This window comes from Stegodyphus dumicola, chromosome 12, assembly GCF_044657685.1.
Source record: "Stegodyphus dumicola isolate Sdum_Otavi_A_Nest chromosome 12, ASM4465768v1".
In the NCBI taxonomy this organism is placed as follows: domain Eukaryota; kingdom Metazoa; phylum Arthropoda; class Arachnida; order Araneae; family Eresidae; genus Stegodyphus; species Stegodyphus dumicola.
This window is the reverse complement of record NC_140779.1, coordinates 106,061,702-106,548,749: the sequence shown is the minus strand read 5'-3', so window position 1 is coordinate 106,548,749 and position 487,048 is coordinate 106,061,702. Positions and strand designations below refer to the sequence as shown.

Here is a 487,048-nt window from a genome sequence, read left to right as displayed (position 1 = left end):
GGTCATCTACATTTGAAGTCTCTGAAAAATGAATAATAGCTTTGCCTAGTATTACACTGCACACATGATTTTTAAATCTTTTCTCTGGGTCATCTACATTTGAAGTTTCTCTGAAAAATGAACAATAGCTTTGCCCAGTATTACGCTGCACACATGATTTTAAAATTATTTCTCTGGGTCATCTACATTTGAAGTCTCTGAAAAATGAATAATAGCTTTGCCTAGTATTACACTGCACACATGATTTTTAAATCTTTTCTCTGGGTCATTTACATTTGAAGTTTCTCTGAAAAATGAACAATAGCTTTGCCCAGTATTACGCTGCACACATGATTTTAAAATTATTTCTCTGGGTCATCTACATTTGAAGTCTCTGAAAAATGAATAATAGCTTTGCCTAGTATTACACTGCGACCATGATTTTTAAATCTTTTCTCTGGGTCATCTACATTTGAAGTTTCTCTGAAAAATGAATAATAGCTTTGCCCAATATTACGCTGCACACATGATTTTAAAATTATTTCTCTGGGTCATCTACATTTGAAGTCTCTGAAAAATGAATAATAGCTTTGCCTAGTATTACACTGCGCACATGATTTTTAAATCTTTTCTCTGGGTCATCTATATTTGAAGTTTCTCTGAAAAATGAATAATAGCCTTGCCCAATATTACGCTGCACACATGATTTTAAAATTATTTCTCTGGGTCATCTACATTTGAAGTCTCTGAAAAATGAATAATAGCTTTGCCTAGTATTACACTGCACACATGATTTTTAAATCGTTTTTCTGGGTCATCTACATTTGGAATCTCGTCAGTGCAGTGATATTCAAATATCCCCCTTTGTCTTATTCTTTTACTTCTAAGAATGGGCTTTACATTTAAAACTGTATCTAATTCTTTTGCTGACTAGTACTTTTTCGTATCAGTTTGCACGATAATCAATTAAGTAATCAGAGACACTATTGACTGCGAAACTGCAGTAGATAGTGTCACAGACTATTTTGCATAGTTATTCTGACTACATTTACCCACTAGAAAACTGTAATCGTTTGTATGTGTTACAAGTCTGTGCCTCATATCGCACTACAGGATCAGATGCAGGGCCGGATTTGATATAAGGCCCTAAGCTATGTGAGATATGGGGCCCTTTAATGTGTCCGGATGTTATATGTCAGTGCCAAATACAGGATTTAGGATACCTAGAGGGTTAAATTGAAATACCTAGTGGGTTAAACTGAAGTATATAGATAGTGAAATAATAAGTCTTTTAACATAAAATCATTTTATTCCTAACAAACTTAAGAATGCAAACTCTGGTAAAAAGAAATAAAAGTCCTTTTAAAAGGTACAATTTACAAGGGCCTATTATCTAATCTCTTGAAGCATCTTATACGGATTAAGGAATTATATTAAACTAAAATATTTTATTTCTTGCCTTTGCCAGAGCAAAGTCACTGATGACATCATCAAATGATAAACAAGCGTAGTTTGTCACTTTCTATGCACATGAGACTGAGGGAACATAATTTACCTTGAGTTGTTCTAAATTCATTTTTTATTATCTTCAGTTGAGATAAAGGTCTTTCTCCAGAGCAATTTGCAACCATCATACTAAGAAACAATCTCAAAATTGTTTCTGCATCTGCATTAGGGGAATGCTGATTAGTATTACCGTATACAGATCCTGATGTGTCAGACGATCATGTTCTGCTGAACATGATCGTCTGACACTATTCTGTTTCGTCACATGTATCATGACATAGTTGCATCAGTATGTTAGACATAAGCTTGACTATGTCTAATTTACTAATCAAAATGCCTGACTTCTCTTGCAAAATTCATGTCCACATCTTCAAGATATATTTGGCATAAAGAACTATAACTCCTTCCCGAATCTGTTCTTCTGTAGCTTCTAATTTTGTTAAGAATGGAAACGTTTTTTGCAGCGTCATGCTATACTGAGGCCCTCTGTACCAGACTTGACTTTAATGCATCCATCACAGCTATAAATGTTTTGATTCTGAACTTGTCTCTTGGCTGAACGTGCTCTAAAGCAGCGGTCGCCAACCAGTGGTCCACGGACCACTGGTGGTCCGTGATAACGTTTTGCTGGTCCGCAGAAAAATTGGGACATTATTTATATTTGAATGAAGATTCGGTTTAAAAAATGGCGACTAGCAAAATCTATTGTAGAATATGGATTATACCTTTTTTTAAATTTTAGCGAAATTCTTTCTGAATTTAGCTACTCTTGCGACTGACAGGAGATAAAAATGTTTTACTCACTACAGTGTTGCCACTGTTCGCTTTGAAATCGTTGAGTTTTTAATCAAAAGTTCTTTAAAGTTTTACAAAATATGAAATACACAATAAAACAAATTCCGAATTTGAATTTGGGCTTCCAGGTGCGCATATTCGGGTGGAGGGTTACGTTATTCAAAATTTGGTGACTCTAGGTACCGTTGTTTTTTCACAATGCGAGAAACATGCATGCGTTCATGCAGGTTCTTTATTATTTAATTTCTTAAAATGCAATATAGGGAGATAATATTTGGTGGCAACAATTTTAAAAGTGATTCAAACATTTATAATGATTCAACGCAAAATCCCGTTTTGAGACTAACATCACTTCTTGGCTAAGGCTTGCCTTTTTGAGTAAAAAAAAAGAAAAAAGTACATTTCGGGCAACTTGTTGCACTGTCATGCCTTATGAAACGCCTGTGAATTTTCTTTCATGATCCGTGCTTAAACCAAAATATTTTACCCTTTCATATTTGAGCCATTATTGTAGCCTTGTCCTCTGCAATTTTGTAAGTCTAGGTTACTATCTCTCAGAAAATTAAAGCCCAGCAGTAGCCGAGCGGTAAAGTCGCTGAACACTGGTAGTTCGGTCCGAGGTTCGAATCCCGCTAACGGGCTGTCTGCATGGGCTTTTTCGTGGTTTTCCCCATGTGTAACGTGTATACGAGCCAGTTTCCCTTAGAAAGTTCTCCACGAAGGCATCCCTCCCCTTTAGGCAGATAGCCCTCGACGCTTTGCCATAATTACACACACTCTCAGAAAATTAAGAATACTTTTATACAACCCTCGACTTGCCGTTTCTATTACAGGTTTATAGTTAACAAAATGTTCCTTTCTGGTAATATCTCCTACATCTAAAAATCACTTTTTACACTCATTTTAAATGAAATTTTAGAAGTCTCTCAACAGGACCTGAAAAATGTATCTGTAGTTCCTCTGAAAACCAAATTGCATTTCAGCTAAATATTGAGTGATGCTCATTAAACATTCTAAACTTTATATCAATGCTCTTGTTCTTTTTTCCACCTTGTGACTGAAGCATCTTATCAATGATTTTATTCGTCTGTAATTCGCAATGGTGTTTCAAAATATTTCTTTGGACATTCCAGGTCTTGTACTGAATTTTTATGTAACTTTTAAGTATTCGGAAAACTGTAGCGTTTTTTAATGCGATGAAGTTCATTCGTAATGATGTGATCACTGTAATCTATTGTTAATTCATCTGGCCAGTATGCTTGACCATTGTATTTGACATTTATCTTGATTGAGTTTTCAAATTTAGTTTTAACATTAGCAATATTCCCTACTGTGGATGTAATGTTACGAACTTACACTAAGCTTTCAACCGCATTACAGATGTGATCTTGATGTTATAATTCACCAAATATTAACTTATACACTGGTCATCAAAATTAAAGGATATGGAAATAAAAACCAAATTTATGGAAATTGGAAAATGATAGAAAAATTAAATCATCTCTTGTGAAAAGATTTTTTTCTTTGATATGGTATATGGTGTCCTCGGACAGATATGCATACCTCACATCTTGATTTCACAAGCTTTACCAAAGTGTTGATCAAATCTTATGGAACAGCAAATCACGCTTCTAAAAGTGCACTTTTCAGCTCCGGAGGAAAGGTGCGGAGAGGTATTTGGCGTGTTGAAATTCAGCGCCTTATTTTTCATCCATTAGCAAAACTTCTGGGCCAACAGCACCCCTAAACAGTCTAACCTCGAATTTCAGTACCTCGTCCGCATATCTCCAAGCGGTTACAGGACTTCATTAAAGCCATTTGCCATGACACGTTTAGAATCACTGTTCGGACTGTATATTGACTCATCAGTAAAGAATACTCGGGCCCAGCCTTCTTGGCTCCATTCAACATGACGACGGCACTAGTTTAAACGGGCCCCTGTGAAAGTCGGTGTGAATGGGACACAAACTGTTGGTTTTCTCACATATAGTCCAACCTCGTTAAGCCTTCCTACAGCAGTAGAACATCTAATTCGAGTTTCTGCAGCAGCCTGAAGTTCTAAAACAACCAAATCTTTTGTAGTCGCTTTGCGGTTTTCTGGAGCCGACAACAACAGAAAACGGTCTTCTGATGCAGTTGTTGCTGTTGGTCGCCCTTGGCCAGAATGTCCATCAACTGATCCAGTACGCAAAATGCGGCTCCAAACTCTTCATATGACACTTTGAGGGATATTGAAATTTTGGGCGATCTCCATCTGTGCTTGACCTCCTCAGAAAACACATTTACTTCATACAGCACTACAGATCGGAATTCCAACATTCTTCCATTGCGCACCACGTTGTTAATCACTGAATATGCATATTTCCGGTGCTAACGTATGCTGTGAAGTTCAATTTTGGGTTCAATTGTAGTATGTAATTATCATAAATAATTATACCATCGGGGATCGATTTCAACATTTAGTTAATGGGCGTATTTTCCTCATTATCCTTTAATTTTGATGACTAATTGCCTCACTGCCACAAATTTTTATTAAATCAATTCTCTGCTGCAAAATTCTAATTATTTTCATGGGCTCTCAAACAGTATTTAATGTAAAGTTCTGAGACTGTAGCTGAGTTTTTTTTTATTGGGATCTTTATTTAATAGAATGTGTAAGGTTATTATTTTAAATTAGCCAGGTATTATGATTTCGATCTTTACTATAACTTCTACACCAGAATGGAAACGATTAGCTAGTATTTAAACCGAGGCTTTTGGATTTTAAGACAAAGCTTCGCGTGCTCGCAACGTATTCATTTCCTGCGAGCTCCGATAGTTGTAATTATTCGGCTTTGCTTTCTGTACTTGCCGACGCTTGATTTTGACGCTCTGGCAGAGTAATGAGGCAGCTTCTAGTACTATTTAATTGTGTAATCCTTAACTACTGTTCAGCTTTTGATTTAAATTTGATTATTCTAGTTAGTTGCATCACCACGAGTTGTGATATTTATTATAGTAAAAGGGAGTGCGTTTGTGTTCTAAATTCTGTTTAAAAAGAAAGGTTATTTTAGCCTTCTCACGCCTAAAATGTTGTTTGTTTGATTCACATCGTTTTTTTCAGACATGGCGATAATTCGCTTTTCGTCTGATAGGGGTTTTGAATATATACGAGTATATGTCATGATTTTGAAATGCGTAGATTAAGGGCACTGGAACTTTTAACAGCTTTCGATATTGCGTAGATGGCTGAGAAGACCGTAGTAGCTGAAGGTAGGGCTGAGTGGAAAAGCATAACGACACATTTAGCACGACTGAGCTTGAAGAATAACGATCGTTATTTTTAGGCATATCTAATCATTCTTTTGCAGACAAGATATTTCTTAAAACGTTATATATGTCGAATCCGGGAGAACAGATGAATTTAGGGGAAGAGCACCAAATCTAAAATGTAAGTTTTGAGGTCGCCAATTATTATTATTATTATTTTTTTGAAACAGCTATTGTGTTTTGTTATATCTTATATATATATATATATATATATATATATATATATATATATATATATATATATATTATATTTAGCATTTTATGTTGGACTATACTTAAGATGAAAATATCTATATGGTGATGTTTCAATTCATTCGTTTCTGTTTCATCCGTCTGCTTAAAATTTAACCCATTTTATCCATTGAATCTACCTTTACTTTTCTCTTTCCCAGCGTTTATACTCTCCTCAAGAGTCATTCTGTCCCGGGAGCTGTCTTTGTTAGAAGAATAACGAAGATACAGTGGAAGGGGTGAAGTTAGCCCTTTTCTGGGTCGAACTACCAGCATTAGGGATTCCCACCCCCTAGTTGGGCAAGTGCTTCCAGTATTTCTTACTTTGACCTCTGACATCTCGCCAGCAGATGACGTTAGATGGCATCGTGAAAGACAACGACGGGCATATTCTTTCGCAGTTCGTAAAACATTAATATTACATTGACCGAAGGTAAAATGTATGTAGCAATTATTTACAAACGAAATACTTTTTTATCATTCGGAGAATTGCTAACATCCATTGATCACTGGTCGTGAGGAGTGCTCAGTTTTCTGGGCTAACGAGAGCGCCTTTGCTTATTCAGCATTAGAATTCAGATTATCAAAAGTAATAATAGTTTATTTTTGTAATAGTAGTCAAGAGCTATTGAAATAAAATACAGTTATTATCCTAAAGTTACGTATAAAATTATTGTTAGAGATTAAAGTAGTTTTAATTAAATAAAATATTACTTTCATGGCGTTGAATTCATTAAAGATACGTTGTGACCAAAGTCTGAGTTCTTAAATTATCTCGGAATATTCTATAAATCGAAAGAAAAAAATTAAATGATATTTATTTTTACTATGCGATATCTAGAGTCTGACAAATGCCACTTCGAACGTCGTATTAAATGTTAAATGTGTTACCGTAGAATTACTGTCAAAAGAAATTTCTTTTTTTTTTTTCCTTTTTGTTATTTTTCCTTTTACATCTATGTCTTTTTATCTCAGTTAGAAAAACAGTGCTTAAGAAGTGTAGAAAACGCTTTGCCCAATGGGAGACAGTCTCATAAACACCTGCCTAACAGAAAAATTCAGTAATAGGAAGAGACAGGAAGAAATGATAAAAACATAAAAAAGAAAAACGAAAATTAAACATCCTTCTATATGCCCGGTATCAGAAAGCGAGTAAGGAGGGTAGAAAGTGTGTTGGGGAGGGGGAGGATTGGTCAAAAAAATAGAAAAGAATCTGCGAGTGCCGAGTCGGAGAAGTAGTAACAAACATACACTTGCTGTTAATTTCCCGGGGGAAATTAGTTTTATAACGAAGGCGACTACCGTCAGAGGGAGTCCTTTTCCGGTATGAAAAGAACGTGCATGCAAAACCGGAGATGCTCCTGAGACGCACCCTGAAGGGGTTGGAGGGGGTGAAAGAAAACGGAAATTCCGGAGAAAAAAAAGAAGGGGTTGGAATCTTCAGTTCAGTGTAAAAGGATCTGAAATTCAGCAATAGAGTGGATGTACGCGTATTTTGCTCCTTCTTTTTTTCTCTGTTCTTTTGCCTCCCCTCCCCCACCTTTTTCGGTTCTTTCGATGTTGTAAGTAAATGTTACTTTAGAAATGATGTTTTTGCAAAAGAAGGATATGAAGTTTTCTTTTTTTTATATCAGCTTTCTGTTCCTTCAAAGGCAATGTGAATACTCCCTAATGGAGGTAAACATAAGTCTGCTGAAGGGAAGGCAATTTTGGGCTCGCTACCTGTTGAACGAGGATTTATTACTTTTTAGAAAGCTAGAACGAGTTCTGTTTAATAGCTTAAATACGTTTGGGGCTACCTTAAGCAGGAGACAGAGATTTAAATATTTACTTTGTCTGAGAATATTTATTTTAGGACTTTAGAATGTGTTCGAGGTGGGATAATTAGCTTTTCCTTTTATGTCTCTTATGATAAATAATTAAATTTCGACTTGTCAAAAGCTTAAAATTTAAATCCAACTATTTTTACTTTAAGAAATTAAAGCAATTCGAATAATTTAATTTTCAAGCTAATATGGTAAAACAGAATTTTTCTCTTGGCTAGATTTCATTCTGAACATTTAAAAAGTGAAATATTTTTAATGCTCATACTTGAACCAACTTGATAGATCTTTAATATCTTAAACTTTATAATCAATATTACGATCATTTGAATTTGATATTGCTATCTTTTGAGTTCGTGAGCTGGTTAAGCTAACTGAAACTAACAATTTTTTTTAATTGCTTTCATGAAGCAGATCAAATTAGTGATTGTAGTTACAAAATGTGATGCCGACATTACATAACTTCCTTGTACGTCTATTAATGCATGCATACTTTTTGCTGCACTTCGTTTAAACTTATTTCTTCGAGCTACTCTAACTTAGTTGACCGGTGATTTAAGGCAAAGTGAAAATGACATAAAAAATTACGAATTTTGAAATTAAATATCCTGGTGAATTTCATGTCCTGCTGGAGTCAAAGTAAACTTCTTGTATTTTTGTTTTTTCATAACGAATGTAAAATTTTCCCAAATAAAAGTGTAGGAACAGGGGGACAGCATTAACAGCTAGATTCCATTATTTGTCCAAAATTAATTTTTATTTTAAAATTTCACATTGCGAAAACATGAATATTTCTAGCATTTAAAACATTCTTGTAATTGGAAGCATATGACTATGACCAACGATTGTGGAAATGAAGGCCGGGTAAGGACTTTTAAGTCAGTATTATGGGGTGCTGCCGATCGTAATAAAAGAGGAAAATGCACTACTAGATATTACAGCTGTCTCATACTCACAATTTCACCTTTTTACGCTAGTCGTTTTTGAATTATGCGAGATAAGTACGTACGTAGGTACAGACGTCATGAAAAAATCCAATTTAAAAATTTTTAATCCAATTTAAATCTGATAACCGAAATTTTCGCAATTACAATACTTTTTTTACTTTGTACAAGGCAATAAAAACCATAAAGTAAAAAGCAACGGGACTTTAATAACTGAATGGGTTCTTAATGACCCATGGATGCAAAAATGGAACTAAGGAGAATGGGACTTTTATGGTTCAACATGGAAAATTGGGGCTTTAATCACACACGCCGAAGAACGTATTATCGCACTGCGTGTAGAGGTACATCTAAATATTAATAATTCTCATTTAGTAAGATATCTTTTGGAGCTTGGTCCATTCCTCATTCATTTCACACGATCTGGATACAGAACTCTGCAGTTCTACAGAAATATGCAATCCAGAGCAGCTGCCCTTTAAACAATATTCTACATATAAAAATTCCAGCAAGAAATAGGCAGGTATTCTGTAATTACTTTACCACGCAACGACATTTAATTAAAAAGGTCACCCAACTTACAGAAAAACTATCCACACTTGCAAGAGGCTTGCGTCTCATTGCCTAAGTATATTGATATAAAATACACTTCATTTGTAGTAAATAATTTTAAAAATCAAAATCGTAAAAAACAACCTTATATTTAGCGTAGGTATAATGAAACACTCAATCGATTTCGAGGGCAGCTAAAGGTTCCTCCTCATCAGGAGAAAGAAATACATAGAAAGAAGAAAATAGGAGAAGGAGTCACAGAAACACGTAGTGCTTATTTAAATTTAAAAATATTTATTAATATCAGAACTTTTAAGTAGCTCTGACTTGTCAGTGATTTAAGAATTTAAATATGATTTATAATTATGACATATCACTATGATTATGAATACGTGTATTATTTCCACTTTGGGCGGATGATTATGATTATGATATCAAAATGCAAATATGTGAATATATCACAATTATATAAGTATTATCATTACTCAATCATGAGATTATTCTGTGACTACATGTTCAACCGCCATATATACATCAACATACACTCGTGCTAAAAATATAAACAACAAACGTTAAAGAACAAAGAACGAATGTAAGAAGGGGAATTAAAACATACAGTTTACATATGAGGTAAAGGCTACATCGCCGAATGCAAATAGGTAACCAAAATTAGCGTAAAATGCAATCTCGCAATCACACCACAATGCTTTAAAAAGGGCATACCAGACATGCGCTTTCAGCGATAGTCCTGTATAATCTGAGATAGCCAAAGCGGAAAAAATAAGCCGAAGATGCCATTTTCAGGATGAAATGGTTGGAGGATGATCGGGATGTTGCAAGCTGGTGCAAGACGATCCACTATTGTGAGAGAGCTCAATGTGCAACATAGTGTCATCAGTGAGCTGTGGAGTCATTACCAAAGAGATCGAAACCCTTGTAGAAGACGTGGGTCTGGACTACAGAAGATTACAACAACGGCAGACGATCGCTTCCTGTTGCTATGTGCAAGACGCCATAGATTACTAGCAGCACGACAGTTGATATGGCATCTCTCTGATGCTGCAGGACGACTCGTATTCCGGCAAACTGTGTCACGTCGACTGAATGAAGGTGTACTGCACACCTGATGAACTGTGGTTTGGTTGTTTTCTTCCCATTGCATGTCAGAGCGCTGTTGAACTGGGCCCATGAAAATCGCAGTTCGACACCAGAGGGCATGAGTCTCGATTTAACATCCGGAACGATTTCCGAAGGACAATAACATGGCGAGAGCCAGGGACACGCGATCAGGTGCCAAACATTGTCGAAAGAGACCGTTACAGAGGAGGAGTCTAACTTGTATTGGGTGAGATAGCAACGAACTGCCACACCGATCTCTACGTGATTCTTGGTGGTTCAGTCACAGCCGTCCAATTTCGCGACGAAATTCTACACCCTCTTGTGCGTCCTTTTATCGCTATAATGAGTACGGATGCGGTATATATAGACGATAACGTCCACCTCCGTAGAATTCGATTGGTGCGGAATCATCTGGACAGTGAAGACATCTGCTGTGGCCTGCGAGATCACTGGACAGCTAGATTACTGGACCTTCTGTTGTATTTTACAGAAAAAATTATAGAAATGCAGTACTTTGCAGAATACTTTGCATTACTTTATTTCCTGCAGTACTTTACAGAATACTTTACATAACTTTATTTACTGCAGTATTTACTTATTTACTGCTGCTTACGTAAAGTACAGAATACTTTACGTAAGCAGTATATGTTTAGAATTTCCGATGCAGTGTTAAGTGTTGTTATATATTTTTCTATTTGTTTCAGTCTTTTCTCAGTCCATCCTATCAATGTTCAGTTTTCTTAGTAAGATGGCTTATAAAAATATTTTTGTCTTTTTATTATGTACCTTTCTTCGCACTTACGCCGCATAAAATTCAGTTCAAGATCAAAACCACAAAATATTTAAAAACAGCGTATCTTTAGAATTTCGGATAGGCAGTCTCGTGCGCTGAAGATAAAAACGTTTGTTACTACTCGCTTTTAAATCGTCGAGTTTGTTAATCTAAAATTCATTAAAGTTCTACAAAATATGAAATAAATAATAAAAAATATTTAACGCCATTCTATGAAAATGTTGAATATTTTTTATTAGATAGATCATGAATTGAATGCATTTTTATTATTTAAATCTATCCGACTCAAAAGTAAAAAAAAAAAAAAAAAAAAAAAAACTAACTTTATCCGTTACTTTTTAAACAGTTAATCCACAACAAACATGTTAGAATGAAAAGATAAATATCTTACATTTTACCGATTTGCAGTTGACTCGAATGAAAAGTGAAACGTCGCATTTATCGTGAGTGTTTCGACGCAAAATCCCATTTGCCACTAATAGTCCCTTTTGGGCTAATAAACGATGTTTCTAAACCAAACTTTTAAATACTTCATATAAATTATAATTTTCATCTAACAGGTATACAGTAAATCCAGCTGATATTTAGGAACATTTGTAGGATTATTATAATTAATAATAGATGTTTCGAATATTCTTTGGAAACATCATTTGATTTTTTTCCCACCATTCACAAATTGTAGAGTATCTCAGTGAATTCTACACGATATTATGATATGCAATATTATGTTATTGCAATTTTTTTTTGTAATGAAGTGCAAAGACTTTATTGCGAATAATATTTATTGCAAAATCATAGTCCGTCAGCTAGTTCGAGAAGGAGCAAAGTGTTATTAAATGAATTAGTTATCTAAGCTGTGAAAATAACTGTTAAACGCCTTTAAATTCTTTTCTTACGATAAAAAGTAGTTTTTCCTGAATGGACTGCTTAATTGCTTGAAATTTACTTGCAACTAAATATTTATAGCTAGCAATCGGTTAAATAAGCTAATCCGCTTTAATTTTTAACTATATGTAAAGAAATTAAGTTATCTTTTCACAAAACACTTATGTTATTAATCCCACGATCCTCAAAGGAATCGAATAATGCTTTAAATTAAAATGACCAACCAACGGACCTGTGTCCTGTACAACGTTCGACAATTGTTTCCTGTCCCCAATAATCTGTCTCGGATAATTTCTTTTAATGCGTTAATATAGGTGTTAACTTGCCAAGCGCACAGATAGAAATAAAATTTTTACTGTTCAGGGATCTTTCTCAGACTGTGTTCGATTACTCTCCTTTTCTAAAGCATTAGTTGTCAACATTGATCGGCTGAGTGCGTCCACGCCACACATTTTTTTTTCTCTTCGCCCTTCTTTTTATTTCACTATTTTTTTCTCTTCGACTTTCTGAATCATATTAATCAAGATACTGATATCACTGTTAACACTGGAAATAGTAACTGAGGTAGCAGTAGATAATAGGACTCCGTTTTAAGTTGCTGCACAAATCGTTGCCAGCCGCAACTTAAAAAAAAGTTAAATTAAACATTTTCTTATTTTCGACGTTTTTAGGTACTCATACAGTATTTTCGTATGTTAACAATTCGTATAAATTTTGTGAATGAACATGCCAGAAGAGGAAAAATGTAAACCAAAAATATGGAACTTTTTTCACAACTCCAGTAAAAGTTTTTACAGTTTTTACAGCAAATCCATTATCTAAATACTTTCATGAATTTGCATCCAAAATGTAAATAGTATAGCGAATAAATAAATAAATAAATAAAATTAAATTAAATAAAAAAGTTTGAAAGCTTTCAGATTTTATATTACGCCCAAAAGGGGTGTTTTTTAAAATTTTGTATGTTATTTTTATTTATTAAATATCACGTTCTTCTCAATTTAACCATAAAATTCAATTCAACGTCAATATCACAAAATATTTAAAAAGAGCATATCTTTAGAATTTCCGATATACAGTGTCGCGCGTTGGAGATAATTTTTTTTTTCTTCTCGTACAGTGTTGCCATTGCTCGCTTTGAAATTGTTAAGTTTGTTAATAAAAAATTCGCTTAAGTTTTACAAAATATAAAGTAGATAATAAAACAAATTCCAAATTTGGGCTTCAGATGCCCATATCCGAGAGGAGTACAATGTTAATCAAAATTTGATGTCTCTAAGTACCGTTGTTTTTTCACTGTGCGAGAATTATACATACATTCATGCAGATACTTCATTATTTAATTTCTTTAAATATAATGCAGGGCCCTAATATTTGGTGGCAGCAATTTGAAAAGTGAAATGCCGCTTATAATGAACGAACGCAAAATGTTAAAACCAAATTGATATCACTTCTGGGCAAATTGTCCCTTTGGGTGAAGTATGGTAAACTTTTTGTAAACGTGTAATTTGATTGTAAACGTGCATTTTGTAAATGTGTACATTGATCAGCTGACTCTTTCCACGGCACACATTTTTTTTCACTTCGCCTTTTCTATTGATGTGAGATTAGTGATTAATAGCATAACAAGTTGTTTGAGAATAATATCCACAATTTAATTTCTATTTTGTTCGTTTGCACTCGACCGCTTCACTTCATAACAGTTTTAAAATGTTGTATAGATATGGTTCTTCCCTGTTGCATCGACTCCCGCCCCCCTCAAAAAAAGTCAGAATTAGTTACAATAAGCAATTTTAATAATACAAGTTTTTAAAACTACAAATAAACTTTAAAAACTTAACAAATAATAAAGAAATATTTCCATTCCTTCTTAACAGAGAGTATGATAAATAACACTAAAGCATTTATGACAGTTTGTGACAGCATGCTTTTTATAGATACTATCTAATAACATAATAACAGTTAGTGTGCTCGCTTCCTTGCTATTAAATATACAAAAGAGACAGCACGAAAAATCCCTGCGGATAACACTAGTCATATTTTATCAAGTAAAGAAGAAGATAAAAATTAAACAAGAACAGGTATTCCACTAAGTGATTTTATGAAAAATATTCATTTTCTTTTGAGGAAAAATGAAATCACGCGTTCGGCAACAGCGATTTTAAAATGTACCTCCTGAGTTTGGCAGGTCGAACGTAGATGCAACTTGGAAAGGTTCTATTGTGTGTATGGAAAGATAACATTTGCTCAGAGACGTAGATTAAGCACGTAATTTTTATTTCTTCATAAAAGCAGTTCTTCAGATGCAATTATCCTGATTCATACATCTTCTTCTTCACAAGCGCAACAGCCCTGTACGGGGTTTAGCTGCCTCAACCCAAGAGCTCCTTCCGGCGTCTTCTATCCGCAGGTACTTCTCTCCAGCTTTTAGTTTTCAAAGTATTTAAGTATTTTTCAATGCCATTTAACAATCTAATCGGTGGTCTTCCTTCAGTTCGGGATCCCTCAACCTTCCAAATGTCCAGATCTTAGTGAGGTTATCTTCCGGGCTTCTCTAAACATGGTACAGACACCTTAAGTTATTACTACCAATGACTTGTGTTATTTGTGTATACTTCACACATCATTATGTCGCAATATGCACCCTCTATCTTTGAAAGCTGAATACATCTTCAGATAATAGACAATTCAGAGACGCGGGCAGCTACTCGTGCTAGTCAGAGCGAAGCAAAGCGGAAAAGGGGACGCTCTCAGAAGGAAACTTGGAAGACAAGAGTCCAGAAAGTTTCGGTTTCAGCTGAAATCTTTAATCTGATTGGAAAAAAGATATTTGCATTGCGCGTTGCATAAGGTTGCATACAAGTTAATACTACGGATTAAGTTTGAAATGACGCAGCTTAGATTGATATATTAGGAACAGTTACCATTTTTAGGATAGAAAAGAGAAAGGTTCAGATTGAAAATGTTGCCAATTAAAATTTTGCTGTCATATTTTTTATCATACATATATCTATATAAAGAAGAAAGTTTGTGTGTTTGTCCTCTAATAACTCAGTCACTACTACAGCTATCATCGCCAAACTTTCTACGATTCTTTTTTGGGTTCTGGAAAAGACCGACGCCAACTTTATATATATATATAAAGCTAAAATCAGAGATATTAATTAAAAACTGGAAAAACGATCATTTTCGCCCTCATTTTTTCCAGTGGCAACAGTCTTGCAAGCTGGAGATGAAAATCTCCTTTATTTCGAAAGTTGTTGCCACTGCTCGCTTTCAAATCTAGAGTTGGTTGTAGAGTCATTAGGTAAATTGGAAGCAGAAAAGATGAAAAATATGCAACCGCCTTCGCCGGGAATCAAACCACGGACCTCTGGAATACCGGCCCAGCGTGTTACCGTTACACCACGAAGGCACGCTAGGGAAGTGGGAACAATACCTTATATGCTTAATAAAAAATTTCGAAGTTTCACGATGATATAAAAATAGCACCGCCAAACATTAAATACATTATTCCCGATTCCGAAAACTCGTGGGAAACTATTTCGATGGCGTATGACTTTATTCATCCGAGATATTAATTAAAAACTCCGAAACATTAATTTTGCACTCATTTTTCCGAGTGGCAACAGTCTCGCGCGTTGGAGATAAAGATGTTTTATTTCGAAAAGTTTTGCTGCTGCTCGCTTTCAAATACATGTACTTTCAAATACATTGCTAATCAAAAGTTTTGCAAAATCTGTATATATATATATGTTACCGTGAAAGACCGAAACTGGAGAATGTCGACTTTTACCGGAGAGTATCAAGATTCACCAAATACGTCGGTGAAAGATCGAATATTGCATTACATTCTTGTACATTCGGACCCTCACCGGTGTATGTCGACAATCACAGATATGCTCTGGTGTAAGTCGAAAAGAGAGGTTATAAAGTGTCATAATAGTTTAAGTTGTTGCAATAAATAAGATTTGAATCACATAATTTAGTAAGTTTTTTATCACTGTTATTTTATTTTCTCATTTAAAACATACTGTATAATTAAGTAAGTTTTTAACTTCTAAAAAGTTTAAGTTGTTGCAATAAATAAGATTTAAATCACATAATTTGGTAAGTTTATAACTTCTATTATTTTCCTTTCTCATTTTGAATGTACTGTGTGTTTTAAGTTCTTATATTCTTAAGTTCTTATTTTAAGTCTCAAGCGCGCTTTTTCGCGACTGAATTACGGAGAAGAAAATATAATATTCTTATATGTTCAACATTCACCATATATATATATATATATATAAGGAAGAATGTCTGTTTGTTTGTTTGTTCGCGTTATTGATTTCTTAAGAAATTATGATCAATTTTTTGCCTCATTTAATCAACTAAAATTCAATATAAGTGAAATATTGGATAGAACTTGAGCTTTTACGACCATTTGATTAGAAAGACGAAAATCATTAACAACTGCGCGCCATTGTTGCTGATATAATGAGAAAGAATTAGTTTATTTTTCTATCGAAATATTTTATGTGGGTTTTGTATCGCATCAGACTGCAAAATGTATGACTATGAATCGTACTTTTTGCATCGTTATTAGAGAAGGATTACAACAGTATCGTTCTCTCTGTTAGATGCAGCCCACCAGCGGCCGAGCGGTAAAGTCACTGAACACTGGTAGTTCGGTCCGAGTTTCGAATCCCGCGAACGGCCTGGCTGCATGGGTGTTTTCGTGGTTTTCCCCATGTGCAACGTGTATACGAGCCAGTTTCCCTTAGAAAGTCCTCCACGAAGGCATCCCTCCCCTTAGGCAGATAGCCCTAGTGTGCTTTGCCATAATAAAATACACCAAAATACACCTGTTAGATGCATTACTCTCAATCTAACTTAACTGCTTCCGCTAGTATTACTTCCGGGTACTTCCGCTAGTATTTAAATAATAATAATAGTACTAATTAAGTGGACATAGTGGCACTTGAAATATATTTAGGTCTTTTGCTGCTAATAAATTCACTGATATCATAGTTACAGATTTTAATTGCTTCATTACTTATAGGGTATTGGCAGTTCTGAAAATTTTGATACAGAGATACGGAGGTGCACAATATTTAATTCTTCATGAATCCTGTTATTTTGTATATACCATGGAGTGTTTACGATCTGTCTCAGAACACAGGTTTGTGCAGTTTGCAATGCTTTTCGATTAATTCCACATGAATATGCCCACATAAGGCAGATAGCACGGAACATAAAAAGGATTTATAAATGAGTTGTTAACAATACATAGAACACTATTTGGAGCAATTAAGTAGAAGAGTTTAGCTTTACATTCTGTAAATTTATTCATAATTTATATACAGTGTCTCACAAAAGTGATGGGACACTTGTGCTTTACAAAAGGAAACTGTAATAAAATAAAAAAACATGTAAAAATTTTTTTAGGTGTGTTTCATACTTAAATTTAGTAACAATTATTACATAACATACATTTTCTCAAAATATTAAAATATGAATTTAATAAAAATACAATTGTTTAGAACGGAGCAAAAAATGGCTCACATAAGTGATGGGACACAATTAGATACTACTAACGTACTACAATAAAAATATTTTTTTGGGTTTTTATTTTTACTTAAAAGCAATTGGCAATAATTTATAAAATCGTCTTCAGTATTTCTCTCCAGTTTGTTTTGGAATTTTTGTGTTTTTTAGCTCTGAGCAGCCATGAATGCAAAACGAAAAGAAACTTTACCTGAAATTCGAAAATTAGTTATTAATTTTAGTTATTAATTTGCATATTGAACGTGGAAAATCTATTAGAGAAACTGCTGAAACAGTTGAGTCATTCAACAGTTTTAAATATCATTAAACGATATAAAAATAATAATATGATTCAGGATAAAAGAAGACCTGGCCGACCATCAAAGCTATCCAATGGAATAAAGCGAATTATCGTTCGAAATACTAAAAAAAATCCAAAAATGAGTGTTTCTAAAGTTGCTTCTGATTTACAAGCATTATATGGAGTAATTGTTAATCCTGAGACTATTAGAAGAGTAATTCGATCTGCTGGATATCACGGTAGAGCAGCCAGGAAAAAATTCTTCGTAAGTGAAAAGAATAGAAAACTCAGACTGGTCGCAAAATCCAACATATATAAGAATTCTGATTACTGGAAAGAAATTATATTTGCTGATGAGAGTAAATTTAATATATTTGGCTCTGACGGTAGAATCTTGATGTGGAGAGAACCCAGGGAAGAATTTCGCAAACAGAACTTGGTGCTGTGGTGTAGTGGCCGAAACCGCTATGCTGGTTTGAGATCAGGTTCAAAACAAAACACAGCATAAAAATTTTATTGAACGGAAAAAAAAAAAAAAAAAAAAAAAAAAAAAAAAATGGCTACATACAATTCGACAAGAGAGAAACTTACTATTTTCAAAAATCAAATTCTATACATTTTACGTCCGAGAGCAATTCGTGGCTCTCGAGCTTGCGGTTTTAACATTGCCAACGATTTAATTATTTTAATAAAGACTATTTTAATAACTATTGAAAACGTATTTGTAAGTTTAAAAAAATAATAATTTTCAGTTTATGCTCACGAGACATCCTTGTCCATATAAATCTTCAGTCTCTTCTTCTTTTATGTAACCTTATCACTGTGCCAACAGTACAACATGGTGGAGGAGGAGTTATGGTATGGGGGTGTATGTTCGTCCGCTGGAGTTGGTAATCTTGTTTTTATTGACAGTATAATGGATCAGTACAAGTATATTGACATTTTAAATCAAAATTTGAAATCTTCAGCACGACAATTGAATCTTCATAACGATTTTAAATTCTACCAGGACAATGACCTCAAGCACATTGCTTTGAACGTTAGACTCTGGCTGCTGTATAACTGTCCTGAAATAATAAAAACACCACCACAATCTCCAGACTTAAATCCCATAGAGAATATTTGGCAAGAATTGGAATCAAGAATTCGCAAACACACCATTTCTTCAAAACAACAATTAAAATCGGTGCTTCAAGAAGAATGGGGTAAAATCACTCCAGAAATCACAAACAAATTAGTCGAATCCATCCCAAGGTGATTAAATCATGTTTTAAAAGTAAAAGGAAAACCAACAAAATATTAAAACCTTTTAAAAAGTAAAATTTTGGATAAATATTTGATGGAATAGTAAGTGTCCCATCACTTATGTGAGCCATTTTTTGCTCCGTTCTAAACAAGTGTGTTTTTATTAAATTAATATTTTAATATTTTGAGAAAATGTATGTTATGTAATAATTGTTACTAAATTTAAGTTTGAAACACACCCACAAAAAACTTTTACATGTTAAATTTATTTTACTACAATTTCCTTTTGTAAAGCACAAGTGTCCCATCACTTTTGTGAGACACTGTAGCTTGTGGGATCGATGTTAGCGAATTAAAGTTTAACATTTTGCATTTTATAAGTTTAACATTTTAATTGAAATCATAAATAAGAATAAAAAGAATGTTAGTAGTAGATTTAAGTAAACTGCTTTCAAAATAAAACAATTGGGTTTTAACGAAAGTTTACTGCCGCCTCAAATATCGTCTGCGCAAACAGTTCGCATTGCCATGTTTAATAATATTTTTTCAGCCGATTTTTAGCATTTGAAACAAAGAGACTTTCTTCAGAACACTGTATTGTGGAATTTGTAAAAAAATATCATTATCAATAAGTAGAAGAAGTCTGAAATGGAATTATCATGCTACCAGATTAGAACCATCATTTACTTCCAGTTCTGTTGCAAAAAGTCAACTACAGAATGTCACCAAATCATGTGTATAGCTTTAGATATTAATGTTATATCATATGACACTGTGAAGTTTTGGTACTGAAAGTTCAAAATCAAGGTCTTTGACATTCAAGAAGCAGAGCTCTCTGGATTGCCTACAGATATTGATGAAACTCGCCTGCGAGAACTTGTGGAAGAAGATCAGTGTGCAACAACTCGAGAGCTTGCTAAGGAGTTAGATGCCCATTAGTTGCATAAACTTAACGTACAAGTTCAAACGCTGGGTGCCACATGTGCTGACTTAAGCAGACAGACGGGTTCGGGCCTGCACTGATCTGCTCGAATATCAATGCAAAGACAAAACCGAGCAGGATCGTCAGTTGTGATGCAAAATGAATTTCCTTCAAAAACACAGGCCAAAAAGAAGGTTGGTCTGCAGCCGGTGGACCGTCGGTAGCGTCGCAAAGCGCAGTTTGACTAACAAAAAGACTATACTTTGTATCTGGTGGGATAACCGTAGTATTACCCACAAAGAATATCTGGAAAAAAGTAAAACCCTCGACAGTAAGGTGTAGAGCGAGATGCTAGTCCGTGTTAACGATGCCATCAAGTAAAACGTCGAACGGAGTTCCAGCGCGAAAAGGTAATGTTCCGTCAAAATAATGAAAGGCTATATGTGTCTGCATCCACCGGCTGGAATCTGTACGGACTGGGATGAGATCTTTTGCCTCACCCCCCCATATAGCCCCGACATCGTTTTTTCAGACGTCTACCTTTATTCACCTGAAGCTACATCTTGCTGGTGCTATCTTCCATTCTGCACAGGACTTCCGAAATGAGGTTGATCTGTTTTTGGACTCCCGGCCACCAAGTTTCTTGGGCAAAGGCTTTGAAAACTACCAAAACATTTGTACTGCTTTCATGGTTTTTTCTAACTTTATTAAAAGCGTTTTTGGTGGAAAACTTTAGTTACCACCAGTACTGGCTAACTTTAAGCTCTTTTTGTTTTTTAATTGAATTGGTTGAAAATTTTGCATTCAAAATATAAACTGTTAGATGTTGGAAAGGAAAGAATGTAGAAAGTCTCGCTGTTTGTACGTAGCATGTAAAGATTGCCGAAGTTTGACGTTTTATTTATCGAGAGAAACTTTCTTAAAAGAGATGCCTCAGATTATTTAGCGTTCATTATCCTAGTCCATTACATCATGAAATATCTCCTAGTCAATTCAAAAAGGAAATTAAAATAATTCAAACTCAGACAGTATTTCAAAAACCATTATGAGGAAATATCGAGAGATGTGTAAAAAAAGGTTGTGGACTAAATGCTTCAGCATTCTTTAAGGAATGTGACGATAGCTCTACATATTTATTTATTTTAAAGCACGTCTGTTTGTTTGCGAAGTTTCAGTGTGTAAAAATAAAATTTAAAAAAATCACAATTACATTCCAAGTCGAAATTCAGAAATCTAATTGAAATAAAATCTACCATTAGTAATAATAATGAAAAATATTTAAGAAAGTTATAAACTAAATCTTAAGAAACTGCAGCCTGATCTCCACGTTCAAATTTTAGTTTAAAGTCAAGAATTCGAAAAATTTTAAGTCAAGCAATTTCAGACAATAAGCCAAGTAACTTAATTTCCAGAAGTTCTATAAAACGTAAAATACTATCCATTGAACCCTCTCTATGACAACCACTCACGGTTCCAGATGATGTTGGCCTCTTGTTGAAGTGGTCGGATGAGAGACATAGACTATCGATATTTATTTGTATTCTCATAAATTATGATTACTTTCAGAGTTGGTTACGTCGAGAGGTTTCACTCTAATTAAAACGAACTGTTCAAATAACAACACGAAGGAAGAGGAATGTTAAGATTACTTATAAACTTTTGCATTAATTTAAACTAAACTCAGCGGATCAACAGCCCTAATGGGGTACGGCCTGCAGGGCCCTTTTTTTTAGCTCAGCTACTGGAAGCTCAGATTTGCACTAACAACTTACATGACACTACAGAAGAAAACGTTGTTAGTAACTTTCACTCCACATTCATAACAAATACATACACTGACAACATTGATCCAGTCATACCGTTGGAGGTCTCTGGCTATATTAAAAGACTAAAAAACAAGAAAAGTCCTGGGCTGAACGGCATTACCAACTCCATGTTGAAAAGATTTCCTGTCAAGCTGATCTTCATCATTACCAAGATCTCTAATGTGATGCTCAAATTCCAACACTTCCCAGGGCCCTGGAAGACTGCAAAGGTCATCCCTGTACCTAAAAGAGGCAAACCTCCATCCCAACCCTACAGGCCAATCAGCTTGCTCTCTTCCTTAAGTAAAATATTTGAAGCAATCCTGCTCAAGAGAATCAACAACCACTTGGACAGCAGGCTCCTGAAAGCTCCTTACCAATTCGGTTTTCGGAAACGATTTGGAACCACCAACCAGCTTTACAGAGTTGTGGAAACCATCTCTGAAGGTACCCACAAAAGCATCATCACGGGAGGAATCTTCATCGACATAGCCAAGGCTTTTGATAGAGTGTGGCTGGACGCCCTCGATTACAAATTACACAGTCTGGGTTTCCCAGACTACATCACAAACATCACCAAGTCCTACCTGACTGGTAGACATTTTGTCGTTACCATATCTGGCACAAATTCCACTCCCCGTCCCATCAGGGCCGGTGTCCCACAAGGGTTCCTTTTAAGGCCCATTTACTTCAATATCTATGTGAACGACGTCCCTACAACACATGACACAACCATTGCTATGTATGCAGACGACACAGCGATCCTTGCCCAAAGGGCATTTTCTGGTTCAGTCATCCAACAGTTACAAAGCTACATACACTTATTAGACTTGGCTCGTTAAGTGGAAAATCCAAGTAAACGTGGACAAAACACAGGCCATTATGTTCACAAGGAAACAGAAATTCAGGAAATATGTCTCTTTCTATGGAACTTCGATCCCCTGGGCCAAGCAAGTCCCTTATCTTGGGATGAAAAAAAACTGTCTCATGGATCCCACACACTACAGCTATTATACAGAAGTTTCGAGCTCGTAAAGCTAGACTCTTCCCCCTAATTGCTCGAAACAACGTTTTGTCTATAGATAACAAGTTGCTCATTTATAAATCCATCTTGCGACCATTACTTTCTTATGCCTGCCCCGTATGGGCATACTCTAACAAAAATTGCAGAAAAAGGTTACAAACAGCTCAAAATAGCACTTTAAGACAAATCACAAATGCACAGTGGTATATTAGAAATCAACGTATTCATGATCAGTCAACTAAGATCCCATTACTATAAAATTGCTAAGAAATTTCATGCCAAACAGGACAAAATCAACAATCCTGCTATTAAAATTGCCAGCTACAACCCCAATGACTTTGCTAATATCAACCGCCCTCTTGCCATCCTCAACCTCTGGATTATGTAACCTACTCACTAATATCTGTTTTTGTTTATTCTGTGCTTATTTCTGAAGTCATTATTTTTTACTTTTGTTATGTAATCCTATGCTTACCTCCACCTTTGTGCTTTTGCTAACATTAGTATTGTTTTGAAACTTATACTTTTTTCTGCTTATGTAACTATGTGTATAACCTTTGTCATCTCCTTATTGTATTACCTTGCTACTTTGCATTCGAGATGCCAGTACTCACACTTAACCTTCTGTAACATGTCACTAATCTGCTTATTTCAGGTAGTCACCAGCCCCATACGTCACACACGCCCTTTCCATTTAAATCTTAAGATTCTTAATGTACTATAAATTAAAAAAAATTAAGTTAAAAAAATCCTTTCTATATTATTTACCAGGTTACTTACTTTTATCGTTCGTAACTAAAACTATTGATCTACACGGGGTAAGGCTTTTAGCCTAGGTACCCAGGTGTCTCGACGCACCGTCCAACTGCCCTTTTTCTGCTTTCTTGACCTTTGGGCCCCGGAGTGCATCAGCATATGCCCTGGGCAAGTGGTCAACTTGCCACGGACCGCCGGTATTTAGTCCCCAAGCGAACTTGGTACTCATTTTATCGACCCACTCAAGGAATGAAAGGCTGAGTCAACCTTGCCCAGCCCGGGGATCGAACACCGGACTTGAGGTGCACCTGCGCGACGCGCTAGCTACTTTTGCATTAATTTAATAAAGAAAAAATTATTGGAAACACAGTGAAATTTTTTTGTCACTAGTCTGCTAGCACAAGATTGCTTGCAACAAATATTATTTTTAAGGGAAGTGGTGATAATTTCTGTATTGCTAGACAAGAAATTCGCTTAGTGAAAACAACAATATTTCCTTTTGACGTGAAAGCCCTAAAAGGGCCGAGTGGCAAAGTCTCTGAACACTGATAGTTCGTCCTAAGGCTCAATTCGAGGTGAACGGGCTTGGCTGAATAGACGTTTTTGTGGTTTCCCATATGTAACATGGATGCGATTCAGTTTCCCTTAGAAAGTCCTCCACGACGTCACCCCTTCCCTTAGGCAGATAGCTCTTAGGTGCTTGTCTTAATTAAAATAAATCAAACAAAATAAACCCTTTGAAGTGTTAAAAAATTTTTCATGTTCACATTAGATTATGACGTCAATAACAATTGTATTTATAAAATTACAAAGGAGGCTTTTCTTGAAATATATGAAATTTCGAGTCTGAAGTACCGGAACATTATTAAAATTCTCGGTGGTCGTATCTGACTGAGACACTGAACTTGATAAGTACTTTGATTTTCGTTTCTCATATATGTCAGAAATTTTGAAGCGTATTAAAATCATCCTTCGCAAGAGGCACATTCATTTTGAAATCGCTTTATTTAAATCGTTATTCTAAAGATTACAGCCTCAAATAAAACTAGCTGCCTGTGTCTCAATTAAAACGACAAACATCGCGGTATTAGCGTTCACAAAGATTTATACATTTTCGACTCGCATAATAAGTTTAAAACGATTGGATGCAATCAAGGCGTGCATTGAATTGTGAATAGTGATTTATAAATTCCTTCTTCTCTCGTGACAGCTTTAAGAATTTTAAATATGAAAATAAATGCGAAACTTAATCTGAATTTAAGGGTCCATTTTAAAATAGCTATAGCCACCAATCAAATCGGGTTTCCTTATGCATGAAGTATGTTCACCTATTTCATCATTAAAAGTGCAGTGATTTTGAGGCCATATCAGGCACTTTAAATTCTGCCAGCGTCACTAAACCATCATTAACCATTCGCTTCCTTCCCAGCCATCGAACATCCCTCATAAACAAGATCGAACTCACACGCCGCGGTAAGTCGCCCAAAACTTACTCGAAACCCAGAGCAAGAAGCTATTTACATTCCGACCCGTCTTCTCGACATTAGACTTCGTTGTGATTCTGGAGACGAGGTTCAGAGAAAGTCTTCTCTCTCCAAGAACTGCCTCTGTTCGGAGGGACGTGGTTTTAAAAATGAATATCGAAGTAAAGGAAATGAGGAAGGGTTCCGACCCGGGAATCGATATGCAAAGCAACTCCATTCGCTGTGTCTCTAGGGTGCATATGTGCAAAGGCTATTTTCGATCTGTTTTACTCTGTGAAACAGAAACCCCCTTCTGCTTTGTTAAACCGGATCCCCGCGCTGCTCTGCAGCTCGCGGAGGGTTTGGATTTAGCTTGATTCTTTATCTCTTTCTTTTTCTTTAACTCCAAAAGGGGTAAACTTTTCGTCTGAGGTCCCGTTCCGGATCTTCGCATATTGACATTTCGGGGCTTCTGTTGCAAAATGTAAAGTATTTGCAAATAACGAGTATCTAAACACATTAGTTTCCTTTGCTATAAAATCTATAATGGCATTTTAGACTCGGGATCGTTTTTAGTTAGTATTCCGTTCAAGAGATCGCCAGCCGCCGCTTATTGAGTCAGGAAATATTTTATCCGAGCAACCTGCATTTAAAGTAACAGATACTTGCTAAATTTAATATTTGATAATTGGCAAAATACGACAGAGAATTTAGGGTTAATGCAATTCAATAGGCACTCTATTTATCTGTTCAAAAGCAAAACTTCTTAGGCCTAGAGAGCGTTTGGATTTGGATTATTTAATTATGGCAAAGCACACAAGGGCTACCTGCCTAAAGGGAGGGATGCCTTCATGGAGGGCTTTCTAAGGGAAACTGGCTCGTATACACGTTACACATGGGGAAAACCACAAAAACGCCCATGCAACCAGCCCGCTCGCGGGATTCAAATCTCGGACCGAACTACCAGTGTTCAGCGTCTTTACCGCTCGGCCGCTGGTGGGCAAAGAGCGTTTGCTTCGGAAGATAAGAAGCCACTGTTTTCGTATCTCGAAATTTACTGAGCCTTTTTAATTGATATCAAGCAAAAGAAAAAAAAATACTGCATTTCACTAGGCATTAGAATTAGTTTAACATAAGAGTAACTGGAATACAAGATGCTCTTACAATTTTCTTCTGACGTGCTATTCGGTTTCTAAAGCATCAAGAGCTCTCAAAGCAGAGGTCTCAGTACACTAGGGCATTAAGACAATTTACTGTAGGCCTTTAGAAACCTTTAATTATATAAATGATTCAACAAGCAAGAATTTTTTAAACAAAATTAATACTGTGTATTTTTCTTGATGCTTGCTGAAAAATGTAACAATTCATTTGTAAAGATATTAGGATTTTTCGGAAGCGGGAGACTTGAAAAATGAGCAATGCCCTCGCCAAGAATCGAACCACGGAACTCTCGAATACGCGCCGAGCGTGCAGACCACTACACCACGAAGGCACGCTAAGAAGTGCGGGAGAAATACCTTATATACTCCCTCTTTTAAAGGGCGACTAGGGATTAGGGGACCCAACTGCCAAATCCTGGTTGCAGAGAATCGTCATCCACCACCTTTTTTTAGTTCGGAAGCCACTGTAGAGACATTAGGATTTTTTGGGAAGCAGGAGACGTGAAAAATGAGTAACGCCTTCTCCGGGAATCGAACCATGGACCTATGGAATACGCGCCCAGTGTGCAGACCATCATACCACGAAGGCGAGCTAAGAAGGCGGACGAAATACCTTATACATTTTTTAAAATGTCTGTTTGACTGTTTGGGTGTAGCTAAATTTTAAAAGCAATTATTTTTAAGACTTAGCTACACACTGACTGAATGTGTAGCTAATTTTAGTTGAGTGGCTGAATTGATTTTTATTAATGATGCTTTGTAACATTCGGCAAATTAAATTTGAAGGATTGGGAAAAAATGTCTCCTTTTCAAAAGGGGTCGCTGCGGAAAAAAGTCTGAGAAATTTTGCTTTGACCCAAACCTTAATTTACAGATTAACAGTAAAGATTAAACCTTTTTCATTTTTATTCAATCATCACAAACCGATTAATATATAATGAAATTATTGTTTTTAGGTAAAAGTTTCATTTACGCTGAAGTCACAAGATTTATCCACTAATCTGACTTTTAACTAAAATTTCTAAGAAATTTTTTTCCAAATGCCCAAGTTTCACACGATTTTTGTTTACCGTCATTATAGAAGTTATTAATAGCTTCATACACAATATTTTTAAATGCGCTGGGCCATTTTAGGAAGCTGTTTCCTTTCCTTTTGTATTTTCAGTAGATAGCACTTTATTTATACCATTTGCTGCTCGATGAAAGCTGCTTCTGTAGACCATGGAATAAACAGAGCAAGGAAAAGAAATGCACAAAAGAGAGAGCGATGCTCATTCTTTTTTAATTCTTTTGAGGAAAATTATCGAATATTTTTAGTTTACAACGACTTAACCAAATTAAGAACTTTTAAAAAGTGGGAAAATTTGAGAAGGATATTCCGATTTTCATTCCTTGTTCGAATTCGCCTCCAGATTTTGCAACTTGACTTCTCATTTTTTTTTCTAGTGCACAGAAAAAGGTCGCAATTTTATTCTTAAATTTGGCTCGTCATCTAATCGGTTTATATATTTATTTTTTATAAAAGGAGGTATCAGGAAGATTATTTCACATTTTAAGTTGTAATAAAAGGGATTAAAAATATGATTGCCCTTTTGTGCCAAAAACGGATACGCTTGGCGCGGTAGGCTAGCCAAAAACCTATCATTGGTATTTTGTCGAAGTTGTCTTTGAGCGCTCTATCACAAAACTTACAGATTCAAAAGTTGAATCCAGTACTTTCATCTCTAATTCTGTATAGGTTTGAGAAAGGATTCTTATCCATGATTTGTTGGTATCAATAGGAGCACAATATTCTTTCAGATTTGCCTGCAATCCTCTCAGATGTTCGTTGACGGAAACTGGAAATTTTATTAGGCATGGAATTAAAACTGAGTTCTTTTTTTCCCTTAAATTTAGTTAGCTTTATGAAAGCATTATAATTTAATGCTTCCACACGAAGCGTCCACAAGCCGAGCATTTTCATTGCTGCTTCCATCTTTTCTTGCACTTTAAATGCAGTTATATTTTTGCCTTGAAATAAAAAAATTAATGTATTTAAAAAGCAATTAAAAATAATTGCAAAAGTAAGGTAATTTCATCAGCCAATTAGCATCACTAAACACTGTACTTAAACTCAAATATTGCATTTTTAACCGTTGGGGAATGGTTGTTAAAAAAGATTAAGATCTCTTCCTTATTCCCCAAAATCTTCAAAATATTCCCTCTGCATAATCCCCATACTTCGCATTGTAGAAGAAGGTATTCATGTCCACTTCCCATCTCTTTACGTAATGTGCTGAATAACCTGAAATCCAAGGGGCGACGTTTAATACAATTTGTGAATTTTATACACTCCTGCATAGCAATTTTCCAAACCAATGACACTTCTTTATGGCATGGCTTCTCCGAATAAGCTGCAATGCAACCATACGCTTTCGGGTGCCACCGCATTTATTTTTGGATAAAGTCCAGCGCGAATCGGGAGAGCATCATTACGGCTGTACCACGTATTTTTCCAAGTTAGTGTCATTTCGACTGGTGTAAATATCAGTCATGTTAAAAACTTTCTCTGCTATTGTTCATGTGTTCTATAGTTTGCGAAATAGAAATTATTCATTAAATGTATTTTCAAAATTATATCTTACAAAACACATTAAATTGACATTATCCGATATGTCTCTACTTTCATCGACTTAAACGGAAAAAAAATCTGAAAGATATTACATCGAAAGGGATTTTTTTGCATTTATTTATTAAATAACATGTTCTTTGCATTTAAAACATAAAATTCAATTCAACAGCAACATTGCAAAATATTTAAAAAGAGCCTATCTTTAGAATTTCCGATACAGAGTCTCGCGCACTGGCGATAATTTTTTTTCTTTCCCCCCTTCTTTTTCTTTCTTTTTCTTTTTCTTTTTTTTTTTTTTTTTTTTTTTCCCGTTCAGTGTTATCGTTGCTCGTTTTGAAATCGTTCAGTTTGTTAGACGAATCTTCGTTAAAATTTTAAAAAGTATGAAATAGATATTGAAACAAATTTCAAATTCAAATTAGGGCTTCCACATGCCCATATTCTATGGAAGATTACGCTATTCAAATTTTGATGGTTCTAGGTACCGTTGTTTTATTACAGTGCGAGAAATATACATACATTCATGCAGATTCTTGATTATTTTATTTCTTTAAATATAATGCAGGGTTGTAATATTTGGTGGCAACAATTTGAAAAGTGAAACGTCGTTTTACAGTGGACGACGCAAAATGACAGAGCGAAATTAATGGCCCTTCTGGGCAAATTGCTCTTTCGGGCTGAAAATGCACTGTTTTTAGTGAACTACAACAGTTTCTTCGACATCATTAGGTATTTTTACGATTTTGTGCTTTACTGTGTTATTGGAGAAAGCATATTTATTTAATTTTGCAAAGCCCCTCTCAGAAAACTTCGTACCATCTTGTGTACCTCAATATTTTATTGCAACTGCCAGTACCAAATGTATATATGTACACCACTCCCCTTACCTGGCTTAAAAGTCCATATCCGGCTTTGATTTTCGCAGTCGTAGGTCGTAGTCATATACATTCAATTACAGAAGTGTTTTTCATGTCGAAAATATTCATGTTTAGACAATGTCAAATTAAAAAAAAAAGATTAATTTTCGAAGGTATGTTATACTAAGGCTGTTGTTCACACATTTTTAGACGATTTTGCTTTACTATAAAAGCAAACTGTCTGGTTGGAAATTGCTTTTTTAATTGCAGCCATGGTTGTGAAAATATAAATTATCCTCTGCTGCCTGACAGTTTTGTTTTCATGCAAAATAGCAGTTTTAAAGAAGAAATGGATAAAAGGCTACGTTTGTGCTTTTTCCGAAAAAAAAAAAAAAAAAAAAAAAAAAAAAAACCGCTGTGAAAGCCATAAGGTTTTTCGATATAGCTAAAGCTAAGATAGGTAATATTGTCAAAACGGAAGAGAAAAAAGTCAAAGTTTGGCTCTAACTGGAACACATTTTTGGAAATACATACCAAAGGAAAAAAAAAGGAAGGCTTCGAATGTTGCAAAGTTAAGGTCTTTAATATTAAACAAAATCTTCCAAGTCAAAGAACAATCGCAAAATCATTAAAATGCTCAGAGTTGCCTGTAAACAAGAGAATTAATTCTGAGTTGAATGTTAAAAAGGCGAAAAAACATAATGTGCATTGTCTTTCTCTACGACATATCACCGAACGCAGAACACGCTAGAGAACTCTTATGAAAATATTTATTCGGATAAAAATGAGGCAATGTTGTCACAAGAGATGAATCTTGGGTGTATTTAAATGGCTGCAATAAAAAGAGATTCATTTATTATCAATAAAGGCGAGAAAAAAATTCTTAAAAAAAGCTTTAAAGAAGCTAAGCAAAGTTTTTCAGTAGGATTTATGATTGTTGCTGCTTTTTTATATAATGGTAAAATAAAAATAAAGAACGTGCGGAAAAGTGTTAAGATGAACTCCACATATTATCAAGAACATATTTTATACCCAATTTTTGTATAGGAAATGCCTTCTGTTTACCCATAGGGCCATCAATCAGTAGAACTGCATCAAAACAAAGCAAGCAGGCACAAATCAAAATCCACTATTAATTTCCTGAAATAATAATAGTAATATTAAAAAAAAATCTGAAGGGTTTCAGACTTTAAATTACGTCCAAAGGGGCTTTTTTTTTAACATTTTGTGTGTTACCTTTATTTTTTAAATATCATGTTCTTCGCACTCAAAGCATAAAATTCGGTTCAACAGCAATATCGCAAAATAGTTTTAAATTGAGCACATCTTTAGAATTTCCGATATACAGTCTCACGCGCTGGAGATAATTTTTTTTTTTTTCCTGTACAACGTTGCCACTGCTCGCTTTGAAATCCTCTAGTTTGTTAATCAAAAATTCGTTAAAGTTTTACAAGTTGTCAAGTGTTCTGAAAAGTATCAAAGGTATAATATGTACCAAGTTTTGTAAAATCGAGTCAAATTAACGAGTGTCAATCTCCATGTTAGCATGCAGAAAGATTACAGCTATTTTAAGGCAGATAACACCTTTTACTCATTAGCATTGTGAATCATATCCTGTTTGATTCAATTAAGTATATATAATCAAGCATCATGGGGTGGAAAAAGTGTTGTAAAATGTATGAAATGTGCTGTAAAAAGTCTCCAATGTTCTAAAATTTACCAAGTATTTCTGAAATATTAGTATGTAAAAGTATAAAGTTAGTCTGAAGTGTTATGCATGTCATGTCAAGAAGTATCATTATGACCAAAACAGAACGGTGTAACTCATAACTCTGTAAAGAAAAACGGCCCTGTATGCCCATGTAAAAAAAAAAAAAATTTTTTTGGTTTTTGATTTAGTACAAATAAATATCCGGAGGTCTGGGCTTTAATCTGTGTAAAGCAGTTCTACGACTGTCAGGCAATGGAACCCAGTCACTCTGGCCTTCTGATTCTCCTCACCCAGGATTATTTGGCGATTGGGTCCCCTAGAAACCCCTTTAAAAGGGGGAGTATATAAGGTATTTCTCCCGCCTTTTTGGCATGCTTTCGTGGTGTTGTGGTCTGCACGCTGAGCGCGTATTCCAGAGGTCCGCAGTTCGATTCCCGGCGAAGGCGTTGCTAATTTTTCATCTTGCCTGCTTGCAAAATTAACCTAATGTCCCTACAAGCTGTTCAAGAGGAATGGGATAAAATACTCGTTCGGATACTACAAAAAGCTTTATGGTCTTGGAAATTACGGTGTAGAAGAAAGATAGTTAATAATATGAATTACCAAATGGAACATTCAAAACGCAAATTTTTTTTTCTGTAAGTACAATGAAAATCGTCTGAAAATTGTGCGAACGGCCTCTTTATTTTTGGCAGCGATAGTTAACTTTTAATATAGTCTTCCAGTTCCTATACTTATATTTGTGAAAGTTTTATACTCGCTATGGAAAACTAAATTACAAGAAATTTGACTACCGTACGACAAAAACTGAGCGCGATATTAATTTCGAATTTGCAGTTTTTGATGTCATTTTCAGCTTGCCTTGAGGGTTAATTTAGTTAGAGTAAATCGATGAAAGAAGTTTAAATGAAGTGCAGAAGAAAATGTGTGTAATGTAATAGATCCTACAATGAAGAAGTTAAGTGGTGGCTACATCAGATTTTTTTAATCATTAATTAAAATTAAAAAGAACTCCGAAATTAACAAAGTGCTATGAGAAATTCAAATAAATAAAGAAACAAATTTACCGAAGTATGAATGACATTGCTTGAGCAAAATCTGATATTAGTAGATTAAAAAAGAGGCAGTTTGCGCTGATGAATATACAAAGCTGTGTTAAATCTGCGAGCGAAGATGTTTCAAAACCTGAGATATTTATTTTTAAATACGTATTTCTAATTAAAATGTTAGATGTTTTCAATCTTAGGGATTTTTGAAGAAATATTTTTTGACTTATTGCTATTTCATAATTTCAGGCAGTACACCAAAGTACCGCCGCAAAACGACGAAAATCATTGCGCTAGGAAAAGTATTGTAGTTCTCAACTCATTTGCTGTACTTTCAGTTTCTGCGTTTGTCAACAGATGGCTCTGTATACCCGCGTTTCACTTGTTTCTTCTATCCATCGAAGAGCCAAATGTCTCTATAAACTGTGTACAGTTTTTCTTGTTTAAATAACATGTTTGCTGCTTTTTAAGTTTACCACTTCGTTGAAATTACTTCGTAAGGAATACCGAAAAAGAAAGAGTTGCATTTGAGGGCTGCATTTAAATTTTTTTTTTAGGATAATTTTTTTCTAATTTTTGGCAGCCAATTCCTGGTAAACGAAATGTAGAAGATTTTAAAAGCTACAGCGGAACTGTTAACACGGTTTTCTTCCTTTTTTTATCTTCTCTGTTTTATCGTCTTGTTCTTGTTATTGTGTTTGTATGTGTATTAAGAAAGGAAACTTTTAAAGGGATACACTTCCTGGAATAGGAAAGCAACTGATCACTGCCAGTCCGTTATGCCAAAGTTAAGTTCTATGGAATGATTCTAGGGGATCTCAAACATTTTTTTTAAAAAATAGAAGTTTTAATGATAATGTTTTAAATTACACCCCCAAATGTCTTGAAATCTCATGACTATTTTTAAATAAATAAATATATATCTATATATTTTACACCATGTTGCGGAGAATGATTCAGTATCTTTAATATATCAAGTTTTTTCAATATTCATTCCTGAATAATGATGTTTTTTTCCTTTCCTATTATCAATCGTATTTAAATGGTACATGACTCGAAATCAGAGACTAAATGGTAAGAATGATTCTTCACAAAAGGGAAGAAATATATCAAAATATAGGCTAATATTTTAGAAAAAATAAAAAGAACCACTCGGAAAAAAAAAATAACGGGAGGCTGTCTGTTATATTTGTTTCAAACGGCCGCTGCGTAGGACTAGCTCCTAAGATTTTCTAAATTTTTATTTTATTGATGAAGTATTCCTTCTGTTTATTTTACACGTTACTTTATTATTTTAAAGGATGAAAGCTTAAGAAAATGTTGAGAAAATAAAATGAAACTGATAATGTTTACACTGAACGTCTGATCATCACCCAAGTCTCTCGGCAAACACTGTATCACTGTATTTTATTGACTGCAGCATTAATCACTTGAGCAACAATAGCATAGCCATCAGATCTTAATAAATATCGTCGACCTTAATAATCAACGAATATGAATGGATGGTAGTCAAGAAGAAATTAAACACTCACTTATCGGAACTAAAGATGGCAAATCAGGACGATCAGGATATGTAAACCCATTATTCTTGATAATGTTGGTATCTTATTGATATACTGTGACAAAGAGCCACACAATTTGAACGTTTCCAGATCTTCATTAGAAAACTCAGCCCTTAATATAGGTAACATTTTTTTATTTTTATTGGCCGGTGTTACGCTTTTCATAAACCACAATCTCTCATTAACAATGCAAACATATCCATATTCCTCATCTTTGAAGTTTTTGACAAAATATTGTGTACGTAACTGATCAGTTTTTTTTATCTGACCATTGAATAATCTTTCCACAATAATCTAGTAAACTATACCCAAATTTGACAATTTATTTTTGGCAACAGTAAAGGAAGTTGAAGCACCTTGATTTATTTGAAAACTAAGAGTTTTAGTTTGATTTTATTTTCTTATTATTTTCATAACATCGCTTATTGCGTTCTTTCCTTTTTACAGCTTCTTTATTATCTTCTTTCAATAAATCTTTCTTTGATTTTTCTGCTTATCTCTTACGCTGTATTTGTTGTGCATCTTTATTTTTGGCATTCTATATTTATTATCCAGAGTCGTCGCTAGGGCTTTCAGCGCCCAGAGACAACTGAAGATTTTGCGCTAGCTACTGTTTGCCAAAAATGGAAAAAATTTAATTCTAAAATTTCGTAACATCAGTTTGGCGCGCCATGGATGCTGCGCCCGAGGACAGATGTCCTCCATTGCCCCTCTAGTTATTCCATTGGTTAAAGCTTCTTACTGGATGTTCTGCAACATTTCAGATGTTATGTTACTCATATTGCCTCCATAACCGAAGATCCTGTGTCCGAAATTTTGCAAAAGGAAGCTTCGCATTGACGTCAACTGATATGACGTGGAGCCGTCATGCTAAAACCAAACAGAACACGAATAGATTAACAGATTATCATGTATTGTGGTTTCAGTAGCAAATATCTTCATTCAAATAAGATCCTGTCGTAGAATACAGACCGTATAAGGCTGGTGTCACACATCCATTTATTTCAGACGAACAACTGTTTCAAACAATTTTTCTACCTGATTTACCATTGAAAGAAAGATGATAGATATTTTCTTTCCTTTCGAAAAAAATGTAAGTATTAATTTTACTCAACCAATCACTTATTAGTATCGAGTCCCCTGTATCAACTAACATTTGTAATAGGGAACTAGTTTCCCCTTTACCTGGGAACCTCAAAACGATCCATGGCGCCTGGCTGTTTATATCGTATGACACATCAGAAAAGTTGCTCTAAAGAGTTGTTCTTTCGAAATGTTTTGAAAAGTGTGATACAACCTTTAAGAGATTATTGCAAATCCTTCGAAACTGAGGAAGAAATTGTGGGACCACTGTACCTTATGTCGAAACTTTGGCCATGCTGCATTTTCAAGCGTCTAATAGTGTGAGTTTGATTTATTGCCATCTAATTTAACCTTACCCGTCCACTAAATATTAGCCAGTGATACATCTAGAATGCACATCTAATATACCAGTCGTATCGTCTTTGATAATCTCTTGGCAGCAATCCTGGCATTAGTTTTGCAAGTAAAAAATAAAGAGTGAGGGAAAAAAAAACATAAATGAGAAAAGAGGAAACTCGGGAAAAAAAAAAGAAAGAATGAACGAAATAGTAAGAAATAATGAAGCTTGTAATTTTACAGTTCTTCATTATTTTAGTGTTTATTTGATGATATAGAAAATATTTTAAAATAAAACCTAAACTAATAAATTGATTAATGCAGTTAAATTAATTCCTTTTGATGCTTTATTGAAAAATTATTTAAAAGTTTATTTTAATTACTCAAAAATCCAGATAGATTACTAAAGTGATTTGTAATTTGTTTTATTTTTTTTCAATATTTCAGTAACCATAGGAAGTTAAGAATAAAAATAAAGATTTGGGTAAATAGGGCGTAAGACTAATTCGCTAGTGTCTCTCCTTTCGAGAGATAAGTATCTAAGTAAATACCAAAAATTAATGAGCTTAAATTTCGAAAAATGTAATTGCTTGAAAATAGGAGGTAAATCAGAATTTCGATCTAGTAAGGTAGCAAAATTTCATCAAAAATATTTAGTTTTTATTCTGTATTTGTACTTAATGAACTGAATATGTTTGCTATCTCATTTAATTGCTTAGTTTTGTTATACTACACATAGGTTCACTTTAACGTGGTTTAAGGATAATATACCGCCAATTTAGTTAATAAAATATTCTCGTTCTGTCGTAAAATTGATTAGCGCCTTTCGAGTGTCCTCTGTAAAAATACAGGAATTATAGCAACGCCAGTAAATTTTCTACACAAATTAGCACGGATTCACAATTTCATCATTTGCAGCGTCTTATAAACCATCGCGGGAGAAAAGGAAACAAGAAAGAAACACCACAATTCTAAAACACTGTGGGAGAAAAGAAAACAGTTACAGTTTGAAAACATCGTTATATAAAACATCGTCGCGAAAAATAAAACTGTCAAAACCTCGTCGTATCGAGATAAAAAATAAAGCACCTACAAATCATAGCATGATGATAACATCACAGACGTATGTTCTCAAACTTTAGAAATTTCAGATCCATGTTCGCATTACTAGTGTAGCTTTGTAAAAGAGATAAGAACTAATGAAATACATGAATTAAATAATGACATTTGATAGTTAACTACATAGTTTAAAATTCTATTAACTGCTACACATAGCATTAGTTTTCTACCAATTTTTGAATGTTTAAGTTTAATTTTTGCTTTTTCAGTAAAAGTTAATTGGTTAATTAAAAAACATGAAATATAGCGGTAAAAATATTCCTATTTCTTTTTTGTGCTCGTAAATCATTAAGTGAATATGCACTTAAAATTTTAAAGTCTAAAACACACGTCTGCAATGTTATTATCATTGGCTGATTTGGTAAGTGCTTTGTTTTGTTTTTACCACAATATTTTTTACGACGATGTTTTAAAATTATGACATTTTTAAACTAATTTAAATATGAAAATATTTTATACTACGATGTTTTAAAATTCGGATGCTTTGCTTTCTTTCTTCCCACGATGTTTTGTATGACAATGCATTGTTTTTTCCGCGACGGTTTCGTCCTCGTTGCTGAGCATCCCTTAAACCACTGATGGAATAACACATCAGTCAGTTAATGCAGATATGTTCAATGTGATGGAAAGGTTTGGGTTTAGAGATTAATTCTAAAACTTCTTCTTTACGCATCTATACGTCAACATTCTACATCATTATATATATATTAAAAAGACGCAGTTCAGACCAAATGACTTTTGTCATTCCATGAGAAAATTTACTATGTTTAAAATTTATAATATATAACTGCCACTAATATTGTCAATAATCCAGAAAAATTACTGAAACCGAAATCTTTTGTTTGTTAAAAGATATTACAAGCTGATTTTTAATAGCGTGTTTTCCATAAGTAGCCTGTTTTTTTGGGGGAGGGTAAGAATTTATTCCCTTTATTTACTGTACTATAAGTTTTCGTTAAGCGTCCAGCAAATATTTACTGAGATAGATTGGTTTAGGGGAAATGTTTTGCGTAATATATTAGTATATAATTTTAAAATTATAATCACAAATCAAATGAAAAATTGGATTAGTTTTTATTTTATAAGTGAATATTAATTTCTTTATATGATTTATATTAAAAGATTAAAAGAGGAATCTTAAGGTTTATGCATATTTTATTCAAAGTCTAACTAATTATTATCTAAAGTAATGTGTGCAGAATTCTCATAATTCAGTAATAATCAGTTTAATTTTTAAAAAAACGTTTAGCTTGAACTTGGATTATCTGATAGAAACATGTTCGAATAAAATATGAACGACGGAAGCAGAGTTAAAAGGCAATTAATTATCAGTACAGTTAGATATGAAGATCTTTTCAGTATTCGTCTATTGATTTTATTTTTGCTCTTTATTATTACGGTTTGTGAAAGAATTAAACGTGAAACTCTGAGAAATTGATTGAATTTATTATTAATAAAAATTACAGAACTTCAGAAATTTTGAAAATTTAAGAGATTACAAAATTATTTATATTTGATAATAAACTTAACTGTGTGTCATTTCTGCAACATTTAAGAGTGTGGTTTATTAGCCGTTTGCTAATTAATTTATTCTTATCCTGTCAGGTTTTATCACTTGGTAAGATCCAGAAAATTCGATCTGTGTTCTCTTAATTGAAGTATCGACTAGTAAGTAAATCGAAGCTTCAGAAATCTTTGAAGCTGACATTTCGGCATGTGTTACCAAATTCCTAAAAGCGGTATTTCCGATAACAACAGACGTTAGTTCCACAGTTCTATGGATTGGAACAGAAGGAACATTGCAATAAAAGAATGATGTTCTCAGTTTTTTTTTAATTCACATGTGCTAAGTAGAATGATTTATTAAAAGGATTCATATTTAAAATGGATTTAAATTTTTTTTACACATTTCATTTAACCATAACGATATAATTGATTAATTTTAAAGATTTAATTATAACGATAATTATAATAGTAATTAGGATTATAACAGTTCATAATTGTAACGGATCATAATTATAATGATTATTTATAACTTAAAATACAAGGATATAATTCCTAAACTGATAACCTAAAATAAATGCAGAATTTTTGCGATATTGTACGTTTCAGATATTTTATTTTTAATAGGAGAATGCAAAATTCGTTGTGTACTCTATCGTTTAATGTTTAAAAAATGTTATCAGTGTCTTGCGTTTCGGTTAGTGATCTAGTTAGCTAGTTATTTATTCGGACGAATAAAAATATGCAGCTATTAGATTTGTAAAAGCAGAAAACAAGACACACAGTGAGATTCGATCTCAGGACCTCTCAACTGTTAGCCGGATGTGCTTCCAATTATACTACGAAGGCACACTGTAAGGAAGCAGAAAATGCTTAGGAAATACTAGAAATCCTCTTTTTCAACTTATTGTTATAGTTATAATTACAGCACCTAATTTATCGCAGAAGGTAAGTATCAAGGCAACTCCCCTGGCGCATTCGGGGATATTTTACAGATAAAAATTAATCGGGGACAAGTTGGTGATCTTTGCGCCGCATTTTAAAAAAGATTCCCAAGCTATCGTTTTTTTGTCATAAGTTAACAAACATTATCAACATACTTTAACAAATTAAAATACAAATTTTAGTTGTTAAATAAGATCATGTGATAACTTAAAAATAAATTCTTACATTCGCTTCCAAATCTTTCTGCAATTTGTTTACTCTTCTTTTCCCCAAGTGCACAGCGATCTGTTTTTACTTAAAAAATCACCAGAGAAATGCAGAAACTCGGCACCGTGCAAATCTCGGTAGCACCGGTTGTCTACCAAACGCACCTCCTTGATGTTTCCTTTAGAGATTTTGAGTCAGAATTTTGCATTCCTGGTGAAATTTCACCGAAGTTTCTTCCATTGCTGGCAAATTCCAAAAGCACATATTTTAAAATTAAATTTAAGGTAAAAAAAATCACAGTTTGTCTCTGAAAATCATTGGAACTTGGAATACAACAAAAAGAACGCATATGGAAAAGGCGTCGTTGCTTGACTAAAGGATTATTATCAGTATGGTTGCCTGAAGAATGGTTATGCGGGTGGTCGCCAGTGTTTGGCACTCTTTGAAAATTAGGCAATTTCTATTAAGAGGGTTGCAATAATACGTAAGTACTCAGGAGAGTTCACTTTGTACATCTGTTGACCATATGCTAGCAAAGCTACCTGCTAGAAAATCACTCGCAAGACTACCTTGGAATAGAGCTATTAACCACTGAGCCTGTCTTGTGAACTGTGTTCGCTTAAATCGAGAGAGAGAATACCTTACAAAGATAACAGAAATTTAGATTTATTTTTACGCGTTATTCTATTAGGAAGTAGAATGACATGATATCAGCAAATTTTAATGCAATGAATTTTGACAAGTTTACAAAAATTTATTTTATTATTTTGTTTAACTAATTTATTATCATTTTTCATAGTGGTAGTTTTAAAAAAAAATAAAAATAAATTGCATTTTCAAAAGCTTTTTATATGAAAGCAAAAGTGCATTTTGGTGCAAATAGCATTTCCCTATTCGTTATTTTTGAACTCTTTAAAAGATCACTTTTCTTCAGTTTAATATAAGCTTCTTATTTGACTATTTTCATAATAATCACGCAGTTTTAAACATTTCTTCGTTGCCCAGTGCGCTTAGCTATCTGTGTCTTAAAAGAGCTGTCAGAAAACGACTACCAAATCGTTACAGGAGTTAAAAAAGGGCCGCATTGTCCAAAAGACGGCAATAAAGCTCACCGTTCGGGCTGGAGGCACGGGCGCATGACGAAAGCTATTTTTGACAGGATGCTAGAAATTTAGGGGTGTTATTTATCATGCCCTCTTCCTAAAAAACAACGAAACTATTACAACGAGAAAGGACATTTAAAAACTTCCTCCACCTTCTCGACGAGGAGGACTTGCGGACATTTGTCATTTTATTATTTCTTTCATAATCGGGAGTCCACAGTGCTTTTGCTTGTAACGCCTGGACTACCAGAAACAGTAAAAAACGAAATAGAAAAATATAAAAGATCTTGTTTTCTGCCAGAGTATGCGGTAAATAATACGAATGTCTTTCCATTCACAATGGATTGAGAAGGTTCTTCATCTTCCAGGTACGGAGGCTTGGCTTGGGTTTTGACATCTCGTTCTAAAAGAAATAATGACGAAATGTCACCAAAACTATCCTAATTCACTGTCTTGGATGCGCTGAATTTCCTCTAAGCAGTTGAAATGCGTTTTGTCTATCTTTGAGGTGTGCTAGAATATTTTTATTTATTGGCTACCGCTCAGGGCGGAAGGCCTAAGTGTGACATGAGATGAAGGACAGAGTAATTCATGAATGTGAAAGATGCCACACTTCGAACATGTAACGAAATACATCAAACTTTACAAGGATTTTTGCAGAACTACACGTCTGGTGGAAATAACAACGGAAATAGAGAGGAAAAAATTACAATTTATATATAAAAATGGTTTTATTTTTTAGGAAGAAATGTCTAACAAATCTGTGAGACTGCATATTCTCCAGAATTCTGAAATTCATTATGTAGCAAAAATTGAATTATGGTGTGTTATCTTTTCTACCAAGGGAACAAACAGCTCATTCGTTCTCTTAGGCCATTGGTTGTCAACATTTTTAGCCCCATGCACCCTTTTCAACATTGGTAGACGATCATTCCCCCCCTTCCTCCTTTCTAAAAGTGCGAAATATATATGCACATTTATTAAATTTATGTTATTTTTCATGAATTTTATAAATTAAAAAAGTATAGAACATACTGATAAATACCCAAAACTTGAATATAAGTAGTTTTTTACTTCCTTGTAAAGTAATAGAAGTACTGTAACTGCATTTTGGGTATGATATTTCAACGGAAATATACAATTCAACCGTTCCCCAATCCTTTCCGACTTTTTTTTTTTTTTTTTTTTTTTTGCGTGACATCTGTATGCACAAACAGAATAAAATATTCTTTATTTGAAATGAATTGTAAAATGGCCTGAGACAGGATTCAAAACTGATTTTTTTTCGTGACATCTGTACGTATATACGTATGCATGTATCTCGCAACTCGGGGAAAAAAAAAAAAAAAAAAAAAAGAAACTCTAGCCGTAGAGCGTTGAAATTTTGTATATGAAGCCTTTAAGACGTCTAGTTGCGCATCTTACTTTCTTATTGCAATTGAAAGGATTAAAAGGATTATATATATATAAGGTAATTATTATTAATTAAAAAAAAGCCAAATATTTGTCCTACACCTGCTAAGTAATAAAAGAAGAACTTATCAGGAGTGTTAACAAAAAGCTAATTACAATTCTATTGTAAAATATGCCAGTAGTATAATTTAAAAGACGGAAATAAAAAAAATTAAAATAATTAAATTGATAAAATTGCTAAAACGACAGTTCACATAAAAATGAAGCAATTATTGTTATTAAACGGAAATTAATTGACATTTCAAGAGGAACAAACCCATTTCCGATCAATTAAAAATAGTGTCCTAATTTTTATTTTATCATGAGATGATATATAAGAACTCCTTCTCATACATAGGCTCTCTCCTTTCTCGGCTTTAAAAGTTCTTACTGGGCCTTTATTTTCGTAATCATGGGTCGTAGTTATAAGCTTCCAGTTACAAAAGTGTTTTAATTAAGACACAATAACACGCCGAACAAATACTAATTCAGAATTCAAGCAACAAAAATCAGTGTTATATTTTCAAATTTTCACAGGACTAGTTTCGATGGTTTTACTGAACCATCATCCTCAGCTGCAAAAGCGTAAATGAACAAGATAGGATATAATGATGAGATAAGGTAAGAAAACCTGGACAGGAGATAAGCTACTGGCGCCATCTGTTGATGAAACCAGAACTAAAACATAATTTCTTTAAAAGCTGAAGGCAAAGATGGATTGGAATTAGGGTCGTTAACTAGAACAAAAAGATTTTTTTGAATGTGAAATGCCTCTAGAAAATCCAGTTCACCAATGGAAGATGCTTTTTGAATAATTTTGGCAGCAGAAAAATTGAAAGTGTGATTTTCGGACCAACAATGTTGGGCAACAGAAGACTTCTGTGTTTCCTTTTTTCTAACATATGCCTCATCTTCCTTGACACGAAATTTTAAGCTCTTAGTTTGGCCAATGTAAATTAAACCACACTGGAAGGAATCCTGTAAATGCCCCAGGAATTCACATCCGGAATGGGCTGCTTGAGTATGGAACTGGGAATTTTATTGATGAGAGAATAAACGACCCGGAAGTTAAATTTCTGCAAAATACGTGCAACGTTATAGCTAATGATGATGGAAAAAAGTTCTGATGGAAAGAAGGGAATGATAACAGAATTTTTATAATCTCCTAAAACAGGAGCGGGCCTTTTGGTGTGTTGAGATGAGAATATTTTAACTGCTTAATTAATAATGTTGGGTGTTTTAAGTGTTTTAAGTGACAAAAATATTCATGTTTTGGCAATGTGAAATTATTAATTTTAGACAAATAACGAAGTCTGATTTTTAATACTGTCTTCCAGTTCCTGCACTTAGGTTATGGAAAGTTATGAAAAAATAAAAGATGAGAATTTTGATGTCTGTGTGACAAAAATTGACCAGGATGTTTAATTTAAAAGTTTGCAGTTTTTGATGACATTCTCAGCTTGCCTCGACGAATTGGTTAATTAAGTTAGAATAATTCGAGTAAATAATTTTAAATGGAAATGCAACAAAAATGTGTGTAATTTAATATGGCGTACAAGGAAGTCAATGTGCTGTCCCCATCAAATCTTTTGCATTCATAAGCTAAAACTAAATAGTTAACGGAAAAATAAAAGACCGACCGCAATACCCCCCCCCCGAAACAATGATGTAATCCCTGGTGGCCATAGGTGTTCCACCATTCGCTACGTGGCTGACGTTTCTTAATCCTGGGGAAACATACGGTAGAACTGGTGCAACAGGGTTATCGAGAGACAGAATATTAGAAGAGACAGAATTTTTATATTTTTGAAGGCAACGGACTACAAAATTTAGGAGCCGTTTGTCTCGAGCGCAAATCTGTGGCCAGGTTCTAATTTTCATGCCCAGAAAGTTTGATTGTATGGATATTCCTGGTTTTAAACAGGTGTTTTATAAATATGAGCTAGTTCCTTCTGAAAGTCCTTTACCAAAACATCCTTTAGCGGATAGCGCTATTTACTAAGTATGCATGTGAAAGAAATGTTTTAGCATTAACAAGGGATTTTTCCATATAACAAAGAAATATACTCGAAAAAGATAGCTATAAGCTTGATTTCCTCAAATATCAACATGTACTTTCAATTATACTAAGTTTCTTAAAGAAAGTTCGCGAGTTACCTAGGAATATTTTTAACACTGTAGAGTGGAAAGTTTAGATAGAAATAAAATATAATTTTAACATATTTTTCAAAAGTAAAAAGTTTTCAAAGTGTAAAACTCCTAATTAGAAATATGCTTAATATACTGTAGTGAGAGAAAATATGTGAGTATGGGATTTTGTACAGGCCTGAAGGAAGAGGCGGATAACTTAGATGATTCACTATTTCTAGCAAAGGTTTTTGAGAAAGCATTAAGAAGCTACTAAACAAAAGTTGCTTGTTTTGATGATTGTTCCCGTTTCATGTGAAACAACGCTTGTTACTGAAGTTGTTGTTAGGCCCATGATAATATCTTTTAAATATATCTCTCTGAACTTTATATATATTGGGAACAAACGTTGTTTTTTTATAATTAATTGAAACGTAATATTGTATTTATCAATAGTAATTTTTACCTTACGGAGGCCATTCAATAAAAGTTTATTTTACTTCTGTAGAATCTTCTCCCAGTGGCCGAGTGGCTAGGACTCCTGAGTATTGGTAGTTCGACGTACGTTCGAATCAAGTCGATCGGGATAGCTGCATGCTTGCTTTCCGTGGTTTTCCTTAATGTGCAGCATGAATACGAGACAGTTTTCCTTAGAAAATCCTCTACGAAGGCATCCTTTCTCTTAAGCAGACAGCTTTCGGGTGCTGGCCTTGTTTTCTACATCTGTAACATGGTTATGAACCAGATTCGAAAGAAAGAGGAATTGCTTAGCCCTCCACGAAGGTATTCCTCCCCTTAGGCAGATAGCCCTTTTCCATAATCAGATAAGCCGAAATAAACTGTGCTGTGATCTACCGTAGTCAAATAACCTTATCTAACCCTTACATAATATTGAAAGTTTTCCCGAAAAATGGCTATCGTATTTTAAGAAATCTTTTAATTGAGAATACATATTTATGATAGAAATTTAAGAATGCAAAGCTTTCTGCCAGATTTTTCGAGCTGCCTGAAAAAGGCTGTTTATATCGAATGCTCTTTTTGTTCGGAAACCTGATGGTAAATTGCATTTTTTTATTTCAAAGATCATTTAAATTATGAAGTCGGAAACAATTGAATAATAATGTATTTAAAGCAAACAGAAGGGGAAAAGAATTTTTTGTCTTTTGGAAAGAATACATTTCTGTGTAAGTGAAAAGAATAAAAATGATTTATGCCTTATTCTTGATAGCAGACCTTATTCTTTTAAATATTTGTATATTAAATTAGCAACAGATCTAAATATTTGAAAAACGTATATGCATAAATGTTCCTTAACATGCACTTCATAATTTTCTATTACAGATGAAGTATCAGTTTCTTTTTCCGTATTAGATGAGCCTATTGCTTTCAAAGTGATTGGAGATAATTGTATTGCTTTCTTGTCACCGTAAATAAGGTGTCCAATTACTGTTAAATAGTAATTGGCCAGTTTTAACAGATGAAGAAGGCAGTGGTGTTAGGATCGAAAAAAGCGTTTCTGTTAAAATGAAAATTACGCTAATTTATCGTTGATTTTCCTGAAGTGAGTTTTATTTGACGTGTCTTTCTTTCTCAAGCTGACTGATATCTTGTTCGTTATGGGTGACATGTAACCATCAATACACAGATTAAACACTTGAAGAGATATTCTATAGATGCTTCATAAGATATGATATCAGAAACTTTTTCATTAATAACATTATAATGTCTTAAATGCCTATAAAAAATCTTTACAAAAATCTCTTTCTGTTTATCAGCGAGGGCAGGAATTCATCCTCTAAGAAACCGAAAACTACTCAGGGACAAAGAATTTTTTAAAAATGTTCCACATGGCCGCCTGCATCAGATAACGAGTATCAGAATTATCGGAAAAATATACGTTCTTGGAATTAAAGTCCTTAGTATTCTTTTTTCTGTCTCATTTTAAAAGAAATATGATGTGGACATCAGATGATTTCCTTGTTCGGTTTATTAAATTATACACATTTTTTGTTGCACTTCATTTAAACTTATTTTGCAGTATTCTAACTTCATCAGCCGATCCCTCAAGGCAAGTTGAAAATGACATCAAAAACTGCAAATTTTGAAATTAAATATCTCAGTCAATTTTGTTTACTGGAGTCAAACTTCTCATTATTTGTTTTTTTCATAACGAGTATAAAACTTTCCCAAACACAAATATAAGAAACTGGAGACCGTATTAAAAGTCAGATTCCCTTATTTGTCCAAAATGAACTTTTTTTGTTAAATTTGACATTGCGAAAAAATGAATATTTTCGTCATTTAAAAACACTTCGGTAAATGTAAGTATATGACTAAAACTAACGATTGCGAAAATACAAGCCGGATATGGACTTTTAAGTACTGGCATGCGTATAAGGGGATTGATATACGTTTGGTACTGGCGATTCCCATAAATAAGGGAGATGCACAACTAGTTGTTATAGCAGTCCCATATACAAAACAGCTAGTCGTTTTTGAGTCATGCGAGTTACATATAAACATACGTACGTACAGACGTCACGAAAAATATACCTTTTGAGTCCATTTTACAATCCGTTTTGGGAAAATATGTCCTTTATTCTGCCTGTACGTGTACAAATCGTCTAAATCACTCGTTTGAAGTATGATACCCAAAATATTGCGCGATTACAGTACTTCCTCTCACAGTATTTCGTATTTACAGTATTACAGTATTTACAGTATTTCGCGATTGCAGTACTTTAAATTTGGATTATTTTAGAAGGAAGTAAAAGGAAATAAAATGTAACAATATATGTATAACAGTGGCTGTCAACCTTCTTTGCCCTATGCATCCTTTTTACCACTGGTGGACGATCGTTCCTTCCCTCCGTTCCAGAATTCAACATGTAGAGTTGTAGAGACGTATTGAACAGTATCTTCCCTTTTGGTTCGCGCGCCACTGTAGAGACATTAGGTATTTGGAAGCAGAAGACATGAAAAATGAACAGTGCACTTGCCGGGACTCGAACCTCGTACCTCTCGAATACGCTCCGAGTGTGCTGACCATTACACCACGAAGGCATGCAAAGAAGGCGGAAGAAATATATTATATTCTCCTTTTAACGGGCGGCTAGGGATTAGGGAACCCAATCGCCAGAGCCTGGGGTCCGCCATCTTTAGTTACCGTCCACCATCTTTTAGTTCGGGCGCCACAGTAGAGTAATTGGGTTCTTTTGAAGAAGTGAAAAATGTGTGATGCCCTCTCCGGAACTCAAACCTGGACCTCTATTTTTAATACACGCCGAGTGTGCTACCGTTACACCACGAAGGCATGCTGGAAGGAGGGAGAAAATACCTTATTGTATGCTTACAGCTAATTGCCTTGCTTTCGTGTGCATTTGGTCAGTTACGGTCGCATTAGAAATCCTCGCAATTACTTTTCGTTTTATTTAAAGGTAAATTAAAACTTTACGGACTTTTTGTTTTCTTTTGCCAGTATTCATTATAATGCTTTTTTGTTTTCTGCTATTACTATTAAATTTTCGAGTACTTCCTTCGAATAAAATACTTTCTAAATATTTGTTTAAATTTAGATTATTTTTTTATGTGTTTTATAAATTAAACAAAACAAAAAAAAAAAAAAAAAAAAAAATGCATAGAAAATGTTGATAAATACCAAAACGTGAAAAGAGCAGTTTTTTATATACCTATAAACGAAAATTAAATACTTAACAAGTAAATAGAACCCTCCCGCCTTCTCCGTCCCAGCTGAGAGCCGCTGATAGATAGCGTGGACAAATAAATGGTAGAAATATTTAATAAACGAAAAATTTCTGTATAAGTCCAGTGGAAGCTAATAATTATGCAAATTAAATAAGTTTCCTAAACGCGATGAAAGGTTCGATGGACGTATTTGAGTGCGAAATGCACATTTTAGGAGCTATTAATTAATTACGTGAACATGCTTATCCTGTCTCAGCAGTCTCAAACTGGTCGAATGCGACCTCCGAAGTAATTTTATGCGGCCCACAAACCCGTTTCCTTTAAATTAATTAGCATTATTACGTAATTAGTATCTTTATTATAACAAGAATTTGAAGAAAATTTTAGGATTTTCATGATTCTGCTTCCAATTTTACATTATTTTCATTGCCATTAAAAATGAATAATTCCCCAGAAAATCTTCAGATGGACTTGATTAATTTATGCGGTGATATAAACTTTATTCAAAGACCTGAACATGCATATTTGATTAAAGCGTTTTCGTATTTGTCAACAGATAAACACCCTGTGTTAGGAATTCTTGGAAAAAGTTTTTTTTTCTGCAACTAAAAATTAACGAATTGAGGTGAGAAAAAATGTACCAGGCTGTCGTGATAAAAACAGTTTTCATTAATTTTTTTTTCACTCCAAGGTTACAATCTTTGTCGAAATCGAAATACCGTGAGATTTTATAGCTGAAACCTGTAGTAAGAAAAAATGTTTAAAATTATTTGCATAGAAATATATGTTTTTTTTTTCCTGTATGGGTCAAAGGAAAGTTTAATAGATGAAAAAAAATAATAGATTGTCGTTATTTATTATTAAGTTTTATCGCATTTTCAAAATTTTTATAATTTGCGTAATTTTAGTTTAAATTAAAATTAAGTTATTTAGTGGTTAATTTAACACAATAGAATTACATGAAATAAATGACAGTCTGAAAATTTTATGATTAACTATTAGTAAATTTGAATGGCCGTCCAATCGGGATAAAGGTTAGTGACTCTAACCTGCCGTACCGAAAAGCTCATACTGGAATACGGGAGAAGGAATGGATATTTGTAAACGTATAGTGTCTGTGCGGCATAGGGACACTCTAAGTATGTGGCGAGCCAAAAGTCCTCTCGAGAGGTTGGTGACAGGGGAGGAGAGGCTGGAAGACCTCGGAGTGGTCTCATTCAAGTTTGGAGGTTGGAACTGAGCAAAGTCATACTATCACCTGTATGGTGCCGAAGGCCCTTGCTAACGGCAGGCGCATTCTTGCCTACTCTCCACGATGAATTTCGTGGGCTTGCTCAGACTAGCGAGATTAGTTATAAGAACAAGAATTCTGAATTAAAAAGTGCAACAAACAGGAATTTCGCAAATCTTCAAACAGATTTAGATGCATAGATTTCAGATAATATTTAGAATTTAGATTTCAGGTAGAAAATAAATATAAATTGAAAATTTTTCTTTGTGTTATTATTAATATCCTTTATATAGGGAATAAAATTTAAACTTTCGTTAAAAAATTTTTTTCTGTTAAAATCATTTTTCATTTTAGAAAGCTCAGCCTGTTAGCTGCTTTTAGATCGTGCATTCATCCCGCTTGCAATATGAGTTTGAATATACTACGTCACACACATTTTCAACTGTTAGTGAATCTTGATTAAGGTTATTTTGAAACTCAAACAGAAAAGAATTTACACGATTCAGACTGCTATCAAGAAAACTTAGACAACGTGCCCTGTGGTAAAAATGTAAAACATAACCCCACTTTAATTTTGTTGATGAGGTGACATAGGATTTATACTATAACCAAGAAATCGTCTTAACGAGGTTCTACGACGAGGCTCTTCATGTGTTTGATAGAAATTTATGTGGTGGATCACATGCCAGAGATTTATTTTGTTGAACTGCGTATCTAGATATAAGTAATACAGATACTGTTACAAATTTTGTACAAATTTCGTATGTAAATTATATATAAATATTATATAGATTTATATAATTTTAACATCTGCTCTCTGAAAAGCTCATTTCAACCTTCGCAGGCAGCTTCATTGATGGAAAGAGCATATTGTCTTTACAGATTATTCACGATTTAGTTTATACAGAGATAACTGCCGTTAATACATTTACTAGACAGAGTAAGAAATTCAAAGTTATCATAAAATATGAAGAAATGACAGTAACAGTAAACAAGTATTCTGCAAGTTTATGGTAAAAAACTTCATCTGCGGAAAAGGATGGCCTATATTATCGTCAAGCTTGCAAAACTCGCAGACGACCTAAGCGTCTTTATATAATTTTTTAATAAGAACAGTGCCTAGCGTAAGAACTTAGTTGGTTTCTAGAATTCTAATGCTTCTATTTGGATGCCCCGCAAAATACGTTTGTAACATTCTGTAAAGTTCGTGAAGTGCTGTTGTTATAGAGTATATTTGTAATGCGTACTATTGTAAGTGTATGCTCTGTTGTAAAGCAACTGGAGTATTTGATATAACATGATAATTATGCAAATTTATGTAATTATGTCTTGAGGCACAACGGAAACAATATCTTACAATACTATTTGGTATATCTCCGAATACTAGTTAAGCGAAATACGAGACGATATCACCTAACCTTCGTGATAGCGGTTCCGTATCCTATCAACTGTAGGAAATTCCACATTCTTATACTAGACATTTCATAGTTAATTCTAGCATTATGTTAAAAGATGATAGCTCTTTCCTCAACAAGTTGCATTTATTCGCGGCTTCTTACAAAGTGAAAATATTCGTACTGAATCGAACAGAGAATTGTTGAGACTTTCTTAACAGCAAAGAACGAACCCTTTATGCATCATGAATGGCACACATCGGGATTCCTTTGCCTAAAATTTAAAATAATTATATCTTTATGTAATAAACCGATATCTTTGTTATTTTTCACCCAGTTTTTGCATAGTGCTTCACTGTGAGTGGTATGTTGTCATCGATTTTTAACCTACTTTCTGATAAGTTGTCGAGTTCAAGTTCTGTACGAGCCCATGTTCCTCTGTTTTTCGATGATAATGCAATTAGGTTAAGTGAATTTTTAAATTAAAATTTTTTGGTTAATACTTAAGCGATTTTTTTGCATATATCTTCTTTTAACAAACAAATTTAGCATTTCAGAATATGACCGTTTGCCCCATTGACTACAGCGAAAAAAAATCTTTACAATGAAATTTGAAAACTGTACTTTATTTCTAAATTTTTGGGAATTTTTGAAAATCACTCATTTTTTAGACTATTTCACTTTCATGATTTTAAAATTTCAACGTCTGAGATAAAACATATTGAAATTTTCCCAGATTATAAAACAATTTTTCAGCCTCTCTTCTTTAAAAACAAGAATGATAAATAAATATTTGAGAGATTTTTTACATTTTAATTAAAAATTTATTGCAGTCTGAATCAGAAGGAAGAAAAATGTGTTTTGAAATTGTCATCTTGGAGCACTAAATGGCGAATTGCCGATAGTTGTATTTTCATTTCAGCTTCAAGTAAAATTCTCGTTGTAACATTTTTAATACCTACAATTTCCGAAACTGAATATTCAAAGCAATTTGTTCTTTCTCTGAGTGAAGTTTGATATTTGTTTTAATTTACTGCTTCTGTTTTAATAATGACAAGAAATTTCCCCATTGATAACGTGTCACTAAAACTAAAAGAAGGAAATAAAATATAATTAAAAAATAAATAAAATCTGAATGCTTTCAGATTTTATTTATTTTTTAATTATATTTTCAGAGGGGAGTTTCTTTAACATTTTGTGTGCTACCTTTATTTATTAAATATCATGTTCTTCGCACTTAAAACAGAAAAGTCAGTTCAACGGTAATATCGCATTAGCATATTTTTAGAATTTCCGATATACAGTCTCGGGCGCTGGAGATAATTTTTTTTTCGTACAGTGTTGCCATTCCTCGCTTTAAAATTGTTGAGTTTGTTAATCCAAAATTCATTAAAGTTTCACAAAATATGAAATAGATAATAAAACAAATTGCGAATTTGGGCTTATTTGGGTGGAAACATACCTTATTCAAAAATTGATGGCTCAAGGTGCGGTTGTTTTGTCACAATGTGAGAAACATACATACATTTATGCAGATTCTTCATTATTTAATTTCTTTAAATATAATACAAGGTTCTAATATTTGGCGGCGCAATTTGAAAAGTGTGTAGAGACATCAGGTAAATTTTCGAAGCCAGAGAGATGAAAAATTAGCAACCGCCTTCGCCGGGAATCGAACCACGGACCTCTGGAATACAGGTCAAGCGTGCTACCGTTACACCACGAAGGCACGCTAGGGAAGTGGGAGAAATACCTTATAAGTGAACCGACATTTATAGTGAACCAACAAAAAATGCCAAAGCTAAATTAATAGTCTTTCTAGGCAAATTGCCCCTTTGGACTAAAAAAATTTTATACACTAAGCTTTTATTTAAAATGGATATGATAATTAATGCATTAAAAGGAGAAAATATTTTATGATACAGTGTAATAGAAATACTAGATTAAATAATACTATTTACAGATTTCATCTACAATTTTATTGGGGCTTATAATAACAATATGTGGCACCAGTGATCAATTAAAAAAGATAATGAATGGCTGATACATTTGAGAATGCATTTAAATTAATAGATTTCGTTATTTATTCGAATTAATATCCCCCCATTTTTATTAATAGCGATATAAAATTGTAGATAAATTCTGTAAATAGAATTATTAAATCTATTATTTTCATTAAACTGTACGATATATTATTTTACTCATTTTTAATGCTTTAATTATCACATGCGTTTTAGATAAAAGCTTATTGTACATAAACTTTTTTTTAAGTTGTACATTATGAGTATTTCATTCTGGAGATAAAGATACGGATATTTTTTATTATAATATTTAAAAAAAAAAAAAAAACTAATTGTATTTTATTCAGGTCCGAGCTCGGATCTGAGAGACCATGGATGTATAACATTCGAAAATCCTTTTGAAATTCTATATCTTTTCGAAAAATTCGTGTAGGCTAATTAATTATCTGAGAGTGAATTGGTTCAATCTCGAAATAACAGGGAAGATTTTCTGATTTTATCCTGTGATTAAGCTGAGACAGAGTTTAGATGCACAGCAGCAAGCTGAGGGGAGGAGTCAGACTAAACAATACAGCCTATATTAATTTAACTGCTGCTCTAGTAAATGACCCTAAACAGAGTTTATTGAGATTTGTTTCGTCAAGGCAATTCTTGCAGTGTTAAGCGTGCGTTTTATGCTTCCTTTAATGTACAGCTTTGAACTTTTTAATTTACAATGCATATTCTTTTTATCTTGCAATATTAATTTATAACTGCAATGTATTTTGTATTTAACTTAAAAAGAATTGAAAATATTAGAAGGGGGGTTCTCAATCAGGGAAGAATATCATAGGTTTAAAGCGAAATACAGTTAGTATTTTATTTAACCTGTTAAATATTTAGTTTCAGTTTATGAATATTAAAAACTACTTTTGATCAAGTCTTGGTATTAATCAAAATTTTCTATATTTTTCTTGTTTAATTATAAAGCACATTCAAAAATAATCTAAATTTAGATAAAGGTAAATGTATTTTTCGAGTTTTAGAAAGGAAAGGGGGTGGAATGATCATCTAGCAATGGTGAAGAGGGTGCATAGGACAAAAGGGTGAGAACTACTGTGTTAGATATTTTCTGTGTGTGTACAGGGGAATTAAAGCAATGGCTTCATTGCTTAGTTTATTATAGAAGATACTACTTTTCACAAAATTATTATCCCAGTTACTTAAAAATATTGCGGTCGAGTGGTAAATTCGCTGAAGACTGGGAATTCGGACCGGTGTTCGAATCTAGAAGGAAGGCTTGGTTACATGGGCAGTTTGGTATTTTTCCGTGTATACGACCTAGTTTCCCTTAAAAAGTCTTCCACGAAGGCATACTTCTCCTTAGCTGTCGAGCGCTTGCCGTAATCAATTAAAACCAAAACAAAAATGATTGATTTTTAAGCTTTTCGTCAGATAAAATAAGCAACAGAGCAATAAGTTATCTCAAGAAAAGAAAAAATTATTAAGCTTTTTCTTTACTTGGCTGGTTATTATCATACAGTTCTAGCTAGTTCGACAAAGTTCAAAGTATGTTCATCGTTAAACTGATAAATTACTACATTACACTCTTAATCCATCACTTAAAATCGATCAGAAAAATCGTTAAAGGTATTCAGTTGTGGACACGCCGAAAGCTTGGAAAGTGTAAATGGGAAGGAGGGGAAAATAAAAAGAGAAAAGCAGCGTTGCTTGGAAAAATTGCACACACGATAAACGTCGAAGATTGTCTGGGAACAGAGAAGGGTGAAGTAGAAAACGAAGGGAGGTGGAAAATATTCCAGCGTGTCCAAGAGAGCTCCAAACGCTGCTGAGGGGAATGAAAAATTGTCAGAGTTTAAGGTGTTATTTATAGGACAGTAGCTGACCGTTTCGCTTGTCCAGTTGCGATAATGACCACATTTTTGGGATCTTATAAGCAGTCCTTCACTCGGAGATATGGACACACATGAAGAAATAATGACTATCAGCTAGTGCAGTGCTGAACATTATTTTTGCTCAGTTTTTGATGATATTTCAAAAACTTCTTTTAAGTTTGCTTCTCTCGCAAACACATATATAATTTGATGACTGAATATATTTTGCAGCTAGCCACTTTCCTTTGGGTCTATATTTAACGCTACAAACAATTTATTCAACAATGTCTCATTTGGAGGATCTTCACTGCATTCAGCATGGAGTCAGTAAGGAAAGAGGCTTCATTTGCATAATTTAAAAGGTTAATTAATTTGTCGATTTAAATTCTAAAATGCTCCAAAGATGGAATAATGGTTAGTGACGCTGAATACTGTACAAAAGAGCTCAGATTTGATTCACGGAGGAAACCTGGATGTTTGTAAATGTCAAGTGTTTGTGCGACATGGGGTTACTCGAAATATACAGCGAGTCGAAAGTCATCGAGTGGTTTGGTGAAGGGGAACAAGGTTAGGTCGTACTGTCATCTGTACGGTCATCAAGACAGACGCTATCTTGCACTCCTTGCTACGATAAAAATTCGTAGGCTTGTTCTTATTAAGGAAGATTATATAGCCACCAAACAACAAATATCAAAATAAACATTGATGCAATGAACTAAATTTTTTTAACGGCTGAAACATTTTGAGAAAAATATTGAAATTGAAATGAATTTAATTATTTGAGCTGCTTAATATTCAGAAGCAAACTAAACTTTCATTTTTTTCTCTTGGTATGCATCAAATATTGGTATATTTTAGGCTAAGGTTGCGTTAAGTTCTGTCCCCTAACAAAAATAGGTATAAATCGTAGGATCTATGAAAAAAATAAAAATCATGCTCGTAATAATATCTTGTGTTGTCTTTGTTGATATTTACTGCAATGCTGCCATAAACACGCGCGGAAAACATAACGCAATTAAAGTCATTAATTAAACGGGTAGAGTAGACTTTAAGGTACCCCTTGTATTATGCCGAAGTTGTTGTTTGATTTATCGCCAAGTTGTTGTTTCATTTATGGTAGCCTGAGTCGTTGAATGTTATGGAAACCTTATTGTGACGTAATCGGGTGCATAATTCTGAGAATTTTTGAATCATGGGATGTTTTGTAAGCTTTTTTTTCGTGTGCGTTGGTTTGATTCTTTAGACAGTAGAATGGCCGAATTTAGTAAGATTAATTTGAAGTTTCTGTACGACTTGGAGCGAAAGGGGAAAAGAGCTTTAATTCACTGGTGTGTAAATGAAGGTTTACTTAGTATCCATTATAAGTGTCTAGGAAGGATATGCGTCTAGTCGAATGTAAAAACCGTTTAGATGGATTTGAATGGGTTTGTAGGAAGAAAGGTTCAGATGGTCACTATGTGAAGCGTTCGATCAGAAAGAGTACCTGGTTTGAAAAAAAGTTCGAAGCGAACTCGAAAATCATGGTAAGTGAATATTTGCTTTTGGTAGTGCTTAAATGTATAACATGTTTTTCCTTTCTTATGTTATTTTATTGTTTGGTTTAAAATGTATTGTATTGAGATTATGTATTTTTTGTGTGCCTATATTGTAAAATTTGGTGCTCCTTTGACTTTTTAAGTGAAAATATATCGATGTGTAAAAGGACAAAGTAAAGGGAGTGCGCAATACAAGTTTGTGCAATTCTGGGATTTTTTTTAAAGTGAAAATATGTCGACGTGTACGTGGATAAAGTTAAAAGAGTGCGCAATGCCATTTTTGAGCAATTCGCGGATTCTTTTTAAAGTGAAAATAGGTCGACGTGTACATGGATAAAGTCAAAGGAGTGCGCAATGCCATTTTTGTGCAATTCGAGGATTTTTTTTAAGTGAAAATAAGTCGATGTGTACATGGATACCGAGTTTGTGCAATTGTTTGTCTTGTTATTTTGGCTTTGAGTAGCGGCGATTTTTGGCGCAAAAGCGCCGCTTCGCAAGCCAAAATAACGAATCAAAGAATTGCACAAAATCGCCATGTACCGCCAAAAATTGAATATATCTTAATTAAGATATATTCAATTTCAATTAAGATATCTTTCATAATCTAAAGTAGAGATAATAGTTATGTACCAATTAATCTGCGTACAGTTATAAAATGTAAATATAGTTACAAATTGCTGAGTTCTGAATATAAGAAAAGCAAAAATAAATAAAAATAAAAACTGCAGTACTGAATGTAGGTGTATGAATACAATAGAATATCGTTTACAAATCCGCAGCATTTAGAGTTACAGTGCTAAAATATTCTATAGTGAAACCTATCGAAAACCAAATATATATATATATATATATGATAGTGCTACTCTGTGACATACTTACCGTTTAAAAACTGAACATTGATGCTACGCTGAAAATATACTATGCCGAATACTGAATATTGGTACAAAATTATAATATTGTATATCGGTACAAAGATACAATTTGAATTACCAGTTTGTAATACTATGCATACTTACTGATATACTACATTACCCATATATTGTTTTAGTTACATTAAAATTACACTTAGAAATGCAACGCTAAAATATTCTTTGAAAAGCCAATAAAATCTGAAAAAACATAGATGATGATGCTAAATTGATACCTCTCTAATAATATTACTTAGGTACAAAGAAGTACACCCAAAAAAAAAAAAATATGGGACAGTTCTATATCTCTCGTTCTATTGAGCCGATTGACGAAATTAAACTTGCACTTTTTTTTTTATGTCTCGAAAGCGCGATTTAAGATATATTCGTATATTAGATTTATTTATAGGATTATTCTAACATAGGTATTTTGGCACAAAATCGGACTTCTTTTGAAATGACATGACATTTTTTTCCCATATTTTGATTCTACGATTCAAATTATGCCAAACTACGAAGTTTTGTTAAGATCACACGAGTAGGTTTTTAAAAATTAGCTCTCAAAGTTTTAACTCCTCGATGTTAAATGAATTGGATGTATATTAATATCTCTTTTAATTAAACTTACTTCATTCCTTCTTCCAGAATTCGAAATTTAGACTTAATCCAAATGTAATTCGCCCCATTTTTTTATGATTTATTTTTAAAATTTGCATTTTAAAATATTTTATATAATTTTTTCGAAAACATTTTTGCATTATAATCTATAAAGTTTTTAACATCGTCTTAAAGTAGATGCATTTCTAGGCACACCTGCAAAAAATTAGAATTTTTTATTCAAAATTTTCTAAGATCTATATGAAATTGCATATTGGCGCATTTTGAAATTTGGCATTTTTTTAGCGTTAATAATGCCAAATGTGGTTTTCGCACTTTGTTAAAATTATTTGAAGGTATGAAAGATGACTTTTTTCTGTCGTCTGCAATGCAAAACAGGAAAGGAAAATAGGCTGCTATAAATTCGCCAAATAAATTATTCTTGGCGAAACTGAACAAAATACGCTAAGATAAATTTTTGAATTTCTCCGTAAATTTCTCACCAAAGTTTACAAAACTTAATATTTAGATAGAATTTGAGTCGTAGAATCGAAATATGAAAAAAATTGGCATGTCATTTCAGAAAAAGTCCGATTTTATGTCAAAATACCTATGTTAGAATAATGCTATATATAAATCTAATATATATCCTAAATCGCATTTCGAGACGTGAAAAATGTAATTTGAATTTTGTCAATTGGCCCAGTAGAACAGAACTACAGTATACAGAACTGTATCAATTTTTTTTTCGCAGTGTAAATGCTAGGTCATAATCTATTTGAAACATTTGCCTTTTATTTTATGAATATTTATGCAACATTAAATGTAGATGCAATATGCGAAACATGAATATAAAAATACATTATCTACTTAATATAGGTACAAAAATGCATTACAATTCTGATTATAGATTCAAAAATGTATTACCTATACACCTCTAGAGCTACATAGCTGTACTTAGAAAGCTCTTCTCAACAATTTCTCTAGAGAACTTTCTGTTCTCAGTGTCTTGAGTGCTCCCCAACTGCGCAGATACTGTACGCTTGCAAACATTCATGCCTTCTCGGGGATTCGAGCTCAGGCCTATGGGTAGGCAGTCAGCGGCACTACCCACTATACCGGCTGGGTGGCACATATCACATGCGTATATATACGTATTATATGCATTTCATATGCAGCAATTTAACAATGTTAACGAGAGATGCATAGTTTCCTAGCCTTTTTCTGTTAATTTTATAAACGCACACGGCTTTAATGACATGCGGAAAGGGCTGCCACGATGGAATGCAGGAAAAAAGTTTAAAAACATTTTTTGACATCACAAGAATTCCAGGTAACCGCATTCAAATGAAATAAATTGCAAAAATAATACGAAAGTACAGAGCTCACTGGTAATTGCAGCCAAAAAAATATCACAATCTAATTTGTAAAAAAACACGTTTTAGGTGTAGAGAAAAAGGACTAAAAAAATTGAAGGTGCTCATTGGAACAATATATTTTTTTAACTATTATTCGACGCTGAAAATAAGAATGGGAAAGGAATTTCTTTTTGTTCTACCTTTCGCATTTTCTCACAATTTGCTCTCATCATACCCTTTCCTTTTTTCTTTTCTTCTTTGTAGTGTTATTTTTTCCTCTCGTAACACTTCGAAGATGTTTTCAACTGTTCAAGGTAATTATTGAAATAAAAAATACGAATTAACTGCTTGGAAATATTAGCTGCACTGATAATTAAGTACTTCATTTCTTTTTCTTATTTACATTAAAAGGAAGCTTTAGCGATCAAAAAGGTTTCGAATGAATTTGATGTAGATGAGGGAGAGAAAATGTTGACAAACTGAGGGTTTTAATACTTTGCGTTACGAGAAATTCAATGGTGAAATTTTATTTCTTCCTGTCTTCCATGATAAGGTGTAGAGACATTAGGATTTTTGATGCTGAGAGACGTGAACAATGAGCAATGCCCCCGCCGAGACTCGAACCTCGGACCTCTCGCGTTGGGAAACTTTGTTATTTTTCGTTTTTACACCTATATTATTTCTTTAATTGTTTTCAGATATTTGATTTTACTTAATCATATCTTAAATGCAGGCCACCCACAAATAACAGTGTTCTTGTTGGAAGTATGCCACGAGAATTCTATTGGTTTAGAAGCAGTTTGAGCATTTCGAAGAGCAGGGATACTTACACTCAAGAAACAATCATTACTAGATGGGTAATAGTAGCTTGTATAGTATAGTGGTAGTTTCGCACAAAGGCACACCTTCTTGGCTATTTTTCGATAACTTAGAGCAGCGACTTAAATTATTAATTTGCTTTACAAAATTTTAGGCTACTGAATTGCGCAGATATAGATTTTAATAGAATGTTTCTATTATGTATGTGTTATAAATACCTCAGGGCGTGAAGTACCTCAGAGTTTCTTCTTTAAAATACAAAAATAATGTACAATTAAAAATACCTATGTTATAAATAAAAAATAGCATTTTTTGGGACCTCGAAAATCTCGGTTTTTTGTTATTATTATTTTTAGTTAAAGATAATTTCTAAAATTTTTAGGCGTGAAGCATAAAGATGAGATGCTCATTTTAGACTTACTTAGGGTTTATACCGTTGGTCAATGTTTTTGGAATTTTGACCAATGGTTTGAGAGAAATCGTGCACCCGTGCAAGAAAATTATAGTCGTGAAAATCGTAACATAAAGATATAATTACCTTCAAATCCTCTAAATGCATATTATTTTCCTAACAGAGAAAAATAAAAATATACTTGGAAGTTAAAGTTTGTAACTATGCATAATTATATTATAAGATATTTCTCCCAACTTCTTAACATGCCTTCGTGGTGTAGTGGTCAGCACGCTCGACGCGTATTCGAAAGGTCCGTGGTTCGAGTTCTGAAGAGGGCATTGCTCATTTTTCATGTCTCCTGCTTCGAAATAACATAATGTCTCTGCAATATATTTAAACAATATTGCATGTATACCGATAGTGCTTACAGATTGCCTTGTAGATGTTTAACCCCTTAACGACCAGCGTCGCGAGAACGAAGCGCAGTCACGGGACCGGACCCGCTGAAATGGATCGTCGCCACCGGCCCGCACATTTTGAACAGTGAAGCCTAATTAAAAAAAAAAGTATAAATCAGCATTTTGATATTATGGCTTAACATTTTGAAGTTGCGTATTTAATATACTTGTCTTTAATGTGTATTAATATAAAGAATATCACATTAATAAAAAGAAATTAAACAGGCAAAATACTAAAATTATTACTATACACACACAAAAATAAGTGCTATACACAGGAAAAAATTACAAATAAGAAATTTAAAAAAAAAAAAAAAAAAAAAAAAACTAAACAAGAATTAACAGTAGTTAAATTCCAATTTAAAAATTCTGCTGTGTGTGAAATAATTCAAAACAAGGATCGACAGACAGTCCTACATTGCATATTTCGCCCTCAAATAGCGTTGTTTGCTTTCGCATTTCCTTGGTTTTAGTGCACATAACGCATCTTATACTTTTCTTACCTTTTCCGTTAACATAAATTTTCGGAAACTGTCTTCCAGTTAGACGGAAAAGTGGAGTGTCCGGTGATTTTGGACAAATTTTTAAGTAAGGTCTCTTAACCATGGCTAACGGAATGAAACTGAATATAACCCCAACACATGTCCCAAAACTTCTTCAAAAGACACTCAGAAATATTTCGTCCGCAAACCCTGTGTGACATTAGGTTTATATTAGAAAACTTCCTGTTTTTCTTAATCGAAAACAGCTTCCACGATGACCGGAAAGTGATCAAGGAAAGACCTTCCACAGGCGGGATATACATTTACTGATCACGTAAATGTATACATTATATATAATTACATTGTATGTAAAGTAAATGCATTATATACTAAAATATAATGACCTAATAAATCGAGTATAAAACACAAAAACGCTGGCTCTTTCCTGAGAAATGTGAGCAAGACGCATTACGCGTCTAGAAAGTTGATAGTCTTTACCTTTCTATAATAATGATGTAATGTTACTTTTTTAATTAACCAAGAAAGCTTATGCTGAGTTTCAAAATAAATAGAAGAAAAAAGAAAATCCTAACGAAATAAACAAAAACGCTTGTGCCTTTTTAATTCACTGGCGCACTTATAAACTGCCGTGATTTCCATTTTGTTTATTTCAATAAATCTCTCAAAACCAGAAGCACAAAACAGAAACTAATGCCAGTACATGAAGGTAAAATGCCGTATGAATCAACCTATGTGAAAACAATTACCACTTACCTCCATTTACTAACTTTTAAAAATTAAAATATGTCGTTCCGTTTTAATGTCGCGTATACGCGACGCTGGGCTCATAGGACCAGAATCGTTGCGTCGCGTTTACGCGATGCTGGTCCTGAACGGGTTAAGAAAGTGCGAAATTTATTTTACGTATATATTCTAAAAAGAACATGAAAAAAAAATACTTATAATACACAACATTTAGAGCAGAATGAATACTATTTAAGAAAGACCATTTTAATATATCATAAAACCGTCTGATTTTTTTCTGACAGGCTGTACGGGAGTGTTTCTTGTTGTCTATAACTGGTTACTATAGTTCTATAACTGGTTAGTGAATTTCATGTGCCCACGAGAATGATGTGCCCGCATGCCACTTGTGCGGAGTTGCCATGTGAACAAGTGTCACGTTCAGTGTTCGATTCCCATTTCAAGGAAAAAAGAATGCTTTTGAGACTTCCGTTTCTCTGCAAATACCAAAAAATTTTTTTTCATTATTATTACTTACTGGAAATGTTTTACTTAATTTATATGCACTACAACTTCGCTTATCTGTTGCAAAATCGAAATTATTCTAAGACCACTGTGTGAAATTCTCTAGCTTTCTGTCTAAGCATCTGTTGTTGACAACTATGAATTTCTTTGTAAAGATGGCATTTACACACTTTTAGAACGATTTCGGATTCGGTTACGGGAACAATTTCATTGTTATGCCTTATAGAGTATTTAATGAATAATTCCAGACATAAATCTGAAAGCTTTCAGTTTTTTGTTTTTCAGTTTTAATACATTTGTTAATTATTTTATAAGGTATTTCTCCCGCCTTCATGCCTTCGTGGTGTAATGGTCAGCAAACTCGACGCGTATTCGAAAGTTAGAGTTCTGGCCAGGGCATTGCTCATTTTTCAAGCCTTCTGTTTCAAAATAAACTTAATGTCTCTACAGTGGCGCCTGAATTAAAGAAGGCGGTGGATGATGATTCTCCACCACCAGGATTTCCTGATTGAGTAACTTAATCCCTTTAAAAGGGGGAGTATATTAGGTATTTTTACCGACTTTTAGCACGCCTTCGTGGTGTAATGGTCAGCGCACTCGACGCGTATTCGAGAAGTCCATGGTTCGAGTCTCGGCGAGGTCATTGCTCATTGGTCATGTCTTTTGATTCCAAAAAATCCTAATGTCTTTATAGTGTCATTTTTTTATATTGTTATTATTATTTTTATTTTTTGAGCGCCTTTTTTTATTTATTATTATTTTTTTATAAAGCATTTTTATTCTATTTTTAAGGGCATTTTCTGTGAATTTTCAGGTCATCAAAATCCAGTCCTGGTCATAATAGTCACAGTCGTCACTGAAGGGATGAAGGAATCCTCTCCTCGTTCATTACTCGAAGAAAAGTACACTTTTTCGCAATATATAATAGTGTAGGAGAACGTCTTTTTAAAATAGACGTTAAGGGTAAAATTCTACTGCCCGTAAAATTCCGTTAAGGGTAAAATTTTGTCTTTACAAATCTTATATCTTTCGCCTTTCCTATGATTAAACATCAAGTACTCAAAAGAAATTTCTACCTTTCTGAAGACATGAAAGAAAAAAGAAATATATCAAAATACGGGGTTTAAATTAAATAAAAAAAATCTCTGGCCTTAGCAAATGGTGTTCTCATGACGGGAAGACCATGAGTGAGGGGGCTTAGTGCGACAAACGATGCGTGAGGCCTTCACGCGTGACCAGCTCACTAGTGATCCATCCCAGCTGTGTAAGGTCAACGGAATAAAGATGCCGGTAATTTGCGTGAGATGAAGACATGAGTTAGATAGGGGTACATGAGATAAAAAAAATCGATTGACACTTTTCTGCTTGTACAAGGTGACAGTTAAGTTGGAAAACACTGGCAGCTCCCAAATTGAGACTAATGTTTATAATCTGGCGTACGTGTTGTTAGACAAGTTACGTACGTATTTTTTGAGAAAGGTCTGCGTTAAATTACTTCATTATTCGGACTAAAATTCTGAGTGACAGGTGCTATAAATGAAACATGTTTTATAAAAAATTTATGAGTAAAAAAGAAAGGTATATACAGTATTATTATATTAATCAAGTTAAGTAATGTTTGGTAACTTGATTCCTAAGGCCACATTTTTGACTGATAGATTAATACTCTTCCATTAATAAAATTATTAATGTTTGAAAACAAAAAAGTTATTTATTGTTGTAAAAATAAGGTCATCAATTAAATATTGGATTAAAAATGCAAATTTCATTCTCTAAGTTTCGCATTTAATTTCGATTTATTTCTTATCAATAGAGTCCCTGGAATTAACAACTTTTAAAAAGAAGCTTCTAATTTTGTTTTATGACCAGGTGTTTTTAAGGAAATATTTTATTCTTTAATAAAATTGTATTCACATTTAAATAATTAATATTTAAAGCATTATTCTGTTTTAAAAGGTAAGGATTATAAAAAAATTATATGCTTATTTAATAATGCATCTGTAAGGCTTATGTTAATTTATCTAACAGTTAAAAAGTTACTTTCCTATTCTTTCTCAATTTCAAGCTTACAACTTCCCACCAGAACGTATTTTTAGAATCGCGTTTGAATGCAAATGAGGAGAAGTATTTAACTCTGAAGTTCTGCTGTTTTTCGTAAGAGAGAGAACCAGTGATTCTGACTAGCACGCGTTCGCCTTTTTAGGCTACTCTCTCTTAAGCTATTATTGCGCTCGGCCGTACTTTAGACCCTTGATAGCTTCGCCGTTATTTAGCGATAAGGGGCCAACTCTCTTAGAATCTTGATAGCTTCGGCTATATATTTTTAGTTAAGATTAGTTAAGTTTAATTTTTAGTTCCTGAGTTCAAGCCTGAGTAGAGGCTTTATTGTAAAACTCCAAGAATGAGTTGTGTGAATTTAATTTGGAATAATAAAGGGTATTTAACCCTTCCCAAGTTTCATTTTCTGTCTCACAAACTCAAGCGATTATTCGCTTACCAATTCTTAAGATTCTTCAACTTTAACTGTAACTTACAAGTACACAGGTTAGAATCTTACAAATCAGCTACTGAATTCAGATATTGTTGAAAATCAGGACATTTGGGAAGAATCATTTGTGAAATTACATTTCTTATTTCACTAGTCTTAAAAATAATAATTTCCTATACACTTAAAAAAAACTTGCCAAGGAGTTTCTGTTTAAAATTTGAAGAACAATGTTCTGTTTGACTTCTGTTGAAGAAGGTTCTATCTGAAGTTGTCCTGAGAACTGTGTTTTGGACTGCTGTGCAAAGCAGCTGAAGAAAAAAATTCCTTTTGATCTTCGAAATTGCAGTATTACACGTTTATTTACCTTTCTCAAATTCTTGTTGCTAATTTTGGGTTTTTTTATCCTTTATTTTATTTGGTGTAGTTTTTGATTATTTCCTGTCCTCTCCCTGCCATATATACCTCGTCTTTCATAATGAAATAAAGATGCTTTGCAATAAAATACTCAAAGTATCTCAAAACTCCATGCATAAATTTTGAGGACATTCGTATGAATGATATTCACTAGAGAAAGCCTGACCGGACATACTTTCTGCAGGAAAAAGGACAGACACAAAGGCGCAACAAGAACACAGTGCAGAAAGTAATGCAAAGAAAGCCGAAAATTCTAGTACAAGAATTGGAAAACCCATAATACGGTGCAATAAAAGGTGTTCTAGCCAGGGAGTTGTACGTTGCAGTGCAACCGCACATATGCTTGTATCTGAATTACTGTCCATAGCATGGAATACATCCTCTTCCATGACAAGAGTTCGGATCGATGTCGGCTGTTCGGTACCCTGCATCCGAAACGATCCGAACGAAGGATCTGCACCTACACAATTTCTCACCAAACGCACAAGTATTTGGTTCTTCGGTTAACATCTAGTTAGGTATCTTTCCCGATACATTCTTACAGTGGCTTATTATCAGCTTGTAGGGATTTATATTTATTTTAAATAACCAATTTAATTTAATTTTACGTTCTTTCCTATAAGCCTTCATTCCCTTAATTGTCAACGCCAGAATATTCAAATTTCGTAGCGCCCGTGAAGTAATGCAAATTCTACCTTGAGGAGGAAAAGCTTAAATACCGAGTTCTAGAAAGAAAGGCAGAGAGAGAGAGTTTTGTGCATTCGCCGTCAGCTCTGTAGCACGAGCTTCTATGTCTAGAGCTTATTGCTGGTTTAGGTGGCGTAACATTTACTTTGCTGCCACTAGTTTTCGTTGAGGTTTTTAAGTGACAGGAGTTCTCTAAGCCCTGTAGAGAATTTCTACTACTTGTTAATATCTTCGAATTTTTAGTTCAGTTACCGCCTGAGTGAAACGTAGTGTATTAGCTGGAAGTCGATACATTTTGAATTTTAAAGAGTTTAATAAAGGGTACTTTTCACCCTTCTCCTGTATTGTTTCTACACATACAGTTGTCATTGAAAAGGCAAGTGGCTCTTACAAGCTAAGCCATATACGAAATGAGTTGTCAAACGATTCAGCTTTCATAAAACGATGAATGTTCTTCGTACAAAATCGCAAGCTTTAAAGAAGAAGCCTGGGTGCCGACCTGGAGTTCTGGTGTAAACTGCCATCTGCCTGTTTCCAGACATGCTTTTACTGTATAAATATGGTTCATATTAATGTTCTCTACTTTCATTCAGTGTTTGTTCACGAAGGCTATACTATTCCATGCCCATATTCTATGGAAGATTACGTTAATTTGATTTTTGATTATGAGCTTACTTACAAAAGTTGAGTAGAATTGTAAATTCTACCTAAGAGTGAAGATCAAACGCCCACTTAGAGTTTCAGGAGATTGCTGGCATGTTTCCTTCGTTGGACCGCTTTTTATGAAAAACTACTTTATAACTCATTTTGTATAATTACCGTCCAGATTTTACCGAGTACTTGATCTTCATTATATCTCTTTTTATTAAATTCACATTTTTTATGCTATGCAATTCCAAAAATAAGCTTCGAATAGGATGAATATTTGCACATTCTACTGAAATGCTTAGATCTGAAGAATTTCTTTCACTTCTAGATTTTTACCTTATGTCTGCATAACCTGCATTTATTCCATTCGTCTTCCTATTACTGATAGGAAGAATTTCATAGTTAACTAATACTCTGAATAATAAAATTTTAAGAAAACATCAGCTTCATTCACGTGCATAAAATAAATACATTCTCAAAAACAAACATTCAGGAAATCTGTCACAAGTGTCAACATAAACGATCTACAAAAATATATTTTTAAGTATTTAAATATTTCATAAGCTGAGGATAAACCAAAAAAGTATCGAGAATTCATTGGCATATGTTCAAAGAGATAAAAACAGCAAAGATTAAATAGTTTCCAACAGCAAAGAGAAAAGAGTTTCGAAATATCTAAATGACTACTTAGAGCACACTCTCGAAACGTTTGCGAAAAGACAATGACATCACAAATACATAAATTTTATGGAACATGACATTATTTAAAAATTTTCGTTCAAAATTTTCGTTCTGATATAGGAAAATAAACATTAAGTAATTTAATGTGGGTATTCGTGTACATTAAAAAAAAAAAAAAAATTAGGAAATTTTGTATGCTTTCTATTTTGGTAATAATACTGCTAAGTTAGGAAAATTTTCTGTACTGAACATATGTGTCTACGAAATTCTTTGGAAAAAGCGGAAAGTAAATAATCATTTCGATACTTCACTAGAAATCAAGTGTTATAGTTGAACAACGATTTAAAAATTAACCAACAGCGCAACGAAGTACATATATAAATTATTTTGCTAATCGGTTATGAACTTTTAAGTAGGATATATCCAGAATCTTGAAAATTAGTAATGAAACGTTCAATTTAAGCTTTGACATTTTACTAAAGAAGTCTCTGTAATAGTAAAATGCTGGTTAAAGTTGTTCTAACAGAAGGAAAAAATATGCCATTTTAAAATATTCGCATGAAATGTTATAAGGTATTTCCCCCACTTTCCTAACGTGCCTTCGTGGTGTAGTGGTTCTGCAAGCTGGGCCGGTATTCCGGAGGTCCGTGGTTCGATTCCCGGCGAAGGCGGTTGCTAATTTTTCATCACTCCTGCTTTAAAAAAATATCTGATGTCTCTACAGTGGCGCCCAAACTAAAAGGGTTGTGGATGATTTCTCTCTTTCCCCAGGATTTGGCGATTGTGTATTCTAAAAACCCCAATTGCCCTTTAAAAGGGGGGAGTATATAAGGTATTTCTCTCGCCTTCCTAAGCGTGCCTTCGTGGTGTAGTGGTTCTGTACGCTGGGCAGGTATTCCAGAAGTCCGCGGTTCGATTGCTGGCGAAGGCGTTTGCTCATTTTTCATCTCTCCGGCTTTTCCAATTGACCTAATGTCTCTACAATGTAATAAAAATGAAAGCATGGCCCCGGTTCAGCAACGTATTGAAAGAGCGAAAATTAGTAATATATTAGCAGTGGACTAGGAAACAAATTTTCAAAGATAATACTGTGGTATAAAAATTAATCAAAAAATATAACATGTAAAAATGTTTCTTCGCAATAAGTTATAAATGTTTTCGTTTCTGTAGAATGAAATTAGAAAGTACAAATGTGGTAATGAAACACTCATTTCAGCCTTTAGGATTTTATTCAAAGATGCAATAAACATATTCACTTGAAATGTAATGCAGTAAGTTAAAATATAACTCTAGTTCATCAATACAATATATTAGTTATGTACAGTTAACTGTTCATTTCGAATATGATAAAAAAGAAACTTTTAAGTCAAAGAGAAACATATTTACAAAACAATGATTCTTATTTTATTACTAATTTAAATCAACGCGCTGATGTTTCTTATGAAGATGGTTTGGTTTGCTTCGGTTTATTGAGATTACGGCAAAGCACACTAGGGCTATCTGCCTACGGGGAGGGATTACGGCAAAGCACAGTAGGGCTATCTGCCTACGGGGAGGGATTACGGCAAAGCACACTAGGGCTATCTGCCTACGGGGAGGGATTACGGCAAAGCACACTACGGCTATCTGCCCACGGAGATGGTTTGGTTTGCTTCGGTTTATTGAGATTACGGCAAAGCACACTAGGGCTATCTGCCTACGGGGAGGGATTACGGCAAAGCACACTAGGGCTATCTGCCTACGGGGAGGGATTACGGCAAAGCACACTACGGCTATCTGCCTACGGGGATGTTTTGGTTTGCTTCGGTTTTATTGAGATTACGGCAAAGCACACTACGGCTATCTGCCTACGGGGATGATTTGGTTTGCTTCGGTTTATTGAGGTTACGGCAAAGCACACTAGGACTATCTGCCTACGGGGAGGGATTACGGCTAACTGCCTACGGGGAGGGATTACGGCTAATTGCCTACGGGGATGGTTTGGTTTGCTTCGGTTTATTGAGATTACGGCAAAGCACACTAGGACTATCTGCCTACGGGGAGGGATGCCTTCGTGGAGGACTTTCTAAGGCAAACTGGCTCGTATATACGCTACACATGGGGAAATCACGAAAACGCCCATGCAGCCAGCCCGTTCGCGGGATTCGAACCTCGGACCGAACTACCAGTGTTCAGCGACTTTACCGCTCGGCCGCTGGTGGGCCTCTTATTAAGATGAGATATTTTCTTAGACATGTTTCTAATGAAATTAGTATATAAACTTTTAAGAAAGAAACAGACTTCACGAGAAAAATCTGTGACAATGCAAGTCAGTGATCGTGGTGACTTAGAGAAAATATTCCAAGTCTATATGAGCTGAGTTAAAAGTCTCTATTACCTACATACGAATACGTCAATATCAGAGAAATCTAATCTATCCCCATAGAATATTAAGATATAAATTCCATTTCTTTTCTTAACTTCTGGTTGAGCGTGGTAATGTTGTTGAAGTTAAATCTTCCAAATGTGTAACAAAATTATTGAATCAAATAATTTAGTAAAATTTTGTTCTCAATACATTACGAGGCATTGTAAACGATAAATAGGAAAATATTTGAAAATTCAATGATTTGCAGTGGCAGTAATGTAAAAAATGGTAATATTCAAAGCGTTCTAAAGGTTACCAATAAGGTACTTAACAAAACGGTTTTTGAAAACACGAACACATCACAGCCACCCACAAATAACTTCCGTCACAGCTGAAAATTTTATACTCAAAATTTACTTTGAATGCAGGAAAAGAAACATTAGAGGTTTCAAAGCGAAGATACTCATGTAAACGTTCCGGAATGAAATGTACAGTATTTCAGGAAATATTCATTTAACTTCTAACTTGTTTGTAATTTTGGTAAATCATATGTAATGACACGAAATGCATTCGTATGCGGAAAAAATAACAAACATTTAACTATCTGACAATGAATAAAATTACATTGGAAGGAAGTGTAATGACATAAAAAGTAGAAAAAATGTATCTATATGGAAAATCTTGATGATAATTTCTGAGTGTGTTTGTTTCGAATAAAAATAGTTAAATGCTCCTAGGTTAGTAATGAGCTCCTAAATTCGATCAAGTTTCATCAGAAACGCAGTAAGAAGTTCTGCGTGTTGATAAAATATTACTTAAATTCTTTAGCTTCGTGATTTCCCTCAGACATTAGCAAGACCAACGGCTGCCAGGGCAATACATACAAGATAACTATGTGTTTAATAGGTTACTTCAAAGCTATGAAAGAAATAACGTTTGGGGAAAAAATATGGACATTTTCAAGAAAAGTGTTCTCTTATGTTCTTTCGGTATTATAATTGTAAACAAAATGCAAAAATTAAGTAAATACGTAGATAAATCTCAGGAAAAAGGGGTAAATTAACATGAAATGTTTTCTTAAAGTCTATGTAAATGGAAAACAGTGATCGCAATACATTTGAAAAAAAATTATAGTTCATATACAGTGCATTAAAATTTTGCTACCGATCTATGAATTTATGAAAATCAACGAAAAGACTAATTTATCACGTTCGTTTGCTTACAGTATATTCTCTTGTCATTTTAATCTTTTCGCTTTTGAGTTGTATTATTTCTGAAGTTGAAATGTATCGGAATATGAAGCTTTAAAACACAAAATCACTCTGATTTATCAACTTGTGCCTAAATGTAGAGTATAGTCAACCAAATGGAAGATTTTAGTATATATTATAAGATTTATGAAAATCATATTATTAAATTATCTTAATATGATTTATGAAAATCATATTAAGATATTCCTGACTTATCACATTCAGAACATTTTCAGAAAAAATATTCATTTCTTGTTCATGTTTTGCATACTCAAATACTAATTTTGTTGGAAATATGTCATTTTCTTATTCCATTTTTATATTTCACTGTTACAGTCTGGCTTGCGAAAATTTATTTCCATGGATATGGCATACTTCTCTTATATGTCTGCCACTGCATATTGTTATTAATGCAATAAATCGCATTAATAACAAGTGTGAATAAAATCCCTAGTTATACAGGAGTTATCTTGAATGTTTGCTTAATCAAAACATGTGCAAAAATAGAGCAAGTTTATCTTACAACGTTCTCCACGAATACATTTTTGTTTCTTGGTCCTTACATGCTTTTCTGTATTTATCACGTAAGTTCATTGCTTACCTATCTTTTATATAATTTGTGAAGTACTCCTGTTTGAATACTTGTATTTGAATTTTTTTAACTGATTTTAAAGTACATATATATTTTGATCAATGCGTGGAGGAAATGAGGAACTGTGGCACCGAGTGTTTCAAAGCATTTCATACTACATCTTTTCCCTTAAGAATAGAGCCGGTTAAAAAAGAAAATGCGTTTCGTACTTTAAAATTTTATTTACTTATTATGTGTCATTCTCATGATAAATAAAAATGTTATACATGTGCGAGGGACTGTGTGGCTCCAATATTTAATTAAGATAATACTTTTCAAAAAAGTGTAGTCTTTTTTATGACATTAAAATGCGTTAAAATTTTTAAAATTGGTGACTATAGTAGATCATTATATGGAATTTCTGTCATTACCTATTATGTATGATTATTTGTGTGTAATTTTATTTACTATCTATGAGAAGTTAAATGTCAATAAAGCTGTAAAAGTTCATTATTAAGCAATGTCAGTTTGAAATTTCTATCTTAAAATGACTGTGTTAGATCTTTTAAGTTAATTACTATGTTGGATCATTATTTGGAACTCAATATTTCGTGCAATGTATCATAACTATGTAGGAGTTATTTGTCAGGCATGATAAATTAAAGTTAACAAATTTTTATATTCCAAGTTGGGAAAAAGGCAACAAAGTTTCATTTCCATAGCTGAATATTAATTCCATGTCCATTATGGACTTTGAGTTCTCCTTCACAAATGTAAATATAATTCAAATTTAAAATAATGCGTTACAATATGGCTATTCTTCTCTGTAGTTAAAAATTATTCGATTTTCTGTACCTTGTTAAAAGAGTAAGGCTGTGATAAGTTCAAATATAGTAGTGCTTATAAATGGTGGAATCATATTAAGAATCCGAATGACGTTTTCACATGAAGGAAAAATCAAGGTTCAGTGTATGTTTGGTGATTTAAGTAGGATGTGTGCGAGAAAATTCAAGGTATTTTTGTAAAATATTTCAAAGAGTTAACAAAATTTGTCTTAGTAGTATAAATGAATCTTACTGCTGAATAAAATGGAGTGTTTTGTATATACACGTACAAATGTCTGTAGAGTCATTTAATAAGAAATGAGGTACTGTTGGTACGTATCTGAACTAAACTATGTAGAAATGTCCCATGCATTGGTTTGAGTGGTCTTCGTACCATGAAAATTTATTACTCCTTATAAGATTTGTTCAAAGTCAGTAGGTCTTGCAATAACGAAATTTATGCATTTTTAAGTCTATTTAATTTTGGGGAAAAGGAATCAGAAACACAGCATAAATATGTTTTATAAATTAAATATAAAGGTAAATGTGTAAATGGAAGGTGTAAAAATTACATTTGTCAGACATAGTTTGGTGAATCCTTTGAATAAAAGTAAGACGTGTAAAAGAGAATCTGCGAAGTTTTGTATAGCTGGCTAAAAAAGTTAATACAGTCATTGTTAGTTAGTACAATACATTAGAAGAGAAAGTTGTGAGTATCTCCAACTTAGTAGTATAAAAAGTAAGAAATGTAGTATTCCAGTTAAACTATATAGAATGAACATTGTGCGTATTGGTTTAAAGTTACAGAAAATATGATCTGTCCAGTGAAATTACATGCATGTAAATTTCAGCTTAAAATTTCGTAGCTAGAGAAATGTATGTAAGTTTACGGTTGGAAAAATGGAGATGTGACATCATGTTGTATTTAAAACAAGGAAAAAAAAGTTAAGGGTTAAAAACAGAAAAAAAAAATTAAATTTACTTTTGGAAGTAAAATACATAAGAGAAAAAATAAAAACAAAAAATTTTCTTTTGTGTAAAAAAAAACTGAAAAAAAAATAAACTTATGAATATAAATACTATTTTTGTAAAAAAAGTAAAGTTAAAAATCTAGTAACAATTTTTTTAAATAAAAAGCGAAAAGGAAAAATTAAATTCGTAAAAATAAATATTACTTTTGTAAAAAAAAAAAAAAAATTAATTGTTAAATAAATAAATAAATAAAAATACGAAAAGGAATAAATTTGGAAAAAAAAAACTTTTGCAAAATAAAAAGTGAAAAGGAAAATTTAAATTCGTAAAAATAAATATTACTTTTGTAAAACTAAAAGAGAAAGTTTAATATAAAAAAAAATAAAGTAAAAATACGAAAAGGAATAAATTTGAGAAAAAGAAAAATAAAACTTTTGCAAAATAAAAAGTAAAAAGAAAATGTAAATTCACTTTTGTAGAAATAAACGTCAATTTGCGAAAGTTAAAAATAAAATTTCTGTTTGGAAAAGGAAAGAAACGGAATGAAAAATTAATAAATTAACTTTAGTAAGAATAAGAAGAAAAAAGAAAGCAATTAAAATTATTCCAATAAAATAAAAAAAGAGATTTAAAATGTGGAAAAAATCTTAGATGTAAAACAGCAATGAATAAAGTAATGATTTAGAAGCCAAAAGAAATCTTAGTCCGTTTCAAGAAACATAAACATGCTCATTGGTTACAAAAAAGGATATTATTAGCAAGAATCTGATTGGCCATCAAGAATGTATTCGTTCGTCGTCTTGAGAAAACAAATGTGTAAAGCGGTTTTCATATTAAAGCAGGTTCGCACATGCGCAATCCTTCGTAGTGACATCATGGTGCATAGTGTGGGAGGACTAAATGAGATAACAAGCTTGATAAGACGAAGGGGGTAGCTGAGAGGTAACGTTCTTTTCTCCCATGCAAGAGAGGGCGGGTTCGAGACCCACTCGTGGAGTTATTTTTAAAATCGTACAATTATGAAAAAGGTATTTATTGAATTACTATACTAAAATAATTAAAAAATAATGGATTAAATAATTAATGATGTACTAAATAATTAAGAATAATAGTTAATAATTAAAAAGTTAAAAGTAATGGCGTACAAAATAATTAATATTAATCAAGTAATTAAATAATTAAAAAGGATAAATTAAAATTGATGCCATTCCAAACACGTGTTCCAAGAGCTCGTTGCTATAACATAAACAAATATTGTCGTTGCCACAAAAAATAAACACTTTGAAAAATAGGGTCGTTGCTACAGATTAAAAACGGAACAATGCATGTCGTCATTCCGCCTACATCATCCCATCCATCTACGTCACTTCCTGTTGTCACATGATATAAGATGGCGGTGACAACGCCCTCTTTCTGTGACGTCACTTCCGTCGGCCGGTTACCTCCACTTACTACTGAGATGCAAGGATAATCTGATTTCTTCGAAAACGCATAGATAATCTGAAATTCGGAATATTTCAAAGTTTCTAGTGAAGATACTGAGTGTTGTTATTTGGTATATATTGCCTGTAAGCCTAAAGCATAGCGATATAATTTGTAATTGTCATTTGCAGTTTGATTTTTTTTTAAGGAATTGTTCGAAATATTGCTAATTCTTTCTATTTGTGGAAATTTAATTTCAGTGTTTTGCATTTAGTTGAAAGAATAACCAAGAGATCAACTTAAATTTACTTATGTGAACTGGAAATGCTATTCTTAGAAATTCCATTCAACTTTAATTAGGCACAATTGGCATGCCAAACAAAGATTTAACGAACATAAACTCAAATGGAAATTACATCTGGATTTGCTTAGATGAAGATTACCGCATTTTGAGCTTTAGTACTCATAGGATTAGATATTTAGGAATGAAACAGCGCGAATTTGCATTAGAAATGTTAATTGTTAAGAAATAACTGATTTCAAATTCATTGTTCTCCATATCGTCGCTATTTAACTAAAGTTCATTAGGATGATTTAATTATGTTCCAAATCAATGAGCTTCTTTTATCGTAAGAACGGCGATAACAAATCTCATTTTAGTCATATAGCTTTGAATTTACTAGTAATGAGACTTTTAAGATCATATTAATAGTAGGAAACAATACGTTAAATATGTGTTTTGATCAATAACTTACATTAAAAGAAACATTTTCCGTTAAATTCTCTTTACTCTTTTATGAGTTGCATACACTTTTACCATGGTCTTTTAAACAAAAACGACTGTTTCATCAAACAATACATCTTCGTAAATACGTTTAAAGTAATTAATTCAGCCAAGTTTTATTATTGGGAAGTTCCGTATTTGCAATTAGCGTCTTTTAAATAAGCGTTCTTAATTAAATTCTAATGAAGCAATTGCAGGTCATTGAAGATTTATATATTGCTTTTATCAGAGAACATATCTGTTAAGATACGGAAAAGTGCTCTTGTTAGTATTGTGTAAATGGAAAGAATGACATATTTTTTATACCTAAATTCTCTTTAAATTGCTTCTTCCATTTGATTGTGAAAGGTCTATTTTCTGTACCTTATTACGGTATGAAACGTTATATTATGTCGTGAAACGTTAACGAAATGTTATGAAACGATAATATTAGTGCAAAAAACCACCAAAACGAAGCGAAATGAAAGCTATGCGTCAAGCATCCGTTCCATACTACCAAAAAAAAAAAAAAAAAAAAAAAAAAAAGGATACAGAGGAGTAGGAAAATTTACATCTTCGAGTCTACTGATAAAAGAAAGAAAATCTGCGATTAAAGTAAGATAATATTTTAATAGATTGTAGAGACGTTAGGTATTTTTGGAAGTGGAAAAGATGAAAAATCAGCAACGCCCTCGCCGGGAATCGAAACACGGACCTCTGGAATACGCAACCAGCGTGCAGACCACCACACCACGAAGGCATGCCAAGAAGGCGGGAGAAATACCACCCTTTTAGCTCGGGCGCCACTGTAGGGACATTAGCCTTTGGAAGCAGGCAATATGAAAAATGTGCAACGCCTTCACTGGGAATCGAACCACGGACCTCTAGAATGCGCGCCCAGAGTGCAGACCACCACACCACGAGGGCATGTCAAGAAGGCGGGAGAAATACCTTATAAGATGTTTTCCCACTTAATGGCTAAAAATTTTCTATTAAATATTAAAACAGAAATAATGAGGAGTCTGAAAAATTCATGGCGGATTTTTTCGATGTTCTTCAAAGATCTTTTATTTATATGAAGATCAGTCAATAGCATATTTCCCGTTTTGTTCGAAAACTCTTTGCTTTCTTTTAATAAACTTCATTCCTCATTCACAATAAAACGTAGATTTATCAACGAAAGGCTGAACAAAGTGCTGATTTACGACCTCATCTGAATTGAATATTATACCACGAAAGAAATTTTGGAAAACGAGTGAAGGTCTGAGACTATAAGAACAGGCGAATATTATGATAATACTTTTCATCAAAATTCCAATAATTTTTGTCGGGTGATCGAACTTGTACGTGGTTTCGCGTAATCAGGATGGAATGCACGGTTAATGATCTCTGAAAATTTATGGAAGATGGATTCGTTGTACTGTCCAGTTGGTAACACCTCACTTTCGAATTGCTTTGTTTGTTCGTTGGTAGGAACTTCGAAACAAGATATTACACAAGTTTTATCACATAAAAATTACTGAAGTTAGCATGAAAAATGTTGCCAGTCGTATCATACTCACCTGATGCTGTATCCTCAGACCTTTCACTTGTTCCGCTCTCTTCAAAATTTCTTTCGGGGTATAATATTGAACCCAGATGAGATCATACATTAGCACCTTGTTCAGCTTTTTGATGATGACGTTAGGTGAGGAATTATGAAGCTCATTAAAAGAAAATAAAAGTATCTAAGAAAACTGCAATATTCTACTGAGTGCTCATTGTCCGTTATATAAATAAGGAACCTTTGAAGAACGTAGAAAATATGAATCATGATTTTTCAGACAACCTAGGAGTATTCTTGAGCAATATCTGAAAGAATATGTAGTCGAGAATGGACTGATTCTGAGAAAAATTATGAGAAAAAACTGTAAAAAGCAATATGTTAGTATTAAATAGAAATTACGTTTCATGAGTTCAAATTGTAATTGCTAATTTAACAAGTTATTATAATTTAGATCTTTACTACACTTATTCTTTTCGCTTTCCTACCAGAAGGCAAATTAATTGTAGGTAGATTTTTGAATGTAGGAAACAGGAAAAATGAGCAATGACCTCGCCCGCACTCGAACCTGGACCTCTCGAATACACGCCGAGTGTGCTACCGTTACACCCCAAAGGCCAGGCAGAAAGAAGGGAGAAAATGGCCTCCCTCCTTTGGCAACAGTTTGCAAAGTGAACCGGTATTTAAATCATTTACAACTATGGTTGAGAAACATCATATATTAGATTTTGACTGTATACAGTATGATATGATAAACTATACACAATATGATATGATACGATAAATTGGTGCTTTACTTGAAGTACTTAACAGATATACTTAGAAAAATATAGAATCATTACAATAAGTGTTTAGTTTAATCTAATAATGCAGCACATTTAATCTAAAGTAATGCAGCACCTTCAAAGGCTTTTTCTATTAATTCTATACCTGATATTTATTTATATCATACTGTAGAAGAGAATGATTTTTATAACAGAGCTTTTTTACTGGAGTTCAAAAGCTCTCAAATGCAGGCGTGTTATTAAAAAATGCACTTTTTATTCTCTTGAACTGTTATGATATCGAGGCACAAGAGTAAATAGCAATTTCGGAAACACCTATTGCTTCACTTCCTAGTGATCTCAGTAGATATATTACATTACTAGAAGTCGTTATTCAGTTGTCATTTACAAAATAAACGAACGCTGCTTACTGATACCTAAATATTACGAGAGTAAACGTGCAGATCAAAATGAAATTGCATTTGTTGATACTAAAGCAATAACATAGAAGAAAATAAATTAAGGCTTTCGTTTCAAAATATTTAACTTGAGTATATTGAAAACACTTAATTTTCTTTAATTAAAAAGCAATTTAATTAAATGTGCTGTTCAATAAAACCAACTGCCAACTGCTCAATAAAGTACAATTTTTTTATAAATACATAAAATATTTTAAATTAAAATATATAATAGTTTATAATATATAATGGATTAAAATATATAAATTAAAATACGTAATACAAAATAAATATTTAAAAATATTTCTGAAAGCATTCAGATTTTATATTACGCCCAAGAAAGGCCGCTTTTTTTCATTTACAGACACATTCACGTTTCGAAAGCGTTTGGGGTAATGCCCCATTGTGCTAAAAATATTTAAAAACAGCATAACTTTAGAATTTCTGATAGATAGTCTCGTGCACTGGTGATAAAAAAGTTTTATTCCCTATAGCATTGCCACTGCTCGCTTTGAAATTGTTGAGATTTTTAATCGAAAATTCGCTAAAGTTTTACAAAATATGAAATGGGGAAAAAATGAGTTTTCAGATTCTCATATTAGGATGGAAGGCTACGTTATTCAAAATTTGATGACTTTAGGTACCTTGTTTTTTTCACAGTGCGAAAAAAATACATACACTCAAGCAGATTCTTCATTATTTAGTTTCTTTAAATATAATACAGGGCTCTAAAATTTGGTGGCAATAATTCGAAAAGTGATACATCGCATTTAAGTGAATCAACGCAAAATGCTGTTTTGAGACTTATGGCCCTTCTGGGTTAACGCCCCTTTGGGCTAATAAAGAACCAGACATTTGATTTTATCGATATAAATTTAGAAAACCAGTTTTTATACGCGAGCTATTTACCTAATAAAATTTAATTCAAAATTCCGTATTACAGATATTTCTGATTATTGGAGTAACAAATTAGATTTTGTTTGCAAACAATCAACCGGATTCTTTACATAGCTCGTTGATGTTTAAGACAGAGAATTTGCGAGAGGTCATGAGAAGGTCACATCAGATTTTTCACAACTATTTGCGATCAGTTCAGTACTAAAGAAAATTATATGCTTATTTTATTTAAAATATTTATTTATTTGGTCAATTTCATGATTTCTCAAAAGATTCAGAGTATCACTGACCAAATGACTGAGGCCACACTGAGTGCTAAAAGTTTACTTGAGGCTCAGATTTGGCTGCTCAGTTTTGTAGCTTTGTTCTTTTCAAAATAGAATGACAGCCACTTTTAGTAAAAAAAGTTCTTAATAGTTTCTTCATAAGTAGAAAACGAATTTCTCAGCTTCTAAACTGGGATTATCTGTACAATCTGCAATTATCTTATCCCCTTACTTGCCTCAAACTTTTAGGAGACTGCTAACATTAAAATTGGATTTTCTGAATGTTAAAAATAAAAAATTTATACATTACCTCCCTTTCAGCTCTCAAAAAAATTTTTTTTGTGTGTAGATACATTACGTTATTAATTATAACGTGAAATAAAAGAGTAGTATTTTCTATCAAAAGCTTAAAATAACGTATTTTTTTACTATCATAGGAAAGTTAAAAAGACATCCAGTTCTTTGGAAGACTTTGAGGAAATAATTTATAGGAAAAAAAAATTCCTTGTATATGCATTTTTTTTTTTACCTTAACTATTTTATGCCAACTAGCAGGCAACAACCAAAGCAAAGTTTGTAAGTTCTATGCACCCTTGAAAAGCAAATGTATGAAGCCAATCCAATATGAAAGAAATTAGTTCATTCTTTCCAAGCAACAAACCAATTCGCAAATAATTTTTTTTTTTTTTATTGCCGAACCAAAAAAACAAGGACTTTTGATACTCCAGGTTAAGACGTATGACGTCATGATTGAAATTTAATGTAATGAATGAAGTTTGATAAAATATGTTCTCAATATTAATGAGAGAATTAATGTGGCTATAACATACAGTGTCAATTATCCTAATCTGAAACAAAAAGTTGCCAATAGCAGCTATTTATTTAAAATGCTGACATTAACGAACAATTTTTGACATACAATGACGTCACATGCAATCACGTGCTTTCTTCAACGTCAGAATAGGACATTTTATAATAATAACCTATTTAATGTTTGCCAATGCTACTTTTATTTCATATTTTACAAAACTTACAAATTTTTTATTAACGATATCTACGATCTGAAAGCGAATAGTGGCAATACTTTTCGAAATAAAGCATTTTTATCTCCAGCGACTCAAGAGACTGTTGCCACTCAGAGAAATTGCCATAAAATTCAGGTCAATGGCAATGTCGCAGAATAATTTTAAAATGAGCGTTCCGATATACAGTTCCGCGGCGCTGGAGATAAAAAGGTCTTCCTCCCCCAACGTAGATTGTTGCCATTGCTCGCTTTCAAATCCTTGAGTTTGTTACTCAAAAATTCGTTAAAGTTTTACAAAATATGAAATCCATAATAAAACAAATTCCAAATTTCAAATTTGGTCTTCCACACGGCCATATTCGTAGAAGAATTACGTCATTCAAAATTCGATGGCTCTATGTACCGTTGTTTTATCACAATGCGAGAAGTAAACATACATAAATGCAAATTTTTCATTCTTTAATTTCTTCAAATATAATGCAGGACTCTAATATTTGGTGGCAACAGTTTGAAAACTGAAACGGACATTTATAGTGATTCAACACAAAATTGCAAAACGAAAACAATAGTCCTTCAGGGACCCTTTGGACTAAAAAAATATTGTACGTGCAGTAAATTGTTTAAATGTATGATTGTCTAAATAAGAGTTACCCGATTATAAATTAAAAATTTACTACATAATATTCTGAAGTTTGTAAGCATGCAGCATTATATTTCGGAATGGAACTGGTACGAGATATTTTTTTTTTTTTAATAATACAGTTTACTATCGAAATAGTAATATGCAATAGTAGAAAGTAAATTACTGTTTCATCAGAATAACGTAATGTTTGTAAATACGTGGTGTTCTTAAAGTATTCATTCATTTAATTATGAATATTGGTTATCCGAATTTAATTTATTTAGTTCTACATAATTCGGATAATCGGGCTTTATCACATGGCTCAAATTTTATTTACGTGAAGGTAGAAGTCTTTAAATCTTTTCCAACTTTCCCTATTACATCCGAAGAAAATTATGAAGATTTATTCTTTTTTTTTTTTTTTTTTTTTTTTTTTGGCGATACAATTTCCATTTTGTTTTTCAAATTGGCCATGAATATTAATACGACCACAGAATTTTCCGCCCGTCATAAGTTTCTAGCATTGCCTGGCTGGACATCTGGGGCGCATCTAAAATGGATTTCGCGGTGGGAACTAGACATCGAGACGGCCGCAGTAAAGCAGCAAGCCCACCGCATATCTTCCTCCGTCAAGGTCGCCCCGCGGGGTTCCGGTCATAAAGTGGAGAGTGAGGTTCGCTCTGGTCATTGCACACGTGAGGCTCTCCCTAGGTGCGATTTTAATGACGCGATTATGCGGTTGCGTAATGACGATTCGCTGATCAGGAAGTCGGTAATAAAAATCTTGGACTAAGTTTCACGCTGATCAGCATCCTTACTTAATGATCGTCCTGCGGTCTGCGATAGATGTAAGAATTCCTTGCCTTTTATTAAAAGCGTGAATGTCAGAATTAGAATGAGGAAAGTCGAGAGTTACATGACACTATATTGGGCAATTTATGTCGAAACTGAAATATAAGACAAAATGCTGTTTCTAGTTATATATTTTTACAAACAACGCAGATTTAAAAAACAGACGAGAACCGTTATATTTCTGTTTTTCTTTTCATGCAAGATTATAATTCAATCGAGATACTTCTACATGAAAGTTGCCTGTATTCATAGGTAAATTTTTAGATCTGTTATAAATATTCTTATGCAAGGAAGCAATTGCTTTCTATATTTGATACGACTGGAAATATTTTGATTCATTTTTAAGCATGTGGAGGCCACAAATTATTGGAGGGAAATGGCTATTATGTTGGGCATTTCTGATAATTGCAAAAAGAATGCAGAATAAGGTAAGGACTATGATAATTAATTCAGAAATTCGCACACACACAAGAGGTCGGAACGTTTGTTCTATAATTTATGAAAATTTCGGAATTTTGTATCCGATGCATTTTTAAGTGTTGAAATTTTAAAATCATAACAGTCAGATAGTCGAAAAATTCGAGCGATTTAAAAAAATTCGCCCGAAATTCAGAAATTAAGTTATAATTTTTAACTGAACAGACTTTTTCTCCTGTTATATTCGTACGTACAAACAATTAAAATTCTGATATGCTTAGTTTATCCGTGAGATGAAAATATGTGCAAAAAATCGCTTAAATATTAAATTAAAAAAAAATCTAAATCGAATTTTGAAGAAAATCGTGTAACCACATTGCAGTGCCATCAACAAGCAATGTGTGCAGAACGTTTATATTCTATAAGTTAAAAATCGATGACAAAATTGCACTCATAGTGAAACACCATAAGTGAACCAAATAAAAGATTATAATAAAAACTATTTAACTGTAAAGAGCTTGAGGATAGTTTATAAAGTATCAAACTGAAGTAAGAACAAGACAAATTTAATAATTCTGAAGGAGGATTTATGTAGTTACGAAATCTCAGCCAGATGGATATTTTGGAAATCTTTCTTGGTCACAAATCCAAAATTTGAAGAAACAATGAGTTTTATTTTTGTTCATTTGTTTTTCTCCGAGAAAGAACTATTATAAGTCTATAAATTTGAGAATAATAGTATTTCACAGTTATTCGATCTTATGACAGAGATAGAGGACCACCAGCGGCCGAGCGGTAACGTCGCTGAACACTGGTAGTTCGGTCCGAGGTTCGAATTCCGCGAACGGGAGGGCTGCATAGGCGCTTTCGTGGTTTTCCCCATGTGTAATGTGTATACGAGCCAGTTCCCTTTAGAAAGTCCTCCACGAAGGCATCCTTCCTTTAAGACAGATAGCCCTCGAGTGCTTTGCTGCAATCTAATAAAACCAAAAACCAAACTTATGACAGAGGTAACAAATATCTAACCAAAGGTAACAAACAGCCAAATGACAGAGGTAACAAATAGCCAAATAGTAAGAATCTCTGATGTAAGATTGTTTCCCAAAAGCCCGTGACTCAGATACTGTAAATGAACTGAATATTTTTTGCCGAGTTTTAAATATTAATTTTAAAGTTCCAAATTAAGAGACTGAAACTAAATTTAAATTTTAGAACTCATGACAATATTTGACTTGCAATTTTTCAGATTTTAATATTTTAAGTTTTTAAGCAAAAATGGGTATTTTATCTTTATACGATATTCGAATTTATTACATTAAATTGTCACAACAAAATAGTATTCATTAGATTTTAGAGTACCATTTCTTGAATTCAATTAATTATGCAAATTTTGTCTTTGTAATTAATTACTTGTTCTTTCGCAAGATAGTGAAAGATTTTAATATCTCATTTTATCTAAGAATTTAAAAATCAGAGAACGCTATTTGTATGTGTGTCACTTCTTTTGCTTGATATTAGAACCCATATGGTCTTCGCAAATTATAAATAACTTTAAAATGTTTTAGGATTAGAATATATTCAAATGGCTTCGAAGATGGTAATGAAATTTACGGCATCTTTTGCATCATGAATCCTTATAAACGAATTTAGGTAACAGTTTTAAACGTAATATAAGAAGGAGTTTTGTTTTATTTACTAATTCCAATTAATTTATTATCTTTAGATACATTTATTAATATTTAACCAAGAGATCTGAGAGTAGTTTTAAAAACCTGTTATACATTAATCAATTGACCGAGAATTTGTTGAATTTTTCTAAAGTTTGATAGTCCTGCGAAATTCTTCCAGAATTTCTACCAAGATGTACTTCAATGTATTTCTCTACGTTCTAAGGTTTTAGATAAAAATTTCTTCATTTGAATTCTCTTCAAATTGTAATTTACTTACTATTACGAAGATAAAAAAGATAAAAAAGCTAAACAAACATAAAAGTATACAACCAAATGCATCATATTATGATACTATACTGTTAACTTCAATGAATTCGACAGAACTTTTTTTTATTGCAATTGTGGAAGAAAAACCATCAAGAACACTTTTATATCGAAAAAATCTCACTTCGCGAAAACTTTCACAATCGTAAAAATTCAAACGACCTTGGAAACGATATGTGACCAATAACTGAACGGTCACTAGATATTGCCAACAATAAAAGTTAAAAAAAAAAAAAAATCCGATTGCATAAATTACTCTGAAGATCATTTCCGCCGAAGTCCAGGCACAGATAACGAAGAGACCCTTCGTTTTCAAAAGACATCGAAATCGCCATCGGTGCAGGAGTTGGGGCATAGAGGGATAGTTTCCCATTGATATCCAATATGGCGTCTGGCCATCAAGTCTACCCCTTCGTCTCTTTGCTGCTACCCTTCTTCTTTCATTCAACTCATTCCCCCCGTTTTACCCCGACCGACCCACACGCAATCACTCGTGAAAAAAAAATAGAAGAATACGAGGAAAAAAGGGAGAATAGAAGGGGGGTAAGTAAGGAAAAAAAATGGACCCCGATATATTGGCTTAAAAGGCTTCCGGAAAAGAACGAACGATTGGGGCAGGGTCCTACATAAAAAAACTGCCCAAAGAAAGAGGGAAAAGGGGATTTTTCGGAGGATAAGGGTATATACAGTGACGAAGGGTAGGAATGGAGGGAACGTGCGACGGACGGGTCAATTTATCACACAGGGAGAGGAATGGGTGGGGAAGAGAACCGTCGACCTGTACACTACAGGACCTTCATTTTGGAACACGCATGCTTGCGTTCTATTCTATGGACAGGGGCCTTCCCCTCTCGTTGTCTATTTCGCTTAACTTTCCAATATAGACCAGATTCCAATATGGACGATTGACTGGCAACCTTTATTATCATCAAAGTTCGCTTTGCTGCTACGACATGCAAATCGCTAGATTTAGGAGAAAAGATTTAAGCACACCCAGAAAAGGGCGAGAAACATGCGCTAACACTGTTCAAAGAAGTTGAAGAGAGCCATGAAAAATGAAGCGTCACAGGCCGCCTGCGCATTTGGGTCTTCTAAATGTTGAGGATAAATGCATACGACATTTGTAACTCTTTCTGGAAATATTTTTCAATGACTTCGTAAAGGTACAGATTGCCATCTGCGTTCAGTCGCTAAGAAATGATGAATGTTAAGATTTTTTTTAAAACAAATTCACAAAAGAGACGTAAAATACTTTTCTTGTTTAAGATGGAAATCTTTTCTTTTCTTTCTGTAAATGCTTTTATGATGAAGCCAACTAAAATACATTTTTTTTTGTAACTGCATGATCCCATAAATTTGATTAAAAAGCAATACTTATTAGTTGTAGATTTATTACTGGTGAATAGTCTGCATCTCGCAGTTTCAAAATATACAAAAATTAATAAGGCCTTAAATCAAAACTGCAAGTTAATTTACTATTTTTAGTTATCTGAGAGAGATTTCTTTCTAAGGGGGAAATTAAACTCCTCCTTATAGAGGGGAACTGGAGATTAGGGTACCCAATCACCAGATCCTGGTGGAAGCTGGTCCAGCATCTTTTAGTTCGGGCGCCACTGTAAAGTCATTAGTGTTTTTGATGAGGGACGCGAAAACTGAACAATGCTCTCCCCGGATCTCGAATCTGGACCTCTCGAATACGCGCCAAGTGTGCTACCGTTACACCACGAAGACAAGCTGGAAGGAGGGAGAAAGTACCTTATAAACTAACTGTTGGTAAAATTAAAATCAAATGTCGAAAACTATATAAGATTTTATTTTAACTTTAATTATTTCATCTTATTAATTTGGCTCTTCACTTGGAAAAATGAGTGCGAAAATTAGTGTTTTTAGAGTTTTTAATTACTATTTTGGCTGACTAAAGTCGCACGAAGATGGGAATAGTCGAAATGGCTTCCCACGAATTTTTGGAATCGGGAATAATGTATTTAATGTTTGGCAATGCTATTTTTACTTCATCGTAAAACTAGAAATTGTTTATTAACAAACTCTAGGATTTGAAGCGAGCATTGGCAACAACTTTCGAAATAAAGTAGATTTTCGTCTCCAGCTTGCGAGACTGTTGCCACTCGGAAAAATGATGGCGAAAATTATCGTTTTTCCTATGTTTTAACATTTTTTTTTTTTTTTTTTTTTTGAAAAAAGCGGACGTTGACCTTTTCCAGGACCCAAAAAAGAATTGTAGAAAGTGTGAAGACTACAGCTATAGTAATGACTATATAGAAAAGTTATAGTAGAAAATTATCGTTTTTCCTATGTCTTAGCTATTTTTTTTTTTTTTTTTTTTTTTTTGAAAAAAGCGGACGTCGACCTTTTCCAGAACCCAGAAAAGAATTGTAGAAATTTTGGTGACTACGGCTATAGTAGTGACTGAGTTATTAGAGGACAAACAAACATACTTTCTTCTTTATATATGTAGATATATAGATAACGAATATAAAACTTTCCCGAATATCAGTATCTTCTGTAATTGGAAGTATGGGATTTCGACCAACGATTGTAGTAATAAAGGCCGGGTAAGAACTTGAAAGCCAGGTAAGGAGGTGGGTATTTGTCTACATCAAAGCATACTATACCAATATATTATCTCCAGATTCTTTTTCAGTTTAATGAAGTTTTTCTATAAAACCTTTACTGTTCTGAAGGTTAGTAGCCTCTTTACTTTTAGTTATTGCTCGTATCTCTCAAACTGAATTTATTAATTGTCGTTCCACTAGATGACAAACATGTAAATTTAACGCCATGCCTGCATCACACAACCTCAAATAAGAGTTTTTATGAAAGACCTTTAACTGTATTTACTTACCTGCAATACCTGAAATATTAAATATTTAGGGAAAATTAAAAACAATCTCAGCTTTCTACCGACTAAACACAGAATTCATATTAAAAAATTCAAAGCAACGCAAATGAATAACACTCAAACTAGTCCATCTAGCCAACTTAACACTTCAGAATTAGACCATTTTGAACACCATGACTTCAACAATATTCAAATGCAGAATTTGGACATTACACCTAATTAAAAAGAGCGAATTTTTCAAGAATCGCTATGTACATATTCTCAAACATCGTACATTCTGTTCTTACGAACTTAATATTTACCTTCAAAATCACAAAGATAATTCCAATAAATAAAAAAGATAATTCAGCCAATTTAAACTTTACAGCACAAAAACGAAAAGAGGAAGCAGAATCAACAATAAAAGATACTTAGCAGCTTTAGATACAATTGAAGTACTGAATGCATTTTAGAAATTTATTTAATTCTGCAAATTTCCCTAAGAAACTATTTCAATCCGCTTTGGATTAAGGAGTCTTTTATTTTGTCCGTTATACAGACACGACGTAAAAAAGTTGTGAAAAGGGTTATTTCCACTGAAATCTGAAATTTTCGCGAGTATAACACTTCCTTTACTTCGTACAAGGATATAAAAATCAGGTTTTTGCTGCCCCCCCCATAAATTAGCAGAATACCAAAAAACCGGAGCGTTTTAGATTCAGTAAATAAACCCTGAAATTACTTAATGAGAATATACGTACATCGCATTATTTCTAAACTCACAACTGGTGTTGAAATTTACATACCATTTTTTAACGTTCTAGCACATCAAGAAAGCCAAGTAGTGGTGTTTAAAGCTGACCCCAAACCAACAATGGTGAAAAGACAACGAAAATTGATAGAAGTAATGTATATCGTTTCCTTCAGAAGTATAGGACTGGTCAAGGCCGTCGAGTTAAAAAGACAGAAGACAGTTACAGGTAACTAGTGCACCACTTGGTGCCCTCCAGATATTTTTCAAATAGGTAGTAAATATTAGATGACTCCCGCTTCCCTTCGTGCTTTTGCATCTTCTCATTTAACAAAACTGACAGTCGAATTTTCGTGAATAAAAATACAAAAAATACATTAAAGTGATTGAACATCTATCTTATTCTCCTGATCTTGGTATGTGTGAGCTTTGGCTATTTTTTAAATCTAGAATTAAACTTACATGGCTGTTGCTTTAATTCCAAAGATGGGACCGATGTAGCTAAAAAAGCGTAATTTTCATCGATTTCGAGAAATGGATAAATTGAAGCATTTTACTTTTGCAAAATTCACTTACAAAAGTGCGTTGGTGTTTGATAAAACTACTTTGAGCACACCTAAGATTTAGAAAATTTAGCTTGTACCATTTAATTGCGTATAAACAATTTAGGAATGATTCTCGTATAGATAAGTTACTAGCTGCTGAGGTTTCCTCTTCAGACTCAAATTAGATTTTCTGCAATTTAATTTACCCAAAAAATATTTTCTCTTAAGACCTATAGCATACTCGTTTACTTTCCCCTTCGTAGTAACGCCATTTTTCCCTTCTCGACCGCGACCTGCCTGCAGTTTAATTTAATAAATATCTGCCTTTATATTTGAGCTATTTGCTGTCGGTCAGTGGCCGAGCGGCAAACACCGGTAGTTCGAGCCGAGGTTCGAATACAGGCAAATGAGCTGGCTGTATGGTTGTTTTCGTGGTTTTCAAATGTGTAACGTGTATACAAGGCAGTTCCCCTTAAAAAAGTCCTCTACGGAGGCATCCCTTCCCTTAGGCAGATAGCCGTCAGGCGCTTTGCCATAATTAGATAAAACCCAAACCCTTCTTGACCGCATTTGAGACGACACCGTTTCTCCTAACCGCTATTTCTTTTCATGAGCGTTTAGTCAGCTGTGAGCTAAGGCTTAGGCTATTTCTGTGTCCTGTAGTTTGATTCAGTTTGAATGCATGTATTGTTTGCCTGAGAGCTAGCGTAGTTTTGTTTTTGTTAAACTTTCAGTTTGTGTAAACGACGGGTCGATGTGTTAACAAACGGCTTTTGGAATTTAATTGGTTGTGATGATGATTTCAGCTGGGAGGTCAGACGGAACGAAACTCTTTCGGCAGTTTGTTGCCGTCATTCAAAACTTGGTAATTACGTTGGTTGGAAATTATATAGTTACCGCCATGAAGTATTTTTACAGACTATAGAAACTCCCATTATTTTGCTGTTTTCCTCTTTTCTTTCAAAATTTCAAATTACGGCTTCTTATGCAATTATCATTTTAGTAAGATTATTATCATTAGGAAACATTAATTAAACAGTAAGCAGCTAATGATGATAAATAAGCAGCAAAGGGTTGATACTTAAAATAATTTTTTTGCATTTTGTTTTAATAATGTGATCATAAAAATGAATTACAATTGGCTAAATATGCAAGATATTTTTACAAACAAAATACTTTTTCATGTAAAAATTATTGCATGAGCATTGTTCAAGTTAATAGAGAAAATTCTCAGAATTTGAGAATGTGAATTCCCAATAACTTATGGAGAGTGGTAATTCTTGTCGTTAATTCTTTACTTGCTTCCCGAATTTAAAGTGCATAATATATTTCACAGCTTATAATACCTTTCAAACTAGCTAGTTATTGATAAACGACAGATATCTGATAACATATTATTCACAAATATTGGAATGGTTAAGGAATAATAACGAATTGTACATATACCAGATAAAAACATGCCTGCTTTTATAGCATTCATCTGCTGAAAATTATTTGAGTGTAAAATGCGTTTAGTGCTCAGTTATAAAGGTTACTTTTTTACCCTTTTAACAAAATCTTAATTAATTTGTAGAGACATTAGAATTCTTTTTAAGCAGGAGATGTGAAAAATGTGCGATGCCCTCGCCAGGACTCGAACCTGAATCTCTCGAATACGTGCCGAGTGTGCTACTGTTACTCTACAAAGGCATACAGAAAGGAGGGAGAAAATACCTTACAGAACTCACAACAGAAAATAAAACGTACTAGGATAAGTATCTAAAATTCAAAAATTTAAATTAAGATGACGACACGCAGATTAAACGCATCTTGTGCCATCATGATGTGTCCTGTGTAATTTCCAGCGCGTTGGTACAATCCGCGTGTTACCAACTCTACGTAAAAATGAAACGAAATTTCTTGATATCATAGGCTACACGCTATTATAAATTCCACGGAAAGTATCTGGATGAAAAAATAAAAAATTCATTAGGCCACATGCTATAATTTTAGGAAGAACATCTATACAACATTAAACGTACTTAGATGTGTGTCGTTGGGACTAATTTCGCTTGTCTGACGTCAGAACAAGCCCACGAAATTCATCCTGGCAAGGAGCCAAGATTGAGCCTTCGTTGGTCAGAGCCTTCGACACCATACAGGTGATAGTACGACTTCTTTTTCAATTCCGTCTCCAATATTGAAGGGGACTTTCCCGAAGTTCTCACACCTCCTCTTCCCCTACTCTCGAGGAGACTTTCGGCTTGCTGCATATTTTGAGTACCCCCATGCCACACAGACACTGTACATTTACATGCATCTATGCCTTCGAACCCAGACCCTTCGTTACGGCAGTCAGAATCACTAACTACCGTTCTGTTTGGGCGCATACTTAGACCCAATTATTATTTATTTGTGGATCAATATTCAGAAATCTGTGGTGCTGATCATAGATTTATGCCAATTATAATTTCTGTAATTCTTCGAATAGAAGTTTTAATAAGATGAGTATAATATAATATTTAGACTAACAACAGTAAATGTAACAGAGGAGCTATTTTAATTGCCAAATCGTCGATTTACTCGGGCTGCCATATTTTAATTTTTTGATTATTCGACATTTTTTAAAATTTTATCAAATAACCGGAACAAAATGACAAAATGGAAGGGTCGCAGGGATCACATCATCAAATCTGGACTTTCCTGATAAAAGCGGGTCGTCGGGTAAGCCAGCTCATAGGGCAATATTTCAAATGTAAAAAACATTACTCAGTCATTTTGGAAGTAACATTTATTGAGGTATATATACACGCTTCAACATTCCTGACATTCAAAGATACACTGATAGAATACCTCTTTTGATATCCGTCACAGACTGGCCATTAACCTGAATAATCGGAAAACTATAACCTAAAAAACATTTTGACGCGAGAGAATAACGGAAGAGGAGAAACCTGCCAACATAAAACGATAATGGCTTTATAAGAGGGATGAGTCCTTATTCACAGAAACCCAAAATTCTTTGCTCAGACGTCTTTTGCTTAATTAACATCGGATCAAATGCTGGAAGATGTTTTAACTCTATCTTCATTACAACAGGAACTCCGCTTTCCCGGTTGATGCTATTTTCCATATATTTTTCTATAGAGAGTATTTTGATATTTCTAATAATCAATTCAGTTACGAGTCAGCTTGACGTATTTTTGCGATCCTAACTCGTGTCGTCATCCTCACATAGCATTTATTTTTTCTACGTCAGTTGCTACTGCACATCAAGTCAGCTTTCATTCGTATATTTTTCACGAAGCAAAACATACTACTAAATGGAAGTGAAGTGAGGAAAAAATGAAGCATGTCTACTTTTATTTCCCCGCAGCTGCTGTTTCCATGGTTACGAGTCAAATCGGGAAGCGGAATGCTAATACAAAAATAGGATAACTTTAATTATAACCATTTTGGAGATAGTGGCAATCAACACATTTACTGAGGCATTTTTTCTGAAGAAACAGGCAGATGAAGTGATAGATAATTGCTAAAGAAGAGTAAAACGGTCGGTAAAGAAAACCTTACCTTACACATATCTTACTTTGGGATTTAATTATTAATAATTTAGCTTTCGACATACTCTAATTATCATTTTCTATTGTATATTCTCCTCCTTTCCATCTTATCTTCAAAAATCTGTTAACTTAAACTAGCAAAATTGGTTACGGTCAATGCGAAGAGAACTGTTATTTTATTTAAGACTTAAATAATTTTGAACTCACGAAACGAAAGAAAAAAAAACATTCCTTAATGTTTGTACTAAGATTGGCTTTCTGCCTTTGCTTTTATTTTCTCATCCTCAGATTTTTTGTTTGTTTTTGCCCACTTCTGAAATCTTTAATGGCGGAAATAAGGGCCCGTGATCACGCTGTTATGGAGTTCGCGCTTCGCTGCATTTACTAGGTGCTTGAAGATTATCTCTTCAGTAGTAATAAATAAGCTGCAATAATAGTTTAATGTTCCCGATTTCTAGTCAAAGGTAAGCGTATTTTGCCAAGTGAAATAAATGCAGTGTACCACATGTACCCCCCTTTTATTTGACTAATTTTATCGTCCGAAAATCGAAAGAGGAAAATTAGGCGAATAATTTAATTTCTGAACGACGTGGTTCCAGTAAGAACGTAGCAAATGAAAAATGTCGTGGATAAACTACAGGTAACTATCACAATGGTATTTCTTTAAAAGAAAACCTACATCCCAATAAGAATATATAGTACAGTCGAACTCGCTTATAACGAGCGTGAAGGGACCGCTATATTTGCTCGTTATAACCGAGTGCTCATAAAAAAAAAGGATTGGTGAAAAAAATTATAAATTTAATTTTACAATTTAGTATATTATATATATTTTATTTTTTTATAACTGCCTTTTTTAACTGCCTTATTCTCTGTTTATGTTATTGTTCTTTGGAGAAGACGCATGGCCCGAAAAACGTCATCATTTGCACCCCCGGTTTCGAAACAGTTTGAAGTTTTTCTGCGCACTCAAAAACCATTGAGTATGCTGCGCGAGAGTCAGCTTCAAATTCTTCATATTCATCATTATCACAGACGTTTTAATAACTTTTTTCATCTGCTTCAGCTTGAATTTCAGCTAAAATACCCTCGGAAGTAGAAATCTCGGTGATAACATTGACGTCAACAGGTTCATAATTTTCAAATTCTTAGTCCAAAGGGAAAATTTGTCCAGAAGGACTATTAATTTCATTTTGGTATTTCGCGTTGATTCACTCTAAATGTCGGTTCACTTTTCAAATTGTTGCCACCAAATATTAGAGCCCAATTTTATATCTAAAGAAATTAAGTCATGAAGAATGTTAAAACACTTCATTATTTAATTTCTTTAAATATAAAACTTCTTTAAATATAAATGTGAGTGTTTTAATATATGTACTCGAAATACAAGGTTGTTATTGCGATTTTGATTGTCACATTGGTGTGTTTCTCTTTTATTCTAATGAAGAATGTGCATAATATACGTATGTTTTTTTACATTGTGATAAGTATCGGTACACAGAGCCATCCAATTTTGAATAACCTACGTTTCCACCCGAATATGGGCATCTGGAAGCACAAATTTGGAATTTGGAATTTGCTTTATTATCCATTTCATATTTATTAAAACTTTAACGAATTTTTGATGAACAACCTCAACGATTTAAAAGCGATACGGATAATAAACGGATAATAAACTGTACGGATAAAAAAACCCTTTTCATTCACCTATACGGAAAACCTTTTTAATCTCTAACATACGAGACTGTGCATCGGAAATTCTAAAGATATGCTCATTTTAAAATTATTTTGCGATATTGCTATTGAGCTGAATTTCATGGTTTAAGTTCAAAGAACATGATATTTAATAAATAAAGATAACACGCAAAACGTTAGAAAAACGACCTTTGGGCGTAATATAAAATTTGATTGCTTTCAGATTTTCACTTTTTATTACTAAACGGTATTTAAGTCATAAACGCAAAAGATACTGAAAGATGATTGCAGACTATACATTAGTATAGACTGTATTTTTGTTTGTCTGCTTCGGGTGCGCTGCGTTAACCATAAGGCCGATTATTATCGGCCAGGAGGGTTGCAGCATACTCGTAAACTAAACTAAAGATTATAGAATTTTATCGTTATCGTTATAGTTTGTTTTTGATGCAAGTTAATTGACAATAATTTAAGAGAGCAATTCCTTGGCTAAACTATTGTTACGTATTTTGTACATAGATAGATGATTTTAGTGCAATTACCATATCTGCTGGCCTATAAGACGCACTTTTTTTTAAAAAATACGTCTGAAAAACGGTGTGCGTCTTATACGTCGATACTCAGTTTTTGATTACATTCATTTCTGGAAATTTTCTATATTCGAGTTATGCGATTTGTTTCTTGTTTCCTTGCGGAGTGTGAGAATATTACAGTTACGTAGAGTTCAGTGAATGCACATGCGCTGTCATCGACGATCACAGCTGGGTTCGTTTGAACTTTCCAATTTTTGTGAACGACTTTTAAGTACGTGAAATTTCAACTGACTCTTCATTAAGCTCTGGAGTCTGGGTTTTGACGAAGAAGTTTAAAGGTGTTCTTTCCCAGATAGCTTGGGTATTTGCAGAAAATATTACTTTATATTTAGAATACTGAAAAACGTTATAATGATCAGTAATAAAGTTTTATCCTTCAAAAATGTGTATAAAAAAGGGGGTGCGTTTATACGCCGGCAAATACGGCATGTGTGAAATAGTTGTATTTTTCTGTGTAACGCGAAAATTCTAAAGAGAGGAGCTATGCCGGAAAAATAAGAATACGGAAGCACCATTTAACATTGAGTAAATGGGTACCTCTGCAATTTGGAGAGATATCGTCAAGTTGACAATGGTCTTATCAACTTATTTTATTTTGGCGAGAAACTGCCAAAAGTTGCTAAACTTGGCGACATTTTGGTCTGGTCCTTGTATCACCGTAATAGGTATTGTAATTGAATAAATGCAATTGATCAGTATATTAGCTGCAACCGTAATTCAACCCTTATACTACTACCCAGTAATTCCGAGAAGTACTAGAAATATCTTGGCGGCCGGTTGTAAACTATACTAGGTCGGAGAGAGCATCTGCTCTCAGTTACTTTAGTTGCGAGTTGTTAGTTCAGCGTGAATGAGATATCTCCGAATTAGCTTTCTCTTTAGATGCGCTTTGCATTCCGTTGTGTTTAATGTTCTTAGTGGTTTGAAGCGTAAATACTGATTGTACTCTGTAATACTGTGAGCATCTGTACCAGTATTTCTGTGGAAAATTCCAGAACTTTGAAGTGTTTTATTTGATAAAAATAAAATTTTATTAACCTATCATCGGACCTGTGTGCATTCAATCTATTACGAACCTTTACGCAAGCAGCAGTATATATTTGATGTTTTTAAAAAACTCTTTGATTGGGTTTTCAGATTCTACAGATGTTAATTATACTTATTGTAAAACGTTAAGAAAAAGTATATATTATTTTTAAATGGCCATGTTTGTTACACTCTGATAAACGATGTGATATTGAATTTTGGAAGATAGATAGGAAAGATCTATAGAGTTTGGTTACTTTGGTAGCGTGAACCTATCTTAAAGTTTGACAGATGTTGAGCGAATCATCGCTGTATCTGATATTAACTACAAAATCTTGGAAAGGTTTTTAAAATAAACATTTTATCTAAACACAACAAACTTTTAAAACAAACTTTGAACTTTGAACATAAATGCATTTCTTGTGTTTATGGTATCAACCATCCTCGTGGTAACATAACTAAAATAATAGTCAAATTCAAATTTAAAACGGGAACTAGTACTCAAAGAACACACAGTTATAGTTAAATCTAAGCTGGCTTAGAAAACTCTAATCATGGTATCAGTTTAGTTGGCCGCAAATAGCGCAATGCCGAATAATTATAAACTTATCAGAGATGGCAGAAGTAAAGTAACGTGGCCTAGAGAGGCAGAAACACGCTCTGTCTTACAGTCAAAAACCTCAGCTTAAGTACTTTCTAACTTAATTTACATTATGGCGAGGAAACGAAAAGGAGAAGTTATAGTAAAGATCTAAATCATAATACCTGGTTAGTTTCAAATAATAACTCTACAGATCTTTTTGCCTTAGTTTATGCAAGATCCTTCTGGATTCATTTCCCCGAACTCTTTTTCTTATATATGAGTATTTTTTGTCCATGCATCTGATTTAAAAGAAATGAAATTAATAAAAACTGGATAATTTTTTTAAAAGATAATTTTTCTTTAAATGAGTGGTTCTGTATAAAGGAAGTGTAAGCAAACGAAATAAGACTCTTTTCGGAAAAATTTGATTTTTCTGCTAAAAAATATGGAAATCCTTTATTCTTAAATATTTTGCTGGAAGTTCAAAATGTTATGTAAAGAGTGATCTCAATACCTCGTTTAATAGAATGGTATTATAATGTAGTTTATCAAATTATCGAACGTATTTTGATGCGGCGGGAGGGGGGAAAAACTAAACGCACGATACTTTTGAATCAGCTCACGAAGACAATGCCCTCATTTTTTACCCCACGCACAGGTAACTCCCAATAATGCATCCCCACCAAACGACCCCAATTTTCATTTTCCTTCTAAATACATCCCTCGCTTTATTACCACACCCCACCACCGCCACGAGTGGAGAAGAATGAACGCGAAAACTTTCAGAAAACTGTACCCTTGATAAAAGGGAGAGTCTGAAATTACTGGCCGCTGCATCTCCACCTCGTTTCACATTTTTGCATAGTGATGGGGCGCCGGGGTACTTCGAAAGAATAAGAACCCACCCTCCGCACGCGAAGTGGACATTTGTGGGGGAGGAGACGCTTAAGCAACCGTAAAAAGACCAGCGTCCACTCGTCCGTTAAGGAGCAAGAGCACGAAAATTCGAATCAGGATTGCACCAGTCTCCCGTTCTTCTTGGACAAGAAGATTTATCTTTCTTCTATGTAATGGTTCGCAGTTTTTTTTTTCGGGTGAGGTACCTACCACGGTAATCCTTTTGACTTGTGACAAGTTCCGCTTAGGCGAAGAACATTTTTGTAGGAGTTATAGGTATCGAATTGCAGTTTTATCGAAAACGATAAAGGAACGAAGTACGTTTTTAGCAGTTTTATACGAAGTTTGTTTAGGTATCCAATCAATATTTGGTTTCTGGCATGAGAATAAGATACTTTACCATCATTATTTTTTTACAAAATTACCAATCACTAAATTAAAATTATTTAATGAGAATATTCTTTTTTAAATTCCATTAACACAAATCCTTATAACCCTTCTCATATTTTTTCATTTGGTTTAATTTTTGAGATTAATAACACCAGCATGCGATATATCCTTGATATCTTTACCTGTTTACTTGTAAGCTCAAGATTCTATAACGAACTGAATAATACTTCAAATCAAAACAATCAACCAACGTACCTTTACCCTGTCCAATGTTCAACATGAATTCTCTATGAGAAACAATTGTTCGGACCAGAAATAGAAATATGTTGTGACGATGACCGAAATAAAAAGAGATCCATTTATCCAAAGAGAAGAAAAAAATCTTACAAAATGGTTCAAAGAACCCAAAGAAAGTTTTTCAAAAGGATTTATGAACGTAGCTGGTTTTCGATATAACGATAAATAACAATTGAAGAGAGTGTAGAAAATTATTAAGATCAACTCTATATATTATCAGGAATATATTTTTATACCCAATTTTCAAATACGAGATATATTCTTTTTACCCACAGTGCCATCCATCAGTAGAACTGCATCAAGGCAAAGCAAGTAGCCAGACGTCAAAAATCCACTGTTAATTTCCTGGAAAAATTGCACCAGACATTAAAAATCCACTGTTAATTATCTGGAAATTTGCACCAGACGTCAAAAATCCACTGTTAATTTCCTGGAAAAGTTGCACCAAGAAACACTTGTCAAGGAGTGTTTCTTGGTGCAATTTTTCTCATACCAATTTTGCCAATCTCATACCAATACTCAATTTACTCATACCCTTCACTCATCTCCCTACTAAATCTCCTGATGTATCATCCACACAGTTTTGTGCTTTTGGACCTTTAAAAAGCGGATTGCCCAAACGTCGACCTACAGCCCTCCTTGGACTTTGAAAAACTGCTCAAGAGAAATGGGATAAAATACCTCTTCCGCTACTAGAAAAAGCTCTATTGTGTTGGAAATTACGGTGTAGAAAGATAATGAAGAACAGGGATTATCAAATGGGTCATTTAAAGCCCGAAAAGTTTTGGTAAAATGTTTCTGTAAATACAATGAAATTCGTCTGAAAAATGTGCGAACGGCTTTAGTATTTAGATCTGAAACACGGTTTGTTTTTCTTCTCACACTGAGAGATAATATTGCGAATTATTTTAATTTAATTAGCTGATGCGCATCTCCACATATCAGATGGTTAGGAATTGCACTGGAATATTTCTTTGGATACAAAATATTTTAAAACTGTCTCATGTTTAGGTTGACCGACCTTAATTGTTAAAAATACTTTTATGAAAATTTCTCTCTCCTAGGAGAAGTCAAGCTGAATAAAATCATTTTCATCATGCATTAGAAAGTTGAAAGTTAGATGAAAACTTTGATTTTGGCACGAATAAAGGTGAAAAGGAAGCTTCGACCGCTCCAAAGAATGTAACTTTGCATAATCTTAAAACTCCCGACTGTGGGGTCACAGTTGAAGATATGATGTAAAATTCTGTATCCTTAGATTGTTCAGCGAGCGTGAAAATTCATTGAGACGCTTTTTCAAAAAATCGCAATAGAGTGAATGAGAAGAAAAGACTGACATTGTTTTAAGCTATACAGATGTGTACTGAAGATATTCAAACGAAGTTCTGAACCATAATTTGTATTTATTAATTTATACTCATCTCACGAACAGCTTCAAATCTGCAAAATGACGCAGATAACCGTCGATTTCTTTTGCCTCGATCAATTACCTAATCTGTAAAGATCATCAAAACTTGAAAGAGCTGGTAGTAATTGAAAAATTAGTCCGAGAAGTGCAAAGAACTAATTTTCAAATGGAAAATAAAATAGTAGAATTTTCGGAAAAGCTGAAGCCGTGCAGGTAAAAGCAGGACCAGCTTCAGAGCCTGTGCAACCGGTGTATATAATAGCCTGTGCAACCGGTGTATATATAGCTTCAGAGCCTGTGCACTGGGAGGCAGAATTTAGGCCCTGCAAATTTTTAGATTTAGAGAAACAACGAGCATTTGAATTTATGAATGTAAAAATGCTTAGAATTTAAGGGAGGCACTAGGCAGCGAAATTTAGGACCTAGAGATCTTCACACGATAGGCAAAAATGCCTAGCGCTGGCCTTCGTAATTGGGTTAAATAAAATAAGAAAAGTGCCTGCAAATAAGTGTTTTGCATACATGAGCAAACTAGACAAATCTGAATAGACTCACTGATGGTCTGAATTTGAGCGGCTTGGTGGATTCCAGAACTACTTCATGATAAGAATATTAATAGTAAGAATATTGGCAGTTACGAATAATTTAAAATTTATGTAAGTTATGAAGCTTTTTTTACAATGTACGTGACAACAAAGGTCAATTATTTCATAATAAATGTTATCTGAAACAGGATCACAAGACTGATTACTAATTCGATATAAATCTCCTTCGAATAATATTTAAAATCGATCTGCCGACCAACCGGAATAGTGGCTACCGACGCTAACTGCTGTAAAGGGACCAGGGTCCAGTCCTGGAAGAAACAGAGATGTTTGTAAATGTATAGTGTCTGTGCGGTATGGGCGCACTGTAAATAACTCTCGAGCAAACCTTTGGAAAGACGAAGGTTTGCTCGAGAGGTTGATGGTAGGTGAAGAAAATCCCCTTCGAAATTGGGGGCAGAAGCCGTACTGTCGTCTACAGGGTGCTCAATGCCCTTGCCAACGACAGGCGTAATCTTGCACTCCTTGCCACGATGAATTTCGTGGGGTCGTTTTGATGCTATTGTCACACAAGTGAGATAAGTCAAAACTACAACAAAATTGATCTGGCATATGTAACTATCTTAAGAACGAACTTGATTGAATGCCAAAATTGCGGAAAATTATTCTTTGTTTCTAATTCAGATAATTCTAGCTCTTATTATTCAGATTGAGTTGATCCATAATGTTTCAAAATCTACAAATTTCAAAGATAAGAAAAATAAATTCTTGCACATATGCTATATATATATATATATATATATATATATATACTAAAGAAATATCGATTATATTATCTCCTAATATAAATTTTGTAGAAGTATCAAAAAAGAGGGAACCCATATGTATAAACCAAAATTCATAATAAGAAATCTTTCTATATATCATCTCCAAGGAACACAAATTAAATTTAAAAACCATGAAAGAAAATATTTTTTAGAATGTAAATAGCATTTTAAATAGTAATTTCAACTCTTGTTAATAAATCGGCAAAGAAAAGTCTTTAATCGCAAAAATCCAAAACCAAAAATTAAATTTTAAATATTGAATCAGCAGCTATTGTCATTGATCGCAGATTAATGGACTTAATCAAGGGGATAAACCAATCTACCCTCAATTAACAACAAATTCTAAAAAGATTTTTCTTTCATGGTTTTAAATTTAATTTATGTTCTTTGGAGATGATATATGGAAAGATTTCTTATTATAAATTATATATATATATGTCTTTTTATCGTTGTTCTTTTTACTTTAATTAGTTATATATATATATATATATATATATATACTTATATATACATATAACTAATTAAAGTAAAAAGATACTGGAATATTTCTTTGGGTGCAAAATATTTTAGAATCCGCGCAAATATAATAATCCGCTGAGCAATGGTAGTTCAGTCCAACTTTCGATTTATGGCGAGCGCGCTGGCTGCATGGGTGTTTTCGTGATGTTTGTGTTCGCTTTGTGTTCAAAATTTGATTTAAATAAGCACCTCTAAATCTTTCATGCTTTAAAAGGTAAGTATTTCGCCGAATTATCGTTTCATTCTTATCAATTTTGCAATAAAATGTATATATATATATATATATATATATATATATATATATATATATATATACATTTTATTGCAAAATTGATTTTTTGTATTATAAGTGCGCGATAGTTTTATTTCAAAATAATGTATATCGTTTTCATTATATTCTACTTTAGATGAACTAAAAATTTATTTGTTTTTGATTACACCTCGCTATGTGTTTATAATTTAACAGTCAGTTTGCAAATGTTTTTTTTCTCTCAATGCGTTTTCGGCATTTTAAATGTTGATGTTAATGATAGATTTTAAATAATAATATTTCTAAGACCAAAACCAACAAGAGATGCAGGCAGTTAACTTCAAAATAATTTTAATTAATTATTTAAAACTACGGATTGCAGATTCTTGAAACGCATTGTTTATTTCAGTTGAAAAATGTATCAGTCCCGTACGGCAGATATCTATTTCTCAATGATTTAAAGAACGGAATTTGATTTAAATAAGCACTTCTAATTCTTTCATGCTCTTTAAAAGGTAGGTATTTCGCCGAGTTATCGTCTCATTCTCATCAAATCCTTATTTTTAAGAACAAGATCTTGGGTACGAACCTCATTGTTAATTCAAGACAATATGCCAAATGGCGCTCGATAAATTTTTCAGCGCTTTAGATCCGCGTAACAACATCAATAATTTCCTCCAGCAAAACGCTTATAGATGTGCCACTTGCATATAATGATCCATTTCAAATTCCGTTTCGTCTCCTCACGGTAAATAAGTTTCTTCCACTTATTTCGGCGTTGGAAGATGTGCGGCTTGGATATTTAGCGAATGCGAGCACGCAGCAGCATCAGCAGCAGACATCTTCCCCATTTCCATGTCCTGAGGAATTTGCATAAAGTTCCAGGCGTCGAAGTACCTTGTCGGCAGAGGTCTCTTCTCCAGGAAATCAACTTCATTAGCATCTTCATGCAAGCCAGAGGAATAAGCAATTGGAAAAAGAGGCTGGGGAGCAAAGGGATCCTCAGAGGCAAGGAAGAGTGGATGGATGCTCTTCCCCTCATCTTCTCTGAACCCCATCAAGAATTCTGGACCGTGCGCACGCTGTCGACAGCTGCTTTTTTCCCCTTCTCCAGTATAGGGTATATAACCAGTATGCAAATGGCGGATCACAGGTGGTGTGACTCTAAGATTTTTTCTCGTCATCAACCCGACCATCTATGCACGTGGCTACTTTGCATTTTCTTGCACCCCTTTCGATATTTTCATTTATATTTTTGATGTCAACTCGGCTCAAGTTCGTCGCCTATTTCGAGTTCAGCTTCAAAGTGCTCATTGGAGTGACAGTTGGAAAACTTCTTTACTAACCACGCATCTGCTGCCTATCTTAAAAAAACACCTATGATATCCGAGCCTGACATTAGTAATAATTTTTTAAGAAATCCAGACTTACAAATGACAGCCCACTTCAGTATCATAAGGAATATCATGCGGTAACTTTGAATTGATTGGTAGTTTTAATCTGTAAAAATACTGTGTGGATGACACTGCCGCGTCTGAAATGCCAACATTTAAATTCATTTTTGAGTTTACTTGAAATTAAAATTGTTTTTAAAAAAGTATACACATCAATCAATAACAGACAAGAAATTTGAAAACAAAAATCGTATACACGGCAACAAGAGGGTAACGCGTGGAAATAACTAACGCGTAAAAATATTTTGATTCGGGCAGTGGTAATATATTTCTTTCAGATCGCTAAGTATGCTGATTAAATTCGAAGGAAAAATATTTTGTTGTCTGCCGAGTAGCAAAGAACTTTTATAATTTCTTCTGATTAAATTTGAAACAAAAATACCGAACGTTTTGCCGAGTATCAATATAAAAAGTTTATATCGCTGAGTTTCTAAACAAAAGTTCCTTAAACTAACAACAGAAAAAAAATCTGAAAGCTTTCAGATTTTACATTACGCCCAAAGTGGGCGTTTTTTAACGTTTTGTGTGTTACTTTAATTTATTAAATATCATATTCTTCCCACTTAAACCATAAAGTTCAGTTCAACAGCTATATAACAAAATAATTTTAAAATGAGCATATCTTTAGAATTTCCGATACACAGTATCGCGTGCTGGAGATAAAAGTGTTTTTTTTTCCCTGTGCAGTATTGCCATTGCTCGCTTTGATTCCACTGAGTATGTTAACTAAAAATTCCTTAAAGTTTTACAAAACATGAAATAGATAATAAAACAAATACCAAGTTGGGGCTTCCATTTGCCCATATTCTTTTGGAAACGTACGTCATTCAAAATCGGATGTCTCTAGGTGCCGTTGTTTTATCACAATGCGAGAAACATACATATATTTATGCAAATTCTTCATTATTTAATTTCTTTAAATATAACACAAGTCGATAATATTTGGTGGCAACAATTTGAAAAGGGAAACAACTCTTGTAACGAATCAACGCACAACGCCAAATAATAGTCCTTCTGGGCAAATTGTTCCTTTGGAGATAATAATTATGAAATAAATAAAAATTAGATTCGAAATTCAAAATACGAGTTTCGAGGTGCATATGTTCGAGTGGAGGATTATGTGTGTTCAAAATTTAGTGCCAAGATTTGGTGCTGCAATTTTTCCACAGTGCGAGGAACATACATACATGCATACATACATAAAGAGTGTTCATAATTCAGTAGCAAATATTGTTAGAGATACCATCCGTCCTTTCTTAGAAAGGACAGTCCTTCAATCAGTTTTACTGTCCTTATCCTATTTTGTGTAAACAAAAACGTCCCATTTCGAAATAAAAATTCCTTAAGTTCTCATTTCTTGAGCAGACAACTCATTGCTCTAAATAGTTATTCAAATTATTTCTAACTCATGATAATTCTATAAAATTCACACCTATTATTGAAATATATTTATTGTTCTCACGATATTTAATGCCGATATCAACTGTTGAAGAAGTAGAAAAGAAACATTGATATGATAAACAGAGAAAAGATTGAAAAAAATAGAAGAATGTTATACCAACACATAACACTGCGTCCGGAATTCTAAATATATGCTGCTTTTATATAAGGTATTTCTCCCGCCTTCTTAGCGTGCCCTCGTGGTGTAGTGGTCTGCACGCTGGACGCGTATTCCAGAGGTCCGTGGTTGAATTCCCGGCGAAGGCGTTGCTCCTCTACGGTGGCGCCCGAACTAAAAGTGTGGTTGATGATTTTCCACACCCATGATTTGGCGATAGGGTTCCCTAAAGCCCAGCCGCCCTTTAAAAGGGGGGAGTATATAAGGTATTTCTTCCACCTTCTTAGCGTGCCTTCGTGGTGTAGTGGTCTGCACGCTAGGCTCGTATTCCAGAGATCTGTTGTTGAATTCCTGACGAAGGCGTTGCTCATTTTTCACGACTCCTGCTTCCCCCCCAAAAAAAAATCTAATGTCTCTACAATTCTATTTTATTTTATTTTATTTTATTTATATATTTATTTATTTTATTTATTTTTTTTTTTTGTAATTTTACTATTGATTTGTATATGGCGCAAATGTAAAGAAATTTATGCTTAATTATAAAGCCAAAAAGCCGAAAAGAAATAAGTTAGCAGAAGTGAGTGAAACAGCAGGCTGGTAGTCTGCGAGCTCAGCGAGAGAGTAAAAGAAATCTTCTTTGGGCGACCGTTAGAATCTGAACCCTTTCAGATTTGTCTTCTTTCAGTGCATGTATTTTATTTTCGCTTACAGCATAAAATATTATTGTAACCTTTGTAGTTTGCTTTTTGACTTGTGATGAAATGGTTGAGAAAGCTGTGTATGAAATCCGACTTTTTATTAAAATTAATGCGCTACTAATGACAGAGGGAGGAGACGAATTTGTAAATCGTATATAATATCGATATTTGTAAATCATTTTAATATCAAATCTTTCATTTTTAGTGTCCCAACAACGAGAGTTTTCCTGCTTAGTATTTGAAAAGCGAGGTCATCCTCCAGCCTTCGAAAGGGGGAAAAGCAACCCCCGTTGCGTAAAGGGGGAATAAATCTGAAAGCAGGACACAAAAAAAGGGTTCAGTAGCATTTGAAGAGGTTCAAGGCATGCTCTTCAGCTTTCGCTTTCCGCAAAACGTATTTCCTCAAACCGAAAGAACACGTTTTTTTTATTTGCCTCCCTAACATTCACTCCTCTTTTCTTCTTTCAGCTGTATAACATGATAAAACGTAAAATATTCGTCTTTTTAAAAAAATAATTCTCTTTATTGTTTTCATTCCTCTTAGAACACGTTTTAAATCTCAAAATTATTTCTGAGCCAGAAAATCAAGTTCTAATTCTGAAAGAAGCGATTTTAATTTCCGGTGACATAACTCATTCCCCCATGTTCACTGATAAGTCTGATGTCAACCAAGACTAGAACCGAATATATTTACATGCATTTCACGATTTCTCAAGCCTTTTCAGTAAATCTTTTAATAAGTCTCATACCAGTCCTACTGATCTTTGGCTTTTTACTTACTTTACCCAAGCAAAGCTCAAGAATGTTAAAAACTATTGTTCTTTAGTTTAATTTTGGATGCTACCATTCTTTGAAACGCCATTTTTTAGTTGCTTTTACCCTTGAAGATGTGAGTTCCTTTCATTTCATTAACGGACGATATCCTTCAGAAAATATCAAGAAAGTTCTAATTTTTTAATTCAGGCTCGCTCGCCTTTTTTTTGGAAACTATATTACGCTTTCAAAAGAGAGAAATGTGAAAAGTCGTGAGAAAATATGGTAATTCCCTGCCTTCCTTCATATTTAAAGTACGACTGGGGAAACGCCTAGACCCAGTCGACCAAATGCAGATTGCTACCAGTTATTGTCCACCACATTTTCAATTCGGGCCATAAGTAATAGTAAGCTTTTTGGAAGAAAACACTGTGAAATCAACTATACTGTTACCGGGATTTGATTCACCGATCTTCTAGTTACTAACCATTTACGCCACAGGAACAAGGATGTGGGAATGCGGGAGTTCCTTAAAACCTTTTTTCTTTATTCTTTTGTTTGCACGATGAAGACGATGAGTCAATGGACTTGGGAATTGGAGATTACTTGTAAAGTTAGTTTCTCATCAGGGAAACAGAAAACAGAGTGGATCATTTAATGGCAATATTTAATTTCTAATTTATAGAATTTGAAAACTCGAAAATTTATCGATTATTTTGTAATAAATATCGTTATATTTTTATCAATTCATGAATGAAATTTTAAATATTCTATTTCTCCTATACAGTTTCTCCCTAATTCTATAATATACTGCATCTATATTAAAAATAAAAGTTAATGTTAAATATAAAATTCCGTAGTAACATAACATATAGAACTTTTCTGTATATAATTTTTGTTTTCCATCTTCAGCTTTTTTTTTTTTTTTTTTTTTAAGATATTTTATCTCTTCTTACCGCGTACTTTCGTGGTGCAGTTCAACAAACAAATGACAATAATTCGACAAACCGAATTAGTACTTTACATATTAACAAGAATTTTGGATTTAGTCTAGATGTTTCTTTGATATATTTAATAGGAGAAGAGAAGAAGAATTAGTCCAAAGGAGCTTTGTTCCTAAAGGACTATTGTTTTCGTTTTGTGATTTTGCGTTGAATCACTATAAGTGTCCGTTTCACTTTTCAAACTGTTGCCACTAAATGTTAGAGTCCTGCATTATATTTGAAGAAATTAAATAATGAAAAATCTGCATTAAATGTAGGTATATTTCTCGCATTGTGGTAAAACAACGGTACATAGAGCCATCGAATTTTGAATGACGTCATCCTCCTACGAATATGAGCATGTGGAAGACCAAATTAGAAATTTGGAATTTGTTTTATGATCGATTTTATATTTTGTAAAACTTTAACGAATTTTTGATTAACAAACTCAAGGATCTCAAAGCAAGCAAAGACAACTCTACAGCGGAAAAAAACCCTTTTTATATCCAGCACGCAGAACTGTGTATCGGAAATTCTAAAGATAGGCTCAGTTAAAAATTATTTTGCGACATTGCTACAGAGCTGAATTTTATGGTTTAAGTGCAATGAACATGATATTTAATAAATAAAGGTAAAACACAAAACTTTAAAAAGTACCCTTTTGGACGTAATTTAAAAGCTAAAACCCTTCAGTCTTTTTTTTTAAATATTTTTTATTTCTTTTCATTTCAGGTTTTTGGTTTGTTGAAATAGAAATATTATCAACTGCTATTTAATTTACACGCCATGCACATGGACCATTGAACATTTCTCGTATAACGAATTCTATCTAGAATTATTTTAGTTTATGAATGATATGCAAATATGAGTAAATATAGTTTTTACTACACTGATCTAGATATGTTTCACATGTCTATTTGGCTGTGTACACTATAGCAGTCGGATAATTAAATAAAAATATAACAAAGGTATAAATTAAAAAGTACCCTTTTGGACGTAATTTAAAAGCTAAAACCTTTCAGTCTTTTTTTTAAAATATTTTTTATTTCTTTTCATTTCAGGTTTTTGGTTTGTTGAAACAGAAATATTATCAACTGCTATTTAATTTACACGCCATGCGCATGGACCATTGAACATTTCTCGTATAACGAATTCTATCTAGAATTATTTTAGTTTATGAATGATATGCAAATATGAGTAAATATAGTTTTTACTACACTGATCTAGATATGTTTCACATGTCTATTTGGCTGTGTACATTATAGTAGTCGGATAATTAAATAAAAATATAATAAAGGTATAAATTATATCAATTATGTTTCAGTACTTTAGCTTGCTAAGCAACTCTCTCTAATTTCAAACATGAATTAAAGGTTCTCTGCCATACCCAGTAATCTCAAACTCAGACTGCATGAGCGGGCCGAATGCATGATTTTAAAACAACTGACGGGCGAGAACTTCTTTTTTTCTTGTCAGGAAAATGAAAATATTTTTATTAGCGAAATAAAAAGTATTTTAAATGAGTTTCGCTTACTACAATTTATCAAAACTTACGTAAACAATAAAAAAAAATTCTGAAAGCTTTCAGATTATACATTATGCCCAAAGGGGCATTTTTTTAATGTTTTGTGCGTTACATTTATTTGTTAAATATCACGTTCTTCGCATTTAAAATACCAAATTAAATTCAACAGAAATATCGCAAAATAATTTTAAAATGAGCATATTTTTAGTATTTCCGATACACAGTCTTGCGCGTTGGAGATAAAAATGTTTCTTTGTTTTTGTACAGTGTTGCCATTGCTCGCTTTGAAATCAAAAATTCGTTAAAGCGTTACAAAATATGAAATTAAAAATAAAACAAATTCCAAATTCCAAATTTGGGTTCCAGATGCCCATATTTAGAGGAGGATTACGTTATTCGAAATTCGATGGCTCTAGGTACCGGTGTTTTATTACAATGCGAGAAACATACATACATTTATGCAGATTCTTCATTATTTAATTTCTTTGTAAATATAATACAGGGATGTAATATTTGGTGGCAACAGTTTGAAAAGTGAATCAACGCTGAAAGCTAATCAACGCAAAATGCCGAAACAAAATTGATAGCCCTTCTGAGCTGGTGCTTCTTTGGGCTAATAATAATATTAAAAAAAAATAAAACCCAAAAAACAAACTCAAATTTATATTGATTTTATATCTGAAATATGACATCTGGTATTTGCAAGACATTTTTGCTCATTATACTTGTAATTTGTAATTTAAATATATTGAAAGTTTTCCAAGTGGAAGAAAACTTGAGAGTCAATAATGACAATCCAGTTTCCTTCTCTTATTTATTGAATTGTTTTCGACGCATAAATAGAAGTACGTATATTTGTATGTAAATAATTTTAAACCTCTTTATTTTTTACTGCAGCTTGACACTTGACGGTCCTTCGATTCTGATAAAGTTTCTAATCTTGGAGAGAATAACTGGAAATCATCTGCATAATGGATTGTAGATGCTTTCCAATTGTTAAAAAAAGTGATTTAAGTATAAATGGTATTCTTAACCAGAGCGATCATTCTTAGAGCAAAATTGTTACTGAGTGAATTTATCTATTGAATAAAAGTTAATAAAATCTGTATCATCGACTCTTTGAATGAGATGTTTATGACACTGTAAATAAATTAGTTCTATTTATAGATTTTTGTTATTACATTATTCGTGTTCATTTCAATGCTAATGTAAATAATGTAAAGGCAGACTTTCAATAATTAAATCTTGAAATCTTTGCGACACCGTATTTGCAACAAAAAACACAATTGAAAATTCACATAAAATTCTTTCGAGGGTCGCATGCGAGCCGCAGGCCACCAGTTTGAGACCACCTCTATACTGCAACATTTTTTAGAATTGGCTTCTGAACCATATCGCAGCGCTTGCCAGGAAGTTACAATATTAGATCCAAAACTTAAGAAAACAATAAAACATGTAGAGAAACTGCATGGAGACAGCATTTGAAGAATATAATTTTTCAAAAATAGGCTTAAATTGCTATTGAAGAATTAAATTTACGATCAGCACATCTTTTCCAGTTTACAGAGGCTAAGAATTAACATCAGCAGGTTACTTTTAAGATAGAATCATCCAAACTCTTCTTAGTTAAATCCGAATCATCCAAACTCTTCTTAGTTAAATTCGAATCATCCGAAGTTCACTTATAAGTATAACTCATTCGAAGTTAATCACTGCCTTTGCCAAAAAAAGGTATTAAAAAAAAAAAAAAAAAAAAAAAAAAAAAAAAACTGAAAGGTTTCGGATTTTAAATTATGTCTAAAGGGGCGCTCTTTTAACATTTTGAGTGTTACCTTTATTTGTTAAATATCATGTTCTTTGCACTTAAACCATAAAATTCATTTCACTAGCAATGTCGCAAAATAATTTTAAACTGAGCCTATCTTTAGAATTTCCGATACACAGTTCCGCGCGCTGCAGATAAAAAGGCCCCCCCCCCGTAAAGTGTTGCCATTGCTCGCTTTGAAATCCTCGAATTTGTTAATCAAAAATTCAAATTTCAAATTTGGTCTTCCCCATGCCCATATTCGTAGGACGATTACGTCATTCAAAATTCGATGGCTCTATGTACCGTTGTTTTATCACAATGCATACATTGTGATAAAACAGCAAGAAGAAAGAAGAACAAGAAGCTTGAGAAATATACATATATTTATACAGATTTTTCCTTATTTAATTTCTTCAAATATAATGCAGGACTCTAACATTTGGTGGCAACAGTTTGAAAAGTGAAACGGACATTTACAGTAATTCAACGCAAAATCGCAAATTGAAAACGATAGTCCTTCAGGGACAAAGCCCCTTTGAACCAGTAATTGGAGAAAGATCATTGTCGTTTGTTTGTTGTTTTTGTGTTTGAAATTAATGTTGGTTGCAATTCCATCCTTAACCATGTCGGTGGGTATATTCCTAACCGACCAGTACTGTCTATAGAGCATTGTTGGCCTGCGGGCAAACCATTGCGCTGGGGTCTTTACGACAGCCATTCGCAGAAATGAAATGTAAATGGATTTACATAGGGCCTCTATGCTCGTGGGACTACCTGGCAAGGGTAACCCAGGGACGCATGGGTTAGAGCCTGCGCCGGACCAAAACAGAACTTATAGAATGATAGTGTTTCCTTCCACTGTGGTCTGCTGCCACATGCTAAAAGTGAGCGTATGAAGAGTGCAATAAGCTGGAGTGTTTAATTTACAAATGAACAAAAAATTGTTGGATTGTTTAGTTAAATATCTAAAGTTAAGCTATCTGAATTTGATGCAAGAGAGCTCATCCGAGAGTTTTCATACATGTTCAGGTATAGTATAATTTCAGAAACTATTCAAATGGTTTAATATAAATTCTATTTTAAGGGATGATTTTACTTTTTCTCTTATAGAATGATGAATTAAAGTTTATGATTTATAATTCTTACATATGTATATATATTTAAAAATTATGCTCCTAAAAGGGATAGCACGCTTAATAAAAGAAATGTAAAAGTGGGCAGGAAATGTCCTAATTCAAATCCCACTCTGAAACGAAATAGTTGCAGATATATTGATATAGTACTTACATTTAAAACTTTTAGAATAGTAGTAGTAGAATTGTAGCTGAATGAAGTAACTTAAAAGCATTTAAAAATGAATCTTAAAAAAAAAAATGCTTCTAAGTTACTTCATTCAACTACAATTCTAATAACTTTCTTAAGAAAGATAATATACCCAATTTTCCATTAATAAATAAATTATTATTTTATTACTTTGCTGCTTTTACGCAAGTATTAGGCAATTTATTACTATTTATTAATATGTTTAATTAAATTCAATCATTGATATATATATATATACACCCATCTGCTAGAATAAATGCATTTCAAAAGCGGCCTACAAGATCTTTTGGGCTGGAGAGGAGGGTTTTATTGTAAAATATACGATATTTCAGCAGCCAAACCTGGATAGTGGTTAGCGATGCTTACTGCTATACCAAAGTCCGCGGATTCGCATTCCCGAGAAGGCATGGTTGTTTATAAATGTATAGTGTCTGTGTGGCTTGGGGGCCCTATGTGGCATGGACGAACCAGCCGAAAGTCCTCTCTAGAGGTTGGTGGTAGGGAAAGAGGGCTTGGAGACCCTCGAACCCGTCACTCTCCTGGGATACTTTCCATCAAAATTGGGGCCAAGTACTCCTGAAAATCGTACCGTGCCCTGTATAATGCTCAAAATTCTTGTCAACGGCAGGCGCAACCTTGCACACTTTGCTACGATTTCGTGGTCTTGTGCGGATGTTATTGTCAGACGCATGAGATAAGTCTCAGCAACAACACAACGATATTTCGAAATGATGATTTTTATAGCAAAGCGTGAGACTGTGGATTACGAATCGCTTACATAATTGGAAATAGTTCCTGGGCCTGTGTGGATCGTGTATTACTTTAAATTTCAAATACCTCTCTCTTTCGAACTTGGTAATACTTTCAGCAAGAGGCCAGATATGTGAACTGTTAATTATATTTTTGGTAAGGTATGATAATTAAATTGCTTAAAAGCGCGATCTGAGAAATGTTCCCATGTTTTAAAAATTACTGTGAAAATTAAAAGATAAGATAAAAATTATTTACTTCTCAAAATTCCGAAAACTAAAGAAGTATCTAATTTTTCGAAGCTGATAAGAATAATCTCATTACATAAAATTTCTTTTTCATTTAATTATTACATAATAAATTTCACTGATTGCAGTATGAATGCAGCGTCATACGGACAAAGGCACCTCGTTATATTTACGAACTTTTTTGTTTGTTTCTATGCAGAAAATCTTATATGCAGGGCGGCGCAAAAGTACTTTTACGATTTGTAATTTCAGTAATTCTTTCTGGAGTTAATATTTATTAAGTTTCTCTTTTTTAAGTTAAAACAAATACTTGGGAGTTTCTATATGGAGCGATACACTCCTTCAGAAAGGATAAAGATCGTAACATTTTTATTTGGAAAACGGAAAAAGTATTATTTCTACTCAGAGAAATTTTCGACTATATTTTAATCTTAGGTATGCTCCATATCACCATACGGTATTGCAACTTGTAGTCAGATTTGAAGAGATGGGATCAGTAGCAGATGCAAGGAGGGCAGGGAAATCGCGAAGAGATGTGCTAGAAAGATCTCATGATTTGTCATCGAGAAAGGGGAAATTGTTTGCTAGCATTATGTGTCGTAAATAAAAATTTCAAGAAACACACCTTATATCATGAGTACTTTTGTGCCAACCTGTTTTTATTTATGAAAACTTGCTCGTGAATAGCGAAAGTAAGCGTATTTTATTTTGAATTATAAATGTTTTTTGAATACGTAAAAAATTCTTAGCAGAATCATTTGCTCCTGATGAAGAGAGACTTGTAATTGTTCGCCTTCGAAATCAACAAAGTTGTTCTTTTGCCTAATTTTAAGCTTTACTTTTTCGTGTTTCTTTTCTCTTTTGAAATGGTTGTATTGCCAATGGTTTGCCAATGTCGAGCTCTAGCCGTTTAAAAGCGTTGGCCACTGCTAAAGCCGGAAACTGTGGTCTCTTTATTTATAGAGTCATTTAATAGCTGGGCTGCCGTTGCCCCTAACAACTTTCCCGTCTGGGTGGCAATATTTGAAAATTGTTCTTGCATTTGCTTATGTGTCTTTGGAATTTGAATCCGACTCTGAAAGTTTAGCAAAATATTTTCATCATAACAGTTAAAGGTTAATTGCACGAAAAACACAAGAACTGTGTTTATGCATTCTAAACTCAATAATTTCAGTTTCATGTTGTAGAGACATTAGGTATTTTTTTAAAAGAAGGCAAGATGAAAAATTAGCAACCGCCTTCGCCGGGAATCGAACCAAGGACCTCTGGAATACCGACCCAGCGTGCTACCGTTACACCACGAAGGCACGCCAGGGAAGTGGGAGAAATACCTTTTATATACACCCCTTTTTAAAGGGAGCCTAGGGTTTTAGGGGACCTAGTCGCCAAATCCTGGGTGCGGAGAATCATCATCCACAACCCTTTTAGTTCGGGTGCCACTGTAGTTTTACGAGTTTTCACTCGGTTGCTGGTTGCCTTTAAGGCCAGAGGTTTAGCTCTCTTGATATTTGCAGACGTATTGTAATTTAAGCAGCTCGGCGTACTACATACGTACCTTTTTGAATAAAGGCTAGTCTTAGTGCTAGGCATTTGTATACTAATTCAAAGTTAGCTTTTAGTTAGAGTTTTAGTTAGTAGTTTTTATATTCTTATGTTCAGACCACAAGTTGTTGGTCTGTGTATTCCGAAGTTCGGAAGTGCTTGTAAAAGATTGAAAATAAAGGGTTTCGTATACCCTTCCTGCTTGTGTTGTCTACTTCACACCTTCTTGAACATAGCTTGAGTAAGCTCCCTGTTCCTATTCAGGATAATTCATGTTTCCAACACAAATCAAGAGAAACACAAGTCCTGACAATGTAAGTACTTAAAATAGATCTTTCTGCGTTTCGAACATGTCAGCACACTTAATAATGGAGGTAGAATTATCCTTTCAAACATGCTTTTATTGAATGTATTGCTGCTTGGATTATTTTATATCAAAGCGAATAATTTCCCTAGTGTTCGGGAATACCTTTGTGGCCTGATACTTCCTTTGGCATCGAAGTTCCTTTGGCATCGAAGCGAACTTGTACGAAAATTCCCTTGGTGTTTTAAACACATTCATATGATAGTTTTTTTTTTTTTTTTTTTTTTTGAAGTTTTGAATCCTAAGCAGCTTATAAATATAAAAGATTTTATTCTTCACTGTTACTTTATGAAATGAACATCTCTTCGCTTTACTTTGTGTCAATTATTTTTAGATACTTAACGAAGTTTAAATTGCTTACGCATACGTGCATGTTGCTACTTGAACTATGTAAAAGAACTTTCTTACAATAAAAGTGTTTAAGTGAAGAATGGTATTTTCTCAGGGATATTCTAGTCAATATTAGTGAATTTGATATATATTATAGAGAATAGGAGGCAGATATTGCCATGCCAAATGCACATTTCGAAAGGTAGTTTCAGATTCTAAAAATATAAACTGCATACGTAATATTATTTCAGAGTATTCCCTGGTCAATCAAGAATCTTTGTACGTAATACGCATTTTTTTAAAGAGAAAATAACTTTCAGTTTGCTGTTTTGAACGCTGGTTGGGTAGAGAGTATTAATTCGTATTTACTTTTTGAAGTTTACAAAATCGTGAAGAGAAGTTGTACTTTATACTTTAAGATCCTGTCTGTTACAAATAAAGATCAGAAACATGGAGAACATTGTTGCATACCAACGATTCGTAAGATCTTGTATTTATATGAATATTATGACACTGCATTATTCACGAGCATAAGAAAGTGAATAATTTAAGAAGTCATTTTATGTTTGCTTTGTAGAGTCATTAGAATTATCGACGCTGGAAACGTGAAAAATGTGCAATGTTCTCGCTGCGATTTGAACTCCGGACCTCCCGAGCACGCGTCGAATGTGCTTCCAGTTACACTACGAAGGCATGCGGAAAGTAAGGAGAAAATAGCTTATAGCTTGTTTAACTGAATGCATGATGCTTGACGAGAAGGATGTCTTATTTAAGGATTTGTAAGAAAAAATAATTCGTACTTATATTACAGATTAGGAAACTACAAAAACTTCCTTGCACCCAACATGTTCACCAAGATTTACTTTATACGTACTCTGAATAACAGTTTGCAAGGAGTGTTATAGTGCAACGTATGTGTGATTGTAAAATACATTTCTAAATACCCTATGATATATCATCTACAAATTTTATACTTCTTCAGATTTTATGTTTCTTCTGTGTACTATTAATTGCAATAAAAATTAAATAATGACAAAGAAATTATATATTAATGTTTAGGTGTTTTGGAGTAGGAAACTTGAAAATATCTGCGATGTCCTCACCAAGATTCGAACTTCGGACTTCTTGATGTTAACAGAACATGCTTCCTATTACACTACAAAGTCAAGAGGTAAGAAAGAATAAAATCCCTTGCATTCTCTCCCACTTAAAGGGGAATGGGAAGGCGGTGACTAAGTCATCAAATTCAGGGTGGTGACGAGTTCATTCACATATTTCAGTTCAGGCCCCAATTGTAGGGTTTATTATTATTGTTATTATTATTATTATTATTATTTGAGAGCAAGAAATGTGAAAAACACCTGCGATGCTCTAGCCGGTATTTGAACCTCGGACCTTCTGAAACTAGCAGGATGTGCTGCCAATTACACCATGAATGCATGCGATAAGGAAGAAGATGAATACCTCACAAAGGTACAGACGATTTAACTTTTGTTCAAAGTATAATAGTTTTTCAAAATTTTATTCTGTTTTAAATTCTTTAAAAAATATTCAAGTAAGTGCTGGAGGTTTTAAAAACAAAATGTTTTTGAATTGAATTTTAGTTTTTTTACAACAATAAAGGAAATATTATGTATTATGTGTTGGCAAAAGTAGATCTTTTCATGTTAGAAAATAATTTCAAATATGTTTTTTTTAACTTAATTTTTTTGGTAGTAAACCTGCAATGTTTCATTTAATTAACACGTTATTTTTATATTAATTTTCTTCTGCGCCTTATGGTTCTTCTGTTAGCTTTCTCCAGAACGCAAATTAGGTTGATTTTAAATTCGATCAGATCTGCAATTTAGCCGGTAACCATTCAGTGAGTTCGCCTGAGAAGACGCGTATGCTAGTGACAATGAATTTTGTATCTGATACAATGTAGGATTTGAATTCATGTTGTCAGAGTCGAATTTGATACAAGAAAACTTAGTATTGTGGTTTCCTGCTATAAATATTTTGGTTTCTGAAACTCCGTTCATTTTACCATTCGTTTATAACTTAGGCTTCTATTTTTCTTCGCGTTTCCTTATGTAATGTTGCAATACCATTCTTCATTTACAGGACCTGGCAAATGATCACTTTTAAGCATTGCAGCTTCTATGACTTAAGATCTTTAATTTATCGTCCTCCCAATTCTTCAGTTCACTAGTTTTTATTTGTTGCCATTTAATCCTGCATAAAAATCCTTGGTCTTTGAAATTAAACATTAACACTTTTTAACAAACTCGAAGACCTAAAAATAATTTTTACAATCACTGGTGTATTTAATAAAAAGATCTATGAGTATTTTAGTACAGAATAATTGTTTGGCCATCGGGTAGCAAAAAATAGTTGTTACCCTTTTGTTATACTTTCTGAAGGAGACTTAAAGTTTTATCTTTTAATTTTTAGATATGAAAGGTACGAAACATTTTTTGTTTTATGGAAAATACATTTAATGATTATTGACTTCAAATTTTAATTTTTAGATATGAAAGGTTTTATTATCAGCTTTTAAGTGCTATGTAATTATGTTTCTTTATAATTACTTGCTATCGAATTGTTGATCGATTTCGGTGACGAATATGAAACTGAACAAAAATTAACATAATCATTTTTCACAGATCTCCTCAAACCCATCTTTAATTCATTTTTCTATATTTGATTAGCATTAATTCTTTAGTTTACTTCATAAGATCACATACTGAAGCTTAACACTTTGTTACTTTATTTTTATGTGCTTAACATTACATTAAATTGATTCCAATAACTCCTTTTTTTGCCTTAAAAATTATTTTTGCATTTGAACTAATAAAAAGCAAAGTAAAATAAAGCTCTGCGTTAAATTTGTCTCAATTTAGAAGGCTTTTATACTTTTTGTTTGTTTGTTTATTTATTTCAAGAGGAGCAATACATTTTTTACATGTTGTAAGCATATTCTGAACTAGCATTAGTTTTTCTATTCCTGAGAAGTCGTGTCTTGTCTGGCTTCGTTCAAGTTCAGTCTCATTCGTTGTAAATAACTTGAGCTATATGCAAGAATGGCCTGTTTTCAATAAATTTATTGATGGTTGTGATGGGATGAAGTCCCATTATTCAGTGTTTCATCAAAAGGTGTAAATAAATATTTTTAAAATTTGTCATTAAACCATCAATTTAAATTAAAAAAAATTCTTCTTTATTTTATGTAATTTCCACATTGTGACATTTTTTATGTTTTAAATGCTAAAGATATTTTTTTAACTTTAACATATATTTTTAATAATGCATGATTGTTTGTATTTTCTTTACTTTAAAAAGTAAAACCTTTGATTACAACTGATTACAACTTTATATTTGGTTTTCATAGCAATAAGTGCAAGCCCATTTTTAAAATGTTTTTCCTGCTTTTATATAATGTGAACTGAAGGGAATGAGAGGCCTTGAAAATTAAATTAGAAATGGAAAAATGATATGGAATGAGTTTTTGAATCATGGCAGAAATAGGATTAATTAAAAACAGAAACATAAAAACTAAAAATATCATATTGGTTTCAATGGGACACTCGCATATTAGGCTTTTCATATGGCCTCACGGAAAAAATTCCAAAAACGAGAGATCCGGTGATCTTGGTGGCCAAGCTGTGGGCCCACCTCGACCAATCCATCGTCTTGGAAAAATTTCGTATAATCAGCAGTCCTCTCGGCAACTCACGGGTGAAAATGCCGTTGGGTGCGAGTACAGACACTTTTTATACCATTTATTTACTATGCCACCAAGGGCTCTCCGTTTGCGTTCTGACTATACATTCTATGACGAATATTGCCTTCTGTCATTCCCTAAAGTTTTGCCCACTTGTTCAGATTCGCCCTGTATATCTTCTGTGTACTTAAATAGAGAAAAACATGTAATATAATTCTTGCTTTTAAATAGTTTGCTTTGTTATTTAATAACAGATAGATTAAATATGAAAGACTAATACTTTACATTTTTCCGAATGGCAAAAATCTCGAATGAAAAGTGAAACAGCACAAATCATATTTAATAGTCCTTTTGAGGTATAAAATGAATTTTCAACGAAAAGCCTTGGTTAAGTCTCTAAGATAATACTAACATGATAGCCATTGTTAATATTCATATTATCAAAAGATGCATTGCCTTAAGTTTCTTGACGTATTTAAATGTTTTCCGGGTTCAGTATCTTTTATATTAAGATGAAATCTGGAGTTACACATGTATTTTAAATTATTGATTTTAAATAAAGACTAAGGTCATTGTAAATATATTCATGCTATAGTTAATGAGTTCTGACATTTAGAGTATTAATGACAAGCTGATATGTTACATTAATTGACGGAAAAAGAAGGGATAAAGAGTCATGAGTGTTAGGACCATGTTATATTGCATTAGTGAGATGAAACACAAACATATCCATTCCAGCAAGATTTTAATTTATATTCAATCTTCGTCCATAAATAAAAATCTGTTTTCACAACATAGTAATGTACAAGAACATGCATGTAATGAGATTAATCAATTCAATATCAATTAACAAACCTCTTAAGAAAACGTAAGGCCAACAAGTTTCTGTACTCTTTTCTTTCTCTAAATGCTACTTATTACAGCACGGGTGCAAAATCACAAAAAGTCGTTCAGGATTTATGACTTACGTGTCTCTCTTCTCTCTCTCGCTCTCTCATTGATAAATACATAAATGTCTATGGAAAAATAATCCACGATTCACAGTTGTTTTAGATATAAAAATGAAACTTTCTATTTTAGTAACGCATATGAAGAAATGAGAAAAAGTTGTCTTCGCGTATAATAATTATACTTTATAATATACCCTCCAATGATAGGAAAATAGTTGTATTGTTACATGTGATGCGTAAGCATGATTTAAGATATGAAATTAAGCTTTAGGTGAGGTTTAATAGATATAACAATTTTTAATGAAAACTGGTGTTTTGTTACAATATGGTTTCCGAATTAAATAAAAGTGTATATAGTAAGTATTTAATATTAGTTGGAGTTTTGATAATTCAGTTTGTTAACAAACACTCAATATCAGAAAATAGAAAGATTTTTTTCCAGGTATTTGTTTAAACTTGTAATGTAATAGTAATATTTTATACCTTTTTTAAGTTAAAATTTTGTTATTTTTAAGCAAATGGTTTCAGATTATATGTAAAGAAGCAGCTTGTTAATTTCAGAAAGAGGCAAAATAAATTTACCTTTAAAATTAAAGTTCCTTTATTATTGTTATTATTATCATCATTATAATTATGTATAAACTATAAAAGAAGAATTTTAATGCATTTAATTTAAACTGCATTTGTAACTGATATAAATGAAATAAAATTTTCCTTTTAATAAATATAGATATATTTGATTAAAATGTTTTGGCACAAACTCGGCGAAATATACCGATGAAGTAAACTATCTATATTATTTAATTAAGTTTTTGTATTTAAAACTTATCTAAGCGCTTATTGAAAAATGTGAAGTAAGAAATCAGAGATCAATTAAAATGCAGTTTCTATGGTTATTGTAAACATGTTAGTGATTGAAATAATTTTGTTACTTACTGCCTTATGTGCATCGTTAATTTAGAATGAAACAGTATTTATTTCTTTAGAATTTTGGATTTATAAAATATTATTAAAATTTAAGTTCGAGATGTTGCACACATTTTATAAAAATCTCTTTCCACTCTTACATATCTATAACACTTAACAAGCGAATTCATAATTAAAAATTACAATGAATCAAAAAATTAAAAAAAATCAAATTATCTTCCGTATGTAAAAAGCAAAATTTCTTAGAGATATATATCACGCCTTTCTTCCATGAAATTTTAAAAAATATTTATGCTTTTATACATAAAATAATGAATAAAAAATTAACATAGTCATTTCATTTGTATGATTGAATGAAGAAATATTGTTCGATGGCTCTTAGCAATAATAATTCTTGTAACTAATTTCCTTAGTTTTCCAGTAAAATATCTGAGTTATGTGCATTTAAAAAATGAGTCTTTAAAAATGTTTATTCACTTCAATAATAGCCGCTGTAAAAATGTTTTCACTACTGGATGCTGCTTGGAAATATACAAATGTTCGATAACTTTATTTCATATTCACATTTGATGGAAAAAAAGACTTAGTAAAATAAGAATCATCAGATGCATTAAACCACGTGCGTAGCAGTGCATGTGAATATACAAGAACGTGATGCATTTTTAACTCACAGTAAGATATATAAGAAATTTATAACATGGCATTTTAAAATACATCATTGAAAACATATTTAAAACACATCACATAGAATGAATATAACCTTTTCAACCAAATTAATAGTTAGTGAGGTTCTTCCTTTGAACCTTTAAGTTTTTATTTATTGCACTTTTTGAGTCATTTAAATGATCTTAAATTCGGAAATCATTTGTAGTATTAAAAACACATTTTTCTATAATTTCAACATAGATGTAACTACAAATGGAAGAACTTGGATAAATAACAAATATTAAAAGGAAATTCAGCCGCTAATAATTAAACAAACTTCAAATAGTGAACTTTAAGAACTTTTGATAAAGCATAGCGTTAACAAACTAGACTATACATAATTCTAATTTATGTATACAGATTCCGATTTAGTACAAAACATTTCTAATAGATGGCGCCAAGCGCATTTTAGAAGCAAGCCAAAAGAACTTCGGCAGCTAATACCTTGAACGAAGATCTCTGTAAATGAATGCATTTTTATTAAGATATATGGCTTACGCATGAACTAGTTAACACTATGCTTCTTTATATATACAAAATACAAAAATGAATCTAACACAATTAAACACTCTGAAATTCGAAGCATACTACACAAATGTCATTTCACACTATTTGAGCAAATCGATTAGGAATAATCAAATGTCCGTTTCGTGTAAAAAATCAATGATATAATTAAATTGAATCACACAGATATTGATTAACCAAATTGTATCGGATCTAAATTTCCTGATATCAGCCTCACAAAATGAAAACTGTGGACAGCAAATTGAAACAACACCAACTGTATTCTGTACAAGGACGCGAATAAATTTTGTTAGTATGAAACACACCACACATGAAGAATTTTTTTTTTCTTCATAAACTGGCAACGATAGTGCTAGATAATTAGTTCATCAAAGATAGTCCATCTAAATATTCGAAACGTGCAGTAAAAATAGTTAGTAAACCATAAGAAATTAGAGTACACACCATTACTATTTATAGATTGTTTAGAGGTAGGTTACATTAGTTTTTAGCTGCCCCAAATTGAGAGCAAACTAGCAGTTATGAGGTCCGAAATAGGAAAAGTAGAGTACACCATTTAGTTTTAAATACTCTTTCAACAGACTTTCTTCAGCAAACATCGTCAATCAAAATTTTGTCATGAATTTTCACTTACGCTGCAGATATGCAAAATTACAAATTAAAATTATCATTTATCAATTATCATACTACAATTATTAAAACTATCAATTATCAGATTACAATTATCAAATTATAGATTATCAATTATCAAATTACAATTCCAATTAATAGTTATTATCAAATTACTATAATTCTGCACTTTTAATTGGATTTAAATATCTTATCGATATTTTTGTGTTGATATTCCAAAATTTTAAGCGTTATCTGTTAATTTGTTAAGAAATAAAGCATGTATAACCAACTGAAAGATTCCAATTGAGTTTCGTGAGGTTACAGCCTGACTATCAGTATTCAAGGGTATCATAGTTTTGGGCATTGCTGGACACGAGGCTTTTATCTATGCTCTTTATTGTGATGGGATATTAAACGGTTTTACTTAGAAAGCCCTCAGTGGTAAGCATATTAAACGTAAGCAAGTTACGTGGGCATCGCATCTTAATTAGCAAATTTTATGATCAATGCACCTAAACCGCATGCTTCATTGAATTTTAACATATTTTCAATGAAAAGTAAAGAACTAAATTTGAATTCCCTAAGTGTACCACATGCAATAAATTGAATACTTTTAATATTATCGTATTAAAAGGGCCAAGAGAATTTTATTTGTATAACCAAAAATATACATTACGTTCTAGTTTTTTCAAGTGAATCATCTTTGTATTTTATGTGATTTAATAAATAAGAGGATATTTTTCACTTATAATTTTACCTCATTTATCTGGATAAAAATTTTAGAATTTTTTGTGATACAAAAGCTTATTTGTTAATAAAGACTATTTTGTTGATCCCAGTGATAATTAGTACATAATTTATTTGAATAATTTTTAAAATAAATGCAAGCAGCGATAAATAAATGCAAGCAGATCATGGATCATTTTCAAGACTTATAAAATTTTTATGTAAACTGCAACTTACTGTAATTCACAAATGCTTTATTATCGAGTTTGATAGCCATTTTTCATCTCTCAAATAATCGATATTGGTATAGTTTCTTTTAATATATAGAGAAAAATTTGCAAAATCTGCAGTGAAAGTGGCTGACATTTATTACAATTTCAGATGCTTGAATACCAAACTGTGTACTCTTGCACGTACCAGATAATAGGAATCTTTTACTGCAGTATCCAAGAAGCAGTACTTACTAGACCGTCACCCTGGTGAGCTAGGACAGCAAAAGCAAAATCTCTGATCTCTGTTTTGTAAATGCATATCACACATAGTCTAAGCATGAGGAGATATTCAACATGCATAAGAACAGCTACACAAAAAGTCATGCTTTATATTGAATTAAATATAAGGATAAATGTAAGGAAATATCTACATGATAGTTACTATGCTTCGCTTGAGATTTTATAACCAAGAGCAAAGTTAGTATTGAACAAAGGTATGAGGAAAAGAAAAAAGAACTAAACAAATGTTAGATTAAAATTAAATGGTAAAGATATTAAGGACAGCGGTATTTTTATGTTTGCTCAAAACTTAATATTAAAGATAATTATAATTGAAGATAATTCGTCGGTAACTGGTCTAAAAATCTCTTCAAAAATAAAATATTTGCTAAGAAACAGGTAAATTTTAGAAATTTTAGCAATTTATAAAATGTAATTTCTCCTACATATTAAAATTTTCAGTCAGATTTTACAAACCCCATTCAGTAATATTTTGTTAAAAACTGCTTTTTGAAATATTTTAAAAGAAGATTTAATTTTAAAATATAACCGTTTGGAAAAATCGGGTTAGAAAATGTATTAAAATAAATTACAAAGTTAATTCAAATATATTTTAATAAATTATTGGCAGCAGTAATTTTGAAACTATGGTCCAAATAATACTGCTTACGTTTTATTGTGTATAATTTGGTAAAAAAGATTGAGGAGAAACGTTGTTAAAAATAAGACGTTTTTAGAAATAACTAAACAGAAATAAGTTTAAATAATTAAATGAGGCTAAAATGGATAAATTTTTAGAAAAATTAAGGATTTATTGATTGTATGAAAAATCGCAATGAATTGTTTTTGAAGTGTGTTGCTTGCAAATAAGGCAAAATTTACAAGTACTTAGAATGGAAATAGATAATTTTCCTTACATTTATGCACACAAACATTATTCAAAATTATTTATTATTTTTATTCAGTATTAAATGGTGATATGTATTTACGTTTAGAACCGAGACCTTGCTTACATATAGGAATTAGCAGAGGTATTTGCGGTTAAATGGGTTTTTAATTATACCCAAAGATTTATAGTAAGTTAATGTAGTTAATTACAATACATAGTCACCAGTGTTATTGCCACAATAGTAACACACCTGAAAGTTTTCGATCGAAATTTCACAACACTGCATGGCAATATTTCAGAATATGATAACATATTTCTTTTATAAAAAAGATATAAATAATTCATGTCATTTAATATGCCTGCTTGTTGCTGTATCTGCTGACTAAAAGTGAAAGAAAAAATGCCAAGCAAAGGAAAATAAATGATTGATTTAAAAGTCACTAGCACTCACTGCTATTAGCCTATTTGCTGTAGAAAGAATTTAAATAAATAAATGGATTATTTAAATAAATGGATAATTTAGTTAACTTTTTAAAAAAAATCATACATGAAAATTAATTAATATATAAAATGATATTTCTTACAATAGTATTTTGTGTAATTATAAGCATAATGAAGTACAAACATCTACAAGAAATGAAAGTAATCACACACAATAAAAGCAAAGTCTTTGAAAAATACATGAATACAGGATTTGGGATATATTTAAAATAAACTTTTCCGTGATCTCTTGTAACTGCTGAATTCGGAGAACAATCGAACGTTGCTTTAAAAAAGTATAAATATGTATCTGAAAAGGACAAAAATTTTATTAACAATCTCTTGTGATTGTCCATCTTGTTAATTAAAATCACTTCATAACGAAATGACTTACTGAAATAAGAGATGCTATTATTTGCGTTTATCTCTGAATAAAGACTAGATATTATTCTCGAAAGCACTAACTCTGAATGAGTCCTTTCCCAACAATGAAAATTTCTGAAAGATAATTTGTTAACATAACAACGAATAACGTAACCAGTTAATTCAACTTTAAGCAGCTTAAAAAAGATAAGTACTCGAATCACTTAGCTTCAGACACTGAAGGAAATAATACGCAGCAGACTTTATATTTCCTTTTGTAGGGGAGGGAATCTTAAAATATATTTTGGTCCGTAGCATAAAATGAAAAACAGAAGCACTCAATGAAAAATAGGTCCAGAAATTTAGAGACCTATCGTATTAATTTTTTATATCAAAACGCTAAAAAGACATTTCAAAAACAGTCTATATCTATGCCTAACGAATACTCAAACTTTTATAACTAAAAACTCTTTACTTTAAAAGTCGAGTTTTAGTCACACATAGAAAAATGTAACACGTGGTCATCATACAACAGTGAGGGAAGGCTTGTATTCGTATTTTTTTCTTCTTAAATATTTATAGGATAGTGTGTGATTTAGGTTTAAAACCGACACACAAGAACACACGCTTACACGATCACGCACGACTCTTTGCGAATCCCATTATTCGGGGTCAGTCTTTAAATATAGGAGAGTCTTTGAACACGGCGGGCCCAAGGCCCCAAAAATAAACCAGAAATTCCACATCACATAGAAATTGAAAAATAATATCTTAGATTTAAATTCTTCTATTTAGGGTCAGTGGTGACGTTATTAGTCTCACGTTAGATCTTTGGAATCCGAGTCTCTGTCCATGTAGGAAACACCGGTCGCGTTTTGGTTCACGACACACTTCCTCATGTGTTTTTCCAAAGTGCTCGGCACCGAGAAGGGCATATCGCAGAATCGGCACCGGTAGACGTCCTTTCCCAGACGTCCGTGTGTCTTCATGTGTCGTGTTAGTTTCGAGCTCTGCGCGCACGCATAGCTACACAGCTCGCACTTGTATGGCTTTTCGCCTGTGTGAGACCGCCGATGAACAGTGAGGTTGCTGCAGTTCTTGAAGACTTTGCCGCAATACTCGCAGGTATCGTTGCGGCGCTGCTCTTTGGAACTACTACCGCTTTTCGAGGAGTTGACCAGGAGGCCGGGTATTGGAGTGACCGATGCTCCGCCCCCGCTGGTACCGGGTCTGGGACTCAGCGACCTGCTACTCATGTTGGTGGGAGTGACAGACTTCAAGGCACTTTCAGAAGAGGAAGATTTGTTGTGGCGGGACAAATCCGTCGTATCGAATAGGTCTCTGTGAGCAGCTCCGTGAACAGAAGGTAACCACAGACCAGCGTACAGAGAATCTCTGTCGTTGCTGCTTCGTAAGTGGTCAGCAATGTCCAACTTTAACCGTTTGCTTGCCTCAAACGCGTTATGGTGATGGTGATGATGATAGTCGAAGGCACCGAAGAAACCATGGCCAAAGTCCATCGAATGTGGTAGGAGAGCGAGTGATTTATTACTGCCTCCGTGACTATTTGTATTATTGCCATCTTCCCGGTTATTAAGCTTCTCGGGCCCGTTTTCTGTCACTGGTGTCCTGCCTCGACTTGGCGTGTCAGTTTCTTCTTTCGAAGAATTTTTCAATGAGCTTTCTTCTAAAGCTTTTTGGTAAGCTTCATTGTACTGTTGGATATTGCTCAAACCTATCTTGTCCATGACTTCACTTAAAAGAGAATGCCTAGGTTCTGGTTTCGAACTATCTTTTTCTCTACTATTATTACCGTTCTCGCCATTGCTCACACTAATAGTGTTGCTACTGTTATTGTCGTTGTTGGCTGCCACATCCTCAGGTGTGGATTTCTGTGTTTTGTTTTGATCCGAGGTAGGTGAGCTTCTAGGAACGGGAGTGGAACTTGTTGGTCCCCTTGTACTAAGGTCTTCTGCCATCAAAACTTCGTTGCTATCATCTAGATCTTCTTCATCATCAAGTTCATCTTCTTCTTCTTCTTCATCCTCGTCGTCTAGATCTTCTTCTTCTTCTTCGTTGTCCGCTGTTTGTCCATCTGAAGCATCTTCATCTTCATCAAGACTCCTTCGTCTTTGCCTATTTCTTTCCTTTCCCTGCTCTGATGTAGAATCAGGAGTTGATCTAGGAGATTCCATGCTGTTATTTTCAGAACCTGGTGTAGATTTACCGTTGTTGCTCTGATGAGTCTTCATGTGCCGTTTGAGCTTGCTGGCTTGGCTACACGAGTGCCTGCAGATTGGGCACTTATAAGGCTTTTCGCCTGTGTGAGACCGTCTGTGCACTATGAGATTGCTTTGAAACCGAAATGCTTTACCACAAAACTCGCAAGACCATGACTTGAGCAACTTAGGGGAGCCCTCTGCTGCATCTGTGGCTCCACCACCTTTGCTGCTAGTGGATGATGCAGAAGACCCTCTGTGAGCTTGGTTGTTATTGTGTTGGTGGTTGGAAGCTGGTGTAAGTGTACTACCAGAAGAACTGTGGAGATTCAGTACGGGTTGAGGCGTAGAAGTAGGAGTGGAAGGCTGAGAAGAGGAAGACATTGGAGGGTGTGTGAAAGGTGGGGTGAGTTTGCGCGGAGAGGCTGTTACTGTAGTAGGACTCGTGGCTCCCGCCAGTTGCCTGAGTCTCTGCGAATAAAAGTCCATCTGCGGCTCAAAGCCTAAGCTCATAGGAGGTGGTCTAGGTCTCGTGTCGAGTCCGAGAGGTCCCCTGTCGATGAACGGATTATGGGGCTCAAAACTTCCTATTCCTAGTCCAGGTAGAGAGGAAGCACTGTGGGGTGGGTGGTGTTGTTGGTGATGGTGATTGAGTCGATGAAATTGTTGACTACTTTCCGCGCTGTTGTTGCCATTGCCACTGCCAGCAGAGGATGTCGCTAGCATATCGACGCGGAAATCTTGACTAGACGGCCGGGCGAAAAGATTAGGAGCATTGAGCGAACCAGGGGCAAACTGTCTCTCTCCCAGTGGCATTCGTAGAAGTTGCAGAGCTGGGTGATTTTCCAGAGAGAGGGCTTGCTGAGGTAAGACGCCATGGTGGTGGGCATGCTGATGATGACTGGGGCCATTCATGGAGCACGGAGGTAACACCGGGGGTAGAGGTATGCCTATGCTACTGCTGCTGTTGTTGATAAGAGAAGGAGGAGGCCCTGATGGAGGCACTACCGAGGAAGATGGATTCGATGAACTCCGTCCGCCATGGTAGGGTGTCACGAGGTAGATCTTCATTCCGTGCATGTGCTGAGCATGTTGTACCAACACCCATGCCGACGTAAACGTTTGCTTACATGTACTACATGTATAAGTGCTTGGTTCTGAAAAAAAGAAGAAAAAAGTAGATTTAGTACAATATAAATTATTACAGTTTACAAGCTTGTACAAAGTGCTAGAAATATGTTAAGTTAATGTTCCGAAAAGATACTGTTATTTTCAGCTGAATAATATAATTTTTACGTTTTTGTATTTCTTAATTTAAGCTCAAATACAATCGATTCCTTGTGTTCAACATCGTAAAATTTATTTCCCGCTCTACGAAATTTTATATTTTGATGTGATATTCATTCATTTTTCTTTCTGCTATATACATAAATAAATAAATATGTCATTTTTAGTTTATAATATACATCACAAATTTTTGTTTTATATTCGCTTTCTGTGCTGCGCATCTGTGTGTTGCGTTTCCATGTCCTTAGAATTATGATAATTACCTTAGAATTATGATAATTACCATGTAACTCTTAAGTATGTATAAATAAAAGAGAAAATACATACATAAGAAATATTATACAAAGAAAAAGTCTTTTTGAATGTTAAAATGATGGTGAGAAAATAGAATTAAAAGTTTAAAAATATAGCACTCAGGGTTTTTTAAAGAAACGCATAAGATAATTTCATAATTTTTTTTATTTACTTACATAAAATCAAAGCAAAATTAATTTGTCTAATTATTTGCATCTGTTTTAATACAGGATTTTATTTTAATTATGCACGTTATTATTATTATATTTTAAAATTAACTCAAAAATTTTAAACACCATAAAACTGCAGCAACTATTATAGTCTCAGACTTTATAGTAAAAAGTTATTATAGCAGAAGTTGTTGTTAAAGCAGAAGCTATATAACAACGAGAGTTTGTTAGGTCAATTTTAGCCTGTGATAAAAATTTGTAGGATTTACGTTTTTCTAGACTCTTTTCTCTCCCAGGAAAAAACGTTTGAAATTTATAATTATTTAGATATTATTTAAGCATTTTCAGTTTTGAATATAATTGTCATCTATACACTTACTAAAGATTTCGTGATAAACCAATGTATATTTAACGATATTTCATTATAATTAAGTTCCGTGCTTTCCGTAACACGATTCTTCCATTAACACTATTCAGTTATTGAATTCATTAGCTTGGTACAACGAAGCAAATATTTATGAAGAGAAATAATTCAGTAAAATAGCCTTAAAATTTTAAAAATATATCAGACATTTTAACTGAACCAAAATGAAATAATTACATGTCTTAGATATAATATTTTTAACCAAATTCCATAATTATGAGTATAATTATGAATATAAGAAAGGAAGAGTTAAACGACAGTAGATACAGATTTGATAAGAGGCATGGAATGAAGATAAAAGGGCATTTCGTTTCGACACATTTCAGTAGAACTTAGAACGTTACATATTCCAAAAATTTGAATTATTAATCATATAATTAAAGTGTGAAACTGATCTCAAATATACAAGCTCAGATATTTTATAATAATTTCTGATATTCGCATTTAAATGTCTGTCACAATCGCCTTTTGTACCGAATTATAATTAAATTATAATTAAAACTGGGAGAACAAAATCAAAGAAAAAGGGCAGTCTGAAAATGTCAGATTATAATATAACATCATAAACAGTTTCCCATTAAAATTTCACAAACTTTAAAAACTTATAAATAAAAAAGTATGAAAGTTACAAGATTCAAAAGAATTTGCAACCTGATCTTGATGTGCAGATTTTAGTTTAACTCCTAAAAAGAATTTTAAGCTAAGCACCTTTAATTTATCAAGCGCTATCGATTTAAAATTACAAAAAATGAAACCTAAATTTCTGCATCTTTAAATATGCTAATTTTGAAAATCAAAATATGATATAACTTCTAATATCCATGCCAAAGGAACTACAGTCCATTCGGATACTCGGAGATACTGGCTTAACTTTTCCTGTAGACCAAATACATATTTATTCCAATGCAAGTAAGGAAGATATCGTTTATCTTATTTTGTTTTAATAAATTTTATCCCATTAAAAATATTTTCATTTTTGCAAAATCTCAGCAATTTTTAACGAAATTCATTTATGAATTTATATCCCAAAGGGGGAAACTTGCTGAAAAAGGCTATTAATTTCGTTTTCGCATTTTGCGTTGGTTCACTAGAAACGGCGTTTTACTTTTCAGATTGTTGCCAGCAAATATTAGAGTCTTGCATTATATTTAAAGAAATTAAATAATGAAGAATCTGCATGAATGCATGTATGCTTCTCGCACTGTGAAAAAACAACGGTACCTAGAGACATCAAATTTTGAATAACGCAGACCTCCACTCTAATATGGGCATCTGAAAGCCCAAATTTTGAAATTCGAATTAGTTTTATTATCTGTTTCATATTTTGTAAACTTTTAACGCATGTTTGATCAATAAACTCGACGATTTCATAGCGAGAAATGGCAACACTGTACGAAAAAAAAAAAAATTATCTCCAGCGCGCGAGACTGTGTATCGAAAATTCTAAAGATATGCTCCCTTTAAATTATTTTGCGATATTGCTGTTGAATTGAATTTTGTAATTTAAGTGTGAAGAACATGATATTTAATAAATAAAGGTAACACATGAAACGTTAAAAAACGCCGTTTTAGGCGTAATTTAAAATCTGAATGATTTCAGAATTTTATTTTATTTTATTTTAATTTACCTGAATGCACACCAGATTTGAATCAAATCAAAACAACGAAATTAGTTTTTATTTAAATCTGCGGTAAAACTAAACATATTATCGCATTTTTATTTTTCCTGTACTAAAATTAAAGGAAGAATTATTTTTTTACTTGCTTAAAGCAAAGCGATCATGCCTTCTGTCAACTAACGTTAACTTGATACATTACCTTGTCATTAATTAAAATACAAAATCACTCATGAAGCGATGGAGTTAAAAAACAACAACAAAAACAGTAAAACCAGTAGGCCAGTATATAATATACAATCCCTTTTCCCTATTGTTTATCGACTTCGAGGCTATGATATTTATCTAGCAATGTAAGCCAATCTAGAAATTGTGTACATTTAACTTAATTCAGTAACTTTTTAACAATATGACTGGTATCCTTAATTTATTGCAATGTAATAAATGTAAATAAATAATATTAATTTTACTTGACTTAAAAAGAAGCAATCCAATTAACTGAATTTTCCGTATATTAGAGCTCTCTTGAGACATATAGATCAAGTGATATATATCCGTTCTTCACAATATTCTTAGCTTCCTGAACAGAATTATTGATGACAATGTAGTAATTCTTATTTTCTGCATAAGAAGCTGCCATCAGCTTCTCTTAGCGTAGTCTTTCTTTTTTAGCCTCCTTTTTTAAAGAAATGCCAAGCATCAATAAGACTACAAGGAATGAGATAGAGTATCGAAAAAGAGAGTGTGTTCCTTTCTTCAGAAAAAAACACGTGAGGGAGGGAAAGAGTTAGGGGACTTTGTCCAGTGAGGAAGGGGGTCCGTCCGAAGGCCCTCACAGGAAATTAAAATATTCCACAGATCGTGCAGTGAGCATCAATCACTGTCAAATCGAGTCAGCTCCGCATTTGATCGTAAAACCAGTTTAGAAGCAGAAATTGCACCATTTCCCCCTTCTTCGGAGTCCAGAGTTTTTGTGCACTCGCCTCATTTGGGAAAATCTGCATAAAGTTCTCAATCGAATACAGGCTTCTACGCAAGACCTCTCCATCTCTTTATTTTCCCACAAAAAAAAAAAAAAAAAAAAAAAAAAAACTGAAACATTTCTGAGCAGGAATCTCTGGATAAATGACAGGGAAAATGAATTGTATAAACATGCTTTGCTGTTTTTCTTGCTTGTTTCTTGGCTAAATGCAATTTCTGTGTCTCAAAACAATTTGGTGGATAAAGTTCTTAGATAAAATTCCAAGTATATTACGTTTAGTTTTTTTATGGGTGATTTTGGTGATTTTGAATCGTCCCAAATAAAACGTATGATATTTAAACAATTTTAGGTGCATACGACTATGCATAGATAATAACAAATACTTCATAAAAGGAAAAAGGTTTAATGAATGAATTCCTACAAAGATATGTTAATTAGGCTAGAGCAGAGTAAAGAAGAGAATAAAGATATGAGAGTGAACCGACACTAAAGGTAACTGAAGAAGAGACAGAAAGAAGACAGGATTTATTAACTCGGATTGGATTATTTAAATTTTTAAAAAAGCACTCGAGCGCTATCTGCCTAATCGAAGGGATGTCTTCATAGACGGCTTTTTAACTTTCTCTGGCTGGTATTCTCATTACGCATGGGAAAAGCTAGGAAAACTCCCATGCAGCCAACTCGCTCGTCAGGGATTCGAACCTAGATCGAACTACCAGTGCTTAATGATCTAACCTATCGACGTTGATGTGCCAGAATTCGTTAAAAGTAGATGAAAGAGACTACAAATCAAACTTGTTGCAATTTGAGATCAACCAATTAAAAAAATATTAAAGTGTCAAAAGGAAAACAGAAGATAGAGGAAGGCAATGAGAAATTAATAAAATATAAAAAATTACTTTTCAAAAGCACAGCGTGTTATATGGAGTGTCAGAAATATTTTTCATTGGTTGCAATAATGGAGCAAATGTTTGTAAAATTATGAGTTACGCACAGTATAAATCATATGTATTTTAAACATCAATAAATTATGTATATTAGGGATACTATTAAATGAGAAATCATTAAGAAGTATTGTGTCGCTCCCACATACGCGAGTATTACGTTCTAAAACCTACCGCCAAACTGTTGACAGTGGTGAAACTATATATTATCTCACATTCATGCAACATATATAAGTACTGTAAAAAATAATTGATGAATAATAAACTATAAGATACTATCAAAATTCAATAAAGCAATAATACGTTTTTTTTTTTTTTTGTTTAGTTACTCAATAATACCACTTTCGCGTTAAGTTTGCCCTTTCACAATTTTTCAGGAAAAGAGCTCCTCTAAATTTTAATATGGATTATTACACGTAGCGAATGTTTTTATCTTACTAACGAAGAAAAATTTTGCAAACTACCTGTAAAGGTCATGTTGAACCTTCTGAGGTGTAATTTTTTTAAAAAATAAATAACATTATGATAGTTACCCGTAGTTTATCCATGGCTACATTTCATTTATTATGTTCTTGCTATAACCGCTTCCTACAGAAATTAAATTATTCTCACAAAGATACTTTCGAACAATAAAATTAATGAAAAAGGGGGGAAATAGGCCAAAAAATACGGTGTATCCTTAAGTTTGAAAATAAAAGATTTTGAAGTTCTAGCTAGAGCTAGAAGAGCTAAAAAACTGCGAAAAAATTAATGTTAATGCATTGTATGGTGCCATCTTGAAAGAAATAGCTTCTCTCAATATGTAAACACTGAAAGATTGGTACAAGTTTATCTAAAAAGTCTTTTATCATATCAGTTGCCGTCACGAAACAATTTGGACTACTTTGTATCACAGTACTTTTAGTCCATTCTTGCCTTAACCATTTGAATCTTTAGTTTTCAAAGAATTTGGGAAGCATTAATAAACCTGAAACAGTGGACTGTGGACAGTTATTATGTATTGCTTTAATCACTCTCCAGCTAGTTAAGCCAGTGGTCACAAACTCAAATTGCACGCCGGCCGAAAGCGCAATCTGAAAACAGCTTACGGCCAAAATGTTTTTAAAAAATTAAATGGATAATTTTATTAATAAAATAAAAAATATTTTAAATTTTAAAGTTCTCTAACTAAAATTTTTCAAAACACACGTAAACAATAATAATATTATCGAAAAGGAAAAAAAGTAAATTTAGGTTTATTTTCTACCTGAACCTCTAAGACACTTTTTATTGGCTACATTTTCTAATTAAAATTTATATTGTGAATTAAGTATTAAATTATTATACTGACATTTCTTTCAAATAGTTCCAACATGTTTCATTAATAATTAAGCAAGATACTTTAATTTAAAATAAAAGTAAACCAATTATGAAAATTTCTAAATTTTCAGAAAATATTTACCCCGCGAGACAAAACTTGAGAACAAATAATATCAATTTAGTCTTTTTCTTAAATTTATTAAATTTCTCTTCGATGCAAAAATGAAAGTACAGATTTTTTATAATAATTATAAACTTCTTTATTTCTTGCTACAACTTGACATTTGATGACGTTTCGATTTTGATAAAGGTTGTAGCCTTGGAGAGGAAATTACTAGAAATTATCATCACATTTCGTAGATGGTTTTCTGTCAATTGAGTTCTTTTGTTATTAATTTTCAACGGTTAAAATACGCTGTTCACGTATAAATATATTTCGAAAGAAAGCGATAATTCTTAGCGCAAAATTTCGTAACTCATTTAGGTTATTTATTTTTTGTCAAGCAGGAATAAAATTTAATAAAATCTGCAACTTCAAATCTTTCATGTATCACTAATCTTATTCATCAAATCCTTCTCGAAGTAAATTCTCAAATGCTTCGCTATAAACTAACAACTAATGAACTAGAGAACATATAATGGTTATAGAGCAGCTGAAATATATTTATTTGCTGCGTTCAATGAAGAAACAATTTTTAACAATAAAGAAATAATTTTTTTAAGAAGCTTTATAAGAAAAAGCGTTTGAAAAAATACAATTTCGCCTTAAAGCAAAAATTTATTACGAATGTTGCATATGTGTAAAATAGTTTTAGTGAAATTATATGTGAAATTGTAGTATTTTTTATATAATGTAACATGAGATGCTTGAAAGAGCCGAAGCTTTGCCGGAAAAGCAAGATTACAGATGGAAGTCATTTAACATTGCTGTAAATGGCTATTTCGCTAAATTGGCGAGATATCGCCAAAACGGCAATGGTTTTGGCGAGAAAACGTAAAAAGCCGCCAAACTTGGCGACATTTGGGTTTTGTTTTTGTATAACTGTAACTGATTGCTGTGTGTAACTCCAACCGGTGTGGTGTATTTTAATTATGGCAAAGCACACTAGGGCTATCTGCCTAAGGGGAGGGATGCCTTTCGTGGAGGACTTTCTAAGGGAAACTGGCTCGTATACACGTTACACATGGGGAAAACCACGAAAACGCCCATGCAGCCAGCCCGTTCGCGGGATTCGAACCTCGGACCGAACTACCAGTGTTCAGCGACTTTACCGCTCGGCCGCTGGTGGGCCGTAACTCCAACCGCATCCGATCCTTACATATAACTTTTAATGTATATCTTCCAGTAATTTCGAGAAACTGAAGGTACTAGAAATTTCTCGGCGGCCGGGTAAAAACTATAAGACACTAGAGAGCAGCAGCTCTTAGTTTTTCAGTATATGCGCTTGGCATTGTGCTATATTTTACGTTCTAAGTTTGAAGTATAACTATTGATTGCACTCTGTGATACTGAGAACAGCTGTAAGAGATTTTTATTTATTTATTTATTTATTTATTTTTGTGGAAAATTTCTAGAAAAAGTGTTTATTTTTGTAAAAATAAATTTTATCAAGCTATCATCGGTTCTGTGGGTATTCAGTCTGTAGAGTCATTAGGTTTTTTTGATACGCAGAGATGAAAAATGAGCAACGCCTTCGTCGGACTTCGAACCACGGACCTCTCAAATACGCGCCGAGCGTGCCGACCACTACACCACGAAGGCATGCTAAAAAGACGAGAGAAGTACCTTATAAGTCTACCATGAATATGTGCGCAAATAGCAATATTTTGTCCAAATTGTGTAGGACACTAATGACACCAATACCAAATCTCTTCAAACGATATTGTTTAGCAGCAAATAGTAACAGCCGTTTAAGAATCCTCTGTTTCTATTGACTGATTTCACGTAGTTTCTATATAGATCTCCATCACTGTTATGATAATTTGAAACTCATTCCAAAAACTCTAAATCATTAAGTGCATCTTTATACGCTTTCATTGTTTAATGATGGCTTAAAGTTTCCAGTCAGTAACCTTGGCATCTCAAGCTAAATACCTTCTTATACCTTTTGCATTGGTAATAAACACTGAAGGTTCAAACATCACTAAGCTACTTCATTTATACATTCTTTCAACGCACCAGTTTCAAGCTTTGAAAATTTGCGTATATGATTATATTGCGTATATTATTACCGCGACGCGAAAAATCGTGCACAAATCTTTAATCATTCACACATTGTGTCTCGTACACAGTTTTAAATAACAATATATCCATTGCATTAATCAATTATTTCCAAAGTATAAGAGTATAATGTGAAATTATTTTTTAATTTGAGATTTCATTCGTAAATAAATTATTTGCACTTTGAAATTCCAAAATTTCAGTTATAAGTAAAGATTAACGGTAAATTTTTCTTGAAAATGCTTAAAAAATTAAGCAGGCTAAGAATATTATTTCGGTGCTCAGTTAAATTTTATTGTTCAAATTTACTTGTGCTCTCCTAAATAGATACTTTAAATTATCTAAAACTGTATGATTTATGTATTTTTTAGCATTACTACGTTAGCAAACGATACTAAATATATATGATAGCAAGATTAACTAAACAATTGTTCTTACATTTCTTAATGGGCAATCTTACTTTTTAAAATATGGAGTAAAAGATGAATGATAGTGTGGATTTGGTTTCGATTTCTACTGACATTTTAATTTGACAGAAGGAAACATTTGTAATTTGTACAGTTTTTATGCATAATGCTTCCCTATCAGAGATTAACATCAAATCCAAGATATGTTCACAAACAAACTGGAATCCACGAAAGCTTCAAATCATTTCAGGGCTGACGGTGTTATCCGTTGTGCAAACTGTCATCTGTAAAGATGGCAATCTGCATCGAATCCATCGAGCATCGCACGAGCTTGTCAAGAAATTCATCCTGTTTTGCATGTTGTCGTGAGGTCCATCTGTTCGTTACATTGTGGGCAGATCCATCACAAGCCTTTTCAACCGTCTGTCCACATCGTTGTTTATTTTACATTATATTGCGATCCCCTCCCCTGCATAACAGCTGCAAAATATCGGAAGAGCCGACAATTACGCCGGACAACAAATTGTCACAGTTCGTGGCGAAACATCCCGCTTCCGGAGGCTCTCTTAAAGCACAGGGGGCATCTTTATATTTAGGAAGTGGTCAACAAGACTTAAACTCTTTTACGTTAATTAAATGATTTTATTTTAATAGAACAAAATACTGATAAGGCAGACATCGAAATTTAAGCGAAATTAAGAACGTTGAAGCTGAACTCTCTAATTAAGAGCTTAGTTTAAATATTTGATTGACATTTTTTCTCTAAAACAGTAATGATCGATTAAAATTGATCGAAGGCAATCAAATCATAAAGATTACTATCAGATGGCAAGCCCTAAATCTTCTTTTAAAACCGTTCTTTAGAATTAATTAAATTGCTTATAACCATATTCAGTGGTCAATAATTCCATTTTATCCATAATTCATAACACAATTATGATTTGACTTGCCATTTAATAAGAACAATAAGTCTATAAATTTCTTTAATTTCAAAGAACAACGCAAGATCTCCCTGAATTGGGGCATATTTTCACAACAAATGGCGATAAACAATTTCGATCCCATTCTAAGTAAGTTTTCATTTTAACAGGGCCGAGGTTTGCATTTTCTTATATAAGCACATTAGGATTCTCTCAAAAGCTCTGTACTTTAAATAACTGTGAATCTTCTCGCAGTTCTCTGAATGCACTGGAGAACATGATAGCTGACCAGATATAATAACATTTTCCAGACATGTTCAAAACGGAAATTACTGTCCCCATAATTAGAAGGATGAAACTGATTGAGTAAAATAAGAGCAGTACACTGGACCAGGCATGGGCATAAGGCCACAATTTAGTCATCGTTTTAGTTTGTATATATTTCAAAAGCAATTCAATCAAAGTTAATCAGAAGTGTAAGTAAAATATATAAATTGTGATTTTTAATCTTTTTCTGCCCATTCAGTAGGAAATATAAGATATTTATATATTAACTTACACTTTTCACGGCTAGGTTTCGAATTCAGATTTATTTGCAGTAACATACACATGCAGGGATTAACATACTCGTTTCAAACGAAATGAAAATTAAATATAAGCATTATTTAAATTACTCTATACTTCAGATTCTTAAAAAAGTCCACATTAAAAATTTTAAAACTTGGTTTTAGAGAATTTATATTTTCTGGTTAAAATATTTCTTAAATTATTTTCTATTCTTTTTAGACATTTCAGTATGAGGGTTTATAATTTTTTGATTTTATTTCATTTTAATTTGATTTGCGGAAAAACTTCGGCCATTTTGAAATTATAAATTGCGTAATTTTTTTCCAGTCATTTCATCATGCCTTTGTGGTGTAACTGGTAGCAAATTCGACGCATATTCGGGAGACCCAGAGTTCGAATCCGGGCTAGGAAAATGCACATTTTCACGTTTCTAGCATCAAAAATACTGATGACTCTAGAACCTTTTAATTTCGTTTTGATATTGTTTTCTGCTTTAAGCTAAATAACTCAAAGCGTGTTATTTCAGCAATGTATTCTCAAGAGTTCAGCGAATCGGTTTACTATTGACAACACAAACATATATTTAAAGTTATACAATCTGCACTTTTACTGTTCTCCGTGCATTTTTAACTACCTATGATGTAGCGAAAAATGGTACCTTCTCTTTGCAAGGCGATCGTGCATGAAAGCTAGAAAAATCATTACGTTTTAATCATTTCCTAAACAGCCAGTGTCAGAATAGCTCATAATTTAAAACTTATGTATAACATATTTTCTTTAGAGACTTTGCTTCACATCAAGAATCTTTTATTACAGTTATATATTCCTATCTTTAACGATTTAAAACTTGTGAAAAATCTTATGCATTGAGATTTAAAGAAATTATTTATTAGAGTCTATTCGGAGAATAGAAGGAATCATCTCTAGACACATACAGCATTTAATCCTATATACAAACCTGTTACTTAATAAATTATCAAATGATCGTGTCATTAGAATCCCTTTCATTAGAAACTGTACTGTTCAATGTAGTTATATCTGACATAAGTGTGTTTCTACCAAAGTTAGAAACTAATTATTACCAAGAATTAAATAAATCATTTCTTACAAGTTAATTTTTATTGAAAGCACGGAAATTCTAAAGTTTAATGTTTCAGATGATAATCTTCTCTTCTTGCGCAAATTTATGAACATGAACATGCATAAGCCTTCTTATAGAACTTTATGCATACACATATTTAGATAAAAGGAGTTTTATTCTAAATATTTTAGAAAATTAAGTTGCCAACTTAACAGAATCGGAACCTACTTATATAGCATAGAACAACAAACTATTTATTCATACATATAAAAAAAACAAATTCCAAGAATACCCGTATTCTTTAGCATATAAATTGTTTTGAAATTTAGTATATCCATCATTCTTAGTTTTCATCAATTAATTACATTCTAACATAAAGCTTTTTGATAAAAGTTATTGTAACGCATTTTCCCCATTAGATGATGCTCTCTTTATGATCGTGCTTCAAATATGTAATTTGGAGAAATCCCTGAAAGCTTTAGCATCTACAAACTATCGTCCTTTGGGTGAAGAATCAGGCACCCATAGCGTTACCGGCCCCTCCAATGATGCATGAACTTCAAGGTGAGACAAGATGCCCCTCTTTACATACTGAAAATCAGTCCCCCCTCTGTTCTCGGATGTATGTAGGCCACGGGCCCCGTTTGATGCATGGCCCCCTTGATGGATAGGTTGGTAGCTGAAGGTCGAACGGACAGAAAGTCGCACCTCTGCTGCCCGTTTATAGATTAATGATTTTAACTTCTGACATGTGAGTCAGGAAAACAAGGAATGGACAACAGATGCAGTTAGAGAAATTTCATATTGTAACGAAAAAAAAAAAAATATGGTCAGATGTATTTACTTATAACTGACGATAACATATATATATAATATAACTTATAATTATTTCATTACACCTTGTAATTGGTTGCTGTTCACATTTTTATTTGAATAGTCAGCAACTTATATGGGAGCTCTCTGCATCATATGGAACATGCCTCTCTCTACTCAAAGAATTCTATATCTTAGAATACCCAGACTGTCTTAATCAGGTTCTCACAGTCTGATACGTTCTGTTCTTTTGAACCTGTCCCATTTCCTCTTATTAAGTACTTTAAATGTAATCTTCTCTATCATACAGTTTGTTGTTACTTAGTAAAACGTTTTATTGAAAAAGAACGGACTATTACATTTTTTGAAACGTATTTTGCCATCTTTTAACCGAATTAACACCAAGTAAAGGTATAATTTTTCTCTTTATTAAACCATTGAATATCAGATTATGTACGGAAAAATATGTAAGAATTGTTTTCCGTATGAATGCTAAGACAATTTTTATGTAGGACATTTCATGGAGATATTTGCATTACATGTGAAACTAACTTGAAAAACTCATGGAATAACTGATTACATTGGAATTCCGTCCTGTTCGAAACTACTTGCTTTCAACATACTTGTTCAACTCTGACAACAAGGGGCTATAAATTTCCATAGCTTTTTTTCCTCCCAACTTTTCTGCATGCCTTCGTGGTGGGATTGGAAGCATACTCGACGCGTATTCGAGAGGTCCAGGATTCGAGTCCCGGAGAGCTAGGGCGCTGCACCTTTTTCCCATCTCCTGCTTTAAAAAAAAATAACGACTTAATACTTGTGATTTGAAATGGATGTGTCTACCTCTCTCTAGAATAAATATTTTATAACAAAGAAATCGTACAGTTTCACTGATGTTATGATTTCATTTTAGATGTTGAGCTAAAACTTAAGACCTCTAGAACTATTTATTTTTATACTGTGAATAGCTGTTTAAAATTCAGTTAATAATTGCTAATGTGAATTGATGCATTAGGTAAGTTATTTGCTCTTTTCTTTTTAATGGATACTTAAAATGGGTCTAAAATTTCATATTCCTTGTTATGGCTTCCGTACGATTAGGAGAGAGAGAGGCGGGTGCTGAGAAATGCGTGCTCATCGAGAATGTCCTACATGTCAACTGAAGCCGGACAAATGACCGACAGATTATTATATTCGAGCAATTCCCAACGATTGGCCAGACGGACAGACTTTTAAACGCAGGAAGATGTCCAGAACGGACATCAAAAGGTGTCCAGCGATCTGTGAATGAAGGCTTCACAATGGGCACCAAGAACACCTTTTCTTTGATCCGACTTGGGAACCCCTTCACCCTTCTCATTCGGAACTATATCCTTTTCATTTCTTTTTCTTTTACCCCTTTATCTGCTATATCTGAGTCAGTTTTATCCATTTCGTGAAGTGTGTTACCTTTTGCCTCGTTCGTTGACCTCTTCAAAGAGAAATACAAACGTTATTTGACGTGAGACAAACCCAGCTTCTTATATTTTTAATATACTAAAAAGCCTCGGATAATGTGCAAAATCCTGATTACATTTTAAACTGTGTTAGATTGTTCAGTGAGAGGCACTTCAATCAATTAATAATAAGTCATCATTGGCGACCAATTAAAATCTATTATGCAGATCCATCAAATCTAATTAAAATTATTAACTAACCACCAATTAAAATTCATTAAATCAACCAGTAAACCCATCAAAGGTAACTATCAGAGTCACAGATATGTAAATATAATTGTAACTGCATTTAAAATTCATTATTAAAAATACAGATATTACCTAGTTATAATCTGCTTAGATGTTAATCACTGTATTTGACATTTACAATAGAAACGATTAATATTTCATTTAACGTGATTTATGGATTTTGTCAAAATATTTTACTAGAGATTTGCTAGAGATTATACTCTTATATTTGATATTCTGATGCTAAAAATAATTGACTTGAGCTACTCTGTACGGAATTTTCATCATCTTTACAAAATGCTTTCATAGTGTAATTGGATACACGTTTGTCTGGCAGTCATGAGATTCGGACTTCGCCCTGGGGTTAAGACCACTGAATAGTGGTAATTGACTTGCTTTCTGTGTAATCTAACACGCTGGGTGCATGGTTAGTTTTCTTGGATTTCGCCATGTGTAATATGAATGTGAACTAGCTTCCCTAAGAAGGTCCTCCACGAAAGCATCCTTTCTCTTAGGCAGATAGCTCTCGTGGCTTTGTCATATTTAAATAACCAAACCAAATAACGAGATCTGTAGTTCGAAATCCGAAGAAGACATCGCTAATTCTTCATGATTCCCAGCATAAAAAATATTTTAAATGACTCTATAAAGAAGTGCTCGAACTAAACTGTGGTGGACGATAATTCATGGACTGGCCACCAGAATTTCGCAACTCTCTTCTGTCCTTTCCCCAACTTGGTCTTTAAGTCTTGAAGAATATAAAGAGTTTCACCTTCCTTACCACATATCTTTGGGTGTAACTGGAAGTAGCTGGCAATCAGTATGTCCGGAGTTGGAGTTCAGGCGAGGACAATACTCATTTTTCCCGTTTTCTGTGCCAGTAAAAACCAAATAAACTATATGAGTCTTCTTCTAGATTCTGATTTCATGATATTGGCTCACATATATTAGTATTTTTAAATATACAGCAAGTTTCTCACCCTAGATCATCGGATTGAATTTGTTATTTCTATAATATTTCTTCCAAAATATTTATATAAAATTAAATTTTTTAATGCAAAGAAAATTCGAAAGTTCTGTATTTATACGAATTTAAAAAATTAATCAAAATTAATTAGAAGGTATTTTCTTCTCTTTCACTGTTGAATGGGAACTTATTAATATTACAGCAACAATATAACAATAGGAAGTTACAGAAAAGAAGCTTTAACAAAATCGGATTCTTCTAATAACGAGAATTGATGAGTTCTAGAAGAGATCTACTACTCCCTTTTGTGCCTGCACATTCACCTAGTCTGGACTCATGTTTGTCTTTTCTCTCATCAAAATGGTCTACCTCATTGATGCTGAAAAAGTGCTGCATTAATTAAATTAAATTCAAATGCCATCCGTGGTTAGCTACGCTGACTGCCGTACCGAAGGGCTTGGGTTCGGGTCCCGGATGCTTGTAAATGTATAGTGTCTGTGTGACATAGGGGTACTATAAATATGCGGTGAGCCGAAAGTCCTCTGGAGAGGTTGATGGTAGGGGAAAGGGAGTAGGAGACCCTCGCACCAGTCCGCTGGTCTCCTTCAAAATCGGAGTGGATTTAGGAAAAGTCGTGCTGTCAACTATATAGTGCTGAAGACAGATGCAATCTTGCGCTTCTTGCCCCGATAAAATTTGAGGGTTTGATCTGATTAGATGAAACAAGTTCGTCACATAACAAAAAAATTCAAATAGCGTAGTTCTTTTAGCATGCCATCTGCCATTCGAATTTCCATTAATAAATGCAATACCACAGACATGTACCCTTCATGCTCTATTGATATATTATTCAAATTTCAAATAAAAATTTGAATGACATATGTCATGGTGAAATAAAAATCGCAGTTCTGATTTCGAAAGATTCGGTGAATATCCTGCTGTTTAGTCAACTTACTCTTTTGTGATATCTAATGCGTTGAAATTGTTGAAAAATAATAATAAAAAATTTAGGTTATAATTAACCATGGACGGGTCTAAAGATTTTTCGCCGAAACACCAGCTAATTTATTAAATACCTTTTAAATGATTAAATCCCAGTAAATAAAATTTAAGCAATATTTGATGTTCGAATCATTAAAAAAATTATCCTTTGCAAATCTATGTTTAATTACAGAATTCTTCTCAAATTAAACACACGATTACTTCCTGGATGGCAGAAGAAAAGTTTCCCAAATCAAAGATGTATTTGATCGCGTAAACAAATGATTCAAAATTCGAACGACGAAAACTAATTTGAATAAAGCAACATTTGTCGGCCATTCGAGTGTCAACTTAACATTTTGATTTTTACAGGGTGAAAATAATACTCTGGCAAACATCGCCGACAAAATGAGCAGTCAAAATCGTTTTAAAAGCTTCCTAAGATTAAAAGGCTTTACTCCGATAATTGCCAAAGGATTGCTGCTCAGATTAAATCAGCTGGCCTTTTTTTCCCCTTCCTTCTTTCGAAGCCTCTAATTTCCCTACTCGCCTGTGCTAACAATGCCTCCGAAACTAATTTCGCTTATTTAATGAATTTCACCCAAAAGCTTTTCCCTAGCTAATTAAGTTTTCTCGTTTGGCTTATGATAAAACACGATTGAACGTTAATTAATAAAAATTCGAAGCACTTAATTATTTTTCAAGCAAATCTTGCTCTCAAGAAAATAACGTGCCGGTAGATGGCGCTGTCGGGTTATAGTGTTACCAAAGCAAAAGTTACAGCTCGCATTTTTCGTTCGCGGCATTGCTTGTACATGTAATTAACTTTTCTGCTACTCGTTCTGGAATAAGAGGTAAATATAGATAATAAGCAATAAAAAATTCTGGAGAATTATTTCAATCATTGTCTCATTCGCATAATCTCCGGATAGTTACGTTGTATATTCTCATGCGATGAGAAATTTATTTTATAAAGAACTGGGGTGCATACCAAATATAAATTTGTACATTTAGGTATACTATGACAAGTCCTTTTAATTGAAAATCTCAATAAATAGAGACACAAAGAAAAAGATGAGAGAGTTACACAGAATCCTATTATGTTTTGCAAGTCTAACTATGGAACAGCAACGGACACGTTTTTATTTCATTTCTTTGTCTACTTTCGTTTCCTTAGAAGATCTCTTTCCTTGTAAAGGAATATCATAAGAAATAACTTTTAATTTTTATAAAACGATGTGAAATGTTAAGCACTGGAATGTTTTCAAATTCTTTATGTCAAAGAAAGAAAAATCTCTGTGACACTTGTAAGGAATACCTATGGTTCCACTTTCGTGGACGTCCATGTAGCAAATTGGAAGATCTTTGGTTTAAAACTGGTGCGGACACAAGACAATCTTATCGTTCATAAAATTTATAGCCCATAAGCACTTACTGCAAAAAATGTATTAGATTCTTTTCTAAGGAATTTTTCAGTTATTAAAAATTCCAAATCGTATTTTTATTAATACTTAGATTTAAATATTAAATAGCAATTACCTTTTAAATTCGATATTGTATAAAACCACTGCTGAACTGAAGAATTTATAAGGATATAAAATCTACACGTTCGACAAGAATTATCAGTATTTTTTTAAACTACCTTTATAAAATTTATGTAGTACATAACAGGCAGGGAATTTACATACAGCAATGATATAATAATAATCTCTCTTTTTTGAGTTTGTAAGCGAATAATATTAACTAAATTTTTGATAAAAAATTAAAAAGCTAAAACTGGCAAAATTTTGTAGTAAAAAAAAGAAGCCGTGCTGCTTATCTGAGTTCTTCAACGAAGTGAATGTAAAAAATAAGGTGAGACAATGAATGTACCTGCAACATTTTCTTGAACTTCGAATACATGAATCGCTTCATCAATTGACAGTTACATAAATGGTAATTGAATTTTGCCCATTTTAATCTCAATCCAGTATTAAAAGCTCTGTCTTCGATTTTATAAGCATTCTTTTAGTATACAGTATAGAAGATAGCTTATTTTTACAGACAGCACAATTCTAAAACACTCTGTGCCAAGAAACCAGAATAATTAAATTGCGCTTTATATAACGGTAAACACGTAGCAAATTGCAGAGGATATGTTTTATACTCTTACTTGCCTTAGACCCTCAAGTTTCAAAGGTTAGTTCTTACACGCATTTGAAACTTCGGACTTATAAGAGAACAATCTCTTTTGGTCATTATTCAGGAGGAAATGTGTAATCGTTGATTACGTATTAGTTTAGAAATTTCAAGCATTGTGCTGAAATACTAGGAAAAGGCCAGTACTAAAGGACTAGAATTTAGAAGTAAAGCAAAACATTTGCAAATTAAACAAACTTATATTAAAAGTGAAGAAGTAGTTTAGGACACTGTTTTCAAACTCGCAGTCCCGAAGCAAGTTTCTGCAGCCAGCAAATGCATTTTAACTACGTATTTGTTTCAAATACGATGCCTATAGTTTTAGAGACATCAAGGGAATAATCAGTACGGAGGCAAAAGCTTGCAGAGGCAAAAGTTGTTGCTGTCGTATTATATACAGCAGACGCAGCTTAATGTGATCGCTGCTAATGTTATCATTCGGATATTGTTATCAAACTGCCGAAGTCTCGCCCGTTTGTATATGAAAATATATGGAACACATCGGTTATTAATCGTTATTCAACATTTCGGTTAATATGATCAAAATGTTACAGAATATACAATTTTTAAACGGAAATGCAGACGTCAGATAATTTCAAAATTAATTTTAAAAAGTGCCAAGTGACAGAACTGTTTCCAAATAAAGGATCAAGTCGCTGAATAGCTTGGTTTTGGTTTTAGTAAATCATTTCAAGTTAGACAAAAGATAACAACTTTAGTTTGATTTTCAATAATTCTATTCATTATGAGAGCGACCAGACAGAGGTATATCTTCTTCAGGAGTAAAAAAGAATTTCATGCAGAATATTTTCTCCCGGAAATGAAACATTTACGTCAGAATAAGGTTGCTTTTCTGCCTACCTGTAAATTTTAAATTAGGACATTTTCTCTCCCAGTGAAAGATGCCCTCTGAGAATAGCATCTCTCAAATAATATTCAGAAACGTTGCGAACAGTTCACAAACAAACTTGTGTTTTCCTAATTAAATTGCTGTGAAATTACGTAATTATATTTTTATAGTTATATATCTATTAAATAAAGTGAATTCTAACGGAATTCGATTGATTTGAAGGACATTTTTCTCTTCGCTTAATACTACCATTCTGTTAATTTTATCAAAATGGCCGGGGACGGTGATTGTCGAAACAGCCCACGAGCCCTGATAAAATAGCCCGCGACAAAATGGCTTACGATAAAATACCCCATGACTAATATAACTATTACTATTATAATTTATTAGTAATAAATATAACTATTACTATATATATAAATATCTTATTACTAATAATTTCAGTTCTAAAATCTTGCATGCGTATATCGACTTTTCAAAGCATTCGACAAAATTCACATTAAGCTTTAGTATTTAAAAATAGATAAATATATTTTCTGTACTTTTTATGCATATTTTTAAATAAAAACAAGGCATATAAGACCACTTAAAATAAAATCAATGTTTATTGGAAATCATATTTAAAAATTATTGCGATGCTTAAATATTTAAATACTTCTTTGCGCAAAACATGCAAATCTTCTCTAAGTTTTCTGAATTATAATTTAGTATAACATAGGTCAGGGGATATCAAACTTTTGTATGCTGCAGTAACCAGTAAATGGAAATCATTACTGCCGTCCCCTATTTGATAAATGGTTGTCAAATGTTTTTTTTTTTTTTAACAAGAAACGTCTATCAGCCATCGTGTGTAAATATTCGTACATCATCAGATTTGAACGTATATATTTTTTAACACATTTGCATGCAAGATATAATTACTGATTTATACATATGTCGTGGCACTCTTTTATATCACCTACACCTATTTAGATGCTAAAAAAATTTAAAACTATTCGCGGGACCCAGTTCGTAACATTTTGATTTACTCTATTTTATCATGAGATAATTTTTCATGGGCTATTTTGTCATGGGTTATTTTGTTGTTTATTTGTACCGTCGTAGCTATAGATTTGTCACCGTCGTAGATAACATTAAGCGGTGCCTACTGCATATGCCAGCGGTTCTCAACCATTTAACTAAAGTGCACCGTCTAAATAAAAATTTAAAAACCTTAGTACAACCATTACATTCTACAGTGATTATTTTTCAATTCCTCAATAAAAATAAAAAACATTTTGCCATTTGCACAATCTATTAGCTATTCGTATTAAATATGCACACATAAAAAATGCTAGATTGAAAATTAGTTACCATTTTAATTATCAAAATTTAAGTTATAATACTTTAGTTCTAAAATTGAGTGTGAAATTTGGGCCAGTCTGGGCTTAAAATTTTTTCGGTTCAGCCAAAAGTTAAGCAGTGTTTTTTCTTAAATTTTCAGTTGGAGTTTGATCACAGGAAATTTCTATCAACTAATTGTTCTTTTTTTTTTCACGATATTTTTTAATTTAATAGTTGAAAATACTATGATCTTTTGCGTACCGTCTATTTTGCTCTTGCGTACCACCAGTTGAGAATCGCTGGCGTATGCCTTTGTCTAGTATGTATTGCGAAGATGTTGTAGTAAATTCGATAACTACGACTAGGAAATAACCAATCGTAATTTGTGCCCGATCCCTTGGTTTAAAAACAAGCGTCCGAAAGCAAAGACATCCTCCGACTCCGCCAAAGAGTGGTTGTTTTTCTTTGTTGGAAAGGCGCCTCACAGGGGTTTTCGTTTCCTCCACTTCTTTGTGCCCGAGTTCGTCGCGGATCTTTCAATTAATTTTCGCCACGCGCTTAATTAAGAAGTTATATTTTTGTTGGCTGTTTTCGGTGAGGTATCTCCAATTGAAGCGCGTGCAAAACGAACACTAATAACAGCAAAAAAGGGAAGACCGGTTTGTGGCGGCGATAATTTATTCACCCGAGATTGCAGCGGTGAGCTGTCAACGAGAATTCCACGTGGTTTTGTTTTTCTAAATCCTAGATTTATATCCAAGAGCTGGATGCAGGAAATACGTTTCGTTCTGGAAAGTTTGAATCATAGTGCATGAGGGAGGGCGTTTTAGGTGGCACGCGCAGGTAATTCGCAAAAACACTTACTAATATTTCAAAATTTAAAGTTCAAAAGCTATAATTTAACCTGTAATTTAATATTTGTGTATTCTCTGCATTCCCAAATCTTATACATTCATTTTTTGATGTACTTCATAAAGTTCATTTATGTGAGTGGCCCTTTTTAGGGAATTCTCAAGTTTCATTAAATCGCTTTAATTCTCATGAATGATTAAAATTAATTTAACAAAGGAGAGATTCGAAGTCCTCCAATTTAAAACATCGGAAGGCTGCCATTGATTCCGGAAACTAAGTCTTTCAGTATCTACCAGGTACGATACCGAGTTATTGCTATGTCTTAAGCTATCACAATGTATTGAAGAATGTTTTAAAATTCCTTTTTATTTAATCTGAACTAAGCATAAAGGGCATATTTTATGCTACAGACAAACCACCACTAGTGGATGTTCAAATTAAGCAGCAACTAACAAGTAAATATAAATCTATGATCTAACGCAATCTAAGATTACACATTCAATAAAATAAGCTTTAAAGCTGGCTCAACTATTTTGCCGATGTGTAAGCTTAAACTATCGGCTATCATGAGAATGCCAAAGCCGAGATATTAATTTTAAATAGAAGTGGCATGGAATTCTAATAGCACGATGAGATTGACAGACACTCTCTGTCTCTTAGATTCAAAAACCTCAGCTCAAATATTTTCAAAGCTATTTGCATTCTGGACAGGAATACGGAAAGAAGAAGTTATAGTAAAGATCAAAATCATAATAACTCGTTAATTCCCATAAAATACATTACAATATAAACAAAATGTCTTGATAGTGAAAAAGTTACTTTATTATGTTACAAAAGAGTCAATAATGTAAAAATTTACAAAAAGAAGTCTTTTTAATAAAATTCGCACATAGAAAATGGCGCTAGAAACATTCTCTTAAATTAGGAGAGCAACTAAGGCAATTTTTGTCAAAATTATCTATTTATTTCAATGTACCTATTCTTTTTGATTCAAGCTTCTATGTCATATAGTAACAAAAGTCTAAAATTCCTTTTCGTTTAAGTTTTATCGCATCCGTTTTGAGATGAGTATTCTCATTCTAATTATTATTTTCATTCAATTCAAAAAAAATAATTAATAATTTACGCATTCTTTTACTCTGCTATGATTATAAATAAAATTCTAGGCTACGTGATTAAACCTTTGCTTAAAGTTATCTTTTATAATCAAACATTATCTTTTATTACTGGGTTATTTTCTTTGGAATTAAATATCTTATTAAAAGATATATTCTTGATTTATGCAAACTTCTGCGATCATACTGCTAGATTCTTTTCTTTCCATCATTTTTTTCTTAAACGCCTATTTTCACCTATGGTGGACTTACTGAACCAGATAAAAAAAATAATGGAATTAAATTTTAAGTTATGCTATCAATAACATTGTAGTGAAAAAAAAAATAGAAAAATTATCCAAGTTTTCCTTAAAAAATAACAAATACTTAAATAAAATGTTAGCTTGTAATTTAAAGATGACGTTATCAAAATTGAAAAAATCTGAAGTACTTTAATTAATATTAAAACTTCTTTATTTACATTATATATTTTCTAAATATCACCAGATATTAAGGCCATATTTTTTGAAGTCCAAAAAAAATTATAATATTTTGGCCCAACATTTTATGGTCCAAATTTTTGGTCCAACTTGTTTAGAACAAATAAAATATACTTAAATACTTATTAGCATTTCCAGTAAGTTAGAAAAGGATAAGATTGAATTTGTAAGTTGAAATAAATTAAAAAGCAAATTAAAAACGAGTGGACAGGTTCAACTATTCAAATGAGTATTTAAAATTCATGATAAGAATATCATATTTTACTATAATCACAAAATCATTTTCTTAAATTCAGAATTTTTTGGTTAATTTGAACAACACAGAGTGAGTTAACAGATATATTGCAGATGACGCTGAGAAATTGGAATTTTATAATAACCTTGAATTCAACATGTAAAAATCATGCAAAGTTTTGTTCTTAGAATTTTTTTACAATTAACTTTTATATAACATTGGCGTAAATGAAAATTAAGTTGAATTATTAAGTAGGTTTTCAAAAATTATGTAAAGGGGAATTTTCCTTGCATATCTATATCAGTATGGGAGAAAATGAAAGAGCACTTGGCATCTAGAATCCAACATTCGTTTTTCGAATGCACTGGTCAGCTTTCTTAAATAAAGTTTTCTTCCCAATTTCTCCCCTAGTTCAAAGTAATGATTGTGGTTCTCAAGAGACCGTTTTGCCTAAAGCAGAAGACAGAAGAGGGAACTTCTTTGAATTTTCCACTTCTCGAATATTCCACTCCGAGCCCAAGGCAAGGTGATTTACAAATGTACGTGCTACTCAGAATCCAGAAACTATCGATTTTGTCCCATCTGATAAGGGGAAAAAACATTAATTTATTGGAAAATCTCCTGCACATAAAAGTCATGCATTAACCTAAATTTCGTTTACTCGCCAAGTAAGAATTTTTTTTTTTTTTTTTTTAATTTCACACAGATTTATTTCTGTTCCATGCACTGACAAGCGGACACGTATCATAATTTGAAATTACTTCAAGTGGAATCAGAAATCAAATAATGCAAGAATACGTGATTACAATTTTTGGTAAATATTGCTCAACGTTTTGAAATTCCTTTTGTTTCTTTATAGAAGGCAAATTAAAAGACAGTAAGAAATAAGAAAAATTTTAATTTAGGTTATTTGTAAAACATATGGAAGTTATCTACCTAAAGGGAGGAATGTCTTCATCAAGGATTTCCTAAGGGAAACCGGCTTGTATTTACATTACACATGGAGAAAAACCACGAAACCAACTATGCATCATGACAATATTGTAAAGGCCGTAAGCCTGGCTTCTAATACGGGATGAACTACCAGTGTTCAGCAGTCTTTAAGCGATAGGTAAACTTTAATTAGGAGATGAGAAAAATCCTAATATAAAATACTGTATTTAAGTTAATCCCTTTATTGTTATCATTTGTAAAGTATCTTATGTTAATTAGCCAGTTATTATGATTTTTACTATAACTTCTCCTTTTCGTATTCCTTGACCAGCTGAGATTTTTCTGGCAGCATTGTCTGTTGTTAGTATTTTAGCCGGTTCTGCTTAAAACTGATATTTCAGCTTTAGCATTCTTGCTAGTCGAAGTTTCAAATACCCGGCGGTAAAATATCTCAGCCAGCTTATTCTATTTAATATGAAGTTTTAGACTATGTTATCGACGCGTGAATTAAGCTGCCTGTTTTGTTAATTTACAACATTGACAAGTGGTGGAAATTTCGTCTATAGCCTATGGTGTGCTTTTATGTTCAGTTTAAGACTAAAATAAAATGGTTATTTTATCTTCTTCTGTATCTTGAGAGTTGTTTAAGACGTAGCCGTAACTCACTATTTGTCTAGTAGGGTCTTCAGGACTTCATCTCTAACTTCTAGTTACAATAGCAACCCTACACATAAAGGATTATATCTGAATAATTTATTATTTTTTTATTTCGGAATTCTCTTTCTATACCACCAATATTTTTCAAGTACTTATATTCACAGTTGCAAAAGGTTTTTAAAAAAATTAGGATTGCGACACTGAAGTTTGGAAGCACTGCTATGGAATATATATATTGTTATAAAGCAGAAATGGGCAAAATTTTATTAAAAATTAAAATAGGAGATAAAACAAGCTTTCAAATTAATAATTAGTTAGTGACAGAAAACGGTAATAAGAGAAAAAATTAGAATACTTTTTAATATAAAATAGTAGTTTACAACAGCATAATCTTTCAGTGATCCATTTGAAACGTAATAAATGTTATCATATTCAATGATTTATCTTTTCCATTGACACGATTGATTATATATAGGATTATTATACTAACATATCATCTCTCTATATATTTTTCTGTTACATGAAATTAAAAAAAGCATTACTATTGCGTTTCATTATGACATCTTGAAAATTTATCCTAATACATGTTTGATACAATTAAACATAATAAACAAAGTATTTTAGTTTAATAAGTCGAATACAATGGGCCAGTTTCTATAAATTACAAAGTTTCTGAAGAAGTTATTTTCATTCAAATCAAATGCTATTCATGAAACTGAAACCGGATGATTTTTTTTTCATACACACCAAGCAAAAAACATAACCTTGGTGTAATGTAAATACTGACAGTTGAGACAAAATGCCTACATTATTCAATTTATTCGTTTAACACAGCTTTTTCAAAGGAGGCAATTATTAGTGCAGATGCATTTCTAGTTAGCTTTAGGCAATAATCTCCATTAAGGTTTTAAGAGATTAGCAATTCATGACACAAGTCATTAATATTCTTATAATGCACCCGTTCTGTATGACAAGTTAATATCGTAAATTTACAAAGAAGGAAAATATTAAAACTTTATTTAAAAGTCTTTTTAGTATACAGGCTAATTTGTTTTACATGACCAATTAAGCTCCTGAATTTATAAAAAGAGAAAAAATATAGGAATCTAATTTAAAAATCTCATTTATAGTAATATTTAGCTCTTAATGTTCATTAAAATGCATTAAGACACTTACAGATTCAACCACTTTCAAGGACAACAATTAATAACAACAACAATGCAATTGCAGACGATTCTGGGCCATTGTAAAAAAGCATATCAGTGATAATGATTAAATGCCGGTTTCATCAGCGTTCTTTATGTTATCTCATTATTTTGTAGATGTCCTTTTATGCAATTGTGATTTCATTCATTACAAATACTATCTTTCCTACGAATGTTAATGTTGGCTAGAATCAGCGAAATTCAATAGAAACTGTTTAATTTTGTTTTATGTTGCTTTATTCAAAGACCAGCGATTTTTGTCGAGCGAATTTGCAAACAGAACTCATCTGCTAATTTCATTACATTATCTTGATACTTCTATGAAAAATTATTTTCCAGCAGGCGAAGTTTAAATCAAAATGAGATTACCTTTTATTTCTTTAACAAAGAAAACAGTAATAAGTCCATATAGAGCTCAGTAAGTTAGAATTTAATGGTAAAAAAAAGCAGGTAGCAGAAAAATCTGTCTAATAATTCAATACCCTTGCTGATGCTTTTTCTTTTCCTACTTTATCTTAACAAAGGTGTAAACACAAGCTCACCAGAAATACCACTAACTTCCCCCTCTTACCATCATCCCCCCCGCCTCATCCACCGTACTCACATTTTCAACTCAACTCGCATTAGGACTTAAAACCGAAGCGAGAAGTATATATAAGAGCTTAAGCTTTCACTTAAGGCTTTAAAAAAGAACAGGAACAAAACAGGTAGGAAAGAAATAAAGCCAGAAATGATGTTTAAAATTGGAAAGCCCGTTACAAATGCCGCAGCTGTCTTTTTTACGGAGAAGAACGGCTGGAGTGGACAAAACTGCAAAACTTTTTTTGCGTCCAATTTTTTATTGCTTTATTTTTTTTATGCATTTTTTTTTCCTTTCTGGTTTGCAACTCACCCTCCCCACATTTTGGTCCAGAACTACTCAAAGCATCCATGGTCCTTTCCAAACGCCGAAAATCGATACATCATTGAAATTTTAAACACTTGTTAAATGGACGGTCCTCTTGTTGAGAACTCTCGAGTTGGTGGAGGGTAGGGAAGGGTCGAGGGAGGAGAGAATGAACGGGGGTGGCATAAAAGCGGAGAAGAATGTACTCAGAAAAGTTCTGAAGAAGATACGTACATGCACTTCTCAAAGGAAATGCACACATTTTGCTTTAAGCTCAATTACTTATTTCAAAAATACATTTACTTGCTGTTTCATTTAAAGAAAACTTAAAAACGAGCGCTTTATAAAGATGCGATGTATCTGATGTAACGTTTTTAACAACATTTTAATTTATTTATACTTTCTTTCAGGTACAGATGTTTCATCTGCATAGGCGTCAAAACTGACCAAAGATCGAAATTTCATACGTGCTTCTCATGAATTGTTGATGGCTGCAAGGAGAGGTTCCAGTTCCCCTTGATAAGTCAAGATTCCTATTTAAAATCAGCAATAATTCTCTTGTTTATTCTTTTGTTTTGCATTTTAACTGGCAATTCCTGTTTATTTATTTAGAAATTCCAATTAATAATTACCACAATAGGGCACATTTGCTTTCTAAATTTTACTTCCCATTTCTTAGTAGATATTTTTCATTTATATATTCTCTCTTGTTTACGGATTATATGCGCATACACGTTACACATTTACAACGTTTTAGCATACCATATGCATCGTTTCTTTGATTCTGTTTAAATTATATTTCCTTTTCAACGTCCAATTGAATCATAAATTCTGGTACTATGCACAATGAAAGGATATTAACTCTTGCAGAATAATTCATAAGATTAGCTGGCATTAATTTTAAACTTTTGAGAAATTTTGTTTCCATGTTTTCCTTTTATTTAAGTATAAATAAAGCAAGTCATTATCTTATTTTTTCTCAATTTTCTTAGATCATATTTCTATTTACAATTTGATACTTCAAATCATTTTTAGATTAAAGCTTTTTAAGATATTTGCAAATATTAACATTTTCATCGGCAAATGTAAACTTTTTCCCCTACTGGATAATCGACTTCCCAACAAAAACTTCTATAAGACTGATAATGCAGGTAACATTCAAATACATTAATTATGCAGGTAACAATCATTGATAATATTCAAACATACTGATTACATAAGTAAATTCATTTAACTGCATAGGTAATTTTCAAACTGGAAATGCAGGTACTGTTAGATATCGTGGAAGTTTCGAAAGAAAACTAAGACTGTATGTATGTTTCAGAAAAGTAGAAAAGTGAATAGAATTTGTGCAAATTTAAATACATTATGTCTTATTTTTAGTGTCTGTTTAGGTAATTTGTTAAATAATACAATTAAGAAGCATAATAAGATAACATTTAAATTTTCGCTGCTGGAGCTTAAGTCGCATGTCAAAAAAGTTTCGTTTTCGGCGGATGTATTAATAATAAGAGAAAAACTAGCTTTTCTTGATATATTTTTCAGTAATAACAGTGATAAAACTTGTAGAATTTGAATTCTTTGAGAAGTTTCTTCAAATTGTTACTTCTGCTTTGAATACAAAGCCAGTACGTTGTAATTTCTATCACGACATGCTGTTCAATCTTCCTGCATTTATGAGTCGACACGTAACATAATTGCGAGAAAAATCATTCAGTGAGTTCATTTGACGGATCGCTTTGTTGAACGTTTTTACTTTATCAATATTCATACATTCATAAAAATATTTCTGTGAAACATTCTATGATACGTTGCGCTAATTTGAATTAGAATCTTACAATGTATTAGCGAATTTAATTTGAGGTTTTTTTAACTACTTTGATTTTAATATGGAAAAAGGTTTAATACTGAGGGAAATTATAATTTCACATAAAGTCTTGCTTCCATATATAAAAATGCACTTCACGGCTTACATAAAACAGGTTAAGAAATTAATGAATATATACAAAATTTATATTTTGAGGATCTGCAAGTATCATTTTAGATTGTTAAATTAACAAAATTATTCCACAAGTTTTAAATCTTAACATTAATAAATGTTTTAAATCTTAACATTAATCTCCGAGTGTGTTCCATAGTCAAAAATATTTAAAAAATACAATATACGTTTTCAATACATAAGTAAGCATAGAGATCGTAGAAGAACATTTGGAAGAATTTATAAAATCACATTCTAAATGTGTTGCAGAAGAGAGAAGGGCGATGGAACAACCAAAGTGTTCGATGCCTTCTGGGGGGATCAAAGCGAAGGGATCAGAAGGAAAAAAAATAATAAAAAAGAACATGTTTGGAGAGAAAAAAGGCCGTTAAGAGACTCTGGAGAGGAAAAAAATTAAAATAATATCTGTGGGGAGACAGAGGGGAATTAGAAATGGGAAAGAATTGATAGGCATGTTAGAGGAATATGTGGAAGGGTCGCTAGCTGTGTTCCTTGCCGAAGATTCAGAGATGGGGTCATTTTACAACAGAAGAGGGTTTCAACACCTAAAACAGCTGGCTGTTGAAAATTCTGTAAATTATCAAGAATTCCTGTGGCTGTACTATATAAACCAAGTTTATTTTTGAGAAAGTAAGCTATACACAACGAGTGACATACTTTTTAAGGCAAACAGTCGCTTTATAGCGAAATAATTTTATATAGTATAAGAAAACTCGTATTTCTAACTGTAAATTTAGACAAATGACATTTTCCTTTTAAACTTTGATATATAGATCTTTATATAGTTAATTAGAGTTTATTAATCTTTATTTTTATTTGGGGTATTTGGTTTCTAAATGATGCAGTAGTAACGAAGGTTTCCTACTTCTCATTAATAAAACTTTTTTTCGTTATTACCCAAAGAGCATTCGGGCTGTCTTCATCTCTTGTGAATCAAAATTCATATCGCACATTCAACGAAATATTTTTCTTCTTTCCCACCGAAGAACCGTTGTTTAGAATTTTCTTACGACTAGTTAGTCTGTCTCGTAGCAGAGTAATAACTTTCCGGCTTAGCTGATTCATTTTAAGTACTTGGCGCAAATACTAAAATCAAAGCTGCAGTAGGTGCCGTCTAATGTGATCATGTTTGTCCGCTACTGTTTGGTAACATTAAATGATAAGATAAAAGTGTCTTTAAAACTGCAATGGAATTTAACTAATATTAAATAGTATAAATAGTATAAGCAGAAACATAAATAATTACTTTCACAGAATTTTTATTGGGAAAACGCAAAAATATGCTTATGAACTGTTCATAATGTCTCTAATTTAATAGTCATTTATGAACTGTCCGTAACATTTCTGGGAATTGTTTCATCGATGCTATACCCCTAATTTTAATACTCGGAGGGCATGACTCATCTACTGGAAGAGAACATGCCAAAAATAAGCAGAAAAGTAACCTTAGTTTGGCACAGATGTTTCTAGCGGAATTCTTTTCTTTAAAAGATCAGGGAAAGTGAATTCTGCAGAAATCTTTTTGCTTCCTTCAGAAGATGGATCTCTATCTGATCCTCCTCAAAACCCGAAGAGTTGATCAAAATGTACGCCAAACTAAGGTTGCTTTTTTTGCCTAATTTACAGTGGTTGACTAAAATCAAAAACAAGCTGTTTGACGATACCATTCCTGGCTACATTTTTCTGACGCTTGGCAATTTTTATAATCTATTTTGAATTTATTTGGTGACTTTACTCCCCTTAAATAATTATTCGATAATATTTTGATAATATTAAACGCATTGTTGATCCCAATAACCTATGTATTTTGCATGTTTTCGTACATAAACGAACGGGACTTGGACAATGACACAACAATATCCGAATGATAACGTTAACAGTGATCACATTAAGTGTCGTCTACAGTATTATCAGTGATAGCTTTAGTTCTTAACTATAATCTACATTTTAACCACCTATCTAATTTTATTTAAACAAACATTTAGTAGCTCTAAAAGAATAAAAAAACTAATTTAAAACAAAACTCCATACTCAAGCAAATTTGAATTCAGTATAACTGTAAAGAAAGACAGACAGGAAACTTATTTGATGTTAAAAATATTATGTTAAAATATTTTTGAGTGCTAATGATTTTATACCACTCTCCGTCAATAAACAAAAAGCGAATGGTTATATGGATAAATAAGAAATGAAGCAATTCATATGTAGAGTCATTAAGTTAGTTTGGTGCAGAAGTGAAAAATGAGCAATGCCCTTGTTGGGAATCGAACCTGGACCTCTGGAATAAGCGTCGAGTTTGCTAACAGTTACACAACGAAGGCAGCCTGGCAGGAGGGCGAAAATACAACTAATTGCATTGCTTTCGTACCCATTTGGTCAGTTCCGTTCGCATGAAAAATCCTACCTATTACTTTCCGTTTTATTCAGCGGTAAATTAAAAATTTACGAACATTTTGTTTTCATTTCTCACTACTCATTATAATACTTCGTTATTTTCCGCTATTACTGTTAAATTTTTTGAATATTTTTGACTAAGCCATTGCGTGTCCCAAAAGGTATGTGTACGACAGATTGGAAACCGCTCTTTTAGAGTAGTACAGGTAGAAGTGGGCTGGAAATCAGAAGTTCACCTTTGGTGGTAGAGTCCCGCCACAATTGCGCAGTTCAGCTCCAGTCTTGAGGGAGAAAACCTCGGGAGAGGAGTCCAAGGATATTCACTCCTCTTCCTCTACCACTAATCTCTCGACAGAACATTCGGCTCGCCGTGTATTTTCAGTACCTCCTTGCCGCATAGACACTGTACGCTTACAAATATCCATGCCTTCTCCGGAATTCGAACCCGTGCTCATCGGTGCCGCAATCAACATCACATACTATAACAGCAAATGGGCGGCCGGTTTTTCTAGAGGATAGTCTGGCTGAATGAGGCTTTCACAGTTTTCCCATGGGCAACGCAAACAAGAGTATGTTTCCACGAATGCATTTGTTTCTATAGGCAGTTATTCTTCGCTTGTTTTCCTTGAACCATTAACCAACGGAAATATTTACGCATTCCTTTGAAATCAAATTTAATGTTGGTCTTTAAATTTCTAACTTTTTCTGGCCTCACTATTTTTTGTATTCTTGCAGTTTGCACTTTTAAAATTTTCGGTATACAATACATCAGTTTAATATAGAAAGCACGCTTACTCTTATTATACTGGACTTCAGTTTCAGCGAAATCAGTGTTTTTAATACCGTTGTTATTTGCATTTGTTGAAGAACTATTTCTTAGTCTCTCCTCTTCTATATCAAAATTAGATTTGTTGAATAATATGCTCCAAACTTAAAAAAAAAAAAAATCGATGATTCGCAATGCAGTGAATCTTAAAGATGCGTAAAATTAAATCTGGGAATTTTCTGTTCGTATGCCGCAAAGATCCAGAATTAAAAAGATGTGTCTTGGTATATCTTCAAATAGGATTAGTTTAGTCAGCATGCGATGAATCGATCAAAATAACAGCAATATCTTTAAATGCTTTAAAACTATTGTTAGGAGAGTAATAATGTTATATTCTTCAGTAAATGGAAGGTTGTAAGGAATTAAACGTCAATGGTAGAACTTCGATAGAATCTGAGGTTTTATTTTTATAAGTAAATAAAAATTTTTTAAAAACATCTTATAGCGGCATTTTTAACCAGCAGGAGAGGGTCAGTAACATTAAAGTACAGGAGAATAAATTGTCTTTATATATATATATATATATATATATATATATAAAAAGAGAGAGAGAGGAGGGTCACAAAAAAGGAAAGCTGTCGGGGGTAGGGGATTGTCTTGGAATCGATTTGAAGGGTGGTCTAGAGGGAACTTCTGGTCAAGTTATTGTAAAGCCGGAGTTCGAGAATTTAAAATTAAAACGCAGCATGGGAGAAGAAGCTTTGAAAGAGATTTTTTTCAGCTCTGAGTTTTGTTTTTTGAAGTACATAAATCGTACTCTTTTTTTTTTTTTTTTTTTTACTTACTTCCAGCATTTTTGACAAAAATAAGAAATAAAATACAAAGGAAAATCGATACTCACAGTGAATTTCCTGTTTTTTTTTTTTTTTTTTTCCTGGGCAGTTTCCTCATATCAAAATAAAGTTAAAAAGTAATACGAATTAGATGGTTTACAAATATTAAAATTTAATAAATTAACTTAAATATTCGAACTCTTTGGCCCCAGTTATTAAAAATTTTTTAGAAAGAAATGCATTAATTTAAAAAATATATAATCAATTTTAAGTAAAAAAAAGGAAATAAAAAATAAACAGGGGAAAATGGCAACTTTCAAATCTGATACGTCATGCATAATTAATTACCTTATAAGGTATTTCTCCCACTTCCCTAGCGTGCCTTTGTGGTGTAACGGTAGCACGCTGGGCCGGTATTCCAGAGGTCCGTGGTTCGATTCCCGGCGAAGGCGGTTGCATATTTTTCATCTTTTCTGCTCCCAATTAACCTAATGACCCTACAACCTAAGTATATTTGAAGCTTGATGTTTTTGATTTATATAGTTACTTATTTGAAGATTTATAAAGTGAAAACTTTATGAATGCAAGTAAATAAAGTTCAAGAAACGAAGAAAGTTTAGTGAAGATGTTGTTGATAAGACGAGTAAAATCTGAAAAAAAACCGAAATAAGTAACTAAAAAAATCGGAAGGCTTTCAGATTTTATATTGCGGCCAAAGGTGCGTTTTTTACTGTTCTTCATTTATTAAATATCATATTCTTTGCACTTAAAAGCACATAAAATTCAATACAACAGCAATACCACAAAATATTTAAAAACAGTGTATCTTTAGAACTTCCAATAGACAGTATCGCGTGATGGAGATAAAAATGGTTTATTGCGTACAGTATTGCCATTGTTCGCTGTGAAATCGTTAAGTCTGTTAATCAGAAATTTGTTAAAGTTTTACAAAATATAAAATCGATAATAAAACAAATTCGAAATTAAAAATACGGCCTTCCAAGTGCCCATGTTCGGGTGGAGGATTACGTTATTCAAAATCGGATATCTCTAGGTACCGTTGTTTTTTCATTATAAAAGAAATATATACACACTCATGCAGAATTTTCATTATTTATTTTTTTTAAGTATAATACAGGGCGATCATATTTGGTGGCAACAATTTAAAAAGTGATTCGCCGTTTATAATGAAACGTCACAAAATGGCGTTTTGAGACTAGTAGCCCTTCTGAGCTACCGTTCCTTTGGGCTAATAAATGACACTAGCGCCAGTTAGTAATAATAATTATTACAAGCCTGCTTCGCCTCTCATTGGGCACTACAGGTCGAATCATATCATCCTGGTCATTGCGTTAGATTTAGACTGTTTATCTTTTCAGCCAACTTTGTTGTTGTTATCTCACAATTAGGGATTAAAATTAGATTAGATTTATATTTTTATAAAATAATGATTAAAGCTTGTTAGTAATAACAAGATTATGAAAAATGATAATAAAGATTAGTAGATTCAGGCCCAAGACCTGGAATTAGCTTAAGACAATAACGTCGCGTTGAAAATTAGCACCATAGCTTAGATTCGAAGCCGCAACATTTAGTATGGAAGGTGACTGCCCAAACCACTGTAAGAAAAACGCCAACAGAAATTTTCAGTCAAGACAGCTTGAAAAAAAAGTTTAATAAATTTGCAACAAGCAGATATTCCCAAAGGTGGGAGGGGGGACTATAAACAAAGATGTAATGAATGAGTAGGAAATTCAAGAAAAAAATCTATTTCAAAAGGTAGTTTACAAATGCAAACCAGCAAAGCTCTCTCTTTCTTTCTATAAATATATGTATATTAGCAGCTTAAAAATAAATATTATTGTTGCGTTTTAAGTCAAATAACTGACGAGACAAGAAATATATTGCAATAATTAAAAGAAATCGGAGTCAATTTAGAATCATTTCTTTTATTATAAAATTATGCTATTAATACATTATATTATTATAAAATTTGTATTTAAATGTAATTTTAATTAAATGAGAAATATTTAAAATAAAAGAATGAATGACAAAGCAACGTAAATTTTTATAAATTATTTAACTGTTTAAAATAATTATCTCTTTAAAAATGGAAGCAAATTAACGAATTAATGTTTTGTCTTTTCCTGCAGTCTTTTAAGTATGTATGACTTTAAAACATTACATTTCAACAAAGATTTCTTAAATGTTTCTTATTTATTTCAAAAAATGAATTGTATGTTTTTATTTTTGAAGCAATATTAATTAAAAAAATTCTATAAGCTTGATTTAGTTCACTCATGGTGTTTCACCGTTGGTGGAATCTCGTCAACGATTTTTAACCTACTTCTCGATAAGCTATCGAGTTCAAATTTTATACACATGCTCTTTGTCGAAGGCAATATAATGAGGAGAGATTTTTTCAAAATTCGATTTAGATTTTTTATTTAATGCTTATACCATGTTTCGCATATATTTTCATTTAATGAACAAATATTCCACAATTTTGTGAAATATAAGTTGCAGCCTGAAATAGACGGAGGAAAAAGCGTTTTGAGTTTGCTATTTTGGTGCATTTAATGACGAAGTTTGCCATCTTGGAGCACTTAGTGATGAATTGGTGATATTCGTTTTCTCATTTTAGCTTTAAGTAAAATGTTGTTAAGTACATTCTTAATACATAAAGTTTCCGAAAATGAATATTCAAAGCGATTTCTTCATTCTCTGAATGAGGTTAATTTCTTTATCTCTTAATTTTGCTCTGATTTATGTTTTAGTAATGACTAAAAATTTTATCATTGATAACGTGTAATTAAGTATAGAATATAGAAGATGAATTACTATTAAAAATACCTTTGTACAACAAGTTTTACTTAAAATAGATACGATAATGAATGAAGAAAGAAGAGAAAAATTTATCATATAATTTGATGGGAATAGTGTATTGAATAATTTACCTACAGAATTCATTTTCAATTTTATATCGCGAATAATAAAAACATGGGGGAGCCTATAAGAAAATCTATTAAATTAATTGAATTTTCAAATGTCTCAATTATCTTTTTATCCATTATATTTTTAATTTTTTATTAATTTAATTGGTCTGTCAAATGTATAACTCATTAGCTTTTTAAATTTTCTGTTCATTTAATTTATTGTCAAATAAGCCATTATCTTTTTTAATTTCCTATTAATTTAATTACATCGTTAAATGTAAAGTACCTTTTTAAATTTTCTATAAAATTAACTGCACTGTTAAATTAATAGCCATTATCTTAAATTTATCATGGTGTGCCAGTCTTTTATTAGTCTCGATATAAAACTGTAGATGAATTATGCCAATATAAATATTTAATTAATCTATTATTCCTATAAAACTATAATAAATTAATTTTCTCCTTTTAATGCATTGATTAATATATCCATTTTAAATAAGAGCTCGTGGTATAAAAACAATTTTTGAATTCCGTTTTATTTAAACATTAGTTTGAGCGCATTGCCAAAATATTGCTTCAAGATACTCGACAAACGACACATTACATTTGTTACCACAAAAAATAAGCAGATTCATTGAGAAAAACACAGGGACTAGTAAAGACTTTTTACCACCTCATTCTTCCTTGTCATACGACAGAATAGAGAGGAAGAGCGGAGAGGGATTCAACTTTATGTACACTTTATATTTCTTTCTTTCAATATATCTGTTTGACAAGTTTGCTGGAATCTTGCCTCATCGTTGAAACATATGTTGGGTTTCTACACCCAAAAAGATTTACGGCTGCAAAAACAATTTTCGACAGATTTTATATATCTCCGGGCTTAAACTACAGTCGTATATTTTTCTTCCCTCTACATGGACGCTATGGATCTGGGAATGCTCCTTTTTTCTCTCCTTTCTTTCTGTGCTATGAACTGTTTTGATAGAGGTATATGCTTCCCTTCCTTCATCAACGAAAACAACTGTAACATCTTACAATGCATCATTTGCTAGTTAAATTACTTTAAAAAACAAATTTTATGTGTGTGTGTGTGCTTTTAATAGCTTTCTATATGACTTCTATTAATTATAATAAATTTAGGATTCACGGGAGAGTAGACACAAAATACTTTTTAGTGATAGTCGAGATGGTTATAGATGTTGCTGGCATACAAATGAAAGGCGTAGTAGAAGAAGAAACTGCAGACGTTGGCGTTGATAATTTTATTTATTGATAATAATTCTGAGGCCACATATACTTGTTCATACATCGCGATGGGTGTGATAGACATCCCACAGCTTTTTTCGATAGTGGACGAATCGGAGCAGGAGGATGCATTATTTTATTGCTTTACTTTACATTTTAACCCAAACTTGGCGCAACAATTAGCAGTAAAGTTAACAAAATAAATCATGAAATTAATCAAAAATTTCACTGTGCGCAATGTTTCGGGTAAAACATTTAGCATTTAGTAAGCATTGTTAAGCATTAATTAACATTCATCATATCAGTGCGTCCACGCCACACACATCTTTTCTCTTCATAATTTTTAATATAAGATTTAACGTCAAAACATATTAAGGAATAGGAAAAATGGCTAATTATTTTTCATTCATTTCAAAGGCAGAAGCAGAAACGAGTCTATTTGAATGATTGGTAATTTAGAGGTTATTTTTACAAGCAGACTAACATAATTCATACAAGCGATGGAAACCAAGAAATTTTATATTATTCATATTTCATTCTCAAATGCGTGGAATATTACAACAGTAATGTAATTAACCACTACAGTTATAAGTCTTACTAGTAATATATTAGACTGACAATAATACATACATCTATGTGGAATAGAAACTCGCCAAATGAAACTTAAAATTAGACGGGAAGCGTTGGTACAGATTTTAAATGAAACTCTTCAAGGTGTAACTATATGAGTCAGCCTTCTTTAACAGTTCAGCCCTCATTTACAGCATTTCTTTGCGTATTCCCCCCCTCACGTGTTACCCCCAAGTTTTAGCGCCAGCTTCTGAAAATTTAAAAAATATTCTCAGAATATTCACCCTTTCCCAGTGCGTTTAGAAAACGAACTCCTCTAAATTTTTTAATTGATTCGTCCACATAGTGATTGTTTTCGTCTTACTGACAAAGAACGCCTGCGAAGGTCACACCAAACATTTCCCTTCGAACTGTTGAACCTTATGGCAGCCTAATACTTGAACTGACCGATCACAGCGAAGCAAACACCAACTGATATTCAGTCTGCATAAGCTGAAATTGTATCACTTCCGAGGATGAAACAATATCCTTCCCTCTTCTTTAACAGTTACAACGTCATTTAATTATTTTGAAACCCAAAAATAAAGAGCTATGTGGATTCTTCCAAATTTTCGTGTTCTCGAAATGATGAATTTGCAAATAATTTACAACTTTTAAAACGTTTATTACATTACTAACAAATTACAAGACACGTGCCCTTGCTCTAAAATAATTTTCATAGCATAAATAAGTACTCCTAGTATCATATATAATGAACAACTGAATGACATAAATCCAGATTGGATGCAATTTTTATTTATAAGGAAAAATTCGTGACTGGTTAAGAAATGAGAAATCAAAACAAGAATCAAAATCAGTAAGTTAGCTTTTCATACACTTTTTCTCCTTGTGTCCATTTTTTATCAGAAAATGTAAAATAGTATATAAATATAAAGCAAAGTTTTTCAGTTTCGAAAATTTGTCAGTTCTGCTGTCAAGACATCTTCAGAGGGCAGATCACTGGAGAAATACGAAGTTCTAAAATCTCCTAATTATTTTTGAAGAAATTATTCACTCTAGAAAGTTGAAACAATTATCACTTCATAACCTAGTCAACCTGCAGGTAAACAATTCTTCACGACATATAACATCCCGATGGCATGATTATAACAAACGCTACTTTAGAAGTTTGTTTTGTTCATTAGAAATTCACCGATAAAGAAACAAAACAAATTAAAATTGCAGTTCTTCAGAGCCATAAAAAGCCAAAAATTGCTAGATACAAGGTTCAGGTGAGCGCGGAGCCTGAGTAGCCATCTCAATGTACTAATTGCCACTGAGAAACGTTTGAGCAAAGTCAGACGAAGACTAGCCTTTCGGGTTGAATACCTTTATAGCACATTAAGGCCTTCTTTTGAGTTTCATTATATAGATAAATAACCATTAAGTGGCTTAAGAACTATGAATTTGGACACATTGTAAAGAAATATAATTTGTGCGCAAGATTTAAGCTGTAAAATTAGTGATTATATTATCCCATAATCAACGATAAAGAGCATCAAAAATTAATTAAGATCAAAGAGTAAATTTGTAATCAAATCACAAACCGCAGCATATTTGAAATTGCTTAAAGCATATTTATAGGGTTATTTAAAAATAAACAAGAGTTTCTCTGAAAGTATGATATTAATTTTATTAGATGCTTTTAGCTATGACAGTTATTTCACAACTCAGTCGGCACAGTACAAAAGAACCAATCAAGAATCTGTCAAGAAATATACAACACAAAGAAAGTCAAATATGTATACAGAGAAACGGCAAAGGAGATATATTTTGAAATTGTGTTGATTAAAAATCCTTTACATCTTCCTTTTGCGAAAGAAAACGAGTGAAGTTCTCTTGAACACCTTCATTTGCCAATGACAAGATATTTGAGAAGAGAGGGAAAAAATACAGTAGAATAAGAGGAATAAGATATCGAATACAACTGAAGTCTTCTTGACACCTCTCGCTACAAAACGAGGAGACAAAAATCTTATTCCCGCAAACAGCTTCATCTTTTCTAAAGTTGATGCAAGAATTTTAATCTCTTTACACAAGTGTCTAGAAAATACTCAGCTCCATTCTTGCAATAATTATAAGAATACAGATCAAAAGCTTTTCGCACGTTCGCGCCAACTGAAAAGGCTGTCTTAAGCAGCAGGGTGGTGTGATTAAAACAGCGGTAATGCTATTGTAATGACAGCAGAGGCAATAGCACTAAACTTGTTTGTTACTACAACCATCTCGGAGAGAAACATCATTAAAATAATTAAGGAAAAGGCGAAACTCGGAAAATGCGACTTGTTTTTCAGAAAGACATTACAACAGAGGTAACTTTTAAGAGGATTATAGCAACAGAAGGCGCCTTGCCAACACACCCGGACGAAATTGAGCCCACTGGCTGGTTGTTTCCTAAAAGATTTTGCTGCTTGTTATTAGTGCGCGTCGGAATCTGCAGACACACGATAAAAGCAAAAGAAAACAGTACCTCCACTAATGATAAAATGATTAAGTCCCAGCGCAACTTCTACTAGACACCGCCCCTTGTACTACTCGTATAATTCCACTGGTTGCAAAGATTCGTGTTCGATGAATACGAGTCAGATTTTCATCGTAATCGATTTAAAGGAAGATGGCGGCGAGTTTTGTTTCTTTGTCGAACAGTATCAAAAGGAAGGTACTTCTTCGTTAGTACAATTAATTAGAAATGGCGAAGAAAGTGCTTCAGCTAATGTACCAATGCAGATTCTACGTATCTGCACTTCCATTTTAATTGAATTACCGAAGAGAGGAGGGAGAAATGGAAAAGAAGAGCAATAAAGATTTTAAATGCGTTTGTCGACACCACCAGAGGTACAGGTTCTTTAATTATCGAAACAGCAAAGGAATCAACTGGTTGTCTGTGGCACTGAGGTTGGTACTTTTAAAAAGAACTGGGTTTCTTCCCCAAAATGACCCAACTTTCTTATCAGGTCAGAAGTCAAAGTCGCACTCCCTTTGCCTTTTTTTTTTTTTTTTTTTTTTTTTTTTTTTTTTTTTTTAGGTTTTTAGTGACACACTTTATCCTTAAATTAAACTGGTTAAACAAGCTAAATGAATACCATTTAACAGACATAACTAAACCGCGACTGACATCCGTAAACGTTCGAGATAAGCACTGAAAGGTTTCAAATTTTAAGTTTTGAATATACGTAAATAAGTATGTTTTAAGACTGAGGCTCAATTTTTGTTGCATATTTTTTCATATTAATCATATGATACTGCTTTTCAAATTTCATTTCATTTTAGCCCCAAAGTCTAGAAATTTATTATTATTGTTTGTTATTATTATTATCATTTGTAAACTACTTATTTAATTCAAGGTAAAAATAAATTGGTTAAAAGTGAACATTTTAATAGTTAGTTTAAAATGTTCAAATCCTAAAAATTTGCTAAGTATATGACTAGTAGTTTTATGAATAGTAAAAACTGTTTCAAAGGCTATGATTATTGTTTTCGATTATAATATTGCAATTTCGTCTCAGTAAAACAAAAGGCGACAGCATATATGCGAAGTTTTAAAACTTAAGGATCTAAATACTATTTAATTTAAAAAGAAGTAAAACTTTAAGGGAAAATAGCCCGTCAGAAATAATTATTTCTGACATCACATTTTATTGCATTTTCGATAATAACTGTGTATTGATTGCTACTTAGGCTAAATAACTACCAATAAAAATGGAATGCTGAATGTTTTGCTACTGATGAAGGGAGACCCGTTTTGCCCTCGAAATTGATTGGGATTTTACAAAATCTACGCCGAATACAAAGTCGTCGATTTGCCTGTTTTATCAATAAAACTGGATTACATATCTGAAAATATAATTATGTGTCAATTATTATATACATTTTTATTTAAATAGGAGGATGTTTCAACTTATTATGATATGATTCGATAAATTATCATTGTAAAAAACAATATTTTACTTCTTTTAATTAATTTAATGGTTCCCACTTAAACCTTCGTTGAGCCTTTTACTTTTTGTTGAAATGTTTTAGAGATGCAGAAGTAAGGTCTGTTAATAGAAAAGCGATTATACGCCACTTATTCGGAACAATTACAATGCTTTTAGAGGCAGACTGAAGACGTTGGAATTTCTGACTTGGAAACAAAGCAAAATGGGTGACAATTTTTAATCGTAAAAGAATTAATTAGATGTAAATTAATCAAAAGTTGTTGCTTCAGGTCTAGAAAATTTCAGATGAATCATAAAAGATGCACAAGAGCTTAAATTGGAATCCTCTCTGTCGTTACACTATTTTTACATTGGTAAGGTAACGTCATCCATTTCGAAGCAAGTTTTATTTAGACATTTATAATCGTTAATTTATATTGCTTGTAATACTTTTCACACAATGATTTAAGAATGTTGACTAATTTATTTTCTTCTTCGGGTAATGGAAATGGCTAATTTACATCTGCCTTGCTATAGAAAAGATTCTTCGAAGACTCCAAATTATGAGCATTGTTCCCCATGAAGAAGAATGTCACATTTGAGGTATTTATTTGAGAAAGATACTAAAGGCCAGAGGTCAAAGTTGTCAACTACCTCCCGCTGAGAGTAAAATCCCCTCCTCCTCCAAACAGAATTACTTGCTTCGGACTGAGTTTCAAGGAGAAAAACGTTTTTGCTTTACGAAGTTTTCAGGTAGATTTGTTGCGATATTCTTAAAAAATTCTCTTTCTTAAATGTAGGTCAGATGAATTATGTATCATTGATTTGTGAATTTTTAATAAAAACATTTTCTTTTTCATAGAGTGTATGTAAAGCAGCGATTCTGTTATTAGTAAAATTAAATCACATTATTAAGTATTATTACAATTATCAATTTTAAACGCATTTCGTAAATTCTAAAAATTCACTTTTAAGTTAATATTTTAATTTGTTTTATTTTCATCTCAAATTAGCATGTGAAAATTAAAAGCTATGAAGTGTAGAAATAAATAAAACACAGTCGCTTTAATACTTGAAGTTATTTGATTACAATTTTATCACATCAGGTAAGAAAAACGTAAAATCCGAATTTTTTATTGCCGCCTTAAGTGTCTACTAACGAAGAATAAAAACATCAGCCTGGAACATTAGTTAAATGGCCCGCAAAAGCCATTTCCTTGTGGCTTCAGTTCTTATTACTCCTTTTTTTCATTTTTCCAACTTTTTTTAGTCTAGAAAAGATTCCTTGCCTATTGTTTTTAGATAATCTTTATAGGCACCACAGCAATTATGCTCACTGTATGTGTTTTGTGAATAAAATATGAAAATTAACACGTCTAAGAATTACATAAGGGATCTTGGATTTTATGAAGTTACAATCTACAGAAATTTTTGATTCCTATTAGTATGTCATTGTAAGAACTAGGATGTATAAGTACAAGATGAAAACATCCGAGCTTTTACAATGTCAAGACGTATTCGTGGCTTTACAATGGCTCAATTCATACCTCTTCGCTTTTGCAAAACTCTTACAAGTTATTTTCTTCTTCCTTTCTACATGCCTTCGTGACGTAACGGTAGCCCATTCGATGCGTGTTCGAGAGGTCCAGGTTCGAGTCCCGGCGAGGGCATTGCTTATTTTTCAGGTCTCCTACTTCAAATATTCCTAACTAGAGGGATTTCACAGAACTAAAAGGTGGTGCATGAGTACTTTTCACCCCCAGAATTCATTGTGTACCAATGGGCAGGGTTCGAATACCGGGAAAGATATTCAATTTTGCAAGCGTATAATGTCTGACGGCAATGGGGGCATTCAAAATACAGGGCGAGTTGGCATTTCTCTTCAGAGGCTGAGGTAGAGGAAGAGGGATGGGAAACCCTTGCCCCATGCCTGGGGTGTTCTTTCTTAAAGTTGGTAGCAGGATTGCACATTTAATGTTCCAAGAATCTGATACGATACACGACTCAATAATAATCATTGCATGTTTGGCATCAAATAGAGTAAATATTTGTGTATATAAAAAACTGGGACATAATTTATGAAAAAAAAATCTAATGTGAACTGTAAAACATACTGGAAGTGTCGTAACAGGGTTGTTTTTGAGGGGGAGGGGAGAATTGCTTAAGAACTAGAAGCATAGACTAATTCTTTTCAATAACTAATTGTTTATTTAAACAATTTCACGAGAACTTTTAAGCAGAATACTCAGAAGTTTGGGATTCTCAACGATTATTATTTCCGATAAGACGACTCCAAGTTAATTGCTGAAGTCGTGAAGCTCTGCATGTTATGCGATGCTACAAAACAGCTACATACCTCCTGCTCTCAGGTCGCGTGATTTGAATTTAATAGAACATTAGTGGGATTTACTTGAACACAGAAATCGTTCATAGATTACAATTTCAAAAAACATACTGAAGAGAGTGTTGAATAAAAATGGAAAATATAAGTTTCGAGGACGCGTAAAAGAAAATCAACTCTATCTGAAAAAAACTTAGTGAAGGCCATAAAAGAAAATAATCATACAAGACATACTATAGACTATTAGCTATTTACTATTTTTTTTAAAGTTTTGATCTGATATTCAAAGACTTTAATCTACTGAACATTCAGTTCATTTTTATTACAATTTTTTTCTTTGCCTTTGATAAAAGTGAAATGTTTTCAGTTTATATTATTTGAATGAAGAAACTATGAATAAAAAATACAAATTCAGTTGGATGCCGCAGGAAAAAAACCCTTTTTTTAATAGCTTTCTTTGTATATCTATGATATTTGATTGACGTTTCCAGAAAGCTGTGAACCATTGGTACTGTTCTGTTATCAGGACCGGATAAAGAATTGTATATATGTATGCATGTACGTATGGATGTATGCGTTCATGTATACATGCATATATGTACGTACGAATGTATATGTGTATACATATACACATATGTGCACATACATACATGCACACGTGCATACATTCATAAATTTCTGAATTCTGTCCCGATAACAGAACACTACCGAACCATACTCTCTCACGTATAAGCCGCACTTTTATTCACAAGAAAAGCAGATCAAAATTAGAGGTGCTTATACTCACGAATAATTAGAAATACGTACATACAAACATGTGGCAAACCAGCAGAGCGTATGTAACGATTCAGTATAAACGCCATTGTTGTGGGATGAACGTTGCAAGTTAAGTTGTGATTGTAGGTCGTGGTGACTTGCTATGGGATACAGGTGCCAGTGATAATGATACTGGTGAGGCTTGCAGCTATTCTAGTGGCAAAATAATACAGCGAATAAGAGGTGTTAAACACAAAAACATGTTCCTTTTGACCGATAATAAAAATTTCGGCTCAGTGTGTGGTAGGCATTTTTTTTTTTTTTTTTTTTTTTCATTTTAGCTGCTTTTACATATCCAAGACAAAAAAACGTATTATAGCAATGGCGTACAGTCTTGCCATTGCTCGCGTTGAAATCGTTTAAATAGTTAATCAAACATTCCTTGAAGTTTAGCAAAACAAATATAGCAAAACAAATTTCAAACTCAAATTAGGGTTTCCACATGCCCATATTCTATGGCAGATTACGTTATTCAAATTTTGATGGCTTTAGGTACCGTTGTTTTATCTCAGTGTGAAAAACATACATACATTCATGCAGATTATTCATTATTTAATTTACTTAAATATAATATTTGGTGGCAACAATTTGAAAAGTGAAACAATGCTTATCGTGAATCGACGCAAAATGCCAAAACGAAATTAATAGTCCTCCTAATTGCCCCTTTGGACTAATAAAAAAATAAAGTCTGAAAATTTTCAAATTTTTCATTACGCCCAAAGGGGCGTTTTTTTAACGTTTCATGTGCTACCCTTATTTAGTAAATACGAGGGCCATCCAGGAAGTAGATTACGTTTCCGTCTGTGTCCGCTAGGGGCGGGGCTAGCGCGGCCATCTTGGGGTCAGAGCGTTGCGCAGCTCAGTCTGCATCTAGCCGTGCTAGTGAGAGGTTCGTGCTGTGCTCCGTTCAGATACTGTGACGGTTTGAAATGTCTGCGTTAATTGAAAATCCCGCGAGCTGCGAGGTGCGCTCAGTAATAAGGTTTCTGACTGCAAAAAACTGTAAACCGATAGAAATCTATCGGCAGCTTCGTGAAGTGTATGGGGACAACATTATCACTGAAGGTGGAGTGCGTCAGTGGGTCATAAGATTTCAAAATGGCCGAACCAATGTTCACGACGAAGATCGAAGTGGGAGACCCAGCATAGTGACCGCCGAACTTCTCGAAAAAGTCGATGCTAAAGTCCGTGAAAATCGAAATTTCACAATAACGGAACTTTCTTTGAGTTTTCCACAAATTTCGCGAAGTTTGTTGCACGAAATCATCAGCGAAAAGCTTGGTTACCACAAGTTTTGTGCAAGATGGAAGGCAAGAAGAGGTAACGAAGTGGTTGAAGGCGCAGGCGGCCGAATTTTTCGACGAAGGAATTTCCAAGCTCGTACATCGCTACGATAAATGCCTTAATTTGTATGGTGACTATGTAGAAAAGTAGTATTTGAGTGTGGCTTTCATCTGTATATAATAAAATTTGTTTCCTATACATTGTTTATTTTTTTATTCCAAAACGTAATCTACTTTCTGGATAGCCCTCGTATCATGTTCTTCTCCCTTAAACCATAAAATTCAATTCAACAGCAATATAACATAAGCATATCTTTAGAAATTCCGATACACAGTCTCGCGCGCTGGAGATAAAAATGTATTTTTTGCCGTACAGTATTGCCATTGCTCGCTTTGAAATCGTTGAGTTTGTTATTAAAAATTCGTTAAAGTGTTACAAAATATGAAATCGATAATAAAACAAATTTCAAATCCCAAATTCGGGCTTCCAGATGGAATGGGAATGGAAGATTACATTATTCAAATGTAATCTTCCATTCCCATTCCATGGAATTACATTATTCAAAATTTGATGGAAGATTACATTATTCAAATGTAATCTTCCATTCCCATTCCATGGAATTACATTATTCAAAATTTGATGGAAGATTACATTATTCAAAATTTGATGGCTCTAGGTACCATTGTTTTATCACAATGCGAGATACATACATGTATTTATGCATATTCTTATTATTTAATTTCTTTAAATATAACACAAGGCTCTAATATTTGGAGGCAACAATTTGAAAAGTGAACCGACATTTATAGCGAACCAATGGAAAATACCGAAACGAAATTAATAGTCGTCGTCAAGCTACCAGTACTTGGCTAGACATGAATTTCTTCCCTCCGGCTCCATTATTCGCACTAGAACGAATTAAATGTACGTTCTACGAGGTAGTGATGATCATCAATTTTTCCTCAGACAAGTCGTTCCAAAGTAATAAATAGAATGCTCTGAAACAAGGAAAAGGCACCTAAGTTGTATATCGTCGACCATTCCTCCTTAACGGTGTCGAGCAAGTTTAAACTCGCATTACTTTTAGGTCCTATCCAGCACTTGACATCGTTCGCGTGAATGGAACGTTGCCATCACTTTTTGGCGGCGGAAAATTTTGCAGATCATTTGGCGACAAAACTCTGAGGATGGATTTGAACTTTGTTCGGGAATTTGGCTGAGATTTTTAGTGATATCGCCAATCGCCGATGCGTATAGACTTCTCGATTTAACTAGTAAATAAAATTTTACATTACTATGAAATCTACCTCACATTCGTAACATCAATTACTAATGTAAATATTTTTATGTTAAAGTATAGCTTAGATAATTTTCTCAGTTCAATAGAATCTCTCTTTTTTTTTTTTTTTTTTTTTTTTTAGCGTATGCATTAGCTAGTGCCGTATTTCTTATAATGAAGTAAAAGTTTGCAGGATAACTTTAAAAAAAGTCTCCAGCAATTTCATTTCAAATACATCCTGCGATAGAAAACCTTAATTACATTTGTCTTATTTTCAAACACAGATGTTTGCAGAATAACAAGATTGCTTTATTTCTCTCCTTTTTTTTACCACTTTCGATTGCTTAATTAAATGTGTTTTCGCAATGGCACGACAAAGAAATGTACGTTGTTTCAATATGTCGATTCTCACCGTAGCACTAGATTGAAAAGTTCTTTTTCTTCATTTAATGAGTTTACATAGTTGAGGAATTAACTCATATAAAGGATCTAACAACAATTGACAGTTTAAAGACAAGCTTTATATATTTAGAATAAATAACAGAGAAAAAATTTGATTTCAGAACTACAATTTACGGAAAACCGTTTCATCGCTAAAATCTGTTTGTTGACACGGGTTTGATTTTCGTGGCTTTAGCCATGTGCAGTGCGACTACGAGTTAGTGCTCCAGAAAGTTCTCCCTTTTTAAAAAAAAAATATTCTCTTTCCACGAAGGCTATCTCTCCTAATAGGTAGATAGCTTTTGTGCTACTTTGCCTTAATTAATTACCTAACCTAACCATTTTTCATAAAGTTCTTCAGACAAACATTGCTCCTGTTAGGCAGATAGCCTTCTCGTATTTTGCCACAGTGGACCAAATAAATGAAAATGATTTCTTTTGACCCTTACAACTTTTGGGATCTTCAGATTTTTTTTACGACTTTCAGTTACTTGAAAGGTTTTGATATGACAAAGATTTCCTTCTTCTATTGTTGGAAAATGTTCTAAGAATTTTTCTCTTTACTATTATTAATAGTAATGCTCCATTTAAAAAGTCATAACAGATTCACTGTCATTCAGTTATCCCTTTTATTTGGTATCAAATGGGTTGATTTCCTGAAGATTCAAATTGAAAGTTAATTTACAAAGGGGAATACAAGTGCTCAGTCTTAAGGAACTTACTGCAGATTTTAGTTTCTGATGGCTTTACTGTCTTCTTTTCAAAACAATTCCACACACATTGACCAAACTAAGAAAGCATTCAATTTTGCGTTACAAAATGCCAATCGTGGCCAAAAAAGGAGAAACGAATAAATCAGCCGTACCTAATAATTTTCTTTTGTTTGGCCTTTTTAACTTTAGTTCCCTTAAATCGTACCCAAATTTCGATCGCTTGACGAGTTAGAAATTCTTGAAGCCTCCCACATTTACTAAATTCTCTTTAGTTACTAATAATAATTCTAGCTTTTCAAAAGCTGCCTTATCTCATGTTTTTGGTTTTTTTTTTTTTGGCTATTGTTTCTCTCGAGAGAAAATTTTATAATTGTTATTTAATTTTTTATAATTTATTTTTTATTTCACTTTTCTAAATAATTTGCTTTTTAGACTTTCAATGCATAATATTTTCTATCTTTGAAGGATTAGTTTATTGAATTATAGCAAAGAACTCAACCGCCATCTGCGTAAGGGAAGGGATGCCTTTGGGGAGGACTTTCTAAGGTAAACTGGTTAGTGTATGCGTTGGGAACGTTGCATATGGAGAAAAAAAAAAAAAAAAAAAAAAAAAAAAAAAAAAAAAAAAAAACCATAAAAACGCGCACTCAGCAAGCCGTTCGTCGAGATTCGAACCCTGGACTGAACTATCAGTGTTCAGCGACTTGCCGCTCGGCCGCTGGTGGGCGTTATTCCTGAAGAAGAGAGTCACCTTATTTCCCTTTGAAACACATAGTTTAGCAATCAAACTATTACCAATACAAGGGTAGCTTTGTCTAATTTTGGATATATTTTAAGTCTTCGCATTAAACACATTTTAGGTCATGCATATAGACATTTCCTGTTCTCTAAGTTACGGAACAATCTTCACTTTAAAAGAATACGCTAGGTATTAATATCTAAAGAATATGCTACGAATATTTTAGTTTCTTAGTTTTATAATAATTACTGTGTTTTCGTTGTCTTTTTTACAAATAAAAAAACGAAGGGCAGCGTTTCGGCATTCACGCAGATAGCGGATCAAATTACCTCCAGTTTGTGGGAGAGTATCAATTCATTCATGTAACTATTCAATGCAGGATTCAGTGCTCATACGCCTGGATGATTACTACAAATTACGTCCATTCACGAACTGCCATGATCAGTTTTTAAGGTTCATTCCCTAGTTTACCTTATTCATAAAGTTCTTCAGAAAAACATTGCTCCTGTTAGGCAGATAGCCTTCTCGTATTTTGCCACAGTGGACCAAATAAATGAAAATGATTTCTTTTGACCCTTACAACTTATTCATAAACGAAATCTACCGAGGGTAAGAATTTAGTGTTTTTACATTTGTATTAAATTTGGAAACTGCCATTACAATCTCTATTATTTAAATAACAAAGAATCTGTATGTGTATGTCTGTTTATATAAATGTTCTTCGCGTTAGGGAAGTACGGCGGCAACTTCAGCCACCAGACTTTTACAAAGACTTTGTAAAACTTTGTAAGACTTGTAAAATGTCTTTTTTACAAAGACTTTGTGAAACATAGAAACTGATATCAGTATATAGTATTCAACATTATAACTTAGGAGTTTTCCCCGCTGTGATGGTATAGAATTCCGTTTGTTCATGCCCGCGGTCGGAAGCCATCATGGCGGTGCACTCACTCAGCCATCAGACTTTAAACAACATGTAGCCTTATAACCTAACACGTGCACCTCGAAGATAGAATTTAGAATTTTGAACTCGTTTGATTTATTAAGTATTCTATGGGAATTTAAGAAACTCTTCATAAAACATTCAGTGATATAAAAGCTTTGTGTTGCCACTCGGCCAAGTTAGGTTTCAAACTTAATTAAAAAAACTTCAAGCGATTAAAAGAAGTGTACTACCACTTACGCAGATTCATTTCCATTATTATTAATTACTAGCTGGACTCGTGAAATTATACTGGCTGGATTCATTAATACCATTTCACACTTTTTTCTTTTCATATAAACTATTTTAGGTGATTTGCCGGGTAAGCTGCTAAAAAAATGGGAAACTTAATATTTTGCTTTTTAAAATGTCTTTAATGTAATATCAAAAGTTTGAAAGACATTGTTTCTTATAAGCTTGAGAATTTTAAATTTCCTTGGAGAAATATAATTTTAATATGATGTTAAGTCAAATTACGCGAATTCATTGTCATTTTATTATTCCTAATGTTTACGAGTTATTTTCTTGTGACTTTCTTCAACAGCTACTAAGCAGCACTGTTCTGTCAAAAAAACTCAAAGAAAATTTATGGAAGAGAGAATATGTACCAGTATTAAAAAATATCTGCTGATCGAGATCCCAATCTATCTGGATATTCAATAACTCTAAATAATTCTCTGTCGTTTTGTCCTTTTCTATAGACGAAATACCCGCTTGCGGTAATGCAACTGACAAAAGTTTGTTTTCCAGTTTATTTAATCTGTTTTTGACAAAACTTTCTGTTAAAAACTTACAACAGATGAGAACAGAAATTTTTCAAGTAAAATAATTTCATAAATCACGTTCCTCAAAAAAATTGATAATGAAATAATTTTTAATTGGTTACGCACACAACTTTTTTTTTTTTTTTTTTTTTTTTTTTTTTGCGAGCGAATACCGAAATAAAATTTTTGTTTACATATTATTTAAACTAAACCAAACTTAATTTTATTTTTGTGCTAAAATTTAATAAAAAATTTTAACTTTTATTTATTTAAAAAATGACGCCATCTATCTTTTTCTAATAAAAAGAATTAAACTAAGGCGTATTTTATGAGCATACAAATAATAAAATTAACATTTTAATATTTATTATATTATTGTATTATTTAAGACAACGAAAAAATTAAAAATACTTAAAAAATTAACAAACATAATTTTATTTACAAATGATTAAATTACTTGGATAATTAGAATTCCGAATACAGCAGTCCGAATAATCATCCCAGAAATCGATATATGTAACAAATATATATATTATTATATTCAATATTATTCAAAAAGAAATAAATCATCAAATATTGCTATATTTTTTGCGAGTGAAGGACAGCTACGAAATTAGGCTAACGAAATCTCGCCAAATTCAGCCAACTTGGCATTTCTATGCCAAAAACATCCATTGCGTCCCTCTTTAATTCAAAGTGATCCCTTCTGCATTCATAGATCTTACGCTTTCTCACTGCAACATTAAGCGGTCGCTCCCTTCGAGAGTTTTCCGTGTCACGGGCCAGAAAATAAGGTGCCACTAATATTTATGAGTCGCCATTAAGGCCTCCATTTCTCCATCTCTTTTCTAACACCGTAGTACGTTTTTTATCTACCCACCCCCAACCTTTCGAAGATCTTCGAAATAAGCGAGTTGTTAAAAGTGTCTCGAGGAGAGATTTGAAAATTTGTTCCGACAGGCAAAGTTATTAACTCACATAATAGCTTTTAAACTATTTACGTAACATAACGTTTTCTATTAGAATGCCATTTCCTTCATTAATTCCACAAAATTAGCTAAGGCAGTTTTAAAATTAATGCATTGAGATATTGCAGGGTTTGATTAAAACTTCAGTAAAAATTTCTTTCTGAGATTTTCGTACTACTACTTTAACCAATTTTTTTTCGCTAAATTTTGTAAATTTTGTAATATTTTAACTTATGTATGAAATAATAGCAGCAAGGAAAGGCCAGAACACTGCTAATGCGTGCGTAGATCTATACTGAATAATCCTGATTGCGTAGTATGCTAATGCGTTGACTTCGTAGCATCTAAAAAACTTGGCAGTCGAGGAAGTTTTAATTTCATTTTTATTTTCCAGTTGATGTTTGTGGCTACAGTTCACTTGGTTCTCTAGTCGTGCCTTTTAACAGAACATTTACATTTTTGATATTATTGCGATAGCAAAATTACATCCTAGCAGAGCACACGGCACACGGCGAAGCTGAAGTGCGTAGTTATGCAACAGTGAAGCACGGGAAGAGAAAAGTTTTGGTTCCCAATTATTACGTCATCAGAGCTGCGCAGGCTATAGAATGATCTAGAAATGACGCAACCCCGAGAAGTTATTAAGATTTTCAGAACAGAGAGGGAGAATTAAAATTTTACCGTTAGTTTAAATTATAATTTTGATTTACATATTTTTATCTTACATGAATATAAACTCAAAACATCTAAATCAATTAGAAACATATATATATTATATATAAACATATATATATGTACACTCTTAGGCACACACACACACACAAAAAAAAAAAAAAAAAAAAAAAAAAGACGCAACGACGCACCAAGAAGGAGTTATCTGAATGGGACGAAATTCGGTAGAAGTGATGCATATAATATAACTAGGATGATAACCATTCAGAGAATGTTATCCTACCTTATTTTTCCCGAATAAATTAAGAACATTGTGTGTGGTGATAAGATTCGTGATTTAGCACTGTAGCCAATCACAGTTATAACATCTTAATTCAGGAGATATGGAATGAGAGTTGTTTCGAGGTCTGCCGTGCAGTAAGTGGAGCAAGCCTCGAAATCTAGTTAAGGTAACACGAAACTCTTCAGGCTTTGTTTTAGCATTTAACCATTTGCACAATTTTGATATCCTTAATAGTTTTGGAACGACATTATTAGCAACAATAAAAATTTCATCATTTCCGAGAAACTCTACAGAGCGCTGCTAACCAGAATAGCAGCAACGGCGAAAGAAAGTTCACCGCCTCAGTATTGCGATGTGCGTGTACAGTTTGAAAAGACGGCTATTTTATACATGAAAAGGAACACAGGACGCCAATCTGTCCACAAATCGTTAAAGAGGATGAAAAACATTCATGTGAGTAATGAAAGGGTAAAAAAGATTCGCTAGACTTATCTGCGAAACCGCAGCAAACTAACATATCGTGTCAGAAAACAACTTAAACGTACAACAAGGAACTAATCCACCAGCATCTGACGTTGAAGCCGTACAAATTTCAACATAACATAGGCCAAAAAAGAGGAAAACAATTATGTCTGGACAACAATTAACGGCAGTTGGAAAGTCGCTCAAAATATACTGCCAGGGGGTGATCCCCCCTCTAGCAAGCAACTGTGTAAGAATATATGAAATTTCGCTAAAATGTAACGAAGAGCATTTGTAATAAATCATATGTCATACTGCTCTTCTCATTCATATTTCAAAAAAAAAAAAAAAAATATTCATTTCACATTTACTGTGGAGAAATATTTAAATGCCCCATTTATGCAATTAACTAAGCTTGGTGGCAGCAATCAAATCTAACCAATTAAGAAAAATTATAAGCTGTAATAAGTCACAAAACACACTTTCCTTTTCACCTTTTTTTATGATCCTGCGAAAGCGACAACGCTATTTTTATATTATCTGACAAGATCTCAAGAGTCATTAAAAATTAGCAGAGTTCTCTGAATTAAATTTTTCGGCTCTTGCCCGTGAACAAACCAAAACGGAACGAAATAACAAGAGCAACAAAAGTCGCAAAAAAGAAAAAAATCTCTTTACGAATGATGTCAGCCCTTGTACATCTGAAATAAAAGATCACAGGATCCCTCCGACAAGTCGGATGCCACATTACAGAAGAATAACAAAATAAGCTCAGATAAAAACTTCTCAGATGATTACGGTCACAGATAGTGTAATTAGAGCGGACAACTTTGCGGATTAAAAATTCGGCGCTAATATGCACATGCGCGTGTGTTTTGTGGTTATACCTGCGGGATTTCAACTTCTGACGCGCAGCCGTCAAAACGTTGCGAAGTGCGGAGTTAAAAAAAATAAGAACGTGAGAATTTTTGAAGGAGCAACTGGAATATATATTACTGACGGTAAACATCGAAATAAAAAAAATTCTGTGAGTTTAAATTATGTATTCCATTTTCAGTCAAAAAAATATTCCTTTGACATATCAAATGTGGTGCACAACTTAATTATAATTTTCCAAAGTAAATATTTTTGTTTGATGGCGGTAGTTCTAAAAGAATTTTCTAGATTTTTGCCACGAATTATACAGGAAGGGTGTTTTTTTTTCACTTATATTCCAGTAAAGAGGTTGCAGCATTTCATTGCAATGGCAAAATAGTGGTATATATATATATATATAGGCAAGTGTGAGTATCATTTGGGAATAACACAAGACTATTTTTTCGACGAAAATGCCAGTAATAATATTTAAAAGATGTCTTTGAGAAAGTACGAACTAATTATCTAAAAAGTGACTTCCAGGTATAATTCCGTTCGGAGTCTGAAATGGTACTTTTTTACGTAGTTGTCGTATTTAGGACAGAACACCAGAGGAAGGGGCTCCCAGACCTGGCTTGCTCAATGCCGCCTTACACGGTTTATAAATGCCCCAACCTCCATAGGCGATCCGAGGGGGGGCCACCCCGGGTCGGCAGCTGTTTATATAATAATAAAAGGTTTCCAACTCAATAAATAGGCATTCAGGATAAGCAATTAAAGGGGAACTTATCGTAATTACGTTGGATAATGACATCGGAAATATCTCTCGTGAAGTGGTAACTGACGAGATTTGACTCGTGAAGTGGTAACTGATGATCACTGTATTTGTTTAGTCTATTTTTAGAAAATGATTAAAAAAACAACGAGTGACGAAATAAGCTAAAAATTAATAGATTTTTATTCAATACCTAATCAATTACCTTTATATTAATCGTTATAAGTTGAATGTTTCCCGAACGCTGTAGGTCAATCTTATCAAACACATTCATATAAATTAATATGTAGACTTAGCTTTATAAAACTAATGTACATTTCTGTGTTATCTTTTCACATATTATTCAAATAAAAGAAAAAATGTGTCAATAAATTAATATAATGCTTAATTTTACTTTGCCTAAAAAAATAACAAGCTGTCTATGTAACTGTGGCAGTATTTTCCCTCAGCACTACTTTGTACGTTAGATTTTAATATTTAACGAATAAGAAATAATAAATTTATCTTTCCTCCTTCGAAATTATTACGAAAGTCTTAAAATGTTTATGAAATTTTTCCGAAATATAATCTATTGAAACAAATTTGCATTGGTTTACATTTATACATTTTATTTGTGGTATGAGATTTTAAATATCTTGTGGTTAGAATTAGAGAGGAAACAATTCTATTTTCTGTTTAAATGAAATACAATTTGTTCACGTAAATGAAAACTGGAATGCCATCGGAAAAATCTTCATGTCAAACTGCTACTACTTTTTTTAATGTTTAAACCCTTTGCGGCACAGTGTGTCCTATCTGGACACACCTAAAAATTTCCTTCTGTACGCACAGAAAAATTGAATGAAAAAGGATTTATAGGTTACTCTGAAACTTCTTTATTTATAGTAGATGGCAGCTCAACACAAACCAGTCCATATATTTTAGCCATGTTTAATTTTAAGACCCTTATTTTTCAAAGAAATCTTCCAGATTTTTTTTAGGGTATAAAAGGAATTGTTTGAAAAGAAATTTCTATGTTATTTTTTGGCTGTATGCTAATCTCCTTATTCTATATTAGTTTTAAATTTTTACCTTGAAATTTTGCCTAAAATCAAACGGCGAACCCTAGGTGTGCCCAGACCGGGGTCACCGATAATCTAGGACAACTGAGATTCTGTATTCTTTGTTTCTCCGCATCTCATCGCTCAGTTCATTGACAAATATGCTGGTTTCAGTACTCTTTTTGAAGCTCTATTCAATCAGTGTGCCCATTTTGGGCACACCCACAGAATTAAAATCATAAGTGCTATCGTCACAAAATTTGACTTGTGTACTCCTCTAGGCCTAATTAGACTGCCTACCTTTTTTTTTTTTTTTTTTTTAATCAAAACTCCGACTTTAAAAGGTAGCGTGCCGGAAAGAGTTAATTTTATACACAAAAATGTGATTAAGAGTATCATGCTATTAAAAGGAAAAATCAAAAGAAACTTACCCGTTATTATGGTGTTTGTATAAGCATTGACCATAATTTTAGGACTCGCCCTCAGAGAAGGATCTTTAACTTCCTGCTTTACCACCGGTTCTTCTTTGGTCACCTTCTTGCTCTCCTCACATTCTTTATCTAAAAAATTGTCTGTTTGGCCTCCAGCAGTCCCACTATCCTGCTGGCGGCCATCGCTTGCAAACCTCAAACTGTTTGGCGAGGCTGACTTTTCCGTCCTATTTCGATTTCTGTGCAGATGGTGATGCTGGTGATGGAGCCCCTTCCTGTTACAAATGGGGGCTGATATACTTGGCGCTTTCGACGCCGACACCAGAGGACCCAGAGGTTCTTCCCGATCACTGTCGAAGTCTGGCTGGTTGCCATCTTCAAGAATTATAAAGTTGTTCTCTTTGTTGCAACTATGAACTTTATGTTGAATAAATTTGACTATCTCGGAGAGGACGAATACCTTCTGGCAGGAACCACATGTCAAAGTGTCCTGCAGCAATTCGGCTTCAGCTATAAAATAGAGAAAAAAGTGTTTTCAGATTTCAGGTAACATAGAAAAATATGTTGGAGTTTGAAGAAAGAATGAGTCAAGTTACCTAACTGAAATAAAAGATATAAATGAGATGATTCAAATAAATGGTACAAAACGCTATATAAATGCCAAATAATGAGGTCAGTTTCAAGCTTAAATTATAACTGTACTATCCTTCAACACCTCCGAATAAGATTAAAAGAAGAAATGTTTCAGAAACAGAAAACGTATTATTTCAGCTGAAGCTTTGATCATTCTCGGGGTGATCTTCAGAAAATAACAGATATCAGATAAGTCATGACCACAGGTCATGGCCAGAGAAATGGTCAAAAGAAATAAAGGAATGCTTTTTATTAATTTTTTCCTTTTAATTTATTTCAGTATTCTATGCTGCTATGTAATATTTTAAAAAAATGGCGCTGAGGAAGAGGAAAAATATATTTAGCATCTTACACATTACATCCTTTTTTATTGTGAACATGTTTTGTGTCAGAGCCTACCATTGGCCGAGTGGATATGAATCCCATTAATCAAGCTGGCTGTATGAGAATTTTCATTGTTTTCCCCATGTCTAATACGAGTAAGCCAGTATCTCTTAGGAAGTCTGCCAGAAAGACATCCCTGCCATTAGGCAGGTAGTTTTTAATGTATAAGGTATTTCTCCCGCCTTCTTAGCGTGCCTTCGTGGTGTAGTGGTCTGCATGCTGGGTGCGTATTCCAGAGGTCTGCGGTTCGATTCTCGGAGAAGGCGTTGTTCATTTTTTATCTCTCCTCTTTCCAAAAATACCTATTGTCTCTACAGTGGCGCTCGAGCTAAAAAAGTGTTGGATGATGATACTCCTCAGCCAGGATTTGGCGATTGGGCCCCCTAAAAACCCCAGTCGCCCTTTAAAAGGGGGAGTATATAAAATACTTCTCCCGCCTTCTTGGCATGTCTTCGTGGTGTGGTGGTCCGCACGCTGGACGCGTATTCCACAGGTCTGTGGTTCGATTCCCGGTGAAGGCGTTGCATATTTTTCATCTCGACTGCTTCCAAAAAATACTTAATGTCTCTACAAATGTGTTTTTCTGTAATTCAGTAAATCCAAATCTGGTTTTCTGATATAACCTAAAATGCTTGTAAAAGAGTTCAGGATAGAACAAAAATAGATAAGTGTTCTTGATGGTAGAAAAGGTTAAATGTATAATGCCTGATAATGAGAATTTTTTATGAAGATTTGTTTAGTAATTAATTATTTTTTAATAACTGACAGAATTTGACTGCTGAGCAGCCAGCATCAGTTTCGCTTGAAAATAAGCTATGTGCGATATACCACAGAACAATAGCTCGGTCCCATGGTAGTGCCATTAATGGCTGCAAGAAACAAGAAATAAAGACATTTGGAATAGCTTTTCGAGTAAATTATATGGATAACAAATGACAATTTCAACACTCCATGCACGACGAGCGACTATGGTCCCATTAATCCATCTATCCATCCATCCATTGTTCCCGCTTAACATTACACAATAATAATAAAATTTTCGCTCCGAAAATTCAGTGGCGCTCGAAAATGTCTGTCCGGACGTTTCAAAAGGGAAGAAGGCATTGTGCAACCGTTCCATTAATTGGCGAAAAGCAGGGAAGAAGAACAGATTGACTGGACGATTTCACGAGCTGTTAACCGAGTAATTAACCCTTTTGTCTCCGCCTGCCACACTGTCGAAGAGGGGAAATGTGAATGAACCATCATCATATTTTTAGGTCGCGATTCTTGCATGAAAAGGGGGGCGATTAAGGTTTTATTATGTCTCTTATTAAAACCATTCAGAATTGTTGGGATGATAATATAATACTAATTTTAAATTATAATTACAAGTTTCCTCTTGAACTGTCATAGCGTAGTGGTCTCGAAATGAAATATAGTAAAATGCATAATAAAATGTTTTTAGCTATTTAAAAAATATCAAGCCCTTATCACACCTTTGCCATGTGAAAAACTTAGCATTTTGCATTTCACGTGGAAATGATTTTGGGATATTTGTGTCATAAAAGAATTTCTGTATCACTATGTTATATATATATATATATATATATATATAATATATAAAGTGGGTACATTAGGTAAGAGATAAATAGCGCTAATAGCTGCTATTTAGCATATCAAATGTTGTATGATCTTAAATCCATTTAGTGCGAATACAAGTTATTATTATTACTTGCGCAATTGCTGCAAAGTTAGTTAATAATAATTTATTTCCTAAACAGTATTGATTAATTGATTATATTATCTCCTAAGTTTAATTAAAGTAGAATTATTTTAAAAGTGTGCATCCATACTGGTAAGTTATATTTTGAAAGATGTTTTGAAGTAATTTGAAAGCAAAATGTTAATAATGTTTTAACGGGGACTGGAGTTAAATCATCACGAGGAATAATATATCAATTGTAAAAGGAAAAATTAAAACATGTAATCATTGTCATTGATCGGAAATTAGTTGACTTTTCAAGGGGAACAAACCAACTCCCGTTCAATGAACAATAATTGATAAAAATACGTAAATACGAAAATGTTTCGTCTTTACTCGAGTTATAAGTTAAAGCCAAACCGGCAATTCTAGTAAGGCCAAATATTTCCGCGAATAGTTGCTACTCAAAGAACTTATTCTCATGAAGCATTTTAGTAACATTATATATATATATATATATATATAAATATATATATATATATATACATACATACATATACATATGCATATATTGTATAATCTAGTGGCAACAATTTTGCAATAATTTTTAGTTTAAAGACGATAAAATGTACAATCTTTGCAATTTCATAGCGTTTCCATTTTTAGCTTGTTTTATTAGTTAATAAAAAATAATAATAATCATCGTTTGAACGTGCAACCTTGTGGATAATCATTCACTGGAAACAAACTCTTTCCCAAGTTTTCTTAATTATGATACGATAAAAATAACTCAATCATAAAGATACATCTAGTTCTTCCGGTCTTTTATATTTGTTGAAACGGTTGACGAGTATAATAGTAAGTACCTGGGAGTTAAGGAAACACATTTATCAGCAAAGAAAAAGAAAAAGGAATTTATTTCTCTAAAAAAAATTAGAAATAAAATTGTTGTCTCGCAGTTCTAACAGGAAGTTAGCACCTATAGCGTGAAATATGAGAGAGAAAAAAGGCATTAGTGGGATTAGAACGGAGCTTTTCCCCCCAAGCCTAGTTTAATGACTTTTGTCAACCGTAGATTGAAATGTAAATACCCGATGAAGTGCCACGAATAATCACAAGAAAAAAATTAACTTGTTTGAGAAAAGAACTTACTGTACCATTGCTGTAACTTTCAAATGGAAGAGCAGCAAGGGGTTTTGAAGATAACATTTTTGAAGTCGCTAAGTGGGATATTTAAAGAAGAATTTCCTTCCGCAGAATGATGGCTAATATGACACTAGAGAATTACAGTTCAGAATTTTAAGTCACCCTATAAATTAGTCCAATGGCATTTCTTATAATTTTTTTTATCAAACCTACATTTCAGCTTATAATAATGGTATAGGCAAAAAAGCAAAGACAAGGAAGCATAAGCAATATCACACTTAAAACGTGAATGAAGTAGTTAATTCTAATGGACCTTTCTAACAAACTTTTCTTAAATAGATTAAAGTATATATCAAGAAGTTGAATACTTACAAATTATGAAAATGCTTCAGTCAGAAAGAGAAAAAAGACAATGTAAAACTTAAAATTAGACAAACCTTGTTTTAGTTCATAATTAAATAAATTAAAATTTTACTGAGAGAGAGAGAGATTTTAAAAAAATCTCTAGCTATTTCGAGGGCAATCAGACACAAGTCTTTCTTCTACAGGAGGAAAAAAATTTTTTTTTCTGCAAAGAAGGGAGGAGCGAAGATCATATTTAAATCAAAAACAATTGGCGGACCAAAGCGAACACTAACGTCCTATTATCTATCGAGGAAAATAGTAATGAAACAAGAAGAATTAAGGTAACGGAATTTTAGAAGCGTTAGCAAAGAATTACTGTTATTACCTAAAGCAGATAAATTTTTGTAAATTGTAAAAGTTGCATAAATCGATGGAGTTTTATTTGAAATCTATGTCAAAAGGTTACGCTTTTGCCCAAATAGAAAACCGTTTTTTGATAGTTACAAATTAATTCCTTTTGGCACCTAAAAATAAAGAGATAATTTTTAATACAAACCTTCAAGACTACCGCAACAACGTCAGAATTCTACAGAAACTTGCGAGTGTTCATAAGGATTTTAAAGTCCGGATATCGCTTTCAAGAATTATAATTCTATTTTAGGATTCCCATGAAGCCCATTTTAAAGCTTTAAATTTATATGAACTTGTCCATAAAAATTACAGCCTAATGTCAAAATTGATTTTATGTGAACAATTGTTATCTATTTGTAGAATGTGAGATGCATATATACATATATATTAATTACCATTCATGAAATTCAACTGGAAGGCAGCTTGAGGAAGTTCATGCCAATTCTTTATACTGCAATGTTTAATATTTTATTACTGGTTTCAGAAGAGAAAATTGATTTTCTACAGGAATCTTAAACTAAAGGTTATATGAAAACTCAGTTTCCAAAGTAGATTTGACATAAATATTTATAGAATTGAGAATGATGGTATGTTTGAAGATTTTTGGTGTGAAACCGCTGCTCTCAATTCAGTTTAAATCCAGCTTAAAAAGAATAATAAAATACTAGTTAGAATGAGGAAAAAATAAAAAAAGTCCTTAAAATTCAATTCAAAGGATAATATACATAATTTTAACTTTCATATTTGTTCTAAAATTTTATCATATAAATAATGGTGCATTCATTATTTGATTCACTGTAATTTGATTAGTGATTTTAAAATTTATCATGATCTCCAGAATGGAATATAACTTATCAAGAAAATTACTACTGAACAACTTTCTATTCACAATCATATTTAATTTCTTAAAAATATCATTTTTTTTCCTTTCGGGAAAATCCAGAGCTAGAGAAGTGGAGCAGTCAAGCAAATTTCTAGTAAAAACTGTACAGATATAGAACTACTTCTAATTTCTTGCACTTCCTGCGAATCAGAGCTTACAATTAAAGGTTCTTAAATTCAGTTTTAGATACACGAAGATGAATATTAACGTAGTTTTCTCTAACATGCTCGTGTGAATTTTCAGTCAAGCTACCTGAACTAAAATATAATTTAAACACTTACCCATAATTTTTCTTTTTAATGGCGTGAAAACAATAAAATATTTACAATGACAGCAAACTACCGTCCACCGAGTTACGCTATAGGTGACCTATGCACGGGATTAAAATACAGTTAGATGAGGTACAACAGCGATTCAGACAGAAGATAAACATTGACGTTAATGGAATAAGATTTTGTTTCCTCTTTTTCTGCGATTTCTAGCAACGGTCGTAGATGCTATCATCTGATAAGCCTGAAAAGCTAGCCAGATGTTTTGTGTCCGTTTTGATAATTCTGATTCATAATTGATAACTTATGTATAACATCCAAAGTAGAACAACTAAACAAATAAGCTCTGGATGACTTTGAATTAGCAGCTCATTTAATCCCAATTTGAAGAGTAAGAAGCAATGTTTTCAAATGAAGGATAATTTTGTTGCCTCATCATGTATTTTTTTTATTATTTCTCTACATTTTCAGTTATATGACGGACATGGTTACTTCTTGTGAATATTTCTTTAATGTATGCTATACCATCTTGATATAATCGTTAATTTCTGCAACTGCTTTAGGCACTACAACATAGCATTTATAATAAATTTTCTTTGTGATTATGCCATTATGTTACGCATTTACATATATTTATTCCTCATTTATGTTCAGATTAACTAGAAATTTCAATTTACGGATTGCTTATCTTCTAAGTACCCAAAATGTAATAAATGATTTAGAGAAGCTACACAAAAACTTTGTTTATTCTTTGTTATTTTTTTCTCGGATTTCCCAAATGATAACTATTTTAATAAACAATATTTAAGACATTAGAAAATTTGCTCTTTGTTCTGCACTCAGTAGATTAGTATAGGGGCTATCGTCGCCAAAAATATAGCCAAAAATGTATCAGTTAATTCTTTTACCTGTAATCATGAGCAGACGCGTATCGTGAAGCGTCATAAGGGCTTGAATATGTGTCTTATGTATCTATATAGTGTTGTGTATCGTGCTTATCATCGTAATAAATGTTGTGTGTGAACTTATCCTTGTAATAACGTACCGACCACATGTAGTCAGCACCCTGTAACCACACCTCTTGGAAAGCATGACGTATACCATGACCGCTCACTCCTGTTCCCTCATGTACTTATTAATTACAAGACTGAAAGTTGGTTAGATATTCGTGTCAGCTATCTGATTAAAGAAAATGTAATTTGACGCGTGATGCGTGACCTTTAGCTAGCTAGCTGGCTCGCAGCTTCGGACTAAAACAGAAACCTGAAAACATTTGCAATGATGAAATGATGCGATATTAAAAAAAAACTGTACAGTATATTTTATAAATTATATTTGCTGTTCTGCTCAGGTTTTGAACATGTTTATGAAATATTTGAATAACGCCTCATAATTTCTTAAAAGACTTTTGGTCGACGTTATAACGCTTGTATCAAAACTCACATTCCACGGCAAAACGAAACTCTTCCTGCTTATAACCGGATTCGCAATCCGAAATTTTGAATCAGCCCCCAGTTTTTAAATCAGCACCACTTTTAAGTTCAAATTCCTGGCTACGACTAGTGCTGCCATGAGCAACGGAGTCATCAGAATCCTAGCGCTAATCATCCTTGTCTCATAGTTATCTCCTATCTCGCGTTTAACATTTTCCGTCAGGAGATTTAGGAAGTGGAGGACCTGGGGCCTTATTCCGGCCCGCGATGAGCGGCGGGGCCCGAAAATTCCCCTTAACGATTCGAATTAAGGAGGGTCGTTTGGGACGAACGTTAACATTTTGTTTGGTCGTTTTCCTTTTCAGAGGGAATGGGGATTTTTGATTTACATTTTAGGGGAGAGAGACGGGATACGCCGTGAAATGACAGAACGTAGTTCTTAAAGTACTTCTATTCAACCTGGGCTGCCATAATTATCGTTAAGTACGTGACATAGCAGAGAAAATGAGCACTCTTCTTTATTTTTAAGTTGTACGAAAGCCAACAGCGTAAAGCAAGCAACATTACCTATTTATCACACCATCTTTTAGTTTATCAGCTAAGTCCTAACAAGAGTTAGACTTTGGGATGATAATGTATTAGAATATAGATCAATACGTGATCAACATTTCCAAAGATTTGACCTTTTTTTCTTTAGGCTTTTTACTCATATTAAAGTTGTCTAAGTAAGATCTAATGGGAAAAAAGTTTTCTGTATTTTGTTTTCATTTGAATGGGGCTCAAATGTAAATAAAGGAACAAGAATTAATAATAAGCTGTTGTTTTGCTTTGGTGTAGCAGCTTAATTAAATTCAGACAAAAATATTTTGAAGTGAAGAGTTAAGCAGCGTTTTTTTTTTCGTGGTAAATGATGCATGATTTAAGAAATGGACCGAAAAGGTTAATAACAAGCATAGTTCTTACATCAGCAAAAGTGCAAAAAGAATCAAAGTTGCATTCTCCCTCCAAAAAAACTCTCCAAAAAAGGAAAAGAAATTGTGTTAATTACTTGTTTTAAGATTTGTTTATTAGCAAATGAATTATATCATAAAATCAAATTTTTTGTTAAGTATAATTTTAAACAAGACGAGAGTTTTGCGAAGTTCTTTTACAAGAATTATTAAAGAAGAAATTTAGTCTAGGCTAATTATTTTACGCAGAAAAATCTTGAAATGTGTTTTGAAAAATTTTGAGCCATTATCTCTAGCGATAAAGCGCTGAGCTCTGCTAGTTCGATCCGGGTATCAAATACCGGTGAACGGGCTGGCTGTATCGGTGTGTTCTTGGATTTACTCATGTGTAACGTGCATACAAGTTAGTTTCTCTTAGAAAAGCTTTCATGAAGGCATCCTCCTAGGAAGATAGCCCTCGCGAAAGCTTAGCGATAATCAAGTAAACCTAATAAAAGCAAATTTACAATGCAATCTGTAAGGTATTCGTTCCTTCCTTTCCGAACGCCTTCGTGTTATAACTGGAATCACACTCGATGCGTATTCGGGACGTCCGGAGTTCAAATACCAGCGAGGGCATTATGGATTTCTTCAGTTTTCTGACATCGAAAAATTCTAATGGCTCTAAACATTGCTTGTTAAATCGAAATTTTCATTTCGTCTTCATTCAGTTTTACAACTAAACATTTTCCTTTTTCTTATGTATATATATAGCTTCTGATGCAATGTAGCTTTTTCAAAAAACAAGAGGATCTGAAGAACAAAATTATATAGAGCAGAAAAGACAGACAGTTTAGGGTTGCTCACTTGGATATTCCTTCAGTGCAAATCCCAAATGACTAAATGACAAAAGGTATTTCTCCCGCCTTCTTAGCATGCCTTCGTGGTGTAATGGTCAGCACACTTGGCGCGTATTCGAGAGGTTAGAGGTTCGAGTCTCGGCGAGGGCATAGCTCATGTTTCATGTCTCCTACTTCAAAAATCCTAATGATTCTACGACCTTCGTCTCATATTTTCTTGCCAAAACTTAACGAATACTCATCGTGCAGCATCTTATTGTCCTGCTTATTTCAGCCAACGTAACAAATTCTTTACAAACATTAAAAGGGAAAAATATTGGACTATCGGTGTTATAACAATAAAAGCCACCGAACATATGTAAGTTGCATTCAGTGCTCGGTAGTAAATATGAGTGATAGTAATTCAGTGTTCGTGTTCGGTAGTATTCAGTGTTCGGTAGTAAATACAGTCATGTAAATATGAGTGAGTTTTCTTTAAAGGCTACTAAATAAGATGATTAAATAAATGCAAACAAACCTCACTTGTTTTGGCAATCAGTTATTTACTTTCATTCGCCACCATTATCCAAGCCTAGCAAAGATACTGTGAATTTTTATCTTACAAGTTTTGCACATAACTCGAATTAAATGGTTAATAGAAGACAAAAGATAATTGCACCTGAAGTTTATACAAAAATGCTAGTTCACTCTGTTTGAGAGTGAACCAGTTCATTCTGTTTCACTCTGTTTATGTTTATTGGACTACTTTAGAAATTTAGACATAGGGGTTTATTTCGAAAAGAAATTTTACTTTTACGCCATCAATAAAATTTAAACTAGTGAAACAAACAAACAAAAATATTTGTACGAATTTTAATGATGTTTTTATACTGAAGTTTTACTGCAGAATTTCTGAGAGGTGAAATTATTTGTATTTCCTTTACCTTCCCTGTAGAAGTTTTAAAGAACAAATAAAAATTTTGTATGCTTTCTGCATTAGAAGTAAGTGTTGTACGGCTACTGAGGAATTAAATCGTTGACCGTTTATTCATTCTTCAGGAGCTATAGACAGCACGAAATACCCCGTCCTTTAAATCCCTGTAAATACTGTTATTTAAACGTGTATTAATATTAGAAATTAAAATATGGTGTGATGATTCCATCAGAACAAAAAACATGGCGAAAAAAAAGTCTTACAATGCTATTGTACTTCTTTTTTTTGCCTAATTTTAAAGTTCATCTCTCTTCCAAATAAAATATAAATGTTTAATTTCCCAGTCTTAAAATTATTATAATGATGTTATCCAAAATATATACTTCACTAAGAGGGTTAGCTTAAAAGCAGTAAATTTATTAATAATAATTGTCTACAGTTTTATTTTAGTTTACTATAGCTAGCCAAATTCTTTACCTATTCTAACTGCGCCTTACGATACGGTTTAGGGCTTCCTAGCGAGATACATTCTCATTCATCCCATCTGCTTGACTGACCTTTTCTGCCCTGCTTACTTCCCTTATAATTTTTACAATATATGTGACTTCACTCTCATAATATTGATGCAGGTTTCATCCTCAGTTGCAGTTGATAAATAACCAACTGTTTTATTGTTGATTAAAAACTCTTGAGGGTTTAAGAATGACTACGGGAAATAAATATTTTTTTTTCATTTTTTATAGCATTTTGAACACAATTGCAATTTTTATGAATAAGTTTGCTAATGGACAACACATAAACAAATACGTGCACGCGTCATAAAAGTCTCTTCCTGATTTAGTCTTTTAATAAATAAATAAATTAAAGAAATCGTTCGGGAGCTAAAAACTTCTAGAAAGAATATTTTCAACAGATCATTACTGCATTGTCAATATTGCTGTCACACAATATTAAATATACGCTCACTTATCTCCTTCATTCTTCATTTAAGGGTTCTAATCTGTTTTTGAAAAATAAGGAAAAATAAACACAGAGAATGAATTTGATTTCCAATATATTTGTATCATAACATGTTGAATATTTTAAGAGTTTTCACTAAATCAAAAAACGTTCTGTAATTTATCAAAAAGCTTAAATCGTTGAAAGCTGTCAATGAATGTCCTTAATTTTTTCAACACTCTCCTGCGTTCAAATATGGCTCTAATGCGATCATTTTTAATAATTTTTAAGACGAGAGCCAAATAAATCTACGTACCACTTTTGCTCGAAATGTAAACTAAATAATTTTTGATATATCAAATAAAACTTATTCACTTCAAGAAACATTCAGAAAGCAATCGATGAACAAATAAGATGCTCATCATAACGGTTGCAGAATTTTTTGTAATATCACAGCGATATCGCAATACGTCTGAAAAACAAGAATCTCAAAACTGCTTCAAATTTATATACACACAAAAAAGTTTTTCGGAACGTAAACACACGACTACCGTATCTGTATTTATGTTTATTGGAATGAAACGAAACTAAGTGGGAGGGGAAGGAGGGACATGCAACAACTTCTACCTTTATTTTGAAAGAGTCAACCGACGCACGTGGAAGTTTATGCAGATTTTTGGAGACTTTTTTTTTATTTTATTTTAAATCTTTTTCATATTAATCTGCTTCTGAAACCTCTTTCGTGGAAATACATCGTCAAAGGGCGAGGTGAGAAGGGGTTACGACGCTCTGGAAGGTTAAGTTCGCCGAGTGCATGTTTGTGTGTGTTTGTGCCGGTGCTCATTTGCAATTCAAATGAGTATTGAAAACGGGGTCTCTCTCCATGGGGGGTCGTGCATAAATATCGAGCTGTGCATTTTGAAAACGCCCAGCTTCCGTATAATCTGAGAAAAAATTACCACAATCGTAAATTCTCGAAAAAAGTTATTCAACAGTTCCAATTGAATATTTTCATTTCCCCATCGTGAGATTTCTATTCAATTTGCACAGCTTCATTCTAAATTTATGATGACGACTTAACTAAGATTAAGCCCCCCAGTTCTTGTGCCTTTAGCAGCAAGAAAGAAATACAGAAACCCTAAAGGCCGATGCAATCAATGTGACATAAATTACTCTCTATTCAAAACAGGAGTTAATTATTGATTCCTTACTTTTTCCCGTGTTAGGTCAATATATCTTGCTTAGAAAGCTCTGTATTTACGGAAATTGATAATTATGATTCCAAGGAAAACGGAAGCAGTCGTATTTTATGTACAAGGAAAATATAATAATTCTAAATTGAAACTCTTTTGTTATTTTGTTTAATAAGCAGTTTTTCTTTTCTATTAAGAATTAAATCTAAAAAATTATTATTAATTTACAAGACTCCCTTTTCCTTTTTCTTATTAAAAATTATTCTCGTAACGTATTTAAATATAATCTTAGTTAAGTATTTAACCAACACCTGTCCATATCAAATTAGTGTAAAAGTTAACATTAGCAGAAAACCGGCGTAGTTTTTTTCCCTGAATCTAGGCTTTTAGTGCAGGAATGTGTTTAAATTTTTAGGTATTACAATACAATATCTAAACGTGTAAGTTTCTTTTAAGTTGCAAGTTATATTTTAATACAGTCTTTTAGTTTTACTGCTTCTCATAATCGTGCTGGTCCATATTATAGATTAAGTGATTTGATTATGCTAAAGTACACAAAGGCTATCTGACTAACAGAAAGCATGCTACGTGGAAAGCTTTATAAGGCAAACTGGCTGATACCTTACACAAGGGAAAAGTCAGGTAAATGCCTATGCATATAGTCCGCTCGCTGAGATCTGAACCTAGGTCAGATTATCAATATTTATGGATCTCATCTATTCGGCAATTCGAATTCATGTGGTAGAACATAAAACTCTTTTACAGTGGAAAAAAATTGGATCAAAGTAGAGTACTGAGCAGCTAGACTGAAATTCCCAATCAGAGTATAGATATCAACGAAAGGTTCTTACCTCATGCACATTGAACAAGGTATATCTTTGCTTTGCAAGAGAGTGTTCTTTCTTTCAACATTGTAATTAAATTCTTTTTCTGCTTTCATTCTTCATTCTAGGTTTGACTATATCTTCTGTAGTTTATGTCACTTCAGATTATTTATATTTAGTTACAATACGTATACAATGTTTCTTCATACTCAAAATCAGCAAATCACCAGCCTCCAATTTGAAAATTATACATTTTTTTTTTTGCTTAGCATTCTAAAAGTTGTAAATGATTTATTTTTAGGCATTTTACTTCAATTGAGTTCTGCGTTTGCGTGTAATCTTGTTGCCACAATTTGAAGGAAAAAATCAAGCACTTTACTTTTATGCTAAATGGTATAATTATTTTGAGATAGTATATTTATTCCTTCCAGCAAAAGTTCTTCACATTCTTTGTGATATACTTAACGAAGACCGCTGTAACATATGCTTAATTATTCAAAAAATTATAGTAATTAAAGTACTATGATTAATACATCAAAAATTCAACATAACATGTAACATGCTATGATTAATATGCCAAAAATTCTTCTCGAATCATTTACTTTAACCTGAAAATACTTCAGAGCTTATAAATATTTTACAGAAAGATAGCATCGAGAGGCATTATTACACTGCCTTTAACTAATGCCTACAAAATTTATATTACAACTATTTGTTAAACAATAAAGATCTGAGATTTTCAAACACGAAAGCGTCGGATAATTTGTAACGCCCAGCATGAAATAAGAAATGCGTTCTATTGCACGGTAACAATTAAGTTTTAAATATGAAATTTTTGTAATTGTACAATATATCATCCTCAACCTCCACTGAACACAAATTCATTTTGCATAAAATCCCCCTAACGGAGCTGTGATAAAGTCCTCGACGGCCTTAACAGCCATTAGCGCGGCGTTTCTACTTGCTTTAACATACAGCTCATTAACATACGGCCTTGTGGTCTGAGGGGGGATATCCTCCCCTAACTCCCCCATTACATTATGTTTTAATATTACCCTGCATTCACTTTTCCTATATTTATTTATTCTGTGCTGTGGTAAATTAAAAAAAAAAGAATAGATAAGTTTTATATATATAGTTTATAAATTGGGTGTTAAAGATAAGAAAGAGCAGAAGGTGAAATAATTTTGAATATCGTAAAAAGCAGCAGTTACCGTTCTTTACAACTTCAAAGGGGAAGGTTAATCATCAAATTTTGTATAACTGTACCACTTTCAGCAATTTTTGAGGGACGTATTAATAAATGGTGAAAAATATACGAGTATAAACGATACTGTTTGAAAAGGTACAGCAAGAAGTTAAATACAGATTAGAACACTATACTTCAAATTCTTTTTATAAATCTAAAACAACTAAGCTAAGCTTTAATTCATTTAATATTTATATTGTTATGATTCAAATTAATTTGGTTTATACGCATATTATTATGAACTAGACATCATTTCTCTCTCTCTCTCTATATATATACGTAATTAAAGCTTTCAGAGTTGATATTTAGTAAAAATGTTTAAAAAGTTAATCAAGGTTATAAATTATGATATTTTTCACTCGGCCCACCAGCGGCTGAGCGGTAAAGTCGCTGAACACTGGTAGTTCGGTCCGAGGTTCAAATCCCGCGAAAGGGCTGGCTGTATGGGCTTTTTCGTGGTTTTCCCCATCTGTAACGTGTATACGAGCCAGTTTCCCTTAGAAAGTCCTCCACGAAGGCATCCCTCCCCTTAGGCAGATAGTCCCCTTATACTCGAGGCTTTGCCATAATCACACACACATACGTAATTCACTCTACGCTAGCTTTTTCAATACATCATTTAGAAACTTCCGATTTATGATAACAAAATAAAATATACTGTTCACAATTTTTGTATTATAATAGCGAGAAAAATACATTGTGTCAGTAAAAAAGAACGTTTTGGAAATAATTAAGTTCTTTGATTTATATATCAGAGAAATATTAGTACATATATTTATTAACCTGTGCTATATTCTTCTTGGATTCTCACTGTAAATTACTGCTCTTGCCGTATACACCAGGTAATTTTCGTTTCTGGGATTTTAATAAAATGTTACTCACATTTAAACATATTTTAAGCCTATTATTTAATTTTAAATTGCGGACATATATCATCTATTTTATTAAAATATATACTATTTGAAATTATTATGATATTTATATTAAATAATTTGAAATATGTAAAAGTATAAATTTAGAATAATATGATTTCTATTGTATAGTTTATAATTATGTATAGTTTATGTATAGTTTTATTGTATATTTTATGTTTTCGTGTCAGTTCCATATCCTACTAAGAATTAACTTGGTGTTATGTTATATTATGTAAAAGTGAGAAGGCCACCTAATATTTACTCTAAGTGCATTAGTCCCACACACTAACTAGAAAACTAACAACATTCTGGCATCATTCCTCGAGACGTGATGGAAATTGTGACTCCAGCGAGCGCTACAAGTACTGCCACCGGCTGCGGCATCAACGGTACTCATAACTTTCAGAGTTAAATTAGCTCAAATAAAAGGGATTAAATTACGTGATATACATAGTTGTGCAGGTTCAAGATGTTATCTATTGTAGTGGGTACAGGCAACATGTTTCAAGACATTATATATTGCATTAGAAACAGGTGTGATGTTCCCACGTTACAAATCATTTTTGCAAACATGATCGGTTTACTGTCAGAATTAATTAAGATCTATACAATTGTTTACAAAGCTTACATTTAGGTACTGTGTCTAGCAGTACATTGTTATTTGCATGTAAAAATTGATCATGACATTATAAATTGTGGTGGCTAGAAGCAACTTATTTCTAGTATATAGACCATGCCTACAATCATGACTTGTTTACATCATTTTTTACAAACAGAAGTCAAAATTAGAAAAGAATACAAAATAATAAAAAAGACATAAATAAGTAAGTATGAAAACAAAAGAAAAAAATAGCTTCATCTGCATACTTATGCGTTATAAATTGTGGTGGCTTCTAGCCACCACAATTTATAATGTCATGATCAATTTTTACATGCAAATAACAATGTACTGCTAGACACAGTACTTAAATGTAAGCGTACTTTAAGATATACAACAGCGGGACAACAGCAGTAGTCTAAATTTAATATACACGTTTTACTACTACTACATTAAGAAGTTGCATAATATTTAAAAATTTTCATTTGCTTTTTTTCAAAATTAAAAGAATATTCTTTGGAAAAGATTTTTAAAAGGTTTTGAAATTTTTTACATCCTAAAAATTTATTTCAATTACAGACAGTGATTTCCCGTCTTTTATAAAAGAGAATAAATTGATTCCTGCAAAATTTTGAGTAATCATGCATACTTCATTCAACAATTTGTAATACTTTGTGTTATTTTGTATGACATCTGTCAAACCATTGCATTAGTAAATCCTCTATCTTGTTTAATATTGGCACTTAGCTTATATAAATGTATAATACTAAACATATTTGTATATTAATTTGTAGTATTATTTTTTATTTAATTATATAGTAACATTTCAAACATGACTTAGCATGTTTTAAATTTCCATAAATATCATTTGATATACACCATAAATTAAATTTATAAAATTTCAGCTGATAAAAGCGTGAATAATAATTAACAAAAGTATAATTATTATTTGGCTTATTATAAATTAAATTTATGTATTTTCTTTTATGTTATTATTCATTTGGCGTATAGAAAATTATGAAATTTATAAATTAAATTTATTACATTTAAACTGATATTAATGCTTTTATTTCGACAGCAAATATTTCAATTTCAGAATTTATTAACTTGAACGAGAGCTCAATAATAAATGTTAAGGAACTATACTGTATATATATATATATATATATATATATATATATATATATATATATATATATATATGTAATAATAAAATTCCATAGTCAAGAATACACTTAAATTTCTAACTGTATGTTCTTTTCATTTTTAATGGTGACGTTCTCTTATTTGAAAGTACGTAGAATTAAATCCACAGCCCCGTAGTCAAGTTGTTTTTCCCACCTTTTCTACACGTACAGTTTTAGAATGTTCTAGAGATATTTAAAGCGAACTGGATTGGCTGACGAGGCTGACGTCATTTCTTGGAAGCTCCCCCTCTCCAGAGGCTATAAAATGACTCGCAAAAGGAATATCGGGGCTTTTTGCTTAAATGTCACGATGCAGTAAGCTTCATACAAAAAGTTATTAGTAATTCTTTTTATTTACTCCGGAATATCTGATTTTGTAACTGCTATCTCCTGAATAATAATAAATGGATCCTGTTTTTTAAACTTATCGTCTGTTAATTTAAGCTACGACTACATTTATGATTCTTCAACAATCTATTTACTCTTGACAAAAGATGGTACATCATATATATATATATATATATATATATATATAGAGAGAGAGAGAGAGAGAGAGAGAGAGAGAGATATAGATATAGATAGTTGCAAAAAGTAAGAAATTTAAAGACATAAAGTAAGAAAATATATGTAAAGCGCTGGAAAAAAATGGCAATTTAAATTCGGATCTTTGAATGCTTCTCTTTCAGGTACAAATATTATTAACTTCAAATTTCTGTCTAAGTGTGCTAGGTACTGCACATTTAGACAGATCCATAATAGAGTTGATATGCTAGTACTGTACACGTAAACACCTGAAATTAATGACGTTAATAATGACGATTACGTTCAATGTGTAATAGTGTTGCTGAGAAACACTTAAAAAGCTATGTGTATAATTATTTATGCTCTTTATAATTATTTATGCTATTTATTCTCTTTTATGCACCATTTTTATTATTTTTCTTTATACATTTATATTTTTGTTTTTCAATAAAATTTTCCAGTGGGATAGCATTTAATTCCGCAGGATTCGACCTAGGACAACGTAATCTTGACGATGTACAGTTATCGCTCCAATTAAATTATAAGGTATTTCTCCCTCTTTTCTAGCGTGCCTTGGTGGTGTAGTGGTTCTGCATGCTGGTCGGTATTCAGAGGTCCGTGGTTCGATTCCCGGCGAAGGCGTTGCTAATTTTTCATCTCTTCGGCCTCCAAAAAATAACTTATGTCTCTACACAATGACGAATCGAAAAATACTTCAGCTGTATTTAAATCAATTATCGTTTCAAAAGCCACTAGTTAAAACGCTATATTTCTATAGGATGCAAGGAGTGGTTATCGAGAGAATCAACTGATAAGCTAAGTAACCTTAAACTTCATTTAATAATTAAAGATGAGCGTATAATTAATTAGGGAAAATAATTAGATACAAACCACCAAGAATTAAATAATTCGGATTAATTAACTGAATTCATTCGGGTACATATGAAAAAACTTAGCTACATAAATTTTTACTAAATATTACGCAAATTGTTTATCCATTACATATGATTAATTTCGTATAATCTAAAATTAAATTTTTATGTACTATATATAGCTAACCGAATAAGAATTTTAATGCATATTATGAAGCCTATATCCGTCTGAAAAAGATATAAAAATAGTTGAGTTTTTACTAAAATTCATAGCGAATAGCTATCAGATAAACAAATATGATCAAGCATAGTTTATACTAAAAAAATACATGAACTTAATAAAAAGGAAAATTAAATAAAAGAAAGCAGATTTCATTTGCTTTAGAATCTGCTGAAATTAGTTTTCAGAACAGTTTTATTTTATCCAGCGGCAAAAATTTCTTTTGTGAGTTAGCCGTAATAAACAACATTTTTAATTAAGGAAAGATGTGGAGTCTTTTTAGAATATTTCTCATTTCTTAAACTTTGTAAACTCTTTTTCCGAAGTAAAGACAATAGATTAGAAAACGTAGATTCTAATCCTTGCGGATTAAAGATTTTTAAAACTTTTGAGTGTAAACCGACATACATCTTAGCTAATCTTTGTAAATTAAAATCTTTTTAAACTTTAAAATGTAAACCGACATACATCTTAGCTAAAATTGATGCCTAAGTATTGATAAATTTTGTGCATTGCAAAATTAACAGAAAAATAAAGTTAAATTATTTTTACAGATCAGTCGATTAGTATTTAAAGAAGAAACAATTTATTGAATCCTAATGTAAAATAAATAATTAAGTAATTATGTACATTTTTACACGGCAGCCGTAGCTTTATACTATTTACCGGTTTTTAAAATATATTTCGGTGGCTTCGTTTAACTGCACAAAATCACATAGGTTTTCTTTTACTTAAATAAATGATAATAACAGCATTTATTGATGGCTCAATGCAATTAAGTTTATTCAAGGTTTGATAAAGAAAAATAAGAAAATTACTTGACCAGCAACTGAAAGACTATCGTGAATGCTCTTTAATTAGTAATTTATGCGAAAATACTTAGAGAAAGCTGAAACCTCTCGCTAAATCTTCAATAATAGTTGGTGAAATCTTATAAGCTTTGAAATGTTTAATAGTAATCAGGGATATGCTACGAAAACAGATTTTTTAATGCAAATTCCGTGACACTGCGAGGAAGAAATATTGAAAAAATATTGTTTTTAACCTCCTTTCTCGTATTAATTTAAATTTTAAAAGTTACTATTTATGTCTGAAAACACAGTTTACGAGAAACTAATTTTGCCTTGCAGAAAATGATGACGTTTCAAAACTAAGAGGAGTTCAAGAAGTGGTTGCGAAAACAACTATGTTGTACAACATAAATGTTTTTTCTTCCCATTAAAACATTGCAGCTTTCCCTATACCTACTGCACTAAGAATGAATTATTAATAAATAAATTCGTTACAAGACTTTAGGATCCTTTTTCTTACCTTAAAGATTAAACTATTTGTTTAAAACGCTTGTTGGGAAAACTACTTAAAATGCTTAGGTGAGATAAGTAGGGTTTCAAATGAAATTCACTGCAAAGTATCTCTCTGTAACAATGAGGAACGTTTCTAATAGCAATACAAACAACTAGCATCTATTTTCCTTTGTTTTAAACAGTATTTTTCGTCATTATGCAGATTAACATCTTAAGTAAGATTATAAAATATTATACAATGGCAGGAAAATGTGGATATAGGAGAAACTTTTAGTAGTATTCTTTTATAATGAAAATAACAAGAATCTCAATTAATTCTACTAAAATTTTATTAGTATGGATCAATAATTTTGTAAAAGTTTTCGTTCTAAATCTTTTGTCATACAATTTACCTCAGAATTCTTGCCCTATTTTTGAGGTATAACAGTTTGATGTCAACAATATGTGCTTTGTGAAATATTTATTGATCATTAAGAATTTTAAAATATTTTTTTAAAGTTATTTCGTAAGCTTTTTATTCAGCACAAAATTAAAATTATTCTTGATATTGAGAGTTTTTTAGCAAGTAAAAAGCATTTCTTCAGGTAAAAGGGAAGAAGAAAGTGGAAAAATGAATAAGTAAATAAAAGCTTTAATGTTATGCCTTTACTTTATAATTTACAAATACAACACTGATACTAATTTATAATAATTAAAATATTTCTAACTTCAAACCAAGAAAGAGAAAACTCAATATTTTCTGTGAAATACGGTTTCTTTATGCTGGTTTTCTTTATGCCTTTATTAATATTGTATTAAATGATGATAATTGTAAAAAGAGTGTTTAGAAGCGGAAGGTTTTCTGGGTTTTTATAAATCTTACGAAGCTGAGCTACATGCGAAATTTGTTATTATGTAAGTCTCCTGAAATATTTTTGGTCTATTTTCTATATTTTAAGCTGCATCCAATGAATTCCAGATTGTGTATCATTTTAAAAATAAAATTATATAAAAAAACTTAAATTGGCGATGTCTTATTCAATTTTGATCAAACGTCGCTGCTTGTATATGATAATGTAAATAGCGAGTAGGTAAGGAGCATTAGGTCTAAGTCAAGGGAAACCGAAATTTGAGATTTAAAAATTGAAATATGAATCGTAACATAGTAAACTACAGAAACTTTAGGTAAAATTAGCATTTACATTTGTTTAAATTTACGTATTTCTTTTTAACTGTAAAGAAGAGTGAAAATATTTTTTCCAAGTATTTCTTTTTCATAAAATCTTAGCTATTTTTATATCAAACTCCTCTCATTCTCATTTTTAAGCATCATCATCCAGTTTAGTACTAGCATTGAAACCCTTTCATCTTTTTTTATCACTTAGCAACACAATGCTTACTGAAATAATTTTTGACATGTTGTTATTTTAATCTTCTTTACCCAAGTTCAGAGACATAAATCATTCATTTGTTTTCTATCATGCTAAATTTAAAGCTGTTGAATGCATTTTATTTCACAAACGAAATTTTAGGTACTTAGAGGTGTGTACTGAAATAATAATGCTATAAAATTATTTAAAACCCTGAAAGAAAAACAAAACGAAAGAAAATACTTATAAACCGTATTCTATAAATATGGGCAATTAGTACATGTTAATAAGTTTAATAACAGCTAATAAACTAATTGGTTAACGTATTATTAAGTTTCTTAAGTCTATTGTTGAATTAAATCAATTAACTTATATACTCATTGATGACTAAAATGTAAATACACCTTTTAATTTTTCAAAGCAAAATTTTCGAAGAACAAACCCTCCAATAAAGTAACATACTACTATCCTCTGAAAGCATTCAAGCCTGTTCAGAAATTTTCCTTATAATCAGAAATTGGAAAAAATTATGAAATTAAAAATAGTTGTATTACGCAATAATTGTTTCATGTAACAAGTAGATTTATTAATAATTTTCATACACATTCGAAACATTAATCAAAATAATTACAACTATTTTTAACATCATTACGATCGAAGAGGATGTTTTTTAAATACATGAAACAGTTTTCAATTAATACATAGTATACAAAATATTTTGATTATTACACACATAATGTGTCGCTTTAAATTATAAATTTATTTAGTAACGATGTCAGAAATCACAAGCTAATTAACAAATAAAGGAGAAATAAGCACTTGTATCAAAATTCTGATTACTGCAATATTCTTGCATTCTTATTTGTCTAATAGGGTGCGACGAAAACTGAGCGAAAAAAAGCATAATATTCATTATTTTTATTAACTTTTGTTAAGAACATATTTTGCTTGATATTTTGAGTCGCATAATTTTATACGATTGTTAACTTTAGTTAAATCAAATAATGCTAATTTTTTTTATTTATTATTTAATCTTTATTTAGTATAACAGTAATACATCATAAGTCATTTAACGAATCTGTAAATAGCTGAATTGGTAACATTCAGCTCCGTTCATTTGGAGAAGATTGATTATGCCTTGAAATAATGACTAAATACATGATCAACTAATAAGTATTAATTAATCTATGAAATAGTAAAACCGTCATAAATTTTTCTTAATACGTAAAATTCTGAGACATTATTCATAACAAAATATTTATTATGTTTATCGTTTTCTACATAGCTTAGTTTTTTAGAAAAAATTCAGTATTTTAATGCAGGATATGATGTACGATACAGATATGATGTATTTAAAGATATTTCGATATTTAAATACTGCATTTTTGTGTTTAATTTGTTGCAAAAATATTTAAAAAAGCTTATTTAATTTTGTAAGAGAATAAAAATAAAGGAAAATAATAGTTAAATATTCATGCTTTTCACCATCATATGATAATCCCTTTTTTTATTTGATTAAACATGAAATTTATAATTTACATTTACAACAATTTTTTAAAATTTAATTAACGTATTTGAAACGAATAGTGGTATAAGCTCAAAATCGTGTCTGATACAATTAATAATCAGATTTAAAATATTATCGATTTAAAAAATAGTGAAAAGTTAAATAAAAGCTTAAAAAATAATATATTTATTTCCTAATTTAGTTTTCTTACCTTTCATATTGATAGTCCATGCATCCGAATCGCTATATTAAATTCCTAAAGACTACATCGCATGACCACCACTAATAACAAAAGTAAAATATGCAAAAAATTAATGAATCACCGCAAGATGAATAGAGCGGTGAATACCGGACGCCTTCTGCGGCCGGCTCTACGATGACTCGACGGCCGTCAGTAAGAGGCTATCACCGTAGGAAAAAAGCACAACTTCGAGCTCTGCGTTCAGGTAGATGATCCTGCAAGTAGCACTATCACGAGTGCGCGTTTAACAGTTGGAAAAAACCTGTTCGAAAATCACACGCACGTTGGGTCACACGTCTTTTGGGGAAGAGTCGCTTTCTGTGCATTTCTTTTATTGTTCTTTTTTCGTCCTTAGTTTTATTCATTTCTTGCTTTTTTTCCCCCACCAGCGGCTGTTCGGAGGGAAAAAAATCGACCGTTAATTTGCTTGGAGTTTTATGATAGTTTCTTGAATTTTTGTTTCGCAAGGAAGGCATTTCTAATGATTACTCCTGTAGGAAAAAATATGACAAAAACATAGTATGTTTATGAAATTCTAGCTTTAATTAATGTAAGGAAAAGAATTTTCAAACTATTCCTCAATTTTGAAGTCAGTCAAAGTTAGCTCCCAAATTTAGAAAATGTATCCAATATTTTTGTATGAAATGCTTTCTGGATGAGTTGTCTTAAATTATTATATTCAATAAAATAAATAGTACGTTATTTCCATCGAAATTTGACTTACTAATAACAATAGTAATTAGAGGTTTTAAGTCTGATTCGCGTCTTAGAAAAAAAAGTTCATTGCATTAATTTAATTTTTGCCCCTGAGAGACTATTGTTTTCATTTTGCGATTTTGCGTCGAGTCACTTTGAATGTCCATTTCACTTTTCAAGCTGTTGCCATCAAATATTATTGCCCTGTATTATATTTGAAGAATCTGCATAAATGTATGTATGTTTATCGAATTGTGATAAAACAACGGTACCTACAGCCATTCTTTGAATGACGCAATCGTACTGCGAATATAGCGGCCGAGCGGTAAAGTCGCTGAACATTGGTAGTTCGGTCCGAGGTTCGAATCTCGCGAACGGGCTGGCTGCATGGGTGTTTTTGTGGTTTTTCCCATGTGTAACGTGTATACGAGCTAGTTTCCTTTAGAAAGTCCTCCACGAAGGCATCCATTCACTTAGGCAGATAGCCCTAGTGTGTTTTGCCATAATTAAATACACCACCACCACACCACCTACTGGGAATATGGGCATCTGGAAGCCAAAATTTGTTTTATTATCGATTTCATATTTTGTAAAACTTTAATGAATTTTTGATTAACAAACTCAAAGATTTCAAAGCGAGCAATGACAACGTTGTACAGAAAAAAAAATTATCACCAGCACGTGAGACTGTCTATCGGAAATTCTAAAAATATGCTCAATTTAAAATTATTTTGCGATATTGCTCTTGAACTGAATTTTATGAAGTGCGAAGAACATAATATTTAATAATTAAAGGTAACACCACACAGAATGTTAAAAAAGCCCCTTTGGACGTAATTTAAAATCTGAAATAATTAGATTATTTCAGATTTTTTTTTTCTTCTTTTTTTTTTTTTTTTTTTGCTAGTGCAGTGAAAGACAAACTGTTATTCGCTAACTGGTTTCTTCGTCAGTCAGGGCAGATAGCTTTTCCATAATCATTAAACCTTACATGATCTTTTAAGAATAATCATTTAATGAAACGTTTCTAACCTTAATTGACTGAAGACTGAATAATGATAGTTACTTTAAAACAAAAGCACTTTTATTCGCGATTCTGGCTAAATTCATGCCTTTAGCCTAAAGATAAGAAGAGGGCACGCTGTTTCAGGAAAAATGAAACATTGGAATTATCTAATGAAATCAGCAATGGGGAAGAATTTGAGAGCTACATTTTGAAGGTAGTTGTTCCGATACGCATGGTAATTAAGAAGCCTAGATACCACACCATTTGGCTTGGATTTGAATCCCAGATAAAACATAGGAACTTGTCATGTGGCTTCTACCGCAGGAGTAGACCGATTGTGCAGGATCTATCTATCTTTTGTGGTGCATTGTGGAAATTGCTTTTGATGAAGTTACTATCTCGCGGCCTTTGGAAGGGAGAGTCGCTTGTGGAATGATTTCCTAATATAAATTTAAATTATGGCATATTTCAAGCACCTCAGACACCTTCTTGACTGAACTTCCAAGCTTATCTCCTCTATTCTAAGCTTATTTCCTAACTAAATTATATTTCCCTATTCCTTAAATCCTCTCTATAAATTGTTGATCAAGAAATTACATGACTTTAATAACTGTATTTTTTGGCATCGTAATATTATGTAAGATTCTAAGCGGTTATATCTTTTATTTATTCAATTTTTAGCCTTAAAAAACTTCATAACATTCATTCTTCTTTCGCTTGAATTTCCATCTGAATTCTGGATTTCGAACATTTTCAGTCATTCGTTTTCGTGACAATCTTTGTGTCGTCTGTCATATTTTAAATACAATATATCATAATTAATACTAATTTTAAGTATGTAAAGTTTTAGTCCGCAAATATCAGCAAAAATGTCTATTAAAATTAAATCAATATTAGGAAGCTGAAGTTACTTATAAGCAAAAGTTTTTTTAGGGATATCACTCTGAGGAGTTTGTTTTTGGAGTATAATGTATAATGTCTTCTGGTCAAGTTCAATTAGAAAATATCCCGTATTCACTTTGCAAGGAAGGATCGTATTCTTCTGTGTACTCTCATTGTGTAAATAGTTACTATGTACAATTAGCAAATAGAACATAGATACTTTCAATCCCAGCTACAACAAAATTTATTTTGCAAGTTTTCTTTTTTGACAAACTTAACGGTTTTTAAACAGGCGCTCGAACAAAATTGGGGTCGACAATAACTCGACATAACCTGAATATAGATCGGCTGGATCTCATAATTCTCTTCTCGCTCGATTGTAAAATGGAGAAGAATATAAAGAATTATCGCATTCCCATTTATGTGCTATCACCCTGTAAGTGGTTAGAACCATTTGGAAGATTTTTAATTCGAATTCCAGAGAGAAACAGTTGGTTTTTGACAGTGAGAGACTTAACGTGAGAGAAAATCACACGTGATACATGAAAAATTCAGTTGCCGAGAAACGAAACTGGGATATAATACCAGATATCAGCATCTTAGCCAGTGGGCCATTGTTCAATCGCAAATTTGTAGCTAAAACCTAATTTTAGAAGCCAAATTGAATAAATATATCGATAGAAATTTTTTATAGCATGAGTTTTATCTGTGTCATCCGAAACTTTGGAAACAATCATTTCTACTACTACTACAAAAAAAAGAAAAAAAAATACTCTTCATTTGATGACATTGTTGTCCACGTCGAGTTTAGGTCTTATTTTCAGGTTGCAGTTCACTCAATTCCAGGATTTTTTAAATCTTCTTCTTGCACATATTTTATCCTCTTTACCCTAGCAAGAGATTCCTTTATTCGTTATTTATAGCTTCCACCAAATCAGAGCCAATCTTTTAGAATCGGAGAAAAATCTCTTTTCATGCTCTTTATTAGACTGTTTTCTTTAATGAACTTCTGCTTCTGCTTGTCTATTATTTGGATTTCTTGTTGTCTGCAGATATTTGGAGTCAAAAATAGAAATGTCATTAGATTCATGTCTTCCTGCTGATTGTAGCTTCATTGGAGGAAAACAGTTACTGTCTCAACCCTGCTCTGAATCATCTCGCATTAGTTAAGCATCAGTTTTCCACGAAGGTTCTCTTTCTTACAGGGAAATTGGAGAACAGAACAAAAATAAGGCACTTAGTTCCCACCCACACACCAGGGTGTGTTTCACCAAACAAACCATAATTTTCTTGGATAATCTGAAGGACAGGCCACATATATTAAATATTCCACAATCCGTCAGACAAAGTTAATTTCAAACGTAAGATAATTTTAAAACTCACTAGAAAAACGTACTTAAACATTTCTACGTAGTTTTAAATTACTTTAATTTCGGATGAAATGACGAAATAATGAACTGTCATTTTAATAAATTTTTGTTCAGACGCTTTTATTTTTGAGAGGAGTATGAATTTCATGTAATACTGTTTGAGAGTGATTAGACTCTTATTCTTTGAAGTATTCATAGACAGAAAGCGGCTTTTTAGCCCAACGTTGCTTTAACCCAGAAAGGCTATTAGTCCCGAAACGTCATTTTGCATCGAATCACTAAAGGAGTTGAATCACCTTTCATACTGTTGCCAACAAATATTGTCGTCCTGCATCACTTTTAAAGAAACTAAATAATGAAAAATTTGCATGAGTTTATGTATGTTTCTCGGTACCTAGAGCCATCCGATTTTGAATAACGTAGTCCTCCACCCAAACATGATACTTAGAAGCCGAATTCGAAATTTTGAATTTGTTTTATTGTCTGTTTCATATTTTGTAAAACTTTAACGATTTTCTGCTTAAGAAACTCACCAATTTCAAAGCGAGCAGTGGCAACATTGTACGGAATAAAACATTTTTATCTCCAGCGCACGAGACTGTCTACCGGAAATTATAAATTCTATATTTAAATATTTTTAGCCCAAAGGTATGTTAGCGCAAATGCTTTCAAAATGCGTATGTGTACGTAAATGAAAAAAAAAAAAAAAAAAAAAAAAAAAAAAAAAAACTTTGGGGATAATACTAGTTTGTCAGGCTAGAGTTAAAGGAATTCCTCAATTAATACCATTAGGTTGAAATTATTCTATTTTGTTAGTTTTAAGTCTGAAAGCTTTTATTTTTTAAAATTTTATTTAAAAATGAAACTTGGAACTGTCAGGTCTAAATAACTTGTCTGTTAGCGTAAAAGTTTTAATTTCGTAATCCGATCAAGCACTCCATACATAAAGGGACGAAAATCTGTGAAGTAATTTCCAACTGTCTTCAATGTGCTTAGCGTTCTACCAATTTTTTTTTTTTTTTGTGTGTGTGTTATTACCAATCACACTTGTCTAACAAAGGTCATCACAAACCCATAGCATTCATCTTGGCAAGGACTCATATGCGCCTCTCATTGGCAAGAGCCTTAAGCACCATATAGATGACAGCTCAACTTAGCCCAGTTCGGCTGAATTTTGAGAGAGAGCAGCCCGGGAGGACGGATCCAAGGGTCTTCAACCTCTCTTCACCTGCCATTAACCTCTCGAGGGGACTTTGGCTTGCCGCGTATTAAGAATGCCCCATCTTGCACAGACACTATACATTTACAAACACAGTCAGAGTCACAAACCACTATTCCGGTTGGCCGGTTACAATGTTTTAAGACTCATAATAGCTCTTACAGCTATTTTCGAAGTATTCTGGATTTAAAACTGATGTCTTTATTTTGAACCAAATTATAAAAAGTTGCTAGTTGTTCTCATAAAAATGTATTAAAGCTGCTATTAGACTTTAAAATATTACACATTTTGTAAAACCAAAAATAATTTACACCAAGATACTAAAAGCCTTAAATGTTTCCTAACTTATCGATATCAGTTTGTTTCAAAGTATTCCAAACGACCTGAGCTTCCGTTAACTTTTCCAGTCTGTAATAGATTTATAGTTTCTTACAACATAATGCCTAATTCAAGTTTTAAAATACTATTTCAATACGTCGGTAAGAAAATATGTTTTCAACTATAAAAAGTAACTGTTCTTGCAGAAAGTAATTCAACGAGAAAAATATACTTTGAGGTAGTATTAAAGATATAATTGGGAATTACAAATGTGAAACTGTTAGGAAATTTAAATATTTAGGATCAGAAGTTAATACTCTCAATAATTTAATACCCGAGATCCGTAGTAGTCACAGATGCTAACCGACGTTTTTTCGTTCTCAAAAATTAGTTGACGTCTAAATTCACCAGCAGAAAAAAGAAGATTTTAATTTACAAAAGCTTAATAAGACCCATGCTTACATACTCTGCAGAGACCTGGGCAATGACAGAAAAAGCTAAAAGTATCATTTCTGCCTTTGAAAGAAAAATTTTTGAGAAGTATTTTTGGTGGCATAAAATGTAACAATATCTGGAGAAGAAGATCTCACTCTGAACTCTATAAATCCTTTAAAGAAATAGATATGGTATTAGGATATAAGGATTAATATAAGGATTCAGAGAATTAAATGGGCAGGACACCTGTGCAGAATGGATGAAAATCGAGTAAATAAAAAGATCTTCTTGGCCAGACCATTCGGCACCCGAAAAAGAGGAAGACCTAAACTTAGATGACTCGACTGTTTGGAAACAGACTTTAATTTATTTATTTATTTATTTATTTATTAATTTTAAAAACAACCAATTGGATGTTGTTCCTGTCCAGAGATAGAAGAGCTTGGAATTCGATTCTGAGGAAGGCTAGGGCCCCTCGGCTGGCCATTGAAGAAGAAGTATTAAAGATATAATATGAAACTAATGTGTTACTTCCTTTTAAAAAAAGGTGTTTTTTATGTTTAAAAACTGAAGCAAATTTTGACGTTTTGAAATATAATAATTTTGATAACTAATGAAATTTTTTGAAACGTTATAAATTATTAAGAATAATAATAGATTTGCTTTTTTTTCATTTTTTAAGAAGTTCTTTGTGTTTCTGTTTGAAATTAAAATAATTTATACTTGAATCTTTACAAATCGCTTTATTCTCCCTTTTATTAAGCTTTAAGATTTTTCCTTTATTAGTATTATTTTATAGTGCATAAAATATTTTAGGGAACAAGATTAACTCCCCTGCAGAACTGAAATACTCTTTCCAGTTATAGCTTCAAAGCCAATAGACCTATCAGTAGATGAATGGTTAACACCTCCGAATACTGGTAATTCGACCTGGCTAGTGTTGAAACCTAGAAGAAAGGGCTGGCTGTATGGTTGGTTTTGTGGCTTTCGCTATGTGCAACGTGACTAGCCAATTTTCATCGTAAAGTCTTCTACAAAGATATTCCTCCTCTTAGGCAGATAATCATCACGGCTTTACCATACTCGGATAACATAACCTAACCAGATTTGAACAAATAACTATGCTTGAAATTATAGTTTGCGAAATCTAACCAAAGGATATCGTATGTATGTTCTACGGAAAATAATCGTGTCAGCAAATTTTCATATTTTAGGCAAATATCGAAATTGAGCTCCCTTAATTACACTCTTAATTACTTTAACGTTTTATTATATTTTATATAACGCTTTATAATATATTATAATTTTGAATTTTCTGTGATTTTTCTACCTGAGGCAAGATTCCTATTTTCTGCCTTCCTGACGCGACTATGATTGAGAGCATTTGAAGATTACGAGAAACACTGTATCTTATCGATCTGCAATAACGACATTTAATATTTGTTTCATCATAAGACTTTGCAATAAGTTAGCATTAATTTATTCAGTTCAAGCATACTCAAGATAAGCTTTTTTTTGGAATTTATAGCAATTAAAAAAATTGATTTTTCGGAGCTCTATATTTAACCTGTAGGTAAAAGCACAGTTGTGGATAAAAGTTGTTTTTATTAGCTATTACTGATAATAACTTAAATTCTCTTATACACTGCCTAAACTAACCTAATAGTTTTAAAACTGATTAAAGGAGTCTAAATCGATCCAAACAATATAACTGCTACACCAGCTTATTACTACGAAATTCACACTAAACTACATGAAAGAAAGCAAATGGTCATACATGCGATTTCTTATGTCCTTATCTTTCTCCGTTTCAGCTCTAATAAGGGCACAAAATTTATGTCGAAGTTTAAAATTATATGTTTAAAGCAGAATTATTTGTATTCCCCCGTAAGTTTTACCTATTTATAAGCTTTTAAGAATCGCAAATTAAAGGTTTTCATCGATTAAAAAAATGCGGTGTTTACTAATACTTGAAACAATTTAGAATAAAGCAAATAAAAAATATTTAATACCTGAAGTTCAAGAAATAGTTGAAACAGCTTAAACTTTATTTTGTTTGATTTCAGTTTGTCCTCTAAAAGTTAGATTTTAGACTATGGAATAATGCACCCAGAAATGATCTTTGGGATGAAAACGTTTGCATTATAGATAATTATTTCCTTTTTAAAGCCATTTATTCAATTCCTCAAGCATGGAGAAAAAGAAGAGAACTATTATACGCAAACCACTTTACTTGCCTCGATCTGATCAAATAAGCTAAGTCCAAAAGTTAAAAAAAATTCTAAGAAAGTTAAAAAAAATTCTAAGAAAATCGAAGCAAGGAAGTCGAGTTGGAAGCAGTTTATTTATTACGAAGTTCGCATATCTATGAATGGCAATCGGTATCTCATTTTCGACTGATGAATAGATGTCACTCAAAAACTTGTTTTATTAATTGATATTTACGATTTATTTTTATGTCACCACAGCTCTTTAGCAGTGCAGTCACGTGGGTGCCGGCTTAAGCGACTTCTGGGATAAGCGCAGAATGTGTCATAAACAGAGGAATCCGTAAACTTAGCTTCCTCGCGGCCACAAGCGCGTTAAGGCGAAAGCCAATTAAAAGGCGTCTTATCCTCCCCAACAAAAGCGCAACAAGTTTTCCAATTTTCCGGCACGCTTCGTTCGGAACTCGGTACCCGGAACATGTCGTGTTCCACTCCATTGTTCTAGGGGCCTACGACCGATGGGGATATTTTTTCTCTCTCTTCCCAATTCCATTTCATTTCATTTGTTTGTTTATTTTTTGTTTATCGGCTCGTGAGTTACGGTTACGATTATTACAGGACGGTGAAAGATTAAAGAGAGCAGCAGGCATCGCTTAGCCGGCTAAATGCGTTTCGCGAGACTAGCTTATAGAATAACAGCTTTGGTTGCTTTCGCAGCTAAATAGTTTGCTTGTCACCTGCCGGGGGAATCACGCAATAGCATATTATGTCATACACGCAGTTGAAAAGAAGATTAGAATTTCACAACCCTTGCTATTATGAGATACGTAGGAAAGACATCCAATCAAATTAGGCCATTTCAACCCTTATTTGTAAACGTCAATTATTAAGTCTGTAGAGTCACTGGGTTAATATGAAGCAGGAGACATGAAAAATGAGCAATACCGTCGCCGGGACTCGAACCTGGACCTCTCGAAAACGTGCCGAGTGTGCTAACATTACACCACGAAGGCATGCTGAAAGAAGGGAGAAAATATCTTGCAAGTCTTTGCAATGAACACAGCAATGATTATGTCCCATATTACTAAATAGTATGAGCACAATACTTTTTCGTAATCTTTCCATCTATATGCATATAAATCCGCGAATAATTTAAAATAATATTTCTATCCCAGAATCTGTCCTCATAAAAGTAAAGATGAAGGTGTTTTAAATATACTTGCAAGACTATGTAATTCTCTTCAAATTTTCATTAATTACGTTTCCGTCCAGTAATTAAATATTTGATTAAATTTTCTTTCCGACGCTTTATATAAATATTCTATTACTATTTAAATCAATATAATTTTACATATTTTAAATATTCTTGCGAGACGTTGTAATTTTCCATAAATTTTCTTTCATTTCCTTTCCATTTAATAATTAAATATTTGACTAAAAGAGAAGAGAAACAAACCAAAGTAAAAGATCAAACTCCTGATGGAGAGAAGACTGTACCTGTTCGCTCTCTAAATCGATAGAATCTTAATTAGAACTTTAGCCAAATATAAGGTTGTTGCTTCGAATAATTTAATAAATACTTGCCTATTGTTTTCTCATCAGTGTAAATGTTAAATATTCGATTTCTTTCAAATGTACATAACTTTATTTCTTTATCAAACTCATTTTGAGTGGAATTTGTAGTTAGCGTAAAAAATATAAAACAACCAATATTTCATTAAGTTATTTCTAAAATACTGGAATAAATCCTGCGTGAGGAGTCTAGAAAACATATAAAGCAAATATTTAAAATCGAATATTTTAAAAATGACGAGAAATTAACTAAAATTTTAATTTACTCTAAAAAAATTACAGCCCGTTTATTTTGCTTCATTATGCTTCTGCAGAAAAGAGAAATTTATAAAGAATTTTATCCTTCTTAACCGAATGCCTTTTGACTATAAATGGAAGCACGTCCGGCTAGCAGTCGGAAAGTTCGGAGTTGGAATTCCGATGAGAGCACTCTATATTTTTCGTATTTCCTGCTTCAAATAAATATAATGATTGCAAACAATTTTTTTTTTCAGTCTGGAAAAAAGTACATCTGAATTTTTATATTAACATACTCACACATGTATGCGTATGCCAAATGCCTAGGACGAAGTAAGAGCTTAAGAATATTGAAGATCTAAAACATTTTAATTTTTTTTATTCGAGAGCAAAGCGTAAATACAAAATTATTTAAAATATTAGAAAATGATTTAATATTCTATACTGTAAAAGAATAAAAAAACCACTATAGGCCCCCAGTAAGTACGGCTTTATATGTGCATACCTTGTCCACTTTGTAACGTAATTTGTAATATAAACTGGCTAGGTGTTGAAAACGACGGCGTTTATAAATATGCAACACTATGTAAGAAACTAAGAAAATTTGAAACTATTTGGATTTAGTATTACCAACTAGTATCTAAATATACAATTTGATAGTTTCTGCCCCCTCATTTTTTTGTCTAGTAATCAATCTTAAATTGAGTTCTTTTATGTCTTGAAAATTCTCACACCAAAAAAGTAATTAATGTTTTATTCTCTGTTTATTGAGAACAACAATTTTAAATTATTTGAAAATGTATGTTAAACTTTTAAATATAAAATCTCTGCTATAAATTGAGTAACGAAGGTACTTTTTAAGATTTAATACCGGTATAGCTTTAGCTCTGAAAACTCTATGCATTCTTCCCTTCGATTTTTAATTGTTAAATTATAAAACGCGTAAATTATGTGCGGAGATACGATACGGAATACTTGAATGGGTAATGTACTTGAATGGATAATGGATTATTTACGCAGCACTTGAATGGATAACTGATAGTCATATGCTACTGGTTGAATAATTAAATAAATCTGGAACGCTTTCTTCTCCCTAAATTCAAAAATTTCATATTTAGGAACTTTTTAATAGAAATTGCCTTTGAACTTTCTTTTTGAAACAACCTAGAAAAAGAGTTCAAGTTAATTTGAAAAAAAAAAAAAAAAAAAAAAAAAAAAAGATTTCACACCATTAGAATCTATAATGCAAACATGTTTCTTATTATATTACGTATATGCATGATTAGGCGTATAGGTAGAACTGCGAATCAATAAATTTCTAGTCAAGAAAAACTTAAGTCTTAGTTGCGGTAGATGTGTAAAAGCAATCTCTGTTTCTTAGACTGTATAAAGTATATAGTAGACGGGTTTCTTAATATGCGTGTAGCATACTATAACGGTAATCAACGATAACTAAATCTCTTCGCCCGTTTCTTCCTTATTTGCAGTCCTGAAAAGGTCGAAGTTATTCATTCACTCGCAACATCCCCTTCAGTAGTTACGGAATTCATACCTGAATCTTAAGAAGACGACTACGTCATCCGCCACCCAAGCCGGCCGAAACCGGTTCTGTCGTGTGCCGGCACGCGCGGCGGGGGTGTGCCGCGGCACGCCAAAATGGGCGCAGGTCTAAAGAGAGGCGTCATGGCAGAAGGTAGTGGTAGCCGCTCATCATGACACGGGTGATGAATGAGAGCAGAGAATATATCGCCCCGGGCCTTCCACGTTCTCTGCCTTGGGTTTCGACTTACCGCGCTTCTTTACTTATTTACCTCTCGGTGCGCGTTTATCCGCGGCAGCCAAGGAAGACTGAAATGCTCGAATAAAGTCAATTCTAAGACGAAGATAAAATCAGCACTTCGATATTCTGACTTCGGATCATCGGGTAGCCGAGGAATTTAGATAAACTTCGCTTAAATTACAAGTTTTAGGAGAAGATCTTCTCTGGACAAGCACATTCCGCAAGCGTGAAAAGGTTTCAGGCGGTTTTTTTGCTGTAGGGTGTAACCATTTAGAGATCCTCAACGAGCAAAATCCATAAAGATTACTTCTAGTTGCGCGTAGACGGAATTATATGTCTTCACAAAAGATTTGCTTCCAAACCAATTACAAAATCTTAACAGAAATAAGCGGTGTGTACAGTCATTATTTGTAATAACTGTCAAATAATGTGTATAAGTTCTAGGCAAGAAACTAGCAAACTTTATTCAATCATTTAGATCAACTTCATTGAGCTCGCAGAACATTTATCCGAGGTTATTAAAGATCAAGGTAACTTTGAAGCTTTAAAAAATAATAGCAGACATATTATTTTGAACCCTTAGTCATATAAAAAAAAAGAAATTTATATAGAAGAACTCTAATATGTGAAATACTGTATTTCCTTGTACTTTTTTTTCCTTTTTAGGGACAGATTCTGAAATTTTAAAAAACATTCGCATAGATTTCCCTTTCTTTAATGCGTTCAGAAAACAAGCTTCCTTAAATTATAAAATGGATTCTTAGGCGTAGTGATTGTTTACATTTAACTAACAAAGACTACACAGAGACTAACAAAGACACAATCTACCTGCGAAGGCCACTCTGTACCTTTCCCTTCTAACTGCTGAACTTTCTGCCAACTTATACAAGACCCGCTTATCAAGGCAAATATGCCTCCTCCGGGATTCGAACCCGGGCTCTTCGATATGATAGTCAGAGTCACAAACCACTTTCCGTCTGGATGACCTTTTTCAAGCAGGCTGTTAACAGGTTTTCGACTCTGTGCTTACATAAACTAAAACACAAATGGAATTTTGAATTCAAATAACAAACATATGATCTTAAAAGAGGAAGCAGTTTCAAATACAAGTACTAAGAATTTAATTATTTAGTTACGGAAAGTTAATGAACAATCTCTACTTTTAGCACTATATTTATACACACACACATATATATATAGTTTTATCTGAAGAAAAGGCGAAATTCATATTTCAGGCCGACTCATTCTAACTACGTCCATCTTTTCAAAAAAGTAAGTGTTATTACAAAGAAAGTGCTTTAGAAAATGAAATTTAAAATATAATTATATAATACTCATCTTTAAAAATGGTGTTCATTACAGATAAGTTTTTGCTTTCCTGGCATAATTTGTAGATATTAACGTTGTTCCTAACTTGATTCAAAATTCTCTGCATCGTGATCATATATAAAAATAGGAAAATTTATTAAATTTAAGAAATTAAAAGATGAATTAATTTAGCATGAATTGTCATGCTATTGTCATTTGGGGGCATTATTAATATAATCGTATAAGCTCCTCTACGAAGAAAATCATTTGAGCAAACGACTTAAAATGAGCAACGAGGGAACAAAATGCTAAGAAAATTAAAATCAGGTCTGCTCGCTAGATTTGGTATCTTGATGATAAAGAGGTATCATTTTCGATACCGAAATATAGTAAGATCTTTTGTAAAGCAACATTCAAAAAATTAAATTTGTTTAATTTTATTTCCTGACATTGAACCGTAACAAAAACTTAAACTTTGACACTTTATCAGATATTCTGCATATTTCAGTCTTTTTCAAGCCACTTGTCTCCTCATATATATCACCATGTGACAATTAAACCAAAATACAATACTTGGTGCTTTAATAAGTTATTAACTTTTAAATTATAAGAATAATAATTTATTTCATATTTCGCTACAAAACTCGTTAACGCATTTAAGTCGCTCTCTCCAGAAATGTAATTCGTACAATAAATTAAAAAAAAATAATAGATAATCTGTATATGACAAAACTGTGCTAGGTATACGTTTTGCAATGGAATAATATCATATCAAGCTGTGCTCGACGCAAGAGAGGAAGGAGTTAATACATTAAAATGCTTATTTAACAAAATATTGCTTATAAAATATCTACCCACAAGTGGCCGAGTGGTTAAGTCGCTGAACACTTTCGATTGAAACTGGGTTCGAATCCTAATGAAAAGGATGGCTTCATAGGAGGTTTCGTAGTTTTCTCCATGAGTAACTTATGTATAATGGTGTTTCTTTTTAAATGTTGTTCAGGAAGGTATACTTACCCATAAGGAGACAACTTTCGAGCTACTTTATCTTAATCAGTTGGTCATTAATATAATGTCAAGGGAATAGCTAATTGCTGCTTTATAGAATAAGTTGAACAAATATGGGTATTTACATCGATCTGCTTCAGTTTTATATTAGTATTAAATATTATTTCATCCCAATTAATGATAGAAAAAAACATAGACTCTAAATATAGATCTTGAGAAATATTATTGGATTTCAGTACGAAAGCAAATGATAAAACTCTCATTGAAATTGATTCTTCCGTCTTTAGTCATAAATTCACACTTTCATTTAACTGTGGGAAATTCTGCAAACATATAAAACTAATTTAATCTTGCTCATCCGAAACTGATTTCAGTGCATCCAATGACCACAGCCATTTTTTAGTTTTTCTTTCTTTTGGAAATACAAGCAAAAATAAAATGCCTTAAGCATAAATGAAATGAAATGAAAATTTCTAAATACGTCAATACTTTAAACGCATTAATTTTGCCCATAATCACGGTCTTGACTTTCTCTTACTTGTCACATTTATCCTTCCCTTTTTTTACTTTTTAAACCAACGTTTCTGTATAAAAAATAAATGCAAAAAAGTAACCCTTCACTTATCTCCCATAAGTTGCAAGTGTCCATATTTGCATACCTGGACTTTCAACTGGCTTTTCAAACCACAGCCTGGGGCATCCTGATGCATATTTTTACTCCCTTTCTCAATACAGAAAGTTTCTCCGCTACAAAACTTAAATATCGAAACGGACGTTGGGGGTTTCGGGCAGGAGAAGAATACTCAAATAACCAGAAGCATGGCTATAAAAAAGGATTTCTGTGGAAAAGCATTTTACCTCTTGCCCTGAAAGAAGCATTTTGCCCTCTGGCATTGTTGGTTGAATAGGTAGTTTCAGCAAGAATAAAGATATAAATAAATATAGCTAGCTGCCTTCTTCTGCCCTAGCTCTTATCTGATGGACATTTTGGGAAAGATAGAGGGTCAAATGTACGAGTGAGTACGTCCCCGAAGATAGTAGATAATATTAGTAAGGAAATATGAATAACTTCTTTCTGGTATGGTTCTGACAAAATTATATTACAATAACTAGTTACGCTAAGATTATTTAACTAAACTTTAGACTTACCTGCTGCTTTAAGTGTAGGCTATAATTATACAGTAAATCTTACATTATATTACAATAACTAGTTTAGGTGTAACTAGTACTGTAACATAATAAATTTTGCAGTAACTATTTATACTTAAACTAGTTACTGTAATACAAGTAAACAGTAACTAGTTACACTAGTTGCTGATTATTATATTACAGTTAGTAAATTTACCAATTTGAAGTTATCATTTCGAATATTATATTATCACATTACTACACTTCAAATTTTGCAACTTACCACTTCGAATTAAAATAATTACTGCGATATAGTAAATTTTATAGCAATTACTTATACATAAATTGGTTACTTTAATAAAATAAACAATAACTAATTACATTGGTCATTGTTTATTATAATATAGTTAGTAATTGTTTATTATAATATAGTTAGTAATTGTTTATTATAATATAGTTAGTAATTGTTTATTATAATATAGTTAGTAATTGTTTATTATAATATAGTAGTATAGTTTCATTCGAATTTAAAGAATAGTAACATTTTATCGATACGTTTTAATTAGGACAAAGAATCTACTAACATTATTACAGTTTACTAATTCGAAGTGGTCACTTAAAGAAAGTTTTTATTATTACATTATTATACTTCGAATTTTACAATTTACAGTTTCGATTTAAATATTACAATTTATTTTTAAGTGTAATTAGTTACTGCAGTACCATAAAATTTAGTAACTAACTACACTTTTAATTTATTACATTACAGTAACTAGCTACACATACAATTTTTTTATAAATTTTATGATACCATAACCAGTTACTGTTAATTGTATAACATTTAGTAAGTTGATTTGAATATAAAAATGGGTAACTTTTTTATATATATCTTTCAACTAAAATAAAGCATTTGCTTACATTGTTATTCTTCAAATTTTACAATTTACCTCTTCATTATTTAATATTACAGTTTAGTACTTTGAACTGAAGTGTAATTAGTTACTGTACTATGATTTTACATTATATTACAATAACTAATTTAAGTGAAGGTATTTACTGCAATAATAAATAACCATGATAGCCTTTTATCTATATGTTTTTATTGTGAACAAATGCCTGCTAATATTACCTTAATTTACCAGTTCTAGATAATGAAGGTGCTATAAAAAGTGTTTAACTGTACCATTTTTAATTGTTTTTGTTATTAGTCATAACTATGCCTCATTTCTTCTGAGAAAGTAGTTGATAAAAGAGAGCATATGTGAAACTTATGCTTTCCAGAATCTCAATATCTACCACAAATTTTGTATCTTTCTATTTTGTATAATCATAACTAATAAGTTTTTGTTTAATTTTTTTAAAAAGCGTGTGATTTGTCCTTTTTATATAGCTTTCAAAAATTATAACAGAAAAAAAATTAATCCGTCATTAAAGTATAAATCTGAGAAACAAGTCTGCAAAGAATGCAAGAAAGATAAAACTGGCAATTTACAAGGATTACAAAAGGATTAAAGTTAGTCCAGCAGAATGCAAGAATAAGTTTCGATGTATTTTTAAAAATTACGCGAAGCCTTTTAAATCTTTTCTTTCTCATGCATTAGTTACACACATAACTTAAATAAAACCTCTGGAAACGAAACTGGCTCGGCATTCTTTCAGTGAATGAATATTGTCGTGCTGCTTTACCTCCCACATGTTTATGTGCATAATGATAAGACTGTATCTTTAATTTCTAACCCTTTAATGCTCGGGCTGAAATTCCGAACATGAGTATTTATATAACTGTATACATACGCATAACATTCGCAGCAAATTTCGAAAGAATTGGCACGCAAATGAAATGTATTTTAGTTTCTCGAAAGAGAGGCATTTGCACACAATCATGAAATCTGAGGAACCATGAAAATTCCTAACAGGTGTAAACAATTATGGACAAGAAGTGAAACTTCTGCTCAGCATGTTAGAAATAACTTTAAGATTTATTGATAATATTTTCCTTAAGTAGCGTCCATTCCTGCTCTGTTGGTCGTACTGAGTGTTTCTTATGCATTAATATTTTTTTCTGGTTTTTTAGAACATTTACGTATAATCAATTTCATTCTTACTGAAACATCTAAAGGTAAAGCAAGTAAAACTGAAAGATGCAAAGTGTGAATGGCGATGCAAAATGAAGTAGGTATGGAAGTCATAGAACAGATCTGTCAGTATTTTGGGAACATTTTGACATTTTAAAGGTGCCTTTCTCGTTAAGGTATTTATGATTCTTTACACGTTAACACATACCTAATATAAGCATTTTATTAAAATCTATATTCCTGTGGATTGAAATTTCGTAAAGCAAATTAATAATCCCAATCCCTGTTTCAAGTTATTGAAAGATAATCAATAAGATGTGGTTTGTGCGAAACTGCAACTAAATTATACAAACTACCTACATCCATTCAGCAATTAATGTTTCTTGTGCGCTAGTGTACCTGCCTTTTGATTTGCGCGCAAGCCATTTGAATAGCAATTGAAAGGAAGATTTTTCATCACAACAGAGCTAAGAACACTTGAAATAATATCAGTACAAAGCTGAGAAATAGTATCTATGTTATTCAATACTGCATTCGACACATTTTACTTCCTTCCAAAGGAACGGCTAGAGAATTTGTAAAGATATTCGATCCACTCTAAATAATATTAAGAACGATCTCATAGATTAGCTCAATCGCTCATCACCCAGAAAAAAGAGATTTGCTACATATAATGCAAGTTCGAAGTGGAAGAAATAAATAGGGAATAATCCAAATTCATCAATAATAAATGACACATTAGCATCACATGTGACCATTGAGAAATGTAAAGAGAGAGTAGAAAATAAAGCAAAACTTTAGACTATTTTTTATTTATAAATTTGTAGCAGTTATACAAAATCCTGGTTAAAAATCGTAAAAACAGCCATAACATTGAAGAGATATAATAATTATCATATAATCTATATAAATTCTCGTACGAGAACAGCCAGCAATTACGTACTCTTTCAATAGTAGTTTAATGAGAACAAGTTGGACGCAGAAGGGTTCTAGATTTCGTTTCCTTTTACTTACATCAGTGACCATCTATCAGTGTGGAATGACGTAAAGACTCAAAACAAAATTTTTCTTTTTCACAAAACAAGTTGGACTCAATTTTGCCCGATGGCAACAGCCACCACGCGTACGATAAACAAATAAGCAAGCAAATAAATAGCGCCTTCAGGGGACTATCGCATATTTCTTTTGTTCTTATCGTCATTCTGGGCAATTGAATCGAGGAAAATCGCCTACATGAAACAACAAAAACAAAACACGAAATGAAAAAAAGACTATCGTATTAGCCTCGGCAAATCCGTTGGCCACGCATGCTTTTCTACGAGTTCTTGCCGATTTTGAAGCATTTCGGGGCCAATTCTTTTTTCCTTCTTCTGCCAGGTTCCCTCCAAAAAGTCTTTTGTTTATGCTCATGGCTCTCACGTGGATAGTCATAAGTGACTGGAGGGTGCGAGAATTTCTACGCCACGATGATCACACGAAGCAGAAGGACACAGGTCTGCGCGCGATGTGCCGTTACGGTCTAATAGAATATCAGTTTGAATTGAGAAAAACAATAATAATAATATACGAAAAGAAATAATAAAGAAGAAATTGCAGTCCATGCTGTGGACGAAAAAGATATTTTCCCCAGGCACATGGCAGTTAGAGTCTGATTGAAGGCGGATGCGCCAAATTGTAATGTGAGATGCTGCTGCGAATTATCTACTTAAGTTATTGGTTATTGCGTAAGTGGGACATCCATTATCTGATTGAATAAATAAATCTGGCAACAAAGTTTCAAGGCGAATTATTTCGAGAAATAAGGTAATTTAATCTTAGGTGATACTTGAACGGAATGTTTCACTATGCGTAGACAATAACTGTAGTAGAAATCGCACTGGGATTGATATTTTGAGCATTTCACAATTAGAGGTGTAGGATGAATCCTGGATTTTCGCGGAAAAAGGTTATAAGAATAATACAAATAAAAGTTTTTCTTAATATTTCATGTTTTTAATTAAAGCAAAGTTTGATATCTGCGTTTAATGAAAAACGAATTTAAAAACACTTGTTTTTAAGTGTTTTAAAAAAACACATTAAAGAGATATAAAACGAAATTTTGCAAATTAAAACATAATTAAAACTCTCGAATCTTGAGATTCATTTTTCACAATTTAATTTGGCTAAAAACACATAAGTAAGATTTGCTCAGAGTATTTTTAAACGGAAGCAGGTACAGAAAGGAAAAACGTTTAAAAGATTTAAAAGAGACAAACACTAAGCATGGGGGTACCGAGAAATTTAAGAACAGAAGTTTGTTTATTTCAAAAATTTGTAAAGACAATGAACATTGAACACTTTTAAGACAATAAATTTATTCTTACATACTTTGAAATTTAATTTTCAAATGGAGTTTGTCTCCTTAATTTATCTTTTTAACTTAGGATTAAGTTTCTACATAGTCGTATGATGGGAAAACAAAACTAAGATGGTATTAAAAGTGTGCGCGAAAGTTCATATGTCCGAAACTACATATATTGCAATCAGTATAAATATAAGATATGCATTATTAAATAGATAAAAGAGCAGATTAGCACACACACACAATCAATCAATAAATAAAATTGGACAAATGGTATACGCATAGCAACGCGTCAAAAATAGCGAAATCTGAGTGAAGTCCAAGCTCCTTGCGCATGCGCGACAGCGTGTGAGTGGCAGACGGTTGCACGTAGACAGGTTCGGGTGGTATGTAGTGCATTTTATTTTATTTCGCCAGGCTAGTGGTGTTGCGATTAATAGAAATCTGACGAGTATTGCGCACCAATAGAATTTACTGTTAAGCAGTGTAAGAGAATACATTGTTTAAAAGCAAATGATATTTGTAGGGTTGATGTAATTGTTAATGGACAAAGAGACCCATGAGAAAACATGCCACTTTTAGCACTATAAGAAAACAGTTCTAAAATTTTATAAATTCTGAATTTTGCATTGATTTATATTTAAATAAGCATAAGAAAGAGCTAAATTAAATTAGCATAAAAGACATGTTTTCGAGCAAACCCAGAAGCTTAATTACTGCACGAATGAATGTAACTCTCGAAATAAAAAAACTTCTGTATCAGATCCTCGAAAGCTAGAAGAGAGAGAGGCAAAGATCTATTCAGTGAAATGTCAATGGAAAGAGCACAAACAAAACTGAAGTATCTCGGGACATTAATGTCTGAGAATCGGCTACCACTTCACGATACGAGTTTGATAGTTAAATTTCGTTTTCTGAATCGGAATTCTATTTATTTCAAATCCACCTGAAGCTGCCTTTATCTTCAGCTTGCATGTGTCCCTTCATTCTACGGATGAGTGCAGAGAAGCAAAGATAACGGAGGAAAACTCTTCTCCGCCAGAGGTATGTATATAAATTCCCTGCTGAGGACAGCACAATTGCACAGGTGGCATGGATGGGTCCATCCACGTGTGGACGTAAGTCGGGGCTGCTGGCGAATGCGTCACTCTCTGGCTTGCTTTTAAAGAGACTGCAGATGACATTTTTATTGGCTTTTAGCTTATGTGTTTTAAAATTACGCGTCATTTTCTTATTATAAAAATAGCTTAAAGAATAAATTTTCATTCATATTTTAATGAGATTATTTCTTTGGGGTATCTACATGTAGAAAATAAAACAGAAGTTAAAGGAAGTATAAGTGTGATTAACTTCTTGCTACGTAAGTGAAATTTTTTACCTTCTCTACAGTAAGAAAAACGAGACATGTAATACAAGCATAAATAATGGGTAATGTAATAAATGCAAGTAAAGGAAAAGGCAACAAGTGCAAATATTGACTTTTCCTAATAAATTTACATGTATGTTTATCGTTATGGACAATGCTATATTTACATTAATTGCAATGAACTTAAATAAATGTAAATCAAACATTTCGATTTCTTTCTGCAATTAAAATCTTTGACTTCTAGTTGATATGTAATACGCTTTCTATTAATAATATAACACCTTTTAACTTTACCAGCACTTAAATTTAAATTAAGGAGGTAAATTTCCAGATTTTTCTCATGAAACGCTTACGAAATATTATGGATGAATTTTCAGTTTCGATTAGTACTAGAAGTAAAGTATTGAGAATTGTTATTTTTTAAATTTTTGTTCTTTAAAAGGCCTTGAGAGTTAAACTCAGTAGTACGTGTAAAGCCAAGATTCTCTGCTTCAGAAATACAAATTGCACCAAGTTGAAAACATAAGATTTCATCGGTGACTTTCCTTAAGATTTAACAAAATAGATGAACATATCATGTCAGACTATGACACATTAGTGAAATCATACGATGGATAACAGGCGAATGTACTTGACTGGTACAACATGATTTGAGCCTCTTCTGTTCTTAACAGTTCATTCAGACAGGCAGGTACTTGGCGATGTAGAAAAATTATCCGAAATATTTGGCTATATTCCTATTACAATGTAGTCTTCCACTGCGCTGTTCCATGTTAGGATTCTTATGCATCACATTGCTGCCCCACGCTCGCGAGAACCACGGCTAGTGGCCACGTCGACAAACATCTCGGATAGGCATAGCCAGGAAGGACACAGTCTTCAGCACCATCAGAACCGGGAGGACACACAGTCGACACCACGTATAGTTCACCTTTTCTGCTCAGCGTAGTCGCGAACAGGGGTAATGCAAATTCCAACAAGAATTAAGTCTAAAATATTACTTTCATATATGATACTAAATTATGGTCTTTATATTATTAACTAATTAATATAAATAGTAAGCAAACCAGTCGAATATGGTCTTTATATTATTAACTAATTAATATAAATAGTAAGCAAACCAATCGAATATGCAGCAAAAGTCAGTAATATTTTTATTTATTTTACCACACAGTGCTATGTCTTCCTATACTGTTGTTTCGGTAGTAATTTAAATGCTGGAAAAGTGAATTAGTTCTGCCAGTTGAAGCCAATTCGATAATTAATCGTGTAACTTTGCCAGAAAGACAGCAATTTGCATAACTTTACTAAAGTCGCAGATATCTCTAATAATATTTAAAACCTGCATTTAATTTACGCGCTAAACTAATAATCACCATGAAATCAAGGTCGGGAAACCATTGTACGAAGTACCTGTTTAATTAATAGATTGACCAGTTAACTCAGTGGCCTTAAAATGCCCATAACTACATTTAGGTACAGGCGCAAGTGGACAGGGCACCATATGTTGTACCATATGTTGTACGACCAGCATTGTACCATATGTTGTACGAGTGAAATCCCATCGCAGTAACTATGCAACTCCACCTTAGTTTTGAGTGAGAAGCGGAGGTGGTCCGAGGGTCTTTCCTTTCTCCTCAACCACCAACCACTCGAGAAGCTTTTCGGCTGGCGTGTGTTTTGAGTGCTTCCTTGCTTCACAGTCACTGTATGCTTTAAGGCATCCAAGCCTTCTCCGAGTTTCAAACCCAGGCCCATCGCTATGGCAATCAACGTCACTAAGTACTATACCGGCTGAGCGCTTATAGCTGCGTTTAGCGAGAATCTGTGCATATTGTAAGTCGAAGTAGGCGTGTCCTTATTTGAATGGTGGTATTCTTCTCAAAACCTGTCGAACTTGACTATTTACAGAAACTTCAACACACATTTAAAATAATCAAGATTGTGCATGCAATATGTCCACTGAAAGATAGTAAAGATTATCGAATATATTTCAAAATAACAGGAGCAACGTTTTTAACGAATAAATTGCGTTTTTCATTACTGCAGAGAAAATTTTACATTTTGTGCCATTAACTGTTATGGTAAGATAAACTTGATACTAATTTAGAAAAACAAAATCTCCTGTAAAAATAGCATTTGCCTTTAAACTTCAGAAGATTTTAGACATAGAATATTTCTATGCAATAGTTACCAGCAAACTAGAGTATTCTTTGTTACCAGCAAATTAGGAATGCTAATATGCTTTCAGGATAAGATGGACTACTAGCTAGCCAGAATTCAATTATTTAACTGATGCTTTTGCATAATTAAGTTAAATTAGATCTTAGCTACAAAAGATATAGACTAGCTTAACTAGAAGTACGCTTCTACCATTTGCGATAGATCCCATTAATGTGGTCGGCAAAATCAAGGCATTAGGAACAATATCATTTGCTGTATCCAGTTAACGCAGGCTATTTTGACATAACAAAGCTAAATTTCAAGCATTGCATCTGGATAGGTGGAGTAGCAAACTTCCAAAAGAACGCGAGGCAGTCGTTTAACATTGTATGGGGGAGGGGGTTGTTGGCATGTTTCCCTCCCCTGTCTTGTCACAGGCATGTCAACCGCGTCGTCCGTGCCGTATGATGCACCGTCGAAATCTGCCTCTGACAAGAGTTTCTATAGATCTAAAAGAGTGTCCATGGCAGGTGGTTTCGAAGCTTTAGGGTTCGTTTTAAAATTGAGATATTTTGAATTATTTGGAATGGCAATAGAAAGACGGGAGCAAGAAGGATGTTGTGTAAATATATGTATTTAAAAGTGTTAGATTTCTAAGGAGGTTTAACGGAAGGGAATTTTCACTATTTCTACTCATCTGCTTTAAATTAAAAAAAAAAAAAAAAAAAAAAAAAAAAAAAAATTGAAAAGAATCAGAATGGCAAGGTGTGAATTACTTGGTATTTCAATTTTGTAGAACTTCTCTCATGTTTCTAACTCACGAGTTTAGAGAATAATTGTACAAATAACATACTTTTTCTGAATAAAGAGCATATTTGCTTCTCCGAGTTTATATTCGTTCGAAAATCAAACCGAAACAAATCTATCCCTTCCTGTTAGATTGCATGCATTATATTTTGTTTCTGATATCAAGTTTAGGATATATAATTCGTGATTAATCATAGGTTTGAAAGGGAACACTCCTGTCGTTGGATACAGACCTTGAGTTATGGCGACAGTAAGAATTCGTCCAGTTCTACCCCTGTTTCGATCAAAAGAATCCCAGGAAGTTGAATCTGAAGGTCTCGTATCCCTCTTCCTCATCATCAGTCTCTATGGACCTTTTCCACATTAATGGATTTAAAGAACCTCTTTCCCTTAAAGGACTACGCGTACAGGTAGAAATGGGTGGAACATCTGAAGTTCACCATTGGTCGTATAAGTATAGTTCTGTCGCACTAACTGCTCAGTTCTGCCTCAATTTTGAAGGAGAACACCACAGGGATCTTCCACATCTCTTCCCCTAACACTAAACTCTCAAGAGGGCTTTCAGCTCGCAGTGCATTTTGAGTACATACACTATTCTGCAGCACAGACACTATACGCTTACAAACATTGATGTCTTCTCCGGGATTTTAAGATGTCTCACTGGCATGGCAGTCAACGTCACTAATCACGATATTAGCTATTCGGCATAAAGTTTCTACAGTCATAGACATTCGTGCCGTATCCAGGATTTGTTGTCGAGATTGTCAAGAAACAACCAGGGTCACTAAACACCATACCCAAAGCGGCATGTTTTATCAACATAAATTCTGGAAATATATTATTATACACATTTCAATTATTAAATATGGTTATTTTATGCATGAAGGATTTTTGACATCCACAGAATCATCAGTCGATCTTGTATCACGAAGATCGTTTACCTACATGTAAGAAGACCTTTTACACCGCAACATTTTAAATTATCATCATCTGGTACTGAACAACCAAGCGATAGCTTTCTTCAACGCAAAGACGCATAAAAAGCGTTTTGTATGCTTTAAAAATTCCTAGTTACTTTTATGCATGGGAGAACGACGATAGATGAATACACGTACTGTGAGTTAAACCATCCCGTTACACCGATAAATCTCCGCAATTATGCAGGGGCCATAAATTGTTTAATGCCATGTATTGACAGCAATGGCTTTCGAGAATATAATATTTAATGATGCTTCGGGCACTAAAAGGCAAACCTACCTTAAGCTATACTTATCGGACGATTTCTGGCATTTTGTTAATACATCCGAGGGAGTGAAATGAAGAAGGGTGCGATTGAGGGGTTGCTAAAAGCGCCAACTGCTTTCTAACAGTCGCCAAAACTTAAGTGCAGACATCCTGTATTATTATACATAAAGTTTTATTAGATTACAAATACTGATGTTATGCAATCCATTACATTTTTGAGACTTGTAATATGCAACTTACACGTAAATAGTTTTGTTATAAATATAAATTTTAATTCTGTCATGTTTATGTTTACTGATTTTAATGATCCAAACAAGGCGAAAATAATTAAAATTTAAATAAATGTATGTACATGTTTCGGGTTTTGAAAAGGAGGGGTTGGGGAATGATCGTCTGGAAACGGTGAAAACGTTCCATGGGGTAAAAAGGATTCAGAACTACTGCCCTAGCACGATTACCTTGGGTTTCAAAGGACTTGGTCTTTTGAAAAAAGTTCGCTCCTGAGAAGAAGTGCTGATAACTTTCAGACGTGGCCTCTATTGGAGGTGGTCACCAGAAGAAGGTTAACTATAGCCACTCCTAATTACTTTACTCATAAATCAAATTTGGAATTTACTGTAATTGATCAAAGTACTTACAAAATCTCTAATTTAACTTTTTGCTGTGAAACATTATTAACATATTGTTTAATTACATTAAAGTTGTCAATTGCAACTTTTTCTCTAAATATATGCTTAATAAATTCTGAATGGAAACAAGCTCGTAGGTCTTTTCCAGTGCACAAAAAATCCTGCAGTTTATACATTAGTAAAGTTTCGAGGTTAGGTTAAGTTAGACTAGGTTACTAAAGCAAAGCAAAAGAGAGATTTTTAAATTAAAAGGGAGGAGTTTGTGGCGGACTTTAAGGAAACTAGTTTTATTCGTGTTATGCTTTGGAAAAACAGCAAAAAACCTCTTACACCTACTTTGTTCAGTGGCTATCTGCTAAGCTTAAGAAATATTCGATTGTCTTATTCACTTAGTCACTGGTGAGCTACGTTTAAACGAATAACGGAATTGCTTTAGACTGTTTGATAATGGCAGCCTGTGATTTCTACCTAAGGAAAGACATGCATCCACAAAGAAGTTTCTGAAGAAAGTTGGCGCGTATTTTCATTTTAAAGATTATAAAATTTATTATACATCACTTTACCGTACACCCAAGTTTCATAGATCAAACTTGAAACTGCATACAACCAACTCGTTCAACCGTCAAGATTATGGAAGGAACTTTCGGTACGAATAAGAAAATCGCATTCAACACAAAACAAAAATACTGATTCAAGAGTTCAAGCTAGCAATTATGCAACTTTTCTGTGACACAAATCATAATTTACATTCATTGAATTAAGAACTGCTTTATTTGATTGAGAATTTTAATATCCGTCACATAACTCATTATTCATTAGTAAAGCTTTAGTTATTTGAATGGCAATATAATTTACAATGGCAAAATAGTTTGGATTCAGATTAGTTTATTTTCCATATTATAGATGGGAAAAGTTATAAAAATACCTTTAGAGCTAGCCTCTTTCCCCGGGAATGTGAGCGTGAATAAAATCCTGCTCGCGTGTTCAACAATCTGTTTCGCTCAGCAACGGATAGTCCATTTGATGCTTAAAATTAAAACATGCAAAATACACAAACCCATCAGGATGGTAAAATCTCCAAAAACTTATAATTTGACCTTGGTTCTATTCCAGGCGAACGAACAGGCTGCATGAGCGTATTCGTGTAACGTGGATAAGAGGAAGTTTACCTATGAAAAACCTCATGATGCACCCCTCTTCCTGGTATTTAGCCCCGGCGTGCCTTCTCATAATTTAAATAAACCAAAACCTTATTTATTAAACTATTCTCGAAGCATAATTATAAGCCATTTTTATATAATTACTCACAGATTTCGAATAATATATTTAGAGAATGAAAATAATTAGCCTAGAATTCTTGATAGGGAAGGTAGAAGGTGAGTAAACATTTACTGCAAAGTTCGCGATAATATAAAACGCAGATACGAGCCATTTTGCCTTAGAAAGATCTCCGTATCATTAAAACTGTTACTATACGAGGAAGAACATTTAATTTTTAAGTTAACTTCAGAAAAAAAAAACTATTTAAAAAAAAGCTTGTTCCGAGGTGTCTTATCATCATCTTTTTTATTATTATTATAAATTAATAGTTTTGTAAAAAGCACTGATAATTTTAATTTTTGTCTTAACTGCATAAAGAGACTGAATAAAATTTTCAGTATGCGATTATAAAGCAGTAAACCTCATTTAACTACTGTAATAACAAAAACTTTTGTTACCTAAAATAAAACCTTACGCTGCGTTTTAACAATTGAGTTTTAACAAGTGTGGCTGTTAAATTGAATAGGTAAAAAGGAATGTTAAAAAAGAATACAAGCTGAATGAAATAATTATAATTTTTAATAAGTAATTATTAATTAAAAATAAATTAATAATTATAAATCATTGTTTGCAATTACACAGCAAAACAAAATACTTCCACATTTATGACGACTCAACATCTCATAATAAAAAATTATTTCCTCACTGGAGGATCGTGCGACTTATATTTTGAAAACAGCTGATCTAGAGGTTAGGTTATGTTATTTGAATTTGGCAAAGCCCAGAAGTCACACCTGCCTAATCGGATAAATGTCTTCGTGGAGGACATTTTGAGGGAAAACGGCTAGTATTCGCATTACAGAATAGGAAAAACACGAAATCCAACCATGTAACCGGACGGTTAGTCTAGGATCAAATTCAGGTAAAACTCTCATTATTCAGCAGTTTCAGCCCCTTGGCACTCATGGATCCAGCTGATTTAAAGAGCAGACCAAATATATGCTTTCAAAAATAATATTTATATACACATTAGATGTTATTTATCAGTTATATTTCAAATATAACGTAATTGGATTTAATATACCTCTCTTGAAATATTTTTTGCTGCTCCTTGGAAAAGAGCAAAGAATTTCCAGCTATTTATTGTTTTATATTACTGTATTTGTTTCGGTTTTTGTTCTAATTAGTCTTCCACTAGCATTGATTTAGCTAAGCAAAATACAGCCACTTCCTGGTTAAGTACTCATTCTAGAATGTCCGAACCCATGGCTCATTTAGATGCTTTATCACTGAGAATATTGTCCAGGGTGCACCACAAAGTTATTACACCCAAAAAGAAGGGGAGAAAATAATACCGATTTACTCGGGAGATGGACAGATATGCTTGTTTTTTGACTGGCAATCATACTCTGTTAACTAACTACCTTTTAATCCAGCTCGGCAGATAAAAAATGATAAAATACAAAGATGTCTATATTGTTTACATTAAACATTCTGTAACATTTAAATTTAAATTTCTCACACAGTGCCTCGCTTTGATATCAATTTCCATTTTCTGCTCATGAAATGGTAGCTGTTGCAACTCTTTAGCACCAAATAGGCGACAAAAACATTTTTAGGCAACCCTGCCGTTGAAATCGTCTCTTTTCCCTGAAGCATAGTGTAAACGAGCGCGAGACATTTCGGAGGGCGGATGGCGATCATAAACGTGATTTTTACGATCATTTCAGAGAGTCGATTCCTGAAGAAGGAGCGGGCGTAAAATATGCAAAGGGGTCCAACGTCGTTCCCTTATCTGTGAACAGAAACTATGAAAATGAATTGGAGTCTGACAATGCGAACTGTTGGAAGAATGAATTTTTCGGGGAAGTACAATTTACGGGCAGTCGTTAAAACAGTATTGTTTTAAGACAGAAAGGGCAGCAGAGGCTAAATCGTTGGTGCTTTATGTTGGGCGAAAGATGAATGCCGATGTGGCGTTATTTATGGTAATATTTAAATTAAGTCTAAAGTTCGATGTGACCAACAGATGATTTGTCATCGCGAATCATCGTAACAACATTTCAATCGAATATCATAATAGTTTAAAGTTAAATACGGTGATCATCGCAATGGTAATAATTATCAACATTAAACAAACAAAATAGTGAAAGAAAATATTTATATTTTTTCGTTAGTTATGGAAGTTTTTGCACTTAACGAGATTTTGTGAAATCAGTAATTTAGATCATTGATGTAAATTTTAATTAAGTAGTAAAAGATGTAGATATTATTTAGTTACTATTTACCATTTATCGAACAAATTAGTTCTAAAAGTTTCACTAACACAGTGAAAACTTAGTTACACGGTATTAGAAAAGGAAGTTAACCATTGTAAAAGAAGTCTTACCATCCTATAACAGAATTACACGTGTTTACTAACGAGCAATAGTGCAACAATTGCATGGAAGCCTTCTTTGAAATTAGCACAAAAAAAAAAAAAAAAAAAAAATGAAACATTTCCTACTTAAGATGATATACCTACCAGTGACCGAGTGGTTAACACTGCTGAATACTGGCAGTTCGACTCGGGCTTGATCCCAGGCGAACGGGTTAGCTGCATGGTTGATTTTCGTGATTTCCTCCACGTGTAGCATGAGTACGAGTCAGATTCCTTTAAAATGTCCTCCAAGAAGGCATCCCATCCGTTTGTGCTTCGCCATATTCAAACAATCACCTTTTCCATGATGATTATCTCTGATTAAAATTTCTGCTTGTTTGAATATGGCAACCACTCGAGGACTATGCGTCTAAGGGGAAAGGAGACTTCATGTTGCAAAAGGAACTGGTTCGCGTTTATGTTACAACTTAAAAAAATGCCATGAAATACATATGCAACCAGTCATCTGAAACTGCTACTATTCAGCAGCTTCATCCACTCGGCCACTTACTGAGTTCAAATTTCTGAGTTTGGCCTGCATTCGATTATTCAGATCAATCACGTTTTACAGTGGATGGACAAAAATATGGAAACACCTTGTGAAATGCATGTTTGAAAAGAAAGATTGATTTTAATGAAATATGTAGGTGGCGCTGGCGTTTTTGACTACTGGCGCCACCTATACAACTTCGTAAATGTGCTAAACAGTTCAGTTGTTGTCGGAGTACTGTTATGTGAGATTGTCATTGCATTATGTCAGAGTTAACAGACTTCGAACGTGGGCAAATTGTTGGAGCACGTATTGTAGGTGCTTCCGTAAGCAAGGTAGCCGAGGTATTTAGTGTTTCAAGAGGTACTGTATCGAAGATTTATTCCGCATATTTGAAAAGCGGAAAAACAACATCTGCTAAATCACAGCGCGGACGAAAGTGTGTCCTGTGTGATCGTGACAGACGATCATTATGGGCAATTGTGACGAAAAATAAGAAGACCACAGCTGCAAAAGTTACTGCTGAAATGAATGTTGTGTTACCGAACCCTGTGAGTACCAAAACAATTAGAAGGGAGCTTCATAAACAGGGAATTGCTGGCCGTGCTGCAATGGAGAAGCCACTCATCAGTGATGCTAATGCCCGTAACAGGAAAAGGTGGTGTTTAAGTCATAAAGCCTGGACTATAGAGCAGTGGAAGCGAGTAATATGGTCTGACGAGTCTTCTTTCACATTGTTTCCCACTTCTGGCCGAGTTTACGTTTGAAGAACGCCATCTCAAGCCTATAATACAGACTGCTTGTTGCCAAGAGTGAAACATGGCCAAGAGTGAGTTTACGTTTGAAGAACGCCATCTCAAGCCTATAATACAGACTGCTTGTTGCCAAGAGTGAAACATTCATAACGAGTTCTGTTATGGTTTGGGCAGCCATATCGTGGATCTCTGCTAGTCCCATGATAGCTGTGTCAGGGCACATGACTACCAAGACTTATGTGAACATTTTGGCCGATCAAGTTCATCCCATGGTACAAACTTTGTTCCCCGATGGTGGTGTCTTCCAAGACGACAAAGCCCCTGTTCACACAGCTCACATTGTCCAGGACTGGTTTTCTGAGCACGAGGATGAGTTGTCCCATCTCCCCTGCCACCACAGTCACCAAACCTGAATATTATCGAACCTTTGAGGTCTACATTGGAACGGAAAGTGCGTTCTCGTTATCCACCGCCAACATCGTTATCTGAACTTGCCACCGTTTTGCAGGAAGAATGGTATAATATTCCCTTGGCAAACATACAGGAACTGTATTTATCCATTCCGAGAAGACTGCAAGCTGTTTTGAATGCCAACGGGTTTCCTACACCATATTAAGCAAAGAAACATGTTTTTTTAAAGGTGTTTCCATATTTTTGTCCAACCCCTGTATTTCCACTAAGCGCTTTTTAAAGTACTAGCGTTCTACATCATGTTGAGAGAGATGCCTTCGTTAAGGACATTCTATGGGAAATTAGCTCGTATTCACATTACGTATAGTAAAAACCATGCAAACGTCTTCGCAGTCAGCTCGTCGTTGTGATCCTGAACTTGAACCGAAATACGATTTACCGCTCGTCCGCTGGTTGGCCAAAATTTGGAGAGCGTAACTATAATTAATAATTTTGATCATTACCGAGAGTTATGCTCTTTAAAGTGAAAAAAATAACTCACTGGAACCGTTAAGAGTTATCTTGAGCAAGTTTTACTGTTTTTAAATAAGTTACAAAAATTAAATTGGATATTAGCATGAGATTTAACATCTTCCCAGTAGAAGCTTTTATCGTGAAGGCGTATTTTTATTACAGGCTCATAACAATATCTCAGGAATATTTTCATTTAAGATTATTGGTGATGAAAATAAACTATTACTTTTCGATAAACAATAGAGCCGCGCAAATTTATTGCCAAACGCTGTAAATAAAAAAAGATTTCAACGGTATTTATATTCTCTCTTTCGATAATTTTGAGGGTTAGTTATATATATATATATATATATATCATATACATTATATCTGTAAAATATACTTTTTAACGCTTTACTTCGAGTTTAGTTTTATTGTAGTTTATTTTAAGTATTTCATTGTTTTTTCCTTCTCCTTTTTCATAAAGCGCTGTTAAAGATAAATAAATTTTCAACTTATTTTAAATGAAAATATTTTATGAAATTTTACATGAAACATGATTTTTAAACTTCAATAATCAGAAATATAATAAAGTTGAAAATGACATCAAAAACTGCGAATTTTTGAAATTAACTATCCCAGTCAGTTCCTGTCTACGGGAATCAAACTTCTTATAATTTTGTCTTTTCATAACGAGTGTAAAAAATTCCCAAATATAATAGGGACCGCATTAAAAGTTAAATTTCGTTTTCTGTCCAAAGATGACATTTTCTTTATTTTCCAAAATATGAATATTTCTGTCGTAATATAATACCCGAAATTTTTCGTTATTACAATACTTTCTTTGCTTGTACTTAAGAAAACAAAATGGAAGAACATTTTCAACTTATAAAGTATCCCCTCCTGCTCCCCCCGCAAAAAAAGAGAATACATAATGTCTCTACAGTGGCGCCCGAACTAAAAGAAGGGTGGTAAACGATGATGCTTCACACCCAGGATTTGGCGATCGGGTCCTTTAAAAACCCCGGTCGCCCTTTAAAATGCGGAATATAAGGTATTTCTCCCGCCTTCTTAGCATGCCTTCGTAGTGTAGTAGTCAGCACGTTGAGCGTGTATTCCAGAGGTCCGTGGTACGATTCCCGGTGAAGGTATTGCTCATTTTTCATCCTCTCTTGGGCCAAAATAACTTAATGTCTCTACAAAGTCTTTTGCTGTTAATCATTGTAAGACATCTTATTGTTCAAAAATAGTATCTCATATAGACTGTCTACACACTTAAATACAAAATTAGATTTTCAACGGCAAATATCATGCAATTTTAGTATTAGTTATGTAACTGATAAAAAACAATATTTCATTCCTCTCAAAATTTTAATGCTATATTTAAAATCTTACATACTTCATAAAAAATAAATAAATTCCTTAGTACGTTTAGAGAAACTCTCCTAAATTTTAAAATGGATTCGTCCATGTAGTGATTGTTTTCATTTTTACTAAGAGAAACCCTCGTAAAATCCTGCGAAGGTCATGCCGAACCTTTCTTTCTACCTGTTGGACTTAATATAAAAACTTAATATAATACAAAAACCGACCCATCACAGAGAAACAAAAGCGAACTGACATTCAATCTACGATTTCACTTAATCAGCTTCACATTCACCTTTTCTAGTTATTTACGGATGATTTGAGGCCTGAGGAGTAGCAGTGACAACAATAAGAATAGGGGAGTTTCTAGTTACAGAGAAGTAAAACAGATATAAACTGAACTAAGATATCTTATGAGATACTGTAGTGTTAATATTACTGTGTATTCTTATTGGAATGTAGATTTCTTTTAAAGAAATAATATTACGATAGTTACTTTTAATTTATCCATGACTATTTTTCATGTTCTTACAGTAGCCGCGTACTTCGAAAATTAAATTATTCGCTTCCCGATTTTCGGGCGATAAAAGTAGTAAAAGAAAAGGGGGGCAATGTCATACTAAACAACTTCAAGGTACTTAGTGATTATTTCTCTGAATTATTATTGCAAAACTGATCAAATAATTTTAATGACTACTATTTCCGTTCTCCACGTCTACATGTATTTTTCCTTTCATAAATGAACTGCGATTTTAACGACATTTTCTGCAACTTCTGAATGTTAAATAGAGAAATGATAATTTTAAAGACATAATTCAAGAAATTTGTTTAATGAGAATGCACATGTGTTTGAAACAACGTATTTTTATGTTTTTAAAATTTAGAAATTCTAGTAAGTTTCCGAATGGATTTTATCAAAAGCGTCTACTGGAAAAAATAGACCATTAACATATTATTCTGTCTGCTCTATTCTCTGGGTTTAAATTAATGTATCAATTATCAAGCAATTTAATTTAAAACAATAGTTAATTGTTTGTAAAATTAAATGCTGTTCTAAATTAAACAATAAAAGTTAATATCATTAGCTGTAGCACATTGCTTAATAGAGGAAAAAAGAGATATTTGGTAAAATAGAAGATTGTGTGGAATTAGAAAAATAGAAGGTTGCATTGTTTGAATAATTCATCTAAACTAATTTTTATTGTGTTTAAAAAAAAAAAAATATTTAGATTTCTCTAGAGAAATACAACTTTAACACGTTCATTTCTTAATGCGAAAGTTTAGAAAATATTAGATACGTATGATAAAAAAAAATTAGCAATCTTGAATCTTATGGTGAAAAGGCACATTATATTATTTTAAAGAAATATCATTTTAACGATTTTGTTAGAGTAACTTATGTAGGAAACTAACACAAATTCTTGTCCATTTCGACCCTCAAAATGTTAATTAACAACTCAGTCGTTAAAGAGCAATTTGGCGAAAGTCAAGTTAACCAAATTCTTTTACCCACTTAAATCATTTTACTAGCAACTTGAAAATAAGAACTCGACAAGAGCAACAAGGTACAACGAAAGAGGTCCACATGTCCAGAGTTAGATTACCCGTCAAACCCCATGACATGCAGACAAGAAAAGCGCATTTTTATGAGAAAACTCAGCAAAGACGCAAAAATAGTGACAGAAACGACAGTCTAATGGAGATAATAGTCGAAGAGAAAAGATGGAAAAAGATGAAAACCAACCTGAATGCAACGTGTAAGGACAATTCATTAGTTCTCAACGAGCCCCGTGGCCGAGACGTAAAGGAAGAAGACGAAAAAAAGAAAAAAGAAAAATTTAATATGTTTTTTCTCCAACCGAAACAGAACTCAGTGAAGTAGAGATGACAAAGTGGATGAGACAACAAGTGGTACGCGTAAAAAAAGGGTGGGGTCGCATACTGTATTGAAAGACATGTTCCACTCATCTCGAACTGCTGTAAATTCAATTTGAATATTCTTAATGAGTCCAAATTATTGCTGTATTACTACTGTTATTTCGGAATAATAATACGCATCGCAGCTTTTGCTAAAATCCTTAATTACACGGTTTGATATTCTTAATACATTGTTTCACAACGTGTTTTATTTGCCACATACATCCCTTTCACCATTGCTAGAAAATTATACAGCCCCTCCTTTCCAAAATTCGAAAAATACACATATATTTACTTGAGATTATTTTTCAATGTATTTTGGAAGTTAAATAACAAAAAGGGTAGAAAATGTTAATAAATACCCAAACATGAATAAAAATATTTTACAATTAATAATAAAAATTATTTTTGTACTCATAAAATAAAATTAAACACTTTACTGCTAAATAAAATTCCATTTGGCAAAATATGAACTTCTTTGTGATACCATATTAAAACTGCACTTGCTATCCAAAATTGTAGAATCTACTGAATTTTCTGAAACGATCAATTAAATTTATACTGCATTATTCTGTACGAATCAGTTTACTTCCAGAGTGCACAGAAATTAGTTTGAGATAACATTTTGACATCTTGCTCTTTCAGTTACTGGCACACATACGAAAATGAATTAAATTTGGTATAGTAGTATCTTAATTATTTAAAATGCAATAAGATTAATCTAAAAAATAATTTCGGAAACAAATCTTATTAGTCGTTCTTATACTGTACCCAATGACAGCAAATGCAAAATAGTTACATAAAGTCATGAGCAGGAAATGACGTCAGTGTCCTCCAGAGCTTCCGATCCATTGACGCAACAAAAGGGAGTTATTATACTTTTCCATTCATGCTTTCCTTCAGACGTGCCTAATGAGTGAGAACGTCACCATCCCAGAGGGCGCGGTATGGAAACGAAAAAAATTCTTCCTTGGGCGTCGGAGCATCCAGGTCAAGCGGGTGTATTCGGACATGTATCGGCACGGTTCACGGTCAGAGTAGCAAAAGGTGGGACACCCAAAGGACAATGAGGGCGAGGTCCAGAAAAGACGACGCTCACGCCATGGCAGAAGGAGGAGAGTGTAATGAGGGCCAGTTTTCCACCCTTCAATGATGCCAGAGGTCATAGGGAGGGTGTTAAGTCACTTTTCTTCAAATACTACCGAGGGTGGCTTGTCCCACGGACGGGCATAGCGCCAAGATTGTTTGTCATAAGGCCGAGAATTTCCAACGCCCATGCAAACGAAGAACTTTTTTGTACTTATTATTTCATTCTTGAGTACATATTTTGCGGCTCTGAATGTATTAGCACTGGAACTGAAGAAGAATCTAAGATTTTAATATTTGCAAAAGAAGTTTTTTGCCTAAAAAAAATGACATATCTTGAAACACGACAGAATGGAGTAAGCTATGCAAGAAAACTTAAAACTTATTGTACGCGCTTGGATATTTATTAAGCCGGTTTTTCCTAATTATATTGAACATAATAGCATTGTGGATATGTTAAGTACTTATGTGACCAGGAATTTCAATTATCAGACCAATAAATTAAGCTTATATTCAGTTTTACAACCATTTAAAGAAAAGCGTATTTCTGTTAATGAAAGTCGAGAGACTGCCAAATAAATCTTGACCATTCATATTGCCGAATTTTCAGTTTAAAATAAGATTTGGATAAATTTTACTCTGGCTTCTTTTACTATTAGTATTGAATGCTACGGGTTTAGTTTGCGTTCATTATTAAACAAGGTGATTCTACTAATCAAGATTCATCCATTCATGTGACAAACAATAAAATAGTTTACTGTTTGGAAAACAAGTTAAAAAAAAGAGTTGACTATTATTAAATTTCTGAGTGAAACAAATGATTAAGGATGCTCCACAGCTGTTTGTGGAGCTATCAAGTCCTCCTTTCTACTTCTCTATAATAGACTATTAATAATCATATTTAATGATTTGGATAAAGAACCAGAAGGGATTAATCCAGCTTCAAAGAATAAAAACCTTGTTTTTGTCCTAAATTTGACGACTTTTTGTCTCATTACTTTTTAAGTACTTTTTCATTTAGAAAATTATTTTTTAAGTACTTTTTCATTTAGAAAAACTAAAATTTTAGTGAATTTTTTATTCCACTAGTAAAAGTAAATGAGCAGATATTTATCAGAAATTTCAATAAAGTTGTTGGTCACATGTCTAAAAGTAACTTCTCCCACCGGAGGCTATGAAATGTTTCAAGTAATATCATTATTTTTTGCTCTACAGCATACTTTGTAAAGCTCCTAATACCTACAAAATATATGAAATTAGATAGCTGCAATGAAGTAAAACCCAAACAAACAAGAAAACAGCGAGTCCACGCTAGGGGCTTTAAGGCAAGGTTTTAAAACTTGAACAACATTTCAAAGTGACCCATCATGAAGAATCATATTATCATTTATATTATTATCATATAGTTCTTACTAGATTTTTTTTTTACCTTGTAGTCTTTTCACATGGCCAGACACTTGCAATTTGCGTTCATCTGGAATAACTAATAGCTATCGGTAATTTAGTCGTCTTGACATCGGGGACATTAACAAGGGTGTACCATGGAAGGGCGAGATATTGACTATTTGTTGTATTATTTTTCTAAAGTGCTCCGATGTTGCTTATAACTTACATATATCCACGAGATTGACATCAAAACACTGTATGTCTAATACTTTGACTGCAGCTTAGTACTAGTTCGGAAATGGAAAAGAAACACTATTAACAGAAAGCAAATATATCCAGAAAAATATTGCTTAAAGGCCAGATTTTGCAGTTAGAAAGCACCAAGTCATCATGCTATCGAAATCAAGTACCGCGACCGAAACGTAGCTAAATTCCAAAACTTTGTTTCATTGAGTGAAATCTTAAAAGTGAAGCAAGTTAAATGCGTCATCCTAAATTTTTAAAATGCGAACAAATGTTTTTCTTCCAGTGTATGTATGTCGCCTCTTCGTAATTTTACTCGTCACATATATCCGATGCTAATAATTCTACATTATTCCTTTAAAGCCCCGCAAATGAGACAGAAATGGGGAAATAAATTTAAGTAGTTGTACTTGCAGCCAATGAACGATCATTAGAACAGCACAAGCAAAAATAAAAGCATTTTATTTCCGAAATTTCTCAGCAGCAAATCGAAGCAACAAGAATAAATAAGCAGGGGTAAAAAAAAGTCCTGACGTCGATTTCGCTTTGTCTCGACTGCCCATTGTTTGACTCAGTTTTATTTACAGTATTCAGGTAAGCCAAGCGTATCCTCATGCTTTTGAAATTCTTGAATTTCGGTTGGGATCAAAACTTTCGCTAAGCTGGGAGGGTGAAACCGATGGGAAAGAAGGACCGTGGGCTGGGTGGGCTAGTTCTAAGGTTGCATCAAAGGAGATCACGTTTGATTTCGTTTTCACAGCAAACACTGAAGGGCAATGAGCAGAAGTGCTCACGGAGCGTGTCTACTGGTTTGCGTTGAAGTTAAATAGCATTAAGTCAAAAATAAAAATTCGACGCATGGTCTATTCTTCCTTTCACACGGTTTATTTTCTTGTTTATTTAATTGGTTACGACAAACAATAGTTTTGCATTTCTCATATTAATGATATTTGAACACTTTAATCTTAATTAATTTGCCATTCACTGAACAATCCAGATTAATTAAATATTTTAGTCGTTAAAATTAGTAAAAAGCAAATACTTCAAAGTATCAAGCAGCATCATTATTGAAGAAGGGAAGATTCGATACCTAATACCAAAACATACTGATATTAGCCTGATGCCATTGTCCAGTTAATACTATATTTTTACCTACCTCTAAAAGTACTACCCCTCATATATCAGACAATTTTTATAATAGACAAATTCTGTAAACTAGATTAGATGAATTTCTTTAGGCTTCAGAACAAAAATATACACCAGCATATCGCGGATCTGAAGCTTATGCATTAGAGACGTTTTGAAGTTATATAACTAAACAATATAAATAGCATAACTTGGGGAAAGCTAAACAAATGTGCTTTCTTTCAATGCGAAAAGTGAAAAATAAGTAATAAAATATTACAATATTATTTTAAATGATAGGCTGCTCACATAAGACGGATAAATAAATTCAGACCCACTGGTGGCCGAATAGTTAAGACTACTGAATGATGGGAGTTCAATCCGGGTTGAATTCTTGACAGACGGGTTAGAGACATAATTGGGTTTTGAGTGTTTCCAAACGTGTAACGGGAATACGAGACAGTTTTTCTTAGAAAATCCTCCAGAAGACAACCGTCCTGGTCAGACAGACATCGTGTTCTTGGCCATATTCAAATAACCTAATCTAACCTCAGAATTTCATTTTAACGAGTCATTAAATCATCATCCTATATTAGACCAATATATAATAGCCGCTTATAATTGGTTTAGCAAATGCTATGCACCGGTTATTCAAAATGAGTCGTCCATAATTATATATTTAATAATTATACAGAATTGTATATATATATCGATGGATCCGGCCTCGAGGAGAGAACTGATTTTGCAATGACTATGTTTTACTTTGATGTTGACACTGAACATAAAAAATATGGATGGGACGCTTGTTATCCAGCATTTTCAAAAAGATTTCGTCTTCAATTTCGACCTGTGCTGCTTCTGGAATATCTTTGGTGATGCACGACACTTCGTGGAGATGTGCTTTCTGACCCAGGAAGTGAAAGATGAATATAGTCTTGCTGACAGAAAATTATTTAAGAAACATCTGATTGAACTTGAAATTGGCAAAAAAAGTTGTATCTGGCATCATGGCTGTTGTCAGTTTGAGTCGCAAGTCCATTGGGATCAGGGTTTTGTGTTTATTTTCTTTTGCCTATTTTTTTTTCCTTGGGTCAGACCGTTTATGTTATAGAACGGGCTTATTGCCTATTAGCTAGGCCGGGATGTGTCCGTGTTATCACTTTTGTTACTTATTAATTGCATATTTGTTTGATATGCATCCAAGTAAAATGGCAGTTGCATAATAGAAATTCAACAAAATTTATACAAATTTTATTCGGTTATAACTGTTCAGCAACAATTTTGTAAGACGAAAATAATTATTATGTGTACGAATCCATTTGAAAATTTAGGGCAGCTTGTGCATCTGGAAGCATTGAGGAAAGGAGAAAATTACGAGGAAAACTTATTTTTAAAATTTTCACAACCTGGAGCTAAAATCCTACTGGAAAACTATATAGGGAGATACGATAACTGAGTATCAGTTACTGTTAATCTAAAGATGAAATGTTTATTTTATGATTTTTCGATGTCAGAGAATTTGCATTTGAACGCTTGCTATTTAATATTTTTTTAAAAACTCCGAAGAGGGCGAGGAAATTCTAAAAAGTAAGAATCGATCATTTTTAATAATAAATAGGGAAGCAAGAATCATTTCTTTATAATCAGATATTACTTTTATGTCTTTGTGATCAGTATTAAAAACGTATTCTGTCACTTAAAGTTTTTGTCAATTCTATCTATTTGTACCACAAAATTTCATTTTTATAATTTATCATCTTCCGAAATGATAACTCTTTCTATATTCAAGAAGCACGAAGAATTAAATTTAGCAAATAAACATTGCCTATGTAATTACTATTAAATGAAGAGAATAATTTGGTATGGATGCAGAGATTGAAAATAGATGTTTAGTGTTTATGCGTTTAAGAATGAAGCCATCTTACTTTATAAATGAATTACTGACGCATGATTAAATAGTGTGCGGAAAATACACTTTAATGTTATGTAAATGCCTCTGCCTAAGCTAACCGAAATGGTTGGAGGCGTTAAAAACTGAAGTAAGAAAGTTTTGCGCTACGGGGTAAGAGCAAGAAAGATTTAGTAATAATAATAGCTCTTCAATTCACTTTTAAACGAGAAAGGTGAACAAAGTGATATTAAATGGTAATCAGTCTTACTTGAATAAATTTTTAAAATCCTTTTCTTGCCTAATATGAATTCAAATAAATTCATAGCCCAAAGAAACAAAAAATTTGAATATCTTGAACGGATATATGGTTAAGCTCAAATCCTGATCAATTTTCTTAACATAAATTTCCTAAGCTTTCATGTACTAAGTGTTTATCCATCTTTAAACGTGAAATGTATATGCTTTGTGCACAACATGACTTGAATCTCAAGAGCATTAATCAAGCTCATCAAATTTCCTCCTTAATATTGCATAGAAGCCTAAAACATTCTCTAACAACCCATTAATTGCAGGAGTAATATTTAGTCACAGAAACTGTTTTATTTAAATTTCTGCTTTCTTAAAAGCAAAATTTAAATAAGTTTGTTTAATAAAGTAATATAGCATAAGTTTATATATAACTTATGTTTTAGTATTTAATTTATATTATTTTATAATATAAATGAAATACTAAAACATAAGTTTATTTAATAAAATACTGTTTTATAATATATATGTTATGATATGAAATTTAAATCAGTTGGTTTAGTAAAATATTACATAATAAACAGATTAATATAACTCATTATAAATAAAGAAATGATTATCGTACAGATGGGAAATACGTAAATAATTTCAGGCTAAGAACTTGTTAAATCCATGTTACGTTATTATTCTACATATTGATCTTAAAAATAATTAAAATAAGATTTTTTTAGATAAAATAATTAAATAAATAAAAAAAGTAAAGGAACAAATTAAAGGCGAAAGTTAAAAAATCCTTAAAAAATTACAGTGAATTTTATCAAGTTTTTGTACAAAGGGAACAAAAAGAAAATTGCTGAAAGGTATGCACACAAACCATTACTGTGAGTGTATTATATGGTTTTTATATTTCGGGTTGTACAAAAATGAAATCCAACTGTAATACATTTTAGTGATCATTTAAAGTTTTGAAACAATTAAAATTTAAATACAAGAATTTTTTAATTCAATGTTGATATAAATAATGATGATGAATTAAGGTTTCCTCCAACGTAAATTAATAATTAATTAAGCAGAGGATGGATGTACATACATATATTAGTTTTAACTTAAAATTTGAGGTTTACATTTTCTAAGGAAGTGAAAGTAGAATGATGTTATTCTTCTTAAGATGTTTTTTTTTTTTTTTTTTTTTTTTTTTTCTAAACATGCTTTTCTTCATAATTAAATATTATGTTAAAAATTATTATTTGAGTCTTAAAGCTTATAAAAAAGAACATTTTATCTCAAAATATTGGATTTAAACAGTTTTCTTATCCTTTTCCCAAAATATATTGAATGCAAAATTCTTAACCTTATCATATGCAAGCCTCAAGTCTATTTTTTTTAAACCCTCTAATGAGTTTTTATTTTATGCTTCATTTTATAAAAATTATCTCCATTCAACTATCAAAAGGTAAATAATATTTTTTAAACATATTAAAGTAAGATTTAACAAATATTTTTCTAGTGATGCTAGTTCTGTAAATATGCATAAAACTGTTTACTAACGAACTTCAAAGCACTGCTTGCAACTGTAACTATAAAGTTGAGGCATAACAATATGCCATTTTTAAAATATATTTTGCATTTTTATCATAATTATTCGAAAAAATCAGATATAGTTGTAAAATGCTGCAATGAATTAGGCAGAAATATCGAAAAATCATCAAGAAAGCCAGCATTTACTAAAATCTGAAACGAATTCTTTACACGAAAATTAAATTTGTTATTGTAGTATGAAGCAGCATTCTAAAAATTCGGTAGTATTTTGAATCCTCATAGTATTCAGAAGAATACTTTCTATTAGTTCAAGAGAGACGAACAAGGAAAAAGAAGTACTTCACCTGAAAAATGGAAGTAAAACATAGAGGGCGCTGTTATTAAGTACAACTAGCGCCGAGAAACCCACAAAAGGAAGGGAAAATATTAAGCAAAAAGTAGAAGAAAAAATGGAGAATTCATAAAATGTTTAATGTGAATATAAAAAGGCATACAAATACAGAAACAAAAATGCAAATTACACACAAAAAAGCCCTATGCAGAGCAACATGAACAGCCTTACTCTTAACAATGTTTTAAAAGAGGGGAAATATGTTTGGTGATTCTGTATTTAATGTTATCTAAGGACTTACTTAAGCGTGCGAAAAGTCACGCGAAGATTCCATTATAAACGGTTACAGAAAGGGAAAAAAATCGTTTCTCTGAAGAATTTCCCTTTTTTGATCGTTTTATTTCTTCCCATGCTTTTGGATGAAATGAAGAATTTTAAACGAATAATATGGCGGACAAAATTGTTCACGCAAATGAAAATGCAACATTTCTTTCTGCTCAGTCTTCACTGAGCGTATTCAAGTGATTATGGATCATTTTGTTCAAGTGCAGAAGCATGTTTCTGGTAGTCTGAAATCTGCGTCTACTAATGTATATCTGCATTTACCATGGACAGATATTATTTACTGTAGAATAGAAAATTAATTACAGTGGCTCACATTATTTTCAGAAACTTGTATTTTTGAAATTTATTTACAAAGCTCTTGTATTAAATATTGAAACTCAGACTCTTTTTAAAATAAATATCATCAAAATATTTATTATAATAAAATAATTTGTTCGACAGCCTTTATCAGTAACTCACATAATAATGTGAACACGCGAATGTTTTACCGAGATGCTTCGGCAGACGATGTTTCTTGTCACATTTTTCTTTTGTTTAAATAAAAAATACATTACACGGATTATTATCTTTTTTTTGGAAATTATTAATTGTTGCGTAAAATACATCAACTATTCCATGGAGTATTATTCTGAAGTGAACATGGCAAGATGCTAGAAATTAACGGCAAATTTTGCTTTAAATTCTACTGTTCATGATTTTAAAGATGATGAATATATAAAAAAAATAGATGAAAAGCATTCAGCAATCTTTGATTTATTAAAGCGATGGAAAATTGCATGGAATTATTTAAAATGGAACTGAAGTCTGCACCCCATTCCAAACTAACACGAAGGAATCGGAGATGTATTCTATGAAAAAACAAATAAAACCCAAAAGTTAGTGTTGTTAAACTTGCAGTGGATTTAGAAAAACGGCTTGCAATAGAAATTAACCCTGGAACTAACTGTTCGAAAAATTATTAGGCATATGGATCGGACCTCAAGAAAGACATATTTTGTCGACTGGAAAGCAATGGAAATACGTATGATATTCGAAAATTCATTAAGATTTAGCATACTGAATAAAAAAAGATTTAGCATATTGAATTAAGATATAGACGAGTCAAAATTTAATGTATTTGGGTCTGTAATGGTTTGAGTATGTTTCGTTGCCAATGGTATGTAAAATTTACTTTTTATAGAAAATAATATGGTTTGGTTTGAATATATAAATATTCTTAATGAAAACATGGAAGCATCTGCAAGAAAATTTAGAATGCAAAATACATTCAAATTTTATCAGAATATCTATCCTAAATATAAAATCCTAAATGTCCGTTTGTGGTTATTTTACAGCTGCCTTGAAGTTATCAAAACTGTCCTATATTCTCCGGACTTAATTAAATCCTATCGAACAGGTATGCAGGACTTGGAGAAAAGAATAAAGAAACACGATATTTCTTCGCAAGCTGTACTAAAAGCAATCTTTACAAGAAATGGAACAATATGGAACATTCTTGCACGAAAAAATTAATTTAACGCATACCAAAGCCCATGAAAGGTGTAATTTTAGCTAACGCATATTTAACGAAGAATTGAAAGTCCCGTTATTTCTATTTGTATATGTTACGGTGAAACACCGAAATCTGGAGAATGTCGACTTTCACCGGTGAATGTCAACATTCACATAGTCGCTTAGTTATGTCCAAAATATTTTCCAAATACTCTTATTTCTGACTTACACCGGTAAATGTCGACATTCACCATGTACTAATGGTGAATGTTGAACACATAGAAATATTACATTTTCTTCTCTGTAATTCTGTCTCGAAAAAACGCACTTGAGACTTAAAATAAGAACTTAAGAACATAAGAACTTAAAACACACTGTACATTCAAAATGAGAAAGGAAAATAATATGTTATAAACTTACTAAATTACGCGATTCAAATCTTATTTATTGCAACAACTTAAACTATTATGACACTTTGTATTGCACAAGAGGCCCTTGCTTTTACAACTGCATTTATTTGTGGAACACTTCCTTTTGCAATGACAGCGTGTACATATACTCCTCTCTTTTCAACCTACAACAGAGCATATCTGTGATTGTCGACATACACCGGTGAGGGTCCGAATGTATAAGAATGTAATGCAATATTCGATCTTTCACCGACGTATTTGGTGAATGTTGACATTCTCCGGTGAAAGTCGACATTCTCCAATTTCGGTCTTTCACGGTAACATATATATATATATATATATGTATACTTGTATATATAATATAAACGTTTGTTCAAAGTCTGAATACTTACATAAATTCATGCTCAGAGCGTTTCTAATAAACTTTTTTTTTCCACTAAAAAAGCTTTGAATAACTTGTTTGAAAATAAGTAAATTTTAAGAAAATGACCGATAGAGTAAGCGAAAGGAAAACAAAAGCAGTTCTCTAATAGTTAGTACCTGAAATTTTCAAATAAACCTGAAAAACACAACTGTCTAGAAGCAAATATGAGCCACTGTTTCAGTTCGACGGTCAATGTATTACTTTTACATCAATTTTGATGTAAAAGTCAATTTGAGCAATTTGAGCAACGGAATGATGCTTTTCATTGCCTCAAATTTCATTTTGTTTTACTTAATAGCGCTGTAAAATAAGCAAAACTTCTTACGTTATTTCAATGAGAAGAATATTTACACACACTTAATTTTGTAAAAATAAGTCATATCTTATCCAGACTTAAAGATTTATATTAGATAGTATCCAAAATGAAAATTATATTTTACATGCTACCTGAATTAAATTATCCAGGAATACTTTTAGCAGAAATTTACAACCACTATTCACATGCCGTTTATGTAGAGTTACAAAAATAATTACATTGACGTCTGCAAAATAATATCTCCTCGGGTAATATCTATTCAGTGTTTTGGAAATCCGTTGAATTAAATGTTAAGCTACAGTCTGTTTTTTTGAAAGAGACACTTCAAGGCCTTTACCAAACCTCCGCATATGCGATTGTAATGCGAAAATCGCCATCATCAGACAACAATTATTATGTGCAAACCATTTCAGACTGTATTCAAGCCAGCCTTCATTCACGCAGTTTTCATGAAGCGAAGAAGAGCAGGGAGAAAAAATAAGCATTCGAATAATCTGCTGCAGCTGTCGTTGCCATGGATACGAGCCAAACCGGTAGTGAGAAAGACCATGAAGTTCCTATTTGAAGTAACAGTCTATACTAGTATTCCACAGAATTTTAAGTTACATTAAGAGAGGCTTTATTCTTAATGCTTTTGTGGGTATACTTAGTCTGTACACTTTTTAACATTAATATTTAAACAAATTTAAATTCTTAACAAATACGTATAAAAGTAAAAAAGCAAATTTAAATTCTAAAAAAAGGAAAAAAGCCAAAATAATTTAAAATAATTTTTAAAAAAAATGTGCAAACATGTAAAAGATTTAATTCTCGAACTAATCTACAATATCATTTAAATTCAGAAGCATAAGCAAATCAAGTGCAAAATCTATCCATGAAAATAAATCTATTAATTTAATAAATTAAAATTAAATTAAACAATTTTTTTAAAAAATGCATATGTGAATGACCGTAGAGTAGGCAGGAGATAGACTTATCAAGGGGAAGTTGCCTCCAAACCTAACTCTTTAATCATTCAATTCGTGTTTCGTCATTCATGCAGGCAAGGGTAAAAGTCAAAACCAAAAGTAATTCTAATAAAGTGGTACCCTTAGAAATATTAAATTTTAACATTAATATTTTTAAGTAGCTTGTTAAATTTTGAAATGCAATAACTATTAAAAAACATTGTATACTGAACTTCAGGCATATTATGTATAATGTTTTCAGACATTTATTTTATTTTAAAAGCAAAAATGTTTTATTCATGCTAATTGCCTAACTATAAATATCGAGTAAAGGGTTCTATGGGCCTACTTGCATATATATATGTATAAATCCTAAAAATTTGAAAAAAATTTCAAGTTAAAATTAATTTGCAAATTCATAATTTATTTATTTATTTAACAAAACCAAACCTATAGCATACATGGTTTTGTTATGTTTGTTACAGTTTGAACACTTTTGCTAGTATGCTTGCTTATATTTCTTTCCATATGTAACTACAAATTAAAAAAAGAAGTTTTTCCAAATTAGCATCTTAAGTACGAAATCAAAATATATTATAAACCTATAAATTCGTCAGTTACAAATGTGTCATGCATCATAAATACACGTACTTTATTTTTTAAAATATTAAGAGCAGTTAAAGGGTATATTAATTACAAAATATAACAAGTACATAAATTACAAAAAGATTACTGTTGAAAAATACTAAAACATGCAGCATATTTAGTCGAAAACTTTAATTTAAAGTCCATGAATTATACACCATTTACTTTCTTAAAAATGTATGCATGGATTTAGGATTTTCCCAAAAGAAATAACTCTTTTTATAAAATATTAAAAATAAATAAATAAAATTAAAAGTACAGAGATTTTCGTCTTTCAGGTTTCTTTTTAACTACCAAGAATACAAGATGAGAAAACGAACAAATAGCTAATATTCCAAAAGTTTCTTTTTTCTTTTATTTGCAGTAAGATGTGGGATTTAACATTTTCTGTTTCACTAACAGCAGTAGACTTCAAATAATCTCTGAAGCTTTATTTTATTTTATTTATTTTTTGTTTTTACAATTCTTACTTCCAAAAATAAAATATACGTTCGGTAAACATTTCTGTCGGTATCACGTGATAAAATAGTAGCCTTGAGTCAATTAAGAAAAGCAAGTAATTTTCGAATCGGTAAAAAATATTTAGAAACTGCCACAATCGGATTTCTAAATTTGAATAAAAAATTTTGAAGGTAAACCACAAAGGAGAAAGCTCCAGAAACGGAAAAAATAAATAAATAAAAGCATCGCACGGCATTATTATAAGATCCAACACTTTCGTTATTTGCGCACAAAACAGAGAGAATACAGATAAAAAAAAAAAAAAGGAAAAATAAAAGATAAAGTGTTGATGTTAGAAAACAATCCCGAAATGGTTCGTCTGCGGAGGTTTAGAAGCTTGTTGAATTAATTAAAGCTTAGCAGACGATAAATCAGGAGAATTCGCAGTCAGAAAGCAAAGACACGAAGAGAATGTAAAGAAAGATTTTTTTTAATAAAAAAAGAATGTAGAAATCGGAAAAACAAATAATAATAAAAAAAAAGCGTATAATAACAAAGGGACCTTTGAGAAACATGCCAGAAAAGAAAAATGTTGTGTTAGGGGACCATGCACATATTTTACGAATGCAACAGAAGTATTTTACGTTAGTTTTGATTTAATGAAAAAATAAATCATTTGTTTTAAAATAATTTTGTAACAGTAAAGTCATATGCATCATAAAATGAGTAACGGAGAGAAATAATATATCACCAAAAAAAAAAATGAAAATAGGAAAAATATGCGTCTACATATCACATTTTCCTATTTGGATTGAATTTTAAACAGTAACCGATTTTGAAAAGTTAAATTGTATAAAACAGAATACTAAAACGATGAATTAATTTCCAGAATACTTGAATTTAGGCATATATTGTTTTGTACATTTTGTAAAAAATTGATTAAAATACATTTTAAGCACCAGCTGAATATATTTTTAAAATCCTAACTGAAACAATGCTTACATTTTAATTTTGCAATATATTTTACTTTAAACGTTTAAGAAAATAGTAGAGAAGGCATTTTAAAATAGAGAAATTTTAAAAAGAAAGAGGAGAAAAAGGGAAAAAAGAAAGGGTTTTAAAATAACAATATTTTTGAAACAATAATTCCATATCTGAAATTACCTGTTAATATAATACTGAAACTTTTTACATTTTTGGAATAATTCTACACGTGATTTAAAATTTTTTCCTTCACAAAATTAATTAAAAAAGCGAAGAAAAAATTAATTTACATGGTTAACCTTTTAGTTTGTTAATTATGTAATTATGATTATCATATTCTTCTAACTTTTTTATTAAGCAATTTATAGCATAATCTGAATCACGGTAATTTTTTGCTTTTAAAGAATTAAAATTTTTTTAGTAATTCATTTGGAGAGAAAAAGAATTTCTTTCCAAGGTAAAATTGAAACACTTAACTTTCTTATAATTGCTTGGTTTCGATTTGTAGCAAAATAAACTGTAATACATATTAAAAATATATAATTAAGAGGGCCGATGATATTTTCCTGATTTTTCCTCGGACGAATTCGATTAGAGCTAAGTTTTCCAAACAGACCTTCACGAAGGCAACGGCCGCCCAACCGGTATAGTTGTTGTTAGCGTCCCTGACTGCCGTGCCGAAGGGCCCAGGCTCGTATCCCGGAGAAGGCATGGATGTTTGTAAATGTATAGTGTCGGTGCGGCACGGTGGTCCTCTACATATGCGAAGAGCCGAAATTCTTCTCGTGTGGTTTGGTGGAAGGGGAGAAGGGTGGGAGACCCTCGGACCCATACCTCCAGGGTGCTCTCCATCAGAATTGGGAGGAGGAACTGAGCCAAATCGCACTGTCACCTGTTAGGTGCTCAAGGCTGTTGCCAACGACAGGAGTATTCTAACGCTCCTTGCCACGAGGAATTTCGTGGGCTTGGACTGACTTCGTCAAACCAACTGTGCATAAGCAACAACAACTCCGGCGAAGGCAACTCTTTCAACCACTTCCTCAAGCTCAATTAATTTCAAAAATGCATTCCGAAATTGTCTATTTGATTACAAAATTGATAAAAACTGAATTATTAGATGTGAGAAACTATTCATATGTAAAAAATAAAGTGCATATATAGACAGATAAAAATTACAAATACATCTGTAATGTTGGTTTTTTTTGTACTGATATAAGTATATGTGCTTATTGTACACAAAATATCCTTGCATGTTTCCTTTTAGCACATCAACAGGTGGTAATACTCATTTTACGTAGTTTTATGTTTCGTATTTATTACATTAAAAACATTATCATACCTGTTTTCCAAAACAAAATTCTTAAAACTTCGAATTCCATTTTAATTGCTTTACAAATCGTTGCCATTCTGAGCTTTAAAACAATCACAATTAAATTAAATGTTTTGATGTTTTCCAGTGTTTCAGATATTGAGCTAGTTTTATTGTGTGTTTGCAGTACGTATATATTCTGTGAATAGACATGTCACAAGCGCTAAAAATTTACCAAACATTTTTAAACTTTTTTTTAGAACTCCAAACAGTAACAAGTTTTGCGTCTGAAGATATCCGGAGCAAATGCGGATAACCTGGAAATAATTGCATCATCCGAATACTTTCATTGATTTACATCCAAAATATAAGTATCCCAGTTTAATATGAAAAAAAGTATGGCAACATTTAAATATTGTGTAAAAAGGAACATTTGATGACTGCGCCCATGGCACACACATTTATTTCTCTTCGCTTTTTTCTAATATAAGATCGTTTTGCAACAGTAACATGTAACACAATTTTTAAACCCATCTCTATTAAGCCTCTTGAAAGGATATCGTTAAAGGTAAACAGAAACAAAACAAGCCATTTTTATACAGCGAAATTTACAGATCTGTTAGAACTTTAGCGATGAGGAGTAATGATTAAAATGGTTTTTATGAATTAATTTTTATTAATCATTCACGGAATGTTTCGCATTTTTCTTTTCAGAAATGAAATGAAAAGGAAAGCTTATTTTTGAGTTTCCGTTTGGCAACAAAAAGAAACAATTCTATGTAAACTAAACACAAACAAGCCCAACAAACATCAATTTACATGTTTCTTTCTTTAACTAAGCATCTCACATCTTGTAAATAGCGGCTGCATTTGCCGAAAGAAACTTCGACAAGCATGTCTAACGTACTCTTTTCAATTTGCATTGCACGTTATTTCTTACGTTAGATACACACTCCGCTACAAAAATGATTTGCCTCGGAAAATCCGGACAACTTTTAATTATATCGTTCTCCGTAACAAAACAACATCGCGTTTGAATCCGGCAAACATTCCAGCGAAAAGTACAAGAAAATTTCCCGTGCTATTTTATCGCCGTCAATTATTTTGCTATCGCACTCCACCACGTCAAACAAAGGTTTAGAAAAATCTTAATTTTTACGGAGCTGGGAAGAAAATGGCAACAGCTGTTAAAAGTGGCGTATCACTGTCTCCCCTTTTCCATCCCCCCTTTTACGACATTTTCCCTTTTCCTGCTTTTAATTAAGAGCCCGTTGCCTCGTCGTCGTAAAAATAAAATAAAAACCTCAATATTATTATTATTATTATTTGACAAATTTTACGTGTCGTCGAATTATCTGGGTATCAAATTGAGTGAAGTCGCCACGAGGTCTTTAGAAGAAGAGCAGCAAGAAATTGATTATTACCTTTGCAATGGCGGAGCTATCGTTAACGGAACACGAAATAACGTAGCTATATTCTTAGTTTAATTTTGAAAGATCCTAATTTCTTGCTTTTTAAATGTTTCTTCAATTCAACGATGTATCAAGAGTTTGTTAATTCTGCCCAAGTTTTACACCTTGTGATGAAAATAAGTTTTTCAGAACTATACTAAAATGGCAGCGTTGCCAATTTTAGCTTTTACTGTATTAAAGGCCAGAAAGAAATGCAAATTTTGCTTACTGCAATTTTTGAAAACTTCATGTCAGATTCAAACGGTGTAACATAAAATTAAAAATGCAGAAAACACTACCATTATCGAATATCTGTGCTCGTCTAAAACTTACGGCAAAACAACCTAAATGCAAATAAGTTAATTTTTACGGTTCTGAACAAGAAGACAACTTTAAAAAAATTCTGAAGTAGTTCAGATTTTAATGATAGCCCAAAAGGATTTGTTAAGGTTTTTTACGCTCACGCTGAGATCGCAGTCTCCCAGACTACTGTTATACTCCAGCTAGCTTTATAATTAAGCACCATTTTCTTCGCCATGTACGATTCAACAAAAAATTACGGAAATTTGAAATGCAGCATACGTTTAGAATTTCCGATGCAGTGTTAAGTGTTGGCATACATTTTTCTATGTTTTTCAGTCTTTTCTCAGTTCATTATATTATAATGAAGTTTTAAAGAAATCTCGCCATTTGGAACAAACAACAAACTTTATTAGTCAAAACTTACAGAATAACTGAAAAACATTTTTTAAGCGCGCGTCGTTTGCGGACACTCTTTGCGGGTAATCGTCTGCGGTAATTTACGTTTCTTAATGGAATTATGTTGGTAGCGTAGCAACGCAAATACGTTAAAATCTCAATGTTGAAGTTTCTTCTAAGTAAGAAGCTTACAAAACTTTTTTTGTCTTTTTATTATTAACTTTAATTTTTTTTATTAGATATCATGTTCTTCGCACTCACGTCACATAAACTTCAATTCAACAGCGAAATCACAAAATCTTTAAAAGAGCATATCTGTATAATTTCTGACAGGCAGTCTGGAGATAAAAATATTTTGTTTCGTTATAGTGCTGCCACTGTTTACTTTGAAATCGCTGAGTTTGATAATCAAAAATCATTAACGTTTTGCAAAATATGAAATATAAAATTCCAAATTCGGGTTTCCAGGTGCACAAGTTCGAGTCGAGGATAAGGTTATTCAAAATTTAATGGCTCTGTATACCGTCGTTTTTTTAAAATGCGAGGAACGTAGACTCAGGTGCACGCAGATTCTTCATTATTTAATTTCTTTTTTGTGGTGTTTGGTGGCAATAGTTTGAAAAGTGATTCGCAATTTATAGTGGACGACGCGAAATTCCGCTTTGAAACTAATAGCCCATTCAGGCTAAGGCCCTTTTGGGCTAACAATACAACAATTATATAAGGTGCTTAACTATTGTATGTATACATTATAAGGCATTTTCTCCTTCCTTTCCGCATGCCTTCGTAGTGTAACTGGAAGTAAGCTAGACGCCTATTATAGAGGTCCAGAGTTCGAATCCCGCCTAGGACAATCGGAGATTTCTTCAGTTTTGACTTTCTGACGCAATATATGAATTTTTTTTAAATAATAATAATAATAAATGTCTTTTATTGTTAATAGAATCAATGAATTATATTTGCAGATTTTAATTGCTGCATTACTAGTAGTGCGTTGACAGTGAAAACTTTGAGCCGAGTGATAATAAAAGATACAGTGCGGCACAATATTACCTTCTTAAACAACTCTATTATTTCTTACATATGGAGCGTTTACATTACGTCCAGAACACAGTTCTGTTAAGTTTGCAAAGTTTTTCGATCATTTTTACCTGACTATACCCAGACAGACCAAGCATAACTTATCATGCGACGTAAAATGAATTTATAAATGAGTAACTTGTTATCAATAGATAAAACGTTATCTATTACGAGAACGTTATCTCGAGGGGGAAGAATTTAGATTTACATGCTCCAGGCTTATTGATAATAGATGCAATGTTAAGTTTATTCTGGGTAGGAAATGTGAAAAATTTGTTCTGTATATGAGACTGTCAACGGCGTTTCTATAAATTTCTCTGTAACCTACAGCCTGAAAGATAGGATTCTGAAGACCTGTAGAGCTCGAAAAGGATGTCTTGCACAACCCAATGGAATGAAATCACATTGCAACTAGGAAGAACTAGCAGAGGGTGAAGGAGAGTTTATTTTCGATTAAAAAAGCACATTATTTATCTTAATGTTAAAAAATGAAAGATATGTAAAAAACTCACATTATTTTGTGGGATAACCCAATCGCTTGTGTTGCTGTAGAAACTAAATTTTGAATCACTATATTTTTATACCTTTTTTCCCAGCTAAAGAAATTTCTAAAAGAGTTTTCAGATGATTTCATAGTGTAGATTTATTGTACACATTGGATAGTTTGCATCTGAAAAATTTTCAGAAGCTTTAGTACTTTTTTTTCTAGAACAAGCATGTGTAACTCATCTAATTTTGCAATTTGATCTCTTTGGTCACCTACATTTAAATCCTTTTGTAGTTGTGATTTTTAGTAATTACTTTTTTAATGGAGTTTTATAAGTATTTACAACATTCTGCTATGCATTTAATTTTTAAATTTATTTTTAAGACCTTTATAGGTCAACTTGAATATCTGAGTTACAATTATTCCTTTTGTCCTTTACCTAATTCTTTGAAAAGAAATAGCTTCACCTCCGTTCTCCACTTTAAAAAATTTTTCCTTCAAGTGAATTGTTGAGTACTTTAGAAACCCTTACTTCGAAAATTGAAAGCAAACGAATAATAGGGGATACTGATGCCCAGATCGTCACTTGACATTTGTAAATTCGTTTCTTCTATTAGCTCTTCAGCTTATTTTTGACCTGTCTGTTGTTTGTTTTGGTATTTAATTATATTTTTGAAATCTGGACTTGTATATTTTATACTCACTACTTAAATCTCTTCTATAGATTTCCTGACAGTTAAAATAATCATTTTTCTCTCCAAATGATAATTTATTTAAGTTTCTTTTTTTTTTTTTTTAACTTTTGTATTCGATTTCGTATTTAGTTTTTTTTTTTTTTTTTTTTTTTTTTTTTTTTTTATCTTGCATTAAATTTATCTGTACACCTTATTGATCTTGTGATTCTTTTATACCTTTCTATTTTTACGTCGTTTGAGAGAAGACATAAAAAACTGCAACTCAGATTTTTTATTACAAAATTACTCAGCGCAAGGCTTAAAAAGCTCATATAACCGTATTCATGGATTCGAACAAAATATGTTGTGTTTTTAGGCTTCTCGAACTAGCGTGTCAGTTTGTTTTTGTTACGATTTATTTTCACACAAATATCAACAAAGTAATAATCAAATTGCTCTCAAATAGATGATTGATGAATGTGAAAGACTAAAGCAATTTGCACAGTAGACGTCTTCCTTCTGCGTGCGTGTTGCTGAAGACAGCGACATGAAAATGCAACACACGCAGATCACGACACTCCCAGATGTGGCTTCACGGATAAATTATCTGCATGAAGCATTACTGCGAAAAATGAATCGTTCGAGAACAGCCGCGATGAAATGAAATTGCTATAACTATTTCAGCGATCGTACGATACTTGACCAGCCAAGTTTAACAAAATACAAAACATTACCCCACCCGCCCTTTTCCTCCTGCCTGTGCATACTTGGGCAGCGAAACCAATACGTAAATAAAGAACAATAATAATAATAAAAAAAGATTCTTGAGCCATTTTCGATTCCAAATTCCTTCAGCGGCAGGAACATTGGCGTCATGCCTCTTTAGACAAGCTAGGTCAAAAAAATTCCGCGAGAAAATGCGGCGATCTCATACTGTAGCCATAGAGTGAAAGCACAAGCCCGTGCAACAATTCGTCACACTTTGGAGAATCGCTCCGAAAAATTTCGTAGATTGTAACATTGGATAGAATAAGAGAGAGAGAGAGAGAGAGAGATCACCTGAGGCTATGATTAGATGGCGTGATGACTCATCTTCAAGGTCTTTCTTCTCTGCGTCCTCTAATATGGGCGCACATCAGTAAAATGGACACAGTGGGCTAAAGCGGAAGCAAAGGGTTAAAGAACTAACGACTGCCATCCTTTTCGGAGGAATACCATGAAGGACAAAGATCAAGGATGGGAAATGTAAGAAATCGGGGATAAATCTTAAAATAAACTTAATCTCAAATAAGGTAATCCTCAATTCAGTCATTTGGGGCAAAGTTAAGCGAGGTAGTAAGAGGTCATTATCACAATAATAAGTCCATAATACAAATAAGACGACGAAATACTAATAAGACAACGAAATTTTCTATGCATTACAACCTATGGGTAAGAAGATAGTTTTTGGTGGATTTCGTAAAATTAGTAGATATGCGTATTTTTATCGTATATTGATATACATTTGCCTACAATTAAGAACTGATAAAATTATCAGTTAATTGTTAATAGGTATATATGTTTATTTATTACTACAGTATTACTTTTAATTACTCATTTATTATTACTCTTGATTATCAGGATTAATCCTGAGGAATCATGTCACAGATAATTGAAAAATACGGACAATCCAATTTATCGATTTTCATGCAATTGTATGCGTTTCGTTCTTTTAAAAAAATCAGTAATTAATAAAATCAATACTTTTGTTTTTGAGAGAGTTCAAATATTTGTCGAATTTTGCTGCATATTTTACGAAGTGCTCTTTAATATTATATTCATATCCCTTTCGGTCGACGTAGTCCAATAAAATTTCAACGGAAGTCATTGATGTATCGGAATTAAATGTAATTTTCAGTATCTTCTTGGTATGTATTTTCATTACCACTCTCTGCTTGCTTCTTGTGACATTTGAAACAATATCAGTATCACTCAAGTTCTGAAATCCCGGTTCAATCGAATCACCAAGAAACTATGTCTATGTTTTCCCAATCTGTATTTTTGAAGAATTTTACATTTTCAGTTTTTCTGGCATACAACTTCGGTTATAGCCTACTTCACAATCAGATAAATCTTCGATTTCTACATTTACATATATATATTATGTAGATATCTCCGATTTTTCATATTTTCGCATCTGAATGTGCGTAATTAGGCACCGTCATACACAGTATTCCATAAATGTATCATCCTCACTCCCATAATCAACTGCATTCTGTTATGTTATTTTCTTCCAGGATACTTTATTAAAAATTTTCTATTTGCTATAGATAAATGATGAATCATGCGAATTCTTCAGATTTTTAAGAATATTTATCTAGGAAATGTTATGCTTTGGCCTTGATGTAAGTTTTGTTCTTTAGTAAAACACCCATTCTTAAAAAGCGTGTAAAGTCTCTTGCTTCGATTGGAACAGCAGTGATAAGACATATTTCTACCTCCTTGAAAAGACCTAGGGCTCACTATCTTCTTCTGCGAACGGGTATGTTACCATTGTATTGTCGAAGTACGTAGTTATCTATTTGAATATCAGAATTCGAGAGATTCCCGTTTGAACACAAATTTTGTTATAGTGTGATTGGTGTGACTTTCTTTATATATTTACCAAATGAAATGTTTGGACTTATCTTTGACTATAAGTTTGGACTACCTTTCAGATACAATACTTTTAGCATTTTGCAACTGTAAATTTTCGACTTCGAATAACATTTGAATCCAGAGTCTTACACTTTACAGACACTAACGTCTTACAGCTAAATTTTTTACTGTCCGACATGTAACTCGGTTATTTTCTACTCAAATTAAAATTTCGATCTTGACGATGTGATTGTTTTAACTCCCTTGATTGATTGTGTTAATGTTCCATAAACGTTCCTCACAGATTACTGATTTTGCTTCAAAACTAAAAATAATAACTTAATTTTTTTGTCAGATTACCTTGTAATCATTAGAAATATAATAGAATAGAAATAAATTCCTTGTTGATTTTGTTATTATAATTGAAAGGTTAACGAAAGATATGTTAACTATTACTCTAATAATTCAATTTTATACATATTGACTAAAATTAACCCAAGTTCTTTAATCAGTTCAGCAACAAAAGTTCTTTAGAACACTTAGAAGAATTTCACGCTGCATAATCGTGTACTGATGCTTGATATTATACTTATGAACAACGTGACAGTTCAACATAGCAATAGAAATAACGATTATAATATCAACACTAGAAGAATGATTTTATTAGAACAATAATAATCGCAGAAGAGCTTGTATAGTTTTGATATGAAAATTGTGCGTACGAGAATCATAGTTTATAGGCTAGAAAATAAAAAACGAGCACTATTTTGGTAATTGTAGATAAACCAAATGTAAGAAAAACATGAAAATGTAAATATTATTAGCCTTAATATGGCGTAGATTTCGAGGAAGATTAGACACAGTCTCCTCTTCTTCAGGATCAAAAGATTTTTGCTTCTGGAGCAAAAGTAAATAAATAAAACTGTTCCCAAAGAAGAGAGATTTCTATCCGACCTTTTGGAAATCGACATAGTTTTACTAAAAATCTATGCCTAAAATTTAAAAAATTCTATTTAAAGACCTTTTTTTTTGTGTGGGGAGGGGATCATAACAGCATGCTAAAGTAATAAGATCACAATAGTATGCTTAAGACATTTCAATGTATTGCTGATCAGTATGAAACTGTTTCAAACTATTTTTGGATCTTAAATTTTGAAAAAATAAAACTTTTGAATTTTTTAAGCTTCATTACATATTCAATTAGAAATGGTATATTAAAATTTGATACCGACATAAATTGTCGTATTTATGATAAGATCGTAAATATAGCTCTTTCAAATACGAATCTTCAAATAAGCCTTAATTCATATATAATCTAATAATTTTAGAAATGTGCATTATAGATACTAAATTAAATCAATGAAGATATTTACCATTCTTAATACTGATATTGGAAAATACTTGCGTATACGTAGTTCACTGACTTCTGTGTTAGATTTTGCTCTAAAAACTTTTACCGCAGATTTAAATAACTACAACAGTATATAAATTTCGGTCAAAAGTTATTGATTTTTGAAAATATTGTGTATACTTCTGAAAAGGAGAAATGCATCTGATTATTATTCTTATTACATACATTTAATTTTTTGGGAAATTAAAGAGTTACTTTAAATAAAATCACCCGAGGTTTTAAAATTTTTCTTAAATAGAATGCTTAAAAGAATGGAAAAAATGTTTTGAATAACTTTTTTTTAAATGCAAATCTACTGAATGAAATTCATTAAATTTTGTTTACAGAATCCACAGCAGAAAATGAAACAAAGAGTCTAAGAATTATTTAAAATAAGGTTAAGCTTTGTAACCATTATATAGTCTTATTGTGATAATATTATATTTGCATATTGTGTGTGTACAATTTTAAGATGTAGCTAAAAACCAGATTTTTTTTAACAATTCAAAATTTATTCGGGGAAGAAAACTTTCTATGTCTTCATTCTTCGTCGAGATTAACAATGAATTATCATTTAAGAGAAGGAGAGATAAGTTAACAAATCCAAATTTTTACAATTATTTTTTACTTGAAAATTCATCAAAACTGCGATTTCTTAAACAATTTAAAATCAACCGAATAAATTTAATATGACAGCAAGCCCAAAAAAACATCATAAAAGCTGCATGAGTTTGGCTCAGAGTTGGGAGTTCATTGGAAGACCAAAGCAGTAGTCCTAATGGTCGATTAGCCTGTTCTGAATCCCGAAACGAACTACAGGAAGCTAGATTCCTTGTCAAGGTCACTTCGGTGCTTTCTTGCAATACGATTCTACCACTCTCACACACGAATTAGCGATGCAGTACGAAATTTTTGCAGCCCCCTCTTTTCGTCTGTTTTTATCTTTTCATTTCCAAGCTCGTCCCTTTGTCATTAGACCAAGCAACGCGACGATTTTTTCTTTAAGGGGGGAGGGATAGAATCATTCTTGGAGAGTTAGAGAAGAGTTCCATGCTAAGTGATGACGGACCATCGCGCACAAACTGAGGAGAGTGCAGGGGTGTTCTATCCCTGTGAGAGAATTTTCTTTCGGGGATAATCAAACCGCTCAACCATTTCTTTTAACCCTTTAGCGCAAGTTAAGGAATCCCTGGGGCTGTCCTCAGCAGGAGATAAAGGAGGTTCAACAATCGTTTGGGACCTAAGGCTTTAGGAAGCGATTGGCTTTTCTACCTGTCGGACGACAGCAAAAGGGAGGACATATCAATAACTGTGGTTGGCTATTTTGTTCGCCTGCGGGGTCAGCTTCTGGTCTGCGCATAGTCAGACGCGTGCCAGCGCTGCTAGACCACACTCCTCAGATGCAGCCATGCGAGGAAGCCGAACCATTTCTAGAATGAATAATGACCATGGAAAATTATTGTCTCGTTGAACTTTATTATGATCGCAGGCCGATAAAGAGCTCTGCTGTTCGCTTCTGGCTGCGCTACAAAAGGATAATTTGAGTAATTCGATACACCTCCTGGAAAACTGATAACTTAATGCTACGGCGGGACCGGATTATATACACTCGATGATCGCGGAAGTTCCTTTTAACCCTCACATTTAAAACTTGTAAACGAACCAATGCTCTCTGTCTTGAGTTTTTTTATTGATAGTTTCATTTTACTTAAGGCTATCGCGCACGTGAGCCGATATTTACGGACAGTAAAACTAAACAAGGATATGCAAGGAAACTTATTTACTTTGCAATGAACACAGCTTCAATTGCTTCAATTTCGATGAAGTACTTTAACGTTATCTTAAGCTGATGCCTGCAGCTACTAGGAATTCTCCTCATTTTTTAGTTTACCATCAGATAAAAGAAGATGATAGTAGAACTGAAGTGTTTGGAAACTTGTATTATCCACATAAATTCTTACCTCTAGTTTGAGCTATGGTTAGGACGGATTTCAATAAAATCTCATAATATTTTCCCTCACGTAGGATTCAGTTTTGCAAAATAAGAAATAGCAGAGCCGTTAGGGTATCTAAAGACATTGACTTAAAGAAAGAATTTTCAAATTTAAATTTGTAGATGTATTGGTAAACAAGCAAAAAATAAACAACAAACAACAAAATATAAATGAGAGTAAAAATGAGCTAGAAAAGGTTTTTTGGACAACTCTTACTCGGGCTTAAGAAAATTATTTTAGAGTATTTATTAATTATCACGGAGTTGTAGTATTTTATCTTTTCATACTTACTAATATGTTCATCACAGGAATGCACTTTAAAACCATATAGTTATTTTCACATCGTCATGATAGCTTCTATTTTGTATTCATCGTGCTAATCTGTAAAATATTTTGTTCCTGTGCTTCTTTCTTTGATTGTTTTTTCGAAAATTACAAAACTTCCACCTAACTGCTTTAAATTCTCATGCTAATTAAAGGACGAGTTTTCAGCTCTTGGCGCATTAAAAGTATTTATCATTCTTAGGGCAAAGCTTATTGAAAGATAGCGAAATGAAATGATGAATCTCAAGATTCTATTTTGAAATGCATCGTTCTGCCCAGTTTCAATACTGGAGTAATAAAAGACAAGTTGGTTTTGTATCAGAAATTTTACACCTTTATGATCGTGATAATGAAACATCCTTCGGAAGTTTGATTATTCATATTATACGCAACAATTATCCGTGCTCTTAACATGAATTAAATTAGCTAAAAAAAAGTTTGCAAATCATTCATCATGTAAAGTAATGAGTAACTTTCCTCACAATAATGTTGCCTGACAAAGGTTTTGAAGAATGGTTGCCCAACCCTTGTTGAGCCCGAATCTTCATAGCTCCTTTCTTTCGCTTTTATTTTAATCCTTTTATTCTGGCTGTCATATACAAATCTCATCTTACAATGCAAATCACTAAGCCTCTTAAATGTCTGAAGAGGCACTATTCGTTTAAGATTTTACGGCATTTTTTAAGTACATAAAAACGAAGAGAAAATTTATCTGTGAACTCAGTGTAAATGTCTCCGAGTACCCAGAGACTGGTTTCGAAGTTTAGTTTGGATAATAAAAATAATGAAAATAATAAAAATGAATGTTTCATTAAAGAAGGTTTGTGGCTGTAAAGTTAAGAAATTGTCGGAAAATTAGTTTTCACTTCAACAATTTGTTTGAAGTGGAAGAAACTAAATTCAGTGCACCTCGGTATACGTCCTTAATCCGTTCTAGATTCTTGTAACTTAAACCAAACGAACTTTTTCAATAAGAAATAAAGAGAACATAATTAATATAAATATTTCTTATAAAAACCTTTTATTTTTATTCTAACAATGCTGTTTAAATCTAAATACAAGCCCACCAGTGGCCGAACGCTAGAGTCGCTGGACAGTGGTAGTTCGGTCCGAGGTTCGAATCCCGCGAACGGGCTGGGCTGCATGGGCGTTTTCGTGGTTTTCCCCGTGTGTAACGTGTATACGAGCCAGTTTCCCTTAGAAAGTCCTCCACGAAGGCAGACATACCCTTATGCAGATAGATCTAGTGTGTTTTGCCGCAATTTCAGCAAATTAAACCGTTCCAGTAATAAATACAAATGCAATGAGTGAAATATATACTCTAGATAAATGAAGCACTGCACATGATATTGTATATAAATGTTTCTCTGCTATAGAGATCAAAAACAGTTTTTCAACATAAACTAATGTCTCTGATATTTTTGTTTATTAATCCATAGGCGACACAAAAACGTCTTTATTTTTCCCAATCGTAGTTTTCAGCATATGCTATACAATAGCCTAGACGAGGATACTCGTGCATCTTCATACTTTTGAATGATTTCTTTTTTATCTCCATCGTGATCCTAACAATTAACTTCGTTGTTTATCTCTTTTAATTAACTTTCCTAAAACACCATTGCTAATAAATTTAAAAAAGGAAAAAATTATGAAAAAACTCAAAATTACTTGGAAATTCAGAATTATACCATGCGTTGTTTATTGAATAGTAGCAAGAGGGGTACTGATGCTCATAGGCAGTCGTAGCATTGGGTCGAAAGACGTAAATAATAGCACTGCCCACGGTCATGACTCATCGTACTCGAGACGTATACAAAACAAAAATTTTCGCTTCCAAACAGGACGTATATTAAGCTGGAAGCATTTCAAAGTGAAATTATACGGAGACACCGCTGTAATTCTTTTGATCATTTGAAATCAAAGCAAGACTTAAATCCTGATCTTTAACATATAAACTAATATAATTCTCTTCTGAATGATACAAATTTAATATCAATTAAATATACTATTATTTTTAATTTTAGGATTTATATGCGATATTTTCTTTACATATTGGTACTTGATTCTTAGGTACATAATAACTCTAATCGATGTTAAACATTATAGTTTGTTTAATATTCTGTTCAGTTCAAAAATTCGCCAAAAAATTATGTCACATGTGTTAATCTTGAAATACTTGATTTGGTTATTAGAAGGTGCTTGCGTACTTTCTTCAAGGAAAAAAAAATGAAATGATGCAATTCGGAACAGCATTGTTCGTTTTATAATGCAGTCGGCGTTAAAGCACCTTTCGACCTTCAATTGCAATGTCGAATTTTAAGCAAAGAAGAATAAGCTTTTTCTTCAGTCACATGCTCCTCCTCATGATATAACCAGTCTCTGACTATATAAATTTTTCTTATCAAGAGTATTCGAAGAGGTCAATAATTTAAAACATCTCAAAATGTGACATACCGCAAAGAGCATACCCCCCATTATTGGCTGTACTAACACATTTTTAGATAGCCTATTAAAAAAAGATATCACGTTTTAGCTAATTTTTAAAAAAGTTACACTTGAAATATTTTTGAAAGCAGGAAGTATGAATGGGAAAACAATCTGATGCCTATTAAATCTTCTAAATGGAAGTTGAGCAAGTTAGGAGATTTAAAAAATGTGTACAAGCTTTTAAAATGCGTTAATTATCTCCCAGATTTTATTCATCCGAATCTATAGTTTACCTTTTCCTCGTAACATTCTTTAATAGTTTACTATTTAACTTGTGTTTGCAAGCGATAATAGTTTACCCGCACGTCTGATTTTTCGCTTGTACTAGAATAGTCTTCCAATGTTTTTTCTTGCTTGTTCGCAGCTATTGTTTTAGTCGCGTTTGACTTATTTCATCTTGGATTTGTCTTTCAAATAGTTTCATTATCTCCTTTTTACTGGCCCACCAGTAGCTGAGTGGCAAAATCGCTGATAGTTCTGACCTGGTTTTGATTTCAGGCGAAAGGGCTGGCAGCATTGCCAATTTAGAATTTTTTCCACGTGTAGCGTATATATGATCCATTTCCCCTAAAAAATTCCTCCACGAAGGTTTCCTCTTAGGCAGTGCTTTGCCATAATCAGCTAACCAACCCTTTTTACTGGCAGGAAGACTTTGGAAAAAACAATTCTATTCCTGTAAGAAACAGAATTTTGCATCTGATCTGTTTGGAAATTTGGAGTAGAAGAATTTCTGTTCCAAAAAATTCTTCTTTTTTGTTTCGGTGAAGACAGAAGCCATTTTGCCACTATATCCTTTCTTTCAGACTTATTTTATGGGTTTTTGTAATGGAATGTTTTTGGGTTTCTATCTTTTCTTTCCCCCCCCCCTCCACACGTAATAAGGAATAATTTGGAAAAATATGTCTAAAGAATTTTCTATTGACTAATTTGATAAAAAATGAAGAACAATAGTGCAGCTGCAATGTGACAGACATTGTACTAAAGAAGGTGATAAATTCAGAAGGAATGAAGAATAAATAATTGTACAGCAATAATGTGAATTAAGATTATTTAAGGAAATAATTCGTACTAATGATTGTTACATAAAAATGTCAATAGTGCGTTAACACATATCCAGTTTTTTTTTTTTTTTTTTTTTCAATTAGGCTCGTCATAACTTTCGTGTTTAGTTCGGCAGAAAAAATACATCACAGACATACATATTATACAAAATTTATCCCATATTGTTATTTTGACATAAATTCTACATATAAATATGTGCCTTGCGAAATCCGACGAATATGATATGCGCCTACGTATGTTGAGAGTTGAAATTCTGAGTTGTTGAAACGCATTATTTACATAATCTACAGGAGTTTTACTGCCCTGTTTTAAGTTTTGAAAGCGATATAACTTTGAGTTTTTGCAACAAAGGCGTATTTCATTTCCACACTAACTTTATCATGGTTTATTTATTGATTGCCAATTTTAGTACCTTATTCTTTTGCCTATGGTATCTATCGGACACGAATTAACATAATCAGTAAGTCTGAATATATTAAAAATAAAATGAGGGGGAACCAAACCGAATAAATAGGTTACTTCCATTACCCAGGTTTTAATTTATGATAACAGTATCTGAAAAATCTATCACATTTCAAAATACTTTAAAACCAAATCAACACTATCTCGAATATCCTGAATTTAACCATATATGCGCTCTTTTGGAAGGGAACACTTTTATGATTTATTTCGCCATCTCTTCCCAACCTGCAGCAATATTGCAGTTGTGTTATAAAACAGTCCTACTCAGTTACTAATGATAATTAGTCCTGTTGATAATATTCTCTTTTTGTCTCCTAGATGGCCCCCCAAGGTTCCCACGTTTCGTCTAGACGCACGGCGAAAGAACGACTCGGCACTTTTTAGGTGCTCTTTTGCAAATGATGTAACCGCTTGGCTGCATCTCCAGTAATTAAGAAAATGGACACCTATGGGCTCTGTTACTCCATGATCGGCCAACTTTAATGCTCCCTTCCCAGCCCCCCTAAGAAACAATTTACTTTTTCATCTCATTTTCGGAGCGCTGGGCGATTTGGAGAAAGAGGAAAAGATTGGCGACGCTATCGCCGATAGCGGCGTTTGCCTTGATGTATGAACCCATCATTAAGCATATTTTTAATACTATCTTACATTTTTCAAGGTATACATGCACTTCGTTCTTAATTTTTTATATTAAGTAGTCTTATGTTTTAAACTAAAACCTTTGGCATTTTTTCCCCGTTTACTCTATTGAGGCTGCAAGCTATATTGCAGTATAGTAGGCGACACTTAATATAATCGCGGTTAATGATATCATTCGGATATAGTTAATGAACTGTCGAAATTCAAACATTTTGCGTACAAAAAACATGGAAAATACATCTGTTATTGGGGTCAACTATTCGGTTAATGTTATCAATATATTATAGAATGAATTTTTTAAACTGAAATAATGCTGACAAATTAAAGGATAAACCGTTGAAAAGAACAAAATACAGTGCAAAAAATCTCAAATGACAGAAACATGTAGCCGGGTAAAGAAGTAAATTGCCAAGTGTCTTGATTTCGATTTCAGGCAACATTTAAATTTTAGAACCATGTTTCAGAAAAGATAATAAATGACTCTTTTAAACATGCCAATCATTTAATAGGAGATGAGATAATGAAAGTTAGATAACTAAAACGTCTCTAACTTGTATTGTGAAGTATTTAACTCTCGGTTGCATAGAGATGAAAAACACAAATTGCAGTATCAGTGGTAGAAGACGGTAACCGTCTGTTGCTTTCTGAAGCAAATTTCCAGAACTATTAAATTTATAAACTGTTCATAAATGAACTTTTGTGTAATGATTACAGATAATCAGCTATTAATGACTTGTTTCCTAATTAAAATACTGTGAAAGTAAATACTAATTTGTCTCTTATAAGTCCGTTGATAGATTGAAGTTATAAGTTATAAGATTGAAGTTATAAGTCCGTTGATAGATTGAAGGATATTTTTTTCATTACTAAATGTTTCCTTCGGTAAATGTCATTAAAACAAACATGAACAAACGTGATCACATGAAGCGGCGCCTACTGTATGATAATAAAACCATTTTAGCTTACTTAAATGAAAGCATTATTTATGTAGGAGAAAAATGCTTAGGATTGAATTTTTCGGAGAAATGGCTTCTGTTACAAGAATGAAATATTTATGTTTATGTTCACTAAGGTACTGAAATAGTTTCTATTTTTTTTAATTAATTTTCATTTCCGTTGCTTTTTACAGGCAGTGCAAAAATTCTCAAGCAAAATTCCTCCCCTTCGGAATAGTCATATATTTAATGATTACAATTCAGGAAGAAGATTACGAACTGAAGTGATTTGAGAGTTGTCAAAGTAGACATCTGCTGATGTGATGCTACTCTGCTTCTTTCATTTGCAAATTTGAAAATATTTTGCCCTAGTAAATATTAGAAAGAAATATGAATGCCTTTTACTTGGTCGAGGGAGTCGTCAACGAAGCTTCACTGAAAGGTTTATTATATATAGGAATTTAAAAAAAAAAATCGTTTAAAAGTGTGCACACATATTAAAAGCAAATTTCAACCGCCTAATACTAGGAAAGAACTAAAGCTTTGCTTAAAATTAACCGTTACGGAGATTTTAAACTGCGTTTTAGTAAAGATAAGCTTTAGGAAAGAGACCATTTACAGCCACTTTGGCGATGCTTCTGCAGCCCTGAATCATCCCGCCATTTTGGGGGGGGGGGGTTCCCGTTGCTATCCTGTGGACAACGTCTGATTTTTGAGACCCCACTTTTTCCTACAATCACCGAAAGTAATCCCACGGGTCAAGTTGAGTCGCTAAAGTGAGTGTCAGCGTATTTAGTCATGGCTAACAACCCTCCGAAAAGAAGATCGGCGGGTGAGGGAAGCAGTCCTTGGAGATGCCTGTGATGACCATTCGGGGATGACCGCTAGTCCGCGGCGGACTTCCGTCTGTGCCCACTGTGCAGAAAATACGTTTTCTGACTACGGATTAAATGAAAGATACTTAATTGTGAACGTGAATTTTATTTCTATGTATGGAAAACAGCTGCAATGCATAAACTTGATCTGTTCAGAATGGAATAACATAGATTGATTTTTTGGAATGCAAGGGGGGCTTATTGCATCACCGATTTCTCCTATCATGCAGGATTCTATAAAATCTTAAAACCTGTATCGCATAATATCCTATATATTGATAGAACGGGATTGTTATCTCTCAATAAACTTGCTTTTAAGAGCAAAATGTAAGATATTTATCTTTCAATTTTATTCAACAAACTCGATTATTTGAAAGAAATGCATTTACACTGCCGGAAGTAAAATACTCGCTTTTTCCACTCGCCAGCATGTTGACATTCAGTAAAGAGTAAGATATTTAAATTTCAAATTTAATCTGGAACGTGATTGAGTAACAGACTAGCAATACTTAATAAATGGTGCGAGATAAATAGCTTCAGAGGTTCCACTGGACAAAAAATAAAGGTTTCTTTCGATATATATATAATATACAATTCAATGTAAAAGGCTTGCCGCAATAAAGCCGCTGACAGTAGTTATAGTTACTAAGCTTACTTGCAACCTACTATGCAGTTCACTTAACTGCCCTGTATCTAGACATTCTTTAAAACACTCTACTAAACTCTAAACAAAAACTGCATTCTAACTTATAAACGCATAGCTCATGAATCCACTAGTCACTATTGGCTAATGTCACGGACCTGAAGGGGAGTTATACATGCTTTACATACATCTTTAAAATATGAAATCATACTATTAACATAGAAAATACTGTGCGATATTACAACAATAATAAAACTAAAAAGACAAAAAAATCATGTTAGCAGGAGTGAATCCAAAGAAGCAGATTGGTAAACTTCGAGCTCAGCGAAAGCATAACAAACCTTAGGTAATTGTTTGGTGTGACGTTAAAATCTGGAAACTTTCCTATTTTCCTTCTTTGTTTCTCTTTTTTTTTTATCTTACATCAATATGAAATAAGTTATACTCTATGGCAGTATCTTTTTAATATAAAGTATATGTATGACATATTATGCAAGTTATACTTTATAACAATGCTTTTAGCATTTGAAGCTTTCGGAACATGTCATGATTAAGCATGTGAATTATTTATCCTCTTCTCTCGCTTCATTTGATTACTGTATGTCAGCAAAAGTCTAGTCTTCAAAAAAAAAAAAATCTCTCATAGAATTAAACTTATTACTAACTTTAAGAAAAAGGTCTCCATGGTTAAGTCCTCGGATTAGTATAGGAATACCATGTTTGGAAGTTAAATTTCCGTAAAATATTCGAAATATTTCACGGTCCGAAAAAAATCCCTCTTCCCGATTCAAATGCAATGGCTTCATTTTCCGAGCTTTTGCAATTGACATGAGGAGTCAAGCGCTGCTTGTCAGCTTAACCCGTGACGTCTTCTCGTGTTCTGTCGAGAGCATGGAGACTAAATTGTGGGAGACAAAAGACTTTGCGTGACGTCTTAACGGAGCACACCTGTGTTCACATGAGACAGCTGTAGGCGCGAATCGTTTCTCGCCAGCTCATGATGCAGATCGCTCATGGATAAAATCTCTCAGACGGGAGTTATGAGACAAGCGCGTGAGCTCGACTATTAACAAAGCATTGAACTGTTTGGCTTTTAACCGCTCTGCGAGTTACTCATTTGAGCGTTGAATAACCACGATGATATTGGCTTCAAGTATGTCAATTAAATAATCTTCCTTTATGAGAAGAACACTACTGACTAAAAATTCGCAAATTGGAAAATTTCTTTATCAAATCTTTGGGTCATCATACAATGGATTGTTTTTTAAAACCATTGTTATTATTTTTTATTACTGATTAAAATTTTTCTTACCCTTCCTGGTCATAAACAATAAAATACAGGATAACCTATTTGTAAGATTTTATGTTAAGTAAGAAGTTATTATGAATCAAACCTTTACTATAATTTCTTCTTTCCGTAGTCCTCACCAGAATGCAAATTAGTTGCTTATTTAAACGGAGAGCTTGAAAGTTTAGAACTACAGTTTCTCGCAGCTTCATCTCGCTATTACTTACTATCTCCATCTCTGCCTAAGTTTATATCCTGCTTAAGCATTTTGCTAGCTGATTTTTAAAATGCGCTTCGGTCATTATCTTGAATCAGCTTAAATAATCTGTTTCGTGTGTAGTTTCCAACTACGTTACCTACATTTGAATTTAAGGTTATATTATCTTAATTTAAACACCTGCAAATAGCCAAAGTTCTTTTGTAACAGAAGCAGTGTCTTTCTATTCATCTATGAGTTAATTAAGAAAGGTTTTAAACCTTTTTAAGACAGTCCTTGCTTCAGACTAAAGCGATAACTCGCTTCTAGTCTAGTAGAGTCTGCAGAACATAAACTCAAGTTTCTAGATACAGTAGGACTCTACAGATTATTTGTCGATTATTAATAGTTCAGTTGACGATGACTGGGGACATCTAGTGTTTACCAATGGGGGACAGGTATTGTCCAGCTTTTATCATTACCTAGATTTATTTTAATTTTAAATAATGATAACCAGATTAATTACATTTTTCATATTACAATACGTAGTTTAAAAGTATAAATTTTAAAACATATTTACTTGAAAAGGGAATAAAAATCTAAAAATAAAATGCAGTTGCTTTAAAAATAAAATGCAGTTGCTTTAAAAATAAAATGCAGTTGCTTTAAAACTAAAGTTCATGAAGTCCACACTTCATGGGTCCATAAAATCTGATCATACATTCATGAAACTGATCATAAAAATATTCAGTAACGTCTTAATTATGCCTTTACATCTTATGCTCATAAAATGAAGCTACTGTGTATGAGTTTATTAATAAAATAATGAAATTAAAAAAAAGTAAAAATGCTACTATTACATCCCCATTTTTAAGCGCAATGGTAAATATCTTTTACCCAATGCAGCAAGCAGATTCATAATTTTACAAATTTTTAAAACAAAATATCTTTACTTAAGGAATCTTTTTAAAGAAATCGCATTAGCTGCAGGAAATTTAGTGCGGTTTTGTTTCGTTAAGGGACATTCCATTACATTTGCAAGGTATTTCTTTCCTCCGTTCTGCATACCTTCGTGGTGTAACCGAAAGCACACTGGAAGCGTATTCGGAAGGTTCGAAGTTCGAATCCAGGCACGCTCTTTAAAAGGGGGAATACACAAAGTATTTCCTCCTTCCTTTCCGCGTGCCTTTATAGAGTAACTGGAAGCACATTCGACGAGTATTCGGAAGGTCCAGAGTTCGAATTCCGACAAGGGCATTACGAATTTCTTTTTTCCTGACACCAAAGAAATTCTAAATGTCCCTGCAACATAATGATCCGGAGATCCAATGCTCTACAGACGCACTGATCAGTATTGGTAAATTCATGCGTATAAGTAAAACCTTGCGATATTTCTAATAATCGAACCATTGCTTCTAATAATTATTGATTTTGAAAAACAACGATTCGATTATTGGAAATAGCAAGTTTAGTAACCCTATAATTATTAATATAATCTTTGAATGATATTAATTTCTCTGGCTTTAGTTCCCGATTGAACGCATTGGCTATTTTAAAATTTTTCTGCTTAGCTTAGGCATTAGCTAGATTCTTTAAAATACATTCCATAAAAGGTATTTTACTCAGTGCAAATAATTTACATTGTGCTTTGTCGTAATCTTAAGCAAACGGTAATGAAAATTGTTATTTATTAAGTACTGAAGTATCATACAGATGTAAGCACTTTATAGAAATGGATTGAATTATTTGGATTGGATTATTTAATTATGGCAAAGCACAGGAGGGCTATCTGCATAAAGGGAGGGCTGCCTTCGTGGAGGACTTTCTAAGGGAAACTGGCTCGTATACATGTTACACGTGGGGGAAAACCACGAAAACGCCCATGCAGCTAGCCCGTTCGCGGGATTCGAAACTCGGACCGAACTACCAGAGTTCAGCGTCTTTACCTCTCGGCCGTTGGTGGGCCTTTATAGAAATGATGTAAGAGCACTTTGTAAGTGGTATGTCGGCTATAAGTCTAAATGTGTTTGTCAAATCAATGACAACATATTTACATATTCAGCAATAAAAAAATAATTCAGAATGTGTTTTAAAAAGGCACAATTTCAGATACTTCATTATTATCAGCAATATTGTTACATGTGTTGTAATTCTTAACTAGCAGATAATAGTGGAGTACGACTAAGAAACGTTTTCAAGCAGTAATGTTTTCTTAATTCAGTTATTATTCATTTTTTGTTAATTTAGTTAAGTACTAGTTTTCAATAGTTCAGTAAATTTAAAAGTTATTGTGTTTATATATCAAGATATTTGAGCGAAACCATACGCGGCACACATTGGCTATCTATATAAAGCTGAAGTGTCAGACTACTGGACATTTTTGGAAGGGGAAGAGTAAAATTCTTTTTAATGTTTTGTAAAATGTTTGGCTAAAGTCTTAACAACGATGTTCTGCAAGATATATAAATAAAATTTGAAATATTTTCATTGTTGGTCAACTGATTATGGCAAAGTCAGCTTGCTCTATGAGAGTCTGGTACGAACTACCAGTGCTTATCAGGCTTAAGCTCACTAAAGGGATTGTTTCTTAGACGAAAATTTAAAGTATTCGATTTTAAAATTGTTTCAAATTGATGCCTAATTAAAAAACTTTTAATAATTAAAGTAAATTTAAAAAATTATTTTTTTTCATTGATTTAATAACTTTACATGAAAGCATACGTTTACCATCTTAATTCCAGTTATATATTAAGAAGTATTTTTTTAAGTTATCCATATCATGTTTGGATCGATGAAATTTCAAAGTGGATCTATGATGATCAAAGGGTTGACCGAGGATTGGCAGCTCAACATACATCAGCAACTGATCGACATAATCAAGATCCCTTTGGTTGCAAAAAATTTATGAATAATATCGGTAATTAATTGTTTATTGATATAAAGTTTTATGGTACTAATGAGTCAAGTTCTTATTCGAAACACATGGAATTTAAAAGTTATCTGATAGAAATATCCAAAACTGGAGTTGTTATAGAGCCAACATTATTGACGTTTCCCTCTTCTTACCTAGTGGAAAAGGGCTTTAGTCAAGTTAGTAACTTAATACGGAGAAGGGGGGGGGAACAAAAAAAAAAAAAAGATAAATCGGCATCAGTATTAAGCGCAGTCATCATATTGATTAAAATCGCAATTAGTTTCTGTGATGTTATGTCTGGGAACTTGTTTATATTTTTAAAATTAATAATAATGTGAAAAATGATAAAATTTTAGTAAACATTCTTATGAAGCGTTTTTTTTTTTCAAAACATTTGTATAGTCTAATTGTTATTTTAGTTATTTATGCGTAATTGTTTGTATTGTTTTTATACTGTATATATAGAGAAAAATATAAGGAGAGTCGATGACAAAAATCCTTTTTTTGAAAGGGGTTGATGTAATAAAAGGGTTGGAAATTCCTAGTTTCATTTTAGTTTCTACAACTGAAAGGAACTTGTTAATATGTTCCAAGGTCGTTCTTCCAACATATAGACCTCAAGTGCTGCACCTTAATTAAAGAAACTAAGCCATATAACTATCTAACAGATAGAAACAATATTTTGTGATTTGCATTGACTAATAACATTCATTTTTCTTTTTTTTTTCTGGCTCTCGTGTCAAAAAACTTTAAGGCTAAAATAGTTAAAAAATATGTTTAAAAAGAATAAAATAAAACAACATTTACGATACTGATTCAACATCGGAACCCAAACTGAGATAGAAACAGCAGCACCTGTTGACATAAATGTACTGACCCTATAGCCTGAGAGGCCACCGACAATATACACTCCCACTTGATGGTGAGAGAGAGTAAGTTCTTTGGCGAAAGAGACGAATGCACACACGCCTTGGCATACCAAACTTTCTTTGAAGGGTCAGGGTGGGAGCCTTTTCTTTCAACCGCCAAGGTGAAGAGGTTTCAGCCTAGGGCTGGACCGTAAGGTCTGTTTGACTGTAACCGCAATGAGACTCACGCCTGTCGCTCAGGAGGTGGTGGTTTGCTCACTAACATGAAGAGCTAGCTATGTTTTCGTATGCTTTTGATTTTGCCTCCGAAGTTTAGGGTGTCGCTCGAGATATGTAGGGCGAGGTGTCGGTTTGAAGTTCAAGGTGAAGGAACCTTTGTGTGACCAAGGGTGTGGAGAAAATTTTAGTTTAAGAAGGAAGACAAAAAAAATTGCAGAGATGCAGCATTTATCTTACATTTTGCTTATTTTAACTACCGTACTTAATCGCGCATTTCCCCTCTTTTTGAATAATTTTGCCTAGAAGAGAAAATTACGCTAGTAATTTAATTTCTGAAGGACGCTGTTTCAGTAAGAACAGAATAAATGAAAAATAGTTATGGATAAAAGACCGATAATTACCACAATATTATTTAGCTAAAAGAAATCGACATTTCAATAATATGTAATAATACTAATATTACCTAATCTAATTAGTGATTGCCATATCTACGTCCTGAATCTTGAACCTCTCCCACTCTTATTATTGTCCACTGCTGGATAACTGCTGTCTTTTGTTGTCTGATAGCTAACAAGTCATTGTCATCGTTACCTTTATCTTCATCTTTGTCACCGGTCAATCTCTCTTCCCTCGTAAAACGATTTTTCGGAATCATGAAAGGCATTAGATATACCTGGTTTCTTGAAGTTCTCCACTGCAATTGTTTCATCAATCAGAACCTTTGTACTCAAAAATCACGAGCAAATGAATTAGTGAGATAAAAACAACCATTGTGTGGATGAATTTATTTTAAAATTTGTGGGAGCTCTCTTTCTGAACGCCTTTGAGGAGGAGGCCTAGTACGTGAATAACTGAAATATTTTCAGATGTGCAATGATCTTTAGAACCTTCATTTGTATCAAATATCCTTGTTTCTTCGAAGTTCATGTCTGTTCTTACATCTTCATTAGTCAGATCCCATGCGCCCAAATCTATAGACTAATCAGTTAGAAAGAAGTATGTGGAAGTAGTATCACTATGTGGACGAATCCATTTTTAAAAATCGCATTGTTTTACGAATGCATTGAAGAAGGGGAAAATTAGCTGAATACTTAAAACAATTTTCAGAACTTTCTACTGAAAAGCTAAGAGGGTAAATACACGAGTAAATACGGTATTATCAATCTGTATTTTCAAAATAGTAGTTCAAAAACACTTTCATTCAGATTTTTTTTTTTTTAAGAAAAGCTGCGAAAAGTCTCCAGTATATTTCTATAAAAGGAGTCAAAATCCTAATTTACTAGCATAAAAATATTTTTAACAAAGATATTTAATACTTTCATCAAATACATTTCTCTGTAAGAACATTAAGGTATTAAATATGGTACGAAGACTAATTTTGCTCATTTGTTTTGCTTTGGGGATGCATATAAAACTATTAAAGATTTTGAACTGATTTTTAAAAATTTGTCAATTTTTTCCTGTATCAAATACTATATACATAAATAATTAAGGACATTCGTAATTCACGAAAATTTTCCTTAATTTATTAGTATTTAAGACAGTTATAAGGTTTCAGAAGTAGTTCGGAAAATTTGGATAGTTTGCTTTATTTGATTAAGGCAAAACACACGAAGGTTATCTGCCTGACGGGAGGAATGGTTTCGTGAAAGAACCTTTAAAGGAAACTGGTCACATCTATGCATACATGCGGAAATCCACGAAAATGCCATTATAGCCAGCTCATTTGTCGTGTTCCGAACTCGGATCGAACTATCAGTGTTCAGCGACTTTACTACCCGGCTGTTGGTGGTCCATGCAGCTCAGAAAGAATGTATTGAAAAGCGAAAAAATTCAGCTTTGTCTAATGGTACACAGTCATTAGGGTTTTTGAAGTAGGAAACATGAAAAATGAGAAATGCCCTTGCTGGGACTCGAACCTGGACCTCTCGAATACGCGCCGAATGTACTAACCGTTACACACGAAGAGAAATACCTTAAAGTGTACCAGGTTTCCTAATTTCTCCTTTTAAAATGAATTAAAAACAAAAAATTCACATTTTTTAAAGAATCGATGAGAAAAATGATAACACAGTTATAGATAAAGTAAAAAAACTGTTTTCACTAAACCTGAAAGTATTTATTCTATCTTGTACTTTTTAATTTTACCTATTTAGCAACATTTTCGTTTACATAAATATGTAGAGTTATATAATTTTTAAACGCTTTAACAAATGTTACACACCATTTATTTCAGAGAAAATTAATCTTTTTTATAATCTAAAAGTGAGCTATTGTACAACAAACAGACGCTATTAAAAATTTCGAAATAAACATCTTAGAGGTATTTATTGATTTCCTGTATTTCATGTCCTAGAAAACAGAAAATATTGCTACTTGAGGGAAATTTTTGTTTCATGCCTTGCATGTAAAATATCCATTGACATAAATACATGCATACAGCTACGATTTGAATAATTAAGTCTTTACTTTATTAAAGTTCACTATGAAAATCGTTGCCGCAGCTTTTTTCTTCTATCATTTGGATTTATTGTTTTTAACAACACATTCGAAATATAGTTTTACTATTTAATTTCTGAAAGGGAAAGGGACTATTTTTTTTTAAATTTTAAATTAGCAAGACTATCGTAACTTCTCATTTAAAAACAATTTCAAGTGTTAAACTGAGATCTACGTATCCAGATCAGATTACAGTCATTATTCTTATGACATTTATATTTTTTTTTAAATTGGATGAAATTTTAATAATACATTATTCAAGGTTTTATAATACAATCTGAAGTTCTCAGATTCCAGTTTTAATACTTTTTTACCACTTAGAAAAGGCTATTATTATTATATTTTGTTTTAATTTAACACGTTACTATACTGTTGTGAAACTGTTCCTCTTCATATTTATTTTATTTGATATCCCATTTTTAAACTATTCTTACCATTTTTATAATTAATAAAGAATTAAATGTTGTGATATAATGCCACTAACAAATTTTTAATTATTATATTATAAACCAAATTAATATAATAAGCTCCTTAGAGAGCATAAGCGGAAAATCTAAATTCACCAGCTAACGTTAATTGCATTAAGAAATGTAATTCTTATTGCACTTATTTTTTACATTGTTAAAAATACCTATTTTGAGTAAAGCAGTTTTCTATTTTATTGAATTAGAAACAGTTACTTCCTTTAGCGGAATTATGGATTCGGATGTTTATAACAGTTAAAAAGAAAATTATTTTCAAATATCAAGACTGACTCTAAAAAGCATCATCAATATCCTTATAACGTCATGATCATAACCGTAAACGCTATGAAGAGAAGCATTTATTTCAAGTCAGCAATCAAAAATTACGATTCTTCAACTCCGTTTGCTATTTTACTGTCTGTTTGCTCTTTAATTTTTTCAACTTACCTACGATACCTCTTTTTCAACTCTCTTCTTCTAGCCAGAGGCTAAAGTATCTCATTTTAACAAGTGTCCTGCGTCTTGAGAATCGTGGTAGCTGAAGCGTGCCAGGTTAATAAACGTAATTTCCTACAAAATATAGCCATTCTACCCACAATCTTGGAGATACGTAGTATTCTCGGAGAATTTGAGAACAACTGATATGTGTGTGCTTGGAAGATGCAAATCCATAAAATGAGAATCAGCGTTTGAAAAGATGTATAAGCTTCGCATCTTAAGTGTCTAGAATATTCTTTTTTATCTTTTCTTCTTTACCTTGTGTTATGAAACGTTCTCTGTTCGCGGACTCAAATGTAGGATATTTTAGGTTATTTTCCTTATTAATACCCTTCTTTAAGTAACCAATTCCAGGTTTAAGTGTAGGCAAACTTGAGTAACTTTAGACATCGCTTAAGGTATAGAAATAAATGGCTAAAATGATTGGACAAGCTAATAGTAGAAACAGTCTTCTCAACAGAACTCTTTACTGTTATTTGGACTGAATTAGAGGTTTAGTGCAGTAGTTTATTTAATATTTCTGTAACAGTGGTTTAGTTTTTCCTGCATCTGCTAGATCACACAGATTTGATTGCACCGAAACCTATTTAATTAACCAAACCATTATTTAAACATGATTTGCATATTTCCCCGACAGTTTCCTGCTGTATGGTGGGCTATTGTAGCATAAAATTACAATTCCTACGTTAAATTATAAAATAAAACTTTTCTAGTTAAATAGGTAAATGCATTAGATTAAATATATGAATGTGCTTCAGAAAATAAATATAAAAATTTACGCAAATAATTCCAGCTTAAAATTTAGGGGAAAGTTCTCTGACTTTAAAGATTTAATGATGAAATTCGATCTACCATTGAAATGATTTTTCTAAATTAATATATTCATTAATTTCTATAATAAGGTATTTTTAGAAAGAATATATATAAGTACTTCAAAGGTTTTCGGGTTAGCTAAAATGAATTGTCGAAAATTCACAATAAATTTCTATTACTAATAAAATAGAAACAGAAACAATCCCATTTGTACTTAAAAACGATTGATTTTTATCTTTTCTTATTTTCGGTCAGAGTGTTCATTTTACAGATACTAAAAATAAATTTAAATAGAAAAAAGGGGCGACAAATTCTAAAATTATTTCGAGCCAAAGGAATTATCGACTTATTAATTAATAATTATCTAATTATAAGAATTTATTTGCCAAACGAAAATGATCGTCCTGCAAAATCTAAATTTGGAATGGTAAAACACTTGAAACCGTACACTAAGCACATGAGTTCTATTCGTATTTTTTACCTTAAGATACACTTTAATCTGGAAAATTAAATCCAGATCCCTTTTTCTACAAAACGTAACTTTGAAATAGTAAAATACTTGAAATCATATACTAAGCACATGGATTTTATTCTTATTTTTATCTACAGATAAAATTTGATCTGAAAAACTAAACACAGATTCCTTTTTTCAGGAGACAAATATTTTGTGCTGGCCTAATTTTAAATTTTACTTTAGCGTGTTTCTCTTCCAATTTGATTAACTGTCAATACTTAACATAATAGATATTTCTTTACCTTAAAAGTATTAAACTTTTCTTAAAATTAATTTTAGAAATAAATATTTTGACTGTTGATTTCTTTAAAGTATATTTTGATGTTAGTTTTATGTTCTTCGGCTTTCTAACACTTCTTCCTAAATTGCTGTTTAGTTAAAATACAATATAATTTATGAAATTTATAAAATCCTTGTCTTCTGGAGGTTAAATCTTTACATGTTTCCTACGATATCATCTCTGCATGAATGAAGAAAATTTTATCCATCTCATACAAAACAATTTCGAATTGCATTCAGATTTCCATGTTTAGGTAAGTGTTAACATCTAGCTGGCATTTGTGAAAGCTACAAATCAAATTTCTTAAGCATCAAAACTAAAAACTTGTTGCACTTGTGGAAAGTTTTCTCTTCAACAAACTGCCCTTGTTTTCTCGATTTTTACAAGACCAGGGCAATGAGTCGTACAGTCACGTTCTGAGAGCTTCTGTTCTTCTCCGAGAGATGGCTCTGCGATACCAGAGAGCTTCAGAGCTTAGAGAAGCTTCGCTGAACACATCCATCAGACTGACAATTAAAATTTCTTTTCTGCGCTGTCATCACTCTTAAAAATATTCTTAAAATTGGAGCACAGTACTTAGCACTATTCGCTTTACGTTACTGTTAATTGTAATATTCCTATTAACTATGTTTATTCGGACAAAAACGGACATATTCAAGAAGGTAAGGATAAAGTCGAGATAAGAAGAATGAATTCGACGGTTAGCTTGTTTGCTCATATTTGGTAGTAATTAATACAAATCTATTCCTTATCTTTTAATGAAGCATACTAATGATAACAACATTTAAAAAATTTTGATCAGAAAATATAGTACTACGTTTTTCTTTTTATTTACTTATTTATTTTTATTTCACAGTACGATTAATATTGTTTTTTCGATCACGTCCATAAATCAGAAAATTCAGTTCAATAAATCTGTCCTTTACTAACTAAATGTAATTCTGTTGTGAAAATTTACATCGTAACGGTTAGTATGTGTAAGTAATTTAATGCAACTTTTATTTATGTCAAATCAGGGCCAGTCCCAGATTTTGCCGCCCTAAATTCCTCTAAAATTCGGCGCCCAGTGAAGTAACCCCGTGTCAAATTAGATAATGTTAAAAATTATAATAAATCTTAAAGCGTTTGAAAATTTCATGCCTTATTAAGTTATGGGAGATGCTAAACTTAATAAATAAAATATTTTATTTTTAAATATTATTACTCAGCATTTTATTTCAGGCGTTTTAAACTCATGAATGATTTCGAGAACCTTAAAATATTTACTTTGCTCAGTCAGTTCTTTTGAGATCAAACTGGTGTTTAAAATAAGTAAATAAATGAAAAGAGAAACAGAGTTAAAAATGTCAAAGAACTTCAGACCATGGTTTCTCAACAAGGAAGGGAATTTTATAATTTCAGGGAGAGGGAATGCGATCAGCCATTTATTTATCTGTTAAGTATTTAATTTTAGTTTATGAATATATGTAAAAGAGCCTTTTAAATCTTCTTTAATAACATGATGATTTGCTATTGTTGTCTAGTATTTACCAGCATTTGCTATACTTTTCCTTGCTTAATTTGTAAAACACATTAAAAAAAATTCTTTCTGTGTGTGTGTGATTATGGCAAAGCCTCGAGGGCTATCTGCCTAAGGGGAGGGATGCCTTCGTGGAGGACTCTATAAGGGAAACTGGCTCGTATACACGTTACACGTGGGGAAAACCACGAAAGCGCGCATGCAGCTAGTCAGTTCACGGGATTCGAACCTCCGACCGAACTACCAGTGTTCAGCGACTTTACCGCTCGGCCGCTGGTGGGCCAAAAAGAATTCTGAAAATACTGAAATGTATATATGTATTTTTCAAGTTTTAAATAAGATGGCGGGGGTGATGTTCTAGCTGTGATGAAATGGGTTCATGTGTAGAAAAGGTTGAAAGCTACTGCTTCGGACATTCCATTTTACGTAATAATCAGTTAAAAAATGCAACTCATTTAAGGAATTTTAATTACAAATTTATTCTCAGTTAATTGATAAACAGCAATCAATTAAAATTTCCTAGTTTATATTAAGATAACGATTTTACATTTTAATGCTTTGTTTTATTTTGCTATTACGTTCTTTAAAATTTTTTTTCTAAAAAGTTTAATTAAAATTTTCATGAATGTAATATATAAATTTAATTGTATAAAGTGTGTTACATATGAATTAATTAGCATTTTGCAATTTAATCTGCGATTTCATATTATGAACGACACCTGCGTTAATTTAACAGAGCTTGTAAAATCATTTTTTACAAGTGGTCCTCCAATGACAGAGCGGTTAAGTTCTCTAAACAGTAGTAATTCGACCTGGGTTCTATTCCAGACGAAGAGGGCTGATGAATGCATAAGCGTTTTTGTGGTTTCCCCATGTGTAACACGGATACGGAAGAGTTTCCCTTAGAAAGTCCTCCACCAAGACATTCCTTCCCTTATTCATATGCCCTCGTACTCTTTGACATAGTCAAAATAAATCAAAGCAAATTTTTCAAGCAATTTACTGATGTAATTTGAAAAAAAAAAAAGAGTTAAATTTTTTACGCGGTATGGAATGCCTAATGTTTCTCTAGCTACATGAATGACCCCAGATGCGAAATTAGTAGTGTAACGTAAATCTTACCAATGAAAATCTAATCAGAGTATTGACATTCTTAATATGAAAAGTGTTTCTTGTGGTTTTTACTGCACTTTCGTAGTGTCTTTTTCCTATTTATTAGTAGTTTTGTAAATATTCGGATGTACCTAATTTCACGATCGATGTAAATCCTGGCGACCATGTACTCCAATATTGCACCAGTCGTAGAAACAGGTCTAGTTTCTACTGCAACAAAGATGTAAAACAAGTAGCAAAATGAAATAAAAATCGGATTTGAAGTGAAGGGAACAACGAAAAGTAATATAGGGTCGTCTGCTATGTTGCAAATTATCTGTGGCATTTGCTCTCTTCTTTTACATATAAACTTATTTAGGAAATTATTACATATGAGTATATTACACTTGTCGTGTAGCATTTATGCACCAATAGTGTTGAAAATTAAATAACATGATACATTAATTTAATGAGTTTATAACCTTAAAATGTTTGCCCTTAATGATTTATTTAACATTTTAACGAACTTTTCCGTGTTTCTGTTTTCTAGAGCTGTTAGTGTTGAAACAAATAAAGAAACATTATTTTTATTGCAAATCCTACAACACAAACAAACTCCCAATCTTGTCGATTTCTTTGAGTTTTCTCCCTAGACAAAGAGTAAATAAAATTCACAAAATGGTGTTTCGAAATAGAAATGTTTCGCTTAAGTTTTGTGCTATCTCGTTTTACTCGAAATCTCTCACTTCTTGTCTAAGGACAAGAATCAATAGGCCCTTCGCTCCCATGTGGTCAAGTGGAGGGACTAAAGGTTACTTTAGAAAGCAAATTTTATTCCGATTTTCGAAGGTAAGTTCGGATTTTGGAACAACACAATCGTAAATGCTATAGCTGATTTCAGCTAGTCAAAAAAAAAAAAAAAAAAAAAAAAAAAAAAAAAAAAAAAATTGCTTCTAGATAGTAAAATTTAAATTTTTACTGTCGACAAATGCATAGATTTATTTTTGAAGCATGTGTTAAAGCATTTTTGCACATTCGTTGAGCGTTTTCTGATATAACGCCAATTCTTCGATAAAATTAGGTATTTTGTTTTGTCCTTTAGTAATTAAACTAAAAAATAACTGACCATCCTTTTGCGTAAACACTTTATTGTACGGAAGGAGGTAATATTTTTCTGAATAATTTGTTTCTGATGAAAAGAAACCATGACCTTTTTTTTTTATTTCGAAATATTGTTGAGTCTTTGCATCTGAAATTAAACGGATACAAAACATGAATTTATACAATGCATTAAATAATAACATGAACTTTGAAATTTTTATTATTACTTAACTTATTCTTCAGTTCACTAGGTACTGGGTATATATATATATATGTGTGTGTGTGTATAAAATATCTACCTTTCTAATATTATATAAGGTATTTCTCCCACTTCCCTAGCGAGTCTTTGTGGTGTAGTGGTTCAGCACACTGGGCCGGTATTCCAGAGGTCCGTGGTTCGATTCCCGGCGAAGGCAGTTGCATATTTTTCATCTTTCCTGCTTCCAATTAACCTAATGACTCTACAAGTGGCGCCCGAACTAAAAGGGGTTGTGGATGATGATTCTCCGCACCCAGGATTTAGCGAGTAGGTCCCCTAAAACCCTAGTCACCCTTTAAAAAGGGGAGTATATAAGGTATTTCTCCCACTTCCCTAGCGAGCCTTCGTGGTGCAGCGGTTCAGCACGCTGGGCTGGTATTCCAGAAGTCCGTGGTTCGATTCCCGGCGAAGGCGGTTGCATATTTTCATCTTTCCTACTTCCAATTAACCTAATAACTCTACAAATAAATTAGCAATACCTCTCTCATTACTCTTTTGAATTTGAACATGCTTTCCTCTTCATTCTAAAAATAGCAAAGAAATAACTTTTCTACTATAATCTTTACTTCTTGCAATTCTGAAAATGGATCCGTTATCTGATCTCTACTGCGCAGTTATTCCTCGAATGTGATGAAATCTTAAATCAGCATCCGGATATTAGTCTGTTATGTATCTGAAATTTAACCCGCTTAAAATGGAATCTGTTTAATATAATCCGGCCTCCATATAAAAGATCTTTGCTGCGCAATCTCGCCTTTAGCACCGATTTGTTTTGCATTGGATTAAATAAAAATATACACCAAATATGAATAAAAATGAAAGCATTGAATTCGGATACATCTGTTTCTAGTTTATGCATCGATCTACCACGCCAAATTATTACAACGAGCTTTTTCCAGTTTCATTACGTATATGTGTAATTCCTACACACTTTTGTAATACAGTTATGAATTTCTGCTACTGTAGTCTCTCTACTAAGGCATTTTTATCATGCGGTATATCAGCAAAAGTGTTAGTAAAATAAAAGCATGAAATATACAACTTAATAAATCGCTGTCAACTTAATAAATCACCATAAATTCTTGTAAAAATTCGGAAGCTTTTCCTTTTTAGAAAATAATAAGCGAAGTAAAATATTCTGTTGGCTACGAATATTTTATCATGTTTCTCAATGGCCGGACACTTTCAGTTTAATTCATCAGTCAAGATCGACATAAATCATTTGCTCATTTAACCATATCATCACCAAGAATGTAGCTCAAGGTGCACAAGTATCAAAGACAAATCACACGGGAGAAAAAGAAGAAAATCTGTCCCAATTTTGGAGGAGAACAAACACCCTTCGGAGGATCTGCTACACTTGTCTTCATACCACAATCTCTCGACAGGATTTTCAGCCATACAGTATTTTACGTCTCGTTTCTGACACTCGAAAATGGGCCCAGAGTCGGCTTCTCTACAATTTACCAACAGACTGGCATATTTTGAATCATTTGTAGAATGATTTATAACATTGTTTTCAAGACTTGGTGAAACTTAATTGCATTTACAAAACATTGTACGTCAAGATATTTGGTAAGCTGAAAGGGAATTGGAAATAGCAGCATAATCTGCATACATAGAAAGCGGAGAAATAAACTGAGATACGTAAAGACGCAAACGTCATACTAAAATATGTATACATGTCCCATAATACAGTTCATTTAACATCCAAAATACTTTTACTGATAACTCAATAATAATAATCTCACGGAAAGAACAGTAGGAAAAATATATTATTTATTAAGAACTTTTATCGTAAAAGATAAACTACATTTTAAAATTTTTTTTAGGATACAGATTTTTTTTTTTTTTTTTTAATTTTGTTTTAGGATACAGAGTCTTACACTCGTATTGCACTGCGATTAAGTAGTCAGAAGGTGTAAAATATAACCCCTCTTTTTTTTAATTGCTGTTTTTTTTTTGTTTTTGTTTTTTGTTTTTTTGTATTGCGAAAAGAATGCACGTGTGTTTATCATATGTTTTTGGGGCAAGTTTAAGATACTTTTATGGAAGGTGCACAATCCAATGTAAAATTACATAATTTATTTGCAAAAAATTCTAGCGATTTTAAAGGCGAATGATATTGGCTGAGATTTTTCAAGAGTTCAGAAATTCTAAAAAAATTCGCTAGGTGTAAAATTGTTTTCACCGCTTAAGAAAAGAAGCTTAGAGATAGTTGCATTCGAATAGTGGATAGTATAATAGCGGACTTAATTATTAGCCAAGCAATAAAGCAGTTTGCAAAACAGCTGACTGGAGACTTCGAATTTATTGACACTCCGTTTGAAAATTTCGAAAGGTTAAAGTTAAAGGAGATCGAGTTCCTCTTAGTGATAAAACGATTCTTTTTCCTCTGCTTTTGGACACTGTAGAGGTTCCTGCAAAGTTAGTTTAAATTTCTTTCAATAGTAATTTTAATTTAAGAAATATTACAATTTTCATGTATAAAAGAATGAAATACCATGTATTGGTTACTAATGAAGGCTTCTAATAGTTTTTTTGAGGAATTTAAATTGGAATTTTTGGCAATTCATCTGCAAGTAACATTGCTTTATTCAAAACAAAATCCGTCTATGCTCAGAAATGACCAACTGTATAACAACGCTTGGAGTTTTTAAATCTCGGTAATTACATACCACGCCCTGAAACAGTAGACTCTTGGACATCCTCCCAGGCAAACAAGGGTAGATCGAGCGCCCCTTCGCGGGCCCCAGCTAACAAGATCTAAGCACACGCCCTGGAATTCTAGTGGCATCTCAAGGGCAACCTCACCCTGCAGGGATACTGACCGCCCATGAGGTGAATAAAAAAATCAACTTTTGCCCAACTGTGGTTTGTCCGGTGTCCTCCGTACTGAGTATTGGGTCTTCATGACTGCTGCGGTTATTTTTTTATATTGTAATGGGGGTCTTCATTCTCCCCTATATCGTGTATTTCAAGTAGTTGCCCTTCCAGATCTAAGATCAAGGACATAGGAATTGTAATTGCGAAGTCCAGCTGTCTTCCCAAAACTAATTTTCTCCTCTATATCTTATAATCAGTTGCGGTTTTGTGTTTATTCATGTTCTGGAATGCTTACCATTGCTCTTAGAGGAAAAGCAGAATGTGATTAACATTTAACTCGATTAATTTCATCTCAGAAAATGGTTTTTACTTGCAAAATTCGATAGCATCACATTTCAGAATGCCTAATTAAATGTAAATAAACAGCGCCTTATAGCTGTTATATTTTTAGCACTGGAAATTATTTCAGTTATTATTTTATCGTTGAATTGAAATTAATAATAAACGAAGGAAGAATAAAAGATAAATATTGTCAAAGGTGTAAGTGGGGAGTTCCGCCATGTGAAATTCAAGGCTTATGAGCTTTATAGTAATTCTAAAAATTCTAAATGTATATTGCAAAACAAAATGTTTCAGATCGGACGTTTAATAGATTGGAAGTTTCAGATTGGCGCTTTTGCTGGGACATCCTATATATGCATGTAATATTGCAGATTGATAAAAATAAGTTCCCAGAATGGATTGCAATATCCGTTATTCTTTTTCGGCGAATTCATCAACTATTACTTTTCCCAGAAGTCATCCACAGTGGCGAGCTGAAAAACGAAAGAGCTGATATTACTTTCAAGCTGGTCAAGGTTTAATATGAAAATGACCAGAAGGAAGCGAAAGGAATTCTTTATCAAAATTCGAGAAAGGAAAATTAGGCAAGTAATTTAATTTCCAAAGAATGCGGATACAGTAAGAATATAACAAAAAAGTAACCATGAATAAACTACTGATAGCTATCATAATATTATTTCTTTAAAAGAAACCTACATTCCAACAAGAATACATAGTAATATTGAAATTACAATATCTGATGGATACTGAGCCGATATCTGATGAATATGTAATAGGAACTGAGCTGGACAGTTCGTGTTCTACTTCTTGTAAAGCCCCAGGGGCACCTCGGATGAATGAGTCTTGATCTCAGTTTTCAAGAGGAATATCGGAGGAACGAAGGAGAAGAAGAACGAAAAAAAGACCGGAATTTCGGAAGATCGAATACGTCAGCAGAAGATAATGTTACAGTGAGCAGGGACATAAATAGTATAAGTAGGGTAAAATCACAATTTTGGAAGTCTGAGAACACTTGCTACTTCTGGTAGCTTAATGAAGAACCTGCGCAAAATACGTTTTAAATTATAAATGAAAGGGAAAATAAAATGAATGAAATTCTAATGCAAAAATGCAAATGCAAATTGAATACACTGTTTAAATATAATGAAAGGAATACAGTTTACCAATAAATTAGATCAGAGAAGGAAACCTATCTGAAATAGAAGAAAGAGAAAATTATACAAATGTTTTTTTAATCTTTAGAACCTAGCACTAAAAAGCTATGGGGGACTAAAACTCGCAAGAAAATACATTTTAAAACTGTGAGGTTTTGATTAATAAAGATAGGTTTTATTAAACTTAACATCAGGTACAAATAGTTAAAAAATGTTCTTTTTGCAGTTGCTAACATACAGGATATATAGGACGTATTTAACGAAAATAAGCACTGAATAATTTCTGTTCTAATTTTCCCTAGCATTACGTAATCTGAAAATGTAAAAAAGAAAAAAACTGTGTATTGCGAAATTTTGGAATTTCACTGGTTTTGATTTTATATTTTTTATGTCTTTGTGAATTAGGTTTTAAATTTCTTACTCTTTTGTCTATAGCTGATTATATATATATTGAGACATCCAGGTAATCTTACCTCAGAGGACGAAATTGCAGGCAAGTATTCCATGAAGTAAAACAGAAGCAGATCTTGCTTACTGACAGTTAGGCAAAATGCCAAATGAGTCTTTCAGTTGCGACGGAAGTGCTACGATGACTGCTCTGTTTGTATGCAACAGCTTCAAAAGAATTAGAGACCGTTATCACGGTCTGCTTGGTAAAATTTTTCTTCGCATTTCCAAGTTAAGCAAGACTTTTCTTAAGAATATTTTACCTGGAAACAAAGCTACTGATTCAATTAATAGTTATTCTTAATTCGATTAATAGCTTTAGCTGCTTTTTTCCTAATTTTTACTTCACCAAATGTAATGTTATAATAGATGTATTTTAAAATTATTTTTATCACTATTAATCGCCTTAAAATCGTAGTTCATCCAAATTCATTACTTAAACCATTTTTGGCTTAGATAAGAGGTCAAATTCAGGTCGTATTTTCCAACTAAACAGGTTGAATTCATTTCAAACTTTGTTGTTATAATATTACAGGTTTCAGAAAAAACTCCTCTTTTAATTTTTATATTACATTTTTAAAGCATTTTTATTTATATTTTTTCATATGGTGATTGTTCTTGTTTTACGTTTTATTTTTTGGGGGAGGAGTCAATCCACTTATCATTGTTATAATAAAAATCATTGTTATTAGATTAAGCTTTGTTGCTTGTTTATAATTTTAATCCTATAATTAAAAAAAAAACCCGAACTGTATAATGGTTCAGAAATACCATTATTGGAAAGAGACTGATTTACTTCTTTGTTGGACTAACCTCCTGATGACGATGAACAAAAAACATAAATTTTTTACTTCATTTTTAGTTTTGGCGTGCTTTGCCTCCCCTTTTTTTTTCAGTTTGCCAATGTGCTTCTGATTTTTTGGTTTCTGCATATAGTTTACATTAACTGAATGTGGGATGAATTCTAAACGTTTTATTTATATTAATTTATTTTACACACACACACACACACACACACATATATATATATATGCAAAATAAATTTAAATAAATAATACGTTAACTAAAACTATCGACCGATGTAAAGATTCTGTTTTCTCAATCATAAAATGCATTGTTTCAGAAATGAGCAAGGGAAATAATTTTTGATACATTCATACCTAAAATCGTAAAATGCTAAAAGGAGTTATATCATATATGTTTCAAACTTAAAGATAATGTGATAAGACCTCTTCCAAGGAAATATGTTCAAAATTGGTGTGATAAGAAAATGTTAAATATAATGAACTAGAATGGTAATTAAAAATATAGTGTGTATTAACTCTCCTGAACTATGTAATTAGTTAAAAATTTCAGATATTCCATCATTGTAAATATATAAACATTGCTGATTTACTTTCAGATAATACACATTATTTCTTTCAAGTTCTTTGAGTTCAAACAAATGTTGAATTTGCATTGAGAATATATATCGTTCAACCTTAAATATCTTCCTGGTGTATTTTCTAGATATTTTTGCTCTTTCAGAAAAATACATTCTTTTGATATTTCTGCTCCTTGAAGAAGATACACTCTTCGAATATTTTTGCTTATTGAAGTTGAGGGAGAAGGCGGCACAGTTACTGATGAAATGATCTAAACCAATCTCTCTGGCGCAACAGCCCTAGTGGGCCATGGCCTGCGGTGCCCTTTTTCTGCTTTCTGGACCTTCGGGCCTCGGAGTGCATCAGCATATGCCCTGAACAAGTGGTCAGCTTGTCGCAGGACCCCCGATGTTTAGTCCCCAAGCGAACTTGGTACTCAGTTTATTGACCAACTTAAGGGATAAAAGGCTGAGTCAACCTTGTCCAGCCCGGGGATCGAACCTCGTACCTGTAGTGCAGATGCGAGACGCTCTAGCCACTTCGCCACCGGGCAGTTGATAAAATGATCTATTTGCATGAGATTTTCGTGATACTGATAACTAAATAACCCTTACAACCTTATAATTTTCATGGCACTTATAACCTTATAACTAACTGTATATCTAACTTATAACTAAACTAAATATAAACGAATTTTTTTTCTCAGCTGATGGTATTTTTTTAGAAAATTTTCCATGGAAGAATACAGAATTCCGTCTACAACTAATAAGTCAGTATTTACCTAATCCAATAAAAAGGGCATTGAATTTTGGGGCTTTAACTTAGTCGAAATCCTTTCAACGTAATATGGAGATGTTTATTTCAGTTTTATATAAGTAGGGACACAGAGAGTTAATAAGGTTTTTCCATCGTTGAAACTTTGTACGTTCTCTTTCTATCTGCTTTTAATTTTCAGAAAAATTTTTTCCGGTGTCAGACCGTCGAATTTCCTGACAGCTGAATCTAAATGAGCCTACCTGTTCCTTTACGATTTAGCGGATGGTGGATGGAGAGCTGTATTAACCATTAATTAATAAATAAATAAATAAATAAAAACGCGTTCTTTAGAGCATCAAAAATGAAAACACCAAAACACCGCAGACAGGTGCTTGAGTACTCAAAGAAAGCGGGCACCACAAAAATCTTATTGCCGATTTCACCATTGAATATATTGTGCGGATACCAATAGAGAAGGAATGAAGTAAAAAGAAGCATAAATGTATGTAAAGCACCAAGTACTGAAGATCTTTTAAGAAACTTGACCCGGGCCGGGATGCATGGAGGAAATGGGATATGATTTGGACTACAAGAACTTCTTTGCGCTGTTTCTAAGATATATGTTTTATTTCAGTAGAGATTAACTGGAGTAATATAAGTGATGTGAAAGAATTTTATTAATATTTTTCTCAGCTGATGGTATTATTAAAAGCAATTCATTTGCAAAACATGACATGAATTCATTGTTGACCTTTCGAAACGTTACTTTTAAAATAACCTCCTAAGATCTTCTATAATGCCATTTGACCATAATGCGTGTGCATTATGAATTTTTAAAAAATAACACCTTTGCACTCAAAGTTATAGTGTTACATGTCGCTTTTTGGCATGTACACTATAAGAATTCTAAAAAATACAGGAGGATGGAGGAAAAGTAAGTCAACAACAACAAAACTTGAGCCTATTTGTCAGAAAATTGGCGATGGGGGAGGGCTGTTACACGAAACAAGTGCAAATGTTCTCTTAGAAGTTTAAAAATAGGTGAGCGGTAGCAGTGCTGATCTTTCTGGCTACTTGCCTCTTAAGGTCAAGGGAAAAACGAGGAGTGAAAAAGAAGCTGAAGGAGGATAGCCCGAGCCAAGGCTGCTCTTATCCATGCACATCATTTCCAGGAACAAAAAAGAAAAGGGAAGACTAAGAAACCTTTATTACATGTAGGTAGGTAGCAATCCTTCACCAAAAGTTAACAAATCTACAGCTCCATGAGTTCAGTTTATCCAAATTTGAATAACAATGAAAGAAGCATTTGTTGTGTCATAAGATAAGGTTTACCTTTTTACTTCCTTATATGAAATAAAGGAAGTATAAAGATAAATCTTATCTTTTGTAATTTCGAAAAACTTCGGGTATTATATTTCAAGGGAAATATCCATTTTTATTGTTCCCGAATCCATTTGGACGATTTTTGTGACATCCGCACGTACGCATAGAATAAATAATACTTTTTTCCAAAACAGATCGTAAAATGTATTTAAAATGCATTCAAAAAGGATTTTGCCTTATGTACGTACCTACGTACGTACATGCGTACATACATGCATACATGTAGTACGTAAAACTTTGTAAAGAGAACTGATTTTGACTTTCATATTATCAACAAATGGATTTCCTATTTAAGATATAGAGACAATCGTTCTTTATTCTTTCTGTCAAATTACCATCGAACCGAGACATGTCCTGTTGAAAGAATCCAAAAGGCCAGCTCCAAACTCAATGCTGCAGCCCCTATAGTAGTTAGGGACTACAACAGCCATATGGGTGGTGTTGATAAGAATGATATGTGGACGATTTTGTATAATAGAAATAAAAAATAAAAAAAAAATGGCACTCCCTTTTTTTCCCAGAAATTACTCGTCATTCATGTACAGTGTATTGCAAAGTGGTGAAAAAAATTAACATTGCTTCAGTAGAAAAGAAGATTAACACAAGGACTCACTACAGTGTCATCTACTGTTTCCAAGAAGCAAGGAAGACGAAGTTCTTCCACTGAATCCTCTGAGATGGTATTCTAAGAGGATATATACGTGGTACGTACATATAGTAAGTACCCACGTACAACACATCCATACATACATAAGTAAGTACGTACGTACTTATGTATGTATCTCGCGTAAATTAATAACGATTATCGGTAAAATGTTGAAACGTTGAAATTTCATACATGGAACTGTCGTAAATCTAGTTTCCCATTTCCCTTTTTTATTGCAAATATGTATATACCCGGCCCTCCGGCATAAAAGTCCTTACCCGGACTTTATTTTCGAAATGTTAGTCCCAATCATATACTTCCAATTACAAAAGTGTTTGAAAGACGAAAATATTCATGTTTTGTGAATTTCAAATTACAAAAAAAAAAAAAAAAAAAAAAAAAAAAAAGATTAAATTTAGACAAATAACGAAATCTAATTTTTAATGTTGTCTCCCGGTTCGTATACTTATATTTGAGAACGTTTTATGCTCCTTATGATAAAATAAGAATGCAAGAAGTTTTGACTCCTGTAAATTGACCGGGATATTTAATTTCAATATTTGCAATTTTTGATGTCATTTTCAACTTGCCTTGAGGGATCGGTTCATTAAGTTAAAATAATTCGAGGAAATAAATTTAAGGGAAGTGCAGCAAAAAATTTAATAGGCCGTACAAGGAAATCATGTGCGTTCATGTCGGATTTTGTAAAAAAAATACTAAGTAACTCTTCAAATAGCATTAATTTACAATGAAATAATATCATAGTTGTCCTTTGGTCTACTATTTAGCCTTGGACTTACTATTTTGAACAGCTACTTTTATGTTAAATTTTTTATGTTTTGTACTTTTAATTTCAGTACTTTAATTATTTTTTTTTCTCAAGCTACTGTTCTTGTCATAACTGCTTGTGTTGAAAATGGCTCAGGTGTTAAACTGAAATATGCATATCGAGAGCAGATTGCAGTTAATTTTGGCAAAAAGATATTACGTAGTTTGATACACATTTTCAGCAAGAATTTATCCAAAAGTGAAAACAAACCATGAAAATTTTCTCTTAAAGAAATCAGCTCAAATATTTATCAGTATGCATTTACCAAAGCTGAGAGCTCGGGAAAAAATTCACGGATAACGCAAAGGACGGAGAATGCTTTAACTGTTTACCTGACAATAATCCGCACAGATATACAAAAATATAAAACTACCTATTTTTTACACTTTTGCATAATGACATTACGGCTTCAGCATTAATGATCTTTAATGAAGTTTGTATCAAGGAAGGAAATAATGTATTATTGTTTATTATCCATTGTAAATAGTACATTTTTGCGTCTTTTGAATCCCTAGGAAGTTTGAAATGTCGAGTCAAAACAAAAAAATTCAGGTAAATAAAAAATAAATTTCCTCTAATTATTTATTGAACACTCTATGGTGTCGCATTACATTTACAAATTCACTGATGAAATAATAAGTGGTTATTTTAGCATCTGAAAGTGTGGAGAGACAGGTAACCTGAAAGCTTACTTCACCCTTATCTGCAATGTGAAACTTACAAATCGATATTTTTTTTTAATTAAAAGAGATATCTGTTTACATATGCATATGATAAACAGCAGAGTCATTAAATTTTTATCGGAGCAGAAAACATGAAAAATTAACGATGCCCTAACCTGCATTCAAATTCTTAACCTCCCGATTACGAGTCGGACGTGCTTCCAGTTACATCATAAAGGCAAGCAATAAAGAAACATAATTTTTTCTTTATTCTGACCCGCATATTTACAGAAAGGTAAACAGAAATTGGAGATAAATGATTTTATACCTTGACGGTTGGCAATACGCCTTAATTTTTTCCAAGATAACACGCTAAATAGTATATAGGGGAAATGATTTGCTCGCATTAGGTATGTTTTTCATCTGATTGGTTGGAACAGAAAAAATTTAAATAAAGAAATAAATAAAATTAAAAAAAACAAAGGTTTAAATACAGCTGACTTTAGTGGGTAAACCTGCAAGGTATTTTCTCTTTCCTTAACGCGTGCCTTGTTAGTGGAATTGGAAAGCACGTCTGGCTAGCATCTGAATGTCCGGAATTCGAATCCCGGTGAGAGGACTGAGTATTGTTCCCATCTCCTTCTTCGAAATAAAGTTTTTAATTGCCTATTTAAGTTATTCTAAAAGGAGATTTCCTTTCAGGACTGTGAAGTTCGAGATTTACAAGTATAAGCAATAAAACAGAGGCAATTAAAGAAAAAAAAATGGTATGATATCAATAGTATTGCAAAAGATTACCAGGAAGCAATAAGGGAAAGCAAAAGAAGACAATAAAGTAAAGAGATGTAATAAAGAAAAGAAAGAATATTTGAAAAATCATCGCATTTTCAAAGTAATTTGATTTAACTTTAAAGAATGCTTTTATTCTTTAATGAAAATAAGCATTAAGATTAATGAAAACAAAATTCTCAAGTTTAAATAAATCAATGTTTCTTGTTCTTTTTGATTCTATTTAATCAAATAAAACAGAAATAAATGATACGCACTAGTTATAATCTTCTTATCCTTAATTAAACAACTGATACGAAGTCTTAGGAATTATAAAACTAAATAACTTTGAAGGGCATTTTTTTACCCCTCACTCATTAGCTGTTTTATTTGAAATCACATACTGATTGCTTATGCTTTTGTTTAAATGAGATCATTAAAATATAGCTAATTCGCTACTAAAACTGATAAATAAAAGAGAGTGTTTTTTTAAAGAATTCTCGAGAAGGAATTGATTTTTAGTATTTATTAACTTAAACGCTTTGAAAGTTAGGAATAAGTACATTTTTCATTACTTTTATTATTATCAATTGATTCAACCTGTTTTATGGTTATCAACTGCTTGAATGCTGGCAAAGTACAAATAATTTTTTATGCTTCCACAAATAAGTTTAAATTAAAATATTCTGTTTTGTTTTGTTTTCTTAATATTTTCATACTTTATATGATCACATGACTCAAAGTAAAATTTACCTTTCTTACTCTGTTCTCAAGTACAATGAGAGTATTTAAGCAAAAGTTCTAGGATTTAAATGAATTCCGAATTAAAACCATCCGCATGCGTTGAAAATCTTCCAATACTGCTTTCTTCCCCTCCCTCCCTTTTTTTTTTAATTAAAACCCCATGTGATTCCTTGTGCATTCAAATATGACAGTATTCGATACATTTAAATTCAGGCATATCACACAAAACTAGCAGACATTACAGTATTTTGATATAAAAGAGTAAACCATTTTATTAAACGACCTGGATGCAACGTCGTTTAACATTCGCATTCGAATCCCCAACGGAATCTGTTACAACGCGATTTTAATTTGAAGCAGTCTCATGTTGGTTACTATTGATTCAATGTTCCTTCGCCTGAGCTCCCGTTTCGCTGAACAGCTTGAATAGGGACCGTATAAATATTAAACCAGAAAAGTTCTGCCAGAAGTATAGTAGCTATACGATCCCTGATTTCATTAAAAAAATTAAATGGCTGCATCCACTGTTCGACGCCCACAAGGCCATGCCGTCGCAACACGACCCCCTAGTGTCGAATCCCTAATTTTAGATCTCCATCAGGACGCGACTCCGCCACACCCCACGCGCTTCCAAGATTCACGGATAGACAAACTGCGTATGAGGTGACAGTGGAAAGATTCTCACAGCTGTTCTGGGACACTGCCTTTCTTTTATTTGTAATCTGTTTTTTCCCCCGTGTTCTGTCTCTCGTTTTACTCTTCGGTCTCACCCTTTTCGTCTTCTTGTCTCGTTTAACTATCGCAAGAGGAACTTCTCGATCAAAATAGAAAAGAATTTCTCGTTGATTCTCCTCGAATTCATTTCGTGGGGACTGGGTGCGAGGAGATTGATCAAGCTTGGACAAGCTTCAAAGAAGATGGAGTGCAGTAGCATAAGAGAAGGAAAGAATTTTGAAAACTCACGTTATTTTTATTATTTTAAACAGTGAAGTATCGCACAGATTCAGTCTGTGATATTTACTGCAGTGCCAGATAAAAGTATGAGACTTAAGATGGATGTAAATCAACAATACCATAATATTTGCTGTTATACAATAGCTACAAAGACTTTAAAAAAAAACTCTGAAGGCATTTTTATTTTTATCAATAATTGTCTTTTCAGTGATAGATGCTAACAAAAGCAAAATTTTGAAAGGTTGTCTATTTTTAAAGCTTCTTAACGATTTTCTTAGCAGATCTATTCTACAAGTAGACCAAAATTCATGAAGAACTACAATGTTTTGAAGACTCGACCGAAAATACTTTTAAAATATTTCATTGTTTTGTTACATACATAACATTTCAAGACAATGACACATATAAATCTCCATTAAATTTTTAGTTGAAGTAATTAACAGTTAGGAAGTTTTCTAAAAAAAAGCGTCTCAAGTTTCCTAAGGAAAACCATCGAACTGTCATTGAACTAGCAAGTTAGAATGAAATTAGTTCTAACATGTATGATAATTCTGATGTAATAACATATTACAGAACTTTGTGTGTTTCCGAAATATTTGGGTAATTATTTGATTAAACTGAAGGTTTTTGTTCATTTGTGATAATTTATGATTTGGGGGTATAATTTAAACATTTTAAACACGCTATTTGCAGCTGCTCTTTTATTTCTCAGAGTTATTCATAATTTGAAGTATAGAATTTACATTTTATTCACTAAAATTAGAAGCAAGGGACAAAAGTGCATTTATTTCAATCATCAAAATAGTGCAAATAAAAGATTTGTTTGAATAACAAGCAATAAATAAATAAACAGCAATGATTTTTTTAAAAGTTCCTAAGTTAAGGATTTCTTGTACCTCAAACAATTAAAAAAATTTTAATATTATTTCAAGCTTTTAATAAAAATTAATTACATATTTTTAAAACATAAGCTTCATGCTTATCTATGCAGTATGGGAGTCTCAGTTGGCTCAGTAGATTCAGTCCCCGAATACCCAGTGAGTAACAGATCTACTTCTTCCATCTATCTTTGGAGTAGGAAGTATTCTGACAGGTTGCAATGTCATTATGCCATCAATTCTTTCATTTCCAGAGCCTCATTTATTTTTCTCCAGGGAGTACATGGTTGTGTTGGTACGTCTAGTATCCTTTGCTATCTAAAAAGGGGATCTCACGAACAGATAGATCTTCCTCTCTTCATCGAACAGGACAGAACTTGGCAAGACACCTTTAAATTTTATGTCGGTTGTGAATCAATGAATCTAATCCTTCCTCTTTGCAACGTAAGAAATGTTTTAATGAAGTTTGGATTAGATGATAAATTGTAAAATTAGAAAAATTGAAGTGTTTAAAAATTCTTATTCTTTCAGTGAAAGCAAATAAATGTTTATTAAACTGCAATGTAAATATTTTTCATTGATCCGATATAAGTTTCCGGAGATCAAACAACACGAATTTCAAAGAAATTGCTGACCCAGCAAATTTTATGAAATTTCGTTGCAAAAAACTATTGCTTCCGAAGATTGCCAAATTCCATGTGAAATACCTGGAAGGCGGACTTAATATACATGCAAGCTTACGTATTCATATTAACGGAATTTCAATGAAGAATTGCTCGAAAAAATACGGCAAAGAATAATGCACGTAGCTGCTTATGCGATTCTGCACGAAAATTGCTTCAGAATTATCATTCTAAGGAGTAATTCCTGAAGAATGTGTATGAAGTCTCAAGCGGCAAATTTTAATTAATACAGTGATACCTCAATATACGTCCGCTGTGAAACACGTACATATCGCATGTATTTCAAAGTAAACACGCACACTTGTACACATCTTGTTTGGATGCAAAAAGCTTTATTTGGGAAACGACATTTGTTTGAAATATGACTCGAATTCGATGAGTCATGACTGCGCGCACTATACTCGTTCACCTATTTCGAGACGGTGTTACCAATGCGTTTTTCGTAAATTCATAAACAATGAGTTTTAGGAAAGTCAAATGAGAAGATTTAAGCAATGAAGGAAATTGCTAGGATGACCAAGGATGTTAAAAAAGATATTGTTGAACGGTATGAAGATGGCATGCGTTTCCAGGACTTGGTAATTGCGTACCATGTACCAAGTACAATTGCGCCGATCGTGAAAAAGATGCTATTAAATCAGGTAACTTTACGAAGAGAACGAAATCATTACAAAAGAAAGATCGGAGATGTTAGAGAATGTTAGAAATTGCTTTTGATCTGGGTCAAAGTGCAACATTTCTGTACAGTATCATGTGCAATGCTTCGTTAAAGTGTGCAGTATGTATTTCACCCACTATATTTGTATTTTAGCATTAAATAGAATTATAATAAAATTAATATTTTTTTTAATTAAGAAGATATTAATCATTTGTCCTTTATTTCTTATTGGAAAAAATTAGTTTGGTGTACTCCCAAAGATAAAGAATCTATTAATGACATATAACGAGGTACCGCTGTACATACTAAGCTTCCATGACGATATTTCCGTAGAGGTCAAAATTTGTCTTTAGAAACAGGGCTCATTTAAAATCAGACTTGTTATAATACAGATTTCACAAGTTCGCAAATGTGCTAATAATATCGATAAAAACCTACACACATTCAGGTAACACACTTTGTTGGTTCACGAAATGCACCATTACTTCGGATAAAATAAGTTGCTTCGTATATCTATCTCTTCAATTCTCACTTATGAATGGATGATAAATAATGATTTCATTTCCTGTCTAAAATGGTCAGATTTTTTTATTTTGAAAACTATATATAAAATAAACAAATAGCTCTTAATATTAGATATATGAACGAATAATTCCACAGCTATACAAGAGAGTAGGAAAAACATTACGTAGTTCATTGCTTATTATCTTTGCTGTACCGGACGCACCATTTCGGAAATGAAAATGAGGACTAATGTTTCATAACGCGGCAGAATAACGGTTTCATCATCATATGTTGGAAGCATACTCGTTTCTACTCAAGCGTCAACCTCTTGCGGAGATCCAAATGACGTCAGCATGACAAGAAGTATGCCGTTTGGTTGAAGTGTTTTCTTTTTCGTATGCGCATATAACGTATAATATGAAAACATGAACGCAATAGATCGCAGATCGTTAACCTGTATTTAACGATATATTGATGCATAACTTCTCGATAGCGATGCATCATCATATATAATGAATCACACGCTTTTTTGCTACTTTATTATTAATCATGATATCAGCAAAATTTATAGCAGTCACGTGTCATGTTAGATCGACCCCAAAGCAGCGTTTCTTCTACGCCATTTCGTTACTATTCTATCATAAAATAACAGAAAACGATCATAAAAACAAGCGCATTATTTTCTAAATCAAGGTAATATAATCTGTATTTTAACCGAAAATATTTTCTTCAGCGAATGCCAATGAAAGAAAATATCCTTGTTGTTATTGTAATGGATGGATTATATAATGAAAAAATTTTCATTTTAAAGTTAAGACGCCATTCAATAAAAATAATTCCTCTTACAAAACGTTACATGTGAAAGGAGAGAATACACGCAAATATCTCCTACGCAGCAAAAGTTTTGCGAACCTATTCCCCCACCCTTTTTGCTTCCTTGTGCTTTTACAGGAAGCACTGTAATCGAAAAATATCGGGTATCATAATTTTATCGGAAATATCTGTTTTAATCCTGAGTCCATTTGGATGATTTTTTTGCCTGACTCTGTAGGTACGGACAGAATAAAGGACACTTTTTCACAAAACGGATAGTACATTGAACTTAAAGTGGATTCATAAAAGATTTTTTTGTGACGTTTGTGCGTACATACGTACGTATGTATGCAAGCATATATGTATATCGTATAACTCGAAAACGATTAATTGAAACACTGAGATTTTGTATATGGAACTGCTATAACATCTAGTTGTGCATCTCTCTTTTTTATTGTAATCAGCAGAACCAAGCATCTCTCTCTCTCTCTCTCTCTATATATATATATATAATTATAAAACAATTTAAAAACATAATATAATCATATCCTTACCTGGCTTACCCAGCCTTATCTGGCCTTTACTTTCACAATGTTGTCGTAAACATATACTTCCAATTACAGAAGTGTTTTAAATGACGAAAATATTCATGTGTTGTCCATGTCAAATAATAATAATGAAAAAAAAAAAAAAAAAAAAAAAAAACTTAAAGCTTTCAGATTTTATATTCCTCCCAAAGGGGTGTTTCTTTAACGTTTTGTGTGTTACCGTTATTTGTTAAATATCATGTTCTTCACACTTCAATCATAAAATTCAATTCAACAGCAATATCACAAAATAATTTAAAAAGATCAGAGCTTTAGAATTTCCTATACACAATCTGGAGCAACGGAGATAAAAAATTAAAAAAAAAATATTCATATAGTTTTGCCATTGCTCGTTTTAAAATAGTTGAGTTTGTTAATCAAAAATTCGTTAAAGTTTTACAAATTATGAAATAGATAATAAAACAAATTCCAAATTCCAAGTTCGGGCTTCCAGATGCCCATATTCCACTGGAGGACAACTTATTGAATATTTGATGTCTCTAGGTACCGCTGATTTTTCACAATGCGAGAAACATACATACATTTATGCAGATTTTTTATTATTTAATTTCTTTAAATATAATGCAGGGCTTTAATATTTGGTGGCAACAATTTGTAAAAGTGAACCGACATTTATAGTGAACCGAAGCAAAATGCCAAAACTAAATTAACGCCCTTTGGGCTAATAATAATAATAATAATTTTAGACAAATAACGAAATCGAACTTTCAGTATAATCTCCCGGTTTTAGTGCTAATATTTGGGAAAGTTTAATACTCGTTATGAAAAAATAAAAATAAAAGAAGTTTGACTCCCATATGACAAAAATTGACCGGACTATTTAATTTCAAAATTTGTAATTTTTTTAATATCATTTTCAACTTGCCTTGAAGAATCAATTATTTAAGTTAGAATAATTCGAGGAAACATTTAAAATGAAGTGCTGCAAAAAATGCATATAATTTAATAGACAGTATAAGGAAGTCATGTGGTATCAGATTTTGTTGACGTCAGGAACATTCTCAGCGGAATCTTTTCAAAATTTTTTAATCATCATAATCCTCTACCATCCATACGTAAGTGACGTTACTAGCGAAACATAAAACCGAATTTATTTTTCCTGCAGCTTAACGTATAGATATTTCTAAGAGTGCTGCCATTACGCAATATGTAAGATTTTAATTTATATTTCAAATGTAATCATACTTTTTAATAATCCCATACTTCTTAATAATTTAAATCTTTATTTTCAAGAGCATATCTAACATAACTTTTATAATACTATTCTTTTACACATAATTAAGTTTAACTGCTAAAGCCAGCCGAAGCAAAAATAATGCTGAAAAGAGCATTACGGACTTTTTTTAAATATTTATATTATTTTATGAATATGAACGTAATGACTACTCGTACATACCGAATCTTAATTACCATGAATAATCGTTAACATTATGATTTCCCTTCGACATAATATAAATTAAAATATATTTAATTAAAATAACTGAAGCATATTTAATTTATATTAAAGTCAACTAATAATTTTTATGAATATTTAGAATTTATAAAAGGGGTTTCTAACACTTTATGCTGCAAATTCATTTGGCTTCATTTGCTCCCGAAGAACTGCTTTTTATGGCATGCGAACTCTTGCAATAATAATAATAACGGTATTCTAATGTAATTAAAATTCTTTAAGTAAACGTAATCATTACGTTCATATTGACAAAATAATAGAATTTTTTTAAATGCATAATATTATCTTCTACATTTTTTCGGCTAGCTAAAACTCAAGCATGCGTTAAATTTATTAAGTTAGACGTTCTTGCAAGTTAATTAATGTATTAGAGGTACAAAATCTTCTTCCTATTTGTTTTATAGCCTGTGGAATAGAAAGTTTTAAGCAGTAAAGTAAGTATAGCTATTTCCTAAATTTTGCCAGTGGATTATTATTATTAATGTTCACGGTGCATTAAGCATTCAATAACGACGTAGATGACATTAAATGCCCATCCGATATGCTTTATTATGCACTCGAAATGATCGCATGCAAAAGTTTAATATTGGTAAAAAGAATACTCGACCTCTTTCATGATAAGAATTCTGCTCTTTGGGACAAACAGGTAACGGGAAATGCCATTTTCCAGCTTACGACTTCATAACGTGAGATTTCAAGTGAAATAATTGAAATTATAACTCATAAAATGATCATTACAGAAAAATAATCACCGTGATTTTTCTCCTTTTCTTTCTCTTTAAATGTTAATATGAGGAAAATTTCTGCAATGATTTTTATAGTATTAATCTTTACAACGTTACTTTAACTTGCCGGGATCAAAATTTGATAAAAATTTCAAACTTTCAGAATTCTGATCATAATGGAACATTTGTTATTCTTCACTGATGAAACCTCTCTTCAGAATATTTAGAAACAGCAAGTAAATCTTCAACAATATCACTGTTTAGTAACCAAGTGTCTGAATGTAAATTTAAAATTAAAGTACAGTAAGCCCGTTTCGGGAGCAGATTTGCGGAAAACGATTTCATGCATACGTATTTTTTTAATTGTTTGCCTATTAAATGTCCGACTCTAGAATTTCATTCATTCCGCTGCTCAACTTTCATTCATCAATACTGAATGCTTGCTAGCATTAGCCCGGGCTAGAAATTACCAACAAATTTTAAAGAATTTCCATCGACCTGAAAATGAAGCCAAAGCAATAAGTAATTCATCTCGACCAAAACCAGATTTTAGGCATTCTACCACTTTATTACAATTTTCACCTGTTTGAGGATGATTGCTAACAATATCATGAGCTCTCGTGTCCTCAAACATGCATCCTATTAAATACTGAAACTTATCCTCATTTTTTACATTTTGATCTTCATGAATTCTTTGGAACTGGCTCCAAAAAGCAAAGTCCTTAATTTCACCGGTAAATTTAACAATTTCATTCTTTGGTAATTTCAGTTTCTTTTTAATCTGAACGGAAAAAGAACAAACTAACTGGTCTATCCATCTTCTCGTCGTATTCTTCAATAATCGAATACTGGCCTCTGCATCAGAATCAGCAACTAATATATCACTTATTTCAGAATCAAAACTAGAAAGCTGAGCATGTATCCTTTTTAAACTAGCATATAACAAAAGCAACTGGCGTTCTTTGCCAGGATTTTTAGATATTAAAGAGCGAAGAGGCAAATAATTAATCGACAAATGACATAAGAAGAACCGTGAGATCTTATAGTACCAGTCGACAGTGTAAGTAACAAAAGCGCATTTAATTAGCAAGAAATTAAACGAAAAATTAGAAAAGAGACAGTAACAGGCTGATTTTGCAATAAAGGTTCATCCAAATGAAGAAAAGGAAGAACACTTTATAACAGGCATTCAAAACGTCTACTCTCCTTACCGAGAAACTCGTATAGTGTTACGTCAGTTTCTGTCCGAAGCAAAAATTACCGGCCTTTTAAAAATAATCGCATCAGGTACTTTTTAAGTAATATTAAAAATCCTTTCACTTACCATTTGTGCCTTTTATTCCTTTTAATTACAGCATATATTAAATTATATGCATTTTCTGAACCTGAATTACACCTTAAACATTTTCCCATACAAATTTACCTTTACGGAACGCCATTTTGCTTTACGCTCAATATATTAATGGTATAACACTCTCGTTCGTCAAGGGTTTTACTGTAAACGCTTAATTGTTTGAACGTTTAAAAGCACATAAATGAAAACTTAAGAAAAACTAATGGATGCATTTCGACATACAGACTTTTGTTTGTTTGTTTCTCCCCAACAGAATGCAACTAAATTGCAGAAATCAAAACAAAAACATTAAAAAGAGATCGATTATTTTATAAATATTACTCGAATTTATATTATTAATGTCTATCCTTGTTTATCAAATATAAAAAATACATCACTTATTGTGATCAAGAACTGGTTAATGTTATCAATTATAGTATGAATTTTTCTAACCGAAGGAAATTCTCCGAATAAGGTCAAAATAAATTAGTAATATTGCTAAGTGAATGAAAAATGTCACCAAATAAGAGGTTAACTGCTTGGGTTTGATAATGGCCAGCCATTTAAAATTAGGAAATAAAGTAATCTTTTGCTTAGCTTGGCGCTGATTTTGAATAACTGTGTTAATTTCTCGAGCAATTAAACACAGGTCTCTCTCTTCTTCAGATAGAAGAAATCTGCCAGCGGCCTTCAGAAGCAAATCTAAACACATACTGTAATAAAAATTTTGAAGAATGTAAACATGAAATCGGGAATCTCTTATAAATGCTGATATAAGGATCGCCATTCAAGCGTTAAGATTAGGGCTTCATCGGCTTCCAGAAACTTTAAAAACAGTTCATAAATGAACTTTTGCACCGTGACTTTTTTCTTCCTAGTTAAAATACTGTGAAAGTAAGTATTATATGTTCCTACATGTATATATATTAAATTAGTTACATTCCGTTACCATTTTGAAAGATATTTTTTTCTCCTCTTTAATGATATCATTCGAAATAAAGTTTAGCAATTTTTTTTGGTATCATAAAGTGTAACCAAACTTTCGATATACTGGCAGCGAATTATCGCTAAGTAGCAACGGAGACTTGAGAAGGGTATAAAAGACCCTTTATTTAAAATTAAATAAGAACCGAAGACACACTTGGTGTTTACAACTCAGCCAACCACTTGGAGAGAGCTAAATACGCTAGTAGCTACAGACCACCTAGATCAATTAAGGCGAAGTTGGCTCGAAACTTAACCGGCGTGGATATTCAACTATTGGCAATCATAATGCAAGACCGAAGACTACAAATCTTATTTAATCTAGCAAACTAGTAAAGTGGTCTCGAAAGGCGAAACACGCTCTGTGTTATAATGCAAAACCTCACCTGAAAATGCCCGCGAATTAATTTGCATTCTGATTGGAGAACGGAAGGAAGAAGTGACACTAAAGATCCAAAATATAAAATAATTGGTTAATTAACATAAAGGAACCTTACACGTATAATGTTATCAAGATGTTACCAAGCAGTGGACAAACGGGATCACATCAAAAAGCGCCTAATGTGTATGGTATTGTTATTAATTTAATTATTACTGTCAAACTTTGTGTGCCGTAAATAACTTTTGACTCAATAAATGACTGAGTAGACACCAAAATATAACAGACAGTGTTCTGTAAAATAAGCAGGCTGAATTTATTTTCAAGAAGTCAAATTAAACACGTTAATATATTACTACTTTACTTATTCGGGAAACACATAGCTTAAGTGAAAACCTGTATACTAAGATGCTTACAAAGCCCCTTTTGTTTAACAGAGTGATTCATCATTGGGAAGTGAATGCATACATTTGGTGCAGCTAGCTACATCTATGGCTTACTTTGTTAGCTTCTAACGTATCCTTTTTTGAGGAATGAATTAGACGGCATTCTAAAGGAAATTCTTATCAAAAAGCTGAGCACATCTTAAGACTGTCACTTTTAGTCGGTTCCATTTATTTAGTGCTTGCTTCTTCACTGAGAATATCAGAGAGTGAAAAATCATCCAAGCATATACTTTGCTCCTCGTAAAGCACGAGAAGAGCAAACAAGCCGAAATTACCTGGCCAGCTTTTCACAAAAGCTTCTTTCAAAAACTCTGTATTTGCATGTCTGCGACACGCAGCAAGGCGCGTTCATGTTTACGGCATTGACAGCTCAAGGTGTGAATCATTAATGCTGCTAATAAGGGATTTTATGTTGCACTGTAACATTTCCAAGCATTGTGTAACCGACAACCCTGGCTTGGCTATATTCTTGTAGAATGCAATTTGATGATTTTCTTGTAGAGAGATGAGATTTCGGTCTATTCAACTAAGGAAAATGTTCGAATTTTATTTTGTTTTATCAAAGGAAATTAAAATAAGGCATACCTTGAGTCCTTTCTTCCTGAATTGAATGGATAAAGTACAGACTTGTGTAAATGGATTTCATTAAATCTTATAGATAAGTTTAGTGGAATAGTAGGAACTTGGTAAGCATTATCTCATTTTATTTCATAGAGGAAGGAAAGTATATCATCTATATTTAACCCTTCAATCAACTGAAGCGTCAAATTTTATTATAATTTGCTAATGCAAATGTTGACAATTAGTACTGCTTAAGTAAACTATCTTAAACAGTACTAATTGTCAATATTTCTCTGTCATAAATAATAGTTTATGACAGAGAAATAAATTATTCTTGGCACTATTTAATTAGAAAGAGACGAAAATTCAGCGGCAGTACTTTTTTTTACCGTCACATAGTTCACTTCGAGTTCTAGATTGTTTGCATTCATTTTTGATTAATAACACTTTCTAAATTTTGTAAATGTAGAGAATCGGATAATATTACACCGAGTTTGATGTTTAACTATTTAATTCTTTGAGAAATTACGTTATAAGGAAAAGTACTTACAGTTAGTGACCGACCTTGACCGTTTCAGAAACATACCGTATTTCCCCTTCTCGTGTATCTCCCTAGCTTTTTAAAGCCAGGTTCAGAAAATTTTAAAAATATTCGTGTCATTTTTTTTCTTTTTTTAATGGGTTCGGAGATCGACATCACATAAATTTTAAATGTGTCGTCTACGTAGTGACTGTTTTCGTCCTTTTAATAAAGGCAAACATTCGCAAACTACCTGCGAAGGTCACGCCAAACATCTCCCTTCTGACTATGCCATAACCATGGGAACCTAATACAAGACCTAATCCATCACAGCGAAACAAACACGAACCGACATTCATTCTAAGATTTCGCCGAGTCAGCTGCACATTTACCTTCGCTATTATTTATGGATGATTTGGGGCTTAAGGAGTAGCAGTGACAGCAATAAGAAGGGCTAGATTTAAGTTACAGGGAAGTAAAAATGAAGATATTAGATATCGTAATGTTGATGTTAGTTTGTATTCTTAATAGGGATAGAAATTCTTCATTTAAAGAAATAATATTATTATAGTTAATTTATCTGTGATTTTTTTCATTTGTTATATTGTTACTGTAACCGCATCCTTCGGAAATTAAATTATTTGAAAAATGTCCTCGATTTTTGAAAGATAAAATTTGTAAAAAAAAAAAGGGAGGGATATAAAAGGAAATACGTTGCATCAGAATTTTCCTAAATTACTTAAGGAATGCAAATTGAACTAATTTGGTTGTCTTTTTTAAAAAACTATGTGCTAGAAATATGACCTGACAGAGCACATCATTCTGAAATTATTTTTCAGCAAAGAAAGGAACTCGGTGCTTCCATTACCATGTGCACACACCTACTATGACCAACACAGTGATTTTTCTTGACCCATAGTTATTTAAAGTACTCGAGCGTTAGCCCTACAAAAATATACCAATGAAAATGTTTATAGAATAAAACTGACCTTAAAGTTTATTTAATTTTCGATTCGTTTCATTCCATTTTATTAGCGTAATTATTTAATTTTACGCATAATAATTATTGATGCATTATTTCCTTACTAAATTCTTTAATGGAATAAACAAGTAAACCATATTTTAGAATTTCTTTGGAATACGCGTAATTTGCGAATTCCTTTAGAATTTAATTTGTACCTGCTGGGAGAAGTGAAAAAAAAAAAAAAAAAGTTTCCCACCCGCCTTTCAATTTGTTCAGCCTGAATTGCTCCCTTGTTAACTCTCATTCATTATCAACACTTTAGATATTAAGCGTTGCACCATCTTGTGCATATTTTCCCGTTCACCTTACCACGGATCGGCGCCCACAGCCCCACAGTGGTGTCAATGATCTATAACATAAGCATAACCTCCAAAAAGCAAGTGAATTCAAAGTGCTCTACTTCAGCAGCCTTCTCCTCACCCCCTCCCTACGTACACACTCACCCCTCATGGCGGCTTCTTCTAGTAGTCTTGAAGGTCAATGACATCATTTAGCAAAAAAATTTTCTCCCATTTTCGAAGGGCACACTCTCCACGGGGCACCCCCTTAGTGACGTCACGTGACTTTGGGGGTGCCAGCAGGTGCACCGGAAGTGAAAAGAGGAAGTTTTGCCGAAGAGGAAGTGGCGTATGATAGGTAGGTAAGGGCCGGTCGCGTCGTTAGTTATTGGGAAGTGTTTGTTTGTTTATCGTTCCATTAAATCAGGCAATTCCTAGAGGATGAAAGATAGGGTTATCTATGGAATGCACCGATATTAATAAGATATGGCGCTGATAACTGTAACCTAGCCTGGAATACTCTCTGCGGCACTGAATTTAAGCAATTACCTAATAAAATCGTATTGGTTAATTAGAAAAGAGGATGTTCTCGTCACGCATTTCTTTTTGCCAAAAATAGGAATCAGAATATTAACTTTTCGCGCTTCTGGTAAGCCTGAGGAAACAGTAGTGGTAAAATACTGTATGCCCATCATGATTAAATACGCATCACGATAATACAATGCGGGAAGTAATTTAATCGAACACAACACACCCATGCAACTACAACACACACACACACATATATATTATCTGCTGTATTATTTCTATGAAAACTAATCACTGGAGCGGTCAGCCGTCTAAAAGAGTTTTCATAAAATCAGATTAATCAAAATAACATCTGAAATGTTTAATAGTTATAATAACACTAAAAAGAATTAGTTGCGTTACTAATACTTAAGCATGTTAAAATTTAATATATTAATAATTATTGTAACTCTTAATATATATTTAATATAATAATTAAATTTAATAGTTAGATATCTAATATTTATTAAATAGCTTATATTATTTTACTAGGTTAGTCAAATTTTGCAAAGCATGCAGACAACCTAATGGCCGGGACGCCTTCATGAAGGTCTTCATGACAAAAGCGAAATTGTCTCACGTCCTTTGACTTCAGTTTACAATTTCTGAAGAAGAGCTTTTAATCAATACGCTTATATTACTTTAGCATTTGCTCGTTATAAATATATGTTTATTTAATTTTTAATAAGAAATATTTAATATTTTTAACACTCAATTAACAGTCAACCCGTTCAGCCTTTTCTCTTCGCTAGTAAGTGTAAAGATGAAGACGTTTCCAAAGAATTCACCATTATTCCCCAACGTCGTTTTCCGTAATTAGCCGATGGCTTTCCTTGCAAGTTTCTTCAACTCTTATCAAAAATAACTAATCACACAGTTTTGTTTTCACTTCAAAACAGCAGCCAAAAGAGGTTGTAAAACGAATGCCCTGATATTTTTCGAAAATTTAATGCGATAAATTGAAAAATGATTACTAGCTTCGTTTAGGTGTCAGTTTAACGGCAGGCCTGTGGGTAATTGGCCCAGACATGGAACACGCTCCTCCAATTAGAGATTCCATCTCATCAAGAAAAGATACTTCGCTTGACAGCACGTGGTCCGTGCTTTTCTGAAAAGAATCTGACGTAGCCAATGCTTGGCGAACTATCGCCAAATCTTGATTTTTTAAACATGTATAGATAGGGATAGGATGCTTCTAAAATTCAAGATACGAAGAAACATGACTTCGAATGATAATGTGTTACTATAAAAAAGGGAGTATTAGAGTAACTAAATAAATCAAGATTAAATAAATGTATAATAGTTCGTTCAATTGTGTAGTATAGAAGTTTAAAAAAATTAATTAAAAACTCTATAGGATATATGGATAGAATTCTTTCATAATTCAAGACACGAAATAGAGGAAAAATTACTTCGAGTGATAATATATTACTGTAAAAATCTGGATTATTAAAGTATTAAAATAGTTAATAATAAATAAATATATAATTTTTTGCGTTCAGTTGAATAACACAGAAGTTAAAAAAGATAAATTAAAATAAAACCTATACAGAGAAGGATAAAATCTGTAAATTTTTAAGCCTTTATAAATATGGAAAGAATTCTTCTAAAAGTCAAGACACGAAGAAGAAAAATTGCTTCGAAAGATAACATATTACTAAAAGACGCTCGATTATTAGAGTAATAAAAGTAATTTACTCTCAAATAAATGTATGATTTTTACGTACAATTTGCCCAGTATAGAAGTTTAAAAAGATAAATAAAAACAAGTACAATTTATTGGCAATGATTTTTTGAGTAATATAACTTTGTAAATATGTTCAGAAAAATTTGTTTAATTTTGAATTTTTTTCTAAATTTCTTTTAAAAAAAGTAGTTAAGCTAAAAAAAAACTTTACCGCTTTAAAAAGAGGGGGTAAAGTTTGGAAATAAAATATTTTTTAACATATAAAATAATTTAAATAATAAATAGAAATGTAGAATATTACATAAAAGAAGTAAACGGGCGTTAATGTATTGAACGAAATGCATTCATACAATGAATGAAATTATTGTGAAATTTTCAGAACAAAGTTTGTCCTTTTTTAGGAAAATAATTAAATACAGCTGATTTCTAACCACCATATTATGAAAACATGAAAGTGCGTGCAATGTATTTTAAATCTTATGCAGAAATTAGAGAAGTTTTAGTTGAAACAGCAACATTCACGTTAACAGTTCGTTGCAGTTATAGTAATTTTGAGATATTATAATTTATTTTGCTTCATTTTATTCAAACTTGAGTAGAAAGAAACAAGTTTGTTCAAGCATTTTTCTTCATCTTGAATTTTTTGGTATTTGTTCTTAAATTACACATTTAGAAATCATTTTTGGCAATAGTTCATATATACGTTATCAGATAACTTTTACACAATGATTTTTTTAATAATATGAAACTATGGGAGGAATTTATAGATTTTTCATAAAAGAAAAGAAGCATATTCTTTTGGAGAGATAAAATATGTGCCTCTAAATTAGCATCCTCAAAACACAAATTCCGTGGATCACAATTGGTCCTCGAAGATTGTCCTTGTGATCCTCCTAGATTTTCAAAGTATCCTGATAGTTTTATATGAAATTAATAAGATTTTACACCATTTCTTGCTGATAACATGGGGCTAAGTAAATTAGCATATTTTCCAGGTGCTTTCTTAAAACTGAATGACCTTATCTCCGTCTATAAGATAAATGTTTGAGTGCTGTTTGTGCAAATAAGAAAATAAAAAGGTTTGAAAGTAAAAATATTTGTGGGCTAGTTGAATAAACACAGAAAGTTTCACCATTTCCATCTTTTGAATCTTTCTAGTAGGAAAGTATATCGTTATCCGACAAGAATTATCGAATGATAAAAAACTCTGCGGTCACAACTGGAAACTTATTTTGAAATTTTAGAAGTGGTAAATGCAATGAATTTTCATTTGCTCTTGATTTTTCAATCTCAGTACTGAAACTAACAAATTGTAATTGAAAGAAAGAGAGCAGTTAATTAATTAAACTCTCTAATCACACTTTATTTAGAATGATATTTCAATTATTACAGTTGAATATTGGATACTGCACAATGTTGCTTCAGAAATTATAATTTAGTTTACTTCCACATATCTGTGCCAGAGAATTTTATTTACTAACTCAAATAACAACAAGAGAACATAAATCAATTTGGTGTATGTGTCGATCTCAGACTAAAGCTTACTAGCATCTATCCAAACATAGAACAGTTGTGCAAGAATTGGAAGGCTTATCCGTGACATTAATGTGCCCGAATATTTATTTAATTTTTTAGTTAATAAGATAAAGATTATCCAAACTCCTATAGCCTTGAATTATAAAAAACAAATATAACTTTTCTTCTGTGAACTCAATTCAGTAATTCTAATTTTATATTAAATTAATTTTAATTAGTTGCGTTTTGCAAACATACGTATCCTGGTAGTAACATATGCTAAAAAATGCTTTAGAACAGGAAAAAATGGTCCGCAGAGCATTTTATTTTATGATAGTGGTTTCCGCATGAAGAAGGTTTGAGAAACTCTGGTGTAAGTATTTGAGCCTCATTAAAAACGTCATTTGAAACAGCTTCTGTATCATGTCATTGACAGTAACAAAATCATTAAGAAAACTTAAAATTTAATGTTTTAAAAGATAAAGGTACAATTTAAAATTACGAGAAAAAGAAAAATCTTCAAGCTAAAAAGTGTGTTGTACTGAAAAGACAATATGGTATGTATTTAATGTTATTGCTTTCCAACATTTGCCTTTAAAAATCTTTTATTTTACTTGTTAAAGCAATATAATCTTTTTCATAAAATTTAGGTATGTTCAATATTCTGTTAAGTTTTATTAATACTGCTTCTTAGCATTTTTAATTTAGCATTTAGTTTTGGTAAAACTTATCATAAGAGTGCGCCAAACTCGCCAAGGAAGCAATATGGAAAGCACGATATTTTAACTTGGCGACGGTAAATGATTGAAATATGGCAGCCCTGTCGGGAGCTATTACGTAAAATAAGATAGCCCGTTAATCCTACCCTTAGGAGAGCCTTCTCCCGTCATTATTATCTGGGCAATAAAATAGGAACACTTGGGTTTTTCTTAGTATCTTTTTTCAATAAGCGGAATTTCGCAGTTGCTTCTTTTTATTTAATTCTCTATAAAAGTGTTCAGACCGGCAGAAATGAACTCTGCGTATTTTATTTTCAATATTTTGGTGAGGACATAATTGCGCTAATAGAAGGAACTTTACAATTTTCTGATTTATGGTTTGCGTGATTGTAACGATGATTTTAAATGGTACGAGTCTCAAAAATAAATCAAGAATAAAGCTTTCGCACAATTTATATCGTGTCTTTTGTGCGAAATGTTCTCTGTTAAGGAGTTTAAAATGTTAATTTGAGGTACAGCTTAGGGATGTCTACACGGATTAGGAAGACACTTATTTTGATGCGTTGTCTGAGAAGCGTTTTCTGTCTGTTATGGAGTACACAGAAGATGTCTGCTTTACTTTGCGATCAATTGTAAAAGCATCTAATTTTATGCACACTGTTAATTATAAATTCTACTTTTCGGAAACATCATAATTTCATCTCTAAAGCATGGAAAATGGTTTGTGCCTTGTAGCAGTCAAACTTAAATTGTGCAACAGAGAAATAAGAAAGTGCTTTGATTAAGGCAGGGTTTCCAACGTCATCGGTACGGACAACCTTGGGGGTCAATAAAATTTTAAAAGGAATCTGTGATGATCAAGAAGTCGATTGGGAATGGATAGCTGAATATGTACCGGCTGTTGATTGGCATAGTCAAAGTCCCATTAATTACAAAATTTGTTTATAAAATACGTAATTATTTGTGGTGTAGTGGCCGAAACCGCTACGCAAAATTGAGTTGTGACACAGGGTTGAAATGAACTTCTAACTCAAGTTTTAACAATAAGATGAATTTTAATAAGATGAAAACCTTAACAGTTGCATATTTTGACAATATGGGACTTGGGTATATTTAGTCCCGTAATTTCAGAATTTTGTTACAGAAAAAATGCTGTATCGCATTATACATGAGGAATGATCGTTCTTAGCAGGCCAATATGCCCATAGCTCTAAACAGGAAAGTTTTTCTTCTCAGGAAACCACTTTATATATGTGTTTACTTGCGCTGAACTCCTAGGAGGGAATGATTCTTTCACTCATACATGACAAAAGGTCCGTCTCCTGATCTTGATGGAAAAGACTTCTTTTACCTTTTTGTTCACTGGAGTGACCTTCGAGGCTGCAACCGGAATCATTAACAAAGTCACAGGATTTCACCACTGATGAAAATTATTGCGCTCTGAAATCACTCATCCTAGACAAAGAATCTCTATGCCGCCTTATTACATATTATTTATTGATATAAAGCTTTATCATATAAGTAAGTCAAGTCTTGTTCAAAACACATGAAAACACCAAGTTTCGGAATTTAAAAGGCATCCGAGAGAAATATCCAAAAATTAAAATTGTTACCGAACCAACATTTTTGACATTTCTCTCTTCTTACCCAGCGAAAGTAAGCTTTAATTAAATCATTAACCAGATATGAGAACAAGAAACGGGCTGAATATTTTCGAAAGAAGTGATTTAAAAATTAAGTTAAACAATTTTATACCAAACTTTCAAAAACCACTGCACCAGTACACTGAGTGCAGGCTTCGCATTCATTAAAATTGAACATTTGGACAATTAGATGTGTCTGATAACTTGTTTACATTTATAAAATTAAAAATAATCATAATGCAAATAAATAAATAGAAGTCTAATAAATCATTCTTTCAAAAGAAACCTTTGTTTATGGTTTTAGTCTAATTATTATCTTTAATTTATTTATGCTATGTAAGAGGAAGAAACCTCCTAATTTTGTATAAAATTGCATATTCTAACTTCAATAACCGATTCCTCAAAGTGAGTTAAAGGTTGTCATCAAAAGTTACAAATTTGGAAATTAAATATATAGGTCAATTTTTATTATACGGGAAAACTCCTTATAAATTAATTTTTCATAATGAAAATAAAACTTTCTAAAATATAAGTATAGGAACTGGAACATCGCAACAAAATAATACTTCGTTATCCGTCCAAAATTATTATTATTTTTTTAATTTGACATAGCCAACATGAATATTTTCGTAATTTAGAACACTTCTGTAGTTAGAAGCGTATGATTACTACGAACGATTGCGAAAATAAGTGCCGGATATGGACTTTTAAGCCGGGTAGGGATATATATATATATATATATATATATATGCCTTTGGTGCTGCTGATTGCAATAAAAAAGGGACATGCGCAATTAGATATTATAGCAGTCCCATATACAAACTTTCAACGTTCTACGACTAAGCGTTTTTTGAGTTATGCCAGATACAAACGTACGTACAGACGTAACGAAACAATACATATTGAATCCATTTTACAATTCACTTTGGAGTAAAGAGTCATTTATTCTGTACGTACGTACAGACGTCACGTACAGACGTCATGCAGTAAAGTAGTCAAAATGGATTCGAGAGCGCTCAGAACAGATAATTCTCTTAACATCTAATAACCGAAACTTTTCGCAATTACAACTCTTCCTACTAGGAAGTGAAAATACTTTAACTAAGTTTTACATTGGGCTTAATAAACATTAATTAAATGATACATAAACACTTATAATATTAATGCATAACGAAAATATTAAACTTTTTATTTATTTTCTGTCTGAAATTGAGTAACTGCAAGACATTTTATTAGTTACACTTTGCAATTCAAAGATATTGACAGACTGACATTTATTTTGAATAATTCTAAGATGTTTAATTAACCATAGAATTACTTACTTTAAATTAAACTAAATAAACAAACCACGAAAACTTCCTAAATTTTCCAAGGGTGATAAAACTTAATAAATAACGGCAACCTTTATCCATATTATTAATCTTTATCATTATTATTTAAAGGTGTATTCTTTCTCTTCTTTATTAAATTTTTCTTTGGTAAATAAATGAAAATGAATATATTTGTATGTAAACAATTAAAAACTGCTTTATTTTTCTATTGCAGATTAGCACTCGACGGAGTTTCGATTCTGATAAATTTTACAATGTTGGAGAAAAACTGCAAGAAATTATCTTCCTTATGGATTTTAGATGATCATCGGCCAATTTGGTTTTTTTCCTTGTGAATCTGAAACCGTGAAAGAGGTTATTCTCTTATAAATGTATTTTCAAACAAAGCGATTATTCTTAGTGCAAAAATTCGAGTCTGAGCGTAATTATATTTAAAAAAACCCATGAATAAAGTTTATATCACACTGCAAATTAATTATCTCAATTTAAAAATTTTTTGGTGTATTATTCACATTCAATTTTAATGATTTTGATGGTTTCAGTTACGTTTGCATTTCCTCCTCTGAAACTACGGAATTCCCCCTAGAGGGAAATTTCCCGCCTGATTGAGAACCTTTGACCTAGAAACATAGATCTATGAAAGATAATTTGTTAAGAGATGTTTAATTGCGTACACTTTTCGAAACGCTTTGCGTAACTATTTTCATATTTCTACTTTTTCGGCATGTATAAAAAGATATTATTTGGATAATTTGTTGGCTAGAAGTGTATAAAGGTTGGAATGTCTATTATCAATTTGTGTTTAAATCTTCAGTTCTACATAAGTATGTATTCCTTTTCTGAGGAATTTCAGTTGTAGTATAATCCCGGTTTTATACTGAATAAGGCAGCATTAAGCCTTGCATTAACTTGAAACATACAACAGTAAGCTTTGATTACTGCATTAAACAGCAATATTTTTTTAAAGTGTATTTAACTGGTAGAAACATAACGATAAACAATGGAAATTTTGAAAACGATAAACAATGGCATGGAAAAATGTGATCAGCCATTTTAAACTTTTTATATGTTATGTTGATTATATTATTAAATAAAATATGATTTGCTCCTTAATAATTCTGGCAGATTGGTAGCATCTTCACTAATTTTAATGGTTTAACCCTTTCCGGCACGCTACCCTTTTAAAGTCAGAGTTTTGATTAAAAAAAAAAAAATAAGCAGTCTAATTAGGCCTAGAGGAGTACACAAGTAAAATTTTGTGAAGATAGCACTTATCGTTTTAATTCTGTGGGTGTGCCCAAAGTGGCATACTGATTGAATAGAGCTTCGAAAAGAGTGCTGAAAGGAGCACTGTTGTCAATGAACTGACCGATGAGATGCGGAGAAACAAAGAATACAGACTCTCAGTTGTCCTAGATTATCGGTGAGCCTGGTCTGGGCACACCTAGGATTCGCCGTTTGATTTTAGGCAAAATTTTAAGGTAAAAATTTAAAAATAATATAGAATAAGGAGATTAGCATAGAAAAAAAAACATAGAAATTTCTTTTGAAGCAATTCCTTTTATACCCTAAAAAAATCTGGAAGATTTCTTTGAAAAATGAGTGTCTTAAAAAACTAAACATGGCTAAAATATACGGACTGGTTTGTGTTGAGCTGCCATCCACTATAAATAAAGAAGGTTCAGAGTAACCTATAGTAACCTATAAATCCTCTTTCATTCAATTTTTCTGTGCGTACAGAAGGAAATTTTTAGGTGTGTCCAGACCGGGCACACTGTGCCGCAAAGGGTTAAATTTCATTGAAATTTCACCACGCCTTTTCCATAATTGGTGCCATGTTACACTAATAGTAAAAACAATAAAATTGTACGGTGATCAAGAATATAATGAAAGGAAGAACTGTAGTTTTAAGCATTTTCGCGTGCTTAAAAAAAGAGAAATTATAATACGTGTAAAAATATTTGTCTCTTTTCATAGACTGCACTTTGTCTAAATAAACAAATTTATTGCAATGTGGTTATTACAATAAACAAAGTTATTACAATGTGGATTACATCCTATTAAGTTAAAGTTAATTACATCACATTAATTTTAGTTAATAGCATCATATTTAGCAGTAGTTTCATTCACAGTTTTATATCACTTATACAATAATAGTAAGAAGGTTTAAATTGGCTTGTTAAAGCGATATCTAAGATTTTTCTAGAATCAGCACTTAAATAATATTACGAAACAAAGTACAGCTATTTTGCGAATTGCCTTGATTTTCTCAGTCATCTCATACATAAATTATTTGCAAGAATATTTTACTTAGTTTTTTTTTCTTTTAGAAAAGTTTCTTAAATTTAGGAATATAGCCTTTAACCTGGTGTTATTTCCGATTTTATAAAAAATTAAATCCACTCAGTTTCTTTTTTTTTTCCCGCCTTCAGAATCAAGCCACAGGTTTTAAAGTTTCAAACAAAGACAAAAGTGCTTTTTTTCACATGGATAAAGAAGAGAAAAAAATCGAAGAAACTAAGCTTGTGGTTAGAAAGCTTAAGCGAGGAAAAAGCTCCTGGATAAACTGAGAACGCTTCGACTAGTTTTTCCAAACTGAAGAATTAAGAACAAAAGCTCTAAAATCAGACCATACATTTAAACTTGGATACGACGGGATTAAATTCAACTTTATGTATCTTTAGACTTCAGAATGCTTTACAGCTAGTACTTTTCTTTTTTAAACTCACTCGATGGAGGCCTTTCTTGGCTGTGTTTTACGTTCTATTGCTTTCATTCCTGAATGATACGGACATTAAACTTTTTTTTATATATATATATGACACTTAACTTTATAGTTTCACTTTCTTCATATAAGTGAACAACGATATTTTTTTTTTCAAAATGAGACTCAATGTAAGAATCTTTCTAAAACTGTATAACATTCCCAATTTCCAATAGTTATCTTTGATTATTTCTTACACGGTAGAAAAACCGTAATGTGAAATCATGAATAAAGGATAATATTTTTCAATATCGTAACATACTTAATACAGACAGATGAAATGCGTTGAATAGGAAATAATTTGCGTTTACTTCAGTCACTTATCTTTAAGATGCAAATAGACAAGAATTATTTATAAAAAGAAATAGAATCTAACAATTTTAGAAAGGAGTAGAACTATTTCATCATTATTATTTGTAGAGTTTTGAATCCTAAACCTATTTTTACTTTTTATTTATTTTTTATTTACCTATCTATTATTTTTACTTTCTTAAGTAACAAAAATTGTTTGGCCCCCCAGCGGTCAAGCGGTAAAGTCGTTGAACACTGGTAGTTCCACGGGGTTCGAATCCCGGAGAACGGGTTGACTGCATGAGCGTTTTCGTGGTTTTTTCCATATGTAGCATAGATATCAAGTATATATATATGTAAGTTTTAGTTAAAAAAGAACTGATTGTTTAAAAGATTATCCTGCCTGAGGAAAAATGCGCCGTTAGAAATCATTTTATTAATTTGAACAATTTACAAATGTTCCCAAAAGCAATGGTTCTATTGAAAACTAAATACATTTTAATTTATGTCAGTTAGATACATTATTGAAGATAAAAAAAATTAAATTATTAAGCGTTTATTACTTCATATCCCTCAGTTGTTTAAGCAATAGCAGATTGATAAAGTTCGAGAAATAAAACAAGTTGACTAAAAAACTTAAAAAAAAAAAAAAAAAAAAAAAAAAAAAAAAAAAAAAAAAACACTGCGAATCGGACACACTGAAGAACCCGAAGAAAACAAATTAAAGGGTTTTTTTTGCACAGTGTTAAGGCAATCTTGCACTTCCTGTGGCGAACGGATCATATATGAAGAGTCGCATAACGTAACTTAATGACACAAAAATTTTAGAAAGACGCCGCTAAAGACGTTTCTGATGTCTAAAGGATAGTTTTCTGTTGCATCTAAAATTAGTTTATAAAAATTTTTAATTCTATCAATTAAATTTTGAAATTTCAACTTCTTTAGTATAGATTCATAATAAAAAACTTTCTCGTGGTCCCTTATTGTGATGATCTATCTTGTGTCTAACATATATGCTTCCTTTCCAGGCTTTTTCCTTAGCCACCATCTGTCATAGCCGTTTTAACAAGTTCGGATAATCAAGACTTTATCTATTCTCTATTAAGCTATATTCTCTATAAAGCTACATTCACTTTCAGATGTCAAAAGAACCAAACTTTGCTCTTAGCATAAACTTATTGCTCTGTGAGCTGTAAAAGGAATTGCAAATTACATTCGGCCTTTCCACTTACCATGCTTTTCTGTGTTGTTTCTTTCTATCTAATTTAGATGCAGTCACTCTTCGTTGATGTAATCCCTGTATTCGAACTTCCCTCCTATGCTTATGGGCTTTTAAGATCAAAATTTAAATCCTATAAATTACTTTCCCTTGATTTTAAAAACTGTAATATCCTCTTTATTTAAAGCTTCCTTTAAATTAATCATTTCCATTTTTCTTCCTGTTCTAGATTTTTTATAGTGTCCTAAATACAGATGAACTTGCAGGTAAACTAACTGAATATACTTTCCCAAAGTAAAAATCAAGAGATAAGAATACATAGTTAGAAAATATTTTTAAACGAATGGATAAGCATATATATGTCTTTCTGAAAAAAAATCACAGCTTTAGATTCGAACCCAAATGATATTTATAAAATTGATACCATAAAAGTGTATACTTTATACTGATAACTGTACTTTATACTGCTTTACTTTATAAAAGCAAAAAAGTATTACTCTTGGCTTTTATGAAAGTAGCTTTAAAATTAATATACGACAGAATTTTTTTAAATATCTAAAATTTGAGGGTAGATTTTTGAAGTATTTTTATGGCCCATCCTATTACATAACGCGATAATTTAAAAGCGCACAGTGCTCACCCGCATAATGAAATCAATAGAAGAAAAGAAATTCTGATGTTTATTCACATACGAACTGTTAAAAGTTGCACATTAGAATTTCATAATTTATTGAATTACCTATGAAAACGAAGAATGGAAAAAAAGCGGATAGCTTAAAATGAAAAATGATGTTAGCTATCAAATAATAACTGAATATTCAAGATCTAAAAGTAAAGAATTTTGCACTTATAACAGCGTAACAAAGGGCATCATTATTTCACCCTCTTTACAAGATAAATGAGAATGTTCATCTTGGCAACTCAACCAAAAATTAATCAAGTAGAGGTTATGAAATTTTTATTTCAGGGAGGTACTACAACTTCAATTAATGAATCCATGTCCTATTCAATTAATTTTAATATTTCTTCGTGTTCTGTGTTATTTACTGGCTTGGATTTGAGGAAGAAATTCACTCCATTTTGCAATTAGTGGCACGAAATGGCTTTCAATTATTGTAGAAAGCATTTCAAGTTATTAATTCCAACCTATTTTATACTTTAAAGGTATGCCATTTTTAAGAATTTCAATATTTTTTACTTAGTTCAATTAGTAAATTTAAGAATTTACAAACCAAAATATGGTTTTTAAATTAATAGAATTATTTTAAAAACCATGTTTTGGTTTTTAAATTAATAGAAAATGGCGCATAATTTTAAAAAGTGCTGATTATAAATGCGTGAATATTTTAAAAGTTTGTATGTGTTTCCAGTTCCTGCAGCAGGAGAATACTGTAAAAGAATTTTAGTGTCATGTAAACCAAATAGAAAAATGAAAGAAATATACTAAAAAAAAAAAAAAAAAAAAAAAAAAAAAAAAAAAAAACATAAAATATATTAGAATACAAAAAGTCTGTTAAGAAAAAATATTAATTAACTACAGTATCAACATAACTGATTGTTCACATGAATTTAAAAACCCACGGTTGCTTGAAAAAAAGTTTCCATTTTTTAACTAATTTGCAGGGAAACGTATAAACGTTGAGTTCCAAAAACTGCAGTTAATTATTATTGATCTACCCGCATTTTACGTCTGTTCGTTTTGATACTTCGCATATTGATGCGAGATTTTTCTAAAGACTGAGAAAGATTTCCATCTTTTCCACAAGCCTTATACTAAATACAAATTTGAAACCACTATTTCGTTTTTTCCCCTTCAACTACTCCGTCCACGCGTACCTTCAGCAATAAAGTTTCGATGCTGAATTTCATTCTGAAATCCATTTTAAAACCCACCTTCACCCTTTTCGGCGCCTGTAGGGAGAGCAGATCTCAAACAGGGATGAGTGGGGATCTTGATGAGAACGATCACCTACCCCTTCTCTACCATATTCACAGCCAACCCTTCCACCGTGACTCACCCCCTATGGTTGTCAACTCCGACCCCGCCCCCTAAATGGTATCAAGCAGAAGAAAGAAGGATGGCAGGTGCTAGACAAGGCAGACATTGACTATGGCAGGTGGAAATAGACATTTTCTTACTGCAACGGTCGCAAGCGACACTGGGGACAATGTAGGAAGTGAGTGAACGTCGCAAATTCGACTCAGTTCCAAAAGTTTTTGCAAATGTAAATAACGTCGAGAGATGTGATTACTTACATCGATATTAACAATCCATAAAATAGTACTGCTAAACTATTTCCGTATGATTCTTCTTTTCAAACAATTCAAAAGTGGCTACATTAGTATTTTACTTTGATAAAAATGAGGAGCAGGGTTTCAGAGAGATAGAATAAGTTTTTTATTATTTATGTACGGGAAATTGTCAGTATACTTAGTTTAGGAACTAAGTACCCTTCACTCCTTTACTATTCTCTATACCATTGGTTCTCAATCTTATTTGCTCCATGCACCTCTTTCATCATGGCAAGATCTCCTTTCCCAAAGTCGAAAATTTAGAGCTTAGTACATTTATTTAAATTAAGATTTTGAACTTGTGTTTTATAAATTAAAAAACGAGAAGGTGTAGGAAATATGGATAAATACCAAAATTTGAATAAAAATGGTTTTTTATGTTACGTTACAAGCGCCGCTCAGACAGTATGATGGTTAGGGGAGCCTGACTGCGATACCGATGGACCTGGGCTCGATTACCGGAGAAGGCATGGATATAGTTGTCTGTCCCTTCATAGGCGGCAAAGGTGGCACACCTATTAGGTGCCTCCATAATAAAGAGACCACCACATCAGGCCTTAGGGAGTGGCCGATGCCAACCTAGGCAAGTGCCCGCAATCGGGGAAAAAATATTATGTTACAATGAATAATGAATGCTAAAAATGCTATGTTACAATGAACCTCTTTTTGTACTAAATACCTCTCCAACATAACAATTTTCACAGAAAATTAAATCATCTAAAAACATGGTGAGCGTGATAGAGATGATTCACATCTTAAAAAAGTACTTTTATAACATTTTTATTAATAATTTGCATCTGTTTTGCCACATTCAGTTACTCGTTTATTCAATATTTCTTCTTTTTCCTTTTTTTAATAATATATAAAGAATCAACAGGAAAAATGCATCTTTAATATAATTGTAACTATTGAAATGAAATACTTTTGTATAGCTCATTACCTACGCGTCTGAATTCAGACAGATATTTATTTTAAACTAATGTACAGGAAAAGATGTTATGCTTAATAACTTTTATGAATGATGTTAATTCATCCCACTTTTGTATGATATCTTTGCATGTGTCTATGATGCGACTCACTGCGAAGCAGCTTAAAAAATTACGGATATTAGCCTCTCCTACTTTTATTCATTTAGAATTATGATCCTGACCCCTCAATTACCACCTTCAGATCAACTAACTGGACAAGCTCTTCTGCAGGAAATATTAACCGCCATTTGATGCCTCGCGGTGCTTTTGATTCAGTTATTACAGCATATGACCACTAATGGAGGTCATTTGGCCTACTTCCGCTCATTACACAAGTGAAAAGCAGCTGCTTTTCGGTAGACACGCAACCGGTGTCCAAAATTATCATTTTTTGGTGAGGCTTTGTTGGTAAAACGAAAACGAATTATCTTCTCGATTTCTAAGAACATTAGTGCTCACCCATGAAGGGGCGAGGCGGCGGGCAGAAACCATGGATCAAGGACCAGTTCAAAAGGAAGGAAACGAATTCAGTTAAGAATATAGACAGTAATAGCATCTTTCTTCGAAGTCAGATTTAGGCGTGTAGGCCTAACTTTAGAGACTTTCCTATGTGTAATCTAAAGACGAGAAATTACTCGTAACAAAGTCGCTGGAAAGGCTTTAAACCGTAATCACACGTATGGAGATATTTGAGACACTTCTTTAAAATGGAATGCTCCTTATAAACCATATTCATTATCACTTCATTTCTTCAGTAGCTTTCATTGCCATGACCTATATTTTAGATCAGGTTCCAAATATCTGATTTTTCTACTTGTTAAATAATTATTTTACAAATTATTTTGGGGTCGCATTTACCTCACGCGCAAATTTCTTGAACTCGCATATAGAATTTTTCATTGAATTTTCTTGTCTTCAATTTTTGCTTTCTAAAACTGAAATGTAATTGCTTTCGAATACAAAGAGCTAAACCATATCTTTTCAATGTGTGTAAAAATGTCGCAATTTATTAGAAAGCAGCAATATTTGAAAACATTTTTTACTATATGAACAAATTTTTCGTAATATATGGATTTAATTTATTTTTTCTAACTAAATAATTTTTTGTAGTATTAAATTTTGCAGAATTTTGCATAAATTTTGATGAAAATGTTATAAGATTACTTTAAAAGATATGCAAGTGATAAATCATTTATGTAAAGAAGAAAACGTTATCTAGTTTAATAATAATAATAATAAAATAATCTGGTAATAATTATAATATAAAAAATAATAAAATTATTATTTGATTGATTTTTTTCATTTTAATGTAAGAATTTACATATATTTTATATTAAATATGGTAAATAAATTTGTGCAGTTTTATATTTGTGGATAAATATTTGAGAATATGAAATATAAAAAAATAATATTTTGCAAAAAATATTTCAGTAATAATTTGAGAAAAATATATATTAATGGTAGGGTCAAATGTATCCCACGCGCCTTCTCGGCGCTCGCATCCTCTTGGGGTAATCTATAAACATGCAGTTTTCTAAAGCAGATAATCCTTGCAGTAATTTGGATTATTGGTGGGATCCAGCTATGAATAAATCTGCAATTTTTTTCTTGAAGCATCAAGTCATCTCGGATTATAAAATCTTCATTTCTTTATTCATTCTTCAGCCATTTTCCAGTTTACGAAAATCAAGCTTCTAAATCATCTTCAACTTAATTTTCAAATGTCAGTAATAATGTGAATAATAGTATCTTTTAAAATGTTTGCCAATGTGATCTTGAAATACAAGATTTTCGTAGAAACGAAGGGGTCGGAACTGAATAAAAAATCTCGTCATGTATATCTACCCACGGACAAATCTGTGATTTAGAAGCTCATAAAGGGCTTGATAAGAATCATCAGTAATTCGAGCTTAGATACGGGACTTTGTTTACATAATAGATGAAAACGATGAGTGTTTCATCTTCCCCGGAATTTCTTTCTTTCTCTCCTTTTTTTTTTCTTGCAATAAACAGAAGTCGAAATTGTTGCATCTATCTAAATACTAAAACACAAAACAATAATGGAAAGAGCGAATGCAGTGAGCTGGGGAGAATGGTTTTATTTGTGCAAAAGGAATTGCCATTACTATCTACTTCCGTATTGTTTACTTATGCATGGAAGCTATTTTCAAAGCTAAGAATGTCTTGGATTGTATCACAGGGGAATACTTTAAGCACCTAGAGATAAAGACTTTCTCATCTTCTATTTGATAAAATCGATGATATAAAATACAGCAGCATACATGTTCATTTTGTGCCATATATATCATAAAGTTTGTAAAGATTCTATTTAGCTTTAATAATATTTAAGATTGGTTTGAAAGTTTATTTGCCCACAACTGTTTATCATCAACAATTAATGATTTTAGGGATATTTTTAGAAACATTTTAAATAAAGTAATATAACATAACGAACGTGTAATTAAAGTTCCTGCACATTTAAAAAAATTAATTAATTCTATTAAAAATGACTACAAAGCATTGCAGAGGACAGTATATAAAAGTTTGAAATAATAAAACATTCTCGTAATACTTGAAAAATACGTAATTATTTTGGCGATCATTTTTTAACTAATACTTTCAATGAGAGTATTTCTAAATTTTCAAAGAAATTAGAATTTTTTAAATTAAAATAATTTTTTAAAATGCTAAAATAATATATAATCGACAAAAGTATATTCGATGAAAGACTTGAATTTTCAATAAAATTCATCTAATTAATAGTTTTTATAATATTGCTTTTTAAAAAAATTTAAGGATCCTACTTTCAGAAAGTATTAGTATAATAACATTAAAATAATTTCTTGCCTCTGTACGAATACAAATATTTATTTTTGAAATTAATCTTATGTCTAGTTAATATGAAAGCTGATTTTAAAACTACTTTAGTGTTGCTTCATTCAGACAAAAATTACCAAATTGACAAATAAATCTGCTTTTCTAGCACATGAAATTGTTGCATTACTTTTTTTAAATATAACTTAATCTTTCTTGCTAAAATTTATAGTTTTCCACTCTTAAAACCATTAAAACAATTATTATAATTAAAATTTTAATTCTTATATCACCTTCAGACTCAGCTAGACATATTTAATTAAATTATTAACAAATTTTGGATTTAAGATTTCATGAATTTTTGCTGTCCTGCCAGATTTATTCTCAACATAATACCTTGAGAGGTAAGAATAAGAGCTAATTTCGAATGCGATATACCTTAATTGAATTATTTTTTAAAACTTTACCTGTTTCTTGGGTAACCTGCGTGTAGAAGTTGTGCTGACGGTCATGGGTAGAATTTCCGCCTAAATCCGGAGATTTTCTTAAACGCATTTGAGAAGTCTCTAAATAAATAAGGAATGGAAAGCTCACATAAATATTCCGGTAAAAAATAAAATTGAAATTAAAGCAGTTTAATAGAGGATAGAAGTTTTTATTCACATCCTTTTAATCTTCACGAAAGCAATGAATGAAAAGTTAAAAATTAATAATAATTAGAAAAAAATATAAGATTTATACTAAAGTGAAAATTAAAAAAAGTGTCTTCTCAATAGTAACAGTAATAATAATAATAATAATAATAATAACTGAAAACAAAATGTAAGAGTTATGCGTCAGAATCATAATTAATAACAGAAAATAAGCTATAAAAATTATAAAGATGCAGTTTTCCAGGAGCTGCCCTTAATTAAATAACAGTTGTGGAGCTCTGAAACTATTTTATGAAAATTAAAAAAAATAAATAAATTTTCAGAGAAATTCTTTCTTTAAAAACGAAACAATTATTATTTGCAGATTTGCATTATGATGGGGGTGGGGGACAACGCTTTTGCTTATGAAGTCTTATGAATTGTAAAAGCTTATATACTGCGCATTAAAATCATTTCGACATTAAATACTGTATTCTCCCTTTTTTTTTCACAAATGTTACGTACGAAAATCAAGAGGGAAAAATCGTGCCAATAATTAAATTTCCGAAGGAGGAGGTTACAGTAAGAACATAATAAATGAAAAGGAGTCATGGATAAACTATTGTTAACTCTCATATTATTTCTTTAGAATAAATTTATATTTCCTTCAGAATAATTAGTACTATTAATATTACTATATCTAATAAGCTATCTCATTTATGCTTCATGTAACTTGAATTTCACCTGTTCCTATTATTGTTTCTACAAATCCTTAGGCCTCAAAACATTAATAAATAATTAGAGAAGATGAATGTGCAGCCGATTACGCGAAACCGTACACTGAAAATCAGTTCGTGTTTGCCTATCTGTGATGGGTCCTTTCTTATATTAGGCTAGCATAAAGTTTAATACTTAGAAGAAGAGGTTCGTATATTGTTTACGAGGAAGGCCCCCGATTTTAAATATAAAATAATCTGATGTGAACACACATGACTTTCTTGCACGGCTTATTAAAATACACACTTTTTTTGGCTGCACTCTAAGGTTATTTCCTCGAATTATTCTAACTGATTGAATCGATCCCTCAAGAAAAGCTGAAATTGGTATCAAAAATTGCAAATTTTGAAGTTAAATATCCCGGTAAATTTTTGCCTATGTGAGTCAAATTTCTTGTATATTTATTTTATCATAACGAGTGTAAAACTTTCACAAATATAAGTATAGGAAGTGGGAGTCTGCATTACAATTAGACTTCGTTATTTATCCAAAATTAATCTTTTTTTAAAATTTGAACTCACACAAACATGAATATTTTCGTCATTTAAAACACTTCTGTTATGGAAGAACAACGATTGCGAAAATAAAGGACGGGTAAGGAATTTTAAGGCGGATAGGGGGGGATATATTTATTCACTTTTAGTATTGCTGATTGAAATCAAAAGGGAGGTGCGAAACTGCATGTTACAGCAGTCCCATATGTAAAATTTCAGCTTTTTACCGTTAATCGTTTTCAGTTACGCGAGATGCATAACTTAGTACGTACGTACAGGTATCACGAAAAAAATAATTTTGAATCTATTTTACAATCTGTTTTAGAATAAAGAGTATTTTATTCTGTCTGTACGTGCAGAAATCACGTAAAAAAGAGTAGTCGAAAAATATTTGGCAACGGTCAAAATTGATATTTCTTTTGAAATCCGCTTAAAGAAATTTTTCACAATTACAACAGTTCTTTTAGTTCGTACATGGAAGTAAAAAGGAGTAAAATAAAACGAGTCTTCACAAATTGTCTCGCAAAACATTTTAGCAAATATATATTAAATTCAAATTTTTATTGAGGAAGGAGAGGTGAGACTAATAGCAAAAAAAAAAAATATTTTCCATACTACTGAAAGCTAAAAAAGAGGAAGAGAAAAAATGGAAACTGTAGATTTTTAGTGTTTGCCAATTAAAGTTAAGGTTACCTCAATGGAATAATGCAAAGCATATAATAAATTTCAATAAACTGTTAACTATTCCAATGGAAAATAAGGAAAATGTTTTTAAATATAATAATACTCTTTTTAAGCAGTCAAAAGATAAAATACCAGTAGAAACAGAATTTATTTGCTGACTGGTAAATTGTGTAATCTTTTAAACTTTTGCAGAATGCGCTTATGTTAAATTAATACATTACACGCAGACGATAATAATAGTAATGATGCTTGAAAATTATACAGGGTGCCCCGTAAATGTTGTGAAAAACTTCTAGGGCAGGTAGGGCACATCATAAGGATTAAGAATTGCATAGGAACCCATATCCAGAAATGCCAGGGATAAATGGTAGCAGAGGTAGAAGATGGGAAAAAACAAGACAGTGATTAATTAATTTGAAACATTTATTGGACGTGAATACAAATGGTGTACGACAGCTTGAATGTTACAACACATGCTCGAAGTTTGTATCATCAGACGCCAAACATATACCTGACACCGACGGACCATTGATTGCAGGACATGTTCAAACACACCGGGAGTTTCTTTGATTGTAGCAGCTGGGAAGGCGAATCTTGCCACAATATCCATTTCAGACACAACAGGATCGTCATACACGACACTTTTGATGGCTCCCCAGAAGCAGCATTAAGCAGTCGCTTAAAGCTGCCCACACATTAACTTTGAAGCGTTGTTGTGCCGCGTGGTGCCGCGTTTGAGCACACAAAGTTGGGAGTTTGAGCCCACAAATGCTGATTGTGGTGATTGAATACGCCATTGCTATTGAATATGGCCTCATCCGGGAACAACACATAAGCTGGGAAATTAACATTATAAAAATTTTCTTGCAGAAACTACTGTGCGGAATGCACACATTCAGGATGATCATCGGGGTGCACTAACTGAACACTTTGAAGACGAAAGGCGTGGAAGGACTCGGCGTTCAAGACACGCTGAACAAGGGTACGAGACATACATATGCTGGTCTTTGGATTACTCCTAACCGTATCCAACAAACTTTCTTCCCTAACAACTGAGTGAGTCGATCGTGGCCTGCCCTCACTTGTCCTGCCACTTTTTAATGACCTGTAGTCACACAAATTTTGATGCAGACGTGCAAAATATGGGATTTGATGAAGACGTGCAAAATTTTGGGTGGTTGATATCTGTCGGGGAAACGTTCCCGATAAATGCGTGCAGCAGCTAGTCCATCACTCTCAGTTATTCTATACACTAAGTGCGTGTTTGCAAGCTATCCGTTCGTACAGCGTTCCATTCTCTTCGTATGGTACCTATCGCTCGAATGAGGCAATCTTCACTTTCCACTAGCACTCTCCTGCACAACACCCTCTGGCGGCGTACAGTGACGTTTCTGGGCATGAGTTCCTATTCAATTCTTAATCCTTATGATGCGCCTTACTTCCCCCAGAAGTTTGTCGCAACATTTACGGGACACCCTGTATAATAAAATAATTAAAAGTAAATTCAAAATAAATAATTATTTTTATATGCTAATTTCTATGATCGGTCTAGGGCAGGAATGAGAAAGAATGCATCTGGAATTAAATCAAAAGATAATTAGAGATAGAATATGAAATTATTAGAGACGATTAGGTAACAGATAGTTTGTTTTACTTGTCCATTGAGGAACCCCTTAATGAGTGATTTGGGGTCTATTTTCTTAGATGGCATATTCATAGCCATTGTATTTTGAAGCAGGATTTCCCTAGTTTCTCAAATAAAACAAAATCAAACCAACCATCCCATTGTTGCGACGTGCTGCTTCTCGAATCTTTTAAATCTTCCTAATCTTCTAAATAAAAAAAGTGTTTGCAGTATTTATTCATTGAGAAAATTTCTGATTGAAAGGCATAGGTAAATATATTCAAGGGTGCATTCTCTGATGTCTTGTCTAGCATCTCTTAAAGAGAAATCTAAATTTCGCAGTTGTACCTATATTCCTCGATCAGCTGTAATTTTGATTCTTACAAATGTAGGATGTAGGATTTATCTATTGGAGAATGTAACTTGCTATATTCTTGCAATAGATAAATCCTACATCGTATCAGCTTATTAAAGAAAGATCAAAGAGCTTAGAAGAGGGACTACCATCATAAAGAACAGGCAAAATTGCTTGAAGTTTAATTAAAACTTTTGAGGTAAAGCATTTTACAAAACAGGAGTGACATGTTGAGAGATTGTCGCAACAGTAAAAGTTTCGTTAAATCCAAGACTGTAGTTTTCGAGGGATAACGAAATTTTATTCACAATTAATTAATAAGCAAATTATTAATGAAAAGTCAACGTATTATTTTTCTTCTAAAGGTTGGATTTCCAGATCAAGTGACTTCAGTCTGAGGATTAATTGCGATTGCAAAATAGATTTTTTTTCTTTCTTTTGAATATCACGCAGTCTTGCGTGAGATCAGGAAGTTTATTAAGCTAATTTAAGGAGTTAAACTTCAGAAAATCGAAGTTCTAGCCACCCGCATGAAAAATAATCGCGACGAGGTATTTCCGTGTAAAAGCCAATGTGTTAACAACACAACCACTTTCTTCCCGAGCGAGTTTTGATCCAATGTCGACGATGAAAGAAAAAGTGCAAACAAGATGATCCCGCCCACTCACTAACGAGTTTGGCCTATGCGCCAAATTATGGATATTACCTTTGCCCTGGGGTAAGAAAGGTAACTGATAAGGAAAGGAACTATCAGAGCACTTTTTTTTCTTTTTAGCAGAAAAAGGGACTTCTTGCAAAGCTCGAAAAGCATTTTAAGTTACTAGTCGTTACATTTTTCTAATTGACTTCTCCGCAGCAAGCAGAAATAGTATTGCTTCCAGTTAGTTCTGATTAGAACAATTATTAGCATACTGAATTAGATAATTGAAAAATTTAAAAAATAGATTTTTTATTTTTGAAAGAAAAACATAAAGGCCGTTTTCTGTAATAAATGCTTCTAGAAAGGCAAATAATTTTTTTGGGATTAAGAAAATTAAAAAATATTTTTACTCTTAGATATATAAGATTAAAGATATTTTTACTAGAGTGAACAGTAAAAGATTTTTTATGCTTGAACTCATACCTCTTCAATTTTAAATTCGTACTACACGAATAGTGGCGGAATTTCAAGCAACAAGAAGAGGTAAAATCATTATTGTAAATCAAGAAAGCAAATGTAAGGCATATGCCTATCAAAAAGAATAAAGTCCATGGCGATTTCACTTTATAATCATATAGAAAAAAGGCTTTTATGTTTCCCATTATGCTAAATGTTAATCTTTTTTATTTCTTCATTCAATAGCATTTGCTCCATCTGAAGCAACTTAAATCTTAGACCTTGAACATCTTAAACAACTTAAATCTTAAGCCTTGAACATCTTAAATAACTTAAAATATGTAATAAGTTTTAAACGGTGTAGTTACAATATGAAACTAATTGTGATATACAAAAAATAAAACCCTAAATTTTGCAATAAATAAGAAAATATTTTCCTCATTAAGCGTATTAATAGCATTCAGAATTTTGAAACGATACACATTTTAATTATTATTTAGATAAATTTAAGATGCAGATTAAAAATTGCAATTAAATGCTGATTAGTGTTAAGAAGTTATATTATAAAGAGAATAACTATAAGGGAAGACTATAATCAGAATTGTATAATAATGCTTAGATTTACAACATCATTACAATTATTTGCTTGCTTATTTATTTGTGAATTTTATAGATTAAAATTCTTGTGTAAGCTTTATCTGGACATCAAATTCTCTTCAAAAGTCCTTCTGGAACGTTTTACTTAATGTTTACTGAGCTATCAGTAGTGCTTTTTAATGTTTCCCAGGTATTGACCAAAAGTATTCAAAACTCAGTTGTAATGTTTATGTTAAAAAAGCAGCAGTACCTTTTTATTTTATCTTTTACTTTCTTCAGCTTTCACCAGTATACAAATGGTAATATAACAACAGGGTTCTAAGTTAAAATACAATTCCCAATAATAATTTTTGGAAAAGTTAAAGCGAGAAGAATCAGCATAACCTGCATAAATTTGCAGGTTTAAATGAAGCCAGTAGCTTAGCTTCATTCTTCTTCTTGTTGTCGTCTAAATACAAGCTTCTCTTTCGTCATTTGGACTTCTGCAGCTGAAGAAGAAAGTTCTGTATTTGACCTTTGAAATTAATCCCGCAAATTGATAATATTATGCTGATTCCTATTTCTTTACCACCTTAAATAACAGCAGAATTCTTGAAAGTTAAAGAGAGAGAGAGAGCTTTGGCAGTGACCCTGATTTTTCTGATATTTCCCTGACTAGATCTGAGAATTACTCTAGACCGGCGTTAGTATTTTGTTAGCCGAATTTGTTCTTTGAATTAATAAAGTCACAGTTTAGTAAGACTTTATGAAATTCCGGCGTTGATCTACTTTATATTTCATTTTTCATTTTGTGTTAGCTGAAATCCCGCAAGCAGTGGAGATCGAACTGTGAAAATCAGCTGTTTGAAACTTGTTAAGTTTCAAGTTTTAATGAAAAGATTCTTCTGAGCTTGTAATTATTTTGCTAAGCCTGGCAATAGGTCGCTTAAAAGTCCCACAGGAAGCCAAAATTTAGTAAGTAGTGGTTTCATACGAAATGAAAAAATAGTACCTCAACTGAAATTCATTTTTATTAGATGTAAGATTTCGATGTATAAAATGTAGTAAATGGTATTAACTTAGAATAAAATCCTTCATAATTTAGTGAAATGGTTATGCAAGCAGAAGATATTATTAAGAAATAAAAATATTTAACTGACATAATTGAAATTAATTTTTAAGAAATGCATTATCACCAATTATAAACAAATAAAATTTGAATTCAAATCTTTGAACTAAATACACAACTAATTTGTGCCATAGTGAGGACAAGGGAAAGAAGAAGTTGAAGTAAAAGTTCACATCATTTCAAGTCCCTTTCTAAGGAAACCGCTTCTTAGGCAAATAACCTAGTGTGCTTTATGAAGATCCAAATAGCACGATCCAGTTGATTAGACGTATATTTCCATTCAAATTTAGCACGTTTGAAAAAACGAAAGGATGTTTTGCAAGAGGTTCAACTGCAATGGGCAATCGGAATGTATTTATTAAAAAAAAACGAGGGGGACAAGTACAAAAACAAGTTTTCAAATGACTTCAATGGAGTTCAGACCAAATTCTTCTGAATGAAATAATAAGCACCTGGAAACGCATACCTAAAAAGTTTTCATTTAACTGCTTCTTGCAGAGAAATGAAGTTTGCGAAATAGCAAAAACGTATCAGGAAAGAATTAATGGGAAGTATAGATATAAAGCTGTCTAAGTCCGGCTCCGATGGAGCAAACCTGGCATAAATAAATATTGCTAATTGGCATCCAAGTGTGAAAAGCGTTCTAGAAAATTCTTCGACCCATTCAGCAGAGTTTAGAAATGGTCACGCACTGGTGTTAAAATTGCTTTTTTAATTTGAATCAAGTGTGTGCTATGAAGTTGTACAGACTTATAGAAATACGGGTAAGAAGAATTATTTCTTGAGATTAAAGTAGATAAAAGGAAAATTAGACAAAAAAAAGTACCACATGATTAATATACATGTAAATGGGACTTGTTTATAGAAAAAGATCTAAGGAAAATAAATAATTAATTAATTTATTTTATAGAAAAACTAATTAAAGTGTGCAGTAATTAACTGCATCTCCATACTTTTGCAGAATATATTGTATTTGAATTCCTAGTGTTTAACATATGTAATATTTATCTAATATAATGCAGATCAGTGGTTCTCAACTCTTTTCCACCCCTTGCACTCCTTTTCCCACTACTAGACGGTCATCTCCCTCTCTTTCCAAAATTTAAAAATACGTATACATTTTTAAGTTTAGTTTATTTTTAAATGCATTTTATAAATTAAATAAGAAAAAGTAGCGAAAATTTTGATAAATGCCGAAACATGTATAAGGTATTTTCTCGTTCCTTTCCGCCTGCCTTTGTGGTGTAATTGGAAGCACACTCGACGCGTATTGGAGAGGTCCAGAGCTCGAGTCTCGGTACGGGTACTGCATACTTTTCATATCTCTTGCTTCAAAAAATCCTAATGATTCTATACATGAATAAAAGTATATCGCCACCACCAAGAGTTGACAGTTGGGTACCCTAATCCCCAGTCGCACTTTAAAAGGGGGAGTATATAAGGTATTTTGTCCCTCTTTCCAGCATGTATTCGTAGTGTAAAGGTAGCACACTCGGCACGTATTCGAGAGGTCCAGGGATTGAATGTCCGCGAGGGCACTGGACATTTTTCCTGTTTCCTGTTTCAAAGTAACCTATTGACTTTACACCTTATTAGTTGGAATCCAAAGAAAATACGGTGACACAGATTTAAATTTGTTTTTCAAATTAGGCCATTGAATAATTTTTAACATATCTCATGTAGTTTCATAACAAGGAAATGCTTGAAATCACTTTGTAATACGTTTATACTTCAGATTCCAAGCTGAAACTTGGTTTTATTATTGTTTATTACATGAATTATTAGTAGACCTTAATGTAGCTGTTCATTGCAGAATTATAAATACGGAATAGACTTCAAGATGTTGATCAGTAGATAACTCTTACAGTTGTCAGATGCTAAGTTATAAGATCAGCATTCTGTATTTGGAGCTTAAATGTGAGCAGCTCGCTCTCTTTTATTTTATTTATTTATTTATTTATTTTGTGAGTGATCTCTCATAGTTCAATTCGTGTCAATTCAGAGGAAAAATTACCTGATAACAGTTGTCTATAAGCTTCCATTCAATAATTTACCTGATAATTTGCTTCTCATACGCTATCAATGAAATTAAAATGTAAAAAACATAATTGCAGTTGGTTATGATCTTGATGTATGTCTCAGAGAAAATTGATTTACCAAATATATGAATAAGTTCTCATGCATTTCAGGTTTTCATTTCCTCCAAACCTTTTCTAAATAGGTACAGTCTCCTTAATTTTGATACAGGCATCTAAGGAATCCATTTCTTCTAAAATGCCATTTTTTTATGCAAGAAAATATAAATCTGAAACATGTTTCTTTGACTAGAAACGTTATAAATTTTACAAGTGCTTTTATTTTCTGTAAAAAGCTATATTTCTTATTGCTCTGCAGGCCCAAGGATCAAGGATGTAAGGAACTCATGGTCTTTTCAATATGAATAAAAAATAGTGGAATTAGTACGATATGTTCTATAGACATAATAAATATATATTTTACTGAGTCGCTTTTTGAACAGCAGTTAAGATGCATCGTTTTCAAGATAAGAACATTTCAATGCATCAAATAACTAGCTGTTTGGATGATGGAACATGATACTTGTATAATTTGATAACCTGAAGCTACAGTAAAACTTAGAGCGACAATTACTTTTGAAACAAAGCGTAGACTTTCCAAATGAAATCCTTAAAGTGATTGAACTATTGAAAACTTTTTTATCTCTAGTTTACTTCATACTGTCATACGGCTACCGTGTTTTCTTAGAATTGATGTTGCAAACTGTAGTTTGCTTTAGCAGTCGGCTCATCAGTATGCAAGCATCCAACTGAGTCCTTCACCAAGAAGATTCTCCCACAAAGCAAGAGAAAAGTTAAAGTTCTAAAGCTAAAAAAAAAAAAAAATCTTCACACTCAACAGTAGCCCATCAGTATTCATATAACCTGGCGAAAGCCAATGACCCTGTCTGAGGAAGGTGGTGGCAATCCAAACTTTTAGTCGCCAGTCCCCCCCCATCCAACTTTGAAAGCGAAGAAGGTGACGGAGGGGGGAGCTTTGAGACATTGGTGAGCATGGTGCTAGCGTATTTATGTCTGAAAGTCGTGCGGGTATTTAATGGCCTTCTTCACTACCCTGTCTCATGAAAAGGAGAGCTATGATAAGAGCTGTATGTTTTTCTCCATAAGTTTATAGCGCGCTTGTCTTATTTATTTCGGGACAAAGCCCGATTCTTTGTCATGCATGTTGCTTTATTTATTACTGAAAATGAAATGATGACCAAACTAACAAATAAAATTAAACGGGATAAAAATAAAAACAGTTTAATGTGCCGGTAAAGAACAAGGTTTGTTTTGTGTACCTGCGCTTGCTGCTAGTGTAAATACTTTTAGTGAGATTCCAAGGGTGTAATTTAACCTTAAACTGCATTATTTTTATTTATTTCGATGTAATAGCTGCTAGATAATAAGCAGCAAAATAAATCAGAAATTTAGGCAAAGCACGTATACATTTTTCTAACAATACACTTTACAACACGGCATCTGTTTTAAAACTGGTGTAAGAAAAAGCGAATTCCAATATACTGCATCGTCCGTTCGAATTGCTGGATCAACTGGTAATATGGAATATTCTGCCTAAATAAGCTTGTAAACTGAAGTGCCAAACTACAAATTTTTGTTGCAATAGGTGTGATTTACTTTATCAAACGATGTGTACGAATTTTTTTTTCAGTCAGAATTATTTAATTAACGAATAAAATTTTTTGTTGGTGATCTAATTATTTAATCACCAATATCAAAAGCAGTCACGCTGCGCAATTGGGATAGTGATTAGTGACTTTGACTGCCGTACCGAGAGCCCGGGATGGGAGATCCTTAGACCTGTCCTCCCCGATCTGCTTTCCTTCAAAATTGGGTGCAGAACTAAGCAAAGTCGTACTATCACCTGTATGGTGTCCAAGACTCTTTGCCAACGATACGCGCAATCTTGCCTCCTTACCACAATGAATTTCGTTGGCTTGTTCTGATATCAGGCAAGCGAGATTAGATTACAGTAACAACAGCAACAGCTGTTACAGAACGAAACGGTCTTCACTTTAAAACAATAAACAACCTAATGAGAAAATTTTCTATTGAAGAAATTAAACTTAAGTAATTATTCCTTTCAAATTTATAACGAAAACACATTATTAGTCCGATGACAGAACTCATTTTATTTCCATAACAAACTACGTGTCAGCAGTTGCTACGATATTGCTTTAATGGTCATGTAAATCTCATCAAACAATCCATCCTAGGTTAAAAATTAAAGACAAGGAAAAGCATACCCCTTTAATTGCTCCGATCTCGGAAGAGAAAAGACAACAACACCTCGCCTTTCCTTGTCTTCAAAAACGTTTAGCGCCGCCTCACCACACTCCTTCACCTTCTTTCTTAATCTAGAGGTAGTTCCTCTTAATTTTCACTATTCCTTCCCCCCTCCCACCAGCTTAAGCTGAAGACTTATTTCCATAATAGCCTCTTCCGTCAGAATAAAAATGAGCCACAGTAATCGAGATCATTAAGGGTTGCCCTTAACTTCATTTTAAATTAATTTTTGAAGTGTAAAGTATGTGTTCGTGTTCGCTTTCTTACCCCCTCCCCGTAATTTTTATCGCTTACTTTTTATCTCGCTCATTTAGGTTGGATTTTAAGTGAATAAAAGAAACTGGAGAATTAAAACTGGATGAGTGGCGGGGTGTAGGCGAGAGGGAGAGTAAACAGGAGTGTTTCGAATTTTGGGATATGTTCGGGGAACTAGTTTAAGGTGGGTTCCGATACAAAATACCCTTTTGGGAATTTTGTTTAGAGATGATGCGGAGGGAGGAATTTAGATACGTGCCTGTAATCATTAAAAATGAAAAATTTAGGAGGGTATTTTTTTTATTTTTATGCGATTTTTTTTTTTTTTTTACTGTAATGTGATCAAGAAGTTTTACATTCCTAACTTAGTACTTGCTTCAAGAAGAGTTCAAGAGAGAAACATTTTTAAGGAGCATGTTTTACATATTGATGAATACAAGCTAAGAATGACTACTCGAAACCAACCAAACAAAAAAAGAAATAACGTGTTTACTTCTACCTGTATTTATACTTAAATGTTGATACAAAATATCCAATGAATAAATACTGCAGACACTTTTTTGATTTAGAAGATTTAAAAGATTCGAGAAGCAGGAAGTCGCAACAATGGGATGGTTGGTTTGATTTTGTTTTATTTGAACGGGCTCGAAAAAACTAGGGAAAACGGATCGCATCCTCATTCCCCGTGAGAAAAAACACGAAAATGTCTATGCAGCCAGCCCGTTCGCCATGAATTGAACCCAGTTGAACTACCAGTGTTCAGTGATTTTACCGAGATTTTACCGAGAGTGATTTTACCGTTCAGTGATTTTGCCGGAGGGCAAATATGGGATGAAATTTTCCAGATTGCTAGCTATATTTACAAGAAGACACACGAGGACGACGTAACAATTTTCTGCTTTCTTCCTCTTTAAAGAGCGAGTGGGGTTGAAGCACGAGCTAGTCGATCAAATCCAGATGAGGACAAGTTATTTTCAATTACATTTAGGTGTCTGTCTCTGTACAGACTAATAAATTTAACAAAACAGCAAACACGAAAAAACAATTCTTTTTTTCTTTCCGGGTTCTAACCAGAGATCTCACAGTTTGCTAGCTATAAGCGCTAACCACTTACACTACAAGTACAAGCATTAGAGTTTGAAAAAATATTTTACATTCTTTTTGATTGACCTATGGCAAGAGCAAGAAAACAGAAATAGTGTTAAAGTTATTTTGAATATGTATACTTTGTACCACTAGAACCTCAATGTGTATATGTGTATACATACGTATATGTTCATTTAAATTCCTCTGATTCTTCATGTGCATGTTTCTCATCCAGTATGAATTTACTGTTCTTATTAACTATTCGAAATAATAGGTATCTATTCGTTTTTGTTCTCAGGCGAAGTTTTGATCAAATCATTTAATTAACGTAAAGGTAAAAAGAATTTATATTGTAGTAAAATGTTTGATTGTAATGATGTTCAATGACTATAATAAATCAAATATTATATTAATAAATTAATCAGCCAATTTAACTTGATTTATTTCTTATAGCATATTTATTCTATTCAGATTTTAAAACTGAGAAATATCAATATTCCGATTACAGCCATAAAACATATAACTAAAATTTACTGGTGCATGTTAATTTATTCTATGACTGAACCTTCTTATCCAAAGGAGAAAGTCATTTTTTCCATGAACGATTTTTTTTGTAATCTTTATAAATTACAATGATATTAAAATTAAAATTAAAATTAAAAGTAGAATATCTAGGACCAACAGTTGTTTTTATGGACTTAGAAACCAACTTAAATCCAAATTAATTAGCATAAAAAGCAAAATAAGTTTATGTAAGACTTTGATAAGGCATCTCGTATTAGAAGGCTAGGCCATATTTATGCATATAATGATGCATTTCATTCTCAAAATTAGAGGGAAAGCTACGAAAAAGAAGACCATCCATAAAATGGCTGGATAGTGAGGAAAAGAATTTGAAACTGATAGGGGTAAACCGATAGGAAGCTGTGGCACCGGATAAGTTAAGATGTAGAAAAGTTGAATAGGCAGCCTTGGTCTGTTTTAGGCTTTAGAGCTCAAGAAGAAAAATAATCGTTAATGGGTTTAAATATTATCTGATAAGAAGTGAAAAAAATCTTTTGTTTTTCATTATATGCTCAACGAAGAGAGAATGAATTCTTATTTTTCGATAAATAACCACGGCGGAAGATATTTTTCTAAAGGAACAAAGAATTGTCTGGATGAAAAATGTTTAAAATTTTGTCATAAATCAATTGGAACGCATTTTAGCAGTACTTTAGTTTAAAGGCTAAGTACTTATTTCAGAGGTAGAAACTTGTAATAAAATTTTTTAAATTATTATGTGCAATAAAACTTGAAATTATGCTAGTTACCAAAAAAATAAATAAATAAAAAAAAAAAAAAAAAAAAAAAAAAAACTAAGCGAACAGTCAAAAGAAACCTTCCTAAAGAAAGTAAAAGTATATTATTGTTGTTAAAAGCTTATATAAGGAAAAGTGACCATTAATAATAAGTTAATTGAAGAACTTAACAGTCATAGTGAACAGAATAGTAACTTAAAACACTGGAATTTCAAATGGGTTCTAAAGGAAAGAGAACTACTGAGGCGAAAAGTAAAGAATTTCAAAGTTCAAATAAGTGCCACATTATACAGCTTTGTTAAAAAGTCGCCTAACAATCTGCTATTATACGAATATAGTAAGACAAAAGTAGGACAAACATGACGTTCATTATTAAAATGTGTTAATTGACAGTGTTACAACAAACACATGAGCTGTTTTTATGGTACCACTTTTTAGCGTTTTAAAAACATTCTTTATAAATGGTGAAAATTTGAAAATTTGTTTACTGTGAGTGCAGTTACTGTTACTCATGATCTCCAAAATAGCTTTTCTTTATCTAAAAATGTATCTTCAAGAAATATCATCATCACGCCTCCTATGGCATTTCAAACAACCGCACAGACAGCGTCCAAATCCAGGATATTTTATATCGACAACGAGCGATATTCGGTGGCGGTGAAATTATCTTTTGCCATGTTTATTATGGAGCATTTCACAAGCATAGCTACAAAGTGCGGCATCGTGAGAGCGAAAAGAGACCATTTTGAGCAGATCGCTAATTAAATATTCATCATTCTTCCAAAATGATGGTGCTGTGTGGGGGGTTGTGCGCTCATGGCATTGGCTACCACAGAAAGCGCTCTTCAAAATAAAAACTGTGTGGCTAGCTGGCAACAATCGTATATGCTCGAACATGGGAAGCAGAATGAACATGAGCAACTAGCAGAGAGAACATCTGCACTGCAAACTATTTGTTAATGCCGTTAAAAACAGATTCATCAAAAGAAACAAAATTGAAATTATGCTCTGTGTTTGGAAACTTTATTTAAGATATAATAATATGCAATTTTTACTTATTACTTGAGGATTTGCATAGAGTGAAGGAGACGTTAATTTTCATATTTAAGATTTTAATCTTCGTCTCGCCATTTAAAATATGAAAGATATGGGAAAATTTCAGAGTATTAAATGCAAAAAATATTAATGATATTTCTTCCTTTTTTTTAAGATCTACGAGAAGGTATTTAACTCAATTTAGGATTATTAAATAACGCATGTAAAAAGGGTATTAAATTAAATATCAGTAAAGGTCTTTGAAAATACTTTCTTTCCAAGTATTGTCCTGCGAATATGAGAAACTTTCTTAACGTAAAATTTCCAAATTAACAATAGACAACGTTCAGAATTCCTTTGGGAAATCTCTGAAAAGCTGCTCAATATGAAATGGATATTTTTGTTTGGTGGGGAGGAGGGGTTTCGTTTTTGATAGTGAGAATGAAAATCCAAGATACAGTTAGTAGCTAGTAGGCATCGCTTCCTACTGCGATGTATTTGACAAGAAGTGAAGATTTAATTAATTGATTTCCTTAACAAAACTAATACAGGAATTCGCCGCTTTTTGAAGTCCGTTTCTCTGAGCTTACTATTAATAACCCAAATACTTTAAATTAATTAATTAACAAATAATTTTTTATATTCTAAGAATGAATGGCTACATGTGCTCACGGATGGCTATGTGTTGGCTGACAGTACTGATGCAGCCGCTGGCGTCTTTTGCAAGCTTTTTCATTTTATAATCCTGTTGGAAGGAAAAACTGCTTTTGATGCTGAAATCACGGCCATACACGTAGCCTTATCCTAAAGCCAATGTCAACTTGAACATTTTTCAATGTTTGTCATGCTCTCTGATTCTAAAGCTGATCTTCTAACCATTTATTTTTTGACACTCTTTTATGACCCAGAAAGAAATCAGAGTAATTTCAATCCCCCTAACAAAATTTCAAATTTATGTCTTAAAGGATGTCCTTTAAAAATACAACTTACAAATTTCTTTAAAACATTCCTAATATTAAAAATAAAATAAAAATTTAAAAATTAAAAAAATCCTATATTTTAATTAAAAAAAGGTAAATTTTATCCTTAGATAAGCTCAAATGCTCATAGTAAGTTCATAAAATGCAATCAATAGTCGATCATCCAGTCGACGACTGCAATTTTTAATCCACCCCTTAACAGGTTTGCTTGCCAATGGCTACAAAATACAGGAGCGCCTTGCTTAGACTTGATCATCTTTTACGAAAGCAACAAAGCCCCTATCATTACAATATCATCAATTATGAAAGATAGCCTCGCCACCTTTAAAACGACAACCCCCTATCGCCCCCCTCTTTTCCATTTCGATCCTATTTCTTTTTTTCCCTTTTGGTACTTTTATGTCACACTTAACTGGAAATGAGGGTGTTAAATTTTATACATAGCCAGCGAGATTTGTTGCTACAATTTGATTCACGAGAAGCAAGTGGCTGAAGAGGGAACTCAAAATGATTCTTACCACGTTAAAGAACTGCTGGAGAAAACATATTTTTCGCCAAGATAATGAATTTCCAATTAAATTTTAGAGAGAAGCCTTTGAGCTACTGCATAATTTAAAACTGTTTTCTGATAGATGTTAAGGAAAATTCCGTAATATGAAATTCTGTTTTAAGGCAATTGGACGAACACATGCGAATCTCAGCTATGAATATATTTAATAGAAGGCATATTGGACATATTTTAAAAGAAAGATTTTTTTACCTCCATTAGTGTAGGCATATGAATAAATTACCAGAAACCATGAAACGAAATGCATATTAAATGAATAAAAGAGTTGAAATATGTTCAGTAGTTTTAATCTAATACTACAATTGTAAAGGAAAGTTAATGGAAAACATTTTAGCTTAATATTTCCAATGCATCATTTTTTATTCAAAGAATTTCGGCTAAAAATAATGAAAAATTTTCTTTTATCAATTTGCCTTTTTTCGTTTCATATTTAACGCAGTTTAGAGAAATAAAATGCGAGATAAAGTACAAATGAATGTTAAACAAGTATATATTAATTATTTATGAATTATATTAACGTTCCTTTATCTGTAGCTTAATAAATAATTTAAAGGAAGTGCACAAAATTTCAGTTCTTACAGAAAATGAGTCTTGTATCTTAAATCTTATATCTTATAAATGATCTTATATCTTAAAAGAATTATAAATATCAATTTAATATTAAACAATCGAAATCAAATATCAGTCAGCCATAATATTACAAATTCTTACCTATATATTTGTTTGACACATCTCTTTCAAGCTGTCTGTCATTTAAGTTTCAACTATTCAGTTATTTCTCCGGATGTTCATAATTATGTAGTGTATGTAGAATTATCTTTGAAATTTTTATGCCAAACAAAACATTTAGAATATTTGAAGGGGTGAGTGGGTTGGAACACTTACAGATTTGGTTGAATAAATATTTGAATGATTCATTGCAAGAAATTTCAACTTTTATGTTGAAGTAAAATTTTTTGGTTTATTTAAATATTAGCTAATATGTATTTAAAATGGTCGATTGCTGGTACAAAATTTGGTTGAATTATAACAAAGTCTGACAATTTTTTTTTCATTGCATTTGTTATCTATAGAACAATTGCACTAAAATATTATATTAATGCCATTTTTGTTTTTAAAGTGAGCTGTAAATATTTACAATACATTTGTCAGAATTGTACACTTGTTTTGGAAATGAACTAAGCAACTCACAGAATTATTCGTAGTAGCTGACAAAATCATCAAATTTGGGTTAAAATAACGTATCGAATAAAGATTAGTGGAGGAATAAAAGCAACAAGAATCAAAATAATATTCATAAACTTTCAGGATCTGTTCCGAAAGTTTAAATTAGAACCTTCTTCTTCAGCTGCAGAGGTTCCGATGACAGATGACATAGCAGTGATAAGATAAGATAAAATGATAAGAATGAGAGGAAGGAAATCAAGCTACTGGCCCCCTCCATTGAAGAAAATTGAAAAAGACTATGAAATAATTTCTTAAAAGCTGAGGATATAGATGGATTGGATTTGGGATTGTTAACTACATTTAAATTCTACATTTAAATATAGTTATATTTTAATTATATATAAACTATATTAACAGCTATATATAAATATAGTTTGACAGCTACATATAAATATAGTTATATTTTAATTACATTTGAGCCATAGTTAAACTATGTTATATTTCAATTTTTAAACTATATTATGTTTTTTATATTTAAACTGCATTTAAATCTCATTCGATGCTTAAATCTTTTAATGACCTTATGACCTTCATAAGGATTAAAAGTTATTACCTCCTCTAATAACCCAAATCATTAAAGTTTACAAAATTATTCCGAATAATACAAATATTCCCTTTTCCTTTTCTTTTAACTTGCAGTTCATATAGAATTAGGTGTTAGTTAATGTGATCCGATTTGTCCACGACTATTTTAATAACATTAACCGAATGATAACATTAAGCAACAAAAAATATATCTTTCAAAATAGCAATGGAATTTAACTAACTAAATATTCGTAAATAATGTAACTAGAAACATTTCAACACTAACTTTTGCAACATTTTAATTAGAAAAAAAGCTATTTATATTCACTTTTCTGCAAATATTGGGCTAAAGTTTATTTTCATGATATTTCTGGAAATTATTTGATTGATGCTACACTGCTAATCTTAATAATTTTAGGACATCCATCATCTCAGTATTTCTAGGAATATTTTCCGATTTTTTCATCATATTCTAAAGAAAGTTTATTACACAATGTATTTGGATTTCTTTCAGAAAGAGACTAGAAGTTATCTTCTGTCATTTGATGACACAAGTTGAGTTTTTTCCTCCATCAGTATCCCCTCAGCTGCGAAACTCCTCATAATTCATGCTAGGTGACTTTAACTCCCCCCCCCCAACGACCGTCAAAACCGTATATCCAGAGGTCCGTGGTTTGATTCCCGGCGAAGGCGGTTGCTATTTTTCATCTTTCCTGCTTCCAAAAATACCTAATGTCTCTACAGTATGTATATATACATATGCCGAAGCAATATAAGTCCAAGCAATTAAGGCAATATAATAAAAGTGTATAAATCCAGATATAAAATACCAGGGGCATTTTGGCATTAAAATCAAGAAATACATCTTTCCCATAGCAGTTTTCGGAAATAAGAGTTTTAGTGAAATTTCGTGCCTGTCATAGGATTAATCCTTTGCTTGGAAAAATGTTTTTGTCATTCAGCAATATCTGTACTTTATGTCAACCTTATTTTACGACTTTACTTCAATTTAAAAAATTTGTTGTATAACATTTGGTTAAGATTAACTATCTCATTGATAAAAAAAGTATGCATTTTTCATAAAACGGAAGGAAATTTTATAACAATATCTGAATGATAGCACTAACCGCGATCAAATTAAGCCGCTCTTACTGTAATGTGTGAGTTTACTACCTATGAGATTTAATGCATACGAATCCAGTGCATATGCCGTGCAGTATAACATAAAAGGCCATGGATTTCTAGAGAGAGCCCCGTTCCTAAGAATACCTTACATAGAAACCAAACAAATACCTCAATCTTCGAGTTCATTGTGGACATAAATATCTGAAAATATTAATAAGAAATTTGCTTAATCGCCCAGGTGGTACAGTGGCACCAGGAGTTAGGGGAGCCGACTGCGATATCGAAGGGGCCGGGTTCGAATCCCGGTGAAAGCATAGTTGTATCTGTTCGTCCCTTTAAAGAAGGTAAAGGTGATGGAATTGGAGAACAACCCGGTCCCCCTTGTTAATGAAGACCTTATGATGTAGGTCGCCTCTATCAAGGTAAAAGTGACAGCCTCCACAATTAAATGGTCACCACTTCCAGCCTTAGGAGTGGCCAATGTCTAAAAAAAAAATAGTGCCCGTCATTCGGGTGAAAAAACAGGAAACTTCCTTATTCGAAATAAACCAAAAGGCTGGCTTTTGCAAAAACAAGAATATTTGCGTGAGCTCTGAATTCAGTATATCTTAAAGAAGCTATAGCAGATAAGTATATTATGTGGTCACCGAAAAAAATACTTGGTTTATAATACGTAGCTAAAAATCTGCTAAATATACTGAAGTGATTTAAGAAATGTCATAAGGTTTTTGTCTTATATTCGTATATTTCGATTATTATTCAACTTTCACCTATCAAATCTCAAAACTTTATATTCAGTCTGTTTCAAAACCCACTGATTTATGAAATTATAATTGCGATAACAACAGTGTTCTTTTATTATAGGTACTGGAGATAAGAAACCTGTTCATTGTATATACTACTCTTGATTAATTTACATTCAACAAATTCATCAGAAAAAGACAATAATCGGAACTGTAATTGCAATGCTGAATTTTCATATCCACGCATTCGTTTTAGATGCCTCTACATAAGCTACCCTTGTAGGTCAAATATTTTGTAAAACACATTAAAGCAAATATTGAACAAAAGTAAGATCTCAACCTGGGAGCTTAGATAGTCACTGCTATCGAAATTCCTCATGCTCAGAGGAAATTCTCTGAATCTATGTTCATTAGCGGCTTTTTTTACAAAACCACTGAATTATAGCTCTGCACATATTATACCGGTAGCATATTTTTACCACTATCCCATTGCACATAGACTGATTACGGATATTATGCTGTCATATAAGCTACCACGAAATTCTAATGAGCTGGCCTAAATTCCCATGGCGCAACAGCTTAGGGTCGAAGGCCTTCTCATCGGCGAAAGAAAGATCTCGTCATTTAATCGATTTAGAAAATTACGTTCTTCCAGACTGGCAAAATAATTCTGAACATTAGTCGGAGGGAAAAAGGAAACATGTATCGTAATTACTTTAGTACTTTAAAATAAGCATTTATGCAACCTAGTAAGTATGCATTTCCTCCGTTATCAGACTTATTTACAAAAAGGTTTTCGTATCTTCTAGCGAAATATAAAGAAAATTAACAGATTTCTATTTGATTCGAAAAACGCAGTCGGAATATCTTCTATTCCCAATTAATGATTTGCATCTTTTCGGAACTCCTGGTGAGACTACCTCTACGCTGTGGGAGAATCTCCAATTGCCCACTGCTACAACACCGACCCCTTTCTCCCTCGCCCACCCCCACCGCACGACTTCACTAATCTAGGAACTCACTCCCCCCCTCTGCTCTCCATCCTCTCTCCCTCCATCACCATACGTACACCGCGGCATCATCAGGATTTCCCGGCGTCCTATAGCGCGCCAAAGAGAAAAGGTAAAATTATCGATCCTTTTTAGTAATCAGTTGAGCAGACCTCTGGGTCTGTTCGTCCGTCGGTCCGTTCCTTTTACAATTTCGGAGTGAGAGAGAGATTCCAATTTATGCATGACCAACCACAGTGCGCTTCTGTTTTCACTGCTCTTCCACCCCAACCCATTCCTAGTCCTTCCTGGGGATATTTGATTTCTGTTCCCCCATACCCTTTTAGTACAAAGGATTTAGGTAGAGAACTGAGGTATGCCAAGTTTTTAAAATGATTGGGGTTGTTACTGTTGCCACTAAAGTACATCAGTTTCTTCCTTTTCCTGCTTCTTCCTAATGAGTTTTTTCAACAACGAGATCTGTTGAGAGGAATTTTTTATCTATTATGAACTAATCTATTATGTTTTTTTTTAATTTTTATGAGAAATGGTGTGTACTTCTTTGTTTAGTCTCAGCATTAATGACTGCCAGGTAGCTTGGCTTAAAAGTTTAGTTCACTATTGTTCATGTTAGAAATGCTAACAAAAACGTAATTATCCCTGATATTCATTATTTGAATCTCATATTATAAGAAAAATATGCTGCCTACATATCAAGCATTATTGCACTGATATTCATTGCTAGAGCTTGATATACGAAAAGAAACGTTGCCCAGATTGTCAAAACATTATCTCAGAAATCTTCATTTTTTAAACGCAACAGAAAACAATTTAAAAAGATCAGCTTGCGGTTCTTTTAAATTGAAAAATGTCTCAATGCTGAAAATTATTTTAATGTTTTAAAATACACATTACACAAAATACAGATTGCTTGCCACGCACGCTTTAGATTTTCTTGTAGCTAAGGAGGCACCATCATCAGTGTCCTGCAATCACTTGGGGGAGCGGGAAGTTAAGATCCCTGCGCAACTTTACAAAAATCAGAACATTCTCGTAACTTAGAGAGAAAATATTTGTTTCTATGTTTGTTTAAATATTGCTAAAATTTTGTATTTAACTTTTTAAGGATGTAGGATTTCATGTTAGTTAACCAATCATTACGAGATGAACCTTTACTATAGCTTCTTTTCTCTGGAGTCCTCACTAGAATGCAAATTAGGTGTTATGTATTTAAGCCGAAGGTCGAATGTTTCAGGCTTAGATTTTCAAATACAAAATACTAACATAAACATCTATTGCCTCTTGCTGCCCAATCACTGAGCAATAATTTTCCAACTTGAACATGATCTTCTATCTACTATTTTATTGTACGTATCTCTCAGTTTTCTCATGCATTTATGTGTTAAAGTTTTTTTATATAACGTTCTCTTGTATTTCCTTGTACTTTTCATTGTTGAACTGTTTTGCATATTTTCACTCGATGATGGTATGGTTTTCTCCTGAACATTCGGACATATCTTCAGTACACAATTTAGTATTTCTGTTTTCCTCTTTTGACTTGCCTTGGATATTTAAGGTCCTTGGGCTTACGGTACCCCACGTTCTGTTCTCACTTTCTGATTTACTACTGGGAATCCATTTGCAGAAACATCTATGTGAAGTGCTATATTAGCATTATATCACTCAGCGGTACACGTCGCACTTTGCGCAATAATCACTGAGATATTTGAATAGATAGGTAGGTAGATTTAGGATCAGAGATTCTGGTAGCCTCGACTTGCTGTTACTTACTATCGTCAGCTCTGCCAAAGTTATTCCGGCTTTACCGTCTTGCTAGACGACGTTTTAAATACGTGACGTTAATTATCTTGAGTTAGAAAAGTAATCTTTTCTATGTGTACTTCCTCCCCCGGGGGTCGACGTAGAGAACTCTGCGAAGTACTGACTAGGATCTGTACCTAGGCAGTCTCGGCCACGGGAGTATAAAATTTATGAACTTGGCGGTTCCCGATGGTCCACGGGGTGAGTCTATACTTACTCTTCATGGGCCGGTAGGTGTTAGTCCCCTCCACCAGGGTATTGGTAGCCAATAGCGAACTGGACCATTGAGAGTCTGGTCACTGCTGTCCTTGGTATTCCATGTAAAGCCTATGGAGAGAGGCAGTCCGTGTAGTGCTGGCAGGTAGCCTCATTCAACGGCCAGTCATCGCTCTAAGTTGTCATCACCCGCCCCACCGTGGTCTCGGTCCAGCCGAGACAGTGGTCTTGACTGGTCCGTGTTTAGCGATAGGACGGCTAAACGTTGAGCGTTTAGCAAAGGGAGCTTTGTATTATGTTGGATAACTCGGGGATGTGGGACCCCGGGCCCAGCAAGTGTGTCAATAGCCATCCTAGAGGGACTATCCTGGCTGATTTGGCCGGACCCTGAATGTTCTTAATTGAACGAGCAGCGGTACAAATTTAGTTAGTATGTGTACTTTCAGAGTACTCTACCTACATTTGGATTTAATGTTATCTTATGTTAATTTAAATATCGTAAAGTAGCGGAGGTTTGCCTATCGTATAAACAAGATCTTCTGTTCATTCGTAATAAACAGATTATTTTAACCTCTGCCATTTGTTTCAGACTTGGTCATTTGTTCAGACAGCGATAACTCACTTCTAGTCTAGTAGGATCCATAATTTATTATCTCACCAAATAATTACTCTTCTTCTTCACTCTATGCGTAAATTTTTAATCAGTAAGTGATCAAAATGGAATAGTAATCTAACAGTCTTATGCATAGTAAAATGGAGATTTAATAATAGCAATCCAAACATTCTTGCATATAATAAAAAGGAGATTTTAGTAAGAACTAGTATTATGCAATTTAAAACAACAGCACACTATTTTTATTTTATTTTCAAATAATTAAAAAAAAGTCCAAATCAACCCCTTGAAATAATTTATGATTAAGAGGTTTCAGTTATTTTTTCAGTTCACTTAGCTATACACCTATAAAATTTTATCCCCAAAAAGCATATTTCAAATTTCCACTTTTTCTTAAAGTTCATTTGCTCATTCAGTGCATTATATAAATAAATGATAAAAGTTTCCACACCTAATAACTATTACTTTTGCAAATGCATTAACTATCTGTTCTTCTAAAACCTAATCTTTAAAACCAAGAACGGAGAAAGAATTTAAATGTACATTGACTGCATTCATAAGGTATTATAGACGACAAATAGGATGCTCAGGAAAGTATATTTAGGTGCAAAATAGGTGAAGAAAGAAAAAGTACAAAAGTAATGGATTCAAAAGCGACTATGGTTGAATGAAAATGAAAGAAGAGCTCTGATACGTAAAATTTACTCTGAACTGTATTTAAGAGGATTTAAACAGGAAAATGAATCCATGTGGAACAACTTTGAGTCCGAGTCAAGGAAACGTATTTTAAAGAAAAAGCTAAAATTTGTGGCAATAAGAGAAAAAAGCCCTATGTAATTATGGTTAAAAATTTGTTCAGAAATTTGAATTTTTACTTAAGTGAGGAAGTAAAACAGCCCAATTTCTATAAAAACAAAACAAAAAAAAAATTGTTTCCTTACGAAAGGACAGTAAAACAATTCTCTTAGTTTTTCCTTGGATATATCATATATCTGATCATTTGCAAAAGTTATGAGTCTTCTTTCATGGCAAGATGCAAAATGACTAACGACTGCGTTGTTTCATATAAACTGCAATGCACAGCATGAAAATTAATGTTGCAATCAAGCTTTTTTGACAAATTTATTGACTGCAATTCGGTGAGATATATAATAAGAAAAACAAGATTAAAAAAAAAAAGAATAACTAACTCATAGGATTAGCAGAGTATCCTATGAATTTTTTTTTGTTTTGTTTTTGTTTCCAAGCGTCTCCTCCACTGCTTTCTAAAACTCAAATAATATATATTTATTTAAATTTATATAATTTTTAATATGTTTTATGAATTAAACAAGAAAAAATGTAGAAAAAAGATAAATATTTGAAAGCTTTCAGATTTTGTATTACGCCCAAAGGGGCGTTTTTTTAACATTTTGCATGTTACATTTATTTATTAAATATCCTGTTCATCCTGGTATGGTCTATTTTAAACCAAGGAACAACGCAGGAAGAGTACTTTTCGTATATTTTAAAACAAAAAACTAGAGAAAATTCAAACATGCTCGTTACAATAATATAATTTAATGCTACTTTGTATGCTTTCATAAAGAGATTATTAAATTTTATTAATTTGTAATAAAACGTTTTCTAAGCGAAACGCTTAATACACTCAGAGGGACTTTTTTTTAACCTTTTTGTGTTTTATTAATTATTTATTTATTAAATATCAAGTTCTTCGCTCTTAAATCATAAAATTGAACTCAACAGCAATATCGCAAAATAATTTTAAAATGAGCATATCTTTAGAATTTCCGATACATAGTCTCACGCGCTGGAGATGATTTTTTTCCCGTACAGTTTTGCCATTACTGACTCTGAAATTGCTAAGTTTGTTAATCAAAAATTCGTTAAAGTGTTACAAAATATGAAATGGATAATAAAACAAATTCCCAATTATGGCTTCCAGATGTCCATATTCAGTGGAGGATTACGTTATTCAAAGTTTAATAGATCTAGCTACCGTTGTTTTATCACAATGCGAGAAACATACATACATTTATGCAGATTCTTTTTTATTTATTATTTAAATATGACACAGGACGATAATATTTGGCGGCAAGAATTTGAAAAGTGAAACGGACATTTAAAGTTTCCAAAGCAAAATACTAAAACGGAAATTAATAACCCTTCTCGGCTAACGCTCTTTTTGGCTAAAAACGTTGATAACTACTAAAATTAGAATAAAAGTAGTTTCTTATGTTCATAAAATGAAACTTAATATTTAACAGATAAATAAAAAGTCTGACAGCATCCCCCCCCTGAAACGATGAATTCCCACTCTACCGGTTGAAAATCCCTAGACTAGCATAAACTGTAACATACATATTAAAAATATTCCAAAAGTAATAAAAAAAATCTAAGAATTTGAAAATCAAACAAATAATTTTCCATGTCATATACTTTTTTGGATTATCTAATGAAAGACTAATTTGCTGATATATTTCATATTTTAGAAATCAGAATAATATTTATTGAAATTATTTCGTTAAAATAGGCGATTAACTAAAAAGAATATATTTAAGTCTGAATATTTAGATGTCGAGTTTATAGAAATATATAATATATTTAATAAATAATAGAAATACATTGTTATGCAGAACGAATTTTATGTGTGTACACTTAAAATCTTGAAACGTTTTTTTAGCTTGTGCATATCGAGTAAATATCGTCTAGTCGAATCAGAAATAGGCATTTAATGTAAGAGGGAACAGTATTTGTAATGTGACAAGCATCCAGCTAGAAGCAGTCCAGCAGATGGTAGGCCACTTGCCCATCAAAGTAACGGACATCTATAGAACCTACATACTAACTCGTACTGTTGCCCAATGCTTGACAGCAGAATGTAGAGAAACTCTTTTATTTTTGATGTTTTTGTGGCTGTTAGATGTGATCTCACTCCATCTGAAGAGGATATTGTGTAAAAAGGTTCTCCGAATTTCATTGGATATCAGTCTGTTTATCTTGAAAATGGCTACCATGTAGATGTGGCAACACATGAGTTCGCATAACTGTTTTTTACTTTTTATTTTCGTCTGCCAGAGAAAGGTCACTAAAATAAGAGAAGATTTTCCGCGAAGGATTTAATTCGATGTCTTCTCCGAAAATATATAATATGTGATGAACTGGACTATCACATTATTTTACAACTTTAATTTTATAACTTGTTTGCTATGGTTCAATGTCTTATATAAATTACTATTATTATTACTCTCTAAAATTTGGAAAATTTACTCTTTCGCAGAAAAATAATCTTTTTCTCAAGTGCATAAGTTGGAAAATGTTAATAAAATAAAGTTTTCGTTTCGATAGAGTGGTAAGTAGGTTTTAACATACCAGACATAGGTCGAGCATATAATAAAGTTCAGACATTTAATCTGTTAAATATTTTTCCAGTCTATTGCTAAGAGACAACCACAAGAAAAATTTTGAGGATACGCTTTACGAATTCAACACTGCTACTCGCTCTAGTAATACATTACTGTTTTTAAGCCTTTACAAGTGCGATGCATACATTCATGCAACATATTCATTCAGAATAAATAAATATCAAGGCTAAATGCTTTTTCTACCTCAGAATTTTTTAATTGCATATTTTATTACGTGTTGCTCTAAAATTTTAAATTAGTTTATTTTGATATTTTTTTCTAATTCATTTAATCACTGAAACAGACTTCTAATACAGATTCAAACAGAAATCTCTAACTGAGGCAATAAATTATCTGCAAATACTTTTTCCCTCTTTATTCTTAACCATTCACTCTTTAAATGTTTTTGTTAATTCGGAACTTTTTTTTATGGCGGGATCTAGCTATTTTAGCCTTTGGTCACTACTAAGGCCAGAAGCGGTGGTCATTTTATTATGGAGGTACCAAATACCTTTACCTCCTATGAAAGGCAGACAATTTACATCCGTGCCTTCTTCCGGGGTTCAAAGCCGAGCCCTTTGGTATGATAGTCAGATTCACTAACCACTTTTCCGTCTGGGCGGTTAAGTTCAGAACTTAAAATTGCATCTGATGTAGGGTAATGAATTGACATCAGCAGATTTTGAACTGTTGTTGGAGCGATAATCCAAAAGTATTACGCTATCTAAAATTAACTCAAATCGTACTGTAAAATATTAAAGTGGGTTTGCTTTCAATTCATATATTGTTTTTATTTTTGATGTGAAATAAAATTTTGATTTCAAACAGTTTTAGTTTATTATGTCTCTCTTACGTCATTGATTATACTTAAAAATAAATATATTCCTGCATTTAGACCTATTAGTATCGATATTACCTTATTCTATGTTCATCAGTATCGATTTTGTTTTATTTCATACTGATTAATATCAATTTTATTTTATCATCTTATCTACGATAGATATGAAGACAAAAGATAAGTCTGTATGCAGAAACAGTTCAGATACAGAAAAGATAGTACACATGTAATTTGCATTTTTATACAAGAAATTATTCGAGTCGACGTAGATGCATGAAATGATAAATGATAAAGAAATAGGTATGCCTGATAATTAAAAATTGGTACATACTTTTGTATATAAATATTCGAAATATTTCTACTTAGTAGTAGTAGAATAAGCATATAATACCGCTTTTTACGGAATGTAGAAAAAAGGTACGTCGGGGTTATTTTCCCCATCTGTGTGCCTTGTAACCATAGTAAGAATAGCTATAGTACACAGTTAAAATCCCTAATTTCTTTTTTTTCTCATTTTATTTCTGTTTAACGCATTTTGCTTCGAGAAACGTGCACGAATGAAGGCTGGCTTCAACTACAGTCTCAGACGAAATGGATAAAATAAATGTTGTGGGGGGATGATGACAAGTGTTACAATCGCAAATAACTAAGGTTCGAAAAGACCTTGAAATAACTATCTTAAATTAAAAGATTATAATCGTGCGTGTATTGGAATAATAAGGTAAGAACTTAGCCATTTTATTCTACATAATTCTCAGAATTCACTTGTTTTTAAAGAGTTGTCTTCTCGGACAAAAGTAAATTAACGTCTAAAAGCTAAATAATCAGGCGAGCCATAAAATGAAATAGCTTAAATTTATTTTAACTTGGGCTTTGCACACTGAAAGTAAATATCTGAACTCAGCATATTAATTTACATAATTCTCTACAATACCAACAAAATCTAAACTAAATCCTTGAAGAACATGTCTGCTTCGCTTTGACATTCACAGCTTAAGTTATCAGATATACTCTAGACACCAAGTGTCTGGGTGAATATTAATCTTATTCATCAGGTAAATTTAAGTCCTCGTAAGTAACAGCCATCTTACAGTCATAAAACCAGTTCATTGTGTAAGTTTCCTTTTTGTTAGTTAGCCAGTTATTTTATGTTTAGCATTATTACTGTCACATCTCCCTTCCTTTTCCCCGCCAGAATGCAAATTAGTTCGCGAGTAATTAAGGTTAGGTTTTGGATTGTAAGATAGATTATCTTATTCCATACTTACTGCTACTAGCAACGTTACTTACTAGCAACCTAGTAATGCGGACTCGACGTGTATTCTGCCTCGAACACGCCGTGATAAAGCGTGTTCTGCCTCGAGTCCGCGCTACTAGGTTGCTAGATAAGATAAGATTTAGTCTTTGGCCTTGCATTACATTCCCGATAGCCGAATATCCACGCCATTTAAGTTTTGAGCCAACTTCGCTGTAACTGATTTGTGCAGCCTTTGGCTACTAAATTATTTGCATTTAAATTTTACATTTGAATTTAACTTTTATTTAACGTATCTCGTCGCAAGTGCTTGGCTGAGTTGTAAGCACCAGGTATGGCTTCCGTTTTTATTGTTTTAATTAAATAATCTTTTACAGCATTTTCAAGATTCTGACGTTGCTTTAGACTGAGAGATAATTAGCTGCCAATTATACAGTTTAGTTACAGTTTATTATTGCAAAGAAGATATATAAAATTTATAATAATTACAGTTATACTTAACAGTTATGACAGTTGAATACTTGAACGTCTTCTAAATTCATTATATTTTGCCATCAGTTATGCATTTTGGAACAATGGGTTAAAACGTAATAGAAGTGGAGTGAATGGTAGGCTTGAAGCTATCTTCTGAAAAACTACAGCGACAGAATATGTAGAAAATATTGAGTCTATAAAGTGAGTTTACAAAACAATGTACATGAGAATGCCTTAAATTCATAATTTATACTATTTTAAAATTAGATGGCTCGAAAACTAAAAAAAAAAAAAGTGAAATTCTTTAGTAAATAAATATTTCGACTGATGACAGTTTAAATGGAAATAATCAAAGTTGAAAATTAATTAGTAATCAGGTTAAATACCGAAATTCTTTCAAAATAAATTAACGTTCACTTTTCTTTACAGATTTGTAATTTTACTTTACAGATTAAATTACAAACATTAAATAATAATGTAACAAATTTATAATCATCGAAATCATGGGCACATTATTTCTTAGGCTTGGCTATAATATCATAGCATGTATGTTCTTCTTGAAATATAGAACTTTATTTTCTTATATTAAACTAAAAACGTGAACTATCATGTTAATTTTTCCTGTAGTACTATTAATTATTTATTTCATTTTCCCCTTATTTTATCGTCGTGGTAAAAGCGTACGATAAAAGTGAAATAGTTGTTTTAAATATTTTCTTGATAAACTATAATATTTTAATTCATTTTACTCTACTCGAATAAGTAACTTTTGTAATTGTTAAACGTGCAGTAGAGGAGCGTACGGATGAAATGGATGGGGAACAATGGGAGAAATTTGGTTATGTCAGTGCATTTTCAATAGAATCAGAATCCATGGAATGCTGAAATTTTATTTTCAGAGCTGAAATTCGGTAAGGTGTTAGAATCTGTTATACTTCAAAAATAAATTCTTATCTGAAAATTTTAAACTATTTCGGTGTGCTAAGGCAAAGAGAATCAGAGTAATTATTTGTATATTTGCAAGGCTGATATAGTTAGTAGGTTTAAATACAAAACCATCCTCTTCGGTTGCAGAACTGCAAACGGCCAATTTCGAAACTAGTCCTGCAAATTTATGAATATTACGCTGATTCTTTTTGCCTCAGCATGTTCAATATTCTTTATTCGGCGTGTCATTTTAACTCAGATTTTACTGTATCACACTTAAAACAATTTAACATTAAATTTTCAAAAAGTTAATAAATGTTTAAAATAAAAAAAAATATATAAAAATAATAAACTTTAAAAAAGATTGAAATCTAATCTTCCTTATATGTGACATTTAACTAAGTTTATGTTAAACAGTTACAATTAGCCAGATATTTAAGAATTAAGCCTCCAATAATTTAAGATATCAAATATAAAAGACATATATTAAAGCAAAATATGTTAAAAACTGTAGTACCAACTGTTAATGAAACAACTTGCGTTCTTATTTAATAAAAAAAATATAGATTTAACAATTTAAGACGTAGCTGTGTCTTTATTTGAGTAAATCATTTGCACACAAGGCTTGTAACGAATGGTTCATTCAAGTGGCAATTTTTTATATTTTGATAGGATTCCAAATTCTCTTGTTAAAAACAAACATCCGGAAAAAAACATTAAAATATAAAAAACATACATACACCTTTTTAATTTTGTCGTTAAATATACTTTCTCACTGTTTCCAAAATAACTTCAGACTTAATGTATTTCTATCACTCAAAAAATGTATATATAATTAATCAGTTTGTAAACGATCATTTTTGCTTTTATACTACTTTTTAACCCAGTATGATGAGAAAACATAATTGGATTGCTTAATGTTTACTTACATCAATGAAGTGGTTATGTTATTGATGTTTAAAAGGGGATACTTCGTTTGATATTTTATTAAAAAATTGAAGATGCCTGCTATTGTATATTACATAAAAATATACATTTTAAGAGGAAATATTCAGCTGGAAATTGTTAAGCAGTTTACTTAAGGTATGCAAAGGTATGCCTGTTATGTAAGATTTATACTCACATGTGACATCCATTTGTTTAAAAAGTTTTAATTTGTTCTTTTAACGACATAGTCTTAGATGGTCACCAATGACGTCAAAACTTCGCTTAGCATGCATCGCATCTCTCGGTGTTATCTTCAAATGTCTCAACAGGAATAAAAAAGAAAGATTTTATGGCTTTTGTGCAACACGACATTTGACCCAAGCTAGCTGACTTATGCTGTTGTCCGGCTAACATAAAAAAGAAACCAGACAAACTAACTTGAGCCAGATATATCTGGTTTGTTGAACTTTTGGCTAACCTGCCCAAATTTGGGTTCACTTTGGTGTCTATTTGTCTAACCCACGTGGGATGACCACACTGGGGGAAAAGTTCATCGACCCTCGTCAAGCGTGATTTGATGGGGGAAAGTTCTTACCCCCTCAGGGCAGGTCGGTGTGACAACACCTGGTCACGTAACAAGAGGCGAACAAAAAAGTTATGAACAAGAACCACCTGCCTCGATTTTTTCTCCATTCTTTCCAAGTTTTTGTCATTGAGCCGCCTTTTCCAATCCTTTGAACACCGCTCCTGGCGCGTGCTGGGAACATCTGCAAAATGGGTGCCGAGAATGGATTAACGGATGAAATTTTTGAATCGTCGCCTTTTTAGAGGTGGGAGGTCGGACTGAATAAAAGAGGTGTCGTGGCTGCCGTTGGGGAATTTAACGCTTCTGAACTTTTATGTTGATTTCAGTATAAATTCAACTTTTTTTAAGTAAGATATTTAAAAGGCCTTTTTAGAAGGGGTTAGTAAGGAATCAGTTTTGGTTAGTTTTTAATAGCTTTTTGAATTTATTTTTTGCTTATTTCCTTGGTATGAGCTTTTGAGCGGGAGCGTGATTAACCTTCTTGAAGGGAAATGCTCGAGGCTCAGCACTGTACACGACTTTCATAAAATACTCGAGTAATATTTATTTATCTTTCTCTGTAAGAAGTGCTTTTAAACAACCTTAACATCGGTTTCAAACTGAGTGTTGTCATTATACAGATAGCAGTTCTAAAATATGCACCTTTCTTTCAATTTCAAGGGACAAATGCACTGAGTTTAAAATATTATCATAAGTAATTTTCTATAAAACTTTCTCAGAGAGAGCAATTTTCCGTTTGCAAATAACTCTGCAATGTCTAAATAAAATAAAATTTTAAAAATTAAAATCGAAGATTATATCGCGTGCGTTGATAGCATTTCCTCCCCCCCCCGCAAATAAGACTTTATTTATGGGTTTATAACATGTGAAAGGCAGATATTATTGCATCAGGTCAACAATGCTGCTTTTCTTCATAAGATAAGATTTCCTTCCTGCAATTAAAGTAATAGCATTTAATATAAGATATTGTTAATCAATTAATGATTAATTGCAGTAAAATTCTATTCCTTTCCGGTAATATATAATATATGTATCTGATTTTAGGTGATCGCGTGTAATTCGAACGATGATCCGGATAATATGTGGATAATTGTAATTTCGGATTATACATGGTTAGCGGAAGTTGAATGCATTAGGCGCTGGACCAGATTCGAATTCTGAACAAGATAAGAAATCTTGAGTTGAAATGTCTTTGCAGAAGGAATTAGTCAACATCTGTCGATACTTAATTCTTTCAAGTGATTCTGGTAAAGAAAGAAATGGTCAAAACATTTGACTTTCATTTCATTTCTCGATTAAAATTCTCGAGCTTAGGAAGATAGTTCTTGCTGGTTTTGCCTCAATCACTCATCTGTCACTCAACAAGAAAATAATGTTTCGTAGATTGGTTGGAATTTTTATGTAAGAAAATCTAGAAATTTTGAAAACTTTACTATATTCTCCTCTGAAGCTGAATCCGAGTCTTCAGCTGCTAGTTGACATGTTGAACACTGCTTCACTACAGCTCGAGTAAGACATTTTTAAATAACTTCTTTTTTTTTTAACCCTTTGCAATAATTAATACCTTCTAATAATAATAAATAATAATATTCTATTAAATAATTTCCTTTAATAATAATAATAATTAATTTTCTGATAAAAATCCTAATTTTTAATAATAATAACAATACATTTCCTTTTCTAAAAATAATAGTAATTAATATAATTTAAAAATAATAATAATGATGCTTCTGCTGATAATTTAATAATAATAATAAAATTTTTTAAATAATAATAATTATTCAATTAATTATTATTATTTAATTAATTAAATAGGAAATCTTAAAAACTTTACTGTATTCTAACCAGGAACTGAACCCGAGTCTTCCAGCTGCTAGTTCATATGTTGACACACAATCACTACAGCCCGAGTAAAAAATTTTTAAATAATTTCTTTACCTTTTTTTACACTCTTTATAATAATTAATAGCTTCCAATAATAATAAATAATAATAATTTCCTTTAATGATAATAATTAATTTTCGAATAAAAATCCTAATTCCTGCAATTAATAGTAATTAATTTAATTTAATAATTATAATTAATAATGATTAATTTAATAATAATAATTATAATAAATTTTAAATAACAATAATTAATTTCCTTTCCTTATAATATTATATCAATAATTATTAATTGTTAATAACTGCTAAAACAGATTGTAAATTGAAATTTGTTACCTGACAATATAATGAGATAATGTATAAATCTCATCTAAATTTAATGCAGAAGAAAGGTCTGCGCGGTCTGAAGAAAGCGCAAGGAAAAACAAAAACTAAGACAAGTAAAAACAATAAATCGCATTGAATTTTTTAATTACGATAATCTATATTACATTATAGTTATACAACATATAGATTATTATCGTGGTTTTTAAGCAACTACTAGCTATATTAGTAGCTATAACAGTAGCGAAGAAACAATGTCCTTATGTCTAGCTGTTATGCTAAAATTTTTACTGTAAATTAATAGAGGGGAATATCAAAGATTTCTATCAAACATTTAGTAATTAGGTACGAAAGATTTTCCTGAAATCTAAACGAGACTTACATCATAATAGTAGGAAAGAAATCCCTAATTCCTGAAATATCGAGGATATAACCGAAAGCCATTCACATCAACTTGAGCTATTTCCTGCATATCTTACGCAAACTGATTGCTCCACCGTCTCGACCTCCCCTGGCCCTCAATAACATCCTCTTGCTGATTCGTATTAATGAAATAGATGGATAATTATCCTCATCACATCTCCGGGCGTTCATTAACCAACAGACGTGGCAGGAGTGACCCAGTGACGCCCTCTTTTCAAGAAGCGCATCGATTTTTTGTTATTATTATTATGATTATTTTTTCCTTATTTACTGTTAGAAGAAACGACTTCTTGAAGGAAAAAGGTGCTGGTACGTAGCCGTAGCCGGAAGGGATGATCTGGGCGGGAGTCAAAAATGCTGGACTACACCCTCTAATTTTGTTGTTTTTTGTTATGTGTCATTTGCAAGCAACAAGACAGCAAAACACTTTTTTTTTTTTATTGAACGTGGAACAAAATATTTATATGCTTTTTTGGGGGGATGTAGAGATTTAGAAAAATGAAGCTAACAGATGACATATTGACTCTGTAGATACGGTGATAGATTAAGCTATATGACCAGATTCCACATTAGTAAGACTCGCAAATTGGAATTCAGGAAAATTCGAGAATCGCAACTAGATTTTTCAAAAGCCGTAAGTGCATATATCACAGCATTTTAAAAGTAGTGAAAGAGGTTTCAAATGGTAAGAAACGTCTGATAACTTTGTAAAAATAAATAAAATGCATTGATCACTTTCTTAAACAAATTTTCTCAAATGAGAATAGATAAATCTGCTTGAAGTTGTGTATACTACTAAATATGAAATACTGAAATAGAGACATTGTAGGACAAGAAATATTGAACATCCCCCCCGACAAATACCACTAAACTCAATTATGATATAAATTAGGGCTTCTCAACGGAGTTGGTACTGACCCTCCTGGAGGTCGTGAATTTTTGCCAGTTGGGAGTGTATAGCGAAATATGCGCCGGCTATTGATCGGTATTATCAAGATCCCATAAGGATTATGAATAAAATTGATAATTAATTGTTTATCGATATAAAGCTATATCATGTTGTAAGGAAGAAACCACATAAAATTAAACAAAAATACGCAAAAGCTTTTAATATTTTTTAAATCAATTATTTTTAAAATTGATTGGAGCAGCAGCTCTTGGTAACTTTTAGGCGAGCTTACTACAATTTTTATATTTTACTTATTTTGCAGCATATTGCGCAAGATGTTTTCTAGACCACAATTGGTTTTTTTAAAAATTATAATTACTACTTTGCTTGATAAATTATTTTTAAAATGTATATTTTTTATGTAATTGGTGCAATATAAAAATGTAAAATACAAGAACACACGAAGACGCAACCAAAAATCGACAGTAGTATGTTTAAAGAAAAGATGATTGCGTTGAATAAGGGTGTTCCAGCAGAACTCCCATTCAGAAGGCATGGGTATGCTAAAATTTGATTTAAAAGTCATCTGAGAGAAGAATCCCTATTTTAACCAACCGAACCAACATTATTGACTTTCTCTCTTCTTATTTAGTGGAATCAGACTTCATTCAAGTCAATCACTTACGGAATCAATCACGGAAACAAGAAACTGGTTAAATATTTTTGGATGTGATTTAGAATTAAGTTAAGCAATTTTATGTCAAATTTAAAAAAAAAAAAACTTCCATCAATACATCAAGCCTAGACGTAACATTTATTACAATCGAACGCTTTGCAATTATAGAATCTGTGATATAATATCTGAAAACTTATTTATATTTGTAAAATTAAAAATAGTATTAGGAAACGTAATAAGAAGTAAATCTAATAAATTTTTTTTTCAAAACGTTTATTCTTAGTCTAATTGTTACTTTATGTTCAATTTTTTATTGATGATTATGCTTTATGCTATATATTATACAGAAAAATATAAGAAGATCGATGAAGAAACTTCTTTAAAAAGTGTTTTTTATGGCATTCACTAGTGGTCACTACTAAGGACAGAAGCGGTGGCCATTTTGTTATGGAGGCAACTAATAGGGGAACACCGCTGCCTTCTATGAAGGGACAGGTAATTTACATCGAGACCTTCTATGGGATTCGAACCCGGGCTCTTCGATATGGCAGTTAGAGTCACTAACCACTTTGCCCATCTTGTAGATGCAAGAAAAAGGTTTGGAATCCCTGATATAAATAGAACATTTATTTTAAATTACGTTTGCAGTGTAAAAAGCTAAGGCTTAACAAAATTTACATAAGCATAACCATGATATATTTTATTGATTCTCCTTTTATTTATTTATTTACACTTTTCTCTTGAGCTACACCTCTCAATCTGTGCTGACTAAACTAGGGAGGAAATGTCAGCTCGATTTCAGGAATAGATGAAGACATCACAGGTGTTGCAGGGCTACAGCAGTGTCACCGCATGGGAGGAAACAATGCACCATCCCGTTGTTAACGAGGACGCTCATTGTTATTAATGAGCGGCCCATTTTCAGGTTAATTGGCGAGTGCTAAGAAGAGAGCCCTTCCTTAGCCAGGATGCACTGTTTTTATTTAAGTGCTTTGATTACATTTGATGGAGTAAGAATTCTGAGTTATGTTGCAATAGTGTGACATCGGATATTCATATCTCGCTGACGTACAGTACATTAAAAATATTCATATGTTTGATGCAATATTTCTTATTAGTATATGTTTGTAAGACCTACGCGAGTGATATATATATATATTATTGGAAGGTCGTAAAAGGAGTAATTAAGGTTTAGCTTTCGAAGCTTCTGCCACAAATATAGGTCTCACAGTCCACGAGGATAAAAGCAAATTCACGGAAATTACACCTTCCGTGGTAAACTATTGTAACCCCATGTGCATTAACGTCTACTCCTTTGATAAGGTTGAAAAATTTAGACAGCTTGGCATTATAATTAATAACGAAAATAAGTTATAGAGACATTAGGTTATTTCGAAGGAGGAGCCATGAAAAATGAGCAATGCCCTCGCTGGGGTTCGAACCACACACCTCTCGAATACACGTCGAGCGTACTGACCACTACACCACGAAGGCATGCTAAGAAGTCGGGAGAAATACCTTATATACTTCCCCTTTTAAAGGACGTCTCGGGATTAGGGGACCCAATCGACAAATCCTGGTAGTGGAGAAACATCATCCACCACGTTTTTTAGTTCGGGCGCCACTGTAGAGATATTATTTTTGAAGCAGAAACATGAAAACTGAGCCCTCGCCGGGACTCGAACCACGGACTTTAATCGTTTCCTAGTAATTTGACTAGTTATTTACAGTTTATAATAAAATATGTTTTTTAGTTTCCTAGAGATAAATTCCGTAAATTTTGCAACAATACTTACGTAGCTTCATTTATTTTCAAGGAAGAATAGTTAATAACTGCTAGTAGCTAAGTAGAATGCGATAATCTTTTATTAGTACAGAAATGTAAACGTATTTGTTTCTTTCATTTCAGTATATAAAACTCGCTTTGCAACCTATTTTAAGATTGTGAAATGAAAGTCCGAAGACGGATATCATTGATAGGAAGTCTTGAATTATATTAAAATTATTCAGGATTTTAAAAGAACATTGCACACATGTTTGTATAAGCTCAGACCATTTGATTTCTAAATGGTTCATTTACGAAGACGAAGAGAGCAGTCTATCCTTTGGCAAAAGGCCATCTCGTAAATTGAGACGCAGCGCAGATCTACTAAATTACAAAAGTGTTTACTTTTATGCGCCATTAAAACTCGCGCGTCTCCGGATAAATGAAACAATCGGATATTCGTCACCAAAAATCAGTCCTTGGGAACCGCTTTCAGAAAACGACAGGGAGGCAAGTTCCCGTTTCATCCCAGCAAACCAATTACACCAATAAGCTCGACTCGAAACCCAACATTTCGGAGACGAATTCTTTCAATGACTCTCTTTGTTCGGAATCGAAGAATTCCTCTAATCCTGGAAACGTTGCTCTCTACTAACTAATCATTCTTTTCCGACGTGTTACCTGGGGGAGGATTTGGGAAGCAGATATGATTCCTGGATGGAAAATACGCCACCGATATACCCATTCACAGCCGAATTGGAGTCATTGCGTTTAATTGCTTCCCAAACTCATCAGGATTCAAGATTCGCAAACAATATTAGCAATTTTCGCGACCGGGGTCTATTCAAGATTAAAGTCCTTCCAGTTTACTCCTTTTGTGTGGTGTGCGCAGCGTCACCAACGCCAGCCCATCGCAGCGGGAGAAGATGGATTTTGAAAAGGGGGGAGGAACATGGTGAGTCTTACATATGCAAAACGGAATCAAAACCCCCGGATTTCTCAGCGTCCCGATCTACAAACGCTGAATTTAATCCCTCCTTTTGCAGCACAAGCCGCTCTCTCTCCGTGTCGAAAATCTTTAATTAATTATCAAACTCCCGAAGAGTGTGGAGTAAAAATACTTTAAAATTTTCCATCGTCTTACAAAATGGGCGAAGAATTGCCGGAATATATAAACGCCAGGCAGAAAGCGCGCGACGTGCACATTAATATGGACGGGAAGTTCCACCAAAGATCAATTCTCGAGCCCGCTTGGCGTTCTCCCACTTCAAGATTAAAAATCGGTTCTGCCCCTGTAACAATGTTTGACGGATTAAAATCTAATTAAAGTGAGAAGATTGTGTTTTGCGTACACTGTTGACATGTCTCTTTATTCTTGCTTTCATTTTTCCGAAGCGCAGTTATTAAAAGTTGTAGACCGGAATTCCTGGTGAGTGTTTTTCATAAAAGATACTTTTTGAAAAGAAAGGAGGAGCGCAAATAGGAAACCTCGCCTTTTGCCTATCTGCTTACTTTCATTAAGTTGAAATAATCCTCCCCAGCGTCTGCTCAGAATGAGAAGTTAATAAACTTAGCTCAACTGCAACGACTTTTAGATAGCTGCACCGTTTTCTTTATTCATAGCGTGTTTCAGTTGCAAGAAGATCCACGGTTCGAATCAAAACAAAGAGATTAATATAAAAGCGCGATTTCCTCCGAACAAAAGGAACAATAAATAATATTGCAGTTTCAGCTGAGAAGTTATAAACGTTTTTCAAGACAAAGAATTTTCTGTAAACAAGTCGAGAATGCTAGAAAATCCTAAAATGATGCAATATTCTCTTTTGCAAGATAATGCATCATTTCCAGAAATCCATAAGAGGTAACAAATCTGCCAGTTTTACTACTTTGTAATAATTCTATTGATTTAAATTGCAATGAAACTGTCAACAGCAACTATTTGTAGACATTATAAAATTTCTAAATCTTCGTGCAAATAAATAAAAAAAAAATGCTCAATTAGCTATCAGGAAATAAAGTAGAGTCTTGTTAAAATAATGAAAAAATGTTAGCATTTTACAGCTTAATAGAAAATTCTGAAACATTCGTACATTCGTTTGGTCATTCGCCCCTCCTCAATTCTTATTGTTATTACGTAATATATATATAATTATTTTGATGTAAATGGAGCAATATTTGATCAATTTATAATGAATTATAAATTGATTCAGTAAAACAATATAACATAATTATTTTGATATTACATGTTCAAAATATGCAATAGCTGTAAGGATATAGGTAAGGATTTAGGAACAGTAAAACTATTCTTTTACTGAATTTTATAACAAAAAATTAAACATTCAATCCCTTCTGAAACGTTCTTAATTACTATTCCAAAACTGTTTTAAAAATAAGAAGACGCATATATATTCATAGAATTTTCATATAATAATAAATTAAAGAATTAGTATAGTTTTTTTTTAATATTTTCATAGTATTTGTTTTTAATAATTTCGTTTCGCTAGTTCTTTTTTTGAAAGATTATTCTAATCATGCCCAAGATACAATTCTCAAATTTTAAACGGGAACCTCTAATAATTTATATCACTTTACTGCGTTTCCTCGCGCTTTGAAAATATTCACGTAATTTTCCCCTTCTACAATGCAGAGAACGAGATCCCCTAATTTTTAAAAAAATGGATCTCTCAAAGTAGTGATAGTTTTCGTCTTACTAACAAAGACAAACCTTCGCAAATTGTCTGCGAGGTTAGGCCGAGCATTTTCCTTCAAACTCTTGAGCCTCATGCCAGAATATAAGAACAAACCTATCACAGCGAAGCAAATACCAACTGATATTCAGTTTACGGTTTCGTTGACTCGGCTGAATATTCACCATCTCTAATTACTTATGATTTGGCGCTAAGGAGTAGCGGAAACTACAGTAAGAAGGGCTAAGATTCAAGCTACATTGAAGTAGAAATTAAGGAACCTTATTAGATATTGTAATGTTAACACTACTATGTATTCATACTGAAATACAGGTTTCTTTTAAAGAAATAATATTTTTATTGTTACTTGCAGTTCATTCATGACTAATTTTCATTTTTTTATATTTATATTGTAACGATGTTCTTCGGAAGTATAATTTTTTGCATAATTTTCCCCTTTTGATTTCTGTATAATAAAACTTACGGTCAAAGAGCTACATTTTCTATTTCGAAATTTCTTTAAACAAGACCAATCTTTAAAAAGCTGATTGCCTAGTATACGTTTTTTGTTATTAGCTTCAGTATTTTACAACGTAAGGGATTAAAATATAAATCCATCAATACATATTATCAAAATATAATTCTTATATTAACGGCTTTTTCGTTAATCTTGAATTTTTCGCCCTAGGAAATAACAAGTTTGACAATGGTTGATGCTAACTCTAAATCAAGGATTCAACTGCCTTTGTGTTGTAGCTTTCGCCAGCGTAGTATTTGAAAATCTTGTGTAATATTGGTCGGGTACTGGACGTTCTCTTTTGGGCGATGCTCTCGGAGGAGAGACGGCTAAATGACTGATGGCATCAGCCAAAATTCTCGATGAATATATAATCAGACACTGATGGACTGTTAAGAGGAACAACTATCAGCTACCTCCACCGAGAAGAACTCAATATGTGCTATCCTTAATCTTCAATCCTCTCATTCTGCAATAATTTCAGAGTGTCATTGTTATCTCCACCAAACTGTTAGGAGGGACAAAAAAATTTTGCTCAAGAGTAATAAATACTTAATCAGCGCTAATTTACATTACACTAAGGTAACATAGTTAATGGATTAAATATTATGCTTAAAAATTGTAATTTAGCTTTTAAACACGCATTTTAATGCACGAAAATACTTTATTCTTGATAAAATTATTTTCTACCTATGATGATGTGAGAATATATCGCATTCTTAAAAGGCACTGAGCTATTACTTACATAGTTTTTTTTTTAAATCTCCATGGTGAAAATTTAAAAAAATTTATTTAAAACTTAAGAAACGCGGTTAAGCTTTGTGTATTGGAAGCACTGAGAATTGTGATGAATGAAATTTTGGGTTTGATAAATCAATTTAATAGATGAAAAGTTACAAGTTCATTCACTCATATGAACGATTTTATAACGTAAATATCCCCAAACCTGGAAATATATATAAAAAAATTCTTATCCATATTCTTTAACTGCCCATCCTTTCGCTTTTTGTTTTAGATTTAAAAGTATATTTTCCGCTATCGTAAACTTCTACGAATAAAAACTGAGGAAATTCCAAACTCCCACTTCTGCAAAGAGCTTAATCGGAGCTGGAAGTGGACAAAATCGCGGGGATGCAGTCATTTCTCAGGGTTACAAATTCACCCTAGGGGGCATGTGACTATAAAGTGACCAGAACGATTCTCTTCTATTCCCGCTTTATTTTTTCCAGATATATTCGGTTTTCCCCTCCCATACACACACTATCGGTTTTCTATTCCAAATGTCCGCCATGCAAAGTGGAAGGAAAATAAGCCACATATACCGTAAGAAAGAGAGATCTACGAAGCTTTACACCCGTGGAGTGCATTTCAGTAGGGGTTGTTCTTCAATTGACAAATGTGCGCGAGGAAACAGCTGGAAAGTATATCCAAGGAAATTTTTTCCCCTATTTTTTATTTGTACCTTCTCCCTAATGTATTAAATGAATGTTCATATATTATATGTGAGCTAGTTCAGAGTATAAGGACAAATAAGGAATGGTAGTTTTAACTTTTCATAGATAGTTTTTAATTCTTCACCTGTCCTACAAATCGGCATTTTCGTGAAATTTTAAAAACAATTATTGATGTTTTTTTTTTTTTTTTATTTATTTATTTTTTTTTTTTTATTTTTTTTTTTAGCCTAAAGGGGCAATTTGCACGATTTGGCATTTTGCGTCATCCACTGTAAAACTACGCTTCACTTTTCAAATTGTTGCCACCAAATATTAGAGCCCTGCGTTATATTTAAAGCAATTTAATAAGGAAGAATCTGCATCAATAGACGTATATTTCTCGTATAGTGAAAATCGACGGTACCTAGAGACAGCGGTAAAGTTGTCTATATTCGAATTTTGAATAATTCGAATATGGACATCTGAAAGCACACTCGAGCATGGGCATTTGGAAGCCCAAATTTGAAATTTTGAATTTGTTTTATACAGTCACATTAATAACAATATTGAATAAAATTTTAAAATAAGACTGCAATTATAACTAGTAGATGTTTTTCTTATAATACCATTCGTATCATTTCTAATGTAATTTCTTTCATACATTGAAACAGAAAATTCATCTTTTTATTCTATTTAAATTCATAATGAGCGTTTCTCGCTGAAAATCTGACAATAACAAAACCACTCATATTTAACCATTCAATTAAAATTTCACCAGCTTTGTATATTCGTATTAAATTTCCATCAGTTATATTTTGCTTCATTACACGGATATAAGTCTATATTATCATATAAATTTCATTCATGTAAAACTTACTGAAATATAAGTAATCCAGACAAATATTATCTTTATTATACTGGACATGTTGATGGAAATACTTATTTCTTACAATCATGGATTCTAGACGTGTGGGATTCCGACTGTCTGAAATAAAAATCTGTTTTGGAAAATAAAAAAAAATAGAACTAACTTATTTTTTAAATTACATTAGTATAGGAAAAGTCTATTTTTTAAAACTGAATTTCTCAGATCACTAAAAACAAAAGTTTTGTATCAATATACTTGCTTTTTAGAAAGTCGAACTTGCTGCACTTAGAAAGTCACGCTAAAATAAAGTGTTATGTATTATATTTTTTTTCTAAAAAGATGTAAGACAAATGTTGCCACATTTCAAAAATTCATTCAATTCATTTTCGTATGCTTTTTGCTCAAGTAATCAAGGTATTTAGTAATGAAGTATCCCGAGTCCTCCTTATTATTTACTCAAATTTCATCTTATTTTTTTAAAAATATTTTTATTATTTTATATATATTTATCTTATTTTCTTATTTATTTTTATCTAATAATTCACATATCCTGTATTGTTTGAGATGTTAGCGTTAATTATTTCTTATTTTTTTTTCTGAAGGCAAATGTTTGTGAAATTTATTTAAAACTCTGCCTGTAAATGTATCATTTTTTTTTTCTGAAGTATTATAGAAATTTCTTGAAATTAGATTTATCATAAATATATGTGGTGGAAGAATTAAGAATGTTGCAAGGTGTGAATTTCTTTCTTTAATCAATCAGAAATTAAATTAATTAAGTGAAATTCTGAATAGTATATTAAGAAAAAGGCAATAAACGATAGCGCACATATAAGATATATTTATTAAAAAAAATACTTATCAAATAATCCGAGCACTAGTGGTATCCTTTAGGGATCAAATCAGTTAGGTTGAAGACATCGAAGGTGGTGTGTAGTGTATTTAATTATGGCAAAGACACTAGGGCTATCTGCCTAATGAAAGGGATGCCTTCGTGGAGGACTTTCTGAGGGACTCTGGCTCGTATACACGTTACACATAGGGAAAACCACGAAAACACCCATGCAACCAGGCCATTCGCGGTATTCGAACCTCGGACCGAACTACCAGTATTCAGCGACTTTACCGCTCAGCCGCTGGTGGGCTGAAGATATCGAAGGTAACTGAACGGTTTATTCTGCCGTCTTATCGTCAAGTACACTATTCGACTATATAACGAAGATACTGATAAAGTACCTATCAAAAACAACCGTTTATTTTCCGGAATTTTAAACCTAGACCATATGTAAAGACAAGTTTTCTTACAAGAGTACCAATACTCATATAACTAGATAATAGTAAAAAAACGACAAACGACATTTCAGAGTTGAAATGAATTCAGAAGTTAATTAAAACAAATTTTTCAAATCCTGTATTATGATATCTATTACTTTTATTTAGATTTCTTTTTGTCGTCTTTTTATCGCCCGTTCCAATATGAAAGCTAATGGATTTTGTATTTATGAAACTACTGAAATTTAAATTAGCTAAAGGTGAGAGGGCATGCCAAATTTGGAGATTTCTATGTAAAATGGTAATTTTATTATACTTTTGTTGTAAATATACTTTTGTTGTTCCGTAATAATTTTATTTTTATGGATAATCGGAACTAATGAGATTGTGGGATATTTCTAAACTATAGGTTATTAGAGCAACAGTAATATATCACATAATCTATATAATGCTTAATGTGCGCAGTGCCGATACTGTGCGCGATGTCTAGCTTATGCAATTCGCTGATGTTTCCTTAAATAAAAACAGATCGCCTTGTGTACGGAGAGAATAATAGTAATGTATCTATAAACATATGTAATGCTTAATTTTCGCAATGCCGAGATTGTGTGAGGCACAGAGTTTGTCAGTTCTTTGATGTTTTTTAAGTGAAAACAGATGGATGTCTGCATAGGAAGAACAGCAGTAATATATCATATATTATGTATAATTTAATGTATTAATTTTGTATTTTTAATTCGGATTATTGTGTTAACTGTTAATTTCATATTTAATCATTATTTTTGCATTTTAAATTACGTTTTTAATTGTTCCCTTTTAATGTGTTGATAAAATTTGCCGAGTTGCAATAAATATCCATGGTTTGGAGATCTTGTTGAAAAAAAACTTGCCAAAATCGGCAACTCTCCAATTATAAATAAATTCAAATGTAGTGGAATTAAAATTTAATGATTCATTAAATTAATTTGTAGGGCTTATATTTATTTTAACTAACATTTATTTTAAGCTATCTTTCCTGTCAAGCCTTTACTTTCTCCTAGAATTGCCAATGCCAGAGTATGTAAATCGTAGTAGAACGCGCAGAGTATTCAAATTTTAGCAGAAGTAAATTGAGTTAAATAGAAGGGAAACGAGATTGTAAGTGTGCTTCTTGAATCGCGAGCGTGAAGGTTGCTAGGTAGAAATTTAAGAATCGCGCGTTTCGGCCCGTGTGCCTATTTCGGCAGTTCGTTGAATCTTTCAACTTCTTAATCAGTAAGTTTTCTGAATCTCAGCTGTATCTTAGAACGCGGTTAAGTTAGTCACGATTATAGAGCCTAGAAGGTATTGACCTCGTTATTTTATTCATCCTGTTATTTATTTTTAGTTGTACTTCTCTATTTTGTTACAACGCCGGGTCGGCGTAGTTTGTCAGCGTCAAGTTAACGCAACTGTGATTTCTAAAGTGGAATAAAAAGGGATTTAAACCCTTCTTACGAGTTTGTGTACTTTACAGTTCATAGCAGTCACTACTACTGTTGCTGACAAGTTGGGGCCACGCAACATCATAAATTAATAGAATCATTTTTCTTTTAAGTATTCATATTTATTTCCATTATTTAGAAATGGCGTTTCAATGATGCCATTTAAGAAATAACTAACTAAATAAAACGGTAGATCGCAAAGTACATGAATACCCACATTTTATTTTTAAGTCAGCTTATAATAAACATCTTATAGAAATTAAATAAAATTTTCATATTTTAGTTGCTATTTTGTTTCCCATTTTTTAGACATTTTTATATGTAAAGGAACAGGAAATTAATTTAAATGCAAGTTAATACTCAAGTCTCAAGGTGGAGTTTCAAAAAGTTAACGGGGAATTTTCTTAAAAACTCTAACTTCGAAATTTAATTAAAATAATTTGCTACTTTATAATGATGACATATTTTTTTATTTATATATCTTTTAGTTTTGAACTCGAATTTTTTTAAAACATTCTCAAATTTCTTGCACGCGTATAAAGTGACATATTCTGTCAAGTTCAAAACCTCTTGATATAATGGGTAAGTGCTTCAAAAAGATTGAGAGTGCTTCACGGAAGCTAAAGTCATCCTTCTGGATTTGTGCCAGAAATTAATTTTCTCTTTATATTTCTTGACTTTAAAAAGCTTTGACTCATTAATCTTAATACTTGCATGCACTGCGTATGTGAAACCAAGACAAGTCTGCTTCAGTCACAATTGTTAGTGATGTCCAGGATTCTGAAGTGCGTACGGTAATGCATCTTCAAAACTGGCTAAAAGAAAAGAAATGTTCCTATATATGCTGCAAAATTATTTCGTTAATGTTCAATAATTTCGTTAGAAGACTGTAGAAAAATTTTAGGGTCTTAATAATATTATAAAAATAATTAAATTGTACGGTTTTTATTATTTTAATAACCAGTTATTATAACTGAGACCTTCACTTTTTTCCATTTCCATGCCAGTATACAAGTTAGTTCACGTGTTTTAAACTGGGGTTTTTAGATTGTAAGAAACAGCGTGTTCTGCCTCTCGAGGCCACGTTACTAGGTTATTGCTATAAGATTTGTAGTCTTCGGCCTTGAATTATAATTGCCCATATTTGAATATCCACGCCGTTTAGGTTTTTGAACCAACTTTGTTAAATTTATCTGTGTAACCTTTGGCTACCAGTTTATATGTATTTAAACTTTGCATCTGAACATACTGCTATTTAAATTATCTCGTCGCAAGTGGCAGAGTTGTAAACACGAGATTTGCATTTTATGTTCAACTTATAATTTTAAAAAAAAAGTTTGCTTATGCCTTCTTAAATCTCTGTCGTTGATAATTCACTGTCAGTCTCTCTAGAGTTTGGTTCCAATTCATGATAGTTAAAAGGACTATCAAACTTCATAAAATAAAGCTACTAGTTTATAAAGCTGGTACGAATAACAAATTAAAGTCTTAAAATGTACTCCGAGGAATAAAATGAAAAGGATGGAAATTTTATATAAATTTGGTGGTAAGAATAACAACAGATTTTACGAAAAGTGAAACAGGTTAAATACTTAAATAATGTTATTGTTGGGATATGTAGCTTAGTGTCCACGCGATTCGACTGCGAACAACCGTGCTACTCAAAATAGCAGAGTACTAACTCCTTTACATGTCTATTTTAGGGGTCTGGTGCTAACTATTCATGCTGACATTACCCCTATTTCACAGAGCAAAATTATAACGAGTTCATAAGTATATTATGTAAAATGATGGACAATGTCTTATGGCATCATAGTATGCGGGTACGTTAACTGTATTTTTAGTAAGTTTTACCATCATATTTATTTTTATGGATCATCTAAACTGTCGCTTCAGGAAAATCAAAATCCTTTGCTGTTATGTCAACCTTTCTGACATTTTCCTCCCTCTGAAATGATCCCAAATCAAATTACCTAACCCATGCAGTCCCCAAAAAGTATTTCTCGAAGTTATTTATCTGTTCGGAGACAAATGCTCCTGTCGGCACAGATGAAAGTGAGAAGTCTCAGTTTACGGTCTTCCTGCTGATTTTTCATATTTTCTGCTTTTAAAGAGGGTGCGAGGGTAAAGCAAAAATGTCTTTGAACTCTGAGTACCCCCTATAATCACAGGAACCTATTTTTACCGCCTAATTATTCTCTACCTAGGACCAGCTCAAAAATTAAATATAGGATGGGCGAGAGAGGAAGAATGGGGTTAAGAGAAGCCGAAAACGAAAAATTCTAAAATAACTCTCAAAATAAAGCTTCGAAACGGAATGCCAGTTAGAAGGACCCAGATCTAAAAATAAAAGCCATCTCCTATTTCCGGGTACCTTAGGGGATTGCTGGGGGTCTTAAAGGGGATGGAGGCCCAGGGTTAGGGTCAGGAGGAAGTGAAGGGAAAACGGGTAAAAAAGGGTGAACAAACGAATGAGTTTGTACCTGAGAGAGGACCAGAAAGGGGGGTAAGTGAAATGTAGGGTTCATTGCCAATGACTCACTGCACTAGTGTGATGTACGAGTAATCCCTATTTTCGGTTTGTCTTCAAAACTGATAACAGAAATAGCTTAAAAGTGTCAGTTTATAGACTCATAACCTGAAATTATGATTTATTTTTGAAAAGAATACAACATTAATAACTCGAATATAAGAAAATTTCTAAAATAACTCTCAAATTTGTTTCCCATAAAATGACTTTTGAAAACAGATCCATAGTATACACGTGCACTAAAATTTAAAATAATATTTATACTCTTTATCCCCTGTTCCTTGAATTAACGTTAAAATATTTCCTTAATCTCAAACTACGATAGTTAGCTACTTTAATTAGGTTTCATTTAGAGTATATATTTAACATATTATCAACTTACATGTAAGGCTTCTTAACATGGAAACCAGTTTTTTTTATTTGTGAAGCACCTTACAAAGTTCAGAATAATTTTATATAATTTTACGTATGACAGCGTCTTATAATCAGACCAATTCAGAGTTTTCTGAAAGATGACTCAAATGGTTTTGCAAACACTGAAGATAAAATCTGTCTTACAGTAAATTTTGATGAGTTTTAATTTTGAGCCACAAGTCATCAGCAAAAGTGAAGCTTAAATTTAATTGTGTCGCACACAAGTAAAATACTATCTGTAAGGATCGTCAGTTATAAATAAAAGGGAAAAGTTTTTTTTCCGGAATGGCAACATCAGAGAAAAAAACGATATTGATTTAAAAATAGAGACAGGGCAGGTGCTACCAGCGAACGGAAGCAGAAGTGAGCGTTTCTCACCGTAAATTGTAATTAATATCCTATCGTTTAAATGCCTTTGTACTATATATTAATAAAATACTATATATTAATAAAATATGTTGTTTGTTTTGTAAGAAAGTATGGATTAATGGCTTCTGTCATTTGGAGTATCTACGATCTCTTCTTCAGGCCATCATAAAGAAGAATAAAAAAATATTTCTGTTACTTGTTGTCTACAACAACGAAGAACGTTCAACTCTATCACTTCAGAAAAAGCGCTTGCAAGATAAAAAAAATTAATAATTATAATGAGTAGATTTATTAGGAAATGGAATTTGCCGAAGCATGAAAATATTTGTTTGACAAGGTAGTTAATGTGATGATATTACTAGTATGTTTTGAGCTCTCTTCCCAGTATGCAAACGGAAAATTATTTATTTTCTCCCCCTTCATGCATAATGTCTTCTAATTTTCCTCTTATGTAACATAATACAATCCAGCTTTCCTTAGATAAAGCTACATGAAGGTATGCCTGCCCACGTTTCTATTGCATAACTAGCACACACACTAATTAGGGATATCATAGTATATACTATCTAAAGTTTTCACTTTCAAGTAACATTTTAAATTCTTGATCTGCTTTGTAGCCTTATTGTTGAAGATCTAGAAACTGGTATTTTCATTCTAATCGAAAACATTCTTCCCTATGCAGGTCTGCGAATGTTAGTCTTTCCAGGACGTACTCTTAAATACTTTCCCATACTTAAATAATCAACAATTCCTAATTACTTTTTTTTTGGTCTGACAATCAACTAAATGCACAGACTTGAAAATTCATCAGTAATTGTATAAAATAAAAAATACAATTGTATAAGATATTTTTTGAAGGCAAGACGGTTTTCAATAGCACAATAATTTTGACACGAAATTGCAAATTAAAAAGATATATTAAATTTCGAAGGAAGAATTGGTATAAAAATGGCAAACTTTTTCCTACAACACTGATGGTTTTCTTAATTGAAATTGCAACTTAAAATTATTGTAACTGACTATTAACAAAGTTTAGAAATACAGTTTCTTCTTCCAGTGTAATATTAAAAAATTAATTTATGACATATTTTTATTACTGCTGACACTCCCTCAAGCTAAAGTTGTAAATCGCCTTCTTACTTTTACAAATTCTGCTTACACACTATTCAGTATCTTTGTTTTTGATGCTTTAAAAGTTAATCTCATCAACTTGAAAAATTCTAGAAAGGAAATAAGGAATAAGAAATATAACATATTATATTAAGAAAATTTTCGATTCAATTTCTTTTGCAAATTTGTAACATAGAAATATATTTAAAATTACATTAGAAACAGAATTCTGTATCTAAACTCAAATGAGAACCAGAAAATAAGCCTGAGTTTCTGTTTTCGGTTTTTGAATAGAAAAAAAAATATTTAAAAATAACTGATAAGAAATTGCGGTATGATACGCAACTATAAAGCAGTTCTCTTGTAAAATAATAACCTGCCCTCTTTTCCCCGTCCCACAAATTTTTATCTTTTCGTTTCTCTCTTTTTCAGTTTTAATCTTTTTAACTATATAGGATACTTACGAACCACATTAAAATATTTAAAGAAATGTATTATTTATGTATTTGAAATCCTTTTTAAATAGTTTAATCCTACATAAATATTTTATTTCTATTAATGATGTAGGCAAAGCATATTTAAGTACTTAAAAACTTAGAAGTTAAATAATTGCCCGAAACTTAAGAGTTCCATTTTGCTTTTCTAATTACCATTGCAACGTCTACAGCATTTCGATCTTCATGTGGGTTGGAAATGCTGAAAGGTCTCACGGATGATGCTTTTCTATGGCAAATTTCCATTTCAAACAGCGATGGTGTAAATTTGATGAGCGTCCCCTGCTAGACAAAGTAACAAACATTTTTATCTGAAAATCGCATTGAGAATTACAAAAGAAAGAACCAATCAAAATTCAGAAAATCCCCTCCTAACGCAGTTCATCGGAAGAAAATTTAACGCGTTTAAACTCGGAAGTAAGAAGACATCTCAACTCAGCTCGATATTAATGGAGCGGCAAAATTCCTCCCATCAACTCAACTTCGCTTGTCAGCTGTCGTGTGCTTAATAATGGAACCCCCTTTAGGACGACGATCAAAACTCATTAAATCAACCCAGTGACAAGCTTTTTTTCCACCCCCTTCCACTGCGCTTTCTTACATAATTAGATAGCCGCTTAAGACTTCCATCCCCAAAACAAAAGAAGAATAAATAGAAGGGGAATTTTTTTATATTTGTATTTTTAAACATGGAAAAAAGAAGCGTAAATGGCTGTGAATAGGTATAAGCCTTTGGGAGGAAAAAAAGAAGAGAGTAAAGTCACTTGTTTGATTTTTAAAGGCATAATTTGTTTTTCCTTCTCAGAAATTTTCATTTTATTTATTCATTTACTTTTTTTAGACTAAATAATAAAAAATAGGAGTACGAAACAGTAAGGGGTTTAAATATCCTTACTGTTGTCGAATTTAGCTGAAAAGATATGTTTTAAATTAAGCGGAGGATATGTTAGTACCCATGAGTGTTACGTAATTTCGCTAGATGGCGTTTTGTTCGACAGCTGTTAATGGGCTCGTTAAGAAGATGACAAAACTGTCGGGAAGGAAAAATCAGCAAAAATTTGAGTAGGAAGCTAATTGTAAGAATCTGTATAACTTCCCTATCTTTTCTAGGAACAGTGCTACTAACCTATGTTTAAAAGAATTTGCCTAGACTGTAGTGCTTTTGCAAAACTATGACATTCATTTTATATCAGATGTTCTTCCAACTTCTTCGGAATATAATTGTCATTTCTTTCATATTATTTTGATTTTTAGTTCTCTGTATCTGAGAAACTTCATAACGCAGAGTCAAAGAATTGACTTTGCGTTACACAAAACATGAGCGTAATTGCACAATATATGACTCAATTTTAATACGCGTAATACTAGTTTCAAAGCGCATTTGCAGATCTTACAGATTCTGTATTATATGCACATACATTTTCTTTGTAGCTAGTTATGAATATTCTATGTGTTATATAATCGAAAGTATGGGATGCCTAGGTAAAAAACCTAAAGTTTTCTTACATCACTAAGAAAACTTTAGGTTTAGGAAAATATAAAACGTAGTTAATGATAAGAAACATTCTCTACATCTTCTTATTAAATATTCTGGAAAAATATAGTAAATATATGTGAAACGAACTCAATTAATAAAGGAACTAATGAAGACAAATTCGTAAGTCGATCACCCACTATTTTTAGCAATTTTAGTCCTTTATGGAAGTGATTTTCTTAGAAAATGTAATAATTAGTGATGGCGATTATCGATTTCCATTTATTGATTTATCTTACTTAATACTTTTTGTAATCTTTTAAACATACATTTTAAAGCATAAATAGGTTAAAGCGTTTTATTAAACAGTAAATCCTTGCGAATGAGGAGGTTATGTCACTGATCCAATTCGCCTAAGGCAAAATCTTGTTCAGGAAAATTGTCTTTTTCTGGAAAAATTATGTTAGGTATAATTCAGATTAAGAAATTAAATAATGAAGAATTTGAGTACATGTATATATGTTTTTCGCATTTTGCTAAAATAACGGTACCTAAAGCCATCAAATTTTGAATAACGCACGTCACCACCCGAATATGGGCATCTGAAAGCTCAAATTTGGAATTTGTTTTACTATCTATTTCATATTGTTACGAAATGTCAAGACGCAGCAAGATGGTTTCCCCGCAAAGCAGTTTTAGGGTTGCCATAAAATGGCAAGGGAAGGCAGGGTTGCCACACTTGTCGAGAAATCGCCTATATGGCGACAAAATTGGCGATATACCATGCACGGTTGGAGAACCTTCTGGAACGAATTCTTACCGGTTTAGCCCAGAATATTCTCGAACACAAGCCGAAAGCTATATAAACCCTGTTGGTCCGCAGTCAGTTAGTAGTATTGAGTGTGTGTCTCGTCTAGCGAGTCAATCCCTGCGGAGTCGATCGAGTTGACAGCCGGGCAGCGAGTGCCGAGTGGGTCGCCGAGTGCACCGAAGGAGTCTGTTTGTGTAGCGCGGTTAGTGCATCGTCGAGAGAGTGTGTTGAGCTCCGGGAACGACTGAACCGAAGAGTCGGGAGCTGTGCTCGTGTGTCGTCGAGTGCATCGCGAGTTGTAGCGTGAAGAGTCTCGAGAGTACGTGGAGTTCCGAGAACGACCAAGCAGAGTCGGGAGCTGTACTCCAGAAAGCAAAGTCGGGTGCTTTGCAGGAAGCTGTCTCCACCGTGATAGCCTGATAACCTGAAAGCTGTGCAGTAGATTGTTCCAGCTTGTTTATAGTAGATCGTCGACGACTGTAAAAGTGTTTTGGAGCTGTTCTGATTAATATTGATAAATAAAGTGTGTTTCGATACTTCAATCCAATGTTGTCATTATTCACTCCAAATCTACGAACCCCGTACGAACGTGAAAGGTTCGTAGAACGTGAAGGGTCCCTTTTATTTTTTTCTTACCGAAGCTTCCCTCCTCGTCTTCCCCAAAAAAGCATACAAATTTATTTTTTCCAAAATGTCAAATTTAACTGAAAAAGAAACTGCCTACGTACTTATCCTTCTTTAAAACTTATTCAGCTCTTTGCTCCATTCAATTAAATGCACAAAAATAATGCACTTTGTAAGTGTTTTAAAAGCAATTTCGACATCTTTAGACCCTTTAAAATATTGAAAGGGAATTCTCTTTTAAGTTCATCCTTTTGCAAAACCTTTGAATTCTCACCATTATAAAATTAAATACTTTTAAATATTAAGTTTCCAATGAATGCGACATATTTAAATATTTCACTTTAACCATCAAGGAAATACTTTTTCTTCTTTTAGCTCAAAAAATGCGTAACTTATAAAATTTCTCAGACTCTCAATTGAAAAAGCATTAAGTTTTAACGAACGATTCCCTTTTAATTTCTATTAATCGAGAGAATTTTTTTTTTTTCTGTGTAATGATCGAGATGACTTTTAGAACGAAAAATAATTTAAAATCTTATTTCAAACTTCGCAATCAAAAGCTGTGATAACGCGATTAAGAAAAGTTTTCATGAAAAGATTTTCATCATATTAAGCCAGAACGTTTTAATTGTAACATTTTTAAGAGGAGTGGGACTTTTAAGAGGGACAGTCTCCATATTTATACAGAGTTAACTCCATTGTGTTTCAAATTATAGCAGAAATTTAATAATTTTTCTAAAGCTGTATAATTTTTGAAAATTGTACTCAGAATATAAAAGACATCAAAATGCTCAATATTTTCCCCCTTACACATCTATGGCAATTATTATAAGGAAAATATTAAAAAAACTTTAGAATATTTATGTTTCTTGTAACGTACTATTTATCTAGAATACAAGAGGCCTATATGTTTCGGAGTATTTTAAAAGAAACTTGGCCTAACAGTGGTCGAGTGGGTAAGACCTCTGAATACTGGTAGTTCGACACAGGATCCATTCTCGGCGAACAAGTTGTCTGTGTAAGTGTTTCGCATTTCGTCCAAACACTAGTTAGTTCCCCCTAAAATGTCTTCCATAAAAGCATGCTTTCCTTTAGACTAATAGTCCTCGTGTGTCTTGTCATATTCACATAAATAACCGTCTACGGAAAATTATTAGTATTTGCGTTATATGGGAAAAAGCGTAAGAAATAGAAGAATAATTTTAGAAAATATGCATTTAATAAGCTTTATGTGATTATTATGAGAATTTTTGTTTTGTGTAGATAAGCTCTAAAGAAAGTAATTTGAAAAATAAGGTTTCTTTGCATGGATTTAAAATCATTAAAAATCTTTATGAAGTAACTAATGAGAAATACTCGTAACTATTCTACTAGAAAATAAAATGTCAACACAGCTGTATTATTAAATTGAAACTAAGCCATTGAAGAACTACAAAAATAAATTCTGCATAAGTTGGGTGGAGTATTTTTATAAGGAGCGTTAAAAAATTAATTAGATAAAAATAAAAAAGTTTTTTCCATAAATCAAAGAATGAATGATAAATTCAAGATCATTAATTAATTGTTACGCGAAATTATTGTATAATACTTACCTGATATTAACATCAAAATTATTTTAATAATATCAGATAATTTTCCTTTCATTTTGTATTTACCCAATAACAGACAACACACGATGCATATCCATGTATTTAAATAAAATTAATGTACATATGTTACGGTGAAACACCGAAATCTGGAGAATGTCGACTTTCATCGGTGAATGTCAACATTCACATAGTCTCTTGGTGTATGTTCGAAATATTTTCCAAATACTCTTATTTCTGACTTACACCGGTCAATATCGACATTCACCATGTACTAATGGTGAATGTTGAACATATAACAATATTATATTTTCTTCTCCGTAATTCAGTCGCGAATAAATGCACTTGAGACTTGAAATAAGAACTTAAGAACATAAGAAGCTAAAACACACAATACATTCAAAATGAGAAAGGAAAATAATAGAAGTTAAAAACTTACTGAATTATACACTACGTTCTAAATGAGAAAATAAAATAAAAAAAAAAAACAGTAATAAAAAACTTACTAAATTATGTGATTCAAATCTTATCTATTGCAACAACTTAAACTATTATGGCACTTAATGACCTCTCTTTTCGACTTTCACCAGAGCATATCTGTGATTGTCGACATACACCGGTGAGGGTCTGAATGTACAAGAATGTAGTGAAATATTCGGTCTTTCACCGACGTATTTGGTGAATGTTGATATTCTCCGGTGAAAGTCGACATTCTCCAATTTCGGTCTTTCACGGTAACATATATATAAATTCTAAATAAAGAAAGTTTTCTTCTAATTATAAATTATCGGTTTATACACAGACACACACACACACATAACACATTTACTTGTTCACAGGCGTGCTTATACATATGTATAACACATACTTGTTCACATGTGTATATGCACAGGTACCGTATGAACTTGCTTGTGCATAATTTTTCACACTGAGTAAAAAATAATGATTGAATTCATAAATTTCGAAATGAACATCCCATGCAATATCGAATTCAAAACGTTGTGTTATCATCTCTAGACCCCTGAGTGACATGACCACTTTTATCTAGTGTTATGAGATTTTTTTTGCCACTTGCCATATTTTAGCTTATAATTTAAAATTTTTGTTTTCTTACTTTCTTTAATGATGTAAATATCATCTTAATGAATGGAAGTTTATGAAAGCAAAGGCTAAAATAAGTAATTCTCAAGATTAAAGCATGTAAATTTAAAATTTAACAAAATTAATTTTTAAATAATTTTATTAATAGTTGATGTGCTTTAGTATTACATTTATCAAAGACATATTAGTATGGAAAATGCCATCAGGCCGATTTTTCTGCTATCTCAAACACTATTTATCCTTGTACAGAATTTTTTTCTAGCCCTTTTCTTTCGATTATTGTAGAGATTCTCATCCTATTTTGCCTTGTGCACACCTTTCACAATTAGCAGAAGATCGTTCCTCTACTCTTTCCAAAACTCGAAAAATAGATGTGTACATTTATTTAGGTTTAGATTATTTCTTAACTTATTTTATAAATTAAATAATAAAAAGTGTAGAAAGTATTGACAAACAACAAAACTTGAACAAAAGTAGTTTTTATATTCCAAAACTAAAACTATATACTTGAGAGCTAAATAAAAGAATGACCACAATTTCCCCTGAAACTATGAAATTCCTTCCTGATTGTGATGAGTACGTATTTAAAAATATGTTTTGCATGAACTTTCAAGATTAAACAGTATATGTCCAATGCACGGTATAGAAATATGTCCGTAAGAGATCTATGAATAAAACTACAATATTTAGCATGTCCCCCATGCTACGGTAGCGTGCAATCATTGTTACAAGCATCGACAATAAAAAGACAAGCTGATTAAACAAATGACTGCGTGATGCTCGCTGCTAAGAGGCGAAGAGCAAATAATCGAGATTGGGTTTTAACAAATCATTTTTTTATTATTTTATTTTAATTTCTAAGAACACGTTTTAAATTCATAAATTAAAAGAAGAAAACGCGTCAAATAAGTCGTTGACAATCGAACTTTATCGTCAAGCCTTAATTTTTCGTTAAATCTTTTTTCCTCTCTCTCTTGTTTTTTTTTTCCTTGCTACGTTTAAGGTGATTATTCAGTCAACAATGCAGCCGTTAAAAAGTGATAATCTTTTGTGTAATTTTTTTCATTTTCTTCTCGCTTCGTGAGGTGATTGAGTGTGTTTTTGGTATTTGTTTTAATTAATTCCTTCCTTTCCTAGTTCTTTTCTCTTTTTCCCCTCAAATGTTTCACTTTCAATAAAAGTTTTTTTTTCCTGCTTGTTGTTGTTGCCACATTCTGAATCAGACACTTGAAAAACTAATAATTTTTCTTCTCACGTTGAAAAATAATAGTAATTAAACTCTTATTATCACCAAATGAAAGTGCACAGAAGTCTTCATTATTGCATCTTTTATACTATTAATTTAAAGCCTGAATCTTATGTTTAATAGAAAATTTTTCTCTAAAGGAATGCGGATAAAAACTTACTTTTACGATCACATACTTTTCTCCAATTCAAAGAAGTAATTGAATAACATTAGTGTGGCAGTAATAAAATGCATTTAAATGTAATATAACAGAGTGTGAATAAATGGATGAGATAAATACGCGTTTGAATAAAACATAGTATACAGAAGTCAAAATAACTGAGAAAAGCAAATATCGTTAACACAACAGAAAATTCGTCCGAAATTAAATTTCGAGAAAACAAAGCAGAATTAAGAAATGAAAACCTCATTTGATAAAATTAGCTTACTTATGCTAAATAGTATAATGGATGTTGCCAAAACTATTTTTCAAAAACCTTATACAATAAAATGCAAAAGAAGAGGGGGAAAGGACGCAAAGTGTTTTACACTATTCATAAGATTCATAAGATATTTTAAAAATTTGTGCTGCAATTCTGAGACGTTTACTAAGATTTCTCTATAATAGGTTATGATTCTTCGTTTGAATTCGTTGATAAGTTTCGTAAATTATTGAACCGATTACTACTCTGTGTTGCTTCAAAGCTTACTTCATATTAATCAGGAATTTTAAATGAATGTTCCCAAATACTCATCGAAAAGGAACTGTTTCTTTAACCATTATTTATAAAAATAGTTGAATCATTTAAATCCATTTTTATGATAATTTCTTTAAATGACTTGAAAAGTAGGATAATGATGCTCAAATGCCCATGAAAGCCTAATCTGTGGAAAATAACTGTTAGGAATATTGTTATGATATGTTTTTATAAGCTTTCATTTAGTTTACTCATGGTGTTTCTTTGTGGATGGAATTTTATTATCGATTCTATCGATTATCGTAACTTTCTTAATGATGAGCTATCGAATTCAAATGTTGTATACACACTACTTGTCGATGACAATACAATCTGGCTAAGCGAGTTTTTCAAAATTCGATATAGATTTTTTAATCTGAATTTTAAAAGATTTTTCGCGCATATCTTCGTTTAACGAACAAACTAAACATATAAGAATTTTACTGTTTCTACCATCGAACAGAGTGGGGAAGAAAATCTGTTCACTGAAAATTTAAATTTAATTTCTTAATTTTTGGCGAATTTGTGCAAATCTCTCGATTTTCTGGACTATTTGACATTTAGGATTTCAAAACTTCAACGTCTAAAAATGTATCGAATATAAAGTTTTCAAATTTTTAAAGTATATAAGACAAATTTTCCGCCTGCTTTGAAAACAAGAATGATTAAAAAGTATTAATTGAGTGATTTTCTGTATATTTTAAAAATATGTTTTGCTGTCTGAAGCAGACGGAAGAAAAACGTGTTTCTATAGGCAAAACTGCTTTGGAGTTTGCCCTCTTGGCCCAGTTAATGACGAAGTTTACTATCTTGGCGAACTTAATCACAAATTGATTATATTCTTTTTTACATTTTTATTTCAAATAAAATACTCGTTGTAGCACTGTTATTACATCTAATTTCCGAAACAGAGTTTTCAAAGCACGTTCTTCATTCTGTGAATGACGTTCAGTCACATTTTTCTAACATTTACTTGTATAATTTTCTTAACGTTCATTGTTTATGTTTTAATAATGACAAAGAATTTTGGAGAAAAGTATTTTATCATATAGCTAAATGGGAAACACTTGATTAAATAATTCTATTCCTAGATTTCATCTACAGTTTTATATCACGAATAATAAAAAGTGTGGGACGTCTATGTATAAAATTTTATTTTATTGCAAGCTAGATTAAACCACTCTCATATTTCATTCTGAATGAAAAGAGACATGAAGATTAAATATTGTTGAAAAAACAGAATGATTAAACGCTAGAAAAGAAAATTAAAAGATAGTAGAAAGGGTTTCAGATAATAGAATTATTTATAAACATAAACAAGTATCATATTTATGCTTTTTACGCAATTTGTTTCGTTTTTTTCCCTTATACGCATCATTATCTCAAAGTGCAGGTAAATTAACTTAAATGATAGCTTTCTGTTTTTTTTTTCTGATTTTCGACCTTCTCTCAAACTTACAATTATAAAGTGTTTTTTGATTTTAAATTTTTTTCGCCTTTCGGTCTATGTTAGTTGCTTTTGCAACCACACTGAGTATAAGCATTTTTATTTCGTGTCAAGCAAAATATCTTAAGTTTGCATCCCTCCCCCTTCCTCTAATACAAATAATATAGCACGTAATAATTGTAGCAATATATTATTTTCTCTTTTCTACACTGTTACTAATCGAAGAGTCCTCCCCCACCTCCACTTCCCCCCAAAAAAAGTAATTAATTCACTTCATATGCCGATGACCATGAATGAGCAAAATTTTACATTTACATTGCGTACGATGTAAATCCTGAAAAATTCCATCTAAGTTATGTATTTTTAGTTAAAATTTGCTGTAATTTTAGTTTAGTTAAAATTTTAGTTTAGTTTAGTTAAAATTTAGTTAAAATTTGCTGTAAATTTAATAATATTCAACTTTTATTTCATGTGGTTCATGTGCTTTTAACTATAAAATGGAGCCCGTCACAAAGAAGTTAAAGTTTTTATTCATACAAAATGGGATGTAATATAAAATGTACTATTGACATTGGTATTTTAACCAGCTTTGAGTGAGTACAAAGGGCATTTAAGGAGAAAAAAAAGTGTCTCCTATTAAAATCTGTATACAAAAATAACATTAAAATTTTTTATTAATCAAAAAAGGAGCTTTATCCTATAAATTTCACCTAGATTTTCAACAAAATAATAACTTTATGCTGCTAATAATTTTAATAATATTATGTGGAATTATTATGAAGAAAATCGATCGGAAGGAAGACAAAGGGTTATTACCCTTTGAAATAGCTTTTTCAGCAAGCACGTTGCATATGCAATGAAGCGTAATTTATAAATTTTTCCGATTAATTGAACACTTTTTAAGAATAGTTTGCAAATATTTGACTTAGTTTACTTGACTTGAATTAGTTTTCCGGTACTTTCTAGTTACTCACCAATATTAAAAATAAAAATACGCGACAGATAGCAGTTGAATAGCTTTGTAATATTTACGTTAATTACTCCATTATCTTATTATCTTATCTGTGCAATGAGTTCTATCTTTCGTCAACCCTTACCAGGATGCAAATTATACAAGTTTATATAAGAAGAGCTTTCTTGAATATTATATACAATGAGAAAGCTTTGGCAGCGACGTTGACCATTGTACTGTTTCTTTATTCAGTTCTGAGAATTACTTCACACCGGCGTTAGCCTTGTGCAAGTCAAATTGCTGGCGGAAATTAGGTTTGATGAGCCAACGCTTGATAGAATTTTGCATTTGTGAGTTCAGAAATAATTTACCTTCAAGCGTCAGCTCAGCATAATCTATTTTGTCAATGATGCAATAAAATATGATGTATCTAGTTCACAGAAAATGAAGTTTTTGTTATAGCTTGTTTAACGCTTCTTTATTCTTGACAAAATATTCTTGAACATGAAACGCAGTTTAATTGGCTCAAAATGCTCCTCCAGCGGATGTTCAGTGATAACATTCACTGAACATCCGTAAACATTCATTGAACATTCGCATTTTTATAGTGCATTTGAAGTAAGAAAGATAAACCAAGGGCAACATGTTAACAGCATTGATGGGAAATGTATAGATTATAATATGGATGCTAGTGAAGTTAGAGTTTCACTTTATTTGTATAGGTTATTTAAGGATTTGAATCGAAAATTTTGACATTATTATTGGGCAAATGAATTTTTGCATTATGAGTGTTATGCGAGATTTATACGACAAGTATTAATTTTGAAATAGATGCACTTGAGAGAGATTTATCATAAACAGGTTATATTTTTAAAATAAAAAGGGGAAATAACCAATTTAAATAGGGGAATTAAAGGGTTATTATATATTGAAGTTAGAATTCTAATTTGCGTATTTTTTATTTTAAACATATACACACGAACAGATATATACATGTAAATATATATAATAAAAACATAGTAATTAATTAATAATGATGGACAACTAACAGAAAGAATATAAATCAAAGAGAAATGAATAAAATACACATATAATTTTTCATAATATGACGATTATAAATTAAATTTGATCAAACTCTATTGCATTATCGTTAGATTTTCACAATGTGTGTGTGTGTGTGTGATTATGACAAAGCCTCGAGGGCTATCTGCCTAAGAGGAAGGATGCCTTCGTGGAGGACTTTCTAAGGGAAACTGACTCGTATATACGTTACACATGGGGAAAACCACGAAAAAGCCCATGCAGCCAGCCCGTTCGCGGGATTCGAACCTCGGACCGAACTACCAGTGTTCAGCGACTTTACCGCTCGGCCGCTGGTGGGCCTTTTCACAATGAAAGTCCTTAATTTTGGAGTATCATCAGTTCAGAAACAGATTGATCGACTTTTCTCGATATACCAACCCCCTAGGGACGATGTACTGGAAGATGTTAATTCCTCCTTTATTTATTTATTTTTTTTATTTATTTTTTGCATTTAATGCTTAGCGAATTTCAAAACTGAAAACTTTTCCTTTCCCCCCGCCAATGGTTTGCTATTTTTGCAGAATAATTTTTTTTCAAAACTCTTTATTTCAAGCTGAATATGTAATAAGTTTAAATTTTGATTTAATTAATATATATATATATATATATATATATTACATATATATCTATATATGTATGTAAGTTGTAAAATTTTAATAGAGATTATTCCTTAGGAAAATGATGAAATCAAAAGAAAATATAATCTATTCAATTGTAAAATTTGTAAAGGCCTTGTAACTTATAAACATAAGTTATAAATATAGGAATAATCTTGTAACTTATAAATATAAGTTATAAATATAGGAATAATCTATATAAGTTACAAGGCTTTTACAATCAATTGTAAAACTTATATTGTATAATCAATTGTAAGACTTATAAAGGCTTATTATTATATATTGACCCTGTATTGGAAAATAAGGAGATTAAACTATTGCAATATAATTTTGTAAACTTTTAAAATAATAAACTAATATAATTTTTCAGCCTTTTTTTTCTATTTCGCTTTGCTGGTACTACAGATGTATCGCTTTGCTACTCCACTTCGTTCTTTCTCAGAAAAAATATAGTAAGGTACGAAAAACTGTGGGATGCTTGTTGCATCTATAGTGATGTGTAAAAGAGAATATGCGTCCTCAAAATTATTTATTAAGAAATAAAATTGTGTCTTGTTATCTACTCCAATTTCTTCTTCTACTACGTATTTCCTTTGTATGTCAGAAACATCTATAACCATCTCAGATATGACTAAATAATTTATGTCTTCTCTCTCACATACCCTAAATTTATTGCAATTAATAGAAACAAAAGAATTAAATAAATCAGCCTGTTTACTTCTTTTGTTGCACCAACTCCTTGATGACGATGCAGCCAAAAATGTAAATTTCTTATTTCATTTGTGGTTTTGACATTATTTGCGTGCTTTATTCTTACAGCTTGGTATTGTATATCTGGGTTTTTTTGTTTTTTTTTCATCGCATTAGACATATGGATACAAAACTGAAATAAAAGTAAAATAATACAAAAACAATAAATATTAAATAATAATTGCTATTTCTTTGGTATTTGTAAAGATATAACAATAAAAAGAAAAGGAAACAGGCCAATATTTTAGTTCAGTATATTTTAGTCTAAACTTAAATACGTACATTTAAACACACACATAAATAAATACACATGTGAGTATATTTATAGCTATCTGTCTGTCTGCATATGGCCCTTTCTATATCATTTTATCTACATCTAGCTATCTCTATACATGCATGATTAAATATAAACGCAGAAGTGCTTAAAATCACATTTATAGTACTTCAACTCAATATAGCGATGATAAAGCCATTTCATAAGCATAAACAATAATTTTTGTATTCGCTTAATGAAATCGATGACAACTAAAAGAAGACTTCAGCAGTAGGAACATGTTCTACTGATCAGAAATGAGCGATTTATCGTGAGAGCCTTTTTGACCCTTAGGTTTTACCGTCATCTGCTTAACTTTCTCTCGCGCCCTTATCCTGTTATATGACCTTTAGACCACCCCTCTACAGGTGCGGGTAACTGAGGCACCTGGCAACTTAATCTCAAGAAAGAAAATAGCAGTTAGCCTTCGATAGACGGTGAATGAGGGCTGAGAAAAGAAACGGTGTTTATAGAGCCGTTCCCTATTTCGCAGTTTCCTCCCCCCAACATTTCGTGTAATCTTTTATTATATAATGCCATGGCCTTCGATAATATGCTTTTCGATGCGAACTTTGCTGAGAATTTCGTTTGTAATTCTGCAGAAGTTGTCTAGCTCATACTTTGTTCATATACTTTGTTCATACTCATACTTTTCTGGAATATTTAATTAAAACACAATTACAAAATATCTACAAAATTTCCACAAAAATAAATATTTGATAGGAATTTTTTATTGATTAATAAATTATAGATCATTTGACTTAGAAAAAAATTTAGAACTATATTGAATAATATAAATTTTTTAAAAAATTTTCAAATTTATCATTTTTTTCAGTTGTAATTGAAGTTACTTTTTACACATGGCACCAGATATTCAAATAATAACCTCACTCTCGAGTACGAAAAATAACTTCAAGTTAGACCATATCAACCATTTAGTGGAAAAAAAAGAAAATGCGTAAATTTAAATTTTAAATGAATTGCTACAAAATAAAATAGTATGTTTAAATAAGTTTTATTGATAGTTTTCTTAGCAATTTATAAAATGTTATAGAGCTGATGTAGAACTGAATAATGACTATTTATCAACTTTATCCTATATACCCCTAATGAAGGGGAGTATATTGATAATCCCATACATCTAATTATTCTTAACCAAAAATAAATGTTATTGCAGGTGAAAAAAGAAGTTATCGTTTGTTAAATGCAGAATTCTTAATGATACTAGACTCTGAATTAAGCGGGTTTATATAGAAATACTGCTGATAAATTAAAAATTTGTTCGAAACGAGAAAAATCTTGTAAAAATATATTGTTCAGTTATTAGGTTATTTTAAAGCAGAAGACATGAAAATGAGCAGTGCCTTTCGCGGAACACGAGCCTGGACCTCTTGAATACGCGTCGAGTGTACTACCGTTACACCACGAAGGCATGCAGAAAGGAGGGAGAAAATACCTTATATACCCCTCTTTTAAAGGATGACTATGGATTAGGGAACCCAATCGCCAAATTCTGGTGGTGAAGAATCATCATCCGCCACATTTTAGTTCAGGCACCACTGTAGAATTATTAGGTTACTTTGGAAGCAAGAGACGTGAAAAATGAGCAGCACCCTCGTCGGGACTCGAACTTGGACCTCTGGAATACGCGCCGAGTGTGCTATCGTTACACCGGGAAGGCATACAGGAAGGAGGGAGAAGTACCTTATGATATTTGGGTGTGACGTGTTATGACCATAAGACCAAGTACACTTATATATAAACATAATTTGAGAAATTTAAAATTATTCAGGTCTCGCAGTATTAATTGAATAATGAAGAGATGTCATTGTTCAATAGACAATAATATCATAGCGTATGTAACAAAGTTCTGCAATGAATCTAAATGCCGCATGTAAATTTTTACGCATGTGGCTCAGTAGTATTTCTATGTAAATCAACATTCAATCTAGTTTAAAACCGAATTTATTGGAATAGAGACAAATAAATCTAATCTAGAGTCGATTTAAAGTCTCATCCGCAGCATTTACACTGCATCAAACAAATTGAAAGCAAGTTCCAAAATTCGCACTTTTGCCACTAAGCATTCTCTGAATAAACGCTCTTCTACTGATTTTCGCATTCCCGTTCAGATTCAGAGAAATTTAACTGTAACAATCATGAAGGAGGTTAATATTCTAACAGGAAATACACATAGCAAAACTGAAAGAGAAACCAGCAATAAAATATAACACAGTATAGTAATATTTATATAAAATCTACAAAACTGTTGAAAATTCTTTGGTCTTTTTCGAAAAGCATCCGAAGAAATTTCAACAGAGCCACATTTCTGAATTAGACTGGATTTTTATGGAAATTTGCAAAAACTCACTTTACAGACACATGTGAGATTGCAAAAAATCTTTCTTAATTTCAGCTTAAAAATGAAATTCTACATAAAAAACAAAAATGTATGCATCTAAGGAATATGCAAATGAAGTATTTTTGACGACACGAATGTTTGGGAGAAGTGGTTAATAGAAAATTTACATAATCAGACTTTTTTGCATTTAAGATGCACAGCGAGTAAGTGCCAGAGACTATACCTGTTCAAAAGAAAGTTTCGTTGGTTTATATTAAGCGAGGAGACTGAAATTGGAAAGGTTTTTGGTGTCAAAATTATTTCTGTTTCATTTCCTTTTAATAAAATATATGGCTACAAAATTTCAAAATTAAAAAAAAATCAAACAAATTGTATTGTAGCTAGATAAAAATTAATTATATTTCATATAGATAAAAATAAACAAGTATAACATAATGATTTTAACATCGAATCGAAAATTATAATGATTGATACGCAATTTTTTACAACTGAGAAAAAGTGAAAAATACTACAATGTTGAAAAGGTGTCTGCTAGCAAATAAAAATGAAGTAAGAAAATTAAAAAACGGGTTTACAAAAAGTAACTTAAGTGATGCAATCGGTTAATTTAAAACTTAGGCATTGAGGCACAAAATAGTTTCAATTAGCTGCCAAAGCTCGAATAATAGCATTTCTTTACTTTTCCATTTTAAGTCTTTTGTTCGAACACAAGAAGGAGAATACGCCGTCACACGAAGCGAAACTAAGCGGCAAGGATCCTTGAAAGAAGGAGAGAAAAAAAAAAGCATTCTTCACTTCCCTTGGCTACACTCAATTTCATCACCTAAAAATCCGTCCTCTTTATTAAGCAATACTTCAAATGAATATCAGTTATTTACGCATCCTTGGTCCAAGGTATTTCAGCAGGATCATAAAGCATGTCGTTGCTAAAAGACATCGGTTTAATAAATTAGAAATACTTAACTTCGTTTTACGTTCTATTGTAGGGGTCTTAAATTGACGGTCTGGCGGAGTGCTTGGGACCTTACGAAGAAATTTTACACTACCCGTGTATATATTTCAGATATGTATCTTTTGAAATACGGAGTTGAAAAGATTTCAATATTTTAATTATTTAGAGTCCGAGTTTTACATTATTCTCATTACAATTATAAACGAACATGAATAACTAGCCAAAAATTTATAAATGGAATCAGTTAATTTACAATGTGATATAAATCTCATTCAAAAGTTTGAAGATACAGGTTTCATTAATTTTCATTTGTACTTGTCAAAACTTAAATGCACTGAGAAATTTTTGCACTGAGAATATCCGCTTTGTTTCGAAATACATTTACACGTGAATAGCCTCTTTTCGCAGTTCGCAGTTGCAAATTAATATGAAAAGAACCCGATTGTCCGATGAGCATTTGCAATCCATGATGAAGATAATTTCTAGAATTTTCTTCCAAACCTACAAATTACATCGGAATCGAAACATCAAGTATCAAACTCTAGAAAGAAATAAGGAAGTTTATAATTATTTACATAATGAGCACACAAATTCTTGTTTCTGCGTCAGAGGAGCATTTAATAAATAAAATACAAGCCCCTCTCCAAAAAAAATCTGAAAGGTTTCAGATTTTAAATTACGTCCAAAGGGGCGTTTTTTTAACGTTTTTTGTGTTACCTTTATTTATTAAATATCATTTTTCTTGGATTTAAACCATAAAATTCAGTTCAGTAGCAATGCCGCAAAATAATTTTAAAATGAGCCTATCTTTAGAATTTCCGATACACAGTTCCGCGCCCGCTGAAGCTTGGTTTGGTTTATTGAGATTACGGCAAAGCACACTAGGGCTATCTGCCTAAGGGAAGGGATGCCTTCGTGGAGGACTTTCTAAGGGAAACTGGCTCGTATACACGTTACACATGGGGAAAACCACGAAAACGCACATGCAGCCAACCCGTTCGCGGGATTCGAACCTCGGACCGAACTACCAGTGTTCAGCGACTTTACCGCTCGGCCGCTGGTTGACTCCGCGCCTGCTGAAGACAAAAAGGTTTCTTTTCCTCCGCCGTAGAGTGTTTCCATTGCTCGCTTTTAAATCGTTGAGATTGTTAATCAAAAATTCGTTAAAGTTTTACAAAATATGAAATAGATAATAAACAAATTCCAAATTTCAAATTTGGTCTTCCACATGCCCATATTTGTAGGAGGATTACGTTATTCAAAATTCGGTGGCTATATGTACCGTTGTTTTATCACAATGCGAGAAACAGACATACATATATTCAGATTTTTCTTTATTTAATTTCATCAAATATAATGCAAGACAATTTGCATTTGGTGGCAACAGTTTGAAAAGTGAAACGGACATTTATAGTATTCAACGCAAAATCGCAAAACGAAAACTATAGTCCTTCAGGGACAAAGCCCCTTTGGACTAATAACAGGATTGCTTATCATTAGTTAAGTTTTGTATCTGTTTAATAATGTTTTAAATTTTAGTTTAAATAATGGTTAATTTAACATGTTTAAATTATTTGACGTAACTGAAAATCTTGAAATATAACATTTACATGTTCAGCATATTTGAATTATAAAGTGTAATCAACAAAAATGTCTTGCAAGTCCCAAACTTTATGATTCAAATAGAAAAATTTAAAAATTTGAATTTCTTCATTTTCAAAATTATTATTATTGTTTATATGTGTTTTAATAAATAATTAATAAGCAGCCCCCCCAAACTGACATTTTATTAGTCACAGGTTTTTTGGGGGTGGGGAGGGTGGCTGTGTTTCCCCAAGATGGCGCTGCCACTTCAAATCCATTTAGTTAGATTTCTTTCTTGAAATTAAAAACTAGACTAAAACCTTTCTTGACTCTAATATAAATTGAAAATTTTTAGCTTAAGAGTGTAATTCAAATTTTCTGGTTGCGTTAGTTTTGTTTATATAGTTTTTGTATACCATTTTAAAAACATGTTATTTTGAAACAGAGATCACAGTAAATAATCAACGGCTAATTTTCCGTGATGTTGGCCAAATCCACTTTTATTATTAATATTACTGTATGATCTGAAGGTTATAATTGCCTGTAAACGTTATTCAGAGCCATAAACAAATTATCATTGTTTGCACATGGGCAGATGTTTTCCTCTGCTGAGCATTATTATCTTCCTCTAAACAGAAATGTTCAATCAAACTGAAAATTCTCAATGCATTTCTTTTGAGGAGGAAAAAAAAGGAAAATTAATGAACATTTAATATAGTTTTAATTTCATATTGTTAAAAAAATCAACGACTTACACTGTGACATTTATTTTTTTGTGCTAGCTTGTGTAAATGTAGGAAATTGCAGATAAACTCATCAATTTGTTTTAGCAATCAGTGCAGCCTATTTTATAGAAATCAAGTAAACACTAAGTAGCACGTTATCCAGTTTAACGCTTTACTATGCTCTGCTTCACCAAGCCGTTTAATTAATTACACTCAAATGTTACGCTTAATCAACTGGTAAGCGATTTTTTTATTTTCTTGTTTTATACCTCTGAGCCTAGAACTTTAGAAAGTCTTCCAGTTCTTAATTCTTTTACGCATTACCGATTCAAACACAAAGAAAATATTATCAAAACATTTCTGAATTTTTATGTCATTTGAAGCTCGTTCGAAACCAATTTTGAGTTTTTTTGTTTTGTTTATAAACTCTACAATAAGTACTTTAATTGAATGATAATGAATGCGGAAAATCCTTCCAAATCTATTGCATGATTTTATTCTATCCATATAGCAGCACTCCTATATTTTATTTTTAAAATTCTATTTCCTCCTAAAAATGGTTTACAAATTGCTAACTATAAAACCTGTAATACAAATTTAAATCTGGCAGGCAGTTAATAAATGAAACTACTGAATAGAATTAGTTTTGTTCAGGATTTGACGTCTGACAGTAAAAAGATTAGATTCTATAGGTGGTAACAGACTTTTAATACAAAAGCAACACTGCATTGAACTACATTAAAATAAATCTAATAACAAGCACAAAAACGTTCATTTAGAAAGATATCTCTCTTTTAGAGATAACGTAATCTGCCGAGATAAATTATGTATATACACACTTTCTGTTTGAAAGAAGAAGGAACAAAACATTTCTTCAAGCGAAAACTTCAAAATACACATAATTGTTGGAGATGTTAAGGAAGCAATTATCAGCGTAATATTAATAAATTTTCAGGACTAGTTTCGAAGGTTTAAATATAGAAACTCTTCTTCAGCTGCACGAGTGCAAATGAGTAAAAAAGAAGCCTGTGTTCAGGAGATAAAAATTAAAGATTGTATATGTTATTTAACTCATATATATATATATATATATATATAATTATTTATTAAAAAAATAATAAAATTAGACATAAAAGATAATGACTAACAAGTTACAATGCTTGGATGAATGTTTAAGGGGTTTACTAATCCAATACGCTACGTTATTTTGAATACGACAAAACACATGCAAGCTATCCTACGTGGAAGGATGACTTCGAGGAGGTCTTTCTACGGGAAACTGCCTCGTATTCCCGTTACGCACCAGAAGAGTCATGAAAACACACCGTGTGGTCAACCCGTTCACCTGCAGTTGAACGTGAATCAGTAGCCAAAATCAGTAGCCAACCGGCCATCGGTGGAGCCACTAATCCGAGTAAGGCAAGTAAAAATGTGATTCGAATTTGGATACTTTATTTAAAGACTTACAGAAATTCGTTTAATAAGAAATCATTCAAATAATTTAAATAACCATTTCCAAATCGAATTACGTAGAAAAAACAAATATCGACTATAAATTAACATTTATTCTTTTGTTAATAGAACTGTTAATAGAACATTTATTCTTTTGTTAATAGAACATTGAGGTTCAGCTTTTCGTGCAAAGTTCCAATTTTTTTCCTAGCAAGTTATGACAAGAGACATTAAAAACAGAAGAAATGAATAAAACGAAAGACAAAATTTTTATGAGAGTATCAGAATAAATTAAACAGAAAAATATTTTGGTAACCAAACCTCATAACTTCACTTGCATTTATAAATCCTTTGATAATCTTTGAAGATGGTCACGTTATGTCTGTCTTCAGGTTTGCAAAGGTCTTAGAAACGTAATTAAATTTGGGAGTAATATTAACAAAAATATTATCTTAAATGGAAGAAATTTATACGAGTAAAAATGCAATTTTAATTTAAATTTACTTTACCTACTTTAAAAATTAAGAAAATTCTACGATTATTACATAAAATAGGATAAAGTTAGGAACAACTAAAATTTTTACACCTGAGCAATGTTGGTTTTCGATCCCTTGGCTTTTTCTCTCGATTCTCATGCCTCCTTTCGAAAACCGTTAGGTGGGGGAAGTTCTACTAAATCTAACACATCAAAAGTATACTGGACAACTTTTTATTAGTTTTTTCTATTGTGCTCTCCTGTTATAATGTAAGCATAAATTTTGAAGTATTACATTAAATACTAATTTTAAAATTGGATACATACTAATTTTGAAATTGGAATCGAATAAGATTTACTCTATTATAGTCATCTCAAAAATCGAGGAAAAATAACAGCCGCAAAGAAATACCGAGTCACCACATCAGATGAAAATAATCATATTTGCATCAATTAACAAGCTTAATTAGAACTACGAGAAGCAAAATTTAAAAATATTAACGTGTTAGTTATTAAAATTTCCTTTTTCTCTTATGCAAGTTATAATTTCCTTTTATATCTATTGCATTGCTTAATTCTGAGAAAAACTGAAGGTTCAACATGAGCTATTCCACGAACTAGTCTTCCCTTGAAATGTAACATATCAGGTATATTTATAACTACACATAGAAATCTGAAAATATTCGGGGTATTTACTCGTAATTTGGAAAAGCTTCTGAAGTGTCCGACATCGTACGTTCCAGTATGGAATGACAAAAAAGGCGACTGCTGACTGTTACGTCCTCTTTGCCACCCTAAATCGCCCCATCCTTGAACTCGACTGCAAAAAACAACCACCCTGTCCATCCTGGCGAACCTGCCCCGCATATCAGATTCAACTGTCTCCAGAGTAAAACAGTTCACCTTTACCTGACCCCTGGGTTGCATAACCGTGGGGGAAGGGGGAACGGCAGATGGTGACCCCCTCCCTTCTCTTCAAGTACAACTGCCCAGCTGCTGTGTCTTCCCCATCCTTGGTTTTTCTCATGGCTTGAGAGGCAGACATCATTGCGGAAAAAAAAAGGAAACTTTTTTGTGGTTTCGTTTTTTGCCTTCTCTATGCCTAAGAATCCCCCCCCCCTTGACACTGTTATAGTAGTCTGGACTTTAGTAACTTCTTGCTTCGTTCAATGAATTTGAAATTCTCTCAGAAGAAAATTGAGAACTTCATAGTTGTTAACAAAACCAGTTTAAATTTCCATTACTAAAATAATACAATAAAATATAAGAAATGTTTTGCGTGACTAAATCTCATAATTAGAAATTGCGAGTTTCTGTAAGTTATATTTTATGTATTATTAACACATTTTTATCTCTTTTGATTACTATAAATAACGAATTTCCCTCCACTCTGAAAGAGGTTAAAAATTTGTAAAGATAAAGTGAAATCAGATCAGATCATTTGAACTGTTTTTGAGGTGTGAAACTGTATTTTTAAATGAATTAGTACATCAGTTTTTTGAAGGATACATTGTTTACAAAACGAAATAAACACGAAAAAAAAAAAATCAAAAATTTTTCGAAGAGGGAAAATTTTTTAATCAAATGGAAAGTGAATAACTTACCAGAACTGTTCTGTTAGCTCTTCCCTAAACATGCTGATTTAGACATTACGTTTCCAAATTTTGTAATATAGTGCCTGTACATATGCTTGCCCATCGAAAACTGATGCTTAAATCTGAATGTCTGTGACATATTATCCCTCGCCATGACTTAGAAACCCCTTTACGGTAAACATTAATAGGAAGCAAAGGAACCACTAGCTAGATTGACGGCTGAATGTTTTTGGCAAGTTAGTTTAATTCTCTCTTTGGAGTTCACTCAGAAACTTCCGTCTGAGTTGATGCTGCCAGTATTAGATCTAAAACCAAGATCATTTTCTTTGCATGTGAGTGATGAGTTAAGATAGAGTTTGAACACTCCTTTTTGAAGTTTTGACATCTAGAAATCTCTTTTATGAGATTGTAGAGACATTAGGTATATTTTCGGAAGCAGGAAAGATGAAAAATAGCAACCGCCTTCGACGGGAATCGAACCACGGACCTTCGGAATATCGGCCCAGCTTGCAGAACCACTACACCACGAAGGCACGCTAGGAAAGTAGGAGAAATACCTTTCAGGATGTTTTCTGTTTAATCAAAAATACAGAGAGGAGCAACCTTTTGAGGCATTTTAGAGGGTTGGGCAACCCTTTTAAGACTTCTTAGAGGGCTTTGTTCATTTTATGGGACATAATGATTGTTCACAAAGAGCTGAATTTGTCTACAAATACTTAAAAGCAGATTTTACCAAGCTTTTTGTTCTCTTTTTGGAACTGGATCATCTAGCCGAACTCCTTAGTCTCAGCCTATGTCTTACAAGTTAATGATACTTAAGAACTGTACTACAAGGTTAGGTTAGGTTATTTGAATAAAAACATACGAGGGCTATATCAGCAAATTAACAATCACCTGTATTTATATAGAGCTCTGCTTCGAGCGGATTCAGGAATTCTTGAAGGATCTAGAATGAGGAAGAAGAATCTTGAATGTGCAGCTCCAAGTTATATCCAAGCATCGTCTGCTAAAGGAGACACAAAATTCAACTTGCCGAGTTTCGGCCTTCAAAATGGATTTTTGACCTTCTGCTTTTCATTATACTTTAAGTTTCTTATTCTACAATTTTATTTAAAATTTTATTCATTTTTTCTCGCAGGGCTTAGGAAACCTTAGAAAAAGCCCACAACGGAATCTTTGGGTCTCCTCAGAGCCCAGATTGTGTACAGCTTCTCTAAAGAGAGAATATTTAAAAGATGAAGGACTCAGTTAAGATCTCTGAGCCTAAAGACCGCAGAACAGACCTAAGAACAGCAAGTACTTATTTTAAATTTTACTTTGCTTTTTTAATTTTGAACAGCAGGTCTGTCAACTTAAAATTTTTATAAATTTCTCATATCGCAAAGTAATTTTATGTTATCTTCTTATAGGCTTCTTATTGTTTGTGAAGATGTTTTTCTTCTTCTTTTTTACTTCTTTTCATGGTTGCTGCTATTTCAAAAATGAGTATGAAGTTCGTGTTTCGTTTCGTTGCTGTACTAGTATCGCTTTGTTCTAGTTCCTCTTAAATTGCATCAAATTATTCTTAAGAATTTATCTTTTGTCAGAAGCAGTAAAACATCATATAAGTTATAGTTGAACTATATCTACATTTTCTTCGCCGGTAATATGACATAGCTGTTCTGAAGGAAGTATTTAATAAAATTAATTTTAGCAATTGATGACAGTTGCTTTAATTAAACTCATATTTTTAATTTTCCATAAGCGGTAATATATACATGATACCTTATAAGAATTATATACAAAATCCCATTATCAGATTATCATTACTCATGTGTTTCAAAATTTCTGAACGACTTAAAGATGATCGTACATGTAAAAACAGCAGCCGCAAGTTTCTCTAAAACCTCATCATGATGTTACCTCACGCAGCCTTGTCTGAACCCCTTTTATCTCGTTGCGCTATCTAAGACCCGCACCCTTGTTTCTGACTCCTAAAAAGAATCGTATTCTCGGTACAGAAGCCAACTGGAATACATCTTCGTGGCACATCTTCGGGGGCTTCGTTTAAAATAAAAAGCTGCTAACAAAGATCAGGTCATAGAAAAGTCTCAGACGGCTTACTATATAACGGAAGATATTTTTTGTTTTGATTTCACCTTGCTTTTTACTTCCTTATACAAAATAAAGAGAATATTGTAATTGCGAAAACTTTAGGATATCATATTTCAACAGAAATATCCATTTTGATCGTTCTCGAATCTGTTTCATGATTCTTTTGCGTGACGTCTGTAAGTAGGACAGAATAAAGGGCCCTTTTTTCCAAAATGGATTGCAAAATGGCTTTAAAGTGGATTCAAAAGGATTTTTTCGTGATGTATGTATATAACATATGTACCTCGCATAACTGAAAAACGATTAACCGTAAAACGTTGAAATTTTCCAAATGGGACTGCTATATGGTATTGTAACCGCCAGATTCAAACGTATATATATATATATATATATATATATATCCCTTATCTGCCTTAAAAATCCTTACTCGGCCTTCATTTTCGTAATCTTTGGTCGGAGTCATATACTTCCACTGGCAGAGGTTTTATAAGTAACGAAAATATTCATGTTATGACAATGCCAAAAAAATTGATCCAGTAATATAATTTCAAAAATTGCAGTTTTTGGTGTCATTTTTAACTTTTTTGAATAATCAGTTAATTAAATTAGCAAATTCGAGGAAATAAGCTTAAAAGAAGTGAAGAAAAAAATGTGTATAAATTAATGCGTCGTAAAAGGAAGCCATTTGATGTCCATATCATATTTGTTTCATGAAGTCATTAGATATTTTTGTGAACAAATCAGTCTCATTAGTAATTCTTTATCGATCAAATATTAGGTTCACATCTACAAATATTTGCAGTATTTATCAAAAGTGTCAAGGACATATCAATCATTAATAAAAAAGCATTTTTCTGTGTACTTTAGAAGAGCAATTTTATCTCTGAAGATGATACTATAAATATGTCAGCTGTATATATGAGTTATGTAAAAGATTATAATAAAAAAGTATATTAAATAATTAAAAGGAAAGTAAAACGCATGCAATATCACCACACACAAAATACGATTAAAATAAAAAATACTGATAAATCAGCAATCTTGTGAAGTGGTTTAGACATTAATTGAGGCGAAACAATCGAGAAAAGAACGCCTTTGAAAAAAGAAAGCGGTTTTAATGGTAGATTTTCTGAATAAAAAATGCCTTTTTTTTACACCTGTAAGTTTTATTATATCTACATATACGTCTAGTTACCGATCTATTTGCTCTATTCTTTTTCTACAGGCGTGTTCATTCAAAACATTGAAAATTGTTCTGTGGGATTACGCTTATAGTAAGTCTGAATAAATCGATAAAACTTTTGATTTTACGTATATTAAGCAAAAGGGTAAGTAAATTATACGGATTTATTTATAAATACCGAAAAAAAAAAAAAAAAAAAAAAAAAAGGAAAAACATTTAATAAATTTTCCAACACTTTCCATTCTGTTCATTCTAGACCTGAAAGTTTTATTCCCTGCCCAGGCACAGAAATGAATTATTATTATTTATTACTTAGAACGCAATTTATTAATAGACTAATAAGAATTCCTAATCTTGGATTTTGGAATTTCATTTTTTCTGACTTCGTATACTTTTTATGCTCAAGATTAATCTTGGTATGGATGAGATCGAAGGTACCGACCGTTTCCTCCTTAGCATTTATGTTTTCAATTCAATGCAACATTAAATCTCTTAGAATTACCGTAATGCATCCCAACACGCTACTATACGTATAAGCAAATATAAACTGAATTATGTTTCTTATGTACAATGTGAGTCCAAAAGGTTGCTGCAGTAAAGAGTCTAAAGTGCACAAAGAGGCGTTTGATATATTTAAATATCAATGTTTGATGTTCATATTCTTTCCCTGACCTTTTTTAAGAAGAAAAATGAAAGATTCTAATAGGCATGATTTCGGGAATTTCTTTGTCATCTTGATGAAGAACAACTGTTCAGCGACTTCAACAGTTACTTTTCTCGTACGTATGTTACGTAACAGATTATGACCTATAAATAACATTTTTGTCAGTTTCCATTGGTCCTTATACGGCTGAAGAGACGCGTTGTGGCACGTGTGTAAGGAGGGGGCACTGTTTGGGTGTCTAAAGGAAAAAGGTGCAAGGTGAGAGCCAGGAGGGCAAAGTGCCAGCGTCACAAGCGGACGAAAACGGAGACAAAACGTGGGAAATGCGACCATTTTTGCACCCTCCCCCTCTGTCCCTCTCTTTTCCTCCTCTCCACTACGCCTTGCTTCACCGGAAATAGATCAACCGGTGCCGCCTTCTTCAAGGGATACCAGCTCCTCTCGAAGATCTTCGGATCATTCCAAACTTGATGCTTTGGGATGTAATAGATAAAAAGGTAACGTAACATCCCACAGACATGGTTTTGAGCCTTAATTTGATATTTATTATTTCCTGCTTAAGCCAAGTTTACATAAAAAATAGTAGTTAAACCCAAATTGAAGTAACGATTGCTGTTATTCCTCATCAACGAGTAGAAGCCTATAACGTATTGTTAAACTTTTGCAAGACAGTACTACAAAAGCTTACAAAGGTGTATAAATCTAATTACAGAAAACTTTCAAACAAGTTTAAAAATATTGCAAGCAAATAGCGATAATAGTAATAATAATAATTTAAAAATGTTAGAATTAAAATTTATAATTTTTCTTCATAAATAAAAATAAATTTTTAATTCATTTCCCTATATGTCATTTTGACTTTTTTAAAGCTATTTGCTTGTATATCGAGAAAGCCGGTTAATTCAGAGAGCGGACAAATTCAGGTACCGCCCTGGGCAACAAAAGCTCTAGCTACATCAGTGTTGTAGAGACACTTTTTGATTTCATCCAAGCTTAAAAGAATATGTCTTCTACTAAGTCATATTCTTCCAGGCAAACAGCCATGAACGCTTCACCAACTGAATGAGATGATCTGGGCGTTAAAAGTGAGCAAACGAAGTAACTGACAAAAAACTAAGTAGATGAAGTAAATTGAATATTTTTTTATTTTCTGCTTAACGAAGTTTTTTCATGATGCATTTGAATGATAGATTAATTGAAGATTTTCGTGATTAGTCATTTACTTAGTAGCTACAATACTAGGAGATAAATTACCACCTTCTTTTTTATGCTTCGGTGTTCCATTCTTGCTATCAACCGACTTAAGAAAATCGCAGATACTGCCTCTTTCCCCCTTCTTCATTATCTATAAGATGCCCTTGTTGCAGTAATAGTCCGTGAACAGTCTATTCACAGGATATGTGATGTAGTCGGAAGGAAAGAACTGGAAAAATGAGCAATGCCTTTACTGGGACTCGAATCCTGGACCTCTCGAATTCGCGTACAGGTTTCTGACCACTACACCACGAAATCATGCTAAGAAGGCGGGAGAAATACCTTATATATTACCCTTTTAAAGAGCGACTGGGGTCTTAAGGGACCCAGTCGCCAAATCCTGGTGGTGAAGAATTATCATTCACCACCTTTTTAGTTCGGGCGCCACTGTAGAGACATTATGTTACTTGGAAGCAAGAGAGATGAAAAATGAGCAATGCCCTCGCCAGAACTCGAATCACTTACCTCTCGAATGCGAGTCGAGCGTGCTGACCACCACACCGCGAAGACATGTTAAGAAGGTGGGAGAAATACCTTTTAGTTTCACTTTCACAATATAATGTTTCAACAATTCACTTTCTTTCGAAAAGTGCAATTGGATCCAAATTGTCCTCTGTATTAATGCCTCCGGCGACAGACTCCGTAATGCAATGCTGACGGGCAGAAATTCAAAAAACTTTATACCTTCCGCCCCAGAAACAGCATTTGAACGAACATTTTGACTTTTGGATGCCTTAATTGCTCAAATTTTCAAAGACAGTCTCTTCCCTGTTTTATTCATCTAGCTACTTTGCTCAATGCCGCCCAACCCATATAATGGTTAGAGACACTAACTGTAGTATCGATGGGCCGGGTTCGAATACCGTACAAGGTATGGACATTTGTACACGTGTCATTGCGATGTAGGGACACTCAAAATATGTAAAAGGGTATGCCGTAAAAGGGAATTTCTCATACAAAAAATTTCATGCATTTCAGAGCTGTTTCAGAATTTCTTTCTCAATGGTCTGACATGCGAAGAATGAGGTCTTTGAATGAGTCTCTCGTCAATATTTCGCACCCTTCCAACTCCTTCACAAATGAAATGGATTCTAAAGTTTCTGAATTCTATGCAGCAGCAAAACGAATCAAATCGCACTTTCTACAAAAGCAGTCACATCGAAAAAAAAAAGAAAAAAAAATACCCAAGGGAAACAGATCTGACTTAACGACTGACTTCCGTGGTCCGAGCGAATGAGCAAGATTAGTCAAACATTGCCCTTCGTTTCTTCGTCATCCCCTTCAAATGGAGAAATCTTGCTTTTATTTATTCTCGAACATACGCTACAACACTATACGGTCAATGGCCATTAGTTACGCTTTACTGTGTCCTTTACTACGGGTACCATTTCCTTTTTTGAGAGATATTTTTTCCCTGGCCGTTTTCACGTGTGAAATGGGAGAATCACTGCTTTTTTTGTTTCTCTTTTTAGAAGGGTTATTTTATGTACGTTAGGAGTTAAAGGAGTGAGCGGGTTGTAATCCATTCGTCTTGGAAGATGGACCGATGTAAGTACGCTTCATTATTTCGGCTACGAGCTCCACTGGACAACTGGCCAATGGACCATCCAGTGGAGCGGGAATTGAAGGCACGTTGTCGGCTCATTGCATTGTCGAAATGGGTTCTTTTGCAAGGTCGAGCCATTTGCTCACAATATTTTGTTTCGTTGAAATAAGTAACGTCAGCAAAAGTAATTAATTCTTTTTTTTTTTAGCAAATATCAACAGGCTCTGCATAAAACGGGATCTTCTTCATTGGTCTCAAGTACTGCTGGCTGGGTAACTTGAATAAAGTAACTTGACCTCTTAATTTGTAATTTGATTTATAAAATGCTGAAATTTGTAATCTCGTATTTCAAAGATTTAACCTTTTTTACATTTATATAAATGAAAAGCGATTAAATTCATTACAAGGAAATTAATAATTTTTAAACTTTTTATTTTTATATTTTGCATCAAAAGGCGAATTTTGAAAAGATTCTTTTTATCAACTCTTGTGATCTGAATCATTCGAAATTCACTTAATGATGAAAGAAATTTATTTAAAACTCTAGAAACATGTCCTTTTTCTTGTCTAAATTTATACTACATATTTTTAATTTTTAATTGTTTTAGAAAATTATCTTTCTACTTTCAAAGAGAACATTTAATTTTTTGTTCTTGCTTAGATTTCCAAAATTTTGCATCATAGAAATTTTGTGTTGGTAAATTGACGGGAAGGTACTTGCTTATTCTTAAATCTTTTCTAATTATTAGATTTAGTGGTCTTTAGCAAATATGACTACCGTACTGAAGGTCCAGGCTCGTATCCTGCAGAAGTCAGGGATATAATTAATCCTTCGCTTCATAGTAGGTAACGGTTGCTCATCTATAAGGTACCTCTATAAAAAAGGACTACCGTTTCCGGCCTTAGTAGTGGCCAATGGCTATAAACGGCTAGAGCCCGCTAAAAATTATTCACAATATTTTAATAGAATTTTTAAATTAATTGCTTGTATGAAATATAAAAATGTAACACTCTCCAACCTGACAACAATAAAAGATCTAAATATTTTAAAAATATAATTCTTTTCCTAAATTTCGTTAACTAATTAAAAAATTGAAAACTAAAGAGGAAGTTTTAAATTTGTCATTCTTCTGCTGAAATGTTTTATTTATATATTGACATTTTAAAAATAATTCTTAATTTACATGTTAAAGTGTATTTTTATCACAATAATTATATAAACTGAAAAAATTACCCCGCTTGATACATTACGTTGTCAAAAATAATAAGAAAAGTCATAAATAATTAGCTGCCTATAATTCAATCATTATTATAAAATTATTAAACTATTTAAATAAATGTTATAAAATAATTTGATCTGGTTACATAATCACATTATTGCTATTTTCAACTGTATTTAAATACGTACTATATGCATGTAGAGCCATTAGGTTTTCTTAATGCTGGAGACGTGAAAAATGCGCAATGCCCTCACCGGGGTTCGAGCTCCAAACCACCTAAACACGCGTCGAGTGTGCTTCCAGTTACATCACGAAGGCATGCAGAAAAGAGGGAGAAAATACTTTACATACATTTATGGATTATTATATTAAAATAAAGAAGCTTGAGATATGTAAGAAACGATGTTTCGATGAAAAAAGAATAGCCCTAGATAAATGCAGAAAAATTATTAGAAGTCGAAAAACATGTTGTTATTAAAACTAATAGAAATAAATTAGATAGTTGAATACACCATCAAATTAGCTGTGACTCCTTCCCACGCTACATTGTCAATACCCACGCTACACTACACTACACTGACTGACTGATGTCCACGCTACACTACACTGACTGAATGTGTAAAGACTGTACATTAAAGCATAAATTAAGAACTGGAATTATCCAGTGCACTTAATAAACACTATATAATATCATGCATCGAAAAGCATTGCACCGAAATATATACATGGAATTAAAAGTTTTCTATTTCCGGATATAAGAATAAGTTCCAAATTTTGAATGTCTTCTGGTTTGTATTAGACATGTCTTCTGGTATTTTGTGTCTTCTGGTTTATTCATTCACTGAAGTTTTGTAACAGCTTTGCTTAACTGACTTGTCTTCTTACACAGGAAAATATAAATCAATACGGCATAATCTTCTGTATTTTTTACTTGTCTTTATGAAACTGCACAGCATTTGAAAGGTCTCGTTAACAATTTAATATGAGGTTGACTTCTAGAGTTATGTGCTTTGTGTTTTGTGTTACTTTTATGCCGTGAAAGAAAGGAAGTACTTAAATTTATTCAAGCGAGAACTGAGAAATATTTTAGTACCATTACATAAAAAAAAGCAGTTTTACTTTGATGAAGAAAGTCTTTTTACGAGTATAAAAATTTGACATACAGTTATTGTTTCTGTATGACGAATTACCTAAAGCAGGCACACTTTTGTGCAACTCTTTTTATCTACATTCCTTGAGTTCTATTTCCTATAAAAGTATTCAGTAATATAACTGCTATTAATAATCGGTTTTCATTATTATAAATTGCATATACAAATTTGTCTTAAATGAATTTCAAGCGTATATCTTTTGGCTTGTTAACAACCGTCTTCATTATTAAGATAATGTTTTCATTTCGTTTTTCAGTTCAAACTTTTGAGAAACTTGATGAAATGAATTATTTTTACTTCCTTGTATAAAGTAAAGGAAGCACTGTAATCGCGAAATATTTCAGGTATCATGTTTCAACGAAAATATCTATTTTGACCACTCTCGAATCCATTTGAATGATGTTTTAGCGTGACATCTGTACATACGGACAAAATAAGTACATCTTTTTCCGAAACGGATTATAAAATAGATTTAAAATGAATTCACAGTGAATTCAGTCAGTTGGTGACGTCAGATACCAACTTCAGTGTTTTAGCACCGAAAATTTTGTCTTCTAGCCCGATGGCCAAACTGTTTAATAAGGGGCAGAAATTTTAATTTTAATTGCAAAAGATATTTTTAATTGCATTTGCTGTTTTAGGTTTTTCTGTACTTTACAAATTTTAATAAAGATGTTTTGAGTTTTATGTATTTCTGCCTTTCTGCGAAACGAGAACTGATTTAATTGAATGAGAAATATATCTATAATGAAATTCGAGGAAATAAGTTTAAATGGAGTGTAGCAAGAATTGTGTATAATTTAATAGGCAGTAAAAGGAAAGTCATATGGTGGCTACACAAAATACGATTTTTCTGTAAAGAGGTCGAAAATGCGTTATTTGATACACCAAATTTGCTTAATGTTTGAATAGCTCAACCATTTCTCGTGCTTAATTTGTTTTTTCTTCTTTGCACGGGAATAATATAAAAACCTGCAATCTACTGGCTTACCAGTTCAGGTCTAATATATCAGTTTTTCAGTTTCTGAAGACATGAAACTAATGAGAATGAAAATGAGATTAAAATGAGACTAACTGTAACACGAAGACTAAATGAGACTCTAACTGAAATGAGACTCTAAATGAGAATGAGAAAAATGAACTAAATGAGACTCTAACTGTAACACGAAGACTCTTTTACTGTAACTTAATGCGGTTTATCTAATAGATCCGATTTCTTTCAAGTTTATCTGACGATCATTCACTGCTAGTGAATCCGAATGCTGGAAAGCAAGTTGGAAAATATATTTCACTAGATAACAATAAAAATAAATAACACGAAATTTCCTTATATTACTTTCGTGGCACGTGCAGCATTACATTTTTCAGACCAATAGGAATTTCTTTTTTAAAATTTAGCAGTTAAGAATGTCACTTTGCTAACTCAAGTATGTCAAAACTGTCAGTGAATTTTCCTGACACAGTAATTCCTATAGGTTCTTCATCAGTTAAATTGAAGATAGATCTGTCAAAGATCTAAATTGTTATAATCAATCAATAAATGTGACATTTTATGTAGCTGTATAAAAACATTTTATGTAGTTGTCATAGATATATAACATTACAACATATTTAGTACATGTACGTTATTGATTAATTCTTCTGTATATATCAATTAACCTCAAATATATCTGTCTTTATCTGCCAGACATCTAGTGTTTCTCTAATTTACAAAGTTGCGCTAAATCTAGTGAAAATAATAATTCAACTTAAGAGTAGAAAATAAAATTATGCCACCGAAACAAAATTTTCGTCATTAATATAGAGAAATCAGGCCAGGTGGCACAGCGGCTGACGCGTTGCGCAGCAGCATCACAGATTTCGGGTTCGACCCCAGGGCTGGGCATGGTTGACTCAGCCTTTCATCCTTTGAGTGGGTCGATAAAAGGAGTATGAAGTTCGCTTGGAGACTAAAAACCGGGAGTTCTGGAACAAGCTGATTTCTTGTCCAGGGCATATGCTCATGCAGCCCGGGGCCCACGGTCAGAAAAGCAGGTACCGAGGCATTGGAGGCCATGGCCTGCTAGGGCTGTTGCGCCACTGAGTTTATTTTAGTACTATAGAGATGTCATCATATTGTCACAACGCGAAAGAAAAGAATTGTAATTTAAAGATTTTAATACTTTCATCTGCTTAAAACACCATGGATTAAAAAGAAATTTTCTGTAAAAATACAAATTTTCTTACAGAATGTTTTAAATTTTTAAACCTTTTAATAATAGTTTTGATAAGCTGGTTTGGTTTATTGTGATTACAGCAAACTGCACTAGGACTATAAGCCTAAAAGGAGGGATGTCTTTGTGAAAGACATTCTAAGAGAAACTGTCTCGTATTTCATACAAGAGAAGTATTCCCAAAAACGACCATGCAGCCAGCCCGTTCGCCTAGAATCGAACCCATCTCAGAACTATCAGTGTTCAGTGACTTTACCGCTCGACTGCTGGTGGATAGAGTTAACAAGTAATTATATTATCAGAACTTCCCAGTAGCATTTTTAGATTCAAAGGAATATTGGTTTTACCAACTAGAAAGATGTCTTTATGTGACATAACACTACTGTTAAGAACAAAATAATGAAATAAATTCAGTTTTACGCAAAAATTTTGTTTGAATTTAGATTTGAGTTATTTGAATATGCACAGACTTTTAAAGAACACTTAATATGAACAATAAGATATAACATATTCTACTCTTCCAGCTACATCGCAGAAATACTCGAAGTATTTTATATGAGTTTTTCTTTGTGTAAAGATGAGCTGGATTATTTTAGTATAATTTGCAAGACCAAACACAAGAACATTGAGCATTATTTTTGAACGACTTTACCAAAACAGAAAATATCTTCCGTACTTGAAAAAAAAAACGAATTTGGATTAATATACACACGAAATAGACTATTTAAATGGTGGGAAATAAGACGAAATTTAATTTCATAAATTATTTAGTATCATTTATACTACACTGCTTTTCGAGATAATTGATCACAGGCGTACTAGACATTTTACTCTAAACAAACATAATCAACGCCATCCATCATGTCACTTTGTTTTGTTTGTCTCAGTGATTTTCAAAACAGTCAACAGAGATTCACCTTAGAAAACTTGTTTTAAAAAGTAGTTAGGTATTTTTGAATGTTTGGGAAATGCCATTTTCTTTTTGATTTAGATTCTCAATATTGTTAGTCGTTACTCAGCTCAACTATACAGATTTCTAATTCCTACTTATGTCAATAAACCCTTATTTTCAAACCAGTCTCTTAACTCTGTTCTGGGAAATATTTCTAGCTCCGAGTATGTCTCGAATGGGTTAGTTTTGTCGTCCTGTTTACCACCTAATAGCGTGCTAGCAGAAAACTTCTTGCGTATCATCATTAACAGATCGGCGTTAAATACGTCATGCGTGTCTGAGGCAAATAGGGTAATTTAATAGGTACTAACGTAATGGTTTTCAGAAGTCGCGGTATTTTTCTGAGTTCTCAGATATATTTGTAATTGAGGAATACATGCTACCATAGTCACATTCGTTAAAATTATCATCACCATAGAAATTATTTTTGAATGATCCTTAATAATTAGGTAATAGTTTTTACAATTTATTATTCAAATTTCATATATGTGCCTTATATTACTGAAATTCAATAATTTATATCTTAGTGTAATTCAGCAGACAAAACTGGATTTTAAGCTCAAATTATTTACCTTAGTTTACTGTTTAGAATCAGCTAATATAATGCAGAAGAGTTGATTAAATCTTTAAAGTTTCGGAAATAATAATGAATACAGTATGCAGTATAAGGTAATATTTTTTAAAACATTAATTTTTACTTCCATGCACGAAGTAAAGGAAGTACTGCAATCGCGAAAAATTTCGGGTGTCATATTTCGTCGAAAATCCATTTCAACCGCTCTCGAAAGAATGTGAACGATGTTTTCGCGTGACATCTGTACGCGCGGACAGAATAAAGGACTATTTTTTCCAAAATGAACTATAAAATGGATTCAAAATCGACTTAGAAGAGATTATTTTCTTGACTACTGTACGTATGTATCTCGCATAACTGAAGAAAGATTAGCCGTAGAACGTTGAAATTTTGTAAATGGGACTGATATTACATGTAGTGGTGCATCTCCCTTTTTCGTTGCGATCGGCTGCATTATATAATATATTACCACTCTATTAGCTGGCTCAATGATCTTAATTTTTTTTATTCTTATATGCTGGTAAACTGTGCATTTTTTGCTTTAAAAGTGATTGAATTATGTGCTTTTATGTTCTGGTTTAGGTTTCTATGCCTTTAGTTAATCTGCATGCAATAGATGTAGAATTATCAACAGTTTTAAGTGCAGATTTAGGCCTAACGAACCGCCATTGGTTTACGTTTGAAACTCGGTAAGATAGTGAATTAAGTCAGTTTCTGCACTTTTAATGTCTTTTTGCGGAATGGGACCAAAAGTACAGTTTTGTGCACCGAAAAATCTGTCTTTTCTTGCCAGTTGGGCGAAGTGCTTGTTTTTGCCTAGAAACTCTAATTTTAATTGTAAAAATTGTGTTTTTTTAACTGTTTTAACTATATTTGGTGTTTTATATTTTTCTGTATTTTACAATTTTTAAAGATGTTTAAGTTTTTATGTATTTTTGCTTTGCCGCGAAGGGAAAACTGAATTAACTGAACGGGAAATATATCTCTAATGAAGTTTGAAGAAATAAAGTTTAAATGAAATGCAGCAATTTAATAGGCCATACAAGGAAGGCATGTGTTGTCCACATTATATATTTTATAATAGTTCAAACTTAATGAAGATCGTCTCCTTTATTTAAAATGATGTAAAAGAAAATTATATTGCGGTTTACAGTATTTTGATCTATTAGCAAGGCAGAAAATAATTGCCATACAACTGTAAAAAAGGTAGCACACTTGTAAGCTTAGAAATAACGAATATAAATTCGAAAGTAAAAAGAATAAAACCTCTACCTATTCAAATATAATTTACTTCACTGCCATAAGCACATCATAAGACCCTTATTCATCTATTAATAGCTCTAATAAACACTGAGCTCTATTTAATGTGAGCGACACATTTTTTTTTTTTTTTCCTTTTCATATGCCAATTCTAAAATTTGCTATGCTCGCATATAAGAAGCCCTGCAATTTTGTGTGTAGTTTAGAAAGACAGAAAACCCACTTGCCTGTAAATAACACATAAATAAGCTTGACATCCTAAAGTTCTAAGAAGACCGTAATACGAAGTCTACAAATACGAAGTCCTAACGGAAGTCTACAAATAAGATAACGTAATCTAAAAGATATTAATATCAAACTAAGTGCATATTTCTTTTAATGTAAATATTAACCTACGCGATGAGTAATCTTAAATATATAAGAAATTATTTCATTCCTTCGTGCATACTCTTATGTTGTAAGTGGTTAGCCAATACCGTTCAGAATAAGAACATTCGTGGCTCGAATACAGCGAGATCATAGATGAATTTTTAGGTTATTGGTTTCCAAAACTTAATCATCTTTATTCATATAGCTTATAAATACCTGGAGATGCCTATAACACAGATGAGATTTTCGAAACAGTATTCGAACGAGTAAAAGATCATCTGAAATCCGAACAGGCTTGATGTTTTACCTAAAGAATAATTGGCGATAGCATAAATTTTAATTAAAATAGTGAAAAAAATACCACATTACATAAAATTTGTTTAATTAAGATCTTGAATTTTTACGAAACATTATCTTTCTCCAATAAATCTAATAAGAATTTAACGACTTCTTATAATTAGGATTCTCTTGTGATTAAGATTCTGCATAACTGTGATTTCATTCTCATTAGGCATCGCCATAATTACGATTAGCTAACTATTATAATAATCTTCTTTACGCCCTTTTTATTGTTTAGGTTAATATGCAAACTGATACGTTAAAACGATGCCTATACATGTGCACCCATGTCTATATAAAGTTTATAAATCTGGCACTTGAACTTTATGCATCTTTGTCACATCTCGAATTCAGGGAAATTTCACGGTCACAATAATTTGTTCTAGAATGGAACACGTAAAAAGAAGATAAACAGGAAATAAGCATGCAGGGTATGACCTGACTAAGAACTTGCAAAAATGATAAAACTATCCACAATTCTAAGGTATATTAATCGCACGATCGTCTGACAACTGCATCACGAAATAGAGCAAAAGTAACAAAAAGAAACCTATCCTCGAGCGAATTTCCCCCCAATGCCAGTTTGGACCTGAAAAATGTCCCTCAATATAGATTCACATTCCGTCATGTCCACGACCGCTGAGGACCGGCACGTAGCGATGACCCCCCACCATATTGTGTCCATTTTTTCGCCCACAGCAGAGGACCTTTATAACTTAAAATGAACATCGCATTGCGAAACGCTTTGAATGAAGAAAATTGCTATGCACGGACTACTTCCCTGAGGTAATTTATTCTTCTTTTTTTTTTTGCACTGCGACCGCGGGTCTGTGGTATTCTTTTGTGCAAAGCCCCCTCAATTTAAAAACGCTTAGGCTTCGCATAAGTATTTGCGTTTAGTATTGTGCTCTTTACAAAGAACCAGACAAGGATTAAGGTAGACCCAAAAATGTATATTCTGAAGAACGGTTTATAAACTCTCCAATTAAACGTAATCACGGAGTTATGTCAAATGCAGTTATATACAGAAATTTTTTCCTGTGTTTAAGAGTCTTTTAGGATATTGAACCTTGTAATATATAAATACTGTAATTTTAAATTAATTGTATCTATTTAAAAATGCCTGAGATTTAGCTTTATGGTACACACCATGTATATACGTGTTCAAAAATGCAAACCCTTTCAAATTTTCATCATAGCTTTCTCTAGAATTTATGTTCATTCTATTTCTGCTCTGAAAATGTATTCTATGTAAGCGAAATTTTATCTTAGTCAAAAACTCGTTTCCCACTGGCAAAAGCCAGTCGCCGAGTGGTTAAGAGTATAAGGTATTTCTTGGCCTGCCTTCGTGGTGTGGTGGTCTGCACGCTGGGCGCGTATTCCAGAGGTTCGATTCCCGATGAAGACGTTGCTCATTTTTTATCTTACTTGCTTCTAAAAAAATTCTAATGCCTCTACAAGACAACTGAATAATGAGATTTCGATCCAGATCAGACGCTAGTAGTACTGTCCGTCTAGTATCGAACTGTCATTATCGTTGTTGCATGATGGTTGTCTGCATGACTGGTTTTCGTGATTTTCTTCATGTGTATAACGTGAATATGAGACAGGTTTCGTCAGAAAGCCTTCCACGAAGGCATTTCTTCCTTTACGCAACTAATTAAAATATCCTAATTTAGTCTCCCTTTATCTGATTGCTAGACATATCATCATTAACACAAGTCAACAAGAGAAACAAAATAATGTATACTCGAACTACTTAAACTCTAGCGCATCTCATAAAAAATGTAAATAAGAGAACAAACATGACATAACATATACGTTAATATATTTTTACAGTTGTGATTTTAGTTTAATTATGTTTTGATAAAATTTATGGAGTTAAATTTGCACACAGTATTATTCTTCAATGGTCCTTGTCTTTATTATCCTTGTAAATTTAATTTATGAATTTTAAATTTTCAATTGTGCAGTAATTTGCTAAACAAAACATCTTTCGCATTTCAGTTAAAACAATCATTTAAAAAATCATTTATTAAAATGTATTATTATATTATCAAAAATATCAAACTTTCAGCGAGATAAATTTTAAAATAAAGAAATTAGAAGCGTCTTCTTAAATATTATATGATGTATGATCAGTCAGCAGATGCAATGATTTTTCTCATTCCTTGCGTTGCAGAATATTAATTTTAATGCTTCACTGATTCATTTGCGGCTTTAATTCTATGATTACAGAATATTAACAGAGAGATTTGAAAGTTAATCAATTCTTTATTTCAGTTAACTGAAAATGAAAAGAGGAGAAAATGCTCATAATTTATAATAATATAATAATAGGTAAAGGTTTGGATTACTATTTTGATTAAAAATCCATTTCTACAACCATGTAATATTACCGACATATATCATTCTATCTATCATATGCGAGTGGAAATATTTCTACACTATACTTTAAAGAACTGGCTACGAAATAAGAAATTACATGTTGGGAAGAAGATTGCAGAGTAAAATGTGTATTATTTTTTATATCTCCAGCGTCAAAGAAACCTAATGAGGCTACATGCATACAATAAGTATTTAATTACGGTACGTAATAGGAATAACGTATACTTGACTCATACTCGGGAGGTCCGAAGTTCGAATCCCGGCAATGGCAAGGCAGGTTTCTTCAATTTCGTAACATCGAAAGAACTTATTGACTCCACAACTTTATAGTTCTGTATTCATACCTCTTAGAAAGCTAATGATCTAAGTGGGTTTCCATTTCTAAGAATGAAATTATATAATAAAATTTAAATATCGAAACGTATTGTATTTAGTGTGTATTTCTATGTGGTTGAACTGATATATTACTATTTATTTAATTAATTAAATAGTAGATAGATTTCAATTAACTTAATTAAATACTATAGTAATAGTAAATATATTAATTAGTAATAGTAATAATAGATTAATTTGTAATAATAATAAAGAGATTTCAATTAACTTAATTAAATACTTGATGTAAATTAACTTCGTAAACCGTCTTAACTAAGCAACATTATTTTAATATCTGGCGACATTATAGGAATTCTGCTAAAATTAAAATTTAATTTAGTACGACATAATTTACCTAAAATAATTTTAAAACACCATGTTTGATTAATATGACAGCAACAGAGCTTTTCAAACTCATGGTAAGAAAGAACCGTTTTTGATTTTATCTATTGGCATTGCTCGTATTATCATTGCTCTAACAGACAGTTTGCTCTACCTTGTAGAGATTAAAGATAATAGCAAACAAGAAACTTACTGATAAGAAGGTAAAAATCCTTCTTAAGAAAAATTTTAAGGCATATTTACAAAACATTTTCATTACTCTTTAGAAAAAATTTAACTTCTGTCTAGATGAAGTATTCTAATTGCAGATTTTAAATACTTTGATTTTCTGAATTTATTGTCTTCTTTCTCTCACACTTGTTTTAAAATTAACAACTTCTATTTGTACAGAGTAGTAAATTATAGCACTACCCGGTACAAAGTATTCTAGCCATGGATCGGTATTCTAGCCATGGACCTTCCAGTTTCTAGCTGGATGTATTAACCACCACGATAACACTCCCTGAGGAATGCGATAATTCCTCATATACTGACAAAGGCATCTTCCGTCATCGTCTAAAGTTTGGAATTCAATGAATTATTCTCTGATTTACCAGTTGCAAAGTAAATCAAAGAATTATTTGAGCCAGGTCTCAGAAAACAATGTTTAAGTAAAAGTTCATTAAATTCATTATATCATAATAATATGAATTTTAACTGATTGCGAATAAAAAATTGTAACTACTTTATGCTAAAAATGTAAACATCTGATCTATAGTGTTAAAACAGAAATTAAGAATAGTAATCAACACTGCTGAGAGCACAATGTAGAGCACTTACCTCTAGATGGAAGTGCATGTAATTCGATTCTCGTCGAAATGAATTTTTTAAAGATGAAGGTTAATATTTAACTTTCAAAATTTTCTTAATGATGCGTTTCAAATAATATTTCATGTTTAATGGAAATAATTTCTACTTCCAGCAATATTATTGCGTGATAAGGTTAAATATTTTATTAGTTTAACTTCTAGTTCTTAAATTTCAAATTATGCAGAAAAGATTATGCATTAAAAATGCAAAACAAGAAATGATAATATTAATTTTATGTTAAAAGCTGGAGAAATTCTTAAAATAAAACTTTGGAAAGCAAAAAAAAAAAGGGGAACGAAAGAGCTATGTTACAACTTGGGTACTTACGTATTAGCGCAACAAGCTTCGCGCAGTTTGGAAAACTGGTAAAAGTTGCTTAGTGGCACAAGTAGGTAAGCACGGATACTTTTTGCCAAACCGTCGATATTTAGCACAAGTCGGCAACATTATTAACACATCGAAGGAAAACATGCCACAATTCCAATGATTAGCAATATAAAATAAAAAATTTAATTATTAAATAAAGATTATATGGTATGGTATATTAAAATAATGAAAGAAGTTACTCGCGAAATCCTTCTGTATTTTTGTCTTCATTGTTCTTCTTCCCATGTACACAGCGATCTGTTTTCGCTTAAAACTATCAGACAAGTGCACAAATTTGGTATTGCGTTCTGGCTATCGACCAAACGCATACAAATCAATTTCCATGCATCACTGAAACATAGACATTTTTCTTTTTTGTTCCAGATATGTAGTTTTAAAAATAACAACAAAAACAGACAATATGTGACTGAGAGAGAAATATCCCACAATTCCAATGATTCGAATTAAGCAAAAATGGCGACGTTTGTTGTTAAAACTGCAGAAATCTCATGCACATGGTTACCTGAAGAATAGTTAAGAAGAGTTACGCGGATGGTTGCAAGAGTTTGGCTCCTTTTGAAACTGTAACGATTCATACTAAAATGGTTGCAATAATACGTAAGTACCATAATTCGTATCTAAATTTTTCTGAAAGTTAAATGATTATCTATAAGCTGATGCAGATAATCCTACCACGGCAAAATTTAAATTTTTTCGTCCCTCTGAAAATCACTTACAGAACAAAAACGTAAGGATTACTAACAACAGAGTTCGATAATTTAATTTTTCTTGAATATATTAAGAATAGTTTCCTCACGATGAATATATATATATATATATATATATATATATATATATATGTATGTAATGAATAGTGCATAAGTGAATATTTAGGATGTATATCACGTTTAAAGTGAATTTCGGAAAATCAACCAAACGTATTAGCTCAATGGTAGGTTCGAATATGATTTAATAGATAAAACAGTACGTGCAAATAGCATATATATTGTTATGATTGTTGTTGTTGTGACTTATTGCAGTTGTCTGGCAGTAACATGAGATCAAGTGCGCAGATGCGCAGGGTTGCAATTGTAGTTGGTATGGGCCTTGGGCACCTTATGCAGAATGATTTTCTCCAGTTCCGTCCAAGTTCGAAGGCGAATCCTCTGCCGGACGGATCCAAGGTTCTCTTACTTTGCTTTCCTACAACCGTTCCTTTCAAGAGGGCTTTTGGTTCGCCATATATTGAAATTCCCTCATCCGTGAAGACACTATATAAATACAAACATCTAAGCTTTTCCCGGGATTCAAACGCGGGACCAAAGATGCAGTGATCAACAATGCTAACCACCACTCCAATCACGGCCGAGCAACGGTAATTAATTAATTTGTTGGAGAATTAATTAATTTGTTGGTAATTAATTAATTTGTTGTTTGTTTGGTTTAGTTGATGGTCTTGTAAAATTACTACTGTAATTGTATTCCTCAGAAAATCGATCCTCAAACAAAACTAAATTCTTATTCAAATATGAACTAACACATTGCACTAAAATATTAGGTAAGAAGAAATCTAGAAATTCTAGATTTCTCTCTAGAAATTCTTGTAAAGTAATGAAGAAACGATCAATTTTTAACCTTTTTGTAGTCACTGGTAGAATTATTTTTTATGTCTGTTCACTACGATTTTAATTGAATTGGTTCTAATTTCTTCTAACGCCAGGGGCGAACTAACTGCCTTGAGCTAAAAACACAGAGCTCATAATGGAGGAACTCAAATTCCTCAAATGAGTGGAGCCAAAAAAGGTAGGAGGTCAAGAAAAATGATATTTTTGCAGCTAAAAATAAGAAAAAAAAATTAGCTCACCATTCTCTCCCGTGGTCAGAAAAACGCAACGAAGCTTTACTGGGGGTATTTTCAGGTGAATGAGAGAGGAGGTTCATTGCAAAAGACCTCAACATTGGAGGGATAAAAACTAACGGCTCAGCCATGCTAAGATACCAAACCATTGTACACTAAACATTTGGTGGAAGTAGAGCTCTTAGTGACTGATCATCATTTCTACCTGTCTGATTTGTCATCACGTGAGTTTTTTTTTTCCATTGCTGAAGCAAAAATCTAAATTGAAAGGTTGTCAGTTTCATTCAGCAAAATCTCTCAGACAGAATCATAGAACATGCTAAATGCTTTTCATTTAAAAGACTTTAATGGAGCATTCCAGTCTTGGCTCAGGCTGCAGATGGAAATGTATTAGAAGGTAATAGATTTAAGTCTAACAGTATTAGATTAAGTCTGATACTACTTGATTAAATACTAGTCTACAAGCACTAGATGTATCTCCTGGTGCTAGTTTTAAACGAGGATAAGTTTTTGAAAACCTTTTAACCATATATTCTGAGGATTCTATGACTTCAAGGGCTCATAAGACGGTTCCATGGAAGCTTCGTGTAGTGAGCTGCCTCAACCATATACATTATGCCTTCAGCTGATTAGAGAGAGAGAGGAACTGGAGAAAGAGAAGAACTGGCCTAAATTAGGAAAGAAATCTAATTTCTAACTTCTGCTTCGTCTTTTGTTTAATGCATGGAAAACTGGAACTATTTTGCTAATAGGGTATTTCCTCTTCAAGACTTACAAAATGCATCAAAATTTTTCTTCTGTGTTTCTCTACGGAACCATAATATTTTCAGAATTTCCGACGTAAGACTTATCATTTGACTTTTATTTCAGCTGCAGAAGAAAATCTTTAAGATACTTGACTGAAAATTTGAAATTTGAAGACGCATTTGATGTAGAAGTTCTTTAAGAGTTTAACTACATTTTCAAATGGAGAGGAGAAATTTTTCTAAGAATACCTTTCATGTTTAAAAGGAGGATTAAATTCTTTCAAATTTTTAATTTTTTAAACTCTGAATTTATATGCATCCTAAATATTAATTTTCTTATTTCACTAAACGCAAAACTTTAGTTACAAAATACTGCATAAAGAGAAGTTTGATGCATCTCGTTTAACGTCGCTCTGTTCACAAAAGAGTGTTTCTTTCATTTTTGACTACGCTGGAAGGACTTTGCCATTCGTTTGAGTAACGATACAAACTACTTGAAACCAGTTTCGTTTGAAATAAAAAAGAAAATGGACGCAGCTATGCTGTCAAGAGTCGGTTACAACTTTGTGCAAAAAATTATCTTTCAGGTCCGGCACCGAATATGAGTCAGTGTTTTCCGTTATTCACACAAAAAGAGTCATGGAATCAGCACACCCGTTTTGTCGTCGGCCCGATAAAAGTCAAACTTCCGTCCTGAAAGCTTCCGGTGGACGTCAGGAAAAAGGTCACCTCGAAAAATGTGCTGAATAAGTGATTCCTTGGCTTCTCAGGTGCATACGTCACCCACGCTTGCATAATTTCTGTTTTTCTGCTGAAGACAGGAACTCCAACCTATACCCTTTCTGAAAAGAATTGACCAAGAAACATAGAGATATTTGGTATCACTTCAAACATTAGACTTGTTTCCTGACTTCTAAATGTACGGTTAGTTGCAGTTACAGTTGTGACGTGGAGCCCAAAAGTGAGAAGCTTCCGCTAGATTTTGCTTTCAGGTTTCAAGATGCGGCGCTTCCAAATTTTGAATATATACTCTCTTCTTCAGCTCACCATTTAAAATTCGCCTGTTCAAAAATTAGAGTGTTTTAATTAAATTTTAGAAGAAAATCCACACTGTGCAAGAAAAAAATATCAGTGTATCTATTGCAGGGAAAACAAACAAAAGGCGCAATTAGAATTCTCTATGGGAAGACGCGCGCACTAATTACTAGTGATTTGTCGTTGCAAGTTGAAGAAGCATGAAGATAAGCGAGATTATTTCGGACACAAAAACCTAAACTTCTTGTTAAAACCCCTCTTTCCTTTTAAAACTATCTTCACGCTGTATAATAAATATATGCAGTGGTTCATCGATAGTTATGGAAGCATATTCTTCCATCCATTTGCAAGATAGGGAGAGAGAGAGAAAAGAGAAGAATTCTGGTTAATCTTTCTTTCCCTCTATGCTTCTTTTGCAAGTTGAATGGGTGAATAAATTCAGTAGCTTCTGAAACAGTGTTTGCATGCACGTTTACAGTAGTGCTATTCTTTTATTAAATTTTTTACTGAAAATTTCTTAATAATAGAAAAGTTTTCAATACCAGAGTGAGAAGCATCCGTCAAATATAAAGATACAAACAAGAAAACGATTTCCACTGTCTGATACAATAATTTAAGCAGTAGTTACAGCAATTAGCAATTACACCTTTTGGTTAAAAGAATGTGGAGAAGAAAAAACACCAATGTTTCCCAGCTTAGAATAGCTCCTTTACTGATAATACTGTATAAAATTGTCATTATCCTGTGTCTAATTGCATTGAAACTGATGAGTTTTGAAACACTCACTAATGCAGTTTTTCATATATACACATTTCAATATCATTGGAATGCGTAATATAGATTCCAAATTTATTTACCTTTCTCAGTCCTGTCCTACATTGTACCCAGCTTAATCTATCCGTAGCACTCAAAAGGTTTGACTAATGCACTAGCATTAACATCAAATAACTAGAATTTTGTAAAAAGGCTCATGAATATGGAGATTTTAACAAAGACAGCAAGGGTTAATTTTGTAAGATTTATTTTCCCAAAAGAATGATTTTCTGCACTACAGTCACGCTGAAAACTGGAAGCTTTCGGTCACTAATGCATTCTTAAGGACGAAGACTGTCCGTAGTTTTTCAGTTTGTAGTTTATTGTTCATAGCCGTGATGAATATCTGCCAGTTCCACTTGCTTATGCACGCATTGCGCATAAAAATCAATCATACAAAAATATCAAACTATCAAAAAAATATAAAAACTTAAGCGTATAACTTATAAGAAACGCTCCTTAGGCTTTTCTTTTAATTTTACAATTCTGGAAATACAAACTTCTCGACTTAAACTAACAGATACAGAAAAGCGTTTTATTAACATTTTGGCATTTTGTGGCGTTTCACTTTTCAAATTGTTGCAACCAAATGTTATCGACCTTTATTATATTTAAAGAAATTAAATAATGAAAAATCAGCATAAATATGTGTATGTTTCTAGCATTGTTATAAAACAACGGAACCTTCAAATTTTGAATTTCAATCAAATCAAATTTTGAATCAAATCAAATTTTGAATTTCAATCAAATCAAATTTTGAATCAAATCAAATTTTGCCATCAAATTTTGAATAACGTACGTCTCCATCAGAATATTGGCATCTGGAATCCTAAATTTGTAATTTTTAATTTGTTTTATTACCTATTTCATATTTCATAAGCCATTTACGAGTATTTTTTATTAAGAAACTCAACGATTTCAAAGCGAGCAATGGCAACACTGTACGAAAAAAAAATTCACTTATACTATAAGACATTTATCCCGCTTTCATAACGTGCCTTCGTGGTGTAGTGGTTCTGCACACGCTGGGCAGGTATTCCAGAGGTCCGTGGTTCGATTCCCGATTCAAAGGCGGTTGCTATTTTTCATCTTGCCTGCTTCCAAAAAAAAAAAAAAAATCCTAATGTCTCTACAATACCCAGGAAAACATTTTTATTTTCCAGCGCAGGAGAGTGTGTATCGGAAATTCTAAACATATGCTCTTCTTAAATTATTTTGTGATACTGCTGTTAAATTGAATTTTATTGTTTAAGTGCTAAGAACATAATATTTAATAAATTAAAATAACACACAAAACGTTAAAAAAAATACCCTTTTTGCGTAATATAAAATCTGAAAACTTTCAGATTTTTAATTTAAGTTTTCTTTCTAAATTAGTAATTATTCTTTAAGGTTATCAAAACCGGTTAACGTAAGAAATCCACTGTGTATTCGCCAAGATTCAAACCACTGTTTTTCACTTGCTTGATAGACGTACTCATTTATACCCAGGAAAGCGTAAGGGAAGGGAGGGATGCAATATTTCTTAATTTTTTGCCTAAAGAAGGATTGAGAAAGGAAAGACAAGACTTAGTCAACCAAATATAGGTGATCTTAGATGTTTAAGCATTAAGTAGATCCTCTTTTTTGGGTACTGGGTTTGCTTTATTGCTACTATAGCAAAGCGCTTGTAGAGTCATTAAGTTATATTGAAGCAGGAGAGGTGAAAATGTGCAATACCCTTGCCAGGTTTTGAACCTGTACCTTTAGAACACTCCCCGAGTATGTTACCGTTACATCACGAAGATATGTTCGAAGGTAGAAAGTATCATATATACTTTCCCTTTTAAAGGGCCGATTGGTGATTACAGGACTCATTCGCCAAACCCTGGGTTGATGAATTATCGTCCATCATCTTTTAGTTCGGGCGCCATTGTAGAGTCGTTAGCATTTTTTGAAGTAGGAGACATGAAAAATGTGCAGTGTCCTCGCCGAGACTCTAATCCCGGACCTTTCGAGCTTCCAATTACACCAAGAAGGCACTCGGAAACGAGGGAGAAGGTACCTTACACACTCTAGAGATATTTATCTAAGAGGAGAGACGTCTTCATGTAGGATTCTATAAGGGAACATTCTCGTGTTCGCTTTGCATAGGAAAGAACTCGAAAACGAGGAAACTTTCAATAGATTTAAAGCAAAAGTTAGAGCACTATGTCAAGTATGAAAATTTGCTTGGAAGATAAGTAAAAGCTTTCAGATTTATACATTCGATGTCAAGAGAAACACGAGGAATAAACAAAAAGTCTTTTCGAAGCTTGTGGCGCAATATTTAAAACTTACTGTTGTCCAATAAAAATCAAGGGCTGTTTAGTATTACGCATTATTAATTATGACAAGAATCCGCATTTCGCAATCATTTAAGAACTCCCAAAATAAGAATACCAAGCGTTGGATATGAAATTTAATACATAAAAGAGACGGTATTACCTTATTTCATTCATCTCTGAATTACAAATTTGATTGCTGGGTGGGAGAGAATTGCACAGTTGCTGAAGCATTTTAAAGAAAACAGCATCAGTTAAATTCCTTGCATTTTTTTAAAGGCTAATTACGACCATTGCCATCAGTGTGACCTCAATAAATAACCCTCATATGAAAGGAAAATGATCGTGGTAGCATTCTTCGAATTTCACAACATATCCATCTTTGTACCTATGCAAATGTCAAGTCTTATTTTGTGAAATCACTGAAATTGGAATAATTATCTCTAAATCGCGTTTCATTCAGGATGTTTACCAATCCATCAATGCTCGTTGACAATATGTAAGACAAGATTCATTTTCCCGGTTGACTAACGTCGGTTCTCCAAGACGTGGGGGACTATTCAAGGTGCTATGCTGGACAGGCCACTTGCTCAGGCGCAATGATGCGGGTCTTGCGTTCAACGCGTGTCTCTCGTGTCACGCGTGGATGACCACGCAATAAAGGAAAGTTTATGATTTTGAGCATTGTTCAATTACAATGTTAGTTTTGTTTATTTGTTATTTTTTCCCGTTTTCAGCCTTTAGGAACATGTTGGCACGTGTGCATCATTTCCGTTAAGTGTTATAAATAGTCACGAAGAAGTACGCACAGTATTTCTCATCCAACCACCCATAGACTCTTGCCATGAAAGGAAATATTTGCCCGATCTCCTTCAATACAGAAAAGTTTGTCGAACTCTTCAGTAAAAATTCACATCTGGCGGGGTTACTCCGAAAATAGTTTATGGTGTTTTATCAATTCTTTTATGGAGTTTCTAAATAAATATTAATAATTACTCCAAGTAATTCGTTCTTCTCTAGACGAAGTAAAGTTAAGCTTGATAGTCCAAAGGGGCATTGTCGAAATGATATTTAATAAATAAAGGTAACACACAAAACGTTAAAAAAAGTCCCTTTGGACGTAATTTAAAATGTGAAACATTTCAGATTTTTTATTTATTTATATATTTATTTATTTCTATTTTTTCCCTCTGATTTAAGTTATATTGAATGATAATAGAATGCTGTAAATATACAGAGTTATTCTGAATTTTTTCCCGGGGCAGTAAAGGGGAGAAAATCAATTATGGCTTCGCCAGGATTCGAATTCTGAACTTCCCAATCATTAGGTGAAAGTAAATTACACCTTGAAGACATGCGCTAAGAAGGGGAAAAATACCTTATATTCTCCTCCCCCGCTTAAAAAGCGACTGAGAAGCGAAGACTCAGTCTCCAAATGCTGGTGGTGACGAATTATCGTCCACTATATTTTAGGTTGGAAACCACTTATAGACTCATTTTAGAATTTTTTAAATTTAACAAACATGAATAGCCAGCTGCTCTCTCACCGGAACTCGAACTGAGGACCTCCCGACTGCCAGCCGGGCGTGCTTCAAACTACACCACAAAGGTATGCGGAAAGAAATAAAAATAGCTAAACATTTTTTAAGAAGTAATTAAATTTATTTAGATGAATTTATGTGACGTAAAAAAATGGCAGCATTGAGTAAAGGGACAGTGTATTGTAAACATAGACCTACTGTTTTTTGTCTACTCCGTTAGTCAATATTTAATCATAATAAGTGCTCCTTATCTAAAAATAGACGAAAGAAACATGGTGATTTCTTCTCGAATCTCTTTCTACATAAGGCATAAAATAAGCCTTATATAGAAAGAGATTCGAAACCTTATATTTCTATATAAGGTTTTTGACATAAAATAAGTTGCGTATATATCACATTACATTCAGCGTGTAAATATTTTAATTCCTTGAGGATAAAGTGTCACATTTTTAGCATAAAGATTAAATTTTTATTTCAATTTTGTTCAAATAAAATACGGAACATGAAAAAATGAAATCCTCTAACTAATGTTACCGTTATCATATAAATTTGGCCCAGAGAAAAGAATAACTTATGCTTCTTGGATATTTCTAGTTCTGCTGTATATCAGTTTTAATAAAATTTAGTTAAAAAAAATTGTACTTGAAAAGTTAAAAATTTTTAAACGTGGTTTAATAAACTAATGCAAACTGAGTGGTCAAAGAACTCATAAAAGATTTAGTACAAATTTAATATTGTTTAATATGGTAAAAAATGTTAATATATTACAACATTATTTACACAATGTTATTTAGCTTTCAAACATTATTGCTTCACTTCAAACTAAAAATTAACTAAAATATCTTTCTACTTTTTTTTAGGTTTCAGAAATGAAAGGTAATTAAAATTGACAACAATCATGTTACATATATTATTTATTATTTTTTTAGGTTTCAGTGATGCAGTATGAAAGATTATTAAAACTTATATAAGAATCATTTGGCGTTAAAATAACATAAAAATTTCAAAGGTAAATTTAATTGAATGAAATATATTGTAAGTTAGAAATTAATCAGATTAATTAGAAAAGTCTGTAAAAAAATTAATCTCAAACTGGGTCATGTATTTAATCTACTTCGTACTGCAGTTGTTTCGTACGAATATGCCTAGCTTGTATTGCGGTTGCGTTGCTTCATACTGGTAAGCCATTTTTATCATTCGTTTCTCTCCTTTGAACATTATAAAAGTGAATTTCAAGCTTTTTTTCATGCTTTATTCGACTGCCAGCATCAAATTTTAGTAGATGATTTTCTATGAAAGCAAAATGTAATAAAAAAATCTGAAAACTTTTAGATTTTATATTATGCCTAAAGAGGCGTTTTTCCATTTACAAATACATACACGTTTCGAGAACATTTAGGCTAAAAAATATTTAAAAACAGCATATCTTTAGAATTTGCAATAGAAAACCTCGCGCGTTGATGATAAAAATGCTTTTTTCCATACAATGTGTTGTGACTTCTCACTTTGAAATTGTTGGGTTTCTTAATAAAAAATTCGTTAAAGTTAAAAAATGTAAGATAGATAATAAAACAAATTTGAAATTCAAGATTCGGGCTTCTAGGTATCCGTATTTGGGTGCAGGACTACGTTATTCAAAATTTGATGACGCTAGGAATCATTGGTTTTTCACAATGCGAGAAACATACATACATTTGTGCAGATTCTTCGTTATTTAATTTCTGTAAATATAATACAGGGCGATAAAATTTGGTGGCAACAGTTTGAAAAGTGATACAATCGTTTATGGAGATTCGACGCAAAATGCCGTTTCGAGACGAATAGCCCTTCTGGGCTAACGCTTCTTTGAGCTGATTGTTAATAATCTTTATATGTCAGGCTTTGCGTTTGAAAGATTATGTTTACTGCTATCAACTTAATGGAAGGTTCGGTAAATCATATTTTGGAAAACGCTTCTTTAAACGTTATGTACAAATTCAACAAAATCAATTTAGATGAAATTATGATGCTTATTTTATTACATAACTCACAATTTAAGTACTTTGAGTAGCTAAAACTAATTGCACTGTTGGTTTTCTTGCATGGCTTTGACCATAGTATGTATCTGTATGAAGAAAAGATAACTCCTGTTTTGCAAAGAAACAAAACAAAAATTCATACTGCTTTTCCTCGAGAGATCTGAGGTATTTAAGTACTTGACATAATAAAGCATATAATGCTATAGGAAAAAAACAGTCAAAAGTAATTTCTGATGGCACTGTATAATTAATGCGCAATGTATGCTGCAGCGTGCACTTATGCCAACATCTGTTTTTCAGATAACTATGTTATACCTGATAAAAATTAGTTTAATTTGGGTGCAACATAAATATGAATAACCTTGTAAAAGGAAGTTCTCTGAGAGAAATAATTTTCATGTACTTCGCCATATCATTTTCTAAATGTATTAGATACTTGGAAATTATTGATCATACTAAATTCGGATTATAAAATCTCATATCTGCATATATAATTCCCACGCACATGTTTGCATAAAAACTTTCACATTTACAAAAAAAGAAGATTCTTCCCTGATAAATATTTCTTTTTTAATTTGCTTTCTGTCAGTGAATTATAATATATTCTTTTTGTGTTTAATGTGTGAAAATGCTCTCATTTGTCACAGATTAAGATTTTACTCTTATGAGATAGTAGAATTTGTTGTCAGTTTCATTACATGAAACTGGATAGTAAAAATTATAACAGGAATTAATCGGTAGGTGGAATGTAACATAGAATTCTATGAAAAAAAAAAATGTGTTTGTCATCGATAGAAACGGATGGAAGGAAGTGACCCCCCCTTTCTTACTCTTAATTACTCTGCTGTTCCAAAGTAAGAATATCACATTTTCTGTAATATGAATTTGTTTATAGCGATGTATCAAAAGCCGATATTTAGGCATTTTATAGAATGCCTGTCATTCTTGGGCAAATTATGAAAAAAGAGAATTGTTATATATTTTCCTTAAGTATTGTATATTATACCTAGGCATTTTACAGAAGGACAAATGCTACTCAAAGTATGCAATATGATTATAATAACACTATTATTTAAAAGATGTAGATGCCTCAAACATACAGATATTATTTTGAAAAAATAGTGAAAGACTGCCATGAAAAACTTTTATTTAAAATATGTAAAGAAAAATGAAAGGTATACAAAACAAAATTAATTTACCCTTCTTATGAAAGAAAACAATGTATGAAATGTGTCTCCCAACCTGGATAGTGGTTAGCGACGCTGATTGCCGCACCGAAAGACAAGGGTTAGAGTCCCTGTGAAGGCACGGATGTTTGTAAATGTATAGAGTCTGTGCGGCATGGGAGAACTCTACATATGCGGCGAGCCAAAAGTCCTCTTGAGAGGTTTGTGGTAGGGAAAGAGAGGTGGGAGACCATCGCACCTGTTCCCCCGGGGTTCTTACCATCATAATTGGGGGCGGAAGTGAGAAAAGTCGTACTGTCACCTATATGGTGCTCAAGACTGTTGCCAACGACAGGCGCAATCTTTCATCCTTTGCCACGAAGGTTTGTTCAGATGTTACTGTCAGACAAGTGAGATAAGTCACAACACAATATGTATGAAATGCATCGAATTACGGAATGAATGTATTAAATATAAGGATTATGCACGAATGCAGTAAATTCATTTTTCCGGTTGTTATTTGTCATTCTAAATAATGCCTAGAGATGTGTGAAATGTTAATCGTTTCATACATTGCCGATCAGTTTTTGGAATTCTATAAAATGCCTAAGACTTTTTGCCGGCTTTCATACGTTGCCTATTTCATATGTACATTTTTTGAACTCTGTCGGAAACATGAGCTTTTAATATAAACATATTATCTGTTTTTTTTTTAATAAAAACTTTTGATTTTACTGCCGAGTGTGATATTCAGTTTTTTTACAGTAGCATTCTGATGAAGTTTCATTTGCCTGTAGTGTTCTAGAACGGCGTGACCTTTAAGTGGCACCGCAGCGACTAGTTTCTCCTCAGCTTTCACTGTCAGCCGAAGAAATAAAGATTATATCAGATTTTTGTGAGTTTCGTGTATTCGTAACACGTGCGTTGTTATTGCGATTCAGCTTACTTCGGAATTTCTTCACAAAGTTGATTATTCCGATAAAATAATCTACACATTTTTTATATCATACTGAATTAAACTTACGTCTTGAGCCTTGTTCAGATGCGAAATGCTTTTACCTTTAAGGTTAATGTAAGATCAAGGTTAATGTAAGATCAAGGTTAATGTAAGATCAAGGTTAATGTAAGATCAAGGTTAATGTAAAATGATATCGCTGTGCATTGATATCATTTTGTTAATCTATCAGGCAGCCATACTAAAATTGTATTTAATGTACTCTCACAAAATTATGAGTTACAAAATATTATTTTTTTATATTAAACTATTATTTAAAAGATGTGCAGAGCACAAAGCTTTAAAATATTGTAGTTTAAACAAAAGCAATGAAAGATATCTTACATTAGAAAAGGCGAAGAAAAAAAAAGTATGAGCGGCGGAGTTGCACTCATGTTTATTAATGTTTAATAATCATTTTACCCGAAACATCGCGATGCACCGCATGATGTTTTTGATTAATTTCATGAGTTGATTATTTCGTTTACTTTGCTGCTCATTGTTGCGCAAAGCTTGAGTTACCTTTTAAAATAAAACAAAATAATTGATCCACCTTTCCCTTGAACTTTATTTCATATTATTTATAGTTTAATTTCGGTTAATATTATCGCAGAGTCTAAAAATGTATAGATAATTTTAAAGGTGGGTTTATTCTGTATTATATATTTTTTAATTCTCATTACCACGCAGTTTACACCGTCATGCATTCACTTATTCGATTTGTTAGAGAATAGGGGGCTTGCTAGTATTGAAGATTGGATCAACTTCCAAAGCTATTCAAGACGCAATAAATAATCTTGTAACTAAGTAAAGGGTAAAGAAACTAAATATACGCAAATGTAGGAAAGCGACATGGATAATTATCTTATTTCTGCTTAAATGAAGATAAGCGTCAAAATAAAATAGTCACATTAGTATTAAAAATTGAATCATATTCCAAAGCTATTCAAGACATGCATCATCTTGTAATTAAGTAATAGGCAGGAAACTAACATAAACAAGTGCAGAAAGCCGACGTGGATAATTATCTTATTTCTACTCAGATGAGGTCAAGCGTCAAAATAAAACAGTAATATTAGTATTAAAGATTGAATCAACTTTCAGAGCTTTTCAAGACACAATAAATAATCCTGTAACCAAATAAAGGGTAAGTAACGCAATATATAATCTTGTAACCAAGTAAAGGGTAAAGAAACTAATAATACGCAAATGTAGGAAGGCGACATGGAGAATTATTTTATTTCTACTCAGATGAATACAAGCTTCAAAATAAAACAGTAATAAGGAAATAAATATTAACAAAGAAAACAAACAGCGTTTGTCTTTTTCTTCATTCTGAAACTGATTTTTAAAAACTTCGTCGTTAATCTCAGATTTAACAAAATTGCGTTTTAATGTTAGGTTCTTCCAAAAAGTCCTCGAACATGGAAGCTTACTTTTCTGGCACAGAAATAATATAAATGTGAGCAGTAATAAAAAGTTTATGACAGTGTTAATGGTCTCATAATAACGGCCTTTGAAACATTTTATGAGGAATGTGAAAGTATTTCAATTAGGCGTTTAATGTAAATATTGTGTTGCAAAGACTCTAAAGTTTTAGTTACTGAAACTTAGAGTTCACATAACTTTCATTTTCATTAAAAACGAACATGAAAAACGCCCTAGAAAATCTGTAAATGGAGCTAATTAAACCACAATGGGATATAAATCTTATTTAAAGATTCTAACGTATAGATTTTAATAATTTTCATTTGCACTTCCAATAAAATAAATTAACTCAGCTCTGAAATTTTACACTAAGAGTAATGTGTGTTTAGGAAAACATTGATGTGCAAACAGCTTTTTTTCGCAGTTGAAAATTAGTAGTAAGAAAAGCATGCGATCGACCGATGAGCATCTACAAACCCCGATAAACATAATTTCTATGAATTTCTCTTTAAGGCTATGAACACTTCGCATAAGAATCGCAATGTCATCAAGTATCAAGTTTTAGTAAGGAATAAAAAAGTCTGTAATTTTTGACATATAAACTGTGTATTTTTATTTATGAGTCGAAGAAAAATTTGATGAATAAGAGAAAGGGACTAAATAGTTGTTATTAATTCTTTATTCGTATCATTAATTATATTAGGTTTCGATCCACCTGGTACATTTTCTCTGAAAGTTTTCATGATTTATTTACTTTTACTTTAAATTAAAGCAAGTTATTTAACGATTAATTAAACATGTTAGAAGTATTTGAAAGACATGTGAATCTAAGAATGTAATACTTAGCTGTCGATACATTTGCATTACCAAGTGTAGCCAACAAAAGCGGCATACAAGTACGAAACTTTAGTTTTCAGAGAGAAAATAAGCATAAATTATTAATTTTTTTTTCCTTTGGAATTATTATTTTCTCAAAAGGGCTATTAGTTTCAAAACACAGTTTTGAGTTGTTTCACTTTCCATTAGAGTCTTGTTGTCATTCGAAAAAATGTAAGTTATTATTCTTCCGTACTTAAACCGTATGTTATTAATAAACAAACTAAATTATTTATAAAAGCAATATTTGCAAATCTTTAAGAATATTACATGTTTACTTTTTAATCTATTGATTTAAATAAAAATGAATTTAATTCATGATATAGTTAATTAAAAGTATTAAATATTTTTAAACAATTGCATTACATATTTTCTCACTTTTTAAATATACGGAGGGTATGTAACATTCACTGTTAGTGTAAATGCATATTTAACTAATATCCTGTACAAGGTTTCGCTATTCCTTCTGGGCCATCTTTGTCACTTTTGGATGACTGTTAAAATCGGAATCCTTCCAGAGTTTTTATGTATGTTTTTATAAATATTTTAATGAAAGAAATTTAAAATTTACTAAAAATTATTTTTGTTAATAAATTTTTGATTTTATTTCTTTCAAAAGAAAAAAAAAAGAAAGCAATTCTATCCCGTCATATCGTTTATACGTCTCCTATGCAATCCGAATTTGAAATCACTGATCTAATCGTAGAATCAATCTAACGGAAGACTGTGATGCTCAAACTCCGTGTAATGAAATTCTAAACTTTGAAAGAATAAATAAAGAAGTATCCAAGTGAGCGAAGTTCAAGAAAAAGACCCCTTCAAGGCTAAACCGAAAACCATGCGTACAATAATTACTGATGTGCGAAAACTTTAAATCTCATCCAAACAAACCGTCACAGTTTCAGATATCGGAGTTTCAACCCCCCCTCCCCCGATGCAGCAATGCAACAATCGCTCAAACTCCAATTCGGTAACGAAAGACCGAAACACTAAACGAGTAAAAGTAATTAATAAACCATTTGGGATAGGCGACACGTTTTTGTTGGCGAACGTGTTCTCCGGTATCGTTAAAGGTGTCGAAATCGATAAAACAGACGGCCCCGCCATTGTAGAACGGCAATTTTTTAATGAGCGAGATATAGAATTTTCCCCTTTTAACTAAAACAAATGAGATAGCATCGCAGAGAACAATCATTCACTGGCTCTCTGGATGTGAGACAGCTGATTAATGCCCCACACACTGTTTTATAATAAAAGACTCACTAATTATTCTCTTCAAAATCGCAATTCGTGAAGCGATTGAGCCGTTTGTTATAAAGACGAGCGAAAAATAATTTTTAATCTTCATCAAGGAACTTCTATATAAACAATGAGTGTGGCAACACTGCTACTTTTTGAGGTAGAACATTTTATTAACAGCGTGGTCTTTTTTGGACATTTGCATTACGTTACTTTACCAACCGCTATCTTGGCAAGTATTGTCACTGAGCGAAACGTTACGGTCTTGATTTATTTACCACGCGACTTCAGGCTTAAACCAGTTATCACAATATTGCCATTTGATATCAGATGTTTGCTGTTGTCCTTGTTACCACTCTCACTTGTCTGACAAAGGTCAGCGCAAGTCCACGATGGAGTGAAGTACGCTTATCCTTGGCAAGAACCTTGAGCACCATACAAATGACAGGCCCGACTTTAGCTCCTTCCGCCCCCAATTCCTCGAGGAGTGGGATCCGAGGGTCTCCTAATCCTCTACCTCTACCATTAAACTCTCGAGAGAATTTTCTGTTCGCCGAATATTTAGGGTGCCCCCATGCCGCACAGACACCATACATTTATAAATATCCATGCCTTTTCCGGCATTCGAATCCCGGATTTTCGGTACGGCAGTCAGCATTGCCAACCATATTCCAAATTGGCGGCATGATATGTTCATCTTAACAACTGCAACATTTATTTTATTTTAAAAATACATATAACTAATATTACTTAAAACAATTGCAGCGATTTTATATTAAAAAAAGCGAAAAGAAAAGCATGTGTGGCATCGCACACGACTGATAAACGTTTCTTAATGTTCAACTATGTTTTTACTTGACATATTATGTACAATAAAGTTTTTGATTAATTTCATGTTGATTTATTTTGCTAACTTTACTGCTTATTATTGAGAAACTTTTGAGATATGCTGTAAAATAAAGCAATAAATTAATTGATCCACCTTCGTTTAATCTTTGTTTAATGTTATTTATTTATCATTTAATTTCCTTTAGTCTTATCCCGAAGTCTCAAAATATCTACACAACTTTAAAGTTGGATTTATTCTCTGCTTTTCAGTTCACCTATTTTTGTAATTATGCATTCCATACCTTAGAAAGTTTCACGTGTTACGCGAGTCAAAATAAAAATCGAAAAGAACATTTAAACAGTTAAATAGTGCTTATTAACTAAAAATATAAAGATTTATTTAGAAAACAGATATAGATTAATTTTATAGTAATTAATTATATTAATCGATATATTTAATTTAATTTTTAATACAATTAATTGATCTTAATTATATTAATGAATGCAATTAATTTAACATGTCAAAGCTAATAGTTTACAATTCTTTGCAAAACTAAAGAGTATTCTAATGGAAAATGAATGAAATTTAAATAACAATGTCAAAAGCTATACATTGGAGCATCTCTTTTTTAAAAAAAAAACTATATTTTTTAAAGAAAAAATATTTCCCAGAAAAAAAATCTTAGAATGCCTGGATAAAAAAAGAACACGGTATTTTACTGAAAAATCATTGTCAATGTATCTGAAAAATCTTTGTCAACAAAATCAAAACGCAGAAAGAAATTAAACGAAGAATATAAAATACAACTGCAGATAACATCAGTAGAGCTAGACTTAAGAGTCGGTGAGGGGAAAAATGCAAGTGTGACTCTGTCACTAACTGTTATGCAAACATAGGTGACACCTGAAGCATAATTACATATGTTATCATAAAAAATATATTGTTTTCATGATGCATTCTTTTAATAAAAATACGATAGTTTCCTTTAATTATCTTTACATAAAGCACTTATAACATATTAATCTATTTTAAATAATATTTTAAGATATATTTTTTTTAATGGTAGTTTGGGATTCCCCCAAAAAGTCTTAGTTCTAAGGGCTCCTTGAGTCAACAAAGTTTGAAGACCACTTCATTAGAGTTTTGCAGGCTTATTCAGATTGTTCCAAAATATGTTTTTAACATATTTCGTATCACGTAACAGCTGTAGATTCTGCTTCTTTTGTTTTACTATAAAGATTACTTTCGTTAAATGATTATAGAAAAATTTAAATACTTACTTATATAGTAATGAAAGCAAAAATCGGAATAGGCAAAATAATATAATTTGATAAATTAGTTAAATTCTTAAATGTATAAGGTATTTCTTTAGCTTTCCTAGCGCGCCTTCGCGGTGCACGCTGGGCCGGTATTCCAGAGGTCCGTGGTTCGATTCTCGGCGAAGACGTTGTTAATTTTTCATCTCCGGCTTTTCCAAAAATCCTAGTGTCTCTACAGTGGCGCCCGAACTGAAAGGGTGTTGGATAATGATTCTCCTCACCCAGGATTTTGCGATAGGGTCCCCTAAAAACCCCCAGTCGCCCTTTAAAAGGGGGAGTATATAAGGTATTTCTCCCGCCTTCCTAGCTGCCTTCGTGGTTTAGTGGTCAGCACACTGAGCCTGTATTTCAGAGGTCCGTGGTTCGATTCCAGGCGAAGGTGACAGCTAATTTTTCATCTCGTCTGCTTCTCCCCCCCCCAAAAAAAAACAAATACCTAATGTCTCTACATATGTAACGGATAAAATGAACAAGCAATACCGAAATCTTAAGTACCGAGAGGCAGCAATAGAATGAATTTGAAACTAAAATAAAATTGCGCGAATTTTATAAATCACGATGAAAGTTAATTTTTATTATCATTACCGCTAAAATGTCATGCATGTATACTTGTTTTTCAAGCAGTGAAGTGTTTAAAAGCAAAACTGAGTTTGTGGGACTGCAAGATACGAATTTCACGAAGAAACGATTTAAGCTATTCAGAGCAAAAACTAAGTTGCAAAAAATATCAAATTTGACACATAGAAATAATTAACGTGCATAAATTATCAGATAAGTATTTTCTTACTGATATTTTTTATGTTCTTTGTATAAGATCTTGCATTAATGTTTTGGTAATTTAGTAAAAAAACTGGCCAATAAAATTAACCTTTTTTTAAAGTTGTAAGGAGATGGCACTAGAATTTTTTTCTGAACGCTACTAACAGCCTGATAAACCTCATGATTAGTGAGTTTATATACTTTACATGACGTCTGCAGATTTTGTTACATGATTTTATGGATCGGCGTTTTAGCTGAAATTAAAATTCGTGCGAATTTGATAATTGTGATCATATGAACATATTTAATAAATGTTTCAGTTTATTTCAGTAAAAAAAGCAAAACATTTAATTTATAGTAATTTATTTTTTATTTTATATCGTAAGTATGAAACATTTAGGGAAATTAGTGTGATCTAGTAGTAAAGACACTTAATTTTTGCTACTAAAATTCAGAAAAATCGTAGTTCTCTTTAGTCATAGTCCGAATCTCTAGCTTCGTGATCATACAAACTATATGTGATTATGATTATATATAATGATTATAAATTTTTAAAAACAAAATTAACATACGTTCAAAATAGAATAAAGCATAACAAATTTTAGGCATTATTTCGTTTCTTTCACAGAAATGTTTGACGTTAAATAAAATTTTGAAATTTTTCTGAAGTTATTCAATCAATTTAAAATTGAATTTTAACATTTAAGAAATCGTATTTTGTCAAATAAATATCGAATTAAGAGTATTTTTGAATTTTGCAAATAATATTAGTATTCCAAAAAATTTTCAAACTGTCTATTAAAATAAAAATTATTAAAGAATAGATAAATAAATAGAGAGTAAAGGTATTACAATGCATCGGTGATTTAATTTTACATTTCAAATCTGAATATAGGAGAAAATATAAGACTATAATGGCAATTCATTGGAATTTTAAAATTAAACTAAGATAAATAACATGAAGGAATATAATTAATCAAATACGTGATGAAGAATGCTCGCTGAAAAGATATATACACGGCACAGGGTATTTTCATGGTGTTCTGACACCAGTGAAAAATGCATACCTAATTTAGAGATGTTGTTTAGCGATTCAAACTAGTTTCTTTTCAAATTAAAAAAACGTTTTTTGTCATTTTGGGGAATCAAAGGATTAACAAATTCATTTGAATTTAAATTATTCAAACTAGTTCTTTAATCTCTACTTTTGAATTTTTTCGTAGGGCGAAGGAAAAGAGAGCGTTTAGCGAAGCTTTAGAAAACATTAACATATAGCCTGTTCGAACTTACAGTATTTTCCGATCTCCAGAGTAATTTGATCAGATTTTATTATGACGTTTTATTTCTCCTTAAATAAAGAAAATTAGGATGCATTTAAAAATATTCGTGATCTTTATCGAATCTGCAAATTAATCAAGCATATCAAAAAGTCAGATTTCTTGAATCTTTTATTAGAAAAGACGAAGATGAAAAATGTGTGGCGTGAACGCAGTTAGCTGAACAATGTTTAAGTCTATAGAATGTTAAGCGTTGCCATAATGTTTTGAAATATTTGCTATAATACTTATATTTGGGATGTAAATTGATGAAAATATCTGGATGATGAAAATATACTGTTTTGTTCCGGATATCTTCACCTGTAAAACTTGTTAAGTTGTATAAAAGATTTAAAACTTTTGGCTAAATTTTTGCTCTTTTGGCATGTTTATTCACAAAGTTTATAGGAACCGTTAACTCACAAACATTTGAAACACTGGAACACTGGAAAATATCAAAATGTTTAATTTAATTATTCTCTCTTATGTTTCTCGCATTGTGATAAAGTAACGGTACTTAAAGCCATCCAATTTTGAATAATGTACGTTTCTACCCGAATATGGGCATATGGAAACCCAAATTTTTAATTTGTTCTATTAGCTATTTCATAAAACTTTAACGAATTTTTGATTAACAAACTCAACGATTTCAAAACGAGCAATGGCAACACTGTACGAAAAAAAAATTATCTCTAACGCGCGAGACTGTGTATCGGAAATTCTAAAGTTACGCTCATTTTAAAATTACTTTGCGATATTGCTGTTGAACTGAATTTTATAGTTTAAGGTCGAAAAACATGATATTTAATAAATAAAGGTAACGCACAAAATGTTAAAAAAAACGCCCCTTTGGGCTTAATGTAAAATCTAAAAGTTTTCAGATTTTTTTTTTGGCTTGGTTTGGTTTATTTAATTACGGCAAAGCACACTAGGGCTATCTGCCTAAGGGGAGGGATGCCTTCGTGGAGGACTTTCTAAGGGAAACTGGCTCATATACACGTTACACATGGGCAAAACCACGAAAACGCCCATGCAGCCAGCCCGTTCGCGGGATTCGAACCTCGGACCGAACTACCACTGTTCAGCGACTTTACCACTCGACCGCTGGTGAGCCCACAGATTTTCTGTTCCCAGTCATTTTTTTTCTTTGTTATTGTACTTTTGTTTATTTATTTTGTTAGTGCTATTACTTAATTTGTGGAAGCCTCGTGACATACTTTGTGGCAAGCGAGAAGATAGAAAATTAATTTGTTGGATACAATCGTTGTAACTGCTATCGTTATCGTTAAAGATTACAGATTCTAAACCTATGATATGATTATGATACTCATATTTTTTCACTAAGAAAAATGATAAAAAAAAGCTTATTTCTCATATCTCATAATTTCTCACAGCTTTTATATAAATGGAGTTACTGAAGTTTTTGGTTTCATTTAAGTACTGAGTATTATTCTGTTTATCAAGCTACTGTCGTTACGTCCATTTTGTGAAAATTTATATTATAAAAGCCTGAAATTATCATTAAATGAAAATTCTTAAGCATGCGAATCGTCCAAGTTCAACCTTTATCGCCACTGCTATATTACGTTTCTAGGCTTTTCGTTAAGGCAAACTAAAAAGTGAGCTTAAAAATAAATGTCGTCTTAAATAAATAAATAAAATACATAACGATTTTTCATTAATTGTGTCATATTTGGCATTAGCACCTCGAAATGTCACTACAAACGTTCATAAATATTATAGAATTGCAAGTTAAGTATATTTTTAACTATACCAATTTGATATATTTTCGAAAAATAAAATAAAATTTGAAATTATTAATTAAGTGTTTTTGCCATTACTCTAACATTTCCACTCGTTTAATCCAACATTTCGAGCAAATTAAGTCATTCAATGAAATACAAATTTTGCGTGAACTATGTTAAAAATAAATTAGCCGATCGTTTTTAAGTCGAGACTCGAGTCTCCACTTAAAAATCCAATCGGCTATCATTGATATAAACTAAATCATGGCATTAGCTTAAGATACATTTTCATGAAGTGATATCATTAAAAACATATTCCTTATTATATATATATGTGTGTGTGTGTGTGTTATTATGGCAAAGCATCGAGGGCTATCTGCCTAAAGGGAGGGATGCCTTTCGTGGAGGACTTTCTAAGGGAAACTGGCTCATATACACGTTACACATGGGGAAAACCACGAAAACGCCCATGCAGCCAGCCCGTTCGCGGGATTCGAACCTCGGACCGAACTACCAGTGTTCAGCGACTTTACCGCTCGGCCGCTGGTATTCCTTATTAAATTTATAATAGAACTAATGTTACCGTGTGTCTCCCGCAAATCTCACCGCTGCATTAAATTTCTACGCCGAGGGTACGAAAAGTGAATACACCAGCTTTAAGACTAATCAGTTTTAAAAATTACTGTAGATAGACAGAAAATTTAAGGAAATCAAAATAAGATAATTTCACTTTTTGAAAAAATTTAACCCATTTATTACCCTTTATTTAACAATAAAAAATATATATAAAGTATATGTATATTGATTTTAAATAATTTTTTTTTTTTTTTTTTTTTTTTTTTTTTTTTAGCTTAATAGGCAATCTGGTATGATAAACTGAAGGGAAAATGTAGCCAATATTTTTTGCCTTTCATTTCTATGATTAGTTACAATTCCAGTTATTAGAGACACGTTTTAAAACTAACACCCAGTCTTAAAGAATCATAATGAAATCTGCAAAATTTGCAATCATATTTTACTTTTTTTTTTATTTCTTACGTGCTCCACCCTTAGGCACTATAGTACGAAAGGGAGGGATGCTCCGTGGAGGTCTTTTGTGGGAAAACTGGCTTGTATCCACGTTACACATGAGGAAAACCACAGAAACGCCCCTGCACCGAACTACCAATGTTCAGCGGCTTTTACCGCTCGGCCGATGATGGGTCTCATATTTTAATTTATATACTAAAAAAATATGATTAACTCGTGATGCAAAATTTACTATGCTTTTAATAAAAATGAAAGTTTCTATAATTTTCATTATAAATATAGAGTAATAAAAGTAATTTCGATAATAATGCGTAAAAACAGTTTCTATAATAAATATAAATTAGTTCCTGGACTAAATATATAAAATAATAAATAGTTTCTAAGTTAATTAAATAAAATAATAAATAGTTTCTACAAATAATGATACTACTTTCCCAAAATAAAAAAATAAATAATAAATAAATAAATAATATAAATAATTTCTATAATTATTTTTATGTTTTAATTTTTTCCCATTAAAACCAACAAATATATAGATTCCCGATTTCAAAGATCAAATAGCTACCCAATCCCTTAAAAAAAAAAAAAAAAAAAAAAAAAAAAATGCGATAAAACTCTTCGCATGAGAAGATTAAGAAGGAGATTTCATACCTTTAAAATAATTATAATAATAATAATAGGAATGAAATCAAAACATACTAACAATAAATAAGTTAAAAAATTATCAGGAACAAAATTTCATCCACTTTCCCTTTGTCAACTTAAATTAATTATTTACACAAATTTTCTTTGGTTCATGAGCCGTTTGTTTACCTTCAGATAACAAACATTGATCAGGTTGTACAGTTCTGATATTTTTTAAAGTCTCCCGAAATTTGACCGCAATTAGGTCACAAACGAAGGCTTGGATAACAGAGCGGTTTTTTATTTCCTTTTAATTACTTAACTGAAGTATAAATTCATTGTAACAATATTAGTTTAAAAAGAACGCCGAGCACCTATAATTTATTACTATATGTTCCTGAATTAACCGTTGACGTAATTTAATACCCTCTTTTCCCTCTCCCGTAGTGGGTCGGGAATCGTCGGGGGCCGAATATAAGGATGCATCATGAAAAACATCGGTCGTGATCGAATTGTTCGTCTTTTTCTTCTTCTCATTGCTCATGATGTTCCTTTAAGTGTCATGTAAACGCATTTTAAACGATTATTGATAAATATTTGCAATTATGGCATCAGTATAATCTTTTAATTTGAACTGAAAAAGTCGAGTAAAATTAGATTCTCTTCAATACATTATAAAAAACTATAAATAATAATAGCTACAATGCTTTGAAATTTACAGCCATGTTTATAATACTGAAGTAATTATTATTTAAATTCAACAGCATTCTTTTTATTTTTAATAACCGTTCTTACGAATGTTCCGATAATAAGGTTTCAGTTGGCAATAAATAGCTAATCAGTATTGTTACATGAAGCAGTCAATGAAAAATGATTAAGAAAATAATATTAAGCACTAAGAATAATTATTGTGTTTATTTTGATTCAGATTATTTTATCGTGACATATAGCGGAGACCTATCGTGTAAAAAGTTAACTCTAATCTTATTATGCTTTTTGCAAAGAAAAGAATTTATAACAATCTGATTTTCACAGTTAAAATAATAAAAAGTATTTTCCTTCAAGATTCTAACTTTCTCATTTTTAAATTTAAATAATGTCAATTAATTTTTCATACTCATATATATTTAGAAATATTAATACCCATTTATGTGCCATTTTAACAAAATAACCTGCATTTTTGTTCAATATAATTATACATATTTGTAATTATACATATGTATTTTTCAGATGATAAACATTGTTTTAAATTCTTTAGCTAGTTAAAAGATCCTCTTCAAAAACATTTACGCGCCAGTACACAAAATACTGAGCAAAAAGAATAACTTATTAGTTTCACTTACATAATAAACATGGACCAAAAACATCATTCAGAACTGTTTATGTTCATTTCTGAAACTCAATCATATCGAATAACTAAAATAACTTATTTGGAAAAATACTTAATTTCCTGTTCATATTATTTATATTTGATATTATATGAACCATGCAAATTAAAATTCAGTCCAAACAAGTTTTGTGTTATTGTTTTACATAAAAATCTTTCTTAAAGTTCTGATCGTAGCTGAGTTTTGGATGCATATATGCACAAATATGAACCATGCATATGTAGGAATATTAAAACATATAAATTAAAATTATCGTTTGCCAATAAACTGCAATACTGTTTAATTTTTAAACAATGCCTTTTTTTAAATTGGGAACAATGAAGGCTAAAATTTCAATGTAAACAATCAACTTATCAAGATGTAACAATCAATAGTGTTTTAACTTTTTATCAGAAAAGTTAACGTATTTGTGCTACTTTTAAATGTATATGTATTCTCTTAAAGTGTTTGTTCCACCGTATTAGACATCAAACCTACATATGCAATATACGAAATGAAATAAACTAAAATGAGAATGAAATTCTGGGAAAAAAGTACGTTTAGGACATTAAAAAAGTTTTTTAAAAATGAATCTAGTTATTAGCACGCATGTAATTTTAAAAACATTAGAATTTAAGATCAAAGCAAAATCTACAGAACTATAAAAAACAGTTATAATTAAAGTACACCCAAACCTGCAGGGAGGAAAAAAAGAATGTTAATTAATTTAAAATTGATTTTTTCTCACTTTATACACTTTTTAAAGCAAATAGAACGATGTTACGAAATATATACAACACTTGCTTTTATACATTTTAATTATTAATACATATTAATATACGTAAGGTTTTAATTTAAACATTCATAAATTTAGATTTTTCTATTCTTTTTTTCAACCAGAAAAACATTTCGTAATTGATTCAGATATCATCGTGTGAAGCGAAATTGCAAATATGCAATTTAAAGGGCAACACAGTAAAAAACAATTATTAAGTACTAGAAACTTATCCCTCTGAATCAAAAAATAAATAAATAAATAAAATAAAAATAAAAAAGAGGTATCTTTTGTTCTTTTGATTCAGAATTATCACTCACTGGGGAAGAGAGAGGCGGAAAGTAAGCAATAAAATGGAAGACAGAATAAAAATAACAATTTTATAGCTTACTTTTCGTCATCCCGGATGTACCAAAATTCTGTTTTATTGTTTTCTTGATAACAGAAAATCATATGAACAGAAATTCCAAACTGCATATTATTTATAAATATACTACACATTTTTTAATTTACAAGTATTATCACATATAATTTTGTTTATCAGTTATTAAAAGGAATATGTAGTCAGGTTGAAATGTGAATACATAATTAAATTACATACTACATCCTGTTTAGTGATAGTTAATTCTAACACTGTGATATTACACACTTTATTTTGGTAACTTTAGTAATTTTAAACACATGAAAATGACAAGCATAATTTTAATTTAGTTTTCTTTCCTATATTTTTTACTAGTAAAATTTTTATAACATATTTACGCTCAGCTAAATAATTCAGATTGTAAAAAAGTTGAATTTTAAATTTATAATTTGGAATTAAAATCATAAATTTTTATGAATTTTTATCTGTTGCTTATTTTTATAAAACTTTTAGCAGAAATATGGCGCAAACGAAATTAAATTTAAAAATTTATTCACAAGCCATAAGCTTATCCATAAATATTGACTGAAGAACATTTATCATAATTAAACTGAATATTCTCTTTGCAATAAACTGTGATCAAATGCATAAAGACAGTCAGATTTACTTTAGTTTATTTTTTATTTCTTTAATTGTTCGCAAAGATTTTCTTCAACTAATTTAATTTGAAAATAGTTATTTTAAAATTGTGATATCCATTGTTCCTATTTATATTTGGCATATTATGTTTTATATTTGATTATTTCTGCTTATTTACCACTTTATTGTTAGTTATTGATGTTAATTATTAAAATCTTGGTACATTCTTCTTCAAAAACAGATATTAATCACCTTTTCAATGAAATAATCTCATAAAAGTTATGTAAAATTAGACTTTGAATAATAGGCTACCTTAAAAAACAATACATGCATCACCTAGGGAAAGCATAAATAATTATTGAAACTGGGAATTCAAAGGAATTCGTTAATTAATGAAAATATGGGTTGACGTAAACTTAACATAAACTAGACTTTTTTAATGAACAAACATAGTTGAATCATTTAAATAAAATCGCGAAACAGAATGTAATTTTTACATCATCCCCTTACATTCACGTGGTCTGGAATCACGTAACAATATTTTTTTTGTTCCCTTTCCGAAACAAAACAGAAAGCAATTTCTTATATCCATGAAAAAAATATGAAAAAAGAAATTTCGCATAGAATATATCTCGTAATAGTAATCAAAAACCCGAAAGATAAAATTGAGAAGTTGTAGTAAACAATAACTAATATATGTTTAATACTGAAAATTATAAAAAATGGAATATAAACTTACCGTTAATTAATCTTTTTCTAGGCTGCGGATTTTCTTGCTTCCTACGAGACATGGCATCGAACTGAAGTCATTTGTTTTGGTGGTTAAAAAAATAAAACAGAACGACACAAATTATAAAAAAAAGTAGTCCCCCGATCTTCTGAGTCCAGTTGCGCCGACGTCTTTACATTTTTCTCCGCTATTGTAGGATAGCTCTTGTTCAAAACATCATGGCCGCTCGCAAAGCATGCTGGGTAGGATGCCGGCTCAGCGGCTAACAGTCACAGCGAAGCGTCAGAGCTCCGATATTTTCCGGATTTTTCACCAAGTTTCGTCCACATAATGAGTTTTTTAACAGCATTTCGATTCTTCTAAGTTCTTATGCTAACTTAAATTTTTGTACTTTTGCCAATATGATCATATTTTTTACTCTGTATCAACAGATGGTCGTACATATCTATTAAGCCTAACGAAGCATGCAGAATGTTGTTTATGTATTACGCGTCGTTTCGAACTTCTTCTGTGAGAGTTTTATTCTTCGTAAATAAATAATAAATCTCAAAATTAGCATTTCAGATCATATTATGGCGATGTTTGGTGGATGATGTGAGAAAAATGACATAGTTCTTCGATGTTTGTTCAGGTATTTCTTTAATTTAATTCATTTAAAAAATATCTGAAAATTTTCCTTCGCAGCTGCAGAAATTTTTATTTTCTGTATAGTGAAGATAAAAAACTGCTTATTTTCATTTCATTTCTAAAGCTGAGTATTTATTTTAAACAAGTAAAAGCAGTTTTCTATGACTAGTGTTAATGTAATTTTATGATTCTAATTTATTGACTTTTCTTAATCGACTAGTATTTTAAATTAAACTTTTGTGTTTAGAGGAATAAAATGACTAGCTCTTCACTATTATTTTTAGTATTTCGTGACTTTTAAATGCCTTGTGTTAAAAATTATCAATATATTTTGAGAAATCTTCAAGAAATTATAGTTCTAATGAATGCAAAATTTATTTGAAGATAAACTTAAAAGTCCTAAATTATTTTCCACTTACTTCTGAAACTTCAAATATTTTATCCTTTATATAGCTATAATATTAAATGAGTAGTCCAAATTGGGGGAAAACATAACCTTGACCTGTAGAGTAGAGTTATTGGTAAAACCTTCTTTTAAAATAATTTCACTCTAATTCCAGTAAGGATTTAAATAAAATGTTTTCTCACAATGTTTAAGTCCATGTTGTGTATATCCCAGTTCTTAGTGCACTAAAGGTAAACAATATTTCTTGGACATCTTCAGTAAAAAGAACATAAGTAAAACAGTTCCAAATATAGTCAGTTCATAATTAATATTGATGTGATAAAACCGCAGACGATTGCGGCACTTAAGTACCGCAAGAAGTGAATCGTAAAGACGAGTTCGCAAAGGCGTCGAGTGACCACGGTGTGCCGGCGGAAGCTACCGCGGCGAAATGCTCAACTCCACGCCGGACGCCAAACTATAGGGCCCCCGTGCGTAGGCCTCTGCAGCTTTCTTTAGCTGCTCACAGACCAGCTCTGTCTGACGCTCCTGCCAGCGCGCGCTGCTGCTGCCACCGTTGCAACTCGTCCAACCACCCTCTCGCAGAGGAGTGGTCAGGAGCAGACGACGCAGACCAAAGGTCAACCCACCGCCGCTTGATTGGCAACACCCCCCTTTCTGACTGTTTTGGGGCACCCCCTCTCTATCGCTATGTTCTAAGGAGCAACTTCTGCTCCCTCTCTTACGCAATGCATCGCGCTCTCTGTCTCTTCGTCCTCTTCCCTCGCCTCCCTCCGTTCGGGAAAGGGGGTGAAGGAGCGGGGGAAGTGAGGGAGCATGGGGCGTTCGCCAGTTCTTCCCCCCCTCTTCATCGGTCGCTTCTATTTTCTGACTTTGGGTTTTGCAGTGTAACAGTAACCTCCGACTCGTCGTCACGCCGTCTGGCTGGTCCTTAAAGAACTAAATTCTGTATTCTAGACAGATACTTCTCAATTCATTATGTTCCAGGAGTTTGAAACGTTGCCTAATTTCCATAAGCTAGCTGAAGGAGAATGTTTTTTCTACCTCACCGACTTCTTCTTTTTTACTTTAATAGAATAATGTTTGTTTATTTTATACATTTTTTAGCACGTAAATAAATAACGGTGAGTAGGAATGTAAATATGCGTAACTGTTATTTTAACATGTTGACTTTTTACTCCAGTATAATTCAGTAGTAGAGAGCAGTACTAGTTGCAGAATTAAACTGCTGACAGAAGAAAAATGCGTTTTACGTTCTAGATACGTACTCCTCAGTTCTTCGCGTTTTAAGTTGCAAGAACTAGAAGCTTTACCTTATTTCCATATGCTTACTAAAGATTTTTCTCTCTTTCTCTTTTCTTCCCTTTCTCTTTGCAAAAACAGTTTTCTTCTTTTCTTGAAAAATTTTGTTTTGCAACTAATTACTAAACACAATTTTTTTGTGGGCATTGGAAAAGTCCTCGGCAGCTCTGTTCACTAAGTTTATCTGATATGGATAACATTCCTTTATCAAAGCAGTTATTTCCTACATACTGTATTAAAGAAGAATGGATAAAAGTTAATTAATTTTCTTAACTTCTCCGTAAAAGAAATTTTGTGTTTCTTATCTAAGATAATCCTTTACTTTATTCGAGCAAAAATATTTACCTAGAAGTTTTGTTTGCACTAAAATTTTGTCTATTAAGTGCATACAACTAAATAAATAAAAATAAGCTAGAGACCAATGTAACTAGATATTGTGTAATTAAATAGCACAACATGTTATGAACCATGGTTTTAATTAGATTTTCATAAGGAATTAGGCAGAGTCCTTAGCCAATGCGTTTTCATTGCTTATATTCTAAGAGTGTAAAACAGGGAATATTGTTTAATTTCTATATACTAAACTGCAGTTTTCGAAATTAATTTTCTACTTTTCATCCTTATTTTTATTTATTTATTAAAAAGTGTTTATTATTTATTTTGTTTTTCAGTATACGATAAAATCGGGGCTATGATAAATAGATACTCTTACCTGTCGATGGGTCATAAGATCTCTAATTTTTCTTCAACATTATTTCTTAATGAAGTATTAGCTAATCCTTTCAAAATTCATTTTATTTGGACTTCTTTATAACATTTTATTATCATAATTTTTAAGGTTTTCAAAACTAATGATATATAGCAAAATATCAATTAAACTTTTTAACTTTTTATGAATGTTGTCTCTTATTTATCTCGGTTAAATTTTTAGTAATATATAGATTACAGGACACAATTTAATGTTGAAAAAAAAAATAAATAAATAAAATAAAAACAAAAAGCAAGGATTCTAAAATCGAGATTGAATTTTAGTTTTATTCAAGAGCAAAGATTTAGTTTCATTAACTGGCAATAGTAGTTGTTACTTTTATCTAAGAATTTTAATGTCTTATTTTTGAAAAAAATTAGTTTTTATTTAATGTTTAATTCCTTTTTTAAGTGCTAGACTATAAATTGAATTTTCCCGATTACATTTTTATGTATTTTTTTATTTCCCCCCATAAAGTATGGTAAAGTTATGGATAAGTTAATTTTCGATTTCTTTAATGTGAAAATGTTTAATAAGTAATTCAGTACACTGTTATTCGACGCATTTAATTGTCCCACGTATTATCATTTAAAAAGAAAAAAAATTGTTCTGAAACTACAGAATGATTAAATTTATGCTTTTTCAGGAAACTAACGTCGAAACGTTATTTAGCTCCTTTTTAAGATTTTTTAAAAATCTTTCTGCTATAATATCTGTGATAAATTAAAAATTTAATTTAGTTAAAATATTAATTTAACATTAGTTAGTAGAACTGGAGCTCAAGCAAAACGGAAAGTTTTGTCTGTCAAGGGAAATGTTTATTAAAAAACTCGAGGGCAAGCGATTCAGTGAAATAAATCAGCAGCTGAGTCTTAAGTCTTAAATAATTATCTTTTCTATATTAAATAAGTGCATCTATCTACAAATTTAAACTGTTTCAACGAGATCTGCACACCAAAAGCAGACTGAAGTTCTTTTAAAATTTTTTATTAAAAATTTAATTTTATAATTTATATATTTTTTAATTGTTACACTTTTAAATTAAAAAACATTATTTTAACGATAAGTTGTTCTACCCGATGAGTTATAATCTGAAATTTTCAGAGGGCTATTTTTTATTTATATTTTTAATACAGTGGACTTGTTTTACTTATTTTTATTGGAAATATTTTTTCACCTTAATTTAAAAAAAAAAAAAAAAAAAAAAAAAAAAAAAAACCTAATTACTGTGGAAGATATTACTAGCTGGATGTACATCATACTTTGTCCAGGTATATTGCAAAATTTTACATTCTTTAAGCATTTGAAGAACTATACAGCTTTGGTATTTATTGAAATTGATTTGACTGAATTTGATTGAAATTTAAAAATTGATTTGATTTATAATTTTTCTTTTAGGTTAGTAAAACGTCAATTTATTTGATACGTTTTCTGAGCTATGCTTAATAACTACTTGTTTTAACAACGGAGGAACTGAATATTCAAAACAAATAATTAATTCTCATTTGGAAATATTTTTTTTTATTTTTGCAAATTCAGAAAAAAAATATTTTGATCTATTCTGAATTTTTACATTTAATGACTTTATTTTCGGGAGTGCTTTTTTTTAAATTACAGTGCAGTTTTGAAAATTTTATAAAACCTTAAATTATAGAATTTTAATATGTTGTCTTCAGTTAAGAACAATTTCTATAAAGAAAGGTAGAGTAGATCAATTTTCTTTCCTGTATAGTTTTTCTATGCTTTTGAACGCAATTTAGCAATTTGTTTGTGCATTACTCAAGCATGTTATGTATGAAAATTAATAATATTTGCGCATGTTAAAGATAAATATGATATGATAGGCAGAAAACCATCAATGTTTTTTTAATCTGTTAAAACCTGAACCCTATAAACTTTAAATTACAGTCTAACACTTCAAAAGTTTTTAAAAGTGAAAAATTTCCAAAACATTAAAAATTATTGTTAAATTTAAAAAAAAAAAATTGCAATCATAGTCTTCGTACGTTCATTCCAAAGATATCTGAAGCAATTTTAAATTTCATAGTAATAAGAATTCTGCTAATTTAAGAATTAATTTCTCAGAAATTCAACATATAACACACAAACTCTTGCGTATAAAACCATTTGCTTAAAATAACAATGGCAGATTGTATGAAAATAAAAAATTTCTTACGCTTTAAGCTCCATCATAAATTAAAGACTTATCGTAAAGACTTATCATAGAAAAATGTGGTTAATAATAGGAGAAAATATGATAAAGGCTTAATTATTTAAGATACTTTGTATTTCTTCCAGGGATTATATGCGCATGAGTCTTGCAATAGATATTTCTCTCAAGTAGAATAGCAGAACCTCCCATTTTGTAGAGACTCCACATGCTGAAAACTAAACATTTCAAAGAGGTTTCGTTACATTGAATAAAAATACTTTTCTTAACACACGAATTAAAGAAATATTTCGAATATAAATTTGTGCATATGTTTCTTTATGATACATAAATTTCGCATGAGTGCACGCGGATTTATACACAGAACTCTCTGTTATCCACTGTTCGGTTTATTAGATTACGGAAAAGCACTCGAGGGCTATTGCACTCGAGGGCTGAAGGGAGGGATGCCTTCGTGGAGGACTTTCTAAGGGAACCTGGCTCGTATACACGTTACACATGGGGAAAACTACAAAAACGCCCATGCAGCCAGCCCGTTCGTCTGTTATTCACGATAATTAATGAATGGGTATATGCAGATAATCCAAGAATGTTGAGGATAGAAAATTATGATTAAATCACAGATACAGTAGAAAATTAACTCTTCGGAATTTTTAAGTGAATGACGAATGTCGTATTATTTTTAATTAAGATTTCATTAGAATTATAATCATTCAGCCTAAAGCTTGGTTACAGATTTCAGTGAAATTTTGTTGGTGATATAATTCACCATGTTCTTCGTAATTTGCTCAAAGATGTGAAGGGAAGACATCTTCTGGATGGGAAGTTAAAATGGAAAGTTTTAAATAAGTGCTAGGTCTGAAAGCTTCATTTGCTTTCAAAAGATCATCTTTTATATTTTTAATGGCCCACCAGCGGCCGAGCGATAAAGACGCTGAACACTGGTAGTTCGGTCCGAGCTTCGAATCCCCCGAACGGGCTGGCTGCATGGGCGTTTTCGTGGTTTTCCCAATGTGTAACGTGTATACGAGCCAGCCAGTTTCCCCTAGAAAGTCCTCCACGAAGGCATCCCTCCCTTTAGGCAGATAGCCCTCGAGGCTTTGCCATAATCACACACACACATATATATAATGTTATATTTTTAATAATTCTTTACCTTGTAAACATAACTGTCTCTTTCATAATTTTCTTTGACAGAATTCAGATGCTGATCAGATTTATGATGCAGAAATATTTCATAAGCTATGATCGAGCAAAAGTACTTTCCTGATTTTAAAGTCATCAGGGATGCTGGTAAGGGTTTCGCATCAGGCAATTCTGATATTTACAGGCAGTTAATTAATATTACTAAGTCGGGTTAATTATTATTACTAAGTCGGGTTTTGAAAAGGAACATAAAAAAAATCTGAAAGGTTTAAGTTTTTATATTTTTTGTGTTGCTTTTATTTATTAAATATCATGTTCTTCGAACTCAAACCATAAAATTTAATTAAGCAGCAATATAACAAAACAATTTTAAAAGAGCATATGTTTAGAATTTCCGATACACAATCTCGGGCGCTGGAGATAATTTTTTTTTCTTACAGTGTTGCCATTGCTCGCTTTGAAATCGTTGAGTTTGTTAATCGAAATTTTGTTAAAGTTTTACAAAATGTGAAATGGATAATAAAACAAATTCCAAATTCGAAAGTCGAGCTTTCAGATACCCACATTTGAGTAGAGGACTACTTCAAAATTTGATGTCTCTAGGTCTCTAGGTTCAAAATTTGATGTCTCTAGGACTAATTCAAAATTTTATGTCTCTAGGTACAATTGTTTTTTACAGTGTGAGAAACATGCATATATTCCTGCAGATTCTTTATTATTTAATTTCTTTAAATAAAATGCAGGGCTCTAATATTTGGTGACAACAATTAACGTCATTTATAATGAACCAAGCAAAATGACAAAACGAAATTTATAGTATTTCTGGGCAAATTGCCCCTTTTGGCGAAAAAGTGATAAGCTAGGAATTTTTAACATTACGTTAGTTCATGATGATTTTGAATTTTTATTGCAGGTATCTTTTCAACTAAATAAATAGTTATAGATTTCAATACCATGAATATCTTTTTGATACCGTTATGTTGTTCAAAACTTTCAATTAAGTGCACACAGCATCCAAAAGCAAGTAAAGTACGTTTTGATTTCGTGCTTTCCTCAAAGATTTGTAGGGAATAAATCTTCTTGGTGGGAAGTTAAAATGGAAAAAAAAAAGATCTTCCGTACCAAGAATAGTATCATCCTTGCATTTAATTGCAGATATCGGTTAATATTTTGAATGTTCTGTCAATTTAAGTAACTACTCAAAAATTAAAGGATTCACAATACTTCTCTTTATGGATTATTTAAGTAGGGCTAAATTTTGATTTTTCACTTTTTTGTTTTGTTTGCATTATCTTAAATTTATAAATCAAATTTCTGAATTTCATTTATAAATTTTAGATAACTTCAAATATTTCTTTAGTGATACCACTGATCATGACTTTCATAAGGTATTTTCTCCCTCCTTTCTGCATGCCTTTGTGGTGTAACGGCAGCACACTCGACGCGTATTTGAAAGCCCCAAGTTCGAGTCCCTGAGAGGGCATTGCTCATTTTTCATGTTTCTTGCTTCAAATCTCCTAATAAATTTACAGTTTGTTTGATTTTAGCACATGAGTAATTTAATTAGAAGAAAATCTATAGAACCTTTCCAAATCAAATTAAATTCTCTGTTTTTTAAATTTAATTAATTTTTTAAAATTTAATTCTGTTTTTTAAATTTAATTAAAATTTTTTAATTAAATTCTCTGTGTAATTATTCATTATTAATACTCTATTCCCCAGGATTAAGAAGAATGTTGAGCAATCAAGCCTATTGAATTGCATATCGAGAAATTCCTACTTTGTTCCCCGACTGAAATTTTAAATCTCAGTTATGTAATAAGCTTTGCATATTGCAAATTTTAACTTTTGCATATTGCGTAAGAAACATTAGTACTTGCAAGTAGGAAGTGAACTAAGAATAGCAAATAAAATACTGTTCAGCTTTCAAATTGAAAACTAAAAGGATTGTCGGAACTTAACGCTATTTTTACAATACATTATATATCCAAATTCATTACTTAACACATTTTAGGCTTAGCTACTACATAAGCTAATGTTTTTTCGTTTCAAAATTTTCATTGCTCTAATGTTGCAGATTTTAAGAGCTAACTCCTATTTTTTATTTTTTGGGTCAGATTTTCATTTATTTTTTCATACGTTGAATTATTTCTGTTTTACATGTTTTTGCACTCCTGTCCACCCAAATTGTAAATTATTACTTATGCTTGATGTAATATGTAATCAATGCTTGGTTTATGCAACTGTTTTTTTAACCCGGACTGTATGTTTTCAAAATTTGCATATAGTTTTGTTTTTCAAATTTTGGAAAAAAATCGTATATGGTTTTTTTTTCCAAGTATTGAATTATTATTTTCGCAAGTTTGTTTTTGGTCTCGATATACTCAGAACAATTTTTTTTAATCTGTCTATGTCTCAATTTTTTTAAAATTTCTTTATGTTCTGCAATTTTTTGCATTGCCTACGTCGGCCTATAGGGACTAGACTGATGAAGATTCAGTTTGCGCTTATTGTTTTCTAAGATTATTTTTAAATTTCAAATCTTAATTTGCGTCTTTTCTGGTTCAAAAACATTCTGCTTAATTTATTAGCCCCTTTCGTTGTATCAACCCACTCATGACGATCCAGCGAAATATGTTATTTTCATATTTCATTTTTTTTATTTTGGCATATTTTGTTTCCTTATTTCTTGCTGCATACCCCTTTATATGTTTTTTTTTTTTTTTTTTTTTTTTTTTTTTTTGCATGTGATTTATTTTGAATTAAATATGTGATGAATTTTAAGCATATTTTTAATTTTGTTTTGCATTTTCTCTCTCTCTCTCTCTATATATATATATATCACGCTGATTTAGAGTGAGATCTTTTTCACACACATTAATGTCGTTGTTGTTTATATCTCTAATCTCGGTATTAAGCCACCTACACAAGTTTTATGAATAAACATTACATTTGTTGATTGGGTATATCAGGGAAAGAACTTGTCCTGAACTTGTTTTACTAGTAAAACAAATTCATTTAACATTCATATATTTTAACTCTTACTTACATTAGTAAGTGACAGTTTAAATATTAAATACTTACATTAGTAATTTATATAACATTAGTACGTTTATATATTTATAGTTACTTACATTAAATTAACAGTTACATCAGTAAGTTCGTATATTTATAGTTATTTACATTATATTAACAGTTACTTACATCAGTAAGTTCATATATTTGAAATCTTACTTACAACAGTTAAAAACAGGTGTATATTTACACCATGTTCTTCGACACATTTTTGTACAAAAAACATGGCAGTAATTCTTACATGCAAAGTTTATTACGAAAATTTAAAAAATTCGCATTTGAATTTAAAAATATCAACAGTTCTTTCAATACGTGGTTTCACATTCAAACTAATAATACTTTGAAAGAAATTTAATTTACTCAGGAGTAAATTGAGTTTTGTATGTAATGGTAATATGGTAAAAAAAATATACGTGCTATGATTGGAGAATTAAGACTTCTCATACTCTGATGAAACATATTTTTGCATTCTGTATGTTTTGGTACATTTACACTTATATATTGCCTTCGTTTTATTATTTTATGACAATAAAACTAATTAGAAATAATACAATAATAACGAATTTTAAACATCTGTATGTTTCCAAGATAAAAATGAATACAGGAGTTCTCAACCAGGAGGGAATTCGCCCTGGGGAAGGGAAGTTTTATAGTTTCAGGGAGGATGCGATTAGCCTTTTATTTAGCTGTTAAGCATTTAGTTTTGATTTATGAATATAAAAAACTACTTTTATACAAATTATGGTATTTATCAACATTTCCTAAACTTTTTGTTGTTTAATTTATAAAACACGTTAAAAATCATTTAAATCTAGGTAAAGCTATATATTTATTTTCGGAATTTTGAAAGGAATGGGAAATAATCTTTTAGCTGTGAAGGAAAAAAGAATCTGATAACCATTGGTATAGTAATACTTAAAGTGTTCTTTTTAAGAGCAAAATATTTTAACTAATTTCATTCATTTGAAAAGGGGTATAATAAAGTAAACAGTAAACTTCTCTTTTTATTATTAAAAGAATCAGAAAAAAATATTTCGACTTATTATGCATATCATCTTCTCCAAAAATAAATAAGGCAAGGAACATTTTTGTTTCTTTACTACTAAAATTGCTTTTACTATGCATTTACACTCACGCTAGATGGCCTCGTTAGCAGCACCACATAAAGTATAGCAACAAGCGATGACGTTAGCAGCAGGATACAGCGTTGTAAGTGCTATGGATTTTTGGACGTAGCCAACCTACAACTCTTCTGACATGTACTTTTAATTAGATTATATTTGGTAGAAGTAGTTTAAATTTTTTAAAGTTATTTTTTCGGTGCCATTTAATTTAGCGGCCAGTAAACAGTATGCATTGCTAAATTTAGTTTGGTAAAGAATGCAGATAGAATCCTTATGCTGATGATGTGCAGTTATAATTCACTGTAAATAAACATTCCAGGGAGAACTGGAGCATGTACCAGGAAGAAAAGTAGGCTAAGGAATTAACTGGACAAGAGGATGGAAATGGAGTCTGTACTGCTTCCTTCCGCAGACTCGTGGAAACTTCCATCCAACTTGGAGCTTCCTCGAAACAAAGCAGGAAGGGCATCTATTAATCCTGCTGAGTTCCGTTTAGTCCGAAGATTCATTTGAAAACATACTTCTCCCAGAAATCAGGAACGTAGGAAGCCAAGTGTCCATCATTTCTGTGAAAGTACTCAGCCAGAAATTTTTACTCACAATGCAAGAAGCCCAAATATATGTTTTTATGAAATGTTACCAATTGTAAATGATATTTCTCAGAAAAAATGTATATTTTTTCTCTTTTCAGGAGGATATATGAATTATTATCGAATTTCAGTAAAAAAACTACTGGAGCAATTTAGTGAAGCTGTGAAAGGCTGGAGAATATTTTTATAATTTATTATAGCAATTTATAATTTTCTGTTTTAGGCAAGTAATATATTTTCAGTTTTTCAGATGTTAAACTCAGCTTGCTTACAGAGTTGTAATAAAATCCAGCCAATAATAAAAATATAATGCTTTTGCAACATAGTAATAATAATAAATGTGGTTGTTTCAATAAATAATAAACTCTTTTTAAAAATAAACTGGAAAACGAAGTAACGTTGCGTAAGTCGTAACCCCTAAGAAAAAAAAATCTTATGTGTACACCACATGACTTCCTTGTACGGAATATTAAATTATGCGCATTTTTTCCTGCCTTTCATTTAAACTTATTTCCTCAAATCTCATTAGTTCAATTAATTCAGTTCTCACTTCGCGACAAGGCAAAAATACATAAAACTCAAAATATCTATATTAAAAATTGAAAGATATAAGTTTGCTTTTGGTCTCACTCGGCAAAAAGACACCGAAGGCGTAGAAACTGACTTTATTTGTTGTTGACTCTATGCTGAGTCAATATCATATTATCAATCATATCAATCATCAATCATATAATCAAGCAGAAATACATTATGAAATTAGGGTTGTGCAAATGGAGAACTTATTACATACTATCTAGAGATAAAATCAACAAATTTCTACAAAAGCAAATACAATAATACTCACTAAACACTAAATAAATACAGCCGTTCATATACGCTAAGTGAAAATAGATAAATATATGAAAAATAATTATTAATGAGTTAGTAATATTAATGTGTAAAGATGACTATTATATAAATCTGTTTCAAACCACTTTTATAGATAGTAAGATAACAAAAACAAAAATAAAGGGAGAGGAAATAAGGTAGATACTACTCCCGCCTCCTTAGCGTACCTTCATGGTGTAGTGGTCAGCACACACGGCGAGTATTCAAGAGGCCCGTGGTTCGAGTGCCGGTGAGGGCATTGCTCGTTTTTCATCCCTTCTGTTTTCAAAAATACCTAATGTCTCTACACCCCTTCTAAAACTATCTCTATAATTTTCCATAATGCTTTTTCTGAAAAGCATTTTCGTAGTTTAAAATCTTAATGATAGTCATTTTTTATGTACGAATATTTCCAGCCCTTAAAACTCTTGTCTTTCCTCAAATTAGGCGGCCGAAATATTTCTGCTTTATTGCGTGTCTAAACCAGCACAGAACTCGTAAATTTTGTGGTGTAATTGAAAAGCAGGTTCGGCTAGGATCGGCAGGTCCGTATTTTCGAACTACGGAGAGGGCATTGAGAATGTTACATGTTTCCTGATCTGAAGTAAAATCCCTAAAGGTATTAGCTTAAATGTAAAGCTAAAAGCTTTAAATTTATTTTTAACAATTTATGAATTAATCTTGACAATACATTTGTTTTAAAGCCTATACTAATCAAATTTGTAGACACATTTGGTTTTATTGGGAGCCAGAAAAGCTATCTGAATGTGTTACCAGTTATACTATAGATATAGAACAAGTTTTGTAAATAAAAAGTAAATTATTTTATCGTGTGTTTCTGAGTGCTTTCCATCTTAATATTATGAAAATTTATCACTGAATCCATGGTAATATAATTTTGAAACATCTTCATAAAAAATGGACGAATGCGAAATGTGTTGTTTATAAAAGTCGTTAATTCATTAACTCAATCCAAAAAAATATGTAGAAATTACAAGGGACAGCAGTTCATTTGCATTTACAATAACTATTGAAACTTACTAAAAGAGCAGCATTGTAATATATTCTTAATTATTAATCTTAACTGATGTATGATGTCACATGGTGCCTATAACTGAGTTTGATAGATCATTTGATGTAACGTTTTTGAAATGTTAATATTATCTTTTCACTCGACAAGTAACCTCATCCAGAAAGTAATCTCGTCTCAGAAAGTAATCTTGTCCATGCATGCACTGACGGTTCAGTTGGCGAAACTATCCAAAAAGGCGAAGCTGGCATACATTTAGTACTACCGAATAGCATAGCCGTGAACCATTAAAGTGGCACACCATTTTCGCCTGAAATTTCAGCAGCGAGAAAAGAGTAATAAACAAAACCTTACATGAATATTATTTACTTGAGAATCTGAAAAAGCAAATGGTTTGGCTGTCTACTGTTATAAGGTATTTTCTCCCTCCTATTTACATGTCTTAGTGGTGTAACGTTAGCGCACTCGGAGTATTCGAGAGGTCCAGGTTCGAATCCCGGCGAGGGCATTGCTCATTTTTCATGTCTCCTGCTTCAAAATAGCCTAATGACTCTATATCACTCCAGAGCTGCCTTAGAGACAATATATAACGGTCAATCAACATTTGTCGAAGATATTCAGAATTAAATTGACAATCTAAATAAGATCTGAATTCTACAGTTAATGTCTGCTTACTTAGCAATAGAGAGGCTCACAAAAGAGGCAAGAAATCTCAACGATGGTAATAAAAATCAAATTACTTTTAACGATGCAAATGCTATCGCAGAGTATAGACTTAGAGGAAATGCGATCAAAACAGACTACTAGATTTGTGAAATTAATGCTAATCGAGACATCTCCAAACCTATAACTCGACTCAAAATCCAGCATTTTCGGGGTATGAAACAGAAAGAGATGGTACAAGATCCTACCACCCTGCAATAACTGTGATCAAATGGCGTTAAATCCTGGCCATATTTTCGACTGTTCCGCAAATATAAGATCCTTGGTTCTTTATGGGAGAATATCTTTTTTGATCCTGTGCAGCTCTAGTCTGGGAACATCACAAAGATAGCTGGCTGCGTCTACGCATGGTACTTTGTGATCAATTTTGGGTCCGATGGACACGACACCCACCGCCACACAATACGATCTTCAGTTTGGGGTAAATTATCACTTTTTTCAATGCTTATATACTTTTCTATTAAACGAACTTAAAGTACATGTCGCAAAATTATTTAGAGTAAAATACTTTCTAAAAATGAGCACAGCAACTTAATTCATTTATTCGGTTGTTATTTTTTCCCAATGACGGGCACTACAGGTGTTGGCCATTACTAAGGCCGGAAGTGGTGGCACTTCATTATGTAAGCATCTAATGGATGCGGCATCGTTGCCTTCTATGAAAAGACGAACAATTTACATCCATGCCAGCTCCGGGGTTGGAACCGGGACCTTTCGGTACGGCAGGTCAGAGTCACTAACCACTCTTGCGTCTGGGCGGCATTTATTCGGTTATTCCAAGGTATTAATGAATTATTTGTAAAAACAAAGTCTTTGCAGTTCTTTTCTGTTTGAGTTTCAAGATTGAAAATTAAAATATTTTCTATGTATAATATATTTTGTTTTTGAGTGCATAACTTAAACTGAAGATATTTTCTATTCGTTATATTTTAAACATTTCTTAGTGTTGCACAGTTGTGATAACATATTTTTCAAGAGCAGGCTAAGGGTTAAATGTTACCTTCATAATCTGAGTTTTCTCCCCCTCCCCAGTATATTGCCATCAATTCATATACATGTTATTTAAAAGATTCAGTCAGCTGATATCTCGTTTTTCTATTCCGTGTAGGAAAACTGCACATTCACTATACGCAGAAAAATAGTAGCATTTACAAGCTTTCCATACATAAGCAGAATTTAAAGTTTAGATCCGCTAAACCTTTATTTATGTTATTTCAAACGTTTGTGTGTTTTCTTCCACTGTTTATGCTCGGAAATAACGCAATTGTCTACAGTTAACTGTTTCTTTCAAATCATCCCATAAATCTCCATATCTCTTTCCAATCCTTTCTTTCCACTCTCTATCAATATGTTTCCTGTTTTTCTCGATAGCTTTTTTCGATTCCAGACTCGCCCAGACAAATTTCCCAGAAGTGGAATTATTGTTATTTTCGATTTAATTATTATTTCGATTATTATTTAGTCGTATTCGAAATCATCTGATTTCTGATGTTAAACACTGGTATCAAATTTGTGTTAAAAGAACAGAGTCTCACAAAACGGAATGTTGTGGGTATCAGTCATTTTTCTTGTTTTGAAAAGCTGTCTTTCATGTCTACATATGGCAAGTTGCTTGGCATAGTCATGTTTCCTTTGCAATTAATTCTTAATGAGTAATTATGTTATTTCAAAAGTTATTCATTAGGAATCTAAATGTTATTTAATTATGGCTATGTTTTTAATAAATTTAAAGTAAATAATTACGGAATTTTAAATGTTTATTTAAACACAGCTAAAACGTATAATTTTTTTATAGTTATAACTTATAACTTAACTTATAGTTATAATTTCATGGTAAATCTATGTAACATAGGAATTTTTACATAAAAACTTCAACTATATGTAACATATTTCATTCTTTGCAAGTAAGAAAGAATGTGAAATTCATTTAGATGCGAAGAATTCATCAACTTTTTTTATTTTTTGGCTACTCAATTAACAACTTTGGAACAAGTGGCCACTTTATTTATAAATAACTGCTGATTATAATATTCAGTTAAACTGCTGAATTTTATTTATTATTCTTTCATTCTGGAATGTAGTTTACATTATGCGCCAAAACACATCTGAATATCAATTCTGATGAATGGATGTCAGTATAATAAATATATAATTCTGCATGATTTTTATAATTATTCTTATTGCTAACTTTTCCAATAATTTTAATAGCTTTTCAAAACCAAATTTATTCATTTAAGAGTATTAAACAGGTAAACATACATGGAGTACTAGAGACTTTACTACAGAATAGAGCAGGTATTGGCTCAGTACACTAACCTGCTAGAATTCAACCCCTGCGAGAAGTCGCAAAAGGTTCAATGGAGATGCTGGGTGAGAATAAATCGTGGACTCGTGGCTGCTCCAAAGAGACTGGGGAAAGGAAAGTTTTTTTTTAGCGAAGTATTGGTATTGACTGTATGCTTTTTCTCCCGAAGAACAGTGGAGTTATATATTGGAGTTGTTACATTTTAGTACAAGAGGATAATAACATAAAATTAGGCAAAGTTACATAGCATAACACAAACTGTTGAGTATACTCATTACAATATTGGATTATGCAAATAACAACAGAGTTGATACTTTAAAGATTGTTGCACTGGAACGTTTTAGTTTTTATGTAAGTAGATAAAACATATGGGATTTGATTTTGCTAACATATTAGAATGTCTGGTTTTTGTTATCTGAGAATATTTATTACAGGTAAAACTGTACTGAGATCATGTTCTTTAGTCCAAAGCTGATAAACAAAGTTTATGGGCTTAGCTTAGTACATTTGGGGTTTTCAATAATGAAAATTGTTGATGTTGCTTGGAATCACTCATCGGAGTGTAGTTTAATCATTGTTCTTTCCGTTTTTTGTTTGCGATTCTAAGGTGTGATTTGGCATAGGTCTAGTCCTACAGCATGCCTAAGCTTTCGGTGTATTTTTATGAATTTTGAATACAGGTAGCGATGAGAAATCACTAGACTTTTGATGTTATGGTCTAGATTGGTGGGTTTCTGGATGTGCAGATCACTTGAAAACGGATAGAAGAACCTTGTAAGAGGTTACTTGTAAGATCATTAAAACAAAATGAGCCGAGAATGTTACTTATCGTCCATTGAATGTATTTAAAATATTTGGAACACCGTGAAAATGACAATAACCTAGCAAAATGACAATAACCGAGAACCTATTTCTGAAATTATTGATGAGCTTTCTGATTGCCAAATGAATGTATTTCAATTACACCCCGATATCACATGGCAAGGTGGGGAAAAGTTAACGTTAACGGCCATAAATACAATAGCGAAAGTAAAAGAGGGATGGCAAGAAATCATAGTACCCTTTTTGTTCATTTTTCACAACCGACCAGTTTTGCTAAAATAGAGTTCTGTAGCTCAAGTTCTCACGTATATTGAACTTAATGAGAGCTTTCGGACACAAAATGGCATGAAGATCATAGGTTTACTTTTTTCTGTTTTTATCTCTAAGAGTTAGGTTTCATTAGATCATTTATTTCCTTCTTGTATTTAAAAAAAGAAACAAAAACCTCTTTTCTGTGGTTCATGCCTGAAGAAAGCAGTTTTTCTAATGTAACATATCTCTATACCTAATTGTTTTTCTTTATGATTTAGCGATTTAAGCGTACAAAAATTAACAAGAAACAAAAATCTATCTAATGGCCAGGGGCGTCTATCTCATAACATCATTATGATGTAAACTGTCTGCAAAAACTTACCTGAAAAATTTCCCCTTATGATCTTAAATCTGAGGAATTTAAAATTTTTATTATATAGATTTAATTATTTTTCATATATGTAAAATAATTTTTTATCGATAAGATCATCGACAAAATTGGTAAAGTTGAAGTAGTTAATTAATAATGAAGATTATAAAGACTTTTAGAATTAGCATGTTGTTAAAAAATGGAAAGATTACATCATGATGGAATTCTGAATATTGATGGTTCTTTATCATAATGAAAGTTATATGAAGTATAAGAATTGAAGCCATTTAGTTAATTATAATGAATTATAGTTAATTATAGTTAATTAATAATGAAGATTATAAACACTTTTAGAATTAGCATGTTGTTAAAAAATGGAAAGATTATATCATGATGGAATTCTGAATATTGATGGTTCTTTATCATAATGAAAGTTATATGAAGTATAATAGTTGAAGCCATTTAGTTAATTATAATGAATTATAGTTAATTATAGTTAATTAATAATGAAGATTATAAACACTTTTAGAATTAGCATGTTGTTAAAAAATGGAAAGATTATATCATGATGGAATTCTGAATATTGATGGTTCTTTATCATAATGAAAGTTATATGAAGTATAAGAGTTGAAGCCATTTCGAAACGACTTCATTTCTGTCCTAATATTTTGTATTTGCAACTTCTCCTAAGTGTATTTAAGTTAAACAACCACGTACGTTTGTTTTAGAGTATCAGTATAAAGCGACAGAGCTAGTGATAGGGGCTGGCATACAATAGTTACATCATATAACCGTTCAAATGAATGTATTTTAAACATTTTTCAATGAAAAGCGGAATTTCATTTATAAGAATCTTAAAAAGATAGTTACCTTCTTTATTACTTAATTATGATTATGTAGCATTTAAATACACGTCTGATAATTTGTGAATGTATTATCAAGAGACTCCTTAGTTTAGTAATTAAGGCAAAATTATCAATTTTGTAATGTACTGATTCGTTCTGCATTGCTGCATTCGTCCCGTGGTGCTGAAAATCTTTTAAGAAGCTAGTGCTCAACATACGCTTCTGAACTTAATTTGTGTGATATGAAGAAGAGGCTTTCTGCTTTAGTTTTCAGAATTTAAAATAACTTTATTTTAGGTAAATGTATATAGAGCCCTTTTTAAGCTTTTAGGAATTATTCCTTTACCTAAGTGGAATTTGTGGAATTTGTTGCGGAGACGTGCAAGCGAATTATCGCTATATCTAATAAGAAACAGAGCTTAAGAAAGGTTTAAAAGACCTTTTATTCAGAGTTCAAAATATGTTAACAGAAGGCAATTCGTGTGCTTACAAACCAGCCAACATTTGTGGCGTAACTCAAAATGATAGATATTCAAATTGAAACTAAATTAGCCAAAAGCTACACAGCAATAAATAACACGCAAGTTGCCCCAAGCCTCTACCAGCATGGCAAGCACTTTTGGCAAAAATAACGCAACGCAGAAGACAGATTGCTAGAGCAGAACTGCAACTAGTAGCGGGCCCTTCACGTTTTTATTAAACAGTCTAAAACCTTTCGTTAAATATTATCTCTTTCCACCTCATTTGAATATCATGAACTATAAATTAGCATTCTGGCAGGAAAACGGAAAGAGAGAATGACAGTAAAGATACTAAACATACTATAACTGGTTAGATAAAAATAAGTAAATGCTTATAAGCTTTATAGAGCATCTAGATACAATACACAGTTATCAATAGGAGAGTTGCCACTCATTTTACAAAATTATTTAGACCAGATCTTATTTTAAGTTTGAGATAAATGCATCTATTAGAAGTTAAACTGTTGCAGCTCAGGAAAGAAGTGGGCCAATACCTGGTTAGTAAAACGAAGTTTGCGTATGGCTAAAAGTATCAGTAATTTGAGAAAAATTACGGGTTCAAGGGTTTATCAAAATATTAAGTGAGGAGTGTTTCAAGTAATAAAGTCTACCTTTCTGACCTGTTCAGTAAAAAATTTCCTCTTTCACATAAATCTTATACTTTATATTAATGACATTCCGTGACGATTTTGATACTATATAAAGACTGCTAATAAGAAACCAATAAAATAATTCTTAATCAAGCTTGAGTCATTTTCTTACACCAGGAAACCATTTTTAAAACTAGCTGATGTTTAAAATGTGAATAGTTATTCAATACAGTCTGGTATTTAAGTTTTCAGTGCAGGCAACTTCCATCCAATATGTCAGTATTCAAAATAAAACTAGCTAATGTTTAAAATGTGAATAGTTATCAATAGAATCTTGTGTTTAAGTTTTCAGTGCAACCAACTTTCATTCAGTATTCATAATAATTTACACTCATGGACAAAACAAATTAGCGCACCAAGAAGGAGTCGTCAAAATGAAACAAAATTTTACATACGTAATGACTACTTTGATATAAGTAAATGATAAGAAAATCAAAGAAAAAGGATAATTTATTTCAGAGAAAAAGGCAAAAAACGGAGGAGTTAATACTCCGTTGGACCACCTCTAGCGCGAATGCACGATGCGATACGATCGGGCATTGAGTCATACAAGTTCTGTATGATGTCTTGAGACATTTCGTTCCATATGTGCTGTAACCTTGCCACTAGTTCGTTCAAACTCGTGGGATGCCCAACTCGTCGTCCCAAATGATCCCAGATATGCTCGATTGGAGACAAATCCCGGGATCGGGCAGGCCAAGGAAGGGTAGTAACAGTGCGGAGCCAGTCTTGTGACACCCATGCCGTAAGAGGCCGAGCATTATCTTGTTGAAAAATGGATCCTGGGAGCCGTTGCATGAGTGGCAAGACATGTGGTTGCAGGATTTCATGAACATACCGCTGGGATGTCTTGGTGCCACGGAACAATACTAGGGTTGACCGTGTATTGTAGGCAATGGCCCCCTATACCATCACACCAGCTGTGGGAGCGATGTGTCGCTGTACAGCAAAGGCAGGATTGAGGCGTTCACCACGGGCTATCCACGCACGAACACGATTGTCATCACTGCTGAGATTGAATCTGGATTCGTCGCTAAAGACGACCTGGTTTCATTCCGCTGCAGTCCAGTTTCCTCGTGCTCGACACCACTCCAAACGGAGGCGTCGATGGGTGGACATCAAGGGCAGCACACGTAGTGGGCGCCGCCATACCAACTGTCCTTCAGCCAGGCGCCTTCGTATGGTTCGAGAAGACACAGGGGCCCCTAGTGAAAGTGCTACCTGCGCCTGGATGGCGGCCGAAGAAGCAGTTGGCTGTACGCGTGCATTTCTTACGATGTGGCGGACTTCTCGACGACTGGTCTGTCGATGGCGTCCTGAGACTGGTCTTCGAGTACAGGACAACTCTCGGGTTCACTGGTCCCAACATCTCCTCACAACACAATCAGAGCGGCCTAATTGACGAGCTACTCGCCTAGCTGACCACCCAGCTTCCATCATCCCGACGATTCTCCCTCTCTCAAACTGCAACAACTGCTCATATTGTCTTCGAACACGGCATAATGGCATGTCTACCTCAGCTCTTCCTTTGAAAATGATTCAGCACACTTAAACAAGCTTTGGTTACCTGTTTTATACTCCACAAAGTACGACGTTCAACGCTCTCTACCGGCTATACGTAATGCGCGATCACGCTGTATTTCTAATCATTTGCATATCTCCCCGACATGTACCTTCATTGCAAGTTTCGTTACGATCCCGCAATTATTTCTCAGTGCGCTAATTTTTTTTATCCATGACTGTACTTTCAAGTATCGGAAACACAGATCAGAATAAATTTATTAACAGTGACTGTATTATTTTTAAAATGAAAATATATAGCAAATCAAAAACAGATGGTTTCGAAAATTACCAATTATTACGCAGCTCCCAAAACAGTAGGAAATATTTAAAAAAATCTGAAAGTTTTCAGATTTTAATGGTCGTCCAAAAGAGTTTGTTAAGAATTTTTTTATGCTCTCGCTGCACTCGCAATCTTACCACTATACTCTAATACTCGCTCCTGCTTACCCCCTTTTCTTTTACTTTTTAGCTTTAATATTATGCATTCTTTTCTTCGCGCTTATGCCCCATGCTGTCTAACAACAAAATCACAGAATTGTTTTTAAGCTGCATGGCATCTTATATTTAGAATTCCAGATGTATTGCTAAGTGTTGGCACATATTTTTATATTTTTTCAATGTCTCAGTTTTTCATATCAATATTCAGTTTTCTCGGAAAGATGGCAAAATTTTTTTTCCTTTTTATTATTGACTTTTTTTATTAAATATCACTTTTCTCGTATTTGCGCCACATAAAATTCAACAGTAAAATCACAAACTATTTAAAAGTGGCATATCTTTAGAATACCTGATAGAGTGCTAGAGGCTGCAATACGTAATTTTACATTTTTACGTTTTTTTATTTCCTTGAAAACCAACCGCCGTAGCCGCCTGAAGTGGTTGTTATTAAAAAGAAAAAGCATATAATTATTTTAATGATTTCAGCTAGTGTAATTTCATAAGTATATTGAATACTCCTAATTAGATATCTAGTGATTTTAGTATGCATTTATTTAAATCAATCACATTAAAAAGTAGAAAAATATATACTTAAGAACTGTATTTATTGCTTTTAAATCACTTAATTTATTACTTAATAACCTTCCAGATTAAATTTCAGCTATCTTAGGCTTTACCGAATGCAAACACGCTGGCGCATGGAAGATAAAGGTATTTTATTTCCATCCGTGGCAACACTTTACTTCTATAAACCGAGTTTGTTAATTAAAATTGGAGACAAATATCCAATATTTTTCAGAATGGCAAAAGTCTGTTTGGAAAAAAAAGTTTCATTTCGAACAGTATTACAACTGGTAGCTTTCAAATTGTTAAGTTAGTTAATCAATAATTCATTTAAGTTTTACAGAATCTGAAAAATAAAATTCGAGCTTCCAGGTGCACCTGTTCGGATGAAGGACTATGTTATTCAAAATTTGATTGCTCCAGGTACCATCGTTTTTTTTCATAGTGCGAGGAAGTGAAATACATATATGTAGATTCTTCATTATTTAATTTCTTTAAAAATAATACATGGCAATAGCATTTGATGGCAACAACTTGTAAAACGATATGCTGTTTAAAGTTAATCTACGAAAATTCTCATTTCGAGATTAATAACTGATTTGGGCAAATAATTAAATAATTAATATGCAGTTTTTTCAGTAATTGAAAATAATAATATTAATTTCAATGGTCATTTTGAAAACATCTCCTTGTATTTTAGAAAACATTGTGAACGCATTTTTTTTTTTTTTTGAAAACTGATATGCTTTTTCTATTTATTCTATATGTTTTTGTTAAATAATTCTTGCCCCATCACATCGGAAAAAAAAGATTATTAAATTTTTCCTGCGGTAATGATCCATGAAATTGTTCATTTTTTTGTTTCTTTGTCTGAACAATTTTTCTTTTAAAGATAAACTTATCCCTTTTTTCTCCAAACACCATTTGGTTTCTGGTACTTTTAAGCTTTTAATACCACATTTTCATTTACACCGTAAACTCTTTTTATAGTACTCGAAATATCTTGTAAAAAAATGATGAATTCCTTAATATTATTAATATATTGCTTAAAAACAAAACTATGAAAAAACTACACCAAACAATAAAAATTAACACTTTCATTTTCCACGAAAACTTCGAATGAGGAATTTCGTAACGCGTTACCTTTGCAGCTCTGATCTCAGATCCGGCTACTTATGTTTTCTGAAGGACACTGATTCCTTCTTAATAACTGGCTAGTTTATATTTTGAAAAAAAAAAAAAACTGCGTTTAAACCATTCAGGTTACTGATAATTTCTTAGAATAAGGAGTTGATTGCCTTTGCTTTTTTACCCTTGAGAAATTTTTTTCTTGTGTTCAACAGTAATCAGGCAACTTTTGGGGGGTCGATTTTCTTTACGACAGGTTTTCTTCTTTCTATCTTTCATCCCACGCTAATTTGTCTCTAGAATTCCCTTGAGAAAGTCAAGTTTAAAGCACAGAAAATAAACAGTAAACAACACGTTACACTCGAATGCTTTATTTATTTCTTTTCTCACAGGTTCAGCAACGTTTTTTCTGTTACATGAGAAGTTTATCATCACTACATTTTTTAAGGGTATCTGTGATTTATATTACGGTTTTTTATTGTATCTTTGAATGCAAGATGACAAATTAATATCTTAATTTGAGGTCTAAGAAAGAGCTTCGCTTTAGTTTAGGCTCCACGGCTTTCAACTGCTCTTTGAAACCTTACCTCATAAAGTAACATATTATTTTACAAACAAAACTGGGGACATTAAAATACATTTTGAATATGCTTTTGTATTATGTTGGATTTAAGTATGTAGTTCTATTGTAAAGGTGAGAAGCATGTACTTGAGAAATGTATTTTGTATTATAAATTTAAGTATATGTTAAGAGCTTAATACTAATAATTTTTTGTTAAATTTTGCATTATTAATCCTCTCAGAATTGATAATTGATCTAAATTAAAGGTTACAGTGTTTTTATTTATTCACTTCTAATAAAGTATGTTGAATGGTGTCACGTAAATTTTATTTTAAAAGCATATGAAGTTCAAATTTCGTCGGAAATTTTTTCAGCGCATTTGAAAAGGTTGCGAAACATGAATATGAAACTACAGCTAGTTTAGCTAAACAATATATAAATATATAAAAGTAGACAAGCGTATCCAGAATTAAACAATTAGTCAACTTTTTGCAAAGTTCTACGTTTTAACATGAAACTTCTATTATTTTCATAAGATGTTGTTGCCCTTTCCATGTATGGCAGAATGGTTGCCATAGTCTCAAGGAGGTTGGACTCACCCCAGTTTCGAAGTAAAGCACCCCGGGAAGAGGGCCGAGGGTCTCCCACCCCTCTCCTTTTCCACCAAACCACACAAGAGGACTTTCGGATCTCCATATATTTAGAGTGCCCTCATGCCACAAAGACACTATACACTTACAAACGTCCATATCTTCTCTGGGATTCGAACCCGTGCCTTTCGGTACCATAGTAGGCTTTCCTAATCACTATACCGTTTGCGCAGCGCTTTCAATAAAATATTTAAAACTATTACATGAAATTTCAAAACAGTTTGTTAGATTTTTCTGTAAGAGTACTATTTTTTCAAGAAAGTTAATAGGGGATAATTTGGGATTGATTTGATAGTTAAAGAATTAACACAAGACCAGACTTGAACAGCAGTTTTTATACTTGATACGCGTTTTATGAATTAAGACACTAAGTAAAAAATTTCAAGCGTATTATCTGTAAGAGCATGAATATCAACAATAGAAATGGTAAATCGAATGGATTTCTTCTGAGAAAGAGACAGAAATTTATCTAAAAGTATTTACCGAAAGTAACATTGAGAAGAAACTGGTGTGACAGTTTTATTAATCAGTTAATAAACAGATATGATAATATTGGAATTAATATACTATTACATAATTTTTCCAATACTAAGTGCTAGAAGAGTATTTCGTGACAATATATCGGTTAATGCAGTTTAGCTTATGATGTTTATGAATTTTATTGATAAATTACGAATTAATTGTGAATTGAATTAATTTAGAATTTAAAGATTACCAAAAGTGAGTATTTTTGAAAAAAAAAAAAAAAGATTTCCTAACATTATCAGTTATTCTTTTATACCAAAATACACAATTATACAAAACGCTGTTCTTATAAAAAAATCTTAACTTGCCTTTTATCTATTTGATTTAGTGCTTTGTTTCTTGTAAGAAATAAATTTTGATTTTAAAATTTATCATTATTTATTAGTATGAAAATAATGACTTAAATTCGAATAATATTATTCTCATGAAGCTTATTCGAATAATATGTCTCCGAACGTCTAATATTCCTGATAATTACTGGAAAATCTACTTTTCTGAAAAGCGAAATTTGACTAAAAATACTTGGATTTTTTTTACGTGCATTTGGTATTTCAAATAAGGTATGGAATTAAATTGTTACTTTACTAACAGTTGCGTAAGTGATTAGTAAAATTATAATGTACTGTTACGTCAAAGTGGAAAACTTCTTTCGAATCGGATATGTAAATTCGATTTTCTTTGCATAACTATTCCAATATTAAGTGTTAGAAGATCTCAGATATTGATGTTAGAGCGCGTTCTAACGACTTTCTTGGACATAAATCAAATGATACACTTTTCTAAAATTATAATTGAAGAATTATGCACTATTCGTATTTTGTCAATTAAAGATAAACAGAAATTTAAGATCTAAGTTAAGTGTTTCATTTCTAATGAGGGTAATATTTTAAAACTGATTTAAGGTGTAAATTATTTGTTGCTGTATAGTTAAGTATTATGTAAATTTATATACTGAAAATAGAAATTATTGAAATTATTTAGGATATTTGAATATATTAAAAGGTAAATTGTAGGTAAAGGTGTTTATACAAAGCGCTGGAAAATTCTGTGCAAATAGTAATGCAGGATAAACTAAAATACTTTAATTTACTTAGGAAAACATTAAAATATAATATGAACTGCTATTTCACAACCACTGAAATAAATTAGAACAAGTTTAAGCTTCAACAATAAATCAACAATACATAACAGGGACATAAAAGATGAGAATTGTTTCCTCAGTAACCTACGTGGACTGTAGATAAAAACTGCTCAAAGGGAAAATATTGTCCGCGCTATTGCGATAAGAAGTAAAGTACTCATAAAAATTTGTAAATATCACTGTAATCAGAAGAAACGCAGTAAAAGACCTTAACTCCAAGAAATCGCAGTTCAATGCATCTTGACGAAAAATACAGAAACACAAAATTCTTTTGTGATAAAACTATTGCAGGTCATATGGGTATAGAATTTGTTTTAAAATTCTTTTGTGGTTATTTAGAAATTTACCTATCCTAACATAATTTAAGATAATGAAAAATGTGTAAATAAGCTTCTATCATACACAGCAAATTTACATGCAGGTTCAAAACAATTTTTAATACTTTTCAAACAGCAAATTGAATGACACTTAAAGTTGAGGAGAGAAGACATTATAATTTTTTTTTCTGTGACATTTAAAGCTTTATGGTGCAAAAGCACATATTACAAAAGTACATTTGTACAGATTTGTAAGTACTTTAGAGACATAAAATTCGTATTTCTAAAATGATTTTGCAGTTCATGTCACTTTGCTTAAAGCTTCTATGTTTGTTATTTCAATGTGTTCTACTGTAATGTCAACAAAGTGAAATTTTGGTTGCTGCCTTAACTTTATGTGACGATATTTCATAAATGTTAACTTCTGATGCCAGTGAAGGAAAAATGAAAAGGTTTTTCTCCTTTTGAATTAGTTTCTCCACATGATATTTACTTCTTTATTTTGGGTGGCCACCGTAGCTAATAATATTATTAAATTGCTAGTAGCAATCCTGTAAACGGAATTAATCCATCTCCCTTAAAAAAAGGTTGAGTACTAGACAACGAAGTATAGAAACAAATTATTTTCCGATATCACAAAAATAAAGATATTAAAATACAGTAAAAAAGATTTATTTTCTTATAGTGCAATAGTTCGAAGTATAAAAAGTATTTTCAATTACTGAGTGTGGTGGAAAAGCATGCGATGCATAACAGTATTATGTAATATATATATATATGTGTGTGTATAATATAAAATGTTGCCAATATTTGCGAAAATTGCATTAACATAAAGGGATGAATAATCAGATCACGAATAAATTTATGTGTTCTGAAAAAAAGAAAAAAAAAAAAAAAAAAAAAAGATTTAGTTTTGTTGGAAACATATTGTTGAGATTTTTTGCTCGTTAGAATCAAGGATAGGAATGTCCTGTAGAAACACAATGACCTAAGCCAACGTTTCTCAAAGTATCATCCTACTAGATTTTTAAAAAGAGAAAAAAGGAAAGAAAATTCAACTGCGAATACCACGCAACTCAAAATCTGAGAAGTTGGAAATTACACATAGCCATCATCTTTTTGTTAAAAGACTGACAGTTTATGAAATTAAGTTAAAGGCCTCTTTGAGCATTACAGGCCTCTTGTAGGTATGCTGTCTATCATGCTTCCAAGATTTGGCGACATTTATTGTGCAGAAGATTACTTGCATTCTTTTGCGGAGGATTCTCTTGACCGTTAACCATCAGCAGTTTGTAGGTTACCTTACCTACAAACTTTCCATTTTAGTCTTAGCAACAAAAGAGGAATTTAAATCACTAAGACTACGCTGCTTTTTTGCCAGCATGCATCCAAATATGGAACAATTACGTAAAAAGGCTCATCTATCTTATAAATACCAATACTTATTGAAATGATTAAAAATGAAGATACATTTTCTTCTGTTAACATAGTTACTTAATACCAATGTAAAATTAAAGTAATTTTTATTCACTATATTTAAAAACATAAGTATACTTGTAGCAACACATTCTAAAAATTGCTTTCGAAGGGGACAAGAGTGAGGTATTCCTCAGAGCATTCAGATTTATAAAAATGGTCTCCACTTGAGAAACTCTGAATTAAGCAATTACAGCTCTTTGATGTAGTGGCTGCTGTTGAGAATATCCGTTTTTCATAACAACGAGACTGCTCATGATAACCAATTAAAGCCCACACGATCACGCACGTCATTCCTTCAATGTGATGGTCTCTAAAATATTTCCTCGAAGATGGCGTGTACTGTAGTACAATATAATGTGTGTGAGGCCATTAATCTAATCTAAGTAAAAGCGGGAATCGTTAGAAAATATGTCTTGTTGCAAGTTTATACATTATTTTCGCTTTTCATGTGTTCATTGGTGCCTAAGTTGCTGATGGTTAACGGTCAAGTGAATCCTCCGCAAAAGAATGCCTGCAAGTAATCTTCTGGACAATAAATGTCGCCAAATCTTGGATGCATGATAGACAGCATACCTACAAGAGGCCTGTAATGCTCAAAGAGGCCTTTAATACTCAAAACGAAACTGCAACTTTCGTCACTGTCAATGCACATAAAGATATTTACCATCTTACGATGGCGTCACATTTCTTGGTCCACTGCCGGGATTCCGACTCATCCGATTCTCTTCAGTCCACTGAATCCACATTTACATCACTGTCATGGTATTATGTCTTATACGAGTAGGAATGTCATCACAAGAAAAACGTCCTTCATTCAATCCGATAATTTCTTCTTTTGGGTACTCTTATGATGTGTTGTGTCATGTCTTTTGACGCTAACGAGGTGCAGTTCTCCGACAAGACAGTTTCCAACTCACTGAAGATGATACAGTATTCGTCTGGCTCCTCTAAACCCTTTTATTTATAACTTTCGCAGCACGCTTTCAAAGACACTGCTGAGTCGAGGCAAGGGCATTCATTCTGCATTTGTAATTACTTGTATGTCAAACTATGTTTTGCATTCCCGTAAATTTTATTCCATCTTGCTTATTCCTTAATGAGAATGCAAATTCATAAGCATTGATATATTTTATTAATTATTTTACATTCTTTACTACTATCTAATCTTACATATCTTAGCCATTAACGATTACTGATGAATTGTTTTGAAGAAAATTGACAGTAAACTTTAACATTTATCTTTCAAAAGAGTTGAGATTTTAGTTTTCTTTCTAATGAGGAAGAGAACGTAATTTTGAAAATCAGGTACTATAATGCGTTTTGAAGAAATATAGAGGCAATAAATACGTTTTTAAAAATGCGTTTTTCTTAAGATTCCGAATTATTAAAAAATTTTCCACTATATTTTTATGAATTTATTTTAAAACATTAATATAAGACAGCATTTACGCAGCATTAATATAAGACAATTGTAGCTATTGACAGATGGCGTGCCGTTTACGGCAGTTTCCATATGCTGTGATGTGTCGACATGCATTTCTTTTTAATACTTCAAACTATCCAACATTAGCACCTTGCCTTAATATGTTAAATTTTGTATCTTATTTTACTGATTGCGGAAATGCATTTACCATTACAGGGTTTAAAAAATTCATAAATTTTATTCAGTCTATTTTTTTTATAAATTAAACGAAATATTCATGTCCTGTAATTTTTTGCTCGTACTGTTCCTTACCAAATACGAAATTTATTTAAGAAACTATTTTTGCTTGGTAATGGTGACTTTTAAATATTAGACCAAGGCATAAACTGGAAAAATACTATTTAGCATTATATTTTAAATTTGACAAGGTCTTAAAAAGTAAATGCCGCCGTGTGTAATATTTTTATTTGAATCAATCCTAGGAATATTATTTTTATTAATTGCTTTTAAAAAGCAATTAATAAAAATAATATTCCTAGGATTATTACGAATCAATAATATTATTTTTATTAATTGCTTTTAAAAAGATCAGAACTTGGATAACAAAGTAAATAATACTTGAATAAACTAATATGAGTAATTTATTTTCACTTTTTAATCGATTTTTTTTTTGTTTTTACTGCAGTTCAATCCCGGTAAGCTTTATTGACTCTAGAAATTAAGCTATTGCAGTTAAAAATGTAAGAATTTTAACGCTGAATTTTTCCAAAATTTTTTATCAATATCAATAGTATTTGCAGAATTTTATCAAGCTAATTTTTAAACATATTTTAGACTTAGAAGATAAAAAAATATCCATGTGACCTAAACTACTGGAATGAGAGCTTTGAAATACAAGCCCTTACCGAACGCAAATCTGCGAAACGCGATTTCGCTTATACGCCTTACTTAATTGTCTCTTTCTAATTGTCTACGCGTTATATTAATTGCCTTCATAATCTTCTTCCATTAAATTTATCGAACGCTGAAATTTCATTCATGCACAGTCCATTAATCAATATTAAATGCTTACTGGTATCATCTCTCGCCAAAAGTTATTGTTATAATAAAATATGCGTTATAATAAAAAGTTACAAATGCCAAATGTTATGGTATTGTGTTCTACTTAGAGTATACTACAAGAAAGGAAATATCCAGAATTAATTAACGATGCAAATTACCATGTGTGCCCAATCAGCATGTGAACTTAAAATAAAAATAAATGCATTGCATGGTATGGAATGCAATAACCCTGTTTTCAAAATTACGATAAATGTTATATTCTTTTAATCTATTACAAGCAAATTAGGATACCAACTGTACTTACTCCTTACATCTCTAGTGCCAGTAACTAATATCACAACTTTCACATGTGATTGTTTTATTTCTTATTTTAACAGCTACTAAATTAATTATCATAACTGTACAAAATATTTCCAAACAGACAAAACAGATTCCACTGTCATTTTTACAGTCCTTGAGAGTTCTATTCAGAGACAAATTAAACACTCACAATCATCAGATATGTGATTATTTTGAAAGTATGAATGCTCTTCGAATTTACATCCATGTTATATTTAGACAACAGTACATGGCGAACGCCCGCAATGGCAGGGCGAATTATTAACCAAAACGCATCATTCTTTGATGAATGAAGATACTTGCCTCAAAATGAAGTTAATTGAACCATTCTCTGTTGTCCTGAGCTGACAGTTCTCTTAATTATGTCAGTCAAATTTCGCAAAGTGAAGATTGTTACCTTGCGAAATATACCATCACTGCAGACATAGCGTGTGATGGTATATAACATAACCACCTCTACAGACACAGAGCGAAACCTTTTTTTACTTGCAGCATGCTAAGCCGTTGAAAAAGCGGGCAAAATCTAGCTCACTCAAAGCATCGAAAAAGTGGGCATAAACTAACTCAGTAACAATTCGAAGAAAATCACATTTCAGGCTGAATACTTCGCAGTTATCAATGCAGTTCAACCGGTATAGCTGTTAGCGTCGCTGACTGTCGTGCCTAAGGGACTGGGTTCGAATCCCGGAGAAGGTGTGGATTTTTGAAAATATATAGTGCCTGTGTGGCATGGGGCACTCTAAACATGCGGCGAGCTGAAAGTTCTCTTGAGAGGCTGGTGGGAGGAGAAGAGGGGTGGGAGAGCTTTGAATCCTTCCCCTCCCTGGGGTGCTTTCCATCAAAATTGGGAGCGGAACTGAGTTAAATCCCAGTGTCATCTGTAAGGTGCTCAATGCTATTTCCAACGACTATAGTAAAAATGCGCTCCTTGCCACCAGGAGTTTCGTGGGCTTGGGCTGATTATAGGCAAGGGATATAGGGCTGATTATAGGCAAGTGAGCATTAGCAACAACAACAGTTATCAATAATTCTGAAGGATTTCCATAGGAAAAATCCCTTTTATAATAATTTTATCACGTACTTATTAAGTAGTAATAAATATTCTTTCAATCAAAATTTGTTTCATTTTTCCTTTTTAATAACAACAAGACTTATGTTTATTTAAATTATACATACTTTCTTATCGGAATTATACATATTTTTCCCATAAGAGGTTAACTTTGTAGAATGCGATTTTGCCGTTTCACAGTTATTTAAAATGATTTACAATCTGCATTGTTCGGTTAGATTAAATTTACTGTCCTAAAATATCAACAACTACTCATAATCTTTATCTGAATCGAACAAATCTTTCTTATTATATGTCCTTACTTTGGTTGTTTCTTCGAGTTCTGACTACTTAACATCAATCGATAAATGCTACAAGTTTTTCTTCTTTTACACCAACTTGAAGACTAGATATTATCGTAATTATTCAAGTTTGTATTAGAAGTATTAGAATTAATTGATGAGGACAAAAGAAAAGTGCACGTTGAAGAACTCTCGAAAGAATTACTAATCTTTTCAAAAGTTGCCTCGTTTAGTATTGTAGTGTTTTCTTTGACTGCATAACTTCTTTTCCGAAAGGCTCTTTGCTGTTTCTCTTTCTTATTCATTTCCTCGCTGACTTTTGTTGATGAAAGGTGATCTTCATTCAACTCGTTTCGCTATTTTTTTTTTTTTTAATTTTCTTTCTTTAATATCCGTTGTGTTTCTTCGCTTTGGAATTTTTATTCCTGTTTTGAATTGATCATTTCGCTATGCTTCTTTCTTCTTTTATTCATAAAACTTTCTCGTTCTCAATGAACATTTTCTGTTTAATTTCTCAAAATACCTTTAAAAATTTGATGTTCAAAATTGAACAAATCGTTTTCAAATTACTTTATTTTAATTTTCTTGAAGCAAATGAGAACTGAAACTCAGTTATCAGATAATGTGAAAATACTTATGTAAGAAGAATTTTATCGTATGAGCGTTTAAATATTCTAAAAATAATTAACACGTATTATTTAAGGCGGCATACCAGTCTTATAAACTGATAGTACGTCATTCCAGTATACTGATAGTTCATAGTACTGATAGTACATCATACGTGGTATAGTACTGATAATTATGATAGTAAGTTATACGCTCATAAGACGCATTTAATTTTGATAATTCTTCTTTATTTATTTATTTATTTATTACCATTTCTTTTCATTGCGAAAATCCCTTAGAAAGTAATAAAAATTTTCAAAAATTTCAGAAATGGAGAGAAGAATGTTTTACATAGGCTGTGTTCTCATTTATATGACACACAAGCAAAGGGTTATAGATCAAAAGCACGTTCGGACAGTCTCGAAACGGGGTTTTGCGTCGTCCACTATAAACGGCGAATCACTTTCCAAATTGGTGCCACCAAATATTATTGTCTTGCGTTAAGTTTAACACCTTAAATAATGAAGAATTTGCAATTTGCATGTATGTAGGCATGTTCCTCCTGCTATGAAAAACTGACGGTATCTAGAACTATAAAATGAATAACCTAGTCCTCCATCCAAAGAGGTGCATCTGGAATCCCGAATTTTGAATTTCGAATTACATATTTCATATTTTGTAAACCTTTATTGAATTTTTGATCAATAAACTCAATCAACGATTTGAAAGCGATTAGTGACAGCACTGTTCGAAATATAGAAGTTTTATCTCCAGCGCGCAAGACTGTCTGTCGGAAATTCTGAAGATATACTGTTTTGAAATAGTTTGTGATTTTGCGTTGAATTCAGCTTTATGTAGTATAAGTGCTAAGGTACCAAACATGATATTTAATAAATAATGTTAACGCATAAAAAAATAATAACAAGAAGACAAGAACATTTTTTGTTATCCATCTTACAATGAAAACTAAACAATGATATGATGAAATGAGAAAAGACTGAAAAAAAAAATAGAAAAATGTATGCCAGCACTTAACACTGCATCAGGAATTTTAAACATATCCTGCTATGCTGTTTTTTAAATTTTTGTAATTTTTTTGTTGAATTGTATTCGGCTGAAGTGTAAAGAAAAGGATGCTTAATAATAAAGCTAAAAAATAAAAAGAAATGGTGAATGCAACAGCGGACTGTAGATTATGAGCTCGGCAAGAGCGTAAGAAAATCTTAACAAATCCTTTTGGGCGACCATTAAAACCTAAACCCTTTCAGATTCTTTTTTACACCCTTGCACTGATATTGTGTGGCATTCACAGTATATATCTTCAAGGATAGAACCACTTACAGGAGGTCCTTGCATATGGCCATGCATCGAAGAGTTACATCATAATCACGTTACTCATGTGTTACCCATGATTCGACAGTGAAGCCATTTAATTCTTCTTTCACGTATCGTCTGTGATCTCCATAATGAAAAGAATATTTCTGGATAGTAGAGACTATGAACTTTTTTAGTATGGTAAATTTTATTTCTCTGTACTTTATGCACAAGATACCATTACTTTTGCTGTAAGTATTCAACCTTTAGCCATTGCTATTACTTTTCTGCTCCTTGAAATAATTCAAGAACCAATAGTCTCCTAGCGATTTCTGCAATAGCTTTATGCATTCGGTCTTCCAAAATGTCGACACCACTATGGCCGACAATCGCTTCTGCTTGCGTTCTGCGCGTCTTCTACTTTTTTATTTGTACCAGGACACTCTTCAAATGTTTATTACCCTCTGTCTGAAGTGCGTGCTATATGCTCGCATCTCTCAATGTTTCGGTAAAATACTCTGAATTTATAATATCCAGGGAAATATTCTGAGTATGTAAGCTGAATTAATCTTTTGAAATCAATCGCGACTCTTCAAATGATGCTCATGCATTTAATTGGCCTGTCTTCAGCTGAAACCTATGGTGATATTTCAGAACTACTCCAGGAATCGTATCTTAAATTTGAAGCAGGGACGGAAGTCGATTCTTTCACCTTCGATAACATTGTAGTCATTCCTCGAATCTTTTCCATTACATGTCATTTATATAATTTTAATAAACAGAAGATATACTTGTTACATAATTGCATTATTTACGATAGACATAAATAAATTCCAGAATTCATATTTTATTTCATTATCACATCTTTCATTAACGGCATAAATTTCTTCTTCAAAAATTCTCTTTAATTTTTATTTCATCATTAAAAATGATCTTTCTTAAATTTTTCTCTTTATATTTTGAAATTTCATCTTTACAGCAACTATAATTTTCTGCTGTCCAAGGACCATTCTTTCCTTCATGTATGAAATAGAAGAAGTAGTGATTTAAACATTCGCCTCCTGAGTTTTCATCTTTGTCTTCATTTTCACTGACTGAAGTTGTCTTTATTCTTACCTCAGCAACATTCGCAGTTGCTTTCTTCCTCATCTCAGCAACTTTTTTTCCCACTGGAAGCGATTTCCTTTCATATTGCCTTCGGCTACACCTCCATTTTTCTAGTAATGGGCATTCAAGAAAATCCACATTTATTACATTAATTGTTATGTGTTTTAAAGATTTAAATAAACAAATTAGATGAAGAGGAGATTTTGAGTTTTCTGTAGCTCTAAGTGTGATCAGAAAAATAGCCTCAATTAAAATAAGATAATGCTGGAACTTATTCTTAAAAAAATCTGATGTGTACACCATATGACTTCCTTGTACGGAATATTAAATTATACGCATTTTTTCTTGCATTTCGTTTAAACGTATTGGATTGAATTAAATCTACTTCGCCGACAGCGCATAAACCACAGTAGAATAAATGCATTCTTTAAAATTCATTCTATTTGTTTATCATAGCGACATTCTGGCGCTAGGTTCACTTAACAGTATTATATTTCGTTCATATTACAACTCAGAATGCACAAAATTTATATCATTTAAAGAATTATCTAATCGTTGCCACATGTTCTAT

The 487,048-nt window shown here is 32.4% G+C and overlaps 1 protein-coding gene and 2 long non-coding RNA genes across 5 annotated transcripts; 2 read left to right on the top strand and 1 right to left on the bottom strand.

Annotated features, from left to right (window-relative positions):
• Positions 1–118,225: 118,225 nt before the first annotated feature.
• On the bottom strand, positions 118,226–451,515 carry LOC118203969 (BCL11 transcription factor A-like). 3 transcript variants are annotated; one of them, XM_085806753.1, is made up of 4 exons: positions 451,346–451,515; positions 331,553–331,651; positions 183,342–183,851; positions 118,226–127,541 (listed from the first exon to the last, which is right to left on the bottom strand). In XM_085806753.1, the coding sequence occupies exons 1-4, from the start codon at positions 451,395–451,397 to the stop codon at positions 124,984–124,986; spliced, it is 3,219 nt and encodes a 1,072-aa protein (XP_085662879.1). In that variant the 5' UTR covers positions 451,398–451,515; the 3' UTR covers positions 118,226–124,983. The 3 variants fall into 3 exon arrangements, with proteins under 3 accessions (XP_085662879.1, XP_085662880.1, XP_035232176.1); XM_085806754.1 differs by lacking the exon at positions 331,553–331,651; XM_035376285.2 differs by lacking the exons at positions 331,553–331,651; positions 451,346–451,515 and adding an exon at positions 206,121–206,375.
• On the top strand, positions 285,109–321,609 carry LOC118191351 (uncharacterized). The gene is made up of 2 exons (XR_004758581.2): positions 285,109–285,244; positions 320,952–321,609. It is a non-coding gene; the product is annotated as an uncharacterized LOC118191351 (long non-coding RNA).
• Positions 451,516–451,829: 314 nt separating the features above from the next.
• On the top strand, positions 451,830–464,219 carry LOC146993721 (uncharacterized). The gene is made up of 2 exons (XR_015038251.1): positions 451,830–451,967; positions 462,254–464,219. It is a non-coding gene; the product is annotated as an uncharacterized LOC146993721 (long non-coding RNA).
• Positions 464,220–487,048: the final 22,829 nt, after the last annotated feature.

Coding starts and splice junctions, on each gene's coding strand:
- LOC118203969 (XM_085806753.1), bottom strand. CDS start 451,397: ATGTCTCGTAGGAAGCAAGAAAATCCGCAGCCTAGAAAAAGATTAATT. Junction 331,652..451,345: donor TAGAAAAAGATTAATTAACG/GTAAGTTTATAT, acceptor TTATTTATTTAG/AGACTTCTCAAATGCGTTTA. Junction 183,852..331,552: donor GCAGGTTACCCAAGAAACAG/GTAAAGTTTTAA, acceptor TCTATTTTATAG/CTGAAGCCGAATTGCTGCAG.